Here is a 431,860-nt window from a genome sequence, read left to right as displayed (position 1 = left end):
TAAATGCCTGCCCATAGAGTATATTTAAGCCAGTGGATTAAATTCCACAGGCAGAGAATTAGTATAGTAATGAAAGTGGCACTGCATTATCGACTTCAAATCTCTGCACTAGGCGGTCGATATTATATTTTTATATGTTGTCACAGGAACCACTACCCGTGTCATCTTCCCCCCATCCTTTTGGGCTCTTTATGGCCAGGAATAAGAAGTCAATTAAAAGAAAATGATCGTTCCATGTTATTCTATAATTTATAGGCTGGTAAATATTCTATATGAAGCTCTGTTATAGAGTTCATTGAGCTAAAAAGGCACAAGGAAACTTACCGCTGTCCGAATCGACAGATAGAAGTGTGGAGAGCGTTGTTGGCATATGGAGCCTACCAGGAAGGTAAGGTCACCGGACAAAATATTAGTCACCCTAACGCGCACGCACAGATGGATCGTTAAGCCTGTACAGATGGTGCACCGAACTAGTCTCGTGCTCAACCGCACGCAATTGCCTCTACGTGAGCATAAGATAGTGACGATCAGTGAGGCACTGATATTTCAAGCGGGTGTACGTCAACAGGGGTAGATGTAAGGATGTGGCAGAGTGACAAAAATGAACAATCTTGTTTGGTCGTGCCCATGGCCATACGGAGCGTGAAGTTGCTGGATTTCTTGGTCTTTCGCAGTGGACTGTTCAACGTGTGTACAAGCAGTGGTGTACTACACGACGTCAGAATTGTGGTCGCAGAAAGATCCTGACTGAGAGGGACCCGAGAAGCGTTCCACGGATTGTGAATCAAAATCGCTTTCCAACCCGACAGGAATTTCTTTAGTCAGCGAATGAAGGTCCATTCCAACCTGTTAGCGAGAGAATATTTCGACGAGAACTGTATGCAGATCAACATTTAGAGTCGTTCACCTCGCAAGGGGCCATTGCTCACGCAGGCACGTATAGCTGTACGTCTTCAATGGGCTAGAAATCATCGAACGTGGACGGTAGCTGACTGGCGGTCTGATGAATCACGTTCTTACCCTTATTCCAATGACGCACGTCGTCGAGTGCCAAATGAAGCATTTCTTCCTGGATGTGTGCAAGATCAGGTTCAAGCCGGAGGTGGGTCTGTGATGTTTTGCGGGTGTTTTTCGTATCATGGATTTGGCCCGTTCGATGAGGTGACCACTAACATGAACCAGCATGTTTATTATTTAAACATTCTGGATGATCAAGTGTTGTCTTTCAGTCAACATCTGCATGATGAGTATGCTATTGATACCCCGACTTTTCAAAATGACAACAGCAAAGTTCATCGGGCTGGACGCATATGTGACCGGTTTTATGAAAAATCCCCCACAGTATTGCATTTGGATTGTCCTGCAAAATCACCTGACTTGAACTATATTGAAATTCTGTGGGACATTTTGGAACAGCGGCTAAAACGCCGACATCAGCTTCCCCGCAATTTGGTGGAATTGGGCGACCAAATCCTCAGCGAGTGGCTTAACCTGGATGCGGCTTACCTGCTCATCCTTGTGGACTCACTTTCTAACCGAATCCAGGCGGTTATCAAGTCCAGAGGCGGAGTTACACGGTATTAAATGATGGTTGTAATGATTTCGCCAGGGGTTACTAATCTTTTGTCCGGTGAGCTTACTGTTTAAAGTATTTCATTCACTCGCAGGCCGTGATGAACCACACAAACTTAGTACATAGTATGTTTTCTTTACTCTAAATTCAATCCGAATAAATTTTATTTTGTGAATAATTTCGTGTTACATGTTTAGTCTTCCAGACCTGAGAGATGGCTATTCTAAATAAATATTTATGATGGATCCTGTGTAATGTTTTAATCCCATCAACTTGGCTCCAGTGGAACAGACTTAATGCGATGCTCCACAGGTCACGTGTATGAAATAGAAAACCTGAAATGTTCCTGACGTTATATATGACAAGAATACAGTATATTATGTATATTATGGTAATGAAGTTGTTCTCTTATCACTGGTTTCGTTGAAAATAAATAACTGTTGTGTTTACTTATATTTATAAACTCTCCCTGAACATTCATTCGAAAAGCAGTGTGTAGGAGTCACTCCAAGTGTTAAACAAGAAGAAGGTATCCAGTTGCTCATTTCCAAACTGACTTAATTCATCTCAGATGTTTTACTTTAGACGTCTCCTCAAAATCATAATCAAGTTTTAACTTTCTCACTTCTGCAAATTTGCTAAATTCTTAGTCACCAAACACTTCATTACTTCACATATCATATGAGTTGTCCATTTGAAGCATACAGCAGACTGGTATCTAGAAGCTCACGGTATATATATATTGGGCAACATAAACTGCATCAGAACGAATGCTAGTTTGAAGAAGTCCGCAGAATACAGCGCTAAACACGTTTTTCTTATGCCTTCTGTAACCGATGGGGTATACATGCATACAAATGATAATAATAATAATAATTATTGTGCTAAGGCAAGGTCCTCGTATATCCACAACACCGAGAAGTTTCCGGATCAATATGTTATAGAATTAACGCCATACAGTTATGCGAGATCGAGGCCGTGGTAGTAATGGTAATTTTCCAGTACCAAGATTAATTGCATTCACAACGAACTAACAAATAGTGCAGTGAAAACCGTGCATATGATCATTAGAAAAAAAAAAACCTGGAGTGTCAAGTCAAATTAGGAACATGACAGGTGAAGAATAGAAAATAAGAGAAAGCGTAATAAACTTTCTAGACAGATGTAATGAAACAAACAAACCAAACCTCTTAAAAATTTTCACAAAAAGAGAAGAATATACAAATGTGGTACTTTCCCAACCAATAACTTAAAAATTCGGAATTTTATACAAGGTAAAAGCTACAAAAAGGAAAGAAGGAAAGCAAATGAGGAAGAATAAAGCAGGAACGGAAAAAGCAGGAAAAAGGAAAGATACGCCTATCTATTGAGAAGTCAAGAGTAACAAGAAATATAAAGAAAGGTTTACACAATTACAAGGTCAGGATACAAGAGCAAAATCTTCGAAGTAAAATCCAAATATAAATCAGAACTGCATCAGTTACCAGTCAGTCACAGCATGAATTCACAGTAAGTAAGATAATTATGCAAGCCGAAATCCCGATTGTCCAATAAATCTGTTCAAAGACAGTCATATTCAAAGCTAAACAATTGTAAACATGAATGGCGAAGCACTGTTTACGTACGATCGTGTGTAGGACTCGCGGAGGTCCAGATACCGCATACGCACAGCTCGAAAGAGAGTTGCAATTAAGTTCATCAATGAAAACATTAAATAATTTGAAAGTGGGTGGAATCTTGGTCCTGAAATGGCATGCTCCTTAAACTTTCAAAGGAAAATTGTTCCTGGTGAAGCTCGAAATTTTACAGAAGATAAATGAATAGTTTGTCATACCTCATCTTGATGTTCGTAGTAATGGCACAGAAAAGACACTTATGTGCACAAGTCCCTAAGGACGGAGATGACGTTTGGTGTTCCACCCTCCACACAGGCTAAAGTCCATCTCAGTTAATCCGGAGAAAGTCCTGGTTTTTATACGGTAGAGTAGAGAGGAAGTAATTGAGGAGAAATACGTCTGGAAGATTTCAGATGTTACGGGAGCGTGCGCAACAAACCAAACAGTGTCGTATGACGTCAGCAGGCAAGACGGTAGTCAGTTGATAGCAGATCGTAGAGATGGATAGAGCTGAAGTCCGTGCAGAGTATGTGATTTACAAATAAATCTATTCACTGATGTATCTGAGTCCCAGTTGCAGAGTAAGACACGGTGTATTATCAAGATGAGTGTGAGTCTATATTAGTAATAGAAAGATAAAGGTTATGTGCATGACGAATTTCGTTGAAATAGATGCCGGTGAAGTGACGAGTCCGTTACACTACCCTCCACAAAGGAGGACACTGATTATTGGTTAAACCAAATTTCAACAGCATTACGAACAGCTTCGTATTCTGCATTGGCAGCGTATTGACGTGCGTTACCGTGGAGCACAAGCACACTTCACGGATATTTGTCCCAAGTAAAGCACCTTCTTTACGCAATAACTGAATCACGCCACGTTATATTCGTTTGCTTGTAACCATTAACATGAATGTTGCTTCAAAGTCTTCCTTTAGTTAGCGGACGCGTGTTTCCAACTGACCACGTTCTGAACTGTTACTTTAAACACGAAACCATGCAATGCTGCCACATCTTGGCTGTCCCGTCAGTAATTATATCAGTGTTTAGCGCAGTCATGTGTGATGTTTTGAGTTATTTCTTCAAATGACCATATTAATATTGGATTACTTCTTCCTAATTTCAATACTGACATGTCAGATATTTGATATGTCACAGTCCATGAGATCATTTCAGATAGCTGGCCTTCCGCTTCTTCACTTGATACCCTACAGAGAATCACGGCACAGTTAGTTCAATAGGTTTCTCTTGCAAGTAAACATGCTTTAGTTTTCCGTGACTGTTGATATACAGTAGATAGTGATCATAGCCCCGGGACTTCAAATTGTACATGGAATGTGAACCACAGGGACATGACTTTTCATTTCAAAAGTCATACATGCATTTGACGTGGATTTCTCTCCTGGACTGGTAAAATAAAACTCCAAGTATTCATGATGTATATGCAGTGCTGTAGTCCGAAACTTTTCACAGGGTATACTCTAAGTCAGCGGATGACAATTATGTCGGAAGCCAGACCACCCTGGCGTTCAGCTAGTTACAACAAACTTCCATCAACTTGGCATCAAGGAGACGTACTGTAGAAGGCGTTTTAAGACCGAGCAGAGTGGCCGTGCGTGTTAACGCGCTACGGCCATAGATCCAAGTTCTGCAGTCGGGAGACAAGTGGGTTCGAACCCCATCGTTGGCTGTCCTTGGAATGGTTTCATGTGGTTCCCATTATCACTTCTAGGCAAATGGCGAGCCAGTTCCACATCTTAGGCTACAATCGTCCTTCCACCTCCTTACTAAATTCCATTCTTATCATTCATTTCATCGTCGTTAGCTCCTTAAAGCTGAGGTTGACGTCAGGAAGGGCATCCGACCGCAAAAACATGCCATAAAATTTCATATCGCCTCATCGCCGACCCCATATAAGGAAACGGGACTAAGGGGTAGTTATACATAGATGAAGAAATGTATATTAAATGCACTAGTATGAGCACCTTACTTTGCTTACACAGTAGTCTTCTACTGGACCTACTTTCAGCTATTTATCTTATTAAAGAACACTCCAAACTGCCTCTTTTGTTATGATATCACACTTCTCACTGCAACAAACTATTGCGTGGAGCATTTGAACAAATATACGTACATAATGCTGTGATGTAAGCAACGATCAGTGATAACTGGTGATGTTATTCATCAAGCTAAACCTTTGATGTTCGCAATAACGTCCGTAGATGGAGAATTAAAACTCTCTTATTGAATGTCGAAATTAAAAAGAGGATAAAAGAAACCAGAAGGTATACGCAAGAAATCAGAAGCCATAATCTAATTAATGGAGTTAAGCATAGGGCAAACGGCATGTACTTGCATGTACCCTCGACTACAGCCCTGTGTATACAGGATATCCTTAAAAAAGGTACCAGTATTTCCAGAGGAGGCAGCACGCAACAAACGAAGGAAGAAAGTTCCTATAAACATTGGTCTCAAGCCCAATATATTCGGAATTATGGTCCGCTACTATCAACGGTCACCATGTCTTCACAACAAGCGCTCGATGTGACCGCCATCCATTGCAATGCAGCCTTCCACCCTATGTCACATGGAATCACGCGTTCGTTGGAACACCCCTGGTGTTGCAGGATTGCATCACAGGCATTGAACAAGCGTTCTCGTATTGCATCCACATCATCTGCGCAGACCGCGTACACCATCGTCTTTATATGTCCCCCAAAGCAAAACATCAAAAGGGTTAAGGTTAGATGAACGGGCAGGCCGAGATTTTGGCTCTCCCTGAGCTCATGGAAGACCCGTGTCAGGTATCACCTCACCCTACGATGTAAAAGGCCGGTGCCTCATCATGCGTGTACCATAATACAACACGCTAGTAGGTTTACAACCAATATTTAAGTAGGAACGTATCTCCGTCTTTAGTTGCATACGACCCCGCCGTAAAGTGCCTCTTTGCCTCAGTATCTCTTGTGTATTCCTGGATCCACTGTCTCGTCTTTTCGTGTTCCTGGACTTGCTCCTGTAGCAATTTCTTTAGCTGCTCAAACGGGCATAACTCCTCCACTACCTCCTTTACCACCTTCCTTATAATTTCAATATCTCCCCAGCTCATGTTGCTACTACTCTGCGGCCCAGGATTTACCTCCACTCCTCCAATGACCAGCAGCACAGTAACCACCATTGCCGCGAGAAGCACCTTCTCCTTCATTGCCATCTCTACCTTACATTCTTTTTTATTATTCGTTCTTTTCCTCATTCTTCCCTGCCATCTCCGTATAGTGACCCTGTACTGTTCAATGCAGATCATCTTACGAGCTTCCTCCACACACTCCACTTGACCCGACCGCTCCCTCACTCTTTCACCACTCCACACAGCCGGCACACACCGCACGACACGTCTGACCTCCTTGCTGGTTTAAGCTAGACAGGACCACCTGATTATTAACCCGTTGCTCCGTCGTAAGTGAGTTACAGTGCAGGTCAGATTCGACATTTGTCGGATAGGAGGCAATGTTGTTATGTCATTCAGTTTAAGAACATAACTTGTAAGATCGGTGATGTATACACAGTACGTGTAGGAGTGAGGTAAATGTGACAAGAGAACTCGTTTTTTTTTATTTTTTTTTTTTTTTGCTAACCGCATTCGAATTGTACCTTTGCTGCAAGAAGGACTGGGACAGGATGATGTCGCGCTCGTGTTGGAGTGAGGCAGAGTGATGTCTCCCGACTTTGCAGCACGTCATAGGCCCACAGCTAATGCCACCTCTTTTCACCAGGATTTCGTGAATATGTCAAATCAGTCAGCGCGAAATCGGCTGCAGGATGGAGGACTGATATCACGGAGGCCTGTGACAATAGGTCCTCGTAAACCACATCATAGCACAGCTTGTGTGAGTTGGACGACAAATTATAGCCCATGGAAGCGTATGTTATTTTCTGATGAGGTCACCATAAGCTTGCACCCATACATTAGTGGCATTAGAGACTGAAGACAATCGAGTGAGAGACTGAACGAACCCTTCATCTCGGAGCGCCGTCGGCAATAAGGGAGTTCCATCATGTTTTGATTCCTATTGAGGATAACGTGACTGGTCTGGTGTAGAGGGGTAATATCCAATAACCTTAGTTACATAATTTGCTTTAACTGTGGACGAGGGCTTTACATTAGTGGATGATAATGCTCGTGCCCATCGAGTCAGAGTAGTCAATCAGTTCTTTGAAACGCATGGCATACAGCGGATGGTGTGGCCGGCATGTTCTCTCGACATTAACTGTGTTAAACATGAATGGCGTGAACTGAAGAGAACAATTACTTATCGTCTTAATCCTCCTGCTAACATTCATCTACTGGCTGAAGATGCTTTCTAAGAGTGGAATAACCTGCCTCAAAACACGCTGGAAAATTTGGAGCTGAGTATGCCTCCTTGTGTTGAAGTATGTCTCAGGATCCAACGTGGTTGCACACAGTGTTGATTCGTCACACAATTAACCATAATTATATGTTCAGAATCTCACACTACCAAATTTGTGATTTTATTGCTTTCCTGTTGCTTCCGCAAAGCTGACTGCATGTTGATTTTCTTCTTATATATCCTTCGTAATGTGTAATGTATATACCTATGTATATACACATAGCAAAACAAGGAGTGTACTGAATCAGAATATGCAAAACTCTTTTTCTGTTCACTGTAGTACCGGTATCTAGAAAGTTAAAGGATGTTGATCGAACCGGGGTTTTTTTCTCAGTGCTGCAGAATGGGGTCCCGTCGCTCTTTTCATTAGAGAGGGCTTGAAATTCAGTGACCCGTGTCAACAGATTTTCTATCGCATCAAACAACTAATTTGTAGGGTAAATTCTGGCACTCCAGCATCCTTTCAGACAGATAATATTTGAAAAAATTAAGTTGTATTATTTAATACCAACCTAATCAAATTTACAAAGAGAAATTAAACAAATAAAAATGTACTCTTTTCAAAATCCTTTAATATTATGTGCTGGTTTACAATTGTATATCCATACTATGCATCAATGTGAAGGTACTCATAGTACCGCTGCTACTCCTCTTTCCATGGAAGAAGATTGATAGCGGGAATTGCGTCACAGTCTTCCAACGGGTTCCTGAAACAAAGGAAAAATATAAATTATCCTGTATTTTTTTCCTTTTGACAGTAATATCTTACTCAGCCTGAAAACAGACTTGTATTTTTTTGTTTTTGCTATTTGCTTTACGTGGCACCGACACAGATAGGTCTTATGGCGACGATGGGACAGGAAAGGCCTACGAATAGGAATGAAGTTGCCGTGGCCTTAATTAAGGTTCAGCCCCAGAATTTGTCTGGTGTGAAAATGGGAAACCACGAGAAACCATCTTCAGGGCTGCCGACAATGGAATTCGAACCCACTATCTCCCGGATGCGAGCTCACAGCTGCGCGCTCCTAACCGCACGGCCAACTCACCCGGTAAACACAGACTTGTATGACAAGTGTTGTGTAATAAGTAACCTACCCGAGATGAGAGAAATCCTTAGTCGGGATATATTCTATTGGATCACAAAAGTATTAGTGGTTCTCTAAGTTTGAGATTGCCGAGTGTTTGTAGGTGGTATCACATGGGACATTCAATAAATTACCTTAGCCATAAAACAGATCAGACCTAAAACACCCTGAAGTATAATAATTTTAGAACACTGTTTTCCTACATCATCGTGCAGTAGAAAGTTAGGTAGAATCCCGTTAACACGTTCGTGCCTTAAAACACCTAATTTTCATACCTTACTGTTTCATTATTTCAGATAATGTTATCCTGGACAAATAAATTATTTGAATATTAAACACCTATTCCCTCGTTTTGTTATTTCTCTGTCCAGAACGTATTTCTTTTCATGGATTCGCTTATCCATTGCATCCACGGAAAAATTCACATAGATCCATAGAACAATACGACTGAATATGTGTGAGAAGTGTATATTTGTTCGAGGTTAGAGCTCTGAAGATTGTATCCTTTGTGTAGCCGAAATTAATCAATTTGACGTGAAGAAGCTTCTGGAATCACACTCGCCACGGAGAGAGCAATGGAATTGGACGTCCAAAATTTACCTGCAGGAGAAGAAATGAAAGGAAACTTCCAGGTAAGTACATAATAATAATTAATAATAATAATAATAGTTTTGGCCCGGCTGAATGGTTCAGACGGTTGAGGCGCTGGCTTTGTGATCCCAACTTGGGGGTTTCGATCTTGGCTCAGTCCAGTGGTATTTGAAGGTGCTCAAATACGTCAGCCTCGTGTCAGTTATAGCACGTTATAGAACTCATGTGAGACTAAATTCGGGCACCTCACCGTTTCAGAAACCCGTAAAAGTATGTACTGGGACGTAAAGCCAATAGCATAATTAATAATAATTTTATGTGCCTATTTCTAGCCTGCTGTAGCCCTTGTAAGGAAGGCCCTCCGATGAAGGTAGGCGGCATCCTTCGTGTATAGGAAATTGTGTGTTATTGTAGTGGATGATAGTGTTGTGTGTGGTGTGTGACTTGCAGGGATTTGGGGGACATTACCAGCACCCAGTCTCCGAGGCAAGGGAATTAAGCATTTAAGGTTAAATTCCCGGATCCGGCCAGGAAATGAACCCGGGGCTCACTGAACCGAAGAGAACTGTACTGACCATTCAGACAAGGAGCCGGAATTTCTAAGTTAGTGAAATATCAGTAGCGTTTGCTCCAGGCGATCGTGACTCTCTGGCTAATATTACGTAGGATTGGGATGATGACGTAATCAGAATAATTACATGACGTTGTACCCTTGCACAGTAACTTGTTAACACGCGAGAGACGAAGACGTAACTGTAGTCACATAGGGAAGGCATAATGAGATTACTCAAGTGAGGGCAAGTTTGTAGTGTGGATTGTCTTGTACGAAACTTTTACCGTGGCGGGGTACATATCTTGATGTAGGTAAAACTTGAAGGAGGTGAAGGTATGCCATGTTTTTTAACAATGCACTTTACTTTCATCCTTCTCTGCACCCTCACATGGTGAAGACACTTGGACAATTCTCGCCCTAAATTCTTGAACTGCCAAATCTAGAAATATCATTCGCTCCTTTACGTGCCTAACAGAATTATTGTTGCGTGCAATAGTATTCTTGATGAATAGTCCTATCCCACACTCTGCCCTTCCCTTTTTAACACCCGTCAAGTACGTTTTATAATAATCTGTCTCTTCCTCTTTATCCCTACTTACCCGAATATCATTAATTCCTAACTCATCCAGATGCGTCCTCTTTGCTAACTCACCGAGTTATACTTTCCTTCTTCAAAAATCCCCATTAATATTGGTAGCTCCCCATCGAATTCCATTTCGTTCGCCAAGTTGTTTCCAAGGAGTCCCTTGCCTGTCACATGGGGTAGGACTCCGTTAGTCCCATAGGTCCTAGGCTTGCTTAAAACGTTCAGAGCGTGCTTGGTGAAAATTCTGTGAAGCAGGATGCTACCCTTACTTACACATAGTCCAAATGAGGATTTCACATCTAACGGGTTACGGACCACCAGTGGATTGCATAGCCCTAGACGCCTGAGCACAAGGAGGGCTATGGCTCAGCATATATCCGAGATGCCCAATCCAGTTCCATAGTAACAGGTATTCCGACGCTCAGGACCACTTACTAGGCCACTCAGCCGTTGTCCGTGGTTCACGAACTAGAACGCGACTACAGTAACCCACATCACGAACGAGAGGGTGAAAAAGATGAGGACGAACTACCTTGAGGCCAGAGAGCTGCACAATAAAAGAAACATATCAACGAATGCGAAGATCAGGCACTACAAGGCAACAGTGAGGAACACGGTTCTGCCTGTGACACGAGGATGGCTTCGGGCAGGGAAACAGAAGAAAGAAGTGAAAAACTCCTGAGGAACATACTGGCACCAAAAATTAGGAGATGAAGTATGGGAACGGAGATCAAGGGACGAACAGTACCGAAACATGAGGACGATCTCAAAAGAAATAAGACTCAAAAGAGCAAGATTTTCTGGATATGTGATGAGGATAGAATGACCATAGGAATACGGAAGAAAACAGGTAGGGCGAAAGGAAAGACTGGAAGCAAGTCGGTTGTCGACCTCCGGAAGGAGTGGACTGAGATTGGAATCTAGGTGGAGGGGACGGTGAATTGGAGAAGTAAATATGCACCAACTAATTCGCCGGAGGTCAACGGCAGAGAAAGGTACAGGAACATAATATAGTAATAACAATTGGGGAGATTAGAGGAGAGAATATCAAAATATCAGCTGAAGAATGGGAGAGAGAGAGAAAGAGAGAGAAGAAGAAGAAGAGAAGAAGAAGAAGGGGTTCTAGTTGAAGAAGAAAAACAAAGCTACTAGTGGTCCTACAGAGGCAGTAACGAAAGAAGAAGAAGACAGTATACCAGTGAAAAATTTATTTGATTCATTCATTTGTTTTTTTTCGTGGTGAAGTTAGTGCTCAAGGCCCCTCTCTTGCACTTAAGCGCAGCATTAAAATTATATTGTTATGCAGTACAAGTTATAACAAACCATAAAACATTAAATACAGTAGTAATAATAACAAATATGGAGATAGTCATAATAGCAATAAATATACATTGTAGAACATAACAATATAAAGGAAGACGGTAGCAATCGTTAAACTAACAATAGTAATAATATAAGATGGAAATGCAGTAAAACCTATAACTAGCATATATATTGTATCGCATCCTGTCATAATTTCGGCCTAGCTCAGGGTAGAAGCGCGCGGTGCTTCCGAATGTGGGCAATAAATCTCTAATTACTAAAATATTCTAAAGTACAGTATATGGGCAGGAATACCTACATATAAGTCTAGTAAATGAGAACGCAGCTCATCGGGTAGAATAGATTTATTCGACCGAAAACATGAATTAAAATCAGACTAAATAAAAAAAACACAACATACGAATAACCGCTCAATGGTTGGTCAAAGAAAAGTGACACGCAAATATGCATAAAGTAACATTATTAACAAAAGCGTTTACAAATACGAAAAAGCGTAACGAACCCGAAAAATAGCAAAACATATATGCATGGAATATGTTTGAATTATACTTTATTTCGTTATGTTGCCTGCCTCGTTAAGTCCCTCGTATGTGTATGTTTAGTCATCAGCCCGAAGGCTGGTTGGATCCTCAACAGCTCCGCCATCAGCTGTCATAGATGGCCTAGACATCACTGAAGAGGTGTACTAGGGAAATGAAGCGTGAGGTAGTTTCCCGTTGCTTTCCTCACTGAGCCAGAAGTTGCTATTACATATCAGTCTGCCAAGCCCACTGAAATGCATGCACAAACCGACCCTATGAGCAACAGTTTCGCACCATTCATAACAGGGACTGGCTGCAAAAGGAATGGCATTACTAGCATCGCTCATACCTCAGTCACTTCCATAGTGTCAAAGCCAAGTATAAGACAGAGACAGATCAAGGAAAGTAACAAAATTGCTCTAGCCTATGCCAGACGACGTAGTGCACTGTAAACACTAGGTCCCACCAGCAAAGTTCCTAGTTACTGAGCTCGATAGCTGCAGTCGCTTAAGTGCGCCCAGTGTCCAGTATTTGGGCGATAGTGGGTTCGAACCCCACTGTCGGCAGCCCTGAATATGGTTTTCCGTGGTTTCCCATTTTCACACCAGGCAAATGCTGGGGCTGTACCTTAATTAAGGCCACGGCTGCTTCCTTCCCAGTCCTTGCCCTTTCCAGTCCAATCGTCGCCATAAGACCTATATGTGTCGGTGCGGCGTAAACCACTAGCAAAAGTCCCTAGTTCTTTGAGCGAAGGCTCGATATGTAACCGTTTATGAGATGCGATAGTGATATCCGATACATTAGTAATTGGCCTAATTTACATATATACTCTCCGATCACTCGGACACAAATATATAAAACACCTGTTCAGGACTGCCTCTAATTTACCCATCAAAACTAACACAGATTCTAATCATATGGGTCCGTACCCATGAGCATTGATAAGGTAAGAATCTTTCTTCTCAAAATTAGCCATCGGGCTAAGTCTCTCCGTTAATCAACAAAGGACAGCATCACAACACAGAAATAAATACACTGGGCAAATCAATAAGCAGCATGTATATCACACCTGCAAATGAAACACACACATAATATACACTGAAATTGAGAGGGGCGTCGGGTCTCGATCTCAACATATCCAGTACCGAACATTGCATGCTCACACACATACACAGCATATGAGCATTTTTAACACGACATGGAAGATCAGCTGGTTAGCAAGAAACATCAAAATAACTGGGCTTTGTGATCCGGCATTTCACGCAGTTAACGGTATCATTTGTAAATACTTTCACTTCGCTCTGCCTCCTCAGCCTACCGCTGACTCAGAGGATCCTGGCTACCTGGGAGTGCAATTATCACGTCGGGGCCTGGCCGACAATCTGAGTGCTTCATAGAGGCACGTAAATCTCACTGATAAAATATAGCTCACAGCCTCGCACATTCTGGCGTAAACAGGCTGACTTACCAATCCATATAAAGCACAGCTCGAAACATATCACCATGACTTTCCTCGTCTGTTTCTTGTCACCTCAGTCCCGTAAATATCTGTCGGCAATTCTCTAGCCTCACATATGAAAGATCCTCGGTTCGACGACGGCTACATTCTTGAATTTGCTTGCCACCCTACTCAAATGCCCTATTCTACTCTCGACGTTGAAAGATCTCCCGGTGCGTCTCCTCGCAGCTGAAATTCATGCGTCATGCAAGGAAACATCTTAACGTATGCTGTCCCTAGTCTGATCCCTTTAAATATTTCGACGCTGATGGCGTACAGCCCATTAGGTATTATGAAGAATCTGCCCAAACTGTTCTATTTAAAACTGAACGCACACAGGCATAAAATACTAACAACTAAAGCACACTCTTATATCTAAGCTGTTCTCACCCTGCATCCCACCTAATTTATATACAACACTTAGCTCGGGGCCCTAGCATGCATACAGCCCTGGAAGTATTTCATTTTACTTAAAATGAGCAAAACAAATGCCATTCTGGGTTACATTTAAAGATTACTTGTTTCATTATAACCTAATTTGTGCACCAAGGTATCACTTGACATGATTATAGAACAAAATGACTTAAATTGGCAGCAACTTAGCCATCAGCGAAGAATCATATGACCGCCATGCCATACGTGTCTAGCCCAATGACGACGGTACACAGCACAGGGATGAAGGTCCTCTCCTCGACTCCGGGTTATTTCATCGTTGTAGTCTGCTTGATGTCGGTCGTATCTGGAACTGTTAAGTCACGTCAGAAACATCTACTTCACCGCTTAGCGTGCTCGTACACACGATTACGACCTTAGTATTTGGTTATTATTGCTATATCCTCCGGGCAGATGTGAGTATAATCTGTGCGGCACTATTTTAAGGAAACTGTCCAGGTTGTAATCAGTCCTTGGCAGCGGTTATATTTCAAACTACTCGCACACGTTAATAACATAGTTCGCGTACGCGTTAAATAATACTTATATATTTTATATCGTCTCTAGCTCTTGTGAGCTAACTCATGGCGATTGTACTTAAGTCTATCAAGCACTTCTTGTTGGCTCGCGAATTACGACACGCCGCACTTGGAGTTTCAAAGCAGCTGGTGAATGAGACAATGAGTGAGTGAGCGACTGACTGAGACTCAATGAGATACCGAGGGACCGAGCCAGAATGAGAGTTAATTAGTAACTGAGAGCCCTTCCTTTCTTACTGCAGAATTTGTAGTCTCTAGAGGACCGACCTCGATAGCCGCAGTGCGGTCTGTATCCAGTAATCGGGAGATAGTGGGTTCGAACCCCCACTGTCGGCAGCCCTGAAGATGGTTTTCCATGGTTTCCCATTTTTACACCAGGAAAATGCCGGGGCTGTACCTTAATTAAGGCCACGGCCGCTTTCTTCCCCCTCCTATTCCATCATCGCCATAAGACCTATCTGTGTCGGTGCGACGTAAAGCAAAATCGCAAAAAAGGGAAAGTCTCTAGAGGACGCTATCTTCGAGGGTAAACCCGTCTAACAATCCTTTTTCATTTGTAAGAGCTGGCCAGCTGTCAACGGCCGCTCCTGTAAATACGCACATCTCTCAATTCAGCAGAAGTAGATACTATTTTCGACACTTCTTACTTGATAATTCTAATCTTAATTATGTGTGGTGTCAGATCTGTGGAATTTAGCATGGTGGCGGATTAATTGATTGAAGTTCTGATGATTCCAGCCCTGGAGAAGAGAAGTTTGTCAACCTGTGACAATTGTTCTGTACATCCCCTAGTTTAAAACTCACCCCCTCCACGTTGCTGCGCGTAGGTACACCGACATTGTAGGGGTGTATATGATTGAAATCAGGGCTTGCGGCTCAATTCGGACTAGAGGAAATCGTTCCTACCGGAGCACTGCAGGATTCTCACAGCTTCCGCCACGGCAATCCAGGGTTCCTTCCTTCACTCCCCGCGACTATATGGCGCACTAAATAAAATTATGCCACAGTTTTATTATAAATAAATTGAAGCTTATTAAGATATGATTCAATATTTCTAATTTTTAGGAAGATGTGCTCATTCACGCACTCACCATTCAAGTCAGCGAGAAGCATTCAGCATGTTATTTCGGCAATCCATCTTACATCTACTACGAGAATGCATATCTCTAATTTGACAGGGAGGGTATGTCACAGTTTGTAAGTTCTGAAATGACTGACAGATATAGTCCAGTAAAATTATACATTTTGGTATAGAAAATGTCGGGTGGTTTTGATTAGTATTGAACCTGTACTGTAAAGTCCAAGAATTTGACCTTGGCGACACCACCGCGCGTCACCTGGCATTGGAAAAACATCAGAATTGTGTACCTTTTCTCTGTTTTTTCAAAATATCTTCCCAACGGATGTAGCCCTGTAGGTTACGTAATGATTCCTGTAAAGATTTTCGAACAAATGTGTTTTTATCAAAAATTTGCAAAAGTTTAGCAACTACGTAAGCCAGAGTGTTGAATTTGGGCTAAAGTTTCGGCAAATTTATTCTACCTTAAATTTAGAAAGAACAGCTTTCTTTGTTAGACCAGCCGTTAGGGGACATTTTGAAAAATATCTGAGAACATTCAAATATGTCAAAGTTTTCCAATGCCGAAGGGCGCACGGTGACGCCCCAAGGTCAAAAACTTCGATTTTGCAAGACAGGCTCAAAACTTAACAGCATATCATAAAATAAAATCTACCCGACCTTTTGCAGAGCAAACCCCTATATTCAGGACGATTTTACTGGACCTCAGTTTACAACTCCCTGGAGAAGGGACAACGTGTGGAGACTGGGACGCTCGCGCTCATGAAGCCATGACAACTCCCTACAATCAAGTGAAATGTGTGAATCACATCACAGCTTACATACTACTTAAATTTAATACAGCTGCTTAAACTTCGTTCGAGTATCTTATTACTCTCTTGAAATATGTCAGGAAGTACAATGTCGCATTAATCTAGAAATGGTAAGATTAGGAATTATACCAGTTATATTTTAAGATAGTTTGGATATTTAGTAGGGTACCATTTGAGAGAAAAAATGGATTTATGCATTTTACGGCATGTATTTGTCACATGATCAGCCCAATTTAGTGTCACAGTCATTATAGCACCTACGTTTCTTACTGACGTGTACTAGGGCACGAGAGTATTATTTAAAATAACAGCGGGTGAATGTCTAATTTTTAACGAACTTAGGCTTCTTTTGGTACCCAGTATTATAGTCTGAATTTTGATAGGATTGATTAACAACCTGTTATGTCTATCACAGTTACCGAGTCATCGTAAGTCAAACTTTACTCTGTGAATGGCTACATGTACATCTTGTGGATAAGAATGATAAAAATCAGATCATCTGCTTAGATATGGTACTTGCTAAATTTCAGCGCATCCCCTACGTCGTGCACGCTAACGAAAAATAATAGTGGACCTAAAACCGACCTCTATGGGTCACCTATTGACTTAAACCTTGCTGAGTACATTGTTCCCACTGATACAAGTTGCCGGCGGTCAGCGAGGTAGGAGCTTAGAAATTGAAGAAATGTCACAATTAGTAAGTTGAGACAACGGTGATTTTGGAGTAGTGAATTATTGCTAACTGTATCAGAGGCACACATTAAGTCTAGTAGTGTTGCTAAAATCACGCAACGTCGGTCTATTGCGTGCCTGATAACACCTGTAACTCGCAGTAATGATGTCGACGTATTATGCCCTTTTATAAAGCCCACTGAAAAGGGGCAAGGAAATCATTCTGGGTCAGATATACAGTAATTTGTGCATGGAGTAGACGTTCGAGTGCTTATGAGACGGATGGGAGAATGTACAATGAGCGGTTATCTCATGGAGAATCCAAGGGATTCATGGTAGGACTTATTAGTGCGTCTTTCCAACGTCAGGGAATACTCCATTGGTTATTATTATTATTCTCGTATCAGAAACATACATGTTGTACACAGTTATAATTACTGTATTACATTTATCCAAAACTTGGCCACTTCCAATGCATTTTTTGATGCTTGATATAGTTCATCTTCTGTGCAGGAGGCTGGACATAGACGACACTGGAGCATATGTTGGACGGTCTGGTCTTCTCCGCAGTCACATTGGATTTTTTCTTGATCTATATAGCCCCATCTTGCCAAATTAACCTTGGATATGCCAACTCCAGATCTCAGTCTATTCAGGGACTTCCAGGTCATCCATTCTTCATCGTAGCCAGGAGGTAGAGGTTCAGAAAATCTTACGCAGCCAGGAGGAGGGTAGGATGTAGCCCTCCATAATTGCAACCTGGCTTTTTCAGTAGTGGTTCTAAGTTCCTTTGAAGTTCTGAGGAAACTCTTCCTTGACTTTAAACGTTGCAGATGCGGTTCATGCCCATATAGAGGATGGGTCCTTTCTTGTTCCACTGTCTTTCTTTCCTTGTTCGCAGCTATTTCTCTTCGAACAGAAGGAGGTGCTATTCCTGCAAGGTGGTAGAGCCATTCAACTGGAGTGGATTTCAAACAACCTGTTATAATTCTGCAAGTTTCATTGAGAGCTATATCCACCTGTTTGGCATATGTTGAATTATACCAGACAGGACACGCATACTCTGCCGCAGAATAGCATAGTGCCATTGCAGAAGTTCGGATGGTTTCAGGTTGGCTACCCCACTGTGATCCGACCAGTTTCCGTAAAAGATTGTTCCTGGTGGAGACTTTCGATTTGCAGTTCATGCAGTGCTTCTTGAAAGTAAGAGATCTATCAAGTGTCACTCCTAGATATTTTGGAGACTCGCAGTGTTCCAGTTCGACTCCTGACCATACTATCTTTAACTTGCGAGTAGCTTCCCTGTTTCTCAGATGAAAAGTACACACTTGTGTCTTTGAGGGGTTCGGTTTAAGCTGGTTTGTGCTGTAATATCTAGAAAGATCATTAAGGGCATCCGTGAGGGTGATCTCCACTGTTTCAAAATATCTTCTCTGAGTGGCTAGAGCGAGGTCATCAGCATACAAGAAGCTACTGCAATTGGGGGCTATGGGTTGGTCGTTTGTGTATATATTGAACAGAATTGGAGCCAGCACACTTCCTTGCGGAAGACCGTTTTTCTGTAGTCTCCATCGACTACGCTGTTCTTGGAAATCAACAAAGAACCTGCGATTCTGCAAAAGAGTGGCGATGAGTCTTGTTAGGTTAAAGTCCTTGGTTAGATTGTAGACCTTCACTAATAGTAGCTGGTGGTTGACAGTGTCGTACGCTGCTGGTAAGTCAACAAATACCACTCCTGTCACCTTACGAGCCTCAAACCCATCTTCTATAAACTGTGTGAGGTTTAATAACTGTCCAGTACAGCTTTTACCAGGACGAAATCCAGATTGCTGAGGTATAAGTAATGGGTCAATTATAGGTAATAGGCGATTTAAGATCAATCTTTACAGCAGTTTGTAAAGGTGACATAGTAGCGCAATTGGTCTAAAATTCTTTGGATCATTCCCTTCTTTACCAGGATTCAGTAAGGCAATCACTCGGCTCTTCCGCCATACCTTTGGAATTTGGTTTCTGCTCAAACAGTTATTGAAGAGTCGGAGAATCCATTTCTTTGTCATTAAGCCAAAGTGTTTAATTTGCTCAGTTCTTATATCATCCAAGCCAGCTGATTTTCCATTTTTACTCTGTTTGATAGCCTTCTCTAATTCTTCCATGCTGAGTGATGATGTTAGGTCGTCGCTCTCCTCATGCTCTTCTCTTTGCAGTTTCGGTTTTTGTGATTTTTGGGTTGCCTTCCCGTTCAGCAGTAACTGATGTGCTATTTGGTTAGCAGTGATATTATGATGTGCGGTGGTCTTGGTTGGATCATTGCTTAGACGTCTCAGAAGTCTCCAAGCTTTATGACTGTCTCTTTTCAGGTCCAAGGTTTCAATAGTTTGTATCCACTGATCCCTTTTGGTCTCTCTAATAGAGGAAATAAGCTTGTTCCCTGCTTCCACAGTTACTTCACTGAAAGGATTTTCTTCAAATAAGTTGCTGTATTCTGCAAGTAGTGTGGCTTGATCTGAAGTAAGCCCCGGGATATAAGATGTTCGACAGCCACGGGGGATAGGCATCCTTGAGCATCTCTTTACAGCTGTGGTGAAGGTGTCATAGTAACTGGGTACTGGTTCTATAGCAGATATTTCAGCGTCCAGTAATTCCGCAAATCTTGACCAGTCTGCCTTCTTAAAATTAAACCTCCTCCGAAAGGATACCATCTGAGGTCTTATAGCAGCAAATACTTGGCACATTATTTGGTCTATGCTGTGTATTGGGTATTGGGGAACAGACAGATTTTACACATTGTTGGTTGATATTGCTGCTGCCAAATATGAGGTCACGATTGTAAGCTCTTCTCCACCTGCCACTGTTAAAGGATCCAGGTAGTCTTGCATCATGGATTAAAGTCAGCTGGCTTATTTCTGCCCATTCTTGTACTGCTGTCCCGTTCTCATCTTCATGGTCATAGCCCCAGAGAGGACTATGGCTGTTGAAATCATCGATCACAATTTGCACATGCTTGTTTCCGAAATTGGATGGTAGGTTTACAGTGAACTGAGCACCAGGTGGTTTATAAAGGGATGAAATGGTGCAATTAGCTGTTTCTACAGTAAGGATTTCAATGTTGTTTTCCTCTGTGAATGCTGTGGATGAAATCTGGAAATCTGGATGAACAAAAATAGCACTTCCATATTTATCATGAGGTCTTTCAATGGCGAGACGCATTCCATCTATTTTTGGCCTGCGAATATCACAACCTCTATGTGTCTCCTGTATGCACAGTATGTGGCACTGGTGCTTCCTGCATAGTTCTTGTTGCAGTTCTCCATTGGTAAGGCAGTAGTTGAATATGAGAGTCAATGTTGGCAGTGCATTATCGATTACGTTTCAATTAATTTTATAGAGATAGACACAGATATATTATTTATCGCATCGGAAGTGATAGAGCCCAGCACACGTTTAACATCACTTACGCTAACGGTGTGGAAAGAGAACTGGTCGTGCTCGCAATGACATGCGGGTGTTGTTGGGTTAACAGGTAATGGAACATGTCCTACCTTGGGGTGAGGAAAGTAACTATTGAATGTACCTAGAGGCATGTTGGGGATGTGCTCTTCTACGGCTTTGCATATTCCCGAAGATTGTAGCTTCTTACAGGTTTGGACTGAATTACTATTTGCCACTAACTGATGAAAGCAGTGAAGTGATGGGAGGGAATTTACTGCTTCTAATTAGCTGTTTAACTTTGTTCATAAGTTTCCCCCGCTAGAGCCTCGGAATAGGCCTCCTCCGCTGACATGTACTGGCTAATTGGGCATGCTTCACCTCACATGACGTTATAACCTAACGCTGACTACGTGTGCAAGCTTAACCTAACATACTTGGATTTGACACCAGGTTTAACCTAAGAGGGTTGCTAACCTCATAGACCATTTTCGATGCCCAAGAACTGAGAGTACAAGCTTAACCTATCAGCCGACATTTTCCCGAAACCTTATAGAAGCAAAGGTTTTTGCTATTTAGCTTTACGTCGCACTACACATATAGTCTTATAGTGACAAAATGATAGGAAAGGGCTAGGTGTGGGAAAGAATTAGCCGTGGCCTAGGGTAAGGTACAGCCCCAGCAAGACTCAAAATATGCCACTCGGACTAATAGCATAAGAGTGCAAGCTTAACCTTACAGGTGCAGATTCGACCCCAGGCTTAACCTCAGAGACTCAAGTTCGAAGCCGTGGCTAACCGTGCAAACGTAACCTTACAGGCTTGGTTTCGTTCCCAGGCTTAACCTAACTGTCATAGTAGGCAAGATAGCTGCTGTACATTGATTTTATAAGACTAGGCGCAGGGCAATCTCAGGGTCTCGGGGCTGAGCTAGGACTACTGAATAAGATGGCAGTTATAAATTCGTTTCATGGGACAAACTCTTGGGTGGCGCCTCTCCTCCCTCACATCCACTTCTACTTCCACCTCCTATACCTCCGCCTTCCAAGCGGCTCTATCCTCATCCTCCTCCTCACACTCATATTATTAAAGAAACACTTGTGTGTTTCGAAGTTATAGGTTGTGACATGTCTTCGCACGTGTTTCTTGACGCTCAGAGCATACTATTGCAGTGATCACGTAGCTGGCTTGCGCTAGCTTTGGAGTTGTCCTTCACGCGTTTTTGGTTAAGGGAACATTCAAATTCTAATTTAAAATTTAGAGCATAGAGATTTGAACTGTAGAAACTTAAACTAAGACGGGGGTGTCGACTTCTTGTGTTCAGAACACACTCGAAACTTAAATCTACTGGTGATGATATGTCTAACGCTTGAGATAAGATAACGTGTCAGAGCATGTGACTTAAAAGTCGCGTTGTTTAAACATGCAGTGATCACATGGATACGGTCATGCATTTTTAGACTTGTCCGCTATCAAGCTCTCTCTTTTTCCGTAAATTCAAGCAAATTCAAGCTATACGGAAGGATTCTTACTTAGTCGATAAGATACTGTGCTAGAAAGTTGCTCCCTTTTTATTTCATCATGACAAGGACATTGATAATCAATGTTAAACTCTCTCAAGTGAACGGAACAAATTTGTGTTCAGAGGTAGCTGTATTGGATTGCACTGTGTTGTTGGCACCAAATTCGGTAGTTTAGTATTTAGCCCGCATTTCCCTTAGTGTCTGAAAACAGATGAAAATGAAAGGCAGACGCAACGAATTGAAGGTATCTGGGACTGCGATGGGAAAAACAAATATTCCGTATCGCTTTCTAGCTATGATCATGAACGCTAACTTGTCAAGAGCAGATCTAGTGTTCTCGAAGGGATATGAAAAAAGGAATGGTTGCGCGAGTATCTACTATCAAAATTTGAAGTTACCGATCTGCATGAATTAGGATGTCCATCATTACAAACTCATTTCTAGGAGCATAGCGCGGATACAAGTAAACCATCTGTTTATGGTCATTAATTGGTTCTGTCATAATGCATGCCGGGAAGTGAACCACATATATATAGTAAATTGAAGTTTTCAAATGTCGATTCTGTCAGTGAGAAAGAAACAATTGCAGAATAAACATATCATGCCATTTCTATCTGACACTAAGTGAAACACTGTTGAAAAGACGTTTGTAAACTTTTATGTTTTCAAAAAAGAAACTAAACACTTTTACTGAAGAAGAGTTTAATGCATTGCCAAAAGCATTTCTAATGAATGTTCTGCGAATTTTGTAAAGATAAGAAGACCTCGGAGAAGGTACCTCGTAAGTGGACGCAAGATCCTGTTCTGTCGGAGCTCCGAACGTGTAGTCTACATATTGTGATTCTATCTAAGAGGCACTCAGTGGAACAGTATCGTTCATGTGTGAACATGTCATGTCATCACGGACCTAAAATAACGAGTTTACTTCTTTATTAACATTTACCACGGCTGCGAAGGGAGTGGACAAGTTGACACAGAAAATGATGGAGAGACATGCTGGGAGAAAGTTAAAGAAGCATGCTGAGCATTGTCTCATCAATAAACTGATAGATCTTCTTCGTTTCGAGCTTCATCTTCTTGGATATCAGTACTGATATCCTGGAACTCGACTCGATGTTTGCTTGGTACGTGGTTATCCTGGTATTAATTTGTTGGATGATGCTTGCAATGAACTTGGCATGGCTTAACATGAAAGCAAACTTGAACTGAGACGTGTAGCTGATAATAATCGCCTTCATAAAGTTATGCAGAGTGAGACGTCACCAAAATAAACTGTTTCCGAGGAGATAGCAGAATTTGTCGTCGCTGGTTCAATGAAAGAGAAATTGTTGGTAGGTGGAGATATTATGGGACGAATAAGGAAGGAAGATATTATTTGAAACATGACGAAATAGATTAACTTGATCAAAAATGAAAGTGTACACACATGCTGAAATAAATACTATTTGTGTAACATAATGCAGTTGTTGCTTGATTTGTGACCTGTTAATTATACTGTTCTCCAAAATCCTAACTTAACTAGTAGTGATCACGTTGACTGATAAGTTAAATCTTGTTTTAGGCTATAGTAGAGAGGAGAGGTAAAGGTTCTGGAATAAAATGCACCGAACGTTTTAAAGTACATACTCTTTATTTACCCATGAATTAAAGACGTCACTGAAACCAGGCCATTTGGCATACAGTTTATTACCACGACAACGAATAACGCGTTCTATTAATACTAAATACACTTAAGAAAATGGAAATTGCAACACCATGAATGCATTGGTCGTTTGTGTTGATTTTGAAGATATGGAACGATGCCATGTAGGTATGTAAACGATCAAAGTTTCAGATCCATTGGATTGTTGCTACAGGTCACCCCACGTGATTGGTCGCGGAGGAATCAACTCCAGTATACGGACTCTGGTGTAGCGTAGTTGACTTTCAGTCTGTGCAGTGAAGTGTTCCCCGTCAAACATGCCTCGACGACAGAGATGAGCACGCTATCAACAACTGTCACCGTTTGAGAGGGTTCGGATAATTGGGCTGTGTGAGGCTGGATTATCGCTAAGGACTGTTGCTGCGCGTGTTGGCCGACAGGCATCTCCGGTAGAACTTGTATGGCAGCAGTGGTCAAATGAAGGTACCCACACTCGTAGACCTGGCACAGGCCAAGCGCAACAGACAAGTGTGAGAGAGGATCGCCGCATCATTCGGATAGCCCGGATGGAACCCCATGCAACAGAAGCGCAAATTCGAGCAGCTGTGGCACCCCACGTTACAAAAAAAAACAGTTGGTAATCGTCTGCGTGCAGCTGGCTTACGAGCCCGTGTCCCTGCAGAAGGTGTTCCATTGACCCCACAACAGCGACGGTGAAGACTGGCCTGGTGTCGAGAAATATCGACGTGGGTCGACGAGTGGCATAGGGTCGTCTTTAGTGATGAATCGCACTTCTGCCTTGCCCGCAGTGATCGCCGGAATCGTGTGCGCCGACGTACCGGGGGGAGGGGCCGCCCAAAACTTACTGTCGAGAGGCACACAGGGCCAACAGCAAGCGTTATGGTCTGGGGAGCTATTTGCTTTAATGTGAAATCGCAATTAGTGCTTGTTGAGGGCACTATGACTGCTCGACAGTACGTTGACAGGGTACTCAATCCAGTGGTTGTCCCTATGATGGCGAACATTGCTAATGGGATGTTTCAGCAGGACAATGCCCGGGTTCACACTGCACGCATCTCCAGAGAAGCTCTTCACATCACAACCTTAGAATGGCCTGCCAGCTCCCCGGACCTCAATCCTGTGGGACCATAATGGGTCGACAACTGGCCAACCGTCCTCAGCCACCCACAACTCTGGAACAACTGACCCGTGCAGTGCAGCAAGCATGGGCCACAATTCCTCAGGAAGCGATCCAGGCCCTTATTGACTCCATTGCTCGACGAATTCATCAATGTATTGCAGCTCGTGGTGGCACATCCTGTATTGATTATTGCGGTCATAGGGACCTGAAATTGTAATCATCGAATCACAACTGAACACTCGTCCTGCATGTTCAATTGCAGCAATGTAGCACCACTCCTTCTGGGTGTTGCAATGTCCAATTTCTTCAGTGTATTAAATAGTGATCAAGATATTTTATTTTCTGAGCTCTTCGATATAGAATCCTCATTGACAGGCTGTCCGGAAAGATCGTGAAGTAAATAGTAACCTGAATTAATAAGCTTAACACTATTGATTTGAAGAATATCTGCGCTCCAATTGCGGGTGTATCATTTTTGCGACGACAGACATGTATTTGCTGATACGAACAATATCAACTTTTTGAAAGCGATGGCGTCGTGGATCAGTCGTTTTGATTACATGATGAATACAATCTAAACGTAGTGTATTCTTGGAAACAAGACGCGGAATTTTGCCAATGGTGTGATCAGGCTTCTCGTTGTAGGTAGACACTAGTTTCGGTGGGAGATCAATCAGGTGATAAGAATTTTGAGCTGTGAATTTGCGCCACATCATTGTTCTCAGCGTGTGATTAAAGCGTTCTACAACATTGCTTTGAGATGGATATACGTAGAATAGTGAAGAATGCCGAGTGAATTGAGGTAAGAAAGTCCGCTGTTGTAAAACTACTTACTTTGATCTGTTATGAGGAAGACCTGGACATCGTTTTCATTGTTGAGCAAAACGTTTTAAGGCGTCTTTGTCTTTAGCCACTGCCTTAGAACGCACGGGTTCTGGAAAAACAATCTTAGAGTACACATCGATCTCCTTATTTTAGAAGCATATGAAATCACTTATAGTATGTCAGCTTGCCATAGATCATCCTTTCCACGTGTGATGACGCGTATGCGAAGGTAGAGGAGAAGAGCTTGTTTTTGTAACCCGTGTGCAATGCTTATCTTTACAGGTGAGGTCTTGCTTTGAGGACCTATTACTAAATAATACCAGCATGACGTAATTCCTTCTCTATTTCTAGAATCTCTGATTCATGACCTGTGTGAGTGGCATTTTGAGAGGCTCTTAGCAGTTGCAGACGTTCTACGATGAAGTTGGGATCGGTCCAGTATATTACGTCTACATAGGATAACGGAGGCTTTTAAATAACACTGAGAACGCATGCAGACAGTTGATGTGAAGGAAAGCACAGAAATAAACTCTTGATACTTACATATTTTATTTGCATTTGCAGCTCCTGTCCTCTTGTTATTACGTCGCGTAGCGTTAGTTACAAAGGAGTCGAAGGCGAAGCTATAGTAAGCCTTATTCAAAGTTTAGTAACACGAGCCACCGCTAGGTGGCGCACGCCACTTAACTGTCGCATTAGTAGCGCTGAGAGGGAGCGCCGATGTGAACGTCAATGCTGCCAACTGTTGGTTGTTGGTTTGATATGGCTATACTTTATCCCCCTCGAGGTGCAAAAATACCTTAAAGCTAAAGCTAAAGCTTAAAGCTAATAAATTACCGTTATTTCTCGCGCCGTGACCCTTTTAAACTTCCCTGGCCGCTTCGTAACTTTTTCTTCTGCAATGGTTGGTAACAAATTCTCGGCCTCATCCTAGGTGTCAGTGACGTCATCCTCTTCCTTACGTGAACCAAGCACCGTTATAAGCAATGGAGTATGGCGTCTAAAACAGTATTTCTGGTTATAAAACTAATGTACTTCTAGGGGCGGGCGGGTTGGTCCCAGGCAAGCGTATTGAACACATCTCTCTTCCACTATCATTATAAGGTAAACTTGGAAGCATTTCAAGTAATATTCTATGTAATAATCCTTGAGTAACGGTGTCTATATTTCTACCGAATCGAACTATATTTCTTAAGATCATCTTGCGTAATTATATTCCCGTCAGGCATCCGTGAGTATAGGATTTCTAAACGATAAGACTGTTGCTGTTAAAATTAACATCAGCATTACCATACGAATATTTTCGTAACGAGTTTTCCTATGTAAGGAACAAAGGCTGAGGTGTTTTGAATAAAATGCTTTAGCTGATCATGATACTATGGTGTGATCTTAACCTCAGAAAAAGAAGGTAGATCTTGTTTTGGTGGAGTAAGTGTTTCTGTTATAACGTCTGTATTTATAAACGCAACCTGTTTTGACGGTAGAGACTTTCAGGTATTCTACTTCTTCTTTCTCATTGTGAGTCCCTTCTTCTTTTTCATCCTGTTTGTCCTCTTCCCGCGTCTTCGTATATTGAGATTTTTGCATGGTAATAGAACATGGTAATAGAATTATGAATATCTTTTAGTGGTGTACCGAGTTGCGGATTCAGTAAGAATCAGTATCTGCTTGAATACGTCAGAGCTATTTAAAGCTCTTTAAATTTACGTCGAATATTGTTTTGCGCATGGATGATACGATGCGTAATCTCTTTGCTTCATGTTGACAAGATGTCGGTTTCAGATCAAGCACTGTCTGTAACCGCTGTGTTGACGCTTATAAAATGATCAAGGCTCATGTTATACCGTCCGTGTTAAACATCACTCACTTTGTCAATAACTAAGAAACCGTAATGTTGGCTTAACCAACATGCACCACTCAGTCTTTTAAAGTCATTCAATATCATACCAGTGTTAACATGATCGTCATACGCATATCGCGTGTTGAGCTCATCTCATCGAAAAATACAATGATATTGAGGTTTTCACGTATCAACTGCTTAGGCACACGAGAATAGATTTGACTTACATGAAAACAATCTACATATTTATGGTATCCGATATTACCGTCTTGTTGTTATATAGCGACATCGTCAAAGATCAAGATAAAATTGGGGAGCTCATCATCTGGTACCAGTACTAGCTCAGGCGCATTAAAATGAAAATATCTCAAACCTGCTTTAACCAGATCCTTCACGATAAGTTGCAGAATCGTATACAGTGGTTGATAGAGTGACCTAGAAAATGTAAATATTATGAAAGCGAATGCCATTTAAAGAGGTCATGTTTGTGAGTAAATTATTTATCTGTCCGCATCCCGATGACTAGGTAGCGATACATCGATTTGTAGAATGAAACAATATTCCATTACGACGTTGCGTATTTGTAATAGAAATTGGTAGGAGATTCGAAACTTGTCACTGACAGGTAGTGTGTCTTGTTGCTTTATAATCTTCATGCGGACTGAATGAAAAAGTGCAACATGATAATAATATATAACGAATTAGATAAATGGTAACTATCAGTTCGTAAATCGCAATTGACGAGAGAAGTCTTGTTCATAATGGTAAAATAACGGTATCCCAAAGCTATGAAGAAGAAAACTAAGACCGTTGGGAGGAAAGAAGTTGTGAAGATAGCGTGAAAAGCTATTCGAGGAGATTACAATCCATTAGTCACTACGCGCAGTAACAGCGATAATTTTCGAAACAGTTAAGCAATGTTTTGCTATCGTGATTGAATTATTCCTGTACCAAAACGAGACTGATTCCTTCCAGTGCTCTTTTCAGCAGTAGCTGCTTTATAATCACTGCTGAGTGGCGCTAGTGGTGTAGCAAGAGTTTCCAAGGCTGTAGAAGAGGCGAAGCAGCAGTTGAAAGAGAATGCATGTCATCATAAGACGATGGAGGCAATTGCTTTGCGCGGTAAAGGTATGAAGCCAGCACCACACAAAATGGGGCTTGGTATCTGCGTATTGAAGAAAGCCTACTAAATGCACTGCCACATCGACCTCTAATCAACGATGAATTTGCTATGTTTGTCAAGCAACCAGGAATTCCTAATTATCGCAGTGTGTATATCTGAGATCAGCTACCAGCGTACCCACGTGAACGTGAGAGTGCTGTGAACAACTTAGATGACAGGCGTGGACCTAGAACTCATTACGGTACCTACGTAAAACGCAAATGTTAAGAATGGTATTCGTTAGTTATGGAGATTTCACCCGTCCAATTGAGCACATACGCTATTTCGGAAGCAGTGCAGATATTGTTTAGAATAAAAGCCGCATGAAAAAGTTGAATACACGCACGAGTGGTCGATTATGTCTGACGTTCTTGTATGAAACCTAGACTGTCGGGAAAGAGCATCAGTGAGCACATGATGTTCAAAGTTGCACGACCGTCATCGTACGCGGAGAATGACCTGAAACAAATGTCTACTTTAATCCACTGATCGAACTCAGTCATCGGCCACATTGTCTTGGACTAGTATTGTTTGAGGGTACAATAAAATCTATAACGTGCGAGTTGGTATAAACTATTACGATGAGAGGTATGTGCTAACACTACGGTTAGGCATTTATTCAGTACACTTTATCACTGTAAATTACGCAATGTCAGAGTATCCCTCAACGGAGTTAATTTCCCCTATGAAAACATGGACATTCCTCCCGAGAAAAGTAAACTAGCTTGCTCTATGGCAAATTTGTAAATTTCGATCATCGTATAAACGGAAAGAAGATCGCACACAATTTTCTTGGGAAGAATTTTAATATAAAGCACCATTAGTAGTTACAGATTGCTCTTCCCATGAAGAGAATATAAGACAATCTTCTATCGGTATTCGTCTAGAATTTGAAACAACTGAAAATATTCCTACTAACACTGCATGACTGATGAAACTTACAATAGACTATTGAAGTAGTGTAGCAGTGAATATTCTAAAACACCTTGTCAGCATTTTTTGTACTGAGTCAGCACCCGAGATCATTGAACCCTAGTAGTATACCTATGCGGGTTCTGACTCCGGGGTCATTGACCCCCAGTATAGAGGTAATGCAATGCCGATTCACGGATTTTTCATGAGAGAGCGACCTTAACCTCACAGAGGCCACTTTGGAGGGGACTAACCTCACTTTTACGGACAGTTGCCCTTCCCGACGGGAACTTTGCATAAGAGAGCGAGCCAAACCTCACAGAGGCCACCTTGGAGGGCTCTAACCACACTTTTACGGACAGTTGCCCTTCCCGATTGCAACAGTCGCCATCTTGGAGGGACCTAACCTCACCTTTACGCTAGATGCTCTTCCCGACGCCATCTTCAGTAGTAGACCAATGGGGATTCGCATAAGAGAGCATGCCTAACCTCATAGATGAGGCCTAACTACACAGGGCTTAGTTTTACGGTTAGATGCCCTTCTCGACGTTATTGTGGAGGCCTGACTAGACCGGGCACTGTTTTACGGTCAGATGACCTTCCCGTCGCCATTTCGATCCTCCCACCAGAGGGGGACATGTACCCTAACCTAGTTTTATGGCCAGATGCCCTTCCCGAAGTCATCTTGGAGGGGCCTAACTACACAGGGCCCAGTTTTACGAACAGATGTCCCTCCCGACGCCATCTTGCAGGCGCCTAAATGCACAGGGCTTAGAGGCTCAGTTTTATGGTTAGATATCTTTACCGCCCGCCACTTCGGAGGGGCCTAACTACGTAGTGGCTATCTTGTTCATAGTTTTTCGGTCATGCCCCTCCCGTTGCTACCTTGGAGGGTTCTAACTAAATAGTAGTTATGTGTGATTTTAAAAGAGGTCAGGTTAAGGCTTTATGTCTCCAACCGACAGACAACAAGTCTGAACATGCATAACCGTGACGACGTGGTATTTTGCTTAAGGATTTAAGCCCCCATCCGACAGACTGTCTCCGACGGGACTGAGCACGTGCCACACTAAGCTCATTCTGTTTTAACATGCAGCGATTACGTCGACATGGTTATGCATGTTTAGGCTTGTTCGATATCAAGGTTACTCTCTCTAGTAAACTCAAGCTTTCATAGATGATATGAGTGAATTTTTCCTTAGTCTCAGAGATACTGTGATAGAAAGTAGAGCTCTTTATTCCGTCACGACAAACACATTAAGAGTTGATGTACAAGGCTTTAAAATAAACGGCAACAAATTTGTGTTCAAAGAGGTGGCTGTGTTGGATTGCACTGTGTTGTGGGCGCCAAACCTCGTCAGTTTAGTATTTAGCCTACCTTTCCCTTACTGTTTGCAAACAGATAAAGACAAAAAGCATACTCAATGGATTGAAAAAATAGGCCTGCAGTGGGAAGGAAAATGAATTTCTTATCGCTTTCTATCTTTGATCATGAACGCTCATATTTCAAGAGCAGTTCTTGTTTTTTAAATGGTTGTGAAAAGTAGGAATGGTTGCGTGAGTATCTACCATCAACGTGTGAAATTATCGATATGCATGAATTAGGATGTCCATCATTTAAAACTCTTTACAAGGAGCATAGTGGAGAAACAATTAAACAGTCTTTACGACATGTGTGCATGCTCTTCGATTGGTTGTATTGCAACATTTGTAAATTGCAGTGTCGAAATGACGTCAGCATGAAAGTAACATTTGTAGAGTAAAGCAATCATGTTAATTCTATCCGATACTGAGAGTAACGTAGTTGAAAAGGCAATCGTAATGTTTTATGCATGCAAAAAGGAACTAAACACTTTTACTGGAGAAGAGTTGAATGCATTACCAAAGGAAGTTTTGGTTAATGTAGCTGCGAATACTGTAAAGAAGATCTGGGATAAGGTGCCTCGTGCGTGGACTCAAGGTCCTGTTTTGTCAGAGCTTCAAACGTGTAGTTTACATCATGAACATGTGAGTTTAGCTAGGGGACCTTCAGTGAGACAGTGCCGTACATGTCAACTCATTAAACTATCACGGACCTAAAGCTAACGAGTTTTCTTCGCTCATAAACACTTATCATGGCTCTGAAAAGAGTAAACGAGTTTTCGCAGAAAAGGTGAAGAAACGTGCTGGGAGAAAAGTGAGGAAGCATGCTGGGCATGGACTCATCAATAAGGTGCTTGATCTTCTTCCCTTACAGCTTCGTCTTCCTTGTTACCAGTACTGCGGCCCTGAAACTCGATTTGACGTCCGCTTGCCACGTGGTGATCCTGGTATTAATATGTTAGATGCTGCCTGCATGTCGTTGCCTATCGTCAAAACAATCCTGAACTAATACGTGTAGCTGATAAAAAGTTTATCGTAAGGCTATGTGGTGTGTGTCGTCACCTAGTGCTTCAGTTGGTGAAAAGATAGCAGCACTTGTCGTTGCCGGTGCAATGAAAGGAAAACTGTTACTAGGCAGTGGCATTAAAAAGCGAAAACAGTAAAAATAATCTATGCAAGAAAGGACAGAACAGATTTACTTGAAAAATGTATATATTCTAATAATAAATACGAACTGTGAAACATATTTGCAGGTGCTGTTTTAATTTTTGAATATTAATCCTACCCTACAGCATGTCCTAAATTAACTAGTAGTAATAATGTTGACTTGCATGATTAATCCTGTCTTATGACATAGAAGAAAGTAAAGGTAGAGGTTCGAGAATAAAAACTCAAGTTTTAGGCTGTGTGCACACCGAGCGCGCTTCGCACAGTGTGTCGCGTGTCGCTCAACGCTAAGCGTCGCGCTAAGCGTAACCAGTGCTTTGTTCCTAAGCCATGTGTTCACACCATCCGCGCTCTGCTGCGCTGAACGCCTACCTTACAGCTAAGCGAAGCGCCAGACAACGTCCAGTGTAGGTTAATTGCTTAGCTTTACCTAGCTGGTTCTGAAGCTATGGAAGAATAAATTATTCATGCAGTGTTTCAAGGAGAAGAAACAAAAAGTATAAATATGTAACGGTTTTGCAAAATAAGTGGACTTATGTATATACAACAGTTTTATCGCATTCCTGTAGTAAACATATACAGTAATATTACTTCTACTGTCACACTTTACTGGGCTTGACATTGTGACAAGATGAAATAGCGTTTGGATTTTAGTGTCGGAAGTGTCCGAGGAGAAGTTTGGCTTGCTAGGTGCAGGTCTTTAGAATTGGCTCCGTAGGTGACCTACGTCGTGATGAGGATGAAATAATTATGAACACATACATACACCCAGTGCCTCCGTGGCTCAGACGGCAGTGCGTCGGCCTCTCACTGCTGGATACCGTGGTTCAAATTCTGGTCGTTCGATGTGAGATTTGTGCTGGACAAAGCAGAGGCGGAACAGGTTTTTCTCCGGGTACTCCGGTTTTCCCTGTCATCTTTCATTCCAGCAACACTCTCCCTTCTCATTTCATAGCATCTATCAGTCATTAATAAATCACTTCAGGAGTGGCGACCCCATCGTACTATATCTATATCTGCTTTATTCATTCCATCTCTGACACGGTCAATGACTGGAAAACAGGTTGTAGGTTTTCATTTTCACATATACCCAGCCCCCGTGCCAATGGAATTTACTAATAACGATTCCCGACTCTGCTGGAATCGAACCCGGGACTCCTGTGACCAAAGGCCAGTACGGTAACCATTTAGCCATGTAGCCGGACACTTTGTGACAAAGTGCATAGAATCTCCCAGACTCTGTCATATCGTTTTATAATTTTGCCAATGGAGGGTGATAACATGAAAAATATCACTCTGCAGGCTAGTAGTGTGCTTGGAAGAAAATATTTATATTTATGAATTATATTTGTCACACATTTACTTCACTTTTGTTACGATGATAAATTGTGTATGCTAACTGTAACAATATTGCTAAATACTATTTATAATTATTATATAAATAGCGTGATTTAGCCGAAAATTTAATTTCCACGTGTTTGCTGCCCGGTCGTCCTAGACAATTCGGAACATTGAATTTCTCATAATACTTCTCTGCTACTTGTCGCCACATTTCAGTTGCACGGTTTGGAAAGTCAAAGGTATTTTTTTGTCATTTTTAAGTAATCATAAAATTTTCCGCGATAAAGTCTTGCAACTCTGTACAAACGATGGAATTCTCTGAAATTAATTCGTTCTTCATCAAAATTCATGAATCCACTTTCGATTCTTCTTCCTAATTCTCAATTTTAGGTAACTGTTATCTATCATTAAACTGTTTCTAGTGTACTTGGATAACGGCGTTAGTTTGTGACCAACACAAACGCCTCACACCAAACTAAGCTGACAGCACGGCAAAGAGTTCTCGTTGTGAACAGCAAGCACGCCCTGCGCTATGCATAGCATTTCACGCTACACGCGACACACTATGCGAAGCGCGCTCGGTGTGCACGCGGCCTTAAAGTGCATCCTCTTTATTAATCCATGAATTGAAGTTGTTATTAAAACCAAGCCATTTGACATAAAGTTTAATTCCACAACGACGAATAACACGTTCGATTAAATAGTGATAAGGATATTTTGTTTTCTGAAGTTCTTCGATGTAGAATCCTCCTTCAATAGGCGAAGTAATTATGTAACTGGATTAATAAGCTTAACATTCGTGATTGGAAAATTTTCTGTGTTCTTGTTAGGGGTGCATCCTTTTGCAAAGATAGACTTGTGTTTGCTGATGCAAACGAAATTACCTTTTTTTTAAACGATAGCGGCGCGATTCAGCCGTTTTGATTACAAGATGAACAGCATCTAAGCGTGGTGTATTCTTTGTAACAAGACGTCGCTTTGTCCCGATAGTGCGATGAGGTGTATCGTTGTAGGTAGACGCGAGTCTAGGTAGTAGTTCAATCTAACGATATGAACCTTGAGCTGTAAATTCTCGCTACATCATTGTTTTGAGTGTGCGATAAAAGCGTTCTACAACACTTGTCTCGAGATTGCTGTACGTAGAGTAGGGATGAATGCCAAGTGACTTGAGGTAAGAAGAAAAATCCTCATTGTAAAACTCTTCACCTTGATCAGTTTGAGGAAGCCTTGAGCAGCGTTTCGATTGTTCAACAACACGTTTAAATGCGCCTTTGACTTGAACTGCTATCTTAGAACGCACAGGTCGTGCAAAAACAAACTTAGAGGGCACATCGATGACAGTAAGAAGATACTTATAACCCTTGTTGCTAGAGGCATATGGAATCATTTCTACTAAGTCTGATTGCCAGAAATCACCTATCCCGCGTGTAATAACGCGTCTGTGAGAGCAGGTGCAACGTGCTGGTTTATGTAACTCGTGTGCGATGCTTATCTTGACGAGCCAATACTGAATAATAACCGCATGTCGTAATTCTATCTCTATTTCTAGAAATTCTGATTCGTGACCTGTGTGACCAGCATCTTGCGATTCTCTTAGAAGTTGTAATAGATCAACGAGTACGTTAGGATCATTCCAGTATCTTACGTCTACATACGGCAACAAAGGCTTGTAGATAATATTAAGACCACGTGCAGGTGGTTAATGTGACTGAAACAGCTTAGAAATATACTCTCGATACTTGTGACTCTTGTTTGCATTTACAGCTTCTGTCCTCTTGTCATTACGTCGTGTTGCGTCAGTAGCAAAAAGTATTGCTTTATATTTTTTAAGATCATCTTGTAAAATTATATCCTTGTCAGGTATTCGTGAGAAAAGAAGTTCTAAGAGTCCTTTAGTAGGTTTATAGGTAACACTTTTTACGGTAAGTCTGTTACTATTAATCTTAACATTTGCATTACCTATCCAGAAACAGTCTTCTTCATAGCGGTTACCGTAGGTTGGGTCATTTTGACCTGTAAAGAGTTTTTGTATATAAGGAACAAAGTGCGATTCATAGGTATTTTGAATAAAAGTCCTAAAGTGATTACGATACTCTGGCGTGATCATAAACTCAGACAAAGGAGGTAGATCTTGTGTTGATGTAGTAGGTGTTTCAGCAATAACATCTGTAGATACAAATTTAACACGCTTAGATGGTTAAATATCGTTAAGTTCTTCTTCCACATCCTCTTCTTCCTCATTCTCTTCTTCATCCCTACCCTGCTTCTCCTCTTCCTCATCCTGCATCTCTTCTTCTTTATGCTTTTCTTGTTTATGCTTCTCTTCTTCTTCTCCATGCTTCTCTTGTTCATGCTTCTCTTTATCATATGATGTTTGCATAGAATCAAAACTTGAAGTAGACTGCGGAAATGAAGTAGAATTAAAAATTTCTTTCAGTGGTGTACCTAGTTGCACTTTCAAAAATAAAGCAGTTGTCTGCTTGAATACCTTTAAGATCTTAAAATTTCGGTCGAATATTGTTTCGGGCACGGATTATATGTTTTGTAATCTCTTTGCTGGATGTTGACATGATGGCGGTTCTTGATCAAGTGTTGACTGTAATGCTGTATTCATGCATACAAAATGATCTGAACCCATGCTATATCTTCCATACTGAACATCATATTCTTTATCAATAACTAAAAAGCAGTAACGATGTGATGACCAACATGTAGCACACATACGTTTAAAGTCATTAAACGTCATATCAGAGTTAACATGACCATCATACACATGCCGCATGTTACGCTCATCTTGCCGAAAAAGCAAAATAATATTTGCGTTGTCGCGTATCAACTGTTTAGGCACACGAGAATCTGTTTGACATAAATAGATGTAATCAACATATTTATGTCAGCCCATACTAAAGTATGCATGACTAACGTTTTGCTGTTCTGTTGCGACGTTATCGAAGATCATAAGAGAATTGGGAAGCACATCATCCAGTGATGGTACTTGCTCATGTCAATTAAATTGAAAATATTTCAATCCGTCTTTAACCAGATCGTGCATTACAATTTGTAGAATAGTATATAGAGGTTGATAGAGTGACTTGGCGAAAATATAAATATTCTCGAAGCGTATGGCATTTAAAGAGGTAATAAATTGAATTGATTGTTTATTCTTTTTCCAGATCTACATAATATGTATATGATCCATTAATGGAGAGAAAAAATAACAAGTCTGACCTAAACCAGCTCACAAAAAGAAAAGGAAAGGAATGCCACTAGATAGGCAGACACATGAACAAAACCATAAATAATAATAGTAATAATAATAATATAAATAATAATAATAATAATAATAATAAAATGGGAAGTGAAACTGGCCGTAAAAGTGAGATCAGGCCCCTCCAAGATGGCGTCTGTTAGGTTAGGCTCGCTCTCTTTTGCAAAATCCGCGTCGGGAAGGACAACTGGCCGTAAAAGTGAGGTGAGGCCCCTCCAAGATTGCGTCTGTAAGATTAGGCTCGCTCTCTTATGCAATATCCATGAATCGGCATTGCACTACTACTATACTAGGGGTCAATGAACACGGGGTCAGAACCCGCATAGGTATTCTACTGGGGGTCAATGACCTCGGTTGCTGACTAAGCACAAAAAAGCTGACAAGGTGTTTTAGAGCATACATTGCTATACTACTTATCGAATATCGTTACACGATTATAAATAAGAATATTTCTACATCATCATCATTCGTGTGTGCTTCTACATCGAAGATTATGGATGCGAAAAAAGAATTCAGGGACGACGCAATAAATACCTGAACGTGTAAATATTTCATTGAACCTAACGATACACTAGTCACTAAGGCTATTACAGTTTTCTATGAACATAAAATTTTACGCAGCATGCCGCAGAATTTGTTTATGTATTTATGATCTTGGTTTCTATCAACGAACGCCGCCGATGATATACATTTATTTTGGAAATTTTACCTCTCCACAGTAATGTGATATTAGAACGTAGACGTTGTTAAGGACGCTACAAACAGCGAGGTAAAATCTGCAGTATCGACTGGGAAAGAAACAATCCAATGATTAAGGGCTGTGGACTGTGTGCACGTGAATTAACCACTGTATCTAAAAGCAATGTTTTAAAGCTGTATTGGAGTTGTCTTAACATATATGATAAGCAAAAATTATTATTGATATATTTCTTTGTTACATTAAGTCTAATCCTTTGACCGCCACACTTATTACCTCAAAAGGTTCTACTTTAATCAATCATACCGTATGTGCAGCTCTTATTTCATGCACACATCTTAAAAGATTATGTTTTAGTTACATGTCTCGAGAATGTCGTAAGTATATCCCGTATGTCTGAACCCTTTTACAAGACAAGTAGTGCAAACTTTTCTAGGATCTGAACACAAGGGTTTGATCTCTGAGTGATGTAAACAATTCTGGAGGCTACTATAAGCCTCTAGAATTCAAATCTATAAGCTCTAAAGTTAGAATCAGAAAGTGTTTGCTTTGAGCATTAAGAAACACGTGCAAAGATGCCACAACATCTCACCCACTTCGAAACACACGAGTTTTTTAATAATACGAGAGTGAGGTGGAAGAAAAGGATAGAGCCCCTTGTGAGGTGGAAATGGAGGTGTAGGTAGAGAGCGGAGGTGGAGGTGGAGGATTTGAAGGAAAAGGGTAGAACCCCTTTCAGTAGCAGAATTAGCTGTAGCCTACAAGAATCAAACCCTTGATCTCAAGCTCAGAAAGCGCTAACCAGTAAACTACTTCAGCCGTTGTCGAACTCGAGCTTGTAACGTTACGGTTAACCAAGGAGTCGAACTCTAGTGTGCTAAATTATATAATAGGGACCTGTAAGGTTAGGATTAGCCACGAAGTCGAACTCGATTTTACTCGATGTGAGCGCCTAGGGTAGCACTCAAGATTTAAAAACATGAGAGTAATGTACTGCAGCCATCTTATCCAGTAGCCCTTGTGCCAGCATCCAAGAGTTAGTCCCATAAAATCAATGCATAACTGTCATCTTATTTAGTAGTTCTAGATCAGCTCCGAATTCCTGAGGTAGCCCTGTGCCATGTCCCATAAGGGCAATGTATACACATTAAACCATGCACCAGCTCCCTAGATTTAGTACCGTAGGAGCAATGTATAGCCGCCATCTCTTCAGAAGTTCTAGTTTAGCTCCGAGACCCTGAGGTTGCCTTGCGCCTGGTCTCATAAGAGCAACATATAGTAGCCATCTTGCCTACTATGGCAGTTAGGTTAAGTTTTGGATCCAATCCACGCATGTAAGGTTAAGCTTGCATGGTTAGTCCGGGCGTCGAACTTGGATATGTGAGGTTAGCACTCCTGTACTCATGGGCTGAAAACTTTGGTCTGTGATGTTAGTAACCCTGTAAGGTTAAGCCTGGAGTTGAAACAAAGGCTGTTAATTTAAGTTTATGTTTGCACATGAAGTCAGTGTTATACTATGACGTCATGCACTCTTAGCCAGCACATCTTAGCTGAGGAGGCCTTCTACCAAGCGCCAGCGCAGGCCGAGGCAGGTGAACCATCCAATATTTCTGCTACTTTCCTGTATTGCTTAAAGTCCTCTTTGTTACGTGTACATCTCTTTCGCCTGTTCCAACCGTCATGACTGTCCATAGCAGATCTTACCACAGTCGTCAACTGGGGAGAAGAGCGGTGGGTAAATCCTACCTGACTCTTCGGAGTATGTTTGTCATATAAGTTCAGCACCAATGAATTGAATCTCTTAACATTTGAGGCAATGTCCTGAAGATCACATACGTCATCCTACGATATGATATAATATATCTGTGTCATTGCATAGATCATCTAAACCAACATGTCTGATGTCTCTTAACATAAATTTGGTCCTCGGATCGAGTAATTTAAGCACAGGAAGGCGTGAATACAAAAGACAAAAGCTGAGACCTGTCCATGTTTAATTACTTTCTGGGGTTTATCTGCAATTATAAAATCAGTTAATGTGTAAGTCATGTGGTGAAGGTAGACATGTTTCGTAGCTTTAAGTGGTAGGATTTCCATAGTCAAAGCGTGGAATAAACTATACAATTTTTCCGAATCACCCTTTTGTTTAAACAATTCGATATTAAAGTCACCCGTGACTATAACATTTTGGCGAAATTACTACTTGGTTTGATAGAAGGGAAAGTTTTCCAGTGAAGCTCAACTTGTAGGATTCGAAAAAGATGTAGCAGATTTTTTAGATTCATATCAGATGAACTGTGTAACTATTGACCTATCTAAGGCTTTCGATAGGGTATATCATGGGAGACTACTGAAGAAAACGAGGGCTACTTGACTGGAGCAAACAGTGATTGAATCGGTGGCTAAATTTCTAGAAGAAAAATTCCGAGAATTAGATTAGGTGAAGCATTATCTAATCATGTAGTGATTAAGAGGTGGGGTACCACAAAACAGCACTATTTTACCGTTACGTTTCCTTATGCACAGGAAAGATATGGGTAAAATACTGGAATCATCGGTAAGGCTTTTTGCGGATTATGTTGTACCGTATGGAGGAATAAATACATTACAAGATTTTGAGCAACTGTAAAAGAACCTCTTCATAGTTTTGAGATGGACAGCAGACAAAGGTATTGAGGTGAAGTGGGTGAAAAGGCAGGATGTAAGTTTCACCCAGAGGTAAAGTCCACAGTTTTAAATACAGTGTTGATGGGGTGCGAATACCTCATAGGGATCACTGTAAGTACTTAGATATTTAAATATGTGAAGATATTCATTTTGGTTGTCATATTAACAAGGTTGTAAATAAAGGTTACATATATCTTCATTTGGTTATGAGGGGTTGAAGTATGTGAAGGAGAAGGCGTATAAGTCACTTTCAATACCCCAATTAAAGTATCGTTCTAGTGTACGGGACGCTCACTGGGTTTAGTTCTTTTGAGAACTGGAAAAAATACTAAGGAAAACAGCTGGGTGACTTCCGATTAAAGAGCAGTGTTACGAAAATGTTGCAAACTTTGGGATGGAAAGACCTGGGAGTAAATAGGCGAGCTGCTTGGCTTAGCGGTACGTTTCGTGCTGTCAGTGGAGAGGTGGTAAGGATTGACGTTAGTAGACGAATACATCTGAATGCAGTTTTCAAAGTAGGAATGATCATATGAAGAAAAAGTAGGAATTGAGTAGCAAATAATCGTGTAAACTGACTTAGCAAATGCCATGGGATAGTCACCTAATAGCGTGTGGGGCCTTCTCTGGCCCTGAGAACTGCAGTGAGACGTCGTGGAAGCGAGTCGACAAGTCCCTGGTAGTCCTCTGGATGCAGCTGACACCAAATAGTTTGCAGAGCGGCCGCCAATGCTGATCTGTTCGTGGGTGCAGGATGCATGGCACGGAGCCTGCGTTCCAGGACATCCCAGATATGCTCGATAGGGTTCATATCGGGACTCCTGGGTGGCCATGGCAGTCGTTGTACCTCCGCTGCATGTTCCTGGAAACATTCGCGGGCGACGTAGGAGCGATGTGGCGGCGCGTTATCATCTTGAAGCACCGCAGAACCGTCTGGGCGCTGGAAGGCCAAAAATGGGTAGAGATGGTCTCCGAGCAGCTCAACATACCGCGTACCATTCAAAGTCTCTTCCAGAACAACTAGGGGGCCCATTCTATACCAGGAAAATGCACCCCAGACTATAACAGAGACACCGGCGCCCTGGACCACACCTTCGAGGCAAGCGAGATCCATCGCTTCATGTGGTCTGCGCCATGCACGGTGCCTCCCATCGACATGGTGCAGTTGAAATCATGATTCGTCCGACCATATCACGTTACGCCATTGTGCCAGTGTCCATACCTGGTAACTGGCGACAAATGCGCGTCGTTGTGCCCGATGATGTTGGGTTAACAGTGGCACCCGTGTGCGGCGCCGGCTCTCATACCCCATAGAACCCATGTTCCTACGGATTGTACACTAGGAGACGTGTCTAGCACGGCCTGTGTTGAATTGAGCAGTGATTTGTTGCACGGTTGCGCGTCTGTCACTATTGACAATCCGTCTCAGATGTCGCCGGTCACGGTCATCGAGGGTGGCTAGACGGCTGGTTGTTCGTCTGTTATGGACGGCGACACCCGCATTCAACCATTCACGATACACCCTGGACACGTTTGATCGTGTGAAGCCGAATTCCCGCACCACTTCTGAAATCGCACTTCCCATCCGTCGGGCACCGACAACCATACCCCGTTCGAACGGTGTCAGCTCACGACGACGTACCATGTTACACCTGTCACATGCACAGCCACTGCTCACAAGGTCTCCTATACAACTGCCGCTGGCACAGGGTGCATGTGGTGCGCAGAAAACACACCTGCGCATCAGTGCTCCGCTATCCCATGACATTTGCCTAGTCAGTGTATATAGGAAGAGGAATTAGGGATTATAATACATTACCAAAGGATATGTTCATTAAATTTCAGTGTTCTTTGAAATCATTTAAAAAAGAACAGGTAAACAAATGACAGAGAGATTGATTGATTGATTGATTGATTGATTGATTGATTGATTGATTGATTGATTGATTGATTGATTGATTGATTGATTGATTGATTGATTGATTGATTGATTGATTGATTGATTGATTGATTGATTGATTGATTGATTGATTGATTGATTGATTGATTGATTGATTGATTGATTGATTGAGGATGGTCACTATGTGAATTTCATGGAAGATTCTGTGTTGTAATTAGAAACCATTTACGTTTGAGTGGCGTAAGTGTCAGATATTTCCCCATATCTTCGACTAGGCACTGATGCTCTTGTTAAGTACCAAGAGAATGTATGGGATGGTTTGATTTCTACCTGTGCCCTCACGGCAACCTTGCAAATTTCCAGCAAATTACTCCAACATCATGTCAGTCAAACTCTAATGTTGTAAATATTACATACCTAGAATATCCCATAAAATATCAGTCAAGTTCTGTCACACGATCGGGCCGATTACCTAGATAGTAGGTACCTTAAAACAACAATTGGTATCAAATTGTAAGATTATGTTAACTAACAGCTCTTGATGTATAAGTTACGCAAGCGTAATAAATGCCTGTCGGTAGTATGTGAGCTACAGTCGATACATGAGAATAATAATTGACGATTCTACATACATAAGTTACACATATATTGTGACCGTATCGGTCATATACGTATTTGTTTAATAATTATTTTAGGCGGTGAAAAACTTTTGTCAAGCTCCCTTGTCCATATTACAGAAAGTTGCATTAGGTTGCATCTGTTTGCACAACGCCTCCAACTTGGTATAAACACGAGTCCGTCATAGCTGGAAGAATTCCCAGAAAGAAAGCGAGCTATGAAAAATGACAAGGAAAGAAAATCTATACTAATAAGTCCACCCACTAAAAATGGCTGAAACACGGCAATGCCAACGTGCAAGCTGGATTTGTATTGTAAGATTTCGAGATATGCATAATAATTAATAAGGGAAACCTCTTCATGACATATGTTTTCATAATAGAAATCTGCCAAAATTAGAGTTGTTTATAAAATTTTAACCTGTGGAAAATTACGCTATCATATGATTATATAAGCACCAGTAGCGTGCCCACGCCAACTAAGTACGCAGACTAGGGATGGGGATCCCCGTAAAGGCATCATTTAGATAATAAATTTTAAATAAACCGCCGGTCGATGCGTTTTCCGCACATAACTAGATTACTTAGAAGTCTGAGTCACACATTTGAGCGCATTGCCGATGGCACACAACCCGTAAAACCACTGATTTGCAAAAATGTGGTGGGGACTGACCGCCGTCTATTGTTCATGTAGGGGTAATATTGTATAAGGGGTAGCCATGTTGAGATAACATCCACTTGACGCGAAAGATCGAAGGCAGACACATAGTCCGCTGGTGTTCTAGCCTTACCTGTATTCGGGAGTGATAATATACATTTTGCAAATACGCGGTGTAAAAGACCTTGTCCAAGTGATAGTATTGAAAGTATTTAAATAACGTGAGCGCGGGAACTGTGTTACAGTTTTTAAAAATTGTGTTTGTGAATGACGCAACTTATTTCAAAGTAATTAGACTTGTTACAGTGAAGAAGAGGACCTTGGGATTAAGAAAGTGCTCAGCGGAAGTAGATCGGTGATTCACGTCAGCACCACGAGAGCCTATAAGACGACAAGGGCCTTCCCTGAGCCCCAACCATGGATTTTCTCGACATGACGATAAGTACAAAAATTCTAAATAATATCCAATTAAATGCACGGTTATGTAATATGTAGATCACATAAAGTAGGTTAGTAATGTAAATTGCATGTATTCTTGAATTAGAGGGAGACTTGTGAGTGGTCTTCATATTGTTTAAAATATATTCATCTAGATGGGAATGGAATTTCTATTATATGGGCTAAAATTTCTAGCCTATAATATGTAAATTTAATTTAATGCTTGCGCGTGATTTAACGAAGAAATATCAGTATGGTTAAGAGTGCTTTTAGATTAGGAGGGCAAAATATAGATTTGCATTATTAATGATTTCAAACCGTGATATGTATATTTTTATTTACGGAATATTCAACCTATTTTGGTAATGCATGGCGACAGTGTCTTCAAAATGCCACTAGTGACATAATAATCATGGGGATAGGAAAGCACTCTTGTTTTAATGTAATTTTGCATGAATAGCATATGTAGATGTCTGTATTAATTATTTGTGCAAGTTGTGACAAGCCTGGAAACGAACGAACGCCCTCCCATTTTTTGATAAGGTTTTCCTTTTATATCAAGTATTTGCTTTTCTTTAATATTAGAATAATATTGTGGATACGTTTAAATCCATATTAGATTTTTGTCCGAGTTCAAACTGTAGGAAAACATAGGCTGAAATATTCTATGTAGTCGGATGGATGTCAACCTGGACATTCTAAATCCATGGACGTGAAATTGAAAAGAAGAATAGTGGCTTGATATTGAATTAAAGAATTATAAGCGGGCAGAAAATTAATAAGCCAGTGGAGCTATGGAGTATGATAAGAAAATATTAGTTGAAATGATATTATTTACCATGATGTATTTTCAGGGAGACGAGACGTCTCGCCTTGAGTTTGTTGACAAGAAGTGATCTGCGGCCACCCATTATTAGGTGTGGTTCTGCGTTGTATGATTTATGATTTTAGAAGAAGGTGCACTAGCACACTCTTGTGAGTAGGATTACTGCCAATGTTATTGTTCAAGCCTGTCTACTAAGACTGAATGCTTGGAGTTTCGCACAAACCCGATTACATTTAAAGGATATCTTTATAACTCGTTCATGTTTATTTCTATTAAGAAATTAAATAACTGGTACGTCAGTGTTGTATGATATGTTGACCTTATGAATAACTGAGATAGGGAGTTTTTAGAGACCAGTTTATCGGTGGCATCCTGGAGACCATCGGTTCGAACTCCCAGGCAGACCATGGATTTTTCGTCACACACATTTTTTTGTGTTATACAGCTAGTTGCATGCGTAAATTGCTTATACTTTGTTTTAAAATATGTGTACGTAATATTTTTGAATATGATCCGTGAGTTGTGTTTAGTGTTTTTTGTACGAATTCCAAAACGGGTTCTGTCTCGTTATTTGTCATCGGATTCATTGCGATGTGAGTTCGATTTCTGGACCCGACATTTGTCTAATTTATTTTGATGATGGTGATTTTGCCCATTAGTGTTAGCTTATTCTTTTGTTTATTTAATTAGTAGTATAATTAATTAGTTGGGCGACCACTCCAAGTTGTCTCCAATTTTCGCATAGATAATGTGTTTCTTCTAATAATGAAGAAAGCTTGTAATGATAACCGTCGCATTTACAAGGATATTTCTGTTCTTAAAAAGGATTTTGTTCCAATAATGATATTGGTACTTATTGTCATGTCAAAAAGGGAATGGAACGATTAACTACAGTATTTCAACTGATAAAATGGTCAAAAATGAATTATAAAAAGATTCTTAATGACAGGAGTGACATCTCCGAATTCATATTTAGTCCATCGGACATTGTATATATATACATATATTATTATTGTAGAATTATTCAGGATTGATTTGAATTAATCGTGATTTTATCAAGGAATAATAAATAGGTTTTTAAACTTTTCTTTGCTTGTCATTTTGCCGGAAAAAAGATTGCATCCTAAATTTCCCTCTGTTCATTTATGCCCTTAAGTTAATTTAGTGTTATATTTAGATATTTTGCCGCGAACGCACCATGGCCCTGGGAGGCCGTTGCTTTAATTCTTTGGAACGGAGAAGTGCAGTTGATCCGTGCACGGTGGAATGAGCTTTTGTTCACCCATCACTTTGAAGTTTATTTTCCCTTGCTTTCTAGATGAGGTGGCATTTGACGCTAGACTTAAAAGGTCCTATACCATCGAACGCCTTGGCGTATGCTGCTATATGGCGGTAGCCCGAAATTATGGGGACAATGATGCTGTCGTGTGGTTCTATGGGGCAATGGCGTGGGTGGTTTGGTTGCAATATAATAGATTAAATTTTAAAACTGGCAGACTCTCATCCATAACATTAATTAGATTTACAAGTGATATTCACTGACAGCAGAAGCGTAAAGTTAAGGCCTGCGATGCAGGCTGGTCCGGGCCTTTAAGGGTCCCCGCATACACCTCGCAAGAATACTGGTTCAGTCAGCAGCGCCTGACGGTTTACGCTGTTAGGCATCCCACCGAACGTCACTGGTGTCGTTATGGTCCATTCTCCCTTCACGCATATCAAGAAAAATTCGCCTTTAATCACCCACTGCACCATTATCTTTGCAAAAACATGTACCGAAATTCGACAGGCATTTACACAATGCATCAAACTGTCATGCGATAATGTAAAAAGTACATGCTAATTATTAGCTTTCAGCAGGGTATGAAATGAACGCTAAAAGCAATGACATCTTTCTTCTTTCTTAATCTGTTTACCCTCCAGAGTTGGGTTTTCCCTCGGACTCAGCGAAGGATCCCACCTGTACCGCCTTAAGGACAGTGTCCTGGAGCGTGAGACTTTGAGTTGGGGGATACAACTGGGTAATATGACCAGTACTTCGCCCAGGCGTCCTCACCTGCTATGCTGGTGGGGGATGGGAAGATTGGAAGGGATAGACAAGGAAGAGGGAAAGAAGCGGCCGTGGCCGTAAGTTAGGTACCATCCTCGCATTTGCCTGGAGGAGAAGTGGGAAACCACGGAAAACCACTTCCAGGATTGCTGAGGTGGGAATCGAACCCACCTCTACTCAGTTGACCACCCAAGGCTGAGTGAACCCGGTTCCAGCCCTCCTACCACTTTTCAAATTTCGTGGCAGAGCCGGGAATCGATTCCGGGCCTGCAGGGATGGCAACTAATTACATTAAGCACTACATCAGCGAGGCGGACTAATAATCTTACAATAGTGAGTAATCCCTTTGTTTATAAAGTGCTATTCAGCAGCCCCTCGCAATATCGTTTACTGGAGCCCAACTAACGTGCAAATGATAATAGAGGTGCTATTCCCCTGCAGGCGCACTGTATGGTACTAATCTTCAGTGAGCACATTTTGCACACGATTCCGAACCCTAGCGAAATGTTATATCATCCGTTCGCAAAATATGACGCCTTGAAAACATGTAGCAACGTCCTTTTACCATGTAACTATGTTAATGTGTCGTGCCTCGTGACCGGGTGTAACGAAGAGGGGAATCAATGCATAAAACTTGGTAACAGTGCAATAATTAATGTCTTCAACACCAACCCGGATGGCGTATGTACTCTTCTCTCGTCGTACTACCAGCGTGCTCCCAGCAGTGTAGCGTGGCGGATGTGCTTAGGCGTTCGCTTAACAATTGGTGGAATGTGCCAGCAGCGGTTGGATTCCTGCATCGTTCAAGTACTCGTATTTTTGTATCGGTATGATGTGTGAATACGTAAACACAGGCCCACGCTTGCCAGATTCGAAGAGTAGAATGACGCTGTTATTCATCTTGTGCCCTGCGCATACTCCGCTGGTTAGTGCCTGAATGTACTGTAATCTCTGCTGTCATTCAGCATGTTTTCCACAGAGAAATACTTTGACATGCTCCTCATTTATGGGAAAGCAAGACAAAATGCGTGGGAGGAAATACGTCTGTACTATGAATTGTATCCCGACAGGCGACACCCGGCTGTTATGACATTTCGCCGTGCTGAAAGACATCTAAGGACAACAGGCGTGATTTCCAACCAGCCACCAGTCCGCGATAGGACCGTTACATCGGGTGAAACAGAAGAGGCCATTCTGGAGGCAGATCGAAATAATCCACACATCAGTACAAGGGCGACTGCACGACACCAGCCAGCCGTCCGTCTGGCGAATACTACATGAATATAAATTTCACTCATACCATCTTGAGCTACACAAGAGCTCCATGGACGGGATTTCGAAGCTTGAATGGAGTTCTGTCGGTGGCTATTAGGCAGGCTGGACAATGATGCAGCATTCGTAACGCACATCTTGTTCTAGAACGAATCACGCTTCCACAATAATAGGAACGTCAATCGCCACAACATGTACTATTGAAGTCCGGACAATCCTCACTGGGTGCAACAGGCTGCCCATCAAGTACGATGGTGAGTGAATAGGTGGTGTGGAATCTTGGGAGATCGCCTGATTGGACCTTATTTCTTTGAGAGCCATTGGACGGGCCCACGCTACCTGCACTTTCTGCGTCAGGAACTCCCATATCTGCTGGAAGATGTGTCCTTCGTCTTTGCTCGTTCGTAACCATCTGAACGAGAAACAGCAAGGGAAATGGATAGGACGAGGAGGCCATGTTTCCTGGCCCGCCAGAACACCGGATTTAACGCCGTTAGACTTCTTCTTGTGGGAACATTTGAAGTACGTCGTTTACACTCAAGCGCCGGAAAACCCCGACCAGCTCCGACAACTCATCGCGGACGATAGTAAAGGCATTATGGAAATGTGTCTCAATAGGTTATCAATCATTCTTCATGGGCGTATAAGGAAAGAGGAATTAAATCTGCGAGGAAATACTTTAAATATTTTAACTTTGTATCGTATATCGCCTGTCTTGTCCAGCAGCTCATTCGATGTCTAATGATGTCAGTGATGACAATTGCCCATACGCGAGGAGTCCATTTAGACAAATATGAAGCAACTATTTATGACTTTTGAATTCAATACTTCCACATTGCTTCCCCACGCATTTATTATTATTGTAATTAGGATCTAAGCTCAGTAATCAAATAAGAACTGAATACCCTTCAGAGTAAGCCCCTTCTTATCTCTTCAGTGCATATCATGTTAATTTCCTTCTGAACCATTTAACAATGGTTTTATGTAGTTACCCTTATCACTCAAACTGTGCAAATAACGGCATCTTGCATGCACCAGCGTGCACATGTTCCTGTAGCCCAGTGGGGTGTGGTGTGTATGCTGAAGGAGCCAATTTATTATTCTTTTTAAATGTAGCTCCTTGGATCACACCGGGTAGGCTACTCATTCCACTGTAAAGTATGTCATGGTGGCAGGCTTGTTGCTCGCCCTTTGCGCAAGATTTCCTATCAAATTATAGTTAATTTGTTAACGAATCATGTTTTTCCCATTACCGGCTTTCCCCAAATTTTAATTTCAGATTATTTTTACCTCTAAATTATTTTATAATTTTTGTTTCTCTTATGGGATTAAGAAGATTTGTACTTCTCCCTATCATCCTCAAGCTAACATAGTGGAGCGATACCATAGATATTAAAAAATTTTCTTTCAATTTTTCATTCTCACGACCAGAAATCATGGAACTCATGGAGAATCCTTCCAGTCAGCGTACTAATTCTCAGCTTGAATTGGCTCTCACTACACTGTGTCAGGCTAGGGATGTTCATATGCGAACATGTGACGCGCGGCTTCGCCCGGCAAGGTTTAAGCTGTTTGATCCGGTTCTATTAACACGTTCCGTGCGGTTCGGATCACCATGTGCCCCGAAACATGTTACTCTTATCCGTCGGTGCGACCTTCCCAGAATTGCGAAGTAAGTAACTACGGGCTAGTTACGAATTTCCGTTAACTAATGGCAACATAGTGTTCCAATTGAAGCAAAGGATCGAGGCATACTGCTAGTTTTGATCGGCCCACCGGTGACCCGAAGAAAGTTTTTTCATCTTCCATTCATATCGCTTCGGGTCACCCTGAGTCCCGATTGTTGTCTGACCTATATTTTTACGCGGGAATCGTTTAGCGCGGTTACGGCGAATGAAGCCTAGAGTGTTGCTGCCCGCAGATCGTAGATTGTTGTTTAAGGAGTACTACCCTTCTGATATCTGCTTTCTAAATTGCTCTTAGGAAATCCAATAGAGGTTATTGGAGTAGTTATTGACATATTTATTATCTTCCGTATATAATATTTAGAAGCAATTTCACGTCCGTCTTTAGGTATGGAGCTTTCACATTCCGACACACCGGTGGCAAGGAGAAGAAAGAGGGTTAGGACAGCACTGGGGTGGGCCTATACCACGTTCCGTGCGGTTCGGGTCACCATGTGCCCCGAAACATGTTACTCTTATCCGTCGGTGTGAACTTCCCAGAATTGCGAAGTTAGTAACTACGTCCTAGTTACGAATTGCTGTTAACTAATGGCAACATAGTGTTCCAATTGAAGTAAAGGGACGAGGCATAACTTACTGCTAGTTTTGATCGGCCCACCCGTGACCCAAATATTTCCGGGGTCATTTCTGTTTCACGCAGTTGTTGAATCGGAACACTGTCGCACAGGTAAATACGCTGGACTGTCTCCTCAACAATAACGCACACAACAAGTGCACTTGCATTGTTTAGGATTTCATACTAGGGAGTAAAGAAAGTCAAATTCGTCAGGTCACCGGTGACCCGAACCGATAATAACTAAAGGCAGCATCGGGTCACCGGTGGGCCGATACGACGTAACATTAAGTCATCGAAATTCACTGCCGCAGGGAACGTGTTAAAAAACCATCCCCAAAGTTCTGCAGAGAACCAGATCTCCGCTAACCTTTGCACTCGTTGGCTTGGTCCATACCGTATTCTTTCTTTTCTGTTTTCAGTCACTGCGCTCCTTCAACTAGTTTCAAGTCCTTTGGAAATTAAACAGGCTCATTTTTCGCAATTAAAGAAATTTTCATCATAACCTTTTTTCTTGGCTCACCACTGCTTTTGGTCCTCCACACACCACCATCTCGACCTGGACTCCCCATGGATGCACAACATCTCCTTTCCATCTGTCCATTTATACCCTTCACTTCATTTTAACCTCCTACCTCCCCTCTTGTTCTCAACAGTTTTCATTTCCTAGTTTGCTTTCTTTTTCAGGTGTTTCTCCTTTTTCTTCCTCCTTCTCATCGACCATCATCGCTTCTCCGAGATCTGTGCCACCCGAAGGGCATTCATCTCTAACATCTACATTTTTGAACTTCGTCTCCTTCTGCTGCGAGGGAAGGCGAGTGATATGTAACGTCCCCTCCCGTGCTACTACTGTCTACGACACACACTCATTTTGGACATACCTGGCTCACCGGCTCGGCCTTCTCTTTTCGGCATCAGCTGCTGTACTGCCAAGTTTCAACTTGCTCAGGGCCACCAGTTATGTCACAACGCCTCGTCACACCTGTCAATCTACATCTCGTGATATTTCCAGTACCTTCCACAGGCCAACTTTCTCTCCTATATAAGCTAGTATTTTCAACTGACTCATCCAGGATCTTGCACATCTCTCTATTCGGACTTATAACTTCGTAGAAGCTCCAAGTCTTCTGCTCGGCCGGTGGCTCACAACTCTAGCTCGCTACCTCGCCGACCCTACAAAAGAACATAGGCTGACACCGAGTTGGCATTCGGCCTCCCCAACAATGTACACCTGTCATCTTTCCTGATGTCGACCTGGCCGTCTCTGAGGATGTCGTGTTCACCGACCTTCGTACAGCTGGTGTCCAAGTCCATGATGTCAATAGGCTCTTGGACAGCACTACATCCTTGCCACCCACGACGGTTCTACTATATCTCCGCCGAGAGGACGACATGCTTCGACTTCAAGACACCGGTGCGACACTTCACAACCGATTCCACCCAGTGGTACCAACTCCTCAGACCATCCTAGATCAAATCTTCCCAGACCCATCTATTCCTTCCGTCGTATCCGCGTCTCCACCCAGAACAACGCCCTCATTTTCTACTTACCCCACCACCACCACTACTACCACCATTACAACGTACGCTTATACCACTTCCCACGTTCCAGTCACTACGATCTCGATTTGTCATCCCTCGCCTATCATGTCATCCTCACTTACCCCTTCTTCGAACCCCGGACAACCTAGTCCCCAACAACCTCCTACCCCGCCACTGGATTCAACACCAACAACACAGCCATCGCCTTCACCACCGCCTCAAGCAGTTGCCTCAGCAATAACGCCGTTATCACCGTCAACGCAGCCCCCACCATCTTCCCACGGTCTGCCTAGTTGTGTCATCCGTGGCATAGAACCATCCATTTCAAGCCAAGACATCCTCCGAGAACTACACATCGCTGGAGTCTCCGCCCGTCGTGCATCTCGAATACAGACAAGTACTGGCCCAATCTACATAGTACGACTTCATCTACCGACTACAGCTGACGTCCAGCACCTTATTGCATCTGGAGTCTATATTTACCGTCATCACTACAGAGTGGAGCCAACTCGTTCCCCTCCTCAACCAGCTCGCTCTTCTCCTAACAACATCTACCATAGCCCCCGGCCTGCCACTCCATCTGTTCCACCCCCTCAACACGTCTGTCCAACCCCTCCCCAATCTAGTTACCTCGTCCCACCCCTTCCGACATTAGATATGCTTCGCCTTCTCATCACATCCCTTAATAATCTCACATCTATCCTCCACCTCCTCCTCATGCATCTTCCTCCCGGCACTCTCCTCTAATCTTCACCTCCCGCACACTTCTCCCCTACTTCTATCTCCGTAGCCTTCTCTTATTTCCACAAATCGTCTACCCATCTTCCTCTTCTATCACATCCCACTTTCTTGTCCCCTCTCCCGGCCAGGGAGATCGCGACAGGATCTAGGGGGCTCGCCCCGTCCTTCGGGCGGGGAATGAAAACCTTCCACCAGCAGCAACCTGACTCATCAGTCCGGGATTCCACTGTGCTGGTGTGTGGAGGCTCGCCCTTGTTTTCTTTGCAGCGTGCTGGTCACGCTGGTTTTAACTGGAACTTTTTCTACAAGGCAGATGGTGAGCTAAAAATGTTAGCCAAATTTTAATATCCTTTCGGTGGCCTTCATGCCTTATTGGAATTTTTGCCTGGCCATTTTAAAACTTTCTATTCTTTCGCTTGTGCTATGGCAAAGAGTGTTTAAATATGAAGATTTAAAGTGGCTGAAAACGCAGTGACTGACACTGTGGAGCGTTCTATCCTTCCTTAGTGTTTTCTCCCTTAGTTCTTTTTTCTTTTCCTTTGTCGGTTGAGTTGCGCGTCCCCTTTTCGCTTTTCCTCATCCCTATCCTTTTCCCATTTGGGTTCACTTTTTCTTGGTGTTAATTTTCTACTTCGGTGTCATATGTATTCGATTTAGTATTCATCCTCTGAAAATCAATGTTCAAAATAATTTAGTGGCTCAGAAACAAAAATAAACCTAATTAGTTGTGTGTTGAATTTACTCTTTTTTGTGCGTTTTCAATGTTTTTTGTGTGTTCTTATTTCTTTGTAAAAGTGACTTGGCAATACAGTACTTTGCCGGGCTGAGTGGCTCAGACGGTTAAGGCGCTGGCCTTCTAAGCCCAACTTGGGTGGTTCGATCCTGGCTCAGTCCGGTGGTATTTGAAGGTGCTCAAATACGACAGCCCCGTGTCGGTAGATTTACTGGCACGTAAAAGAACTCCTCTGGGACTAAATTCCGGCACCTCGGCGTCTCCGAAGACCTTAAAAAGTAGTTAGTGGGACGTAAAGCAAATAACATTATTATTATTAACACAGTACTTCAATATATTCACTTATATAAAAACTTGAAAAATGTTCTCATTTGTTTTGTTCATACCACGGTCCTCTTACCTTCTTTCTCACGCTTCCGTCAGCATATTTGGTAAGACTACGATCCTTTATGTTTACATATATTACAGCATAGCAAAAAGGCACAATTACTTATTTCCTTCCAAACTGCACATATCAGGGTTCTATTCGATTCTGTTTCTTACATTTAGAAGAAGATGATTTACGGATAGTGATAAACGAAATGTTGGAATTTAGTGAGGACGATTGTGATCATAGCGAAATGAGTTCTGCCTAAGGTGAATTCATATGTGACGGGAATTTACTTGGAAAAAATACTGCAGCTCGAATGTACAGGGTTCGGGCCCAACTGGTGCGAATTTTCAGCAGTCGCGAAAGCGACAATTCGTGTTTTGTTCCAGTTCAAGTAACGATCATGACAGTGACATTGGGGACGATGATAGATATAATATTCCAACCAACGCAACGTATTCGTCAGCTTAGACTGAAAACGTACAAAGAATGTCCCGCTTTGTTCCAAAATTCCGTCATTATGTAAAGGGAGAGTTTTTAGGGTAAAAAACGAGCGAAATATTTCAATTACTTTTGATGATGAGATACGCCAGAACATAGATGAACAGGCAAAGGATGTCCAGAAGAAAATCGCACATAAAACCCAGTTTAGTAAGATGAAACGAAGGAGTCGAAATCAAGAGCGTGTCCGGACAAATGAGGACGAAATAAAGTTTCTTATGAGTATACTGTTACCACAGGGGATTGTACAGAAACCTAAATTAGGACATTATATTTCTCGCAATCGCTTGCTGACATCGCCTATTTTCTATGAGGTGATGACACAGAAGAGGTTTTCCACACCGGACTGAGTGGCTCAGACGGCTGAGGCTCTGGCCGGCCTTCTGGCCCCAACTTGGCAGGTACGATTCTGGCTCAGTCCGGTGTTATTTGAAAGTGCTTAAGTACGTCAGCTTTGTGTCGGTAGATTTACTGGCATGAAAAAGAACTCTTGCGGGGCTAAATTCCGGCACCTCGGCATCTCCGAAAACCATAAAGGTACTTAGTGGGACATAATGCACATAGCATTAGGACATAATGCACATAGCATTATTATTAAAGAAGAATTTAGATAATGAAGTGCCTGCTTAGTCAGGCTGCGACGTATACCCATCTGACGCGAATATTTACATGTTAGTGCTGAACTTCCCCTGTTTATTATATCTTTAATAGTACTTGCTGTAACGGATTAATCGATTAACTTAATTTCGAATAATACGGTAATTTTCGAAATCACTAGTGATTCCAGTTCACTTAAATCGCCTCTACAATGCATCGCGATTTGCCACGACCGATGTAATTTGATTTGTTACCCAAGGAGACAAAGGGTGAGAAACTTGAATTTGCTTATTCGGAGTGTATTTGTCATACAGCCCTAGGATAAATGAGTTCAGTCTGTCAACCTTTATCATCAATGTCATTAGTCAATAGAATGTCATTCCACGGCAGTTGACATATTTCATTTCGTATTACCCCACTGTCAACATTTTTGAAATCCCTTCGCAATATGTACTTGGCTTTGTATTTTGGTACCTTGAGTGAGTAACATAAGTAAAGGAGATCGTAGTTTGAAATACCTGGTGCAGCAAGCTGTCCTTGTTTTAACACTTTCTGGTGATTGTCGGCCCTGCATTCTCCTTTATATGAAAGCAGCACACATTAATAATATTACTAATAATAATGATACTAATGACGATAATAACAATAATAATCCAGGTGATGACCAAACTACTGCTGATATTCATTCCTGAGTAAATCAAGTAAAATTTACATTCAAAAATGTTCGTGCGAACGATGTGAAGCATGGAATTTACTCCCTCAAGTAAGATGCTCCGGGTAATGACGACAAACCTTCATCATTCATAAGAAAACATCATTGGTGAAATATTACCTATTCTGACGCAGATATTCAATCAGTGCCTCGTACAGAGAGTAGTCCCAACTATGTGGAAGTATGGTATTGTCATTCCCATTCCTAAGAAAAATTCACCTAGTTTACCGTCATATTATTACCCTATATCCATTCTCCCACCCTTTTCCAAAGTACACGAACAAATCCTTGTTTATTTGACCAAGTATGCATTGCTTGACCCTTACCAACCTGGTTTCAAGAAAAAACACAGCACATCGACTGTCTTATATAAAGTAACTGATGACATCCGACACACAATGAACACTCGGCAAGTGACTGTACTGGTTCTCCTTGACTTTTCTAATTTTTTGGACACCGTCGTTCTTCAACTGCTACGTTCGAAATTGGAATCATTAAATTTCAACCAGACGGCAATAATCATTTTCAGTTCCTACCTCAAAAATCGCCGTCAGTGTATCACAGCAAATAATAACAGATCTGATTAGCTTCTGTAATAGGACCATTGGTATTTGCATTTTACATACACGATGTTACCAAATCAATTACACACTGCAAGTATCATCTGTATGCTGATGATCTCCAGATCTATTGCCGCTCAAGAACTGATAACATTCAGAGTGCCGTACGGTAAGTTAACGCAGTTTTAAGTCTTCTAAGTAATCATGCATCGAGTAACAACCTCAAAAGTAATCCCCTTAAAACGCAAAGAATAATCATAGGCCTTCGAAAACTTACATAATTACGTATATTATTATTATTATTATTATTATTATTATTATTATTATTATTATTGGCGTTCAAATTCAGTCACTCGGTTAAAGTGTATTATGTACCTTTCAGAATTACGTATAGATAAGGTGAATTTGAGATGGCAAAATTGTAACTCACCCTTCAGAAATCTTTCTAAAGCTGTTTGGCTGCATGTGACTAATGTTGTCTCCATTGTCACACAAGAGTTTGGACAGGCTAGCCTTACGGATCTCAGTTAGCTGGGCTGAAACAGCCAAACGGAAATGTCAATCAACATCTAAATACACACGCTTGTTATGTTCATTAAAATCAGCACTCATAGTCTATTGCATTTTCTATCTACATAAGGCAAATTGGGAAAGGAGCTACACAGTATTCAAGTGAGTGTCTCGTCTATTACCATTTAGTTTTTAGTTTTTCTTGCTAGTGGGTTTACATCACACCGACACAGAGAGGTCTTATGTCGACTATGAGATAGGAAAGGCCTGGAAGTTGGAAGTGGCCGTGGACTTAATTAAGGTATAGCCCCAGCATTTGCCTGGTATGAAAATGGGAAACCACGGAAAACCATCTTCAGGGCTGCCGACAGTGGGATTCGAACCCACTATCTCCCGGATGCAAGCTCACAGCCGCGCGCCCCTAACCGCACGGCCAACTCGCCTGGTCATTTAGTTTTCAACTAAGGGACGTTATTTATTCTGGCGTCTGGCCATTGAATATCAATGAAATAGTGTATCTAGTCCAGTGTGTTGTTGAATAGATAGATTTAATTGACCAAATATTGTTACATGTGAACTACGGAGAAATGGGTGATGAACTGAAATAGGTTCCAGTCAAATTTAGTGTTTATAGTTGCTGGCTACAATATAAATGAGACATAACAGTGCAAGGAATATCTATCATAAAAATAATATGTGATGAATTAAATGAAAGTGTTACATGATTCTCTTAACGACTATAGAAATGAACAACACTGCCAATAATTTTAGTATTGGAATAAAGGAGATCTGTTTTCATTTTTACATCTTCATAAGAAAACATCATTTAACCTCCATTCTACCGGGTAATGTTCAATGCTTTGTCATTATCTCCTACTGGATGAACGTCCCTTACAACATACTAAGCATTGTCGGTATTGTTTTGTGTCACATGCGTAACAACATTTGAGCTTCTCTTTAAATTTAAACCAATCTTGATAACATTGAAGTACAACTGAATGTTTTAGATTCAAAAGCTTCTGAAGATCATTCTGCATATTTAACATGGATTTTGCTATATTATACGTATTTTTAAATATACGGTATTACTTACAATTGCTTCTGGATCCCTCCATGCATATTCTGGTGATGTACATTGTACAATACAGTTTCATCAATACTCTATAAAAGAGCGACTTCCTCATCAGTTTATGGAGTTGATGTAAGGGAATTTGAATCTAGAGGATTCGAATCTTGTGCATCCTAGATCCGTAATCTTCAACAGAATCAGAACTGGCATCTGCTGAGTATTGGCATATCTCAGAAACCATGCTTTGTGTCCATATTAATACATTATATAGATATTTATTTATTGAAATGCTTATAAAAATAATTAGCTTACTCGATAAGTTTACTCAGAGTATCAAATACAGTGAGTCATTATTAGATCAGTCGCCGTGCGGTTAGGGGCGCGCGGCTGTGGGCTTGGATCCTGGAGATAGTGGGTTCGAATCCCACTGTCGGCAGCCCTGAAGATGGTTTTCAGTGGTTTCCCACTTTCAGAGCAGGAAAATGCTAGGGCTGTACCGTAATTGAGGCCACGGCCGCTTACTTCCAACTCCTAGCCCGTTCGAGTCCCATCGTCGCCATAAGACCTATCTGTGTCGGTGCGATGTAAAGCAACTTGTAAAAAAATGGCCAAATCTACAGGAGTTCCAACAGCAAATTAACTGGAAAATGTCCAGGAAAGAAAAGGTTTACTTACCTTCTGTAAATGAATTATGGAAGTCGGTGAACTCGTAGAAAAACCTGTCTCCAAACTTGAAGCGGTAGAACTGCTCTCCCACAATGCAACGGAATGTAGGGCCCACGAGAGCTCCACGCACTGGCGTCTCCAAGAACCCTCCGATGAAGAGGTCCACGTCATTTGGATCTTCATAGAGGGTCTTCATATTCCGAACCAGCTGAAAACGCACTAGCATTAGCTTCGCGGGATAAAATATTAGCTGCTAATGGCTATCTTAACTGTTAATGCGGGAAATCAGTGGTTAAAATGGTACATGCAGCTCACCTCCATTGGAAGTGGGTCTGAAATGAGCTGCATCACCTCGGGACGAGGAAACGCGTTTCCTTCCTCTACTCAATAGAGGATGGGTTCAGGTAGAAGAGTAAATATAGCTGAGAAAGACGTTACTTGTTCTCCTGAGGGGAGTATAAACGAAGAGGAAAAATCTAGACAACAGAATGTCTAATATAGAGTTTAGGGTGCAAATAAATGTATTCGGTACTGTGATTAAATATAAAATGTTATACGGTTCAAAGTAAGGGATGCAGGAAAGGAAATCGCAATGCTTGATTCAGTCGCTAGTAGATTTAGTAAATTAATTACAGGTTTAACCTAGATGTACAGAGAATAGTGCTGCAAGGTGACTGTGTACGGATATTAGTACAAAGGTGGATGTAATAAAGAGAGTACGTAATACAATATTTATTAAGGTAAAAAGAGGAAGAGGAGAAATTATAGATATAGATTACCGGCACCAAGTGAGGTACCAGGACGGATATTGGGCGGGCAACTTAAATAAATCACTAGAAGGAATTGGATTGAGGAACTGTTGGGACCATATTTAAAAAAATATATAGGAAAGTGGCACAGAGATTAGCAGATATATAAATACATATACTAAGAGCTGAGGGGTAATAAATGGAAAAGTCTGGAGGAATTCATTAATATATATCCAGGAATGAGAATAACACACGATAAATTAACAAAACGTGAAACATGGAAATGATATAGTGGCTGATGCGAGTTTATAAAAAAAGTAATTTAAAGGATGATAATAATATGAAGACAAGAAATATGTTAACAGTAATGCAAGTAACAATATGAATAAAATGTTCTAATCTTGTGATATAAATGTACGAATATATGTTTATTGTGTGAAGGCGCTTCAGCCACTCACGTAACCACTTTGTGGCGTAATTTCACCAATTATGTTATATTAGGCGTTATTTCCCCAAAATGCTTCCAAATTCACATTCTCACGTCCCAACGCTAGCTACGAAGCAGACCGCTAATAAGGATTCCCCGTCGGAGGCCTGATTTAGACGGCCAAATTATTATTAAACTACTGATCGTTTTGGGTTCCGCACTACAAGTGTTAGTGATTGGCGGGCCACACAATCTGACGCATCGCTAATATCCGTAGACCTAGTGGATCTTAAGATCACAAAATTGGAAGGGGATCGCCTCTCTGTTTGCCTCCCACTCCTTGTGAAACCATATAATCTTACACTTCTGAGGGTGGCTTGGTAGTCGACACTGAGTCTCTCAAGCAAGCACACGGCCGTTCTGTGGTCGGACTCTGTTTTGTCTTTTTGGAGAAACCATGAAAGTAAACGGGAGTGCATAGAATGAGTAAATTTTCGAGTGTATTATCAGTGGAAAACTGTAATTGAACGATAGTGGCGTTTGAACTACGGATCGGTCGCGACGCGCCGCGCAATTAAATAAACTATATTCGCATCGTGAAACCGTGACGCTGTATCGTGCCGAATGTCGGACGAAGAAAACTGTCCTCTAATCAATCTCTTGTGGTAGAGAGAGAGATGGCGGTGTGCGCGTGAATAAACTGTAAAATCGTGTGGATATACACGCGGGTAACGAAGCACGAAAGTCCATGTAAAATAACATAAATCTAACTCCGGGTGTAAATTATAATGCTAAACTACGGAGTAATTGTCGTTCAGTGTAGAAAAACAGACATACGAGACACGGTTTTAAACATAGGAACCCAATGTCGCGCTCTTTTAAATTTATTAAATCGTAGCAGTGTCGAAACAGTGGTTACTGTACTAGCTTGGTCTGATTGAAGTAGCATAGCTTGGCCGGAATAAGATTAACAAATATTTAACTTTCATACTGGTGGTGAAGGCAATCATAAGATTGGAAGTGGAAATTTAACTGTGACATGTGGAGGAGTTTTTGTGAAACGTGGTGTGATTAGTATTGTATCAGTGTTCGCGAACTCAAGACCTATGGATACTTCAAGAGTCATCGAGGGACATTTGGAACCTATGACCTACCACCGCAGAGACATGGAGTAGACTCAGCCTCCGAGCCTCTCGAGGCTCGAACCATGGAGGACCCGTCATAATGTTGAGTACAAAGTTACGACATTGCAATGCTAATATTACTTTTGTAAATAAGTAGAGAATGTAAGAATAGGATTAGTATAATTTGATAAATATTGAATTGTCAGGGTAGTTTTCCTTAGAGTGATCAGTGGGATTTTCTTTTATTTGAATTACATGAGGTTATTTGGGAAGGAAACACTTTAGTCCAATCTATTTAATTGCATGGGCATGTGTTGGATTTATTTGTGATCAAGAGTGCTTTAGGAAAGAGGGAAAATCTTTAAATATTGGTGAGTTAATGCAATAGCTTTCCTCTGAGTTAATTATTCAATGTGAATCAGGATCGGAGGACGGTAGGATCTTCACCACTGCCTGTGGACAGTATTTTAAAAGTGAGAATAGTAAAAGCACTCTATTCATAATGTAAATTTGTAGTGTAGATTGCATGTTAGATTAAGGAATGGCTGTATGACCTGTGTGTGAAGAAGGCGCCGGGTCCGGATTCGAAAGTCCATCCTCCCAAAAGAAGCTAGGTCCGTGTATATTTTTATATTTTTTATCTGAGTTGAGATTAAAGGCTGTATTTTATTTAAAGAAAATTCACTTCATTTCGAGTATACAATCTCATACCTTTGTTAAAGGTAATGATAAATTTTTAGCTTGTGAGCTAGGGGAAACCGTGGTTAACTCTTCGGTGTAAGGAGCTGTGTCTGAACTCCGGCCTTTTGTAAAGTTGAGAAGAATCGAAATGATATAGCGGCATGGTACTGAGAGATATTTAAAGAATTTAATGATCACAGGAGTTGATTTGAGCATTATGAGTGATGCATCAGTGTTATTGTGTTGACATAATTAGCCGCTGAAGATGCATTGAAAATGTATATATTTGTGGAGATGCTTGTTTGAAATAATGTTCCTGCCTCGTGTTGTGGGCACTGTCAGACTAAGATTTATGGCGGTCCATAGGGCTGCGAATCGAAGGGAAATGTTGAAAGAAAGGACAAGCGAACAGAGATCTCAATGCTGGTTTTAAAAGGCAGGGTTCTTACACACAATTTCCAGCTTTTAGCAGTAGATGTATTTCTATTTGACTTCCGTATTTGTAACAAGATATGAGAAAATTAATGTCTGTATAATTAATTATTACCCCTATTGACGCGATAGCTAGGGTTTTTCTTTCAGGAACGTTAATGATGGCGAAATCGAGGCCTCCACTTCGAATCCCGGGGCACATGAGGATCATTAGTCACACAGCAACGTGTAAATACTAAATGCAGCCAATATTTGTGCAACATGTTTTCTCTTCCAGGTGTTATAAGTGTTTATATATTATTGCTTTGTTGAAAGTAGATTTCGTGAGGTTCATTTATAGTGTTGATCAGGTGAAAAGGTTTAGACCCTCGTGATTTTGCACTGTTGGTCATCAAACGTGGTGATTTGTATTCACCAAGATTCAGTTTATTTCTATTATTCGTGAGTTATATGTTGTAATTATGTGGCCCTGGGAGGCTTGTGCTCGTACCTCGGAATGGAAGGGATGCGATTGACCTCGCACTGTCGTGAGGGCATTTGTCATCTCATGTGTTTGGATTAGTTGTTTCAATCCAGATGGGGCGGCATTTGTCACTAGACAGAAAAAGTCCCTTGACTGTTGATCTCTATGGCGCATTGTCCCATGTGTTCATGACCCGGTTGGGGTAAGTTTGCGGTGTTTCATGGTCCCATGAGCTACGGGGGGTTGCTGAAAAAGGTCTCAGTATGGGGTAATAATGACGAGGTTTTTTAACCATATTTGTGCAAAACACAAATTAAGGCTCACATCTATGGAGTCAAAGTCAATATTACGTAAGATCGACAATAATTATAACTTTAGAATCCTGTTCTGTTTTAATATTTGCACAGGTTTTTTAAATATTCTTTGCATATTGTATATGTTCTAGTCAGTAGTACTTCTGTTCATTGATATGAACTCCGTAGTGTTTTCCTTTCAGATTAGCTTTGTCTGTCGATTGTTGGTTTCTTAGTTCGTTTCTTTTGGCTGTAATAGGTATATGCCTAGTTGCCAATCAATTGAATACTCTTCCCTCAGTTTCTGGCGATGCGGAACTGGAGTAGGGGAGTATTCCACTTTATTCAACGCTCAAGCAGTAAATGAAATCTTTCCTTCGCTTTACAATGGAGGGGTATGAAGACCATGAGATACTATGTTTTATTTATCCTGGGAAAGTTAGGGATGTACTCACTTTCTTACACTTAACTAGTCTTAACCTATTACACTCTTACTAATAACTATTACTTTCAAATTACGCAAATAATAATAAGATGAACACAAGAAGTATGTTAACAAATAATAGTGTGAATAAAATATTCTAAGCTGGTGATATAGAGATAGAATCGTATCATATTCACAAAACACACACAGTGCGTACATAACAGACATATGAACATTAAGTTCGAGTCGGTGTGAACATTAGTAATCTTAAAAAATAACTTAATCTAAAAGTATTATATTTACTAATTGAAAGAATGTGTCAAGAAGATACAGATTTCAGGAAGATACCGAAATATCGCCTTCATTGTAGTGGTGAAGAGAAGGAATAGTGAAAAGTGGAAGAAAATGATCTATGAAAAGAGAGAAATAATGATGAGGAGAAAATACAGTACGAGGAGGAGTTTTGAGGGGACAACTAGATGATTCATTCATGTTTTCCCATTATTTCAACACAAGCTTGTTTAAAAGCTTAGTTGCTAGATGTACTTATAACGTCCACTGGTAGGAGATTCCATTGTAGGGCTGCGGAACGGTGAATGATTCAGTGTAGATTGTTGTTATGTGTACAAGAAGGGGTCAGGTGTTGCAGGATCGGGTATTTTTGTTATGGTCAGTGCAGAGAAGTTTGATGCGATCACGGAAATAGGTTGGTTGAGAAGTGTTAAGAATGTTATGCAGAAAGCAATGAGTATGAAGTGTGCGGCGCTCTTGCAAGCGAAGCCAACCGAGTCACGTGTACGGTGGAGTGACATGATCAGCGTAATAAAGCTTACAAATAAATATCATACAAACATTCTGAGCATTCTGTAATTTCCTTCCTCATTCTACTGCAAAGTTGTTATAAACTATGTCGCAATAATCAAAATGAGATATCGCAAGTGATTCAACAAGGATTTTCTTTAGTTCAAAAGGGAAAATTTGCTGAGGCAATGCAGCGTTCCGTATATTTTTCTACACACATTTAGCGTGTGGGTAGACCAGAGCAGTTGTTCGTCAAATATTAAACAAAGATTACTAAGGTTTTGGCTATAATGTAAGAGAGTGTCATTTAACGACAACTGTGATAACTCTGTTCGATTTAGTTTGTAACCAATAATTATTATAGCCTTGTATTTTAATGGATTCAATTTTCAATCCTTAAATTTTGGCCCATGTGTCTATCTTTACCAGGTCTTCATTTAGTGTAGTGTTTCTGAGTGTAGGTTTTCGGATTTACCACACACACACACACACACACACACACACACACACACACTTATATATATATACTGTACAACGGAAGTCATCTGCATATAAGTGATATTTACAGTGTTTAGTCTGAAAGCTCAGCTGTTTTCTCTTTTTCTTCCTCTTCTATTTTCCATCAACTGTAGGGTTGCGGGAGAGAACTGCGTTGCATATGTGGATTTGGCCCTGCTTTACGGCCGGATGCCCTCTGATTCCAACCTATATGGAGGGATATACGTAATTACTATTGCATGTTTCTGGGGTGGTTGGTAGTGTTTTGTGTGGTCTGAATATGGAGAGGAGTGTGATGGGACAGACACAAAAATCCGGACTCCGAGCCAAAAGAATTAATCAGAACCGATTAAAATTCCTGATCCGGCCGGGAATCGAACCCGGGACCCTCAGATCCAAAGGGCAGTACGCTGAACATTTAGCGAAGGGGTCGGAGAAGCTATGCAAAGAGAAGAATATGAGGCCTAGTTCAGGCCCTTGTTGTACGCCCACGTATTTTCCCTGAGGATAATTGTGCCGGAAAATAAACTCACACAAGGGAAGGATAACAACATACACAAAACGAGGACCACTGAAGGTAATACGGACAGACGGACAAAAGGATATGGAAAACGGTGGACAACCCTACGCGGGAACGTAAGGTGGTGACGCTTAAATTTTTGAACTCGGTCAATCATGTTCCTTAATGTACAGTTTATTTGAAATACGACGTCTCTCCTTTGAAATTACTACTGATAAAGTACACAATTTAATGAAATACAAGATTCTTAAATTAACTATTTCACTGTGGGAGTGCGCACAGGCAATTGGTTTCATAGTACTTAGAAATCACATGTAAGCTAACGGACATCAAGTGGATTCTAAAACATGATCATGAAATGACTTCCATACCGTTCGACGGCAGCATATCCAATTGTAAACCTATTTTGGAGTTGAAGATTCCTTTAGTTCTACCGGAAACAGGCAATAAAGAAATTTATATTCATTACATTTATATAACGATTTACACGGTAATGTTGCCCGCTGAAAAGCATTATTGTGACTAAATTAAATCATCGAAGATTAGAGACTGTCCCAGATAGTTCCTGCAGGAGAAACAAGTTAATTTAGGACATGACAACGAAAATCAAATTTATATTTTCCCCATCAGGCCAGACTCCCCTTTGGAGCGAGACCTCGAATGAACCCCGTCCGCTCTGACTGATAACCAAGACGAGAATCTCGGACGCTATCTCACGTCTTAGGATAAAGGCTCCCCCAGTTAGTACGCGGTAACCTACCAAAACAACGGAACTAATCGACCAGTCACATGCGGAATTTGGCTAGGGCTGTGTTCGCATCTTCATAGATGAGGGTGGAATATTCTCAAATCCTCTTATATTGACTAGAAAACCCGCAACAAGGGTTCTTTCTGGCATCATTGCCACGCTCTCTGATGTTCTCCAGAATACAGTAACAAGGATTCCTTCCGGCGCCAGCAAGACGTGAGAACGAAATAAACAGACTTTCCTTAGGGTGCCCAAACAGTTCTTTTCTCTACATTACCGCGCCGAACAAAGATCCCGTTTCTTTATAATACTAATAATAATAATAATAATAATAATAATAATAATAATAATAATAATAATAATAATAATAATAATAATAATAATAATAAGCTTTCCCCTATACACACGCGACCCGAAATATAATTTTAAATGCGTTTTATAAACCGGTACAGTAGCATAGAAATGTCAAGAATGAGAAAGTTATAATTAGTGAATCCAGTGTCAGTTCATACTCATGGCTGTTGACTGGAGCAGATGTGGTTCTGAAGGTCACAGGTCCTCGGCTCTTTGCTCTAGGGAGCAGATACTACTTCCGTTATAAAATGGAATTGCAGACAGGCTTCACGGATTCAACGGCGGCACTTCCATTAACCGCACGGAGATAATGCCACCACAAGAATTGGTTTGTGATTATTATTATTATTATTATTATTATTATTATTATTATTATTATTATTATTATTATTATTATTATTATTATTATTATTATTATTATTATTATTATTTCGGGGTGTGCATCATGCGGAACGTACAGGATACAGTAATGAGAATAAAACGCCAAATGAACCATTCATAAACAAAGTAAAAATATAGCACTAAAGAATATTTCCTGAATACCAATTTCATTAAATTTGAAAAACAAGGTTTTGGGGCACTTGTCATATTTTTCTTCTTCTTTCCTGGACGAATGTGTGCTCACAATGGACACTCACAATTGTCACTCAGGGTTGGCTCTTCAGATCCCTACGGTTGGATGTCTTCGTTACTTGAATGATACTTCTATTCAAGACACTTTCGGCTGAACGCCCCCATGTTGCTCTTGGACGACCGCGTCCTCTCCTTGGTTCCTCGATTGAAAGCGCTCTCTCAACGGGATGGTCTTCATCTCGACGTTGTACGTGACCGTACCAGCACAACTGCCGCTCCTCCAATTTCTCACTGATCGGGGCCGTATTAACTGATCCTCGCATATGCTCATTGCGCACTCGGTCCAAGAGAGTGACACCCTCTAAACCATCACAGCATCCGCACCGTCGTTACATGAATTTGCTGATCATGCTTCTTTTGCCTTGCCCAACACTCGGAGCCGTTAGCGAGGGCAGGTCTAACAACAGTCTTATATATCTTGCCTTTCAGCTTTATAGGCATCAGCCGGTCACATAAGACGCATGTTAGCAAACGCCATTTGGTCCAACCAACGTTGACGCGATGCTTCACGTTGTCATCAATCGTTCTTATCGGTAGTAATGAATGAGCCCAGGTACTTGAACTGATTCGTCACTGTCAGTGGTTCACTCGCTAAGAAAATTGTATTGGGAGGCCTTTGGACTTCCCGGCTTGGCGAAGTTACAGAACTTATACTCCGTCTTATTACGGCTTATTCTGAGTCCAGTTGTCTCCAAAGATTTTCTCCAAAGTTCTAAGGCTGCCTCACCCCTTCACGTGTTTCACCAATTAGGACGATGGCATCTGCGTATAGAAGGATCCATGGTAGTTGCGTCATCAGTTGTTCTGTGAAAGAGTTAATAACTATACTGAATAAGGTTGGGTACAAAGCTGGACCTTGATGATCACCAGCCTCAATAGGGAAACTCCCAGAGATACTAATAATAGCCTTCACCTTTGGAGAAGGACGGACTTACATGTCCTGGATCAGCCTCACATACTCCTTCGGAACATTTTGGTGTCGCAGTGTAATCCAAACGATTTCGCTACGAACGCAGTCCAACGCTTCGAAATCAACGAAAACCATATGGAGATATTCGTGAAGAGCACGAAGTTTCTCCATCAGTATTCGAAGAGTTTGAATCACATCACTAGTTGAGACTCCACTTGAGAAGCCACGCTGGTTCCTATGGATGTTTATAATTTTCTTGATGCGACTTGCAATGACACGTTCTTAAATTTTGCGCGTGTGGAGGTGAGTTCAATGCCTATATAGCTTCCGCGTTCTCTAACATCTACCTTCTTCTTGAAGATAGGCACAAGGTAGCTTTGGCGAAATTGCTCCGACATGGGTGTGCCAGCGAGGATCTTATTAAACACCTTAGCAAGCCAACAAATGCCTTCAATGCCCAGAACCTTCCACAGCTCAGATGAAATGTCGTCAGTTCGTACTGATTTGCCATTTTCCATTTTTGACCATAGGCACAGGGCCCTATACCGGACATTGAAGAACTACTATGTCCCTGGGGAATTCTTCATTTAACAACTCAGTGAAATATTACTGCCAACGGTTTTTGATCTCGGATTATTTTGGCGTTAATATATTTCGTGGCAATGATGTCTCTGGAATGCTTTTAACGATGGGAAGCAATCTTATAGATTTTGCTCACACCTTATGGGTATCGAGGCCATCATAGAATCCTTGAAAAATCTCTAATTTAGCTTTAACCACAATCAGTTTTGCAGATTTCTTAGCCACTTTGTAATACCTCAACTTGAGCTGCAACCCTTCTAGGCTGTTCCTGGACTTCTACCACTCTTTGAAAGCAACTTTCTTCTCCTTTAGTTCTTCCCGGACTTCTTCTTTCCATCACCATGCCTCCTTGTTGATTTTCAGTCTCCCTTTGGGGCTCCCAGATGTTGTATAGCTGTCATTGTGCAGTGGTTTTGAAATCTTTCCCGTTGTCAATCTGCACGGGTACCGTCTTCTATATCCTGGGTACTGTATGCCTTGAAGTCATCAGTAAAACAATGAGATGCTTCAGTCTCTTGTAGCTTGAACCATTTGGTATTTTGTATACCTAAGTTTGGTTCGAAGCGTGAAGGGCATCTGAGATTTATCTCACCGACAAGAAGTCTATGCTGTGATGTGAGAGGTTCTCCTGGTATGACTTTGCAGTCAAGGAATTGTTTCAGCAGTTCATAGCTGCAAAAGGACATAATCAATCTGTGTGCCAACAGTTTTGTCATGAGTTTGAGTCTTGAATGTGCTAAGGTGTTTTCCCCTTTTCTGGAAACAAGTAATGGCTATTGGCAGATTAAATGCGGAAGACAGTTGAAGAATCGCCTGTCCTTGATCGTTTCTTTTTCCTAGTCCAAAACCTCAATGATATATAGGAAAGTCTTTGGCAATCTGTCCAACATGGCCATTAGGGTCACCCAAAGCAATTATGTGCTCCGTCTGGCGGCAGCTGTTGCAGCATATATGCTCATAATTTTCCAAAAATTCCTTCTTGAAGGTCTTACAGCGACCTGTTTGAGTCGCGTAAGCAGAGATTATGACCAGGTAGATATCGTCATCCATCGCAAGTTGTATTACTGTCAGGCGATCGCTTATCCTGTTAGCTGATATCTTTTTTTTTTTGCTAGGGGCTTTACGTCGCACCGACACAGATAGGTCTTATGGCGACGATGGGATAGGAAAGGCCTAGGAGTTGGAAGGAAGCGGCCGTGGCCTTAATTAACGTACAGCCCCAGCATTTGCCTGGTGTGAAAATGGGAAACCACGGAAAACCATCTTCAGGGCTGCCGATAGTGGGATTCGAACCTACTATCTCCCGGGTGCAAGCTCACAGCCGCGCGCCTCTACGCGCACGGCCAACTCGCCCGGTGTTAGCTGATATCAATCTGGTTGTTAGGTGTTGGGCTAGGATTATGCTGACTCCATTTCTCAAGTTATTCACACCATTATAAAGGAGTTCGTACCCACAGCCAATATTTCTAGATTTACTTCCTCTCCATTTTGTCTCCTGTGGAGCTAAGATGTCCCATCTGCGTCTCTCCATATCATCAGCCAGCTCAGAAGTCTTGCCGGTAAGTTTGCCGGCATTTCTTGCACCAATTCTCATTTTTGGTAATTCTATCACCATCTTATCAGTTTTCGGGGCAACTGTCACGACTTTTACCTCACTTTTGCGGGGAGCTGACCTATCCAGAGCCTCAATTTTACGGGAAGGCACGCTATAGTGGGCCTCACTTTTTAGGAGAGGCTACTTATCCGTTATCTTTCTTCTTATAGAGCGTACTCTCATGATCAGTTGTAGTTTGGCAAATGTTTTACAGTCGGTTGCCGCCTGACGCCAGGCCAGATTGATCTCACTGACTGAGACCCAGACAATGGGTGTTATAACCTGGAATAAACGACCTGTGTGACTTCTAAGTGCGATGAAAATCCTTCAAGTGGGCCGAAATACGATTCTTTTAAATGCATCTCCCTGCAGTTTCCCATTCACTCTTCATGTGGTACATCGACTGTGTAGCGTAGCTGATTGGAGCGATCACATCCTATCCTATGTTCAAGGTTACAGAATTGAATTCCGGTGCTGTCGGTTAATATTGAAGGGTTAGGTTTACTGACACGTTATAGGATTGCTTTTTAGGGCAAAAATCCGCAAATGCAGCGTCTGTTAAAATTCAATAACTACGCTGAACACAAGTCATGAATCATGAACTATGTGATACTACTACCGTTGACATACATCTAAATATATTTTCCTGTGCTGAACTATCTTCCATGGTGAATGAAAGCTTTCGTATCGAATGGGCTTCAACGATGCATGGTGTGTAAATAACGTGGACCCCACTATCGGCAGCCCTGAAGATGGTTTTCCGTGGTTTCCCATTTTCGCACCAGGCAAATGCTGGGGCTGTACCTTAATTAAGGCCACGGCCGCTTCCTTCCAACTCCTAGGCCTTTCCTATCCCATCGTCGCCATAAGACCTATCTGAGTCGGTGCGACGTAAAGCCCCTAGCAAAAAAAAAAATAATAACGTGGATCACCAGTGAACATGAGGTCGTGAAGTTCCCTTCCTTTACTCACCGAGTTGCTCTCGCCCCTTAAAGCGCCGAGCGGGCTGGCTATGAAGATATTTCACTCTGAGGTGACGATACCTGCTCATACTCATCTTTCACGCTGTCCTTGTGTTAAAAGCGAGTAAATAAGATATGTGTTAATTTAGAACTGACTTTCCAAATTACAATCGGAAGTCACCTATTAACCTTACAGTCCTCTGTTCCAAAGAAGTACAAGTACACCAACTAATTTAGACATCAAAATAAAGAAGGTTGTCAGAAATGGTCACAGACGAGTTCAAGAGAATAGTGACTGCGATGACACTCACCCCTAAAATAAAGAAGTGGTTAACTGACTATAGGACGTACCTCCGGTGCTATGGTGTCCTGGAAGTCCTCAAAGGTGCTTGCTCGAGCCAGTCCACAGAGCTCCCTGTAGTCGTTGTAGGGAGGGATTCCTCGTTCTCGACCACGTTCAATGTCCAGGGAGCTGATGTCAAAACTATCCGAGGTTCTATCACTCAACTGAAAAAGTAAGGTATAATTAGCATGCATCTTCCATAGCGTGAGCAGCCGGAAGATACTTGTGTGACATTACAACAATATATGGGTATTATCACCTAGAATAAACGACCTGTGTGACTTCTAACTGCGATTAAAATCCTTCAAGTGGGCCGAAATATGATCTTTCTTAAATATCTCTCCCAGCAATTTCCCATTCACTCCTCATGTGGTACACCGGCTGTGTAGCGTAGCTGATTGGAGCGTTCACATCCTATTCTCAAGCTTTACAGAATCGAATCCCAGCGCTGTCGATTAACATTGAAGGGGTAGGTTTACCGACACGTTATAGGGCAGCTTTTTGGGGCAAAAATCCGCAAATGTAGCGTCTGTTAAAAATGAAAAACTACGTTGAACACAAGTCAGGAATCATGATCTATGTGCCACTACTGCCTTTGTTTAGACTAGACGCCATGTAACCGTGGTTACTAAGGGAGCAACCTAACGCTTTCTCCCCTACTAATACTGGAGATAGTGACATATATTTTTCCTAACTGTTGGGTTGCATTCTGCGTCGCCAAAAACACAGTATAGGGACCCTGCTTGGGTCAAATCATGCAGTTAAATTTCATCTCACATGTTTGCATCATCTGCCGTGATTTGCGCGATGAAAAACCACTGCCAACTTTTATGTTGTACGTGAAAGTCACTACTGGTGCACATCGCAATTAAATGTATTAATATTTTTCTTCAGGATTGTAAATCTGTAAGGGCAATACTAGGTAAAAGGAATCGTTGCATGTTCGAATAATTTATTTAATAACGTAGTTCAAGGAGGATGACGAAGGACATTCTGCAAGCAGGGGTGTTATTATTTCGTCCATTTTCATTGCGATGTACAAGACACAAGGAAAATCTCTCAGAACCCCTACAAAAACGAAAGAAAATCTGATCTATAAAGCTCATTTCAAGAATCTATGATTAACAAGTACGAGGCACTGGAAATGTAGGAAGGTGTGAAGCAGCAATACTAACAAGAGTTGATAAATGCGTGGGAGTAAATATTTCAATCTTGTTATTGTAATAAGTTTTTAAAGCAAAAATTAGGTACCACACTGTTCAAACATTATTCTTGACTTTATGGTGGTACTGTTCGCATTCTTTCTGTATTCATACTGATTTCTGTCAAATGTGAATGGTATACGGTATATCTGCATTTGTGTGTTATTACACAACGTATTCGGTACAGTCAAGAGAGGATAATGAATTCTAAGAAAGGTGCTCGATTTGTCACAATTGGTAACGAACATCAAAATCCTGCAGTGGAATCGATAATCTTACTGCGCAACCCCATTGCAAGGTTTGTTTATTGTAAGTTATATCAAGGAAAAGTAACTTCACAAGCAATCAACTGCAAGATTATTAATGGCAAATTACGTTCAGGTAAGGTAAACTTTCCTGGACGAGACTTACATTTTTATGAGTGGTGAATACTCGTGTATTATGTGACTGTACAAAAAATCTTCTTAACTTCATTACGTGCATTTAGTTTTAAATGTACATTTCTCTTTCAGGACCGCCCACATGCCCATGAAATAAGCCGCAAAATGTTGGAGTTATTGTTTCAGTGATTTGTTAACCTATTTTTGAGGGCAGATGTCTGGTCATTATTACTCGCGAAACAAAAGAGGGCTTTTTTACCTGATATGTGTTCACAGTAGTTGCCCTGTTATTGGGTATTAAAGTGGACAGGATGGTAATATCATTCAAGAATACTGACACTTCTTAGTTGTGATTTATTTCATTGAAGCTCTGTGAAAATATGATGCAATATATGCTAAATTTGATCGTGTAGATATAATTTGATAAAGTAATATCCTTGATTTGATATGGTGTTTTAAACCTTTAAAATTGTTTTCTAGAAAACATTCATTTTTAGTTGAGTCACTATTCTCGCTGAGGTGCGATATAAATTTTTAGACCAAGAATTAACTTCAGAAATATCACTTGATAAAAGCAATTTTTTTTATTGATTAGGTTTGTATTGTATTTGACGGTCTCAACCTGAGGCAAGCTGAAATAATTAGTCAGTGTATGAATGTTGCGAGACATAAACAGTTAGACTTCGTTTAGATGTGTTTATTCTGAGGTGGGTGACTGATCGTTATTCATGCTGAAACAAAAGAGGGCTGTGTACATGGCATGCGTTCAATCAATCAATCAATCAATCAATCAATCAATCAATCAATCAATCAATCAATCAATCAATCAATCAATCAATCAATCAATCAATCAATCAATCAATCAATCAATTATGTACAAGTTCCTTTACGTTGCACCGCCACAGATACGTGTTATGGCGACGATGGGACAGGAAAGCGCTAGGAATTGGAAAGAAGCCCCGTGGCCTTGATTAAGGTACAGCCCCAGAATTTGCCTTGTATGAAGATGGGAAAACACGCAAAACCATCTTCAGGGCTGCCGACAGTGGGGTTCGAAACCCGAAACCCGATTGCAAACTTGCACCTACGTCATTCAAACAGCGCAGCCACTTGTTCGATGTATTCTTTGCAATCCCTCACAACCCTGTAATTTATTTATTACACTATACAATAAAGCATAATCCGAAAAAGCCTTATCTCTACTTCCAGTTCTTTACTCATGTCATTTATATCTATATAAAATAAGAGTTTTGTCTGTACATTGCTCAGAATTTAAAAAAGAATGGTATTTATGTATCGGTCATGTCCACAGTAACAAGGAAATGCACTTTTTACTTTTCCGTAATTTATATCTGTCTGTCTGTCTATCTGTCTGTCTGTCTGTCTGTCTGTCTGTCTGTCTGTCTGTCTATGCAGGCATCACTAGAAAACGGCTAAAGAGAATTTAATGAAAATCGGTATGCAAAGTCGGGGAATAAGTCGCTGCAATCTAGGCCATAAATAATTTTATTTACGCTGATGGGAATGGTAGTTTAAGGGAAGGTCAAAAATTTAATTCTTAAATATTTACGTTATGAGTGGCCCTATCTCAATGAAAATTGGTATGCATAGTCTGAGAATGATCCACAATAATCTAGATTGTACATCATGTTATTCACGCTGAGTGAAATGGTAGTTTAGGGGAAGGCCTAAAATGTAATTCTCAAATATTTATATTATTAATGGTCGTATCGATAAATACTACTTAACCAAAGTTATACAGAATTAAATTTCCGACCATTTATGTCTTATACATTTTTACCTTACCTGCTATAATAACACAGATATTCATGAATTTATAATTATTTTGCTAAGTCCGTATCAACGCCGAACCACGAGAAGATGGGTTAACAAAATTTAATAAAAATCAGTATATAGAGTCGGGGAATAAGAAACAACAGTCTAAGGTATAAACACATTTATTCACCCTGGTTGAAATTGTAGTTTAGGGTAAGGGGCCTAAAATGCAATTTTTAAATACTTATGTTGTTGGTCCATCGGAAAGTATTACGTAACAAAAGTTATAGAGAACACAATTTCTGATCATTTATGTTTTATTCAGTTTTACCGTACCGACTATGGTAAGAGTGGTATTCCAGAGTCGGACGAAAACTAAATGTGAAGGTCTACAATATCGAAAGTGCATAACATTGATCAACAGTAACATTACAATGACCACTGTTTGTTGTGATGTTCTTTGTCTCTTATGCTGCCTCTCAACTCCGATAGATGGGATTACTGCTGCGTACTGAGTACAACAGTCTGACTGAATATTGGCGGGAAATAGCTGGGGAGTTAGAAAACTTTCTTCTTTAGCATGCCATTCCTCTGGTTCATACATTTTCTGATACAGCTGGTACGTAACACACTGGTTCATCATAATATTCCAACTATTCTATCCCTACTCTGAGGCGCTGTTTTGAATGAGCAGTGTGCATACTTAAGGCAGAGGCTCACATGGTAGTTGTAGTAGTATGGCCTGGTCTAGAATAACAATTTAGGCCTATTATAGCACCACAATTCACTAAATAATTCAAAATTCAACCCTGAAAAGAGCTTTTTCCTATTCACTTTTATTACATTCTAAATTCATTTTATTCCAAATTAGCAGTGAAGAGGGGGCTTTTCCTCTGGCTTGGAGGAAAAGTTTGCCTCCAAGTCAGATAGATTTTCCCGCTGCTAGTGTTTGAATTTAGATTTTCCGACTCATCGGGTACTCCTAGGAAACAGATTAGTAAAAGGGCATAGTTTTTGCCTTGGGAATCTCCACCATTCCACCACCTCCCCACCGAAAACAACGAAGAGTGTTCACGGATCACGGCTGTCTGCGGCTTTGATCATTCCAGCTCTGGAACTTTGGACTCTTAGATCGTTAGCGTAGTCCCGTTCCTTAAAAGTGAGAAAATGTGTGCTTTTTCATTTGATCGAGTATTTCATATGAAGGCATTGCATTTAATCGAGCCATTCCTACTGACGTCATTGTAATGACGTATGTTCATTGAAGTATGTTCATTTCAGTTGGGAAAACCACTCGGACAGTCTTTCTGAGAATTTAAAAATGTAGGTGGAGAGTGAGTGTCTACCATTATAATGAAAATTCCCTAACTCAGTCTTCATATGAGAAAAGATGTTTGGTGACTTCCCCGTCGCGTTTCTAGGGTAACATTAAAAGAGCTATGCAATTCAATACAATCTTGCTCACAACGCGAACACTACCTAACCTAGAATTCTGTATATAATGTAAAATTCCGTAGGGAAGCACGGGTACATCAGCTAGTATATAAGAAAACATAAGCTCCAATAATACTTCCTTGAAGAATTTCCCTCTCAATGATTACAGGATCAGATAATTCTTAAGCTACTCTAATTCTCTGAGGTATGTTTTCTAGAAATATGGCCGCCCATTCAGTCACTATTTTGGCCGGTCCAATTGCACTCATTTTTTGACCATAGTGTCCCACGATCTACCCAATCAAAGCCTTCCAATCCAGCGCCCAGGAAATTCATGATCCAATAAATCTCACAATTTCTTCATAACTACACGACGCGCCATTCTGATGGAAGTTCATATCACAAGGAAGTTGTGGTACAACGCTTCTTCCATTAAGGGTTGGTTCGATGAAGAAGAATGGGCGTATGATTCAGTCCTTCAAAAATGTACTTGGTGAGTAGCCCTGCATTCAAAAAACGGCTCGTTTGGCTCAGGCGTCTGTCCAATTACTTATTGATACAAATGTGGGAATATCGTCAGTTCGTCGCAGTGGATACGCCTACTGAAAACGACGTCGTACAAGCGTAAAAGACTTGAGTTCTACGAGAGAAATCACAAAGGACATCAGCCGTGGAGTTCACATGGCTATTGGCGCTCTCTATGTAACCACGTAGGTATTCGAATGCGCAGTAGAAACTGCTGTCACGTAAACATTTAAAAAGTATATTGAGCTAGTCTCTTTGTAGAAAGCGGTTTAGAGTAAATATATTAATTACATTTCAAGTTATGAGATGTTATTTTATTATAGCTTTAAGCCGGACACAATGTTATTAGATCATTTAAATTAATGTAGTTTTAAAATACCTATAGTAATCATAGTCCTCCCCAGACAGTTAACAAAATGAAAAAATTGAAATGGACAAATCGGAGTAAGATTCCAAAGGCTTTGAATCTATATGCAAATGAAAATGAAAACCTACACCTTGTTTTCCAGTCACTGACCGGGTCAGGGATGTAATGAATGAAAGATATATAGGCTGTTATTACAATGGGGTCGCCACTCCCAAGGTGATTTATTAATGAGTGATAAATGCTATGCAATGATAATGGAGAATGTTGCTGGAATAAAAGATGACAGGGAAAACCGGAGTACCCGGAGAAAAACCTGTCCCGCCTCCGCTTTGTCCAGCACAAATCTCACATGGAGTGACCGGGATTTGAACCACGGTATCCAGCGGTGAGAGGCTGACGCGCTGCCGTCTGAGCCACGGAGGCTACTTTGAATCTATAATAATACTAAAATATTTAATCATTTAAGTTATACAGAAAGAAAACTTCATGAGTTCTTCCACACAGAAGACCCAGACAAATCCCAAACCCCATGGCGCAAAAGCCCAGAAGGACCATGGCCTACCAAGCGACCGCTGCTCAGCCCGAAGGCCTACAGATTACGAAGTGTCGTGTGGTCAGCACGATGGATCCTCTCGGCCGTTATTCTTGGCTTTCTAGATCGGAGCCACTACCTCACCGTCAGATAGCTCCTCAATTTTAATCACGTACGTTGGGTGCACCTCGAACCAGCCCTCAGATGCAGGTAAAAATCCCTGACCTAGCCGGGACTCGAACCCGCGGCCTCCAGGTAAGAGGCAGGCACGCTACCCCTACACCGCTGGACCGGCTAAACAGAAGACCACGATAAATAATTCCAATAATACCTTCCAACATTTCCATAATTAAGGGAATAAAATGGTGCCCAACATCACAGTCACATTATCGTAGATCAAATCAAACAACAATCTCTCCAAAAAAATAACCTACCCACATAAACTAAACCAGGTAACCTTCAAAAATTGTAAGAGGACAGTTGCCTAATAGGCACAGTCCCCAAAAAAGTAAACAAAAGAAGTGCGGACATGAAAAAGAAAAGCATTTGAAGAACGCAAGAAAATCAGTCAAACATGCTACTTTTCAAGTTTCATAACTATAGTAGAAGCCTTAACTAGATATATGATATTTGCTTAGTTAAAAATTGCATTACCTTAATAAACGATTACATTGAGTTCTAATAATTTATCCATTATCATATAACCAAAACATTAAAGGGAAGAAAAACATTGAAAATGAAAGCACGAAGTCTCAAAATTAATTTAAAATTAGGGAGAGTCCCATAAATAAAATATTCAGCACCGTCCATAAGTACACTAGATAATATTACAATTAATAAACAAGGGACGATCAAAGCATAATTGAAGAAATTTTTTAAAAGAGGGGATGTTAAGTCACAATAACACACGTAGCGCAGAAATCTTATGTTACAAGAATAATACAATCAAATGTAAAGCTGAAGTCAAATTATATAGCGTGGGATTAAATCCGCTAGTCAATTAACGGTAACCTCAATACAATAATTGTTGAAGGTACCCTTACACACCTCGTTCACATTTATAGTAATAAGTCAACATTTAACTTAGCGAAACAATGTGATGCGAAGGGATGTTATTTAGCCTATTTGCCTATTTTATTCCTGTGTACAGAAGCGTAGGTTTCAAAGATATAAAACCGTTTTAAGCTCTTTCATTAGCAAGAATTAGTTGGCTTAATTATGCGTATTTGTGCCTATTTGGAGTTCAATATAATTACCTATTTAATGCCTTTTGACAGTCTTTTGAAGAAGCCAATTTTCTTCCTATGTATTATATTCTATCTACTATGGTCAAGAGAATTATTTTCTCGTTTTTCAACATCTGTTTACCACACTAATAGTACGGATAATTCTCGTAAGTTTCCAGAAATAGCACTTGGAGAATTTCCTTCAGAGCAAACAAGGAACAATTTGACTTAGAAGCTTTCCACCCCTCCTACTTCCAAGATGATATGCGAGAACCAGTCAATACCGAACTATGTTGTAAACACCCATACACTCTACCTCCCTCACGCTAAGAATTGTTGGACGCTTTGACCTGAGATCGTGTTGAGATCTGCTTTGAAGAAGTGTGTTCGACAGTGCCTAAAGAAAAATATTCCAAGTTCTACTGTCTGAAGCAGTGGTTCACTGGCGATCCCAACTTAACTACCGGTGGAAAGGTAGTCTTTTGCCCAGCTTGCAGTAAAGAGGTAGGTTTATTTGTCATTTCTATATTTCTGTGATTGAGGACTACGACTGCATTTCGTTGTAATATTTATAGGCCTATTAATTTTTGTATTCTGGTAAGTAGTTTTGCTGCAATGCTGTATAAGCACTGAACTTTCAGAAATGTCGTCCTATATCGCTAAAATTTAAAACACCAGGAGCTAGAGCGCTGCATCGAGACCACCGCGGTGATTTCTTGGTCAGACTGGATGACATTTAAACGTGGCATTTTGAACTGCGTTTAATTTCCTGGGTAAATAAGATCTACCATTGTAAATCAAATTTTAAAACTCTTTTTTTGAAACATTCGTGAGTAACTTTCACCAGGACTATCTCTAGGATCTAGTGAACTCTACACAATACTGCCAAATTATAACTGAAAAATCTTTAAGGACACATTTCCATGGAAATTACAAATTCATCTTGTTCCCACTTTATACACTGGGTAAAATAAGTATTCATACATATATGGTTTCAAACGGTGCACAAACGGGAAGTACTAACACTAACACTACAGATGCACTAGAGTTTGACGTAATTAATTGTGACGTACAGTGGGTGTACGCACTATATTCCTTGATTTACAATAAAGTATTGTTTAACGGCACGTAAACAAAGTTTTCATGTAATTAGATCGTAGTCATGTATGGTACGTAAACGCCGCCGACTGATGGCTGTAAACAAATCATTCATCGTGTGTCCTGTAAAACAGTGAGTATTAGTGTCTGGAACTAATTGTGGGCAGGAATGGGATGTCAATCGGGTGAGCTGAAGACTGTTGTGAAGGAAAAAAAATAGTTTCCTTATGATAAGACGGACTTCCGCTACCGAAACCTTGCAAAAAACTGAAAGATTTGCATGCTGGTGTACAGTTTGTTGTAACTAATACAAATGAACAGGATCTACGGCGAATATGCGAAGAATTGGACGTTCTAGATATCTAATGGACCGAGAGTCGCGAAATGTAGTACAACAAGCGCGCAAGAACTCGGGTGTGAGCGTCCGAATGCTTGCTGAAGACGTCGCAACAGCAACAGGCATTGAAGTAACACATCAAACCATAAGGAAATACATTCATGGCTTAAAAGGCAGAGTGACAAGAAAAGAACCATTCATTAACCAGCGCAATAGGGTGAAAAGACTAGAGTTTGCTCACGCATATTTCAACAAACCCATGGAATACTGGAAGAAGGTTGGATGAGAGCGAGTTCAAACTTTTTGGATCTGATGGGAGAAGGTACCTGTGGCGTAAACCTACTCAAGAATTTTACCGTAAGTACATTGTACCAATTGTCAAGAATGGCAGAGGTCATGTCATGGTGTGAAGTTGAGGATAATATGACTGCCACGGCATATGTGGACATACTCCGTGAAAATTTGATAGCCAGTGTTGCGAAATTAAATCTTGAGGTCTCGTTTGTTTTTCAACAAGACAACGATCCGAAGCATTCTGCTCGTGTAACAACAGAATGGCTTCAGTACAATGTTCGCGAGCAAATTTTAACGCTTCCACAGTCCCCAGACCTCAGCCCCGTAACAAAACCTGTGGGCATCATTGCAAACATATTTTCCTAGAACCAAGTAATAGTGCATATATTAAATTAAAAATAATTCCATTCATTTAAGGTTAATATTAAGTCATTAGAGGTCCATGGTCAGTATATGGAGAGTATTTATAAAAAATATAACGCGATTATCTATTGATAAAGTGCACAATAATAAAATTGCATCTATCATTATACAACTTTGAGTCGGATGTCTATTCATCGATAATAAATGACTCTGACTTCACTCCATAACGAAAGAGGAGGCCGATTTAAGCGCTGACTAGTGGAAACAATTGTAATTTGTGATCCGAATGAAAAACCGACTGTAAACGGGAACAATCGGTTGTAACGTTAGTTGACGACTACCGAATAATTCGGTAGTTTTCATTCGGTAGTCCCATCACTAGTTGGTAGCAATGATGAGTCATAAACAAAAGATAATAGGTCGACGATATTTGCTTTTAGTAAGTACACCTACGCGATTCTGAATGTATACACAGCCCGGCTCCTTGTCTAAATGGTCAGCACGGCGGCTTTCGATAAAGAGGGCCCCGGATTTGACTTGCGGCCGGGCCGAGGTTTTTAGCCGCGTCTGCTTATTTCCTCGAGCTTGGTGACTGGGTATTTGTATTCGTCCTAACACACATCTCCATCCCTACATACAACACATCACTACCAGCCATTACAGAAATATGCAATAGTGAATACTTCGCTTCAGATAGGGTTGGCGTCTAGAAAGGCACTCGGCCGTAAACGTGGGCTTAATCCACGTATCACTCATGCCAGGGAATAAAAAAATAAGTCAAAAAATTAAAGTTCTCAGGGGAAGCACTTTTTTGTATTTAAAAATACGAAATCACCGATACGCCAATTGTTGTAAAATAATTCCGTGTTATACGAAACGGCTTTTTAAATAATGGTTTGCCGGGCTGAGTGGCTGTAAAGGATGTAAAGGAGAGGACATATATGTCTCTGGTAAGACCCCAACTAGAGTATGGTTCCAGTGTATGGGACCCTCAGCAGGATTACTTGATTCAAGAACTGGAAAAAAATCCAAAGAAAGGCAGCTCGATTTGTTCTGGGTGATTTCCGACAAAAGAGTAGCGTTACAAAAATGTTGCAAAGTTTGGGCTGGGAAGAATTGGGAGAAAGAAGACGAGCTGCTCGACTAAGTGGTATGTTCCGAGCTGTCAGTGGAGAGATGGCGTGGAATGACATTAGTAGACGAATAAGTTTGAGTGGCGTCTTTAAAAGTAGGAAAGATCACAATATGAAGATAAAGTTGGAATTCAAGAGGTCAAATTGGGGCAAATATTCATTCATAGGAAGGGAAATAACTTACCAAGGGAGATGTTCAATAAATTTCCAATTTCTTTGAAATCATTTAAGAAAAGAATAGGAAAACAGCAGATAGGGCATCTGCCACTTGGGTGACTGCTCTAAATGCAGATCAGAATTGATTGATTGATTGATTGATTGATTGATTGATTGATTGATTGATTGATTGATTGATTGATTGATTGATTGATTGATTGATTGATTGATTGATTGATTGATTGACTTTGACAACATGAAAGTGACTGAGGTATGAGCGATGCTAGTAATACCATTACTTCTGCAGCCAGTCCCTGTTATGAATGGTATGAAATTATCACTCATAGGGTCGGTTGGTGCGTGTATTTCAGTGGGCTTGGCAGACTGATATGTGAGCACCTTCTGGCTCGGTGAGGAAAGCAACGGGAAACTACCTCACTCCTCATTTCCCTGGTACGCCCCTTCAGTGATGCCTAAGCCATCTATGACAGCTGTTGGCGTAGCTATGGAGGATCAAACCAGCCTGCGGGCTGAATACCCAACATACATACACTCACACATTGTTGAGGCCGGAACTGCTGTTGGTGACAATGAGCAAGATGTCAATAGAGAGATATGTGACTGCTAGGAACCAGACGGAGGCTTGTCAAACGAAAGAGTGTGCCCTCGAGCTACTGTTAACATTGACGGTATGATCTTGCACTTTGAAACGATTATAAGCCTGCATTATGAAATGCATGTGATAACAACAGTGGTTTCTTTTTAATTATATAACAATTTGACAGGTTACACGTTTCCTTATTATTTTTACAACCCGTATTGTTTGGATCAAACAGTGTTATGTAAGTAACGTTTTTCCAATTTTCATGAGAACCAATTTTGAAGTAATTTCAAGTTCAGTGCATTTTTGATACACGCCTAACGTAATTACACTTCCGTTTGAGTGTTTACAGATAACTTGCATTGTTTTCTCGCTATCAGTTTTTGCTGTTCTTGTAAAATGTTGGTCATACGGTGGTTTCCAACAATGTTTACAAAGATCAGAGATCAGTAGCGGCGACTGGGAATTAAAAGTGGGGGAGGGGGGGGGGGGGCGAAACAAAATTAGGTCAACAAAGAGTACCTGGCTTAGTGTGAAATAGCGGACGGGGGGGGGGGGAGGGAGGGTATATGCACGTAAACTGGAAGAAAAGCTACAAAGTGGTACATTTTTTATGCTCTCTGGGCGAATTTTCACAGAGAGGTAAAGGTTTTACCAATTTAAGTGCGGTAACAGCAGATTCAATACTAGACTATAGAGTAACACTTTCACACATGTACTACAATTAAGCAGATGTACGGCGTGATTATGCAATCAAAAATCATTTAGTACTAGCTGACCGACAGACGTCGTTCTCTCAAACATAAATGACAACGGAACGAACTGAAAGTCAGTCTGTACCGCACGCAAAAATCAGAATAATGCAAATGACTACATTATCAACATCAAATGAGTTAATTTTCTACTGCTACCAAAAGTTAGTAACTAACTACTGGAAAAACGTGTTTTCACTACCTGCAATATTAATATCTTGATTGTGAATAAGGAAATGCTGAAATAGGTCACAGCATATCACTACCCAGAAATAACCCTGATTGACTGTAACGTAGATGGGAACTGTTCAGCAGGTCTTCAAATCCCTCACAGAGCCATAATTATCTCCCATTGCAAATCAAGTAATTTGATAAATTGATGGCGTGAAGATAATGTGGCAAAAGTTACTCCTCTTTCTTCGTAGGAAATAACTATCACAGAAAACACTGATTCCAGTGAACACTATGAAGATATTTTTCATTGTAAAGCTTTAAGGTGCACGATATTTTTTGTTACCTGGCGCGTAAACAAACAAAGTCGATGGTTTTCCAACACGGGAACAGGCAACATACATTTGGCCATGCGAGAAACATGGGTTTTCAATATTAATGCTGCGAACACTCAAGGAATGCACCTGGGATGTATTTATGGTCATAGCAAAAGCGACCCGCACTGGAAACTGCAGTCGTTTAAATTCAAATGGTACACGCAACCACAGAAATGGTGTCCCGATATAAACAAAGCATGGCCTTCTCCACCTCTTCGCTTAGCGCACTTCTGCAGGTAGACAGCCCGCTACAAGACTGTTGTGATTGAAATGGATACAGTGGCGGATGTATAGCAATACACACACTGCGCCTTCAGCACTATCCGTTCACTCTCTTCCCCTCCTCTCTGTACAGGAGTGGCCTACAACACTACTCCTTCACTCCCTCCCCTCCTTTTTAGTACTGGAGTGGGGCAGTGTTGATTGTTTACGCCCGGACACCATTTATGTGCATGCGTGTATGTCAGTCGGAATCATAGAGATGCGTGGTATCAAAACGCCTTCTCCTTTATACTTCCCCGTTAGAATGGTTGCTTCGATCACGTAGTTCAGTAATGTTTTCTCCGCTAGCCGTGGTAACATTATGACCACTGATCCGACCTTTAATTCAAGAATGTGAGGCGGCAATCCTGGCAAATCCAGCGAGTTCAAAATCTGTACATTAAGGACAGGTTTATTATTTTTGTCACAAAAACTATAAAATAAAATAAAATAAAATAAAATAAACAAAGCAATACGGGGGATAAGTCTGTTTGTTATATGTTAAAAGAAAGTAATGTTAAATGTTACCTTGAAAGTTGGCATGAAATTGTCCCGAAGTACATTTGTTGCTCCAAATGAAGTCATTTGAAAGCAGTTGTTATATTTTTGCATATTTGTAAGGAAATGTATGGAAACTGTTCCTGAAACCAATGAGTACAATGGATCTGGTGGTGGAATCAGTGGCACTAATTTCACTTTGCCATTTGCGCAACACAATCCAGCGGCTTCACTTTTGTATGTTACCGAGCTCGATAGCTGCAGTCGCTTAAGTGCGGCCAGTATCCAGTATCCGGGAGATAGTAGGTTCGAACCCCAGTGTCGGCAGCCCTGAAAATGGTTTTCCGTGGTTTCCCATTTTCACACCAAGAAAATGCTGGGGCTGTACCTTAATTAAGGCCACGGCCGCTTCCTTCCCACTCCTAGCCCTTTCCTGCTCCAAAGGCCACGGCCGCTTCCTTCCCACTCCTAGCCCTTTCCTGCTCCATCGTCGCCGTAAGACCTGTCTGTGTCGGTGCGACGTAAAACAACTAGCATTTTTGTATTTCAATGCCTTACACTTTTGGCAAACTGAGTTCATAGATCCAATAGCAACCCATTGGTAGGCACTGTAGTCAATTGAAACATCGTAACTGAAAGCAGCTCGATTCAAACTTGCAAGATTATTAGCTGAACGACGCGCTGCACCGGTTTGTGATATTCGAATCCTTTCAGTTTCATTTCGCTCTTCACGTTGTTGTGCAGTCCGATTAGACTGAAAATTAGCTTGGCTTGTAGCATTTAGAATTCTTCGACAGCAGTTGCTCCGCCCGTGTCTGATAGGCGGCATGAGTCTTGAAATGAGTATACTGTATATGGAAGCGCACACAAAATAAACCAATCAACCAAAGAAATCGATGAACTTGACACGACACTGCATGCGACTGTTTGGGAGATCCGTACCGGCAGTCGAGGCAGCCAGACGGCCAGCCAGCCGGCCCGCGCGAAACCAAAACCCAAGGAGACATTCTTTCTGTCACAAACTGAGAACTAAGCGAGATAAGAACTTGGGGTTTGTTTTAAAAATAACATCCATATCTGAAGACCATTTGCCTCGCTTTGACCCCCCCATGCAAATTCAATAGCAAAGAAGTTGGCCAGCGACTGACTTTTTCGTGCCTGCACATAAAAATCTCTGAACATGACTGAAAAGAGACACAAATAGTGCATGTTCTTATCATTTAAATTTAAATACTAACGTATCTACGTCGAGCTGAAATGTTCCCTTACCAGCAGTGAAAAAATTACAAATATCATCATCATCATCTGTTTACCCTCCAGGTTCGGTTTTTCCCTTAGACTCAGCGAGGGATACCACCTCTACCGCCTCAAGGGCAGTGTCCTGGAGCTTCAGACTCTTGGTCGGGGATATGACTGGGGAGAATGACCAGTACCTCGCCCAGGCGGCCTCACCTGCTATGCTGAACAGGGGCCTGGTGGAGGGATGGGAAGTCCGGAAGGGATAGACAAGGAAGAGGGAAGGAAGCGACCGTGGCCTTAAGTTAGGTACCATCCCGGCATTTGCCTGGAGGAGAAGTGGGAAACCACGGAAAACCACTTCCAGGATTGCTGAGGTGGGAATCGAACCCACCTCTACTCAGTTGACCTCCCGAGGCTGAGTGGACCCTGTTCCAGCCCTCGTACCACTTTTCAAATTTCGTGGCAGAGCCGGGAATCGAACCCGGACCTCCGGGGGTGGCAGCTAATCACGCTAACCACTACACCACAGAGGCGGACAAAAAAAATTACAAATATACTGAACATAAAATAGGAGTTATGACATGATAAGTTTTATGCAATGAAGATTTTGCATTTGAAGTAACATTCCATTATATTAACATTTTCGCACTCAATTATTTTGTAAACCATTTTTTGTTAACGGTATCAAATGCGGCTTGAAAATTTGTACATAATCCGATATTCGCCCGTTTTAACCGATAACATTGAGATTTACGGACATTTGGCAAACGCGCTGGATTGGAGGACAGTGCTAAGCGCAAACGTAGGAGATGGAAAGAGAAACGAACAGTTTGAATGTAAAAAGAGAAATGGGGCTTTTACGTTTTTCCTGGCATTTTTTCCAATTTTTCTCTTCGTAAAATCCTTGCTCGGACTTGGACGAATTTTTGAAGAAAAAAAAAGAATTAGCCGAATTGGCCCAGCCGTTCCCGAGTTTTGCGCTTAGCAACACATTTAGCGATTCATTTTTATTTATATAGATTTGACTACATACAAAGAAACTAACAGACAATAAAGAGACTGCCAGACGGATGAAATGGCGTATGGCTTTTAGTGCCGGGAGTGTCCGAAGACAAGTTCGGCTCGCCAGGTGCAGGTCTTTCTATTCGACACCCGTAGGCGACCTGCGCGTCGTGATGAGGATGAAATGATGATGAAGACAGCACATAAACCCAGCCCCCGTGCCATTGGAATTAACCAATTAAGGTTAAAATCCCTGACCCGGCCGGGAATCGAACCCGGGACCCTCTGAACCGAAGGCCAGTACGCTGACCGTTCAGCCAACGAGTCGAACGCTAGACGGATGACTGCGCGCGACAATCGGTGAATCATACCTCAGTGTCCTTGATCTCGGCAAAGGGAAATACCCGTGCTACCCTTTTTCACAGCACATGCAACGTCTCCACTGCTTAATGAGGCGTTATGCAAATCGGTTAGCCGCGACGAACGACATTTTGTACGTATTTCCGCTAATAATCATAGAAAATAAACTAAAGAGCTAGCTGATAAGATAACGGGGCTCGAACATTTTAAAAAATAATTCCAATAATTACTAGTTTCAGCCGGCTAAAATGGAATAAAAATGCAATGTTTTCTCCACAAAGTGGGGGGGCTGGCGACTGCCCCCCTCGCCCCCTTAGTCGCCGCTACTGTCAGTGACCATCGCGCTAAAACACGCAAAGAAAATTGTGAAGGAAAATCTCACAGCGACTATTCTTTATTGAAGACTCTCAAATTTACGTTTTAAAATGAAGGGTTGCACTCTGAGATCTGTTCAGCAGTTTTCTCACAATTTCCGGAAGTCGGCTTATATAAATAAGGCAACAGTGGTCCAACCAACATTTTTGGATGAAGTGCGATATCGGCCTGTATTAGCCGTTTATGGCCCCGAAATTCGGCGCACAAGAATGTAGTTGTGCTGAAACATCGTGAATGTTGGTAGCAAACGGCTTTGGCTGTTCCAGACACTGAGATTAGGCAATTAAGGACCGATACTGCACCCCATCCAAAAATGTTCGTTAGGCCACGATTGCACTGAGAACTTCAATTTTTTGTATATCTCTTACGAAACGCTTTACTTGTAACTCGTCAGTGCACGTTCTAAGTGTATACTGCACGATGTCAGTTATCCAGAAAGTAACTATCTCGTGCGTCCAAATTATCTCATAAAAGGGTATAATTACTTCATGGGGTACCGTATCAGATCTAAGCTTCCGGCACGGTTATAATCACGTTGTGAATTCACTGAGAGAAACAGGAATTGTTTACAGGAAGTATTTCCAGTTGAAGGACGTAGTTATGGACATTACGCACTCATTTATACTGGGTAGAAAGTCAAAAATGAATTTGTTACAATGGGGTTTCTGCAGGAACCTTGAATGTGGCCTCATGGATATTTGAATATGCAGTACTTTTTCTTGTGTTTACATAGTACATTGTCTGGCGTTTTCCTAAAAATTTGTTCTCTAAAAGCAACTTGTTAAATCCCTTGTTAGGTCCCAAAAGTTTTTCCTGAAGAAGGCTCTGTCCATATAGAATCATTAGGAGTAAAGGCAATCGGTACAGTCATCATTTCGAGCTCAATTTCAGTCCAAAATACCTACCTCATGCGACATTAAATGCTATTCAGAAAATGCCTAACCCATGCGACATTAAGTGCTACTCAGCCTGACTTAGATAGAGATTTACCGAGCTCGATAGCTGCAGTCGCTTAAGTGCGGCCAGTGTCCAGTATTCGGGAGATAGTAGGTTCGAACCCCAATGTCGGCAGCCCTGAAAATGGTTTTCCGTGGTTTCCCATTTTCACACCAGGCAAATGCTGGGGCTGTACCTTAATTAAGGCCACGGCCGCTTCCTTCCAACTCCTAGGCCTTTCCTAATCCCCATCGTCGCCATAAGACCTATCTGTGTCGGTGCGACGTAAAGCCCGTAGCAAAAAAAAAAAAAAAAAAAAAAAATAGATAGAGATTTTACAGAATTCTTACAGAAAAATATGATGTCTCAACAGCTTATATTAGGAAATGAACCGAACCGATTGTTAGTTCATTTAAACGTGAAAACTTGGGGAAGAAAACTGTGGTTCGGCATAGAAAACGCAGTCGACTACTTACTCAAACATAAATAAATGAGAAACAATTAAGAACCTAATGTTGGTCATCGTCTGTGAATATTTCTTTCGAGATCAAAGAAAAATTCTCAAAATGAATCAGCATACCGCTAAATACACTATATTAACGTTAGAATTCTGAGTTATATTATACACTTTTCCTGCAATTCTCGGGCTAACAAAGTAGCTGAGCGCAATCTTAAAAAGAAATTGTCAGTAGCAAATGATACCTGTCTGAAAGATGGCCAATCCAGTTTCCTGGCAGTTGTCGAGGCTGATATAAGTCAAGCTACTCAGCTTGGCATCGAAATTCCTTACATAATTGAGTAAACACAGGAATGTTGAGTAAATCTTCCAACATTTCTGAGTGCAATAAGTACAAAAGTTATGGGAATACAAAGTTTTCTGTCGTCTTAATCCAACATGAATCAGTCATTCACATTTAACCTCAAACCAAACTATTACATAAGTGTTCTACTCTTCTTGTTAAGACAACGCTACTAGATTGCTAAGAATGAACGAAATATATTAAGATACAATTTACTTAAACTGTGACAAAAGTGAATGATGATGGCTATTATTTCACCTGAAATTACTAAGCTCAACAAAAATGAATCTATGTTAAGGCTTATTAAAAAGAAACAAATACACGAACATTCGATATTAATATCTTGAAACAATTGGGGGAACTACTAGATCAAGCAGGGGATAAATTCGGAATAATGTCCGCGTCCACGCTGATCTTGCACAAGTGAACAAGCTTGATGAACTTAGTAGAGCGTTAAAAGGGAATAAAAATACATGCCAGTCAATTAATATATTGGGTTATGACATAAAATAACAATATAAATGTTACAACTATTACACGGACATCATTAAAATTGAAACTGAAATACAGGTAGATTTTAATTTCTATATGAAAGATAAACTACGTACCGCAGCGGTAGAGAAAGGGTCAGCACTCTGGCTGGGTTGGAAGACAAGACCTCGTAACAGGAGGTCCAAGTTTTCAGAAGGTGTTTCTACCACTGATGGACGAAAGAACCACTCCATAAGATGGATGCATCCAATGGAGAATCGAGACTCTTCCACCAGCCTGGAAGCATGTAGGAATATACGAATCTGATAAGAACTAGTTTACAGTCGCATAGTAGAGCAAAGCAAAACGCGAAGCCTCAGAATTCGATACCTCTTCAGGTTAATTACAAAAATGTAGCATAATTAGCTGTAAATAACGTCCTAATTCTCAAATTTAAGAATGGAAACTTACTTATTTGCGCTTTGGCTATACGAAGTCATTATCGTACTCACTCCAGTTTTCCTTGAGCCAAACCATGGAAAGTGCGGTACGCCGCTCCAGCAAAACTATTTATGGTACTGGGATTCAGTTCTGGGTTGTACGTTTCATTCGGATCTTCCTGCAGTGGAGAGTAGTCATCACCTGAAATGAGTGCCAACAGTGTGTTTAGACTTACCAAAGAAACAGATTTCACACTGAAGAGAAGGAAAGTTTTAAAAGGAAAGAGATCTGACGTAATGAAACTATATTGAACATCTACACGACGTTATAGTTATTGTATATTGTATGGAACACTCTTGTCCTTACACTACAATAAATAATGATGAAACAATGATTAAAATTCTTGTCGTTCTTTGCTATCGATGACATAATTTAGAATCTACTATTTATTGTACATAATATGGGGGCCACTTCCTGTGCCATGACAACTGTATTAGGCCTACCTTCAAATAAAGGTGCAGAAAACGAAATCCACTACATGTGTCTGAAGGCCACTGGAATGTGCTTCTGAACAGTAGCGCCAAATTGGGTCCAGTTTCAGGAGCTAACGGCGAGTGACATTCGAAATAAGTACATAGAAATCATTGTTTCATTATGCATAAAACAAACTGAAAAGTACCGGTAAATTAGAAGCAGGTTTCGTCAATGGCATAATTCGATTTATCATGTCGTCTCCTTCGTGATGAAATTGCTCCAGAAGAATACGACATGTCTCGTATCAAGTTTACTTCTGCACCTCGACTGATTGATGTAGCAGCCACCTCGCACACATTTTGGGCATCTGCAAGTCCTGTCTAAAATTCGGAACACTGACGACACATTTTTCTTCTTCTTCCTTTCCCTGGCCTTTTTTCAATTTATTGTGGTCGGCATTTCACGTAATACTTTGTATTGGACCAGTTTTACGGTCAGATGCCTTTACCGACGCCTACCTAATGTGTGCGGGGGTGTATGTATTCAATATTGTGTGTTTATGTGATGGTTGGTAGTGTGGTGTGCTGAACTGCATATAGGTAAGGTGTGTATTAAGCTACAGGAATCGATCATAAGCAGTTAAAATCCCTGATACGGCCAGGAATCGAACCCGAATCCCTCTGAACTGATGTCCAATTCGCTGACCATTCAGTAAAAGAGCCGGATGCCATATAAATATCCATATGTGTGGATAATTCATGCACAGTCCAACATTTGTCTTTCATTAAGAACTGTTCGTTAGCAGTCACTTACATCTCACAAGGGACGTCCACTGTGCGCCAGTCAACAATCGTTTCGCGTCTACGCTTGAAGGCCTCAACCCAACGTGGAACAGTTTGTTACGTAAAAGCATTATCACACAACGCTTTTCATGACACTATAGTGTATTTCTACCGCGGAAAATTGCAATTTTCACGTATGACCGTAGTTCAACTTCATTTACATCATGGTCGGTAGCACACATGCTCTGTTAACTAATCAACAATGCAGACAGACGCCATCTGTCTGTGGCATTCAGCAGCCAGTGATGTACTACTACATGTTCGGAAGATATTCGACGGCTACCCTGACTTATGAAACAACCTCTGTATAAAGGTGATGATATATGCATGGCGTTGAATGTGGGCATTTGAGGATATAGGTTACGCCCTCAAAGGATAAATGATGATTCAAGGAGTACATTAGTCATCTCTTCCACTGGATCAGCATAGCAGTAAAAACTATGCATGCAATATTCAAGTTGACTTATCTTGCATATAACATCACGCCGAGGCACGCAGCGCTTGTTGTCTTATCTGATTCTCTACTTTTTCCGCTTATTTATTTAACTTTCAGGATATATTTACTGCGCCCTGGAAATTAAATGATAAATTGTTGAAAGTTATTATTGAACTTGTAAAGTATGAGATGTATAATTCATTATTTTCCCACTAAAATTCCAAGCAACTCAAGGGACATAGTTTATCATTTCGTAGGTGATTCATGGTCAAATAATGAAAAGTGAAAGAGTATATCGTGTCATATTCTGTCCATTTCATAAATCTGATATGCTTCCCTGCAGCTGCTCAGGAATGCTCGTCCATGCCCCGGTTAACCAAGACTTCTTACCAGTGGCGGCGAGTGACCCTTGTCAAAATGTTAGCACCCTAGTTTGTAGAAACATAGATAAAAACATTTGAGCTTAAGTAGAAGCATGCATTTTTAAACTTACTCAGATCATTCCTCCCCGTATATCTGCAGTTATTACATCTTGTAACACAGCTCTATCTGGTGATTTTTGGCAGCAAAAAGATCTATAACAGAATTATAGATCTCCGGACTGTTCTTACAGCTTTTCAGGAGGTTCTTCTAAATTAAAATTAATGATAATGTTTCTTGTGTGTGCATACGTCTGAAATAAGTTTTTATCCGTTTCATTGCCGAGAAAGGTCATTCGTCAGAGGTACTAGGAGCAGGAATAGTCAAAATTAAGCAAAAAAAGCTTGATTACTTCAGATAATACTACATTTCCTGAACATGTTAAATACCCATAAACTTCTAGTATGCAGGACTTCTTAAATTCTGTTGATGCATAGATGGCAGATAACTTCGTTTTGAAAACCAGGTCGTTCAAGTAGCTACCATATTATTTAACCAGAGACTTGAATGGTCGAGCAAGAAAAATGTTGATGTAAGTTTCAAAAGGTCAAAATCCAACAGAGAAATAAATTCCAACTTATTCACTTCGGAAATACGGTTTGTTATATATGTCCAACCATTGTATCAAGTACTTCACAGTACAGTCTACAGTATGATTTCTTTGTTGTCAATTTTCACATCACCATTTCTCTGTCTTTTAACTCTAGCTTCATTTGCATTTGATGAAACTAGTGACTGTTCGCCTGTGCACTGCTTATAAAACAAAATCGAATTTACCACGTTTGTCATTCAGAAATCTCTTGACTCCATCGATCTTAACAGCAAACTATCTTTCGTCCTTAATTCTGACTTGTATAATGTTGAACAATATTTTTGCTTGAGGCTGTACAGATGAGAATAAATTTGAAATTAAAATAAATTCGAGAATATCTAGAGAGGTAAAGAAACATCTTGAACAGATTCTTGTCTCACCGTCCCACTCTTCGGTGTTGCATATGACTGACTTGAAGAATGTCTTCAGATCCTCTTTTACTTCTAATATTACTTCAACTTAATGCTCTGTATATATATCCAGTGGGTCGGGGAAACTGATGGCAAATGTTTGGTAGTAAATGCCTCAAATGCAGCATTCCTCTTTGAAGATCTGGAGAAAAGAATTTGCAGGATTCCTCTATTCCAGTGCTACCGAAATTCATCAAAGCTATTTTGGAATTAACGCTGTCTACAGACTGCCCATGTCGTTTCTTTGGTACATAATAAACTGTTATCATCGCAAACTCCCTTCGTTGTCCAAATATTTGTTTCTGTTGAAAAGGAAAGGCCTGAAATATTGGGTCGATGCATAAGTTCATGCGGTTCTTATATTTTATATTATTTTATTTTACTGCCACTGTCACGCACTGTAACTCACAATCACAAACACAATCAAGCAGTGATCCATTCACATCCACTCTCTATGACCTATTGTTAACGATCAGGTAGCAGTTGAATGCCTCGCCTGTAGAACTGTTTTGATTTTGACTGGAAGAAATCTGTTAGCCATTGGTTAAGAGAAGCTTCGTCAGGAATCACTTGCCCCTGAATGTGGTTAGAAAGAGAGCGGAAAAGATGGAAATCTGAGGGGGCAAAGTCAGGAGAATACGGAAGATGCGGAAGAGGTTCCCAGCCAAGTTGAACAATCGCGCCTTTGGTTAATTGCGCTGTATGCGGACGAGCGTTATCATGGAGTAATAAGACTGGTTGTTGTATTTGTCTTCTTTTGTCAATAGCAACGGCAAGCAGTCTTAGCTGGTCACTCTACACAGCAGAGGTAATCGTTACGTTTTTCGGAAGATGTTTATGGTGAAGAATGCCATCTTTAATCCACAAAAAACACAACATTATTTTCTGTGGAGGGCACTGTCCTTGGCACGGGTAGTTGCCTTTTTTGATAGGCTGAGCCATTCTTTCCTCTTCTTCATGTTGATATACAGGCAATTGCTTCATTCCCGAACACTTCACAGATTGTTCTCGCAGCTCCTGCTGCACTGGATCCTCGGTTAAACTCAAAGAGTAAAATGTGTCGGAAATGCTCCCTTTTCTTAACATGACACTCCATATCCATTTGTTTGAAATATGCACAAATAATTAGTTCACAATCAAGAAAACCTGTGTTTCACAACACAGAAACTCCAAGCTCAGTTAAAACAACGGGATAACGATAAGCAATCCCTTCACGCTGCATTGTTGCCAACCGAAAGGAATACCACACGAACTTATGCATCGACCCAACACAAGAAGCATGGCTTCCTGCAGCGATACATCATTTGTGCACCAGGGATAACTGAAACGGCGCACTTTGCCTCTTCTTTCCGTTACCATAGCTGATATACTAGGAGTGGGTCTCTCATTATCTATGATGGAAATGTTCGGCTAGACAATGAATGTTTTAATACGTCCCTAGTAATGAAATGTCGTATGGCTTTTAGTGCCGGGATATCCCAGGACGGGTTCGGCTCGTCAGTGCAGGTCTTTCTATTTGACTCCCGTAGGCGACCTGCGCGTCGTGATGAGGATGAAATGATGATGAAGACAACACATACACCCAGCCCCCGTGCCATTGGAATAAACCAATTAAGGTTAAAATCCCCGATCCGGCCGGGAATCGAACCCGGGACCCTCTGAACTGAAGGCCAGTACGCTGACCGTTCAGCCAACGAGTCGGACATAAGTCCTCAGTAACACAGCCGCATTCCTCCTCCATCATAACTGAATCTCCCCCTAAGAACAAAGCCGTTGCATCACAAGTCTCACTCATAACAATCACCACCGAACACTGCAAACGATTACGCTTTAAGTTAGCCTCTAGCCTGGGGAAAACAAGCGAGCCTTCTAACAAGCATGGTCAACTCTGTGCAGTGCTTCCATGTGAATCGAATGCGCAAGTGCTCCCCGAATGAATTCAAGCTACACATATTTTCCTCGGTGAAACGGCAAACAGAGCGCACAATCGGCGTATGTTCATCGTTCGTTTCATTTATAGGATAGAGAATTACGCTTTATTGTTGTTATAGTATGGAATACGACATTAAATAAACAATTTATCTGTAATATCATGTAGTCATATTCATTGATAACTTGGCAAACATTGGCCCGCCGCACCTGTTCTTACACTCGACTTTTGACAACCGAGCATGAAATAGCGGTGACGGTTTATTAAGAAATCCCTTTTCCCGAAGAAGCATTCAAGAGAAAAGTGATATTGCAATTAAGTTACACCCACTTATTATGTCGACGTTATTAACCACTTCATTAAAAGGAACCGTAGGGTAGAATTTGCATTCAAGTAGGTCAAAATACAATATCAATTGTAAATTAAATATTAAATTGAATATTGTACGATTAAATGTACATAAAGTTCTAAATACATAGTTTTAAATGGTTGGAAATCATTATTTCGGTATTCAGATTTCAACAACACCTCTCATTCCATCAATGAAGACAAGAGCATGCCTGGCCCTCAAGACCAACATTCGCCCTTGCGTTAATGGCACTAGTGAAGTCAACTCCAGTATCATGTGCATGTGTGATAACCGTGACTGCTATGATTCCTCAACGATTTCCTCGGTACCTTATGAAAGAATACCACATATACAAGGTGAGGTTCTCCAGGCGGCCGAACAGTAATTCAGGATAAATAAATTAAATAATGGTATCTCTTTCATGTATAATCTGTTATATACTGTTTTCTTTTTCAGGTACTTTCTAAATTTATTTTATCTTGAATTCCATTTTGAACGACTAAATTACGTCACATTTATAGATTAACTAAGTCTGAATTGAAGAGAAAAGGCTTCCACTACAAGAATAACAAACATATACAAGTTTATTTAACAACCTTCACTCTTCACAACAATAAAAACAACGTTATAAAAAGCTATATCGGGAAGTTTCGTCCGAAACAACGGCTGTCTGTATTATCAGACTTTTAGTTGTCTGAGGTATGAGCGGGGTTCTATAATGCTATACATCTGTTGGTAACAATCCACCTTCATAACCAAATGCACTAAGACACATTCTACGATGGGACTGGTAATATACACTGGCGAAAAATGACATCCCAATAACAACAAGAAGGAGTTGTGCTAGATAAGGGATATATGGGAGATATATTGGCACATCTGAAAGATTTGCGCGCTAGTCCACGAAGAGCAAGTTTGTTTTAAATACGCGCTGTACATTTCGTGAGCGTTAGTCATCGTCCGGTGTGACGTTGTGAGGTAGGAGTGAGGCAAACATGCCTTTAAGGAGACGAAGAATGTGAGTATCAGCAGTTTATTGAATTTGAACGGGGCCGAGTAAGGTGGATATTCGTTCCGCGGTATTGCAAAAAGGCTTCTCAGGGATGTATCCATAGTGCATCGATGTTGGCAACAATGGTCCGAGAAGTCACTGTTTCAAGAAGACTGCGGTTTGACCGTAGACGGTCCGCTAACTGAGAGGGACGACCACCGCATGCGCCGCATGGCTGTGGTGGATCGTACTGCATCTTCAGCAGTCATTAGAGCCTCAATTGGCACCTCAGTGACACAGTGTACTGTAACAAATCGATTACTTGAGGGACAGCTGTGAGCCAGACTTCCTGCAGCGTTCATGTCACTAATTCCGAATCGCTGCCATCTGCGACTTCAGTAGTGTCAAGCTAGTGCTCATTGGAGGGTGCAGTGGAGTCTGTTGTGTTCTCAGATGCTCTCTATCTAGGTGCCTGTGATGGCCGTAGTTTGTTAAGAAGGAGACCAGGTGAGCGCTTGGAATCAAGCTATCAGCGACATCGACGCACTAGACCCACACTAGGAGATATGGTGTGGAGAGTAATTTCCTTTGACAGAAGAAGAGCTCTTGTCGTTATCCCGAGGACCTTGACAGTGGACTTGTACGTCAGACAGGTGATTGAACCGGTTGTGCTCTCATTCATTCTCAGTATTCAAGGGAGTGTTTTCCAACAGGATAACGCTCGTCCTCATACCGCTACTGTCACCCAGCGTGATCTACAAATAGTCAAACAGTTGCCTTGGCCTGCGAGATCACCAGTCTTTTCGCCCATTGAGCATGTCTAGTGCATAACGGGACAACAAATCCAGCGCCATCCAATACCAGCATTAACCGTTGCTGAATAACCAATGCAACAGCCGTGAAACTCCATCCCACAAAATGACATACGGCATCTGTAAAGGCACAATGCATGCAAATTAGCAAGCTTGCTGTCAACATCGTGGCTACTACAGTGGTTATTAATGTACCACCATGTCACATGTCTTCTCGCGCGTACTTGAACCTGTGACCTGCAAACATTAACCAAATAAATATTTTACCTAGACACTTTCCTAGCCTAAATTTTATTCCTCTAAACTAATGTCTTCTTGGTGTTTGGATTTCATTTTTTGTCAGTGAAATCGTTCGAAGGTAAAGCTTGAAAAGCATTGACACTGGCTATGCAGGGTGTGGGATAATACCGAGCAATTGAGGCCTATTCACAATTCTACATCAAATTACAGTTCGTTGCACACACTTCCATAGCAGCGGCATCTTTATTAGGGCACCGATTAAAACAGTGCCATTTGCATAGAGGCAATGAAGGCCATTGGTGAAGTGGATGTTAATGGCTTCTACCATACGTGACTTTGGCACTTAAATGGGATAGAGTAGTTGTTACCTCTGTGACTGACAGGAATTAACCTGTACTCCTCTCTGGTGTAGGCTGAGTGATCCCAAGGGCCATGTTCTTCTCGAGAAGTGAAAGCCTCTAATCTAACTTTCCTGCTTCCTGAAGAGAAATCGAACCCATATCCTTCCGAGTGAATCGAGCACGCTTTTACCACCTTGAAAAGGCAGTCCCCATTCCTACCAATTTTGCATTAAGTTGAACGAAATGCTATTAGGAGGGTTCTTAATTAATAAGTAATGTGATTTTATTTACATTTTATTGTATTTATATTACAGAACTGTACATAAAACCACTTAAAAAAACATGAACCATGATGAAAACTCGACATGAAGAGGGGCGGCGAATGGTGAAGGAAAAACATATCCATACTAAAAATGAAAGAAATAGATCCAGGGGGCATAGAATAACTAACCAAGTCGATGATCGACTTCCCTTTGATTTACATCTTCCTGGATGCGAATTTTGCGCTCCAGGGGCCAAACTGGATAAACGACTGGCCAGTGGTGATGTGGGCATTAACTATCTGCACGTAGCTTGCAAACAGCACTATCTCGTATATCGAGCGTGTTAACAAAGCGCCACGTAGCGGACAGAATTCAGCTTAAAAAGGCTGTGAAAGTCTCCATCTCGTTGATGACACCCCTAGAAGAAAGACTAGCTGCGTTAATTGTCGATGGTGCGACGAAAAGTAAAGTATCCATTAGCGGGCAAGGTCTAAAAATGTCGTTTGGGAGGTGGTGTAAACTTGTTTGAAAAAAGGGACATACAGGCATAAAAACTGCACCTCTACATTTTATGTAATATAAAATATAAAACATAAACGCAAACAAAACGTCTCGGCTTAATTAATCATCATTTTCCCTTAGCAAACCATAATGTCCATGAGTATACGTGTATACCATGTCCCGCTATTACTCTTCTTTCATCATTCAGAGATAAGGCAATCTTGTTCTGAAACATCGTTGATACATTATGAAACTTTGAGGTAAAGTTGTTCATCATCCGTCTTTGTGTGTTTGATCCACAAGACAGTCCTTAAAATCTGTTAACGTCATGCACTGATTCCCTTAAATTTTCTTATTTCGTCCTTTTTTCACAATCAATGATATCCGCCATGTACATTTTTTACCTTGTCCTACGGATTCTCCAATGATGTGTGCTTTGGCCTAGTACCTTGTTGTTCTCAGTCGAGTGCGATACTTAGAAGTATCGAAATGCTCTATAAAGTGCAATTTTGTCTTCGTAAACGTCTTGTTTTTGCTAAATGTATGAACGAATCGGTCTCTGTGTACTTAAGGTTTAGGTTTTCTTGTCCATATTGTGGAAGCAGAACACCGTAATGAAAAGAGTACATTAACATATTTGAAATATATCACACGGCCATGCCATTGTATAGCAGTTTGTTAAAGAACACTTTTCGCTTCGCCATATGAATTGCTGCAAGAACTTTCGTCGTAGACCGTGTTGTCGATGAAGTTTGGTTTCGCTATAAGTTTGATCGCCTTCTAAGCACCTGAAATAAGACGAATATCCACACTTATGAGGAAGGATACCTTTGTTTTGCCAAACATTGCATTATTACTAAATGTGTACATATTGTATCTTTCTCGAACAGATTCTTAGTTTTTGATTTGAAATTGTTATTGAATTCAACGTTACTTTTCAGTCAGCACACTGTCGAAATTTCAACATGCGGTGTATCTTTTTTAATTTAATTTTAATCCGTGATCCATCACCTGTTTTAAAGCCATGTAATGCACGACGTAATGTTTTCGTTCTCCGGGATGAGCCACTAAATTTTTCGTATTAGACTACTCGGTCGGTTTAATCCACTCCGGTAGAACTGGAAGCTCGTTATGAAAATCGTTGAGTTCGGGTGGGTGCTCGACGTCTACTTCCAAAATGCGACAATACGGGTCGTCTACTTTTAATGTTTTCAGATCCATCGTAACCAGATTTTCCCTCCGAGCTTTACCAAAAGGAAGCGTCTTACACATAGAACAGCCGTAAAGGTTATTCGCGGAAAATGTGTCACTTTAATGATTGTGAAATGCCTCTTTTGAACTGATGGAATGTTTAGTTGTCCTACATAACACGAAAAAGTTGACACTCGAATTATTGTGATTTTCTAAAACTTTTGAGCTGCAGGAATTCTTATGCTCCCTTTATAACGCGCAATATTTGCCACTTTAATTATTGTATAATTTGTCTAATTCTTTTCGAATGAAGGTATACTTTTAGCTGCCCGATATAACAAGTAAAATTTGACACTTGAATGATTGTAATTTTTCTAATTCTTTTGACCTGAAGGAATCATTTTTAATTTCCCTATATAACACGAGTGCGGTAGAAGTTTCTCTGGTTGTAGTCTCAGAATCATATAAAATTGGCCCATGAATTACTTTAATGAAGGCATTTCATGGAAACTGAACTATCGACCATTTTAAACATAATATCAAATGATATTGCTCAAAGTATACCTATAACCATTACATTACATGAAACTATCTGGAATTTTAAACACAATATCGCATAAAACATACATTTATAGCTATAATCAAGGTATTAACACCTAAACTGAACTATCTAGAGTTATATACGGTAGTTGATTTGCTCCAAATACTGAAAATTTGCTGATTTCAACAGTAAATAAATAATCGTTTTCAAAGGAAAAGTTCAACATAAACGCCGCCGTCGTTGGTGGTCTCCGTCGTGCCCTTGTATCTGCAAACCTCCAGTCGGAAATATACCGCTTGACACAGACATTACGATTCTTGCGAGCCGTGTGTGCGAAACAGACACGCTGTTTTGAAGATTTTACGTTATAGTTTAATATTTTCAATCGTAACACTTTCCATAGAAACAACAGTGAGATTTCATAATCTCATGTCACTCAAACTAAAATGTTCTTTGCAATAACCGTGCAAAAAACTGCATAACACATATCTGAAATGCTCTTTACATGTCAGATTATTATCTACTGGAAACTACTAGGATACTCTTTCTATTCCATCATATGTAAGGTATCAGGTTTTGATTTCTCAGCGACTGTTCCTAATTTAATATTATTTGCTTTACGTCCCACTAATTACTTTTACGGTTTTCGGATGTTCCTACTTTACTTAGATAACTAATTTAATAATTACTGTCATGTTTCCTTCTTCTTCATCATCTGTTTACATCAGGCGTCGGTTTTCCCTCGGACTCAGCGAGGGATAGCACCTCTACTGCCTCAAGGGCAGTGTCCTGGAGCTTCAGACTCTGGATCTGGGGATACAACTGGGAAGAATGACCAGTACCTCACCCAGGGGGCCTCACCTGCTATGCTGAACAGGGGCCTTGGTGGGGGATGGAAATATTGGAAGGGATAGACAAGGAAGAGAGAAGGAAGCGGATGTGACCTTAACTTAGGTACCGTCCCGGCATTTGCCTGCAGGAGAAGTGGGAAACCACGGATAACCACTTCGAGGATGGCTGAGGTAGGAATCGAACCCCCTTCTACTCAGTTGAACTCCTGAGGCTGAGTGGACCCCGTTCCAGCCCTCGTACCACGTTTTTAAATTTCGTGGCAGAGCCGGGAATCGAACTTGGGCCTCCGTGTGTGGCAGTTAATCACACTAACCACTATATCACAGAGGCGTGCCCTGTCGTGTTTTACATGGCTTATTTTTGCTAAGAAGTCTACTCCTACCCTAAGCCAAGGTTAACAAAGACGTACTTCAAAACAACCCTTATTTGCAATTACTTTAACAATTTAGAAGATGGTTTTCCGTGGTTTCCCATTTTCGCACCAGGCAAATGCTGGGGCTGTACCTTAATTAAGGCCACGGCCGCTTCCTTCCAACTCCTAGGCCTTTCCTATCCCATCGTCGCCATAAGACCTATCTGTGTCGGTGCGACGTAAAGCCCCTAGCAAAAAAAAACCAATTTAGAAGATAATGTAATCTCTATCTTACTCCCATTTATATTCTTCATTTTCGTATCCAAGATAATATTACCCTCACTTACTACGTTTCATACTGTACCAATATGAATGAATGAATGAATGAATGAATGAATGAATGAATGAATGAATGAATGAATGAATGAATGAATACACTTCTCTACCAATCACTGATGACCACCAATTGGAGAGAGGGTATTCGTTTACTGTAATCTAAATTTTACATGGAGTTAGGTGACCGTACTACAAAGAATCCAAAGTTATTCCCATTCCTGAAATATTATTAAAACGTTAGTGTAAGTTGCATACGCAATACACCGGGTGGTTCACCAGCCCCTTGCGATCCAGTTTTATACATCCCTTCACATTTACTACAATTCTGAAAGATATCAGCCCCTCTTCCTAAACCGGGGTAATATCATGAGATGTGTGTTTACGGGCTAGAAGACAGCAGAAATCGTGAGCGCCACTTTTAATTCATCATGGGTACCTCGAATGAACCCGTAGAACGAGTACAGATACCCAGAACTCGTACTTTGAAATAGAAGGTGGCGACCGGGAACACGGTACTGTATAGGCTGGGAATTGGTTGTCGTACGTCGAGTGTCGCAGTAGCGTACATGGCAAGCAGGGGGAGGGGCAACTATGTGGCAGTGACAGTGCTCGAGGTAGGAGGTTCGTGTCCCACAGAAGAATTTTTTTTGACAACCAGTTGGCTGGGATGTAGTACGGTTGCATTCTTGATAGCTTCCAAGGACTGATTTGATTATTTTACCCTGTCAAAGACCGTATGTATCGTTGCATTAGGTATGGTGCTGGGTTGGACGAGGATGTGGAGATGATGGTCTGTGGCCAGTTAGCTACGTCGTATATGTTCCAAACTTCGTCGACCACAGGTAGGGCAAAGTTTGCCCCATTGGCACGATAACAACATGCGATGGCAGGTAAGAATGTAGCTGAAAGAACTCCCCTCCTTTGAAACAATTCACAACACAAAGTTTATTCACTGCGTCGAGATGTATTCCAGCAACGAGTATGTGGATATCTTACTTATTTATGGAGAAACTAGACAGAATGCATACCTAGCACAATGCCTGTGCCAAGAACGCTATCCGGATAGACGATAACCAACGGGCATGACATTTCGGAGTGTGGAAAGACGCCTGCGTGATACTGCATTCCTGGGAAGGACACGGCCTGTTCGAGATCATCCCGTGACGTCTGCTGACAATGAAGAGGGCGTTTTTGACGCTTTCCGGCGTAACCTTCATACTAGCACACGGTCCATTGCACAGGAGATGAATATCAGCCGAGTGTCTGTTATGCGTATATTGCATACCCACAGGTTTCACCAGTACCATCTGCACTTACACCAGGATCTCTATGGTCATGACTTCGATGAAATTGAAATTAAATGGCGTATGGCTTTTAGTGCCGGGAGTGTCCGAGGACATGTTCGGCTCGCAGATGCAGGTATCTTGGTTTTACACCCGTAGGCGACCTGCGCGTCGTGATGAGGATGAATGATGATGATGACATCATATACACGCAGTCCCCGTGCCAGCGAATTTAACCAATGATGGTTCAAATTACCGACCCTGTCGGGAATCGAACCCGGGACCCCTGTGACCAAAGGCCAGCACGCTAACCATTTAGCCATGGAGCCGGACATGACTTCGATGCCCGGATGGCGTCCTGTCAATGGATCCTACAGCATGTGTATACTGATCCTGCCTTTCTAGCAACTCTGTTATTTACGGACGAAGCACGATTCAACATCAATGGGACCGTAAATCGCCATAATATGCATTACTGGAGTGTGGACAGTCCCCAGTGGGTACGACAGACAGCTTTCAGGTTCAGTGGGGCGTGAATGTGTAGTGTGAAATCATGGGTGATCACCTCAACGGTCCCCAGCCAACGCTATCTGCGATTTGTTCAAAATGAACTACCACCGTTTTTGAAACATGTGCCACTCCTTGTCCACTGCAGGATGCGGTTTCAACATGACGGAGCTCCACCGCACGCGGCGGTGGTCGTCCGGAACCATCTCCATTCGACGTATGGATGGGATGGGGAGGAACTGTCCCCTGGCCCCCCAGATCGCCCGATCATACACCCCTGGATTTATTCTGTGACACCATGCATAACAACTGGTGCAAGCACAGGAGCCGGCCAGTCCTTGCCACCTTAGACAGCTCATCACCGAGGCATGCCGATCCGTTTCGCCAGAGATGTTGCAACGGGCCAGACGGTCCTTACAACATCGCGCGAAGTTCTGTATCGACCACGGAGGTTGTTAGTTCGAGCAGGTGCTGCGTTAAACGACGTGAATAACTGAAATCCTATAACATGTTTCCTAGCCCCTATCAACGCAGCTCCATACCAACGGCCCTTTTTAGGGTCAAATAAACAAATCAGCCTGTGAAAATTTCCGGCATTAAAGTATACAACCTTGAAACATCCGAGGCAACTGGCTTAAAAATATACTTGCATGGGGCTTGAAACTTCTAACCGTCGAGCACTGTCAACTATCACATATCCCACCGCGCGCTAGCCATGTGAGTTACTGCGACACTTGACCTACGGCACCCACTTCCCAGCCTATACTCTCCACAGACCATCTCCACACCCTCGTCCAACCCAGCACTACACCCAATGCAACGATACATACGGTCTTTTAAGGGTAAAATAAACAAATCAGTCCTTGGGAGCTATCAAGTAAACAACCTTATCACACCCCAGTCAACTGGCTGTTAAAAAAATTCTTATGTGGAATTCGAACCTTCTTCCTCTAGCGCTGTCCACTATCATATTTCTCCCCGCCCGCTTGCCATGTGAGCTACTGCGACACTTCACCTCTAGCGCCCACTTTCCAGCCTATACAGTACCGTGCTTCCGGTCTGTGCTTCCACCTCCCGTTTCAAAGTACGTGTTGTGCGTATCTGTAGTCGTTTTACGGGTTCATTCGAGGTACACATAATGAATTAGTAGTGGCGCTCACGATTCCTGCTGTCTTCTAGCCCGTAAACACACATCTCATTATACTACCCCGGTTTAGGGGGAGGGAGCGATGTCTTTCAGAATTGTAGTAAATGTAAAGGTATGCATAAAACTGGATGGCAAGGGGCTGGTGGGCCACCCGGTATATTATACTACATATGAATGGACGAAGAGAATTAATAGAATCCTTCCTCGGTCACGGATGTCCACCAACCGTTGGAGAGAGCACCCGTCCATTACAATAATCACAATCACATGCCATTTGAGTTGTTAGTTTGAGGAAATAAACATATTCCTACCACATATGAGTGAAAGAAAACTGCGAGCAATCCCCTCTGCATACTCTGGCGATATCACATCCACAAGGATGAAATTAATCGAATATTCCTATAGTGAATGCTACTAATCTTGATTTTCAAGAATTGAGCGACATGCGAATCTCTTAAAGGGAAGTGGATTCTGATTTTGGGTGAAAAATTCAAATTTCGTTCTCTTGTCTTAATTTGTTCTCTAAACCTTCCTCTTGAAAATGACACCTTGAACATGACTGTATAGTAATTGTAACTATTTTATTTTTCCATTTAACTGTGACGGGGGCGTGGCGTCGTGGCTTACTTCATAGCTGTCAAATTTCATTCGTGACTTCAAAGCTCCTACTTTTCAATGGGATGTTAATATGTGGTGAAAGAAATGTTGATTACAGTAGTTGTTACCGTGCATGCGATGTTCCTCTGTTTTATATACATGTTCCTTGTGTTTTTAAACATTGCGGTTGTTCTGTGTTGTGGCGGTATCAGTAGTTTAGTGATCTCTCTCCCTTCTCTCTGTGGAAATGCCTAGATTTAGTGGTGACGTCTTTAATGAGCATGTGAATTGGCAGAACGAAAGAAAGGAAAGGAATTTTCAAGTCAGTAGCAGTATACAACCAACGGAATATTACCAAGTGTCAGGTTCTTGAACAGTTAGAGTTGCATGCTGGTTCGCGGACAGTTGATGCTATGCTGCCTACAGATATGCTCAGACTCAGAAATGCAGACAGTGCAATGAAGTTTTAGCCAGAAAAGCAAGGCAAGTTAGAAGAAGTTCCAAAAGAAACCTGGAAGGTGATTTTGGAGGTGACGAAGGAAGTGGAGATCATGCAATAGGGATGTTTTAACTTTGAGCTCAGTTTTCCGTAAGTTTAAAATTTTCATGTTCAAATTCTACTGACTATTCTTCTGAAATTTTCAGAACTTGTTCGTTACATTACTCTAGATGTATTGAAATATTAATATCTCACTGAGGAATAGCAATCATAAGAAAGCTATTGTTTCTATGCAGACAACATATATGTTTACATGCAATGTGTAAAATTTAGATTTGTGGCTGCAGCGATTTATGCGAAAATGTTCCTTATATGAGGCATAATTTAACATTGTGAGGATAGGTGATTATATTTCCACATAAAAAACAAATCACCACATATTCACTCCTTCTTTCAGTTTCAGGACGGTATTGTCAAGAAATCTGAGTAACCTTCCAATCTTAATTACCGTCATGTTATCGAAAACAAGAATCCTAATCTGGACTAAAGACAACTTTTGTGAATGCGATTTTCATGGATTTTTATCAATCCCATACAAAAATAATGGCAAAGGAAGAGGTTGCACGTCTGAACACTGTATTCAATATAACTGAAAAGTAATTACTAAAAAGTCGTGGAAGTGTATTTTAACTCGTCCACAGGATCTCTATGTAAAATACATATTACAATTACTTATTACATGTTGTATTGTAAGTTCATATAGTGTCTTGGCAAGGTGACAAAGAAGAGAGTTTTAATTATTTCTGTTACGGAGTTTTCCGTGGTAGGTAGAGGTGAAAGAAGGTGCGGGTGTGAATGGGTTTCAAGCTACGAAATTATAGTGCAATGTAAAATTAATTTAAAAGTTAACAAGGTTATATTTTCTTTTTGAAAACAAAGAAATAACAAGCATGGCAGGTACAAAGTAGCAATTCAAAAGGGGTTAGTTACAATATTTACAGAATTTGGGCTTCGCGCCCTGACTTCACAATGCTGGGGCAATCAGCTCAGTTTTACCTCAAACACAAGTTTTAACAGAGGGGGAGAAAACCCCATTCATACCTAGGAGCCCTTGCTCCAAATTACACTGAAAAGCCTCCATGAGGCATACAACCCAGAATTTTCAAAAGAGCCACTCGCTCTCAAAATTTAAGCCTCTCCCAGGCCACACCAAACTCCACCTTCAAGTTGTCCTCAACGGACATAAACACAGGGGTAAAATACCCAATCTACTGAGGTCTATTAAGAGAAAAGCAGGTTAATTAAATGACCTCTAAAATAACAATTTGAGAGGAGGCGAACTTGCACTCCTAATACACTTTGATTAAGACCTACTTGGCACTAGGCCGTTAATACAAGGGCTAATCCCATGCTAAAGAGGTGACTTAAGAAAAGAACAATTTGTTTTACATTAACGAAAAATAGGTTGAGAAAATAAGTTCACCTCAAGACAATGTGAGTGGGAGCTCGAGAGGGTTAGCACTCTCTATCCCAATATGTCGTTTTAAAAGAGAATATATGAAAGGAGTAGTTACATTTTAGGAAAAGGTTACATGGCTGAACGCTTAGAACCCGCCCCGAAAGTTAAACTGCTGAGCTAGCAAAGAAAGAAGTTATTAATCGGCCATTACCTTGTGTTGAACGGCTGGAGAAGAAAGAGGCGCTTCCCGCCCCCTGCTATGTACTTAACACACAGAAAGATGGAACAGAAGTGGCCGAGAGACCCAAAAATCAGCAGTTTAAATACTCTCGCGGAAGTTTCTAGGCGTTAGGGGAAAGAAAACACCCTCCCACAAACTCTTTATTGGATAGGACCCCGCAACAGATTCAAGTTGGGGGAAGATACATCTGATTGGATAGAAATTAATTGAAGAAATTCGGGATTGGATACATTCATAACAAGGGGAAGAAAGGGGTAAATATTGCCAACTTAAACAATGATAGAAAAAAATTTAACAAAGAACAAACTCTTGAAATTAAATTTTCTCCAAAAAATAGTTCTTTGACTCCGCACTAGGTTGCACTATTGTAGATCTTCAGTAGTGTCCTCTAGAAGAGAAAGTTCACACTTCTTACTTCAAGCGAAACAAAAACACATCAAAAATGACACAGTTCAAAAACTCAAAATTTTCCACGTGGTGACATCTTCTGAGAAGGTAAAGAATTAACAGCGTAGATAAAGTTCAGACTTCCTCCAGCAGAGGAGTTTCACCTGGCGCAATTTTTTAAATTAGCGGAGTGGAGGTGTACCGCCCGGTACAGACCTCCCCCCCCCCCAAAAGTTCCTCCAGGGATGACACAGAAGAACATAAACTTTGTTTGAAAATAAGGTCCCAGTTTTGATGTTGATATTAAAATAAATTACAGAAGTATTTGAGAAATTCCAAAATTTAGTTGTTGCAGGTGAGGCAAAGTCTTTCTGTTTGTAGTAGTTGAATTCCTGAAGATAACTTTTTATACTTGAAAGTGAAGAAAAAAAAAATTTCAAAGTCCACCAAATATTGCAGTTGAATTCCCAAGTGTAGTCATTACTTATGGTATCTGTTCATGTAGTAGATGGTGATGAAGTGGGATTGCCAGACCGGCCGTTGCGGCTTGCGTCCAAAGGAGGCCGCTCGGACCCCTCAAGTACCCTGAGATACCGCTCGCCCGCACTATGAGGGGAGCAGAGGTGTTGAAGTACGCCGCGCCCGCGGTGAACATATACAGGCTGCGGGCAAGGAGCAGGTCGTGCGCCGCACATCAGCCTTGGCCGGGAGGAGAGCTCCGGCTCGCCGTGCACACGTCGTCCTCGCTGGGGCCGAGGGGGCCCGTCCTCAGCTCCAGTTGCTGCACGGCGCCGCGCGGCTGCGGGGGCACTGAAACATTAAAGCTTGGCGGCAGAATTGTGTTGGATCATCATCTTTTTTGAGGGTACAGGCTTGTGGAGAGGTTGAGGGGCCAGCGGCGTGCAAATATCCATGGCATAAGTCAAGCCACTGTGTGTATTGACGCAGGAGACGGGAGCGTGGTAATGGCCGAGGTAAGGACAGGAGGGCAGTTTAACAATCGGGGAGGTTTACAAGAAATGCTTACATATAAAATAAAATAGAAGGAGCAGAATGCCTTAAGAGTGGAACTCAAAAAAAAATATAACCTTCATATTCCTATCAAATTATATGAAGCAAGTTGACACCAAATTTACACCGGTTTCACCTGGGACAGGTGAACCCTAAATATCCTCTCGGTGGCTGGATTGCTTACTAACAATGTAACCGGTGTGAGAAAATCGAGAATGATGCATGGCCCATGAAATCTGGGGGCAAGCTTGCCCGCGGGAACAAAATTTTTGACCATAACCTGGTCACCTACCTTCAAAGGGGTGGGTCTCCGTCCACGATCATACCTTTCCCTAACCTTTTCATGAGACACTTTAAGATTGGCTTTAGCCTTCTTCCAAAGATCTTTAATGTTATCCGGATCTATTGTCTCGGGTAGAATGTCATTCAGAGACCAGAGGTTAGAGAGCGGCGAGTTGGGAACAAACTTGAACATCAAAGAAGCTGGAGTAAACTTGTGAGATTCATGAACCGCCGAATTCAAAGCAAAAGCTATCCAATGCAGGGACGTGTCCCACCTGGAATGATCTTCATGATGATAGGCAATAAGTGCTGACCTGAGATTCCGGTTAACCCGTTCAGCCAGAGATGGTTGAGGGTAATAAGCAGAAGTAGTTACATGAGAGATTGATAAGTCAAAACAGAATTTACGAAATAAATTAGATGTAAAAGCCTTAGCATTATCAGATACAATATATTGACACGGACCAAAAGAAGCAAAAATAGAATTTAAGCAGGTAATGGTAGACTGAGCGGTAGCCAGCTTAGTCGGAAATAACCAAGAAAATCTGGTAAAACCATCTACGCACACAAAGATGAACTTGTTAGCATTACCCTTTGACTGGGGGAAGGGTCCTACATAATCGATATACAGACGTTCCATGGGGCGCGACGCTTGATGCGAAGACAAAAGGCATACCTTGGTGGACATGGTGGGTTTACTGAGCAAACAAGATTTACAAGCTTTTACAAGTTCACGGATTTCACCGTCCATACCTTTCCAGATGAACATTTCACGAATCTTCTCACGAGTTTTAAAGATTCCAAGATGCCCTCCTAATGGGGTCTCATGATAATACTTGAAGATCATAGGTACAAGAACAGCTGGAACAACAACTTTCATCATCCTATCATGCCTCGATGGGCAACATAGAACACCATTCCTCAGAACATAAGGGACAACATGTTCCCCAGAAGAAAGGGTTTCCATTATCGGAGCCAGCGTCGGATCTTCACGTTGGTATTTCTCAATATCCCTAAAAAGCATGGGAGCATCTGTTAAGATGGCATTAACACCAGATAGTATGGACTCGGGAGGTGATGAACTGTCGACCGGTTCGTGGGTCTCGACGTCGTTATGAAACATACGGCTGAGTCCATCAGCAACAACATTTTCGGTACCTCTGATATGTCTAACATCAAACTGGAAGGCGGAAATACGAATAGCCCAGCGGGCTATACGACCAGTACGACGCGGCCTACCTAAGACCCAGCTTAATGCTTGATTATCTGTCTCCAGGTCGAATTTGACGTGTTCCAGATAGAGACGGAACTTTTCTAAGGCGAATAAGACTGCCAAACCTTCGAGCTCATAGATGGAATACTTGGCTTCTTGAGCCGACAAGGTCCTAGAGGCATAGGCGATAGGTCGCCTCCCTAGTTCAGTCTCTTGAAGAAGGACTGCAGCTACTGCTGACGACGACGCGTCGGTTTGGACGATGAATTTCTTCGAGAAATCAGGCATAGCAAGGACAGGGGCATTACAAAGCGCTAATTTAAGATCTTCAAAAGCGGCTTGTTGAGAAGGTCCCCACTCGAATTTGATACCTTTCCTACGAAGGAGGTTTAAGGGCGCCGCTCTATTAGCAAAGTTAGGAATGAACTTCCTGAAGAAATTCACCATACCAATGAACCTGGCGATACCTTTAATGTCCTTGGGAGGTTTAAAATCACAGATGGCCTGTGTTCTAGAATGATCGACTGCTACACCATCGGGTGACACAATATGCCCTAGGAATGACATAGAGGGCTTAGCAAAGACAACCTTGGACAACTTAACAGTTAACCCAGCCTTACGAAGGCGATCGAGAACTTCTCGCAAATGATCTAGATGTTCTTCAAAGGTCTCTGAAAATACGACGACATCATCTAAGTAGTGATATAAGTACTCGAATTTGATGTCGGAGAAGACCCTATCTAGTAGCCTAGTGAGCACAGCTGCCCCCGTGGGGAGCCCGAAAGGCACGCGGTTGTATTCGTATAAATTCCAGTCCGTGGCAAACGCTGTAAGGTGTTTAGACTCTTCGGCAAGGGGAATTTGATTATAGGCCTGATTCAAGTCCAAGATAGTGAAGATCTTGGCCTTACGAAACCATGAAAAGCAAGAATGAAGGTCAGGAAGGGGCACAGATTGCAACACCACCTTCCGATTGAGAGCCCTGTAATCAATGACAGGCCTGAAGCCTCCTTGGGGTTTCGGGACTAGAAAAATAGGCGATGAATACGCCGACTTAGAGGGCCTAATAATACCATCCTTCAACATCTGATCGATAATTTCTTTCAGAGCCTTCATTTTAGGTGGAGATAGCCTATAAGGTGGAAAACGGACAGGAATCGAATCCGTGACCTCAATTTTGTATTCAATAAGGTCAGTAACACCAAGAGCATCAGAGAACACCTCTGGAAATGACTGACATAATTTACGAATACTATCAGCCTGCTCCTCAGGTAGATGTCTAAGGTCTAACAACATCTCATCCTGGGTAGGCGAAATAGATGAACATGACACAGAATTACACTTTAACAAGGGAATTTTACAATTGGACGCAAATTTGAATGTGCACGACTTACTCTGAAGATCGAGCACAAGACCAGTGTGAGAAATAAAGTCCGCTCCCAGTATGATGGGGCAAGACAGGTACTTAGCCACAAACAATTTAATTTTCCATGTAAATTTAAAAATACGAATTTTGACCAGTACGGAACCTAGAATTTCTAATGGAGATGAATTAGCCGAAACATATTGAATAGGAGATGAGACGTAGTCAGGTAGTTTACAAACAGCTTTCAATTTAGAATACCATTCAGCCGAAATAATCGAACAAACACTGCCTGAATCTAAGAGAGCTGTTATAGGCTCGTTATTTAACTCAATCTTAAGAAAAGGAACAGGTGCGGGGGTATCCGCCGCAATCCTAAGGCACTCTTTGGGGCATTCAAAAGATGTATTCGAAGACTTATCGTTCCCTGAATTCTCGATCTTTTTGCCAGGGGCTGAGCCTTGGGAAGCAGAATTAGTTGACTCAGCCGCAGCCACTAGTCACTTTTGATTGTTGTTGGAAGTTACACCAGAAGTTGAGCAGGAGGGGGTGCTATTCGAATTGAGACAATTCTTTGCGATATGTGATAAAGCCCCACATTTAAAACAGCCTTGTGATGAACCAGCTCCATTATTTGCCCTACTAGTCTTGATCAGAGGACACTTATTGCGCAGATGGTCAGGCGACCCGCAAGCATAACATTTACGGGGGGTGACTGATCGGCGAGGTGGAGGCCGAGTATTACTAATGGAAGGCGGGGGTTCTTTCGCGACACGCAAAGAATCGGCGTATCTAACTCCTTCCGCTGAGACGGCCAATGCTTCAAGTTCCGAGAAAGTTTGCGGGCACGCCGCGAAACACAAATATGACCTATAGGGAGGTGAAATTCCCTCTACAATAGCCTGTACAATCTGATCTTCAGGAAAATGAAGGGCAAACACCCTAGTATAAAACTTAATGTCCTGTATGAAATCAGCCAAGTTTTCATCCAAGCGCTGTACACGATAATAGTACTTCTGAATAAGGGAGGACCTGGCCCTAGCAGGGATGAAGTTAGCTAGCAAATGGGCATGGAAATCCTCAATAGATGATTGCTCGGCAATGGCTCTTACGATTTTATCAGAGAGAATACCAATAGCATACGGATAGATAATTTGCAAGATTTGACATGGAGAAAGAGAAAAAACAAGGGCATGATCCTGGAATTCCACTAGAAATCTTAAAAATGAAATTACGTCACTGGTGGTATTAACGGAAAACTTAGATATACCTCTGAGCAACATTGCCAATGGATGAGGCAAGCTACTAAACCCGGGTGACATAGTAGGTAAAGGTTTCAATGGCAAGGAAGTTAATTCAGAACGGATGTTACTCAGCGATGCACGGCGTTCAGACTCGTTGTCCAATGGGGCAGGGATAGTTTGAGCAGCAACGGTTATTCTATTAACTTCTCCCTTGGGAGGCGCTTCCTCACTACCTGCATTTACTATGGTGGGTTGATCAGATTTGGGAGGAACTTCCCCAGTTAACAATTGAGTGACCTTACTAGATAATTCGGAAATATTTTCCAGGAGCGTACTAGCTTCCTTCCTCTGAACATCATTCAGTTTTAGAGACAACAGATCGTAAACCCTATTCGAAAAATGATATAGCCTGCCTTGCACACGCTTAATTTGATTAGGAGACGGATCATTTTCATCAAAAAAACTAACTACAGAAGCTAGCCCAGTAATATTCTCCGTGATCGTGGAAAGAGAGTCGTCAATTTCTTTCTCTCCCAAATTGGGGATGGAAATGGGCAAATCAAGGGACTCTCTAAGCTTGTTAGTGTCTATTGCAACCGTGCCTCCAGATTGCACATTTCTGATAGTTAATTCATAGACCAACTCCTCCTTACGCAAATAGTTAAGAAGGAGAACATCGCGAGGGCCGGGCATGATGACAGACCAATTTTGAAAAACTCAAAAAATTCCAGCAACAGGGAAAATAGTTAGAGTTCGGAACAAACAATATTTAGCCGTCAAAAGGGGCTAAATTGAGACCCATTCAACCACGCTCTGCTACCACTTGTTACGGACTTTTCCGTGGTAGGTAGAGGTGAAAGAAGGTGCGGGTGTGAATGGGTTTCAAGCTACGAAATTATAGTGCAATGTAAAATTAATTTAAAAGTTAACAAGGTTATATTTTCTTTTTGAAAACAAAGAAATAACAAGCATGGCAGGTACAAAGTAGCAATTCAAAAGGGGTTAGTTACAATATTTACAGAATTTGGGCTTCGCGCCCTGACTTCACAATGCTGGGGCAATCAGCTCAGTTTTACCTCAAACACAAGTTTTAACAGAGGGGGAGAAAACCCCATTCATACCTAGGAGCCCTTGCTCCAAATTACACTGAAAAGCCTCCATGAGGCATACAACCCAGAATTTTCAAAAGAGCCACTCGCTCTCAAAATTTAAGCCTCTCCCAGGCCACACCAAACTCCACCTTCAAGTTGTCCTCAACGGACATAAACACAGGGGTAAAATACCCAATCTACTGAGGTCTATTAAGAGAAAAGCAGGTTAATTAAATGACCTCTAAAATAACAATTTGAGAGGAGGCGAACTTGCACTCCTAATACACTTTGATTAAGACCTACTTGGCACTAGGCCGTTAATACAAGGGCTAATCCCATGCTAAAGAGGTGACTTAAGAAAAGAACAATTTGTTTTACATTAACGAAAAATAGGTTGAGAAAATAAGTTCACCTCAAGACAATGTGAGTGGGAGCTCGAGAGGGTTAGCACTCTCTATCCCAATATGTCGTTTTAAAAGAGAATATATGAAAGGAGTAGTTACATTTTAGGAAAAGGTTACATGGCTGAACGCTTAGAACCCGCCCCGAAAGTTAAACTGCTGAGCTAGCAAAGAAAGAAGTTATTAATCGGCCATTACCTTGTGTTGAACGGCTGGAGAAGAAAGAGGCGCTTCCCGCCCCCTGCTATGTACTTAACACACAGAAAGATGGAACAGAAGTGGCCGAGAGACCCAAAAATCAGCAGTTTAAATACTCTCGCGGAAGTTTCTAGGCGTTAGGGGAAAGAAAACACCCTCCCACAAACTCTTTATTGGATAGGACCCCGCAACAGATTCAAGTTGGGGGAAGATACATCTGATTGGATAGAAATTAATTGAAGAAATTCGGGATTGGATACATTCATAACAAGGGGAAGAAAGGGGTAAATATTGCCAACTTAAACAATGATAGAAAAAAATTTAACAAAGAACAAACTCTTGAAATTAAATTTTCTCCAAAAAATAGTTCTTTGACTCCGCACTAGGTTGCACTATTGTAGATCTTCAGTAGTGTCCTCTAGAAGAGAAAGTTCACACTTCTTACTTCAAGCGAAACAAAAACACATCAAAAATGACACAGTTCAAAAACTCAAAATTTTCCACGTGGTGACATCTTCTGAGAAGGTAAAGAATTAACAGCGTAGATAAAGTTCAGACTTCCTCCAGCAGAGGAGTTTCACCTGGCGCAATTTTTTAAATTAGCGGAGTGGAGGTGTACCGCCCGGTACAATTTCCATTAGCACCTACATCCACACCGATATTCTCACCTCGAGGTAGCTGATAGGTAAAATTCCCAGCCTAGTACCTAGCACGCCGACGAAGACATTAAGAAATTTTAGTTATATACTATTGCTAAAGTAGGTAGGCCGTCTTGTTCTAATATAATATTACTCCGTTTCCATGCATTCGCAGAATAATTCAGATACGTGAATTATTATTCATCCAAAATGTATGTTGTTTGTAATATTCGTTGGTTCACGGTCGGGGTTATACCGTACTCATGCCCTAGTTCGCGAACCACCTGCAACGGCTGAGTGGCCAAGTCAGTGGCCGAGAGAGACGGGATACCACATAGTATGGAAGAGGAGTGGGCATCTCGGGCATATTCTCAGTCATGAACTTGCATGTGCTGAGGTGGCTAGGACTATACAATTCACCGCAGCCCCTACCCTATTAGAGGAGAGATTTACACTGGGGCTATATGTAGGTAGGGTAGCATCCCGCTTTACAGAATTTTTAACTTTTAATGTTCACTTACCTTCCGCCGCCGTCTTCTGAAAGCAAGTGTTCCTAACCTCAATTTCGCACTTGCTTCTTCTGTCATCTTGGCCCGGATCTCGACATTACTATGGACATAAATCTCGTCATCACCTGCAAGTTTCTACTCCATTCTAGTATGTTCCGTTCGCTTTCCCCTCCCGTCCCTACCAATACGCCATTTTACGTCACATCTTTCTTGGTATAAATTCTCTGACACCTTTCTACCCTGTGTCAGTGCTACGTATTTAGTTCGAGTCTGGATTCAACTTCTACCTCCGTCCGGTGACCATGCCTTTATTTTACATCACGTGTTCTAATGTGTGTTCAACTACACATTCAGATAGTGGAGAGATTTCTTAACTTTCTGGTGAAGCTGGTTCTTCCCATTTCTCTTTTAAAAAAGGATTTTAGTTCAAGTTTCATTTTCGACTAAGCTTTCCGCTATCATTCATGTGTAGAGTGGTAGGTTATTCCGGGGCCTAATCCATTGTGGTTGTAATTTTTTTCTTTCTATTTCTCTTATCATGCTGGGCCCCCTATTTATCTTGGACCGCTCAAGAAAATACTCGCCTTGGACTTTGCCTGTCGGTCCCTATAGAGTGCTTCTCAGAACCCTGGAACATTTATCGGAACCCTAGTGTCCATTTTATTTGTGCTCAAGTCGACTCTACTGGATCACTGGTGTCATGGCTACCCGTATAAACAGTAACTTTCATTAGAATACCGTATAGGAGAGCATGGGGGAGCAACAAGACATCGTACTTATCTCTGTATGTTATAGAGATGACATGCTAGCGCTGTTGTGGTGTGATGCTGAACTAAGATCCTACCACTCGGTATTATTATATTTGAAGTTGGACAACCTGAAGATGAGTTACGGTTGAAGGTCTTTGTTTTGGTGGAAAAAGTAATTTTGTGCAGTGAGTTCTCTGACCGTACATGGTCTTTAGTATCCACTTCCAGAAATTTCAAGTGAGTGCATCTATTTTACTATATATTAAGCTATATTGTGATATTTTAATATAGTTGTATTATTAAATGTGAACTGGTGTAATGCAACATTATTTTTAAAAAATACACATGGGGAACAGTGAGACACATGCGTCTTACTGTTCCCCAATGGCATACTATACAAAGCTTACAGTATATAATACTTCGTACTTCAACAAATCAAGCAATAATTTTGGTTCTGTTTAATTGTTTCAGGAACATACCACGAACTCATAAAAGAAAGACCCAGATAGGGACATGTACTGATGAATGTATGAGAAAAGCGGTTTCTGTGGTGATAAGTGGACGCAGCATTCGATCTGTGGCAAGAGTATTAAATGTTGCATTCCAGACATTGGCGCGTTATTTAAAGAATCAGAAGGTGTCATCTAATGAACTAGTTCGCATGAGTCCAAATTATCGTGTCAATCAGGTGTTCACTGATGAAGAGGAATTAACCATGGTACCGGTATACCATTTCTTATTTCCTCCCATTTTGCACAGTCATGAAGAACGTCTGCTAACTGATTAGTTTTCATTTTGTACGCATTCTGTATGCCGGTGTTCTTTTAAGCTTTCCATGTTCCATTTATGCTGGATCGACTTCATATTCTTATTTAGCTTAATGTCACACTTGGCTAGTTACAGATTGTGGTCGCTGTCCACATCAGGTCCAGGATAGCTCTGATTCGATTCAATCTGATTTCAATATCGCTGTCTGACAAATATATAATCAATCTGATATCGCGCATTACCTCCAGGCGATTTCCATGTGTATCTTCTTCGGACAGGTATTTCAAAGAAGGTGTTTTTTTACAACCATGTCAGTTTGACCACAAAATTCTAAAAGCCTCTGACCTCCTTTGTTCATGTTCCCTAGTCCGAATTTACCAACATATTTCAAGCTGTTATGTTAACCAACATAGCCATTGAAGTGCCCAATATGACCACATTATCTTATTATTTTTCTACGAGCTCTAAAAAGCTTTAAATTTTCTCCTAGAGAACCTCTACCTCGTCGTTGAAAATATTTCATGCCGGTCAGTATACCTGAATGATCTCTAGATAAACTGGAGTGGCTTTAGCTTTGATGATCATCAATCTGACACTTATGTACTGATCACATGATTGGACGATTTTCTTCGCAAGATAATAGCGACTCCATACATTTCCGACATTTCACTTCCACTGTGTATTATTCTAAATTCGTCTGAACAGAAGTCCCCCTTTCCTGGCCGCATTGTTTACATATTCCTAAAGGGCTTTTTCTTGCATTGCGATTTTTATTTCTTTAAATTTTCCCTTTCTTAGTAACATTTTCACATTCCAAATCCCTAAATTGAACTTATAACGCACTTTTCTGCAAGGATTTCGTTGGATGACGACCAGAGGGGCCTTGCAGGCATTCCCTCTCCTTCCGGAGCTTAGGTTCCGAAGTTCATGATCAGAATTTAGAGTTTCTCTCATGTTTTTGTCCATGACTGCTCATCTTGGGAATTTTCTTGTGCAGTGATTTCCCGTTGCCTTCTGTACATTAGGATAACAGCCTCCCCTAACCTGGAAAACATACGCTGCCCACAAGACGCCCACTATGAGTGAGACGCTTGCAGTTATGAATTCAAGTGTATTTTCCTCCACTGAGGGTCCTTAGCCCTGCTAAGAGGACTCCTCCGCCCGAAGCCCCCTCAGATGGCTGGATTACTTTCCAGCGCCCAACACCTGTCGTTGAGACGCTGGTAGTACGGCGTACTCAATTACCGTAGCAGGATATAAAATAATTTTCTATTTTTTTTTTTTTTTTGCTGTATCCATTAGATGGCATTAATAAAAATACAAGGAAAGCGCTAGCACTTGAATAAAATAAATCTGCGGTTAATCTGTTGGGAATCGACGTGACGCGCTGCTTCGTAAATAATTACAACAAACGATGGTAACATTATAACTTCCATATTTATTTTGTAATACATAATAGCGCCAAATGAAAATAAAGAAATTTATAAGTGAAGGAATGTATTAATTAATACATTCAATGGCATATTTTACTCTCAGCTGCTTCTGTTAGCTTGTACTGCACGTACATACACGCCACACCAGTATTTCATAAGATCGGTCGGGTGCTGTCGAGTGGGCGCAGGCCGTATCCAAACGCAAGCGATTACGCACGAAAAGTACGAGAAAACCGACCTAGAGTGTCTTTATGCATCGCTTTCTTGCAGCTTTCTATGACTTACTATACCTTAGCTAGCTGGTCTGTCGTCATAACACGCTGTAAATACCCAGGTAGACCCAAGCCCACATCTTCAAAGCCAGGACAAGGTGGCTTAAAGTGAAGGCATCAATTCAGCAGCTTGAATTTCGATAGGGTAGCTGTCTTTCGCACCTGCAAGGAAAACCTGCTCGCTGTGAGTGATGGACTGCTTTGGAGTGAGAGTATCGTACAAACAGCTGTGCTTAGCTTTGCTTAGCTGCTTACAATCCTTAAACATTCAAGGGAATAATATGAAAATGTAAATTCAAAATTATTTGCCCCAGCAGCGTTGCGGTAGAAAGAGTTCAGTGTACGCCATAGCCATCTAGGTACTTCATTAATTAGTATACCAGGCAAAGTATTCACTGGGTTTCGAAGGGAGGGTGAAACTAGTTGTTGAGAGTGGGTTGGGTGAAATCCAATGTGGTTTCAGACCAAAGACGGAGTGCTAGGATCATACTTTCAGTATGCGTCATTTAATTGGAAAATGCTACGAGAGGAATATGGAGTCATGTTTATGTTTCGTAGATCTAGATGAGTCAAATTGCAGAGTACCGAGAGAAAAGAGGTTAGACGTACAGGAGGATTGTGGCATTAATGGTAGATTATGAAAAGCAATCAAAGGAATTTTTGGCGACAATTAGGCTTCAGTGAGAATTCTGGAAGAATGTGTTCTTGGTTCAAGGTACTTATGGGGGTTAAACAAGACTGTAATCTTTCACAAGTTAGTAGTATAATAGGCGGATTCTGCCGCCACCTCCTCCTCCGGCTCTCGGGAGAGGCCTCCACCTCCCGCGGGAAATTTGAATTTTGGCGCGAGATTTGAATTTGTAAACAAAGCCACGTGCTTTTTGACAGCTGTCATCGACAACAACGCATCGCTAACCTCACTGCTGCCATCTTGACGGGCCTAAAACTCAGTGGTACCAACTTAACCTAACTAGCGCGAGATTTGAATCGGTAAACAAAGCCACGTGCTTTTTGACAGCCACGTGCTTTTTGATAGACAACAACGCATCGCTAACCTCACTGCAGCCATCTTGACGGGCTTAAACCTCAGAGGTACCAACTTAACCTCACAAGCGCGAGATTTGAATTTGTAAACAAATCCACGTGTTTTTTGACAGCCACGTGCTTTTTGACAGACAACAACGCATCGCTAACCTCAGTACTACCATCTTGACGGGCCTAAACCTTAGTGGTACCAACTTAACCTCACTACCGCGAGATTTGAATTTGTAAACAAATCCACGTGCAGCTGTCATCCGCCATCTTTAAACTACAGAGCACCGTGGTGCCCTCTTTATCGCAGTAGCTGCAAATTCGTCACCTGTCATCCGCAGTGCTGCCATCTTGGCGGGCCTAAACCTTAGTGCTACCAACTTAACCTCACTAGCGCGAGATAAACAAATCCACGTGCTTTTTTGACAGCTCTCATCCGCCATCTTTAATCTATAGAGCACAGTGCTGCCCTCTTTAGCTACTTACCTTTGAAATGTGGTGGCGGATAATTTGAAAAATGCTTTTTGACAGCAGCCATCTTTGAGCACCCTGCTGCTCTCTTTAGCTAGATACCTTTGAAATGTGGTGGCAGGCAATTCCACGTGACAGCAGCCATCTTTGAGCACCGTGCTGCCCTCTCTGTGGTGGCGGCAAATTCCACGTACTCTTGTTTGGAAACAAACTCACGTGCTTTTTTCTGACAGCTGTCATCCGCCATCTTGCATCACAAACCTCAGTGCTGCACCCTTTAGCTAGATACCTTTGAAATGTGGTGGCGGCAATTTGAAAAATTCTATGTGCTCTTGTTTGGAAACAAAGCCACGTGCTTTTTTGACAGCTGTCATCCGCCATCTTTAATCAATAGAGCACTGTGCTGCTATCATGCGGGCAATTTCGTCAGCTGTCATCCGCCATCTTTAATCCACAGAGCACCGTGCTGCCCTCTTTATGACATGTAGTAGCGGGCAATTTGAAAAGTTAGCTGTCATCCGCCATCTTTAATCAAGAGAGCACCGTGCTGCCATCGTTAGCTAGATACCTTTGAAATGTGGTGCCGGCAAATTGAAAAATTCCACGTGCTCTTGTTTAGTAAACAAACTCACGCGCTTTTTTGTCAGCTGTCATCCGCCATCTTACATCGCAAACCTCAGTGCTACACTCTTTAGGTACATACCTTTGAAATATGGTGGCGGATAATTTAAAAAGAAAAATTCTACAGCAGCCATCTCTCGACGCTAATTGCACAAGATGGTGGCTATACATGACTCCTTAAAGGTGCTTATGCAAGATGGCCGCTATACATAGGTTCTTATGAGACAACCTTGGGATGCTTGCGCAAGATGGCGGTTATACAAGGCTCCTTATGAAACTCCTTAGGGATGTTTGCGCAAGATGGCGGTCGCTCTTATGAGGCGGCTTAAGGGTCTTTGCACAAGATGGCTAGAGACGCCCTAAGGATGCTTGCGCAAGATGGCGGACGCAAGATGGCGGCTATACACGACTCCTTATGAGACGCCTCAAGGGTGCTTGCGCAAGATGGCTGCTGCTCTTATGAAGAAAGCTAGCTTAGAAGCTAACGGGTCGTGCTAGTTCGATTCATTAAATTTGGGGCTTAAATGCAAAATGTTAAATATCTCGAAAACGGTGCATCGTAGAGCAAAACGGGTAAAATTTCTCTGCCCAATACCTCGGTTCGCAGTATGAGGAACATGATAGCATAAGAAAAACATAGTCTAATGATGAGATCAACGGTTCGGTTCCTACTTAGGCCCTTTGGCATTCGCTCTGTTTTAGCTTGTATTGAAGCAAGTCTTCGCAACATGATGAGGTCTAGCTATGGTAGAGAGTATAACGTGCCGTGCAGGTTCGATTCATTAAATTTGGGGCTTAAATGCAAAATGTTAAATATCTCGAAAACGGTGCATCGTAGAGCAAAACGGACAAAATGTTTCCACCTATTACCTAGGTTTGCAGTATCAGGAACATGATAGCATAAGAAAAACATAGTCCAATGATGAGATCGACGGTTCGATTCCTACTTAGGCCCTTTGGCATTGGCAGCTATCTAATTCTGCAAGATGGCGGCTATACATAGCTTCTTATGAGACAGCTTAAGAGCGCTTGCACAAGATGGCTGCTGTTCTTATGAGACTCCCTAGGGGTGCTTGCGCAAGGTAGCAGCGACAAGACGGTGACTATACACAGCTCCTTATGATACGGCCTAGAGGTGCTCACACAAGATGGTGGCTGCTCTGATGAAGAAAGCTAGCTTTGCATCGTGCAGGTATCTTTACAGCACTAAACCTCATACCTTTGAAATGTGGTGGCGGGTAATTTGAAAAATTCTACGTGCTTTTTTCTTAACAGCAGCTATCTTTAAACAATAGCGACTATACATCAGCTGTTAAGGCCTCCTCATATGTCAAGGCATAGCTCTATCGGACAAGTTTAAACCTGCATCGGGATAGCTAGAGTAAGCACGTGCTGCAGTGATGACGTCATTATGCATGTTTAGACTTGCAAATCACTAGAGAAACATAACAAGACTAGAATCGAACACTGCACTCTACGCCGTTAACTTTATCACGTGATCGGAACATTGATTGAAGTGTTTAGAACACTAAATAAGTGATCAAGACTAAAATAGAACACTGTACTCGATACAACATGTGTTTAGAACATGTCAGGGGATACCTTTGTTCTAAGAAGATTAGATTACCGCACATTCCTTGTAGGGCTAATAGGCTAAAGGGCTAATGGGCAAAAGGGCTAAAGGGCTAATGGGCAAAAGGGCTAAAGGGCTAAAGGGCTAAAAGTCTTACTTGGCTGAAGGGCTAGGGTGCCTCTCCTCTCTTTATCCGTGCTTGAGACCGGCTCTACAACTAGAGGCGGAGTTAACACCCTAAGGAGGGGAGAATGTTGGGAAATAATCTATACGTATATAGCTACTCGATCGACTATATACTACAGATGGATGACTTAGGTGAGGGTAAGCGCTTACTTAATAATACCTACACGACGTAATTCATACTCTATTTCAAAAATATATTCTTTGTACTGTGTGTAACCCGCATCATGATAGGCTCTTAGCAGTTGTAAACGTTTTACGAGTACGTTGGGTCTTTACAGTATCTTATATCTACATAGGGTAACAGAGGCTTGTTGTGAACTTTGAGTCTATATGCAGACAGTTGATGTGTAGGGACTTGTTTTGATGTAATACGTGCTTCAGCAGTAGCGTTTCTAGGTACAAACTTAACGTGTTTCGATAGCGATGAAGCGTTGAAATTTCCTTCTTCTTTACCTTGCATCTCTTCTTGAGATGTTTGCACTGCGACAAAACGTGTAGGAGGCTTAGGAAATGAAGTAAAATCATCAAGCTGTAATGGCAATGAAACATTAAGATTTTCTTCTTCTTCTTCTTCTACTTCCCCTTTACTATTGTTTTGATCAACATAATTATCCTTATTATCATAATCATGATCTTGCCTCTCTTTATCTTGAAGTTTGTGCTTAGTAACAGAACTTGCAGCAGGATTAGACAACAAGGGAGAATTAAAAATATCTTGCAGAGGTGTACTTTTTAAACATAAATCAGTGTTCGCTTGAATATGGTTGAGCTCTTTGTATTTTGTTCCCGATGAAGCTACATTACACGCGGCTTCATGACGTTGAGCGTTGTATGCGTTCTTGAACTCTCTTCTACAATGTTTGCATTGAAAAACTGTCCTACATGATATCTCATGACGTCTCTTGTGATAGCTTCGGGAAAATGCTTTTCCACACTCTTCGCAAATATACCTAGAAATAGGTTTTTCCATGACGGACTTTTATCTTCTGCTAACAGATTTTTCTTTAAATCTACTTGACTTTTGTTACTCTCTACTTCGATGATGCGAACAGCTTAGCGATTAACAATAAACTAACACAAATGCGTATAACCAAGGTAGCAACAGTAAGGTTTAAGCCCATCAAGATGGCAAGAGTGAGGTTAGCGACGTTCTGTTGTTGGATTTTAAATTCCGCGCTATAACATGCATAAGGTGATAGCCTTGAGGTTTACAGCCGTAAAGATGGCAGCAGTGAGGTTAGCGACGCTCTATTGTCCTTCAATGTGAGGTTAGTGAGGTAAGTAGTTTGGCCAATGCCGAAGACTTGGTCTTAATGGCAGACTGTGCTGAAAGCCTGCAATCTAATATCTTGAAACTTGAAAAAAGGCACAATGAATATGATATGAAAATTAGCCTTTGCGAGACTAAAGTGTTGTCAGCCAGGAAGAAACCTAAGAGAACTGAACATCAGGTTTGGAATACAAAACTGAACAGATAGATTATTTCAAGTATATTGAATGTATATTCTCCCAGTATGGTAATATAGTAAGTGATTAATCATCTGTCACTACTGATCTGCATTTAGGGCAGCAACCCAGGTGGCAGATTCCTTATCTGTTGTTTTCCTAGCCTTTTATTAAATGATCTCAAGGAAATTGTAAATTTACTGAACATCTCCCTTGGTAAGTTATTCCAATCCCAAACTCCCATTCCTATAAACGAATATTTGCCTTAATTTGTCCCCTTGAATTCCAACTTTATCTTCATATTGTGATCTTCTACTTTTAAAGACATCACTCAGACTTATTCGTCTACTAATGGCATTCCACGCCATCTCTCCACTGACAGCTCGGAACATACCACTTAGTCGAACAGCTCACTGAATAAAGGTGCAGCAAGGCTAATGCAGTGAGCTCGCAATTATAGTTCACAGTATTCTGTTAGAAAGAAGTCATCTCCTGGACGAAACTAGCTTTACACCGGCCTGTTTTCACACCGCATTTGATGTACTGGAGTGAAGACTGGATGGACTCAGGATATCTTATTCATAAGGTTGAAGTAGCTGACATGAAAGTAGCGAAAAATGTCGCTAGTACAAGCAGGTGGGAACAATGGTAGTATAGTACACGGTACCTGGAAATAAACGCTAAGTCAGAAATGAACTCGACTGATTAAGCTGTACACATAAACTGCTTTCGGTGGCGGGGTCATTCATGTGTAGTTAGTGGAAGAGGAAAGTTACCTATGAGAACAATGGACTCGGACATGGAGCGTAAGAGAAATAAATGGAGACCAAGGCGGCGATGGTTATATTCATTTTCTAATTATATAAGTTATTCTGAGGCGCGTTTTCACTTCGGTATATTACATTCTGAAACACTTCATACACTGACTGACAGAGCAAATGCAACACCAAGAAGGAGTGGTCAGAACTTTATGCCAATTGCAGGGTAGACTGACGTCACTGAGGTATGCTCATGATGTGAAATGCGCCGCTGTGCTGCGCACGTAGCGAACGATAAATGGGACACGGCGTTGGCGAATGGCCCACTTCGTACCGTGATTTCTCAGCCGACAGTCATTGTAGAACGCGTTGTCGTGTGCCACAGGACACGTGTATAGCTAAGAATGCCAGGCCGCCGTCAACGGAGGCATTTCCAGCAGACAGACGACTTTACGAGGGGTATGGTGATCGGGCTGAGAAGGGCAGGTTGGTCGCTTCGTCATATCACAGCCGATACCCATAGGGATGTGTACACGGTGCAGCGCCTGTGGAGAAGATGGTTGGCGCAGGGACATGTGGCACGTGCGAGGGGTCCAGGCGCAGCCCGAGTGACGTCAGCACGCGAGGATCGGCGCATCCGCCGCCAAGCGGTGGCAGCCCCGCACGCCACGTCAACCGCCATTCTTCAGCATGTGCAAGACACCCTGGCTGTTCCAATATCGACCAGAACAATTTCCCGTCGATTGGTTGAAGGAGGCTTGCACTCCCGGCGTCCGCTCAGAGGACTACCATTGACTCCACAGCATAGACGTGCACGCCTGGCATGGTGCCGGGCTAGAGCGACTTGGATGAGGGAATGGCGGAACGTCGTGTTCTCCGATGAGTCACGCTTCTGTTCTGTCAGTGATAGTCACCGCAGACGAGTGTGGCGTCGGCGTGGAGAAAGGTCAAATCCGGCAGTAACTGCGGAGCGCCCTACCGCTAGACAACGCGGCATCATGGTTTGGGGCGCTATTGCGTATGATTCCACGTCACCTCTAGTGCGTATTCAAGGCACGTTAAATGCCCACCGCTACGTGCAGCATGTGCTGCGGCCGGTGGCACTCCCGTACCTTCAGGGGCTGCCCAATGCTCTGTTTCAGCAGGATAATGCCCGCCCACACACTGCTCGCATCTCCCAACAGGCTCTACGAGGTGTACAGATGCTTCCGTGGCCAGCGTACTCTCCGGATCTCTCACCAATCGAACACGTGTGGGATCTCATTGGACGCCGTTTGCAAACTCTGCCCCAGCCTCGTACGGACGACCAACTGTGGCAAATGGTTGACAGAGAATGGAGAACCATCCCTCAGGACACCATCCGCACTCTTATTGACTCTGTACCTCGACGTGTTTCTGCGTGCATCGCCGCTCGCGGTGGTCCTACATCCTACTGAGTCGATGCCGTGCGCATTGTGTAACCTGCATATCGGTTTGAAATAAACATCAATTATTCTTCCGTGCCGACTCTGTTTTTTCCCCAACTTTCATCCCTTTCGAACCACTCCTCCTTGGTGTTGCATTTGCTCTGTCAGTCAGTGTATATTCCTGCATTTCCACAAAACCGGAGTATTTCGCTGCGAAGACTTTGTTCTCTCGACAGGAAGTTAGTGATCCAGCAAAAACATTGCTAAATACGTTCTATTTGCTGTTGTTGGCAAGATAATGAGGGACTACATGACTCGGATATCTGCTCAAGTTAAGAACGACGAAACCAGGTGGTTACGGCGAAAATTTTAATGTTAAAAAATTGACAAAAAAAGATGTTACTGTGCAAGAGAGATACAGATATAACCTCCCTTACAGAAATATGGAATAGTCGATTTTCCACTACGAGTAATAGGAATATTCTGATACTCTTTCGTTCTACCATTTACTTGAAGGCCATGTACTTTCAGCTGGCAGTCGAATAGAATTTTTAGATATTACAGTTCATAGCGAAGTGTCTCTAACTTAGTGAATTTTCAGACTTAGTAGCCTAAGGATTACTTCTGGTGATACGGATTAATTAAATTCCTTTACTACGCAATTACGCCTTTGTGGGACAAGAAGGATCACGTGACATACTTATTCGGTCAACAGGAGGTCCCTCCGCTGAAAAGTATACCGGTGGAATACAAGGCGTGTGAAAAACTGTGAACGCAGAATTCGTTAATATTAATATTGCGGAGTGACACATTCTTGGATATTTAAGATGAAGCATTCGTGGTAGAGGGGGTAAAAATTACCAGTTATTGAACGCATGCCTTCTGACTTTAACAAAACTCATGTGAGCGTCACTTCGATATATATTTTTCGTCAGACTTTCAATCAATCGTATCGCGATTCAGTCTGAGCCAGTTCGTATCGTTGTGACAAAGGAACAAAGTTACCCTTAAACAGTGAATAAGTTGAACAATATCAATAATTATTCTAGTTTGATATTTTGGTATATGTGAACACGTACAACGTTTACAGTATCGTTACGTGGCAGCCCCGGTACTTCCAGGAAGAGGCGAGTGACTCACACGAACTGGGATCTCGCAGCCGACTTATACAGTGGGGGCGGCCTTTCCGTGTGTTGTTATCGTCGGCCGGCTTACCTGTGAGTTTCTTGGAGATTCAACGGGAATGTTGTGCCTCTAGTGACATCGCGAAATTTCTGGCTCAAATCACGCGACCTATAAAAAGGGAGGCTAACCGCGGACAGTCAGTACTGGACTCGGAGTGACAGTTGGGCTCCAACGTGGAGTCGGTGTGAGACTCGGCGTGTTGGGGTTCGGCTGCTGTGTTGAGGGCAACAGAGGTGTTGTCTGTCGCTACTGTTGAGCTGTTTGGTTGTTCACTGCATGTGCCTGTGTGAATTACTGGACTGTATGTGGAGTTGAACCAACGAACAGTCGTCGTGTCCCACCGAAATCTGAACCAGAAGCTATTTTTGTGGTGTCGGAGAGACCAGTGAGTGCGTGGACTGGACTGGATTGGAGGCGACGGAACGGAAGACTATATGTGTGTTCGTGTATTTCTGTGTGAGTAACCGAGGGAAGCTGCTGTCGCGAGTTTGAAGTTAAATGGACCTGTGTTAATGTTCACTGTTGCGAGTATCGTCCTGCTGTTGAATACTGTTGAGCTGTTTGGTTGTTCACTGCATGTGTCTGTATGAATTACTGGACTGTCTGTGGAGTTGAACCAACGAACAGCCGTCGTGTGTCGAGTACTTCGTAACCCTGTGTTCAGATTCAGTGGTCTACACACATCTGTTGTATAAGGTGACTGGACTTGGGGAAAGTGAAAGTAAGGCTTAAGCGTCCGCAGGTAGACAAACGGGCTGGGCCTCCTGCTGCGACATAAGAGCAATTTGTAAATAGACAGTAATTAGTAAGTGTGGTCCACGAACCCACTACGCTGGCGTAGCAGGGGGAGAGGTGATACTCCCACGTGGCGCGTCCCAGGTGGTCGGTAGGGGGGTCCTAACCGGCTTGCCGGCGGACTTGAGGGAAATAAAATACCTCTCGCGGACCAAACACACAACCCCTGTGGGTGGGGGACGCAGACGAAGAATACATCCACGGTACCCCCTGCCTGTCGTAAGAGGCGACTAAAAGGGGCGACCAAGGGATGATTGGATTAGAACCATGAAACTACTTGTGATTAGTACCACCATGCGGGAACAACATGGGTCGCTATTACTTGCGCGTAGTACCACTATGTTAGGTACCAAATAGGTTTTTGATTAGTAGCAATCAGGAGCACCGTGCGGTCAGGCTTTTACGGTACTTGTGATTAGTAGCACTTTATGAGCGACACTAGGGTTCTGGCTTGCCTATGATTAGTACCCACTATATAAGGAACACCACGGGATAGTACGAGTCCGTGTGGTTAGTACACTTATGTGATGAAAACCATAGGTTTGCGTTGCCTGTAAATGGCGCCGCTATGTGTGAAACACCATAGGTCTGTATTACATGTGCGAATTTCATTACCTGTGAGTAGTACCATAATGTGTGGAATACCGCCAGTCTACGATACTTTTGATTAGTACCGCACCATGTCAAATACCATGGTTCTACTTTCCAAGCGATAAGTACCATCATGAGAGGCCGATGACCTATATTTTGGACCCCTTTAGCTTGCAAGCATCATCGATTCAGTATTGAGCTATAGAAGCAATCCCTTGGTCAGTATTACTATTGTTTTCCGTCAGTTTTTGAGACTGAGGCATTGCGGGTCGGCTCCACTGATTGCTTTAACTTCATATCCATCCGTTCATTTTTCTTCCTCACGCTTTGAATTCTGGTCAGTGGAGGATTTTGGAATTTTATTTTGTCATTGCACTTCGTCTCAATTCGTACCATCAGGGGCCGATGACCTAAATGTTAGGCCCCTTAAAACAACAAGCATCATAATCAGCAAGCAGTAAGTGTGGCCATTCACAGCCGGTCAGAATTATGTGTGATTATATATATGCGCGCGCGCGCGTGTGTGTGTGTGTGTGCATTTTGTAGGTCATCCTGAAATAAATTAGAGTAATGAAACAGATGGTGTTTTATTCGTAACAGTATAAACTAATGCGTATTTGGAGACTGACGCGCGAATAACTGGAGAAGACAAAGATGAATATTTTACGAACGAACTGTATGTAGAGAGGATAAACATTGTAATTAAGGGAAATGTGATAATTGAGAACGTATGAAATATTATTCCCAGTATATTTGAAACTTTCCAGGTTGCGAAGAGAAAAACGGAGAAATACTTTCGCAAATACAAAGACTAACCCATTGACCGTGCAAAAGATTTATAACATGTACTGTAGTCGGGAAGAAGTTCGTTCAGCTCGGATAGGCGAGAGGAGACAATAGAAGTTGTTCCGTCCGTTCTATCGCGTAAATAAGACTACAGACAAGTGTATTGACAAAATGCCAGTTGCACTTATAATTCGTAAGCTGTGATTGTAAAATTGTGATAGAACTAATAGGTGTAGTTTTGTATTAATTTATCCTTGTGTGAGTTATTTGTTTTCATGTGAGTGAATTATCTATAATGAAGAATAATATGTACATACCGATGTTCAGTGTTTTAACCCTGTTGGATTAGCTGTTCAAATTGAATAATCACAACATCATGGGTTATCGAAGCGATTACGAGAGGTGGTAATTGTCCTCCAAAGGTGAGTGTATAGTTTGAAATGCCTAGTCTACCATGTGCATTTTATTTTTGTAATTATGACATATATCAGCTGTCGATCGTACGTAATCGTTAATATTTTTATGTGTAAATAGTTTAGTAATTGTACTAAGATGAAGTTCTTTAGTCGTCCGGTTTTTATAATGGTTAATTCTGACCAGTTTATGCTAGAATATACGTGGCCAATTAAAATTAAAATTTTGATTATTTATTTGTTAATAAATTTCACGTGGACAGTTCTTACGGGTCGAATTTGTTGCTTAATATAGGTTTTTCAAATCATTGTGTTGGTGGAAAATCGTTGATTAATATTTTGGGTGTAATAATAATAATACATTTTTTATGCCAATAATTATAATAATCAGTGTTATGTCGACTTAAAGAATGATAATATTCTGAAGCAATAATATGATTTTACACATTAAACTCAATTTAACTAAATAGTACTCAGGTTTTGCATATATAATATTAAAAGATCGTAAGGGCTGACATAAAATATTCAGATAAAAGATGTACATTTTGTGGATGTTATGAGGATAAGGTACACTGGCGGAAAAAATATCCAAACACCATGGAATAATGAGTGAAAAATACGGAAATTTGGGCAATATATTTATCGAGGTAACATATTTAATTGATTAAAGGTACAAGACGACAGGTAAATATCCACGCGAGAAAAGTCATTGCAAATGTGCCATTCTGGTCCATTAATAACCGGTGTACTGCCTGACTGTTGAATGCAGGCATGCAAACGTACATGGATTGTGTCGTACAGGTGCCGTATGTCAGCTTGTGGGATGGAGTTCCACCCTTGTTGCACTTGGTTGGTCAATAAAGGGACGGCTAATGCCGGTTGTGGATGTCGCTAGAGTTGTCGTCCAATGATGGCCATATGTGCTCGATTGGGGACAGATCGGGGGATCGAGCAGGCCAAGGCAACAACATGTCGACACTCTGTAGAGCACGTTGGGGCACAACAGCACTATGGTGACTTGTATTATCTTGTTGAAAAACACCCCGCGATTGCTGTTCATGAATGGCAGCACAACAGGTCGAATCACCAGGCGGACGTATACATCTGCAGTTAGGGTGCGTAGGATAACCACGAGAGTGCTCCAGCTTCCACAGAAAGTTGCTCCGCAGACCAGAACTCCCGGTGTAAGTCCAGTGTCTCGACGCCGTAGACAGGTGGAATGCAGGCGCTCACCTGTCCTCCTTCTAACCAACACACGGCCATCATTGACACCAAGGCAGAAACGGCTTTCATCGGAAAACACGTCGGACCTCCACTCCATCCTCCAACGAGCTCCCGCTTGACACCACTGAAGTCCAAGGCGGCAGTGGTTTGGGGTAAATGGAATGCACGCCGCAGGGTGTCTGGTTCGGGGCTGTACTTCAAGTAACCGATTTCGAACAGTTCGTTGCATCACTGTGATGCCAATTGCCGCTCGAATTGCTGCTGCAGACGCAATCCGCTGCGCCACAGTCATACGCCAAATAGGGCGGGCCTCCCTCTAGGTGGTTGGTCGGAGACGTCCGGAGGCTGGCCTTCTTGCGAGCGTACCTTCTCGTGATCACTGCTGCCAGCACGCATGTACAGTGGAGACATTCCTGCCAAGTCGTTCTGCAATAGCGCGGAAGGAAAATCCACCTTAACGTAGCCCTATTAAACGGTCTCGTTCAACCGCAGTGAGCTGTTGATACTGGCCTCTTCGTCATCGTAATGGGATTCCTGACCCCCTCACAGTCACTCTGTCCAATCTCACAGGTAACTAACGCTCTGGCACAGCACAGCCCGTGTTTAAAGCAAACCTGATGTGCAACGTCATGGGGTTGCTACTAGCACCATGCTAATGCGATTTTCGGGACATTTGAATCAACGTAATATTTCAGATATACAAACACGCCTAGCAACGTTCGTTAATCTATCGCAACCCTTCATGGTGTTTGATGTTTTTTCCGCCAGTGTATAACGAATGAAACAGTCTGAGCATGGAAAAACGAATTGCGATAAATGATGATATATGTGTCCCGAACTTATAGAGGTTGGAGACAACTGGTTTATAGTTAATGACAACAATTCGTTAATCAGGGCTAAAGATGAAAATCAATGATAGCGCGGGATCTCATCATCTTAGAATAAGAGTGTGATTTCATGCAATTTACTTTACATTACTTTACATTTCCTGTTTTATAAAGTTCTGACGGGGTTTTATTTTATTGTTTTGTTGTGTTGTGTAGCTGAATCAGCGTTGTATTATGTTAATAGTCCACCTATGAAGACTATAGTTTGTTTATTATTTTTATTAAAATTTGGACAAGGATAGACAGCTGATGTGAGGATATTATTTAAAAGGCATGTTCAAACCGCAACGCTTCCACAACAGAACAATAACTGAACAGATACGCCTATTTATGGTCATCACTGTATAATGTACCGCAAAAGTTAAAATTTTCTATGGTACTGTATTCGTTAAGTATAACGTGTAGTTAACAAGGATAAAAAATTAGTTGGTAATAATAATTAAAGGTTCCAGTGTGGGGATTTACCGGTTACCTCCATCGGGCGCGTCCCATGGGAATTGGGGAAGCTCGTTGGCTCTGCCACTAGCAGAGTCAGAGGGTAGTAGGGAAATAAAATACCACCGTGAAAAAACTGGTCCCTTGCCAGGGTTACGGTGAAGACTGGTAAATGACCAGAAGCCAAAAAACATCTTGAGGCAACCTCTAGGGCTAACAACCCTAGTTGTAAAAGGATGGGTACCCGTCCAAAGCAAAGTCAAGTCAAAAAGCATGATGGCACAACATTTCAAGAAACATACCCCAGGGGGTAAATCTTCGGATAAATCCCTCGTCGTGAACGCCACGGCGCACGAGTATCGTTCGGATTCTGGGGGAGACTCGACATCATGCAAGAGACGAGTCGGAGCGTTTCGGTGTACCCCGAAGAGTCAAAAACTCAGGCCAAAATCTAAAACCTTTCTAGCAACTTTCAACATAAATTCACTTACAAAAACTGGCAAGCTGAAAACCCTCGCCAAAGCTCTTCACGAAAATCAGATATCCATAATGGCCCTACAGGAAACAAGGTACGCAGATGAAGAGATTTTTGAATCCGAAGGCTACCGACTTTTCAAGAGCAAAGCGCAAAGAGGAATCCTCAATGGAGCTGTGATGCTTGGAATCGCGTTTGCTGTTAGAACCAAGATCCTTAAATCGGTTGCAAATTTCGAACCTGTGAATGACAGATTGTCTATACTCACAATTAAATGCGCGAACAAAACCTACGCCCTAGTTAACGCACATGCTCCTACAAACGATAAGAATAAGTCTGATCAAGACGAAGTTGATAATTTCTGGGACCTACTGGATGAAAAATTAAACAAAATTCCCAAACCCCATGTCAAGCTTCTTTTGGGTGACTTCAATGCCCAACTAGGTCGTGAACAGAAGTACAAGAAAGTTATAGGAAATTACCCTGCTCACAAAAGAACCAATCCCAACGGCAAAAGACTGGTGTCCATTTCCGAAAATCACAATCTGCAGGTCATGTCGACCCACTTTCGCCATCTACCCAGAAAGCAAATGACTTGGCGTTGTCCCGTCCAAGCTTTCGGAGAGTTCCAAATTGATCATGTTGCAATCTCCAGGAGAAACAGCCCTGAGATTATGAATGTCTAGGTAAAGAAATGCATCAATGTGGCCTCAGATCATTATATGTCTCTTATCAAATTCAAACCAGTACCCGCAAACACAAGGAAGACAACCAAACAGATCACACGCTTTGACAATGATAAACTTCGGCAAAGGGTCGAGGAGTTCCAGGAGAAGGCTAGACCAAATGACTGTGACTTTAACAACGCCAAAAGTCTCCTTGTTGAGGCCGCTAAAGACGTTGCAGAAATCAAGAGAAGCAAAAAGCATGCCTGGTGGAATGGTACCTGCGAATCAGTCCTCCAAGAAAGACTCAATGCGTGGAAACAGTACTACTCTACAAAATCAGAAAATGATTGGGAAACGTACAAAACCCAACGTGCCCAAGCAGCTAGGGTGTTCAGAACTGAGAAACGTAAATACGAAAAATCTCTCATTGAAAAGATAGAACAAAACTTTAGGAAGAATGAAAGCAGAGAGTACTACAGAGCCTTCAAACGCAAACTCACCGGCTATAAACCACCATCTCTATGCTTTGAGCGAAAGGACGGCACACTGGCGACGTCAAATGAAGAAAATTGCAGCATTCTGGCAGATTACTTCAAGAATTTACTTAACTGCTCTAAACCGCAAAGCGCCATTGAGACCAAGGAACTCTTACTCAGATACCCAGATTCCAGACCACGCGACAGAGATAAAATCAAGCGCCACATTGCCCGTCTCAAAAATAACAAAGCGCCGGGAAAGACTCAGTATTAGCACAACTATGGAAATATGCCCCAGAAGAATCACTTGATATCTTGCAAAAGCAAATAGAAGAAATTTGGAACAAGGAGACCCTACCCGAAGATTGGAAAATAGCTTTGATCCATCCATTACACAAAAAAAGGCAGCATGAAGAACATCAGCAACTACAGAGGATTATCTTTCCTACCCGTGACTTAGAAAATTCTATCACTTGCCATCCTGGAGCGTTTGGAAGCACAAGTCGAACATCAATTAGGTGAATACCAAGGAGGGTTCAGAAAAGGTTGCTCAACAGCTGAACAGATCCAAAATCTCAAAACGATCATCAGATATTGTACACTAAGGTCCAAGCATTATGTGTCTGTCTTTGTGGACTTTAAGAAAGCGTACGACTCCATTGACCGGGAAGTCCTGCTAAACATCTTAAATGAATTTGGAGTTGATTTGAAACTGCTGGCATTAATTAGAGCCACCCTGACCGATACAAAATCCAAGGTGAAGTTCCACGGATATCTCTCGCATTCCTTTGACATCAAAACAGGAGTCCGACAAGGAGCTATCCCCGATACTCTTCAACTGTGTTCTTGAAAAGATCATCAGAACCTGGCGGGTGAGATTACAGGAAACGAACTACAGTCCATTGAGAATAGGAACCAAATCCAAGGGGATCGCAACAGACTGCTTAGCATTTGCCGATGATATTGCTGTTCTCTCAAACGACATAGAAACCGCTAGAGCTCAAGTTGAAATTTTAAAGGAAATTGCCGAACAAACTGGTTTGCAGATATCGTTTGAGAAAACAGAAGTAATGACTAACATCAAAGAGGCTCCACCAAAACTCCATACAAAATACGGGGACATCACCCGAGTAGACAAATTCAAATACCTGGGTGAGATCATCATGAAAAATGGACTGGACAAAGAAGCACTTCAGGAGCGAGTACGCAAACTGGAAATAGCCTACCAAACATCCCGCACAATCTACAACAAAAAATGCCTTTCCCAGAACACCAAGATACGTCACTATGAAACAGTTCTGAAGCCAGTAGTTCTATATGCAGCCGAAACCTTGTCTCTAAATGCCAACAAAGGACTCCTTGAAGAACTGGAGAAAAGAGAACGCAAATTTGTGAGAGGAATCTTGGGACCAAAGTACAGAAATGGAATCCATCAAAAGAGTTCCAACAAGGAAGTCTACAGCAAAATAGAGAAAATTACCGACACAATCAGAAAAAATACGGGCACGTTTTTACGGTCATCTGAAAAGAATGGACGGAAGAAAGTTAACTAAAGAAATCTTTCACTTTTATTATTCAAACCCTAAAAGCACAATTCCCTGGTTTAGAAATACCAAAGAAGACCTGCAAATGCTACATATCTCAGCTGAAGACGCCCTTAACAGAGATCTCTTCCGCAAGAAAATATTGACGAACGGGCTAAACCGAGACGAGCAACCGAAGAGAAGACACGGTGCCCCTTGGACAGAGGAGCGTAAGCAGGCCCACTCACAAAGAATGAGGGAAATTTGGGCTCTAAAGTAGGCCAAGTTCAGTGTCAAATGCAACAGGACTGAACGTGGTCCTTGATGGCCCCAGCGAATTATATATATATATATATAATTAAAGATTAATTATTGAATGGTACAAGTTAAAGTAAGACGTGGATATGGGGTATATGGCCTAATAACAATTATCAGTGTCAGGACCAATAGTTACAGTTTAATTTTAAAATTGAGGATTCAATCGACTTTTGGATTGAGATATTTAACAACCGAGATTTTGTTAACACATGAACATTTCAATAATTTTTGATGGAATTATAGACATTTTTGTCATGACTTGTGATAGAATCAGAGATACGAGCTCATAACCAGTTAAGTAATTAAGGATCCAAGGTTCAAATAAAAAATATGTGACAATTATTTTGCACAGTTTAAGGGTTATGCATTTGAAAACTGTTGAGTGATGTGAAAAATGTATGATGGAATAAGTATGCACATGACATTTTATGGATTGATTTTTTCAATTATTTTATTGTTGTCAATTAGTCAATAATTAAGTTGATTAATATTCATCATAATAGTACCTGCACCAGGCCTCACGGGAGGTCACATGCCATTTCTTATCATAATAGTAATTTACTGTAATTTATTAAATTCTATCATCGATTTATGATGATACTGATAATATTGCATTCCATTTTCAATCTAGTTCATCAGTAATTAATTTGGAACATTATCTTTTCTATATTTGTGTGTTAAATTACAATCGAATATAATGATTTTATAATTACGGTAAATAAACAATGTTTCGATAATTATCCAGTTTCAAATGAATTTAATGTGGATTTAGTCGATTATTGTATCAAGGTCACTTTAAGTTTAAATGAAAATTCAATTAATTACAGTCAATTTTTCAATTAATCCAAATAATATAATTTACATTTAATCTAATTTCATTTATATATTAATTTGCAACTGTTATTATTGTTGTTAACATTTGTAACTGATTATTCTATTTTTATTATTTCGTAACTTCTTTTTAAATTTTTGTTAACTCAGCTTTTAAAATTCTTTCGTTAATTTAATATGTATCCTTGGCTATACAAATACTCACATCCGACCATCCTGTTTTATTACGTAGTGAATCTGTAGTTAGAGACCTGTATGTATCTACTCTGACGTGCGGACGGTCTACGAGCACGGAGGCAAAATTCAAGATCCCATATTTCTCATACGAAGTAAATATTAGACGGGTACAGTATGTATGTATGTATGTATGTATGTATGTATGTATGTATGTATGTATGTATGTATGTATGTATGTATGTATGTATGTATGTATGTATGTATGTATGTATGTATGTATGTATGTATGTATGTATGTATGTATGTATTGGAACAGGAACGCCCGTACTTCAATTGTTCAGAGAGCATGGATGACGTCAAGGCGTGTACGGCCCATGCTTAGAGAGTATGAGAGAAGAGTAGTGCAATACATTTATGATTAATGGGGAACTTGCTGTTTATTCAAGAGATAAGCAAAGGAATTATATCACCTTTTACAGATGTATTGCGAGATTGCCCTTGAAGGTGCGGAGGAGACGTTATTCTGCGGCGTCGGCGTCGTCCTTCGTCGCCGGTGTCGGCGTCGTTCCGCGTCGTTGGTGTTGTCTCAGCACTGGACGTTGAAGACGACTCGAACCTGAGGCAGATCGTGCAGCGTGAAACAGTTGTTAAGGAGCGGAGAAGTGAAGAACTCCCGCACAGAATGCCAAGGGGATCTGGTGCGACATTTTTCTACCGCACCGCGAATTAAGGCGAAGCACTTTTGAATAGTTTCCCCTGTAATAGTGTTGGACGCACTTTCAAAGATGAAATCAAAGTCACAGTAGACACTATCGTACTTGAAGTAAACAATGAAAGCGATCTGGAACCTTCCGAGATGCAAAAACACTTCGCTCAATCTAAAAAAAAAAATCCTTGGATACAGTCTTTGCACTGTATACATAAACACAGCACGCACATTCTCGTTGAAATAAACTAGAGCTTCGACGAAAATATGTAGAAATAGTTTAAGACAGTCCAAGTCCTGTTACGTCGTAATTTTTCAGAGACAAGGTCATCACTGAGGCGCAATTTTTGACAGTTTCATGAGGGGTTTGACATAGTCTTCAAATGAAGTGAAGGTTGGCACAGTTTATGCTAGGAAATATTAACACTTTTCACGCGGAGCGATAGACATAGTCTTTGAGGGAGAAAAAAGTAGGCACTGTTCTTTATAAAATAACGTAACACTAATCGTAAAAAAAACTGCTCAGTCGCTAGGACACAATGTTATGAGGTAGCTTGACACGGTAGAGGAAACAACTACAGCACAGTTTCAAACGTACAGTCTCTTTAAATTCACAGTCCGCAAACGAAATACAAATGCACAGCTCTACAGACTGATAGAAACGAAATTAAGCTTTAGTTCACGCGCAAAGTCCAAGTCCACGGAGAAGGCTTTCAACACTAACACATTCGAATGCAAGTACCCATCCGGACAGAGTGACGAACCGTATAGCGACGTGCTTGCTTGCATACACACACTGAGTGACACACGCACTCACCGCATACTGCACACACTGCTTTACTCAAGGCTAGCGACTGCCCTTTATTGCCGATGGTCGGAAGGCATGGTTGCACATGTGGGCATCTAGAAAAATTTATATCTCGGCCATCCTTCCGCCGATTTACGTGAAATTTCGGTTAGCAGCATTTATTGTTCAGGCCTACAAGGTGACGTCCTCGAAATTATGATATTACATTCCGTTCGTGATGAAATGTCATGGAACAGGACAGAACTTTCGGTGTGACGTCACTTGGCCTTGGCTGGTACTCTGGAGCAGTGCGAGCTTGCATGTTGTCTCCCACAATACCTGCGCGTTCGGCGCTCGTTTTGAATGCATACAGCCGGGTGTTTGTGAGTTCCTCTCAAGAAATGAATGAACGTGAATGCTCGCAAGGCATTCCCGTTTCAGTATGTATGTATGTATGTATGTATGTATGTATGTATGTATGTATGTATGTATGTATGTATGTATAATGTTCGGAAAGGATAATAAGGGTATTTGTGGCGATTCAAAGAAAGGGGAAACAAGAACGCCAAGTGCACGCATAACACTGGAGATTTTAACAAATTTAAAGCAATGAAGAGGTTATTTAATCTGTAAAGTTACTTATACGTAAGTCCTGACAAAAATGTATTGTCCATAGACCTTGCACTACATCTATGTAAGGTAATGCCGTATCTATTATGGAAAGTAAGATTCAACTTACCCAAATATATTGGTAGAAGCTCTTTGTATGTGATGTGCTGAATGATCGCTGCCACTATTCGTCGCGTCTCTTGGAACAATGTTTCATCGTCCCAAGTTGGATTGAGCTGCTCCAGTTCTGTAGCTAGTCGATTGTGTTCCCTCATGAGTATCACCTGGAGAGCTGTCAACTGCGGGTTCTGATTTGCACGATTGTCACCTGTCAGTGAAAAGAAAGAAGCACATGGAAAATATCAGCGTGTTCCTTGACGCAGTAAAAATACTACTTAAAAATAAAAACTAGTACTGAAAAATCAAAAATTGACGTATGACAATTGAAAGCCCTGTATCGTGTATCAACGACCTCGGGTGATGCGGTACAGCTACAACTAAAAGCGATGCAACTCGCTTATTGTTAGACGACTCGGGGTATCTGACGGTGAGATAGCAGTCCCGTTCTAGAAAGCCAAGAATAACGGCCGAGAGGATTCGTCGTGCTGACCACACTACACCTCGTAATCTGCAGGCCTTTGGGATGAGCAGCAGTCGCTTAGTAGGCCAAGGCGCTTCAAAGGCTGTAGTGCCGTGGGATTTGGTTTGGTTCTTCCCTGACGGAATGCAACTGTCAGTACACAACACAACTGTCCTTATTACAGGATAACGTAATACCATACAATGAAATGGACAGGAAACTGTTATAATTGTTAAATAAATATGTGAAGTGAGGGGCACGCCTGGCAACTGAAGCTCGATATGAAGAACTTCACGGAACTTCACTGGGGGTGAGGTTCTTGGTTATCGAATAGGAGACCATGTGTTCGAATACTGGAATGGATCATATTTACTGGACATCGTTTCTCTGTTGTGTAGCTGCACCATATTAAGAATATTTGCCTTTCCATTCCGAATGCTTGCAATGAGCGCGTAGTTCATCATTCGTGACCCCTCGAAGAACTGTTATAGAAAAGTGAGTATGCTAAAACCCATGCACAGTGGGGAATAGCCTTACAATATTAATTGCGTTCATACCATTTGCCAGTTAGCTCGAGGAAGCGTACCCGCCTGTCAACTTGAGAAGCAGGGTTCGAGACCTACACTATGCCTACATTTTTTTGAACTTGAACTGCGTGAACAGTCAGTTATATATATGCCAACATATTGTGACCCCGTGGCCTGTAAACATGAACTGGCCCGACTTCCAACGAACTGAAAGAAGTATAGTCAGAGAAGATCACATGACCCCAATTACGATTATCTTCATCTCGGCAAAGGCGCACCGATCGACCTTCTGTCCATTGAAGAGAGACACTTGGCCTAATCGATTGCGGACCGTGTATGGGCATCCAGGTTAATTGGTCGCCTGAATGAACGCCACCGAATTTCGAACGATTCCTCCTGTTATGTTTCGTCTAACCCGTTGTCTTCTTCCCTTGTAGAAATCCGCTTTAAAGGGCTGTGAATGGTAGAGGTCCAATGCCCCTTAGAGCCGCCAATGCTGTATCCATCACTGACCTAGGTGAAACGCCACACTCCTAATGCACATGTGACTGATGGTCAGTGATATCGCATCCGCTAATATGAGCCAACAACAAAAAAATCTTATGGCATGTAATTACATTCCGTTAAAAATTACTGACAAAAGCCTGTGTATCAAGATAATCCAAATGAAACTTAAACATATTAAGCATGGCAAGTCCCTGACATTCTAACAGTGAGTCAGGTATAATGTTCAACATGAAATGTTAGTGATGTCGCTCCTCGTGATACAGTTGAACCTGAGTTATACGTATATCAAGGTGAAAAGCCGATTTTACGTATAACTAAGAATTACTCACAAATCAGATTTAGGTGTTATGACATAATTATTGAAACCATTTTCTTTATTCTCAAGAATACGATTAAAACATGCTATTTCAGAAACCCATCGCAGATGGTCAGATGAGGGTTTAGCCAATAAAAAAGGGGAAGGATTGGAGAAGGGAGGACAAAAACCGCGAACCATAGAAACAACAATAAATGCAGCACCACACAAGGTACTTAAATAAACACAACAACCCAAAACAAAAAGAAAGAAGACACTTTCCTGGAAAATCCTGCTTTCCAACCTTCTTCCCTGTTGAAAACGAAACCATAAGTGAACCATACCAAAGGGAATCCGAAGAAGAAGGGGTGAGGTAATAAGTGTACCTTACCTTCGGGTTAGTATTTATCTCAGTCTAAGTAAATAATAATCCCTTGAAGGCTGGATAAATTTAATATAAATCTCTGAAAATTACATGAATTAGCAGTTTCACAGTTCTTGAAGTAAAATAATCATATATCATTTAAAATAAACCCAAATTAATCTTTTAAATCTCACTTGCGTTTGTGTAATAGTTCTTTTAAGAATGATCCATTTTACCTTGAACATCAATCATTACAATATCCAAGTTAATACGTAAATTAAAACAAAATGAAATTTGGAAAACACGGAGTTAATATTTAACCTTGTCAAGCTACAATTTTCAAGCGAAACCTAATACACCAAAGCAGTCTCACCCAGGAATTACCTCGAGGAGTAAAATACTAGTAAAATAAAATTCCATACATCAGAATGTGTGCCGCAAGATTCACATTAAAAACATGTTCAAGCTGAATAACCCAGCAAGTATCAGCACTCATTCACAACATAATAAATAAATATGTTGGTAGACACTCGCACATGATCATTTTAGTCAAGTGTCAGACGCTAACTCTCAGTAGCTAGATAAGATAAATATTAGTCAAGGCCCACCAGGTAACCAGTGTACAGAAAAGATGGCCATGATGTAATACGTAACAATGTACATTTAAGAAACCGACGATAACGTTCGGGCTTCGCATCGACCATATTTCCATTGTTGTAATAACTGTACATATTAATAATATAAGAGAAAGTATAATTTAAAATTTAAAAATATGTATTTGGACACCTAAAACTGAGCGCACAGCTCGAAAGAAAACTACACTACACACTTACTATTATAACTTAAACACGTCCGCATTTCCCATGAAATTATTAAATAAGGGTCGGGCTGAGCAGCTCGGACGGGAGTGCGCTGGCCTTCTGAGCGTAACTTGGCAGTTTCGATCCTGTCACAGTCCGGTGGTATTTGAAAATGGTGCTGAGGTACGTCACTCCCCTGTCGGTATATTTACTGGCACTATAAGAACTCCTGTTGGACAAAATCCACGCACCTCGGTGTCTCCGAAACCCGTAAATGTAGCTAGTGGGACGTAAAATCAATAACATTATTATGAAATAACATTTACACACGTGGAAACATAAGGAAAATGTTTTGATAACCAATTAACACACCCAAGCGTATCAACGTTTTTACTCCCATAATGTCATAATAAGAGGTTGGCGAACTGGTAAGCACACAGTATGCGACCGCAAGACCGGGCGTCACTTTGGCAGCCATCTTGAATATTTTAACAATTTTGAGCATTTCCACATTAAAGATGTCAAATTTCTCACGGATTTTCACTTTAAGCACACGTATATTGTATTTTCTTCATAATGTTTCACTTAAAATACTCACGATGAAGGTCGAAAATAATCACGGTTGGTCGTGAATGTATCATTTGCAATCACAACTTCAAAACAGTAAAACAATGTCCTGGAATTACGTCACTGATTATATTAAGGGTCTAGCCGGTATCAAACAGTATCCTTCCGGCAAGAGCGACTTCCATTTCCACCAATATCTTGCTTCACCGGGAGCGAAAGTTCTCACCGGGTGAGAGATAACAAACGATCGACTCCCGACGAAGCGTCAGACACAGTCTCCTGCAAGCACATATCGTTACGCTCGCTACGGGCACGTTGGTTTCCACAGCATGGCCACTAGGTGGCAAGCCAGTTCAGCACACAACACTAGCAATAATTAAACAAGCACATAGGAGCATGTAATTAATAGCATTGTGAGAATTAATTATCTTCAAGTCCGTTGCTTAGAATAATGTACTAGTTCGATGGTGGACAAGGATACGAATTTCAAAGTCTGTAGTACATGAAAAATATAGTTTTACTGTAGGTAAAATTGTTACACATTAGTCTTCCTCGCCTGAACAACGAGCACGTCATGGGGCGCTGAATTACGAAAAGTTCATGTGTAATTGAAGACTTGAGAAAACAACCTTAAATGTGGGGTAACAAAATAATTGAGTCATTACCACACTGGTATCGTAGTAATTTATTCATTATAATACTGTGGCATAATTTTATTTAAGCGCTCAATATAGTCGCGGGGAATAAAGGAAGGAACCCTGGATGGCCGTGCCATAGGTTGTGTGAACTCCGTAGCGATAGGTAGGAACGAATTCCTCTAGTTGGAATTGAGCCGCAATCAGTGATTTAAATCATGTAGACCAATATATATCGGCCTAACGAAGAGCACAGCAAACATGGTTGGGGTGAGATTTAAACGGAGATGCACCGAATAATTGTCACAGGTTGATAAACAGGTCTTTTTCAGGGCTGGAATCGTCTGAATTTCACTCAATTGATCCGCTACTATGCTAAATTCCACAGATCTAACACCACACATGATTAAGATTAGAATTATAGAGTAACAGGAACCGATAATACTATTTATTTGTGCTGAACTGAGAGATGTGCGTATTTACAGGAATGGCCGTAGACAGCTGGCCAGCTCTTACAAAGAAAGAGGGTTTGTGTGTTGGTAGTTTCCCTTGGACCTGGCGTCCTCAAGAGGCTATAAAATCTCCACTGACAAGGGAAGATGCTCCTTCTGCTTTGAAATACCAACTGTGACATGTCGTAATTCGCGAGCCAACAAGACAATTTATTTGCGAAGATTTTGTTCAACTGAAGTACAATCGCCGTGAGTTAGCTCACAAGAGCTAGTGAAGATATAAAATTATAAGTTTTATCTAACGCTCACGCGAACTGTGTTATTAACGTGTGCAGGTCGTTTAAAACATAGCCGCTTGCAAGGATTTATTACAACCAGGCCAGTTCTCTTACTTTAGTGCCGCATAGATTGAACCTATAACTACACGGAGGTTATAGTCAAATAGTAACCAATACTAAGGTCGTAATCGTGTATTCGAGTATGCTAAGCGGTGAAGTAGATGGTTCTAACTCAACATTTCCAGATACGACCGATATCAAGGTGATTGCAACCATTAAGTATTCAGGAGTCGACGAGAGGACTTTCATCCCTGTGATGTGTGCCGTGGTCGTGGGCTAAGCACGCATGACATAGCGGTTATGTGAGTCGTCGCTGATGGGGAGGTTGCTGCCTAGTTAAGTCCTTTTGTTCTGTAGCATGTGAAATGATGTCAGTATACACTAGTTTAGCGCTGATTTAAACAAGTAATTTAATCTGTAAATGTAAGCCAGAATGGCAATTATATTGCTTATTTTAGTAAAATTAAATAAGTTCACGGCTGTATGCATGCACATTCCGCGAGCTATATGATGTATATAATTTAGATGGAAATAGGTGTATGTTATAATTATTTGCATTTTATTCCCGTGTGTGTTCATTTTAGATAGAATTGTATTGGCAGATTCATCATAATAACCTAATGGGCTGTACGCCATCAGCGTCATAATATTAAAGAGGATTAGACTAGAGACAGCATATGTTAAGATGTTTCTTTGCATGACACATGTATTTCAGCTGCGGAGAGAAGCAACGGGAGATCTTACAACATCGAAGGTAGAATAGGGTCTTTAAATGTGGTGGCAGGCAAATTCATAAATGTAGTGGTCATCGAAGTAGGATAATTCATATATGAGGTTATAGAATTGCCGATCGATATTTACGGGGCTGAGCTAACAAGAGATAGGCAATGAAAGCCACGTTGTTATATTTTGAGCTAAGATATATATATATATATGAGTTGATAAGCCAGCTTATTTTTTGCGAGATCTATGGAAGGCTGTGTGTTTTATTTTGCTGGTGAGAATTCCGTGCCATTTTGAATCGCTGAGAATGTTGGCTAGAAAAACCACCTTAACTCAGCTGTAGACTGAGGGCAGAGAGAGAGGTGAAAGTTCTTTACAAATTATCCCTTTATCTGCGTGGAATGCCTGACCACAAAGCCCAGTTATTTTGATGTTACGTTGCTAACCAGCTGATCTTCCCTGTCGTGTCAAAAATGCTGCTATGCGGTGCCTATGTGGGAGACATGCAACGTTCCGAGCCCGGAAATATGTTGGGTTCTAGACCCGATACCTCTATGAACTTCAGTGTATATATTCTGTATGTTTCATTTTACAGGTGTGGATAATTTAATTTTTGTTGTATGTCGTTGTGTCCAGTGTACTTTAGTGTTGTGGTGTTGCCTATTGTTTGTTAACGGGGAGACCTAGTCCGATGGCCATTTATGCGAAGAAAGGTTCTGACCTTATCCGTGATCATAGGTTCGGACCCATATGATTAGAGTCTGTGTCATTTTGGAAGGAAAATTCAGACGCAGTCCTGAACAAGTGTTTTATATATTTGTCACCGAGTGATCGGAATGAATATATGTAATTTAGGCCAATTACTAGTGTATCGGATATTACTACCGCATCTCATGAACGGTTAGAAATCGAGCCTTCGGGCAGAGAACAAGGGACTTAACGTGGCAAGCAACACATATTCCATGTCACAAAAGACTTAAATATTGATACCTCGGTTTGGATACCCACTTTATTGTAAAGTTTTGTTTCAAAATGTTTTCATGTAAATATGCGTGTATCATTATTTTTATTAACACAACTAATGGTCGGTTGTTCATTTGATTTATATTTGTTTTCATTTAGCATAATTTCATCACATGCTTTTAGTTTAATAAATCCATTTTACTCGATTACCTGAGTTCTCATTCACTAGTGTACCAGGAAAAGTTGTTGGGCTATTGAGCATGGGAAAGGTCTCTGGTAGTGTACGATCCTTAGGAGCCGGTACAGAGAAGGGAGTTCGTAGGGCGAAATAATAGATGTTACTTTTCTAATGAAAATTTCTTCAAAATCTAGATGAAAAATAACCCTCTTATCTCGCATTTAAGATTTTTAAAATAACTTGAAAATATCTTCTCGCATAGGTATGTTCAACTCAAAATTGAAATTCAGAAACTCTCTGATATAAATAAAGTTGAACATAAACTTACCCCTTCATAAAATTCATACGGTGAATGCAGTTTCATAAGTCTTTAAAAGTTCAAAATAAACACTTATTTTCATCAGTCACACTCATTTGAAACCTACAGTCTTTTTAAATTCATGCCTACAATCTGTTTAAATTATTAAATTGAAATTCATAAGTTGAATGTGGTTTCACAAGTCTTTGGAATGTTCAAAAATAAACATTTGTTTTCATAAATCACTCATATGAAACCCTGGAGACTTTTTAAATTGATGCCTAAATTCTGATTAAATTCTTAAATTAATAATCACACGAAAATTAACTTTCATTAATTGGCACTTGTAATTGGTGGTTAACGTAGCACTTAAAAATGATTGGGAAATGTGCCTCTTCAATAAGTCAATGATTGTCTAGTGCAATAGTTTTTAAAGTATTCACTTGCTTTTACCAGATTAAAATGCTAAATGCACTCATATCACCTGAGATTTGTGTAGCCTGGAACTGGTGAATGCGGCTCCGCGACAGGCTACTGGAACTCCAACGATGTTGTCAGCAAGATGTCGAACCAATTACCACCAACGTCGTACCACGTTCCATATCCTTCGATCGAACCACGTACCACATCCAACGTCGTAATATGTCCCACGTCGAGTCATGTGTTGAGTTAATATGAGGCTTTATACTGGGTCAAGATTTCTGGTGTCGTATAATGTTGTTGACACACGAGAAAGTTCAATTGGGACTGAATCATGAGTGTGAAAATGAAGCACTGTCTGTTATCCGAACATTTGCAAGTCAAGAATAAATAGCATTGCACTTACAATGACGTGAATTTGAATCAAATTTCGTAATCTGCACTTTATCACACCGTCCTTTATCTCACTTCAAAGTAATGCTCAAAAACAGTAATAGCTTTTAAAATGAATTAAAACACAGTCTGAAGTTTTTGAAACACATGTCACAGTTCGAACAGTCCTTAAATATTCACACTTCTTAAATAACATGAGCTTTTAAGGATACTGTTCATATAATGCGAGATATTTACACTGAACACAATGTTCATGACGTTCAGAACTCGTTGTATTATGTTTGAAGCGAAACTTAAAGTTCACAGTTTATGGAAATGGCGAGTGTAAGTCAAGTCCACACACGATGCGTTTAGCTTTCTCTGCCTATCACCAGCACAAGTCTTAAGTAAGTTTTCAATGTTAATTAGCTTCACTTAAGTCAGTATTTCCTATAAATGACATACAATGTCCTTAATGTTTACTCTATTGTCTGATATCACTGTTCAAACACTAGATATAAATGTGAAAATTTTTCACATTGGGCTATAATAATTATTGAGTTTCTGATTATTAAAATACTCTAAGTTAGAGCAGTCACAGTTCAATGTTAAACACACGTAGAAATGTAATCAAGTTCGGAAATGCACCGTCAATAATAAAGTTCAAATCGTCACACACAGTATTTTTTCAAATCCGTAACACTGTATCTGAGAATGACAGATTTCAACTTAATTCACACTGAAAATTTTACAAGTCCACAACACGGCAGAAAATTTATAAGTCTCGTCTTATTATACGCTGAATTTTTCTAAGTCTTTCCGTACGGCAGACGTTTCATAACTCCGACGGATCACTTCGCGTAAAGCGACACGACTATAGCACCATCTCACATGGTCGAGTTGTGTATTGCAACTGCCTGTACTCAGCGAGGCGATGCTTTTATATACTGAAAGCTGGCTTGCTCGCAGCTTCCAGCGAAGAAGATGTGTTTTGTTTCCATCTTAATATCTCGGAAACTAGTAGATGGATTTCCTTCAAATTTTGGCTACTTTACTTTTCAAATACGAGCTTCACGCTGGTGCACATCATACGTTTGTAGTTTACGGCGTTTAGTAGATATTAAAATGCTTCTAGATCATTCTAGATGGGTGGGTCTGCAGCATGTGGCGATTACGTCACCCAGCCGGTTCCCTGCTTGAGACGTAGCGCTGTCTCTCTCACTCCCCTAGCGAGCAGCTGAGTCACGAATATTCGTTCGGCACGCTGTCTCCAAATGTTAGAGCTAACAATTCATTAATTAATTATGAATTACAAAGATGATGTGCCAGGCCGTAGGCATTCCTGGTACACTAGATTTGTATGTGCGTACTTCCTGTCCATATACTTTGGCATATTTTATAAGTTAGAGATTTTTATTGCCCACATCCGGACGCACCACGCGCTTCTACCCTGAGCTAGGCCGAAATTAAGACAGGATACGGTACAGTAGCATACCTTCGTACTTTACTTGCAGAAAGGAATAATTAGTTTTACTTGGTTTAGATGATCAGTCAATTAATATAACTCGAGGAGTGTATCGTTTGAAGAGAGAAGTAGGTATACAGGCTGTTTCAAAAATAGAGGGCAAAATTTCAGGAATGTTTTCCCCATACCTAGACAATAAGAACGTTCATTACAGCATATGTCCAGTACTGTTTGCTTTCCGGGTTGTGGCCTTCAAAATAGTGATATCCATAGGAACATTTTCTTCCCGCGAGTAGTTGCCGTGACAGAAGATATTAACAGGACCCTCTGACAGTTCAAACCGAGGCGAAGGGCACATTGATTGTTGTATTTAGCATCTGTGCGAAGTGTTCTCAAACCAGGAGCTGGCAGAAGTGCACTTCATGTATGGTAAGGCGGGCGGCAATGCTACGCTGGTTCGTCGTTTGTACCAGGAAGATGTCCAGATCGGAAGACATTTGAAAGGTCCCATCGACGCCTCTTCTCTCATGGGAAGTATACATCTACTGGTTTGGATAAGGGACAACAAAGATCGACAACTCGGGATGTAGAGGAGGAAATTCTCCGTCTATCAGCACGCGAAGATTAGCGTTGCAAGGGGATATTCCTCATACGCCTGTCTGGAGAATGTTGGGAGAGCAATAGTTGTATTCTGATCATTTGTAACGTGACAGCCCTGTCACCTGCAGATTACCGTTCATGGTTTTTATGTTCTACCAGTGGTTCTTGCAGCAGTGTGCTACAAATCCGAACTTTCCAGCCTTAGTGTTATTCACAAATGACTCGCACTTTACATAAGATAGCATTACAAGCGTCCACAATCAGCATGTATGGGCACATGAAAACCCCCATGCAAGTTTTCCATCTCTTCACCAAGTGCGGTTCTCCCTCAACATGTGGACCGATATCATTTGTGATCGGTTAGTTGAATCTCATGTACTTGTAAACAGACTTACGGGGCAGGCGTACACACACTTCCTGGAAAACACCATACCACATGTTTATGAAGACACTCCACTGGCCATTCGCCAACAAACTCATTTCCCGCACACATCCGTAATACGGTTCTTCGGTACTTGGGTAGAAAGTTTCCTGATCGATGGATAGGTATAGGTGGCCCAATTACTTGGCCTCCACGGTCACCAGATTGGAACCTCTCGACGTACACTTGTGGGGCCATTTAAAATTATTGGTGTATTCGTTTCCGGTGCCTGACGTCGAATCCCTTCGGAATCGAATTGTGGTAAGTTGTGAGGAAATACGGAATACTCCTAGAATTTGGGATCTTGTTCTCAGGGCCATGAGAAATCGATGTGAGGCCTATATTCAAGCAGGAGGTGGACATTCTGAACAGCTTCTGTAACGGCAACTACCTGCAGGAAGGAAAACGTTTCAGTGAAAATCACTCTTTTGAAGCCTATAACTCGGAAACCATTCATTTCCGGATATATGTTGTAATGAACTTTTTTCTGCACATGGGGAATACATTCCAGAAAGTATGCTGTCTACTTTTAAAACAACCTGTATGTGACGAACAATATGGCCAACACGAATTTCTCTAGGTCCACAAGGATGGACAGAGCTTTTCCATAACTATGAGTTGTTAACGATTCCGATGGTTTCGACTTGCTCTCGGTTTCTCCTAAGCAGCTATTGGATGATAAATGACGCGCTTTGATGCTGAAATACAATCGGACTGCAGAAAGCGTACGAAAAAGTACACATTTAAATAAATATTTGCTCTCGGTGACAGTTCATATTTGAAGATCGTCATATTTGGAGTATTTTCAATATTCCCTTAATAAGAGTTCATAGTTATTCAATAATGCTTGACCTTTCAGTAAAAATTTAAGGCAAAAAGCATTAAGTTTCATATTATCTTAATATCATCTATTAAATTAAGCTTCTCTTTCTACAGCACATAGTAAATCAGGTGAAACCAAAATTGATCTCATTCATATGATCTCGATAATCATTTACACCTTTTTCAGTTTTAGAGTTTTAATACCACAATATCCAACTCGTTATCTGAATGGTCAGCGTACTGACCTTCGTTTCAGAGGGTCCCGTGTTCGATTTCCGGCCGGCTCGGGGATTTTATGTGGAGTAACAAAACCGTGTTTATTACAAGCTAGTCTCCTTTTATTAACAATCCCCCAGACTCCTACTCTACATAAACACATACATAGACGTTCCAACAACCGCTAGATAGCGTGCGGTATCGCCTTGAGTCCGTACATCTCCTCCCCACCCTGGTCGATTTCCAGACGAACGACCAGCTGCACCGGTCGACTGATTCTGGAGCCGTCTGGCTGGCGTAGGATGATTGTTTGGATCTTTCCATCTCTCCCTGGAAGAGGCTCCTCTATTCTCGCTCGTTTCTATACGTGTCGTGGCCTAGAGTTCTCCTGGAGGAGGGCAACGTCTTCGATCCTTGGCGAACCCTGTTGATTGTGTGGTATTTTCACCTCGTGGTAGCTAAGGAGCTGGAGAAGATACTCTGCTTTCCAACGTTTCCAAAAATCTTCAAGAACTCGCTGCCTCGTTTTAAATTCCGATGTCAAATTTTCCCTATGGTGGGTTCTACTCCAAACGGGATGGCTGTTAACCTTTTTCCGACTAAAATGTGAGATGGGGTCAGAACATCGCCAGCGTTTGTGTCCTCGGTGATCGGTCTGGTGTTAAGGGCTGCTTTTATGCTGACAAGTGTTGTGTACAACCCTTCCTCGTCCTGCTGTGAGCGTCCTAGAACCTTCCTCAGGCATCGTTTGGTAGAACCGACCATCCTCTCCCAGAATCCTCCCCACCAAGCCGTGGCGCGATGAACTTCCGTTGGACTCCTTCGTGAGCACAGTAGTGATGCATACTGGGGTCTACCAAGACGTCTTCGAGGGCCATGAGTTCCTTATTCCCTGCGGAGGAAGTGCGTGCGTTGTCCGAGTATATAGTGTGGGGTATACCCCGTAGGCTAATGAATCTTTGCAAAGCCATCAGAAATGTTTCTGTTGACATATCGTTTGATAGTTCCAGGTGGAATGCGCGAGTGGAGGCACAAGTGAACAGAACTATGTACGATTTCTTAACTTCCCTGCCACATTTAACATACAGGGGGCCAGCGAAGTCCACACCTGTTACAGAAAATGGCACTGTAAGTTGTACACGATCAAGTGGTAGCGAGCTATCTTGCAAGGTAGGCATGAATGGAGTAGTTTCTTAATTGTTTGTCTAGTTTGTCTAATTAGCAATTTTGTGAAGGTGTGTTCACCATACAGTATAATTGGGTGTTTCTGCTCGTTGGTCAACTCCGCACATTGGAGTCTCCCACCTAGTCGAATTACACCTTGGTCCATGAAGGGGTTGAAGCGTGCAAGCTTAGATGTGTTGGGTAGCTGTACAGCTCGCTGCAGTGCGCTTATCTCGGCAGGAAATTTTTCTCGCTGAACGTTTTTGATCCAGCATGTTCGGGCGGTTTGCAATCCCGCGGTTGTCAATGCGTTAGATTGGGTTGTTTTATCTTTAATAGCTTGGATGAATCGAAATACCCATGTAGTAGTTTCCAGTAAGCGGTGAACCGTAGTACATCTAGGACGGGTTCAGTAGTGGTGGTTACGAGCACATTTGGCAGCTTTCTGATCTCTGAAATGGCAGGTGTTCCATTGTTATGTCAGGTGGCCAAATGTCGCTGTTAGTAAGCCTGCAGGGATCGCACCACCACATTTCTAAGGATAGTAGCTGGTCTGCGTCTATATCTCGCGTGAGATAATCTGCAGGGTATTGGTCTCAGGACAGTGTCGCCATTGGCTGGGAGTTGAGTGGCTAATTATCTCTGTTACACGATTGGCAATGAAGGTCTTCCATTTGTTTGGGTCGTTTTTTATCCATCCCAACGTCACTGTAGAGTCGCTCCACAGAGTGGCCCTGTTGAAGTCGAAACCTGTTTCCTTACGAAAATAGCGCAGGAGGCGAGTCCCTATAAATGCGGCGAGCAACTCTAATCATGGAAGCGTCACCTTCTTCACTAGTGCTAGTCTGTTTTTGCTGCAAACTCTGCGAGCGGGTGTAGTATAGTCCGGTGTTGACATCACATAAATAACTGCTCCGTATGCCCTCTCAGAGGCATCACAGAATACGTGCACATGTGATTCGTGATTTGTCTGCCCCATCCCGATCCATCTGGGGATGTTTATAGATGACAGGAAGTGAAGTTTGCTAATCCATGAATGCCAATCCTTTGCTATATCCGGAGGTAGTAACTCCTCCCAAGTTAAACCTCTAAGCCAGGTGTCCTGAAAGATTAATTTAGCAACAATTCCTACTGGTGCGAACAGTCCAACTGGGCGGTGGCACGAAGAATTCTTCTCTTAGTTTCTGGTTTGTGCATAAGATCGCTAGCAATCTTCTCCTTGTTGGTGAAGAGACGATCTTCAACAGTATTCCAGTCTACTCCCAGAACGGACGTCACTCTTCTTTCCTCCAGCGTTTCCTTGCGCCATAATGTCTTTAACGGTTCCGAGTTAGTTTCCCACTTGGAGAGTGGGAGTTTAATCTGTTGTAAGAGCGCGGTGAGTTCCTGATATATAGCGATTACCTTTGAGTCATCATTAACACTTGTAGTGGAGTCATCCATAAACATAGATTTGTCAACTAGCTCTGATACAACTCTGTATCTGTCCCGATTCAGTGTGGCAGTTTCCCTTATAAGGCCGACAGGAGGAATGGACTAGATGTCAGTCCAAAAGGCAAGCGTTTAAAGCGATAGGATATCAGCTCGTTTGATGTGTCACAGGTTCCGTCCTCCCTCCGCTCGACAGGATACCATAGAAATCTCGTAAGATCTCTATCATCCTCGTTGAGTGTTAATTGTAGGAATGCTTGTTGGCCGTCGCATACAATTGCCTTGGAGTGTCTTTTAAATCTTAACAATTTACCTAGAATTTCCGGTAACAGGTTAGGGCTCATTTCCAGCGCGTCGTTCAGAGATGGAGGGTCTGTTTCGTGGGAGGAAGCGTCGAAGACGACTCTGTATTTTGTGCTACTCGCGTTGGATTTCTTCACAATGTGGTGGGGTAGGTAAAACACATCCCCAGAACAGTTGTTGAGGAACGGCCTCTACTTGATCTCTCCGTATATAATCTAACATGTGTTTATGGTAAATGGACTTCAGCTCATCATTCCTCTGTAGTCTATTTTCTAATGAGGAGAATCGCCTTTCTGCTGTGGTGAAGTTGGAGGAAAAGAGAACGCCCTCTTTCCTAGGTAGCGAGACAATTGTCTTCCTTACGGTAGGTATTATGGAAATCTTGGAGAATGGCGTGATCCTTGGGTGACAGTGCTCGCCCTTGATGTTCCTTAATGCCGATGGTTTCCAACTCCCAAAACTGACGTACATTGTCATCGGAGATTTCATCTACAGCAAATGAAATATGATGGACCATTATCTGGTTGACTGTAACGCCGGATCTGTTTCCGCTAACGACGTATCCAAATATAGTAGGCAGTAGAACAAGAGAATGGGATACTCTCTTTGGTTGTTTCATAGTCACAATCTTCCAGTAGTGGTCTGCGCCTATGAGAAGTTCTATTGGAAGTTCTCTTTCGTCTTGCGGATCTGTAAGTTTGAGTTTGTTGAGTGAAGCCAGGACCGTTATGTCATGCGGTGGCGTCAGTTGTGATGTATAGGTGTTGTGACTTTCGAAAGCACCAACTGAAATACGAGCATTAGTCGAAAATCCCATCATTTCAAATGAAACGTTCCTTCTTGAAGTCCTAGAAGGTGATTCAAATGTGGTTAACTCCAATGTCTGGCTATGATTAGCGTTGAGTTCCAGTGAATCTATCAGAGAATGAACGGGTAAGTTTCAGTTTTCCTGTCGGTCCTCCGATCCACGTGCGAATAGTCTGAAGTTATGTGAAGTTAGAAGCGGTGACTTCTATTTTGCCAATGGAAGAAGGCAGGGTGTCTGCTTTACTGCAGATATATACGTGATGGATACCCTAACACTGGTTCAGGATGCCTTTCCTCGTTTGAAACACCTATCCTTATTGTGACCTTTCCTGAGACACAGGAAACAACGTTTTGCCGTCTTAAGTTTATCAGTTCTAACCTTGGGGTCTTGTATTTGTTGACAGTCTTGGCCCCAGTGCCCTTCATTTTCACAATACACACAAAACGGTGCCGTTTCTCGCTTGCTTCTTCTCGCAGCATTGTTTGTTTTTGTGTTCACCTGAAAAGCGGAGGTTGTAGGAATGTGAGGTGCTGCAGGAAAAAGATCTCCCCGTATTTTTTGTGCGTTTGATAGCTCCTTCGACCTCTTCATTAAGGAATTTCATTAGGCTCGAGAGATTCCCTTTTTGCGTGTTGCGTGAGCCAACGGCGACAGATGTCTTTCGGAAAGGCACGCAGTAGCTTAGGAGCGAGTATCCTTCTGTATAGTCCACGTCCTCTCCTACTGCTCGCAAGGCTTGAATTCGCCTGTGACATTCGATGTACGTATTGTTTAGTATTTCCGGGTTCTCTGAATCTGCAACCTCAAGATTTTCTAAGAAATATAGATGTGATTGGATAATTCTATTTTTATCCCCGTTGCGTGATATCAGAATCTGCTTAATTTGTTCGTATGTGTCGCTTGTAACGGCTATCCCGTCGACTAGCCGCTTTGGTTCCCCTTCCAAGTATCCGCGCAGAAAGACGTGTTTCTTTATGGCGGAGACTGATGGATTTCTGTCTATGGATGCTTCAAATTGTTCCCAAAACCGGGACCATTCCTCGATTTTCCCGTGAAAATTGTAGTTTTATCGTTGGTAACCTGACTTCTGGGACAACGTTGTGAACCGTTGGATTTGTAGGAGGTTGGGTGGCGACATTCGTGCTATTTCCAACTTGACTCTGCTCCAGAAGATGTTTCGCCCTTCTAACAGCTCATTTGCTTTTTTCTGTGTACTCTTCACATGCTATTGTATTTGCATTGTATTCTACGTCATCGAGCAGATCTTGAATAGAATCATCTAAGGCGAGTAAGTTGTCCAAAGCTTCACGTAAACGTTCACTGAAATGCTCTATTTCGTCAACAGGTGTGGAATGATCGAATGTATTTATTTGATTTATGAGGCGTGTGGCATTTACTCGATGAGTTATCCGTTTATGTTTTAATTTTGAAAGATGCCCTGCAATTTCAGTCATGTTGATGCTGGGTTCTCGCTTGACGTAATTTCGAGTAGAAATGACGAATCGTCGTATTAGGTTTAGTTCCTAGAGAAGTGACAGATGGCAGCACCAGTCAAGATGACCAGAGTGGATTTGTGGTATCAAGTCTTCTCTGTCACAAAATGGCGCCTTCGGAATTAAATGATGGGTTCAAGCATTCATACAACTAAACGCGTATCTAAACCAATCATTACGGTACTAAAGGGAAAAACAACTATTGAGCCAAGCCCTACTTGAATGCCAGTAAGTAGTATATTTGACTAAGAAAGAGGATGAAGCCTGTACTTATCCGTCGTGTTGAGGCTAAACGTGATGACGTGAGGCTAGTGATTTAAAGTGAACTTAACATCACTGCCTTCTCCTCACAGAAACGACCGAGTATGTTTCGGAAGCCGATAGTATTCGTGGTTCGTGTGAACTCTCAATATTTTCTCGGGTTTCGGCACCAAAATTGGGGAGGAACAACACCGTGTTTATTACAAGCTAGTATCCTTTTATTAACAATACCCCAGACTCAGACTCTACATAAACACATACAAAGACGTTTCAACAACCGTTAGATAGCGTGCGGTATCGCCTTGAGTCCGTTACATTTTAACATTCATTAGCTAATTTCAATGGCCCGGGGGCTGGGTGTTTGTGCCGTCTCCAACATCCCTGCAACTCACACACCACACATAACACTATCCTCCACCACAATAACACGCAGTTACCTACGCATGGCAGAAGCCACCCGCTCTCATCGGAGGGTCTGCCTTACAAGGGCTGCACTCGGCTAGAAATAGCCAGACGAAATAAATAAATAAATAAATAAATAAATAAATAAATAAATAAATAAATAAATAAATAAATAAATAATAAATAAATAAATAAATAAATAAATAAATAAATAAATAAATAAATAAATAAATAAATAAATAAATAAATAAATACCACAATGAGTTTGAAGAATAACTGTCTTGAACAATCTGAAGAATTCTGCGTTGCTAAATTTCACGACATATAAAAATAAATTAATTTTACTATTATGCTGGTTTAGTTTGACTGAGGTGTACTGTACGAATCCTCCTGATTTCAGGGTCATTTTCTACAACAGTACAGAGACCATGGAATCTAGGAGCTAATTTACAGGTGAATTCATCAACGTCTTTACTAGCAAAGTTCGGTTTAACAAAAACCTTACCATCCACAAACAGATTAGACGGTTGACGACCTTTATTATAGTGACTAAGTCCTTTAGCATAAGAAACCTTTAGTCTCTTTCTTTCTTTCTTTCTTTCTTTCTTTCTTTCTTTCTTTCTTTCTTTCTTCGTTTCACACCTTACTTATCTGTTCAGGATCTTTTGTGTCTGACAATAAATAACCCAATTTCAACAAATTAGGCAGTGGAGAAAATGGGGGTGAACGACAACATGAGATACATTGGTGTCTGCATATGCGACTCCTGGACAGCAGAGTCGATAGCGTACATCAATCAGTGGAGGCCGAAATAATTCTGATGAATATCGTGATGAAATGCAATCCAAAAGCGGACTTCAATTTGCGATTGACTCTTTCGGCGTTCGAGGCGCCGGATGATACGGAGATGTATGTAGTTACATGTGATATGGACAGTTCAAAACAAAACATACGAAAGAGATTACATGAGAAATACCTACCATTGTGGGTGAAATGTAACTTAGTTGGGCTAAAGGAAAGGGAAATCGAGTTCAAACAATTGATAACAGTCGGATCGTAGTTGATCGCGTCGGAAATATCCAGGAAAAATGAGTATATCAATCCACGCACTCCAGCATGAACATGCTTCCGTCCTTAAGACGGGGTAGTGGACCAACGAAGTGAATTAACGACCTTTCAATGGGTTGCATAGCTTGAGATGACGCTGCCAGACCCATTCGTGTGTTTAACGATGGCTTACTTACGGCACAAGTTTGACGGGCTTTTACCATCTGTCTAATCTGGATATCTATTCTTTTCCATTTGAAGAATTGCCGTGTTTTGAAAACACCAAAGTGTGTGCAAACAGGCGAGTTATTAAATTACTGGAATTTAATGGCCTTGAGAATTTATGGACAAACAATCTAGAATCGGTGATCCTTACGGGTCGTACAATAGAGCACACCATTACGTAAAGAGTATGGTATAATACACTTACCAGATTTATGTCATTGATGATCACTTTTAATTGAACATCCAAATACTAGTACCTCCTAAGAACTTGATAAAGCGAAGGCAAATATGACAAAATAGCGTTGACACAGCCATAAATACAATTTGAGACTTTCGAAAGGTTTTGACATTTTCTTCCTTAGAATTATCAGAAGATTCTCTAAACTTTCTACTTAAACAGTTAAGAATGATATTATCAGAACCCTCGATAAGGCGAACATCAAACTTAAAAGCAGAAATCGTAATTGCACACCGTACCAACCAGCCAGTGGATGTAAGTTTTTAAATAACACGTGTTAATGCCTGCTTGCCAGTTTCTAAACAAAAGTGAGAATGTTGACGTTCATTCTAATTTTTTACAGACAGAAGATTATAGCAAGGCACTCTAACTCACGCACAGAATGTTTACTCTCTAGAGGGCACAGAATACGCGAAGCGTACGCAACTACTCGTCTGCTTAAATCTGTTTGTACTGCAGAACAAGAAGCATCAGTCTAGATAATTAGTTGTTTAGCCAAATCAGGTATTGCTAGTACAGGGGCATTGGATAAAGCGGTTTTCAGTTTACCTAAACTTCTTGCTGAGGTTGATTTCAGACAAATAATTTTGCATTTTAGCGCGAAGGGAATTTAGAGGAGCAGCAATTTCAGCGAAATTCGTAATAAACTTACGGAAGAAGTTCACCATTTCTATGAATCTCGCAATACCTTTTCGACCTTTGGGCCGTGAGAACTCCTGAATAGTATGAGTAGGAGACTGATCAATTGTTATGCCATCAGGCGACAAATTATGCCCAAGAAACTAAATTTGAGGTTTTGCGAAACTAACTTTTGAGATCTTGACTGTTAGGCCTGCCTTACTTAACCTTACAAGTACTTCTCGGATTGGATGAAATGATCATTGAAGGTCTTAATGTAGACAACAACGTCTTCGAGGTAATGGTGCACAAAATGTAATTTTATATTCCCAAGTATGGAATCGAGTAGTCTAGTAAGCACAGCTGTATCTTCAAAAAACGAAAGGGGGCCCAAATGAATTCGAACAGGTTCCAGTCGGTGTAAAATTCCGTCAAATGTTTGGATTCTTCAAAAAGCTGTTTCTGATAGTGTGCTCCGGATAGTGTGCTTGGTTGAAATTTAAAAAGAATTGTGCCTCATGGAACCAAGCGAAACAAGAGTGCAAATCGGAAGGTGGTACGCTCGGAAGTATTATACGCTTGTGTAGCTGACGATTGTCAATAACCGGTCTAAATCCACCAGAATTCTTGGGTACCAAAAATAGCGGGGATGCAAATGCTGAAATTGAAGGGCGCATGGTCCCTTCTTGGAGAATTTCATCGAAAAATGCTTTTAAAATTGTTATCTTGGCAGGGTCTAGTCTGTGGAGAGAAGACCTAACCGGGATATTTTCGAAGAATCGTTATGATATTCCAAGATACACGCTGATCCTAACCGATTAGTTAAAACGTTTGTCACAGAGTTCTCTTATCTGATTGGCTTGAATTTCATTCAAAAGGCCGCTTCGCAGAAATCTAATTCATCATCAACATGAGTTTCGATAATCGACAATCCATAACACAACATCCTTAATGAAATGTTAACAGAAGGACAATATTTAAAACATCTCCTATTTGCAAGTCTAAAATGATTCCAACATGAGAAATGAAATCAGCTCACAAAATTGCTTCACTACTAAGCACTTGGTCTTCCACCTAAATTTGTAGATCCGAAACTTAGCTACTACTGACTCGATTATGTGAAGTCGAGTACAATTAGTAGAAATACATGCCATTAACAGAGGTTCAATACGTGACAATTTATATACAGTCTTCATGCACTGATACCAATCCAAATACATCAAGGAAACCACATTACCAGTATCGATAAGTGCGACATGTTTATTGTTAATTTCAGTATCAAGTGAATGGACATGAATAATGACATTGGCAGAAATTGCATTATATTCAGGAGGGAAGATTAACTTTTGTATCGAATCACATTCATCTTCACAATATTTTTTTTTTGTTGCTAGGGGCTTTACGTCGCACCGACACAGATAGGTCTTATGGCGACGATGGGATTGGAAAGGCCTAGGAGTTGGAAGGAAGCGGCCGTGGCCTTAATTAAGGTACAGCCCCAGCATTTGCCTTGTGTGAAAATGGGAAACCACGGAAAACCATTTTCAGGGCTGCCGATAGTGGGATTCGAACCTACTATTTCCCGGATGCAAGCTCACAGCCGCGCGCCTCTACGCGCACGGCCAACTCGCCCGGTAATATATTTCTGACCAAGGAGGATAAACAGGACCATTCACCACATCTTGTAGTCATATCATTGGTTTATTAGGAGTTAAACTTAGGCTAGAACTGTTAGTCACATAACACCACAATTAACATATCCAAGGTTAGGATTAGCATTAGAATAACGAGGCTGTGGTTCCTTACAGTGGGACATGTTTTCCTAAGGTAATCTAGTGAACCACATACTAAACACTCTCTCTCGGATACACGAAGAGTTCATGAGACAATAGGGATAAATGGGCTGTACACAACAGGAGGAGGAACTTTCTGATACTACACGAGTTCACGTATTAGATACCCTCTCCCTCAATACTTGCAGCTTCAAGTTCCGTAAATGTAGTAGTTCAAGAGGTAAAATACACTGACAGACAGAGCAAATGCAACACCAAGAAGGAGTGGTCAGAACTTTATGCCAATTGCAGGGTAGACTGACGTCACTGAGGTATGCTCATGATGTGAAATGCGCCGCTGTGCTGCGCACGTAGCGAACGATAAATGGGACACGGCGTTGGCGAATGGCCCACTTCGTACCGTGATTTCTCAGCCGACAGTCATTGTACAATGTGTTGTCGTGTGCCACAGGACACGTTTATAGCTAAGAATGCCAGGCCGCCGTCAACGGAGGCATTTCCTACAGACAGACGACTTTACGAGGGGTATGGTGATCGGGCTGAGAAGGGCAGGTTGGTCGCTTCGTCAAATCGCAGCCGATACCCATAGGGATGTTTCCACGGTGCAGCGCCTGTGGCGAAGATGGTTGGCGCAGGGACATGTGGCACGTGCGAGGGGTCCAGTCGCAGCCCGAGTGACGTCAGCACGCGAGGATCGGCGCATCCGCCGCCAAGCGGTGGCAGCCCCGCACGCCACGTCAACCGCCATTCTTCAGCATGTGCAAGACACCCTGGCTGTTCCAATATCGACCAGAACAATTTCCCGTCGATTGGTTGAAGGAGGCCTGCACTCCCGGCGTCCGCTCAGAAGACTACCATTGACTCCACAGCATAGACGTGCACGCCTGGCATGGTACCGGGCTAGAGCGACTTGGATGAGGGAATGGCGGAACGTCGTGTTCTCCGATGAGTCACGCTTCTGTTCTGTCAGTGATAGTCACCGCAGACGAGTGTGGCGTCGGCGTGGAGAAAGGTCAAATCCAGCAGTAACTGTGGAGCGCCCTACCGCTAGACAACGCGGCATCATGGTTTGGGGCGCTATTGCGTATGATTCCACGTCACCTCTAGTGCGTATTCAAGGCACGTTAAATGCCCACCGCTACGTGCAGCATGTGCTGCGGCCGGTGGCACTCCCGTACCTTCAGGGGCTGCTCAATGCTCTGTTTCAGCAGGATAATGCCCGCCCACACACTGCTCGCATCTCCCAACAGGCTCTACGAGGTGTACAGATGCTTCCGTGGCCAGCGTACTCTCCGGATCTCTCACCAATCGAACACGTGTGGGATCTCATTGGACGCCGTTTGCAAACTCTGCCCCAGCCTCGTACGGACGACCAACTGTGGCAAATGGTTGACAGAGAATGGAGAACCATCCCTCAGGACACCATCCGCACTCTTATTGACTCTGTACCTCGACGTGTTTCTGCGTGCATCGCCGCTCGCGGTGGTCCTACATCCTACTGAGTCGATGCCGTGCGCATTGTGTAACCTGCATATCGGTTTGAAATAAACATCAATTATTCGTCCGTGCCGTCTCTGTTTTTTCCCCAACTTTCATCCCTTTCGAACCACTCCTTGGTGTTGCATTTGCTCTGTCAGTCAGTGTATATCGGGGCGATATACCTCGCACTAGGTAGTTTACTAAGACATCTTCCGAAGTAGATGTAATATCGAACATCCCGGACATAAGTAGACAATTTTTCATGAATGGCTTAACTTCTGAAATAATATGGAATATATTTAGATAAAATAATGGAAATTTTCAAAGGTGGAACGTTCTTTAATCGCCCCTGAGGATTCACCCTTTAACATTCCTTGAGTATCGAGAAAAGAGATTCGGTACACACTAAGTGATAAAAACGTTGTTTGTTTCCAACAATTCCACAATAAAACGCGAAAATAGTACACTTTCTTCCACATAATCAACCGTAAAATTAGGCAAGTTTTTAAATAATTGAGTGACAGATAAAGACATGGCATTCCTGAAGATCTCTTTGAAAGTGAGTTACGTTTAATGGCCCTTATAATATGAGTAATTAAATCTCCACATTGTAGAAAACTCTTTGTCGTCAACTTGAGAAGTTAAATTGTGAAGTGATAAGTTTGATACTTCCATGAATATTTCTATAGAGTTAACGTCATGAGATAAAGCCATATCAGAAACCAACAAATCGGTACATTCCTCAAAAATCTAGAATCTCTATCAGACAACACCTCTCTCGACCCATACCTATGAGCCAAGGTGCCCTTCAGGGGTCATTATTATCTTCCTTACTATAAATAATCCACGTAACATAAACTACACAACCAAAACCACCTGTTCAATTCCTATAATATGCCGAAGATACTGCTGTAATTGTCCCATTCCCAGCTACCCAACAAATTAACACTCACTCTCAACCCTATGTAAATTCCCTTATCGTCTGGCGTGATCGTTGGCATCTTCGTCTGAACTCCTCAATAAACGCAAGCAATACTTTTTCGCTCTAAACTTCAAATCAATGCACCCGCTCGAAATCCCACCCATCACCACATTTATTTACGTGACCAACGTATTAACTCCCAACACACATTTAAGTAGTTTGGTGTACCTTACGACCAACACTTCACCTTCCACCACCATATTGTTTCAATAAAACAAAAAGCCACTTAACCCTTTCATCTCCTCAGAAGGCTTGCAAGCATGACGTAGGGCCTCTACATCAACACACTCCTTCTTACCTAAAAAACCTCATTCCTACCTATACCATATATAAATATACCGCCTGGTCTGGTGTACTAGATCAACGTTTTGAGCCACTAACACTACTACAACGCCGAATTGCACGGATTGTTCCCCGTTACCTGACGGCTGGACTGTATAATATTCTTCCCTTCCCAAAATGTTTCAACTCCTACACCACCACAATCTCGAACGCACAATCATCCATCAAAATCCAGTAGTCCCCAACCTCCTCTCTTCAAAGCACAAGAGACCTCTGCTAACAAAAATTGTCATCTACCACCTTAAGTTCCTTCACAAAGATCCAACATAATACCCTACAATTCAGAGATTTGTAGGTATGCACAGGTAGTACAAGTAATAAAAAGAAGAAGATGATTATCTTTTATCTACTTTCTGAAATAAGTTTTCTTTGGAATATGCCCTATAGATTGTGAAATTCATACATTTTCTTCTTTTAATTTATTAAAATAATAAAAATTTAACTTAAGGACTAGGAGAAAGCGCAATCTTATATAATAGCTCGTTTCCCCCCATCAGGGGTAAGAATGAAATGACAAAACAATCCTTATTAACCCATTAGTTTTCAATAAATGAAAAAAAACATTTATATTTTAATTAAGGTAAATGATATATTTCAAAAATGTACAACCATAGAGACGACATGTTCCCAAATAGAAGCAATTGAACAAAGCCCATATATGTTCTTACATGTGGTAATCTGATGAACAATGAATGTGTGGCGAGGCTTCACACTGGACGCGCTGCATTCTGGTGTTCCTCTTGCATAGTTTACATCGTCCCCGAAGCCCTGCTGAGATCATGTGATGTCCTGACCCATTCTTGGGCGTGAAGGAAAGGGAACCACTGTTCTCAGATAATTTTTTTTTTGCTAGGGCTTAACGTCGCGCCATTATGTAGTTAGAAGTCAGGACAATGGCCATTATTTTTAACGGCATTCCTTCATGTGACCTCTGTCTGACTTGAGGACACTAACTGTCATAGTGAGTAGTGATCATCATCATCATCATCATCATCATCATCATTATCATCATTGTCACTGTTTTCGATATTGTTGTACAAATATCAGGCCGTTTGTCTAGCGACAAGCTATGATACAGTGTACCCAACTATTCAAGCCAAGAGATAAAGCTACGGTAAGAAGAAGCAGATTCATGTTGAGCGCCTTCGCCTAATAAACAAGTGCAATAAGCACATGGGTCCCGTGAACTTGGTTGATAGATTTGTACCTCAATAAATCCGGTAATTACTCCAAAAATGGTACTAGTCTATTCTCATGAACACGCTCAATATTTTGATGGTAGCAGCGTGGAGAATCTGTAGCACTTTTAAACCTAACATGAAGATGGATTAGCTTCAGTTCACAAGGCACATTGTCAATGGCACGTTCACTTATTGTGAAATTGGCCAATTATCTGAGAGATTGAGCTTGCATCCGGGAGATAGTAGGTTCGAATCCCACTATCGGCAGCCCTGAAAATGGTTTTCCGTGGTTTCCCATTTTCACACCAGGCAAATGCTGGGGCTGTACCTTAATTAAGGCCACGGCCTAGGAGTTGGAAGGAAACGGCCGTGGCCTTAATTAAGGTACAGCCCCAGCATTTGCCTGGTGTGAAAATGGGAAACCACGGAAAACCATTTTCAGGGCTGCCGATAGTGGGATTCGAACCTACTATCTCCCGGATGCAAGCTCACAGCCGCGCGCCTCTACGCGCACGGCCAACTCGCCCGGTTCTCATTGATTTAAGACTTGGAAGCTGATACCTCAAATTGATTCAATGAACGGCAGATGGGGACTCTACTTAACATCTGTCATAAAGCCTTCCTTTCTGCATTATCTTTGACTTTTTAAATCTCTGACTTGACCTTACTTGTTGTTGGAATTGCAAACGGATGCAGTTAGTACAGGCACACAAAATACATTTTAACCGCTTCAGATATTACATATCGAGCTCTCGCCTACCCCAGGCGGTTGAAACTATTTATATGATGAGATTCACAGGGTAATGGTATTCTTATTATATTATTCTAGTTTTCCTGCTTAATTTGAATATTGCATTTAAAGGTTGCCGCAGCACTCGTTTGATGTCTGGTGGTAAGTAATATTTAATCACAACTCGATGACTCGAGTCTGACAGCTTTTCTTTCATGTTTGTATGGTTTTAATTTTATTATATTGTAATATGGGAGTATTAGTGGTATACGTTCTTCGTGATGTGTACGTGGTGGTGCGACCCTGCTTCTGATTTCAGACCATACTACCTTCACATGTGTTGATACGATTTATTGCTCGTACCGTTGAGATCTTGATTTAATGTTTTTGGTTGTATGCAGCTTATTTCCACGCAAGGCTTGGTTTATGTGGTATTAGGATGTGGCCGAGACACAAGGTTTGATCGTCAGATTATGATATTCTTGTAAAAGGTCTCTCTGAATGTGTTTACATTGCTGTTGAATTTCCTAACATGGGTTTGAGCATTCGACTTTAGAATTATGCGTTATGGTGACCTTAGGGTATTTGGATTATATGTACGTTACCCCCGTCGATGGTGTTTGTACTTCGGGTCCCCGGACGTGTCAGTATTTGAAAGATTTTAAAGAGACGTAACACCACTGTCTGGATGCCATTGATGTCTTTGACTTATTTTTGTATGTGTTATTGGTAAATACTAGCCATTAGTGTTTTATTCTTCTGATTTCAATTTATTAATTCTCGTTTAATATAGAGTTTATATTGCTAACTTGTTTTTTTCATATTTGGTTTCCATTTTGCTGCTCTCAGAGCATGCCCCTTTTATGGCCTTCTCAGGTGTATCCTCACGCCAGCAATGGTATGCAAATGAATTCTTTTCTTCTTATTCTTCTTCTTCTGAGATGATTGTTAGTGAAGTTTTAGAGTTTAACTTGAAAGAATGTAAGTGGAAGGACCACTTTTATGATGCATTATTGAGAACTGTAAGTGGAGACAGATTCTCTTTGAAAGAATCGTTTCTCTTTAATTGGGTCAAGATTGACAATTCCAATTGTGTACGGAAGTTAACTATATAAGCTGTAATGCAATTATTCTTTTGGAGTAGATCAAACCGTTGTACCACGGTAGTTGAAACAACGAAAGGTGATGCTTCGGACTATTACTGTAAGTAAGACATTTCTATGTTGTTTCTTTGTTTCTTGCTAAAGCTGAGAGTTTTCGTTTTAATTTGAATAAACCCTTTTTTGTTTTAAATTATGTACCAGTTATTTGTAGGGTAGCCTCTTATGTCGTTTCGCTTGACCTAGTAGGCCCGAATCCAGTTCCTGACTGTTTATGCTGTCAGTTTCGGTCACGATGCTCGTGTTCTCGGGAGATAATGACAGTGCTTTCCACTGCGCTAATCGATAGTGCTGTTGCGATCTAGTGTAATTAATTTGCGTACAACATCGACTCTTCACCGATCTGAGTTTGTACAAATTGTATTCAGAGCGTGGTTTGACCGAAATATCTCGCCGGCAAGTAGATTTTGGGTGAGGTAGAGCTAGATTCGGTGGTTCAAATATTACATACCGTTGTTTACGCCCACTACAACGTCGATTCTCCTATGGTGAATATATTGCACATTATATTTAATGGTATGCTATCTCTTATAGCCTGATTGTTCGTGATTTTAGCTTTAAGATTCATTCTAATCGTAAAATTGTCTAATTATGTAGAGTGATAATGACCAGAACACTAGTGACGAAAGTGATACTTCTGTGGGCGATGCATCTAGAAAGAATATAGAGAAAAAAAATTTGAACTAAGAGTTAAAAATATATCCGCCCAGTCGATTACTAGCAACTCTCGATCAGAAAAATAGTCCTTTGGGAGATGAGATGAATATGAACAAAAAATCTCTCAGCCTTTCTGTGTTAATGTAGCCGCTATGAGACATGTTCTATATTATGTTGTCCGCAAATGGAAGTTCAACGTTTCGTGAAACAAAGGGGGTCTTATGTTATTTAATTTTTAGGAAGGTTAGAAATATTGCAGAGTGTAGTTTCATGCTCCTTGATTTTTTCGTGCCAGTAATCCCTAGCATTCTAGAAGGTTTAGCACTAAAATGGTTTCGACTAAATCAGGGCAAAATCCAGTTTTTGGTCTGATTTCACTAACTTAGGGAAATTAAGTTGAGATTCGGTCTGGCTGACATGGATTATCACCTTAAACGAGAAATATTCAGAAGAAGTCAGGGTTTAAATGATCCTATTGCTGATTTTGCCACAAGTGACCTAACACTTTTCAACCGATTGAGTCGATAATTTGCCAAAATAACTTGTTCAGCCTCCTTCGCTCCTTGCCGATTGTTATTTCCCTGATGCAGCTTGTCGCGTTCCTTCGCGCTACGTCTCCTACACGGCGTGGGTATCGTGAGAACTCCGTTAGTTCTGAGAACTCCTTCCCGACATTTCACTAACACAATATAGGGTTTGGATAACACCCTAAGAGAAAGAAATATGAAAAAATGTCGGAATTGTGGAAAAACTTATCATATATCTAGAAATTATTGTAGATCGATGTCTTCGGCATCGTGTACTCAATGTGGTTTGAATGGGGTAAGGTGTGATGTGTGGCCACGTTGTAATCAGAGGCAGAAAATCTAAATCAGCACCGACGTGGTGGCCCGACATTGGTACCAAACTGATACAATAATAGAAAGATCCGAGGTTTACCTTCATTTTCGCCTTGGGCCAAGGTTCTCTGTGGGTCACAATTTTTGCATGCGTTGTAGGTTACAGGATCTACCAGTTCCTTTGTAAATCAGTCCTTCGTAAAAGTCATGAAATTGAAATATCTCCGCAATTATGAGTGTTTACCTAATTATATGTCAGTCGACTGTCGTCAAGTTTGTCCTGTAGGTCGAATTAAGTGCCACGTCAAAGTTCATAAACTTTCATGGAATTGGACCTTCAATGGTGTTCCAAATTTGTCAGACTCCCTTTTATTAGGCAGCAATTTCATGTAGCCCACATGTCTGTCCACAGATTTTCCTGCCCTTTTGATTTAGAATAGCTGAAAGCTTCCCATTCGACAAACCAGCTGGAAATAGATCCTTGTGTACCTTGTCTATCTGAGATCTACTTGGTCCCGTGAGTCATGTGTCTGAGAGTCAAGCTTCCATTTTGAATAGTGTTTTTGGAGGAATTTCCTGAAGTTTTGACCCTAGAATTAGGGTACACTAAGACATTTTCATATCTGATTGAACTAAAGGACTACGTCCCATTTAGGTCTTCTCATTTCAATTGTTCTCCTCTCAAGTTAGCTGCAATGACAAATCGCATCAATGAACTGTTGACAAAGTGAGTAATCCGTTCAAGTCCTCATACAGCTCTCCCGATTTTCTAGCGCCAAAGGATGATGGCCAATCTGGATTTCTTGTCGATTACATGGTGTTGAACCATAAGATCGTGTTTGATAGTTTTTCCTTGCCCACGGTGGAAATCGCGCTTCAGAATTTTAGAAAAGTGAAGTTCTTCTCGGTCTTTGACCTGAATTTGGCCTATTTTAAAATTTCTCAGGATCCCCAGTGCTGATATTACACTACTCTTCACACCCCGTTTGGATTAGTCGAATTCAGTAGAGTTCCGATGAGTATCTTGATTGGTCAAGCGCTCAGCCGCATTGTCGACTCTGTTTTCGAAGATTTAAAATTTTCCTGAGTACTTACTTCGATGACGTGGTTCTATATTCTAACAGTATCGACGAACACATTGCTCATCTTCGCGAAGTGCTTGAAAGATTGAAGAAATATGGTTTCACGGTCAACCCAGAGAAAATCTCTTTGTGTTCCAAGGATATCAATTTGCTTGGACATGTCGTTTCGGATTCAGGCATCAGTGTAAATCCTGAAAGGTTAAAATGCATTCAAGAATTTCCTAGACCTATAAATGTTCGAGGAGTAGGGAAGTTCCTTGGAATGGTTGGTCTTTACGGTAGGTTCACCTAAAATCTCTCGGATCTTTCAGCTCCACTTAACCAACTGAAAATAAAAACACTCACTTCGTCTGGCGTGAAGCTCAAAAGAAGGCATTTTGTAAATTGAAAGTCCTATCACTTCTTCGTGCTGAAAATTCGGCTCTGTCGTGGATGAGCGCGAATATGAAGAAATTAAGGAAAACGGCCAGGTGGATTCTCCGTCTGTCAACGTAGATGTCCACGATAATCCATGTCAGAGGAAAAGACATTGTTGTGGCCGACTGTTTGTTTCGCATGTTCGATTGGGTAGAATCATCGCTTGACAAATCTGAAAATATTTCCAAACTATCAGCTTCACAACATGTGTTTTCTAGGGGATGAATTATGTACTTCTAAGTCCACACCACCTTTCCACCACGTGGAAAGATTCCATCGCAACCTCAAAGTATGTTTTACTGCATTTCATTCTACTAACCAATGTTCTTGGGATATAAATCTGCCTTGTTTCAGTCTAGCCTTTAATTGTTCAATCCAGAACAGATCCAACACACGCCAGCAGAACTGTTTTTAGGAAGAACCTTGAACGACCCGTCTGAGCTGAAGTAGAATATATATTACATTTCCAAGCCATCTAAACACATGAATGAGTATATTCGGATCAACTTATTTATGAGAAAGTATGTCTTCATTAATGAAGATTTGTAAATCTAGACACAGAAGTAGGCTCACCGATGACAAATTCAGATGTGTTTCGCGACTTGCCAGTACGCAAATGATAGTACCAAACATTGACACACTGCTACCTAAACGAGCCCAAAGGTCCCGTGAAGAAGAAGTACACCACTGATATGTTTCAGTTCGTGTGTTTAATTTGTTGTCATATTGATAAATGCCATACAAATATTGAAATGTATGTTAATAAGAGTGCAAAGGATATGTAAAAATCACATAAATTGTGTCCTTCTCCATAGCTAAATAGTTAGCGTGCTGGCCTTTGGTCACAGGGGCCCTGGATTCAATTCTCGGCAGGGTCGGGAATTTTAACCATCATTGGTTAATTTCGCTGGCACGGGGGCTGGGTGTACTGTATGTGTCGTCTTCATCATCATTTCACTCTCATCACGACGCGCAGGTCGCCTACAGACGTCAAATCAAAAGACCTGAATATGGCGAGCCGAACATGTCCTCGGACACTCCAGGCACTAAAAGCCATTTCATTCCATTTCATTCAAGATACACTGGAAATTGCACTGGAAAACTTAAAAAAGGCTCGAAATCAGGTGGAAAAGAGGTTCAACAGAGGAAGGACAGAAGCTCCTTTCAGAACCGGAGATCTCGTCTTAGTGAAGATGTTTCCTGTGAGTTCAGCAGTGAACAATGTCTGCGCTAATCTGTATCATAAATGGTCCAACCCTAAGAAAAATATTGAATTTTCTTGGTCCGGTTACTTTAAAACTCGGAGACTTGAGAATTTCAAAATCAGCAAGGCCGTTGTGATTTTGTAAACCACAGCATGAGAGAAACACGTAAGCTCTATTTATGCCTGCTAATTATGCATTAAGATATTTAGTACACGTTTCGATTGTCCATGTGGAGAAATTCTAAAATTATTTCTTTTCCAGAGAAAAGAGAAGCCGGTTGACTGGAAGTACATAAATGTATGGCCATCGTGGTTAAATATCGATTGTAAACACGAGAGAGTAAAAGGAATAAATAACTCAATGGATCGCTCAGTTCGGAGGATGAGGGACGATGTAAAAACTGAAAAGTTCCTGATCGATTGACGATGCATCTGATAAATCAAATAGATGGTGGACAATGTTTTAATCCATTTTAAAGGAAAGTAATACTCAATGTTGGAATGTTGTTAATCCTAATAATTTAAGTTTAGCAGTAAGTCGCTTAGTATTTAAGACGACATGTGTGCGTAATTAGATTTAAATATTTGACTCCTAAGTAAGTTCAGTCCTTCTTGTCTGACCACCAAGAACGGCCTCAGTTTGCAGTGGGTGGTGTGAAAATGAGCCAGTATGCTGAATTTTAGCACGATTATGTTACTACGGTTAGGAGCATATAGAACGAGGTTGCCTGTATTTCGGCCAATAGTGTCTCATTGATTTAAGTTTGGAAGCTAATAACTTCACTCAATGGTACCTCTAGCGAACATCTGTCATAAAGACTTTCTTTCTGCATTATGTTTTACTCTTTAACTCTCTGACTTGACCTTACTTATTGTTGGAATTGCAAATGAATGCAGTTAGTACAACCATGGCATTTCTGACATACAAAAGATATGTTAACCACTTGAAATATTATATATCGAGCTCTCACCTACCCCAGGCGGTTGAAACTATTCATACGAAGAGATTTCACAAGGTAATGGTATTCTTGTTATGCTATTCTAGTTTTTATTTTTAATATGAACATTGCATTTAAAGGTTGTCACAGCACTCGTTTTGATGTCTGACGATAAGTAATATTTAATCACAACTCATTGACTGGAGTCTGACAGCTTTTCTTTCATGTTTTTGTGCCTTTTATTCTATTGTATTATAATATGGGGTGATTAGTGGTATGCGTCCTTTGTGATTTGTACATTTTGGTGCGATCCTGCTTCTGATTTGAGACCATACTACCTTCACATGTGTTGATACAATTTATTGATCGTACCGTTGATTTAATGTTTTTGGTTGTGTGCACCTTATTTCCAGGCAAGGCTTGGTTCATGCGGTATTAAGATGTGGCGGAGACACAAGGTTTGATCGCCAGGTCATGATATTCTTGTAAAAATTTATCTCCGAATGTGTTTACATAGGTGTCGAATTTTCTAACATGGGTTCGAGGTTTCAACATCCTGATTTATTTATAATGGTGACCGTACGGTATTAGGGTCATCTCTACGTTACCCCGGTCGATGGAGTTTGTACTTCGGGTCTCTGGACGTTTTAAAACAGACTTAACACCACTGTCTGGATCCCGTTGATTTCTTTGACATTTTTTAATATGTGTTGGCATCTATTAGCCTTTAGTGCTTTATTCTGATTTCATTTCCATTTTATTAATTCTCGCTTATTATTGAGTTTCTATGGCTACCTTGTTTCTTTCATCTTGCCTGCGTTCCATTCTGGCTGCTCTCAGGGCATGCCCCTTTTATGCCCTTCTCAGCTGTATCTTTACGTCAGCAATGGTATAAAAATTAATTATTTTCTTCTTCTTCTGAGGTGATCGTTAATGAAGTTTTTGAGCTTAACTTGAAATAATATAAGTGGAAGGGCCACTTTTATGATGTATTATTCAAAACTGTAAGTGCAGATAGATTATATTCGAAATAATCACCTCTCTTTAGTTGGGTCAAGATTGACAATTCCTATTGTGTACGGAAGATAATTATAAAAGCTCTAATGAAAGTTATTCTTTTGGAGTAGACCAAATCGTTGTTAACACGGTAGTTGAAACTACGAAAGATGAAGTTTCAAGACTATTGTTGTGAGTAAGACATTTCGTTGTTGTTCGTTAGAGTTTTCATTTCAATTTGAATAAACCGTCTTTTCTCGTGTTAACGTATGTGCCAGTTATTTGTAGGGTAGCCTCTTACGTCGTTTCGCTTGACCTAGGAGGCCCAAATTGAGTTCCTGACTGTTTATTTTCTGTCAGTTTCGGCCACGATACTCGTGTTCTCGAGAGATAATGACATTGGTTTCGACTGCGCTTATTATACCTGCTACCGAGCTCGATAGCTGCAGTCGCTTAAGTGCGGCCAGTATCCAGTATTCGGGAGATAGTAGGTTCGAAGCCCACTGTCGGCAGCCCTGAAAATGGTTTTCAGTGGTTTCCCATTTTCACACCAGGCAAATGCTGGGGCTGTACCTTAATTAAGACCACGGCCGCTTCCCTCCCACTCCTAGCCCTTTCCTCTCCCATTGTCGCCATAAGACCTATCTGTGTCGGAGCGACGTAAAGCAACTGGCAAAAAAAAAAATATACCTGCTGATTATTTTATAGTACTTTTGCGATCTTCTGTAGGTCACATGATTGTATATTGAAATGTAAAATTATTTCATATACGTACATGTACAGTACATAACTTGTTTTGTATAGCATGGAGCTGGGGTGTTATAAAAATGATGAGTTGGTGGATGTGCTGTTAATATATGGGGAAGTCAACGAAATTGATTCTTCTTCTGCGGGGTTAATTGCATGATGTAACGGACGCAACACGTATGATCTAGTGAGAGGATTAGGGCAGCAAGTAAAGGTGTCATGTTGTGTAGAATGAGAGATTGGGTACTCCAAACACATTTTCTAAATAAAATGGTGCTACACAGTAACGAAATTGCACAGTTTATTTACGATTTTCTTCATTACATTACTCGAGGCTTTCCCCTTTAGAGTAGATCGAACCGCTGAACAGACAAAACGCAGAGGTTGCCGGCACATCGGCTGTTTGGCCAGAAAAACTACTACACCGAATCACCTGTTACTTTTGACCGCCCAACTTACTGACTAGAATGTACCTGAACCACGCTGTGCGTGGTGTGCAAGTTTAAATCTTATAAAGTGTTTGAATTTCCTATCTGGCGGAAATATGTACTGATGACCTGCCACAAGAATGTGTATTGTAACCTTCAGAAAGCCTTGTAATGGCTTAGTTTACAGAGCATTCAGAGAAGGCTGTCAGGGAACACCCCTGTGATGGTCGAAATAATGACTAAACTCAGCTATTCGGAGTACGTTCTGACAACTTAGCTGTAATGAAATGGAACTGTACAGTCTACAGTTCCATGATTCTATCAAGCGGCGTGACTGTGAGGAACGCGCCAGCTCGAAGCTTGCACTAGAGAAATACAACGTTTGTATCCCTGAAGCTATTATACAAGTTTTGCCATTTCATACCTTCATTAAGATTACGGACTCTTCGTTTCCCGTCATAGATCCTTCCTATCCCATCGTCGCCGAAAATATTAAAGTATTAGTGTGACGTTAAAATCCTAGCAAGTCCACGACGCGTGAACGTAAGAGACGACGGTGTAAGTGTTCGTAGGATAGGTTAGTTGCTGGCTAACATATGAATTCCTCACCAGACTCTTGGTAACGTGAGATTAATTACAAGAGTTAAAGTTCCCAGAAATTTTAAATGAAGAAAGATATAAACTGAATTTCTGTTACTTTAATAGTAAACAATTTGAGATTCTAGGTTGAGAGCTAATTAATAGGGGAAAATTACCAACTCACATAAACAAAATAACACTTAAATATATTTTAAATTAAGTTAGGTCTTTGCCAGTCAATAGATTCGTATTCACGTTCATTAAAATGTTCATTGCAAATTACGTCTTCATTTCCTTCTGTTCACATGGAACAATACATTAATTTTATTTTCTTTTATGTCTTACAAAATACTCTTACGGTCTTCGGAGACGCCGAGGTGCCCGCAGGAATTCTTATATGTGTCAATAAATCTACTGACACGAAGTTGTTTATTCCAGTGCCATTGAACACCACCAGACTGAGCCGGAATCGAACACGTCAGTGGCCCAGTTTGAGCCACTCACTCAGAAAAGCCACCCGGCCCACACGGAACAGAAAAGAACTGTAGGCGCATTGGGTCTGAAATATAGACACATACGTTAATTGTCACATGAAATTAAACGCACCACTAAGCAAGCAGAACTCGTCGGATGCCCCTAGACAATCTTCGACAGGTTTTGGAGACAATGGCAACATATCTCGGCCGTTGTCGTTACGCACACGAAGTCGACCACCGTTCTTCTCCCGTAATCTATTTGCCATTGCCGCTGATGCGCCGTACACCACTGATCCGTCCAGCAAGTGGCTTTGATCATTAATCTGGAACAGAGTCAATTTTCATTAATTAGCTACTGTAGAGTTACTTCGGTTGTCATCGTCTGTCAGGCTTACAACGATTTAAATTCAAAGAGGCATAACACAGCTCTGTATACAACACATTACTTGAGTAAAATTACACAGGGAAAATTAGAAGTGAGTTCGGATGTCCGTAGATACCATTCTATTACCTTCAGAAGAAAACTATTCTTTCCATTTCGAAGAAGAGTTTTCCAAAGAAGTGTGTCTCATATTTGACGAAATCTATTGCTCAAACATACTTCTCCTTGTATCAATACGGGGAACGTAAATAGGTGGTGATAGTGAATAATGTTTTAAGGGGAGGAAGTACATCTGGGAAACCATTTTCAACGTAAATTGTCCAAGGAATTGGTTACAACTTACATTGTGTTTGATTTTAAAGCACTGAGCTGAAATAGAGATGGGAAAGAATCTGATAAGAGAAACCCACGACTGTCCCTCCCCTGTTTTTGTTAAACTTAGTGATAATGTGTGCATTAAGACAAAACTACCATCCGTGAAGTAATTCGTTCTGGAGCTCTCTCTGTTTCGAGTTATTGAAAGATAAACTTTGAACTCCTCCTAGTAGTTAGGCAACTTGAAAGCGCTCTATTGTAAAATATAAGGCAAAACATTCCTTATAAACGTAATCAGCTCAATTCGTATAAGAAATCTGAATATAGTAATAATAATACGAAGTAGAAGAAGAATATAATCCAACGACTGCGAGAAAGAAGCCATCGCGTCACGCATGAACTAAATTGAAATGCCATACCGGCAAACTGAAAGTGTCTACAACAAAAGATCGATATCCTTCAATGCAAATCTAAGGCACTACTGCATTTTCATCCGACCAGAGGTCTTATACGCTGCGGAATATCTCACAGAAAACAAGAAAGTCCTGATTGAAAAATTTGAACCTAAAGAAAGATTTTAGAAGAAACGCGGTCTCTGTCAAAGAAACTGTCGAGTACAGAAGCTGGCACAACCGTGAACTATACAACAGTTTTGAAGAAGATAACCGACACCATCCGGAAAAGTAGGATCACCTTTCATGTACACGTGACTCTAGTGAACCCACCAAGGTTAGCCTATCGGATCATTAACTACTTTCAGGACAAAACAATCAAAGGTGCCTGTTCGACTGACGTAGAAAGAGATCACGAAGAACTGGAGATCACACGTAAGGACATCCTGGAGTGTTCCACTAAAGAAGAAACTTCAAGCATGCCGTGGTTTCCAGAAAAAGCAGAAGCTAAACACAGGAAAGGCATGGAAACAGGAAAGAAAGGAGCAAAACACCGAGAATGAACGCGGAAGTACTGGGCAAATATCAAGGCCCAAAGAAGGAGGCAGTTGAAATGACGTGCTCCATAGTTGGCCAAAACGAGATGAATGAATTAATTAAATACAATTAATAATAATAATAATAATAATAATAATAATAATAATAATAATAATAATAATAATAATAATAATAATAATAATAATAATAATAATACACTTAATCTACCGCTTTACCCACAACTTGATGGGGCCGTGAATGCGAACTGTGTCGCATTGTGTCTTTGGCCCTGTTTTACGGCTGGATGCCCTTTCTGATACCAAACCAATGTGCAGGGATGTATTCACTATTGTGTGTTTCTGTGGTGGTTGATAGCGTCGTTTGGGGACAAACACCAATTCCCGAATCAAAGGAATTATCCAGATGCGATTAAAATCTCTCAACCAACCGGAAATGAAACCCGGGTATAAATATACATAAGTAAAAATTAGCTGTAAAACATAGACTAAATGTCATATAATGAGGGCACTTCAACATACACGGTGGTCGATTCACAAGTAGTATTTTTCACGGGTTCAGCCGTTTCTGCGTCCGCTGGCGCCTGACAGGAGGCCTACTCCACTGAGATGTGCTGACTAAGAGTGCAATACTTAACCTCACACGACGTAAAAACCTAACACTGCCCACGTGTGCAAGTTTAACCTAATAGGTTTGGATTCGACACCAGGCTTAACCTAACAGAGTTACTAACTTCACAAACCCAAGTTCGATGCCCAAGAGTGCAAGCTTAACCTAACAGCCGACGACATCGCTGAACCTTACAGATCCAAACTTTGACACCCAGGCTAACCGTATAAGAGTACAAGGTTAAGCTTACAGGCTCGGATTCGACTCCAGGCTTAGCCTCACAAGGGCGTTAACTTTAAGACACAAGTTCTATGCCCGAAGCTATTTGCATAACAGTGCAAGCATAGCCTTTCTGGGCTGGGGTTCGATCCCAGCCTTAGTCTGACCGCCATCCTAGGTAAGATGGCTGCTATACATTACTCTTATGGGTCGAGCTGCATCATGGTATTCAATACTTGTAATCTTTTACACTCAGGTCATTCTTGTGAGGAATTCAACGAAGGAACAGAAAGATGAGAAAGCAGGAGCGAAGTGAAAAATAAAATTAAGAGTCGATATCTTATAAGTAAAGTTCTAGGGGGTCCGCTGTCATTAATGTTATTTGTTTCCCCAAATGTTGATATATTTATCCGTTTTAGGTCAACCCGATATCATATCAGTCGTTTTTAGCTTTCGTGTCGATTTGTTTGTTTGTCTGTGTGTCTGTTTGTTCCATTATCACGGGTAAACAGCTTAATAGATCTCAACGAAACTTCATATTTAGATTCCAGTAACTGAATAGACTAGCGTTTTATACGAAGACTCGTAGAGGTTTTTTTGTCAGCTTTCCCCTACACTATTGATTATATGTCGACTAAACTTCATATTTAGAGTCTACTCATTCAGGATCGTGTCTTTTAATTTTATTTTATACCATTGATTATATCTCAACTAAACTTCACATTTAGAGTCTACTTATTCAGAACCAGGATTTGATATGCATATCATTTAAAAATCACCGAACATACTGGGGTTTACAAGAAGACCAGAAGACGTTTTTTTCAATTTTCTCTTATATTATTGATTATATTTTGACCTAAATTCATATTTGTAGTGTACTTATCCGTAATCAGGTTTAGATGAGCATATTATTTAAAATTCACTGAACAGACTGGGGGTAAAAAGGAAGAGCAGTAGAGGTATTTTCAGTTTTCTCTTACACTATTGATTATATCCCTACCAAACTTCACGTTTACAGTCTAATCATCCAGGAGCAGGTTTCGATTTGAATATAATTTAAAAACCATAGAATAGACTGGGGGCTGTAGGTATAAAAGAAAAGTCTTTTATTTTCACCATTGATTATATCTCGACCAAACTTCACATTTAGAGTCTAATCGTCCATGATCTGGTTTAGATTAGGATCTCATTTCAAATTACTGAATAGATTGGGGTTATATAGGAAGGCAAGGAGAAGTTTCTTTTCAATTTCCTCTTACGCTATTGATTATATGTAAAATCTGTGGACTATATGTGAAAAGACCCTTCATTTTAAGTGATTTTTGTTATGTACATAATTCCGCTTCCTCTTCAAAACACGGAGAAAAATACCATTTTCTACGGGCTTCATGCTCTGCAGCCAGTGATGGACACCTACAATTATTTTAAGGATCCATAACAGGAGAAAATCAGAGGATGCACACTACTTTTCTCTGCTTGAAAATTAACCCCATCTAATCTATCCGAACACCAAGGAAACATGATGTAGAACCTCTCCTTTGGTATCTGTTTGTCTGTTTGTATATTCCTAAAAGTGGAAAACAGGTGGAGTTATTTCAACCAAAATATTTATTTGAAACCTACTCACTCCGGATTGTGTTATCCGTTGCATATGATGTCACTGTAATCACATGGAGATGGTATTTATTGGAAGATTATTCTAATATATTTTTGTTGACATTAGGTCTATCAAACGAATGTATATAACAAATGCTAAGAGTACGTTATTGCCGTACCTTTATGCCATGTACGTATTTATCGTACGACGGATAAACGCAGATGGTTACGAAAAATATGATTTTTAGTCGAAGGCCCGTGGGGCAATTCGTGCATGTCACTTCAAGGTGGGTAACCGGAAACACTTGGCACAGGAGGAGGGATCAACGGGGGAAGACCTCAGAGATCAATCCAGATGAGCCTGGGCAAATACACTACAATCTTTCAAGCGGAAGTGATAGCTATCACAACATGTTTTGAAGAAAATCTGAAAATGAACTATAGGTATGAGAACATTTTCATTTTTACGGACAGCCAAGAGTCCATCAAGGCACTAGAAGCAGTCCGTATAATATCCAGAATTGTTTGGCATTGCCATTCACTTCTCCTGAAGCTCTCAAAGTACAACATTGTCAAAATAATGTGGGTACCAGGGCATGCAGGTATAGAAGGAAATGGAAAGACAGATAAACTGTCCAGGAAAGGGGCAGAAACACATTTCGTAGGCCCAGAACCTGTATACGTGATTTCCTATGGACAAGCCCGACACTACATAGGAAAATGGGTAGAAATGAAACAAATGGAGAACTGGAAAATACTCCAGGACGCAGGTTTGCAAAGGAACTGATAAAAAGACCAAACAAGAAGCATACTAAAGAACTGTTGAAACTTAGCAGAGAAAATATTAGATGGGTAGTAGGACTGTTGACAGGACGCTGTCATAGGAAAAAACACCTACATAGAATTAGAGTAATAAGAGACAATATATGTAAGAAATGCAATGAAGCAGAGGAATCAGCTGAACACATACTTTTCGAATGTGAGGCGCTGGGTATAATCAGACTCTCCACTCTAGGACTACCAGGTGAAGAGAGAGAAAAAATCCAAGAAGACCCCATAAGAACAACCTGCATCTTTGTGAAGGGAGCAGGCATATCTAGGTGGGAATGAAGGAAAAACATGGTATCAAAACATCCTAGAGGTCGACGCTAATTAGGAACTAATAATTAGATGCCCCATGAAGAAGAGAAGAAGAAGAAGAAGGTCATAAAATCCACCATCGTAGCTTTCATCACCACCTTTTGGCTGCGTACCTACCACCTTCAGCGCCTCTTATCTCAGCAGAGCTAGATGAAGTTCTAAATAAATCTGTCCATATTCCTGCCATAGTAGCAAAGGATCTCAATTCCCAGCACCCAGTCTTGAACTCTAGGATATATAATCCTAAGGAAATGATATTAGAACAATTTACGGAGTAAATGACGTCTTGGTCTGTGCCCCTACGGAACCAACCATATACTGGTTAAATGGCCTACCAGCTGTCGATAATGTGATGGTATTAACATTTTATAACAGACTACTTGATTTTGAAGTGCCATCTGAATTTACCGATGATCATAATCCTATTACTGTATTTTCAATCCTACATTGGCACGCTTGCAAGAGTCATCTCGACCTAATTTCGACCTCAAACTGGACTACAGTTCATGTCGCATGTAGACAAAAAATTAAAATATTTGTTATACATATTATTTTCAAGATTCTAAATGCCAGGAAGCATATCAATATAGCTGCACTAAATTCACATTCGGCTCCTAAATCATCCCCTGAGGATGGTTTATCTCAGGGCCTCTCAAACGCCCAAACTCTCACGCGTGCAGAGCGAGGTGCATAGGCTCTGTGCACTGTGCATCGGTACGCTTCGCCTCAACTCGGCTTGACTCGGATGGTGTAGTGTGCTGAGAGCGACGAAGCGTTTGGTGGTAGACGACGTGTTTATCAGTGAAATAGACAAGCGCACGACAACAACATAATAATGGAGCAACCTGTTTCGAAGAAAGCATAGACTTCCGAAAGTCCATTTCAATCGAACTGGGAACTTTCGTATTTTTTTTTTGTTTGTTTGTCGTGACGATAACGCCAAATGCTTAATCTGTGGGACGATAATTACGTCCGTAAGAAAATCATCTATTGAAAGACACTACAACAGACTACATTCGGAAAATTATTGTGAAATCATAGGAGACGTCAGAGAGAAAGAATTAAGGAAGTTGAAACAGCTTGAAGAAGAGCATTCTATATCCACAAATGAGTTTTGTTCCAGTACTGTAGCATTTTCATTTTGGTTACGGGTTCTGCATTTTTTTAAAATTATGTTTACATTCCTCTCAAACATGTATGTGTATTTCTAATTCACTTTTTTAATTTTTTTAATAACACTGGTAACCTTGTCCCATACAACTGTGCGTCTCCGCTCACCACACGTAAACATTTCGCAGTGGGGGAGAAACAGCAGTGAAGGTGAGGAACGCGGAGACAGGCCGAACGGGGAGACAGGTGTAGGGAGAGAGGAGTGGGGGGTCTGCACTCTGGTCAACCAAGCGAAGTCGTCTTTTGCACCGTGCACAGTGCATGCACCACGCGCATGCACCCTGAGAGGCCCTGGTTTATCTGATCTCCTTTTGGATTTGATCAAGATTACAAACCGCTATAGGAAGAGATGCCAATTTTACGTTACCTCAGCCGACCGGGCAGAGTACAAAGAACTAGCCATGGTCGTCTGCACAAGACTGTGGGACACAGGTTTTAAAAATGGTAAATGCTCTGTCACACCCTCTCTGGAAATTATTAGGACCACGACTTCTAGCGGGTAACTCGCGGTTTCACTCGTACACGTGAACCTAGGCGTCCAATTCATAACCGTCACGGTCTTGTTTTCTCCGTCTTGGATAAAGCTGAGGCCATCGTTGGTTCAATCAAGAGTCACTGTCGAACCCACGATATTTCTTACGATGATAACGCTACTGAACGACTGGCAGCCCGAAAGGCCGCAACTTTTAGGCAAAATTCGATGACACGTGAAGAGGGAATCGACATTAGCCCTGCTGAGGTGTGCAAGGTTATTAAAGGACTAAATGAGAATAAGTCTCCATGGCCGACAAGGTAACCCCCAAGAAATTAAATCCTTACCCATAGGGCAATAATTTTCCAGGCTACTATTTTTACAGACTTTCTAACACATGGTTACTTCTCCACAGCTTAGAAGACAGCCAAAGCCTAAGCCGGGGAAAGACGGGCTATTTCCACAGAATAATAGGCCACCTCCGTAAAATATTGAGAGATTTTTCTCAATAGACTCAACAGCCACCTTGCTTCCAGTAATATACTGCAGCCGGAACAGTTTGATTTCCAGACCAAACGTTCTACTCCTTTAGTTATTCTACGCCTCGCCTAGTATATTACGAGGTTGTTTAATTTAAAACACAGCCAGCCAGCGGGCTTCCTTGGCGTGGAGAAAGCTTGCGACACCATCTGGCACGATAATTTAATTGTTAAACTTGCGGAACTCTATCGAGTTTCAAACAATGTGATCAAAATTATTCAGTCATATCTCCGCAATAAGACATTTTTTGAAACTTGCGCAGGTGAAAAATAAACCCGTCGGCAACTTCTCGTGGGTGTACTGCGGGTGGAGCCCTGTCTCCAAAACTTTACGATTTATATGTTAACGATCTCCTTACGACGACAAGAGTTGAAATTCACCGATTTGCAGACGACATCGCAGTTTATTACCCCTCAGCAAAGACTACGTGATGCAACCTCGAAAATGCAAGCCTAGTTTAAAACCTTTTGGAAGTGGTGCATTATCAACAAAAAAACAGACGGCCACTCAGCGATACCATAAAGCGTACTTCCTATCTGACATTTATCAGGCCCATTATACTCTACGGATGTGAGGCCTGGTGCTGTACTCCATGGACACCATTCCGTCGACTCCAGCTTTTTCAAAATATCATCTTTCGCCGAATAGCTCACTCCCTGTGATATAAATCAAATTTTGAATTCCATAGGGATTTACGAATCCCAACTATTAACCTACAGATTTGAAACTAATTAAGATGACCAAGATTCGGATCTACTTAGCCAAGTCCTAATTTGACGATATCGACGTGCTTAAGAGTGTACGCAGGACCAAGAGGCCCAATAATGAATGATGAAAACCTACAGACTGTTTTCCAGCCAATGAGCGGGTCAGGGGTAAAATGAATGAAGCCCCCGTTTTACGGCGAGGATAGGAATTGTGCCGGCTGCCGAAGCCTCTCGCAGTCCCCTGGGGCAATGCTTAATGACTGACAGATGAAATGAAATGATAGTGGATAGTGTTGATGGAATGGAAGATGACAGGGAAAACCGGAGTATCCGGAAAAACCCTATCCCTCCTCCGCTTTTTCCAGCACAAATCTCACATTGGGCGACCGGGACTTGAACTACGGAACCCAGCGGTGAGAGGCCGACGCGCTACCGTCTGAGCCACGGAGGATACAAGAAGCCCAATACTTGCTACAAATATCGAGGGCCTTGGCTTCTGTACAACAAAATGGCTTTTTTAAAATCATGTCATTTCTTAATTCATACGAAAATTTTCATTTCTTAAGACGATCAGTCGTCCATTGTTACCAATGACTCAGCGCTGAGGGGTTTGAATTCTGAATCACCTCGAATCAAGGTGGTGCAGGGTGATTTGCCCCAACTAGTGTAAGTTCCAAGAGATTGCCTCCACTCATTGGCAAACCAAGGTACCAATCAGTTGAGTAAAAGAGCACTTCGCTCTGTGGCTCCCATGTACTTGATCCCTTGAAAAAAATCCATAACACACAAACGTTCCACCTGAGCAACTGATACATAAAAACAATGATATCCAAAGAAACTTACACTTTCGCCATAACTGAATCTGCAATTGAATGCGAACGTGGCGTTGCTCCTCGGTAGATTCAAGCACGACTTGCCCAAGTTACTGTAGAAGTAATCATCAGCAGGCACGTCAAGGGGCAAACAGGAACTGCTCTGCAGAGATGGATCGAGATGGTTTCCTGTGAGAGTGCAACACTCCATCGGAAGTCCGTCTGAAAATACAGCAGTCAAAACCTACAAATCACTTGTTTAATTTTGGAAAGAATATTCACACAACCACGGGAAATCATACCTCTGTTCCTTATATCACAAGAAACATGCTCTAACTGAATAAATTGTTGAGTTGGGCATGTTAAATATAATTAACCTCACTCCGCTGAAAGAACTTCTTCTTCCCGAAAGAATCCATTCAGGTAGCCTTTTTATTCCATCTAGTATTTGGTAAGAAGTATAATAAACACTGCTGAGTATCTGGTTCTTAAATTGAGAACAAAATTTCATTTTAGATTTCAGAGACAGTATTTCTTTCCAGTAATAGATATTCGTTTTCCTCACGAAGACTTTAAAATGTACAACTTAAGATTGTGATCATCTGACTACTTCTGTTAAGGAACAAAAATGTTTATAAGAGTTGAAGGATAATCATTCAAAGTACCATGCGACATGGTAGAAACTATTTATGCCAATATTCAGACTGAATTTTAGAGCGAGTTTCACGATCTACAATGAAGAACTATGTTGACAAAACAGGCACTCCCATGATCCCTAATATAATAAGTAGCAATTAAATGGTAATAACTCGATTACATCTGGCATTCGACAAAAAATTTCAATGCAAGGGACACGTCGAGAACACGTTAATGTAACAAATACGTCATAAAATGTCCGACAATGTTTCACTCTCTAATTGACATATGATTTACTGTATATTACGTTACTGGTATTATTGACTTTCCAATATAGTAGTTCCCCGAATCCAACAGAAAAACTTTCTCTGCATTTTAATCTATAAACTATTTTTAAATGTCTGCCGCACAATCTATGGATTAACACTATAGCTCCCCACCGGATTTGCCCAGGATTGATTGCCAGTTCTTCCACCTGACTTAAGGGACTGAAAATGGTACAGTGAGCTTCAGGTAACACAATTCAGAAGAAACAGAATTGAAATCTGTCTCTCCTTCGGCCATCGAAAAATTCTTCGAGGTTTCTTACTTTCATTCCTGACGAATACCCGGACAGTACCGAACAAACAATCCAGGCAACTTTCCTAGTTCCAATTAGGTACAAATATATACATACCAGTACCGACACCACAGTAACGCAGGTTATAAGGCGGACTTCACATGCACTGAGTACAAGAAGCTGCTAATCAAACTGTCTCAACATCCTGCATGTATCAATAGCTACTAATATTTTAACCCGTTTAATCACTCATTGCCTTTTCGACATGAGGTCGCTAGTAATATTTTTATATCTCCAATTGGATCATACGAGCTAAGGTGTGAATAAGAATTAAGGAGAAAATGCATAAGGTTGTGATGTAAACAAATTAGGATAGTGAGCCCGTAGGAGTGGGGTAAGGAGGGGTACTACGTTGAGAAAGTACTGCATTCGCCTAATGCACCAATAAGAGTTCCCTCACGTGCCTCTAAGTCATCTTTCCCTCAGAACTGGGAATTCAGGAAAGATCGAAGGAAGTTACAGAAAATGAAGGAAGAATTCAAAAAATGGGTCACAATGCAAGGAAATCAATGAAAATGTTTGTAAAGACAGAAAAAACATAATTTCTGTTTGATTTGAGAATATACACATAACATCCATCGATATTTCTCTTCGAGATAATGTGTCCAGTATTCAGTAGACAGCAAATGAGGAGTGTCTGTTCAAGGGATACTAGTTCCACTTCCACTTCGTCCACATGCATTACAGTAGTTAGATACTATCGAATGCTATGAGTTAAATACAGACGAGAAAGATGCAATTCCTTAAAAGTAGTACCAAACCCGTTCATGGGTGCGTTTCTTGTGGCTTTCATTTTACGTTTCTTGCGCTTTTCCCACAAGTTTCTTACAGTGGAAATAGCATATTTTGAACAGAAACTCCTCAAATTACAAATTGGGAAGACTACCCAGTTAGGGATAGCACACTGGATAGTTTCTAGAGGTATCACAGATCCCGCAAGTCATTAATGAGATCGTATATTTCTATATGAAACATATTCATTTTTAAGGGAATCGGAACGGCGTTGAGAAAAGTTCTGTGTCATATAACGCAACCGTCATTAAGTAAGCGCGTTAAATGGAAAAACAATCTGGACTACTGTGGAAGAGTGTAAACACCTGAAGTTGAAAAGGTCGTTGGGTATGGAAGGAAATAGTACGAGCAATAGTGGAGTTATCAAACAAAATGTGAAAATATAAGAACCATAGCAGAGCAATATCCAGAATATCCTGTCAGAATGAAAAGAGCATGTGCTATGTTCGGAATAACAGCAATGTTAGAACTACCTAAATGTGACGACAATACAAGCAGACAGTATCGTATATTATACACCGGGCTCATGAGGTATGTAGCTTGCAAATGAGACGGCACACACAAAACCTCCTTATCTTAGCAGTGCTATCGAGCAGCTTAGGACTTCCTCCCAACAAGAGCACGTAAGTAAATAAGAATTACTTTTCAGGTCACGATCGGCAATGATTTATGAAAAGGGTAATACTTCTGCTACAGAAACAATGCTTATTTTGCGCGCACTGACTGGCCAGCTGTGTGGCAGTTGCTCACAGTCAGCTGGTTGGCTCTTCCGACACTTCTTGGGCTATTTTGCGTGTTTATGATCCTCCACTGGTGGTATTTGCTTAGTCTGGCAACAGAAGTCGTTTATGCTAGTTGTGTTGTGAGTGATATCGTTTGCTTGTACCAATTATAATCAGGAACGCCCACAGTCTTGTGAATTTTGGTAAATTACAATAAATCTTGAGAGATTATTTTGAAACAGCGCGTTTACCTGTATGATGGTTTCCTACAAAAACGTGATAATTGATAGGTGCGAAGAAAATGTGCACGTAAATTCCAAGTATTCGAGTTCCATACAGTTTATAACTTGATAGAGCAAGTAAAGTAAACTAAGGCGTATTTCGACAAGAAACTGGAGGCCTAAATGCCGAATTCTTATGGAGGAGAAGTTAGACGAAAACTGTGAAAATGAATTCAAATCGGATATCTGTCCGGCGTATGTCTCAGCAGAGAGGAGTAAGTCCACTGTATGTTCGAACAGCTATAAAATTGTTAAAGCTGAAACGGGAAGTGTCAGGAATACGTACTAGCCGAGAGACAGCACTTCAGCATCTTCCGTAACAATTAAGTGGATCACACTTAATAATACTATTTATTTATTTATTTATTTATTTATTTATTTATTTATTTATTTATTTATTTATTTATTTATTTATTTATTTATTTATTTATTTATTTATTTATTTATTTATTTATTTATTTATTTATTTTCCGGACCCGCGGTGTAGGGGTAGCGTACCTGCCTCTTACCCGCAGTCCCCGGGTCCGATTCCCGGCCAGGTCAGGGATTTTACCTGCATCTGAAGACTGGTTTCAGGTCCACTCAGCTTACGTGATTACAACTGATGAGATATCTGACGGTAAGGTAGCGGCCCCGGTCTAAAAAGCCAAGAGTAACGGCCGAGAGGATCCGTCGTGGTGACCACACGACACCTCGCAATCTGCAGGCCTTCGGGCTGAGCAATGGTCGCTTCGTAGGCCATGATCCTCCGGGGCTGTTGCGCCATGGGGTTTGTTTGGTTTGGTTTTATTTATTTATTTATTTATTTATTTATTTATTTATTTATCGGTTTATTTATTTATTTATTTATTTATTTATTTATTTATTTATTTATTTATTTATTTATTTATTTATTTATTTATTTATTTATTTATTTCGTGTCGACTCATTCACAGCCTGTAAGACGCGACAACTAACAGGGCTGCAGTGGCTTCGACGACCGGTTGGCGGACGCTGTACAGCTCGCACGTGATGCTCACCTCGCACTACCACGTTATTTCTAGAAGTCGTTATCGTTCTATCGGACAATAAAATATTGTCTTGGGTTCGTTCCTATCACATGGATTAAACTTTTTCTATGTTAAGTTTGACATATTGGAAAATAATGGAAATATTTTGTTCCTTTATCAATACACCATTTATGAAATTCGATGCACATATCTTCATTATGAGGAACCGAGGATATTTGGGCCCTTGTTCAGTGGTGGCGTTCTTGATTGTCTACGCTACCAGAAGCTTGCCATTTATGGCAAGGGAACCACTGACATATTCCATCTCTCCCTCTCGGATATGTTTGTTTCTTTCTATATTGCAGATCTATTAGAAGCATCACACCAATTTAGGGAAGTTCCTGAATTTTATTTTTCCTTTGCGTATCGATAAGTAGGATGGGACACGTCAGTATCTCGTATGTTTTGTATCAAGATTGCTCAAAAACTTGACAAGCTGCAAGAGCACAGGCTCAAATGAGTTCGGTAGAGTAGGAAAGTGCCCCCTTGTGTTACAGGCTGACAAATACTAGCAGTGACGTCTAGCACACGTACATTCCATACCTTTAATTACTGTATTCCTAGTATAACTGCTAAAGATACTTCCTGTGGAAGGAACATCATGACGTCCTCTGTTATAGGTCACTTCAAATTATAATACAATTGAAGATTCATTGAACGTGGTTTGCCATCCCTCTGAACTCATCAATCACAGTCATCAAAAGGCACCCATAAACTTACTAGCCAACATAACCGCCAGATACGTTGTTGGGAAAGGAGCATCCATTTCTGCATCATTACTTGAGGAGCACCCTGTGTCTTCTTCACTTTTCGTATCCACGAGACAAGAGCTTTGAGGCTAAATTGTAATATCTTTGGGAAGGAAAGGAATCCAGATTTATAAGATCCTAGGGGATAATTTCGGACGAATTCGAGTAGACCCGTGGCTTATTTTTAAAATACGATGAGTATCCAGGTGTAAATTAAAACTTGGATTGGTACAGTGGAACGCCTAGTAAACTGGAAGGAATTATCATGTTATCAATTATCTTGTGGCCAAAGATGGAAAGATTGATGTTAGGCCATGGGTAGATTCAGACCGGTCCGAAGACACACTCGTATGTCGTCATAGTGGGAGAAAAATATTTATCCGACCCACGTTTCAGTATTTTTTACCTTTTAGAAGTAAATTAAAATTATTCAATCAGAAAATCCGTAATCCTTGAATTATTTTCATCATTATGGATACTAATAACAGAAACGAGACTCACAGGACGACAAAGTTGGCGGATGTTACGCAATAAATTTCGTCACTCCTCACGCCAAAACTTGAGTGTAAAAAGGGACCTGAGAACAGTAGCCATTCAGAGCTGAGCACTTCTCAGTGCTCGCTTTTTCTTTCTCTTTCAGGATTTATTTTTCAGGAGGACCAGGATGGAAAAGCTAACCATCCCGGGGCGACCGGCGGACTACGACTACAAGGCAGCCACAAAAGAACTTCAAGCTAGGGTGAGCTCGGTGCCCGCCCCCGACGCTAGACTCCCGGCGCTGATGGTGTGCAACCGGTGGGGGAAGCACATCTACCAGGAGACGATTCTTGTAACCGATCTCCTTACAGACATAGCGGAGTTCATCGGAGAGGAGCCGATCATCCAGATCATCGGTGAGGTGACCCCTGGCTGGGCAGTCGTGATCTACATTAAGGACACCAGCCACTTTCGAGTCTACGAGAGACTGGTGTCCCAACACTTCCAGGTCGTCAGGCTACCAGGAGTCAGGGAGCAGCTGGACGCCGCAGGCAGCCAGGAGGCAGCCACCCAGACGGAGCCGAGGACTGAGGACGACGGCGGCGCCTCCAAGCACCGAGACGGCGCAACCCCAGTTGGGCCGCTGTACCTCACGAAGTACACGCAGACCAACAAGGCCGCCAATCAGGAACGTCGACAACCTGCCAGGGCGAGGTGGACGCAGGCCCAGGCCTACCAGGAAAGGCCTATCATCCGGGCGCAATCCAGGAAAGCGCCCGTGACTGCGGACGGCAGCACAGTAGTGGAGGAGGACGCCCCCTGGCGTTCAGAGGCTGCTGTCCAGGCTCAGTCTTCCAGCATGTCTGTCGAGCTGCAGACATCGATGTGCGCCCTACGGGACAGGGAACGCTGTCGAATGTTGGCACCGACCGACGCCACCGTCGCCATCCAGGAGAAGGAAGAAGACGGCGACGCAGCGGAGCCACCCGCTACCCCGGGGCCACCAGGCCGGGAGGAAGGCCACCAGGAAGAGGCCTCTTCCCCTGCCGAGAAGAAATCCATGCGAAGAAGAAGACGCCGCCCCCGGACCACGAGGAAAAAGAAGACGACGGCGCACCAGGAAGGGGCCACCCAGCCGCAACCAAGGACTGCTCCCGGGACAGCAGCCGACCAAGGAGCCAATTAGGAGAGTACCTCAGCGGGTAGCGGCAATCAGGTGAGATAGAAACGTCCCCCTCAACAGCTCTTGCAGTGTTTCCGCTGTTTGAGGTGGGGCCACCAGCAGGAGAACTGTGGGCTCTTTGTGAGGTGCAACCGTTGTGGGGGTGATCACCGCTACACGGCCTGTGCAGCACGTAAAGAGGCGCCGGTGTGCGCCAACTGCGCGGAGGGCCACCCGGCCTCCCATCGCAGTTGCCCTGTTTACCGGGCCATGGCGCGGGCAGAGAGGAAGGAGGCCTAGCATCATGACCCACCCCCTTGCAGGAGGCCCCCGCCCCGGCGGGCTTGGCCTCATTCCCCTGGATCAGAGACTGGGTACGAGGGACCCCAAGGAGGTGGCGCTGTGCGGCAGGCCCTAGTGGTACTAGACGCATGGCTCCGCAACCGGCAAGGCCAGCGCTAGTCACGGCAGTGCTCAGACGGACTGATCCCCTGGCAGATGGAATGACGAGACGATGGATCATGGCTGGTGCATGATACCCCTCCTCAACTAACACAACCACTGGACCTTTCCAGCCCACATCCTTGCATGTGCTATCACAATATGTCAGGTTTTACATGTAGGCTCTTTCTCTTTTCTTCCTATGTGGTTTTCCCCTGAACCTTCAATACCACACCTTAACACCACCTTACCAACACAAACCTTGCTTGGTAACGTAGAAACAGGCGGATACTCCATTTCCCACTCTTCCCTGCTTTCTCTTTCTTCTTAGAAATTAATAGCATGCCGGAGGCCATGTAGATTGAGTCGATGGTCACGCGGGGGAAGTGGGCTTCGAGGGCCCCCCGAAAAAAAAGAGAAGTAGCCATTCAGTTTACTGCCGGCGGGTTAGGAGTTAGGATCTGCGTTCACCTATGATCCGTAATAATTGTACGGAAGTGCAAAAATGCATATCAAGTATTGGTGAAAGTGGTGATACTAATCCTGGGTGCAGGTTTAGCACCCAGCCTGTTTTCAAGTAACAGAGAAGAATATTAAAAGTGCCAATTTATCTGTATGGCTGTTATGATAACTCTAAGACATCCCGTGTCAACCATAAGATATTAATCCTGGAAGCAGGTTAAGAGCCCAGTCTATTTTCAAGTAGCAGAGAAGAATATTAAGAAGTGTAAAATGAAATATATGTTGCGACGCGCCATGTAAAAATAAGAAAAGTGATAGACATATACAAGTGTATCACAAAAGAAAATATTTTGTTTCTATTGTAATAAAAGATATATTAGTAAAGATGTAACATACAAGTATGAATTGTTAGTGTGATATAAACTGAGGGGAAAATTTGTGATATGTTGTCCAAGTGCAAGCGTCTGATGGCGTCCATCATTCAACAAACAAGGTTAGTGACATGATTTGTGTTATTTAATTGTATTCTGCGTCGTTGTTTCATTAAAAATGGTCGAAGTTTCAAGCCGATATCTTTTTGCTTGTTTTTTTGTTTGTTTGCGTTAAAAAATGAGCGCTTTGTGACGCAAGATGGTGTTCGTGGAGTTATTGTCGGAAATGTTGTGTGCGAGGTCCGACGTCCAAATCTCCGATTTTCAGTTAAGGGTTGTAAAATTTATTCGTGAAGGTATCGGGTAAATATTGGCTATACACCGTGGTTTCGTAGTAAAAGAATTTATATGATGGGATGTTGTGGGTAAAATAAATAATATAAGAGTATATCGAGCGTTGGGAAAATTTTTCACTTTATCAATATCAGTTAAACTTTTGATCACGTAAAAATTGTAGTAGGGATTAGCGTCGTGCCGTATTTTCTCTGAGACGGTGAGGGGTTCTAGGAACATGAAATAAGCCATGTGAAGTTAACAAAGGTCTTATGAGGGGTTTCGGTAAACTAGTTGAGATCGATTAGTTATGTTGAATCCTTCCAACTCCCAGACCTTTCCTATCCCATCGTCGCCATAAGACCTATCTGTGTCGGTGTGACGTAAAGCCACTAGCAAAAAAGTAACGTTGAAGCCATTGGAGTCGAATGTGAAGAAAGTCAATCGCTGGAAATATATATTAATTATTCAGGCAGCGTGGATATTAATGCCCCCTGATATGATTTTGAAGTCCGGGAAGTAATGCCGCGTAGAAATATGTAGTGGGATGCGAGAAGCAGTATGTATGATACTTGTGGTTTGGATTCCGAGCAAAAATGTTTTGTGGCTCGAAGGAGTATTGTAACTAACACTAGGTGATCTCAGATATTTAGATGTCGCGACATTTATTGGGAGAATATTTCCACCGTCGGGTGGATGAGAGAAATATGGGCTGTTTCAAGGGGATTCTTATTGTATTAATGTCACCGCAGACAGGCCAGCAAGAACAGGTGTTCAGGGCAGTCGTTCACTTAGCAAGGAAAGTGAGAAGCCAACAGTCTAGGATTTTGAAATAAAATGTTCTTCCGTAAGCTTGATGGGGATGGACATGAAAATTTAATATTACATTTTAGCATTCTGTAAATGTGGCAATCTCCTTTTGGGATTGAAATAAGATTAAAGGATGTTCGAGCTGCGACATTTATTGAGGACAATTGCTTACACTGGAAAGAATAAATATTCTTTTTTTTGTTGATATTGGAATAAATATTTGAATTTCGTTATTTATCGAATCGGTCCGATTCTCATTTGGTTTCGTGGATTCGTTATAATCGTTGTGAGATTTAATTTTGTGATATTTGTTTAGTGTTCGTGTCATTACGTGTGACAGTTAGTGTGGCTTTGACTCACATGTGTTATTGAAGATGGTTAGGTGATAGCCGACCTCACGGGATAATTTGTTGAAAATAATAATCAGAATAATGTAGGGTTAAGAGACATAATGACGCAAGAATGATGTATCATGTCATTATTCCATGTTTTACGAATAGCAATGAATTAACATCCAGGACTGGAGAGGTCACTAGTTTACAAAGTTAGTTCATTTTTTGATGATAGTTGTTACCAATATAAGACGATTAGTTCAGTCTGCAATGATCAGTGTTCCGTTTTTTCAGTGTTAATGATTATCCAAGTCAGATAGTCAGCTCATTCTGCATTGATCAGTGTTCAATTTATTTTCAGTGTTAATCATGATCCAAGTCAAACATCAAGTTCAGTCCGCAATGATCAGTGTTCAGTTTATTATTAGTGTTAATCATTATGTAAGTCAGATATTCAACTCAGTCTGCAATGATCAGTGTTCAGTTTAGTTTCAGTGTTAATCAGTATCCACGTCGGACATCCAATTCAGTCTACAATGATAGTGCGTTAGCTGATTTTCATTAGTGTTGATCACTGAAGTTAAATGCTTAAGATAAAATTTACTTATGTTTATGATAGTACTGATCACAGTGTTTGAGTAGCACATTTCTTCAATGGTCATGATGATAGCTGTGATTACTGAACATCAAATCTTCCTTTCATATGAGTGAGATGATTCACCTTGTTTCCTACCACAGTAGTTGCCATGATTATTGCAATGAACTACTGTATGTTTTCCACATTTTGATGAAGACTATTGTTTTGTTTAATATAAGTTCGCGTTAGTTGCTATTGATAACCTGGTGATGTTCATTATGACACCGTCCATTGTCGGTACTCTTTTCAGTTTTTTGTTGGTACCTTTCATAAACGGTCGGATTAAATTAATGTAATTATTATTCAGCGAAGCGATAAGATGAATTTTCAGACATCCGTGCTTATTGGTTTATTCATTTTAAATTAGTCTATTATAAACTAACATAACCTAAAAGTTATTTATGTATTAACTTAAATGTAAACTCAAGTTATTATTTTATGTTTATAAATATTGCAGTTCAGTGGAACAGTATTCTGTACAATGTAAAATAGTTATTAAAGTAACTTTATTTGTGGGTGCCTGGTTGTGACACAACATGGTGCGACCATGCATTTTTACAGAGAAATCAGGTATTGATAACATTGAATTTTGGAGCACCATGCCTTGCCAAGGAGCAAGTTAACCTGTGAAGTAAATTCCTTTTTTGTATAACTAATCGGTTCAAATATAACCGGAGGTTGTTTCGGTTCGATCAAATGTCCATTCGGTGGCTGATGATATCCTACGTGGTATTGTATAATAGGTTAGTTAAAGAAAAATTCGGAGTCTTCGCGGACCAAGTGAATCAACCAATGGCGTTACTTGGAATCAGAGAGTAATTTTCAGGTTTTCTCTTTTCATTCTTTGTTATTGAATTCTGGTCTGGCAATGGAAATTTATGTTAACTCAATAACAATAAAAGTAATTTTTCTGAGGTCTTCATTTTATCCACATTTAGGTCAAATTCCTGTCAGCTGTTTCGTTACATGTCAAAAAAATTGTTCGATGCTTCAATCCATTATTTTTTAAATAAATCCCTTTAAGCCCACTTTTTAAATTTTATTTCAGGTAATAATTAGATTTCCTTATGCCGCCCGCCGATTCATATCAACAAGTGACTGAAAACCCGCTGAGAACAGAAGAATCAACATTAATAAGAGCTAGAGGCAATCGGTAAGCAAGTTTGCACCTCCAAGGGAATAGAATTCGAATAGTTCATTTGAAACAAAATTTCATTCTTGAAAAAATAATGGAGGCATGCATCGTGCTCCTGGAACTCGTGCCAGCTCGCTTCCGACGAGATGACTCCCATCGGGTGAGCTGGCGGATTGTTAGATCGTGAGTTGATGCAACCCGCCCCGTGGAGCGCATACCGTTTTTTACTTGACGTCGCACCGATGGCGACGATGGGATAGGAAAAGCTTAGGAATGGGAAGGAAGCGGCCGTGGCCTTAATTAAGGTACAGCCCCAGCATTAGCCTGGTGTGAAAATGGGATACCACGGAAAACCATCTTCAGGGTTGCCGACAGTGGGGTTCGAGCCCACTATCTCCCGGATGGAAGCTCACAGCTGCGCGCCCATAACCACACGGCCAACTCACTCGGTGGAGCGCATGTCACTGAGCTGCAAGAGAAAAGTTAGCTAGCGCGTTGGTTTTGACTAATGTCGCAGTCACGCATTTTAAATTTATCACGGGATCACAATTTGGTAACAGCACATGGCAAGGTAATAAACTACTGTCAGAAATTCTGACGAGTTGGCCCTGTGTTTAGGGTCATGGAGCTGTGAGCTTGCATTCTGGGGATGGTGGGTTCGAATCCCACCGTCGGCAGCCCTAAAGATTGTTTTCCGTAGTTTCCCATTTTCACACCCGTCGAATGTTGAGGATGTGCCTTAATAGTGGCCACGGCTGCTACCTTTCCAATCCTAGCCCTTCCCCATCGTTCCATCACCGAAAACCTGTGATGTGTTAGTGCGACGTTAAACCACTAACAAAAAATAAAAGTAAAAAATTAAGGAAATAAGAAGAAAGAAAGAAAGAAACATGTAAGTATGTAAGTTATACCCACCAAATCCAACCTGATTACTTGTCGCGGCGACGTCATGTGCCACAATCTGACCCCACTGCATAACTGCAAGTGTGTTGATGGAATCGTCGTTGTTCTTATCTCGGATGAGCGTCGTCCTTAACAGCCGCCCACTGGGCAGATCCGAAGAGTCAACTGCCTTACGAGGAGTGAATATACCTGCAAACACCAGAAAATTTGAGTAACCATGCAATAGGAGTAAAATGGAATTACGTGGGTACCAGGAATAGAGTGGTGGCCAAGAAGATGGATTATCTGCCTCTTCTCGTACCGGAGAGTAACTTTCATAGGTGAACCCATGTTCACGAAAGAATTGGGAAGCTGTACTGTTCGGAGATCAGATGGTGACAACAGCTATACTGAGCACAGATTTTTCTTTGTATTTCCTGTACCAATTTCCTCTGCCGGGTTCGAAACCATAATCTTCGTTTCCAGAGGCCGAAACTCTATCACCGATCCTCAAAGAAAGCTATATATACTTAAGTCCAACAGATAAGCACAATAAGGTAACTAGAGAAATGAAGCGAGAGAGTCGTGTAATCACCGTAAATATTCATCATCTTACGTGCATTGACTAGAGGACTGCTAGCGTCAAATGTAAATTACCATATTACTTAAATGTATTTTTCTGTTATACCATGACGTTCTCACTTAGGACATCGAACATTCAGATTACTCGCTTTCCGAAATCTAATAACTAGTCCTTATACTGTATCCCTATGAGGAAATGACTCTCCGAGGATTCTACCGGGTGATTCCCTTGCGCCTACTTATGTTGTTTTATGCAACCCAACGAACGTGTTCAAACGTCGTATGGTCGATAGTACTATACTGGCATCCTTTGCTATACTAAGGGAACATTTTATATGCACATGGGGGTTTACTCTTTTTTCTCGATATCTGCCCGTTTCGCCGCTTGTACCACTTTTCAAATATCGTGACAGAGCCGGGAGACGAACCCGGGCCTCTGTGGGTGGCAGCTAATCACACTAATCACTACACCACAGAGGCGGACATCTGTAAAGAAGCAGGGGAAAATGCGTGCCAGGTATTAAGTCTGTACCATAATATGTGTCCAGACAGGCGACATCCGACTGATCCGACTGCAGAGACTTCCAGCAGTGTTCAAAGACGTGTACGGACAACAGGCGTGAATCAAAGGAGTACCACCTGTCCGAAAGAAAACTGTAACATAAATGGTGAGAATGAGGAAACAGTCCTGGACACAGCTCGCAATAATCCACTCACGAGTACACGGGCAATTGCACAACAGTTGAATATCAGCCAGCCATCAGTATGGCGAATACTGCATGCTCATAAATATCACCCCTACCATTTATCACTACACCGCGAGATTTCGAAGCTCGAATGAATTTCTCTCAGTGGCTATTAGAAAATGTGGAAAATGATGCAGCATTCCTAAAAAAATCTTGTTTTGGGACGAATCACGATTCCACGATAATGGAGCCGTCAATTGCCACAGCATGCACTATTGGAGTGCTGACAATCCTCAATGGGTGCGACAGCCAGCCTATCAAGTACAATGGGCAGTGAATGTATGTTGCGGAATCTTGGGTGATCGCCTTACCGGGCTGTATTTCTTAACGGACCCACGCTACCTGCACGTTTTCTGCTACGAACTCCCACTTCTGCTGGTGATTGTTTCACAATGTGTTTTCAACAGGATGGCGTTTGGTTCCCGATACTTTCTGTTCGTATTTATTCGGCCCTGATGTCAAATCGGTCTTTTGTAGGTCCAAATACACCGTCATTCACTAAAAATATACATAACGGAGGATATTTCACGTACATTGAGGTAAAAATTACAAAAAGAGAATTTTAAAAACGTACCCTCGCACCGGGATTCGAACCTTCCAGGCCACACGCAATAGCTGCCAGCTTTCCTCATCCTTAACTACTACACTATATTACACCCAAGCACAACACGCGCAGATTATAGCTCACATCGCATTCCACTGATGTTTCATTTTGATATAATTTAGAGAGCGCACTCGTTATTACCATTGCTTAATAATGATACAGCATAACGTCTTCCTATTATGGTTAGACGGTAAATACAAAGATACCTGATTGCTTTCCTGTGCGTACCAGAAAGGTCGATGTTTTCATGACACATACAAAACCGGCGATTGGTTGGACTGCATAAAACAAAATTAATATGGGCAAGAGTATGTAAGGTCCGCCTCTGTGGTGTAGTGGTTAGTGTGATTAGGTGCCAACCCCGGAGGCCCGGCTTCGATTCCCGGCTCTGCCACCAAACTTGAAAAGTGGTACGGGGGCTGGAACGGGGTCCACTCAGTCTCGGGAGGTCAACTGAGTAGAGGTGGGTTCGATTCCCACCTCAGCCATCCTGGAAGTGGTTTTCCGTGGTTTCCCACTTCTCCTCCAGGCAAATGCCGGGATGGTACCTAACTTAAGGCCACGGCCGCTTCCTTCCCTCTTCCTTGTCTATGCCTTCCAATCTTCCCATCTCCCGCAATGCTCCTGTTCAGCATAGCAGGTGAGGCCACCCGGGCGAGGTACTGGTCATCCTCCCCAGTTGTACCCCCGACCCAGAGTCTCGCGCTCCAGGACACTGCCCCTGAGGCGGTAGAGGTGGGATCCCTCGCTGAGTCCGAGGGGAAAACCGACCCTGGAGGGTAAACAAATAAATAAGAAGAAGAAGATGAAAATTGCCTACACACTTCACTATATGAGCTTGTTTTCGTTTAATTATACTGTAGCCTACATAAAAATCCCTGTTCTGGTCTTAACATTTCAGTACACTACAGACCAATTTACATCACTAACAGATTGTAATTTCTAATACTGGCTCACCAATGGACTAAAATCTCAAAATGCGAGCAATATCACAAAGACATGAGATATGTTAACATCTCAGTAGCAAACCCTCGGACTGATGGGCTCGATCGAAATATATCAGACCAATAATGTCTCACTCTGTATTGTCTTCTCATTTGGATCGAGTGTGAGGGAGGCAATCTATTCATTAAGTGTGTGTTATATAGGAATAACATGGCACAAAGACATCATATGGGTCTGTCTTTGAAGGAAATAATCGTTGGACGCTTGGAAACAGGTTGGACGCACGCCGAAGTCTCAGCAGCACTGAATATGACACACAGTGTCATTTCTAGGCTTTCACGACGGATCCGAGACACAGGAAGAGTTCATCATAGGCCAATACAGGACCGTCCAACAATAGCAGCCACACAACCGACATTAATTACACGAAGAAACCAGAATATGCCTGCAAGAAAAATGTCCTCAGAGCTTGAAGCTGCGACAGGAGTCAGTTTCGCGGCAAACTGTGTAATGGGACACAAAGCAAATAACAGTATTATTAAACTGTGTAATGAAGACTCAGCACGGCCGGTCTCTATGCTAGACGTTCAGCAGTGTGTTTTTCGTGTGATCCCGTGCTCAGAAAGGTCCCTTTACAGTGGAGTAATCACTCTGAAAGCATAGAGGAACGTGGCCTTCCCAGACGATTAAATATTCCGTTTGCAAAATGATTCCCGTTGCATATTCGTCCGGAAAACACCTGGAAGGTATTTAATCCCAGAAACATCGTAAGAAAGAACACTGGCGTCGTAAGACCTCGTGTTCAGTGAACGCAAGCAGGTACACATAATCGTTATAGGTACTTTTCATTCTACATTTTTAAGAATTACTTTTTGAGTGTGTCTGCAATGAGTCCGCCTCTGTGGTGTAGTAGTTAGCGTAATTAGCCGCCACCCTTGGAGGCCCGAGTTCGATTTCCGGCTCTCCCACGAAATTTTGAAAAGTGGTACGAGGGCTGGAACGGGGTCCACTCAGCCTCGGGAGGTCAACTGAGTAGAGGTGGGTTCCATTCCCACCTTAGCCACCCTCGAAGTGGTTTTCCGCGGTTTCCCACTTTTCCTCCAGGAAAATGCCGGGATGTAACTTAAGGCCACGGCCGCTTCCTTCCCCCTCCATTGCCTGTCTCTTCAAATCTCCCTATCCCTCCCCAAGGTCCCTGTTCAGCATAGCAGGTGAGTCCGCCTCGGCGAGGCACTGGTCCTCCTTCCCAGTTTTATCAACCGACCTCATGTCTCCAGGACACTGCCCTTGAGGTGGTAGAGGTTGGATCCCTCGCAGGATAAACGGATTAAATATAAACATAGATAAAGGGCATGCCCGTGGAAAACATGACGAATGACTCAAGTGACTCATTCAAGCCGTATAGCAGTGCAGCGGCGTGGCACACACTAGCCTGGGCCTAAGTATTAAAACATCGTATCTATGTAAAAAGAATTAAACATTTTGGAATCGAAGCATTAATGTTCGTTCAGCAAATGGCTCGTGTATCGTCTAACCCCGTGCACTACGGTACAACGGTGATGTCTGCTTGTATTTAAAATAGTGAGGCGTCTAGTATCAAAACCGGCCAAGTCACAAAATTTACGAAAATGAGTTAAGGTTATAAATTTGAAGTAGAAGTATAGCACTATCAGGTAAAACAAGAATATGTTTTAAAATCGTCCATGTCTTCATGTTATAGAGCACTGAATTCTCGGTCTTGCAACAGAATCGGCCAAGTCATGCAGCCAGTGAATTCAAAACCGGCCAAGTCAAGGAACGAGCAACAATCTTTATGATGCAGCATTATTGTCTGGAATCTTGTGTTGTTACATTAAGCAACAAGGTGATAATATCAGTAGGCAAAATCGTTCCTTGTAATGTATATTCTCTGAAGTCATAATATTTTGTTTTTTGTTCGTTTGCAACACTGATTTACGTATTGGCGGGCTTCTTACCGCCATTGGCGCCAAAGCAATCCTATTTCCGGTGTGCTCGTATTTTGTCATTATTGTGTGCTGTAACGTGGATATTGTTCCGAGTGGTGAACTGAAAGATTTACTTTCATAACTTGTGATATTGTACAAAATTGCAACAAAAACGGCCAAGTCAAAATTTAAATTAACAAAAAGATGGGTTAATTATGAGTTAGATTTCTCAAAACAGCGGAACTTAAATATTAAACCATTAAGGATATAACTGTGAAAAAAAATCTTTTCTGGCCATCATTGCTTTGTCTCTACAGGTTTTTCGTCCATATTGAAAAATATGCCTTGAGTGACTTGGCCGGTTTTGATACTAGACGCCTCATTTGTGTACATTAATCCATCAGTTCACTATTTGCATACGCTCTTCACGTCACTGTAACTTAGTTTAAAGCATTAATTTTGCGCTTTGCTACACCAGTTCACTAGTTACGACATATTAACATAGCAAATGGCAGACTAGCGTAGATAAATGATTTAAATGATGTAATGTTTTTCAAACTGACTGTCGGGTGTGGTCATAATCGCTTGCATGCTGAGCTTAGTATTAGTATTATTTACCATAATTTCTCTACAGAAATATGGAAGACATAGAGAAAAAGAGCGAGCCCAGATGTACATATAAAATGTTCCCCTAGTATCGCAAAGGATGCCAGTATAGAAATATCGACCTTACGATGTTTTCACACGTTCGTTGGGTTGCATAAACAACAGTAGTAGGCGCAAGGGAATCACCCGTTAGAATCCCTAGGGAGTCAGTTCCTCATAGGGATACAGTATAAAGATTAATTCTTACCCTGGAGACTAAACAGATTAAGAAAGTAAGTAAGTCCGCAATGAAAGAAGCCATATATACATTGAATTATGATCATGATTTATATAGTAACTTTCAGCAGTTTTGACAAACATAATATACCAGGTGGCGCCCGAACGCCGTACTTTCTACTTACAAATGTCCCGCAAATGTACCCCTACTACCCTTCCTCACAGCACATGCAAAGTCTCCACTACTTGCCGCAGCGCTATTCAAATCGGTTAGCCGCGACGAACAGCATTTTGTGCGTATTTCTACCAATAATTTTGTTAATAATTGAAAAATAAAGGAAAGAATTAGCAGATAAGACAACAAGGCTTGTACAAATAGCTTTTTTTAAATAATTCCTAGTTCCAGTTGTCTAAAGTGGAAAAAATGTCATGTTTACTCCAAAAAGTTGGGGGAAGGGTGCCACTGCCCCTCCTCGCCCCACCCCCTAAACACCGCTACTGTTTGTAAACACGCCAAAGATGCAGAAAAGTAAATTTAATAACTTATTAATTTACTTATTAATTTATACACGTGTAGACATTCCACTCGATAATAGAGTTGCTTGTATGAAACAAAAACTAATACTGTTCGGTGAAATACGTGTGTAGGGGGGCATTGGCCTACGTCTGTTTGGAGCTTCGGCTGCATTCCGACCAGGTTGCCCAGATTAAAATATTGTTTGTGTATTTGTCTCTGTTGAACACACTATCCATTGCCGATATGCCGACAGCAAATATGGTGCGGCTGTACCATACACCTGCCTAGAAATATGCGGTGGAAAACGATGTTTATGATTGCAAGAGGTGCATTAGACTTGTAACGCTGAGTAACATGCTGCGAGCGACAGGCTGGTTCTTATTTCTTCATATTCTGACGTAACCTACCCGCTGGCAGTAGTGCGCCTGTGCAAATCAGTTGGTAGACATCCCATTCAACATTTGTGAATGCGGGACATTTGTAAGTAGAAAGTACGGCATTCTTGAGCCACCTGGTATATATATTACATGTACCGGGCGGTACACCTCTACGCCGCACGTTTAAATCTTGTGCCAATTAGTACTCCTCTACTGGAGAAACACTGGACTTGGAACTAGACCAACTTAAATTTTTCCTCAGAAGATGTCACTACCGTAAATTTTGTGATTACGAAGTTGTCAGTACTGCGTGGATTTCAACTTGTTTTGTTTTCCATTGATCAAGAAGTGTGGACATTCTCTCATAGATGACTCTACTAACAAACTATGATCATGCACCCTGGTGCGAAGTGAAGGAACTTTATTCGAAGAAATTTTGTATTCATAAGTTTTTCTTTACTAAATTTTGTTCATTCATTTTTGGGTTGGCAATATTTATCTTTCTTTCCGCCAGTTTTGAATTTAGCCAATCCAGAATTCCTGTAATTAATTTCTAACCAATCACTAGCTTCTTCTTCGTTTTGGTGTGTAACTCTAAACTAACCAATGAAAGTGAGAGGGTGTGGCTTTATTATTCATGAAAGGTCTCGAACCTTCCCCGAGGGTTTATAAACTGCGGATTTTCACGTCTCTTGGCCACTCGATCAACATCTAACTAAGTGTGTGGACGTAAAGCAGGAGGCGGGAAGCGCCTCTTTCATCCGGGAGCAGGTCTTCAATAAGGTAATGGTAATTTAACATCTTTATTTCTTGTTAGCTCAGCAGTTTAACCCGCGGGAAAGGTTCGAAACCGTTTAAAATGTAACCTTATTTCCTAATTATGTAATTTTCTGCAGGCGTATGTAAAATCTTACTTAAATCTGTAACTGTAATTCGGGGATAGAGAGTGATTTATCCTCTCGAGCTCTCATTCATTTTGGTTTGAGGTGACTACGTTTTGGTAACTGATTTTCTTCTTTTCCTTAATGTTTTAAATTTCTTCCTTATACGAGTCGCCTCCATAGTTTGGGAATAGCCCCTGTTTCATCGGCCTAGTGCCTATTAGGTTTTAAAATGTGTATTTAGGAGTGCAAGTACACGCCTCCATTCTTTTTGGTATTCCGGGCCATTTACCTAACCTGTTCTTTTCCTGCTAAGGCCCAGTAGATTGGGTACAAGATACCCCCGTGTCATTGTTGTAAGTCGTGCCTTGATGGCAATCAATTGTAAAGTCTGATATTGCCTTGAATAGGCGTGAAAAGCTGAGAGCGTGTTAGCTCTTTTCCAGTGTGTAAAAGTGCCTTTGGGAGGCTGATATTGCAATTTTTGGGAGCAAGTGCTACAGGTATTAGGGGTTTTCTGCCCTTTGGTAAATATGTGTTTGTGAGCTGAGAGCTCAGAAAATGTAAGGGGAGAGCTTGAAGCCCACGTTCTCTCTATACCACCAATCTTCTCTTTCCCAGAGTTAATTTTTGCTACTTGTACCTATTGCATTGTTTCTTGTTGTTTCTAAAAAATAAAGAGAGAAAAATATAACCTTGTTACAGTTTTAAATTAATTTGATTTTGTAGTTACCCCGGCACTTTCTTTCACCTCTGCTGTTCCACAGATACCCCGGAACATTATATATTATATTATAATGATAATATAATTAACCACCTGATAAGCAGATGATGCACTTATATCTGCTATGTTCTGAACTATTTTGCAGATTAAATGAGAATGCACAATAAATGACAAAAATTTGATATGCAAATTAAATAAAACAATATGAATAATGAACAAGTGTACGACTGGGCGAGTTGCCGTGCGTTTAGGGGCGCGCAACTGTAAGCTTGCATCCGGGAGATAGTGGGTTCGAGACTCGACTGTTGGCAGCCCCGAAGATGGTTTTCCGTGGTTTTCTATTTTCACACCAGGCAAATTCTGGGGCTGTACTTTCATTAAGGCTACGGCCGTTTCCTTCCGACTCCTAGGCCTTTCCTATCGCATCGTCGCCATAAAACCTATCTGGGTTGGTGCGACGTAAAACAAACTGTAAAAAAAAAACAAGTGTATGAAACAGTTATCCAAGTCTTTGGAATACACAGATTGGGAATGTGACATCATGAATTTGAAACAGATTTGAATAAACGGTCAGGGTCTCCAGTTCTAAGTCATCCTCATTATTTTGTTCTGGCATATGCTCTTGCGCACAGGTTTTTCCTTGTTGGCCTGTTGGAATTTGATTTTGAAGGGAATTGTAGAAGTCATGGGGCCTTGGTGACACAAATGGTAGAAGATACTGCAGGTTTTTGAACTTCGGGTATTTGATCTTCGTTTTTTCTTCATTGGCCTTCAGCTCAGCAAATCTTAGTACATGTCTTCCAGCTTGGCGTGTCCTTAAGCTCCCTGGAGAAAACCCTGCAATGCCACCTAAGGTCCACGGTTCATTCCTTTTGGAAGTGAAGCCATTGCATCTTACGTATACCTGGCAGTGGGTCTTTGAGAGTGCACTTAAGACAGTCTATAGTGATGAAGTCTTCCTGAGTCATCCCCATCACCATGAACATTTTTATTAGGTTTGGCTACAATTGTTTCCCAATGTTCTGGAATAAAGACCTCCCGTTTACTATTCTTCTTATCATTGTACATTAAACCAAAATTATGGTCACATTCCCTAAATGAGTGACCAGAAACTAGGAATTTGTAATCCACAGTTTGAATATTGTTGTTATGGATAACATAAAACCAAAATTTGACAATGAAATAGCGCTTGCTTTGTCCTCCAGCATTTTCTCTAAATTTGGACACATGAGTGACATTTCTTGGCAAGGACAAAATGAATTTGAGCAAGCAGGAAGCAACATCTTTGCACCCTCTTGTTTTTGACCCTCATTCCATATAAACACAACTACATTTTCATCTTTAAGTTCGTGGACACAGAAATTACAAGCCCATAACTGTCGACCATAGTAAGCTCTGGAACAGTTCAAAACTGGCGGTGGGAGTATCTTTTGTAGTCGAAACACACTGCAACATGACTGACTGGAAACTTCTTTAGCAATCTCATCAGCAAGGTGTTTGTCTTTCTGCGCTGCTTCTGATTTTCGAAGATGCAGTCCATTTTCCAGTTCAACTTTTGTCTTAGCTTTGGCATTACCGTGTTCAATAATAATATCTAATTTGTTACATGTAATGCAAATACCCGTGAGTGGTCTATGTAAACTCACGTTAAATAAAATATTAAAAATGTGTCTGTGAAAGTTTTCTGTTACAGGTTCCACGTTCTTTTCCTGGCAAAATTATTTATAAAGGACATAAAGCTTCCTCAAATTTAGAACAGGGTTTAAACAATTTCTATTTGGTGCTTGTTCATGTGAATAGTGGCTTGGAAATGACTGAGTGTATTTTTTTACCAATTGTACAGATAATTCTGAAATTTGGTGCTTTGTGACCTCAGTTATCCTTGGAATATATTCCACTTCCTGACGTATTCTTCTTTTTATTGATAATGGCTTGAATTCGCTTCGATGTTTCATCAAGCGTTTCTATAAAAATCTCCTTGCGATCTGCAATTTCGTAAGTGGAATTTACCGATTTTTTCGAATGGACTGCTCCGTTTTCCTCACTGGATTATTGAGTGTTATTGCTGAATTCACAAAAGAAGACTGTAAGCGGTGATCACAAAGACTCCAATAAAAGTAAAAAAAATTAACTCTTTATCTCACTCACATTATTACTACATTTAAAGCGACAGTTATGATTGAACATCTGCAAATTCTTCTCTCGATGCTTTGTTTCTTCTTCTGTCAACATACTCCTTACCCTCATTACGGAATCTCTGGCGTTGACCCCTTTTCCATTTTTAACTTTAACCTTTTTCTCCCACGTCGTTGACCTTTTTCAATTTCGCCACTAGATTTATTATACCTATAATCTGCTGCATTAAAAGTAGTATCATTGTCACTATCATCTGGAAAAGAGGGGAAAATAATAATTATTAAAGTATGTGCTTTGCAGTACTTGAATGATAACATGCAACACTGAGTCGTGGCCTATGACAAAATAATATGTTTAGGTTATGATATACACGCACTAAAATAAAAAGTGAAACTATGTACATTATTTTCTATTATATGTAATGTAACCAAAATGCAAAACTGAAGTGTAAAGTTTCAAAAACTTATACACTGCTCTTACCAGCTGATTGAAGTGACATCACTGTTGGTTCCACCAGGTTCACTCATATTTTGGCAATAATGGTTTCACAAAAACAAAATAAAAAGTAAACAACTTCAATTAAAAAATTAATGTTAAGGTACTATAAAACACTGCATTTATTTACACCGGTATTGAACACAACTTCTTGCAACATACAACAACATCCTCATAAAGACTGGAGCACAGTGAATATAACTTCAATGTATCTGTTGTGTTCCAAACCAGACAGATGGCTGGTGAAGTAGAATAGAATACAGCCGCTACTTGAGTAACACAAGTACCCTTTATGCTCACAAAGAAAGGGAATTTTAATTTCATTCTCCTACGCTCAATGGGGGTTGTTTTTATTATTGCGCTTATACCTCTTGTACTTTAGACCCCCCAATTATGTTTAACTTTTGACACATTGGTATACGCATTTTTTTGCTGAATGAAAACTGTCCATACATTCTGATTCCCTAGCTCATGGAGGCTCTCAAACCAGCCTTAATTTTGTTCCATCCGGCAACACTTTTTCAGAAATGAGAATTATAAATTATAGCATTTAAATTATTCATTGAGTAGATATATAATATAAATTTATAATATACGTCAAATTCAATTTCTGATAGAAATAAAAGAATGTAACATATAGCTCACAATTTTCTTTTAAGTGCCTTTCCATCCGCGGATTCTGTTTCCTGCTTTCTACCCTTCTTACCCTTGTAATCATACGCTGACAAACTGGTGTTCTGTAACACATAACTACTGTTTTGAATATTATGACAGTTCAGAGATAAGTGTAACGGTGCTTCTGTTGCACAATGGCACTTTAATACCTTCTACTCCTTTAGATCATTCCGTCCATTTAAATAGTATGATACTTTGAAAGTTCTGCTAGAGAAGGTGAGGTATGTAGAATATTAATGGAGCGTTTTGGTGCTCTAAAAGTGCTATCTATATTTCTAGGCCACCAATATGGATTTACTAAATATGCTTGTTTCCCGGGACAGTAGGAATAAATTGGAGTATAGGAGAGGAAAAATTGGCCACAAAGGAGCAATTTAATTCCTGGAGAAAAATGTGAAGTATGAACCATTGGTTTCTCCTTACAATGTTATTTTCCACCACGTTATATAAAATTAGGCCTAATTAAGCAATTTGTTACTTCTGTGAATATGGACAGTGATTGTTTCAACTGTCTTGTTACAATATTCCCACAGAAAACTGAAGCTAAAGTAATAGCAGATATTTTCGACGGACCCCAGTGTTAACTTATGCAGTATGAGACCCTTCCTTTGTCGATGTCCGAGTCAGAGAAGTCAGCATTGGTTTGCATACAAAAAGTGACAGAAACTTCGAGGCAGCAAGAAATCTGAGAACTATAAGGAAACCGTGGAGGAAATGTTACAACATTTTAAAAATCCTAGGTGTAGAATGAGTGTATAAGTTCATTTTCTCTACAGCCGAATTGATTATTGCTGGTGTTTGAAAAGAGACACTAGTGGAGGACATACCAGAGCTTCTTCCTAACAGTGAAAAAGTTTGGAAATTCATATTTACTGAAACATAGCTCTTTTTTTCAATATATTAACTAGGTATTTAAGTTTAAATTTGTGATGGTACATATATCACATCCTCGCACTGTATTTACAACTAAGAGATATTATTATTATTATTATTATTATTATTATTATTATTATTATTATTATTATTATTATTATTATTATTATTATTATTATTTCATTTGTATACAGGGTGCTTCTATATTCCCATTACAGACTTCGAGGGCTTGCAGTGGAGACCAACACTGTTAAGTTCAGCATAGGAACTTGTGCCCGGGAACGTACCGTCTTCCCGCCAACCGTAAAAATCCACCACAAGACACATTCAAATCTACCGCACTGTCGGCGCCACTGACTAGAGTACGTACATCAGTGAACAATCACGTGATGTCTCATACGCCTACAGGTTTGTTGACATTCCACGCCATTCAGTTGAGTGTATGATCCGCACGGAGACGAGTTGTACTTGTGATCTTACAACAGTAATTCTCTAATACGTACACAGCAATAAGCCGTACAGTAGTTCATTTGCACCAAAGATTTGCACAATAGTGCGGGGCCTGCGCGTTCACCCGACTTGATACCGCTAGACTACTACCTGTGGGGTCGTATGAAAACTTGATTTACGAGACCCCTGTGGAAACTGAGGAAAACCTACTGGCGCGGGTTATGGCTGCGGCGGATGTTGGAGGACCAGGTATTCATGATCGTGAGTACGAGAACATGATACATAGGTACCGTCCGTGTCTGTGTTGATATCGGTGGTCGTCACATCAAGCCCCGCCTGCAATTGGACAAAGACGACAAGCAGCAGGAGTCGGACAGAGCGCTGAAAATGCGAGAGCGTTGAAACTGTGCTGTGGTGTTTTTTGCGGGTAGCGGGAAGACGCTACGTTTCCGAACACAAGTTCCTGTAATAAACTTAACCATCTTGGTTCCCATTGCAAGCCCTCGAACTCTATAATTGGAATTTAGAAACACCCTGAATATTGCTTAATATTTTAAGCTGGAAGGTCTCCATATGTGATATGAGTAATTTGTTTTTACAAACGGACGGAAAACAGTGCCATTTACAACTCGGAAAGTTTCTGTGAGTCATGTGGAACAGGCTAGAGTCCGATGACGTGACTTTGTTATTTTCTTGGGACTCGGAAGAATGGAGCGTGGTCCTGTAATGGCAAGATAATCTTCCACTCATTATTGGACGGCAATCACGACCAATCTAGACGTACCATGAGGGAGTAGGGGAAGCTCAATCAATTTCAACCGATCTGAATTTAGGACAGACGTCCAGGTGGCAGATTCCCCATCTGTTGTTTTCCAAGCATTTTCTTAAATGATTTCAAAGAAATTGGATATTTATTGAACATCTCCCTTGGTAAGCTGTTCCAATCCCTAACTCCTCTTCCCATAAACGAATATTTGCCCACATTTGTCCTCTTGAATTCCAACTTTATCTCCATATTACGATCTTTCCTACTGTTAAAGATACCACTCAAATTGATTCGTCTACTAATGTCATTCCACGCCATTTCTCCGCTGACAGATCGGAACATACCACTCAGTCGAGCAGCCCGTCTTCTTTCTCCCAGTTCTTGCCAGCCCACGCTTTGCAACATTTTTGTTACGCTAGTCGTTTTTTTTTTTTTTTTTTTTTTGAAATCACCCAGAACAAATCGAGCTGCTTTTCTTTGGTATTTTTCCACTTTTTGAATCACGAAATCCTGGTGAGGGTCACATACACTGGAACCATACTCTAGTTGGGGTCTTACCAGAGACTTATAAGCCTTCTCCTTTACATCCTTCTACAACCCCTAAACACTCTCATAACGATGTGCAAAGATCTGTACCCTTTATTTACAATCCCATTTATGTGATTACCTCAATGAAGATCTTTCCTACAGAGCTCGATAGCTGCAGTCGCTTTAGTGCGGCCAGTATCCAGTATTCGGGAGATAGTAGGTTCGATCCCCACTGTCGGCAGCCCTGAAAATGGTTTTCCGTGGTTTTCCATTTTCACACCAGGCAAATGCTGGGGCTGTACCTTAATTAAGGCCACGGCCGCTTCCTTCCTATTCCTAGCCCTTTCCTGTCGCATCGTCGCCATAAGACGTATCTGTGTCGGTGCGACGTAAAGCAACTAGCAAAAAAAAAGAGATCTTTCCTTATATTAACACCTAGATTATTACAGTCATCCTCATAAGTAAATTTCACCCCATCAACGCAGTAATTCAAACTGAGAGGACTTTTCCTATTTGTGAAACTCGCAACCAGACTTTTAACCCCGTTTATCATCACACAATTGCCTGCTATCCATTTTACAACATTATCCAGGTTATTTTGCAGTTGCACACAATCCTGTAACTTATTTATTACATTCTGCAGAATTACATCATCTGTGGAAAGCCTTATCTCTGATTCCACTTCTTTACTCACATCATTGATATATACCAGGTGGCTCCCGAACGCCGTACATTCTACTTACAAATGTCCCACATGCACAAGTGATGAATGGGATGTCTACCAACTGATTTTCACAGGGGCACTATTGCCAGCGGGCAGGTTACGTCGGAAAATAAAGAGATAACAACCGCACTGTCGCTCGCAGCATGTTACTCAGCTCTACAGGTCTAATGCACCCCTTGCAATAGTAAACGTCGTTTTACACCGCATATTTCTAGGCTGGTGTATGGTACACCCGCACTATATTTGCTGTCAGCATATCGGCAATGGCTAGTGTGTTTAGCAGCGGCAAATACACAGACATTATTTTAATCTGGACAACCTGGTCGGAATGCAGCGAAGCTCCAAACAGACGTAAGCCTATGCCTTCTACACACGTATTTCGCCGAACAGTATTAGTTTTTTTCCATACATGCAACTCTATTATCGAGTGGAATGTCTACACGTGTATAAACTTACTTGCTTGCTTGTTGTTTTAAGTGGCCTAACATCGCAGGTCATCGGCCCCGTGTATAAACTAATAAGTTATTAAATTTCCTTTACTGCATCTTGGGCGTGTTTACAAACAGTGCCGGTGATTAAGGGGTGGGGCGAGGAGGGACAGTCGCACACTTCCCCCACTTTTTGGAGTAAACATTATATTTTTATTCCACTTTAGCCAGCTAGAAGTAGGAATTATTTTTAAAATTCTACTTGTTCAAGCCTTGTTGTCTTACCTGCTAATTCGTTAATTTATTTTTTAATTATTAACATCATTATTGGTGGAAATACGCACAAAATGCCATTCGTCGCGGCTAACCGATTTGTATAGCGCTACGGCAAGTAGTGGAGACTTTGCATGTTCTGTGAGTAAGGGTAGTAGGGGTACATATATTTTTTTGCCAAGGTCTTGGACACTGAGTTATAATTCACCCGCTTGCCGCGCGCATCCGTCAGTCTGGCAGTCTCGTTTAATTTCTGTTATTTTCTTAGTGTGTATTCAAATACTAAATGATTTTTAATTTCATAATCATGCCGTACTTCTATTTAATTGTTCCGGGCGAGCTGGTCGTGGGGTTAGGGGCGCATAGCTGTGAGATTGCACCCGGGAGATAGTGGTTTCAGATCCCACAGACAGCAGCCCTGAAGATGTTTTTCGGTGGTTTCCCATTTTCACACCAGGCAAGTGCTTGGGCTACACCTTAATTAAGGCCACGGCCTTTTCCTTTCCACGCGTAGCTGTTGCCTGTCTCATCCTTGCCCTAAGTCGTATCTGCGTCGGTGCAACGTAAAGTCAATTGTAAAAAAAAACATATTCAATTGTAATTTCAACGGGAGATACTAAAAACTTTACTTTCACCGGATTAAATTATTTCGTTTGTGTTATGTTATTTCTTATGTAAATGTAATTAACCTGCCCCGTGATTTGTTTGTGAGACCTGGTGAAAAGTTTTGTATACAGCATTGAATCAAAATCTCAAAAAAGTATTATTTCAAATAAACCACGGGGCAGGTTAATTACATTTACATAAGAAATGACATGATACAAACGAAAGAATTTAGTCCGGTGAAAGTAAAGTTGGTATTATCTCAAGTTGAAATTACAAATAATTTTTTTTCCTGCCTGCCGTCATTTCTTGATGGATGCAGTACTTTTGCATCCATCTCTTGGCACAGGCCAGAGCAAAGTGTAGCTTCCACTGAAGTCCCAGTCTCACCCATGGCTGTGACAATATGGAAGCTGCTGGGGTGTGGGTCGTGCTGAGTAATGACATTCAGAGCATAACCAGTGCGTCTGAGTGTTAAGAAAGGTGTTGCTCATAGGGTCAGTCGTGCTACAATAGCACTGCCTGGCCCAGTGAGGAAAGCAATGGCAAACTACCTCACTCCTCGTCTTGCCTAGTACGCCTCATTTAGGTACTGCCATTGGTTTTTGTGGTTTTCCTATAACTGCATAGCCTTTGATGGTGCTATTTGAGGATCCAACCAGCCTCTGGGCTGAGGACCTAACAGACAGACATATTTTGTTCCCAATTGACTTTACGTCACACTGACACAGATAAGACTTATGGCAACGATGAGGCAGACAAGAGCTACGCGTGGAAAGGAAGAGGCCGTGGCCTTAATTAAGGTACAGCCCCAGCACTTACCTGGTGTGAAAATGGAAAACAACCGAAAACCATCTTCAAGGCTGCCGACAGTGGGATTCGAAACCACTATCTCCCAGGTGCAAGCTCACAGCTCCGTGCCCCTATCGCCACGGCCAGCTCGCCCGGTACAATTAAATAGAAGTACGGCATGATTATGAAATTAAAAATCATTTAGTATTTGAATACACACTAAGAAACTAACAGACACTAAAAGAGACTGCCACACTGATGGATGCACGCGGCAAGCGGGTGAATAATAACTCAGTGTCCACGACCTTGGCAAAAAATATGTATCCCTACTACCCTTCCTCACAGCATATGCAAAGTCTCCACTACTTGTCGTAGCGCTACACAAATCGTTTAGCCGCGACGAACGCCATTTTGTGCTATTTCCGCCAATAATTATGTTAATAATTTAAAAAATAAAGGAAAGAATTAGCAGATAATACAACAAGGCGTGTACAGATAGCCCTTTTTTAATAATTCCTAGTTCCAGCTGGCTAAAGTGGAATAAAAATATAATGTTTACCCCAAAAAGTGGGGGGTTGGGTGCGACTGTCTCTCCTCGCCCCAAAACTTAATCACCGCTTATGTTTGTAAACACGCCCAAGATGCAGAAAAGGAAATTTAATAACTTATTAATTTATACACATGTAGACATTCCACTCGATAATAGAGTTGCTTGTATGAAACAAAAACTAATACTCTTCGGCGAAATACGTATGTAGAAGGCATAGGCCTACGTCAGTTTGGAGCTTCGGCTGCATTCCGACCAGGTTGTCCAGATTAGAATAATGTCTGTGTATTCGTCGCTGCTGAACACACTAGCCATTGCCGATATGCTGACAGCAAATATAGTGCGGCTGTACCATACACCAGAATAGAAATATGCGGTGGAAAATGAGGTTTACTATTGCAAGGGGATGCATTAAACCTGTAGCGCTGAGTAACATTCTGCGAGCGACAGGCTGGTTCTTATCTCTTCATATGCTGACGTAACCTGCCCGCTGGCAGTAGTGGCCCTGTGAAAATCAGTTGGTAGACATCCCATTCATCAATTGTGCGTGTGGGACATTTGTAAGTAGAATGTACGGCATTCGGGAGCCACGTGGTATAAGAAAACATAAAGGTCCAATAATACTGCCTTGAGGAATTCCGCCCTTAATTATTACCGAGTCAGATAAAGCTTCGCTTACTCTAATTCTCTGAGATCTATTTTCTAGAAATATAGCAACCAATTCAGTTACTCTTTTGTCCAGTCCAATTGCACACATATTTTCCAGTGCTCTCCCATGGTCCACACTCTCAAATGTTATAGACAATTCGATCGCGATACAGTCCATTTGACCTCCTGAATGCAAGATATCTGCTATATCTTGTTGTGATACTACAAGTTGAGCTTCGGTGGAATAAAACTATCCTAAAACCGAACTGCCTTCTATCGAACCAGTTATTAATTTCGCAAACATATCTAATATAATCAGAAATAATGCCTTCCCAAATCTTATATGCAAGGCATGTCAAACTTACTGGCCTGTAATTTTCAGCTTTATGTCTATCACCCTTTCTTTTATACGCAGGGGATACTATAGCAACTCTCCATTCATTTGGTATAACTCGTTCATGCAAACAATAATCACATAAATACTACAGATATGGTACTATATCCCAACCCATTGTCTTTAGTATGTCCCCAGAAATCTTATCAATTCCAGCCGCTTTTCTAGTATTCAACTTTTGTATCTTATTGTAAATATCATTGTTATTATATGTAAATTTTCATTCTTCTATAGCATTAGTAATTTCCTCTATCTGGACATTATCCTTGTAACCAACAATCTTTACATACTGCTGACTGAATGCTTCTGCCTGTTGAAAATCCTCACATACACACTCCCCTTGTTCATTAATGATTCCTGGAATGTCCTTCTTGGAACCTGTTTCTGCCTTAAAGTACCTTTACATACCATTCCATTTTCCACTAAAATTTGTATGACTGCCAATAATTGTGCTTGCCATCATGTTATCCTTAGCTGACTTATTTGCTAGATTCAGTTTCCTAGTAAGTTCCTTCAATTTCTCCTTACTTCTACAGCCATCTCTAACTCTATTTCTTTCCAATCTGCATCTCCTTCTTTGTCTCTTTATTTCTCTATTACCGTATAATAAGGTGGGACTTCACTATTCCTTGCCACCTTTCATGGTACAAACCTGTTTTCACATTCCTCAACAATTGCTTTAAACCCATCCCAGAGTCTGTTGACATTTTTATTTACCGTTTTCCACCGACCATAGTTACTTTTAAAAACTTCCTCATGCCTGAGTTATCAGTCATATGGTACTGCCTAATAGTCCTACTCTTAAGACCTTCCTTTCTATCATATTTATTTTTAACTATAACAAAAACAGCTTTATGGTCACTCATGCCATCTATTATTTCGATTTCTCTATAGAGCTCATCTGGTTTTACCAGCACCACGTCCAGGATATTCTTTCCTCTAGTTGGTTCCATCACTTTCTGAATCAGCCGCCCTTTGCCATTTGTTGGTCATGCTTCCTATCGTTCGCATTACCTTCCCAGTTGACATTTGGTAAATTCAGATCCCCCGCTACAATCACATGCCTTTCCACGTCGTTTCCCGCATAGCTGATTATCTTATCAAATAATTCGGAATCAGCGTCAGTGATACTCTTTCCTAGTCTGTACACTCCAACGACATCAAGTTGCCTATTATCTTTAGAAATGAACCTTACACCTAGAATTTCATGTTTGTGATCTTTAAATTTTTTCGTAGCTTACAATTTCTTCTTTCACCAGAATGAGTACTCCCCCTCCCACCACTCCTATCCTATCCCTACGGTACACACTCCAGTTCCGTGAGAATATTTCTGTATCCATTATATCATTTCTCAGCCATGATTCAACTCCTATTACAATATCTGTTAAATATACATCTATTAAGTTACTTAATTCTATTCCTTTCTTTATAATACTTCTACAGTTCAACATTAACATTTTTATGTCAACCTACTTGACTTCCAGATCTCTGTACCCTCATAACCGCTCCCAAGACAACCCCGTTTCCCTGAATGTACCTCCCTATTGCCCTTCTAAACAAATTTCCTAACTTATACGTACCACTGCGGCTTAGTGAAGGCCATCTGAGCGCAGATCCCTACCTTCTACCCACCCATTAGAGTCTACAAATGTCACTCCCTGTTTCCCACATACCCACTCCATACTCTCATTTAAATCCCCAATCACCCTCCAGTCAGTATCCCTCCTACACAGTATTCCACAGACAACAACCTCCTCTTCCTTAAACTTCACCCGTGCTGCATTTAGCAGATCCCACACATCTCCAAATATTTTGGTACTTTTACCGGCTTGCTTTACGTTGTTGGTATCAACGTGAAACACTATCACCTTCTCCTTCCCCTCCTCCTTCCCCTCCTCCTTCTACTTTCTTCAACATCTGCCTTAACCTAATTCCTGGATTGGTTCTCTTTCCTCCACACACTTTCCCCACATGTCTTATAATTGAATCCCGCATGACCAGAGGTCAAGCTGAAGTCTATACAGGCATGTGATAAAACAGAGGGGGGAATTTATTTAAACCTTTTGTGGAACGTAGTTGACTTAAAGCCGTTGTGAAACGTGAATTGTGGTACTGACCTAGAAACTGTGGTGTGCTTAGGCACTTGGTATTATATCACTTGTGGCAGTTCGGTGTCCTAACCACCAAATGTCTTATATGTTGGTGAAAGGTATTGGGTACTATATTTCAGACCTTCCATAATGTATGGTCTGGAACAATAAGCGTGTGTTGCTCATGTGAATGTATGTATCTTTAAACCAAGTGTTAGGATCAGTGAACCCAGAATTAGAAATGTACAGTCTTAGTGCGATAGTGAAAATCTGTAAGTTGTGTTGATACACAGAATCAGTGATGTGTATTTATCCATTTATATATATATATATATGTTTTGTAATTAACGCTCATCTGGCTAACTATAAATGGTTGATTGGTCCTCGCTTTTTTTACTGTTTTTAATGTAGGATATTTGTGTAAAAATGGAGTCTCCCAGCATTATTTTGTAAGTGTATTCTATGCATATTTTGGTGTGTTGATGAGGTGCTCGTGCACGGATATTATTCAGAACAGACTTAGTTATTTTAGAATCAGTGCAGTTACTGATGAACCTAGCTGCAGTTCCTACCTACCCGTTTCAAAAGTTAGGTAAGGCCTGAAGCAGATGTACCAGTATGCAGCTTCATGTACACGCCATGGAAGAGTGAATTATCATGCTGTATAAAAATTTGACGGATTCATTTAGGTGAACTCTGGCGGCCATATTACGGGCATTTCGATTAATTATTCTATTAATTTATTTTACTTATTCTTAAATAATAATAATTAGATTACAAATTCAACTTACAAAAAGAGCTTTGTCTTAGTTACATGCCTTTAATACGTTCAATATTTTATTTAATATATAAGTACATGATCAGACTTGACTTGGTTCTATTTAAAAACGTAGCTCGGCAGAGTAAAACTGAAAACAGATTTGAATTCGGGGTAAGAGTTTTGTCCGTACATTGCTGATAATTTAAAAAGAATGGCATTTCTGTATCGGTTGTATCCACAGAAACAAGTGAATGCATTTTTAAATTTTCCGTCATGTCTGCCTGTCTGTCTGTCTGTCTGGCTGCCTATCTCGTATATATGTATGTATGCATGCATGTATGTACGTACGCGCATTTCGAGAAAATGGGTGAATAGAATTGAGTTAAAATCGGTATGTTAAGTCGCGGAATGAGACACTACAATCTAGGCTATACGTAATTTTATTTATGCTGGGTGAAGTGGTAGTTTACGGGAATGCATAAAATTCAATTCTGAAATACAATACCTATGTTATTTTCCCTATCGAAAAGAATTATATAACAAAACTTATGGATAATATAATTTCCGTTCACTTATGTCCTATACAGTTTTATCGTAAGACTATGATAATATCTGTAGAATTGATGAATTTAGAATTTTGTTGCTTTGTCCATATGAACGCCAAGCATTACTAACATGGAAATACTGTTCAGTCATGTTAACGAGTGATGGTTTTTGTCATGATTGTCTTAAGGTATAAAACCGCGTGATCATCGGTCCATGGCGGCAAGAAAAATTGTGAAGATAATCATAAAAATTGACAAAAAATCGTAAAAGAACGGTCGCTTGAAGAATCAGACAAAAGGGAGGTATGAAAGGAGGAGGAAGAACTCCCTGCCCTAATATCGCAGAGTCGGTAGAATACTACATATGAATGTCTACAATATCGAAAACTCATAAAACTGATCAACGATAACGTTACATTAACCACTGATGTGATGTGATGTGATGTGATGTGATGTGATGTGATGTGATGTGATGTGATGTGATGTGATGTGATGTGATGTGATGTGATGTGATGTGATGTGATGTGATGTGATGTGATGTGATGTGATGTGATGTGATGTGATGTGATGTGATGTGATGTGATGTGATGTGATGTGATGTGATGTGATGTGATGTGATGTGATGTGATGTGATGTGATGTGATGTGATGTGATGTGATGTGATGTGTCTCTTCTGTTGCCACCCATCTCCGATAGATGGGATTAATGTTGCGTCCTCAGTAAAACAGCATGCTTGAACATTGGCGGAAGGTAGCTGGTGAATTAGATAACTTTGCGCATGCTGTATGACTGTCCCGTCAACGACGGGTACTACAGCTATATACCCACGTAGAAATGGAAAATCAAGATTATTTGTGATCAGTGAAACATAAGTGTAAGTATTTATCAGACAACTGTACAAAGTCATCACATTCAACTTCTGTTAGATGGAAACGCCACTGGCACGGGCTGACTCTTATACACCACCACCTTATCGACACACAGCGAAACTGAGGAGTTCGGAGTTACTCGCAGAGTTGTTGAGATTATGGATTCCTAATCTGGAACTCTTCTTCTACCTGTTCGTTATTGTCAGTTCTTCTCATTATTCTACTTCTCTCTACAGATTGTTGTCTTCTCTTCTCGTCACGCCTTACACATCGTCTACCCCCATCACCATTAACGTATTTTATGGGACAATCATCCACTGAATTACCTGTTATTAACGATCCGGACATATTTTCTTGTTTCCAATTCTCTTGGAGTCAGTCATATGTATATCTAATCTTCTGGCATCTGTTTTGTCCGTCTGCTTCAACCTGAATTCGAATCACATCTCCCTTTATAATCTACTACAAACCTTCGGGCTCCATGTTATAACAATAACGTGGACAAGAATAGCCGCCGCTTTGCTTCCCAGCGGTTGAACAGTGCACATTACATTCAAACTTCCTCTAAATTTAAATTAGAGTTCGGTGTCTGCATTAAAATTAAATTCCAAAGCAGCTGACGAAATTCGATTAGCAGGGCTCAATATGGGATAAAGCCCCAACGGCAAATAATCATTCCTTAATGTGTGTGAATAGCCTTCTAAAATACATCATAGGTAACGACATTCCATTCCTTCTGGTAGGAAAATTATTGTTCTTGGTGGAGATTTCATAAAGGATTTGCCTGCTTTGGGACATGCTTATCGCCAAACAATTATTTATTTATAATTGTATTAAATACACTCCTCTTTGACCCCTCTTCAAAATACGCCGCTTACATAAAAATACGCGGGCAAAACCACAAAAGAATGGAATTCACTGATTGTTTGCAAGAAATCGGTAAGGGCGACTATCCCTCTGTAAATGGCGACGGACGATGCTACGGAAGTACCAGCCGCATGATGATATAGTGATTGAAATTTCTTGCAAAACGTTCACTTCTGCAAAGGATGTCATCATTTTTTCAATTTGCCATTCATAATTAATTTGAAAGTCATTGGGCTTATACCCGGTAGTTCAAAACCATGCATTGGTGTCAACAGATTAATACTGAAGATAAAAGCTAGTTACTTCAATTTTCCACATAATTCTTGAATTCTTTGGATTAACGGTTTGCCTCCACATATCCTTATTCGAAAAATTGGAGCAAGAGTTATGCTACTTAAAAATAGGTAAGTTTTCCAATGGTTCCCAAACAGAACAAGATTAGAGACTAATTGTAAGAAGTATGTCCAAAAATTGATTAGATTTGGAAATAATAAATGGAGATATAAAGTTTGACAAAAAGAGCTCTAATCCCTCGAATTACCGGTAACTTAACAACATCCGATCAATCACTTCCATTTTTCTTTCAAGAAGCAACAATTTCCAATCCACTCGTCATTTTATATCACGATTAATAAACCTCAAGGGACGTGAAGGTCTCTACTTACTTCAGCCAGTTAAATGTCAAGAGAGCGATATTTTAAAGTTGCAATAGTGCCGAAAATTAATTGGACAAGGAATGTACCGAGTAACTGGCTGCGTGATTTGGGTCACGTAGTTATCAGCTTGCATTCGGGAGATAGCAGGTTCGAACTCCACTGTCGGCAGCTCTGAAGATGGTTTTCCGTTGTTTCCCATTTTCACACCAGGCAAATGCTGGGACTATACCTTAATTAAGGTCACGGTTTCTTCCTTCCCAATTCTAGCAATTTCCTATCCCATCGTCGCCATAAGACCTACCTGTGTCGGCGTGACGTAAAGAAATGTAAAAGGAATACATTAGGGTACAGGGAATGTCGTATATAAGGAAATACTTCAATAAATATTTATCCCATTGACCGTTATGCCTTGACGGGTTTCAGTCAATCTATATATTTAAAACACTAGGCTGATTTTTGTTACTGTGAGTTTGAGAGAACGGCTGAACCGATTGGCATTGTAAAGCATTCTGACGAAAACTCTTGGGCTGTAGATTTGCAATGTGTTTTTAAAAACATAAAGATTTCTTGCCGTACATTTTTAAATTATTAAAGAAGAACGTAGCATTCTGCTTGACCAAAGCGCTCGCCAGTACTTCAATTCCACCTGCTAGTTCACTGCCAGCCCTGTGTGTGACGGAAATGCTGAAGGTCGAAGACATGCGCCGTCTGTTAAAACGTCTCCTCGCTGTGGACTACATAATTGAGCGGTCAACCGTGGACTCGTCGTTTGTCGAGAGTATTTCATGTTGACTATGCAAATATTAATCATCATCATCATCAACATTTTTCAGCTCCAGATTACCGGATGTGGTATACAAGCCCTCGCCATTTCTCTTTGTCAGAGTAGAGTTTTTTTTCCCCCTACGTCCTCCTATTTCACATTTTGGCTTTATTACTTGTCATTTCCCTCTTACTTTTCTGCCACAAACATTGTCCACTTAATTTACTGTCATGGAAACCCGAAGGTTTGTACCTATAACAGGTGATGAAAATTGATTACTGCTGATCGCAATAATTATAAGGATATTATTATTGGCGACTGGTCTTAACGCCTTCTCCTCCAAAACTAACGTGAGTATGAACGTCTCATGTCTCTGGACTGTACATACGCTGGTTATTTTATTATTATTATTATTATTATTATTATTATTATTATTATTATTATTATTATTATTATTATGTACACAACTCATCACAATACTAACCACTCCAGGAGCACCCAAAAGTTAATACATTCCACCACATTGGCTTAGAAAACATGTCGAAATATTTTATTAATACGTTAGTAGTAATTTTTACCTTTATATAAAAAATACAATATTTACTAAAATTAACTTTGTCCAGTCCGTCCGGCTGTTATACCGGACCGGAATTCTGTCCGAAATTTCCTGCCGGTGAATCGTCAGGCATTGTTGGGTCTCTAATTTCAGTCAACGTGAGTAATCATATCACTAAATGACCACTCCAGTAATCGCTGGCGAAGGTTTGCCCTAGCACACAATAGGTATAGGTATTTATTGAAGAACATTACAGGCTTTCGGCCAAAATACATGTTGCCGTTACAAAGAGAAGAAAGAAAATAAAAAATAAAAAATATGCACTTAATCTGCCATGTAGACGCAAAATAAAATAAACTAAGTCTGCTATGTGGACGCTCAGGCGGAAAACCGGGCCACATGCAAGCGCCACCCCAACAACAAAATAAACTAAATCTACTATGTGGACGCTCATATGGGCGGAAAACCTATCGACATGTGAGCGCCGCCTTTATAACTACCCTACTGACCGGCCGTGCCGTTCCTCCCTGGTGAGAAAAAAAGGAGACGCACTCCCTGGAACGACATATTCGGCCCTCTACACAGTTGACAAAGCTATATCCTCACCATTCCGTTAGATTACAGGCCAGATTACAGCACCCCAGGCGGCCCGTCTCCCTCTTCCCTCTCGACCTTCATCTATTCACCTTTGCCAACAACATTTGGGATAGACCCACCCTATCCCTCCCTCGTGTGTCATTCCCTCCTCCCTCACCCCCCCTTTCCGACAAAAAAAAACAAATATACAAAGTCTACTATGTGTAGCCCACAATATATTGTGTACTTAGCGGGTTTCACAGAGTTAAACAGTAAAGTCTTTACGCAAAGATGTCGGCGAAGCTAAACGATTAAAAATGACAGGCGCCTATAGGCAAAATGCAATTTTAACCAAACGTGGTACACATATGACTTACTATCTGAAGGAAAATACTGTGCGGGCAAGACACCCCCGGTCACGCCTATGGTTCGGGGGTTTGAAAGAGTGAAATGTAAAATGTCATCAAAAAATATTAGTGTCGGATCCAAAATTTTCTTGATTGCTGAGATGAATTGTGACACTCTGGATGCTGTTTTAGTCCAAGTTCAGCCTCCATCGGCATGAGAGTCAGAAGAGTTGAAAATGAAAATGTCCAAAATGACCGAGATGAGTGTTAAATCGGCAGTTCTAGGGTTCACTAGGCTAATTGGTGACAGTCTCAATGACAGTTCGAATCGTATACTCATATCGATGACGCAACGCGTAAATACATAAAACTATTACTTATTTTTATTGTTTGAAATAACGAGCTACTCCCCAGACACATGGGCTTTAACAAGGACTAAATTCCACGCGAAACAAAATAATCTAAAATTAAAACTTGCAGTTAAACTCACACCAATAACTTTAAAACGACAAAATAGTTCGTAAAAAGTAAACATTCAAGAAAGTACCCGGGCAACGAGTGGAACAATTTCATATCAAGACAAATCATTTTGCCTATGCATAACAGGTCCTCTACTTCCTATATTACTTTTCCCTACTCCCTGATCATTCCGTCCAAAATGTCATTTATGATATGGTGCCCGTCATTTTAATGCTGCTAAACGTCACAACAGTTGTGTTTAAATATACAGACTATATATTTAGCGCACCATGTTGGCTGAATTGCCTGTTGACTGTACTCCATGACATGAGTTGTTTCAACACGTTCAACTTTGGATGAATTACCTTTAGCTGTTATTTATCTCTAGAGAAAGAACGAAAGAACTTACCATCTTCGTACACTGGAAGTAATAGTCTAGTGAAAGCCTCCCCTGCCATACCCCATTTGGGGTGTTCAAGGTTGTTGCAAGAACCATCGTAGGTGCGGTAACGAGCATGCACATCGCATATAGGATCAGGAGTGCAGCTGTGATCGTCGATAGGCAGATTTAGGAAAGTGAGAACATCCCCACCTGCAAACCGTGGCATGTCAAACCTGCAACACATCAGTTCAATCCTACGCTTTATGCGTTCTTATTACGTAATGTAACAGTGACATCAATCAGTTTACTCACTGTGTACTTCCTACAGGTACTTTCCCAACAGTACTCCTGTACTGGTGGACTGATTACAAATATATTTTATGTACGCTCCCACCATCAGTTGATGAGCAAGAGCATTGTATGGAGGATTTTTTTGATCTTCAGTAGAATGTAGCTTTCCTTCGAGCAGTGACGAAACATTTCCTATATCTCCAATAAAGACATACGCAAACTCTGTAATCGATACCTCTTTCAACAAGTTCTAGACACTGAATCTCAAGTTTGTTGATGCACCATTAATATCCCTTCTCTCTGTCAACTATAATAGAACCCGTCGTACAACATACTGTGATAGATGATTAACATAATTCACTCTATCAGATTATCGGTTATTTCTTAGTTTATCATAATTTGTATTACTTTTATGTGAGGTTATAAGCCCAGTTTCCATTAGCAGGCGAAGCTTTCTTGCAAACGACCTTACAAATATATTGACATAAGATGAGGTGCTATCTATTTTGACACACAAGAAAATACATTCGAAGGTAGATGTTTCGTGTCATAAGTAAAAGTATCAGTAAACAGCGTGGTTTGACGAAATCTGCATTTTAAAGACAACCTCAATACCTCTCACTGTACCTATTTTAGTACAACGATATATTTGGGTTTAGCAAACCTTATACCTATGAAAAGATATCATATAAACCGCGAACTTTCTACGGACTGCTATACCTCACCCTATCTAAGGTGGAAAAGAACATACCAGCATGGTTAAAAGGCAGGTTCATATCTTATACAGTAACATTTTTAATGCCTATTATTGCAGACAAAGTATGACACACGCCTATTCATGTCCAAAGAATGAATGATTATTCGTCCAAAAAGTGGACTATAGATAAAATGGCTGTATCACTGCCCACATGCTGTAAAATTCTTTGACAAAATATTCCCCAAGAGTAGAATTTATACCGTGAATAAATAAACCAAACCCCATGGCACAACAACCCCGAAGGACCATGGCCTATCAAGAGACCGCTGCTCAGCCCGAAGGCCTGCAGATTACGATGTGTTGTGTGGTTAGCACGACAGATCCTCTCGGCCGATATTCTTGGCTCTGTAGACCGTGGCCGCCATCTCACCGTCAGACAGCTCCTCAACTGCAATCACGTGGACCTCGAACCAGCCCTCGGATCCAGGTAAAAATCCTTGAGCTGGCCGGGAATCGAACCCGGGATCTCCGGGTAAGAGGCAGGCACTCTGGGACGGCTATACCGTGAAGCACCTGATGTAATTGTAGGTGGTCCGGATGAAGTTTATTGTTAGGTACTACTCCATAAAGGTTGACCAGCTGATGCTACACGTAACTAATGCTTAAAGAATTTAAAACTAAATACAAAGGTCTTATGCTTAAAATATTTTTACAAAAAGTTTTTTAAGCATAAGATCTTTGTATTTAGTTTTAAGTTCTAATGTTTAATTGGTTTAAAGACTTGATCTTAAGATTATTATTAGGCTGAAGATGCCCAAAAATAGGGCGAAACAGGTTCCTAATTAGTATATGTAATTCATGTAAGATTTAATCACTACAGAATATAATTGTATTGAATAGGTGGACACAGTAAATTTTATTCTTGAAATAATTTTACTTAAAGCTGATGCTAGTCAGTTGTACAAGTACCTGGTAACAATCAATATGAGGGCCATTCTGAACTGCGTCTAAAAGAACATCTTCAGTATGATCATGCGTTATAGGAATTGAACACAAACGGGGGTCAAGGCTCCGGAAAGTATTGGTTATCGATTTCCTTCTCTAAGGAAATTACTCGTGATACAGGCATTCCAGCTGTAATGACTTCTGACCTGTATCTCCATAGATGAGTACCATGCGGACATTTGAAGGTAGATGTATCGTGCCATAAGTAAAACTAGTAGTATTTGTCAATGGAATACGTCACGAGTGTAGACCCACAAACCAACAATGTTCACTCCAACTACGCAAGTGAATTAACTCCTTTAAATAGCTCTGAAGTTTAACGAAACACTGTGTTATTGTCTAAAAGGAGACACTCTACCATACATAGGTAGAATGAAGCTGCGAACTTGTACAAAAATATTTACATAGAGCAGGTTTCAAACCATGGTTCAATTTTCTAATTCCAGGTAACTTTGTGGATGAATTAGTAGAGTAGGTAATAATAATAATAATAATAATAATAATAATAATAATAATAATAATAATAATAATAATAATAATAATAATGGCGCATGGCCTCCGGAAAGGCCAGGTGCAGGTCTTTTTCTAGTAGACGGCCTATCAGGCGACCTGCATGTCTGTGAAGATGACGGCCCTACCTAGGATGATTTCTAATGTTGAATACGCCACACACCCAGCCCCCGAGCCATTGGAATTAACCAATTAAGGTTAAAATCCCCGACCCGGCCGGGAATCGAACCCGGGACCCTCTGAACCTAAGGCCAGTACGCTGACCATTTAGCCAACGAGTCGGACAGTAAAGTAGCTACCGTTAAGTCACACTTCTTGCTCGCAGGAAGTACATGCCCTTTCGACCTCAACATTACTTCTCCGCATCATGCCACTAATTGATGTTTTACATGGTCCATTTAGGTTCTATCACAACAGACCACACCGAGCAAGATCGCTGCGCTGTTTGGGTCACGTATCTGTGAGCTTCCATTCGGGAAATAGTGGGTTCGAATCACACTCTCGTCAGCCCTGAAGATGGTTTCTCGTGATTTCCCATTTAACACAAGTCTGTAACTTAATTAAGGCCACGATCACTTCCTTCACAGTCCTAGCCCTGCCCTGCCTCATGTTCCCTATTAGACCTGCCTGTGTTGGAGCGCAGATAGAACAACAACAGATCATTAGTAGTAACTTGATCGCATTGGCGGTACTTGTATTATAACAAAACACAATAAAACAGTCCGTTAATTTTGGAGCAAAGAACGCGTATAGAAGCTTTCGTCTGCAAAGTTCGCTCGTTCTGCGTTGCTGACATGTAGGCAGCAAACAGAACAACATAGACATTATGGACTAACAATGATAGACGGGTTGCGTATCTCCATGAAGTTAAAGGGCCGGGTGGACAATTCCATACTCAACCCTCTACCTTTCCAGCCTCTGAAATGTGGCACCGGCTTAATGAATCCCAGTGTCGCTGAATGGGTACTACCCATAGAGGTATCTTCGAATAATAAAACTAACCTTAAATTATTGAGCAGGAAGGATAAGAGAGAATATACATTAAATAAAAATATCTGAATGAGAACCTTTTGGTAAAAACACAAATTTATTAAATAAAAGATAAACTTTGGAAAAGAAAAGAAAAATCCCTACACAAAATAAAGGAGTTCGGCTAACATTTCACTGTTCATGGATGCCTCACTCATTTAACCTCCGGTCAACTATAACCACATTATAGTTTAGTTCATGTGTACAATTTATTTAATTCACACAATTATTTACTCCAAGTCACTAACTAGTACCTTTATCTATTGAAATTCGTCGGCCTAAGAATCCAATCAATTTACTTCCATCATCAATTGTTACCATGAAATACAACAGTCTTATTTGTACTCTTATTACATCTCATTATCATTTGCCGACATTAATTTAATCAACCTGTTCCTTTTACCAATATATCTCGGATATTACTATATTTGATTAACACCATATTTCAAAAAATAATATAGTTGACCATTGTTACATTGATCACTTTCATCAGAGTGACCTTTGAAATCAAAAATTAATTCGAAATACATTCCTCTATACATGAGCTCATTACTCCGTATCCACTCTCCCTTCTATCCATGAACCATTGAAAAATATAAAGTTCTTTCTGAATATAAATCTTTCAACTAGATACTGAATCACTAAATCATTATACTTTCAAAATTATCAAATTATTAAATTATCAAAAACAATTATCTGAAATTATTAAATCATAAAAGTTATAAAATCTGACAGTATTAAATCTGAAATTGTTAAATCATTAAATTGTTAAATCGTTCTTTTATATCGGCTTCCTCCTCTCATCTATATACACTTAACACGGAACACGACCGGATCGATAACTAGCCCTGATGCAAATAAACTCAAGTTATCATTTTAATTTACCATTACGATATTACTTCACATACACATAATAGGCTGCTTCACTAACACATAAAATAAACAATCATTTTGTAGCGAAGGGACTTAAACTAATTTAAATTCCCACCAAAACTTAATCTACACTGAATCTATGACAATAGGACAGAACCTTATTGCCTCAAACACACAGCCACATGAAATTAATTCACAACATCAAACACAAAATGTTGCACCTGCAAATCAAAATGTGCATTGCCAAATGCACAGTAAAATACAAATCACATATGCAATAAAAACAAAATCAGTCAATAATTGCCAGGAAAATCATGTTCATTGACCTGGTCGGGAATCGAATTCCGACCACCTGGATCGCAACATTACAGTGACCTATAATTTCCTATCTTACAATGACTATACAAAATGTTATTGAATATTTAAACCTCAATGTGTTGCTCCTAAATCATTCAATCGGAATTATATAACCAATGACATTTATTCCTTCATTTTATGAACCTAATCAACGCAGTTTAAATTTTCCTTTAATATACACGCAGAGCAAATAAGAACATCTTATCCGAGAACGCGTCACTTTCGTTTATTTAACACGCGCGACAATCTTTCTGTCACCACAGATTAATATCTCTCCGTTGTAATTAACTTCACATGTTCCTTTCAAAAATCGTCTTCCGTATAACTTAACTCCCTTTGGGCTAAGAGATCAAATATTCATGAGTAGAGACGGGAATTTGCCTATTTGCCTATTTTATTCCTGTGTTCAGAAATGTAGGCTTTTGAGATCTAAATCCGTTTTAGGGTCCTTTAAGCTAGATTTCGTTGGTTTTATTGTGCCTATAAATGCCTATTTCGGTGGTTTGTGCCTATTTGGAGTATAATTGCCTATTTAATGCCCTTTGAATCTATTTTAAAGAAGCCGATTTTCTTCCAGTGCATTATACTGTAACTGATGTGCTCGACAGTATTATCTTCTCATTTCTCAAGATTTGTTTACCCCACGAACAAAAATAGGAATTCTTGGAAGTCACCAGAAATAGTTCTTGGGAAACTTCCGTCAGGAGAAACAAGGAACAATTTGACCGCGAAGCCTTCAACCCCTCCAACCTTCTAAGATATACGCGAGAACCAATCAACGTCGAACCCTTATACCTTCTTCTCGATGTGAACTGTTCTACGCGTACGCTTTATCTTCAGAACGTGTCGTGATTTATTGCGAAGAGGTGTGTCTGTCGCAATGCCCAAAGCAAAATCACCGGGCTAGTTTGCTGTGCGCTTAGCGGCGCGCAGCTGTGACCTTGCATCCGGGAGATAGTGGGTTCGAGCCCCACTGTCGGCATCCCTGAAGATGGTTTTCCGTGGTTTCTCATTTTTACACCAGGCAAATGCTGGGGCTGTACCATAATTAAGTCCACGGTCGCTTCCTTCCCACTCCAAGGCCTTTCCCATCCGATTGTCACCATAAGACCTATCTGTGTCGGCGTGACGTAAAATAAATGTAATTGTAAAGAAGAATCGTCGAAGTCCTTCTGGTTGAAGCCGTTTATCACAGGGGATCCCAAAATCACTACGGTTGGAAAGGTAGTCCTCTGCCAAGCTTGCTGTAAGGAGGTAAGTTTGTTTGTTCCTTTTATCTTTTTCTTGTGACTGAACTACGATCGCATTTCACTCTAACATTTATAGGCCTATTAATTTACGTATTGTGGAAAGTTGTTTTGTTGCAATGCTGTATTAGTCGTGAACTTTTAATAATTTATATTGCTAAAATGTAAATAATTATTTAATTACTGAACGAGGAGTTAAAATGCCGGTGGTCTCTTGTGACAGAGTGGATGAAAATTAAAAATCGGTGTTTTGAACTCTGGTTCAATTCCCGTGAAAATAGTGATTTACAACTGAAATATTTTCTTTCTTTCTTTCTTTCTTTCTTTCTTTCTTTCTTTCTTCTTTCCTTCTTTCTTAATCTGTTTACCCTCCAGGGTAGGTTTCCCCTCGGACTCAGCGAAGGATCCCACCTCTACCGTCTCAAGGGCAGTGTCCTGGAGCGTGAAGCTTTGGGTCGGGGTATACAACTGGGGAGGAGGACTAGTACCTTGCCGAGACTGCCTCACCTTTTATGCTGAGCAGGGGCCTTGTGAAGGTCTGTGAATATTGGAATGACAGGCAAAGAAGAGGGAAGGAAGTGGCCGTGGCCTTAAGTTAGGTACCATCCCGGCATTTGCCTGGAGGAAAAGTGGGAAATCACGGAAAACCACTTCGAGGATGGCTGAGGGGAGAAATGAACCCACCTTTACTCAGCCGACCTCCCGAGGCTGAATAGACTCCATTCCAGCCGTCGTACCACTGTTCAAATTTCGTGACAGAGGAGGGAATTGAACCCGTGCCTCCGGGATGGCGGCTAGTCACACTAAACGCTACACCACAAAGGCGGTCATTATTAAAATTTACCTTTTAAAATTTAATTTTACGTGATACTTGCAAAATAAAATCATATAATATTCAGTCGAATGTAATGCAATCTAATACCTAAATGAAAAATGAGGAGTTTTACGATGATTTTAAAGGAAATTAGCCGATGGCTCACTAGACCGTAAAAAGTAAAAAAACAAGACCTTAATTCACACGCTAGTCGGTATAGTTTTGCCATCCCTGTCCTAGTCAATACTATAATATTTTTACGTCCAATTAGGATGAAACTTTACATAGACGTAGACATGTTTCGACCCGACATGGGGTTATCCTCAGTAAGACATACATGATGAATTAGAAACATCAGATACACAAAATGAAATGTTAGTTTAAACGTTTTTTTTTTAACAAAACATGATGTTTCAATGTTTTTATTGTCCCTTGGTGCAGTTCAACTAGAATCTGTAAACTGTTGGCTCATTGGTTCAACCTCAATAACAGCTTACGTATATCAGCCCATGTCTGAGCATTTCAACTAAGCAGTTAATACCTAAAGACTTTTGTAAAAATGGTGCGAACTTGAAGTTGAGTTTTAAGTCGGCTTACAGTGTAGTGTTGGCTACTGAATGCATGATTCGAAGCAGTGTATCGATTCATTCAAGTGTCCGAGTGAATCGATTCACAGGAACGGCGAGCTCACGGCAAACGATTCAGCTTACTCCCAGCGGACAGTGCTGAGTGGCGCACTCACTGGACGTTGACGGGGAGCCGAGGTTCCGCTGCAGCGAGACAGTGAATCATGGCACATCGAAAGAATCGTGAACGAGCGCGGCTCAGTGAGACACATGATACACACGGCTCCTTGTCGGCTCACTGGACACGCGGAGAGCCGAGCTTCAGCTGCAGCGAGACATACAGTGAGCCATGGCACACGGAAAGAATCGTGAACGAGCCGGCTCAGTGAGACACAAGATACGCACGGCTCCTTATCGGCTCACTGCAGCGAGACATACAGTGAGCCATGCTACACTGAAAGAATCGTATGCTATATTGGACTCTCGAGCTCAGCTCATTTGAAAATAATACCCATTTGCATTCACTGTCCTCTTCTTCTTTTTTATTTTTTTTTTGCTAGTTGCTTTACGTCGCATCGACACAGATAGGTCTTATGGCGACGATGGGACAGGGAAGGTCTAGGAGTGGGAAGGAAGCGGCCGTGGCCTTAATTAAGGTACAGCCCCAGCATTTGCCTGGTGTGAAAATGGGAAACCACGGAAAACCATCTTCAGGGCTGCCGACAGTGGGGTTCGAACCTACTGTCTCCCGAATACTGGACACTGGCCGCACTTTAGCGACTGCAGCTATCGAGCTCGGTTTGTCCTCTTCTTACAATGAGGTTTAAATAATAGATGGATTTATTTGCAGTGTTAAAAAAGGTAATCACAACATAATTCTGAAGTAGCTAGTAAGTAGGTAGGCTATTAGGTTTACTATTTATTAGTTTCATGAATCTTAGTATTATAACTTAGTTGACATTTGACAATTAAACTACCGGGCGAGTTGGCCGTGCGTGTAGAGGCGCGCGGCTGTGAGCTTGCATCCGGGAGATAGTAGGTTCGAATCCCACTATCGGCAGCCCTGATGATGGTTTTCCGTGGTTTCCCATTTTCACATCAGGCAAATGCTGGGGCTGTACCTTAATTAAGGCCACGGCCGCTTCCTTCCAAATCCTAGGCCTTTCCCATCCCATCGTCGCCATAAGACCTATCTGTGTCGGTGCGACGTAAAGCCCCTAGCAAAAAATATGACAATTAAACTCGACTCTAGCCTGCCCTATGACTATGAGTCATGCTCATGACCACTCAAAAGTGCCTGTTTTATATTGGGAAGAACGGCTCAGTATTTTCTCGGTTCATATGTCACATCGTTGCACAAGACTTCAATCATATGTGGACAGACGCAATAACAGTATGTTGAATCAGAAAATCAGCGGGCTATTGTACATCTCGGGTAGTCTATACAAAATATGACGATTTAAAAAAATCCTCAGCTGATAGAAAAATACATATTTTCAAAAATGACTGAGCGAGTTGTCGTGCGGTTAATATCGCGTGGCTATGCGCTTGCATTCGGGGGATGGTGGGTTCGAATCCCACCGTCGGCAGCCGTTAAGATGGTTTTCCGTAGTTTCCCCATTTTCACACCAGGAAATGCTGGGACTCTACCTTAATTCAGGCCATGGCTGCTACCTTCCTAATCCTAACCTTTCCCACCCTGCGTCGCCGGAAACCTTCGATGTATTAGAGTAACTAGCATTTTTTCTAAGAAAGGAGTTCATAGTATGAAGACCAGATGGCAGCTGCGAGCACTGAATGCTGTTGCTGCTGTCTTACCAGCACATACTACACAGATGCAGTAGGAGCGGTGACCAATGAGCCGTGAATCGGATCGCTGTATCGATTCAGTAACGTGAACGGAATCAAATGAATCGATTCGGTAAAATGAATCGAATGTCCCATCACTATTACAGTGAAGCATGATGGTTGGTTGCTTTGCAAGGTCGTGCTGATACCATGCGCGACCGCAGCAGCCTGTCATCGCACTATGCTGACGTTCTTGCCGTGATCACGTGGCCTGCTGCGCTATCCCGAATTTCAACCTTCATGCGTGACTGTTGTTTTGGTGACTAGAGCACTCAATTTCTGGTCATAACATTTGAACTTGGCTTTTAGTAGCCAACAATAGTTTATCCATATCTGGGGCGGTCGAAGACTTGTGTTCATAATACATTCTAATTTTTAATCTACTGAGACAGCTATGTCTAACGAGTGAGAGAACATAGCGGGGTCGAGCACTGACAATTAACGTCACGATGTTTTGACATGCGTGACCACGTAGACACCGTCGTGCATGTTTAGTCCTGTCCGCTATCAGTTACTCTCTCTCGTGAACTTAAGTCTGTAAAAATGCCGTGAGTAAGAGTTTTTACTTAATCGATAAGATACTGTGCGAGACAATAGTGTGCCTTTTTATTTTATCATGACAAGAACATTAATAACTGATGTTCAAGGCTTCAAAGTGAACGTAAAAGAATCGTGTTCAAAGAAGTAATAGCTATATTGAATTGCAACTGTGCTGTGAGCACCGAAGGTCGTCAGTTTAGTATTTTGTCCGCCCTTCCCTCACTGTCTGCAAAAATGATTAAAATAAAAGGCAGATGCAATGGATTAAAATTTATCTGGGATTGTGGCGGGAAGAAAATTATATTCCTTATTGATTTCTAGCTACGGCCATGAACGCTCATTTTTCAGGAGTAAATCTTGTATTTGTGAATTGTTGTGAAAAGATAGAATGACTGTGTTAGTATCCACCATCAACATATGAACAGATCGATATGCATAAGTTAGGATGTCCATCATTACAATCTCATCTCAAGGAGCACAGTGTGGAAACGATTAAATAACCTTTACGCCATGAGCGTATGCTCTTTGACTGGTAATATACTAATGTATGTCGGGAGGTGAGCTACGTATGTAAATTGCTGTATTCAAATGTCGTTTCGGTCAGTGAGGAAGAATGCGGTGAAGACATCATGGCATTGCTCTCTAATACTAAATGCATCGCTATTTAAAAGCGATCGTAAAGTTTTATGTTTGAAAAAATAAACTGGAAACGTTTACTGAAGAAGAGTTTAAGGCATTACCAAATGCATTTCTGGCGAATGGACGCAAGATCCTGTTCTGTAGGAGCATCAGACTTGTAGTCGATATCACCAACATGTGAATTTAGCTGAGAGACCCTCAGTGAGGCAGTGTCGTACGTAAGAACACATTACTGAAAACTGTATCACGGATCTATGTTTATGAACATATATCATGGCTGCAAAAAGAGCGAACAAGCAGACACAGGAAAGGATGAGGACACGTGCTGGGAGGAAGGTGAGGAAGCACAATGGGCATGGGCTCAATAAAGTGATTGATTTCCTTCCTTTTGAGCTTCATCTTCCCAGCTACCAGTACTGTAGTCCTGGAACTCAACTCGATGTTCGTTTGGCATGTGGGTCTCCTGGTATTCATTTGTTGGGTGTTGTCTGCATAGAGTATGAACTTTCTTATCGTAAATACAACCCTGAACTGAGACGTGTAGCTGATGAAAATCTGCTTCTTAAGGCTATGCAACGCGTGGCGTAACCTAAAGCTACAGTTGCAGAAAAGATAACTGCCCTTGTCGCCTCAGATGCATTGAAAGGGAAACTGCTGTTATATGGAGGTATTAGAACGCGAACACATCAGAGAAAATATATGTGAGAAAGGACAATACTGACTTACTTGATAAAAAGTAAGTTATACACATGCGGAAATAAATAAGCTTTGCGTGACGTAATGCAGTTGTTGCTTGATTTTTAACTTTTTACATTCATCCGACTCCTCTTCAAGTCCTAATCTAGCGATTGACAATGCATAGGTGATTATCTTTGATACTGTTACGTTACCCCAACCGTATACAAGTCCTAACCTAACTAGTAGTGATCATATTCACTGACGTGTTTAATCTTGTTTAGGCAACAGTAAAGAAGGAATGTTTCTATGTAAGAGTAAAAATGCGCCAAATGTTTTAAAGTACATCCTCTTTATTAATCCCTGAATTGAAGGTGTTAGTGAAACCAAGCCATGTTTCATACCACGACCAAGAATAACACATTCTATTAAATAGTGATCAGGACTTTTTTCTGCAGCTCCTCGATGTAGAACCCTCCTTCAATAGGCTGTCCTGAGAGATCGCGGTTGGTGAGATTAACTCTGTTGACAGACATGTGTTTGTTGATATCAAATAAAATCACTCCTTGAAAGCTATGGCGTCATGGGTCAACTGTTTTGAGCACATAATGAATAGCATCTAAGCGTGGTGTTTATTTTATAATAAGACGAGGGTTTGTGCCGATAGTTGTATATAGCTACGAGTCTAGGTAGCAGATAGCGACCAGAGCCTTGAGCTGTCATTCATTTCAGCGTGATATTAAAGCGTTATATAACACTCGCTTTGAGATGCTATACGTAGAATAGTGATGAACGCCGAGTGACTTGATATAAGAAGTAAACACGCTGATGTAAAAAAACTTTACATTGAACAGTAAAACAAGACACGGTCAACATCATGATTGTTGAACAATACGTTTGAAAGCCTCTTAGATCTCAGCAGCTGTCTTGGAACGCACGGGTTCTGTAAAAGCAAACGTAGAACACACATCGATTGGAGTGAGTATATGGTTATACATCTTATTAATAGAGGTAAAAGTCAGCTTGCCATAGATCACCCTTCCAATGTGTGATGCCTAGAGACGGGAATTTTCCTATTTGCTTATTTTATTCCTGTGTTCAGAAACGTAGGCTTTAGAGATATAAATACGTTTTAGGGTCCTTTAAGCTAGATTTTGTTGGTTTAATTGTGCCTATAAATGCCTATTTCAGGGCTTTGTGCCTATTTGGAGAATAATTGCCTAATTGATGCCTTTTGAATCTATTTTAAAAAAGACGATTTTCTACCAGTGCATTATACTGTAACTGATGTGCTCGACAGTATTATCTTCTCATTTCTCAAGACCTGTTTACCCACGAACAAAAATGGGAATTCTTGGAAGTCACCAGAAATAGTTCTTGAGAAATTTCCGTCAGGAGAAACAAGGAACAATTTGACCTCGAAAAATTCAACCCCTCCAAACTTCTAATATATATCCGAGAACCAATCAACGTCGAACCCTTATACTTCCTTCTCGAAGTGAACTGTTCTACGCGTACGCTTCATCTTCAGAACGTGTTGTGATTTATTGTGAAGAGGTGTGTCTGTCGCAATGCCCAAAGCAAAATCACCGGGCGAGTTGACTGTGCGCTTAGCGGCGCGCAGCTGTGACCTTGCATCCGGGAGATAGTGGGTTCGAGCCCGATTGTCGGCAGCCCTGAAGATGGTTTTCCGTGGTTTCCCATTTTTACACCAGGCAAATGCTGGGGCTGTACCATAATTAAGGCCACGGTCGCTTCCTTCCCACTCCAAGGCCTTTCCCATCCCATTGTCACCATTAGACCTATCTGTGTCGGCGTGACGTAAAAAATGAAATTGCAAAGAAAAATCGTCGAAGTCCTTCTGGTTGAAGCCGTTTATCACAGGGGATCCCAAAATCACTACGGATGGAAAGGTAATCCTCTGCCAAGCTTGCTGTAAGGAGGTAAGTTCGTTTGTTCCTTTTATCTTTTCCTTGTGACTGAACTACGATCGCATTTCATTGTAGCATTTATAGGCCTATTAATTTACGTATTGTGGAAAGTTGTTTTATTGCAATGCTGTATGAAGGTCTGTGAATATTGGAAGGGACAGGCAAAGAAGAGGGAAGGAAGTGGCCGCGTCTTTAAGTTAGGTACCACCCCGGCATTTTCCTGAAGGAGATGTGGGAAACCACAGAAAACCACTTCGAGGATGGCTGAGGAGGGAATCGAACCCACCTCTACTCAGCTGACCTCCCAAGGCTGAGTGGACCCCGTTCCAGCTCTCGTGCCACATTTCGAATTACGTGGCAGAGCCGGGAATAGAACCCGGGCCTCCGTGGGTGGTGGCTAATCACGCTAACTACTACACCACAGAAGCGGACTACAATGGAATAAAAAATCGTGAATAACTTTCACCAGCGCTATGTGTAGGCTCTAGTGAACTCTATTACGCTTCCGCTAAGCCTTCGCAAAACATAGGGTGAGTTGGCCGTGCGGTTAGGAGCACGCGGCTATGAGCTTGCATCCGGGAGGTAGTGGATTCGAATCCCACTGTCGGCAGCCCTGAAGATGGTTTGTCATGGTTTCCCATTTTCACACCGGGCAAATGCTGGGGCTGTACCTTAATTAAGGCCACGGCCGCTTCCTTCCAACTCCTAGGCCTTTCCTATCCCATCGTCGCCATAAGACCCTATCTGTGTCGGTGCGACGTAAAGCAAGTAGCAAAAAAAAGGAAACAGTGGTTGACGATCGAATGGGGTGCCACTTGTACGATATCACAGCGTGTTTAACAAGGCTACAAATACAGTGCTGGCAAAAAAGTTTTAGGACACCTGTCAAAAGCAGATAATCATCTACAGGCCTTAAACATTGTGCTAACATACATATTTTGGCATTGCAGCGGAAAGTACAGCAGAAATGCCACACATTAGTGAAAACCAGATGTCTCTAGCTTCATGCATTCCCAATTTAAGGTAGTTTTTGTAAATTAAGGCATGCTTAAAAGAAGCCATATATTTATAACAAAATAAATAATAACCTGAAAACGGTTTGAGCCAGTTTTCTGAATTTTGTTATACAAGTAGGTGTACCAGGTAGAAATCAACCAGTTACTGCTAAAAGTCATTTTAAAAATGTGTATTAAAATTTTATGGGGTTGAATGTTTGCTGAATTTTATGAAAAAGAGAGAAAATGTAGGAAGAAGAAAAATAATTTTGAATTTCCCTCCATATGATGGCCATGTAGCCAAAGACTTCCTAGCGCACTGCAGTGACCCAAGGAGAGATGTTAGGAAGATCTAGGCAGCACTGGATCTCTTTGGCATTGCAAAGAGTTGTTTATTCCTTTGAATGATTTGAGGTTAAGTCGTTGTGGATAAGTTTTATCGTGATAATGGGTCATAAAAGTCTCTGGCAAACGAGACCAAATGGCAGATTATTGGGATGCATAAGGTGCATAAGACTTACAGGGAGATTGCAGCTTGTTTAATTGTTTCTAAAACGTGTGTGGAACAGACTGTAAAAAGATTTACAGCCACCGGAACAGTGCTTGATGCCGTTCGCAGTGGTCGCCCAAGTAAGACATCGCCTAGACTTGATAGAACAATTGTTGCTGTAAGGCGAATAGGAACGTTAGCAGCAGTGACATTTTGAGTACTGTTAAGACATTGCACAACACTGACATTAGCGTAAGGACCATTTCCAATCGCTTACAAGAGGCAGGGCTCCAATCATTTTACGCGATACGCAAGCCATTATTGAACGACTTAGCCAAGAAAAGGAGATGGAAATGGTGTCTTGAAAGAATGAATTGGCTAAGGGAAGCATGGAGGAGGGTTGTCTTTTCAGATGAATGCCGATTTGAGTTGTTTCCGAGACGAAAGATGAGAGTTCGACGAACCAAAACTGAAAAGTTTCTTCCGTCCTGTGTGGCACCAGCCGTTCAGCAATGATATGGGGTTGCATCACTTCTGGACCAGGAGAATGCAGGATTGTTGCTGGGTCACTGAACAGTATCCAATATTGTGAGACAATGGAACAAGTGATGCTGCCTTCAGCAACACGCCTACTGGGAAACAACTTCATTTTTCAGCAGGACAATGCCACTTGCCACAAATCCAAGGTCAGTATTGAGTGGTTTCGTGGAAAGAATGTCGAGGGATTACCATGGCCGGCAAGAAGCCCTGACGTGAACCCTATAGAGAATCTCTGGAACTCTATGGCCTACAAGTTGGGGGAAATGAAACCTAAAAATGAGGAAGAATTGAGGTTCCAAGTCATGAATATCTGGAGGCAGATAACCAGGGATGAGTGTGCTAAGCTAATCGATACGATGCCAGACAGGATTACGCAATGCAAAAAGGACAAAGGGGGCCCAATAGATTACTTATGGACTGACACCTGTTGTGTATTTTTTTTTTGTAATTTATTATTAATTATTTAGTGAGATAAATAAAGGACGTTCTCTTTCCCATGGGTGTCCTTAAACTTTTTGCCAGCACTGTACTATCTTTACCATATTAGGCCCGTGAGAAGACCGTTGGTCTGGATTGGTGAGGTCCGGTTAGTAACCGTTGTGCTGGGAGGGCAAGCAAAGAGAGTCTGGGGTGCGTAAACTCTAGCATCCCATCTAGAGTTTTGTTAAATTGTGACAAGAAGTAAGTTTATGGGCGCGTGCCACGACAATTTCAAATCACGCGGTTTTTAAATTTTCAACGAGGATGGCAGCCTTGTGGGCACACGTGATGCAGGATCTATTGCAGGCATCAGTCTTCATGACAGCTGACTCGGCTGACCAAAACCGGCGAATAGCAACATAAAAAATATTCACAAACCTGAGTTTTATAGTGCCTCCTTTTAAATTCTTCTATGTAAGTAAGAATACTGCTAGGGGCAGGTCGGTGAGTCCCTGGCAAGCATATAGGAAGGATCTCTCCTCTACGCTACTCGGGTATCGTTTCACGAAATTTGTTTTATTTTTTCACCCGGTGAACTCGACAGGAAACTGCCAGAATATAACTAAACATTTTTGAGGACATATTTCCATGTAAATTACGAATTCCCTTGTTCCTACTTTAAAGTTGTGTACTTCTAGAAACATCACCTCTAATAGTCTCTTTTTTTATGAAACAAATGCATGTTTGTACTGTCCGACTCGTTGGCTGAATGGTCAGCGTACATGCCTTCGGTTTACAGGATCTCGGGTTCGATTCCAGGCTGGTCGGGGATTTTAACCTTAATTGGTTACTTCCAATAGCTCTGGGGCTGGGTGTGTGTGGCGTTTTCAGCATTAGAAATCATCCTTGGTAGGGCCCTCATTTCCACAGACCTGCAGGTCACCTAATAGACCCGCACCAGGCCTCTCCGGAGGCCATACGCCATTATTATGTTTATACTAAGCATTATTGCCAATTAGCCCAGCTGTAGAAATATAAGAATATTGTAATTTAAGTATGTGAAAAGATACCATATAGATCAACATAGAAATATTGCGATGCATTTAACAGAGTAGAGAAAGCGTTGTCATCGCAGCTTTTCTACCTGTCCACTGTAAACAGCGACCAACAACATTTTCTATAAACCTGTGCACTGCAATGGTGGGAGCTAATATCCCCCTGCATAAACTGGAGCATCTTCAAACTTCAACAAGCTGCCGGGAGCAATCACCGAGTTGGAGACGAGTGGCTTTTGCCCCGGTGGAGTCATTTAGGGTTGTGGAAGAAGTCAGGAGAAATTTTGACAGAACCTCTGGGAAGGTAGCCGCTGTCAGCAAAAAGTTCCATAAGAGTCCTGCAGCAGAATCCATGATGGAAAACGACGGTAAAAGTAGCCAGGGTGCTACGAGGTGAGGTAGATGAAGCAGTTGAGCTAAAACCAGATGAAGTGGCTTCATTGAAGTTTTGTCAAATCCCTTCCTGTGGTGTTGCGAGATTTCTCTCAGTACAAAACATTCTGCCCGACAGGAGAACGAGATTGTTACCGGAAAACATTGAAACGTTGCTTTATGTAAATTCCTTTTATAGTAATTAAGCGTGTTATTGAATGCGTAAGTATTTCTTCATGCCTATTTTGTTGCCTATTTTACACGTTAGTGCCTACTTACATGCCTATTTTGGCTAATTTAAGAGCCTATATGCCTGCCTATTTTAACTGTTTTAGTGCCTATAATTCTCGTCTCTAGTGATGACACATCTGCTACGGTAGGTGCGACGTTCGTGCGCAATGCTTATATTTCCAGGTGAGCTCTTGCTTTGAGGAGCCATTAATAATAATAATATCAGCATGACGTAATTCCTTCTCTACTTCTAGAACCTCTGCTTCGTGTCCTGTGTGACCAGCATCGTGAGGGGCGTTTATTAGTTGCACACGTTTTATGAGTAGATTGGGATCGTAGCAATATGCCACATCTACATAGGATAACAGAGGCTTGTGGATGGCGTTGGGACCACGTGCAGACAGTTGGTGTGAAGGGAACAGCTCAGAAATGAAATCTCGATAGTTGCTACTTTTATCTGCATTTACAGCTTCTGTCCTTTTGTAATTATATCAAGTAGCGTCAGTAGCAAAAATAATCAATCTATATTTCTTAACCCTGAGTGCTCCAGGGAAATTTTAATTCGCAGTAATTAGGTGTTCACTATCCCTATTGTCTTCTACCCCCGTGAATTTTCTTTGGCCATTGTACTCTCTCAGCTCGTGCACTAATTCTAACGAACGATGACTGCTTGTATATCAAAACATATGTTTGGGGCATACAGTTCCCCGGTGTGTGGTTAATGAAATTTTGTTTCTTTGTAACCACTTTGGTTTTGCATACTTTTTAAACATATTCCTATGTACTTTGTGTTAACAGTGTTTGAACTCGATTGCCTTGAAATTGGTAAACAGACTTTTCCAGAATAATATAAACAGGTCTGAGCCTTATATCCTTTATGATTTCGTCGATGCTTTAGACGATGATACAAATAAACATTTTTTTAAAGAAGATGATGTGGTAGAAATGATATTGTTTCCCTCGTGCTTCAGTTGAACTTATTTTCACATCGGCATAAGAATTAATGGGATCTTGGGTATGACGAGGACTGGAAATCCCATCAACTCATAGAGGAATCCGCCTTTACATTGCATAAAAATGGTATTTACGATAGCCAGTCAATCAACACCAGTCAGTCTCAGGTCTGGAATACGTAACGACTGTCCAAAGAGTCTAAAATCACTATTATTTGTAGTGAACGCTATATACTCATATGAAAAATCATATGCTGGGATTGGGTTCAAACTTTTCAAAGTGACCCTTATAGTAGTAACAAAAGCCAAAAGGTGGAACTTCCTTTTCATAAATGTGAACTTTCTGTTTTATTTCTTTACCAGCAATTACAGTGGTGTTCTAATTAGGAAATGTGTATTCACTCGTTGAAAATAACCCATTTCACTGTTTTCATGAGATTTTAAAATAAATCTTAAGTCTGAATATTTAAAATATCTGTTTCTTTTTTAGGGAACTTAGTACCTCGGTGTACGTTTAGTGTCCCTGAAACATAGGTGTACGGTTCCAGGGTTAAGATCATCTCGTGAAATTATTTTCTTGCCATGTATCCGTGAGGAGAGGAGTTCTAAGAGACCTATGGTAGGTTTACAGGTCACAAATTTTACGAAAAGGCTGCCGCCATTTATCTCAACAACAGCATTGCGTATCCGAAAACAATCGCCTTCGTAACGAATACCGTAGTCTATGTCAGTTTAGCCTATAAAGAGTTTCTCTATGTAAGGAGCGAAGAGTGAGCCGTATGTGTTTTGAATATATTGAGCACGATACTTTGGCGTGACCATAACCTCAGGCAAGGACTGTAGATCTTCTTTTGATGTTGTAGGTGTTTATGTAATGACGTCAGTAGTTAAAACTCAACGTGCTTTGAAGGTAAAGAGACGTTGAGATCCTCTTCTTCTTTCTCCTCATCCTGATTCTCTTCTTCCTCATCCTGCCTCTCCTCTTCCTGCTTCTCCTTATCTTGAGTTACTTGCATGATAACAGAACTTGTAGTAGGCTTAGATGATGAAGTAGAATTAAAAATATATCTTAGAGATGTACCGAGTTACGTTTTCGAAAAGAAATCCGTGTCTGCTTGAGTACGTTTAAGCTCTTTCAATTTAAGTCGAATCATGTTGTTGTTGTTTTTTTTTTTGCACGGACGACACGTTACGTAATCTCTTTGGTTGATGTTGACATCATATCAGGTTCAGTTCAAGTGCAGTCAGTACCCACTGTGCTGATACTTATAAAACGATCAAACCCTGCGCGATATCGACTGTGATGAATGTTACTTTCTTTATCAATAACTAAGAAGCCGTAACGTTGGGTTACCCAACATGTAGCACACAGACGTTGAAAGTCATTGAATGTCATATCACTTGTATGACAGTCATGTTTAAGACTGATGTGACACTCAGTGACTTTAACGTTCATATACATTAAAACGGTTGGCATATTTATGACGTCCCATACTAACGTATGCAAGAATAACGTCTAGCAGTTCTGTGTTGCAACATTGTCAAATATCATGAGAGAATTGGAAGTACATCATCTGGAGACAGAGCTTGCTCGAGCGCATGGAACTGATAATATCTCAAACAAGCTTTAACAAGATCCTGCATGAAAAATTGTTTAATTATTTATGCAGTGGTTGATAGAATGGATTTCCGAAAACTTAAATTTAAATCTCCATTTGAAGAGGCAATGAGTGGGAGTAAAATATTTTTCTTGCCGCATCCCGATGGTCCAATAATGATATATCGAATTGCATAGATAAACAGTCTTCCATGAAGAAATTACGTAGTTGCAACAGGGCTAGGTAGGAGATGAGACACTACATCGCTCACAGGTAGTGTGTCTTACGGTTGTCGACGAGAGAAGTCGTATGCAGTATGGTGAAACAACGAATTTTAACGAGGGCTGTAGAATGGAAAGCAGTTGCGAAGGCAGCGCGACAAGTTATTCGAGAAGAACACAATCCACGGTTAGCCATCACCAAAGCTCTTCGCGCAGTAAGAGCAAGATTTCCTCCTAACAGTAAAGTAATATTTTGCAAACGTGCCCGAATTATTCCATTACTGAAATGAGGGGGATTCCTTCCGACCTTCTTTCCTAGACTATCAAATTTAGTATTTCTGCTGAGTGACGCTAGTGCTGTATTAAGAATTGCCAAAGCTGTATTAGAGACAAAGCAACAGTTGAAAGGGAGCGAACGTTTTAATAAAACGATGGAGGCAATTGAATTGCGCGGGTGTACAGACGAAGTTAGGGCCATACAAGAAACAACGTCTGCTGAATGCACAGCCACATCGAGCTCTAAACCACGATGAAGATGCTAGGTTTTCCATACAACCAAGAAATCGGGATTTTCGCAGTGTGTTTATGGGAGATCAGCTACCAGCATTCCCACGTGAACGTGAGCGTGATGTGATCACCTAGACGACGTTCGTGGTCCTGGAACTGATTACATTGCTTGCATAGATATGGAGGCTTACCCCCGCCATTTGAGCCGGTATGCCCTATCGGAAGCGGTACGCATGTTTTGTTGATTATGTCTAAGGCTCCTATATGAAAACCCAGACTGTAGACGAAGAGCATCATTGTACATGTGATTTCGAACGTTGCTAGAACGTTCAACGTACGCGGAGAAGGACCTGAAACAACTGCCTAATTTAATCCTTTGATCTAACTTTATCATCAGTCCCATGGTTTTCGACTAGTATCGTTTGAAAGCTACAAAGAAATCCATTACGTGCGAGAAGAAATAAATAAGTTCTATTCAGATGAACATGTGCTAAAGCTATCGTCGGGCACTTACTCGCAGTAGACGATATTCATGAACACTTTGAAACAGCTCAGTGGTGAGAGTTTTAGTAATAATTGATGGTTCTATTTTACAGTAAGCATCATTCGAGATAAATGCATCATCTTTCAAGATTGCCTTTAAATTACATCCTAGTTCGATTGGAGTCTTGCTCAGAATGTCATCAAGAGAACTAACACTTAACGTACCTCATGAGTCTGATCCTCATGTAACACTCCTCTATGACCATCAAGTGATCATCACATGTAATATCATTACAGAGTTCAATAGTAATCAATAAACTTCACACGTCCTGCACTGGTAAGAAACCATCAGTAGAGCTCCATCATCATGTGATTGTAACATACATAAGTGATATAACCCTTAGGCTTGTGAATAAACGTAATAAGCTCATTCATTTAGATCGTCAAACGTACGTAGCTTACAAACTTCATTTTAAACCAGTATGAAACAAATCTATAAAACACGATGTACGACGAAGAATCATATGCCACGTTTGTAAGGAATCATAGAGTTAACAGATGTGCATAGATAAATTCCTAAAGACTTAGATTATAAGCTCCTACAACAATATGGAAGAGATGCTAGACATCTTAAAAGGAAGAAGCTAAATCACTTTGCTGATTTGCTCATGTCCAGCAGGCACAACACTCGTGAAAAACCGTCAGTAGTTCTCTATCACCCTCTGATTGTAATACACATAAGTGATATCACCCTTCGCCTTGTGAATAAATGTAATCAGGTCATAAATTTAGATTTTCAACCTTACGTAGCTTACAAATTTAATTTTAAACCATTGTGAAGCAAATCTATAAAACACGGTGCACAAGGAGGAAGCATATAATATGCTGAAGGCTAAAACAAAATCCATACCGTGTGAGATGCAATAAATACATTCTATTAAGATGAGCATGTGCTAACGCTTTCAGCAGGCACTTATTCAGTAGACAACATTCATGAATACATTGAAACTGCGTTGATTGAACAGTTCAGTGGTGAGAGTTTTAGTAATAATTGAATGTTTTCTCTTACAGTGAGCATTATCAGAGATAAATGTTTCACTGTATATTTCTGCGTCTGCTTGTCCGCTCTCTTTGCAGCCATGATAGGTGCTCATAAACGAAATCAACTCATTATTTTTAGGTCTGTGTTACAGTTTAATTAGTTGGCATGTACGACAATGTCTCACTGAGGATCTCTTAGCTAGTCTCACTTGTTGATGATGAAAACTGCAAGTTTGAAGCTCCGACAGAACATGATCTTGTGTCCACTCACGAGACAACTTCTCCCAGATCTTCTGTTCAGCATTCGCAGCTGCATTCACTAGAAATGCCTTTCGAAATGTATTCAACTCTTCCTCAGTGAAAGGGTTCGGTTTCTTTTTTCAAACAAAAATACAACCAATCAAAGAGCATACACACATGGCGTAAAGGTGTTTTAATCATTTCCACACTGTGCTCCTTGGAATGAGATTGTAATGACGAACATCCTAATTCATGCATATCGATGAGTTCATATGTTGATGGTAGATACTCGCGCAGCCATTCATCCTTTCACACCATTTCACAAACACTAGATCTGCTTCTGATGAAAGAGCGTTCGTGATCATAAATAGAAAGTGATAAGGAATACAACTTTATTCCCACCAAAGTCACAGATAATTTATCACCAGTTTGCTTTTCTTTCTTCTTCATCCGCTTCAAGACAGTAATGGAAAAAGTTAGATACGACTTTTGATGTCTACAACTTTAAATTAAATTCTCCATAAACCTGTAGGTATAATACATGTTTTCCTATGCTAACATCCTCACTCCTCACTTCCCTTGTATGCCTCTTCAGTGACACCTAGGCTATCTATGATAGCTGTTGGTGGAGCTGTAGAGGATCAAACCAGCCTTCGGGCTGAATACCCAACATACATACATGCTAACATTAACAGCCTGAAACAGATTTTTGAGGTCAATGTTTCGGATATATATATGGTAAATTTCATCTACGCCCGACTTCATGTCAGTGAAACGAAAGAATGCCGGAGCACGTGCTCTGTTTACCTTAAGTCAGGATGTTGTATGCAGAATGACGCCTACCACACGAAGACAGGATGTGCAGAGAGATAATGTAGTAGCGTGACTTTGCAAAGCAAGAATCTGGCCTCAATTGGTTCTCTGCTACTGACTATATTAGTGAAAAATTACAAGCAGGCTATGTGTCCCTCGATTAAAGCTCTCTGCCGAAAAGTTGTGGGTAGCATCTGCTGTGTATAATGTTATTGCGGAAGAAGTTAGCTCCCGAGTCAGAAATGCACAACCCAGCTGACTGCCCATTTTTCCTGAGATACGTTAGAGGAGTAAGAGTGTGAACTAAGAGAGATCAGACTATAACAATTAGCCAAACTCAGCTAGAGCTCCTAGGATATAAGTTGTGAGACTCTGAACAAATGCCAGTTGCGTTCAGTAGACATCTTGTACATTAGCCCCTAGACTACCATCCTTATGCGTTACACGTGCACTCCTTCAGCCGAGGATCGATCTAGAGCTCTCTCCAGTAACACAAGCACCTGATTTCTACAAGGATCGACCTCTCAAACTCGAGCTCCGAAAGCGCGCACTAGTTAGTCGGAATCGAACCGTTTATATTGAGCTCAGAAAGTGCTAACCACTAAACTACTTCAGCCGCAATCGAACCATTTACCTTGAACCTGTGAGGTTAAGGTTAGCCAGGGAGTCGAACTTAAGCCTGTATGGTTAGCCGGATTATTGAGCCCGAGTCTGTGAGGTTAGGTTAGGACTGTAAAGTGAATGTTAAACAGCGAGTCATCATCGAGCCTGTGACGTTAGATTAGCCAGGGAGTCGAACTCGAACTTGTGAGGTTAGCTGGCGTATCGATCCCTTGCCTGTAAGATTAGGGTAAGATTGTTAGGTTAAGCTGGGAAGTTGAACACGAGTCTCGAGGTTAGGGTAAGACTGTTAGGTTAAGTTTAGCTTAGAAGTCGAACTTAAGCCTGTTAGATTAGGGTAGGACTGTTAGGTTACTCAGGGAGTCGAACCCAATTCTGTAAGGTTAGGTTAAGCCTGTTGAGAAGCCGGGGAGTCGAAACCTAGTCTGTTAGATTAATCCTGCACTTTCACGCATCACCGTTAGGTTATGGCAGGTTAGATCATCACGTCATGTGTGGTTAAGACAGTACTCATAGTCAGCAATGGCCTCTCAGGCGCTTGTGTTTGTGGTGGCTGCGGATCCCGGTGAGAATAATTACTTCAAGCCGTGGAGCTTTCGATGTGAGCAAGGCCCTGACAATAATGTAAGTTAAAGGTTTGTTTTTACGCTGAAGGGTTATGGCGGGGCACTTAGAGGTCCTCCCTCTGGTCTGGAACAAAACCAAATTTCCTAAGAATTTGCTGGGACTCCCTTTCCGTTCCTTTCACAGAAAAGAACGTGAACGGTGTTGGCATTCCCACAGGCTCTATCTTATCGGGATATAACAGGTCACCTTTTACATTCGTCTCTACCTCAAATTTGACTGTGTCACTTGCACCCAAGATGTGAATTAAAACCCTATTTCGGCAAGTAGAGATTGTCATGGGGTCCAGAGTCCAATTAGACTTAATTGTCTTCTGTTGTGTCGTTTCGTCTACCACACCAAATGTGTGATCTAGACGGAGCCAGAGCTTCTCTTCGTCTGTAGAGGGTGACGTTATCAGTTCATGCTCTGTATATTCCAGATCATTTAAGACGTATCCTTGATAACGATTATCGTTATTCTCCAAGTTCCCGTGAATATGAGATGCAATTTCATACAACTTGAGTTTTTCAAAATTCTCGGACTTTGGTAAAGTATATCGAAAATTGGAACGCCCACTCGCCATAAAATCTTTCCATTTTATCGTACCGACACTATCACTGTCGGAAATGGTGTACCCAGTAGTCGACTGATACTTCGGCATAAAATGAATTATCTTACTCTGTTGAACAAGCGGCGCCATCTCTATGGGCGTGTTACTTCGTACCTGCAGTTCGTCTGTCAGGATGATGAAATTAGTCATCCTAACCTTCGGCTTATGAATGCGATAGCCGAGACAGCACGGCATGATGTGTTTTATAACACTTAGCATTTCGTCGTCTAACATAGCCATCAAGCCGACGGTTAATGGCAGTGTACACAACTCTGTCGACAGTTCCTCCCATGACCGTTGGGTAAAGGTGAACGTGATGTGCTTAAATGGGAGAGGCCGTTCTACAAGCGATTCACTCTCGCCAGGAATTATATCAGCCTGTCCCGAATTGCCTGTACCACCAGTAGATCCAGCTTCCCGTTTCACCCGTTGTGCAGACGGTTCCTCAGCGCTGCCTTCGTCGATTGACCGTTTCCGAGCCAAAGTCCCACCCAATTTCAACATTGTGAGGTCCTAAGGGTATAAACGACCCAATCAGCAAATTGGTTCGGTGTGATTTGTTTCACACACGAAAAAGGTACATGTAAGTTGTATTTCACCATGCGGTTAGCCAAGGCTTGCTCGTCACGTTTACTTAAGTACCCTTTACCCAGAAATTCGGAATTACCCGATATTAACACAGGCGTGCGAAGCAAATCCTGTTTTTGTTGCGTACTTTTTGGAAATCTGAATAGAAGCACCAGCAAGAACAGATTTCATATCCTCACAAGTATACTCCACCAAAAATGGTTCTTCGATTACAATGACAGATTTATTAAGAAAATTCTCAAATCCAAACTCTGACAGCGAACCTACACTAGAGGCATACCCAGTCACGAAGTGTGCGGCAATGCTCTGCACTACAAAACTCTTTCCTGTGTTACTTGGTCCATAGAGAAAGAGCGAGTTAACCTTGGGTTGTTCCTCATTAAGAATTTTCTTAAGGTTGCAGACAAAATCAATAGGAACAATATTATTTCTATAAAACAATTCAGATATTGTATCTCTGCTAAAGCAGGTGCCATCAGCTGCACAATTCAACAGGTGTTGAAATCTATTTTTCCTTTCAGAACAAAGTTTTCCTTAATATAACAGGAAATTTTATTTTGAATTTCCCTAGCTAACACCTGGGAATAATGTCCAGTAAGCAGTGTCCATACGTCCGGTGTACATAAATCGTATAATAAACTGTGCGAGGTAGCCTTGTACTTCCTAATTAATGATTCAAGAATATTGTTTGAACCTTTTTGATGGCGATGTACTCCCAGCTCGCTGTGATGGTCCAGGGTGATGGTTGTCCAAGGGCGGTTCTGGCGATGTGGTAATCCTCCTCTTCCGGGTCAGCTCCAGGAACCGCCGAGAGTCCTCCCTTTGAAGATGAATGGATTGCGGAACCACTCTGACGACACCCAGCCCATTCCCCAAATTTATGATAGATAGACTCACACTTTGTAGAGCACCGCAGGTGCAGAAGTATGGTATCGTCGCCCTGCAGCTCGAACTTGCAATTTGGCTGATGAAAAATACCTCGCAGAAGAATTGAGAGGTCGTCAAGCGACAGCTCCCTTAGGTCGGCACTTTGAACGAGCCAGCTCGAAGGTGTCGTTAATGCAGACATAATGAAGCGGAGGAGAGTCTGATGTCCTTATATACCTACGCGGGGTATTTATACTTCTTCAGTTATGCAAGAAAACTTTCCAGAAGCGACCTTCTAACTCCCCCCATTTTCCCTACCTTATAGTACAACTGAAATCCGTCTGCGAGCAAGGCTAACGTTAGCGCAGCCCGTCGCCAGCCGGGCCGACGTCAGCGGTGCCCCCAGTAGCGAGCCCGGCCCCCGTCGCCAACGGTGCCGATTTAATATATATCTAGGAACGTGTTGTCGAGACCGTATGTAATACTGATCAACAAATAGTGCTTTGTCGTCAAAGAGGCAATTTACGTAATCTTGAAACTGAATTTCACACTTGCCGGTATTAGTACGGGCGTTCGTTCGTACCCCCTTATGTTTCTGAGTAGATGAACCATCTCGGAAACGCAGGGCGTACGTTTTCCCTCGTAAACCCACAAACTCTACTATTTCCTTGTAGTTTACCTCATCTTCCCATAGTCCTTCTACTTTGTGAGTTCCGAGTGTACGAATTACATAGCCTGGTGGTGCATTTTCGAAGTCCAGTTTGGAGCTCAACCATAGTTAGCAATGGATGCGAGCGCTGAGACTGAAAATGCCACAGCAAGCTATCTGTATCAGTATACAATAGGCGGACATTCTCGCCAAATACTTGCAAAATGTGAACTATGAAAGAATAAATTTCTAATTTTGTGAATTCTAAGATCCCAAAGCCCAATTGAATAGGTTTGTTTAAATGGATCTCTGTGTTCTCGAACTCACAAAAATAGTAGTCATCAATTTTGAGAAACTTCTTAGTGCCCACTAAAAATGAGTTTTCCCGTCCACTGTTCATATTCATCTTAGCTTTGAAAACACTAAACTTCTTATATTTAAAGACATTTTCACAGGTCTTCCCGTACAATGCATTATTCATGAGCTTGTACAAATCACTGTACGGTTTCGTACAAGCATTTCGTCGTTGTACCATGTTGTCATCAACATAATCTTTCAAGACGAAACCTTGGGAAAATACATATACTTCGTGTACACGAGATATTTTCAGACCTTTTTCAACGTAGAATTTCAGTGCGATAGTGTGCACCATATACCTGTCTTTATTTAACAACGTGGTGCACAGTCTCTCGAGATAGTGATGTTGGGCAAGAGGCATTTGACGATGACTATCGTGCTTTTCCACGGGGTACTCAAGATCTACAACCGCTAAAAAGCATTTATCCGATTGGTTCGTCCAGCTTTCCCAGTTCACCGGTACCGCGGTTTTTTTGACAAAAGCTCAATCGGAAGCTTATTTAACATACATTTAGAGTACAGTGAATTAATATCGAGATACAATAAATATTAATCCGGTTTATTTTCAACATTCGCATACCGGTGTATAGGCTACATTGAGATACACCACCGCGCATACTGTCTTGAATGGAGGTGTAGACATTCGCATCACGAATAATTTTGAAATCGCGGTTATTCCGGCTCAGCGCACAGTATCACGTATAGCCCGGTGCTCCCTGAAAATGAACGGGATCTACTCCGTACGCCTGATAGGAGACTGTGCGACATCAGCTAATATAGCAACATCAAGGCCGAGATAATAATTATGATACTCTTCGAATTTTTGCATTCCTTTCGCATCCCACACTGCGAAAGCTTTCGTTTTATATTGTCCTATGCCTGTTAAAGAGGAAAACCATGCCGTATCGTCACTTGGTAAGGGCATGTTGAGTTTATTAGCTGTGTCAAACCATTCATATGGGAATACAGCTTTTTCATCTGCATTTACAGCATACCTTCGGTGTTCAACATTTTTCGCAAGGTTGGACAAGGACGTAGATAGAAAATTATAACTGTCACAAATTTTAAATCTTACCTGTTCCGTCAAAACATACAAGGTATCAATTTTTCCGAACCCTTTCGCCCGTATCTGTACGGATTCACCAAAGGTCCGAATTACATCCCGTAGCAATAGATGTGAATCGTACCCTTTCAGATTATGAAAGAAAATCGGAATGCAATTTTCCATACAGCGCCAGCAATGTGCGTGGTAGGAACCCCCGCTTCCGTCTATAGTATTTTTACTATAGTGGACCTCAGGGTCATGTTCCGTTATCTCGTAGCCGCAAATTAGGCACGGTGATTTGCGGTGCAGTTAAGGACGAAGGAAAAGGGGTAGGCCGTGGCCTATAAATAGGAATATTGCCGGTTTTTGCCTGGGAATGAGAATGGGAACCTACGCAAAACAACTCTCAGGACAGTCGACGGTGTGGTTTGAACCCATTCGCCTCCCGAACGGAGAGGTGCAACATTGCTATCTGCTCGGTCCCTTAATATTTTTATTTTGAAAATTGATTCTCCCCTATACTCTTTCTCATCTTCCTTCCATCTCCTCCTCGTGACATGCACTTGCATACAGAACTATGAAATTATAAGTACATTGCACGCTCCCACGTAGCGCAGTGTGTCTGATGTAGTCTAAATAATTCGTGCCTACATAACAGCTAAAATTCGAATCCCGCTGTGAAGGATTTTTTTGTGTTCGCTAATGAATGCACCGCTATGACGTCAGGCAACGAACACACCAAGTCTGGCCAAGCTAACTTCGGTGGTAAATGCTTTTCTCGATTCTGACAAAGCGCAGCGCATTATCACTACGCGTCAAAAGAGAAAGTGCTGATTCTTGCCAAACACGGCAATTTTATTATTCGCATGGCAGCAGGTCGAAGTGGCGTTTCGCCTAGGACTGCTCACTCAGTAGTGAATACAGTTGTTGTGGGGATCAGGGGACGTTGGACGTATACCGGGTACTGTCTTAAAGCGGGTTTCCTCTAGGGAAGAAGACAACAGGTTAGGTGGAACATGACAGGAGAACCCGTTCTTAAACTTGGTGGAGCTCATGCTGGCGACCTAACTTCCTGGATGTCCATACCCGTTTTCTAAACGGTTACGCGAAGCCGGACACCATTGCAGAAAATCTGCCGCCAAAGAGTCTCTCTCCGATGAATAGACTATGGATCGGTGCGCCTTTGCCGAGATGGAGTTGTATCCTGATTGGGATCTTGTGATATCTAACGAGACCTTTTTCAGTTCGCCGTTGGTCGGGTCGGTTCATGTTTACATGCCACCGGGAGCCCGGTACGACAATAGATATATAACCGAGTATTCACACGCTGGCCAAATATCTGTGTCGTGTTCGATGTAGGTTTCGTTGGATGGGGTTGGAGTGCTTCATCGAATAGATGGTCGTCTGATATCGGAACAATATTCTGCAGAATATTAATGTTCCGAATGTGAGAGAGTGCTATCCAGACACAAGCGGTCGTGTTCGTTGCCATTTTCTTGAGCAGGGCTCCACTGAACTGCTCTATTAGGACCCTCGAGTTACAGACTTGAATTCCTTTGAACGTGTTTGGGCAAGGTAGAAACGCCGTATAAGGAAAGGCTGGTCTCACCCTCCCACGGTTTCACATGATTCCTTGTGGGGCTTTATATTGGATATATAAGAGGAGAACGCCCTTGACGAGAAATACTTTAGGAAGCTTTTCGAGTCAATGCCTCGTCGGCTCCGACAAGTTGTTCAGGCCGATGGATACTGGACGAGGTATTAAGCCATGTCTAACTTAGTCCTCTTCAGGACTAACATAATCAATAGCACAATGCTAGATTTCACACGTATTTGGTTACCGCAACGCTATAAATGTAAACAAACCAATGCGTTTAGTAGGACTCGATTCCTGTTTCTCACGGTTACGCTTCGTCGGAGCTAAGAATCATTTGCTTGAATATGCTTAATTTGTTAACCTATTCCGCACTGTACATGGCAGGTAGCATACTTACATTTCTATGACAGCCCTTCGAGGGGTCAGTGATAATAAACTACGCACTCACTACAAGCATTCGGAGTGGACAGGGAAAGACTGTTAGTATGGTGCAGTTACACAACAGAGTAACGGAGCACAATAAAAGTAAATGTCTATTATCTTTATTCGAAACCCGGATCTCCTTATTGATGACTAAGGATCCTTCCTGTACACTAACACTGACAGGCTGTGAAGTGCTTCACATGGAGCTTCACATGGAGCTTCACATTATCCTCACCTCGAACGGAAGTTGAACATGGGACCCTGCCTACCTTAAAATTGTAAAGATTCTAACCCGCGCATCTGTCGTGCACATCAAGTTTATTTAATTCAAGCTCTGACTACTCAGCCTATTTTGGTGATAACTGTGCAGGGCTCCAGGCTAAAAATATTAAAAAAAACAATGAACATTGTATATCCTGCCTCGGCAAATACTTTGAAGTCTAATCAACTTGCTCGTACATACTGCTGCGACCTTACTTTTATACTATATTTACCACATTACCTTTCACCATAGTCTGTTAAAATACTTTGTATTAATAGTTCACACGAGTTTTCAGTGAAAGAGAAACTGGTCATCGACCCCTTGTCGGGATTAGGATTTTTTAAACTTTTATTTCTTCTTAAGCACTTAAGCTCTTTATATTTGAGTTCACGTGAGCTCCATGTTCGCAGCCCCGAGTTGGCGATATGTTCTTCTTTGCTCAGTGTTAGGTGTTTGAATTTTTCTGATTTAGACAGCTTTGGGTCCAACAGAGTTCCAGGTTAGAATCCTAGTAGGGATGATGCTTCTAACCTCCAATTCTTACCAGATTTTAATGTATAGTCATGCTTGTTTGTTGCCAAATTAAGGAGCTGCGGGTTCGATTCGTAATCAGATCGGCGATTTTATTTAACATTTTTAAATTCATTTACCTCGAAGGTTCAGTGTTTTGAATTTAACGCACAGTCATTTAGTTACAATGATAGTCATCAATCCAAGGGAAAGAACGCCGAGTTCGGTTGCCAGTCGGGCTGGGGATTTTTAATTTCAGCTGTTCAAACTTTATGATTTTGAATTAAATGCACGCTTTCAATGCACAGTCATTTACTTAGCAGGATACTCGGCAGTCCAAACGGAAGAGCCCTGTGTTTCATTCCCTATCATTTGTAGCCCAAGTTTCTTCGGTTCTGAACACAAAGTTTCAATCTCTAAGCGAAGTAAATAATACTGTAAACTACTATAAGTCTCTAGAGTTCAAATCTATAAGCTATAAAAAGTTAAAATCAAAAATTCAGTGTTCAAAGCACTAAAAACCAACGCTGCGTTACGCATCAACTTGGATGCTAGAGTATTTGACTGTGCAGTCGCTCAGCTTCAAGACCTTGAAGTAGCTTTCTAAAGCTATGTCCCTATGAAAAAGGACATGTGTTAAGCAGTACACTATCTCCCTGGTCCCGTACCACTATTTTGTACCAAATTCAGCACTGAGAACTATACCATAGCTCACTTCCTCTAACCCTTTTGCCCTTTAGTAATTTTTCCATTTTGAACTTTTGCCCTTTTGCCTCTTTGCCCTTCTGACTTTTGCCCTTTAGCCATTAGCCCGTTCACCCTTTTGCCCCTTTTCCCTGTACCCATTTAGCCCTTTTTCCCTTTAGCCATTTAGCCCTTTTTCCCTTTGCCCTTTTACTCTTTTGCCATTTAGCCCTTTTGCCCTTTAGCCCTTTAGCAATTTTCCTTTAGGCATTTTAGCTTTAGAACATTTGCACTTTTATCGATTTTCCCTTGCCCCTTTTGCCCTATTCCTCTTAAGCTATTTTTCCCTTTATTCCTTTAGTCCATTTGCACTATTGCTCCTTATGTGGTCGCTCAGCTCCAAGACCTAAGGTCGCCTTTCAACTCAATGCCCCTCTGAATAAAGCATGTTTATTAAGCCTTACACCATCTCCCTGGTACCATCAGTACAATGTGTAGCCGCCATCTTGTTCCGAGTTCAGCTTCTAAAGTTACGGCCCCTATGATGAAAGCACAAGTTAGCCCTACGCCAGCTCCCTAGTCCTATCAGTACATAGTGTAGCCGTCATCTTGTTCCAAGTTCAGCTTCTACCAAGCTCAGCATCGAAGCCCCTTAATGTTTCCCAGGACCATGTCTCAACTGTCTAATTAGGTTAAGAGTCGAACCGAATCTCATACTTCAGACTCTAACGCCCTAGTAAGGTTAAGCCATCCGTCAAATCCGTGCCTGTTAGGTTAGGCTAGCACTCTTGTCCATAATTACGTTGGCAGTTAGGTTAAGCTAACACTCTTGGGCATCAAACTTGAGTCTGTAAAGCTAACACTGTTGTAAGGTTAAGCCTGGGGTCGAATCCAGGGCCTGTAAGGTTAACCTTGGAGTCGAATTCTTGCCTGTTAGATTAAGCTTGCACTCAGGAGGAGGAGATAGTCACTCGCTACTAAGCCTATGAGGAGGTGGAGGAGGATGATGAAGAGGAAGAAATCTGAGTCTATGAGGAGGAGGAGGAATGACTCTGCAGTCGCTCACCTTCGAGCCCCAAAGATGCTTCCCAATGTTACAACCCTATGAATAAAACTTACGTATTAAGGCTTATACAAGCTCCCTAGTCCCATCAATACAATATGTGTAGCTGCCATCCTGTACCAAGCTCAGCTCCAAAAGCCCCTGGACCATGCCTCATCTTATCTAGTTAGATTAAGCCTGGGATCGAATATCAAACTTCAGTCTGTAATGCCCTTGTAAGGTTAAGCCTGGCATTAAATCTATGCCTGTTTACCTAGCACTCTTGTCCTTAATCACCTTGGCAGTTAGGTTAAGCTAACACTCTTTGGCATCAAACTTGGGTTTGTAAAGCTAACGCCCTTGTAAGGTTAAGCCTGTGAGGTAAAACTTGGAGTAGAATTCGTGCATGTTAAGTTATGCTTGCACTCTTCGCCATAATCACCTTGGCAGTTAGGTTCGGCTTGCACACTTGGCCATCAAACTTGGGTCTGTAAGGTTAAAGTATTTAAGCGTAATGTCGAACTCGAGGTCTGCGAGGTTAAGGCTTACCACGTAGCCAGCGTAACATCGCGTGTAGTTTAGGGTGCGCTCTTAGCTTACCGCCCTACTTTTCAAATCGCCCGTCAAGTAAGGTCATGTGGGGTTAAGCGTGCACTATTTGTCAGCACATTCCGTGTGGAGGTGGCCTCTCCCAATGGCGTGTGGTGGCGGTGGCCGCAGAACTGTTCAAAAGTAACTACTCGTATCTATAATTTGCAGGTTTATAGTTGTGTCTGGATAGCGAGGCGACAGAAGCTAACAAAAAAATAGGTTCAGCCGAAGGTTTGCCGACCGGGACCAGATATTCAGCCGGCCGCAAGTTGATATTGTCATTTCACTGGTTGGAAAGATTTCATTCTTTGACTATTAGAAGCAGGCGAGTTATGGCAGCTTCAGCGTATTGTTATTCCACATTAAACCATTGTATAATTTACGATATGGTGACATTTAACCTTGTAGTTATTCCACGCCAAGGACATGGCCCATTTTGGTTGAATTTTGTTGTTGTTGGTTTTTCACGGTAGTGATATCACGTTAGGGTAGTGATCATAGATGGCGAGGTTGTATCACGGTTGTACGTTCTATTAGATATTTAAGGTCGTTGTGTTACCAGAATCGAAGCAATTGGGCGTCTTTTCCCAAAGTGAGCCGGGAATCGCTGTCGAGCCGCATACTCGTAATCACGTGAAGTCTTATGGAACGGGTGTACGGTAAGCCCTAGTCCAAGCATTGGGACATTGGTTCCATGTCTCACGCGGGCAGTATACGAGTAGTTCGTCATTTATGATTTTTATTGTTCTGATCGTTGTACGTTGATGCTCGAGGCGTTCGCTCGGCGTGATCCGCAAGTGTAATTATGATGGACGATTGGTTCATTTTTTGTTAACGACGGTAAACAGTTAGAATGGTAAGATATTAGTAGAAGCACACGTATTTCTTTCAGGAAGCTGCAGACAAGTGACGGTCATGCGACTTGAGCAGTCAATAAAGCAATAAAACAAACTAAGCTTTACGTTGTAATTAAATTCTTAAGAAAACCTTCGTTTTTCCTTTAATATTTCTCTTTTTGAGGACATTCGAGTCAGTTAAATCTATCGTTAATAATTAAATCTTGTTAAGCGTAAAGGTGACAGTTACAAACTTAAGCCGAAGTGTCAAGTGGGTATTAAATTTGAAAGTCATTTCATTTGTATATTTTGTTGTGGGAGCCTCGCCTCCAAATGATTACCTTTTAATTATTGTTTTAATTGGAGTCTTGTTGTTGACAAATGCACTTGAGCATTTATTAGGTAATTAATGATTCATGTTAGCTTGTTTATTTTGGCATGTTGATGCAATTAACTCTTATTTGGGATCTTCAATCCAATACTCAATCAATTCGACTTATCCTTTTTCCATCAGCCCTAGTAACTTAAATTCAGTATTTATGACATTCGATCCACAGGAACGTCGGCGTTCAATCCGATTCGATTAAGGGCTCATGTGACTCCCAATAATCCTTTACGATGTTGAAGTTAGTGAACTGCATTAACAATTCAGAGAAAGTGTGGAGCTCGAGACTCGAGAGGTATACTTTGCAGCATCACATGGAGCAACCTACGGTTGTTAGTGCAATTCGACAGATCCACTTTCAGTTGTTTTGTGGTTATTTTCGGAGGAAGTTAGAATCATTCATGGTGGTTTTCTTTTTCTTGTCCCTTCAGGCAACATTGTGAGAGATCATGGTCATGCGATTCATAAGTGAGGCGTCCAGAAGCAAAACGCTGTGAATGCACCAGAACATTTTTTCAGGAAACGCGAAAAACGTCTTGCTACCTTTGGCTCGCAGATATGCAAAATTCATTTTCATTGTAGATTTATATTCCCTTACGGACTATTTTTATGACAACCTTTAAAATATTGGGGTTTTATTTTTTTAGTTATTACCTAAAATTGTTTGGATTCACCGAGTTTTGCTCCCGTTTTCATGAATCTAGGTAGGTTTGCTCCTGTAGAGATATTATCACAACGTAATTGGAAAGAAGATGCCTTAATGCTGGTTCAAATGACAAAATAAATTATTTATTGACTCCAGTTAAGTGTGATTACATAGTATATGACATCAAATGATAGTCTGCAAGAAATAAAAAGGCCGCAACATTGCAAGTCCTGTCCTGTCCCATCGAAATTACACAGGCAACTCATTGTCTTCTGGATGAATTTCAAACTCTGAGTCCTCCTCTGCATTGTTCACAGCTGTTTGAGAATCCATCAGATTCTTATAGAAAACAAGATCTTCGTTTTCTTCCTAAGTCTCCCCGAAATGCTTTCTAGGCAGAAAATCAATGTCCCTAACTTTCACTTCCTTTAAGGCTCTTCCAATCTGGATAACATTCGGCTTCATGGACGAGTAGACTTTGCCACGTCGGCATATCCCTCTCCCTTCACCAGCGTCCATTCTGTAGGCCACTTCACCTCTTACTAGTGCGTTTCCATGTTTACTCCTGGTGATCACAACCCTTTTTACAGGAGCAAATTTGAAGAGCCACTGACCACAGGGCTTGACGACATCAGCAACTGCATCTTTCCAACACCGATTGACGACATCTGCTCCCAGCTGGAAAACTATTCCGTCATCCTTGAATATTTCATGGTACTCACTCGGTAATATGCCAGTAACTTTCGACCTGAGAACTTTTTCTATTCGACCAAAAATTCTATCGGGTGGTAGAAAAGAATGTCCAACCATTGGATAGAAGATCTTCACCCGTTTCACACTGACAGGAGCCTCTTGTGTTAGCCAAAAGCACAGCATACCCAGCATTGTCTGGTTCTTGTTTTGCCCTACACAGTTGTCCGACATTAGGTGGATGGTGTGGATGCCATTCAAATCTGTTGATGTTAACCTGTGATGCACACAGGACACAATTTAATTAGATCCCTTTGCAAAATCGGTTTATTTCCGAGTGTAAATACATGCATTTCACTGTCTTTTCCACACACCTGATGGGGCTTGGCAGATCGTAAAATTGTACACATGCATTTGGCGTGTATAATAAGCACTTTGATCTTGCAACTTAGGCGATGTAAGGTTTTTCTGGCAATCAAATGTGAAGGTTATTTCACCATTGTCCTCAACTTTCAGTTCATCATAGAAAGCTTTTGCCTTAGCTTTGTGCAAAAGCTCAGAACTAACGTCCATGGAGGAAAATGCTTGTAAAATAGAATTATTCAAACGCAGGACACAGTGTGTATTAAGCTAGTTTTGCACCTGCAAACCACCTTAAGTAATGGCGCTTGGTTAGGATACACCAAGTTCTGCTTCTTTATGATGAAAATGGATTCACTCAGTTTTGCTTTGCAAACATATGTGAATACACACACTTTTGCATCTGTAGGCTGTCTTCGGGGTGCGATTTAAAGCAGACGGAAGCAGTTTTGCTTGAGTTTTAAGGGTCTAATCAACAGATGACAGCATAGAGAACAAAATGGTGGCAACAACTGACTTTCGAGCAAAAGTGGATTTACTGCATTTTGCATCTGGACGCCTCAAGTACTGGACACATGTTTTGATCAATATATTCATCATTCCTGATGAATTAGAGAAGTTAAATCTTCGATTTTCTTGATTTCAATAAATGTTGCCTTAACCTATACAAGTGTTTAATTTCACATAATTAGAATCTTAACTGTTCCCGAAGTCCTGTCAGCAAGTGATGAAGAACCAGAAGAAACCCTGAGAAGGTAAGAGTGCTCATAAATGCCACTGACTTATTCCGGCGAAGGATTATGTTTCTGACAGGCTGAAATTAAGAGCTCAGTGCCTAGTAGTTAATGGAATGGAGGAATGGAGGGAGCGATTGTTGGCCCCTAGTGTGCGGATTGCTGTATCATCAGCGAACTGGTATAGACTGCAGTAATGACGGGAGAGTTGGGAGATATAGGTACAATAAAGATCGTAGTGCAGGTGGGACAAAAGACTACCTTGGGAACACCAGCTTGAATTAGTAAGGTATAAGTTAATGTGGTATGTATTGTAACCTGAGCAGAGTGGAATTTGACGAGACTGACGGGCAATCGGACAATTGCAATAGGGAGTGGTAGGTGGCGGTGTTTCAATATCAGTTCATTGATCCACGCCTTATCAAGCGCTCTCTCAAAATCTACTATGATAACATAACAATACCACTGGCCAATTTTTAAGTTGTCGTATCAGATGAAACAATACAAAAGTATATGGTGACAACTTTGGAACTGGTGATTCTTCTTATGTCTAGCATTACCACTTTGCCCTTAAATAGACTATGTCATTCGTTAAACTGTAAGGGTTAAAAACTAATTGTTCTAAAATGTTACATGAATTGAGGGATATATCAACTGGCTAAACTTCTAGAAAGTAGAACTCAAATTAGAGTACGTGAAGTGTTATATGATCCTAATGATTAAGAGACTGGGGAGATCCCAGAGGGTAGTATTATCGGTCCTTTATATTTTCTTAGAAAGCGGATATAAATGATATGAGTAAAGAACTGGAATCACAGATAAGGCTATTTGCAGATGATGTTAAACTGCATAATGTAGTAAATATGTTACAGGATTGTGAGCGATTACAAAAAGATCTGTTGTAAGATGGACAGCAAATAATGGTATGATGGTAAACGGGATGAAAAATAAGGTCGTATGTTTCAAAAGAGGACAAGTCTTCTCAGTTTTAATTACTACATTGTTGAAGTGATAGGACCTCATGGGGATCACCTGGCTGTGAATATAAGGAATGGTCTTCATTGGGGTAATCATATTAACGAGGCTATGAAGAAAGGTTACTAATTTCTTCACATGGTTGTGTGTGTATTTAGGGGTTGTAGTAAGGATGTGAAGGAGGGGGCGTATAAGTCGCTAGTAAGACTCCAATTAATGTATGGTTACAGTGCATGGCAACCTCATCAGGACTACATCATATGAGAACTGGAAAAGATCCAAAGGAAAGCAGTACGATTTGTTCTTGGTGATTTCCGGAAAAAGAATAGTATTATGAAAATGTTGCAAACTTTGGACTGGGAAGATTTGGGAGTAAAGAGACGAGCTGCTCGCTTAAGTAGTATGTTCCGAGCTGTCAGTGGAGAGATGGCGTGGAATAAAATTGGTAGATGAATAAGGTCGGGTGGAGCTTGCAAAAGTAGGAAAGATCATAATATTAAGACAATGTTAGAATTCTAGGGGACAAATTGGCAAATATTCATTTACAGAATGAGAAGTAAGGAATTGGAATAATTTATCAAGAGAAATGTTCGACAAATTTCCAAATTCTCAGAAAAAAATAAGAAAAGGCTAGGTAAAGGACTGATAAGGAATGTACCACCTGGGTGACAGTCCTAAATGCAGATGATTGATTGATTGATTGATTGATTGATTGATTGATTGATTGATTGATTGATTGATTGATTGATTGATTGATTGATTGATTGATTGATTGATTGATTGATTGATTGATTGATTGATTGATTGATTGATTGATTGATTGATTGATTGATTGATTGATTGATTGATTGATTGATTGATTGATTGATTGATTGATTGATTGATTGATTGATTGATTGATTGATTGATTGATTGATTGATTGATTGATTGATTGATTGATTGATTGATTGATTGATTGATTGATTGATTGATTGATTGATTGATTGATTGATTGATTGATTGATTGATTGATTGATTGATTGATTGATTGATTGATTGATTGATTGATTGATTGATTGATTGATTGATTGATTGATTGATACTTTAATTAACGTGGAAAGCGATCACAAGAGATAAAATATGATCCATTATTAAGAGTGATCGGTCCTTCTGAGAATAGATTTTCTTGGTTTACGAGTGAGTGGTTGCGAACAGGTAGAGTGAGTATCACTTGTTTCCAGGTATATGTTTGTATGTGAGGAAATGGCTTGTTTCATAATATATTACACACAATACAGACACCCTTTGTTTGATGTATTTTAAAACTTTTTGGAATATTCGCAATACTTACGCCTCTGTGACGGCAGCTGCTATGGCGCTAGCCTTGCTTTGATGTACGAGTGCTTGCTTGAAGTATTCAGCAATACCCGACTTAGGTACTGTAGTTGCATTAACGTGGGCCATCTGCGCCAAATCCTCCTCATGGGCCAGATTTCTTCTGTAGATATCCGTCCCCTCAATAAGACCCTTCAATATAGCTGAATCCGTCTTATTACCATCGTCCTTCAGCGGATCTAAAACAGAAAAAAACGGAAGACAGAGTGTGAGTCCAGTCTTCTGCTAATGATGTCATAAACCGTCCCGGGACGTGACCTTTAAATAATTTACGGTAAAACGAAGAGTTTCAATAAGGAATTAAATACTAGAAGTCCATTGTTGGCTGCGCTTGTGAACGGTTGGCTGTTGAGAGAGCTCTTGCATTATTGTAGTGCTAAAGTAGTTAAAACCTATTGAAATAGATTAATTTTGTGTGTTTGTGATTCATTTAGTGCTATTTATTTAGTGGTGTTTAGTGCTTGTTGGTATAAATTGGGAGTAGTGATATTTATTTAAATTTTGTAACAACTTGTAATTCAGTTGGTCTTCAGTAAATTACAATCAATCAATCAATCACTACTGATCTGCATTTAGGGCAGTCACCCAGGTGGCAGATTCCCTATCTGTTGTTTTCCTAGCCTTTTCTTGGAAAATGATTGAACATCACCCTTGGTAAGTTATTCCAATCCCTAACTCCCCTTCCTATAAACGAATGTTTGCCCCAATTTGTCCTCTTGAATTCCAACTTTATCTTCATATTGTGATCTTTACTACTTTTAAAGACACCACTCAAACTTATTCGTCTACTGATGCCCTCCCACGCCATCTCTCCACTGACAGCTCGGAACATACCACTTAATCGAGCAGCTGTCTCCTTTCTCCCAAGTCTTCCCAGCCCAAACTTTGCAACATTATTTTAACGCTACTCTTTTGTCGGAAACCACCCAGAACAAATCGAGCGGCTTTTCTTTGGATTTTTCCAGTTCTTGAATCAAGTAATCCTGGTGAGGGTCCCATACACTGGAACCATACACTAGTTGGGGTCATACCAGAGACTTATACGCCATCTCCTTTACATCCTTACTACAACCCCTAAATACCCTCATAACCATGTGCAGAGATCTGTACCCTTTATTAACAATCATATTTATGTGATTACCCCAATGAAGGTCTTTTCTTATATTAACACCTAGGTACTTACAATGATCCCCTAAAGGAACTTTCACCCCATGAACGCAGTAATTAAAACTGAAAGGACTTTTCCTATTTGTGAAACTCACAACCTGACTGTTAACCCCTTTATCATCAAACCATTGCACACCGTCTATCTCACAACACTATCGAGGTCACCCTGCAGCCGCTCACAATTTTGTAACTTATTTATTACTCTATAGAAAATAACATCATCGGCAAAAAGCCTTACCTCTGATTCCATTTCTTTACACATATCATTGATATATATGAAATGTCGTATGGCTTTTAGTGCCGGGAGATCCCAGGACAGGTTCGGCTCGCCAGGTTCAGGTCTTTGTATTTGACTCCCGTAGGCGACCTGCGCGTTTTGATGAGGATGAAATGATGATGAAGACAACACATACACCCAGCCCCCGTGCCATTGGAATTAACCAATTATGGTTACAATCCCCGACCCGGCCGGGAATCGAACCCGGGACCCTCTGAACCGAAGGCCGGTACGCTGACCGTTCAGCCAACGAGTCGGACCATTGATATATATAAGAAGACATAAAGGTCCAATAACACTGCCTTAAGGAATTCCACTCTTAATTATTACAGGGTCAGATAAAGCTTCGCCTACTCTAATTCTCTGAGTTCTATTTTCTAGAAATATAGCCACCCATTCAGTCACTATGTTTTCTAGTCCAATAGCACTCATTTCTGCCAGTAGTCTTCCATGATCTACCCCATCAAATGCCTTAGATAGGTCGATAGCAATGCAGTCCATTTGGCCTCCTGAATCCAGGATATCTGCTATACCTTGCTGAAATCCTACAAGCTGAGCTTCAGTGGAATAACCTTTCATAAACCCAAACTGCCTTCTGTCAAACCAGTTATTAATTTCGCAAACATGTCTAGGTTAAGTAGGCTAGCTAGGTGTACCTTGTTTCGAATTTAGGTTAAGAAAATACTTTAGGTAATGAAAAATGAAATGTCGTATGGCTTTTAGTGCCGGGATATCCCAGGACGGGTTCGGCCCGCCAGGTGCAGGTCTTTCTGTTTGACTCCCGTAGGCGACCTGCGCGTCGTGATGAGGATGAAATTATTATGAAGGCAACACATACACCCAGCCCCCATGCCATTGGAATTAACCAATTAAGGTTAAAATCCCCGACCCGGCCCGGAATCGAACCCGGGACCCTCTGAACCGAAGGCCAGGAAGCTGATCGTTCAGCCAACGAGTCGGACACTTTAGGTAATAATATTAACTTTAAAAATATTTGTAAATTTATGTAGGTTCGTTGGTATAATACTTACAATGGCAGATTATCATAAGGAATAGTACCGTAACTTCCGCTGCAACTTTTTCGGTATTTCGTATAGATATCCGTTTAAACTATCGCTAAGGTAATGATTTACTAAATTAAATAACATGATACGCCTGTAAACTTCGATTTAAAAAGTTAAAGAGATTATACCGAATGTTCACTGGATAATTACGGTAATTAACGGTTTTTGGATTGTTGACGATTGTTGATACCGTTCATTTCGACGAGATCAAAGAGTACGGGCTACATGCATATGGTACTTGTGTGAACAAACACAAAATCAGCGGATTACTTTATTCCGATAATTTGTAGTCTAAGGCCCCGGCACACATTGTACTGTACTTTGCACCTTCGTTCATACATCGATTAAAAGTTAATAATTAAATTCCTATAGGGCCTATCGTAATAACATTCCAGTTAAAGCCCCCGGCGTAGTTTTCACAGAAATTATTATAGACAACCTCTTATTTTTCGGCATTTGAGGACACTTATATCCTCCGTCCCTCATAGTACGGAAAATTATAGTAATCCACCAGCGGTAAAATTCATATAACCACATTTCAGTTTAGAATTGTAATGCAGATACGGTATATTTAGATAGTACAGTATCCTACATGCTGTATTTTTGTGTATCTTTGTGTGTGAATCTATTAGAGCACAGTACTAATAATAATCTGTCTAAGCATTTAGTTTTGTTGGTTAATCTTTGTGTACAGTAGTTCGTGCAAATTTCAAACATGCAATTTCAATTTCTGTTTGTGCTTAGTAGTGACATACGGTACCGGTATTGTAATTAGGATTCGTCTGATTATTGTAGTGTATTGTACAGTAGTATACGAGTAATAGCTTAATACAAATTAGCGTGCTTATTTTAATATTGTAAAAGAATGTATGGTATAGTAGAAGTATCTGTAGAAACTCTCTTACAAAAATTATGTTGTTTTAATTAGTAGAGGCCTAACTGCGGTATAGAATTGTGTAATTTTTGTGTATTCCTTTCGGTATTCAGTAATTAACAGTAGTTTTATCTGTTAGGGTGTTATGGGATGAAAATAGAATACGACTAAGTAGTTTTATAGTGTAGTAGTATATTAATTACCTAATTGTCGTGTGATCTTTGAATACTATCCAAGACAATATTTCTTTTCGTTCATTTTTTTTACACAAAACAAATTATTTTATTTCTTCTTTTCTTTTTCTTTTCCCCGTAAAGAATGGCTAAAGAGTGCAAGTGTAGGAACTGTGGGTGTGGCGAGGCATTGAGGGGTATGAGGGAGGAGTTGGAGAGTTTGAGGGAGATAATTAGGATTCTCACAGAAGACAGGAAGGAAGGTAGTCCTCTCTCAAACAATGTACAGGTTACAGCAGGTGTAAAATAGGTATGGGAAGTAAAGAGGAGGGGGGGAACTGTAGAAGACAGGTGGTCTAATGTTCTAAGGGGAAGGAGATTGCAGGCTAAGGGCTCTATTCAGGATCTGAATTCAGGACGGTGTCTGTGAGAAATCGGTACGAGCCACTCCAGGTAAAGCAACAGAAGGAAGATGAGGAACAGGGAACTGTTGCTGAGATGTGTGGAAGTAGGAGGAAGGGAAAAGGTAGGAAAGGGAAATGTAGAGGGTAGGAAAATACAGGTGGAACAGGGTCATGGGAGGGAGAATAGGGCGGAGAAAATAGCTTCTGCAGGTATCAGGAAAGATAGGGCTGACCAGCAAGGGAGGGGATCAAAGTTGGTGGGTAAGGTTGAGGCTTTGGTCATGGGGGATTCCATCGTCAAATACGTGGGGAAAGTGAGTGGAGGAAAGAGAAACCAGGATAGAGTGTTATCCAGGAATTAGGTTGAGGCAGTTGCTGAGAAAAGTAGAAGAGAAGGAGGAGGGGAATGAGAAGATGGTAGTGTTTCACGTTGGTACCAACAACGTAAGGCAAGTTAATATAAGTACCAACATAGATGGGGATGTGTGGTATCTGGTAAATGCAGAACGGGTGAAGTTTCAGAAAGCGGAGATTGCTATCAGTGGAATACTGTGTAGGAGGGATACTGACTGGTGAGTGATTGGGGATTTAAATGAGACTATGGAGTGGGTATGTGGGAAATTAGGAGTGAAATTTCTAGACCCTAATGGGTGGGTAGGAGATAGCGATCTGCACTCAGATGGCCTTCACTTAAACCGCAGTGGTACGTATAAGTTAGGAAATTTGTTTAGAAGGGTCATAGGGAGGTACATTCAGGGAAACGGGGTTGTATCGGGAGCGGTGATGAGGGTACAGAGATCTGAAAGTCAAGTAGGGATGACATAAAAATGTTAGTGTTGACCTGTAGAAGTATTGTAAAGAAAGCAATAGAAATAATTTAATATACAGTATATATATATTTACCAGATATTGTAACAGGAGTTGAATCATGGCTGAGAAATGATGTAATGGATGCACTGAACTGGAGTGTGTATCGTAGAGATAGGATAGGAATGGTGGGAGGGGGAGTATTCATTCTGGTGAAAGAAAAATTTGTAAGCTACGAAAAAGTTAAAGATGAGAATCATGAAATTCTCGGTGTAAGGCTCATTTCTAAAGATAATAGGCAACTTGATGTCTTTGGAGTGTATAGACCGGGAAAGGGTAGTGCTGACACGGATTCAGAATTATTTGATAAGATAATCAGCTATGTGGAAACGATATGGAAAGGAATGTGATTGTAGCGGGAGATCTTAACTTACCAAATGTCAATTCGGATGGAAATGCGAACGACAGGAAGCATGACCAAAAATGGCAAATAAGCTCATATGGAAAGGACAACTGATTCAGAAAGTGACGGAACCAACTAGAGGGAAAAATATCCTGGACGTTGTGCTGATAAAACCAGATGAGCTCTATAGAGAAACCGAAGTAACAGATGGTATTAGTGATCACGAAGCTGTTTTTGTCGTAGTTAAAAACAAGTGTGATAGAAAGGAAGGTTTTAAAAGTAGGACTATTAGGCAGTACCGTATGGCTGATAAAGCAGGCATGAGGCAGTTTTTAAAAAGTAATTATGATCGGTGGAAAACGGTAAATAAGAATGTAAACAGAATCTGGGATGGGTTTAAAGAAATTGTTGAGGAATGTGAAAACAGGTTTGTACCTTTATAGGTGGTAAGGAATGATAAAGACCCACCTTATTATAATAGAGAAATAAAGAGACCAAGAAGAAGTTGAATACTGGAAAGAAATAGAGTTAGAAATGGCTGTGGAAGTAAGGAGAAATTGAAGGAACTTACTAGGAAATTGAATCTAGCAAAGAAGGCAGCTACGGATAACATAATGGCAAGCATAATTGGCAGTCATACAAATTTTAGTGAAAAATGGAAGGGTATGTATAGGTACTTTAAGTCAGAAACAGGTACAAGAAAGACATTCCAGGAATTATTAATGAACAAGGAGAGTGTGTATGTGAGGATCTTCAAAAGGCAGAAGTATTCAGTGTAGCAGTATGTAAAGATTGTTGGGTTTTTTTTGTTAGCCTTAGCACTTGAGGTGGAGTGGTCGATGTAGGACGGGCAAGGAGGTGAGTGACTGGATGGGCTCTTAGTTCACATTTTAACGGCATTTTATTCTTCAGTTTATTCATATTTTCTTTTTCTTTTTTAGGCCCCTATTGTCAACACACAATCAGGTTCAACTAGCATCAGTATAACTCCACCTCCTAATCAAGAAATCTATTATAATGTGGCATCACCACAACACTGTTTTATGTACAATATGCACATAATTTTATTTGCATATCCACTTACGGTGTTTTATAATTGACAATTCGTTGTTTTGAACAACAGTTTTAACATATGATTTTAATTGGACTTCATGCTTCATATCATGTTCACACTGCACCATTTTAACATTGAAGATTGACAAGACGCTATCACGCCGCGTCACAGGATATAAAGACTTTGCATTCACTTATTTTAATGTGTCCTCGCCTTATTTTTAATGTTATGTATTTGTATTTGTGACTGAAGATGTCCTATGAGAGGACGAAACATGTTTCAGGAGTGTAATTTAATGTAGTCTTTGTAATAAAGACAATTACAGTATTGTAAAGGTGGAATTATAAAATCTAAATTTTCACAAGTTGATACTTTGACAATACGGGCTCTAATATTAAATTTATAACGTGCAAGATTGTTGGTTACAAGGAAAATTTCCAGATAGAGGAGGTGACTAATGATAAAGAAGTATTAAAATTTACATATGATTAAAATGATATTTGCAATAAGATACAAAAGTTGAAAACTCGAAGAGCGGATGGAATTGATAAGATTTCAGGGGATATACTAATGACAATGTGTTGGGATATAGTACCATATCTGAAGTACTTATTTGATTATATTTCGGTTGAAGGAGCTATACCACATGAATGGAGGGTTGCTATAATAGCCCCTGTGTATAAAGGAATGGGTGATAGACATAAAGCTGAAAATTACAGGCCAGTAAGTTTGACATGCGTTACATGTAAGCTTTGGGAAGGCATTCTTTCTGATTATATTAGACATGTTTGCGAAATTAATAACTGGTTCGATAGAAGGCAATTCCGTTTTAGGAAAGGTTATTCCACTGAAGCTCAACTTTTAGGATTCCAGCGAGATATAGCAGATATTTTGGATTCTGGAGGTCAAATGGACTGTATAGCGATTGACCTGTCTAAAGCATTTGATAGGGTGAATCATGGGAGACTATTGGCAAAAATGAGTGCAATTGGACTAGACAAAAGAGTGACTGAATGGGTGGCTTTATTTCCAGAAAATAGATCTCAGAGAATTAGAGTAGGCGAAGCTTTATCTGACCCTGTAATAATTAAGAGGGGAATTATTTTCTATAGAGTAATAAATAAGTTACGAGATTGTGAGCAACTGCAAAATGACCTCCATAATGTTGTGAGATGGACAGCAAGCAGTGGTATGTTGATAAACGGGGTTAAAAGTCAGGTTATGAGTTTCACAAATAGGAAAAGTCCTCTCAGTTTTAATTACTGCGTTCATGGGGTGAAAGTTCCTTTTGGGGATCATTGTAAGTATGTGGGTGTTAATATAAGGAAAGATCTTCATTGGGGTAATCACATAAGTGGGATTGTAAATAAAGGATACAGATCTCTGCACATGGTTATGAGGGTGTTTAGCGGTTGTAGGAAGGATGTAAAGGAGAGGGCTTATAAGTCTCTGGTACGACCCCAACTAGAGTATAGTTCCAGTGTATGGGACCCTCACCAGGTTTACTTGATTCAAGAAGTGGAAAAAATCCAAAGAAGAGCAGCTCGATTTCTTCTGGGTGATTTCCGAAAAACGTTACAAAAATGTTGCAAAGTTTGGGCTGGGAAGAACTGGGAGAAAGGAGACAAGCTGCTCGACTGAATGGTATGTTCCGATCTGTCAGCGGAGAAATGGCGTGGAATGACATTAGTAGACGAATAAGTTTGAGTGGCGTCTTTAAAAGTCGGAAAGACACAATATGGAGATAAAGTTGGAATTCAAGAGGACAAATTAGGGCAAATATTCATTTATAGGAAGGGGAGTTAGGGATTGGAATAACTTACCAAGGGTGATGTTCAATGCCACCTGGGCGACTGCCCTAAATGCAGATCAGTAGTGATTGATAAAATGCTTTCATAAAAGCAATAGATCTAAAGACAAGTCATATTTTCACCTTTAACTCGGGCGTGGGCTAGGAAATATCAAGATGGTCTAGAGAGTGAATATTTGGCACTGCAAAATGAGCAATGAAAATGAAACTGAATGTTGTTTTTATAACAAGAATTACGGACATTTCGTGGCGAAATGGCTGGTACATGCGGTGTGTATGAAAAAATGAACATACAGTAGAGCCCCGCTTAACCGAACTTCGTTCAACCGAAACCCGATTTAACCGAAATGCCCTGGCAAAATTGTATTTCAATATTTTGTTTTTACCCTCTCGTTCTTAGCCGTCGATATTAGTAATTCTCCTGCTATATATGCTGAGAGCTACTACGCAAACCCTATTTTTAGATCATGACTTATACCTCAATGCACGTGTAGCATAAAACTAAACAGTTTCTATCATCTAGTTCGTTCTTTGATACAATTTTTTTTGAACAAGCAGGAATTATTACTATTACCGGGTACTGCATTATTATTATTATTATTATTATTATTATTATTTTATTATTACTGTATTATTCGTCATGAAGATTATGTAGACTGTGGTTAAAGTTGATTTAGTTGCGGGAGTTCATCTTGATTACTGCTCGGACAATACTGCAGTTTATGTTAGGAAACGAGGGAAGTCCTGCGACCCTTCTCCATTCATATTTTCTTTCACTCAAGGTCGTTCCACTGGCCTTGCGCTTTTATACTGTAGTTCCAATGCTTTGCTTACCCCATTACGATAGAAATTGTTTCATTATTTCAGATTGCTTTGCGCTTTGTTGAACAAACCAATGAATCTACACCAGCTAAAGTATTGTTGATTAAATGGTGGCATGACAGCGTTGTACCAAGAAAATTCAGAATAAAACCACTGATTTGGTACAATGAGTGACATTATGTAAAACATTTTAAAGTTAATATACAGTATGCACCTTTGCTTAACAGAGTATATGCATTTTTATTTCGACATTTAACTTCCGAAATATTTGCCATGTGTCATCCGTAAAAACGCGTCAACCGAAGTGGCTCCGCCCCCTTTTTTTTCGGATAAACGGGGTTCTACTGTACTTTATAAATACTGTAACTCCCTACGGAATGATATACATCTTAAGAAATGTTTTAACATACGGTACCTGATCTTGGTGGTCATGATCGTAAAGGCGTCATGTCTTTATTGTCTGACGCTATGGTTAGCTTGTTCGAGACCCGCTGGTGGAAAACATCATCCGAATGTTGGCCGGTAGGGTAGGAGATGTGGTGTTATACAATTTCTAATCATTAGATTGCGTGCCAAAAGCCTGGATTCAGTTCAAAACCTCATCACAGTGTTCATATGGATGGAGACCTTAAGCCTTGAACAGATCCCTTGGTATTATTAGACAAGCGTAGGCTATGTGTCGACACCAGGTTTCACACTCTCCCTAACTCATCATCGTCCACATCATCATCAGCACCTGTATCATCATCATGATCATCACTTTGCATCTAGATGCACAGGACGCCCATGGATGTCAAATAGAAAGACCTGCATCAGGCAAGCAGAACATGTCCTCGGACACAACCGACACTAAAATACTTGTTCAAATTTTCCAATTTTAAGTTTTGTGCTGCAGCATTTGAATCAAGATTTGTTTCATAAAAACCAATTTTAAAATGGCTGCTGGAGAGATCCGCCTTGCCAAAACACTTTATGTTAATTAAAAATATCGTACATGTTTCGAGAAAAAACTTTATTTTCCTCGGCGATAATACAAATTTAATTTGTCAAAGTCTTAAAATAAAACAGAGTTTTCATGTAATAATTTACACCATCAATGAATAAAAGTGTAACAACTTTAATTTCTTTATTCTAATTTTGAAAGAACTATTAGATGAAGACTTATAATATCAGTGAATAAACAGTTTATTAATGGTACATTTGGAACTACTAACTTAAAATAGTCATTATTCAGCTGATGTTAAATAAGATGAAATTATCTTATTGATAATTTGATTTATAACAAACAATCTGATAACAGAATAAAATGTTATCTGGTCTGAAAGTAAATGAAATAAATTTATATTATCGCTAGCGAAGAGAATGTTTGTTTTATCGAAACATGCACGACGTTTTTAATTAATAAGTAAGATTAATTAACATAAATTGTAGGCCTATTGGCAAAGCGAATCTTTCCAGCATCATATTTAAATAGATTTTTATGAGATTTTATAAGTCGGTACGGGAATAAATAACACCTATTATGGTTAAATGAATCAAGATTAGTTGACGCAGTGTTTGCACTAATAAGAATTCCGCCTATGTCATTTAACTTTTGGAAGTCCCTATTGTCACAAAGAATCCCCTCACATTTTGCACATAGATTTCGGTCCGCATCACTTGGAACCTCCTGTGTCTTCTGCACAATACGATGCAAGATATTCATTGAATCCACCAGTCTTTTACTCCCCTCTTCAACACTGTTGATTGCTTCTAGTAACGCTGAGTAGTTGGCACCAAAGAAAGCTAAGCCATTTCGTACAGCGTCATTCAACAGCAACAGTTTCACAATGTGAATCGATGGAGCATATCTCCACACAGATAGTTAACAATATTCTGGATCTGGTTGACGTTTTTTGACGTAATATAAAGGTGATGCTAGCTATATTCCCCATCTAGTCAATACTGGCTGCGGGGGTGTTGCAAGTTTAGGGACAATTTCTTTGAACAACTGAATTCTGGTCGGATATTTGGGAAATACCTTACTTGCGTTTGATATCAAAACAACTATTTCTGCAGCGCATGGTTGAGGCACGTCATATTAAGCATGTTGGGGGAAAGGATTTTAAGAACTTTACCAGCTTTTTCATGTAGGCTGCAGCATCAGAAGTAAATAAAAGCACACATCTTGTTTAACTCCACCTGGCCATAGTACATGCAGTGCAAAGGTGGATATCTGAGTTGCAGTTGAACTTTTGAATTGTTTCTTCTATCTAATTCTTCACATGAAAGCAGATACATTTCATATGATTGATCATAGTCCATAGAGCCAATCACTATATTCGCAATGAACTACCACAGGAATCCGTACGTTCATCAACAGATATCCATACATTCTTCCCGTTCATTGTTTCCCTTGACCTGTTAATTGCATGAGTATAACAAACATCCAGGTAGGGTTTCGACAATGTGCCCTCACTTGGCACTTCCTCTTTAGTGCGCTTCTGCGAGGAAGTTTTCACAATACGATTTTCTATTTTCTTTAAAGAAATTCCGGAAACAATAAATGTTTTTCAGAGGTCTAATGGTAATTGTGACTGGAGCTCAGAGATTGCATATGAAGAGATGAGAGTTGATTTTGGCACACTTGCTTTTGTTGTTCGACCCCAACCGATGTATGTTTTAAGGTTTCTGGTTGCTACAAAACCTGGCTCGTCTTCACTCAGTTCATTTATGTTTCACATGCTTTCGATACAGGATACGAACCAGGACTAGAAAATACATAACCAAATTATTTTATTTTAATAATGAGGCCACAACACTAGCTGCAAATCGAGGATTGTGGCGACGTTTAGTAAATTCTCAGAGGCTTGCAGACTGAACGCTGAAAGGCATAACAGTCTATAATGATAATGTATGTATGTATGCATGTATGTATGTATGTATGTATGTATTGTTAGGTTTTAAATTCTGCCGTTTCTTTCGGCATGGTGAACGAAAAAATGTTAACAAGAAACTTTAAATAGTGGTGGTTTAACGTAGCACTAAACTCTTAATACACGCACACCTTTCAGTGAATACCCACCTTAAGTGGATGACAAAGGTAGACTGAGGTAACAAGCTGTCGGAGACAAAAGCTGTCCCTTCAGAACCAACCACAACCTAGCATTAATACGTGTTTGCAATTTGTGCACTTTCAGGAAGGCATGGAGAAGTTCCCGCCTCCTCTTAGGCGGCTAATCGCGAACCATCCGTACCATCAATTAGGAAGAAACACTCCCCCTGAGAAACGCGTTTCAGGTCAGTGGAGAATACAAAGAGGAATTTATACGATACTTTAAGAAAATATTGAGTACTGTGCGTTTCAACAATTTCAGTGCAATTGTTAGTAAATTTCGAAAACCAGGTAAATAGTTATTTATAGGCGCTACACGCTTAAATATGCACAATAATGCTTGCTGGAAGCAATCCTAGTACCAATCAATCAATCAATGCTGATCTGCATTTAGGGCAGTCGCACAGGTGGCATATTCCCTATCTGTTGTTTGCTAGCATTTTCTCAAATGATTTCAAAGAAATTGGAAATTTATTGAACATCTCCCTTGGTAAGTTATTTCAGTCCCTCACTCCCCTTCCAATAAACGAATATTTGCCCCAATTTGTCTTCTTGAATTCCAACTTTATCTCATATTGTGATCTTTCCTACTTTTAAAGACACCACTCAAAGTTATTCGTCTACTAATATCATCCCACGCCATCTCTCCGCTGACAGCTCGGAACATACCACTTAGTCGAGCAGCTCGTCTTCTTTCCCCCAAGTCTTCCCTGCCCAAACTTTGCAACATTTTTGTAACGCTACTCTTTTGTCGGAAATCACCCAGAAAAAATCGAGCTGCTTTTCTTTGAATTTTTCCCAGTTCTTGAATCAAGTAATCCTAGTGAGGGTCCCATTACACTGGAACCATACTCTAGTAGAGTTCTTACCAGGGACTTATGTGCCCTCTCGTTTACATCATTGCTACAACCCCTGAACACCCTCATAACCATGTGGAGAGATCTGTATCCGTTATTTACAATCCCATTTTTATGATTACCGCAATGAAGATCTTTCTTTGCTGATGAGACTTTCCTTAATTTCGCCAAATCTTATTTCGCGGGCTCCCCGGGAGATTTCTCAAGCTTCCCTCAGACTTCAAGAATGCCCTGCAGAGCTGGCGAAAGTGGCACGTCTTTTTTTTTCAAGTTTCGTACTTATGGGACTTAATAAATATGAAGATGAAATTGGAATTCAAGAGGACAAAATATTGGGGCAAATATTCGTTTATAGGAAGGGGGTTAGGAATTGGAATAACTTACAAAGGGAGATGTTCAATAAACTTCCAATTTCTTTGAAATCTTTTAAGAAAAGGCTAGGAAATGAACAGATAGGGAATCTGCCACCTAGGCGAGAGTCATAAATGCAGAACAGTATTGATTGATTGATTGATTGATTGATTGATTGATTGATTGATTGATTGATTGATTGATTGATTGATTGATTGATTGATTGATTGATTGATTGATTGATTGATTGATTGATTGATTGATTGATTGATTGATTGATTGATTGATTGATTGATTGATTGATTGATTGATTGATTGATTGATTGATTGATTGATTGATTGATTGATTGATTGATTGATTGATTGATTGATTGATTGATTGATTGATTGATTGATTGATTGATTGATTGATTGATTGATTGATTGATTGATTGATTGATTGATTGATTGATTGATTGATTGATTGATTGATTGATTGATTGATTGATTGATTGATTGATTGATTGATTGATTGATTGATTGATTGATTGATTGATTGATTGATTGATTGATTGTAAGTCTGGGGTACAATTAACTTATGCAAATACTGTAAGTAGTGTCCTCAGTGGCAACGGAGATCTGGAACCCAACGAAGAATAATTTTCACTGTCAGACATTGTGTATTTTAAACACACACACACCAAAAACCTCATGCGATGTGGAGAGAAGCTCTTCGCGATTCAAAACTGTTTTACCTGAAAACTCGAAAATACCTTGTTTGTGCATTGAAATGGTAAATCGTAGAAAGAAGCTTAACCTGTGTAACGTACTTCTTTTTTGCCTTTGGAATGACGAAGATGTGTAGGTATAATTCTTTCGTTAATCTTAATTTCATTCGTGAAATTAAAGCATTTAAAGCAGTCTGCGTACATGTTGGACTCGAGCAAAATGTTCCAGTATAGGCAGTTCCGTGTATGGCACCGAGTGGCGTCCGTGAGGTGCTCTTCTTTTGCATTACTTTGACCTAGACAGTGACAAGCCAGTAGACATATTTGGGGCGTTCTGCCGCCGCCACAGGCACACGCCCCTGAACGACGACTTATCCGGTGAATGACGTCACAGCGCGGTGCGGGCTGTTGGCTAAGAGCGCGCCCTTAACCACACATCAAAAAATGCTGGCTATGTGCTTAGGCTTAACCTCACAGACCCAGGGTTTAAACCCAGGCCTAAGGGCATTAACCGTAGAGACCCTAGTTCGAAGGCTATGAGTACAAGCTTAACATAAGAGACTCAAAGTTCAACACCCGGCCTAACCGAACATTAGTGTAAGCTTATCCTAACAGACTTCAAGTCCGATACCCGAGCTAACTGCATAAAACTGCAGGCCCAACGCTACGCTGACCACGCTTTAACCTAACTTAACCGAACCCAACCTACCAGGCTAACCGCATAAGAGTGTAAGATTAACTGAACAGACATTAATTTCGATAACCGGACTAACTACATAAAAGTTCAGGTATAACGTTACGCTGACCACGCTTAACTTAACTTAACCTAACCTAACTCACACCCTGGCAAAAAGTGCAGGCTTAACTTACGCTGACCAGGCGTTAACCTAGCCAGTTGCCCTTCCCTACACTAGCTAAGTGGATACGCGTTACACTGATATGACTAGGAAGATGGTGTAAGGCTTAATACATATGGTTTATTCATAGGGGTGTACAATTAGGAAGCACCCTTGGGGCTCGAAGCTCAGTGACTGCAGAGCCATTCCTCCTCCTCCTCTTCCTGCTCCTCCTCATAGACTTAGACTTCCTACGCTTCATTCTCCTCCTCCCCTTCTCCTCTTCCTCATAGACTTAGTAGCGTAAGTAACAGGCACGGATTTGACGCCAGGCTTAAGCTTACAAGGGCGTAACGGATTAAAGTTCCTAATATTTATTAAGCCTTACACCATCTGCCTAGATCCATGCTTGAACTCAGGAGGAGGAGGAGTAGTCATACGCTACTAAGTGTATGAGGAGGAGGATGAAGGGTAGGAAGTCTAAGTAAACAAGGAGAAGGTGGAGGAGCAGGAATGACCCTGCAGTCGCTGAGCTTCGAGCCCCAGGGGTGCTCCCTAATTTTACACCCCTATGAATTAAGCATAGCCTACGTATTAATACTTACACCATCTTCCTTGTCCTATTAGTGTAACACGTATCCACTTCGCTAGTGTAGTGAAGAGCAACTGGCTAGGTTAACACCTGGTCAGCGTAAGGTTAATCCTGCAGTTTTATCCAGGGTGTAGGGAAGGGCAACTGGTTAGGTTAACGCCTGGTCAGCGTAAGGTTAAGCCTGCACTTTTTCAGGGTTAGAGTTAGGTTAGATTAGGTTAAGTCAAGCGTGGTCAGCGTAACGTTAGACCTGCACTTTTATGCCGATAGTCCGGGTATCGAAATAAAAGTCCGTTAAGTTAATCTTACACTCTTGTGCGGTTAGCCTGGGAGGTTGGGTTCGGTTATGATAGGTTAACGCGTGGTCAGCGTAACGTTAGGCCTGCAGTTTTAAGCAGTTAGCTCTGGCATCGAACTTGAAGTCTGTTAAGTTAAGCTTACACTAGTATTAGGTTAGGCTGGGTGTTGAACTTTGAGTCTCTTAGGTTAAGCTTCTACACTTAGTCTTCGAACTAGGCCCTTAGGCTTGGGGTTGAACCCGAGATCTGTGAAATTAAGTCTAGACATGTAGCCAGTGTTACGTCATGTGAGGTTAAGGGCGAGCTCCTAGACAGCAGCCCGCACAGCGCTGTGACGTCACCTACCGGATCAGGCCTAGTCCAGGGGCCTATGGCGGTGGCGAAGGCAGAACCCCCTAAAAGTATCTACTCAGGTCAGCTGGTTGAATTACTAGTACGTTCTTGGTGCATATGTTACGAATTGGAAATTGTGGAAACCTGTGTATTTTTGTGTGTATATGTTCTACTTATCTTGCGCGTGAAATTCTATACAGAACCGGCACTCTGTCCATTATTTGGAACTTTTCACTCATCATATACATGTACTCCTGTCAAATTTCCTCGTCCTGGAAATGTTTCACCCTTACTGGTCTGCAGACAGATTTCACTTTCGCTATCCGAGGCCCAGAGATACATAGATCTGTACAGGTCAGATAGTGGTCTGTACCATCAAAAAATCCCCCGAATACCCGCAATTCCTAACAGATTTTCTGAATTCAAAGTCGGTTATGATACAGTCTATTGTGGATCTGGTGCCCCTAACCCCAATATGTAGCAGTGAATAGCCTCATACTTGAAGAATGTATTCGTGACTGCTAATCCAATACTAGCACAGAAGTCCAGCAAACGCTTTCCAGTCCTATCGGCTTCCATATCTTCCCCACATTTCCCAGTCACCCTTTCGTATTCTTCAGTTCGATTTTCAACTCTAGCATTGAAATCGACCATTAGGTCTATCCTATCCTGTGTGTTGACCCTGACTACGGTGTCACTCAGTGCTTCGTAAAACTTGTCAACTTCATCCTCATTTGCACGCTCACATGGTGTGTACACTGAGACATTTCTCGTCTTAATTACTCCAACTGGCTAATCTTCCCATATCATTCGCTCATTGACGTGCCTAACAAACTATGTGCGTGAAATAATACTCCTGATGAACAGCCCTATCCCACGATCTGCCCTTCCATTTTAACAGCCGTCAAGTACACTTTATCTCCCCTTAACCAAATATCATTAACTCCCGACACACCCAGATGCACACGTTTTGCTGACTTGGTTCTCTAGACCGGGGCCGCTATCTCACCGTCAGATAGCACCTCAATTGTTATCATGTAAGCTGACTGGACCTCGAACCAATCCTCAGGTCTAGGTAGAGCTCCCTGACCTGGTCGAAAATATAACTCCCGGCAATAAGTAGGCACGCTACACCTCAACCACGGCACTGGCTAAAATAGTTCTATGTAACTTCAGTAACATTACCATTGCATCAAAATTTGATAAAACGAGCGAGCTGGCCATGCGGTTAGTTGCGCGCGGCTGTGAGCTTGCATTCGGGAGATAGTTGGTTCGAATCCCACTGTCGGCAGCCCTGAAGATGGTTTTCCGTGGTTTCCCATTTTCACACAGGGCAAATGCTGGGGCTGTGCCTTAATTAAGGCCACGGGACCTCCCGACATGACCACGTAAGTGCAAATTGAAATATTGCTTTTATTTAGTGTGTAAATATATTTTCTAACGATTTAATGATAAGAGGTATACAGCTAAATGAGGCCACAACATTAGTTGCAAATAGAGGATTGTGGCGATGTTTAATTACAACGTGTGACAATAAAGTTCGGTGGATAGTCCTGTACTGTCAACATAGATGAACAATGCACGACGGTGACCTTACTGTCCTTCGAAATACTCCACTCCCATAACTATGCACTGCTGAGATCGGCGATATATGTTCTGAAAACATTGCAAGAAGGCTTCCTTTGGGATGGTGTTCAAAAGCCTCGTCACGTTTCGTTGGATGTCAGGAATGTCGTCAAATCGCTTTCCTTTCAAAGCGAGTTTGATGCGTGACTTTATGGCACTGACATTTTTCCGACAAGGTGCTCCGGGAGAACGCCATTCCATGCTTTGCCGTTTCGTTTCATGGTCGTACCTGAGAGACCAGGTTTCATCCTCAGTGATAATACAGTTCAAGAAATTTGGTGTCGTATCCGCCGTTTCGACAAAATCCTGTGTAGCCTCTAAACGTGCCTGCTTCTGATCATCAGTTAAGTGATGTGGCACAAGACGAGAACACGCCTTCCTCTTCCCTTCATTTCTGGGTAACGATTTGCCGCACGGATTCACGGTTACCCTACAGTTCATCCGATATCATGCGCACATTTAATAGCCGATCGTTCGTGATTAATGTTCTCACCTTCTCAATGTTTTCGTCACTGACGGCGGTCACCAGTCTTCCGCTACTGGGGTTGTCAGAAACACTTTCCCGGCCTCCTCGAAATCGGGCGAACCACTCGTACACACACTTCAGGGACAGCGCTTGAACTTCATAAACACGTACCGGCATCGCATGCGTTTCTTTCGGCGTCTTGCCAAGCTTAAAACAAGACTGTACATTGATCTTTTGGTCGTTCATGTTCCTGTTCGCAGTTCAGAACTAACGCACTAAACACGCACTGTGTCAAACAGGTCTTACACGGCACACACACGATGCTCAACTGAACAACGTTGGGAGCAGGTGATCAAAACCTGCTGCTACGCAGGTGCAGCGTTGTGTGTCGCCAGTATTGCCGGATCGATCATTCTAACTTCATTCACCGAACTTTATTGTCACAGGTTGTAAATTCACAGAGGTTTGCGGACTGAACGCTGAAAGGCATAACGGTCTATAACGATTATGTATGTATATATGTATAAATTTAAACCCGTATTGTCAACCGCTTAAAGAAATAATAAATGTTAGACATTTTTGTTTCGGAAGAGCAGTTAAGATAATCACAAGTAAGATAATAATTCACGCACATTTTCTTTATTTCGAATTTTGAGTTAATGTAATGACCAAACATTAAAACATCTTGGGTTTCAGAATATATTTCAACGTCCCGATTGAGATAAATTTTGTCACCTACTGACGTAAATGATAATCATATCATGAGTTTAAAGTTACGTACACTTTAATAATAATAATAATAATAATAATAATAATAATAATAATAATAATAATAATAATAATAATAATAATAATAATAATAATAATAATAATAATAATGAGTATATGAGTAAATCACTGAGAATTCATGTCCGGATGTTAATTGCTCGTTGATATATTGATATATCTATGAATACCCACATGCAAATCAGTATCATATAGTGTATAATAATATTAATTGGCTCCTGGATCCCAAAGAATTGATCTCATTTACACAGCAGTACCGAGAATTAGCTATAAAACCTTGAGGTTAGTCTTAAGATCAGTAGTATTCTGTAGGATAAAGTATGGGGCGGAAGTATTGGGGCTGGAGGAAAGGGGAGCATAATTAAGACAAATTATTAGTAAATGTGGTAAGGCAGTGATGAGGCTCCCTCAGCGCACAGCGAATGCTGGGGTGGAATTAACGTGCGGGGAAGAAATAGAGGTTGAGTGTGTGAAAAGAGCAATCAAATACTGGATGGGACTGAAAAGAGGGGAAGGAGGGAGGGTGCTCCAGCCTGCGTACGAACAACAAAAGAAGAGTATGTATAAGGGGTGCTGGTTAGAAAAAATTAAACTACTGTATACTTGGAGAGGGTGGGATTGGGGTACATGTGGGAAAAGGTTTGGAAGAAAGAAGAAGCTAGGGGTCAGGAAGTGCTTTCGAGGAGGATTAGAGATATTCAAAGGCAGAAATTGATAGAAGAGTGCAGAAACAGAGGATCGCTTAGTGTTTTAATAAAGTAATGGAATTGACAGGGTTAAATATTAGGAATGTGCATAGGTTAAACAGAGGAGGATTGCTATGGTGGCTGATTGGGGTATACAAGAATAAGGGATGGACAAAGATAAGACATTATGCGTATTGTGTGGGATGGCAGGCAATGATCTACACTTAATAGGTAATTGTAAAGATACGGAAAAAGTAAGAAATAAACTTTTGAGTGCCAATAATCGGGAATTGTTAGAAAAAGGGGATGAACAAAATTCGTAGGGTGAATGGGAGAATGGGGGAGAATTAAACAGGTATTTATGGCGGTAAGAATAGTTTGTGAAATAAAGTTAAAAGAAGAAAGTTCATTGAAAGGCAGTTTAAAGAGCTAAGGGTGTAAAATGATAATGAATTTGAGGAGTGTGTGTGAGGGATAAGCAAAATTTTTAAATATAAGGATTCGCACGTGTAGAGTTTATTAGGTCGGTTAAGTAGGAAAAGTATGGTTACAAATATATGTGAAGAGTGAGTGAAACATAGCTAAGATAAAATCAAAAAGTTAGTAGGTTCTGTTATATCTGACTGTAAAACGTGGAGTTACATGGTGAATGTGAAAGGTGTGTGAAGTGTAAATAAGATTAGGGAAGTTGCAAGATATTGTAATTTTGAAGGTGCAAGTGATAAAGATAGGTCATGTTTATAATGGTATGGCAAGACACGGATGTACATTATTGAAATAGTAGTTGTGAGTTAGATAAGGAAAATCATGACACAACTGTTGACTCACAAGTGATCTGGAATGTACTTGGAAGTAGGTTAGTGCATAAGTAATATTAAGAACTGCTAAGTCAGTACGTGAATAAGGAGATTAGGTAATAAGAATGAAGCCACATGTTCTGCGGATAACAGAATACTAAGTAAGCGGAGCTGGAAAACAGTGTTCTGCTGAGGACGAAATATTGATTTTAAGAGGATTGAATACAATAGGCCAGGTCTTGAATAAATAAATAAATAAATAAATAAATAAATAAATAAATAAATAAATAAATACGTGTGTGTAAGAGTTAAGGTAGAGGAGTTTAGAATGAGTTAGTCGTAGGGGTGGCGCTTACATGAGGCTTGGTTTCCGCCCATGTGAGCGTCCACATGGTAGACTTTGTACATTTTTATTTTTTATTTTTACTGTTTTAGGAAGGGGAGGGAGGGAATGACACAAGAGGGAGGGATAGGGCGGGCCTATCCCAAATTTTGTTGGCAAAGGTGAATAGATGGAGGTCGAGAGGGAGAGAAGGACCACATGCGCCCCGTAATCAAACGGAATGATGAGGATATAGCTTTGTTAACTGTGTAGAGGGCCGGACGTGTCGTTCCAGGGAGGGCGGCTACTTTTTTCCTCATGAAGGGGGAAGTGTCGTTCCAGGGAGTGCGGACGCGCTTACACATGGATAGGTTTTCCGCCCATATGAGCGTCCACATATAAAAATGTAGTTATTTTTATTTTGTATGTTTTTGCATTGTAAAGGGAACAAGGTAGTTATAAGGGTGGCGCTTGCATGTGGCCCGGTTTTTTGCCCATGTGAACGTCCACATAGTAGACTTAGTTTATTTTTATTTTGTATTTTTTTATTGTAACGGTTTCTGTCCACATGGTAGATTTAGTTCATTTTTTCTTTGTAACGGGAACATGTATTTGGGCCGAAAGCCTGTAATGTTCTTCATAATTAAATACAAAGCAGTAATACTTTATGGCCAATTGTTTTTCGTAGTAATTAAATAAGTGAGTGGATCTTAATAATTATGACAAGAGTTATCATTGTCAAGCATTTAGTAAATAAAGTTGCATTTTAAAATGTTTAAATTGATAAAATTGTTGAAGAATAGTCGTGACGTTAATCCCATAACAATGCTGTATTAGGTGATCATGATAAAACATATGAGACATGATCAACGGCCACTTCAGTGAAGATAGACATTGATAGTCACTGAGATACAGGAGCTGTAGGAGTACCAATCAATAACACCAACCTTAATAATAATAATAATAATAATAATAATAATAATAATAATAATAATAATAATAATAATAATAATAATAATAATAATAATAATAATAATTTGGCAAAGATGGAATTCCCTGAAGAATCCAGAAAGATATGAAGACTTTCTGGAGGCTAGGAAACATGCAGCGAAAGTGATCCGCCAAGTAAAGCGCGCATTTGACAAAAACCAACTGACACAGATCGAGCAGGACTTCAATAAGAATAATACTAGGGATTTCTATAGAACCTTCAAACACAACCTCACCAAGTACACCCCACCAAGTCTACACTTCCGAGATCAAAATGGAGAAGTTGCCTACAACGACAAGGATAACTGCCAAATCTTGGCTAAATATTTTGAATCTCTTCTTAACTGCGAAGAACCAGAATCAGAATTCACCTTTGAAGAATCCAGACATCCCAACCCAGACTCTTCTCCCACCACAAAAGAGGAAATCAAACAGATAATTACATCATTAAAGAACAACAAAGCACCTGGAGAAGATGCGATAATTGCTTAACTCTGGAAGGCTGCAGGTGAAAAGGCGATCGATAAACTAACTGAGATCATTCGCGAGATCTGGGAAACAGAGAAGATCCCAAATGATTGGACAGCAGCCCTGATTCATCCCCTCCATAAGAAAGGTGACAAAACAGATGTAAACAACTATCGCGGCATCTCCCTTCTCGCAGTAACATACAAAATTCTCTCCAAAGCCCTTCGAACTCGGGCAGAAGAGCAACTTGATTCACAGTTGGGTGAATACCAAGGAGGCTTTAGAAAAGGACGATCTTGTGCAGAGCAGATCATGAACCTTAAGTCTGTCCTGTCGTACCTAAAATCCAGGAATAAGAATTTTGTAGTTACTTTTGTTGACTTCCAAAAAGCCTACGACTCCATAGACCGACACACACTCCTCCGCATTCTGAAGGAAATGGGCTTAGACAACAAAACGAGAGCTATCATTCAACAGACCTTAACCAGCACTACGTCCAGGGTGAAATTCAGGGGAGAAATTTCGAACGTCTTTGAAATCAAGACTGGTGTTAGGCAAGGGGATGGACTATCCCCGCTTCTCTTCAACTGCGCTCTGGAGAAAATCATTCGGGAATGGCGCAAGGAGATGTGCAAGGAAGAGGTTGAGAATGGCCTTAGAATAGGATATAAGAAAGATGATCTTATCATAGAGTGCCTAGCTTTTTCATATGACCTAGCGATCTTTTCTGATTCCCTGGATACTGCTGAAAAACAAATTAACCAACTGAGAATCCAAGCAGCAAAAGCTGGCCTCCAAATCTCTTTCCAAAAAACAGAGTTTATAACCAACATCAAGCCAGCCCCCAGAGAGCTCATTGTGGAACAGGGAAAAATCAAGCAGGTGGAAAAGTTTAAGTACTTAGGCGAGTGGATAGTACCTAACAACTCTGAGAAAGAAGCAATCATGTGCAAAATCAACAAGATGGAGGTGGCATATCAGCTGTCTAGGAATGTCTACAACAAAAGATCAGTGTCCATCAACGCCAAGCTTAGGCATTATTGTTCGGTTGTACGCCCGGAAGCACTGTACGCAGCAGAATGCCTTGCAATGAACAGAAAAGGTCTGATGGAGAAGCTAGAAGCTAAAGAAAGAAAAATCCTGAGAAAGATTCTTGGACCAATCAAAGAAAATGGTGAGTACAGGAGACGACACAACAGCGATCTGTACCAGCATATGGAGAGGATAACGGACACGATTCGGAAAAGGAGGATTAATTTTTATGGCCATATAGCACGCATGAGCACACAGAGACAAACCAATAGGATCTTTTCCTACTTTCTTAACAAGAAAACCAAGGGACCCTGGTTTATCGAAGTTGAAAAAGACCTTCAAGAAATAGGAATCACACTCGAAGACATCCAGAAACGTGCTCCTCTCCAGAAAAAGCTCCAGGGATACAAGAGGTTCCAAGAAAGGCCAAAGTTGAAAACAGGCAAGAAGTGGACTGATGAAAGGAAGGAGGCTCACAGAACGAGAATGCGTGAGTACTGGGGAAGAATTAAAGCTCAAGGATGCAAACGGTTGAAATAACGTGGTCCACAGCAGGCCGAAACGAAGAAAGAAGAATAATAATAATGAAATGTCAGTGTCCGCAATATTATAATGAAGATTAACCTAGTACGTGAAACTATATTATTTGTAAATAAGTAGAATATAATAAGCTAGAATGTATTTTTTTCTCAGGGTTATATTATGTTGTGTGATTTACAATAGGCTATGTTTAAAGGAGAACACAACACAAAAATCAAGTTGCCTCAGAATCAAAGAGTGTATCGGACAGTGTTCAACTATATATTTGCTTTTGCTGTGCACCGCTCCGCAGACCGGTGAACTAAGGAAACACGAGTAGCTGTGACGTCACTGCGCTGTAAGCGCTGAGCGAGCCATCCAGTTGATTATTGCAGTACGCGCTCAGCCGCTCTTCCGTTTACTTGAAGTGTTGTTTATTATAATAGTGCATTGACTGTTTGTCGAAATGTCTTCCTGTAGTGTGTACGGCTGTAACAACACAACGAGTAGAAATCGAAAGTGTACAGAGAAAGAAATACATTTCCATAGGTTTCCAAATCGAAGTAAGTCGCCTCGAAGGTTTAGCAGTTGGGTACAATTTTGCAAGAGGAAACACTTTTCTCCCGGTAAGGGAGCTACTGTGTGCTAGTGCATTTTAAAAATACAGACTATGATGAAACGCAGCTTTTGAAAATGAAGGTGATGCCTACGGAAAAGCTGCAAGGTCCGAAATTGAAGCCAGGGTCTGTTCCTTCAATAAAATGTCTGGCGTAGACAGATAAAGATACTTTTCAGGCAGTAATGCTAATTCATACGGAAGCCGCTTCACAAAATACACTGTGGGAGTACTCGTCAGAAACTAAAAAGAGCAGGACGGAAAGGTATGAGGCTAAAAGACGAAGGGAGTTTGTTGACACAGTATTAAATGAAAGTGATAACGATAATGATGTACACGACGTTCAGAATGATATGAGTAAAAATATTTCACCAGACAGACACGAATGTAATGTAGAAATACAGTGTGAGTTAGGAAGTGAAATAGCTAGAAAATACTTCGGCGTTGTAACTTCCGACACAGCCTTGAACAGTGATGTAATGGGAGAACAGTTGAATGACAGTTTCTATGAACCTGATGAAAGTGACAGTGAAAGTTATATTAGTGATACTGATAACGAACACACTAAGGACGATGTACATATTACAGGTTCATATTTCTTTGTACCGGGGACAAGTTTGCTCACACTCTTTGAAATTTGTTATATTTGTAAAAGTAAAGTGAAAAACATTTCACATTACATTAAAGGGACTATGTTGTGCATAAAATAACTTTGCGATTGTGGTAATAAAGTCTGTTGGTATTCTCAACCTATGGAAGGGAAGAAACCGGAAGCAAATATCCTAATATCATCAGCAGTATTGTTGTCAGGCATTCTGTTTGAACCTTTTCTGTCATTCTGCAAGTCCATTAACTTACATATGATGTCACGAACTGTATATGATAGAATTATTCATAGAGTAACTGGTCCGATAGTGGAGGGTACTTGGGATCAAGAAAGGACTAATGTTATTGATTGTTTGAAAAGCAGTGCCGACCCCAATTGGTTAGCCGGAGATGGCCAGTACGATTCTCCCGGCTTTTCAGCCAAATATTTAGTGTATTCACTAATGGATATAAATTCAGGCCGCATAGCTCATTTGGAACTTGTTCAGAGAGTGATGGTGAAAGATGATCTTGAAAGGGCTGCGTGTGAAATCGCGATGAGGAAGATTGTACAGGAAGAAAATTGTAATATAAAACTCTTCCTTTCCGATAGACACAAAGAGTAATGTATTTACTGAGAACGCAGTATCCTGATATTGAACATGAATTTGATGTTTGGCACATATCAAAAAGTCTAATGAAAAATATGAAAGCTCTCGATAAAAATCATCCAGAAGTTCAAGCGTGGAAGGCCAGTATAAATAATCATTTATGGTGGGCAGCACAAACATGTAATGGAAACAGTTCTGTGTTAATCGATAAATTTACGTCAATTTTGCACCACGTAAAAAATGAGCATAAGTGGTTAGAAAACGGTGAATGGAAATCCTGTGAGCACGATACATTAACGGAGGAGGAAGAGAGAAAGAAAATGTGGATTAAAGGAAATTGAAATTCATATGAGGCCTTGAAGAAAATAGTTTCAGGCAAATCTTTTTTAAAAGATGCGGAACATATAAAATACTACGTTCACACCGGAAGCCTAGAACGTTATCACAACCTTCGTTTGAAATATGCTCCTAAAAGAGTTCATTTCTCGTACAGAGGCTTAAAGCTCAGGCCAGTGATTGCGGCATTGGACTATAATTGGAAGATTAATAAATTGAAAGCTGGTATCAAAACTCAGTACTCAAAATCAACAGGAGCCTGGGTGATAAAACAGAAATATGAGGCGTCAAGCGATGGATGGACGAAGGCAATAATGAAGAAAATAAATCTCTTGCAAACTAACTATAGTAGAGCCTCACCTGAAGATCAAGCAATGGATCTGTCACTGCCTAAAAACATCGCTCCAATACCTCGACCTTCCAATGACGACCTGATCAAGAAGCACTTCTCACGATTTCACTCGCAAAAATAAATGAGGTACCTACTTCATGTCAAAACAATACATTATCTATATCATACAAACAAGCTTAAGAAACTCATAATTCCACTGTTTTAATTTCATTTTTTCATTTACAACTTGAAGCCCACATAGGTGCCATCGGGTTCCGGAAATGTGTTCCTTATGGTGTTGACAACACGTGATGGTATGACAACTCTGTTCTTTTTACCAATCGCAATCCATGAATTTACCCACGAAGTGAACTGTTTGTAACAAATAAAACGCCAAGTTCTATTTGATGGATTTAAAGCTGTCAGTAAATGTTTCCTTGCCATGTTCTTTGTTTTTAAGCTCATGTTATGCCTTGTCATTGTCAATACTTCACAGTCTAAAATAAGCCTTGTAAACGAGTGATTTCTTGTTATACACATAAATTTATCATATTTTACTGCTTTTACATTGTCTAATTCACAACAGCATACACTTTCTTCATCCGTATCCATGATGTACACTCATTACATTTTCACCAAATTCGCGTGCCATCCATATCCATGTCAAGATCGCTACCTGAATGGACATCAGCAAACGTCGTTCGTTCTGGCTCATACTGATACGGACGAATGATATTTACATCCATTATATATAAAAATAAGCCCACTAACACTGGCAACAGAAGAACACGGCAGTAGCAGATGGAGTGCGGGAAAAGACTGCGCGAGTTTACTCCCAGTGTCAAGGCTGCCAGGTAGGCTCTACAGCGCAGTGACGTCACGACCAGTTACTACTTCCGCACATAACTTGAAAATGGTTGGACATAGAGGCACCGGATTAACGGCATTGTTATTACATTCCCATAATACATATTTAGTAATGAATAACGAAATATGTGTTTTTGTGTTGTGTTCTCCTTTAACTGCATCTGCACTTGTAATTACTTGTACATAATGAATGTGGAATAATCATCCATAGTTTTATTAAATGTAGTGTTTAGGAAGATGACATGGTTAACATCGTAAAAGCAACATTTCAAATACACTAGTTCAGTAAAATAATACAATCTACCAAATCGCTAAACAGATCAACATGAATATTACTTGTGATGATAAGATCGTACCTGTGTGATCAGTCTTTAGTGAAGTTATTTAAATTGTGTGTTAGCATAGTTATCAACCGACCCATTGTGTTATGTTCGGTCAACTAATTTAATTTTTAATGTGTAGAGCAAGTCTGTTCAGTCGATCGAAATTCAATTAACCGAGGTAAATGACTTCCATAATTTCATGGGTCATCACAGTGGTGTATAAAACAGGCCATAATTGTTGATATCGTTCTTGTACCCGTCAGCGAAGCATGTTCCACATTCGAACACTTCACGCAACTGCACATCAAAAACTACATAGCAGCTAAACTGTACTGGGCTCCGCATATTTGAGGAGGATCGTCCGTGATCAAACAGGAGGAGAAGGCCGTATGAACAATCCGATTGGTCTGAAACTAGTATTCTTTCGGTTCCCACCAGAGACCATATCTCCCATATCAGCACGAATGACCTATTCTTTCGTGGAGTTGCAATTTCCAATTTCCCTAGTGTACATCCTATATTTGCCATAGTTGTTGAAGTAATTCATTGCATCTATAACCAGTAACCTAGACTGTATTATTATTATTATTATTATTATTATTATTATTATTATTATTATTATTATTATTATTATTATTATTATTATTAACCTAACGTCTATTGTTGGCATTTGTAGTTCCTGTTCTGTCTTAAGAAGCTTGAATTTGGATTGCGAAAGTGTTCCTGAATAAAGGAGAGTAGAGGAATCGACATAAATACCTTCCCTTCGACAAATACTGTACCGGTAATTTTATACTTCATGAGTAACTGATATCACTAGTGTTACTTGGGCAATACCGAATAATTACAGACCTACGAGAAGAAGGCTATTGAAAAATTTGAATTACCTGTATTTATGCGTAGTTTGCAATCCTTAGACCCATCCACGGTAACCATTTTCACTACATTCTCTCCACACTCGTCAGCTCTGATGCTTCCTAGGGAGACACTCAACCAGAACAAAATTGTCGTCTTTGATCGGAACATTGTTTTCCCTGGAAGAGGAAGAAAACGATTTGTTGAGATTCATAAGGAAATACGGGCTGTGAGTACAGACTACAGTATTCTGTAAAAGAAGAATCATAGTATCCAGTCTTGAAGTCCACTGGGTTGAAGGAACAGATATCTGTGCAGTGAAGATTGTGGAAAACTAAATCTGATAAATTTTAACATTCAAAACGAATGTCAGTAGAGGCTCTTACATTATGTTCACTCAAGAAGAGTCATTGAATACATCCACAGATAACCCCTGCCTGTCGTCGAAGGGTCATGTGGCCATCGGTCCCCTCTCGAGGGGTTGTTGTAGAGAGATTCAGAATACTCTGTGCGTGCTGCTTCGGAAAGGACTTCTCACGTGTGCGACGACTCCCAAAAGCCCAGACGGTACCCACAACCCGTCGGGTGGGAGCGTCATACAACCGCCATTAATGTCCGCCTGAAAACACAGATCCCCACACACCCGAATGCCTGAGCAGCAGGGATTGGACAAATGGTTACTTTCCAGTATCATATTTATGTGTATACATTACACTGCAGTATTAGGTTGTTGTACTAGGATATAAAAGTAACATGACACAAGTTGAAGATCAGCTTCTGGGAGGAGCAGTCGTTGTATCTGCTGACTCTACCAGCCACTAACCACACCTTACTAAGTACGCAAATAGCAGTATTATAAATCTCCTTCTAGCTTTCTTCAATCCCACTGTCCCTTTCATCAACTCATTGCTCACTTCCTTAACTATTCACAGAAATGTTTGTAATGACCCAGTTACATTCCCGGAATAAATACACTGACTGACAGAGCAAATGCAACACCAAGAAGGAGTGGTCAGAACTTTATGCCAATTGCAGGGTAGACTGACGTCACTGAGGTATGCTCATGATGTGAAATGCGCCGCTGTGCTGCGCACGTAGTGAACGATAAATGGGACACGGCGTTGGCGAGTGGCCCACTTCGTACCGTGATTTCTCAGCCGACAGTCATTGTAGAACGTGTTGTCATGTGCCACAGGACACGTGTATAGCTAAGAATGCCAGGCCGCCGTCAACGGAGGCATTTCCAGCAGACAGACGACTTTACGAGGGGTATGGTGATCGGGCTGAGAAGGGCAGGTTGGTCGCTTCGTCAAATCGCAGCCGATACCCATAGGGATGTGTCCACAGTGCAGCGCCTGTGGCGAAGATGGTTAGCGCAGGGACATGTGGCACGTGCGAGGGGTCCAGGCGCAGCCCGAGTGACGTCAGCACGCGAGGATCGGCGCATCCGCAGCCAAGCGGTGGCAGCCCCGCACGCCACGTCAACCGCCATTCTTCAGCATGTGCAAGACACCCTGGCTGTTCCAATATCGACCAGAACAATTTCCCGTCGATTGGTTGAAGGAGGCCTGCACTCCCGGCGTCCGCTCAGAAGACTACCATTGACTCCACAGCATAGACGTGCACGCCTGGCAATGTGCCGGGCTAGAGCGACTTGGATGAGGGAATGGCGGAACGTCGTGTTCTCCGATGAGTCACGCTTCTGTTCTGTCAGTGATAGTCACCGCAGACGAGTGTGGCGTCGGCGTGGAGAAAGGTCAAATCCGGCAGTAACTGTGGAGCGCCCTACCGCTAGACAACGCGGCATCATGGTTTGGGGCGCTATTGCGTATGATTCCACGTCACCTCTAGTGCGTATTCAAGGCACGTTAAATGCCCACCGCTACGTGCAGCATGTGCTGCGGCCGGTGGCACTCCCGTACCTTCAGGGGCTGCCCAATGCTCTGTTTCAGCAGGATAATGCCCGCCCACACACTGCTCGCATCTCCCAACAGGCTCTACGAGGTGTACAGATGCTTCCGTGGCCAGCGTACTCTCCGGATCTCTCACCAATCGAACACGTGTGGGATCTCATTGGACGCCGTTTGCAAACTCTGCCCCAGCCTCGTACGGACGACCAACTGTGGCAAATGGTTGACAGAGAATGGAGAACCATCCCTCAGGACACCATCCGCACTCTTATTGACTCTGTACCTCGACGGGTTTCTGCGTGCATCGCCGCTCGCGGTGGTCCTACATCCTACTGAGTCGATGCCGTGCGCATTGTGTAACCTGCATATCGGTTTGAAATAAACATCAATTATTCGTCCGTGCCGTCTCTGTTTTTTCCCCAACTTTCATCTCTTTCGAACCACTCCTTCTTGGTGTTGCATTTGCTCTGTCAGTCAGTGTATTTCGAAATCTTAATTTATAAAATGTGCAGTGACATCTAGGTGCTGGTCATAAGACATAGCAAGAACCAAACAACGACATGCGCAGTAACCAAGCCCACAGTGCCGTGGTTGTAGAAGGGGCGGGGAAAGAGGAAGTTGGGTTTTGATGGATCTCCACGTACGGACTCTGTAGTAATAATCGAAGCGGAGTGTAGCAATCTCATTTGTTCTTAATAGACAAAGTAGGGAAATAGTATGTAATGAGTACAATATTTGCAACAGGAAAACGGTGAAGAACCTGCATATTTAATTCAACAGCGTGCGTCCTAGGCTACGGTATTTCAGTGAATAGCTTTAAGAGAATTTTAAAGGAATGAAAGAAGTGTTCCACGAGGGAAAATCATGTATTACTCCCAATAAAAGAAGACAAAGAAAGACAAGTATTTACGATTCTTAGCATTATACAGAAAATAATAGCGGTCGATAAAAACGTATATGCGTGCGTCATGTGCAGTGATAACCAGAACGCAGGGATCTTCTAGATACGGTTTCTCAGGCCCAACGAGCAGTCATAGTTCGAGCAAGCGTGGAGGAGGGATTTCACCCAAATGCTCTCCTCATATTCGCCATCAAAACAAGTTAAGTTTGTACCTAGAAACGCTACTGCAGAAGCACGTACTACATCAGAACATGTTCTTATATATCAACTGTATGTATGTAAACTCAAAATTAACAACAAGCCTCTGTTACCCTATGCAGATGTAAGATACGGTAAAGACACCAACCTACTCATAAAACGTTTGCAACTGCTAAGAGCCTATCAAGATGGCATTCATACAGAATATAGAGCAGATATTTTAGAAATAGAGCAATAAATACGTAATGCGGCTATTATTGAGTAATAGCTCTTCAAAGTGAAAACCTCACCTGTAAGCCATCTCTCGACAGTACAGCAGTCTAAACACCTTCCTAATTCCCTAGCCCCCACCCTCACCATCACCCTCAACCTCACCCTTTCCTGTAGCATATGTAGATAGAGTAGTTATATTGTTACAGGATCTTTCGTAACTTCCTCGTCCTAAGTGCGTTAACTCCGCCCATAGCTGTAGAGCCGGTCTCAAGCCAGGATAAATGTGAAGAGACAGCCTAAATACTAGAGAAATATCTACGGAATACCTCTGCGTCAGGTCACCGGCTTTAGTTCGATAAGACAAATAGGTACTAAGTTACAAGTTCTAAGTTAGCTATGCATATGCATTAGTTCTTATGCTACGCCCCCAGCCACAGAAGAACAATGCAACAGCTATCCAGGTATAATACATTTTCCTTTTTTGCATCGTGCTACAGGTGTTACTTCTTAAAAGGTTGTGTTCTAGTTATACGTCTCGGATATGTTGTAAGTATGCCTCTCTTTCATTAGGAAAGTAGCCTGAACCTTTTACGGTTCTGAACACCTTCTTACTTTCCCATCCCCTACCCTCACCCTCAACCTCACCCCCTCCTAAGTTGTCCTCCTGTAGCATATGTAGATCGAGTAGCTATATTGTTACAGACTCGTAATCGCTAAGTAATCTCGTAATCTCTAAGTGAGTAAAAACGTACTGTAGGCCACTCTAGGTTTCTAGATTTCAAATCTATAAGCTCTAGAGTTACAATGATAAACTGAGTGTTCCTGTCCTTTGCATCCTCTAAAACTTTAGTATCCTTTAGTGTCCTTTAGTACCCTTTAGCCTTTAGTTCCCTTTAACCCTATTTCCCTTTAGTGCACTTGTTCATTTTCCCTTTAGCCTTTAAGTGCCCGTTAGCCATTCTCCCTTCAGTCCTTTAGTGCTATTTATTGCCGTTAATTGTCCTTTAGCCCCTTTTCCCTTTATTCCTTCTGTGCTCATTCGCCTACTAATGCCCTTTAGCTCTTTAGCCCCATAGCCCCTCTTCCCTTTAGCCTTTTAATGAAAAAGGAGGAGGAAGTCATAAGCTACTAAGTCTATGAGGAGGGTTTTTCAAGACTTACAAGGCTAGCGCTTTGTCGCGTGAGCTATTCAGCTTAAGTTAGTCCACATATACTTGCTATTCTGCTATGTTTTACATCACCTTTGTCTCCCATTCTTATGTCAGCTTTTAGTCTGATGACCATACAGTTTTCAAGATTAAAAAGCTAGCGCTTTGCCACCTGAGTTACTCAGCTTAAGTCTATATAAACTTAATATTTTGCTTTTTTTAACGACACCTCTGTCTGTCATTCCTAGATCAGATCATTAGGCTGATGGCCGTAGTGCTTTCAAGAGGCATACCCCTCAGCTAGACAGTCTTTAAAACTCAGAAAGTAGATGTTTGTACAGTATTCAGAATTAGGTAACACCGTAAGTAGGAGCTTTGAGCTAAATACGAAACAATCAGCTTTGTATTTCCTGCCTTAGCGAATTCTTTCAAGGTTAATAAGCCTGCTCGTAGATGAATTGATTTGTTGAGGAGACAATCTCACACCTGCCGTGCTTCACTCAGTCCTATCACCTGTAAATGTTTATATAAAGTGTACCATGTCAATATCTGTTAGCAGTTCCAAATTCACTTGCGAATATGCTATGTAGATTACCTTAAGAGCCCTAGCACAGCTCTCCCCAAGTTAGTGTCATTAAAGCACAAGTATCACCACAAACCCCTGTGCTGGACTAAGGTTGTAAAGAGCAGCCGGTCAGAAGGATGAGGCCACCGAATTAGCCTAATACACATTAGCCAATCAGTTCCTTAGAGTTAGTCCCATATAAAAATGTATATCGATGATCTTGCTTCAGGAGCGCTAGTGCAGCTCACTCCAAGTTAGTCCCGTAAGAGCGCATGTATAAGCAATTGCCCCTACACTGGACTGAAGTTAAGAAGGATATCCGATGAGGAGTATTAAGCCGCCGAATTAGCCCAATATGCAGAAACCCTTGCACAGCTCCCCCGCATTCACCCCCTCTCTCAACGTTAGTGCCGAAAGATCTCATGTATCACCACTAGCACCTGAGCTAGACTAAAGTTATCAGAGGCAGCTGGGTAGAAGGATGAGCCCTAGCCCAGCTCCTTAAAGTTAATCTCATATAACCAATGTATAGGGACCACATGCCTAGCAGCCTCTGTCTCAGTTCCCAAACGTTCGGCTGATAAAACCAATAGATCGTAAGTTACAAGTCGTAAGCCTCTCAGGTAGCTCTCTTGAGTTAGGTCCATAAGAACAGTGTATAGCAACCACCTTGCCCAGTGGCTCTTGCCTCAGTTCCCGGAAGTTAGGCCGATAAAAGTAACAGTTCATAAGTTACAAGTTATGAGCTCCTAAGCTAGACCATTAGTTGGGTCTCTTCGAACAGAGTATGCAGCTATCTCCCCTAGTAGCCACTGCCCCAGTTTCCGAAAGTTAGGCTAATAAATCTAATAGGTCATAAATTACACGTTGTAGCCCCTGAACTAGACCTCCAAAGTTATGCCCATAAGAACAATGCATACGTATTAGCTCTTACACCACCTCTCTAGTCTCATATAACCAATGTATAGCGGACATCTTGCCTCGGAAGCCCTAGCGCTGCTCTACCGAGTTAGTCCCATACGAGCCCATGTACATGCGAGAGCCTCTGCGCCAGAAGGTACAAGTATTTACTACTCAAATCTAAGGCTTCGTACGGAAAGGTTACGCCGTTCAGGTAAAGTCGTATGTTTAGCAGTGTAGTGGGGTCAAATTGAGATGCATCTTTTGCCTGCTGGAAGATGCAATTCGCTTGAAAGCCAACAATGATGTACAGCGACCTTTTTGTGTATCGCGAAGTCCTAACAGACCGTCTATGCTTATCGGAAAAGGGTAAAACTGGGTATTCGGCAAGTTCTCGACTTCTAAATTGGATGGGTAAAGGTGTATCATTCTCTAATCTTAAACAAACTCAGTTATATTGCCATCGACGCTTTCACAGCCCGTACTTATAGACATGATATAGGCTTTTGGGCTTATAGAATAGAATAGAATAGAATAGAATAGAATAGAATAGAATAGAATAGAATAGATTTATTTATCATCAACAGGTTATTTTCCAAATTAAAGATGATTCAATAAAACATAACATACAACAAATACACCTTAAGTAAATAACACTAATTTCTCAAAATAAGAACCAAGTTCAAACTAAATCTAGAGACCTTTTTATATGCATATTTGCAAAACCTTAAATAAAATAAGTAAATAAATAAATAAATAAAACTAAACGGGGGTGAGTGAAGAGGGTCCACTGATTCACCCACCTCATTCAGTGATGTTAGTGCCCTCACAAGCCATGAGTTAGCCTTAGCCACAGTTCTCACTTTAGGCAGATGAAAAATATACCTTTGCCTAGTATTGTGACAAGGAACATGTAATGGAATCAGCTCCAGTAATGTTGAGCAATCCACTCTATTCGTCAGACACTTATAAAGAAAGAGGGCATTGGCACATCTGCGGCGTGAGTGCAATGTCCTCATGCTCATTGTCTCATAAAAAGACTCGTAATCGTACGAAGAGAGAGAAATACCCAAACCCTTGCAGCTGATCCATTTCATGGATCTTATTTGGAGTCTTTCCAAGTTTTGTATTAAATACTGCTGAGAAGGCAGCCATACCTCACAAGTATTGTAACGATGGCCTGATTAGAGTGCAAAACAAAGTTATTAGAGTTCTAGGAGAAACAAATTCGGCACAATTTCTTTTCAGAAAGCCAAGTAGTTTAAACCCTTTCTTAGAAATCTTGTCTAAATGTTTCTCGAAGGAAAGACCGTAGCAGTTTGAAAGTGTCACACCAAGATCATTTATTTCATTCAGACGAGCTATTTGGAAATTGCATACATGGTAAGGGTAATTTACTGGTTCCAACTTGCGTGAAAATGTAATTGCGTTGCATTTTGAAGTATTCAAACCAAGCAGCCACTTTTTACACCAGTTAGTAGGTTTAAGTCAGACTGTAACAACTTACAGTCCAACTCACTATTGATTACCTTAAAGATCTTTAAATCGTCAGCATAGAGAAGGCAATTACTGTGTTGTATAACTGATGTTATATCATTTATGAATATGACAAAGAAAGGAGGGCCCGGTAAAGATACTTGGGGGAGACCTGAAGCAGGGTGGTACGGCTTTAACATAATACCATTGGCTTTTACTACGCAAACTCTATTAGTGAGATAGCCTCTAATCCACTCCAAAGCTCTTCCTCCTATCCGATATGCTGACAATTTGGTGATTAGGGCATCATGCCGTGCCAAGGAAATAAGGTGAAATTCTTTACGTTTCGCAGAGAACTTTGCTCTGCGTCATCGGAAGAAAATCTTCTCTGTCCACGAGAAAGGCTTCTCAAACAATTCTCAGTTATCTTGATAGGAAAGACTTACGACGGGCATTTTTCATACCATTCTCTGCAGATTAATCTTCGAATCCCGACGGTGGTGGCTACTTTTAGTACATTATAATAATTCCTGTCTATAACTAGATTAAGCTATTGTCTTGCACCAACAACATTTCCTTTTGTGGTTCTCGGTCAAGGCTACCACTACCTTTTTTGCAATAAAGGCATTTAAATGTTCCATCGGTATTAATCTTCCAGTCGTTATTAGAGTCGGAGCACCAACCCGCCATATAAAGATGTTTACTTTCTTCAGTTACGTACGAGGGGTGAAGTTTCATTACAACACCATTAATCTCGTAGCGCGTCTCAGAAAATAGAAAAGTTATTGCGTGGTTTCCTAACGTCGATGTTGTCGGTATACTGTAGGTCCATCCGCTTTTGTAAGCTATCCCTCAATTTGTGGATAACTTTTATGCGGTAAAGTTTAAATATCTCGTTGGTTGATAACCATACGAATTTCACGTTATTTTTCAAACCTTGAGTAAAAGGCTGATAAGAATGGAGTTCAAGTCTTACTATGCCTTCTTGCAACTCGATCAGTCTCGTTACTTCTAGAACTGAGTTTATGGCAAGGTATATAGACGACCTGTTGAAGAGTTCTTTACTAACGTACAATAATTTTCGTTGTTGAAAACTTATTACTTAATTTATGGTAGTCTGATTAGAAATGGGTTTGACTTTATATATAGGGCGTACCATTTTATACGCTTGCTTCATGCCGACTTTAAGTGTAGTTTGTACGTTAGGGGCATGTGACCTACTAACTGAGAGAGACGTTTGTTTTTATTCGCCAGGCTTCAGGTTATTACTCTTATGTGGATCACACTCACCGGATGGTAGAGAAAAACGCCTGGATTTTCGCGTATGATATTGTTGATAATTATGAAAATTTTAATGGCGTATGGCTTTTAGTGCCGAGAGTGTCTGAAGACATGTTCGGCTCACCAGGTGCAGGTATTTTGATTTGACGCACGTAGGTGACCTGCGCGTCGTGATGAGCATGAAACGATGATGAAGACGACACATGCATCCAGCCCCCGTGCCAGAGAAATTAACCAATGATGATTAAAATTTCCGACCCTGCCGGGAATCGAACCCTGGACCCCTGTGACCAAAGGCCAGCACGCTAACCATTTATAAAATCGCAGAACGAATGCTAAATTTCGTAAACTCTAACGTCTGTGACGATATTGCAAGTAATCGATACGTGGCGACTTTCGAGTAATTTTATCGGTTGATCGAACTGATAAGGCGCGTTCGGCGGAAGTTTCCCTGCCGACAAGCCTAACAGCGGTCAAATCGAATCTGATCGTGAAAACTCGGTTTTAAACGCGGACAGAATGAGAGTACAATGCGCTACATTGTTCGTAAAAAGTTCAAATTTGCGTTTCCCCATGAAAATTCCTGTACACCAAATTCATCAGCGAGAATATCGTAAATATGCTCTTGAATATCATTTATGGAATAACCACCGAATAATAGAGATAGCACAGATTCGTCGTAGTAGAACTTGTCGTTAATGTCTTGAAATATGTTATAGATTCTATTATTACTTTTATAAGAAACTAGCCCCAATAGAAACGGACGACAGACTAGTTCAATAGGCGGGCTAAAATAAATGGTTACTTCAGGTCCTGCGTCGTGTACAGTGATCGATCTACTTTCAGTTATCATATTTTCTATAACAAACAGGTGTGTACAAATATCTATAACAAACCCCTCGGTCTTGATGATCTATTGCAAGAGGCATGATTTAATATATTAAATGCTTATTTTATTTCAAAATGCCTAAAAAATAGAGTTTATCCTTTTAACGCTTGAGATTGCAGTTTTTCAAACTTGGCACGAAATTCAAGATTGAATGATTTAAATTTCTACATCAAAATCCGCGCTTATATAGGAAAGTGAGACAGAGACGACCACAGTCCTGACTGTTAAAATTTCGCTCACGTCGCATATTATAATGCACCGTCGCACTGCTTCCGAAATATCGCACAAGCCCTGCTGAAATGAAATGTCGTATGGCTTTTAGTGCCGGGATATCCCAGGAAGGGTTCGGCTCGCCAGGTGCAGGTCTTTCTATTTGACACCCGTAGGTGACCTGCGCGTCGTGATGAGGATGAAATGATGATGAAGACAACACATACACCCAGTCCCCGTGCCATTGGAATTAACCAATTAAGGTTAAAATCCCCGACCCGGCCGGGAATCGAACCCGGGACCGTCTGAACCGAAGGCCAGTACGCTGACCGTTCAGCCAACGAGTCGGACACAAGCCCTGCTGGAGATGGAAGGTTTCCGTAACTACCGAGGTAGCGAAGGACGTTACTTCGCTTAAAGTAAGCCATAAAATGAGATCTCTGGACATGACTGTCGCCTAGATTATTGACTGTGGTTTAGTAGCGCCATGGAAGAGTAGTAATCAATTGCGCATGAATACACCACGAAAATGGGGAATTTTCAACATGTTTGCATATTTTGAAACTTCCCCGTGCTTCATTGCACGTCGAGGCAGTGTATTTACGATACGATTTTTGGAAATATTTTTGGATTGATGTAAATGCCGAATCCTTTTTGTAGGGGCCCAGCTTCATGTCCACGCCTTTTCCACGCAACACAATAGCTTGGATAGTTCCGTTATATCGTTTACTTTATTCGAGCTCTTGTTTTGGTTCTTCGACTGACTTTACAGCCTTGGCAATGTCACTAGCATTGCCTAGCAATGAAACAAGTGCAGCAAGCCCAGGAAATAGAATCGGAAAGAATCTACCTCGTTGAAGTACGGGAATAATACGCGTTCGTTTTTGTAATAATTTTCTACTCTTAGAACTGGCATGTGCTCGTACCGCACGTATCGCTTTCTGGAACGTCAATCGTGGATTTTCCCCCTGGTACGCCTTAGGCGCTGCTTGTAAAGTGTGTTGTAGTTTTTTCGCAGTTTAAGAGTTTGGGTGTAGCGTTTCTTCACCATATTTATTTTTATACGAACACTTATAATGTACTCTATATTGAAACTAATAGACATGTCATGAAACGCAGCAAGTTATATGTGCTGTTTTCCCCATCATTTTATGAAGTATTTCGTTGCAACTGCATTTTATGGCCGGTCCGGCAGTTTTCGAAGCAAGTGATTCATGGCTGTAGAATGGGGGCAGAAGAAAGTGAATTCTAGACCCTCAGCTGTTGTCCCGTTAGATATATGTCAGCAGCCTGCACAATAACCTGCATAGAATGTTGCTCATTTCATATTGTACTGAATATTCACCTGTTAGTAATTTGTTTTACCATTGCAAAATGTGCCAGTCTCAAAGCTGATGAGATTCAGTGTTTATTAAACATAAAATGTTTCCGGTATACGTAAATATCGAGCCCACTGTAGGTCACGAATTTTCCGACAAATTTTAATTTATGAAGGGCTAAATTAAATTAATTAATGGATATGTCGAATATTAGTGATGGATACGTTATATACGCACTGAGAGGATCGTTAATTGTTATTAGAAGGAGTGAAACGGCTGTTTTGAAGCTCAGCTAGATATGTGTGCTTTTATCGATTTTAAAAAACACGCCTAAATAAAATACAGAAAATTGAGTCATTGTGTTGAGAACAGTTGTAAAATTGCTTGATTTGGGGGGTATCTGTTCTGGATCTGGAGGCAGTGCACATCTACGGGATCCAGAAGTAAGAAAGTATCAATGTTTTGAAAAAGTGTTTCGACCGAGCAGATAAAAAAATGAAGGAGCGTTTCGATTAGCAGACCTAGCGTATAGAACAGCTAGACACAGACGATAAAGATCGATATGACAAATTAGACAAGCGTCTCGATCAGCATACTGCACAAGTAAGCTATCTCACTAGACGTCCAGACGAGCAGGAAACGTTGCGTAAGACCCAGGCCACAGAACATTAAGCTATCTTAGACACACATCGGAGGGATTTAACACAACTAGACGAAGTAGAGACGCGATTGAATAGCCGACTAGAGCAAGTTGAAGAGAGAATGAATATCCAGAAGGACAAGACGGGGAAAGGAGGAAGAAGAAGAAGATGAGGAAACTCCCAGAATTCAGGAAGATCACGCTTAACATTAGCCCTCACATGGCCTTAATCAAAGAGCTCCAGAAATTTCTCACATGGAACAACCGGATGAACATTCTTACAAGTTACCAGGGCTTGTTCAGGATACTTAAGAGATGCTTTACGGAGCTATGCCAATTAAGGAACGGGATCCAGTTCGTCGGACGCACAGTAGAAAGAAAATGCAACAGTGAAGTGATACATCGGAATGTACCAGAAGAACGCGGAAGTAAAGGAAAGTTTCGATAAGGCCCAGCTTTCCAGACAAGACATGGAATCAGGAAGACAAGTACCATAGGGGAACTGGAAATGGGACAGAAAAAGAGAAAGGTCTTGAGCCTTATTGCCATAAAGGAAGACATGGGAGTACCAGTTTAAGACCTCATGTTCTAAATCATGGTCCATAAAACAAATGGACGGCCATTATACTCAACGGTAATACATGAACCGAGTTGGAATGTATGATGTGTACATACAAGATTAAGATAGTTTACTTAAGTTTGATAGTATAATAAGCCATATGAGAAGATATAGAATTATGTGCATGTCATTAGAATATTGTGTTGTGGAGAGAAAAGTAAGAAAACATTGTTGAGTATCTAGACAATTAAGAACCGAACGTGACAACACATCCAGAATTGGAAGAAGAGGCCAACGATTTCAACCAGTTATGAATTGAAGAATATTTTCTTGGTATATAGGCTGATGGTGACACAACGGATGATGATGAATGTAAGGAATGTGCGGAAAAAATGATGCAGGAATGTTTACAGGTTTTTATGGTGAGGCACGAGTTGAGCTAGGAGAATTCCATGCTTCGAAAACGGCTAATGTTCCAGAAAATCTTAAGAATCATAGCATATTTTAATAAGAAAATCCTTAGTTTCATGATTTTTCTTAGGTGAACAGGGGGGGAAGATGAAACCGTTCCATACCTCGCTAATAGACATGTTTTGGAAATTACCAATAATCCTGTAATTAGATCAGTAGATAGAAGATGTCAAGTCCTATTAATTGAATACCCATTCGACTCTGAGAGACAATTATTAGCAGAGTGATTTTTCCAATGTGGGAGGAGTTTCCCTCTCCATAACAGGCTACCCTGGTCATCCATAAAAGGAACCCTTCGAGGCTTAACGACACTCAGTATACTTGGAATTGTTCCAGCCAGACGCTTCCTTAATGTTAGTCCGATACCTAGTCCTTTTTATAGTGCAGCTACAGTTTCTTTGTGTGAAGTTACAGTCGCGTGTGTGAATCTGTGAAATACCAATCTCAGTGTTCAGTAAGGAAATGCAGACAAGTAATATTATTTCAGGCTAAATGAATGCATTTCATTTAAGAGCGGGTCCCATTATTGGAAATTGTCATGACGTAGTGAGTCAGTGAATATAGAGAACCCACGGTTATTGTACTATAATTAACGCATGTGCAGTTATCAGAGGCAATACATATAATAAAACAAACGTTGTCAGATTAGCCAGAAAATGTATCATCAATGAATAGTGGCGCTTAATTAGGAATAAACAGATCAGTGAATATTTCTCTCTATAACGAACGGGAATCGAGTAGCGGTCTTCAGGAACCGTAATCGCTACTTGTGTTAGTCCATCTCGAGTCTATGAGTGGATCTATCAGTGTCGTATCATTTGGAAGTCATATAAACATTGCTTCAAGTAATCGATTCCTAATTCTATTCGAATGTATGAGAGTGCTCCTCGAACCCAGGATTTACAACATCTAGATCGCACCTGTGTACCTGCGGAATTCCTGTGTGAAGACAGCGGGCAACGTTCTGCGGCTGGAGGTAGCATTTTCCAAGACATCATGAAGTTAGCATGGAACGAGATGAACCCAGGGCTCTCTACTAGCGAGACGGCAACTATGGATAACTAAATCCATATAGGTGGCACCAGATGATAGCATGTTATACACCAAACTGATAAGTACATTCCTATGATATCTTAACATGAAAATCAACCCGTGTCGCATTAACATGTAAATTTAACTTTGTAAACAAAATTTAGCAGCATGCATTTTGATTTTATATGACGTGTAGGTAACGCAAGATGCGAGTTTCTTCTTCTTCAATTTGTTTTACGTCGCATCGACACAGATAGGTCTTATGGCGACGAAATGCGAGTTTCAATGGATAAGTTTTCCTTTAATATTTTTATTTTCCTTGTCTTATGCGATTATTGGGTATTCAAAACGTTATTCCGGGAAGTTTTATGAACTAGTGTGTAAGGTCCCCATAGCTTGTTACGTGTTTTAATGAAGCATTCGTATAGGAAGTGGACTTAGATAATTCGGCGAACTTCATAAGCCTTTTCCAATTTCAATCAGCTGATATGGATCTTCTCAATTTTCCGAGTATGGATTGTTCAGATGCTTCACAGCTTTAATGCATGACTACAGTTACTCCTCCTTTATTTTAAGGATGCTGACGAGTGGAGGAAGAAAGCGAATGACTCGAGGTGCGAAACAATGTCCTAGGTAGATACGCGAGTGAGTGATATGTTATATGTTAAATCTCTGTCGGTAGGATCTTCTTAATGTGTTGAACAATGTGGATACTATATACACGTCTGTGAAACTGAAGGCAAACCAGATATGCAAGAACGTCCAGGGCAGAAATAATAATACTAATTGAGATAAAATGATTATATTTGAAGAGTACCCATGAGGTCATATGCTCGGAAAGCACAAGATAATTGAATTAAGCAATTTTTTGTTTGTTCCGGATGAAAGTGGTGTCTGCTCAGCTCTGTTAGAAAGCGCTGCAGTCTTCGAAGCAAGTTATTTATGGCTGTAGAATGGGGGCAGAAGAAAGTGAAATCTAGACCCTCAGCTGTTGTCCCGTTGGATATATGTCGGCAGCCTGTACAATAACCTGCATAGGGTGTTGCTCATTTCGCATTGTACTGAATTTTCATTTGTTAGTAATTCCTTTTACCATCGCAAAGTGTGTGTTTCATTGAAGCATTAGGTGATGTACTCCTCCAGTTAGAATAATTACATAAGATCGTAGTATGGATCTTCAGATTTCACCTCGAAGTCAATATGGCGTGGTTCGATACCTGATTGGTATTGGCGTCCTTGGACCAAAACTACGAGACCTGAAAGGGGTCACAGATTTTGGAGAGCATTAAAGTGTGTGTATTGTGTATTTGCAGGATTGTGCTCCACCAGATTATGTGTTATTATTTGTGTACTGTTTAAGTGTATGTTGATTTCTATGGAATTACAGGCTAACCAACGTCGTGTGTCTGCATTGTGAATATTAGTATAAGTTATTACCCCGGAGAAACATCTATATTCGATAGTGTGATAATATTTAATGTGATAATGTACACCTTATTAGTGACAAGCGACGACGTGATTTACATGACCAGAGACTTAGGTGGAAGGAGGGAATGTACGTGTCAAGTGTTATGAACAACTACGATGATGTAAAAATATTTTTCTTTCATCACGAGAATGACATCTTTCCATATAATTTAGGTTGTTATATTTTAATATAGTGAATATTCACGCGATATGAACAGTAAGGTAAAAGGGGCAGGTTCCTGTCAATTTATGGTGAACGTGAATACATGCAGTGTGTAATGATTTGCGTTGGGAATGCCAGAATGAGATTCAGGAGTGATCAACGAACTGATAAAGACATTGAACGGCATTACCGATACGATAAAGTTCAGTGTAATATGGTTTTAAAATTGCTACTCGGGCAGTTATATGGCATTTTTCGTGCGTGTATAAATTTCACAAACGATTCTCTCAGTGATTAAAATGTGCATTTGAGTTTGGGAAAATCCATTCTTAACTTTTAATAGATTAGCGTATTCCTCTTACTGGAGTGCCCTACTTTCAATATACTTAGATTACATGCCCACTTTAGTTTAACGAACAGGACCACTGACCCGTATGCCCTTGAGCGTAGCCGTTGTGCTGGTTGAAAGTAGGGAGGATGGGACTTCGATGCTCGAGTTTGATTTTTCGCCCATAAGGTTTCCATCCGATGATGTATTTGTGAAGTTATATCTTATAATCAGCACTCTGTCGGGCCTAGGACAGGTGCAATATACTGTATAAACTTGTTATTCTGCAATATACATACATACATACATACATACATACATACATACATACATACATACATACATACATACATACATACATACATACTTACTTACAAATAAAATCGTTAATACCTCTGTACCGTATATTCGAGCACCACTTACAGCGGAAAGTCATTGCATGTCTTTCCCTGTTTGTACTCTTCTTCCGATATATTACAATAAAATAATGGCTCATTATTTTATTTTACTCCACCGGCGTCATTCTCTGGAATACTTTCATTATTCCGTAGAATTTCTAACATCTCATATCTGGGTTATGTTCCAGTATGCGAATTAAACCATCATAACAACAGCGAATATAACTGCTACCAGATTGTAACTGGTAAATTCGCATTTTTCTCGCAAAGTTCTCATCAAGTGGCGACTGGTTTCACTATAAAGTCATATGCTGAGAGTGACGCAAATCCTTCATTCGTTTTAACGTAGCCGCTGGATCTCCATCCTGTTCAGGTCGTCTACAGACGGTGATTTGGATTTTAGAAAGTTATTTTTTTAATGTAACCGCACCCACGTACCGTTTATTCACCAGGTCGCTATACAGTTTTGGATCTTTCACGAATTGTACCATGGCGTCAAAATTCATCATCTGTTTTGATATAACTGTATCGACACACCGTTTACTGAGCATTTCCTATATCGCTGTCTTGCTTAGGTTCTTCTGCGGACTGCGACGTAGATTTCAAATCGTTAATTTTTTGCAATATAACTGGATCGACATACCGTTCATTCACTGGTCACTGTCTCGCTTAGGTTCGTCTACGGCCTGCGGTGCATATTTTAAATTAACCTTCCGTTGTAATAGAACGGAATCTACACATCGTTTATATGCCGGGTCAGTATCCCGCATATGAACTCTTGCGCACTGTCGCACAGTTAATAGTGTTCTTCGAAATCCATTCATGTTCACTCTCTATATATATTGTATAGAATAGTCATACACTTTTCTGTGTATGTATATACCAGGTGGCTCTCAAACGCTGTACTTATAAATGGCCCGCATGCACAAATGATGAATGGGATGTCTACCAACTGATTTTCACAGGGGAACTTCTGCCAGCGGGTAGGTTACGTCAGAATATGAAGAGATACGGAACGGGGTGTCGCTGGCAGCATGTTACCGGTCTAATGCACCCCTTGCATTAGTAAACATCGTTTTCGACCGCATAGTTCTAGGCTGGTGTATGGTACAGCTGCACTATATTTGCTGTGTGCATATCAGCAATGGCTAGTGTGATCAGCAGCGGTGAGTACATAGACATTATTTTAAACTGGAAAACCTGGTCGGAGTGCAACAGAAGCTCCAGACAGACGTGTGCCTTCTACACAAGTACTTCACCGAACAATATTAGTTTTTGTTTCATACAAGCAACTCTTCAATCGAGTGGAATGTCTACACGTGTATAAATGAATAAGTTATTAGATCCCATTTACTGCATCATTGGCGTTTCTACAAATAGTAGCGGCGGTTAGGGAGTGGGGTGAGGAGGGACTCCCACCTTGTAGAGTAAACATTACATTTTATTCCACTTTACCCAGCTGTAATTAGAAATTATTTTTAAAAAGCTGTTTGTACAAACCTTGTTATCTTATGTGCTAATTCCTTCCTTTATTTTCTTTAATTATTAACATAATTATTGACAGAAATACGCACAAAATGCTGTTCGTCGCGGCTAACTAATTTGCATAGCACTACGGCATGTGCATTGAGGAAGGGTAGTAGGGGTACATATTTTTTTTGCCAAGGTCGTGGCCACTGAGTTATAATTCACCCACTTGCCGCGCGCATTCACCAGTCTGGCAGTCTCTTTAGTGTCTGTTAGTTTCTTAGTGAGTATTAAAATACTAAATTATTTTTAATTGTATAATCATGCCGTACACCTATTTAATTGTACCGGGCGAGGTGGCCGTGGGGTTACGGGCGTGCAGCTGTGAGCTTGCACTCGAGAGATAGTGGTTTCGAATCCCACTGTCAGCAGCCTTGAAGTTGGTTTCCCGTGGTTTCCCATCTTCACACCAGTCAAGTGCTGGGGCTGTACCTTATTTAAGGCCACGGTCGCTTCCTTTCCACGCGTACACCTTTCCTGTCTCACCGTCACCATAAATCCTATCTATGTCGGTGCGACGTAAAGCCAATTGTAAAAAATAATATTCAGTTGTAATTGTATTTCAACGGGAGAGAATACCAACGTTCCTTTCACTGGGCTAAATTATTTCTTTGTGTTATGATATTTATTAGTTAAATGAATTTAACCTGCCCCGTAGTATGTTAGTGAGACCTGGTGAAAATTTTATTATACAGCATTGAATCAAAATCTCAAAAAAAACTATTATTACGAATAATCCAAGTAGTATAATAGGGTGGTTCTGCCGCCTCCTCCTCCCGCGGGAAATTTGAATTCTGGCGGGAAATTTGAATTTTGGCGGGAGATTTGAATTTTGGCGCGAGATTTGAATTTGTAAACAAAGCCACGTGCTTTTTGACAGCTGTCATCGACAACAACGCATCGCTAACCTCACTGCTGCCATCTTGACGGGCCTAAACCTCAGTAGTGCCAACTTAACCTAACTAGCGCGAGGTAAACAAAGCCACGTGTTTTTTGTCAGCCACGTGCTTTTTGACAGACAACAACGCATCGCTAACCTCAGTACTGCCATCTTGACGGGCCTAAACCTCAGTAGTGCCAACTTAACCTAACTAGCGCGAGATAAACAAATCTACGTGCTTTTTGACAGCCACGTGCTTTTTTGACAGCTGTCACTTAACCTAACTAGTGCGAGGTAAACAAAGCCACGTGTTTTTCGACAGCCACGTGCTTTTTGACAGACAACAACGCATCGCTAACCTCAGTACTGCCATCTTGACGGGCCTAAACCTTAGTGGTACCAACTTAACCTAACTAGCGCGTGGTAAACAAAGCCACGTGCTTTTTGACAGCCACGTGCTTTTTGACAGCCACGTGCTTTTTTGACAGCTGTCATCCGCCATCTTTAAACACTGTGCTGCCCTCTTTAGATGTAAAATTCGTCACCTGTCATCGGCAGTGCTGCTATCTTGGTGGGCCTAAACCTTAGTGCTACCAACTTAACCTCAGTAGCGTGAGATAAACAAATCCACGTGCAGCTGTCATCCGCCATCTTTAATCACAGTGCTGCCCTCTTTGTGGTGGCGGATAATTTGAAAAATGCTTTTTGATAGCAGCCATCTTTGAGCACCGTGCTGCCCTCTATGTGGTGGCGGTAAATTCCACGTGCTTTACAAACCCATGCGATCTTCTGACAGCTGTCATCCGCCATCTTTAATCCAGAGAGAACAGTGCTGCCCGGTAGCGGCAAATTCCACGTGCTCTTGTTTGGAAACAAATGAACATGCTTTTTTTTGACAGCTGTCATCCGCCATCTTTAATCCAGAGAGAACAGTGCTGCCCGGTGGCGGCAAATTCCACGTGCTTTACAAACCTATATGCTTTTCTGACAGCTGTCATCCACCATCTTTAATCCAGAGAGAACAGTGCTGCCCGGTGGCGGCAAATTCCACGTGCTCTTGTTTGGAAACAAAGCTATGTGCTTTTTTGACAGCTGTCATCCGCCATCTTTAATCACCGTGCTGCCCTCTATGTGGTGGCGGTAAATTCCACGTGCTTTACAAACCCATGCGATTTTCTGACAGCTGTCATCCGCCATCTTTAATCACAGTGCTGCCCGGTAGCGGCAAATTCCACGTGCTCTTGTTTGGAAACAAATCAACATGCTTTTTTTGACAGCTGTCATCCGCCATCTTTAATCACCGTGCTGCCCTCTATGTGGTGGCGGTAAATTCCACGTGCTTTACAAACCCATGCGATTTTCTGACAGCTGTCATCCGCCATCTTTAATCACAGTGCTGCCCGGTAGCGGCAAATTCCACGTGCTCTTGTTTGGAAACAAATCAACATGCTTTTTCTTGACAGCTGTCATCCGCCATCTTTAATCACCGTGCTGCCCTCTGTGTGGTGGCGGCAAATTCTACGTGCTCTTGTTTGGAAACAAATCAACATGCTTTTTTTGACAGCTGTCAACCGCCATCTTTAATCACCGTGCTGCCCTCTATGTGGTGGCGGTAAATTCTACGTGCTTTACAAACCTATATGCTTTTCTGACAGCTGTCATCCGCCATCTTTAAGCCGTAAATCCCCGATTCTCGTGTTAGAAGTTGTAAAACAGTTTCTTAATCCGAGTTCTTTGACGTCAGGAAGGGCAACCGGTTGAAAACAATAGTGTATGATGTAAGAGGCTAGATACTGCTAGTTTTGCGTCAGGAACGGCAACTCAACAAATTCTTGCGATTTAAAATCTTGGTTTTGCGTCAGGAAGGGCATCCGGCTGTAAATCAAAAGTTCATGATACAGTGATTTAAAATCTAAAAAGATTATCTAGCTGTAAATCCCCGATTCTCGTGTTAGATTCTTAATCCGAGTTCTTTGACGTCAGGAAGGGCAACCGGTCGAAAACAATAGTGTATGATGTAAGAGGCTAGATACTACTAGTTTTGCGTTAGGAAGGGCAACTCAACAAATTCTTGCGATTTAAAATCTTAGTTTTGCGTCAGGAAGGGCATCCGGCTGTAGTGATACAGCGATTTAAAATCTAAGAAGAGCATCTAGCTGTAAATCCCCGATTCTCGTGTTAGATACTTAATCCTAGTTCTTTGAAGTCAGGAAGGGCAACCGGTCGTAAACAATAGTGTATGATGTAAGAGCTTAGATACTACCAGTTTTGCGTCAGGAAGGGCAACTAGTCTTAAAACAAAACAGATTCTTAATCCGAGTTATTTGACGTCAGGAAGGGCAACCGGTCGAAAACAATAGTGTATGATGTAAGAGGCTAGATACTCCTAGTTTTGCGTCAGGAAGGGCAACTCAACAAATTCTTGCGATTTAAACTCTGTAAAACATATTTTTAATCCCAAGAGAATCGAACCCGAGACTGCCGTATGAGAGGCATGCACACTAAACTAAACTGTAGGCTATGGGTTTGTTCTACAGTCTTTGAAGTTGTATCGACGCAGTCATTCTGAGCGAGCCGCGGAATGCATGTGTTAGCTGAAATTGTACACGTATCTTCCGGCTGTAGTAGTAACCTTGAACGAAGACACGGTGTGCTGATAAGCGACTTGTAACTCACGAACGTCTTCTTAGCTGAGTAGCATTCAGCCCATGTAAGCTCTTAACATATTATGATTGTACGGAAAGGTTAAAACACAGTACCAATTAAGGTTGTAAAATATTCTGTTCTGTAAAACTGAAATAGTCCTCCTCTGTGGTGTAGTAGTTAGTGTGATTAGCTGCTACCCCCGGAGGTCCGAGTTCGATTCCCGGCTCTCCCACGGAATGTGTAGCATTTAGCCTATGTATGACGTCAGGAAGGGCAACCGGTCGAAAACAATAGTGTATGATGTAAGAGGCTAGATACTGCCAGTTTTGCGTCAGGAAGGGCAACTCAACAAATTCTTGCGATTTGAAATCTTAGTTTAGCGTCAGGAAGGGCATCCGGCTGTAAAACAATAGTTCGTGATACAGCGATTTAAAATCTAAGAAGAGCATCTAGCTGTAAACCCCCGATTCTCAAGTTGTAAAACAGATTCTTAATCCGAGTTCTTTGACGTCAGGAAGGGCAACCGGTCGAAAACAATAGTGTATGATGTAAGAGCTTAGATACTATCAGTTTTGCGTCAGGAAGGGCAACTCAACAAATTCTTGCGATTTAAAATCTTAGTTTTGCGTCAGGAAGGGCATCCGCCTGTAAAACAATAGTTCGTGATACAGCCAGAAATCGCAGTATACGCGATAAATTTGTTGTAGCGGGTTTTATAACTAGATATCCCGGTACCGGCACATAGCCTACTCCTACTGAAGAAGCCAGCACAAGGCTTATTGCCTCCATCCGACGGATGAATCACCATCAACGTCTTGTACTCAAAATCATTTTCGAAGGAGTCAGCACAAGGTTTAACACCCCCTATCAACAGCCCTTACTTATTGCTGGTTTTTTTGCACACCCCGCCTCTTAGATCATACACCATAGTTTTACGACCGGTTGCCCTTCCTGACTAGGATTTTAAATCGATAACTAGATATCCCGGTACCGGCACATAGCCTACTCCTACCGAAGAAGCCTGCATAAGGCTTATTACCTCCATCCGACAGATGAATCACCATCAACGTCTTGTACTCAAAATCATTTTCGAAGGAGTCTGCACAAGGTTTAACGCCCCCATCAACAACCCTTACTTAATGCTGGCTTTTTTTTGCACACCTCGCCTCTTAGATCATACACCATAGTTTTATACGACCGGTTACCCTTCCTGACTAGGATTTTAAATCGATAACTAGATGTCCCGGTACCGGCACATAGCCTACTCCTGCCGAAGAAGCCTGCACACAGCTTAACGCCTCCATCCAACAAATGAATCACCCTCAAACACTCTTCAATCATTCTCACTACTTCTCTACCAGTTCGAACTGGAAGCTGTAAAAAATAGCAAATGCTAGGCGAGGGACCTGCGCGATCGTCATAACGTGATCTAGCTAAATGTAGTTTTAGCTCAGTACCTTTAAGTGCCTACAGGTAAGGAATACCGCGGATGTAGCTTAGTACCCTCCCGTTTAAGTCGAGAAGTCGAGGATCGCGCGCTAACTTTCCAAGGCTCGATCCGCTGCAGAACTCTTAAATTCTGACACCTCGGCATCAACAGGAGGTTCGATTCCGGCTTAAATATGTCAGCCTGCGGGACGTCAGGAGAGCTCTTGTTGCATAAACACTTCGTTCCAACTGTACTGCAGTTGTCAGCGATTTTCACATCCGCTTGGTAACAAGCAGCATATTTACTCGCTGCAGTCTGTGTGAAGTGCTCACAGTTCTCTGTATGCGTTTATTACGTACACACATCTCCCGTCTGCTGTGAATATTATTCTTCAGCCTTTATCTTAAGGTAAGGTAGAACTGTTAGTTACTTTTTGCAAAGCAACTTCTACGCTAGACATCTACATTCATATATGTTTGTTCTTTTTAGGTACCGTTCGAAAGTACGCATTTTATTCATCCGAGTAACAGTCTGCAGCACGTGCATTTTTTAAAGGTATGTTTTCGAACTTTGAGTTGTAAAGATAACTAGGCTAGCTGATACACCCTACACTACATTCATATATGTTTGTTCTTTTCTTTTTAGATTCGACCAGAATATTATCATTCGAGTTTCAGGCTTGAACGTACGCATTTTATTTATCCGAGTAACAGTCTGCAGCACATTCATTTTTAAGGTATGTTTTCGAACTTTGAGTTGTAAAGATAACTAGGCTAGCTGATACTCCCTACACTACATTCATATATGTTTGTTCTTTTCTTTTAGGTACGACCAGAATATTATCATTCGAGTTTCAGGCTTGAACGCACGCATTTTATTCATCCGAGTAACAGTTTGCAGCGCGAAGATTTTAAGGTATGTCTGACCTCTATTCGTTGAAACTTGGTTTCTTCTAAAACATCGTAACTTTAGTATATTGATAAATAGTCATTTTCTTTCATCCTCATGCTATAGACGAGGTTAAATTTATAATTTCAAACACGCACATAGCTATGTCTGACCTCAGCAGGCCGAAACTTGGTTTCTTCTAAAGAATCGTAAACTTAGTCGTTCTCTTCAATCCTCATGCTATAGAGAGGTTAATTTTATAATTTCAAACACGCACACATAGCTATGTCTGACCTCAGCAGGCTGAAACTTGGTTTCTTCTAAAACATCGTAACTTTAGTCTATTGACAAATAGTTATTTTCTTTAATCTGCATGTCATAGAAGAGGTTAATCTTATAATTTCAAACTCACAGCAATGTCTGACCTCTATTCGTTGAAACTTGGTTTCTTCTAAAACATCGTAACTTTAGTCTATTGATAAATACTCATTTTCTTTAATCCTCATGCTATAGACGAGGTTAAATTTATAATTTCAAACACGCACATAGCTATGTCTGACCTCAGCAGGCTGAAACTTGGTTTCTTCTAAAACATCGTAACTTTAGTCTATTGATAAATACTCATTTTCTTTAATCCTCATGCTATAGACGAGGTTAATCTTATAATTTCAAACATGCACACATAGCTATGTCTGTCCTCAACAGGCCGAAACTTGGTTTCTTCCGAACATCGTAACTTTAAGCTAATCATAAATAGTTGTTCTCTTCAATCCTCATACTATAGACGAGGTTAATTTTATAATTTAAAAACTTACAGCAATGTCTGACCTCAACAGGCTGAAACTTGGTTTCTTCTAAAACATCGTAACTTTAGAGTATTGATAAATAGTCGTTCTCTTCAATCCTCATGCTATAGACGAGTTTAATCTTATAATTTCAAACATGCACACATAGCTATGTCTGTCCTCAACAGGCCGAAACTTGGTTTCTTCCGAACATCGTAACTTTAAGCTAATCATAAATAGTTGTTCTCTTCAATCCTCATACTATAGACGAGGTTAATTTTATAATTTCAAATTTACAGCAATGTCTGACCTCAACAGGCTGAAACTTGGTTTCTTCTAAAACATCGTAACTTTAGTCTGTTGATAAATAGTTACTTTCTTTAATCTGCATGTCATAGAAGAGGTTAATCTTATAATTTCAAACACGCACACATAGCTATGTCTGTCCTCAACAGGCTGAAACTTGGTTTCTTCTAAAACATCGTAACTTTAGTCTATTGATAAATAGTTGTTCTCTTCAATCCTCACGCTATAGACGAGGTTAATCTTATAATTTCAAACACGCACACATAGCTATGTCTGTCCTCAACAGGCTGAAACTTGGTTTCTTCTAAAACATCGTAACTTTAGTCTATTGACAAATAGTTATTTTCTTTAATCTGCATGTCATAGAAGAGGTTAATCTTATAATTTCAAACTCACAGCAATGTCTGACCTCTATTCGTTGAAACTTGGTTTCTTCTAAAACATCGTAACTTTAGTCTATTGATAAATAGTCATTTTCTTTAATCCTCATGCTATAGACGAGGTTAAATTTATAATTTCAAACTTACAGCTATGTCTGTCCTCAACAGGGTGAAACTTGGTTTCTTCTAAAACATCGTAACTTTAGTCTATTGACAAATAGTTATTTTCTTTAATCTGCATGTCATAGAAGAGGTTAATCTTATAATTTCAAACTCACAGCAATGTCTGACCTCTATTCGTTGAAACTTGGCTTCTTCTAAAACATCGTAACTTTAGTCTATTGATAAATAGTCATTTTCTTCAATCCTCATGCTGTAGACGAGGTTAAATTTATAATTTCAAACACACATAGCTATGTCTGACCTCAACAGGCTGAAACTTGGTTTCTTCTAAAACATCGTAACTTTAGTCTATTGATAAATAGTTGTTCCCTTCAATCCTCACGCTATAGACGAGGTTAATCTTATAATTCCAAACTCACAGCCATGTCCGACCTCTATACGTTGAAACTTGGTTTCTTCCGTAACTTTCGCTTAATCTCTATCGGTCGTTCTCTTTTCAGATGTTCCCCTGCTGCGAGGAATGTAATGTAACGTTTACAAGGCGAGATAACTTCATGCGCCATATGAAATCAAAACACCCTAGCATAACATCTGCTTTATGTAAAGTTTGTAGTGTGTATTTCGCTAACGTAGAGCGATACGAGGCTCACTTAGCAGAGGTACATCAAATATCTACTTCCCCTCAAGTAGTAGTAGGGAAAAAGCGTGCAGCTACTGATGTAGCTGTAGAAAGTACTAGTAGTAAAAAACCTAGGAAAAATTAACTTCAAACTATTCACTGTGAGCACTGTAACACTGATGTACCATCTTCGCATTTTCAGGGACACTTACGGAGTAATGCGCATAAAAATAATGCGTGTAGAAGTGGTAGTAACGCAAACATCGAGGAAATTAATACAGCATTTAAAAGTAGGATTGCTAGTTACCGAATTCGCACCAGTCAAAAGTTTCAGAGCACTTCAAACTTTTTAAATTGCGTTCAACCGGATGTACAACAGCTTCTTGCTAAATCTTTGTCCAATCATAGTTTATTTAAAGTTAATTTTGAACTTTTCGCCTTGTACATTAAAAGCACGGATGAATCCGAAATAACGGACATTAAATCATTTAATACGAAGAATTTTGTCATAAGTCAGTCGACTAATTTTGGTGATGTACTTAGGGATGTCTCTAACATTATTTCAACTAAGAGCGAGGAATTTCAGGAAAAGGAATCAGGGTAGGCTTTAGTTGAGATAATGTATCTAGAAGTTAACATCAATAAGTACAATCCTATGCGTGGATCTTCGCACATCGAGCTGCCGACATGGATTCAGCAAAGAAAAGCTGTTGTAAACATCCAAAACAATGACGAAGCATGTTTTGCATGGGCGGTGATGTCAGCTTTAAATCCTGCTAAATCGAATGTAGCGAATAGAACATCATCGTATCTACACTATTCAACGCAGCTAAATTTCGATAGTATAGAATTTCCTGTGCAGATAAAGGATATTAAGCGCTTTGAGGAACTAAATAACATTAGTATTAATGTGTATGGTGTAGAGAAAAAGTCTATAGTAGGTCCTCTGTATTATACATGTCATAAGAAGAGTACTCATGTTAATTTACTCTATATTGAAAACAGTGAAAATAGCCACTTTTGCTGGATTAAAAATCTGAGTAGACTTGTTGGCAGTCAGTTGTCAAAACATCAGTGTAAAAAGTGGCTATGTGATGGATGCTTGCAGTATTTTAAAACTGAAGATCAGTTAACGAAGCACTCCAAGAATGACTGCAATCATGTACGTACAGAGATACCTACTACAGGCAATGATTTAAAATTTACAAATTTTCACAAGCAGATGTGGGTACCGTTCGTGATTTATGCATACTTTGAAGCCATCCTCACGCCATGCAACACATGCTCACCTAATCCTGACAACTCTTTCACTAATACTACGCACATGCATGTCCCGTATAGCTTCGCGTATTACATCAAGTGTAGTTACGATAGTACGCTTAACAAGTTAGAGCTGTATCGAGGACATGATGCTGCTAAAGTATTTTTAGAAAGACTTGAAAGTGATGCAGTGCGTCTCGGTCGTATTCTGAATAGTAATATTCCTATGAAGCCACTCACCGAAATTCAGTTAAATGATCATGAACGTGCTACAAAGTGTAGCATTTGTGATGGGGAATTTTCCGAAAATGACCCTAAAGTTTTTGATCATGATCATTTAACTGGTTTCTACAGATGTGCTGCTCATTATAGCTGTAATCTTAAGTATAGAGTTCCTAAATTTATCCCTGTAATTTTTCATAACTTATCTGGTTACGACTCTCATTTCATCATTTCACAATTTGGAGCTTCAGATGAAAAAGTAGATATAATCCCTCAGAATAAAGAGCGGTACATTGCGTTTGCAAAGTCTGTAAAAGTAGATGCTGAGCATTCTATAAAACTGAGATTCCTTGACTCGTTTCGCTTTATGGCGAGTAGCCTCGATAAAAATTTCTAGTCATTTACAGCCTGAACAATTTACGGAAATTCGACGCGTTTTTCCCGAAGAAGCGCAGTTTAATTTACTTCGGCGTAAGGGTGTTTTTGTTATGAATATCTCGACTGCTTAGACCGCCTCGAAGAACGTGCCTTACCATCGAAACAATCCTTTTACAGCTCGCTGAATTCAGCAGATATTAGTGATGATGACTATTTACATGCACAACATATCTGGGAGCAGTTCCACATTCAAACGCTGGGTGAATACTCCGATTTATATTTAAAGACAGATGTACTTTTGTTAGCTGATGTTTTTGAAAATTTTCGCTGTGTTTGCATGAAAACCTACAGCCTTGACCCATGTCAGTATTTTACTGCGCCTGGGTTAAGTTGGGACGCGACGTTAAAACACACGCAGGTGAATTTGGAACTGCTAACTGATATTGATATGGTGCACTTTATAAAATCATCTATTCGAGGTGGTCTAAGTCAGTGCAGCGGGCGGTATTCGAAGGCGAATAATAAGTACATGCCGAGTTTCGATTCTAGTCAGGAATCTCGGTATATCGTTTACCTCGATGCTAATAATCAGTATGGGTGGGCGATGAGTCAGCATCTACCGGTGAGTGGTTTCCGCTGGCTGACGCAGTGCGAAATTGATGCTTTACAGCTAGGTGATGAAGCTGATAAAGGCTATTTCCTCGAAGTTGACTTACAGTATCCTAAAGAGTTACACACTTCTCATAATGACCTACCGTTCTGCCCTGAAAATATGAAGCCCCCGTACATCGCATCAACGACGAAAATGCTCATTGCTAATTTGTGCGATAAATCTAAGTATATCATTCATTACCGAAATTTAAAATAGTGTTTGCAGCATGGTTTGAAGTTATCCAAAATTCATCGCGTACTAGAATTTAATCAGTCACCGTGGCTAAAGCCATATATCGATCTGAACAATAATTTAAGAACGAATGCGGTTAACGAGTTTGAAAAAGATTTCTACAAGCTCATGAATAACAGTGTGTTTGGTAAGACTATGGAAAATGTTGACAAACGCGTTGATGTAAAATTGATTACAAACTGGGATAATATTAAGAAAAGGTATGGTGCTAACTATTTAATAAGTAAACCAAATTTCCACAGCTGCACCATCATACATGAGAATTTAGTTATTATACAGATGAATCGTGTTAAGGTTAAGTATGACAAACCTACCTACGTCGGCTTTGCAGTACTTGAATTGGCTAAAACACTCATGTATGAATTCCATTACGATTATATGATGAAGAAGTACGCGCATAATGCACAATTGCTCTACACAGATACCGATTCGTTTATTTATCAAATCAAAACTGATGACTATTACAATGATATAAAGCCGGACTTGGGTAGGTTTGATACAAGTAACTATCCTGCAAATAATCAATATCATCTACCGCTAGTGAACAAAAAGGTTCTAGGTAAAATGAAAGATGAATGTGCTGGGAATATTATCGATTCATTTGTAGGTACTAAATCCAAGTCATATTGCATAAAACTCTTAAATGAATTACAAATAAAGAGATTGAAGGGGGTTAAAAAGGATGTCGTTCAGAATCAGCTAAGTTTTGAAAACTATAACAATTGCATTAAAAGTAAACCACCTGTTTTGCATAAGCAAATGTCTGTCATTAGAAGCAAGAAGCACCAGTTGTACACTCATTTAATTAGTAAGGTAGCCCTTAATAGCGATGATTGCAAACGGTTTGTCATTCCAAATTCTACCAACACGCTAGCCTGGGGGCATAGTAGTATTGATCGGTACTACTTTACATAAAGCAGATGTAAACATTATGCTAGAGGTGTGTACTTACGTTACGCTGTCTTACATCACAATTCACTGTACATATTGTAGGGAGAGGTATGCTGAGAGAGTAGTACGGCAAGTTTAAACTTGTACATTCAAGAATTGCATCGAGAAGTACGCAAACATCACTAGGGTAAAATGATTCGAGATAAAACTTGTACATACAAGATGTAAATAAATAATGTAGAATTGGCATATTCTTTTATTTTAGGTTAGGTATTACCTTCCTCCCGCTCCTTATTTGCAAAATAGAGTTTTTGTTTATTACTCATAGAAGAAAGCAAGAAAGAAGGTGATGAACAGATTCGTAAGTATAGTATCGTCTAGTTCGGTAAGTATCTCGAGAGCAGAATTTTTTGTCAAAAAAAGCACATAGCTTTGTAAAGCACGTGGAATTTACCGCCGCCACATAGATTGCAGCACTGTTCTCTCTGGATTAAAGATGGCGGATGACAGCTGTCAGAAAAGCATATAGGTTTGTAAAGCACGTGGAATTTGCCGCCACCGGGCAGCACTGTTCTCTCTGGATTAAAGATGGCGGATGACAGCTGTCAAAGGTAAGTAGCTAAAGAGGGCAGCACGGTGAATAAAGATGGTGGATGACAGCTGCACATGGCTTTGTTTCCAAACAAGAGCACGTGGAATTTGCCGCCACCGGGCAGCACTGTTCTCTCTGGATTAAAGATGGCGGATGACAGCTGTCAGAAAAGCATATAGGTTTGTAAAGCACGTGGAATTTACCGCCACCACATAGAGGGCAGCACGGTGCTCAAAGATGGCTGCTATCAAAAAGCATTTTTCAAATTATCCGCCACCACAAAGAGGGCAGCACTGTGATTAAAGATGGCGGATGACAGCTGCACGTGGATTTGTTTATCTCACGCTAGTGAGGTTAAGTTGTTAGCACTAAGGTTTAGGCCCACCAAGATAGCAGCACTGCCGATGACAGGTGACGAATTTTACATCTAAAGAGGGCAGCACAGTGTTTAAAGATGGCGGATGACAGCTGTCAAAAAAGCACGTGGCTGTCAAAAAGCACGTAGATTTGTTTATCTAGCGCTAGTTAGGTTAAGTTGGCACTACTGAGGTTTAGGCCCGTCAAGATGGCAGCAGTGAGGTTAGCGATGCGTTGTTGTCGATGACAGCTGTCAAAAAGCACGTGGCTTTGTTTACAAATTCAAATCTCGCGCCAAAATTCAAATGTCCCGCCAAAATTCAAATTTCCCGCCAAAATTCAAATTTGCCGCGGGAGGAGGAGGAGGCGGCAGAACCACCCTATTATACTACTAATCCACGGGGAAGATTAATTACATTTACATGTAAAATAACATAATACAAACGAAGGAATTTAGTCCGGTGAAAGTAAAGTTGGTATTTTCTCGCGATGAAATTACATTTACAATTAAATATATATGTTTTTACAATTGACTTTACGTCGCACCGACACAGATAGAACTTATGGGAAGGAAGCGGCCGTGGCCTTAATTAAGGTACAGCCTCAGCATTTGCCTGGTATGAAAATAGGAAACCAGGGAAAACCATCCTCAGGCCTGCCGATAGTGGGAATTAAAACCACTATCTCCAGAGTGCAAACTCACAGCTTCACGCCCGTAACCCCACGGCCACCTCGCCCGGTACAATTACATAGATGTACGGCATGATTATGCAATTAAAAATCATTTAGTATTTAAATACTCACTAGGAAACAAACAGACAATAAAGAGACTGCCAGACTGATGAATTATAACTCGTGGCCACAACCTTGGCAAAAAAAAAATATGTACCCCTACTACCCTTCCTCAATGCACATGCCGTAGTGCTATACAAATTGGTTAGCCACGACGAACAGCATTTTGTGCGTATTTCTGTCAATAATTCTTAATAAATAAAGAAAATTAAGGAAGGAATTAGCACATAAGATAACAAGGTTTGTACAAACAGCTTTTTTTAAATAATTTCTAATTACAGCTGGGTAAAGTGGAATAAAATGTAATGTTTACTCTACAAAGTGGGAGTCCCTCCTCACCCCACCCCCTAAACGCCGCTACTGTTTGTAGAAACGCCAATGATGCAGTAAATGAAATCTAATAACTTATTCATTTATACACGTGTAGACATTCCACTCGATGGAAGAGTTGCTTGTACCGGGCGAGTTGGCCGTGCGCGTAGAGGCGCGCGGCTGTGAGCTTGCATCCGGGAGATAGTAGGTTCGAATCCCACTATCGGTAGCCCTGAAAATGGTTTACCGTGGTTTCCCATTTTCACACCAGGCAAATGCTGGGGCTGTACCTTAATTAAGGCCACGGCCGCTTCCTTCCAACTCCTAGGCATTTCCTATCCCATCGTCGCCATAAGACCTATCTGTGTCGGTGCGACGTAAAGCCCATAGCAAAAAAAAAAAGAGTTGCTTGTATGAAACAAAAACTAGTATTGTTCGGTGAAGTACGTGTGTAGAAGGCACACGTCTGTTTGGAGCTTCTGTTGCACTCCGACCAGGTTGTCCAGTTTAAAATAATGCCTATGAACTCACCGTTGCTGATCACACTAGCCATTGCTGATATGCACACAGCAAATATAGTGCAGCTGTACCATACACCAGCCTAGAACTATGCGGTCGAAAACGATGTTTACTAATGCAAGGGGTGCATTAGACCGGTAACATGCTGCCAGCGACACTCCGTTCCATATCTCTTCATATTCTGACGTAACCTGCCCGCTGGCAGTAGTTCCCCTGTGAAAATCAGTTGGTAGATATCCTATTAATCATTTGTGCACGCGGGACATTTATAAGTAGAAAGTACGGCGTTCGAGAGCCACCTGGTATATATATATATAGTAGACCACTTTCTCTCCACTATAAAATTTACTAAGCAATCGCAGTCACTTCCTGTTGGAGGCGTAGTTTATAGCCTTATTCCATCCAGCATCGAGCGAACCTCTTTTTCCGACAACCATTCGATGTCTCATTGCCCAGCTATCAGGGTGCGATAAAACAAACCTTCTAATCACACCCATTACCTGGTTGAATGGTGTGTTCTTTCAAATATGTGTATTTTTCCAAGTTACTCTATCAGCCGTTGGACGTATACTTAGACAGGTCATACATGGGCTCAAAAATTGGGTCATTTTGCTTTAATTTGCACGAAGACTTCGTTCTTCCAAATAACGTTCGCGCCAACTCGTTCATGATATTCGACGATGTATCCACACACAGTAGACCGTCATTCAAGCGTATTTTAGTATGAGACGCCAACAAAATGTAGACTGTTTCTATCTCCGTTAAACCTACTCTCGAATTCCGAAACAATTGATTCTGGATAATGCAAACGTTATTGTTCTATTCCGAAAAGATGAGCGGAACATGCGCCACGTTTATGACGACCGTGTGAACCTAGTCGTACATTGTATTGCCTTTACAGACGTGTGCGCTGCCTGCTGTATTGCATACCGCCATGTCTGTCTTGTTATCGACAAACAGAATGAAATCGATGAAGGTCGCTGTCGTGAACGCTTCGATGGTTTAATTCAACTTTAATTTAAATGCGTAATATATAGAGTGAGAAACAGACAACAGCCTCCGTGGCTCAGGCAGCAGCGCGTCGGCCTCTCACCGCTGGATACCGTGGTTCAAATCCCGGTCACTTCATGTGAGATTTGTGCTGGACGAGGCGGAGGTAGTACAGGTTTTTCTCCGGGTACTCCGGTTTTCCCTGTTATCTTTAATTCCAGCAACACTCTCCAATAACATTTCATCTGTCAGTCACTTATGATTGCCGCAGAGGAATGCAACTGGCTTCGGCAGCCGGCACATTTCCTGTCCTCGCCGCTAGATGGGGCTTCATTCATTCCATTCCTGACCCGGTCAAATGACTAGAAACAGGCTGTTGATTTTCATTTCAGAGAAATGGATAATCAATTGGAACAGCATATTATCAGCGCTAGAAATAATACTCGACGCAAGTTTCTTGAACTCAAACGCATGCGTGCTAACAGTGAGCTTTTTGCACAAAAATATTTAAAATCGTCACCAGAAACATTACTGAAGTGTCCCTTATGTCATGCATAAGAAGTCGAGAGAATGCAATCTAAGACAACACAGACTTCGGGTAAAGGGCAGAAAGCACAGGCAACGCAGAATTTGAACAACGAAACGAAGCCGAAGAAGTGTTTTCTTCATAGATTCTGTTAGCTCCGGTCATTGCTTCGACACCCACAACACCGATTACCTCAAAAGATAAACCATTATCCACACTCCTGTCTACACCAGAATATCACGCGCAATTTAAGACGTTGCTTAGAACTACATACGGATATAAAACTTCACCAACTTCAGCAACTGTTTATTAAGAAGGCGGATACAACCTACGGCATTCGCTACGAATACAAGAAATTTTACATCGGCGATACAGATATCAAGATAAGCAATATTAATATCACCGTAATAGGTATAAATGATAAACCAACGCCAGGACTGCTCGAACTTCTATTTTTGAGAGCCCCCGACAGCGAAGGTAAAAAAAAGAGGACCTCGCCAAGTACAAGTCCATTTTACTTGCCACGAATGCCTATTGCGTAACTATGATCGTTCGGAACCCGTCAATACAAATAAAAGTCTTAAATATAGAACGATCATCGCAAAGTTATTTCCTACGGCCGAGAGTGTTGGACGCACAGCTTCAGCGTCTGGCATCAAAATACATTCTGACATATTTAAGACATTGAAACCTAACGTCGATGTTTCTTATTGAAATAACCCCAATAAATTGGTTGAACGACTACGGCTCTTAAAAGCATCTCAATGGTCTGGCCATACTAGACATGAAGGAGAAATTCCAGAAATGGAAGTGGAATGCCTCCATTGTCGTCTGAAACAATACTTACTAAACCAGGGCCTCTCAGGGTGCATGCACTATGCACGGTGCAAAGGATGACTTCGCATGGTTGACCAGAGTGCAGACCCCCACTCCTCAATTTGGAGCAATAGCGCTGTCTCTCTCTTTCCCCAAGCCTGTATCGCTCGCTCCCACTGTCTCCCTCTTTCTCGCTTGCTCCGTAGCACTCCAAATCCGAATCGAGTTGAGCCGAGTTGACTCGAGTTGAGCCGAGCTTAGCCGAGTAGCCCAGAGATGAAGTGTTGGTCCGAGCCAAGCCGAGTGGGACCGATGCACTGTGCACAGGAACTCTGCGCCGCCGTTTGCACGCGTGACATTTTGGGAGTTTGAGAGGCCCTGTACTAAAACTTCGCTTATTAAAATTGCATTTGGGCACGGATCGCACAGTCCAGCTCATCGTAAATATTTACGTCGCAAAGTCATTTCACGCGGTTTTGACGATCTCTTGGCAATCTGTAATGATAACTTATGCCAAAAGTCACATGCTCACCATCATCGATATCTATTCGAAAATGGCCTTTGCCGTGCCGGTACGTAATAAAACAGGCGCTCTTCTCACTGCCGCATTCAAACCCATCGTTCAGAGATCGAAACACCAGCTTAAAGTACTGAAAACAGACCAAGAAAAGGAGTTTTTCAACAATATGTTTTTAGCCTATTTAAAATCGTTAGGCATTCGTTATTATTCCACGCTTAGGAGTCTAAAAGCCAATGTTGTCGAATGATTCAATCGAACTTTGAAAACGAATCTGTGTGGGGAATTTACAGCCAGAGGAACTTATCGCTAGCTCGATTTCCTGCAAACTCTACTTGCGCGTTACGACAATACCGAACATAGGACCATCGGCACGAAACCACGACTCGTAATGAAAAATATCCCGCTGTTAGATCACATTTTTGACCCCATTAAAACAGTTCATCCAAGGCGTCATCGCTTTCGTATAGACGATTATGCTCGTATCAGTGAAATAAGTCTATTTTCGACAAATGTTACACACCAGACTGGAGCACAGAAATATTTCATATTCGAAAAGACAGACAAAACCCGTTAACTAATTCCTTAACGATCTCAACGGACAACCAATTGAAGAAGGATGTTATATCGAAGAAATTTACGTCAAATGGATAGGCTTCAATTCTACGCATAATTCATGGTTTAATCCATCCAATCTCGTTTATGTGTCAATGCATCTATTTTTGTAAATGCAATACATTATATATGTAATTTATTTTTTCGTTCAGCTGACACTATCACCAAACTGTATAATTGACAAATTTTCATGTTATATACAGCAGCTGAAAAAGATGTCGCTTCAAACGCCAAAAAATCCAATAATCGAAAATTTCAAAAATCCCCAAATCCCAAATATTCAACACCATTCTCCATATTGCATGTCGTAGTATGATAACAAACCTTTGTCATTTTAGTCATAAATGTCCTTTCCTTTTCCAAAATGCCCTAAACTCGCGAGAAAAATCCGGTAAAAGTACAAACATCGAGCCCTTCAACGCCAAAATAGCCAATATTCACTAAACCAAAACCAAACCCCATGGCGCAACAGCCCCGAAGGACCATGGCCTACCAAGCGACCGTTGCTCAGCCCGAAGGCCTGCAAATTACGAGGTGTCGTGTGGTCAGCACGACGGAACCTCTCGACCGTTATTCTTGGCTTTCTAGACCCGGGCCGCCATCTCGCCGTCGGATAGCTCCTCAATTGTAATCACGTAGGCTGAGTGGACCTCGAACCAGCCTCAGATGCAGGTAAAAATCCCTGACCTGGCCAAGAATAGAACCCGGGGCCTCCGGGTAGGAGGCAGCCACGCTACCCCTACACCGCGGGGCGGGGCAGTCTTCACTAAACACACGTAAAATCAGGTAAAACGTACCAAAAACAAACATCCGGCCTTCAAACAGCAAAAATTCAAAACACTGTCCATTGCCCTGCAAATTTACCTCCACTATATCTATACCACTTTCAGGGCTGCCGACAGTGGGGTTCGATCCCACTATCTACCGAATGCAAGCTCACAGCAGCGCGCCTCTAACCGCACGGCCAACTCGCTCAGTCCTTAGCACTAAATTTAGAAAAGAGTACGATGATGGTGTAGATGATGATGATGATGATGATGATGGTTTTCCTTTTAAGGAGCCAATCATCGAGGTCATAGGCCCAAACTGCAAAAAAACTCACACAAAACTATGTTCCGTTCGTTATTTTTTATGCGTCACACCGACACAGACAGGTCATATGACAACGAAAGGATAGGACAGAGCTGGGATTCATCACGGTACAACACCAACACCAGTATTTGTCTGATGTGAAAATGGGACATACATACATACATACATACATACATACATACATACATACATACATACATACATACATACATACATACATACATACATACATACATACATACATACATACATACATACATACATTATCATTATAGACTGTCATGATTTTCAGCGTTCAGTCTGCAAGCCTCTGAAAATTTACTAAACGTCGCCACAATTATCGATTTGCAACTAGTGTTGTGGCCTCATTTAGTTCTATACCTCTTATCTTTAAATCATTAGAAACCTAGTCTAAACATCGTCGTCTCGGTCTCTACTCTCCCATCATTCTCCTAGTTAACCTATCCTCCTTCATTCGCCTCACATGACCCTACCACCGAAGCCGGTTTATGCGTACAGCTTCATCCATCGAGTTCATTCCTAAATTAGCCTTTATCTCCTCATTCCGAGTACCCTCCTGCCATTGTTCCCACCTGTTTGTACCAGCAATCATTCTTGCTACTTTCATGTCTGTTACTTCTAACTTATGAATAAGATATCCCGAGTCCACCCAGCTTTCGCTCCCGTAAAGCAAAGTTGGTATGAAAACAGACCGATGTAAAGATAGTTTCGTCTGGGAGCTGACTTCCTTCTTACAGAATACTGCTGATCGCAACTGCGAGCTCACTGCATTAGTTTTACGACATCTTGATTCAATCTCACTTACTATATTACCATCTTGGGAGAACACACAACCTAACTACTTGATATTATCGACCTGTTCCAGCTTTGCATCACCAATCCGACATTCAGTTCTGTTGTATTTCTTACCTACTGACATCAATTTAGTCTTCGAGAAGCTAATTTTCATACCATACTCATTGCACCTATTTTCAAGTTCCAAGATATTAGACTGCAGGCTTTCGGCACAGTCTGCCATTACGACAAAGTCGTCAGAATAGGCAAAACTGCTTACTACATTTCCACCTAACTGAATCCCTCCCTGAAATTTTATAACTTTCAGCATATGATCCATGTAAACTACGAACAGCAAAGGTGAAAGATTACAGCCTTGTCTAAGCCCTGTAAGTACCCTGAACCAAGAACTCATTCTACCATCAATTCTTACTGAAGCCCAATTGTCAACATAAATGCCTTTGATTGATTTTAATAATCTACCTTTAAATCCATAGTCCCCTAGTATAGTGAACATCTTTTCCCTCGGTACCCTGTCATATGCTTTCTCTAGATCTACGAAACATAAACACAACTGCCTATTCCTCTCGTAGCATTTTTCAATTACCTGGCGCATACTGAAAATCTGATCCTGTCAACCTCTCTGTGGTCTGAAACCACACTGGTTTTCCTCCAACTTCCTCTCAACGGCTGATCGCACGCTCCCTTCCAAGATGCCAGTGAATACTTTGCCTGGTATAATAATCAATGAGATACCTCGATAGTTGTTGCAATCCTTCCTGTTCCCTTGCTTATAGATAGGTGCAATTACTGCATTTGTCCAATCTCAAGGTACCTTACCAACACTCCACGCTAATTTTACTACTCTATGAAGCCATTTCATCCCTGCCTTCCCACTATACTTCACCATTTCAGGTCTCATTTCATCTATTCCTGCTGCCTTATGACAATGGAGTTTATTTACCATCCTTTCCACTTCCTCAAGCATGATTTCACCAACATCATTTTCCTCCTCCCCATGAGCTTGGCTGTTCGCAACACCACCAGGATGATTTCCTTTTACATTGAGAAGATGTTCAAAATATTCCCTCCACCTTTCCAGTGATTCCCTGGGATCTATTATGAGTTCACCTGAATTACTCAAAGCACTGTTCATTTCCTTTTTCCCTCCCTTCCTAAGATTCTTTATTACTGTCCAGAAAGGTTTACCTGCTGCATGACCTAGCCTTTCCAGGTTATTACCAAAATCTTCCCATGACTTCTTTTTGAATTCAACAACTATTTGTTTCGCTCTGTTTCTTTCATCTACACTCATGCTCAGAAATTAAGGATAATGCTGATACATGGTGAGACAACGCTATGGTGGGCAGTTTGCGGTTTTAAATCACCTCGGGGTATGACCATGTGGTGCTTTTGACCTGCGGTCGTCGCACGGTGGCGCTGGCAGCAGTCCAAACACGCAGAGGTGTGTAGGTGCTTGTCAGAGTTCGGTGCAGCGAGTAAGATTGCAGATGTTTTCAGACGTGCTAATGGTGATTGTGTGGTGAAAATAGCTCAACGAACACATATTGACGACGTGATGAGGAGTAGAATAATAGGGTGACTGGAGGCTGGTCAAACACAGCAGGTCGTAGCACGGGCCCTCCGTGGTCCACAAAGTGTGATCTCAAGATTATTGCAACGATTCCAGCAGACAGGAAACGTGTCCAGGCGCTACAGTACGGGACGTCCGCAGTGTACAACACCACAAGAAGACCGATATCTCACCATCAGTGCCCGCAGACGGCCACGGAGTACTGCAGGCAGCCTTGCTCGGAACTTTGCCACAGCCACTGGAACACTTGTCTCCAGACACACAGTCTACAGACGACTGAGCAGACATGGTTTATTCGCCCGGAGACATGCAAGGTGCATTCCACTGACCCCTGTTCACAGGAGAGCCCGTAAAGCCTGGTGTCAAGAACATAGTACATGGTCATTGGAACAGTGGTCCCAGGTTATGTTCACGGACAAGTCCAGGTATAGTCTGAACAGTGATTCTCGCCGGGTTCTCATCTGGCGTGAACCAGGAACCAGATACCAACCCCGTAATCTCCTTGAAAGGGACCTGTATGGAGGTAATGGTTTGATGGTGTGGAGCGGGATTATGATTGGTGCACGTACACCCCTGCATGTCTTTGACAGAGGAACTGTAACAGGTCAGGTGTATCGGGACGTCACTTTGCACCAGTATGTCCGCCTTTTCAGGGGTGCAGTGGGTCCCAACTTCCTCCTGATGGATGATAAAGCACGGCCCCATCGAGCTGCCATCTTGGAGGAGTACCGTGAAACAGAAGATATCCGGCGAATGGAGTAGCCTGCCTGTTCTCCAGACCTAAACCCCATCGAGCACGTCTGGGATGCTCTCGGTCGACGTATCGCTGCACGGCTTCAAACCCCTAGGACACTTCAGGAGCTCCGACAGGCACTGGTGCAAAAATGGGAGGCTATACCCCAGCAGCTGCTCTACCACCTGATCCAGCGTATGCCAACCCGTTGTGCGGCCTGTGTACGTGTGCATGGTAATCATATCCCATATTGATATCGGGGTACATGCGAAGGAAACAGTGGCGTTTTGTAGCACATGTGTTTTGGGAGGGTTTTCTCAACTTATCACCAATACCGTGGACTTACAGATGTGTTTCTTTTGTGTCCACTATGTGCCTATGCTATTAGCGCAAGTTTTGTGTAGCGGCACCACAATATGCAATTATCCTTAATTTATGAGCATGAGTGTACGTACTAATCCCTGTCTGCCTCGGCCCTTGTTTGGAGCCATTTCTGATAGGCCTTCTTTTTACGTTTACAGGCTGCTCTCACTTCATCATTCCACCAAGATGTTCGCCTTTCCCCATCTTTACACACAGTTGTTCCTAGGCACTCCTTTGCTGTTTCTACTACAGCATCGCTGTATGCCACCCATTCACTTTCTATATCCTGAACCTGTTTACTGTCTACTGTTCGAAACTTCTCACTAATCATATCTATGTACTTCTGTCTAATTTCCTCGTCCTCGAGATTTTCTACCCTTATTCGTTTGCAGATAGATTTCACTTTCTCTACCCTAGGCCTAGAGATACTTAGTTCACTACAGATCAGATAGTGGTCTGTATCATCGAAAAATCCGCGAAAAACTCGTACATTCCTAACAGATTTCCTGAATTCAAAGTCTGTTAAGATATAGTCTATTATGGATCTGGTCCCCCTAGCCTCCCATGTATAGCGGTGAATAGCCTTATGCTTGAAGAATGTATTCGTAACAGCTAAACCCATACTAGCACAGAAGTCCAGCAAACGCTTCCCATTCCCATTAGCTTCCATATCTTCCCAACATTTACCAATCACCCTTTCGTATCCTTCACCAAAGGTGAAAATGGGAAACCAAATAAAAAATGTCTTCAGAGCCGCCGAGGTTGGGATGAGAACCCTTCCCCTCCCGAATACAAACTAACAGTTGCGTGGCACAAACTGTGTAGCCAACTCGTTCGGTGACAAAAGTAATATGTACGTATCTCATCTCGACCAATGACTTCTAGCTTTCGTGGAGGAGGTCCCTGTAATTAGGTCCTAGTTCGAGGACCATAGGAAACGGCTGATTTTCTAGTACTGTAAGCCGTCTTAAGAGTCTTAATGCCATTTGATATGGGACAGGAGTGAACATATCAGACATATTCTGAATCATGACCTTCCTTGTGCTCAGACAGCTAAGACTGTCCAATCCACTGCTGACTTTTAAGCCGTTTTAGTATGAAAATACTCATTGGGACTGTATTAAAGAAAGGTTTACCGGGCGAGTTGGCCAAGCGGTTAGGGGCGCGTGGCTGTGAGCTTGCATCCTGGAGATAGTGAGTTCGAATCCCGCTGTCGACAGCCCTGAAGATGGTTTTCCGTTGTTTCCCATTTTGATACCAGGCAAATACTGGGCCTGTACCTTAATTAAGGCCACGGCCAACTCCTTCCAACTCCTAGACCTTTCCTATTCCATCGTCGCCATAAGACCTCTCTGTATCGGTGCGACGTAAAAACACTAGCAAAATAAAAAGGTTAGCACACTACTTGACATACATTTACCGAACACCTTCAGGGTGTGTTTAGCAAAGTTATGAGAGTTACACACTTTCATTTGACAGGCCACGGACTCCTTAGAAACAACTCGGCGAACAGAATGGAACTCGATAGGGTGCTATCAAAATGAATGTGGCTTATGGAATTAAGGGACTGGAACGCATTGAATCAGTAAAGAGGACACGTCTTGATGTGTTCCGGTAAGGGGAGAGATAACGAGGAAAGAATTACGAGATTACGATGTATTCGCAACAGGATTTAAAAGGGAAATGATGGGTTGCAGGGTGACATTGCTCATTAGGAAAACCGTAGCACGGAATATAGATTCTGTTAAGGACGTAAATGAAATAGTTTTGGTGATTGCAGGAATTAGTACGAGAATCGTCTCAGTGTGTTCACTTCACCATGAGGGAGATGGTGAAGATGAAAGAGGTACGTTTTATGAAACTCTTTTTTTTTTGCTATTGGCTTTACGTCTCACCTACACAGATAGGTCTTACGGCGACGATGGGACAGGAAAGGGCTAGGACTGGGAGGGAAGCGGCCGTGGCCTTAATTAAGGTACAGTCCCAGCATTTGCTTGGTGTGAAAATGGGAAACACAAAAAACCATTTTCAGGGCTGCCGACAGTGGGGTTCGAACCTACTGTCTCCCGAACACTGGATACTGACCGCACTTAAGCGACTGCAGCTATCGAGCTCGGTTCAGATACTCTGAGTGATGTCGCAATCAGGGTCAACAGCAGGACAAGATAGTGCCGATGGGGTAATTTAAATTGGGCAGGGAAAGGGAAGCTAAGGAAGATAAGCCAGTGGGGTATATCGATGGCTACCAAGGCTATCGGCGAAGCCCAACCCTCAAATGAGAACGATGGAAATCTAAAGCACATTATAATGCAAGCATCTGACACATGTTCTGTTTATAAAATTTGAAGCAATGAGAAAAACGTCGCACGTATTTCTGAGAGAGCAAGGAAGGCATCGGAAACTGATAGGCCTACTGCAGTCCAAGTGCTGCCTCCCTCTCCCCTCACCACATCTCGCTCGGCTCGCTGCTATATGTCCGATAGGTGCAGAGACCGGGGGGGATATAGGTGTGCTAGGTTTCGCTCCGCCAGATCGCCACTGCCAACGAACAACCATCCGTTCCTGATCGAATATGCTTCCTCACCTCATATTTCTGACTTGATTATATAGGTAAGAGTGCTGATATTTCACTCCTGTTTACATGTACATCTCTGAAGGAAGACACTGCCGGCTGCTGTTATAGAAGTATTCTAGTTTTCCCTTTATAGGTATAGGTAGATCTGCTAAAATGAAATGTAAACTTTCAGGTTTTGTGCTCTCGTTCTTTAGTTGGAATCGAACCCGTGATCATGGGTACGACCGCTGGTAATGCAGTACAATTTTAAAAATATTTAATAATAGTAATAATAAAGTAATAATAATAATAATAATAATAATAATAATAATAATAATAATAATAATAATAATAATAATAATAATAATGTGGGGATTTACCGGTTACCTCCATCGGGCGCGTCCCATTGGAATTGGGGAAGCTCGCTGGCTCTGCCGCCAGCAGAGTCAGAGGGTAGTAGTGAAATAAAACACCACCGTGAAAAAAACTGGTCCCTTGCCAGGGTTACGACGAAGACTGGTAAATGACCAGAAGCCAGAAAACATCTTGAGGCACCCTCTAGGGCTAACAACCCTAAAGGGATGGGTACCCGTCCAAAGTAAAGTCAAGTCAAAAAGCATGATGGCACAACATTTCAAGAAACATACCCCAGGGGGTAAATCTTCGTATAAATCCCTCACCGTGAACGCCACGGGGCACGAGTCTCGTTCGGATTCTGGGGGAGACTCGACATCATGCAAGAGACGAGTCGGAGCGTTTCGGTGTACCCCGAAGAGTCAAAAACTCAGGCCAAAATCTAAAACCTTTCTAGCAACTTTCAACATAAATTCACCTACACAAACTGGCAAGCTGAAAACCCTCACCAAAGCTCTTCACGAAAATCAGATATCCATAATGGCCCTACAGGAAACAAGGTACCCGGATGAAGAGATTTTTGAATCCGAAGGCTACCGATTTTTCAAGAGCAAAGCGCAAAGAGGAATCCTCAATGGAGCTGTGATGCTTGGAACCGCGTTTGCTGTTAGAACCTCATCATCATCATCATCTGTTTACCCTCCAGGTTCGGCTTTTCCCTCGGACTCGGCGAGGGATCCCACCTCTACCGCCTCAAGGGCAGTGTCCTGGAGCTTCAGACTCTTGGTCGGGGATACAACTGGGGAGAATGACCAGTACCTCGCCCAGGCGGCCTCACCTGCTAAGCTGAACAGGGGCCTTGTGGAGGGATGGGAAGATTGGAAGGGATAGGCAAGGAGGAGGGAAGGAAGCGGCCGTGGCCTTTAGTTAGGTACCATCCCGGCATTCGCCTGGAGGAGAAGTTGGAAACCACGGAAAACCACTTCCAGGATGGCTGAGGTGGGAATCGAACCCACCTCTACTCAGTTGACCTCACGAGGCTGAGTGGACCCCGTTCCAGCCCTCGTACCACTTTTTCAAATTTCGTGGCAGAGCCGGGAATCGAACCCGGACCTCCGGGGGTGGCAGCTAATCACGCTAACCACTACACCACAGAGGCGGACTGCTGTTAGAACCAAGATCCTTAAATCGGTTTCAAATTTCGAACCTGTGAATGACAGATTGTCTACACTCACAATTAAATGCGCGAACAAAACCTACGCCCTAGTTAACGCACATGCTCCTACAAACGATAAGAACAAGTCTGATCCAGACGAAGTTGAAAATTTCTGGGACCTACAGGATGAAAAATTAAACAAAATCCCTAAACACCATGTCAAGCTTCTTTTGGGTGACTTCAATGCCCAACTAGGCCGTGAACAGAAGTACAAGAAAGTTATAGGAAATTACCCTGCTCACAAAAGAACCAATCCCAACGGCAAAAGACTGGTGTCCATTTGCGAAAATCACAACCTGCAGGTCATGTCGACCCACTTTCGCCATCTACCCAGAAAGCAAATGACTTGGAGTTCTCCCGTCCAAGCTATCGGAGAGTTCCAAATTGATCATGTTGCAATCTCCAGGAGAAACAGCCCTGAGATTACGAATGTCAAGGTAAAAAAAGGCATCAATGTGGCCTCAGATCATTATTTGTCTGTTATCAAATTCAAACCAATTCCCGCAAACACAAGGAAGACAACCAAACAGATCACACGCTTTGACAATGATAAACTTCGGCAAAGGGTCGAGGAGTTCCAGGAGAAGGCTAGACCAAATGACTGTGACTTTAACAACGCCAAAAGTCTCCTTGTTGAGGCCGCCAAAGACGTTGCAGAAATCAAGAGAAGCAAAAAGCATGCCTGGTGGAATAGTACCTGCGAATCAGTCCTCCAAGAAAGACTCAATGCGTGGAAACAGTACTACTCTACGAAACCAGAAAATGATTGGGAAACCTACAAAACCCAACGTGCCCAAGCAGCTAGGGTGTTCAGAACTGAGAAACGTAAATACGAAAAATCTCTCATTGAAAAGATAGAACAAAACTTTAGGAAGAAAGAAAGCAGAGAGTACTACAGAGCCTTCAAGCGCAAACTCACTGGCTATAAACCACCATCTCTATGCTTTGAGCGAAAGGACGGCACACTGGCGACGTCAAATGAAGAAAATTGCAGCATTCTGGCAGATTACTTCAATAATTTACTTAATTGCTCTAAACCGCAAAGCGCCATTGAGACCAAGGAACCCTTACTCAGGTACCCAGATTCCAGACCACCCGACAGAGATGAAATCAAGCGCCACATTGCCCGTCTCAAAAATAACAAAGCGCCGGGGGAAGACTCAGTAGTAGCAGAACGATGGAAATATGCCCCAGAGGAATCACTTGATATCTTGCAAAAGCAAATAGAAGAAATTTGGAACAAGGAGACCCTATCCGAAGATTGGAAAATAGCTTTGATCCATCCATTACACAAAAAAGGCAGCATAAAGAACATTAACAACTACAGAGGAATATCTTTGCTACCCGTGACTTACAAAATTCTATCACTTGCCATCCTGGAGCGTTTGAAAGCACAAGTCTAACATCAAATAGTTGAATACCAAGGAGGGTTCAGAAAAGGTCGCTCAACAGCTGAACAGATCCAAAATCTCAAAACGATCATCAGATATTGTACACTAGGTCCAAGCAGTATGTGTCTGTCTTTGTGGACTTTAAGAAAGCGTACGACCCCATTGACCTGGAAGTCCTGCTAAACATCTTAAATGAATTTGGAGTTGATTTGAAACTGCTGGCATTAATTAGAGCCACCCTGACTGATACAAAATCCAAGGTGAAGTTCCACGGATGTCTCTCGCATTCCTTTGACATCAAAACAGGAGTCCGACAAGGTGATGGGCTATCCCCGATACTCTTCAACTGTGTTATTGAAAAGATCACAGAACCTGGCGAGTGAGATTACAGGAAACCAACTACAGTCCATTAAGAATAGGAACCAAATCCAAGGGGATCGCAACAGACTGCTTAGCATTTGCCAATGATATTGCTGTTCTCTCAAACGACATAGAAACCGCTAGAGCTCAAGTTGAAATTTTAAAGGAAATTGCCGAACAAACTGGTTTGCAGATATCATTTGAGAAAACAGAAGTAATGTCCAACATCAAAGAGGCTCCACCAAAACTCCATACAAAATACGGGGACATCACCCGAGTAGAGAAATTCAAATACCTGGGTGAGATCATCATGAAAAATGGACTGGACAAAGGAGCACTTCAGGAGCGAGTACGCAAACTGGAAATAGTCTACCAAACATCCCGCACATTCTACAACAAAAAATGCCTTTCCCAAAACACCAAGATACGTCACTATGAAACAGTTCTGAAGCCAGTAGTTCTATATGCAGCCGAAACCCTGCCTCTAAATGCCAACAGAGGACTCCTTGAAGAACTGGAGAAAAGAGAACGCAAAATTGTGAGAGGAATCTTGGGATCAATGTACAGAAATGGAATCCATCAAAAGAGATCCAACAAGGAAGTCTACAGCAAAATAGAGAAAATTACCGACACAATCAGAAATAGACGGGCACGATTTTACGGTCATCTGAAAAGAATGGACGGAAGAAAGTTAACCAAGGAAATCTTTCACTTTTTTGATTCAAACCCCAAAAGCACAATTCCCTGGTTTAGAAATACAAAGAAGACCTGCAAATGCTACATATCTCAGCTGAAGACGCCCTTAACAGAGATCTCTTCCGCAAGAAAATATTGGACAGAGGAGCGTAAGCAGGCTCACTCACAAAGAATGAGGGAAATCTGGGCTCTAAAGAAGGCCAAGTTCAGTGTCAAATGCAACAAGACTTAACGTGATCCTTGGTGGCCCCAGCGAATTATATAATAATAATAATAATAATAATAATAATAATAATAATAAAATTAATAATAGCGCATGGCATCTGTATAGGCTTGGTTGTGACCTGGTGAGGATGAAATGAATGGCGAAGATGTCATAAACACCCAGTCCCCAAACCAGGGGAATTAACAGTATGAGGGAGTTGATACTGAGAATTGAACCGGGGCCATCGGACCAAAGGCAAGCATTCTATCCATTTAGACACAAAGCCGGACTTTAATTTGCTAAACCTTAGGCTACCATCTCCACTGATCAGGTGTTGATTATTGACTGTAGCAGAGGCCAGGGCAGTAGCTTGTAAAACAGCCTTGAAAACACAGCATGCTATCCGTTGGCTATTGGCTGCAACTCACAACTCTTAAGGCTTGACGTTTACTAAACCAACTATCGAAAAGGGACAACGTAAGTCCACGAAATCTTTGAAAATGTACGTGTATACTGAGAATGCTTCTACAGTATGCTACAGGTCACTATCCAATCTCCTCTGAACTAAGCATCACTATGACTTAAATATATAAAGTGAAGTCTGTCTGCAGACAAATGAGGGAAGAAAATATCCAGGAGGAGGAAATTAAGCAGAAGTACATGGATATGATTAGTGAAAGTTCTGTGGACTAATCAGCAGGTTCAGATTGTAGAAAGGGAGTGGCTGTAATACAGGGATGCTGAAGAAGACACGTCGAGGAAATGCCTAGGAACAACAAAGGGTGAAGGTGGAGAAAATCGAACGTCTTGGTGTGTACACATTAAGAAGAGTATGAAAGCTGGCTCCAAACAAGGACTGACGTAGGTACAGTAAATTGCACGTAGAGGAAAAAATGAAGCAAAACAAATAATTATAAAGTCCAAGCAGAAATCATGGAAATATTTTTGGAAATAACATTAAAAGTCTAGGACAAACGGCATGGAAGCCTTTGTAGATTGTAATAAAGCATATTGGAAAAGGCAGGAAAAAATACACTAATACTTTATTAGGTAAGTCAAGCGAATTCATTGCAGATTCTCGGGAGTCATTGAATAGACTGGAGAAATATTTTGAAAATGTTCTCACTGTAAACGGAAATCTTATTGTTGGCGTCTAGAACAACCACGTTCATTGGGAGGAGAACAATGATGGCAATGAAATTACGCTCGAGGAAGTTGGGAGCATGGTAAATAAACTACAGTACCATAAACCAACAGTTTAAATGAAATTGGCCTGAAATAGTGAAATATAGTGGGAGGGCAGGGATGAAACGGCTTCCCTGAGTAATAGTATTAGCATGAATGTGAGTGAGGGACCTCTGATTGGACGAAGGCATAAATTGTACCCATTTTTATGCAAGTGATCAGGAACAATTGCAACAACTATCGAGGAATTTATTTTATCAGTATATGTGTAACAGACAAGGCCTTTTAGAAAAAGAGGGTGCGATGAATGATGGAGAGAAAATTGGATAATAATCGGTGCTGTTTCAGACCTCACAGGGGCTGTCAGGACCAGATTTTCAGTAAACGTTAAGTATGAAGAAAATGCTACGAGAGGAATAGACTGTTACGCGTATGTTTCGTAGATCTAGACAAGGAATATTACCGAGTACGAAGGGAAAAGTTGTTAGCCATACTGAAGGATTATAGGATTACGGGTATGATTTAACAGTCAACCAAATGAATTTGTGTTAAAAATCGAGATAGTAGGTTATGAGACTCAAAAGCCGAATCTGAAATGTACAAGTTCCTGCGGTTAATAAAAGCTAGTAGGTATTCCCGAAAATCATTTGGGCCTCGGGGCTTTTTTAACATAACTGTAAATAAATCTATTTCCTCAAAATAATCTCATGTGATTAGTGATCCCTCATAGCATTAAGGGAGAATAATGATTCCTAGTTAAGTCCGTTGTGTGATAGTATCCTACAGTTGTTGGTTTAACTACAAATTTGAAGAATTGTAAGAGATTAAATTAACGTTTCTGCTTGCTTACCGTAGTTCCTGGACTTAACTCAGCTTAGGAGAGACAGTAAAATGAATACAAGCTTTGCCTCGTGACGGTCTTATATGGCTCCGAAGAGATAAGGCCGAAGCGTGCCAAAGCCATCAAATAAAATATACAGTGCAATTCACTTTGCTGAAGATAACAGATTACAAATACAACATTCGAATAAACACTTAGCATCTACGATGAAGTGAGACAGAAAATGACTTCTCAAATGACGGTATTATGAATTCATATTTGAAAAGTAGCCTATATGTTATGAGGTGATAGAACCTTAGAAGGGAAGAATTTCACAGTCACTACGTGATTTTAGGGGGTGATGATGATGATGATGATGATAATAAAGATCGTGATAGCAGGCATTCTGATTTAATGCCATTTATGCTAGGTGTACCTGCATGCCTTTGCTGGCGCGACCTAGTGTTTACAGTGCGCTATGCCTTCTGGTACTTGTTACTTTCATTGACCTGTTCCAGTCTTACCATTCGGTTTGGCAATGTGAAAGAAACTGAGGTATGGGTGATGCTAGTAATACAACCTGTGACAATAAAGTTAGGTGAATGAAGTCAGAACGGTCGATCCGGCAACATTGGCGACACACAAAGCTGCACCTGCGTAGCAGCAGGTCTTGACCGCCTTCCCCCAACGTTGTTCAGTTGAGCATCGTGTGTGTGCCGTGTAAGACCTGTATGACACAGTGCGTGTTTAGTGCGTTAGTTCTGAACTGCGAACAGGAACATAAACGACCAAAAGATCAATGTACAGTTTCGTTTTAAACTTGGCAAGACACAGAAAGAAACGCATGCGATGCTGGTACGTGTTTATGAAGATCAAGCACTGTTCTTGAAGTATGTGAACGAGTGGTTGGCCCGTTTTCGAGGAGGCCGGGAAAATGTTTCTGACACCCCCCGTAGCGGAAGACCGGCGACCGCCGTCAGTGACGAAAACATTGAGAAGCCGAGGACATTAATCACGAACGATCGGCGATTAACTGTGCGCATGATAGCGGATGAAATGCAGATTAACCGTGAATTCGTGCGACAAATCGCTACCCAGAAATTAAGGGAAGAGGAAGACGTGTTCTCGTCTTGTGCCACATCACTTGACTGACGATCAGAAGCAGGCACGATTAGAGGCTTCACAGGATTTTGTCGAAACGGCGGATACGACACCAAATTTCTTGAACTGTATTATCACTGAGGATGAAACCTGGTCTCTCAGGTACGACCATGAAACGAAACGGCAAAGCATGGAATGGCGTTATCCGGGACACGTCGTCGGAAAAAGGTCAGAGCCGAAAATTCACGCATCAAACTCGCATTGAAAGGAAAGAGTGTTGACGATATTCCTGACATCCAACGAAACGTGACAAGGCTTTTGAGCACCATCCCAAACGAAGCCTTCTTGCAAAGTTTCCAGGACATGTATCGCGGATCTCAGCAGTGCATAGTTATGGGAGTGAACTATTTCGAAGGTTGGTAAGGTCACTGTCGTGCATTGTTCATCTATGTTGATAGTACAGGACTATTCACCGAAAATTATTATCACAGGTTGTATCATTTCTTATGCAGCCAGCCCCTGCTATGAATCGTGTAAAAATGTTGCTCATAGGGGCAGTTTGTGCCTGCATTTTAGTGGGATTGGCAGGCTGATATGTAATAGCACCTTCTGGCTCAGTGAGGAAAGCAACGGGAAATTACCTCACTCCTCATTTTCCTAGTACGCCTCTTCAGTGATTCCTAGGCTATCTATGAAAGCTACTCTTGGAGTTGTTGAGGATCCAACCAACCTTCGGGCTGAGGACTGTACTGAACCCATAATTCTACGATGATAAAATATTACGGATAAAATTTTGCAGCTACAAATAACTTTTTGACTCAGCCATGTTTTATTGCGAGATTGTCTCACCCGTGGGACAAAAATCACCGTAGCGAGCGAGCTCCCCGCTCGTGAAATTCCGGGACACGTCGGTTGATTTCGAGTACTGACTAATTTAACAATTTTTGAAAAACCTTCTCAACGAGAGATTTTGGTGACATGGTTAATCCAGGAATAAAGGATTGAAATTATTAATAAACATTAAATGAAGGCAGAATCCATAGGGTGAATTTAAATGCAATTAAGCCTGGAGATGAGTTGGCGTTTGTACTGACGACACGTGCCGAGGTCAATCCCTAAAGAAACGCGCGAAGTTACATGTCAGAAATAAATTTATTACGCCCGTTGCAAGTATGGGAAAAACATAATAACACCATTGTGAATTGTGATTCTGTCTGAATTTTTGGAATAAATTTCAGGAAGATTGGTCCAACGGTTGTGAAATTAGAAGATTGCACTACTAGACTTCATGATCAGGGTAGCGTGATCTCAGATGGTATAAAAGGACCTCCACCAATATTTACACACTCGATCTGAAAGTCTGGGCCGAGAAGCCACGTCGCTTGTCTCCGATAAAAGTGCGGGAATTGTGTTCCCTCAGAATAATTTTGTTATACATTCATGTAGGTGGCTCAAAATTAGAGTAGTTAGTTGAAAGTGATATAAAATTTTCTGAACTTCCGCCGACGAAAACCGGGAAGGCACAGATTTTTAACTAAAATACGTAGCTGGTTTCATGTATTCCATTGTATGTTGGAAATTATCAAAGGGAGTCTGGAGACTAGCCAGCGACAGGGTCGAGTTTCTGATATCTTGTGGAACACCTGGCCTAATCGAGGGTGAGAATATAGTTCCCGCAGACAGTTTGCTGTCGTCCGGCAGAGAGAAGATACGTTCGCATGATAACAGGCGACAAAGAGTGGATCATTTGTTTTTTATTAATAAAAAGTGTAAACTCTGTGTAATTACAAGTAATTTGTAAGAAGAAAGCCAACGGCCGTAGCCGTGTTGAAGCACCGGATCCCGTGATATCTCCGAAGTTAAGCAACATTGCGCGTGGTCAGGAGTTGGATGGGTTGCCATACGCTCTTGGTGGGTGGGTAAGGGAATGGAGGAGCGGAAAGGAACTGGCCACCCCACCGTACGTAAACTCCGGCTCAGGAACACCTCTGCGGAGGTTCGGACCTGCCTTCGGGCAGAATACATCCTTACCTTACCTTACCTTACCTTATAAGAAGAAAACTGTATTCTACAACCATGTGCGGCTGAATCTGAGGCAAGCTGGCTAATATGTAACCAGAACTCTAAGATGACTCCATTCCAGGTCTTTCTATATTTGTATTAATGTTGTCGATAGTGTAATTTGTTTGTCTCAACAAAATTTTCCAGTGCGTGTGTCGAACTAGTATTAAAAACTGATCAGGAGAAGTGTTTATATTTCTTGTCAGTGTGAGAAACTCTTCATTGTGGTAAAAATCAGGTTAAGAAACTGTAAAATTCGAAGTTTAAATATCATGCTAAAAAAATCGAAGAAATATTGTTCTACCTGATATAAGTAAAAATGTTATAACGATCATATAGTCGCGGTGAACATGATAAATTCGAATACCGTATGAGTTCAAATAATAATTGTACCGGGCGGTACACCTCCGCGCCGCTAATTCAAACCTTGCGCCAGTTGAAACTCCTCTACTGGAGGAAGCCTGAACTTTAACTACCGTGTTAAGTCTCAAGTTTCTCAGGAGATGTCCCTACATGTAAATTTTGAAGTGTTCTGAACTGTGCCGTTTTCGATGTATTTTTGTTTTCCCTGTAGCAAGAAGTGTGAACATTCTCTTCTAGATGGCACCTCTTATGAACTACAATTGTGCACTCTAGTGCGAAGTGTAGGAACCTTTTTTTGAAGAAATTTAGTATTTAAAAGTTTGTTCTTTATTAAATTTCTTTCTGCCATTTTTTAAGTTGGCAACGTTAACCCTTTCTTTCCGCCAGTTTTGAAATTGGCCAATCATACATTTTTGTAATTAATTATCCACCAATCCTAGATGTCTTCTTCAGTTTTGACTTGTAATCTTTTGGCCGTCCAATAAAATGCTTGTGGGCGGGTGTTATCATTCATGAAAGGTCTCGAATGTTCCGCGAGGGTATATAAACTGCTGATTTTCGGGTCTCTGCGCCACTTCAGTAACATCTATCGTTGTGTAAATTATGTAGCAGGGGGCGGGAAGCGCCTCTTTCGTCGGGCAGCAGTTCTTCAATAAGATAATGGCCTTTTAATAACGTCTTTCTTGCTAGCTCAGCAGTTTAACTGTCGGGGCAGGTTCGATACCTCTTACCATGTAACTTTCCTCTAAAATGTAAAAAACTCTTGGTATAAATTCTATCTCTTTAAACTACAAATTGGGATAGAGAGTGCCTAACGCTCTCGAGCTCCCTTTCATATTGTTTTTGAGGTGACTACGTTTTCTCAACCATTTCTCTTCGTTTCGTAATGTAATAAGTTTTCCTATCGTGTCACCTCTTTAGTATGGGATTAGCCCTTGCATATGCGGCCTAGTGCCAAATAGGTTTTAAATAAAGTGTATTAGGAGTGCAAGGACGCCTCCTCTCAAGTTGGTATTTTGGAGGTCATGTAATTGTCCTGTTTCTTTATTGAGTAGGCCTCAGTAGGTTGGGTATTTTTACCCCTGTTTTCATGTGCTTGGAGGTCAACTTGAAGGTGGACTTTGGTGTGGCCTTTGATAGGCTGGAACTTTGAGAGCGGGTTGCTCTTTCCAAAAAAAATTGTTTCTGCGTGCCTCGAGGAGGCTTTACTGTGTAATTGGGAGCAAGAGCTCCTGGGCATGATTGGGGTTTTCTGCCCCTTTGTCAAACCTGGTATCTGGCTAAAGTTGGGCTAATTGCTCAAGAATTACGTGTCTGGCTCTCGGAGTCCAAATCCTGTTACATTGTAATTGTACATACTCGATTTGTTGCTAGGCTACTGAGTACCTGTTATATTTGTTATTTCTTGATCTTAAAAAGAAAATATAACCTTGTTAAATTTTAAATTAACTTTAATTTTGTAGATTGAGACCTATTCATCCCAGCACCTTCTTTCACCTCTAACTACCACGGATAACTCCGTAACAAGTGGTAGCAGAGCGTGGTTGAATGGGTCTCAGATTAGCCTCTTCTGACGGCTAAACATTGCTTTGTTTTCGAACCCTAACAATTTTCTCAGTTGCTGGAATTTTTTGATTTTTCCCTTTTTTCAAAATTGTTTTGTCATCATGCCCGGCCCTCGCGATGTCCTCCATCTCAACTATATGCGCAAGGAGGAGTTGATCTATGAATTAACAATTAGAAATGTGCAATCTGGAGGTACGGTTGCGGTAGACACAAATAAGCTTACAGAGTCCCTTGATTTGCCCATTTCCATCCCCACCTTGGGAGAGAAAGAAATTGACGACTCTCTTTCCACGATCACTGATAATACTACTGAGCTGGCATCTGTGATTACCTTTTTTGAAGAAAATGACCCTTCTCCTAATCAAATTAAACGTGTGCAAGCCAGGTTATTTCATTTTTCTAATAGAGTTAACGATCTGTTGTCTCTGAAGTTGAATGACGTTCAGAGGAAGGAAGCTAGCGTTGTTCTTGAAAATCTTTCTGAATTGTCCAGTAAGGTTACCCAATTGTTAACTGGGGAGGTTCCTCCCAAAACCGACCAACCCGCTACGGTAAACGTAGTCAGCGAGGACCGTTCTCCCACCGGGGAAGAAAGTACTAAATCGATAGGAGTTCAACAAACCTCTGCCCCATTAGACCATGAATCTGAACGACGTACCTCATTGAATAATGTACGTTCTGAATTAGCTTCCTTGCCACTTAAACCTTTACCTACTATGTAACCCGGGTTCAGCAGCTTACCTCATCCATTAGCAATGTTGCTCAGAGGTATTTCTAAGTTTTCGGTTAACTCTACCAGTGAAGTTATTTCATTCTTAAGGTTTTTAGTTGAGTTTCAGGACCATGCTCTGTTTTTTTCTCTTTCTCCATGTCAAATTTTGCAGATAATTTATCCCTATGCAATTGGTGTCCTCTCGGACAAAATTGTTAGGGCAATAGCGGAACAGTCATCTATTGAATATTTTCATGCACACCTCCTTGCAAATTTCATCCCTGCTCGTGCGAGGTCATCTCTGATTCAGAAGTACTATTATCGAGTACAGAGACTGGATGAAAATCTTGCTGATTTCATACAAGACATTAAATTCTATACCAGGGTGTTTGCTCTTCACTTCCCTGAAGATCAGATTGTACTGGCCATTGTGGAAGGCATTTCTCCATCGTACAGATCATACTTGTGTTTTGCGTCGCGTCCGCGAACTTTTGCCGAGTTAGAGGCTATGGCCGTCTCCGCCGAAGGAGTTAGATACGCCGATACCTTGCGTGTCGCGAAAGAACCCCCTCCTTCTTTTAGTAATCCCCGGCCTCCACCTCGCCGACCAGTCACACCCCGTAAATGTTATGCTTGCGGGTCGCCTGACCATCTTCGCAATAAATGTCCATTGTTCAAATCTAGTAGGACAAATAATGGAGCAGGTTCATCACAAGGCTGTTTTAAATGTGGGGCTTTCTCACATATCGTCAAGAATTGCCCAAATTCTAATAGCACCCCCTCCTGCTCAACTTCTGGTGCAATTTCCACCAATGCCAATAATAATAAGTGACTAGTGCCTTCGGCTGAGTCGGCGAACCCACCTTCCCGAGGCTCAGCCCTAAGTAAACACACCAAAATTGCAGGGAAAACTCCCGCTTCAAATTTATCTTTGGAAGGCCCTAAGGAATGTCTTATGATTGCGGGGGATTCCCCCGCACCCGTACCTTTTTCTTAAAATTGAGGTGAATAATGAGCCTATAACTGCTCTCTTAGATTCAGGCAGTGTTTGTTCTATTATTTCGGCTGAATGGGATTCGAAATTGAAATCTATCTGTAAACTTCCTGACTATTGCTCATCTTCTGTTCAATATGTTTCGGCTAATTCATCTCCATTAGAAATTTTAGGTTCCTTAAAAGCCAAAATTTGTATTTCTAAATTTACTTGGAAAGTTAAATTGTTTGTGGCTAAGCATTTGTCTTGCCCCATTATATTGGGAGCCGACTTCATGTCCCATACTGGTCTTGTGCTCGATCTCCAGAGTAGGTCATGCACATTCAAATTTGCTTCCAATTGTAAAATCCCCTTATTGAAATGTAATTCTGTATCATGTTCATCTGTTTCGCCTACCCAGGATGAGATGTTGTTAGATCTTAGACATCTACCTGAGGAGCAGGCTGACAGTATTCGTAAGTTGTGTCAGTCGTTTCCAGGGGTGTTCTCAGATACTCTTGGTGTTACTGACCTGATCGAATACAAAATTGAGGTCACGGATTCGATTCCTGTCCGTTTTCCACCTTATAGGCTATCTCCACCTAAAATGAAGGCATTGAAAGAAATCATCGATCAAATGTTAAAGGATGGTATTATTAGGCCCTCTAAGTCGGCGTATTGTTCGCCTATTTTTCTAGTCCCGAAACCCCAAGGTGGCTTCAGGCCTGTAATTGATTATAGGGCTCTCAATCGGAAGGTGGTGTTACAATCTGTGCTCCTTCCTGACCTTCATTCTTGTTTTTCATGGTTTCGCAAAGCTAAGTTCTTCACCATCTCGGATCTAAATCAGGCCTATAATCAAATTCCTCTGGCTGAAGAATCCAAACATCTTACAGCGTTTGCCACGGATTGGAATTTGTATGAATACAACCGCGTGCCTTTCGGGCTCCCCACCGGAGCAGCTGTGCTTACGAGGCTACTAGATAGGGTCTTCTCCGACATCAAATTTGAGTAGTTGTACCACAATCTTGATGATGTCGTCGTATTTTCGGAGACTTTCGAAGAACATCTAGATCATCTAAAGGAAGTTCTCAATCGCCTTCGTAAGGCGGGGCTAACTGTGAAGTTGTCCAAGGTAGCGTTCGCTAAGCCCTCTATGTCATTCCTAGGGCATATTGTGTCGCCCGATGGTGTTGCAGTCGATCACTCTAGAACGCAGGCCATCCGTGATTTCAAGCCTCCCAAGGACATCAAAGGTATTGCTAGGTTCATTGGTATGGTAAATTTCTTCAGAAAATTTATTCCAAATTTCGCCAATAGAGCGGCGCCCTTGAACCTTCTTCGTAGGAAAGGCATAAAATCCGAGTGGGGGCCTTCACAACAAGCCGCTTTTGAAGACCTGAAATTAGCTCTTTGTAATGCCCCTGTCCTTGCTATGCCAGATTTCTCGAAGAAATTCATCGTCCAAACCGACGCGTCATCGTCGGCGGTAGCTGCAGTCCTTCTTCAAGAGACTGAACTAGGGAGGCGACCCATCGCCTATGCATCTAGGACTCTATCGGCTCAAGAAGCCAAGTATTCCATCTATGAGCTCGAAGGTTTGGCAGTCTTATTTGCCTTAGAAATGTTCCGTCTCTATCCGGAGCATGTCAAATTCGACTTGGAGACTGATAATCAAGCCCTAAGCTGGGTCTTAGGTAGGCCGCGTCGTACTGGTCGTATAGCCCGGTGGGCCATCCGAATTTCTGCCTTCCAATTTGAAGTTAGGCATATCAGAGGTACTGAAAATGTTGTCGCAGACGGACTCAGCCGTATGTTTTCCAATGACGGCGCGACCCATGAATCGGTCGATAGTTCATCACCTCCCGAGTCCATGCTATCTGAGGTTAATGACATCTTAACAGATGCTCCCATGCTCTTTAGGGATATTGAGAAATATCAACGAGAAGATCCAACGCTGGCTCCGATTATGGAAACCCTTTCTTCTGGGGAACATGTTGTCCCATATGTACTGAGGAATGGTGTTTTATGTTGCCCTTCGAGGCATGATCAGATGATGAAAGTTGTAGTTCCAGCTGTTCTTGTACCAATGATCTTCAAGTACTATCATGAGACCCCATTAGGGGGGCATTTAGGCATCTTTAAAACCCGTGAAAAAATCCGTGAAATGTTTATCTGGAAGGGTATGGACGGTGAAATTCGTGAACTAGTAAAGGCTTGTAAATCTTGTTTGCTTAGTAAACCCACCATGTCTACCAAGGTAGGCCTTTTGTCTTCTCATCAAGCGTCGCGCCCCATGGAACGTCTCTACGTCGATTACGTAGGACCCTTCCCCCAGTCAAAGGGGAATGCCAACAAGTTCATCCTTGTATGTGTGGATGGTTTACTAGATTTTCTTGGTTATTTCCGACTAAGCTGGCTACCGCTCAGTCCACCATTACTTGTTTAAATTCTATCTTTGCGTCTTTTGGTCCTTGTCAATATATCGTGTCCGACAATGCTAAAGCATTCACCTCCAATCTCTTTCGTAAATTCTGTTTTGATCTGTCCATATCTCATGTGACAACTTCGGCTTATTATCCTCAACCATCTCTGGCTGAACGGGTTAATCGTAATCTGAGGTCGGCGCTGATTGCCTATCATCATGAAGATCATTCTAGGTGGGACACGTCCCTGCATTGGTTAGCTTTTGCGTTGAATTCGGCGGTTCATGAATCTCATAAGTTTACTCCAGCTTCTTTGATGTTCAAGTTTGTTCCCAACACGCCGCTCTCTAACCTCTGGTCTCTGAGTGACATTCTACCCGAGACAATAGATCCAGATAATATTAAAGATCTTTGGAAGAAGGCTAAAGGCAATCTTAAAGTGTCTCGTGAAAAGGTTAGAGAAAGATATGATCGTGGACAGAGACCCACCAATTTGAAGGTAGGTGACCAGGTGATGGTCAAAAATTTTGTTCCCGCGGGCAACCTTGCCCCCAGATGTCATGGGCCGTGCATAATCTTAGATTTTCTTACGCCGGTTACGTTGTTATTAAGTAATCCAGCCATCGAGAGGATATTTAGGGTTCACCTGTCGCAGGTGAAACCTGTGTAACTTCCGCGCTAAGGTAGCTGATTGTATATTTGTTTTAACATTTTGGAAGTATTCAGAAGGTTATATTTTTTGGGGGGTGTTTCATTTTAAGGCCTTCTGCCCTTGGAATCTGGTTCTTTGTATTTAAGTATTTATTGTAAAACCTTCCCCGAACAGTTAAACTGCCATCCTGTCCTTGCCATGGCCATTACCACGCTCCCGTCTCCTGCTCACATAAAACAGTGGATAAGTGAAATGAAAAACAAAACCTCCACGCCGCTGGCCCCTCAACCTCACCACAAAGACTGTACCCTAAAATCATCTGGTCCAACAAAATTCTGCCGCCGAGATTTTAATGTTTCAGTGCCCCCGCAGCAGCGCGGCGCAGTACCGCCACTGAGGTGGGGTATGGGCCCGCCCCTCTCCAGGGAGGCCAACCTGTGTACGGCGAGCCGGAGTCCTCCTCCCGGCCAAGGCTGATGTGCGGCGCACAACCTGCAACTTGCCCGCGACCTGTATGATCGCCGCGGGCGCGGCGTGCTTCAACTCCACTACTCCTCTCATAGTGCGGGCGAGCGGTATCTCAGGGTACTTGAGGGGTCCGAGCGGTCTCCTCTGGACACAAGCAGCGGCGGCTGGTCTGGCCGTCAAACTTAATCAACATTGAATGTACTTAATCATACATGGACATTTAATATCAAAAATTACTACAATTTTGAATTCAACAGCAATATTTGGTGGACTTAGAAAATTTTTCTTCACTTTCAAGTATTAAAAGTTTTTCCTTCTGAATTCAACTTCTACAAGCATAAAGACATTCCTTCAAAAGTTACTACAAAGAAATTTTGAAACCGGATCCAATCATTTTAAGAAAACTTGTTTGTAAATCCTTCTGCAATTAATTTCTATTTCAACAGCATAACTTGGACCTTGTTTTAAAACAAAAGTTTATGTTCTTCTGTGTTACCCCTTGGAGGGACTTTTGGGGGGAGGTCTGTACCGGGCGGTACACCTCCGCGCCGCTAATTCAAACCTTGCGCCAGTTGAAACTCCTCTACTGGAGGAAGCCTGAACTTTAACTACCGTGTTAAGTCTCAAGTTTCTCAGAAGATGTCCCTACTTGTAAATTTTGAAGTGTTCTGAACTGTGTCGTTTTCGATGTATTTTTGTTTTCCCTGTAACAAGAAGAGTGAACATTCTCTTCTAGATGGCACCTCTTATGAACTACAATTGTGCACTCTAGTGCGAAGTGTAGGAACCTTTTTTTTGAAGAAATTTAGTATTTAAAAGTTTGTTCTTTATTAAATTTCTTTCTGCCATTTTTTTAAGTTGGCAACGTTAACCCTTTCTTTCCGCCAGTTTTGAAATTGGCCAATCATACATTTTTGTAATTAATTTTCCACCAATCCTAGATGTCTTCTTCAGTTTTGACTTGTAATCTTTTGGCCGTCCAATAAAATGCTTGTGGGCGGGTGTTATCATTCATGAAAGGTCTCGAATGTTCCGCGAGGGTATATAAACTGCTGATTTTCGGGTCTCTGCGCCACTTCAGTAATATCTATCATTGTGTAAATTATGTAGCAGGGGGCGGGAAGCGCCTCTTTCGTCGGGCAGCAGTTCTTCAATAAGGTAATGGCCTTTTAATAACTTCTTTCTTGCTAGCTCAGCAGTTTAACTCATGGGGCAGGTTCGATACCTCTTACCATGTAACCCTCTCGAGCTCCCTTTCATATTGTTTTTGAGGTGACTACGTTTTCTCAACCATTTCTCTTCGTTTCGTAATGTAATAAGTTTTCCTATCGTGTCACCTCTTTAGTATGGGATTAGCCCTTGCATATGCGGCCTAGTGCCAAATAGGTTTTAAATAAAGTGTATTAGGAGTGCAAGGACTCCTCCTCTCAAGTTGGTATTTTCGAGGCCATGTGATTGTCCTATTTCTTTATTGAGTAGGCCTCAGTAGGTTGGGTATTTTTACCCCTGTTTTCATGTGCTTGGAGGTCAACTTGAAGGTGGACTTTGGTGTGGCCTTTGATAGGCTGGAACTTTGAGAGCGGGTTGCTCTTTCCAAAAAAAATTGTTTCTGCGTGCCTCGAGGAGGCTTTACTGTGTAATTGAGAGCAAGAGCTCCTGGGCATGATTGGGGTTTTCTGCCCCTTTGTCAAACCTGGTATCTGGCTAAAGTTGGGCTAATTGCTCAAGAATTACGTGTCTGGCTCTCGGAGTCCAAATCCTGTAACATTGTAATTGTACATGCTCGATTTGTTGCTAGGCTACTGAGTACCTGTTATATTTGTTATTTCTTGATCTTAAAAAGAAAATATAACCTTGTTAAATTTTAAATTAACTTTAATTTTGTAGATTGAGACCTATTCATCCCAGCACCTTCTTTCACCTCTAACTACCACGGATAACTCAGTAACAACAATAATAATAATAATAATAATAATAATAATAATAATAATAATAACAATAATAATAATAATTACATCAGGATAAAATTTTTCTATGTTAAAACATGTATTTAACAGTAATGTCGAGTAAGATTTGCGTTCGTTTCGAAATCCAGTGAAGTCTGATAAGGTTATATTTATTCGCGGGAAGTTAAATTTTGTGGCACCGTTTTTTCGTTTCCTTTTTTTGTGATATGGAAATCACGGTATGTTATTTTGTCCTTGAGGTCCGAAAGATGTAATGAAATGAATGAAAAGATTCTTATAAAATTGTTCGTCATGGGAGTAGCGGGGTTTGAAAGGTTTTGGGACAGGAGGAAATTGATTGTGTCGGAATGACATGTTAAGAGAATAGTTGTGAAGATGTTGAAGGGATAGGAAGCCTGTATTTCATGAGTAATGCCGCCGTGATGATAGGCGATGGGAAAGGATTATTGAGACAGGCTATATTTGTCGATCAAGGAGAATTTTCGAGACAGGCTGTATATTAAATGTGATATTACTGAGACAGGCTGTATAATGATGTCCCGTTAGCAATCCGGAACAGCTGACTGATTTTGTGATGTTGATCAGATTCTAAGTGTGTGCGTTGTAACGCCTATTATGATTTCAAGTCGAGAATTTTCCCATGATAAACAATTTCTGTAGAAGATTGTAGCTCTTGGCAGTTAAGTCCAAATGACGATTCTATGTAAAATCAGCATAGTGCATGTTATAGTAAGCGACCTCACGAACAGAAGGGCATTCTGAAACACGGTTGGTGTTATTTAATTATTGTAACAAATTTCCATTCAGTATATTTTTTATTACGAGACGAAATGGTCATTAAATCGGAAGCATTGTGAGATGAGATATTGGACGTTATTTAAAGTGATATTCCTGCTTTTGTAGATCGATGGAAAGTTACTTCACTGGATAGTTCATGGATAGAAATTTTTGGAATAGTGAGATGATAGGCGATTTTGGGCCTCACACTAGAATTACAATGTGAAGTTCTCGATGGTGGTGATTACTGTTTTGGCAATATTCACGTGAAGTTAGACGAGTGTTGAATTTATACTTCATTTTCCGAACGTCATTGCGTGCGTTGAGATTGTGTTTGAGTCATAGATTAGAGTAGCCGCGTGTTATTAATTTTTCATTTCACGTTTATTGACAAGAATGGACATAGTTACATTTCCAGACTCTAGTTCATTCTGTGGCAAGCTTCATTTCATTGTGTTCGAGTTTCGACCAGGTTCAAAATTAAATATCAGCGAGTGTATTTGAAATTACGATTTCGCCTGATATTGTAGAGGATGGGTAGACATCCCAGTTTCCGCTCGACGATAGATTTAGGACGTTACGCGTATCATAGGAGTATACGGATAAGTAGACATCCCCGTTTACGCTCAACGATAGATTTAGGATGCTGCGTGTGTGTATATATATATGTTATTGTTAGGGTGTGTAGGCACTATGTAGGCACTATGTAGGCTCTACGACAGGATTAGGGTGTCGTCTGTATATAGTCAAGCCTTAGGTTAGGTGTTTTGCAAATTGACTTGAACGATGGTAGTGTCTGCAGTAGTTATGTAATGCGAAGAGTGTTAGCAAAGTAATTTTGAGGTCATATTTCGGCACAATCCTTACCAGCTAGAATGTGTTTACATAAGAGCACGGAACCACTAGTGGCATAAACGTGAGGGTTGTCCAGCATGGATACCGAGCTAACCGAGATTGATTATTGCCGCTGTTTGCCACGCACGTTCGGGTTCAGTTAACTTTAGTACCTTTAATTTTATTTCTTGACTTAATTATTTTTATCGTTCAGATGTCCGATATGCATTGATAGTGTGCGTGTGTTGACACTTAGCTGATTTATGTAGTATTTGCGCTACGAATGCGGTTTCGATTCGTCAGCTGTTAATATATTTTATTTTCCATTTCGTTCTTTCATTTTCTAATAGGTGAGACTTTGGTCTATCAATAACTTGTAGTTAGTTTATTGGGACAAACATAGGTAGACGGGTTTGTAATGGTAGTCGTAAATTTTGGGAATGGAAAGATTTCCTTCGGTATTTTTGTATTTTATTTTATCGTGTGGACTTTTAAGTTTATTAAACTTGTGATGTTTGGGACATCACTGCATGTTTTAATTATTGAACTATGAAATTAATTGATAAGATGTGTATATTTAATCACTGATAGGTCATGTTTAAATTAATATGTATATATATGTAGGGTTTTATCATCCATTTCAATCATCATTTCATTTCTTTGTATCGCGGCTATAACGTATTCTGAACGAACAAATTATTGGGTAAAGTATTTCAACATCATGCATATTAATAACTTGCAGTAAATTTTCCAATAGCCGTTGTGAGGTGACCAGAGTCAGCAGGCTAATTTCAGCCCAATTCCAGGAAAAGTACGTCATCTAGGTTACGAGAGACCTTACCCTCTCTACCTCATGAAGAGACAGTTGATACATTATTAACACCCACTTTTCAAACTCCGCTTCGGGACGCTTTATTTCAGCGGGAAAGTTCAGCCTATGTGAATGAACGTAATGAAGCAACGTGATGGATTCACGTTTACACATCGGAGAAGGGATGAGACCTCGAATCTTACTGGACCATGTGATATGGCTGATGGAAGGAGACTTTTGAACCGATATATACCACCGACAAGAAATGGAGAAGACATTCAGACTCTTATTAGCATTAGCAGTCGTTTTCACATTGATACTCTTATTCTTACTCGTGAGCAGATTGTCACTTGTATTCGGACATTCTGATTCTGATTCTCACGCTTGGAAGATACTCTTACTACGATTCTACGTCTACACATCGGAGAAGATTTTAACTTAGTTCACTTCGCATCTGAGTATATTCTACTCAAAAGTTACTCTCATTGGGACTTGTTATCTCAATGACGAGAGGTAGTCAACGGGAGACCGGCTTTGACTAGTACAGGGCAGGAGAGCTTTTATTATGAATTTAGCTACGCTACTGTTCCGTAATACGGAAGAATACGAATGTATTCTCCCCATGAACATAACCCATGGTGGTTTTGCACTTAAAATTAGGACTCATTACGACTTTATGTAAGGAGTGCAGTAGGAAGTGTTAAGGACAGGAAATGTAGAAGTAGGACTGGAATCCAACAACAGAGAAGGCAGCCGGTATGAGATCCACATATCATCAGCTTCAAGACAACAGAGTCTACATATGGTGAGCTTATGGCATAAGTTACTGCAAGTCTTCGCGCAACAGATCATTTTTAAAATTTATTTCATTCAATTTTCTTTTGCTTCCGTAAGTTCAGATGTCGTTAAAACGCCATTACGTCACGTTTTTCATCTTAATAAATAGCTGTTTTAATTTGTATTTTATGAAATGATTATTAATGATCCTTAAATTCCAAGTTAGTGTACTTAATGATTTGTGTTCCGTTCACCTCACCCCTGGGAGTTTTTTGAGTCTCATTACGCATTATTATTATTATTATTATTATTATTATTATTAATTATCTACTTTTGTTTTCAAGCCATAAGCTTGAAAACTGGCGCCCTTGGGATACTGTTTCTGGAGAAACAATGACATATCATTTATTTATTTTAATATTAAAGTGACCCGCCACGTTATAAATTTGTCATACATCTGTGGGCCAAGTGGGTACGTCACATATTGTCGCCACAACTGAGGGGCTCGTAAATCATTAAGTACTGGTATAGAAGGATAAAATCAGTAGTTTGGGGGTAACTGTTGTGTATCCACAGTATATTTTTCTTGTGTGTTTGGTTTTGGGGGTAACATGGCTGAGCAAGAGGAGAAAGACTTGACGCTGCGTAGTGGACACGTGCTGAAGGGTAGTACTTTAAGTAATTCTAAGGAAGAGTTAGATAAATGTGTAGAGGAGGAAACTGATATTAGGAGCGAAGATAGCGAAGGGAATAAGAGTAGGAATGACGAAGTTACGTTAGATTCAGACGATAGTACGATGGGGGCGAGGCGGAGGTTAGTCCTAACAGTGAGGGTAATAATAATCATTTACTTGAAATGATGCAGTTAATGTTAAGTAAGATAGAGGATAGTAAATCTGAAATAAAATATGAAATGGAACAAAATAAATCTGAAATAAAAAATGATTTGGAACAAATTAAAACAGAAGTAAAACAAACTAAATCAGAAATTAAAAATGAAGTAGAACAAACTAAATCAGAAATTAAAAATGAAGTAGAACAAACTAAAGGAGAATTAAGTAAGGCATTGAATGAACACAAGGTCGAAGTTAATAAAAGGATGGACGAACATAGCAAACAGTTACAAGAATTATTTAAGCAAAATGAAAGATTTAACAAGCAGATAGAGGAACAGAAAGAGACAACTAAGCAAAACAAAGAAGAGGTAGAAAAGAAATTTGTAGAGCAGAGCAGTGAGTTGTTGGGATTAATGGAAAAAGAAAGCAACAACACTAGAAAGGAGTTAGAGACACAGGTGACAAGTATTAATAATAAAGCTGAGATCCAAAAGGAAGAAATAAAAGAATTTAAAGATCAGGTACAAAACAAGATCGATAGGTTAAGTGTATAATAGAAGACAACACTAGGGAACAAAGAGAAAAGTTTGCGATGGTAGAAGGCAATACAGTGGAAATTAAGACGTTGAAAGAAAAACAGAACACTGTAGTGAATGAAATTGAAAGAAGAGATAAAAATGTAGAGAACCGCATAGCGATGGCAGAAGCACGCATACAACGAGAAGTAAGAGAAAGGCAAGGTAACACTGAGGGGCAAAGTCATGGAGGGATTTACAGTAAGGAAATCGAATTACCGAAGTTCAATGGGAAACAAACTAACCCACTAGAATTTCTGAAAATAGTAGAAAAACGGTTTGGGAAACGGATTGAGGAAGGGTTTATGGACTAGGAGGAGTCGATCGACATTATTGATCATGCTTTTGTGGGAGAGACGCGTTCCTGGTTTTCAGTCTATAAAAGTAACATGAAAAGTCTGAAGGAATTTAAGACGAAGTTCACAGACAAATACTGGAACGAAAACGTTCAAAGCCGTGAAAGAGAAAGGGTAGTATTTGGGAAATTCAAACATAATGAATGTGTCTCTATGACTGAGTATTTTTTTGTCACATGTTATGATTTGCCAGAATTTAGACGGAATCACGGCTGATTCAGATGTGGTCAGATTACTGTTACGACATTTTCAGGACAGGGTACGCGAAGCAGCGTGTATGCAAAGTATTAAAACTATTCAGGAAATGGAGCAGTTATTAGGGAGTTTTGACGCACTAGGAAACATTGGGCATAGAACAGGAAACTCACATCATTTTGTTCCTCATAGTGAACCAAGGGACAATAGGAGACAGCCAAACTACGAGAATCGTAATCAGTTTCAGCCAAGGCATAACGGTAGGGGTGGCGCACCTGAAAATAGAACGGGAAATACCCAACAAGTCAGAGGACAAGATACTAATGAGCCAAGTGTAGGTACACGATCGCAACCTTTAAACTAAATGCAGGCTGTAATGATGGGTCAGAATTCCAGCCTTACCAGGAAGTAGTTAGGAATTGTGTTATGAAACTATTGCCATATGATCTAGATGTTAAGGAAGATCTTATGTGTGAACCAGATAATAATTATTTAGATTCGGGTGATGAAGTGATTAATCCGGTGATTCAATTAGAAGTTTGGGGGCGTATGTTAACGCGTTAATTGATACTGGAAGTCAGAAATCATGTATTAGTTCAGAATGGTATGACTCTTTAGTTAAACAGGGTATTATGATAAAAGAGATGCCTGTTAAGTCTACATTCATTATTACAGCTGTTGGTAAAAAGTCGAAACAAATATGCAAGCAGGTTGCGGTGCCGATTTGTATAGAGGGTTTTATTTCAGTACAGGTATGTTTGGTTATTCCTCACCTTGTATTTGATATCATCTTGGGATGTGACTGGCTGACTTTAAAATCGGCTCAGCTAGATTACGATGATGCAATGGTAAATCTGAAGTGGGATAATAAGTATGTCAAACTCGAACTGAGAAATGAAATTCAGAGGAAAACGAATGTTTGTGCTATGTGGAGTGTTATTGAGGTTTCTAGATATGAGGAGAAACCCAGTGAGGGGTTTAATTTATGCCAGTTGTGGTTGAAAGAGGATCAGAAGGATGCCTTATTTGAATCTGCGAGTAACAGTAAATTAGAGGAAGTCCAGAGGGACGAATTGTTGGCAGTGTTATGTGAACACGCTGAGATTTTTTCTAAGAAACCCGGTAAAACACATGTTTATGAACATTCCTTTTCAGTGCTGGATGACAGTCCTTTCAGCGGGCCACGGTATGCTATCCCACACAAATATGCCAAGGCAGTTGACGATCAGATACAAGCTACGTTAGCTGATGGGATAATTGAAGTGTCTAATAGCCAGTATGTAAATTCTTTAATCTTTGTGCCTAAGAGTGATGGGAGCGTCAGACTTTGCATTGATGGGAGAGATATAAATAGATGTATTTGTACTGACCAGTTAAAATCACAGACTATTGAAGAGTTAATTCAGGGCTTTGAGGGTAAAAAAAGTTTTCATCTGTTGATTTAAGAAGTAGTTTTTGGCACATTCCTTTGAGAGTGGAGGACAGGCCTCTGACAGCATTTAGTCATAAGTACACCTTGTATCAGTTTCAGCGCGTTCCTTACGGGACGAAGACTAGTTCTGCAGCCTTAATTAGAGCATTAAATATTGCATTAGGTGATGATACAGGTGATTTCGCCACGGTTTATATTGATGATACGGTGACTGCATTTTATTGGGTTCATTCAACATTCGGAGTTTACGTAAATATATTACGAGTCCGGTGAATTTTCCATAGTGCTGGAATATAGGTCAGTGAGCCAGGCCACGCTTATCTCTTATATAATATACACCTGTCGCAGCGTGGAGTGACTGCTCTCTGGTAGGTGGAGTTTCCCAAGTTTTGTTTTGCTTGCTACACGATGTGTGTGTATACGATTGACACGAGTTCATTACCAAGGTTACGTCTGTTCTCTTTGCGTAACGCCATGTATGGGTAATCTAGTATTTGATTTTATATAACGAGGATCATTAATATTGCAGTTTAAAACTTGTAAATTCCCCGTAGACTATAAGAAGTCATCATAAAGACTTGCAATAATTTTACCCTAGGCTAAAACCACGTGAATGTGTTAGCGTGTGTGAAGTGATAGTCATACAGCAAGAACGTATAAACACTTGAAAGAGTAATACGATGCATTTTGTTTGTGTAAATTTTGTACAGATCTAAATTGAATTGTCAAGTGTGGCATACACTGGATTCATGAAATCAGCAAGAGATGACGAACATTTGAGAAAGTGAGACATCAGAAACTCGCTAAGTTGTAATATTGTGTTTTAATGGAAATTTTGAAATGTTATATATTATTTGTTATTAAGTTGTAGGTGGAATCATCAAGTTGTAATTTTGTAAAATAGTGTTATGTTGTATACAGTAATGAATGAATGTGCAGTTGTTTTGAAAACAAGTGAAACGTAAGTGGCAATGTGTAGGTGTGAGCCCTCAACGAAGTACTACTTGTTTCAGGCTCAGAAGGGCGAATGTGATGTTTGGGACATCCCTGCATGTTTTAATTATTGAACTATGAAATTAATTGATAAGATGTGTATATTTAATCACTGATAGGTCATGTTTAAATTAATATGTATATATATATAGGGTTTTATCATCCATTTCAATCATCATTTCATTTCTTTGTATCGCGGCTATAATGTATTCTGAACGAACAAATTATTGGGTAAATTATTTCAACATCATGCATATTAATAACTTGCAGTAAATTTTCCAATAGCCGTTGTGAGGTGACCAGAGTCAGCAGGCTAATTTCAGCCCAATTCAAGGAAAAGTACGTCATCTAGGTTACGAGAGACCTTACCCTCTCTACCTCATGAAGAGACAGTTGATACATTATTAACACCCACTTTTCAAACTCCGCTTCGGGACGCTTTATTTCAGCGGGAAAGTTCAGCCTATGTGAATGAACGTAATGAAGCAACGTGATGGATTCACGTCTACACATCGGAGAAGGGATGAGACCTCGAATCTTACTGGACCATGTGATATGGCTGATGGAAGGAGACTTTTGAGCCGATATATACCACCGACAAGAGATGGAGAAGACATTCAGACTCTTATTAGCATTAGCAGTCGTTTTCACATTGATACTCTTATTCTTACTCGTGAGCAGATTGTCACTTGTATTCGGACATTCTGATTCTGATTCTCACGCTTGGAAGATACTCTTACTACGATTCTACGTCTACACATCGGAGAAGATTTTAACTTAGTTCACTTCGCATCTGAGTATATTCTACTCAAAAGTTACTCTCATTGGGACTTGTTATCTCAATGACGAGAGGTAGTCAACGGGAGACCGGCTTTGACTAGTACAGGGCAGGAGAGCTTTTATTATGAATTTAGCTACGCTACTGTTCCGTAATACGGAAGAATACGAATGTATTCTCTCCATGAACATAACCCATGGTGGTTTTGCACTTAAAATTAGGACTCATTACGACTTTATGTAAGGAGTACAGTAGGAAGTGTTAAGGACAGGAAATGTAGAAGTAGGACTGGAATCCAACAACAGAGAAGGCAGCCGGTACGAGATCCACATATCATCAGCTTCAAGACAACAGAGTCTACATATGGTGAGCTTATGGCATAAGTTACTGCAAGTCTTCGCGCAACAGTTCATTTTTAAAATTAATTTCATTCAATTTTCTTTTGCTTCCGTAAGTTCAGATGTCGTTAAAACGCCGTTACGTCACGTTTCTCATCTTAATAAATACCTGTTTTAATTTGTATTTTATGAAATGATTATTAATGATCCTTAAATTCCAAGTTAGTGTACTTAATGATTTGTGTTCCGTTCACCTCACCCCTGGGAGTTTTTTGAGTCTCATTACGCATTATTATTATTATTATTATTATTATTATTATTATTATTATTATTATTATTATTATTAATTATCTACTTTTGTTTTCAAGCCATAAGCTTGAAGATTGGCGCCCTTGGGATACTGTTTCTGGAAAAACAATGACATATCATTTATTTATTTTAATATTAAAGTGACCCGCCACGTTATAAATTTGTCATACATCTGTGGGCCAAGTGGGTACGTCACAAACTTAACTTAACCGTTTATAGCCTGAAAGTTGGTTTTGTAAGAATATTTTCAAGTGATTTACCACTTTTTCTTTAACTTCAGTGTTTAGCATTTCTTCAAAATGCATGATGAATGAGTGTTTCCTGCATTTCGCAGGTTTGTTCCTTCAGAACGACGTAACGTAAGATCCTCTCGGGCCGAGTTGTTGTTGGTTCTTTCTGAACAGCTGTTTGGGTGATGCATGTTTCAACATCGGGATTATTCCATAACTTAAGGGTGTCACGAGATGACATCCATGGTGGAATTTTATTTTTAATCATGACTGTTGCTGTCAACTTATAGTGAACACCATGCTTTCCAGTAATATTTCGCAACCTATCCAAAGCAACTGATAGTCAATTTGGTTCGATTAAGGGTCCATTCGGCGGGTGTTCCCCCCATATCCGACAGGGTATACGACTGGTGGATGACTTTAATTAAATGTAAGTCTGGAATTCTACTTGTTGAAGGTCAGATTTTCCACGGATCGTGTGGATTAATTCTCAGTTATCGTTTGGATCAAAAGGTGCCCGATTTTCAGGTTTCATTTTCGTTTTTCTACTTTTCACTGTCCAGTAATTTGTGATATTTTCTACTTTCATCTGAAGAAAGTTCTTCGATAAACATAAAAAGACAACATTCACGCATTTCAATGTGACTGTGTTTAAATGTTAAATAATGAATTTTTTTGGATGAATGATTTTATAAACATAATGTTTTGCCTTTGTTAATTTAATAAAATTTAGTAAGCACATTTTGGCTCCTCCTTTCAAGTAGTTAGGCTGTCTTCTGAACCCCATTTTTTGGTCAAGATTGTGACCGGAATACACCCGCTACGACCCCAAGATTTAAGAGTTCGATATTGCTCTATTGCAGCAGCTGTGGCCGACCAACGATAGAACGGTAAATTCAGGGGTTCAGTACATATATACATACATACATACATACATACATACATACATACATACATACATACATACATACATACATACATACATACACCCTACCTGCTTGTCAATTTTGACGTTATGATTTACGCCCGATTTCTGGAACGTGAGATATCGAACCTTCAGCTGTATTGAATGGTTAGGCCCTAACTTATGTTTTGGCGCTGCATGAAAGTAATATACATCTATCGATTCGATAAATCGCCAGCTAACTTAGAGGGCCCTGAGCAGGAGATATATATTTGTTAACTTGGTGGGAGTGTGTGCAGTACTTTAGTATCTGCAGCTAACATTGTGTTCGAAAAATTTTCTATGGCTTTCTCATCTTCTTCCGACGAAGAAATTGTAGAAACGGTCAACATTACACATCACGATTACATCATCGTCGGCCTAATGTTCCAACGAAGTATAGTGAAAGTAAATTCACGACAGATTCAGACTAAACAAATATACTGTCGGACGTTTGGTTGAGGTTATAGGCGACAAGTTGCGTCCTGTGACACATAATTTTCATTGTCCACCTGTCGTTCAAATGTTGATTACCATACCCTTTAATACTACTGAGTCTTATCATATTTGTATCTGTGACTGCATTCGTGTCAATAAAAGCACTGGTACCAGTAACTGAGCACTGTATATAGTCCTATTAAAACAACGTGCGTGTTCTGCCAGCTCGCAGCCCGTGGCGCCGAGCAAAGGAGTGGGAGCACTGTGTTGCCACATGATCTGGCTGGAGTTACTACATTACAATCAACAGCTCTCGTTCTGCGCTAGGCGCTACGGAAAATAATATCTATGTACGGGGATCATGAGAGTGTTAGAATAACATGAAATATCGTTGCTATTACTCCAAGGTGGCTGAGCAGTATTTTTATCAGCTCAAATATCGTAAGATATAGGTACTCATAATTCCCTTCCATCACAGGCATTTATCAGTCTATCTCCGGACTACTGATTTTATTTTGAGGTGGATTTCAGTAGCAGAATTACAGTTTGACTGGCCTGTTCAACATTCCGGGTTCAAATCCGGGTGAGGATGGGAGAAATATCAAGGAGATTTTTGTATACATGAAGTATGAAAACCGTTCGGACACTGCCGTAGGCTTCGGCAAAATTTAAAATGCCAGCTATAATTGAAACACGAGTTATCTTTCTTTCTTTCTTTCTTTCTTTCTTTCTTTCTTTCTTTCTTTCTTTCTTAATCTGCTTACCTCCAAGGTTGGTTTATCCCTCGGACTTAGCGCAGGATCCCACCTCTACTGCCTCAAGGGCAGTGTCCTGGAGCGTGAGACACGGGGTTGGGGGATACAACTGGGTAGGAGGACCAGTACCTCGCCCAGACGCCGTCACCTGCTATGCTGAACAGTGGCCTTTGTGGGGGATGGGAAGATATGAAGGGTAGACGAGGAAGAGGGAAGGAAGTGGCCGTGGCCTTAAGGTAGGTATCATCCCGGCATTTGCCTGGAGGAGAAGTGGGAAACCACAGAAAACCACTTCCAGGATGTCTGAGGTGGGAATCGAACCCACCTCCACTCATTTGACCTCCCGAGGCTGAGTGGACCCAGTTCCAGCCCTTGTAGCACTTTTCGAATTTCGTGGCACAGCCGGGAATCGAGCACGGGCCTCCGGGGATGTAAGCTAATTACACTAACCACTACACCACAGAGGCGGAACGTGAGTTATGACAGTTAAAATTCCATCCTGCACCTTATCGTTTCGAGGGCCTTTCAACTTGCGATCATTAGTAATGGGACCTCTTTTTATTAAAATCCGAAACAAAACAATACCTTAGGTATTCTAACCACAAATCGTGATTCTTAATTTCTAAAATCTGACATACTTTGTGCAAAATTCTAAAAATCGAAGCCCGTCCACCTTAATGAGAGAGAAGCAAAGAAAAAGGAGAAGAAGAAGAATTTATAATTATTATTTTAGGAAACCAAAAAGAATAAACATTATCATATTTTCGAAGGGTGCTATAACACCTGTTATACTTCAATTCAAATATCAGATTTCCAAGACATCTTCCAATTTTGCTGACTTAATGCTAGAACTGGAAAAATTGCATTACCCAATTTGCAAGAAAAATCTGAAATTACATTTTATGAATAATATACCATGTACAATTTACACTATACTGTATTAAGATTCCAGTCTTAATAACGATACACTTATTATTAGCACTTTTTAACACGAACACACCACCACTACCTATAAACATTTAGCTAATTTCAAAAAGACACTATGCAGATAATTAATCAATTAAAGCAGACACTGTTATACCGGGTGGTCCACTTTGCGATCAAGTTTTATGCATCCCTTCACATTTACTGAAATTCTGAAAGACATCGGTTCCTCTCCCTATACCGGGGTAATATGACGAGATGTGTGTTTACGGGCTAGAAGACAGCAGGAATCGTGAGTGCCACTGTTAATTCATTATGGGCACCTCTCGAATGAACCCGTAAAACGAGTACAGGTACGCAGAACACGTACCTTAAAACAGAAGGTTGACACACAGACCGGAAGCACGGTACTGTATAGGCTGAGAAGTGGGCGCCGTAAGACAAGTGTTGCAGTAGCTCACATGGCTAGCGAGCGGTAGAATGTGTGATAGTTGACAGTGCTCGAGGGCTAGAAGGTTCAAGTCCCATGCAAATATGTTTTTAAAGCCAGTTGCCTCAGATGTGGCAAGGTTGCATACTTAATACCGGTATTTTTCACAGACTGATTTGTTAATTTGGCTCGGAAAAGGGCTGTTGGTATGGAGCTGGGTTGATAGAGGCTAGGAAACATGTGACAGGATTTCAGTTATCCACGTCGTTTAACGCAGCACCTGATCGAACTGACGACTTCGGCAAAATTTAAAATGCCAGCTATAATTGAAACACGAGTTATCTTTCTTTCTTTCTTTCTTTCTTTCTTTCTTTCTTTCTTAATCTGCTTACCTCCAAGGTTGGTTTATCCCTCGGACTTAGCGCAGGATCCCACCTCTACAGAGCTGCGCGCGATGTTGTAAGGACCGTCTGGTCCGTTGCAACTTCTCTGGAGAAACGGATCGGCATGCCTCGGTGATGAGCTGTCTAAGGTGACAAGGACTGGCCGGTTCCTGTGCATACGACAGTTGTTTTACATGGCACGACAGAAAAGAAACCAGGGGCTTAAGATCGGGCGATCTGGCGGGCCAGGGGACAGGCCCTCCCCTCCCTATCCATTTATCAGGATACGTCGCATGGAGATGGATCCGGACGATCACCGCTGCGTGCGGTGGAGATCCGTCATGTTGAAACCACATCATGCAGCGGTCAAGGAGTGGCACATGTTCCATAAATGGTGGTAGCTCATCCTGGAGAAACTCCAGATAGCGTTGGCTGGTCAGATGGCCCTCAAAGAAATAGGGACCGATGAGCTGATCAGCCATTATTCAACACCATACATTCACGCCCCACTGTACTTAAAAACCTATCTGTCGCACCAAATGGAGATTATCCACACTCCAGTAATGCATATTATGGCGATTATCGGTTCCATTGTTGTGGAATCGTGGTTCGTCCGTACATAAGAGAGTTGCTAGAAAAGCAGGATCAGTGTCCACATGCTGTAGGATCCATTGACAGAACGCCACCCCGGCATCGAAATCATGACCATGGAGCTCCAGGTATAAGTGCAGATGGTAGGGGTGAAACCGGCAGGTATGCAATATCCGCACAACAGACGCTCGGCTGATGTTCGTCTCCTGTGAAATGGCTCGTGTGCTAGTATGAGGGTTACACAGGATAGCGCCAAACACGATCTTTTCATTGTCAGCAGACGTGATCTCGAACAGGCCGTGTCCTTCCCAGGGATGCAGTATCCCACAGGCGTCTTTCCACACTCCGAAATGTCCTGTCCGTCGGTTGTCGTCTATCCGGATAGCGTTCTTGGTACAGGCGTTGTGCCTTGTATGGCATTCTGTCTAGCTTCTCCATAGAAAAGTAATATATCCACATACTCGTCGTTGAAATACATCTCGAGGCAGTGAATAAACTTTGTGTTGTGAATTGCTTCGAAGAAGTGGAGTTCGCACAGCTACATACTTACCTGCCGTTGCATGTTGTTATCGTTCCAATGGGGCATAATTTGCCCTACCTGTGGTCTACGGAGCTTGGAACATGTACGACGTAGCTAACTGGCCACAGACCATCATCTCCTCATCCTCGTCCAACCCAACACCATACCCAGTGCAACGATACATAAGGTCTTTTAGAGCGTCAAATAAACAAATCAGTCCTTGGAAGCTATCAAGTACCGAGCTCGGTAGCTGCAGTCGCTTAAGTGCGGCCAGTATCCAGTATACGGGAGATCGTGGGTTCGAACCCCACTGTCGGCAGCCCTGGTTTTCCGTGGTTTCCCATTTTCACACCAGGCAAATACTGGGGCTGTACCTTAATTAAGGCCACGGCCGCTTCCTTCACACTCCTAGCCCCTTCCTGCCTTATCATCGCCATAAGACCTATCTGTGTCGGTGCGACGTAAAGCAAAAAAGAAACTATCAAGTATGCAATCTCACCACATCCTAGGTAACTGACTGTTAAAAAATTTCGTATGTGGGATTCGAACCTCCTACCTCGAGCACTGCACACTATCACATATCTCCCCGCCTGTGTCTCCGATAAACACTCCAGTTCCGTAAGAAAATTTCCGCATCCATAATATCACTCCTCAGCCACGATTTAACTCATAATAACATATTTGGTGGATATCTTTTAAAATTGATGTTCCTTTCTTTAATACTAACATTGTTATGTCACCCTTACTTGACTTTCAGCTCCCTGTAATCTTATCATCGCTCCTTAGTCCAAAGCATTTCCCTGAATGAACTTCTTTATAACACTTCCAGACAAACCTAACACAACCTAACGAACATAACCATCCAGCCCCCGAGCTGGAGGAATTAACCAGACGCAGTTAAAATCCCCGATCCCACCGATATCGTGCCCGGAGTTCTCTAAACCGAATGCCACTACGCTGACCATTCATCGGACTAGCTGGTCTGTGGAGATATTTACCTCCATTGAAAGAAATGAATCCTTGACATTCATCAGAGAAGGAAACGCTGGCGTATTTGTATTTCTTTCGTGGTTGAAACTACGGCGAAATACGGAACAAAAACCATTCCGGTTAGAAACTGCCAGGATCGCGGGTCATTGAGCACGAATACGGTAGGTACTGTCCCGTAAGATCCGGAAGGGCTGGTAACCCTGGTGTTCACACGCATCAGTATCAAAGTTTAACACTTTAAAGGATAGTTTCATTTAAATGGGAACACTAATTGTCAGAATTCCCTCCTACGCTCTTCTTGAAATTCACCATGAAATACATCAGGTCCCTCTCCAATCACTTGCAGTGCCATTTCAAGAGTTGTCGGACCATTGCTCTTCCCGACTGCTGTGACTATCGCCGAAAATATATATATTGTGCAGAAATTTGTGGCAACGTTGTACGAAGATGAACGTTATTATCGGTTCCAGCAAGGTGGAGCAACGTGTTACACTTCGAATAAAACAATGGAGGTGAACACGAATAGACAGAATTAACCTACGGTAACTCTAATAATAATAATAATAATAATAATTATTATTATTATTATTATTATTATTATTATTATTATTATTATTATGTTGTTGTCTTTACCTGCCAATAACTACTTTTACGGTTTTCGGAAACGCCGGGGTACCGGAATTTAATACCGCAGGTGTTCTTTCATCATCATCATCATCATCATCTGTTTACCCTCCAGGTTCGGTTTTTCCCTCGGACTCAGCGAGGGATCCCACCTCTACCGCCTCAAGGGCAGTGTCCTGGAGCTTCAGACTCTTGGTCGGGGGATACAACTGGGGAGTATGACCAGTACCTCGCCCAGGCGGCCTCACCTGCTATGCTGAACAGGGGCCTTGTGGAGGGATGGGAAGATTGGAAGGGATAGGCAAGGAAGAGGGAAGGAAGTGGCCGTGGCCTTAAGTTAGGTACCATCCCGGCATTTGCCTGGAGGAGAAGTGGGAAACCACGGAAAACCACTTCCAGGATGGCTGAGGTGGGAATCGAACCCACCTCTACTCAATTGACCTCCCGAGGCTGAGTGGACCCCGTTCCAGCCCTCGTACCACTTTTCAAATTTCGTGGCAGAGCCGGGAATCGAACCCGGACCTCCGGGGGTGGCAGCTAATCACGCTAACCACTACACCACGGAGGCGGACAGGTGTTCTTTAACGTGCCAATAAATCTGCCGACACGACGCTGACGTAATTGAATACCATCAAATACCACCAGACTGAGCCAGGATCGAACCTGCCAGGTTGGCTTCAGAAGGCCAGCTCCTCAACCGTCTGAGCCACACAGCCTGGCAACTCAAAAATTCTTCCGGCCTTACGTTTCCCCGACTTATCGTCACCAGACAACTCCTTGCGAGGATACCGAAAGCAGGTAATGTACCGAGGTAATCCTCAAACTCTCGAGTATGCGAAGGGATGTCACTAATGCTGTAAACTTACGTAGCATCACTACCGATGTAAGAATGCGTGTGTTTCAGAATATGGACTGCCATGTGCAAGTGTGAGTCCAATAAAGCAATGAACACGAATAGCATCTCGCGTAAACTATATCTGTCCTAGAATATTATCTTAATATTGTAGAACATTATTATTTTTCTTTTTGAAAATACACTGCGGAAAATGAAATCCCAACACTAAGGAAACATTAGTTTAAAATATTGCAATTTAGGCTATGCAATGAACTACGTAATATATTTACTTGTTTAATGTTTCCAGGCCAAAGGTGCAAGTATGCGCGAGAAGACATTTGACATGTTGGTACATTAATTACCACGATTTGGAATGCATTGTGTCTTACAGGTGCCATATGTCATGCTGCGGTATGGAGTTCTACGCCTGTTGCAATTGGTCAGTCAAATGAGCAACTGTTAATACTCGTATTCTATGACGCTGGATTTGTCGTCCCGTAATGTCCCATACGTGCTCAATGGGCGAAAGGTCTGGTGTTCTCGCCAGTTAAATCAACTGGTTGACTCTCTGTAGAGCACGTTGTGTGACAGCCGCGGTATGAGAATGTGCGTTATCCTGCTGGAAAGCACTCCCTTAATTACTGTGAATGAATGACAGCACTACCGATTCAATCATCAGTCTGACGCACAAATCCACTGTCAAGGTTCTTGAAATAACGACGAGAGAGCTACTTCTGTCAAAGGAAATCGCTCCCTAGTCCATAACTCCTGGCGTAGGTCCACTGTGTCAACTCTGAAGACAGCTTGTTCCAAGCGTTCACCTGGCCTCCTTCTTACGAAACTATGGCCATCACTAGCACCAAGACAGCAACGGCTCACATCTGAGAACACAACGGATCTCCACTCCACCCTCCAGTGGGCTCTAGCTTGATACCACTGAAGTCGCAGATGTCATTGATTAGGAGTTTGTGGTATGTAGACTACTGGACATCTGGCCGGAGCTGTTCATCAAGTAATCGATATGTTACAGTTTGCCGTCACTCCGGTACCAACCGAAGCTCTAATTATTCCCGCAGATGCAATACAGTCCATCACAGCCATGCGGCGAATACGGCGGTCTCCCCTCTTCTTAGTGGCCCGTGTGTGAGCGGACCCCCATCTTCCTGAGACAGTGCCTTCCCGTGACCATTGTTACAAACACCGATGCACCGTGAATACATCCCTGCCAAGTCGTTCAGCAATATCGTGGGAAGAATATCTACCTTCTCGTAGCCTTATTACACGGCCGCTTTCAAACTCAGTAAGCAGCTGATATTACTTTCTTCGTCTCCTTAAATGCATGTTTGACTCACACGTACCTCACGTCAACACCGGACGATGACTAACGCTCACAAAGTGTACAGCGCGTATTTAAAGCAAAATTATTGCTTAGCAACGTTATAGTGGTGCTACTAGAAAAACTCTTCTACAACTAGCACGCAAATATTCGAATAGGCGCCATCTTTCCCATGTACAAACATACCTTCCGAATTTCGTTAATCTGACACAACTCTTCTTGGTGTTGGGATTTCATTTTCCGCCAGTGTATGTGCGTTATATATCTTGCAATGAAATTCTAAATTTTGGGGAGTTTGGAAACTTATCCAAGGCGTACAATGGAACAGGCCAGACTGAATGTGTTGATGTCGCTCAATATTCATCATAATATCAAACTTATTTCCGATGAGTCCACACCCGGCGATTACGGTTCCACTTCACATACGTAAATTCCCAACCTGTATTAATGAAAATATTTGTTGTACGTTGTTTCTATTAGCCTATTAAGAGTGTTTCTGATCAAGTGAAGATCCTACGAGTGGCGTTTAACTTTCATGTCTTTCTGTATATTTATTAGCTTGCTCGTTTGTTCGTTCCATCATAATGAGAAAGCAGCGACGCATACTTTAATCAAATTTCGTACTTAAACCTGAGTAATAGGGCAATGGCGATCCTAAGCCACCTCGTCAGCATTTATTCCGCTGCGTCAGCACCGGGAGTCATTGACCCGGCCAAGGTCATTAACCCCATGACGTGATGACCACGTAGCCGTGACGCCACGACCACGTGCGCGTGTTTGTAAATAAAGCCACGTGCTTGGCCACGTGCTTTTTGGCAGTGACAGCTGTCATCTGGACGGACCCTAACCTCACTTTTAAGGACGGCAGAGCATTGCTAACTTCACTGCTGCCATCTTGACGGGGCTAAACCGCATTGCTACCACCTTATGCACGTGGGAGCGCGGAATTTAAAATCCACATGCTTTTTGGCAGATGTCAAGATGACAGCCACCATCTTTAACCACGTGGGCGTGGAATTTTAAAAACAGAACGTCGCTAACCTCAGTGCTGCCATCTTGACGAGGATAAACCTCATTGCTGCCACTTAATGCATGTGGTGGTGCGAAATTTAAAATTCGCGTGCTTTTTTGACACCTGCCAAGATGACAGCTGCCATCTTTAACCACGTGGGCGCGGAATTTTAAACATGTGAACGTGGCTAACCTCAGTGCTGCCATCTTTACGGGGCTAAACCTCTCTGTTGCCACCTTATGCACGTGGTGGCAGGCAATTTAAAAACCACGTGGTTTTTTGACACCTTTGCCATATTTAACCAAGTGAGCATGGAGCTTAAAAAAGTGAACACGGCTAACCTCACTGCTGCCATCTTGACGGGGCTAAACCTCGCTGTTGCCACCTTGTAACATTGCATTTTATGCCGCGTTATAAAATGACGTCAAAATAGATGTATGGACCACGCGAAAGGAAATTCATGCTAAGTAAACTGTGATTCAGAAGTTCACAGGGGGACGAACTCGGAGAAGTAGAGCATAATCGGTGGAATATGAGAACATTGAAATGCTAAGTGGATTGTTTGAAAAAACAAGGTAATATATATATATATTATTATCACAACTAACCGCAAAAGATTGGAAGCTTGACATAGGCATCATCTACGGAGGAACGCAACGAAACTGGCTGAATCCGAATAAGACAGTCTGCAGATAACTGTTTGGAAAGGGAAAATATAGTAAGATATTACGTATTCATTACAAATGAGCAGTAATATAATTTAAAATAAGAGGAGGAAGATTTAGCAGGCAAGGCGACTGGTCAGACAAGGACCGGAATACTGATCGCTGACGAAGAGAAAAATATTTCCAAATAAATAAAGAAGAGAATTTTGAGAAGAAAGAAAATTAATAGGGAAAGAACGTCAGAAAAGGGGAAAATAATCTGAATTCTCTATCGATTTAAAGCAGAACTGGTATTTGAACAGTAGCGAATTTCATGGAACGTAGTTGAAAGCAGTCATAATTACCATCACACATATAGAAAAACACGAATAGACTGTTGAATTGTGGAAGACGTCGATATGAACTCATTCATATCATGTTTATATTCTATACAGCTTAGCGCAAGGATGAAGCCCGACATTATGTGCTGCTAGATCTGCAGTGGACTGACTTGGGGATGAGTGTGCAACGGACCCTCCAACCAACCTGATGTCCCAAATAATCCAACCAACCTTATGTAGAACGGGAGACCAGTCGATCTATGGGATCCAGCCGGCCAAATGCAGCAGCGGTAGCCCGGATGGCTACACATTCGCCATAAACCCGAGAACGACAAGCTAAGTTTACATAGTATAGTTCTTAATTAAATTAATTTAAAATGTTGTGAGATGAATATTATATATAATTGTGTAGATATGATACAATCGGGATTAATGAAGTGTGAAGATCGAGTTCTCAAAATTAAGATATGTTAAGATCGATAAACCTCGATTGGGAGAAGTAATAGTGTGTATTGAATGCAATGTGCTAGCTATGGAGAATGTATTACTGATAGCAGAAATGAGTACGGCTACTACAGCATAATGACACCATATGTAAATATATGGATATTGTAGAAGTGTCATGTAACCTAACGTGTCGTTGGTCTTCATTATGGCATTATATGTAAGAGATATGCCACGAATGAAAGTTATTCTTAGTCGATGCAGAAACGGAAAGGAGTAATGAAATATACTAGGAGGTTAGATGTGAGATGTGATCCAGTGAAGTGAAGATGTTTTCAATAGAAGAAAATACGTCGTGTGATATGTGTTTACGAGTAAAGGTTATGAGATATTAATAAATGGCTACGTAATGAAGATGTTATGAATGAAATAAATGATACGCTGGTTCTAATGAAGTAAATAATAAATCGTCGAAAATTATTTATATGAATTACGTACAGAAATGATTAAATAAATGTGAAGAAGACGTTTACTTTAGTCTGGATCGTACATAGGAAGCATTGACATGGAAAGACATCACATCGTGGGAGTAGAGTAATATAATGAAGGCATAGCCAACCGTCACAGATAAACGATAAGTCAGATAGTGTTCACTATATCCATATGTCGGAAATAAATATATAAGGTTAGGAAAACCCTCAATAATTATCCCATGTTGATGTTACCCAAGGTTATAGGTGGAGAATAATGCTGTAATGATAAATTCTGACATCCGTAGATGTAATTGAGCTAACCAGTCGATTGAAAGAAGTTAATTATGTTAAGAAGCAAATGACAATTCATTGAAGGGAGAACTTAGGATCTTAAATAATACTGTAATTAAATAAGAACTGAGACAGTATTAAGTAGTTTGAGACTCCCCTCCATAACCTTTTCGAACTGGCATGTGTGTTGCCATTTGGAAATTCTATGTCAATCGGCTTTCGCCAATATCCCCTTTGTTATGGTATGCCGCGCGCTGCTGAACGGAGTATTGGTCTGCGTCTACTGCGCGTGCGCGAGTGGTGTGACGCGAGCCTACTGTTGACTCCTAGCAACTACTTCCGAGTGAGTCGGCGTCCTGTAGCCGCCATGAATGGACGTGAATGTGTGTGTTCCGCTATGCGGCGGGTGGTTGTGTTAAAACCCCCGTGAAATAATACTTAAGAGGGATTATCCCTTATTCCATTAGTTGCTGGCCTCCTACTGTTTCATTGGATTATGTTTTTGCTACGATAATTCTCCAGGATCCTTGGTGAACAACTTTAGTTCACGGCCTCGTGGTTGCCGGTCTTCAATAACAATGGCCAGGTTTGAACTTCTCAATTTTTCTGGACTCAAAGGTATGTAACTGATTTGGATTAAAGTAATTCTGGGAAAGCAAGAAGATTTATGTGTTTCGGCGTACTTCAAGATAACTGTAATAATAATAATAATAATAATAATAATAATAATAATAATAATAATAATAATAATAATAATAATAATATTTGGATTAAGACTTCCTCTTCGAAATTTGTGCTGGATATCGTGTGCGTCTGTGAACCATAGGAAACGGTTTCGGCAATTAATCATTTTAGAATGCAGTTCGCACGGTGAAAGAAATTAGTATGTTTATCTTAAAATTTAAGTAAAGGTTTTTATTGCACTTTATTATACCATAAGTTGTGAACCAAGGCGCTGTTTCCAAGGTAGCGGGGTTAGCTTTCCTTCGGGTTCCTTGCCTTGCGGGATTTATTTCTCCTTACTTTGATCTTTTTTGCATTGTTTCTGGGATCTCTGTTTAATTTTAATTTATACCGTTGGTTTTACTTCTCATTTGTAGACGGTGCTTTGCTTGTCCGTTACTATGGCAACGTGTGTTTGGGTAATTGTTGTGGGGTTTTGTTTTTAACGGGGATTGTTGTTGGTTCGTGTGTGCTTCTTGGATGGAAATATTTTTGTTGCCTGGTATCGTTGGCATTTCTTTCATATAAAGTGATTTATTTCGGCCAACCTCTTTGTCGTTTCGTCTCGTTCCTTGTCTGGGCGAAATGTGTAACTTCTACCTTTATTTTCGTGTGCCCTTGGAAATTGCCCTTGGTAGAAATTGGAACGAATTGTGGTAAAGTTAAAAGGCAACCGGCCTAAAGGTCATGGAACTACGGATTGTTTACTAAGCATGGTATTTGTTTTTCTCTTAAACGCGTGATCGATCACATTTAAATCAATATTTTAATTATCTTGTTTGAGGTATGGAGGTCACTGTTGTTTTTTCCTTGTTGATATTTACGGATTAGTTCCTTTATTATTTGTTAAATGAAGTCTACATTTTCTTATTTAAAGTTGCCTTGTTGGCTATTTATTTACTAATCATATTAATTTCTTGCAAGTTAATCCAATTACTGTTAATCGAGTATTTACCTTCTTTTAAACAACCTGGTTCAAGTCATTATCTGACTTTAATCTCCTTTTAATGATGAACCTAGGTCCGCTCTAGATATTATCTTTTTGAATTGTTACCTCTAATTTAAATGTCTATTAAAGTTTTCTTTCATATCACTTAAAAGTTGGTTTTCATTTACCACATTTGGTGCAGCGCTGCAACTATTTCTTTGTTTGGGTGTCCGCGGGCCTTAAGCCGCTTTTCCTCCACGTTTTGGGTAAGTGTCTCTATTTTCTTCCTTTTGGGTAATTTTAGTATCATGTTGTTTGCTGGTGTTGTTTTTATCCTTGAATTTTTTTATGTACTGTGACTTGTTGTTTCACTTTCCCCCTTGTTCTCTCTTGTGTTCGCTTAATCTACCCATTTGGGGCGGACACAATAGCAACCTTCACGCCAGTCCCTCTCTCTCTCTCTCTCTCTCTTTCTCTCTCTCTCTCTCTCTCTCCTTCTCTCTCTTCCTTTTTTCCTCAGCTGGTGGGTAAGGTTATTAACCTCATCACCGCTAGGATGTTCATTAGAATAGTCAGAGTTCATTCTTAGATAATGATTTCATATGGTCATATGATGTTGATTAAATTATTAAATACAGTATGGTTAGGCCAGTAGGTGCCAGGATTTTGCATGGCAGTAGAGATAGCAAACTTAGCGAGTCATTCAACGGTAATTAAGATATTCGACAGTGACAAAATAACAATGTAGATTGTTGATATCCTTTAAAGCTTACAAACGTAAAATATGGATCTCTTTTCACATGATTTTAAATCATTTTCAGTATACATACCTGTGGATATGTAATATCGTAATAGTAGTGTTTAAATAACATTTCAATGAAGAAAATGAGAAGTTAGCTCATGTCAAGACTACAAGTGATCATAATTAGAATTGATACGTACATGAAGTCAATATCATGATATTTATTTGGAATTTTGAAGAGTCAATTAAAACAATAATACAATTTTATATTCCCTATGCTTAAATATGATGTTAATAAACTAGTTGGTTAAGATTAGATGTGTGTGATATAATTATTTATAGAATGAATTACTAGAATAAGATATTGATAGATATGTATAGCGATCCTAGTCAGTCTAAAGCGATGAATTAGGTGCGTAGGGATGGAGACGTCCATCGCAGATTTTGGGATTACGAATTTCTTTTAGGTTAATGCACCACGCTTCGGGATTCACGTAAAGCGAATTTTGTAGTAGACATACCCTGAGATCATCTGAGCAGTCGGAGGATTTTATTTCGCCGTTATTGGACGCAATAAGGACGCAACCTTATACATGTGGTGGCAGTCAATTTAAAATCCACGTGCTTTTTTGATATCTGTCAAGATAAAAGCTGCCATCCTTAACCACGCGGGCGCGGAATTTTAAACAAGTGAACGTGGCCAAACTCGGTGCTGCCATCTTGACGGGGCAAACCTCACTGCTGCCAACTTATACATGTAATGCGCGCGGAATTTAAATGATCTTGACGGGACTTAGCTATGCCACGGAACTTGAGGACATGGCCAGGGGGCCTAAATACAGGCAAGGTCCCTTTCTCGACGCCGCCCTTCTCGACATACTACCATCTAAAGGACATAGATTTAAAGCAAGCTGCCCTTCTCGACATACTACCATCACAGAGAACATAGTTTTAAAGCAAGCTGACCTTCTCAACATACCAACATGTTAGAGGACATAGTTTTATGACAAGCTGCCTTTCTCGACATACCACAATCTTATGACAAGCTGTCCTTCTCGACATACTACCATCTTAGGGAACATAGTTTTAATGCAAGCTGCCCTTCTCAACACTCTCAGATCCTAACCTCACTGCTGCTGTCTTAACTACGTTGTCCATGGAATTTGAAAATGTAAGAGCTTCCACCTCCTCCTCCTCCTCCTTCTCCTTCTCCTCCTCCTCCTCTTCCTACTCCTCATCCTCCCCCTCCTCCTCCTCCTCTGATGCGCAGACGTGGTATGATGCCCTTCTCGACACGACCCTTCCCCAACATAGTCTTCATGCTTCTTGACATGACCCTTCCCGACATAGTTTTAAAGCATGCTGCCCTCCCAGTCACTACTTTGGAGAGAGGATTAAGCAAGCATTTGGCAAAAGGGGAAAAGGGCTTCCTTCTCCCGGCAAAAGGGCTCCTCCTACTAGCAAAAGTGCAAAGGGGTCCCCCTCCTGGCAAAACGGCAAAAGGGATCCTCCTGGCAAAAGGACAACTCCTCCTCTCAGTTACTGAGGTTATCCCAATTCCTCCTCCTACAGACAGATGCCTTCATGCACTAAACACGTGAGCGTGGCTAACCTCAGTGCTGCTATCTTGGCGGAGCCAAACTTCACTGTTGCCACCTTACGCACGTGGTGGCAAGCAATTTAAAATCCACATGCTTTTGACATCTGTCAGGTCCTTACCATGTGGGCGCGGAATTTTAAACAACTGAACGTGGCTAACCTCTATGCCGCCAGCTTGACAGACCCTAACCTTACTGCTGCTATTTCCTGGTACAGAATTTGAAATCCACATGCTATTTGACAGGTCCTAACCACGTTTACTTGTTTTGAACTGCCGCAATCTTGACAGACCCTAACCTCACTGCTGCTATCTAGGGATGCGGAATTTAAAATCCATATGCTTTTTGACAACTGTTACATCGCAATCACGTGCACTTGTTCTGCCGCGGAGTTTAAACAAGTGAACATGGCTTACCTCAGTGCTGCCATCTTGACAGACCCTAAACTCACTGTTACCACCTTATGCACGTAGTGGCGCGAAATTTAAATTTATCTTGACGGGACGTAGCCACACCGCGGAATTTGAGGATATAGCCAGGGGGTCTAATCACAGCCAAGCTGTCCTTCTCGACATAATACCATCTTAGAGATCATAGTTTTAAAGCAAGCTGCCCTTCTTGACATATCACCAACTTATGGCAAGCTGCCCTTTACGACATACCACCGTCTTATGGCAAGCTACCCTTCTCGACACACTACCATCTTTGAGAACATAGTTTTAAAGCAATCTTCCCTTCTCGACATGCGTACTATCTTATGGCAAGCTACCCTTCTCGACATACAACTATCATAGAGAACATAGTTTTAAAGCAAGCTGCCCTTCTCAACAATCTCAGACCCTAACTTTACTGCTGTTATCTTAACTATGTTTTCTACGGAATTTGAAAATGTAAAAGCTTCCTCCTGCTCCTCCCACTCATCTGATGTGCAGACGCGGCATGCTGTCCTTCCCGTCACGACCCTTCCCCGACATAGTTCGCAGCCCTTCTCGATATAACCCTTCCCGACATAGTTATAAAGCAAGCTGCCCTTCCCGTTACTATTTTGGAGAGAGAATAAGCAAGCATTTCGCAAAAGGGCAAAAGGGCTTCCTCCTCCTCATACATAGGGCAAAAGGGCACCTCCTCCTCCTCCTGGCAAAAGGGCAACTCCCCCTCCTCCTCACAGTTACTTAGGTTAGCGCAATCCCTCCTCCTACGGACAGATGCCTACCTGCGCAAATAGAATTGAACGTCACATCACAAAAATTAATGCATATATACTTACGTTACTAAACTGGTGTAGCGTTGTAATATTGTTCTCATCGTATAACTTTTTAACCTTTCCGATTGTGGAGCGAGCGGTAGGAGGAGGAGGCGGTAAGGAGAAGGTAATACCTTTTTCGATTGCAATCAGCAGGCAAAAATATAGAACTGAATGCAGTATAAGAAAATGCTGTATGTTACCATCCGACAAGACAAAACAGGTTCAATCTACTTACAGAATGCAATTAACAAAAGTATAGAATTGACATGCTAATGCTGTATGTCTTCATCCGACAAGACAAAACATGTTGACTATTAGTGTTCAGAACAGAAAAACTTGTAACACAATATTTACTGTGCTGTATGTCTCCACTCGACAAGTAAAAATAGGTTCAATCCTGTTTCAATTAGCACACACAAAAATATCGAATTGATAAGCTAATGCTGTATGTGAATATTCAATTTTCACGACCGCAAGATGGCAGCACTGAGGTAAGCCATGTTCACTTGTTTAAACCCCGTGGCAAAACGAGTGCATATGGTTACAATGTAACAGTTGTGAAAAAGCACATGGATTTTAAATTCCGCGCCCCTAGATAGCAGCAGTAAGGTTAGGGTACGTCAAGATGGCAGCAGTTCAAAACAAGTAAACGTGGTTAGGACCTGTCAAAAAGCATGTGGATTTTAAATTCTGTACCACGAAATAGCAGCAGTAAGGTTAGGGTGTGTCAAGCTGGCGGCATAGAGGTTAGCCACGTTCAGTTGTTTGAAATTCCGCGCCCACATGATTAGGACCTGACGGATGTCAAAAGCATGTGGAGTTTAAATTGCTCGCCACCACGTGCTAAGATGGCAACAGTGAGGTTTAGCCCCATCGAGATGGCAGCAATGCTGTTAGCCACGTTCCCTTGTTTGAAATTCCACGTCCACGAGGTTAAAGGTGGCAGCTGTTATCTGGACAGATCTCAAAAAAACACTTGGATTTTAAATTTCCAGCAACCACATGTATGAGGTGGCAACAGCGAGGTTTAGTCCGGTCGGATGGCGGCACTGAGGTTAGCCACGTTCACATGTTTAAAATTCGGCGCCCATGTGGTTAAAGAAGGCAGCTGTCATCTTGACAGGTGTCAAAAAAGCACGTGGATTCTAAATTCCGCGCCACCACGTGCACAAGTTGACAGCAATGAAGTTTCGCCCCGTCAAGATGGCAGCACTGATGTTAGCAACGTTCTGTTGTTTAAAATTCCACGCCCACGTGGTTAAAGATGGCAGCTGTCATCTTGATATCTGTAAAAAAAATGCACTGGATTTTAAATTCCGCGCCATCACATGGGTGGTAGCAACGAGGTTTAGCCCCGTCAAGATGGCAGCACTGAGGTTAGCTACGTTCTGTTGTTTAAAATTCCGCGCCCACGTGGTTGAAGGATGACAGCTGTCATTTTCACAGGCGTCAAAAAAGCTCGTGGATTTCAAATTCCGCGCCCCACATGCATAAGTTGGCAACAGTTAGGTTTAGCCCCGTCAAGATGGCAGCAGTGAGGTTAGCGATGCTCTGTTGTCCTCAAAAGTGAGGTTAGGGTCCGTCAAGATGACAGCTGTCACTGACAGTTAAGCACGTGGCCAAGCACGTGTCTTTGTTTACAAACAAGAGCACGTGGTCGTGACGCCGCGGCCACGTGGTCATGACGCCATATGGTCAATGACCTTGCCGGGTCAATGACCTCTGGGCTGACGCAGCAGAATAAATGCTGACGAGGTGGCTTAGAACTGCTGTTGCCCTACTACTAACTTGCTAATGTAGAATATTAGCTACAAATAATTTCAATTCCGAGGGCACAGTGATTTTTGAACTGGCCTTTCATATTTCGTTTAGATGCTATTTCATGCTAAATTTAGGATCTGAAATGTAAATTAATGTAGTAAAGAGGTAAAATAGCTAATTTCTTCCTGCCTGAATACACTAAACTCAGAAACATTTTGTTTTTCTAAACCTGTTTACCCTCCAGTTTCGTTGCTTCCCTCCGACTCGGCGAGGGATCCCACCTCTACTGCCTCAAGTGCAGTGTCCTGGAGCGCGAGACGTAGGGTCGAGGGCACAAAACTGGGGAGAAGGACCAGTACCTCTCCCATGACCGAGCTCGATAGCTGCAGTCGCTTAAGTGCGGCCAGTATCCAGTATTCGGGAGATGGTAGGTTCGAACCCCACTGTCGGCAGCCCTGAAGATGGTTTTCCGTGGTTTCCCATTTTCACACCAGGCAAATGCTGGGGCTGTACCTTAATTAAGGCCACGGCCGCTTCCTTCCCACTCCTAGCCCTTCCCTGCCCCATCGTCGTCATAAGACCTATCTGTGTCGGTGCGACGTAAAGCAACTAGCAAAAAAAAAAACCTCTCCCATGCAGCCTCACCTACTAATCTGAACGGCGGCCTTGTAGAGGCATGGGACGATTGGAAGAGACAGGCATGGAAGAGGGAAGGAAGCCGCCGTGGCCTTAAATTAAGTGACATCCCATCATTTGCCTGGAGGAGAAGTGGGAATCCACGGAAATCCACTTCGAGAATGGCTGAGGTGGGAATCGAACACACCTCTACTCACTTGACCTTCCGAAGCTGAGTGAATCATGTTCTAGACCTCGTACCACTTAAAATTTCGTGGCAGAGCCTGGAATCGAACCCGAGCACCCGGGGGTAGCCGCTAATCACGCTAACCACTACACCACGGAGGCGGGCAGAAGAATTTTCACCCTTAAAGATTGAAGTTTTATTGACGTTTCAATACATTTCCAATTGACCATTGGCATATCGTTCGAAGATGTAAAAATGCTAGTACAAAATTTGTTAAGAAATGTTCGTTTGAAGAAAGTGCATCTTCAAATACTTTAGAACTTGGAACCTCCTGTCACAACTTTCGAGATTGACCACTACTCCCAAGGCCAAAAACATATTGAAATTGTTCATCTCGTGTAACGGACTCCTCACTTCACCGGCAACTACTGTTATGTACTTCGCCACGCACATAACCTTTTCCTTCTATTAATATGGACTTACCCTCATCATGATATAAACCGCATTTTCTCTCCAACTGGAACTTACATACTTATGTGAATTTGCACACATCATACCTTGCATGAACTCTGCTCTATCCACCTTTACGATCTACGATAAACTAACTTCCTTTTCGCCGCCTGACGTCATGTGACATCACCTGGTTTGTCACGTATGCTCCACTAACCTCTGGAATCTTCCAGACATATTTCTCATTATTCCACACTATAAATTCCCGGCCTTCCTCTGAATGGATTGAGATGGACTTTGGCCTGTGTGGAGGGAGCAATATCTAACGTCAACTCCGTCCTTAGGGACATGTGTCCAGAAGTCTTCATTTTCGGGCAGTTCGTGCAATTTGGTTCATGATGAGGTATGACAAACTGATTTCCTTACTGTAGATACCTTTTGTTGCATTGCGAGATACTTTCCTTGCAATTCAGACTGGGAGCATGGCATTTCCAGGCCGAAACTTCACTTGTCCTTTTTGTGTTTAAACTTTTCATTGACGAACCTAGTAACGACTTTCTTTCTAAATGTGCGTGTGGTGTATTGGCAACTGTGCGACTCGTACTGTGCACACACTTCTACCCGTTCAGTGCTTCGCCATTTGAGTCTCTGAATGTTGTGAAACTGGTTCACTTGAAGTATATTGTGATTATTCGCCTGTAGAACTACGTTGCTTTGTGTCAATCGAGTGATAACGGAAGTGGTTGTGACTTGCATATAGCATTTAGATTTTGCTCAGAAGATTTCCTGCTGGCATACTCGAATTTGGTAACTGTAAACATCCCCTTTTTCTCGTTGTTCGGGGTTTCTCCTTTTACAGTTATATTTATCCTTTCCTTGTTCGTCCCTTTCCAATCCTGCGCTATTCTCTCTCATTTACTTTCTTACTCTTGGATATCTTATTTTACTATAATGAATTTGTATTTTGTGTATGTGGTTGGGAAAATTTCATGTTTGTACGGTTCTCCCTTCATGTAAATTGTTAGTTTGGATTTATTATTCTAATATATGTTTTCAAATTTTATCTTGATTTCTGATCTATTTTCACCCGTTTTGTCCCTTATGTCTCCTCACATTCCCTTTTAATTTTCTAATATTATCTAGCATGGTTTCCACTGCGTTATCTGCTGTTACTCTGGAATACTTATTGGAGATCTCTTTTTTTTTTCTTACCACGGCCTCCATTCTCAATTTGGCGTTTAACTCGCTGCGTAATATTACTACCCACCGATTGAAATTACTCGGTGTCACCGATACTTTGTGATTTCCCTCGGCAGTATTATTATTATTATTATATAGGTATATATGCATATAACCCCCATAAAAGGGTTACACTCGCCGAGCTTCCCGCCATGTTTCTCGCACCTCGCCTCAACACAACATACTGAAGCATTTCTCCTCGCCACACTTCCAGCCGTTTAATACACCGAGCATGGGCGGCTTCTCCATAAGGTTGCAGGTTTGCACTACCCTCATCAGTTCTTGCTTGTCAATGCAATGTAATTTTATGCAAACCACAATGTTCATTCCGTTCTGTAAACATCTGCCCTGCCGGTATGCTCAGACAACACAACCGGATATCTTAGTATATACCACCTCACCATGATAGGAGGCCGTAATGTTATACTCGTGTTAAACACTGGAAGACATACGTGTGCCTTCTAGATCATATGAACCTGACACGCCGGCGAAACGCTAAATTGATATCGTGACCGCAGTTAACCCTTACACTTGCTAAAAGCTGCCCAGTGCGTGGTACATAACCGCAGAGTAGTTGGTAAAGGTGTGCCGGAGCGGGGGTGCATGTCAGGTGGAAGGTTGGAGTCCGGGGTGAAGATTACTAATTTTTTAAATATTTGTTTAATACGTACCGCACACAGCGTAAGTTAAATACCCGCTTTCATGCAAATTGTGTGTGAATGCCGATTAGTTAGCAGACCGGACACATACAGACCGGAAATAATAGGAACACAACTGCCCTGACAATGATTTATCGCAGGAAATTCTCGATGTGATGACCGTTTTTGTTTATGCACATTCGGGCCCGGTGTCCAATAGATCGTCTTGCGCGCTGAAGCATTCGAGGTGTAATTGTTCGGCAGGCGTCCGCGATGAGTTGCTGGAGCTGGTCGGGCTTTTCCGGCGCTTGAGTGTAAACGACGTTCTTCAAATATCACCACAAGAAGAAGTCTAACGGGTTAAATCCGGTGAACTGGCTGGCCAAGAAACAGGGCTTTCTCGTCCTATCCATTTCCCTGGCAGTTCCTCGTTCAGATAGTTACGAACGAGCAAAGTTGAATGTGGTAAAGCTCCATCCTACTGCAACCACATCGTCAAACAATCGTGCAAGGGCACATCCTCCAGTAGCAGTGGGAGTTCCTGACGAAGAAAGTACGGGTAGCGTGGGCCCGTCCAATGGCCCTCAAAGAAATAAGGTCCAACCAGGCGATCCCCTAAGATTCCACACCAAACATTCACTCCCCACCGTACTTGATGGGCCGCCTGTCGCACCCAGTGCGGATTGTCCTGACTCCAATAGTGCATGTTGTGGCGATTATCTTTCCCATTATTGTGGAAGCGCGATTCGTCCGAGAACAATATATGCGATACGAATGCTGCATCATTTTCCAGCCTACCTCATAGCCACCGACAGAGCTCCATTCGAGCTTCGAAGTCCCACCCATGGAGCTTTTGGTGTAGCTCAGGATGGTATGGGTGAAATGTGTGTTTATGCAGTATTCGCCAGACGGATGACTGGCTGGTGTTCACCTGTCCTCCAATCGCCCTTGTACTCATGTGGGGATTATTACGAGCTGCCTCCAGAACGACCTCTTCTACTGAAATGAAATGGCGTATGCCATTTAGTGCCGGGAGTGTCCGAGGACAAGTTCGGCTCGCCAGATGCAGGTCTTTTGATTTGACTCCATAGGCGACCTGCGCGTGGTGATGAGGATGAAATGATGATGGAGATAACACATGCACCCAGTCCCCGTGTCAGCGAAATTAACCAATTATGGTTAAAATTCCCGACCCCGCCGGGAATCGAACCCGGGTCTCCTGTGACCAAAGGCCAGCACGCTAACCATTTAGCCATGGACCCGGACGGCCTCTTCTGTTTCACCCAATATAACGGGCCTATCGCGGACTCGTGGCTGGCTGGAAATCATGCCTGTTGTCCTTAGGCGTCTTTCAACACGGCGGAATGTCGTAGTAGCCGGATGTCGCCTGTCGGGATACCGTTCCTGGTGCAGACGTAGTGCCTGGCAAGCGTCTTGTCTTGCTTCCTCATAAATGAGGAGCATCTCAATGCATTCCTCTGTGGAAAACATGCCGAATGACAGCATAGATTACAGTACACTCGGGCCCTAACCAGCGGAGTGTGCGCAGTGCACAAGATGACTAACGGCGTCATTCTACTGTTCGAATGTGGCAAACTTGGGCCTGTGTTTACGTATTCACACATCATACCTATGCAAAAATATCTGAATGAAGCAGGATTCGAACCGCCGCTGCCACATTCCTTGTTTGCTAGGTGAACGACTAACTACATCCGCTACGCTACACTGATGGATACAGGCTGGTAGTACGACGAGAGAGCAGAGTACATACGCCATCCGCTTCGGTGTTTAAGACATTAATTACTGCACTGTTCTGTTACCTAGTTTTATGCATTGATTCCCCTCTTCGTCCGCCTCTGTGGTGTAGTGGTTAGCGTGATTAGCTGCCACCCCCCCCCCCCGGAGGTCCAGGTTTCGATTCCCGGCTCTGCCACGAAATTTGAAAAGTGGTACGAGGGCTGGAACGGGGTCCACTCAGCCTCGGGAGGTCAACTGAGTAGAGGTGGGTTCGGTTCCCACCTCAGCCATCCTGGAAGTGGTTTTCCGTAGTTTCCCACTTCTCCTCCCGGCAAATGCCGGGATGGTACCTAACTTAAGGCCACGGCCGCTTCCTTCCCTCTTCCTTGTCTATCCCTTCCAGATTTCCCATCCCTCCACCAGCCCCTGTTCAGCATAGCAGGTGAGGCCGCCTGGACGAGGTACTGGTAATTCTCCCCAGTTGTATCCCCGACCAAGAGTCTGAAGTTCCAGGACACTGCACTTCAGGTGGTAGAGGTGGTATCCCTCGCTGAGTCCGAGGGAAAAACCGAACCTGGAGGGTAAACAGATGATGATGATGATGATGATGATGATGATTCCCCTCTTCGTTACACCCGGTCACGAGGCATGACACTTTAACATAATCACATGGTAAAAGGACGTTGCTACATGATTTCAAGGCATCATGTTTTGCGTACGGATGATATAACATTTCGCTAGGGTTCAGAATCGTGTGCAAAATGTGCTCACTGAACATTAGTACCATACCGTACGCCTGGAGGGGAAAAGCACCCATATAACCATGTGCACGTTAGTGGGCTTCAGCAAACGATATTGGAATCACACTGTATATTAATTTCACTACTTTCCGTATTGTTACCGAGCAACATACAATTATTTCCTTAAAACAGTAAATAGTCCGCCTCTGTGGTGTAGTGCTTAGCGTGATTACCTGCCACCCCCGGAGGTCCGATTTCGATTCCCGGCTCTGCCACGAAATTTGAAAAGTGGTACGAGGGATGGAACGGGGTCCACTCAGTCTCGGGAGATCAACTGAGTAGAGGTGGGTTCGATTCCCACCTCAGCCATCTTCGAAGTGGTTTTCCGTGGTTTCCCATTTCTCCTCCAGGAAAATGCTGGGATGGTACCTAACTTAAGGCCACGGCCGCTTCCTTCCCTCTTCCTTGTCTATCCCTTCCAATCTTTCCATCCCCCACAAGGCCCCAGTTCGGCATAACAGATGAGGCCGCCTGGGCGAGGTACTGGTCATTCTCCCCAGTTTGTATCCCCCGACCCAATGTCTCACGTTCCAGGACACTGTCCTTGAGGCGGTAGAGGTGGGATCCCTCGCTGAGTCCGAGGGAAAAACCAACCCTGAAGGGTAAACAGATTAAGAAGAAGAATAAATAGGTCGAAAATCTACAAACATAGTATATTTTAACAATACAGTTTCAATTTATGACCATGTTTATTAAAACTTTGATTAGGTTAAAGCAAAAAACCATACCTTATTATTAAAATATTTTCTTCTTAATCTGTTTACCCTCCAAGGTTGGTTTTTCCCTCGGACTCAGTGAGGGATCCCACCTCTACCACCCAATGGCAGTGTCCTAGAGCGTCACACATCGGGTCGTGGGATGGGAAGATTGGAAGGGATAGACAAGGAAGAGGGAAGGAAGTGGCCGTGGCCTTAAGTTAGGTACCATCCCGGCATTTGCCTGGAGGAGACGTGGGAAATCACGGAAAACCACTTCGAGGATGGCTGAGGTGGGATACGAACCCACCTCTACTCAGCCGACCTCACGAGGCTGAATAGACCCCATTCCAGCCGTCGTACCAATGTTCAAATTTCGTGACGGAGGAGGGAATCGAACCCGTGCCTCCGGGATGGCGGCTAGTCACACTAACCACTACACCACAAAGGCGGACATTATTAAAATTTACCTTTTAAAATTTAATTTTCCGTGATACTTGCAAAATAAAATCATGTAATATTCAGTCGAATGTAATGCATTCCAATACCTAAATGAAAAATGAGGAGTCTTATGATAATTTTAAAGGAAATTAGCCGATGGCTCACTAGACCGTAAAAAGTAAAAAACAGGACCTTAATTGACACGTTAGTCGGTAAATGTTTGCCATCCCTGTCCTAGTCAATAATATAATATTTTTACGTCCAATTAGGATGAAACTTTACATAGACATAGACATGTTTCGACCCGACATGGGGTTATCCTCAGTAAGACATACATAATGAATTAGAAACATCAGATACACAAAATGAAATGTTCGTTAAAACGTTTTTTCTTAACGAAGCATGATGAAAATAAAAAAAACTGTGAGATGGTGGTCGTTAAAACGGTCTTAAGGTAGAGGCGTTTTTGTTTCAATGTTTTTATTGTCCCTTGGTGTAGTTCAACTAGAATCTGTAAACTGTTGGCTCAATGGTTCAACCTCAATAACAGCTTACGTATATCAGCCCATGTCTGAGCATTTCAACTAAGCAGTTAATACCTAAAGACTTTCGTAAAAATGGTGCGAACTTGAAGTTGAGTTTTAAGTCGGCTTACAGTGAAGCATGATGGTTGGTTGCTTTGCAAGGTCGTTCTGATACCATGCGCGACAGCAGCAGCCTGTCATCGCACTATGCTGACGTTCTTGCCGTGATCACGTGGCCTGCTGCGCTATCCCGAATTTCAACCTTCATGCGTGACTGTTGTTTTGGTGACTAGAGCACTCAATTTCTGGTCATAACATTTGAACTTGGCTTTTAGTAGCCAACAATAGTTTATCCATATCTGGGGCGGTCGAAGACTTGTGTTCATAATACATTCTAATTTTTAATCTACTGAGACAGCTATGTCTAACGAGTGAGAGAACATAGCGGGGTCGAGCACTGACAATTAACGTCACGATGTTTTGACATGCGTGACCACGTAGACACCGTCGTGCATGTTTAGTCCTGTCCGCTATCAGTTACTCTCTCTCGTAAACTCAAGTCTGTAAAAATGCCGTGAGTAAGAGTTTTTACTTAATCGATAACATACTGTGCGAAACAATAGTGTGCCTTTTTATTTCATCATGACAAGAACATTAATAACTGATGTTCAAGGCTTCAAAGTGAACGTAAAAGAATCGTGTTCGAAGAAGTAATAGCTATATTGGATTGCAACTGTGCTGTGAGCACCGAAGGTCGTCAGTTTAGCATTTTGTCCGCCCTTCCCTCACTGTCTGCAAAAAGAAAAAAAGAAAAAAAGAAAAAAAAATTAAAATAAAAGGCACATACAATGGGTTAAAATTAATCTGGGATTGGGTTGGGAAGAAAATTATGTTCCTTATCGCTTTCTAGCTACGGCCATGAACGCTCATTTTTCAGGAGCAAATCTTGTATTTGTGAAGTGTCGTGAAAAGATGGAATGGCTGTGAACAGATCGATATGTCCATCATTACAATCTCATCTCAAGGAGCACAGTGTGGAAACGATTAAATAAAATTTACGCCATGAGCGTATGCTCTTTGACCTGTTGTGTACCAATGTATGTCGGGAGGTAAGCTACAGTATGTATGTAAATTGCTGTATTCAATTGCCGTTTCGGTCAGTGAGGAAGAATGCAGTGAAGACATCATGGTATTGCTCTCTAATACTAAATGCAACGCTATTTAAAAAGCGATCGTATAGTTTTATGTTTGAAAAAATAAACTGTAAACGTTTACTGAAGAAGAGTTGAAGGCATTACCAAATAAATTTCTGGCGAATGGACGCAAGATCCTGTTCTGTAGGAGCATCAGACTTTTAGTCGATATCACCAACATGTGAATTTAGCGGAGAGACCCTCAGTGAGGCAGTGTCGTACGTAGGAACACATTACTGAAAACTGTATCACGGATCTGTGGGCCGATGAGGCTATCTCTCCAAGAACCCAACAGTTCTCCCTTACAGACTATCAAAATAACCTTGTCAATAATAATTCCAAAAAGCTATCTGTGACTACGCCGTTTTTCTATGCAGAATTTCATGAATCGTACAAATAAATTCCTATGAAATTCTCACCTACCAGGATGATGTCGTAAATACAATGTTTAACTATCTAAGTCATCTCCACTCCTCATTACTACTTTGTAAAATTTTCGTCTCTCAAGTGAAATGGCTTTTGAAATTTCCCAGTCTTTCTCCTACACTTTCACTTTTGGAAGTTCTCTTCTCGATATCAATTGGCGTAGGTTCGTCCTCTCGGACCACTGAAAGCTGACTGACTGTCTTGTTGTGGACGGGGTATTTATGGATTCTCTAGAGACTCGGTACACTGCATTATCTATCATTGTGCAATCGTTCCATTTGATGACTGCTGGACCGATTTCTTTGAGACTCACCCCAGAGATTCCGCCTATTTTTTCCAATCACTTTTTTTCTATTTGCTTTACGACGCACCGACACAGATAGGCCTTATGACGACGATGGGACAGGAAAGGCCTAGGAATGGGAAGGAAGCGGCCGTGGCCTTAATTAAGGTAACGCCCGTGTATTTGCCTTGTGTGAAAATGGGAAACCACGGAAAGCCATCTTCAGGGCTGCCGACAGTGGGGTTCGAACCCACTATCTCCTGGATGCGAGCTCACAGCTGTGGCCAACTGGCCCAGTTTTTCCAATCACAATGGTGTTGCTCGCAGATTTATCCTGCTTCTTTCACGGGCGTAATTAATTTCGTGTACGATGATTCGCGCGTATTTTGACCGTATGCCCTTGACACGTGTAACTCCACTCTGTCTTCAGGCATGCCAACTTCTCTCTGAGCATAAATAAGTATATTTCCACCTTGTGAACTTAGCTTCATCAGATGTTTCCCAAAATTCTAATTAATTATTTCTTCGCTAATAACAATGTCGAAGTCTCTCACAATGAGGGTTATTAGCCAGAATTTCATTATCAATTACCCGAGGTCTTCCGAAATGTTCCGACCTCGTTCGATGTTTTGGGGATCACCTCCTGCTGTGAGTTGACAACCCACAGAACACAGGCGAAATTGCAATAAAAAATGGATGCGCGTTTTTTCTCCCTCTCGCAGTTAGCCCTACATAGCCGTGCGGTGGTGCTTTCGGCAATGTAGAATTATGGGCTCAATATAATGCATTAGGATGATACTCTAGGGACTAGTGTGAAGGATGGCTTCCACACGCAACTGGCATTTCTTCTCAGAGTCTCGCAACTTATAACTTAGGGCTAATCATTCTAGTCTATCCTCTCTTAAATAACTCTGGTACGCTTTTAATGTCTCTCAGCAAAAATGGGGTCTAAATGGATGGCGAATTTCTGACTCATGAACAACTTTCTACCGCAATAACACCTAGTTTACTATACACAGCAGATGCTGACAGCTCTTTTTGGGGGACGGATTTAATCGAGGAAGAGCTAGCCTTCTAGAATTTTTTCACCAATAGAGTTAGTAACGGAAAACCAAGTAAGGCTGGTTCGTTGCTTGATTTTCAAGGTCACGCTACTACATTATCTCTCAGCACATCCTGACTTTATGCGTGCAACAGTCATTACGCTGACTTTGAATATTGTATCCTGACTTGGCGTATACAGAGCACCTGCTCTGGTATTCTTTCGCTTCAGCAACATGAAGTCGAGCGGTAGACGAAATCCGCATTATTTATATCCGTAACAATGATTACAGACTATGAATCTCATGTTAGATCAGTATTGACGGTTGAACTTCTTACAAAATTGTACAAACTTATGTTGATATCCTCCTAGTCCACGGATGGCGAACCTATGACCCGCGTGCCACTAGATGACACGCCAACACGTCTTCCGTGGCACGCCGCACAGTATACTATCATGCTTTAATGTTTTTAACATATAATAAATAGGTCGAAGTCCTCCTCTGTGGTGTAGTGGTTAGTGTGATTAGCTGCCAACCCCGGATGCCTGGGTTCGATTCCCGGCTCTGCCACGAAATTTGAAAAGTGGTACGAGGGCTGGAACTGGGTCCACTCAGCCTCGGGAGGTCAAATGAGTATAGGTGTGTTCGATTCCCACCTTAGCCATCCTGGAAGTGGTTTTCCGTGGTTTACCAATTATCCTTAAGCAAACGCCGTGATCGTACCTAACTTAAGGCCACGGCCGCTTCCTTCCCACTTCCTTGTCTATCCCTTCCAATTTTCACATCCCCCACCACGGCCCTGTTCAGCATAGCAGGTGAGGCCGCCTGGCCGAGGTACTGGTCATCCTCCCCAGTTGTATCCCACTGATCCAGAGTATGAATCTCCAGGACACTGCCCTTGAGGCGGTAGAAGTGAGATCCCTCGCTGAGTCCGAAGGAAGCAGATTAAGAAAGAAAAAAAAGAAAACAGTAAATTATCATCGACATGGGGCTTCACCAGTCCATGCAAATGATTGTTTCCAGCAGTCTGAAAGTTTGCAGCTAAGAGTAAACTGGGTGTAAGCTTGTATATGGGCTGTCAGAGGGAACAGAGGGGCGAAAATGTGATGGGAAGGCTTCTTATACCTTGCCCTCTCCTATGTTACCAACCGCAACCAGTGACTGGCGTTGTCGGTAGCTGTTCCTCAGTTACCATCTCATTCCCAGTTGCCCCAAGATTGACGATTGAATAGAACTACGGCTCTGTAAGTCAGCGCGCATTAGTGTTGCACAAGAAAAGTTGCCAACAAAAATAACGCAATGCTTTCAGAAATCGTTATTGTTACTCTTTTATGCTCTTCGTCGTATTTGGCCATGAGTTCTGATCACACAGAAGAGTTACCATTAAAACCGATTTCTAATGTCATTCTGTTCAAATATTCTGCAAAGTAACACAGGGTCAATTTCGATTGTGGTTTTTGTGATTTCCTGCAATATACTGCACCCGATGGCCTAAGTCTGCCGTCAAAATTACTAAATTTGCATAATTAAAATAAGAGCAATATTGTTATAGGTCTTTTCTGCTCTGATGGTGGGCGGCCAACATGCTGTCAGGGGAAGCGGGAAGCATGGTGACGACCAATCCAGCACGACGCGAGGGGCCGTTAAGGGAGGGAGACAGAGGCTACTACTACAACGTTGCCAGGAGCGTCCGCACGCGTTAAAGTTGTATTGAAATCCACATAACTATGAAATACAGCGCTTCGTATGTTATAGGTCGAGTATGGCCCGTGAATGAGTTTTAATTTTTTATTTATTTATATTATTCTTTATTTATTTTTTATTATTTTATTATATCTTCGATGTAGTATGATACGAGTTAATTAATAACGCATATAACAAGTGCATTGACAACAGACCGAAAAACAATTCGTTCAAAATTTGCAGAGTTCAACAACACACTTTCTTACTTTCTTATTTTTTTACTTTATCTTACCTTATTTCAGCTGAAGGATCCGTGTTACAGCACCCCGACACTCGCCATCGCCACCAGAGCCTCCGGATCGTAAGACAGTCGGTTCAAACTGTAATCTCAGCTTACTAAAAGAAGAGCAGCTCAGTAAGTATGTTGAGAATGCAATTTTATTTTCTACAAAGCTATCTCCCTGAACAGTGCTCTGTTGTTCGATTCTAGTTTTGTTTTTCTACAAAAGTATCTCTTGCAATGCAGTAAACATGTTCTGATTACTTGTTGTAGGTAACGACATGGTCTATAGTATGCGATTTAATAATTTAGTATTCTCAACACTCACGACATCAACTATAGTATGTGATTCTAGTCTTGATATGTTTGTCGTTGTAAGTAACGACAATGACTATAGTATGCGATTCTAGTCATGATATGTTCTGAACATCACCTTCGTAAGTATGTAATCAAGTCTAAACATACACAACCATGATGATGTCATCGCTGCAGGTTAAAAACACGTGCAAACTCTTGCCTTAGCGATGCATGTTTAAACTTGTGCGATAGAGATATGCCTTAACAGAGGAGGAAGAGGAGGAGGACGAGGAGGACGAGGAGGACGAGGAGGATGAGGAGGAGGAGGAGGAGGAGGAGGAAGAGTCCTTTCATCCTTTTGCCCTTCTGATAAGACGTGACACCTGGGTTCCATTCCCAATAATGTGTGTAGCACGATTATTTTTCGGTTCAGCATTTTGCAATCATCTTTCATAGTAGCCCTCTCCTGCACAAGCTGCATGCTTGTAACCCATGCCAACAGATTGAAATACTATGTTTCCGAACCGAAATTCAAGTTACATGTTTATCCGATAATTTATTCGACTGCTAGGGGCTTAAATGTAACCAATGTATTTGTTATAGCACTAGGCGTTCTGTTTAATTTCACTTTCCGCATGAGCTAAACCCATGCCAGCAGATTCAAATAGTATATTTCCGAAATAAAATTTCAAGTTACATGTTTATCCGATAATTTGTTCGACTGCTAGGAATTTAAATGTAAGCAGTGTATTTCTTATAGCACTAGCGTTCTGTAGGAGGACGAGGAGGAGGAGGAGGAGGAGGAGGAGAATGACATCGAGTACAGTGTTCGATTCGAGTCTCGTTATGCTTCAATCACTTCTTTTGTAATCTGCAAGTCTAAACATGCACAACTATGATGACGTCGTCGCTGCAGGTTAAAAACACGCGCACACTCTTGCCAACGAACAGGTTTAAACATGCACATCTAATGATGTCATCGCTGCAGGTTAAAAACACGTGCACACTCTTGCCTTCGCGATGCATGTTTAAAGATGTTCGATAGAGCTATGCCTTGACAGAGGCTGAGGAGGAGGAGGAGGAGGAGGAGGAGGGGGATGAGGAGGAGACGCCATCTTGCGCAATCGCCCCCTAGGCCGTCTCATAAGAGCTCATTTATAGACCCCATCTTGTGCAATCGCCCATAGCAGGCATCTCTAACACCATCTTGGTTTTAAAAACTTAGTTAATAGTATGTTGAGAAGGGGAGCTCGGTAAGTATTTTGAGAAGGGCAGCTTGTTAAAGATCGTAGTAAGTTAAGAAGGGCAGCTTGCTTGCTTGCGACGTGGTTAATTCCCGCGCTATAAAGTTTACTTCCATCAAGATAGCAGTAAGCCATGTGCATGTAGTTAAAGATAGCGGCTGACAGCAGTCCAAAAGCACGTGGAATTATTCAAATTGCCTGCCACTATATGCCTAAGGTTGCAGGCATGTGGGTTTAGCCCCTGCCAGCTCTGGAGTTTTGTTGTTTAAAGACGGTCGCTGACAGCTCTCAAAAACGTAAAATTTTTCCAATTTCTCGCCACCACATTTCAAAGGTGGTAGCTGAAGATGGCAGCACGGTGCTCTGTTGATTAAATATGGCTGCTGTCAGATGTCAAAAAGCACGTGGCTTTGTTTACAAACAAGAGCACGTGGAATTTCAAATTTCCCGGCACCACGTGCCTAAGGTAGTAGCTGTCAGGTTTAGTGTTGTAAAGATGGCAGCACGGTGCTCGGTTGATTAAAGGTGGCAGCTGTCAAAAGCATGTAGAATTTTTCAAATTACCCGCCACCACATTTCAAAGGTAGTAGCTAAGGTTGGCAGCACGAGGCTCTGTTGATTAAAGATTGCCGCTGACAAAAAAGCACGCAGAATTTTTCAAATTGCCCGCCAACACGTACCTAAGGTAGTAGCTAAAGATGGCAGCACGATGCTCTGTTGATTAAAGATGGCCGCTGACAGCTGTCAAAAAGCAAATGGCTTTGTTTACAAACAAGAACACGTGAAATTTAAAATCGCCCTCCACCGCATGCATAAGGATCTTCATAACAGCAGCCGCCATCTTGTGCAGTAGCCTCTAAGCTAGCTGTCTTCATAAGAGCCCATGTATAGCCGCCATCTAGCGCAAGCGTCCCTAGGAGCGTCTCATAAGAGCAGCAGCCATCTTGCGCAGGCGTCCCTAGGGAGTCTGATAAGAGCCAATGATTAGCAGCCATCTTGTGCAAGCGCCCCTAGGCCGTCTCATAAGGAGCAGGGTATAGATGCCTTCTCGTGCAATTGGTGACGGGAAGGGCATCTTGCCGTAAAACTAAGGATAGCCCCTTCAGGATGGCGGATGTGAGGTTAGGCTTGCTCTTTTAGGCGTCGAGAAGGGCAACTAGCCGTTAAGTAAGGTTACGCCCATCAAAATGGCGACTGTAAGGTTAGGCTCGCACTCTTATGCAAAATCCACAAATCGACATTGCTCACATACTTTTCTAGGGTTCAATAACTTGCATTGGATCCTGCATTGCTACACTACTAGACTTCGAGTGCTGACTCTGCAAAAAAGTGCTGACTCATTTCCGGGAGTGGGAACTCCACTGCTCGCCTCAGTAGATAGCAGGAGGTGCGCACGCACATGTTGATCTAACCATTCTCTCCCACCCCACTTAACGTAGGTATAAATACGAGTGTAAGACAAAGCATCCTTGCTTGCCTCGTAAGAGGCCGTCGTGTCCTTGCCCCCAGGGCAATCTTTTTTGTAGAGGAGACATCGCTACGGCGGTGGATCTCTAGGGAAAGAGAGAGCACATCTCTCACTCACCCGTCCCTTATTTTTGGTAAGGAGAGACAGGGTAAAGAGGACTACCTCTTTAAACCCCCTCTATACTCCCCTGAAGTCAATAAAGCATAACCATTTACTTAGGTTAGCCTAAGATAAGAGCCGTGGAATTTTAAATTTTGCGTGCCCACGTGCCTAAGGTGGCATCCATGAGGATTTTGCTCCGTCAAGATGGCAGCAGTGAGGTTAGCGATGCAAGATGGCGGACGACAGCTGTCAAAAGTACGTGGCATTGTTTACATACAAGAGCACGTGGCTGTGTTTACACATTCAAATTTCGCGCCAAAACTCAAACCTCCCACTACAATTCAAATCTCCCGCCAAAATTCAAATTTCCCGCACTACGACGTCAGCATCACGTGACACCCTCCGCGGCCTCTGATTGGCCCGCTGTGGGAACCCCACAGCTCCCCTACTCTTTATCATCAACGTTAGTGTGTGCTTCGACATCGTACGCTATGGAACAGAAAGAGTACAAGGTTAAAAACAAACAAAACTGTCAATGTGCATGCTGTTCGCATGCTCATGCGCAACACCGTATTTGTCTCACACGAGTAAGTGAGGCTATTAAGATGTTCTATTAACATAGAACCTTTTATGAGATGCCAAAATATCTCATTCAATTTTTACCGCCAGGATTTTTATCTACGTACGCTGCCCCTTACGTATCTGATTTTTGGGACATCCTTCCTCTACACAGTACGATGACAATTGATGTAGCCTTATGCAGAACCTGTTAACGTCATTAAAGCATCGAGGCGAAAGTGGTGATGATGATTGGGGTGGACCAAATCCGAGGACTGAACACTGTACAAAGTGTATGGATGAACTCTTTTCATTCATTTCAGTAGATGATGACGTTGATTCAGAAAAGAAACAAACCAAATAAATAACAACAAGGTAAGAACTGCATTATCTTATTTTAAAGCATAACATACATAGTATAGTACATTTCATAAACACAAAATGTTTTGTTTAATTTGAGTATTGCAGGAGGCATTACAATTTAAGAAACATGCTACCTCTTTGCAGAAAGCTGTTAAGGAGCATATCAACCTTGTCAGCAGCAAAACGAAAACTGTTGTAGTACATTGTTTTAATTTTGTAAGTAAATATTTGAATACATTCAAACTGTTGTACTTATTCCATTTCTTTGCCTCCTTACACCTACCCATTCTATCTGTGAAGGCAACCACGATAACAAACAAATCTAAACATCCATAACTATGACGACGTTATTCCTGCAGGTTAAAAATGTAATAGCACGTGCTCACTCCAGCCTTAATCGTAAGATCACATTGTCGTAGTTATGCATGTTTAGACTTGTCGGATAGATTCAAGAACTGGAAAAATTCCAAAGAAAATCAGCTCGATTTGTTCTGGGTGATTTCCGACAAAAAAAAAGTAGCGCTACAAAAATGTTGCAAAATTTGGGCTGGGAAGAATTGAGAGAAAGAAGAAGAGCTGCTCGACTAAGTGGTATGTTCCGAGCTGTCAGCGGAGAGATGGCGTGGAATGACATTAGTAGACGAATAAGTTTGAGTGGCGTTTATAAAGTAGGAAAGACACAATATGGAGATAAAGTTGGAATTCAAGAGGATAAACTGGGGCTAATATTCATTTATAAGAAGGGGAGTTAGGGATTGGAATAACTTACCAAGGGAGATGTTCAATAAAATTCCAATTTCTTTGAAAGCATTCAGGAAAAGGCTAGGAAAACAACAGATAGGTAATCTGCCACCTGGGCGACTGCCCTAAATGCAGATCAGTACTGATTGATTGACTGATTGACTGACTGATTGATTGAGACAAAAAGCTACGCCCCAACAGAGCAGGACTAGAAGGAACGGGAGGAGGAGGAGGCCATAACAGCCTGTGTATAGCCGCCATCTTGCGCAAGCGCCCTTAAGCCGTCTCATAAGACCCAAGGAAGAGGAGGAGGAGGCCATAACAGCCTGTGTATAGCCGCCATCTTGAGCAAGCGCCCTTAAGCCGTCTCATAAAAGCCTATGTATAGCCGCCATCTTGCGCAGTAGCCTCTAAGCTAGCTTTCTCCATATAAGCCTTGTATAGCCGCCATCTTGCGCAAGCGTCCATGTCCGTCATCTTTCTCCATAAGACACTATATATAGTCACCCTCTTGTGCAATCGCCCATGGCCGGCACCTTTCTCCATAAGAGCCTATGTATAACCGCCATCTTGCGCAATCGCCCATAGCCATCATCTTTCTCCACAAGAGCTTGTGTATAGCCGCCATCTTCTACAATCGCCCGTGGCCTACATCTTTCCCCATAAGAAGCCGTGCATAGCCGCCTTCTTGCGCAAGCGCCCTTAGACCGTCTCATAAGAGCAGCCGCCATCTTGCTAAAGCGCCCCTAGATCGTCTCATAAGATCAGCCGCCATCTTCCGCAAGCGCCCTTAGGCCAGCATCTTTCACCATAAGAGCCTATGTATAGCCGCCATCTTGCGCAAGCGGCCCTTAAGCCGTCTCATAAGAGCTTATGTATAGCCGCCAACTTGAGCAAGCGGCCCTAGGGCGTCTCATAAGGAGCTGTGTATAGCCACCATCGTGTGCAATTGGGTCGGGAAGGGCTTCTTGCCGTAAAACTAAGGATAGCCCCTTCAATATGGCGGATGTGAGGTTAGGCTCGCTCTTAGGCGTCGGGAAGGGCAACTAGCCGTTAAAGTGTGGTTAGTCCCCTCAAGATAGCGACTGTGAGGTTAGGCTCGCTCTCTTATTCAAAATACGCAAATCGTTATTGCCCTACTACAATAGTAGGGGTCAATGACCTCGGGTTAATTACCGCTGGGTCAGGACCGGCCTAGGTGCACTACTAGAGGTCAATGACCTCGGGTGTTGACGCAGCAGAAAAAGTCTGACGCTGTGGGGCTTAACTCTCACTGCTCTACTACTCGTATGTGTGTAAAGGTGATCTTCTTATTACTAAGAAAAAGCTCCCGAAAATCTGAACCCAAGTCCCCAGCCTGCCGAATCCTTAGGATCATGACATGGAGAGATAAACTGTAGGTACGTTTAATTTGCGTATTTTAACAACATGTACATTATCCGTTTAAAACAAAACTTTCGATGTGCTTTAATAATTCACTTTCAATACTCCTCATTTGGATATCCCATCCTATGCATTATTTCCTTGACGCATGGAACATTGTTTACGTGTAGTCAGAATGATTTTGCCTTGTTCATTCTCCCTTTATGCAATGCAAAACGGGAATAGTACCATACTTCATGTCCTGGCGTGCCTACCTCAGCCCTATGCTCGAATAATTACAATACCACTCAGTCTTACAGACCTCGCACCGACACAGATGGTCGGGCCATTTCCACAGTCACTAGAGCATAGGGCTGATTAATACAGATATCCCAGTCCCCTAAAGGACATAACAGCAACGGTACCCACATTAACACTGGATATTCAATACATCTCCATTAACCGCGATCGATGACCAAGGGGGTCTGAAGATCTAGAAACGGAAACAAAATGCTAACAATTTGTCGTGGACAGGCTACCCGTAAATGAAAAATCCTGATTTGGGAAGAGTGTTACATAACATATTATGAACCACTGAACCACTGAAAAAAGGTATTAATAAATAAATAAAAATGCATTAATAAGTAGCATCAGCCTTTAGCTGTTATCTTGGACAGGCTACCCAGACACATGAACAAAACCAGTTTGGCAAGAATGAAGCGTGACTTGTTATGACCCAGTAGCACCAGCCTTCAGCTGTTGTCGCGGACAGGCTGCCCATATACATAAACAAAGCAAAGCTATCCATTCGATCAAAGAGGCGTATTAACTGCTCTAAAAACATCATATCCCTTTGCTTACGAAAGTAACTTCCGATGATTACTAAAATATTGATATATATCGGTTCGACACATCAGTATCCATTGCTACAAGAAACATCTGCACTCATACACCCTAACACCCGGTATAAGTGTGTTCCTACAGAGATCTATCATGCAGTGAGGTCAAAATGGCGCCAGACAGTGAATGTAAACATGTGCTTACATATGGGCGTTGTACACGTGTATTTCTTAAAAATAGACTGGTGAAACATTTATAAATACAATGTACGCAGAGTATGTTAGTATTGGTTGTTATTGATGTTGTTTTAGGGGCGGAATAGTGAAGTCACCAGCCCCTAAACAAAGTATACGAAGTATACCGGTATTTTTCATCACAAAACAAAGTGTAAGTTACGGTATAACCTGATATTTTCAGTAGTATTATAAGTTGACTATCAGGATGAATGCAGAATACTTAGATGATGATCAACTAGAGTCTGATTGGAGGAGATATTAGCCATTCCTTCTGGCAGTCAAGATGGTTTTTGACTCTTCAGATGGTGACTATGGTGATGATATCGAGAGCGAAAATCATCATATTCCTGTGTCTGTTGATCAACCCTACCCGCATGAACTGCGTCTGTAGGAAACTACATTTATCAGCGCCCTATGTAAAGGCGTATTGCTATGCCAGATGATCCACCCCATCTACACCAACTGCATCTGTAAGAAACTACAGGCGGGCTGCTACCATACAACAACCAAGTGACAACAATTCTCTCCGAGACAGTGCATAGAAGAGAAATCCCATATGGAAGATGAACATTCAACATTCACTGCAGTAACAACATTGCCGGAAGACATAATGGGTTTATAAACTCCCTTTCAGTTATTCAGCTTCCTCTTTGACGATGATCTTTTAGAGAAAAATTGTCATGAGACTCGCATGTACAGTATATAAATAGATCCCACCAAACACTTTATCATAACGAAGGAAGAACTAAGAAAGTATATACTGTACGTATCTGCATATTTATGTCCGCCGTTAGATATCTCAGTGTGAGAGACTATGAGACATAATAGGCAATACAACCGCTAAGGAAGCAATGTCTGTCAACAAATCTGAAAATATGAGGCATTTCCTTAATATTAATGATAATGATTTAGCAAATCCTTCTGGTGAACCTAGACATAGCAAACTACATAAAATAAGGCCACTTGCGGAACATCTAAATAAGAAATTTTCTGCTGTTCCTACCGAGGAGTCCTTGCCAGTTGATGAACAAATGTGTTCAACTAAAGGTAGGCACTTCTTGAAGTAGTACATGCTAGACAAGCCACACAAATGGGGATACAAAATTTTCATCATCTGTGGTGTTAGTCGCCTTTCATATAGAGTGGAGATATATAGTGGTTTGGAGTATGATCCCCTAATTCGAGCTGAACTAGGAGAACTTGACTTAGGTATCAGTTCCAAAATTGTCATAAGGCTGAATGTGAAGACAGGTTTGTATTTTTAAAGGTGGTAAGGAATGGTAATGACCCACTATAAAAAACAGAGAAGTAAAGAGACTAAGAAAGAGGTGCAGGTTGGAAAGGAATAGAGTTAGAAATGGCTGTGGAAGCAAGGAGAAATTTAAGGAACTAACAAGGAAATTTAATTTAGTAAAGACGTCAGCTAAGGATAACATGATGACAAGCATACTTTCAGTACCTAATATAAATTTTAGTGAAAAATAGAAGGGTATGAATAGGTACTTTAAGGCAGAAAGAGGAACCAAGAAGGACATTCCAGGAATCATTAATGAACAAGGGAAGAATGTATCCAGGGATCTTCAAAATGCAGAAGTATTCAGTCAGCAGTATGTAAAGATTGTTGGTTACAAGGATAATGGTCTGACAGAGGAGGTGACTAATACTAAAGAAGTACTAAAATTTACCTATGTTAACAACGACATGGACCTATGGGGGTAATAGAGTCCAACTCCCATCTGAAAGGCGAGGGACTCCTTGGAAACAACTTGGAGAACGAAGTAGAATACGCTGAGGGAGCTATCAATATTAATGGGGCTTATGGAAGAAAGAAAGTCGAACTGGCTGATTCAGCAAAGAGGATGGGTTTGGATGTGCTAGGACTAACTGATATTCGGGTAAGGGGAGATTACGATGAAGAGATGGGAGATTATAAATTGTACTTGACGGGTTTTAAAAGAGAAGGGCAGAGTGTGGGGTGGGGCTGTTCATCAGGAATACTATTGAACGCAACATAGTTTCTGTTAAGGCTGGTCTCCACTGATTAACATTTAACACCAACATGTTAAATTTAACATGTTACAATTGACATGTATATTGTGATTGTGTCTTCCAATTGACTTTGCATGTTAACTCAGAATGTTGAGGTTAACACTTTTAATATGTTGGCGTATTTTCCGCTACAATTCGTTGTTCGTGAGATGTCGGCACAGCTTCGGCAACCTCCGTGCTGTTTCCATTCCAACAGATAGCCTAACCGACGCAAACGATGTACTTCTCATGAAGTAGAATTATAGTTACAACACTCAGCAATACTCCTTTTCTTTGTTATAGGCTAGAAATATAGTACGCGCACGTATGTCGTCCTCTCTGCACTATACCGGTACTAAAATTTATAGTTAGAAATGGAGTGGAGCAAGGAGATTACTCTGGACTTAATGATATAATAGATGGGCCTTGTTTGTGGGATGTTTCATTAAAGGAATACAGAGATAAAGCGAAGAAAGCCGACAGTTTACAGGAGCTCGAAATTATCTATAATTGTTCCCGCGAGTGCATCGAAAAAAAACTAGCGTCCCTCCGCTTTCAGTACAGTCGAGAATTGTAAAAAGTTCAGAAAAGTCGGAAGGGTGAGCGGAAAATGTGCCTAATAAAACTGCATTTCTAAATCATAACAAGCAGCAGCAGTGGCAATAACAAAGGCAAATCCTCTTAATCGGTTTTTCTATTTGCTAGTGGCTTTACGTCGCACCGACTCAGATAGGTCTTATGGCGACGATGGGATATCAAAGGCCTAGAATTTGGAAGGAAGCGACCATGGCCTTAACTAAGGTACAGTCTCAGCATTTGCTTGGTGTAAAATGGGAAACGAAGGAAAACCATCTTCAGGGCTGCCGACAGTGGGACTCGAACCCACTATATCCTGGGTGCAAGCTCACAGGTGCGTGCACCTAACCGCACGGCCAACTCGCCTGGTAATCCTCTTCATCAGAGTCCATTGTCCTTGTTTGAAAATACTAGACACAACCTAAATGAATTACCACAAATTGATATAATGAACTACCTGAATATAGTTAAAGGCAGTAAAGTTTAACATGTTTATTAAGTGTGGACACAATGTTAAATGAAACACTATTCAACATTTAACACGTTGATGCTGTCGCCAGTTAACATTTAACACTTTTAACATTTAACATGTTATTGTTAAATGTTTATCAGTGGAGACCGGCCTTTAGGCTTGCGAATGAGCGAATGATGTTGATAGATTTGGCAGTTGGAGGAATTAGGACGAGAATCGTCTCAGTGTATTCATCAGCTGAGGGTGCAAGTTTTATGAAGCATTGATTGTCATTGTAGTCAGGGTCAACAGAATGGATCGGATGGTGCTAATGGGCGATTTCAATGCGAGAGTTGGAAATAGAACTGAAGGATAAAAAAGGGTGATTGGTAAATGTGGGGAAGATATGGAAGCTTATGGGAATGGGAAGTGTTTGCTGAATTTCTGTGGTAGTATGGGTTTAGAAGTTACAAATACATTCTACAAGCATAAGGCTATTCACCGCTACACATGGGAGGGTAGGGGTACGAGATCCATAATAGACTATATCTTAACCGACTTCAAATTCGGGAAGCCTGTTACGAATGTACGGGTTTTTCGAGGAATTTTCGGTGACACAGACCACTATCTGATCTGTAGTGAACTAAGTATCTATAGACCTAGGATAGTTAAAAAGAAATCTGTCTGCAAACGAATAAGGGTAAAAAATCTCCAGGACGAGGAAATTAGACAGAAGTACATGGATATAATTAGTGAGAAGTTTCGAACAGTGGACAGTGAGTAGATTCAGGATAGAGAAAGAGAATGTGTGACACACAGGGATGCTGTAGCAGAAACAGCAAAGGAATGCCTAGGAACAACTGTGTGTAAATATGGGAAAAAGCGAACATCTTGGTGGGACGATGAAGGGAGAGCAGCTTGTAAACGTAAAAAGGAGGCTTATCAGAAATGACTCCAAACAGGGGACGATCCAGACAGGGAGTTGTACGTAGATGAAAGAAACAGAGCGAAACAAATAGTTGTTGAATCCAGAAAGAAGCCGTGGGAAGATTTTGGTAACAACTTCGAAAGTCTAGGTCAAGCAGCAGGGAAACCTTCCTGGACGGTAATAAGGAATCTTAGGAAGGGAGGAAAAAAGGAAATGAACAGTGTTGTGGGTAATTCAGGTGAACTCATAACAGATCCCAAGAAATCTTTGGATAGCTGGAGGGAATATTTTGAAAACCTTCCCAACGTAATAGGATATATTCCTGGTGGTGTCACGAACAACCAAGCTCATGAGAAGGAGGAAAATGATGTTGGTGAAATTACTCTTGAGTAGTGGAAAGGATGGAAAATACACTCCATTGTCATAAAGTAGCAGGAATACATGAAATTAGACCTGAAATGGTGAAGTATAATGGAAAGGCAGCGATGAAACGGATTCATTGAGTAGTATGATTAGCATGGAGTATTGGTAAGATACCACCAGATTGGACAAAAGCAGTAATTGCACCTATCTGTAAGCAAGGGAACAGGAAGGATTGCAACAACTATCGAGGTATCTCAGTGATTAGTATACCGGGCAAAGTATTCACTGTCATCTTGGAAGGTAGGGTGCGATCAGTGTTTGAGAGTTAGTTGAATGAAAACCAGTGGGGTTTCAGACCACAGAGGAGCTGTCAGGAACAGATTTTCAGTATGCACCAGGTAATTGAAAAATAATACGAAAGGAATAGAGAGTTGTGTTTATGTTCGGTAGATCTAGAGAAAGCATATCACAGGGTACCAAGGGAAAAGTTATTCACATTACATGGGGACTATGGGATCAACTGTAGATTATTAAAATCAATCAAAGGCATTTGAGGCAGTGAGTGAGAGAGTGGGCTATGCCAGAGTTGGATGGAACTGAGATATTTAGTTTTTTGTGTTTGCTCTAATAATGAGAAAAACATTCCCATTAACATATAATTTATTGTGTACCATTTCAAAGCATACATTTTAAACTCTTTAGGAAAATAATTTAAAGGGTGTAATTCCATCATTTAACCGGCTCCTTAGACCCTTTCCACCTGCAAACTACCAAACAAAATAACTTTCATTACTACCTATAGGTTCACTAAGTGTGCCTACCCAAGAATTGCCGTCATTTCCCGATTGCCTGACTCGTTGACTGCGGTCAGCGTACTGACCTTCGGTTCAGAGGGTCCCGGGTTCGATTCCCGGCCGGGTCTGGGATTTTAACCTTCATTGGTTAATTCCAGTGGCCCGGGGGCTGGGTGTTTGTGCTCTCCCCACCATCCCTACAACTCACACACCACACATAACACTATCCTCCAGCACAATAACACGCAGTTACCTACACATGGCAGATGCCGCCCGCCCTCATCGGAGGGTCTGCCTTACAAGGGCTGCACTCGGATAGAAATAGCCACACGAAATTATTATTATTATTATTATTATTATTATTATTATTATTATTATTATTATTATTATTATTATTATTATTATTACCCGATTACTATAAAACTGTTAGTCCTTTATAACAAATATTTGGAAATTAATTTAATAAAACATTGAAATAATTCGAGAGTAGAAAAAAATTTCAGTACCGTCAGATATCCGGGTCTTCCTCGACATCCTCAGCTGTGCTTGAGTCATCCGGCTGGAGTGCATGGTATATGTTATGGTGATTCTGCGGTATGTACGGCAGAAGAGACATCAAGTCCTTGTATTTAGCTTTATTAATTCTTCTTCCTAGAGGACATAGACTTTCCAGTTCTGAAGGAATTAATATTCTGTTCAGTGCTTCCAGTGGTGCTTGTGTTTTCTCTCAGCGAGGCCTCCCAGGTGTTGTATATAGTACTACCACTTCCTCCCACGGACAAAGTTCAGAATAGCTGGTTTTGTACTGTAATAAACCGGGTTTATTACAGTCTATCCTGAGAATGGCAATCTTCCGGAGTGGAGTTTTAACACCTGACCTACTTTTCTTGTTTCTAACAAAGCACGATGGGGCACTGTCGAAGTTTTTGAAGTCTTCACTTTTCATTTCTATCACATGAAAAGGATTCTTCACTCCTGAACGTTCCACGAGACGAAACCAATCTTCTGGTGTGAATACATAGTCCGCTTTCCTGATCATCTTTTCGATGACACCGAAATCACGGTCTGAAGGCAAAAAAGTGTGTCCAGGAACAAGATAGTAATGTTCTATGCAGTCAAATTTCCTGTCATCACAAGAGCATAATGAATCATGTATAAAATGTTTTTTTTTTCTGTGCAGAACAGGAGTCAGAAAAAAATCTTAACTTCCGCTTTCCCAAAGTATTTTCAGGTACACTTAACACTTTCAATAGACACGATGCAATCTCTGAAGCACCTCGCGAAGCAATATTTTCGGCCCACATACACATGAAGGCAATTTTCTGGTTGCATATATGAATACCGAAATTAAACACCCAGAGTTGCCTTAGATAAAATACCACTCCTGTTGGTATTTTTGGGGTTGGTAAAGCTTTCTGAAGATCATACGTTATCAAGCAGTAGTCGCAGTTTCCTTCGAGGCATTCAGATCGAAATGCAGAGAGAAGATTATATGTTGCAGTTGCCTTTACTTGATGTACCCGCATCTCCAGAGGTATGATATCTTTTTCTTTAGCTTGCCATTCGTCACACACTTTACATGTATCTGTGTGAGGCATTTTGAAGCCGATATTAAATTTCGCATTAAATATAGTCCTGTATGTGCTACAACTAACATTCTTCATGCCAGCATCGTCTCTTTCTCTTTTTGTAGAGCCTATACATCTCTGCAACTGATTTCACAACTCGAACTTTTTTTGAACCTTCTTTCTGCAATAGTGACTTACATACAAGGAAATTTTTTTAATATGGTCCATTACTAATTTCTCATCTTGATCACTTAACTTATGCTTGTAATTACCGTGCTTACCTCTGAGATCCACATGAGGCGATAATATCGAGCCGTTGCACGATGATGATCCTTCGCGTTCAGATTCGCCTCCTTCCGACACATTAGCTTTTCTATCGCCTCTGGCTGTGGAAAGACGTCTCCTGGATATTCCGAACACATCACATCACAAAACTAGATGGCTACGGGAATTTTTCACAGAATATGTAAAAGATACGTGCCTTCTACTTAAATGTTCGTTAATTCTCCTCTTTAGGTAAATTCCACTGCATCCTTGCTGACTTATCAGCCCAAATAAGAACGCATTTGGTGCGTTATAATCACCTATTTTATAGAACGCACAGAATATGTCATCTTTTTCAGCTTTCGTAAGTTCATGGTATTTACACCAGCTAACATTAGCTGCTACAGATCGCACACTACACTCACATCCAGCACCTTGCTGCTTTGCAGGAACAACCTTATTCGTTTTATCGCTAATGTACTCTAATCCTAAATTTCTACGCACTTTAGCCCTTTTCCTTTTCCACTTATCATCATTTCTAAATCGTTTTTTAGGTTTTTCACAGCTACACACTATTACTTCTCCTTCACCGTCCGCCATTTTGTACGCAACTAACACGTGTTTGAGATTAAGCGCAGCGATTGGCCAGCTCGCATAGCCGACAGACAGCGCACACATTGAATGCTTCTAGCTGCTTGGCATAGCTCATTCTCGCGCAACATAAACGTGAGATGAGTAAATCACAAAAAATATGTTCTTTAAGAAAGAAAGGAAAGAGCCTGCAGAAGTCTTTGATATTTTGCACACTGAAAGGCGAATGTAAGCCCTACACAAGGGTACCAATAACTCAATTTTGACAAAATCTCGGCTTAGTCCAATCTCTCACTCACTGCCTCATTTATGTTGACAATAGGGCTGCAAAGAGAATTTATGGTAGAATGAGTTCTTCGTTTAGGGTATTTACAGGGGTTTCACCTTTGCTGTTTGTAGTTTACATGGATCATCCGCTGAAAGGTATAAAGTGGCAGGGAGGGATTCAGTAGGTGGAAATGTAGTAAGCAGCAGTAGTAGTAGTCTGGCCTATGCTGACGACTTGGTCTTAATGGCAGATTGTGCTGAAAGCCTGCAGTCTAATATCTTACAAACTTGAAAATAGGCGCAATGAGTATGGTATGAAAATTAGCCTTCGAAGACTAAATTGATGTCAATAGGCAAGAAATTCAACAGAATTGAATGTTAGATTGGTGATACAACGCTGAAACAGGTAGATAATTTTAAATATTTAGGTTGTGTGTTCTCCCAGGATGGTAATATAGTGAGATTGAATCAAGGTGTAGGAAAGCTCACGCAGTGAGCTCGCAGTTTCGATCAAGTGTTCTCTAAGAAGGAAGTCAGCTCCTGGACGAAACTATCTTTACATCGGTCTGTTTTCAGACCAACTTTGCTTTACGTAAGCGAAAGCTGGGTGAACTCAGGATATCTTATTCATAAGTTAGAAGTAACGGAAGTAGCGAGAATGATTGTTGGTATTAACAGGTGGGAACAATGTAGGAGGTTGCGCGGAATGAGGAGATAAAGGCCAAGTTAGGAATGAACTTGATGGATGAAGTTGTACGCATAAACCGGCTTCGGTGGTGGGGTCATGTGAGGCGAATGGAGGAGGATAGGTTACTTGGGAGAATAATGGACTCTCTTATGGAGGGTAAGAGAAGTAGAGGGAGACAAAGACGACGATGGTTAGACTCAGTTTCTAACGATTTAAACATGAGAGGTATATAACTAAATGAGGCCACAGTTGCAAATACAGGATTTTGGCGGCGTTTAGCAAATTCAGAGGCTTGCAGACTTATCGCTGAAAGGCATACCGGTTTATAATGAAAATGTATCTATGTACGTATTTTTATACAATTTGCTTTACTTCGCACCGACACAGATAGGTCTTACGGCGACGATGGGACATGAAAGGACTAGGAGTGGGAAGCGGCCGTGGCCTCATGTAAAGTACACCGAGCTCGATAGCTGCAGTCGCTTGAGTGCGGCCAGTAACCAGTATTCGGGAGATAGTTGGTTCGAACCCCACTGTCGGCAGCCCTGAAGATGGTTTTGCGTGGTTTCCCATTTTCACACCAGGAAACTGCCGGGGCTGTACCTTAATAAAGTCCACGGCCGCTTCCTTCTCACTCCCAGACCCTTCCTGTGCCATCTTCGCCATAAGACCTATCTGTGTCGGTGCTACGTAAAGCAAATAGCAAAGAAAAAGTAAGGTAAGGTAAGTTCGGTTGTATGTGCGTATGTATGCATGCATGCATGTATGTATGTATGTATGTATGTATATACGTATGTATGTATTTATTGTACCGGTTACAACCTGTACATGCCGTATTTTTTGATGATTAATTGTATTCAATCATTACGCAAGACGTTCAGAGTTAACTTGGTTTGTTTACGTACGGAAGAGCAAGCAGGCTAGCCAGCGACAGCTGTGTGTGTGACTTAGCTGCAGGGACAAGGTAGACTACCCGCCTGACACCACGTGTAGCCTGCATAGCCTGGTATGTTCTGGATATGAACGCTACGCCTTCGCGAACATTCGATTGAAAAAATTCATAACTTCTCTAATAATAATCGCAGCGACTTGCGCGATGCGTCATTTTGAAGAGGATAGCATAAACTGCCGAAAGTGCAAATCCCAAGGAAATTCGTCGAGGGATTCGCGAGATAATCCGCTTCAAAGAGATCACGTTATGTGATGACGTAGGAGCCCCAAACCGAATATAAGGAGAGCTCACTTCACCCAGATCAGACAGTCAGCTGAGTGTTCAGCCTGACTCTCCACGCTGCAGTGTTCGTCGAAGTGCTGACAGAGGCTATCTTCGAATATTTAAAGCCTTCATGTGGGACTTAAACTCTGACAGTCGTGTTGAACTTATAAATTGTGCGCGTGTGAACTCTAATGTATAACAAAGTCTTTATAATGGACATTGAGTCTACCAATCAAGTTGAACTTGTAATCTGTGCGCGTGTTTGAACTCTGATTATGACAAGTCATGTATTGGGCTTAGGTGACAACAGTAAAGTATAACTTATATTATGTGCGCATGTAGAAACTTCTCGATATAACTTACTTTCGTTCTTGTGGATCTGAGTTCATTGCCACGTTGCCTGTGTGAAACTTAATCTCCGAACCAATATTAATTTAAATGTGGCACTACCGCGATATACTAGGAAATGTGATATTTCTTTTTAAACATCAGTCAGCAGAACTTAATCTCTGGACCCATATAATTAATATCAGTGTGACACTATTACATTATACTATTAACTGTGACATTTTTTTCTTTAAATCTCAGTCAGCTTAATTTCCTTAATAGACACGAGTATTTATGAAAGTATTCAAACTTCCCCATGAATGTTACTGCAAATGATTATCATGATAAAAGTATAATGGTGTGCTACGACACCAAGGTTTCACTCCGAATTCAAAATGTGTTCTTTATCCAATTCAAACAAAATTGTGTATTATTTCTTCTGAACAGTGTGTAAATTATTTGTGTGTGACTGACAGCAGTGTCTTTGATAAACTCTCGAACAGTCACATATTTTATTTAATGTCAAGTGCGCCTAACAACGAACTGTGCTTTTCATTTCAACCTTATTTCTTCGTCAATGTGTTTAGTGTTGTTTCATGACTGACAACAGTGTCTTTGATAAACTCTAGAGCAGTCATACATTTCTTTCAATGTCAAGTGCTACTTTATTTAGTGGAAAATCACCACGAACTGTGCCAAGTGCGTGAACAATTTTCAGTTTCATTCTTTCTATTCATGAACTGTGTTTTACTTTCTACCAATCTCGATGCTACTCGCATCTACATCTTTAGTGAACTTTTAAATTCTATCTACAAGATTAGGAGTGAATTCGACGGCATATCCCAAACATATTAAAAGAAACAGTGCTGTTAAACCAAAGTGTCGGGGGACTGTGTAATTCTGGACGTTCGTATAAGTTATGTGACGAGTGATTACCCCGCAACATCGTCGGAGATCATCGGAGAACTTCGGAGATCGTCCAGAACGTCGAAAGTTCGAGACTCAAACCCATATCACACCAACCTGGGTGTTCCGGCCTGATCTCAACGTAATATTGGCAACCTCCAGAACGAGTTCCAGCCCCGTTCAGCCTGGTGAACTGGGAGCACGGGTCATCAAAAGGCGATGTTGAAGGCAGCGACTATCAACAGTAAGGTGATGTGCACTTTGAAATGCATTTTCTGAATAAAAACAATTATTCAGTCTATTTAAAATGTTTCTTGTATATAGGACCCTGCCTCCTGCACCAAGGCCTAGCTAAAAACTACCCAGAATTGCCCTGAGACCTACTTCGTGCTAACTTTAAAATTCATTCATAAAGTCGGACTATGTTACTGGTACAGTATGTATATATGTATGTATGCATGTACGTATGTATGTAACAACGACATTCACAATAAGATACAAAAATTGAAAACTAGGATAGCAGCTGGAATTTATCAGATTTCTGGGGATATAATACAGACAATGGATTGGGATATAGTACCATATCTGAAGTACTTATTTGATTTTTCTTTGCGTTGTGGTGGCTCTATCTACATTAAAACGACTCCAAAGACTTAGTGACCATTCTTTACATTCTCTCTTTGCTCGTTTTAAGTTTGTGTAACCTCCTTGTTTATGTAGGTTTGTTTTAATCTGGTTGTTAATTGTATGTGGTGCTGTATTAACAATAAATCATTGCTATGTGCCGTTTTCATTATTGAATAGCAATTTTAGAGCACGAGTGAAGTTAGCTTACTCTAACAGTCGTGACCCCGACGTGATAAAATAAAAACGTGTGCATTCAAGTATTGTGCTGTGTAACCGGTGACTATTGTGTTTCTGTAAACATGCCTAACACTGAGAATACGGAAGGAGCACCATCAAGAGACATTTACGAAAACAGAAGTGCACATATCGCACGCGTCTCGGTAAAAAATAACACCCATTTGGCGAAAGAACGTAAAATTATGGCTGATGCAAATCTAAGAACAATTCGCTACGGCCGGTATTAAGGCAGAATTTACAAAATTTATTTACGTAATAGGATCGCTCGAGCCTGATGTCGCAGAGCTTGTAAGTGACTTTCTGAATCGATCATTATCCAAGACACATTTTACAGACCTCAAGTCTCGTCTTATAACTGAATTCGAGGAATCAGAAGGACTAAGGGTAACCAAACTTTTAACAGAAATCCAACTTGGTAATAAGAAGCCTAGTCAGTTACTCAGAGAAATGCAAACCCTTGCTGGAACACAAATTCAGAATGATTTTTTAAGAACTATTTTCATGCAAAGGCTACCAGTATATTTAAGGTCTATATTAGCATCTTCCAGTGATACACTGGACAACCTAGCAACAATAGCAAACCGGATATTGGATTACTCGAGCCTTAGCATATCTGCTATTCAGTCACAACCGTTAGCATCACCCACCGATAGGATTTCTAGGCTTGAAGAACAGATCGAACAATTAACATTATCAACAAATAGTGTTCTGAATCGACCAAAGTATCGTTCTCGCTCAAAGTCCCGTTCACCTCACCGTAAACATTATCAACCACTTGGTTCATTATCCTGGTACCATTTTACATACCGACAAAAGGCGTAGAAGTGTACTCCCCCATGCAGTTTTACTCTTCTTCTGATTCGGGAAATGCTCAGGCCCCTCGCTAGAGGCGGCACATAGTGACGTGGGCCATGTAAATTCTCACCGCTTATTCATTACAAACCGCTCCTCTGGCAGGCGATTTCTGATCGATTCAGGAGTAGATTTGTCCGTTCTTCCTCCCACAGCACAAGATAAAAAGCGTGCATGCAAACGCCTTCTATATGTAGCTAACGGTACACCAATCAAAACGTACGGCGAGCGCTCAGTTCCACTTGACTTTGGTTTGAGACGATCATTTTATGTGGCCCTTCACAATAGCTGATGTTCAGCAATCTCTCCTCGGTGCCGACTTTCTTAATAACTATAGGTAGTTAGTTGATATAAAACACGAACATTTCATAGATGGCACAACTAATTTATCAACCCACGCACTACCAGTATCGTCCCCTGTCTCAGGAAGTGTTCATTTACTCGACCCTCACAACAAATACTCTGTTCCACTCCAAGACCACCCAGGCCTCCTTCGGGACTATCCAGCATTTACTGCAACCGACATACATTTTTTCCACACCACCTCTACAATCGGCCCACCAGTCGCTGCCAAAGCGAGAAGACTATCTCCCGATAAACTTGCTCAGGAGAAGATGGAGTTCCAGAAAATGATCAACTTGGGTATCTGCAGACCTTCGAAGAGTCCTTTGTCCAGTCCTCTCCACATGGTACAGAAAGACGATGGCTCATGGCGATCCTGTGGAGACTACAGGGCCCTCAGTGCCATCACAGTTCCAGACAGGTATCCTATACATCATCCCCAGGACTTCAATACCAGACTATTAGGTAAAGCAATGTTCTCAAAGATCGGCCTAGTCAGAGGTTTCCACCACATCCCAGTCGCAGAAGATGATGTGGCCAAGACAGCTATCATAACACCGTTTGGTTTATTTGAACTTGTCAAACTTCCATTTGGCTTCGAAATGCTGCTTAATCTTTTCAAAGGTACATGGACTTTATTTTGAGAGATTTGGACTTCGTGTTTTTCTATCTCGATGATATCCTGATTGCATCTCAAAATGAAGAAGAGCATGAGCATCACTTAAGAATACTCCTCGAGTGACTGCATAAATACAGTATCAATGTGAATCTTTCAAAATGTGTTTTGGTGCCTCAGAAATTTCCTTCGTAGGCTACAGTGTGTCTTCTTCGGGCATTAAACCACTCTCCGACCGTGTTGATGTTATTCGCTCATTCCCACGACCTCGTACTATGGCTGACTTGAGACTATTTCTTGGATTAGTAAATTTCTATCGCCGGTCATTACCAGACACAGCTGCTACTCAACGCTTAACCTTCAGTCTTTGTAAAGACACATGCAAGCGTGATCGAAGAGAGGTTAACTGGACACCTGAAGCAGTACAATCCTTCACACAACTTAAGGAGCAAATGACAAATGCCACCCTTCTGGCACATCCGCCAGGTGACTTACCGTTAGCATTGCTGGTTGACGCATCTGACTTCACAATGGGAGCTTCATTACATCAAATCCGTGACACAAAGATGGAACCACTAGGATTCTTCTCAAAGAATTTCTCCAATACACAGAAGAATTATAGCACGTATGACCTGAATTATTGGCAGCATATTCAGCTGTAAAGTACTTTCATAGCTTACTAGAAGGCAGAAATATTACCATCTACACTGACCACAAACCTTTGACATTTGCTTTTACAATAACGCCTTGATAAAGTGTCGCCCAGAAAACTTCGACATCTAGACTTCATTGGTCAGTTCACGACTGACTTACGGTACCTACGTTGGAGAGACAATATTCCAGCTGACTTCCGTTCACGCACTTCATCCATTTCCATACCATCGCAACTATCATTTGCTGAAATTGCCCAAGCACAGGCATCTGATGATGAACTTCGCCAACTACAACAATAGACACAGACAACACTCAAGTTCAAGAGCATTAGATTACCATCAGGAGCTGAATTAATTGTTGATGTTTCTACAGGAGAACTCCGACCATTTTTGCCAAGTCAATACCGTAAATTTGCATTTGATGCATTACACAATATGGCTCACCCTGGTATTAATGCATCTACCAAACTTGTACAACAACGATATATATGGCCGCAGGATATTAAATGTTGGACTAAATCCTGAGTAGCCTGCCAGCGTTCCAAGGTCTCGAGGCACACTACCAGCCCTAAAGGCATATATGAACTAGTGGACCGCCGTTTGTCTCATATTAACGTAGACATAGTCGTCCCTCTTCCTCCACCTGAAGCATACACCTACATCCTTACTATAATTGATCTTTTTCAAACTGACCGGAAGCCACGCTCCTGATGGATTTAACAGCTGAAACAGTTGCATATGTTCTGCTGCACACGTGGATATCTCGATATGGCGCACCATCTGTTATCATCACTGACCGAGGCAAACTGTTCGACTGCTATCTTTTCAGTAACCTGGTGAAACACCTAGGCATTCACCACTTCAAACAAACTGCGTATCACCCTGCTACTAACGGGAAGATCGAACGTTGGCATCGTCAACTAAATGCTGCACTGCGTACACAACTCTCCAGCAACTGGATGCCCCAAATTCCGCTAGTTCTTCTTGGTCTCCGATGTATCATCATACCTCACTCAGGTTCTACTCCTGCTGCACTTGTCTATGGAGAACCAATTAGGTTACCAGCAGACTTCGTGGAGGAGACGCCACCAATGACAGATGTACCTTCCTTTGTCTTGAAACTCAAAGAGCACATCAAGTCCTTAAGTCCAGTTCAACCAATACACCACTCAGTCAGAAAGACATTCATTCCCTCTGACCTTCTAACTTGTTCCCATGTGTTTGTTCGTCATGACGCAGTTCGGAAACCATTACAGCCAATCTACGACGGACCCTTCAAAATACTTACTAGAAGAGAGAAAAATTTTGTGATTCAATTACCCAACTGTGAACAGACTGTACCAATAGACAGGCTGAAACCTGTTTTCCTTCCAGATGATAAATTTACTTCAAAAATGAAAACAACAGCCCACCTACCAAGAAATACAGAACGAACTGTTTGCTTTCCAGCTATATACCTCTCCGTTATCACTGGGGAGGAAGTATGTGGTGGCTCCATCTACATTAAAACGACTCCAAAGACTTAGTGACCAATCTTTACATTCTCTCTTTGCTCCTTTTAAGTTTGTGTAACCTCCTTGTGGAATGTATGTTTATGTAGGTTTGCTTATATCTGGTTGTTAATTGTGTGTGGTGCTGAATTAACAATAAATCATAGCTTTTTACCGTTTTCATTCTTGAATAGCAATTTTAGAGCACGAGTCAAGTTAGCTTACTCTAACAGCATGAAAGAGCCATACCAAATTAATGGAGAGTTGCTGTAGTGGCCCCTGTGTATAAAGGAAAGGGTGATAGACATAAAGCTGAAAATTACAGGCCAGTCAGCTTAACATGCATTGTACATAAGCTTTGGGAAAGCATTCTTTCTGATTACATTAGCCATGTCTACGAAATTTATAACTGTTTCGATAGAAGGCAGTTCGGGGTTAGGAAAGGGTATTCCACAGAAGCTCGACGTGAAGGATTCCAGCAAAACATAGCAGATATCTTGGATTCAGATGGTCAAATGTACTGTACTGCGATTAACCTGTCTAAGGCATTCGGTAGGGTGGATAATGGGAGACAACTGGCTAAAATGAGTGCAGCTGGAATAGACAAAAGAGTGACTGAATGGGTGGCTATATTTCTAAAAATTAGAACTGAGAGAATTACAGTAAGCGAAGCTTTATTTGACCCTGTAATAGTTATGACGGGAACTCCTCAAGGCAGTATTATTGGACCTTTATGTTTTCTTATATCTTATATATATAAAAATGATATGAGTAAATATGTGGAATCAGAGAATAGGCTTTTTGCGGATGATGTTATTCTGTATAGAGTAATCATCTAGTTACAAGATTGTGAACAACTGCAAAATGACCTCGATTACGTTGTGAGATGACCAGTGGTCAATGGTATGATGATAAACGGGGCTAAAAGTCATGTTGTGAGCTCCGTAAATAGGAAAAGTCCTCACAGCTTTAATTACTGCGTTGAAGGTGTGAAAGTTCCCTATGGGAATAATCGCAAGTACCTAGATGTTAATATAAGGAAAGACCGTAATTGTGGTAATCACATAAATGGGATTGTAAATAAAGGGTAAGCCAACATATAGAGTATGGCTCCAATGTATGGGACAGTTACCAGTATAATTTGATTTAAGAACTTGAAAAAATCCAAGGAAAAGCAGCTCGATTTCTTCTGAGTGCTTTCCAACAAAAGAGCAGCGTTGCGAAAATGTTGCGAAGTTTGGGCTGGGAAGACTTGGGAGAAAGGAGATGAGATGCTCAACTAAGTGGCATGTTCCGAGCTGTCAGTGGAGAGATGGCTTGGAATGACATTAGTAGACGAATACGTTTCAGTGCTGTCTTAAAAGGAGGAATGATCACAACATGAAGATAAAGTTGGAATTCAAGAGGACAAATTGAGGCAAATATTCGTTTATAGAAAGGGGAGTTTGGGATTGGAATAACTTACCGAGGGAGATGTTCAATAAATTTCCAATTTCTTTACAATCATTTAAGAAAAGGCTAGGAAAACAACAGACAGGGGAATTTGCCACCTGGGCGATTGCCCTAAATGCAGATCATTAGTGATTGATAGCAGTGTTGGACAAGCTGCCAATATCCTGCCAAGGTACCACCGTTTTGGTATGACAGACCAACTGTTTGGTTCGCCCAAGTAGAGACTCAATCCAGGCTCGCAGGCATTACGCCCGACCAGACTAAATTTGATAATGTAATCCCACAACTCGACACCAAGTTCATAGCCGAGGTAAAGGACATTGTCATTAACCTCCTGCCAAAGAACGTTACAGAAAACTAAAATCTGAACTGGTTCGTCGTCCTTCAGTATCCGAAGAGCGGCGAGTTCGCCAACTTCTTGGTGATGAAGAATTCGACGATATGAAACGATCACAGTTTTTACATCACTTAAAATCATTAACTGGTAGCTCACTTCATGACGAAACTATATTTAAGATACTGTTCATGCGTCGACTACCACAGCACTTGCAGGCTATATTAGCGGCCCAATTAATGCCTCTAGCTGATATAGCAGAGCTTAGAACTTGCACCTAATGACACACCACCATATAGTCACATAGCCGTACATGCTACAGCTGCGACGAACACTTTCGCTGCCCAGATGGAAGAATTGACGCATAAAGTCGACACGCTGGCCCGTAACCGGCCCCAAGGTAGGAGCAACAGTAGGATGAGATCGAAAAGCCGCAAACTTTCCTTTTCACCACAGGGCTGACTTTGTTGGTACCACAGAGAGTTCCGAGATAAAACTGTAAAATGTACTAGAAGTTGTTGCTGGCAGGCGTAATCGAAACGAAGAACTAGTGAATACGGCAAATGTCTGTTCTACATCAGGCCGTCATCTGTTTATTTTTGATCAGAATACCCAAACAAAATTTCCGTTTGAATCCGGATCTGACCTTTGCAGTTTCCTGAGAACGCTTCTGGAAAGCACTTGCAAACCTTCCGTCCATGAGGTGAGTGCTGCAAACGTTAGTACAATCAGGACGTATGGTATGCTTAATGTACCCTATAGGGCACAAACAACACTGCACAATCGATCTTACCTTCTTACCTGTTATCTGATGAATGCGCCAGCTCAACTGCAGTCGGCAGCAAAAAAGGTCGTTTACAGGGTTCTTGTGAACGAGAGTAGGGAGATATAAAAAAAATTGTTCTATACGTATGCTTACGAAATGAGGAACACAAACGCATTTACTAACATTTTGAGCCAAAGTTGTGTATTCTTAAACCAATATTTACTTTTCTTTTATTTTACAGTTGATTGCACTAATAGTGCTAAAATGGATGCCCCAAAGGCTCCCATCATAAATCCAAAGATAAACATAAAAAAATATACAATAGCTGGCTGATGTCGTGCGGGAGACGATAAGTGAACCAAAGAAACAAATGTGTCCTTACATGGAACAGCATCGCTGTACCTACAAATAGAGTATATGATGCCAGGGTGAGAATTGTCCTGCAGAAATAAAGCCACAAAAAGGTCCCCATACATAATTTTGGGAAATACACACAACAAAATAGTAAGTTTGAACCTACAAGTACAGGCATATCTATTCCGTCTCGCCGGAAATAATATTTTATGGATGTGAACCAAAGTCCATTAAACAAACGTTATACTTACAAAATTCACTGATTAAGCTAGTTTCCTTAGTGCCCAGTTCCTACCTATCTCAATTAACAAAAAAATAAAGAAAGAAAAAACGAAAGAAAGAAAAAGAAAGAATGAATGAATGAAACTGCCGTGGCAGCTCGTCTCGCCTGCAAGAGAGAATTCCACATACCAGCAGTCCTTTTAAAAATGGCGTCGAGCCTCCCTGACGTGCAGGCTGGGGGAATGACCTCCAAGACTCGACCGTGAAACACCCTCACAACAAAAAGAAGATAAAACATAGCCTAGTTTCCAAGCATGCAAAGACCTTTGCTCCCTGCTCCTACCCTCTTCTACACATGACGAAAATAGCCATATAAATGAGTGAGGAATCGTCTACATTTTTCTAACTGTCCAACAACCGTGACAGACCGCCCTGGGTCTCAATTATAACATATGAAGTATAACATTCCGTTATTCACATCAACCTCGCCGTCAACCCATGCGACGAGTTCCAGCTACCCTCAAGTCTAGGGTTCAGCCCCTTACTTGGCAGAATATGAGGGGTCGCAAATATTCGTGACATAGCCTACGGTGTAGTTTCATTACACTCACAGTTAATCAAACTCAATACAAACACGAAGTAAACAATTCAATCCAGGCCGCATGCGTGCTCTACATTATGCAGACAGATTCCCTTCCCATTATAAAGAAATGGTACACTCTCATTAATAACCCATAATTACAAGCAGATATCGTCTGATGCCAGACACTAAGAAACATTGACCTAAGGTCGTAATTAAGCTAACCTACGGCTATGTACACAGCAACACTATCACCTAAGCTACCTTGATCCTTGCTTCCATGAAATAGAATAAAATGTATATGCCTTACCCTAAAATATATAAAGAAAATACCTCAATAAATGGCCTAATGGGCCGTAATCATATTCCCTACTATATTTACAAATTAATTACCGTATTTCTGCATAACAACCCCCCGACCCTACACATATATATTAATTATAGTTCACTTATCTATCATCTTGGAGACCTCTTCCTCACCGTCCGGGTTGACTGCGAATGCTTAAGCAGTCATGGCGGCAGCGTTGTCCCAGATCGATCCCTTAGGTCCAGTCTTCCAGTGTACCACGTTCATGATGTCTTCTTCCGCCTGGGTGGCCCGTTGGTCGTCTTCTTGGGGTCGTGGACGGCAGTTCGTAACACCAGTCTCCTGCACACCTCACCGCTCTTCACTAAAATGAAATACTCAGTTTATTCACAGCACACCACCTCCAGATCTATTTATTCCCTTTGACATGGGAATCAGTCCTGGATATCTGGAATCTCGAAACTGACTTTACTATTCCTCCTCCACTAATCTAGTCTTCTACATCTGACCGGAATAATACCAACTATCCTAGCTTATTGTTATTGGTATTCTTTCGCCCGTCGCCACTCCTCTCTCATCGCCTCATAATGAAAGTCTCTTTGCGTCAAATACTTAAACACTCGCGGTCTCACTGCACACGTCTACATATTGTCATTTACTTAAATTGCTACCGGGAATTTTACAAATCTCGAAGCTACTGAATCAAATTATCGCCACAACACTTATTAGTCACAATCTTTGCTTAGACAAAGGTTTCTGGCGCGAATATCAGCAGAGACGCGACGCGCACGGACAGCGATCTTATCAGGGACTGAATACCTCCTTCCACCTTACTCTGCTCTTATAGAATCCAGGAACCCACCCGACGCGCTGGAAAGTCCCGGGAAACAACGTGACATTGGCATGTGGCCTCGAAATATTTTTTCACGGTAGGCGGCCTCCCACGTAGTTATTTATTCGATTATATATAATAGACTTTGATGTACCTATTGCTTCGTAAAATTCTGGCACTGATTTCCATCCTTTTACTTTCCAGGGAAACCTTCAAATATAGGAATTACGACTCAATTTCCGTAATGTGATGAGCCTATCTGTTCCCGATGAAAATCTCTGTTAAGATGGCAGGTCTCTCCCCCAGACAAAATCCCATCTCTCTTTCTTTCTTCCTCACATATTCTTTCTTCGTCACACATGACCACGCCTTGCCTCGGGAATCCCCTTCAGTTCCCGCGCTTGGTATAGCATCACGCCTTTGCAGTTAGCGTCCTGCTGCGCATTGTTTTATCAGCGTTAAATATCCATTCTTATAATTAACAGAATGGTATATTTGCTTCCCCACACACCAAAAAAAAATATGAAAAAATCTATTATTTTTTTTGTATTTTTCTTTGCGTCTGATATTTAAGGCTCATGTGGCCCTTTCTTTCATTCCGAGCCATCCTGTGGCGTTTTCGGAACTTGCTCCAGTAGTTCCTCACTTTCCTTCCTAATTCCGTAGTATGCATCCAACAAAGCCAAGAATTTTCTATGATTCCCCGAACACTCATTGCACTCCACTGCAGCCATTTCTATTATTGCGCTGCTCTGCGGCGTAACTTCTTCTATCTTTCCTACATTGAGGGATACTTCGTTCGGATTGTGATCGAGGTCTCCATTTCCAGCATCTCGCGTCTCCACTGATTCGTCTGCTCCTACCACGTCTTCTTCCTCTTCTTATTCTTCTTCTTCTCCTTCTTCTTCATCGTCCTCTTCTCCCTCCATCTCTTCATTCTCGATGTTGTCCTCGATTGGCATTTGTCCTCTGGGAATGTAAATTTTGAGGTTGGCTGCATTGAATACCTTCTCCGTCCTACCGTCCAAGCTCCTCACCCGGTAGGCGTTATTATCGTAACACTGAATTATACGATAAGGTTCCACGTATAGTTCAGCGAACTTGTGATAAAATCTAGCTGACGGTTGACTGGGAGCAGGGCGACGAATGAGCACTAATTCATTCACTCGTAATGGGCGGTGAAAACGCCTCCCTCTAGTTCTTCTCATTCTCCGTTCTGCCTGCGCTCTCATCTGTTCAGCCGCCTTCCTCACACACATTTCTTTTGATATTCTTGTGTCGGTGGGGCACGGAATAACATCTTGCTACGGTCGACAGGGGTAGATGTTGTGGTGTAAAACTGAAGGAATTTGTGACGTAGATTCGTGTCGTGTTGAATTGATGGACTCGGTGATAATAGGTATCACACTCAACCACTTATAATGTTCTCGCGGACAGTAGATACGATAGTACTTAGCGATCTCTCGCATTATTCTTTCACTTGGATTTGCTTCGGGATGCCGTATGCTGGATAGCACGTGTTTGATTCCCAAGCGTTCCAATTCCCTTTTAAAAGCCTCAGAAGTGAACTGCGCACCGTGGTCCGATAATAAACTCTCAGGTTTCCCCATGGAAGGAATTATCTTGTTTTTCAACTGATTCAGCGCCGTTCGGGTATTTGCCTTCCGTACTGGACACAGTGTTACATATTTAGTGAAAATATCCATACATACTAATATGTACTTCAAGCCTCTACTTGCTGCGGGAATTGGCCCATACCAATCTATTGCGAAAAGTTTTCTTGGCTCCGTAGGGAGTAACGGTTTCGGTTTCTGCTTTAATAGGTAGGGGTTTGGTTTCACCCGCTGGCATATATCGCAGGTCTTAAGTAGCTGCTGAACTGTAGTTCTCAACTTAGGCCAAACGAAAGTTTCTTGTAGGGTCGCAGTAACCTTATCAATACCTGCATGTCCTGTAGCATGGTGTGTAAGCCAAATTAAACCTGTCTGTAAATTAGAAGGTACAACTATTCGTAACCGGATGTGTTCTTCATCCACACACTTATGTAATATTCCGTTAAGGAAATGGTAGGATGCAGCCTTCTTCTCTGCCTCAATGTATTCTGAGGTTCCGTGTTGTAATTCTTTCTTAAAATACTTCACCATGAGACTAGTGACAGGGTCTTCTAATTGCTCTTGCCCTATGTTTCGCAGCTGGTCTAAGACTTCCTGATCTTCCTGTTCCAATGTTGTCAAGTTTATCGAAACTTCTTCCGGATTCGGATTACGGCTCAACGCATCTGCCAGTACATTCATTCTCCCCGGGCAGTGCTCAAAAGTTAAATCAAACTGCTGGGCATAAAGCGCCCATCTAGTAACTCGGCCGCTTGCCAGATTTGTCTTTAATACAAAAGTGAGAGCCTTATGGTCTGTTCGGATTATGACAGGAAAACCATAAACATATTTCCTCCAATAATTCAGAGCAGTAACTATCGACAACATCTCTAGTTCTGTCGTAGTATATTTACATTCATGAGATCGTAATTTTCGACTCATGAAGGAGAGATACGTTTTTGGGTTTTCTTTCTCTGGGGTTTCTTGATATAGTACAGCACCTATTCCCACTTCTGATGCATCTGTCTGTATTACGAACTTGCGGGTGTAATCGGGATATCCTAACTTCACAGACTTTGCCAACAGTCGTTTAGTATTCTGAAATGCCTGTTCATGTATCTTATCCCACTTCCAACGATTATTTACTTTCAATAGGTCTTGTAGTGGAGCGACAGTTTCCGTGTAACCTGGACAATGATTCGCGAAAAAGAGACATAAACCCAGGAACTGTCTGATATGCTTCACACGACTAGGTGTGGGAAAATTCTGTATCGCGGCTATCTTCGTAGGGTTAGGCCTTACACCTGTTCCATCCACCACATGCCCTAAGAATAAAACGCTTCTCTGACAGAAATGAGACTTCTCGAAGTTTATCTTAAAGTTGCTCTTATTGAGGTCTTCCAGTAACATGTCTACCTTCGTTAAGTGTTCATCCAGTGTCTTTGAACCTATTATTAAATCGTCCACATATTTGAGAGTAAACGCCTTTACTTCCGGGCTCAGGTTCGCTTCCAGAGCGCGTATAAGAGCCGAACTTGATGTATTGACACCAAATGGGAGCCGATTAAAGCGATACGTCTGGTTATCGAACATGAAGCCTGCCAGTATGCTAGTTTCAGGATCTAAGACAATGTGGAAAAATGAAGAAGTCAAATTGAATGTACTAAAGTACTCCATATCCCCAATTTTTGTCAGTAAGTCCTTTATTGCCGGGGCACATTCATATTCGGGCAATAATCGGCTATTTAATCTACGAGCATCCAGACACAAACGGATCGAACCGTTGGCCTTAGGAACCGTACAGATGGGGTTCAGGAAAAGTGTGGCCGCCTTTGATATTATGCCATTTCTCTCCATGTCCTCTATTATACTTTTGCCTTGGGGAAAGAATTTTTCCGGTATGGGATATGGCTTCTGCTTATATGGTTCCCAATTCGTTACGTTCAGACGGTATTGAAAGTTAGGGATTCTCCCTGGTTTCGAACAAAAAACTGTTGCATGCCGCTCTAAGATATTTTGTAATCTCTTCTTGTCTTCTTCCCCAATTTTAGCTTCTGCCATTTTCTGTGGCTTTATCGCTCGAAGTTTTCTCTCTCTGATTCCTCCTCTAATTTGGCTACCATAATTTCACACCTCTGAAACATTTCCTTGTAATCCTCCAGTTCTAACGCTGGCATGTCTTCATATTCGCCCATGTTCCCTTCTTCTGCTGCAGTTAACCAGATTCTTTCTTCAGGGTGGCAATCCTCATCCTCATTCAGTTTAACTTCTTCGGGTATCGGGCTTAGGTGTAATCTAATAACATTGTTACCCATGTCAATATTCGCCTGATGTTCGCGAAGAAAATCTGCTCCCAAGATCAAATTATATTCCGTTTTCGTGAGCACTACGCAGGTGTGTGATATGACTGACTTGCCTATTTCTATGTCCACTAAGAACTGTTCCTTGCATGCAGTCGTCTTATCTGGTACGATCCCTCTGACTTTCAGCTTAGCGATAGGAATAGAAGTTATCCGTGCTCTGGTCTTTATTTCTGCCAGCAATGCTTGAGAAATAACGCTAATTGAGGCGCCTGTGTCCATAAGAATTTTTGTCTTTAAACCATGTAAACGAGCATATATTACCGGTAATTCTTTAACCGTCTTAACATCAATTTTAATGTGGTCATCTAGTAAGTCCTCAGGCCTTATTACCCAACTGTCTACCGTCACCGTGGTCCATCCCTCTTCGCCGTTCTTCCCCTCAGTGTTTAGGCTATGTCCATTTGTGGACCTTGTAGTTTTTTTAGCTCCGGCACACCCTCGGTTGTACTCGGGCGCTTGTGGGTTCAAGTTACAACCTCCGCTCTCGCTAATGTGTTGCTGGAGTTCTCGACTCTGAGCGCCATCATGTGATTGACTCATCTGCTGGATAGCCTTTCTCCAATCATCTGAATTGTTACGTCCCTGCTCTAACTGATTGACATATTGCCTATGTTCTCTTTCTCGTTCCGAGTCGCGAGGTCTGGTAATCGTTTCTTCGTTGTTGGAAGTCTCGCCTTCGATCCTCGTTCCCATTTGAGTAAGGCTTTCTCCACTCGTCTCTCCCCTCGTATCTCGGCCGATACTGTCTACCTTGCGGTCCGGGATCGTATCTTAATGCTGGCCTCTCTCCCCTTTCTTTGTAGTTTCTGTATCTGTGCTGGTTGTTCCTATACCAGGGTCCCCCATTCGATCCTCTTTGTTGCCTGTATCGTCCTTCCTCTCTAATCCTACTCGAAGTCTGGGTACCTGAATCCTGAATTTCTTGTCGATTGTTCCTCCCCCTTGAGCGTTCTTCGGGCATCGCCTCAAGTGTATTTACCGCTTCTATATGCCGAACACGAGGCTGATTCTGTGCCGAAGTCTGATCTAACTGTCTTAGAGTGGCTTCTACTTCACCAGCCGTATTGACATTGGCGGCGATCAGAATTCTTTGCACCTCGACCGGTAACTGCTTAATGATGGTCGTAATAACTTCTTTCTCGGGAGGGGGGTGGTCTAGTTCCCGTAGCTTAATTAATTGTGAAATAAAAAAATAGTTGAAGCGCGTGGGTAGCGTGCTAGCATAGCGTCTAGCATATAGCTCCAGTCTCAAATTCTGCTGTACAGAGAGGCTCCAATATTTACTAAGAAACGCCTCCTTAAAGTCCTCATAAGACTGGAAAGTGTTTTTGAATACGGTCATCCACTGAGACACGGTCCCTCCTAAGAACCTCTCTACAGTTCGGAGTCGTTTCTCCTTAGGTATCCGACAATCCTCCATATACTCTTCGATTTCTCTGAGAAATGAACGGGGCGTGCATTCGCCATTAGCTATGAACTTCTTAGGTTTGTCCTCATTTGACCTCCCTATATTATATACGTGAATGATATTACCATTCTCCGGCATTGAGCTCCGTATCATTGGCTTCCGTACGTTTAAAGACTCGTTAACCGCCGCTGACTCACTTAAGGGACTGCCCTCTACCTTAATTTCCACCGGCGCCTTTATTTCGCTTAATGACATCAACACTTCTTCTCTTTTTCCTCTCTGATACTCATAAGAATTCTTCTGTTCTAGTTGCTGCTTCATTTGTCCTACTTAAAGTTCTAAACCTGACATTCGGGCAGTCATTTTCGTCTCGGTTTGTTCTACTTGAGCTTCAAGACTAATCATTTTTGCTCTCGTCTTTTCTTCAATTCGTTCCATCCTGTCAGCTACCTTCTCATTTACTGCTCCTATCCTAGAATCCATCTCCTTTTCCAACAATACCAGACCAGAACTAGTTTCATCTACCTCCCTCTTTATTTCATCTATGTCCACAGTGTATGCTTTCAACTTCTTCTCTACCAGAACCTCATTATTAAGCGTCCTTTCCTCTAGCGTCCCCACTACTTCTTTCAATGTAGTAATTTGTTCCCCTGTTACGTTTTCCATGTTTGACACCTGCCTCCTCAATTCATCTGTGTTTTCCAGGCAGCAAATGCGCACCCTTTCTATTTTCTCATCTAATTCCCCGAGCCGCGTCTGCGTCTGCTGATTGTCCGCCATCAACCGATCTAATTTAGCATTAGTGTGTTCTTCTAAAGCCGTTAATTGTTCTTTCGTACGGGCCTCTAATCCTACTAACTGTTCCTCAGTTTTACTCATCTGTTTTTCACTCACATCAATAAGCTGTGACCTTACAGCGGCTATCTGAGCTTCTAATTCCACTTTCTGCTCCTCGATTTTACTCATCTGTTTTTCACTTACATCATTAACCTGTGACTTTACAGCGGCTATCTGAGTTTCTAACTCCACTTTCTGCTCTTCCCTGACTTCAGCGATCTGCGCTTTGACATGTCCTAACTCCTCCATGAATAACTCCCGAAAACTTTCTAACGTCAGCGACATTTATTACAATGAGAATACGCCAACCCTTCAGGAGAGAAGTCTGAGGTCTTCCTCCGCACGACATCATAACTCCAAGTTTCATTAAATTTATATCCACCAACTTATGCTCTGTCACTTCACATATGAACCACAAAAATGACAAATTTTGAACAAATGCAAATAACAGGTTGTTTAATTTAACCTAAATAACGGTGTGATCTTCTTAAAATGGTTTATCTGAAAGAAATCACCCTCACAACAATAAATAAAATATATCACTATTTTGACCACAATTTCCTGTACCTATATTCGCCATTGCTAATTACGCACTAAGATTCGGACAGATTCAGTGCCAAACTCTAGCTTCTCTGTCCTAGTTCCTCATTTGTCAAAGAAAACTCGTAATTAATAATCCAATCTCATTCAGCCACGTTTTGTATCCTAACTTGGAATTTCGTAGCGTTAGCCTCTAATACTCTCGCCATACACAATTAAAAATAATTTACTATGTTACCGTCGATATTATTATCCTCCCTCACGATACTCTCGCCACACGCCATTGGAAGCCATTTTAATGTACCCTGTAGGGCACAAACAACACTGCATAATCGATCTTACCTTCTTACCTGTTATCTGATGAATGCGCCAGCTCAACTGCAGTCGGCAGGAAAGGTCGTTTACAGGGTTCTTGTGAATGAGAGTAGGGAGATATAAAAAAATTGTTCTATACGTATGCTTACGAAATGAGGAACACAAACGCATTTACTAACATTTTGAGCCAAAGTTGTGTATTCTTAAACCAATATTTACTTTTCTTTTATTTTACAATTGATTGCACTAATAGTGCTAAAATGGATGCCCAAAAGGCTCCCATCATAAATCCAAAGATAAACATCAAAAAATATACAATAGCTGGCTGATGTCGTGCGGGAGACGATAAGTGAACCAAAGAAACAAATGTGTCCTTACACGGAACAGCATCGCTGTACCTACAAATAGAGTATATGATGCCAGGGTGAGAAATTGTCCTGCAGAAATAAAGCCAAAAAAGGTCCCCATACATAATTTTGGGAAATACACACAACAAAATAGTAAGTTTGAACCTACAAGTACAGGCATATCTATTCCGTCTCGCCGGAAATAATATTTTATGGATGTGAACCAAAGTCCATTAAACAAATGTTATATTTACAAAATGCACTGATTAAGCTAGTTTCCTTAGTGCCCAGTTCCTACCTATCTCAATTAACAAAAAAGAAAGAAAGAAAGAAAGAACGAAAGAAAGAAAAAGAAAGAAAGAATGAATGAATGAATGAAACTGCCGTGGCAGCTTGTCTCGCCTGCAAGAGAGAATTCCACATACCAGCAGTCCTTTTAAAAATGGCGTCGAGCCTCCCTGCCGTGCAGGCTGGGGGAATGACCTCCAAGACTCGACCGTGAAACACCCTCACAACAAAAAGAAGATAAAACATAGCCTAGTTTCCAAGCATGCAAAGACCTTTGCCCCCTGCTCCTACCCTCTTCTACTCATGACGAAAATAGCCATATAAATGAGTGAGGAATCATCTACATTTTTCTAACTGTCCAACAACCGTGACAGACCGCCCTGGGTCTCAATTATAACATATGAAGTATAACATTCCGTTATTCACATCAACCTCGCCGTCAACCCATGCGACGTGTTCCAGCTACCCTCAAGTCTAGGGTTCAGCCCCTTACTTGGCAGAATATGAGGGGTCGCAAATATTCGTGACATAGCCTACGGTGTAGTTTCATTACACTCACAGTTAATCAAACTCAATACAAACACGAAGTAAACAATTCAATCCAGGCCGCATGCGTGCTCTACATTATGCAGACAGATTCCCTTCCCATTATAAAGAAATGGTACACTCTCATTAATAACCCATAATTACAAGCAGATATCGTCTGATGCCAGACACTAAGAAACATTGACCTTAGGTCGTAATTAAGCTCCCCTACGGCTATGTACACAGCAACACTATCACCTAAGCTACCTTGATCCTTGCTTCCATGAAATAGAATAAAATGTATATGCCTTACCCTAAAATATATAAAGAAAATACCTCAATAAATGGCCTAATGGGCCGTAATCATATTCCCTACTATATTTACAAATTAATTACCGTATTTCTGCATAACAACCCCCCGACCCTACACATATATATTAATTATAGTTCACTTATCTATCATCTTGGAGACCTCTTCCTCACCGTCCGGGTTGACTGCGAATGCTTAAGCAGTCATGGCGGCAGCGTTGTCCCAGATCGATCCCTTAGGTCCAGTCTTCCAGTGTACCACGTTCATGATGTCTTCTTCCGCCTGGGTGGCCCGTTGGTCGTCTTCTTGGGGTCGTGGACGGCAGTTCGTAACACCAGTCTCCTTCACACCTCACCGCTCTTCACTAAAATGAAATACTCAGTTTATTCACAGCACACCACCTCCCGATCTATTTATTCCCTTTGACATGGGAATCAGTCCTGGGTATCTGGAATCTCGAAACTGACTTTACTATTCCTGCTCCACTAATCTAGTCTTCTACATCTGACCGGAATAATACCAACTATCCTAGCTTATTGTTATTAGTATTCTTTCGCCCGTCGCCACTCCTCTCGCATCGCCTCATAATGAAAGTCTCTTTGCGTCAAATACTTAAACACTCGCGGTCTCATTGCACACGTCTACATATTGTCAGTTACTTAAATTGCTACCGGGAATTTTACAAATCTCGAAGCTACTGAATCAAATTATCGCCACAACACTTATTAGTCACAATCTTTGTCTTAGACAAAGGTTTCTGGCGCTAATATCAGCAGAGACGCGGCGCGCACGGACAGCGATCTTATCAGGGACTGAATACCTCCTTCCACCTTACTCTGCTCTTATAGAATCCAGGAACCCACGCGACGCGCTGGGAAGTCCCGGGAAACAACGTGAGATTAGCATGTAGCCTCGAAATATTCTCTCACGGTAGTCGGCCTCCCACGTAGTTATTTATTCGATTATATATTAATAGACTTTGATGTACCTATGGCTTCGTAAAATTCTGGCACTGATTTCCATCCTTTTACTTTCCTGGGAAACCTTCAGATATAGGAATTACGACTCAATTTCCGTAATGTGGTGAGCCTGTCTGTTCCCGCTGAAAATCTCTGTTAAGATGGCAGGTCTCTCCCCCAGACAAAATCCCATCTCTCTTTCTTTCTTCCTCACATATTCTTTCTTCGTCACACATGACCATACCTTGCCTCGGGAATCCCCTTCAGTTCCCGCGCTTGGTATAGCATCACGCCTTTGCAGTTAGCGTCCTGCTGCGCATTATTTTATCAGCGTTAAATATCCATTCTTATAATTAACAGAATGGTACACTATGAACCTAAATCGTGGTTTACGTCGCGACATTCGCTGACAATTTGTCATTGCTGATGTTAGCACAGCCATCATTGGTCCAGATTTTCTGTCTTACTATAACTTACTCCATGACTACCACAACAGATGCTTCCTCGAAGACATCACCGTCCTATACGTTAAGGCTTCTGTAGCCTCTATCGAGTAGGCCAGCGTAAAGACTGCTGCAGTATCCACCAACACACTTTCCAGCATGTTGCTCGCTGACTTTCACTCCATTACTCGTCCATATGGGATCCAACGTGATATTAAACAAAATACCGTACATCATATTAGGACAACCAAAGGCCCACCGGTTTCTAGTCGACCGCGTCGCCTGAGACCTCAGAAATTACAGATAGCAAAGAAAGAATTCGAGGACATGGTAAGGTGCGGTACAGAGAGACCTTCTAATAGTCCCTGGTCCTCACCCTTGCATCTTGCACCTAAGTGAGACATGTGGCGATTACCGGCGTTGAACACAAAGACAATACCCGACCGCTACCCGGTACGACACATAGGAGATTTTTGCCATAACATTGCTCGGTCAATCATTTTCAGTACCTTTGACCTTATTAAGGCCTGCCAACAGATACCGATTCATCCCAGTGACATTTTCAAAATAGCAATAACGATACCTTTCGGGCTGTCGATTTTCCCTATGTCATTTGGTTTACAAAATGCTGGGCAAACCTTCCAGCGTTTTATGGATGAGGTCACTAGGGATTTAAATTCTGTTTTCCATACATTGACGACATTCTAGTGTTTTTCACGGGATGTTGAAGAGCATATGTGCCATCTCAGCATACTTTTCCAGAGATTAGCTGATTACGGTGTCGTCATAAACCCATCCTAATGCGTATTAGGTGCAATTGAGGTAACCTTCTTGACTATCTGCTCTTAAAAGACGGTACAAAACCTCCACCAGAGTGAATCCAATCCGTCCTGGAGCATCCTCTACCGAAGATTGTCCAGGGCCTCCGCCGGTTCTTGGGCATGGTCAACTTCTATAGACCTTTCCTACCACATGCGGCTGAACTTCAGGCGCCGTTCGTGGATGCCGTAGACGATTGTAAGCTTAAGGGGTCTAAACCTGCCCCTGGACTTCGGAACGCAACTTGCTTTCTACCAATGGAAAGAAAGCCTAACGCAAACCACACAACTCGTTCATTCATTGCCAGATGCGCCTCTACGTCTCTTTACCGATGCATCAAAAACTCAAGTTGGAGCATGTTTGCAACAGAAGGTTGGACACCGTTGGCAGCCCCTAGCGTTTTACAGCAAGAAGCTTTCAGCGCGTCAGATAACCTGGCCGGCCTATTGCAGGGAACTGTTAGCTGTGTACGAGGCTGTCCAGCATTTACCCTATATACTGCAAGCACAACACTGCATCATATATAGAGACCACAAGCCTCTGCTTTTTGCGTTTTCCCAACGCAGAGGAAAACTACCCCCAGCTGTCCTTCATATCCCAGTTCACGACTGATATTCAGCATATAAAGGAAGCAGATAACGTTGTCGCCGATACGAATTCACGTGTTGAAGCCTTCTCACTAGAAGATGACTACGCTGCGCTGGCTCTATTACAAGCGAACGATGACGAATTCAAAGCCTTTGTTGCGTAATGGTACGTCACTGGTATTAGAAAAAGTAACCATCCCAGGGACCACGACTACCATTGTATGTGATACGTCAACTTGAAAAAGCCCGTCCGTTCTTGACACTTCCTTTTCGACGCAAGTTTTTTAACAAGCTCCATAACTGAAGTCATTCAGACATTCGAGCCACTTCTCGTCTAGTCTAGGATAGATTTGTTTGGCCATCTATACAGAAAGACACCATGACTCGTGCTTGTTTATCGTGTCAACGCAATAAAGTGACAAGTTATAATGTCTCTTCTTTGGGGAATTTCGGAGCACCCACTCGGCCGTTTCAGCCACATTCTCTTGGATATTCTTGGTTCACTGCCTGTCTGCGAAGGCTAT

The 431,860-nt window shown here is 41.3% G+C and overlaps 1 protein-coding gene across 1 annotated transcript; it reads right to left on the bottom strand.

The window, feature by feature from the left end:
- Positions 1-8,150: 8,150 nt before the first annotated feature.
- Positions 8,151-339,559, bottom strand: LOC136864648 (peroxidase). Its single transcript, XM_067141918.2, has 14 exons — positions 339,456-339,559; positions 290,758-290,904; positions 262,542-262,764; positions 223,179-223,384; positions 195,839-196,015; positions 183,947-184,137; positions 175,137-175,329; positions 139,574-139,771; positions 90,031-90,160; positions 89,656-89,815; positions 70,861-71,016; positions 58,324-58,522; positions 56,500-56,605; positions 8,151-8,305 (listed from the first exon to the last, which is right to left on the bottom strand). The coding sequence occupies exons 2-14, from the start codon at positions 290,894-290,896 to the stop codon at positions 8,242-8,244; spliced, it is 2,142 nt and encodes a 713-aa protein (XP_066998019.2). The 5' UTR covers positions 290,897-290,904; positions 339,456-339,559; the 3' UTR covers positions 8,151-8,241.
- Positions 339,560-431,860: the final 92,301 nt, after the last annotated feature.

This window comes from Anabrus simplex, chromosome 2 (genome assembly GCF_040414725.1).
Source record: "Anabrus simplex isolate iqAnaSimp1 chromosome 2, ASM4041472v1, whole genome shotgun sequence".
NCBI lineage: Eukaryota > Metazoa > Arthropoda > Insecta > Orthoptera > Tettigoniidae > Anabrus > Anabrus simplex.
The sequence above is the reverse complement of the archived record's forward strand: the minus strand, read 5'-3'. Positions and strand labels throughout refer to the sequence as shown.

What these genes read in the sequence shown, in the direction of transcription:
- LOC136864648 (XM_067141918.2), bottom strand. Translation starts at nt 290,896, where the DNA reads ATGTTCCGATCAAAGACGACAATTTTGTTCTGGTTGAGTGTCTCCCTA. An exon ending in GCAGCTGCCGTCACAGAGGC is followed by an intron (nt 223,385 to 262,541) that starts GTAAGTATTGCG and finishes GATGTGTTGCAG; the next exon opens with GTTTGACATGCCACGGTTTG. An exon ending in AAGTAATCAGGTTGGATTTG is followed by an intron (nt 184,138 to 195,838) that starts GTGGGTATAACT and finishes CTGTATTTTCAG; the next exon opens with ACGGACTTCCGATGGAGTGT.